The sequence below is a fragment of the Crocodylus siamensis genome, chromosome 4, assembly GCF_052110815.1.
Source record: "Crocodylus siamensis isolate JL-2025a chromosome 4, ASM5211081v1, whole genome shotgun sequence".
NCBI lineage: Eukaryota > Metazoa > Chordata > Crocodylia > Crocodylidae > Crocodylus > Crocodylus siamensis.
This window is the reverse complement of record NC_143398.1, coordinates 126907692-127484407: the sequence shown is the minus strand read 5'-3', so window position 1 is coordinate 127484407 and position 576716 is coordinate 126907692. Positions and strand designations below refer to the sequence as shown.

The following is a 576716-nucleotide window of genomic DNA, read 5'->3' as shown; positions in this document are numbered from 1 at the left end:
ACTGTGTATAGTTTATTTACACCCTGAGACCAAATACTTTGGAATCCATTCTGGCTTCACTGAAGTCAGTAACACCACTTCCAGTGAGTTAATACTGCATGATTTCATTCAATGCAGTATTGCCAACCCACCATGTCAAATGAAGAGATAAAATCTTAAAAAGATTTGCTATGTAAATCATGAGATGCTATTTTTGAAGTATAAATCAATATAGATATCTTGACCATTGGTTTATAAATTCCATTAGTCACTTATATAACTTCTAATAAGTCAGAGATTTATATAAAAACTATATTACTACTAGGGCTGTGCAAAATTTTGCTGAGTCTTTCATTTTGAAGCTGTTTTGATGTGTTCTGAGCTTGAAACAGCAAAATTGAAATGAAACAAATAGCTTCGAAACAGCTTTGAAATGAAAGGAGAGTACTTGAAACATTTTGAAAGTTTTGAAATGTTTCAAGTTTCGAAGCAGCCTGGTTGTGGGAGGCAGGAGAGAGCCAGGGCTGTGCTTTGAGCAGCTCTGCAGCCCCATGGAGCTCAGCCTGGTAGGGAGCACAGCCCTGGCTCTGCCAGACTCCTGCTGTTGGGTTGAGCTCCATGGGGTTGTGGGCCCCCAAACCTGGGTGCTGGATGAGATGAGGCTGCCTGAGACTGGCAGCAGCATAAATCTTCCCTGGCGTTGGGTGACAGCTGCACCCAGCACCAGTCCCAGGTGGCAGGGCAGCCTCTTGTCATCTAGTACATAGATCCCGGGGCCTGCATCCCTAGAAGGAGCCCAGCACTGCCTGGCAGCCCTCCTATGGATACGAGCCCCTGGATTTGTGTGCCGGATGAGACTTGCTGCTACCAAGTGTCAGTTTTCCTTTGAACTATTTGAGGTGCAGTTTCCCAGAAACTTCTGCACCTATCTCCTTGAAACTTGGCAGTTTCCATGCCTGCAGAAGGGGCCAGGCAAAAAATGACAAAGTTTTAGGCATTTTCATGATTCCCCATTATAGCCTATGGGTAAAATGTGAAACAAAACAGAACAATGCTTCAAAATGAAATGAAATGATGAAACAAAACACTGTCCCTTTGAAACTGCAAAACATACATCAAAATGAAATGATGGTGTTTTGCACAGCTCTAACTACTACAACTGATAATGCTTTAGGAAAAAAAATTCCTACCTGTTGTTCTGATTGGGACAACATCTGCTGGACTGTTGTGTATTTAGCACTTTCCAGACACAGACAGACACTTCAACACAGACAGTGCCCAGCAGGTAAGTCTGTAGAGGGGTAGGGGTGAGGGGAGATGGAAAGGGCAGGGAGCAGATTGAGGCCTCTATGGTGAGGGAGGAAGTGGGGCAGGGGCAAGAGCTGGGATGAATGGGGCTCCAGGATTGGGGCAGGAGATGCAACAGAGCCATGGGCAGCTCACCCAGAGGTGTGGGAGGGGCATGGCTCTCTACCACTACCTGCATCCCCATGGGAGGCATGGGGTGCATGTGCCCCCCAGATTTGTGTGAGGCAGAGGCAGACTGCCTATTGTGGGCTGGGGTTCTGCATCCTGCTGCCTTTGCTCATGGAGCCGTGCATTGGCTGTGCCATGTGTCCCCTACCCACCTGGATGCACAACATGGCATTGTGCAGCTGCCAAGGCAAAGGCAGCAGGGTGCAGAGCCCCAACCCACAGTGGACAGCCCCACACACAAATACAGGGGACACATGCCCCCCATGCCTCCCCTGGGGATGCGCGCAATGGTGGGGAGCTGTGCCCCACCACCTCTGGATGAGCTGCCTGTGGCTCTGTTACATGACCTGCCCTGACTTCTTGAGTCAGATAGAGCTTGTCAATGCAAGTGAGGAAGATTTGTGACTGATTAGATTTGGCTGAATGTTCTTCCTGTGAGATGTCAGGGTGGTTGAAGTCACCCATGACAACCATGCACCGAGAGCCTGCAGCCTCTGCCAGTTCCCTAGAGAATTTGTGGTCAAGGTCTTCCTCCTGGTTAGGAGGTCTGTAATAGACTCCTACAGTTATATCCCCTTTACCACATTCTTCCCGTATTTTAACCCAGTGGGTCTTGAGTCGTCCTCCTTGGGTGCCAGTTTCTGCTTGTAGGGAAGTGTACTGCTCCTTCACATAGAGATCTACACCCCCACCCTTCCTTGCAACACAATCCCTCCTGTACAAGGTATAGCCATCAATACCTGTGGTCCAGTCATAGGTGGAGTCCCACCAGGTCTCCGTTATCTCTATGAGATCATATTCATTTTCACTTAGCAGAAGGGACAGTTCCTCCTGTTTGTTCCCCATGTTGCTGGCATTTGTGTACAGGCAGCTAAGCCTGCCATTGGAAGCCCTGAGCTTCCCTGTGCTCTTAGAAGAGTCCCATCCTTTGGCTGGGGTTCGCTTGTGTTACTTGACCTGCTGTAAAAATAATTTGCAGACTTAGGATTTTATTTATTTTGTTAGTGTGTAGCAAACCTTTTTGTTACTCATGAGAATAATCTATAGTCTTCAGTGCAAGGTTTTGTGAGAAGCAGGACTAGGCACTAAGTGCTGAAGCTAAATATGGCTTTACACTGAAAAACAAATGTGGTGTCAAAGAAAGGTAGATACTTTTTAATCTAAAAAAGAACACTTCTGGTAAATGTGCCTTTTTTCCTTATAAAAACACTTCACTTTCTTATTTTGACATTGTGTGGGCTGTGATTTTCTGATGAATTGAGTCAGAGAATCTAAGGCTAACACTACACAATTATAGAACACAGCCACTGTTAATAATGTGAATGTGGAGACTATCGAGACAATGCTGTTTTTATAAGGACACTATCATTTCTAGCTTAGAAACAGAACTGGAGCCAACAGGAAGAAAACAACATAGCAGTAGCTTCTAACAACCACTGAGGGCTTTTGCTTTATATACTTTGTCTTTCTCTTTTTCTTAGGATGGGGCTTCTTATTATGATTACTAGATAAAACTCACATAGACGTTTGGAAGAAAGTTCCTTTTCTACTAGATTTTTTCCCCTCCTATTTAGCAAATGTTGAAATAGGTTTAAATTTGCTACTGTCACAAACCTTTGTACAGGATTTAGTCAAAGCTGGCTCACACAAGTCACAATATCAATGATTTGTGTTGGCACATTGTCCCAGGAGAGACTGGGGGGAAGGACCCTAAATAAGAAAAGAATGTTACAAGAGGCAGGCAGGACAGGGAAAAGAGAAAAAAATGAACATAGAAACTAAAACAAGGAAAAACTCCTTACCTTCAGCTGGAGCTGCAATACCATGGGAGCAGGGGGAGAAACCCACGCGGCTCGTTAGCCGCATCTTTATTCAGATGAGGCCGGGCGATGACGTCACCAGCAGATGCTGGCCAGCAGCGATAAAGATGGCTGGTGGAGGAGGAAGAAGGGAGGAGAGTGCAGATCCGGGGAGTGTGGAGAAGCCGGACCCACACTGGGACTCTCCCAAGGAGGGAGAAGCAACAGAGGAGGAGGAGACAGAAGGGGCTCCAGATGCCAGCAGCGGAAGCAGCAACAAGGAGCAATCAGCCAGAGCCAAACGTATCCCCATGTGACCTGCGAGAGCAGCAGCAGCAGGGGAGACAGAGAAGGGTGAGTGAAGACAGGTGGGAGTAGTGGGAACAGTGGGGAGAAGGAGAAACTCTCCCCTCTGAGAGAGTCCCGACAGCGGCAACAAGAAGGGCCATGGAAAGGCGAGACAGATGGAGTTGGAGGCCCCAGAAGGGAGAGAGGGACAACGCCAGGCTCGCCGAGGAAGTGGAAAGAAGGGGAAGGGATGACCCAAGTAGGAGGCCATAAGTGCATGACCTCAAATGGAAGTCGGCATTTAGCTAGACCTTAGGGACCTCAGTACACAGTGCCCTGGTGCAAGCGACTTAGGGAGGGAGTTGCCCTAAGTCCTAGCGATAGCGGACGTATTGTTGGGTACTTTTCTTTCATGTTTTTCTTTTGTGTTTCCCTGGTGGAGGGGTTGAGAGTCAGGAATAGCTCTTAGAAACAGAATAGATAGGGGAAGGCCCAGTTGGGCTTCCTATTGGATTAAGGCCTTAGGGCGAGAGTACCCCCGAGGCGAGTACAGTTCCAGGAGTGAGACCCCGAGTCTAGACCACTGAGGCAGAGTAAGGAAATTGGCCTCGGGGCTGACATCCTGGATGGCAAGGAATTCAAAGGGGCTCCTCCAGGATGTAAGAAGAGGTACATGGTCATGAAGATCAAGCAATCCATTGAGGTGGCATGAGTACAGTGTGTAGGGGTGGTGGAGCCCCGTGGGTGACTGCTGGGTAGACCATGCGCCACAGAAGATCCCCAGGTAGCCAACCCCACCCACTGAGGAACATTCAAAGTCATGGCAGGCGAGATAGGGGAAGACTACCTGTGGAAGAAACACCTACTCGGCAATTTGCAGAAATTTACAAGGCGTACACCACACAGTGCTCAAGCCAGGGCTGCACAGGATTGAGTGTTTGAGGCTTTACGGTCACACATATCTATGGGAATAGCTGTTCCACTATTAGCTTTTGTTTTCTTGAATTTTTGAGATCTGAGCCCCACTCATGGAAAACTAACATAAATGCACACTGTACAGTTCTGGGCCTACCCTACCTTTTCTACTGTAAGGAATGATGTTTATTCAGAACCAGGTGGTATAAAACATTATTCCATTTCAGTTTTCAATAACAAGATAACATTGCTTTTTAATTTTACAAAGGTATTAGGTAAAACTAGTTTGTTACAGTTGTACTACTGCTAAATAGCCACTTCAGTGTTTCTGCTAGCAAAAAATCTCAAGGCAGGTGTGAAATTTGTTGGATTGATGATTATATTGATGGAAGATCAACGATGATTTCTATATCTTTGTAACATGATACTTCTCCTTTCTTACATGCGGTGAGAGGTAAAATGGTTAAAAATGTTGGCATTTTTCAAGGAAAGGGTTGTCTGCCATTTAGTGTTTTGTACACTGCCTATGTTGGGGGACTCTATCTAAATTTCTTCATCGATATTATTGTGATGCACATGGTTTTTCAGCAGCAGTAGCATTGGAGTTAACACCTACTCAAATAAAGAGGATAGCTTGCAGCTCAGTAATGGGTCGGTTCTATGCAAATTCAGGTGCCTTCTGCTGCCATTTAGACATTTTGCTTCACAACAACAATGAATAGGGGCTTAATTATCTACATCTTCTCCTCACACCTTTTTTCTGAATCCCTCTGAGAACTCATGAATGCGGACATTCCTTACAATTGGGAAATACTACTCTAAGGACAGTAAGTTGATAGAAGATAGTTCATAAGCGATTGTGTCTAATAGAAGAGCAAGCACTCTTCAACACGGAACTCAAATTGCCTTTTACATGAGCATTCCACTGATCAAAGAGATTTATGGGCAACTAAAGTGAATTTAGGCCTTCTGTTGGCACAGGCACAGATGTAAATTTTATTTACAAACCAGTCTTTGATTTTTGGTTATGCTTCTCCAGCATCTCAGAGAGGATAGTGAGCTGTGCTGATTGGCAAGGAAGTCCTATGACCCTGAGGAATCCTTGTGTATCATGAGATAAATGTAGCCTGCTTTATCATAGGCATAGATAGCATTAGTTGGTATTTCCTGGCATAGGAAAGGATTGAAATGTCCTGGATAGAATGCAAGATACTCCAGGGTCTCCAAATCAAGCCACCTACATAACTCTTTAAGCTTAGAACTAGCTTTCTTCCCTGTTGGAGTCTTCTACCATCCTTAGCTTGACCTGGGGTTCTGACTTATTTTTCATCTATCTATCTATCTATCTATCTATATATATATATATCTCGTTGTGTTCAGTTTATTTGCCAGTAGGACTCTCAACACCATGCTCCTATTGAAACCTTCACTAATCTTTTAGAAGCCAAGATTTTTTGTGACATCTCCTTGGATGCTGTTTGTAAGCCTGGTGAAGTAATAACGCTTCTCTTTTTAAATGAAGACAAATATATTAAGAAGGTTAACAAGAATTTCTCAGCTAATTGTAGAAGTAGTAAACTGCACTTGTTAAACACTGAGTTCCTTTAAGGGTGAGCATGTGACATGAGATATTGTTATTCAGCCTACAGTGCTATGTTCACATAACATTACACATAATCTTAGTTATATCCCTCCACTACCTGTTGCTTGGCAGTGTAATTTTATCCTCAGTACGTTTCACAGAACATCTTACTTCTAGTTGTGTGGTTGGATATAACCCACAGTGAATCCCCATTTTGTTTCATAGAAGATGCATTGATGTAAATTCTAGGACTGCCAATTAATCACCTTTAACGTGAGCGATTAATGCAAGAATCAAGTAATAAGTTTTTTTTTAATGCATTAATCATGCATGTGGTTTTGGAGCCTGCATCTCAGCTACCGTGGGCTGCTGTCACCACGACCTCCAGGCCACCCAGCAATAGGGCAGCCCATGCATGGACTGTGGGTGGCTGCAGCAGGAAGGGGGTTCACCCATGGCACCCACAACCCCCATCCAGGGCCCTAAGAAGCCAGGTGGCAGTGCCGGAGGTTTGAAGAAGGTGGCAATGAACCACAATGGGGCTGCCTGGCACCTTTGGGTTCCATGGCTTGGAGCAGGTTGGGACCACCTGGGATCTCCGGCATGAACCACCTCTGTGACTTTGTGTGGGTCCTGGCAGGACATAGGTTCTGGGCAGCTGCAGTAGGAAGGTGGGGGGGCACACCCACCCACCCATAATCCCCATCCAGGGTCCTGAGCAGCCAGACTGGCAGTGCTGGGGGTTCGAGGAAGGTGGTAGTGAGGCTGCCTGGAATCCTTGGGCCTGGGGTGGGTTGTGACTGCCTGGGGCCCACTGAAGAAGTAAGCAGGGAAGTTTGGGCCCAGGCTGGGGTTGGGGATGGGGTCAGGACCAGGGCCAGGGCTGGGGCTGAAGCAGCTTCCCCTAACCCAGGCTATCTGAGGCTGCTGCTGCTGCTGGTGTGAGGGTAAGGTGAGCCTGGGGCCATGCTTGGGCAGGAATCTGGTGCAGCTCCACTGAGACCCCACTCAGATTGGGCATCTTGCCAGAGTGTGCAAGGATCCCCTCTCCCCAGGCTCCAAATCCCACACATGCACCCACAGCCCTTGACACGTTTACGAATTCCTCCCACAGACCCCCACCCCACCCCCAGCCATACAAAGTACCTACATAATTTTGCAAAATTTTTGTTTTTCTGCACATAATTTTGAGTTTTTAGCTGTGCAATTAAAATCACAATTAATAGCAACTAATTGTTTTAATCATGCAACTAATCACAATCAATATTTTTGTTTGACAGCCCTATTAAGTGCTAACATTGAAAAGGATGAAACGAAGAAAGATGAGGGAGTTTAATTGCCTACACTGCCTACATCTAGTAACATTACCATAAGTGTGTGTGTGACCAGAAGGAATCTAAACACAGGAATGTTACACAGTGGAGTGTGACACAAGTCAGAGAGCTTAGCTAGTCCAACAGGGACATCACAGGCACAGAAAGGTGCCTGTTAGATCACTGCAGTGCCGGTGGTGTGTCCCAAGTAAGTGGATTTTGTGTGAAACTGCTGATATAATGGGACTGTTAAAGTCATGTTGGTTTATATGGGATGATATTTAGTAGGGTTGTGCGAAACACCATCATTTCATTTCAATGTCCGTTTCTGAAGGGACAATGTTTTGTTTCATCATTTTGTTCTGTTTTGAAGCACTGTTCCATTTTGTTTTGTCAAACCTGTTTCACTGTTTCGACGCATTTTGACTTTTCACACATAGGCTATAATGGGGAATCATGAAAATGCCTAAAACTTTGTCATTTCTTGCCTGCTTCAGATGAAAATTACAGAGAAGGTAGCCCGTTCTGAGGGCATGGAGCCTGCCAAGTTTCAAGGAGATAGGTGCAGAGGTTTCTGGGGAAACTGCACCTGAAACTGTTCAAAGGAAAACTGACACCTGGCAGTGACAGCCTCCTTTCATCTGGTATGCACATCCAGGGGCTTGCACCCCTGGGAGGGGTGCCGGGCAGTGCCAGACTCTTCCAGGGCATGCGGCCCCCTGGAACTATGTGCTGGATGACAGGAGGCTGCCCTGCCACCTGGGACTGGTGCTGGGTGCCGCCCGCACTCAGTAGTGGGGAAGATTCATGCTGCCACCAGTCTCAGGCAGCAGAAGCAGCCTTGTCTTATCCAGCACGCAGATCTGGTCTTGGGAGGCAGACAAAGCCGGGGCTCTGCTCCACCTCCTGCCACTGGGCTGAGCTCCATGGGGCTCTGCATCCCTATGGAGCTCAGCCCTGTGGCAAGAGCCAAGCAGAATCAGGGCTGCACTCCTGCTGGGCTGAGCTCCATGGGGCTGTGAAGCTGCTCGGAACACAGCCCTGGCTCTCCCCTACTTCCTGCCACTTGGCTGCTTCAAAACTCAAAATGTTTCAAAATTTTCAAAAAGTTTTGAGTGCCCTCATTTCATTTTGAAGCTGTTTTGAAGTTTTTTGTTTAGTTTCAATTTTGCTGTTTCGCGCTTAAAATGCATTGAAACAGCTTCAAAATGAAACACTTGGCAAAATTTCGCACAGCCCTAATATTTAGGTTTAATTAACAGGTCATTGATTATGAAGCATTATGGGGACTTCTAAGTATTTGATTCTGAACTCTCTCTTGCTTTTGCATTTTCAGTACAGTACAATATTAGGCATTGACATACTCCAAAGTTCAAGTAAATTCATAAGTGTGGTGAAGTCAGCCAAGTTACACTAGGGTTGAAACTGGGCCACTTTGCATGAATGAACCAGATTCCTTCTCTTGAAGAAGATGAATTGGGAGTAATGAAGTGGGCATCTCAAAATACTATTGTGTCAGTTGCAAGCAAAATTGTGGCAGGGGAGTGTGAATCACAGTAGTGGTAGCATAGAGTGATTGTGAAAGAAAGGACTGGGATGTGCTGAACACAGGAGTCTGTCTCATAACATCATCTGCTTCTGACACATCGCCTTGGAAAGTAGCTCTTCTTTCATTTTAAAATCAGGCAACAGATGCAAGTCACTGTGTCTGCCCTAGACACTACAGCCAATGTCACAGGCCAAGTCTACATGAGACATTGACTGTGCAATTGTCACTGAACAGTCATTTAGTACTTGCAAAATCAAGTGCTAAATGACTGTACAGTAACTGGCTTTACTGTGCAGTAGCATTCCTGTATGGCTTCCAGGTAATGTTGACTGCACAGTAGCTCATTAGTAACTCCCAGGGGAAGGAACCCTGAAAAAAAGAAACACTTACCTCCCACAGGGAAGAGTGAGCTGCACTGGTGGCAGCGCCAGCAGATGACATCATAAAAATCCGCTGCCTGGCGGATTTAAAAGCTGGTGGTGGGGAAATGGCGGCAGAGGCAACTGGGACGCTGAGGGGCGAAGGTGTTCCCCAGCCAATGTTCCAGGGAAGCTGACAGTCCCGACAGGGGCAAGACAGAGATCCCTTAAAAGGGGGCTTATATGAGTTTGTGCAGATGCCATTCGGACTCCATGGGGGGGGGGGGGGCTGCTGCCACGTTTCAAAGCTTAAAGGACCGGATCCTGGCCACACACACCGAGTACGCTGCAGTCTATATTGACAATATCATCATCTTTACCCGGACCTGGGACCGATATCAGAGAGCACTACAAGCTGTCCTGACAGATCTCTGTGAAATGGGGATGACAGCTAACCCACGGAAATGCGCCCTGGCCCAAAGACAAACAAAGTACTTAGGCTTCCTGGTACAGTGAGGTACCATCAAGCCTCTAGAAGATAAAGTGGAAACTATCAGCAACTGCACAATGCCCCAAAACAGCAAACAGATGCAATCCTTCCTGGGATTAGCTAATTATTTTCGGTGATTCATGCCACAGTTCTCAGAATTGGCAGCTCCACTCACCGAAGCCCTGAAAGGGAAAAAAACAGGGACCAGAAATTGGACCCCAGTGATTAAACTTAATTTTGAGCTCCTAAAAAAGGCATTATGTGAAAATTCACACACCCGACTTTCACAAACCTTTTATCTTGCAGACGGATGCCTCAGAAACAGCTATAGGAGCCATCCTGACCCAAGAAGATGAAGGGATTGAGAGACCAGTGGCATACGCAAGCCGTAAGCTACTCCCTGTGGGGAGACAGTATGCAACAATAGGGACAGAGTGCCTGGCAATCTGGTGGGCCATAGAACATTTTTGTTACTACCTAATGGGGAGGGAATTTAAGCTTATAACATGAGCAGGGCCAAAATTGATAATGCACGTATAACCAAGTGGGCCCTGGCCCTGCACCCATTTGAATTTCAAATAATACATCGCCCTGGAAAAAATAGTGTGGTGGTGGATTTTTTTATCCAGGTGCCACACTATAGAAGAGTCACCGAATGCTGAAAACCGAACAATGACAGGACAAGGAACGCAAAGTAGGCAGCCGGATCAAAATCTTAGAACACCCCAAGGCATCTTGGGGGAGGCGGGGTTATGTCCCAGGGGAAGGAGCACTTACCTCCAGCAGGGAAGAGGGAGCTGTGTCGAGGAGAACCACTGGTGAGGTTCATTAGCCGCTTTATTGCCGGCCGGCGGCAGCGCCAGCAGATGACATCATAAAAAAACGCCGCCCAGTGGATTTAAAAGCCGGCAGCAGGGAAATGGCAGCAGAGGTGACTGGGACGCTGAGGGGTGAAAGTGCTCCCCAGACAATGTTCCAGGGAAGCTGACAGCTCTGGCAGGGGCAAGATGGAGATTCCTTAAAAGGGGCTTGGCCCACACTGGTGGGGCACACCACATCGACCGGCAGGACAGCCAAGAAAGAGAGGGATGACATCGGGGGACCAGCAATGGTCTAAGACAGTAGACTCGTGTGTGGGGTGGACAGAAGCCTACACCCAGACCCTTTCATTATGTTTCTCTTCATTTTTTTTTTTTTTGTTCTTGACCTATTCTATCTTGGATGGTGCACAGAAAGACCCTCCATGGGTCAAGCCACAGAGAAAGATCAAGGCCAGGTTAGGCAAGAGCCTCAGAGGAGGGGTGAGAGCAAAAGCAGAGATAATTATATGCCCCATGATTGTTGGAAGTAGTGGAGCCGAGGAGCAGGCCGAAGACCCATAATCCAACGGTCTGGAAGGTTGGTGCTTGGTTGGGGTGTAGGGGAGGTGGAGCCCCAAGAATGCCTCCAGTGAGGGATACCAGGAGTAGCGAGAAACCCCAGAAGGTACCCCACTCCAGGAACATATAGAGTTGACCCACAGCAGGTGGCTGTCAGGGCTGTCCTCAGGGTGGAGTGTTACCTGACGCCTAAGTTTTGGGGACATACCCCTCGGATGGGGCCGGGAGAATGGTCAAAGGCTGCCCATGACCACCTAGTCAAAGTCTGACAGGGGCACTAACGAGCTACTGTACAGTACTAATGAGCTACTGCACAGTAAGTGTCTTGTGTAGATGCAGCCACAATAAAACAAATACATATATGGGTTTCATTCCCCAGTTGGCTTAAGCTGCTTTCTCCACATGTAATTTCATAGATTCTAAGGAATCTGTCCAAGGCATTTTAATGGGAGCTAAAGTTGGCAAAGCCTATGAATATCCTTGGTTACAGCAGCATTAGCCCACTGAGATGGCAGGAAGTACCCAGGTAAGAGACAGGGTCCTGGATAGTCCTGGGATTGGGGCAGGAGGTGGTACATACACCCTCAGGAGGTCTTAAATGCCTCTACACTTAATGCTCGTAGTATGGGGAACAAGCAGGAGGAACTCCTGCTAGCTAACACAAACCCAGACAGAGTGGGGCTCACTGAAACTTGATGGGATCCAATGCACTACTGGGTAGTAAACATCAAGGGCTATAGGCTGTACAGGCAGGACAGAATGGGGAGGAAAGCTGGGGGTGTGGTGCTCTACATCAAAGAGCAATACACATCCTCAGCAAACAGCACTGGGTCAGAGGAGGGGCAGACTGAAGTGCTCTGGATCAGAATACAATGGGGTTGGGGGGAAAGGGACTTAACGGTGGGGGTCTACTACAGGCCACCCAACCAGGGGGAAGAGCTGGCACAACTTGCACCAGACCAAAGTGAATGTTCCATCGTCTACTGGAATTCATCCAGTGCAGGGTGTAAAAGGCCTGCAAGCAAGGCAGCAGCCCTGGACTTCAGGAGGATGGATTTCAATGAGATAAGGAGAAAGTCAGGGAGGCGCTGAGGGAGTTAGGCGCTGAGGGAGTTAGAAGTCCAAGAAGAGTGGTCATTTCTGAAGGAGACAATCCTCCAGACCCAAAGGGTGACAATCCCAATGAGGATCAAAGAGGGAAAGAGTGCTCAAAAGCCCCCATGGCTCACCAAAAGCATCCAGGAACATCTGAAAGCTAAAAAGGAGGCATGCACCCAATGGAAGGGAGAATTATACCTCCATTGCTCAAGATTGTAGGGGGGTTGTTAGGAAAGCTAAAGTGGAGACGGAACTGGGACTAGCAACCTGGAACAAAGATAACAACGAGTCCTTTTTTAAATACATAGGGGTAAAAAGAAGGTACCAGGTAACATGGGGCCTCTGCAGGACAAGCTTGGAAATTTGGTGGTTCACAATGGTCTTCAGTCTGAATGACTCCTACACCAGCAACATCTCTGTCTTCTTTGGTTCCTGGCCCTGCCTTTGGCTTATTCCTGGATTTTGGCCCTTGCTTTGGCTTGCTCTTGGACTTTGTGGATTTTCCTTCAGATTTGGTAACTAGGTTTCTGATTCCTGTCTTGGTATTCTGGCTTCTGACTTAAGGCTTCTGATCTTGACCCCCTGCAAACTCCAGCTGCACGCCTGGCTCTGCCTACTAAATTTAATTTAACTGGCTGCACATTTATTTAGATAAACAGAAATATTCTTTTTAATGTACAGTAGTGCTTAGTTAACAAGAAAAACTCACAGGTCTATGATGTTTCTAAGATCACAGATATAGTGATAGCTTCAAGAAAAGTAAAGGAATTGACCTGAAGGAAATATGCTGTTGAATTGCATGGGACCAGTAATGCATATTTTAGATGAGATAAAAGCCCTCATATGAAAACCTAAACCTTAAGAACTTTCCCCCTTGCAGGTTTGCCCAGAATTGCCCACTCATAGACTGTTTGCCCCTTTCTCCATGGCAAGTGTTAGTGACCATTGACAGAGAAAGGGCACTTGATGGAGTCAGCCATCAGCCTGCTCCATTACTGTATTTCTTTACCACCCCTCCAGAGCTAAATCTATCTACTTCCCTACCCATTACATTTTATGCCAATATTTTACATCACCTCCAAGCCCCATCCTAGCACGCCCTCCCATTGCTGGCCTACCATTTCTCTGATACCAGCCTTATTTCTCAGTATACAGCTGCTTGAATGACTACTCTTTTCTAGCAGCCAAGAAATTCTTCTGGTCCTACCAACCTATTAGGTGTTAAAACACCAGCTCATCATGATGGGACCAAGAGCTAAAGCAAATCCTATTTGTCCTTGTCTACTGACACACACTGAAGTTTTCTCCCAGACCCCATCCATTTTTGGAAAGGAATTTAAATTAATTTCGCAGTTTAAAAACTCTGGGCCCAGACATATATAATGCTTATAGTGCTTTAAATAACTTTCAAGTTGCTATAAAAATTGAGTCGACAGATGGCAGATAGCATTGTAGTGCTACAAATCAGCCTTAACCATATCAGAAATGACCCTGGATAACTCTGTAGTCCCTCACAGTGATACTTTAGCTGGGAGGCAGTGTGAAGTGCTACAAAATTGCACTTGAAGAGCTTTAGATGTATAATTAGCCAATTGCCTGTCAAGAATGACCGGCAGGGGGCTGGGCTGGGGTGCCGCCACCTAATACCCCATGCTGTTGCTGTTCTGTCTCTTGCAGGGAGCGGGGTGGGGGAGCTCCCCCAACCTCTGTCTGGTCCTCAGCATGGCTTCAGAATCATGGTGGTGCTTGCCCACAGCTGGAGCACTCTAGTTGGCTGTTTCCATCAGCCAATCAGAGTGCAAATAAAACATTATGGACAGACAGACCTAGGCTTTTATAATATTAGAATGATTCTGTCTGCCTACAGACAGCAAAGCCCATCCCTGTAAAAGTATGGATAGAAGACAGAACACCTTTGAGACTCATGCAAGCAGGCTAAATTCCAGTAAAAACCAGCAACAGGAGCACCATACATTGGCTTATCATAGGTTCTAGATATTCCTGACTTAAAAATAACTAAATGTACAATCTCAAAACTGGATTTGCACAATCTTTTCCTTCTGGATTTAAACTGATTTGAGTCAGGTAAGATTTGGGACACAAAGCCTTGATTGACAGCACAAATACTAGGACAGAATTTAGAAAAAAAAAGTGGGGGTGGGGGGGAAGGAGGGGAAGACAGTGAGGAGAGGGAGCATGTCTTTTATTTCCTCTGTGAGGGCTCTGCTTAGTATATGCTTAAATATCTAGGCTAAAATTCCTCTCAGGATTTCACTTGTAACTGAGTAATGGGATCTAAAATTATCAACATTTTTCATTGTAATTTTTGCTAAATAACTATTCACACTAAATTGCCTTAATGAACCCTGATATGTTATGGAAACATCTCAGTTATTCCTTATATGAGGACCTGAGCAGTTACTTGAATCAGTTGCCTTTCTCTTTCTGTCTGTAACCATTGCTCCCAATCAGTCTTGTTTGACAGAAAGCAAAGAACTCTCTCTCAAACTGGTGGAGCAATTAGAGTGCTTCCTTTTTTAGGCCAGCACTCTTAGACTTATTTGCAAAGTTACTGGTACGCAGTTATACGATATGTTGGGAGTTTTCAGCTCCAGCTGACCTTACACAATTGGCCCTCAGGTTTGCATAAATGAGTGAGATGAATATAAGCAGACCTTGCATTTTTGCAAGATTTTATTTGTGTAACATGCTTGACAAATATTACAACAACTATCAAGTTATGCCAAAATCATTAAGTAACCTTTAAGCTTTCATACCTCAAGTACTTTTAATGATTTTTTAAAGTAACAGCTGCTTTCATATCATTTTCACATAAAAATACACAGTATTTTGAGATATCTTAGGAAAAATTATTTTTAAGAGAATATTTTATGGTTGACTTAGAAATTTTGTTGAGGCTAGTAAAAGGTCCTCTTCCCCAGCCCCTCCCCCCACTTTAACATTTTAGTATTTGAAGTGCCAAGAGTGAATGTAAACATTTCAGATTTCATTAACATGCAGCCAATTTCCTGCCACACTTGTTTTGCAAAGCATTTGAATCGTAACTGGCTAAAAGACTTTTATTGTAAGTACATGGGACTGGTTTTCTTTCCAAGGATGGTAAGAAGTCAGCAATAAATGATTACTTTCAATCCGTGCTGATTCAGGAACCAATCTTTTAAATGGATTTTGCCAAATGACTCCTATCCAAATTTAATGGCAGATTCTTCACGTACATATGAACAATTCACATGGAAAAAAAGGTTACACAATGAGACCCCCTGTTTGTTTGCTTTTAGTTTCAGCAAAGAGCAGAAAACTACTATATGTCTCAAATCGCACAAATCACCTGAAATTAGAGATTTGTGGCATATCTGACATTGGTGGGTTAATAGCATGACTGAACTTATTGGAATAAAATTTAATTGCTTCCCAGCATCAGGTGGAAGAAGAGCTGTAGTATATATGAAGTACAAAAAGGGAGTCTTACTTCTGCCAGACTCTCTCTGACTTTGAGGGTCACTGAGCACATCTACTAGAGACACTACTGTGCAGTAGCGTTGGGGGTACTAACCATGATGCAATGCTACTGAGATGTAGTAATGAGCTACTGTGCAAGTACTTTGTTGCTACTGCACAGTAGCATCAGACAAAAGTGTGGGGACACTATTGCACTGTAACACCAGTTACTATGCAGTCATTTAATACTTGGTTATGCAGCAGCCCAGGAAAGCTGGTCCACCCAAGAAAAGCAGTGAGCTTGATTTCCTGCCCCCACCCACCTGCCCTGAGCCTACCTGCCTGAGCTGTGTGGCAGCCTGGTGCTTCCCTCTGCACCTGCGGTGCCCCCCAGCACCACCTGAGCTAGGTGCCTGCAGGCGGTTGCCAACTGGGGGGAGGCCACAACTCTGCAGAGGGAAGCACCAACCCCACCTGCAGCCCAGGGACTGCTCCAGCAACCAGCAGCTCACCCTCCCCTCCCCGCTGGAATGGCAGGTAAGTCAGCAGGGTGTGTGCACGACATAGGGGTTTAATCAGGTAAACAGAGGGTTTTAATTTTTTAAAACCAACCGCTTTAATTTAGGACCCCTGCTTTGTCTACACATGCCCTAGTAAACTAAATGTGCAATAACTATGGCACATTAATGAACATGTAGACAAGTCTAGTATGTTTTTGTATGTGAAATACATTACTGTGAATTCTAGAGTTTAGATAAAATTCTGGACAAAGTATTACAGACTCAACTCCTCTGTTAGCTCATTAGAAGGCAGCTTTCCCACACAGCACTGTCCTGCCCTTGTACCTTAGTCTTCACATTTGAAAGAATGAAAGCAACTTTTATCCTTATAGATCAGTGTCCTTGACTTGTTTGGTCCTCAGCCTCTACTACAGTCATACCATCCACTGGACGGCACATAGCTGCAATATGTTTTGTGACGTGAACACCTGTGCTGTATGAACTGGAGAGGCGTCACCACCATTCATTTTACTACTGAACAACTATTAGAAGATAAAAGGCCAAACTCATTCTCACAATAACAAAAATACCTAATGATCTTTAATCACTTCCAGCATGGGCCAGATTCGAAGCAGTAATATTATGAAAGGTCATTATCCCACTGCCATTTTTTTAAGCCCAGTAGTTGCAATGGGCTCTTTTTTAAACCAGCTGCTGAATGTTATGGGTATTCTTTTGGATTTTACATGCCATCACACACAACCTGCCATATTAATTTCAACCCATCCATCTAGTCCTACCCATATTAAGGTAGGATCTCCTGAGGGCCCTTCCAACTCTAATTTTCTAGGATTCTATGATTAAGATATAAGCAACTTTTAAATATGAACATAACCACTTTTCAGAGGTAGGGCCAAGATACCAGTTCCTATACTTGTTCTGCATTTAGCTTGATCTCCTTTCTAGAATGTTCAAGCTGTTCAGACCACCTTGGTGCTACACTCCATTTCTCTTACCATCTGTAATGTTAGATTTAATTAGACTGCATTACAGTACAGTGAAGAAGCAGCTTGTACTGTACTGGCTTGAAAAGGATGAAAAGATAGACTTGAAGGATTTGGAATAATACCTTGTTTCGATTAACAGGCTAAATATGGTACTATTATATGTGCCATATTAATTCAGCAGAAATATCACTGGTGCTTCCTTTTACCAAGTGCTCACTGGGAAATATTTTCAATGATGAAATCCTAGTCTAAACATTCATGTTTAAACTGTAAACATTTTAAAAGAAACATTTCTTTGAAAAGACATTGTTCTTTTAATAATAAGTTCAATATAATGTATGGTATATACAGAAACTCCTACTTGATACATATATGGAATGCATTCACTTCTGTGTGTTCACAAATATTTTAATGATGAAATGGTAGTCTTTGATCTGCTTTTGGCAGATAATGGTACCAAAATGTTTTTGTTTCCCATTCATCTTTGTCACAGATTTCTCCAAGAAGAACTAAAAGAAAAATTGAAGAGTTTGTGCTTCTTTGCTGAACAGTTACTGGGCTTCTTAGTCACCGTTATAAAGTTGCCAGTGTGTTTATACAGCATTAAATCCCTATACTAATCATGTGTTCCTTGGGGTAGGTAAGTCAATAACTATGGGTGGATTGAGTGGCTGGTAATTCACAGTGCACACTGATGCATTCACATAGGTAGTAGTTCCGTCAGCCATTACTCCATAACCTAAAAAGAAAGCAAGTTCTAGTTACTATTATTAATCATGTATATAATACCATAAGAGTGAATGTCCCTGGATAGTAATGCATCTGTATTCTGAAGGATTTACCAGAGCAAAATCCTCTTCTACCTAGTTCAAGTGATGCTTATAGAGTAGTACCAATACCTATATAACCAGAGCAAATTTGTGTAGCTTTCTAGTTTGGCAGGCAGGCAGGTGGAACACATCAGAGCGTATACACAAAAGAGTACAACTCCCTAAATTTGAACAGTGTGCACAACTTTGATATATCTGTTTGACAAGCAACGTTTAGAATATAGCCTGTCCAATTTTGGAATGGGGTGGGGAGTGGGAGCATTGAAACAACTGATTTTTTTCAGGCACTGAAACAACTGATTTTTTTCATGTGTTTGAAACTGCATACAGATTTCTGGAAACTTTCACCCTTTGGGACTAATTGTTTCCAGGTAATATTCCTAAGGAAACATTTTAGAGATGCTGAGCAAAATTCTATGAATTATTTTCAGAGTTAGAGGACTGGGAAGATATTTTCCCACTACAAAATATATCTAAACTACAAATAAAATAAAGGAAAAAATTAAAAAGGAAAAAAAAACCCTTAGCTGGGCAACAGCAAGCCCAGGGGAAGTTTGTAAGCTGACACTTCATAGGCAGACTGCCATACTTTATTTCAATCTGTAGAAAAAAATAATTCTGATTTAAAGAAGATAGGAATTTTTTAAGTAATTATTTAAAGGAGCTCAATTCAATTCTACTTCCACTGAAGCTAACAGTGAAAGTTTTATCTCCCTTTATTGATATCTTGATTGGGTTAATTATCTCTATTAACATAAATTAGAGGTGTCCTGTACATATATGCACCTAAGATTCTGACTGACCTCCAATACACTTCAGAGGATTCAGGACATATTGACATACTACTGGTTCAAGAACCTTTAAACTCCAAAAACAAGCAACAGATTCCCCACCCCCACCACACCCTTTCCCCCAACCTTTTTATAAAAGACCTGCAAAACCTAATAACACAAGTTATTTGCCTACTGGACCCCAAATTCTGCCTGGTCCTGATCATAGAGATTTTTCCCAAATTATTTGCTTTTTACCACAGAACAAGTATGTCATAAAAATACCAATAAACAGATTTAACTAAGCAGAGTTAGCACTGCTTTTGAAACTTCAGAATTTTCTCTCCTTCTCTATATGGTTTTAACACACTTTTTATGGCTAATTATAATGCTGCAATATTCCATTCCTGCCAACCCTATCTTGGAGATGCCTGAATCATCACCCCACTGGAGCACTGGATGAAACAAAAAGCAGAATTTTAGACGATATAACTGTAAGAGAATGATGACTGGTGAAAACAGCAAGTATATGGCTGTAGGTGTGGCATTTTTGGCAGTAGAAGCGGCAGGGAGGATGGAATGGAGAAGCAGCGAGTAAATGACTGCTGCAGATGTAGCTGTGTTTAGCCGGGGGAGGATATCATCTGTTCATACTATGCATTTGCTTTGCAAAGAGCAGCTTCATTTGCATAGGCTGTCTATGATAACTTGGGAATTCTTCTTGGAGGTTTCAACATCTTACTGCAAAACAGGCTGCACAGTTTCCTATTTGTTTTCCTTAAGTTATGAGTGCTTACAAGAAGAACACTCTGTCTCCTTACTCATATGCTTGTTGTACCAGCACTGTTTGTTCAAACAATTTACCATGCAGTGAGAATAAGTCCTCTTTTCCCAGCAGAGCTAAAGTCAAACCAGGTAAAAGCAGATGCATCTCTGTTTACCTGACCAGTGCTTGTACCAGCTCACTTACACCATATGTAAGAGTACTTGGTCTATAATATCTTGAAGAGAGTATGTCAATCTAAAAATTAATTCTATCTGCAACCTGTCCACCTGCTGCCTTTTAAGTAATTTCTAAAACTGCACTTTTCATCCCAGTTATTGTTTATGCATTCAATTTGTATGCATATGTTTTAGCATTTTAGAAATCAGCTAGTCATAGTTCGTGTGTGGTGTAAGAGATTGCTGGACTTACTACCTGTGCAAATCCTAGATGGAATACTCATCTTCATGGGGCTGAACATCCTCTCCTATCAGTTTTATAGTGATAATCACTCTACCGAGTTTAGAGACATTGCAAATTTTTCTAAGTGAGAATTGACACGAAGTTCTGGCTAGAAGTCTTTTGTTTCTAAAATAAAAGAAATCTTGGTGACAATTCTTGAAGTTTTGAAGTCCTTCTGTTCTAGGTTGGTGAAAGCTGGGGGAGTTCCCTGAGGAGGAAAACTGGCAGCCACGTTACTGTGGAGAACCTTTTGCTGCTAGTAAATCAACAGTGCATCAGTAAGCAGCTGATAATAAATTTTTCTACTCAGCGCTGATGGATACATTTTAAAGTAAACAACTTGGTTCTTTTTATGGTTGTGTCAGGACTGCTTAAACTTTGCTGTCATTCCACACATACCTTTTGCAGGACACAATACTATGCTGTATGGTGCATTATTTCTCTTCCTCTTTGACTGCAGATGTGCTCCTATTCCCGCTGACTTCACTGAGTGTAACAGTAGAACTACTTAAAGATCTGTACGATCAACTAGTGGACCTCCTGCAGATAAAAAGAAAGGCCTACAAAGGATGGAGGCCGGGATCCACCACCAATGAGGAATATTCCGCACTGGTCCGGACCCACAGGGAGCAAACCAGGAAAGCCAAGGCTGCGACAAAACTCCAACTAGCTACAAGTATCAAGGACAATAAAAAGTCTGTTTTTCAATAAGTGGGGAGTCGGAGGAAAAGCAAGGGCAATGTTGGACCCTTGCTAAACCAGATGGGACAACTGACAACCGACATCTAGGAAAAAGCCAACCTATTAAATGCGTCGGTCTTTCATCAGTCCCACGGGACGCCCCTGCCCATTATGGGACAGGGAGGCCCAAGTGAGGGAGAGTCCCTGCCCTCCATCAATGCTGACCTTGTGAAGGAACACCTTAAGAAGCTGGATACCTTCACGTCAGCTGGCCCTGACAATCTACACCCCAGGGTACTCAAGGAGCTGGGTAGCATCATAGCCCAGTCCCTGGCAAGGATCTTAAAGAGCTCCTGGCAATCTGGTGAAGTGCCTGAAGATTGGAAGAAGGCCAATGTGGTGCCTATCTTTAAGAAAGAGAGGAAAGTGGATCCGGCAAACTACAGGCCCATCAGCCTGACCTCTAGGTCTCAAAAAAGATTATTAAAGAGGCCATTCTTAATGGATTGGCTGATGGCAATATCCTGAGGGATAGCCACCATGGGTTTGTTGCGGGTAGGTCTTGCTTGACCGATCTTATTTCCTTTTACCACCACGTGACCTATCCCCTGGACAAGCGAGAGGAGATTGATGTCATATATCTTGACTTCAAAAAAGCCTTTAATCTGGTATCCCATAACTACCTCTTGGCAAAACTGGCAAACTGCGGCCTCGGGTCCACCACGATCCACTGGCTGGGGAATTAGCTCCATGGTCGGACCCAGAGAGTGGTGGTTGACAGAAGTCAATCATCATGGTGCCTTGTGACCAGTGGGGTCCCCCAAAGCTCTGTCCTTGGACCTATATTGTTCAACATCTTCAGTAATGATGTGGACACTGGAGTCAGAAGCGGACTGCCCAAGTTCGCTGATGATACCAAACTCTGGGGTAAAGCATCCATACCAGAAGACAGGAGGCCCAGGCTGACCTGGACAGGCTCAGCAAATGGGTGAACAAGAACCTGATGGTGTTTAACACTGAAAAATGCAAGGTTCTCCAGCTTGGGAGGAAAAACCTGCATCCTTATAGGCTCGGCAGTGCTATGCTGGCTAGCACTACAGATGAAAGGGACTTGGGGTCATGATTGACCACAAGATGCATATGAGCCTTCAATGTGATGCTGAGGCTAGTAAAGCGAGCAAAACGCTGGCTTGCATCCATAGATGCTTCTCAAGCAAGTCCCAGGATGTCATTCTCCCATTGTACCTTGGTGAAGCCGCAGCTGGAGTACTGCATCCAGTTTTGGGCTCCACAATTCAAAAAGGATGTGAAGAAGCTTGAGAGAGTCCAGAGAAGAGCTACGTGCTGATCAGAGGTCAGGAAAACAGACCTTACGAAGACAGGCTGAGAGCTATGGGACTCTTTAGCCTGGAAAACCACAGGCTCGGGTGCGATCTGATAGTCACCTATGAGTTTATTAGGGGTGTACATCAGGATCTGGGGGGCGGATTGTTCACCAGAGCACCCCAAGAGATGACAAGGTCAAACAGTTATAAACTTCTGCAAGACCATTTCAAGCTGGACATAAGGAAAAATTTCTTCACTGTCCAAGCCCCCAAGGTCTGAAATAGCCTGCCATCAGAGGTGGTTCAAGCACCTACATTGAATGCCTTCAGGAGAAATTTGGATGCTTATCTTGCTGGGATCTTATGACCCCAACTAATTTCCTGCCCCTTGGGCAGGGAGCTGGACTCGATCTTCTGAGGTCCCTTCCAGCCCTGATGTCTATGAATTCTATGAAGAAATTAATTAATTTTGTTTAGTTAGAAACCAAATAGCTGAGAGGACATGCTTGGTGACCTGCCTACTGAAAATTTAACTTATAGTACTCCTCAACTTATTCTCACCCAAGCTAGTAATGACTCCCTAATATTCTGAGACATCTGGTGGGAGAATGACACCCCTCAGGATGCTGGGAATCTGGAACTCCTACGAGCCAGTGAGGAGATGAAAGGACTGTGTGCGCTTTGCCCAACAATGTTAGGTATCTCTAAACTGTTATGAATCCTCATTTTAACTTTATACTTCTACAGAGGGTCTCTCTCAGGATCTTCATAATTAAGTCTCAGAATTCCTTTACTAAGGATTATACCTGTTTTACAAACAGGGAAATTGAGGCACAGAGAGCTTATACCATTTTTCTAGCTCACAGTGGCTCAGTAAAAAGCCAAAAGCAAAATCTGTTAACTCGGACTTGTAGTCACGTGCTTTAAATATTAGACTTGTGTCTTGTTTTAAAACAAATGCATCAACAGTTCCTATCGAGGTAGGTATTCTCTCCATTTTTCAGATGAGGAAATTGAAAGAAGTTGAGACCCCTATTCAAACATGGGTACAAGCTGGAAACTTCCATCAGCATTTCTGTAGCTAAGCAAGTGGCCTGACTTTCAGATGTGTCCAGGCATCTAGTTGCCAAACACCAACTTTTGAAAATACTGTCCAAATAATGAAGTAACTTGCGTGTAGCTAGTTTTAAAAAATACACAGAAACAATCACACTGACCTTCATGGATATGTCCAAAAACATGAAGCCTGGGCTGTATTCGTCTCTGGACTGTGTTCAGCAGCTCAACACATCCTACTCTTTGCATCTTCTTAGGAACCCAATCTAGAAAACCTTTGAAGAAAAAGATGAACAACAGGGCGTTAAAACAGGAGAAAAGAAATAAATTACAGGCATATCTTTATGAATGGAATATTCCAAGTAATATCTGGATGTTAGGTATCTCTAAATTTCTGATAAATAGCCATAAACTAGTCTATTAACAGTGAATGTTTGCAGATTGCCAGTAAAAAAATGCTTTGGGTTGTCAACCTTGCTGAGATAACAGTAGTACATACAAGAGTACCTGTGTTTCAAATGATGGCACAAAAGCCAGATGAAAATTGCTAGATTGAAGTTAAATCATTAACTTAATGACACCGGAATGCTAACAACAGGCACATCTACACGAGATGCTAACAGAGCAGTAGCTTTATTTAAAAGACATCCGCTGGAGCTACTGCACAGTAACTCTGGTTACTGCACATTTATTTAGTACTTGATTATACAAGTACTAAATTAAATGTATAGTAACCACTGTGCAGGAAGTCTGAACTGCATAGAAAATGGGCATATATGAACTTAAGGCAATTAAAACATGCGTATTTTTGCATTTAGGTATCTTGGAAGAAACAAAACCAAACCTGGGCTCAGTATATTTAATGACTAATAGTAAAATTTTCAAAAGTGCCTATGTGACACACAAAACTGAAACTATTTTTTTTCAAAATGCCTTGGTGCTGAGGGGCTCAATTCTCTTTGAAAGTCAGTTTTGAAAATGGGACTTGGGTTCCAAAATAACTTAAATACTTTTGAAAATGTGGTTTCGGCTCCTAAGTCACTTAGGCGCTTTTGAAAACAGACTCCCCAGCATTTTCAGCAGACCATCTAAATACAATTTAATTCGAGACATAGATGATCACTGCTGAACTCTGGGAACTGATTCTGCAGGTCACTTTTTTCCCTCCAAGGCAGTTTAAAATGCCTGGTATGTACTAACAAAAACACTTATTTAAGACATCAAAGGGATTTCAGAACTTATATCTTGCAGAATCCAGTTTATCCTCTTTTTCACAGTGAAGACTTTATACCCTAGGCTTTTGTCATTTCAGTGATTTGAAACAGTTAATTGTCAAAACGTCTGTGGTGCACATAAAGGCAAAAGGATTTCCACTTCAAAAACTTTACAAACAAAAATCCATGAAATTAACTTCTCCATTAAATTAAGCATTATTTATGTTGAACATGTTTTTGTTTACATGCTTTATCACCCTTCTGAAGCCTTCCCATATGTTTGCAGCTTATTATATACACCTGACTACACAAACTGAGAATAATTGATTATCCCTAGCTAACAATTAGAGTTCGTCTTAGGTTTTTTTAATGTTTGGTTATGTGAAACAGGTTTCTGCAACTGTCAAGAAAGTATAAATCTTTGTCACAGACAATCAAGCAGACAACAGATACAGACTTAAAGGTGAAATTAATTTTTTTAACCAAAAAAAAAAGGAAAAAGAGAAAAGAGAACTTTTGAAGAGAAATAAAATTAATTCTTTGCAGATCAGGCAAAGAAACTTTTAAAACAAGAAAAGAAAAGAAAAGGAACGAACATAAACACAAAAGAAAAATAAGAAATATGTTATTGTAGAAACAAGCACAGTACACTATAACCATATTATCATATTATTCTTTTATACTAGTTGATAAAACAAACTATGAATATATGGTATATCCTCATTAACAGGATGCCTGTGTACAATGACTACCGAAAATTGTAAGCAGTCCCTGAATTACTAGGACGATGTGAAGCTTCAGCTGCTGATTCAATTCAGAGGAGATTCAGCCCAATTTGGTGGCCATATCTCCGAATCTGAATCAAATTGGGAGACCAATAAAAAGGTCTGAATCAATCTGAAGCCAGTCCCTACTTGCCGCTGTAGAGAGCTGGACCCGGGCTTTGTGCTGGTAAGTAGGAGGCCGGGGGGGGGGGGGGGGGGGGGGGGGGGGGGGGGGGGGAGGCTGGAGAAGGGGGCAGGAGACCATGGGGGGACCCGTGCCAGGCCCCATCCCATCTGCTCCCCAGACCCTCTGAGCACTCCCTGACCCCCGCCCGCTCTCCCAGTCTCCCACTGGCAGCTTTGCTTTTGACATCTGTGGATAGCTGTGAAGAGGGACTAGCTATAAATAAATGGCTGCCCCACCCAGCCCCAGTGTCCTGGTGCTTTTTAAAAAAAAAGGCCCACACTCACCAGCTACTGCAGAAGCCACAGGGCTTCTGAAGGCTCATGACAGAGACTCCTCCCCACGCAGCACAGGGCAGCGGAGGGCAGTGGGAATCTCCTTCCCTCCTCCCCTCCCACCAGCAGGAGCTGGCACAATGCCTAGCCAATCCTAGACTGAAGCTGCTGGCCCTTTCACAATACAAATAATGAAGAGAAAGAATGACTCTTACCATAGGACTTTTCAGAAGCACATGAGATGGGAGCACAAATTCCATGAAAAGGGATTTGTTCTCCTAGACCACTTTGGCAGTTTTAAATTTGGTTGATTACATAACACCAGTGGAGTAGTCTGATTTGTTTGCTTGGCTGAAGCAAAGTGGGGGGTATAAGAAAAAAATGGATGGCAGAATTTGGACAACCATGCAAGAAAAAACACCACAAAAGGTGAATTTGTTCCCAACATCTCCCCACTTCTTTCTTCCGTTACAGTATGGCCTCACACAAAGCCAGGCAAGAGAGTAAAAAGACACCCCATTTCCTTTGTGGTGTCTTCTAAAGAATCTGTATAAGGTGAGTAACATTTCAAGTACATGAATATTACAATCCAGATCATAAAAAGTTGCAATGTATTCAGTACTAAATATAAGCTGTCTATATATACATCAATATAGGGGGGGAAACAGAAAAAGAAATTTAGCAAAATTTCTAAAATCTCTGGAGGATGGATGATGATAAAAAAAGACAGCAAATATGCAGATATATGTTGACAATTGAATGATGAGCACTGGATACAGGGACATTCTGTGGAACTGACACAGCATGGATTTACTTCATGGTCCATCACATGGAAATGTGGCATTCAAAAATATTTCAAATATTCTAAAATCATATCATTCTAACTTATAATAGCTACACCCATATTCCAGTATGTTTGCTGTCATTCATATTTCTATACTTAAGCAAAAAAAGAAAGTGGAACTGTTTCTTGATGGTCTGTCCAGGCAATTGTACTGTATCACTGATAGGTAAGTCATCAGACCTCTCCAAAGAATGGATAGCATGACTGTAGCTGTGTGTGTGTGAAGAGGAAGAGGTGACACATGTTGAAAGAGAAAGTGTTCAGCCCTGGATATATGGTGGAGGGGAACAAAACCCATAAACAAAAGAATAGAAAAGAAAAAAATAAGAGGAGTCATACTTAGAGCCTAGAAAGGAGATGAGGAGCTGATTTATTTCAGTTAAACCTTTGGATGCACAAGACATGTAGAATCAGACCTCTAACTGCAAAGGCATAGTGGGCCTAATTCATCATTTCATCCCTCCAACTGACCTTTGTGTGAAACTGAAGTAAGACATAGGTAAATCAGTCATCGTTTCTTTATCACATACCTTAAGATAAACTATTTTACTCCTCCCAAGGGACATTAAGGAATCTTCTTCATTGGAAGTTTTTGGGAATAGCCTAAAGAAGCATCTGTCTTGGATAGTTAAGATCAGAGTATCCTGCATTTGTACAGGGCACTGAATTAGATGACCCCTTAAGGCCCTTCCAACCCTAGGATTCTATATCACAACTTCTGTCGTAGTGATTGCAAATAGTGAAATGAGAAACCCTGCCCCACTGAAATCACTGGCAGCTTTGCTTTTGACATCTGTGGATAGCTGTGAAGAGGGACTAGCTATAAATAAAGTCTAGGGAATGGAAGAAAAGGAGCAGCATGCAAAGAGAGAGAGAGAACAGAGCATGGGTCCAGAAGAAGGAGTCCAAGACGGAGAAGTCCCAGCAGATGGTTCTGCCCAAGAGAGAGGACATGTCCAGATGAGAGAGTCTGGAGTCCCTGAAGAAGTAGGATGATGTATTGATCACTCGGATGAATAAAGGTACACAAATAGAAACTGTGAGAAGAAGGGAGCTGCAGATGCTCATCAGTCTTTCAAATAAAGATGATAAATAAAAAGAAAAGTTAATAATAAATATACAAATTGGGATTCTGTTGATGATTAAGTCTTGGGCGTTGCCTGAGGGAGCTAGAATAGAGGGTGTCACACAGATACAAATCTAGTCGTATTGTTGATAACACCTCCCGACCGATAATAAAAATTAGATCAAGATGTGGCAGGAAAGAGTTGGTCTATAATGTGGAAGTACAAACATCTAGCAATCAGTGAGACTAAGAATAGAAATCAAGTTAGTAAATTATAAAGAGAGCACTGAACTAGATGACCCCTTAAGGCCCTTCCAACCCTAGGATTCTATATCACAGCTTCTGTATTAGTGATAGCAAAAAGTGAAATGAGAAACCCTGCCCCACTGGCAGTTTTGCATTTGACATCTGTGGATAGCACACAGTTACTGTATCATTATCTGAAATATGTAGTTAAAAGTGCTAATGTTTTCTTACCAAGAGGTGGTCCATGTGTTATAAGAATATCTATTCCATCTGGAATAAGGTTCCATTTCTCTAATAGTGCTTGGCCTCGTGGAAGATTAAAGCCCCAGCCATAAAACCAAGGTTGCCTGCCAAAAGAGGAGGAGAATGTCTTCAGTGCTACTCATATGTATTGGTTATTTAATTAAAAATGGAGATTGATTCTCTACTACTATGGAATTTGAAGACACAAGTTTCTTTCCTCTACGTACAATGAAACCATCTCTACACACAGTCATCATAATTTAATGTGTGTGGAAAATCAACAAGCTTCTTATTGGCTTAAATAGGCAGCATATAGTGAAATAATTGCTGGATTCCTCTAATTAGATTGACAGGTTGCTACTACAGGAGCTTGAGTACCATATCTGTACATGAAACTAGATGCATGTACATAAATATCACTAGTGTAGTCCCACTCGGATCTGACCTGGTATAGGCCAGCACACGTACAGATCCTGTTTTATATTGTTTAATATTGGAAGCATCACATCAGAGCAAAAATGTGCATTAAATTAAATGTGTACGATTTTATTCAGTTCTCCATTATGGTAATTGCTTTTTAAATAAGACTTTACATATTCAAGATCTGTTATGAGATGAGATTTTAGATATTCTTAAACATTTTTGTTATTTATGGAACAGCACATTGTTGAATGGTGGGACTATAGCACAGCCAGGAAGAATATAATTCATTTGTATATTACAATCCAATCGAGTAAAAAGCTGTATTTCATGGTAATGATATCACAGTGGAAAATTACGGTGATGTTCTAAGTTATAAAATGAACGTTTGGCTTCAGTTTTTTGGGGCAGGGGTTCATCTTATTTGGGAGGTGGGGGGAATTGGATTGACTGGTATTCTGGCCATATCCATATATGGATAACAGTAAATGGGCTGCTGTGATTTAATAAGGTTTATGATAATTGCATCCTTGGTGTTTATAAATACATACACATCAACCAGTGTTCCCTTTGAGATGTTACTTTGTTGAAGAAAGCTTTACACTCCCTGGCTGCATCAAAAAAGTGAGATTTCTTTTAAATAAATTCTCTGAACTACTCTTTGCATCATACATGGCAAAGACAAAAGAACATTATTCCTGTGAAGCTTTCATTTATCCCCTTCCCTTCCTGATGCTTGACTAGCATTTTAGAAATTAACGTGTCTGCAATCTTCGTAAGGTTGCATTTTTGATGTTTGCTTTTCGAATGCTGTTAGATGTGTATATTAAAAATAAACTGAAAGCACATTACATATTAAAAAATTAAGAAGCAAAGGCTATCTTGCAGGGGAAGGCAAACTTTAGTCTCAGAACCATATCTCAGGCAGGAAGAGCTTCTTAGAACTGTTTTCCTTCCTTCCAGAGACCACAGAAGCCCAGTTTCTCTAAATCTAAACGACTGAAGAGGGCTATAAGCCCTTCTCAAAGTTATCCACAACATGTTCCCATGGCTCACTTACAGGTTTCTGAATGGAAATCTAAATGGAGATTATTACTGCTGGTGTTGGAAATGGGAATAAATCACTTTTGGCTCAGTCCATTCCCATTTGGAAGCGTAAAGGTGAGAGCAAGATTAAGGTTAACAAGAGCAGGGACTCATCATGAGATTTGCTGACATGGAAAAGGATTAGTTGGATAACCAGTTCAGGTAAAAAAAAAAACCTGCCAAGGCCTCTTTCTGAAGGGAGAATCAAACATAAACGGTGAATTTCAAATCAGAACTTTATGGTGAAATCTATTTCACCACAAGCTCTCCCTATGAGGAGCATGCGTCTTTGAGGCCTATGGTTTCTTATCCTCCCACTACTAGAGGCAAAGATTGTTGTGGGTGATGTCCTTTATTGGACCAACTACATGCTAGGGATAGACTTAGACAAGCTATGAAATGCAATGCCTTCTTCTTCATTGCATTTGAAAACTTGTCTAAGTCTATCTCAACCACTGGTGAATCCAAGATATGGCAAAGTGGGAAGGGTGCAGAAGCAGCAGCCCTGCACTCCCCATCTGCTCCTGTGGGCAGACCATGGTGAAGGAGCTCCCAGGGACTTTTTGCAATCCCCAAAGCAGGCAAGAATCTTCCTTCCCCCCATGCTTAGTCACATCCCCTCCCCCCCCACCCTTGCTCATCACTGCTGTTTTCCTGCTGTCCTAGAGGGACGGGAAGATTCAGAACTGCTCCTTCCTGCTCCAGCTAGTGTGCGTGGAGGCTGGGCTCAACCAGTACAGTAAGAATGGCAATGGCCATGGGTGGGTGTGTGGGATTCCCCACCCTGTTTGCCCCTCTGAGAACAGGTACAGGGAGGCACTGCTGGTACTGCTGCTTTCCCAGCTGAGTTCAGCCCTGGCACATCCCAGCTGGAGCAGTCAGGAGTCTCTGAATCTTCCCCCACTGCCTGGACAGTGGGGAAAGCAGTAGCAGCAGGCACAGGTGAGGGAAGGACATTTTTCTGAGCACAGAAGGGAAGGGAGGGGGGATTCTTACCTACTTTAAGCCCCAAGTCAAATCCTCTGCCCTTCCACAGACTTCCAATGTGTCCTTAGTGCTTACAGCAGAATTCTAATTTCACATCCTAAATGACCAAAGTGTAGCATGTGACAGTGTTACCTGCCCTAAGTATAGAAGCAATTCTATTATGTCCACTGGACATGCAAGTGCCTCCATTATCAGAATATTAGATATCTATATGTCTCTGGAGGATGATCCTATTGCTGGTACTTATATGCACCCTGGGGGTGGGGAGGTGGGGGGAGGAGTTAAGAGAACCACTTCTACACTTCAGTCATGTAACTGAGTTGGTGGCAAGCTGCAGTTGGGTATCCACTAGGTGAAATAGTAAGTATCCTATTAGTTTTTCAGTGCCTTGATTCATGACCTATTAAAATGGGAATAAAAATAATTCTGTACCTCAAGAGGGCTCCGTGAAGATAAACACCTGAAAGATTGTGAGATGCTTAGATATTATGATAACGGAGGTCATTATAAATGCCACTGACAGTTTATAGAAGTTTGGCCTGAAGCTCTAAAAAAAACCCAAAAGTCCGAAGTCTAAAATGTGAATGTAGCCACCCTCCTTTGTTTAACCCTGCAAATGAAATGTTAAGAAGACTGCTAAATTTGTTTTTGTCACCACTTCATTCAGTTACAGGCCCAAACCAGTTTTTCACAAGTACCTTTTCACTTGCAAGAACATGGGCACAAAGAAATATGAAAAAAATACAAATGTGACAAATTGCAGTTTGGCTTTCAATTTGTGGCAAATTGATATGTTTCCGTCCACTCTATTCTTGGCTCTAACTAATCCTTTGGGAGTCGATAGGACTCTTTCCACTGATTGTAATGGGCATGAGATTAGCTCCTCTTTCCCTATGTTCCCTAGCTCCTCTCCCTTGATCATGGTCCTAAAACCAGGCAGAAAAGTGGAACACAGCTGCTCAGTTCTTTGAGAAACAAATATAAGTGAAAGAGATCAGTATTTGTCAAAAAGAAAAAGATCAAAATCAATATAGAAATGATAGTTATTTTAAAGATACAAGATAAAACAAGAAATAACTCTGACTGTCAAAGAACTTGACAGAAGGCTATTTAATCTTGCTAAAATCCATTGGGTTATAAATCATACCTACAGCTGGGGGTGGGAGGGGAAATCGATACTTGCCTCTACTAGGACCAATGTATACATACACTTGCAAATGTGTTTCACTTTGTGAATAGGCATGATCTGCCTATTAAGACAAGGAACACTTTCCTCCTTCCCTCTCTCCCTTTGTAACTGCAGTGCATACCCACTTGTGTTAAGGTTTGGTGAGTTATGCATGCTGGAGCTGTTCTTTTGTGAACAGGAAATGTTAGAACTTTTATGATTTCCCATTATGCAGTCTTTTGTGACAATCTGAAGAATGACAGAAATGTCTGGAATGGTTCTGGTTAAAATCTAAAGCTAGAGAACTGATTCAATGTATAATGTTAGTTTTTGTATATTATTATTATTTTTTAAATCATACACTTCAATGCCCAACACACACAAAAGTAAAAACATTTTTACAAACACCGAGGAATTTTATAAATCTTCAAGTTCCTTCTTGAGAAATTTTATTGCAAAAGAGCCATCAAAGTTTTCTGTACAGGAAAAAACATCCCCCCAATACATACTAGCAATTCTGCAACCTGGAAATCATGCAAAAACAACTTCTACTATTTCCATCCATCACAGAACTAGAAAGGAAAGTTACAGATTTAACACCTGGCACTGAGCTTCTGGAACCCCTTTGCTCAGCCAAAGTATAATCTCTTTACAAATTAGTTCACATTACAAAATGTAAAATAAATACTATGTTTAGAGAGAAAAATCTCTTAATCCTAAAAAATGAAAAGGTGCAAAAAAGATGCATCTCAAAATTAAATATATAGGTCATTAAGTGTCTATGATTATCCATGTATTTTGACTTAGGTGTTGCCTTTTTGGAATGAAGAGTGTGTGCCTCTCAAATCCAATTGAAATTCAATGCTATTATTATTATTATGATAGAAAAACAATTGACTACATTTAAGGCTCTAGGGAGAAAAATATACTGCAAGTGAATCTGTTTACAGAACAATTAACCTTATGTTAAAAATATATGAACAAGTTTGACATGCCAAATAATCTTACATCCAAAAAAGGCTGAATTATCAGAATTTGTGCTAGGAATCAGATGCTGCTTTATGCACTGAATTTCTTTCTTTCTGTTCTAAAGTAACCATTGGAATAATTTTCTTACAGAATGATAGTTGCTATGACAACCATAGCAAATTTTCCTTTTCTGAAACAGATGTCTCATTTAGTTGAAAATTAGAATGTGAAAAACCCATGGGAAAAATTAATTCAAACTTTAACAGAACACTGACTACAATGTAATCTCTCACACGTTAACCCTTTAACATCTTTCTGTATTTCTATAGTAACATTCTAATAAATTCTAATTGAACCAATTTACCCTCCTATAAATGACCTTCTTAGTGATCATTAGCACTTTAGTTTTCTTTGAAGTGTGTATTTCTGTTACAACAACAGTGGCATTAAAAAGTGGTCAAACATATTATTGACTTTATTATTTACCACTATTGCTTTTATCCAGTCACTATTAGAAATAGGAAGAGTGCAATCCAAGTTTTCTATTCTTTTGTCATTTAAATAGAGTAGAATTTAGTTTGACATGTAATTTACTGTACTAGCACTGTGATACATGATATAGATCTGACCTATAATTTCTGTGAAAATTGAGGGTTCATGTTCACACCCTGACATACATCTCAAATTGCTTAGCAGATGTACCAATAGATAAAGAAAAGACAAAAAGGGAACCAGATCAGGGAAACCAAACAACATGCATGCAATCTTCTGTGATAAGCTCTGAATGGGTGAAATGTGATTCTTTGTTATTTTTAATTTAATATAGTTGCTTAACTTAAAGGACCCATTCCTACCTCTCTACATGCTTAGTAGCTAAACATAAATCACAGTGATCATTCCAGGTCATGTAAAAATGCAAGTTGTCAGCTTTCTCATGAGCGCATTATCCCTTAACTTCTGGAACCCTGGCACACTGTAAGAACTTCACATTTTATACCACTGTAAAATCCTGATGCTATTACTTAATGACTCATATGGACTTCAAAGGGACTACCCCTCTGTATAAGAGTTGTGGGACCTGGCCTAATGTCTGCAGAGCTATATTGGTAATATTGCTTTTTTCTATGACTGTAGAATACTATTAAAAAAATGAATGAGTAATAAATAGTCTGAGTTCGCCTCACTAGAAACAGAAGCACCATGAAAATAATGCCCAGGTCATCACGTCTAACCACTTATGCAAAGTTTCCCTTCTGATTCTCTGATTGAAAGGCATTTTTTGTCTCTCTTTCAAGCAAACAAATGCTCTATTTTCTCTGGGTAGTTAAAAGGATCATAATCAAGCGTAAATTAGAGTGATCACCTGCATAATATTGCCATTTTTCTATAATTCAAATAGAGACGTGGGGCTTAAAGAAGATAAATTGGTATTAGCCAGTGTTCATACAGGAACTCAATCAGGTTCCATTTCTATGTCCAAGGGGCTCAAGAGAATATTTCTAGCCCAGTACATCTTGCAGTATGGAAATCTTGCCTGTTAGTTAGCCTAAATTTTCCATTTCTTAGTTTTCTCTTGTTACTCCATATTTACCCCCAACTTCCCCATGAACATCACCAAATATTTTTCTTGCTTGCCTGGCATGCATAGCCTTTAGATGCGTTCTAGCACTCTCCACATTTACATTAGTTGTATTTTAGCCATCTCTGTCTAGCTCTTTACTCTCTTCTTGGCAAATAAGTCTCTCAAGCTTAGGTATGAGTTCTGTTGCTCTTGTCCGATTCCACTTTTTATTCTCTTCCCAGGGAAGGCTGAAAAGGGATTCAGAATCTCCCATCTTTTGGTTTTTGGTTGTTCCACATGCATGTGTAAAAGGAAATCCAAAATATTCTCTTGAGATACCACTTATCTTTTCACATTTGTCCTGAAAGTGAATGAACGTTAAACAAGCTATCTATTCTTTTGGGTTAAGGATCATTGACAGAAAAGCATTTGTTTATTGGTTTCTATAGCAGTCATTTTCTTATATTTCACAAACTTGAATGGGGTTTAAGGAAAAGATACAGGCGTGGCTCAGATGTTGGTGATGAGAAGGATTACAGGCATGGAAAACTTCCCCATAAGAAAAACTACAAAGAATAGGTTTGTTTACATTCGTTAACAGATGTACTAAGGAGACATAATAAAGTCATGCAGAATAATTCACTGCACAAAAGAGGGTAGATACCTTTAGTTACTGTCACTCATAATTCCAAAACAGAATACTGAATGACATTAAAAAACAGGACTTTTCAAATAATAAATGCTTTTTTCACACAAAGTCTGATTGGCCTATAGGACTTTGCCACAAGCTATCCCAGAATCCAAAAGCTTAGCAGAGAAGGAACCATGGTACAAACTATTAAGTGACTTGCTTGATGTCATAGAGCAAGTCAGTTACAAAGCAGTTTATTTAATTTAGATCCCCTGAGTTTAACCACAAAAGTATCTTTTCTCCACTGATTTTGAAATTTCTGCTCTGTAACCAGGTGTGTCACTTGCAAGTTTAAGTGAAACTAAATTCTGTTTTCAGCAGAAAAAGACTATGGAATGCAGAATAGGTCCTTTTGTCAGTAATTATTTTTTCCATTTTCAGTTACACATGAAATCATTCACCCTTTGTTTAGTCAAGGGTTTCATTCATCTCTGACTGGAAATAAGACAGACAGAGCTGTGACTAATATGAATTGATCATTTCTAAACATTAATCTGTTATAAAACAATGGAAAATAAAATGAAATCTATTTGATCACCAGAAGAAGAAAAGGAAGATAACAGGTGAAGAGAAAAATTATGAAATGCTGAATTTAAAACAAGCCAGGACCAAATGGAAGTAGATTCTTTCATTCTGCTTGGAGCCAAATGATAATCTCCCAGCCAACAGAAAGAAAAAAAATCACCTAACTTTAAAGCTGAACTAAAATAATAGCTCAGGAAAGCCGAGAAATTCAGTGTTCAATTTGGCATGGTCTAGTGGACGTCATTGAGTCCAAGCAGTGTAGCTCCTGAATTTTTAATAATTAATCCCCCAGTTTCTTATCTTAATACTGTTACCCTCAATATAAAAGTTAACAGTAAACTTAGATCCACCAGATTACACATTGTAAAGCAGTTTAGTTCATATTCAATCACTCTTTCACATGCTGATAGGTGACACAGTAAAAACAGGAGCAAGATCCCTGGGGATTGACTGGTACTATTCTCACACAGTCTCAGTCCACTGGACAAGTTACATAAAAAAAGAAATAAACTGAAAGTCAATCTGAAGGTGAAGATTCATCCACACATGGACCCCTGTGAAGTTTCTCTTCACTGTCAAACAAACAGTCATCTGGAGAAGAAATGGCTTTTCCCATATATGGATGTTTTATGGCATAGGATTATCCATAGTTCTTTGACCTCATTCTTAAGGGCTTCCATGGAACATTTACTGAGATGAAATTCATCCTACCTAAGCCATTCATATGTCTTGTACTGGCACTCTGCACAGAGCAGAACATCACCCATATATATAGAGAGGGAATATTTCCTTAAATACAGAGCAGTGTCTGTGTCTGCAATGCACAAGGCTCTTGAGAAAATTCCACAGTCCAGCCATTGCACAGATTATTTTAGATGAAAAAGACCATACTATTTAGGGATATATGGGAGATGCCACATAAATCCCTTAAAAGGCCCTCACAGAAGCCACTTTTCAGTTTAGTATCTCACCAGGTTTACATTTCTCTTTCAAAATACCAGGAGTAATTAGACCATATGGACTAACTGTCTGCCAATTTTTTTTTTTAGATAACTGAAAGCTGGTTCGAGTTAAATGAGCATAAAAGCTTCCAAAACCAGTAAATTAATAGAATACACTTATCCGTATAAAGTATATTATTTTTATCACTTACAATTAAGCAACAGCTGAACTTATTTCTCACTATAAAAAAGCTTGTATTCTGATACCCTGTGTGCCAAGTTTCCACCTGAAGTGAACTAAAAACAATTTGGCTAATAATGCTCTGAAATCTTAATTTTACCCTTAAACATGGCAGTGAAAATTGGTTGCTATGATAAAACTGTCAATACCTGAGCTTACAGTTTGAGATACTCAGTCTTGTTATAAAGTACACAAGGATGTTCACTCAGCTGCCTAGAGATTCTGGCAAAACCTTTTGAAAAAAGGGAGAGACATGCCAGATCTTTGGCTGGAGCATGTCACTCAGCTCCACTGACTTCAATGGAGGTTACAGATAGATGCTTGTCTCTTAGTCTGTTGCAACAAAACTTCTGATTATTTTCTTCATATGGCTGGGAATACCTACAGAAGCTGTGGAATCTCTGTCCTTGGACACTTGCAAGCACAAGGATGATTCTGCCTTGAGCAGGGGCTTGGACTAGCTGATCACCTGAGATCCCTGCCAGACCTATTATTCTATGATTGTATGATTTTTTTTAAGAAGATAACAAACAGATTTTTAAAATAATTATATGATGCATCATATAAAAAAGAAAAATATACACTGCTGCTTCAAAAGAAGGGATGAAGTAATGTACTCTTCATTCCAAACAAGTTGTGGAACAAAAAGAAATGCAATATACTGGGTGTGTCTACATGTGCAATTAATTTGAAGCCTTACACTCTGGAACAGTTTGAGCCAGAGTTAACTACTCCTGGGTGCAGCACCTACACATGTGCCTGGGACAGCAGCAATTTGAGCCAGGGAGGAGCAATTTAAGCCAGGGTCCCTCAGCCCAGGCTCCAGGTGGCCGCTTCAAGTGATGGAAGGGCTGGTTGGGGCACAAAGGTGCTGAAAGTGTGGAGCCGTAAGACTAGGCAGCAGACAGGAGTTTGGCCCTGGCTGGCCGAGCTGAGTGGGTGCAATTTATGCCCAGGATAAATGCCCATCTGTGCTTAACTGCAATAAATTATTCTGCAGTAAGATGACAGTGCTATCTTACTTCAGCATTATTCAGTTTACTGCAGCCTAATACCGTTGCACTTGTAGATGATGACACTTTACTCCACAGCTAATTAGTCTACTCTGCAGTTAAGTGCATATATATATGTGCCCACTGGGCACATCTACATGTGAAATGAATTCAGAGCAATAAACTCTAGTGTGTATTGCACTGGAGTGTATTGCTTCCAGGTGCAACATTTCCACATGCATCCAGGACCACAGCACTTTGAGCCAGAGTAGTGCAGCCCCAGCTGGCAAGGAGTCTGGGGGGGAGATCAGCTTGCCCGCCTGGGTCTGCTCCCACCAGGCTCAACATGCTGCAGAGCAGCTGGCTGAGGCACAAGGGTGTTACAGTATGGGGCTAGCCAGCAAGTAGCCCAGCACTGAAGCACCCTCGTGCCCCAGCCAGCCATGTCAGAGTCTACACGTGTGCTGCTGCACATGTAAATACAAGTACTATGCTGCTGCGGAGTTTTTTCAAGTACTACCCTGCTGCCTAATAGGACCACACATGTAGACACAAGATGTTTACTGTGGAGCTAATTAAGCAGCTGTAGGGAACATGAAAGTTCTTGTGAACTAGGGAAGCAAAAATGAATGGAACTATGATCATTTTGACCAGCTGAGGATCTGTTCCAAGCAGATCTGCTCCAAACTAGTTATCTATTTGTGTTTGCCTTGGAATATTGCCAAGGGGCTCATCATAGTACCCAACTGTGTTTACATCTTCAAATCATCTTGCAGTTGCTGCTCTCTGAGACTGGCAACCAGATTATAGAAGAAGTTGCAAGTTCTTTTGTTAATGCAAACACAAAAGCACTTTAAACTTAAAATCAGCTGTCTCTCATAAAATTAAACTTTTAAGTAAATGCAAAAAAATAAAGAAAAAACCACTCTTGGGGATTGCTGTTTCACTCTGTGGTTTATGAACTGCGTTAAAGTAAAGCAATCCCCACTAGTGAGATTACACATCTCTTATTCTATAGGTTTTAAATTAAAAACCAGCTGAACCCAAAGTGAGCTACTTTACTGGATCAGAAGATTCAATTATTTCTGTTAAGTAAATGAAACTGAACTACTTCTTCTAAATAACAGACAACTAATAATTACTGCCCAAGGAAAGACTTTTTAAAAACTAATCAAATCAGTTGTGCAATTTTTGCCATTCTCATAGTTAACTAAGACTGAAGCTTTTTGGCATGAAGTAAGCTAATGCACACATAGAGAAATCATAGACAATTTTAAACCTACCCAAAGTGTATATAGTTATTAAAATGAACACTTATGTTAGCACCTGCCAAAATATACCTTGCAAGATAACTATAAATGATAGATCTGTGCATATATGCAGCACAAGATACACATGCAGCCATGCACATATTCATTTAAGCCAACTCATGTCTGTCTTGCACTTTATGTTCTCATCTATAGCACAGTGGGTAAAAATGCTACTGTTCAGATTTGGCAGCCCTTTAAATACCCTTTGCACGGGTAACTCCATAATGTCCAAGACACTGGGGAATTAATTTTACTCTATAATACAGAAATTCACATGGGCATAGCCTACAAAGGTAGACATATAATTTTTCACCCAAAAACTGTTAGTGTTGAAGAACTAAATTGTTCTAGGGATCCTTGGCCTTGGGCTAATGTAATTTTGGAAAGAAATCTCATTTTGGGGAAAAATATTTTGTGCTAAGTTGATTAAAAATAAATGGCAGGTAACTGAAACTGCTCAGAGGTTTGAACTGTTAAAAGAAATCCTGGGGGAAAAGAATATGACACAAGATGCTGCTGAAGTGCTTAAGAATGCATGATAAATCATGATAAATGTAACTTATCACACGGATATGGCCATTATTTGTATGAGATATGGTATGTATAGTTTAAACACTCACAAAGCCATATGATGTATATTCAAATTACAGGCATACCACGTTTTATTGCGCTTCGCTTTATTGCGCTTTGCAGATATTGCATTTTTTACAAATTGAAGGTTTGTGGCAACCCTGCGTCGAGCAAGTCTATCGGCGCCATTTTTCCAACAGCATTTGCTCACTTCATGTCTCTGTGTCACATTTTGGTAATTCTCGCAATATTTCAAACTTTTTCATTATTATTATATTTGTTACAGTGATCTGTGATCAGTGATCTTTGATGTTACTATTGAAAGAAGTTCTACTGTAAAATGCTATCAAACAGCATCGCATGCTACAGAGAAATCTTTCGTGAAAGGAACAGTCAATCGATGTGGCAAACTTCATTGTTGTCTTATTTTAAGAAATTGCCACAGCCACCCCAGCCTTTAGCAACCACCACCCTCATCAGTCAGCAGCCATCAACATCGAGGCAAGACCCTCCACCAGCAAAAAGATTATGACTTGCTGAAGACTCAGATGATGGTTAGCATTTTTTAGCAATAAAGTATTTTTTAATTAAGGTATGTACATTTTTTTTTAGACATAATGCTATTGCACACTTAATAGACTACAGTATAGTGTAAACATAACTTTTATATGCACTGGGAAAACAAAAAATTTGTGCGACTCGCTTTATTGCGATATTCGCTTTATTGCGGTGGTCTGGAACCAAACCCGCAATATCTCCGAGGTATGCCTGTATATGTTAATATTTATCTATGTTCCTGTAATATGTAATGAAGGCTAATCCTAGGAAGTACATAAGAACATAACAACTGCCATTAATTAGGTCAGACCACAGGTCTATCTTGCCCAGTATCTTGGGTCACTGTGGCACATAATGGATGCTGAAAGGGAGAGTGAACTGGGTATGACCAGGGTTTTTTTCATGGTTCCTCTCTTGCTTGGGGCACATCAAACTGCCTATGTACCCCATATGGCGCATATGTACCCGTGTGCTGTGCTGCTAAGTTGCAGTGTGGCAGGTTCTTTTTGACACCGGGAGATTCTGGCATCAAAAACGACCACTGCTAAAAATAACATGAAAGAGCATGTGGCAGAAGCATGCACTGCCAGAAACCAGATCCTGGCCAGCCAGAGTCATGCTCTGACTGCTGGCCAGGCTCTAAATGGCTAGCTTGGAGCTGCTGCTGCCGAGAGGCTCTCAGCACACCAGGTAAGGCTGCTGGCTGGCCCCATCCTCACCTTTCCCACTTGGGTCCCTTTGTCACGCGATAGAGCATAAATGCAGGGGTATGCCTGGGGACAAATATTTGTCCCACGAGAAACATGTTCCCTGCACGTGTGTGCTTGTGGGGATGTGCCTTTTGAGCCTCCTGCACTTAAGGTCTAGGAAGTTCTGATTCCTAAGCTGTATCCCTGACTCCCCTGCTACATTCAGATTTTTGTTTTACATTTTGTTCTTTCAGCTTTGCAATTGCACTACTTCTTATTTCAATCACCTGAACGAATATCTCTGTTCAAATTAAGACCCCTATCCTGACTTCACATAACCAAAAAGACGCACCTGACTAATGTTTGTAAGGAGGGACTCTCATTTTCAACACTTGCAAATTAGATAATGATGACTCCTGGAAAGTTTTTCCACTCATTGTGCATACAGACTATTTATAAAAGCAAATCCAGATAATTCACTGAACAAGTTTTTGCCTGAATGTGTGGGTATAACATGGGCTGGGTTTTGGTAGTGTTTTGGCATACTGGTTAAGCCGAGGCATTTTAAGTCTTGCTTTCTGCCATTTGCTTTTACATTTGAAGAGTTATCTGATAGGAAAAAAAATCTGAAAAACTTAATTGATCATCAAAATATTTTTCCAGGAAGGATGATATTCATGATCTTCCATATGTTTCAAATGAAACCACACTGTGTTATGGCTTTAAGCATTTTTAGGAACCACACTTTTCAAAATGGAAAACAGTTTCTGATATGTACTGAAAAGGAAGAAATATGTCACTCCAACATTCCACTAAGATATAATTAAACCTGGTTTTACACGCTCCAGACTACAATTAATATCTTTTAAAAGGATGGTCAATTTTGTTTTCTCTTTCCTAACATGTTCCTATTTCCCATGTCTTTGTCACATTTTATTTACTGTTAACTGAACACCTGAAATAAAACTTCATCATTCTTATCGAAATGCTGCAGTCACATCAGACTTTTAAGATGTCAACCCTCTCTCCAAAGCTCCAGTAACATGATACGTCTTACTTTTAAATAACTAGGGAAGTCTATTATTTGCACATCTCATTTTTATTTTCCTTGAGAACCATGTCAGTCAGCACAAATTACTCATTATATTGTGTATCTCAGATAGACTGGTTATAAAAAAGCTCCAAATCCCTGACTCTCAACAGAAGAGAACATCCATCTTTTAAAAACATTTAGCCACAGTACCAAAACCCATCATTTTATAGCAAGTACTGCCAGAATTAGTAAGTAAAACTTGTGCAACTAGCTTAAAAAAATCTAAATTCAACTGATATTTGCAGGAATTTTAAAATGCAAAACATTTTTTACTTTTTTTTTTTTTTGCTTTAAGTAACAATGCACAGGTAATCCTGCTTTGAGTAAGCACTATTCTTAATTGCTGAGCAACTAAGGGAGAAGCCAGGTTTGTTCAGTAATATCCTTGGACAAACTAGCTGGGAGAGATGACAGACAACTTTGAGGCACAAAATGCCCTTCCTCAGCTGCAGATGAAAGAGACATAAACAACAGAGATATTTTTTCAATATACAGATGCTATACTGCTCCATAGCACATTTATGCACTTATAAGATCAGTATGCAATCTGTGCATGTGTGCACGCTTGAGGCAGAGGAAATGTGAAGTAATAAAGTTCAGGGAGGTTCTCTCACATCACTCTGGGGCAGAAGAACAATGTGAATATTTGCTGTGAATTTGAGAAAAGAAATCTGCAATTTACCATCTAGCATTGCTACCACTACATTTGTTAGGTATATTCCGAATATGTGGGACTAACATTTAACATGATATGCTAAATGAAGTAAATCTTTGATTTTAATACAATTTCATTTTAATTGATGTGCACCTCAATGAGTGTAAAGATTTGTACAAGGCATGGGAAAATAAACATTAGATGATTCATTGCTGGGAAAATGAAAGCGTGTCCCTCTCATGAAATGAACCTATAAATCTTTGGTACATTATTTTACTGATGGAGACCACGCTCAGTGAGGAATGAAGGAGACTATTATAACTATATTTGTTAAGATGGAGAGAAAGAGAGAAGGCACTGAAATGGAGACCCAGATACAGAATGTGACAGAACCAGGGGGAAGCTTAAAGCAAGCCTTATTTTTCACTTTGCCAATTTTTTGGAACTTTTTCCAGTTGTACATCTGAGTTACCATTTTACCTCCCTGTCCAATACAAAGAGAGTGAATGAATGTAATGCACTGGAAAAAAGGAAAAACAGAGCTACAAACATAGGGCTAAATTCCACTGCCTATCATGGATAACACCTAACCTAAGGCAAGTAAGACTTGGCTCCCATAAAAATAATTACAGATATATTGGTATACAACTTTAGCATCACTACTACTTAAAAGCAGTGGGGATTTGTATAGTAAATGGCTGATTTTCCCTCCATGGTAAGCTGCTTTGTGCAGTATTGGCAACTGATGTTAAGTATGGGTATATCTATATCGTTTCCATGGGGCTCTTGAGACTGTTTCTGAAAAGTACTACTCCTCCCCACACTGATGCTTTGTGCACTCCAGACCTCTGGAAGGCTTGAGAGCAGCAGCAGGGTAGCATCCTAACCGCCTCCATTCCAGATTTGGACATGGGAAACAGGAGTAGGTAGGTGTGGTTTATTTTTCTGTGGCAGCATTTTGAGCTCTATGGAGGCAGCACAGGCATATATCAAAAGTATGTTGTAGTCTATGACAAGAATGAGCTCTGTCACCCTCCTGAGCTTTGCTGCACAGCATGGGATTTAGAAATATGTGAAATTAACTTGTGTAAATAAAGACAGTGGATAGAACCACATGTAGGATTTATAAGGATGACACACTTTGAATAAAATGCACAATTGAAAAAAATGCTAATTACCCTGGACCTGATCAATTCTCCCCTGCTGCCATGCTGCAGCATTTTACCTCAGTCAGCAAAGCTGATTGTTTCTGTTAGGTCCACAGTGTTTTTCCTAACCTGGCTAATTTAACCAGAATGCTAAGGTCAGCAAAGTTAGTACCCGAACAAAGAAAAAGATGTCTTCTTCCTTACTGGATTCTCATTATCCAAATGAACAAGTAGCGACGTAACCAGAGTAGGCTGCCCTGTGCACATGGGAGGGACCGAAGAGAGGACAGAAAAAAACTGTCTGTCACTGCAGCTGTACAATCATGCCCATCATGCAGTGGCAACCAAAAGTCATACGTGGCAACTTTGCTGGGCTCCTGGCTGTGTTGTTACGCCTCTGAAATATATCATATAAGAACTTCTGCCCCTCCTGGAAATCAGTGATATCATTATCCAATCAACAATCTTGAAGGGAGAGGCAACAACCATTTAAATTCCAAAGCAAGCTTCACTCCAAATGTGTGTGAATGATTTTCCAGAGCAAAATCAGCTTTGACGCTCTCAAGTTTTTGGATGGCCTCTGACAAAAGGATGATTGGAAGAATGTGAACAATGTACACTAGTAATATGTAAACGCTATCAAAGGGGGGGGGAAAAAAATCACAAAGACAGTTCCTTCCAAAGAATCCTAACCTCTACGTCACAAGTGCTAAAGACAGTCTTGTGCCAAAGGGTTTCTTCAAATTATCAAGAGCAGGGCTGTCCAGCTGGTGACTCATGGGCTGCATCCAGCCTGCAAGGGGTTAACATGCAGTCTGGGGGCTCTTGTCCAGCCACTGCCTCCCACATGCTTTTTACTGCTGCAGCAGCTGGGGTCCTCAGGCTCCCTCTTTCAATTTCTGGTTCCTGCCTCAACTCCTGAGAGCTGAGCAATGGGAAGGTATATAGCAAAGGAACAGCTGGGATACCTGTGCAGCAACAGAGGGGCTAGGTTGCCAATGCTGCACACATGGGCAAAAGAGAGGTTATGTTCCTCTCACTCTACATGCAAGCAAGGGAATTAGGCTGCTCCTGCTGTATGTACAGCCAGGGAAAGCCAGGCTGCTTATGCTATGTATGTGGCTGGGCAAAGCAGGATTGCCTGCAAGGAAAGCCAGTTTGCTTATGGTATGCAAGAGAACTGAGCTGCTTGAACTGCATACACTGTGCAAGATGGAAGGAGGGAGAGAGTGGAGTCCTTCACTCTGTATGGGCAGCGAGATGGGGGGAGCTGAGATGCCTTTGCAGCAGCGGGGACCTGCTGTCCAGAAGTTGGACTGCCCTGACCTAAAGCAACAGCTTATCCAGAACAATAAACTTCCCATCTTCCACAGAGAAAAGAGAGATAATGGTGAAATGATGCATTTTCTTGCCATACTACACGGCAGGGTCAGGATTTAAGTTCATTAGCACCCCACTTAGAGCATTACAGAGTGGAATGGGGGCATGACAGGCTTTAGTGGTTACACGGGGCTTATTCCCACCTCCTTTTGTTTTTCTCTCTAAAATAGATAACTTACTGCCACAACTGGGCTTTTTATGAACAATGATATCTGATAATAAGTAAATCAAATACGACGGAAACTCACATTTAGGCTGAAAATAGCATAAAATGAAAAGGCAATAGCCTAAAATGCAAGGGGGAAATCACATTTAAGCTGAAAATAGCATAGCGCTGTTCTGGTCTAGATGAAGCTCCATGTCACAATTTTGTGGCAACAGTAAGGTATTAGATATAATGAGAAAACAGTTATAATTCACTGTTTTACAGATATTTATGAGGAGTGATCAAGAAATCTCCAAGAAACCCAATTCTTCTTATCAGAAACTTGTGTGTTCATAAACTATATTAGCATGAAAAACACCATATAATAACCCTGTGCCTGTTTAGCTTAAGACATATTTCAGCTGAAAACTACAGAAACCTTGTGTAGCAGAAAAATGTTATAGTAATGTCTAGAATCACACATGCAATGTATAGAGGTGTTGGGAAATGCATGTATAAATGCATCCACCTCTGGATTCTTTCTAATTTCTCCACATTTTTTTCAAAGCATCAATCCAAAACTGAACATAGTATTTCAGGTCCTCTGATTTTAAAATAAGAGCACACTAGTCTATACCTTGGAGTATCTACAACTCCACCCAACTTGATGTCATCCACAAATTTGTTAAACATGCACTTAATCTGATCCTCCAAACCATTAATAAAGATGTTAAACAATACCAGACCCAATACAAACTCATTTGATACTTCCTCTCAACTAGACAATGAGCCACTGACAACTACTCACTGAGCATGAGATCAACCTTACAATGTTTTTGTCCTTAACTTGTTAAGGAGAACATAATGGGAGACAGTGTCAAAATCCTTGCTAAAATCAAGGTATATCAGTAGGTTCACTGTTTTCCCCCTAACTAAAAAGCCTGTCATCTTATCATAGAAAAAAATTAAGTTGGTCAGGCATGACTTGCTCTTGGTGAATCCATGCTGGCTGTTCCTGATCAATTTGTTCTCCACCAGATCCTTTGAAACAGATTTCTGGAGGACCTGTTCCATGATCTTTCCAGAGATCAAGTTCAGACTGGCTGGTCTGTAATTCCCTAAATCCTCCTTATTTTCTCTTACAAATAGCTACTTATCTTCCATTTATCCAGGACCTCATTTGACCTCCATGAGTTCTCAAAGATGAGCCAATGGCTCTGAAATTACCTCAGCCTTTAGTACTATAGGGTCCATCCCATCCAGCCCAGCTAACTTAAAAGCATCTAGTTTACCTAAGTAATCCCAAGACTGTTCCTCCACTACATTAGGCTGTTTGCCTTCAACATTACCTTTGCTGCCAATTCTGCTTGTAGTTGACCCTATTCGTGAAAACTGAAGTAAAAAAGGATACTTCAGCCTTCTCTGTATCTTCCATAACTTGGTTGCTTTCTGAATTTGGTAAAAGCATCTATGGTTTATTTGGTCTTCCTGTTATTTCTGACATACTTGTATAATTCCTTTGCCAGTTACATCTCAAATTGTGCCTTACCCTTCCTGATTTTCTCCCTTCATGCCTGTGCAGTGCTTTCATACTGTTTCGTAGTAATATGATCAAGTTTCCACTTTTTAAGTTTCAACTCATTGAAGAGATCCTGGAGATGCACTTATGAAGGTAAGAATATGTTAAGTATTGACATTTTAAGGGCAAAGATTGTATTGTGAATCATCATGCATTCAATATGGCTTTTTCTGATTGTTAGTTATTCTGTATTATATTTAAGACAGTTAAAATTTTGTGTTACTAATAAAGGCCACAATCTTGCACCTTTAAGGTCAATATAGCTTGGCATTGATTTTGATGTAAGCAGCAGGACTTTATTTTCTTTGTAATTAGGAACAAAGATTGACTTGGTTTACACAGAAAGTCAGAGTACTCAAGTGCTACTAAAAATATTAAATGCAAACGAATGGTACATATTGACTGGCAAAATACACAAACCAGTCAAGCTTTCAGTTTGTTTTGAAACTAAAAAAAAATCTTTAGCAAAAATACAACTTTATTCTGAACACTTATAGACAAGGATAGAGTAATTAGAGTCTGATGAAGGCAAACCCCAAAAAATTAATCAATGTTCTCTAGCACCTTTCACCTTCTCTAAGCACTTTCCAAACATGAATTAACCACACCTACCTCAAAAAGTAACTATAATTATACTCATTTTTTCAGAAGTGCAACTGGAGGCAGGGATTCCATGACATGGGTAGGAACATAAAGCCAGGAGACCTGACACTTACTCTCCATTTCTCTAAAATGAGAAATTATTTTTTTTCCTACTGGAGAGGACACAAGTCAATACAGAAGATGAGATTATCATTCCATAAAAAAAAAAATATTATTTAGGCTGGAACAATAATTTAAGGTCTCATTTGGCAAAGCTGGTTGAGGGAGGCGTAAGTTCCAACAGAGGAAGCACCCTGCCAGCAAAAGCTCCTTGCACCCTCCAGGGACACTCTTCCAGGGAAACCAGGAAGCGTGCGATGTGGGACCTTGAATTCCAGTCAGAGTTTCATAGATTGTATACCAATGAGAGAATTTCCAGAGAACCAGTAGGTTCCTCAGTTGTACTCACCATATGCCTTTTTTAACACCACCAATATCTGATGCTGTTACACTGAGCCTTTGTCATATTCTTACAAATAAGGTTGTGGTCCTCTCATCGCCTGTTATCAGGGTTCCTGGCTAAGGTTTCATCATTGGTGACCTATACCCTCCAGCACAAAGTGGAACAAACCTTCAGCAAATTTTGCCCATAGCAGGCTGGATCAGCACCTCAGACAACAACACCATACAACTTTGTTGACAAGTTCTAACCATATGGCCAAGACCCGTCTATGGAAGAAACCAATACATTAGAACCTAAAAGCATAACAACAGGATGAATAAACATAAATTTACATGGTTTTATAAAGGAAACAGCATACCACAAAATACTGCCTTTAGAAAGTGAGCAAAATTAAAAAGTCAATGGACAATGGGAATGCATTAAATTGACATTTGTAATAATACTGTTTAGGAGTTCATGGGTAAGAAAGTTTTTCCAGAGAGTTTTACAGATTTGCTCAGGTACAGAAAACTCAAATGTTTTCCTTAAGCCTCTACTTACTGTTACTTTATAGATATAGTTTTGTTTTCATTTAATTTATCTTGTATTTAACTAGTCTTTAATGAGACTTTTGGTGCCTTACTGCCTGGGAAATTATTACTGACATTGGAAATATGGTGCTTGGTTAGGAACATTGTACTGAAGATACTCAGTTGCCAGACATATTGTAAACAGAGCTTAATTACTGTATTTACAGTTGAACATCAAACTGGGAAGAGGTGCCAAGTGGCATTCTACAGAAGTTAATATTGGGACTGATACCATTTAATATCTTCCTTAATAATTTGGAAAAGGAAGTAAATTGTACATTGATTGAACATACAGTAGTCACAAGACTAAGATGAACTGCAACACAGCAGGTGGGGAGGTTGGAAAAACAGAAAGATTGGAGATATAAGAGAGAAGGGCGTATTTAAGTGGGATGCAATTTAATGTAGATAAATGTAGAATAATAAGCTTGGGGAAATTAACACCCAGCTCAAGCATTCAAATGGGAAAATGCCAATTTTCATTTTTAAAAATTTCAATAGATTTCACAGTTTATTCACACTGAGAATTCACATTGGGGTATATGCATCAGGTCTGACAACTTGTTTGCTATATTCCAGCCTGATGTGATTGTAAAAAAGGAAGAAAAACAGATTCCCTCCAAAACCTACCAATGTATTTTCTTTAAAATGTATATATTCTGCTCATTAAATCTACCACAAAGTTGTAAGCTTCCACACACACATTCAGCAGCATGACATGTAGGGATCACTTGAAGAGGTGAGGTGGAAGTTCAGATGGCAACATAGTTCAGGGCCTTGTCACATACTCACTTGCAACGATTGCAAATCACTGGCATATTGTGACATATTAAAGTTAGTTTGTGTTAGGAAAGAACGCTTACCTGAAAGGAGATAACACTGCAATGTCACAAATCTGCCTGCTTGCATTTTAACTGCACCTGGCAAGTGTTAAATTGAAAGTGTGCCAATAACTGCCCCAATTGCTAACTACTGTTTCTCCCTTGGCTGATATAGTTGGAGCCAGTGCTTTGGAAGCCACTGGACCACAGTTCTGCTTCTGCCACGGTCAAAAACTTTCAAGTGGCAGCACAGTGGAAGCTGGCACATGCAGCACAGTGAATCTGGAAAGGATTATTTAGCTACTGATTTCTTTTGAGAAAAGCTCATTTTATTCCAGAAGCTAGCTAGCCTTTTGATGAAAGCTATGAATCTATAAAGGAAAACGACACGTAGAAAGCTAGCAGGTCATCCTAAACTAAACTAAGAACAATAAAAACCCCACACCACAAAAACTGAAATCATCGCTCTATCAACTATATAATGTAGAACTGAATATGCAGAACACTGAATTTTAGATAACATCCACAGGACTGAAACTCTCAAGAATATATTGTCCACTAAAATTAAGTTGCAGATATATACAACATATCAGATTGTAGAAAAGCGTTTTCTGTGTACCAAGTTAAAGCTTCATAAGTTATTTCAATGGATCACTCTTGAGTAAGTGAAGAACACACAATCTTGTCCTATTGTTATGCATTTAATGATCCACACTCAGATGCAGTCAGACATTTTGCCACACAGAAGATTAGCTACAATATAAGAAAAAAAGTTTATAAAAGTGAATACAATTTGGTTAGGAATATAATAATCCAGTTAAGGCTGACAGGTATGAAATAGCTGATGCAACAGCAATCAATGCTATTTTGTTTATTTATGTTAAAGGACTGCTTACCAAGGGGAGCCATATATTCTGAATCCCCTCACTGTCACTTCAGAGTCCTGAAGATAGATGCAATTTGTTAGAAGAGACTGTACATTTTCATAGCTCTCTGGCTTCAGCTTAGATACAGATGGGAAGTAGTAAAAGTCCTGCTTGATTAAGTCTGCCATGAACTCTTGGTCAAAGGTCAGTTCATGATTTCCTGCTATTACAATCTTGTATTCATATGGAAGGCTACCTAAAATAATGAAAAACAACAAATCTTAGTTATCTGTCAGTTTCAGATACGAAAAAGAAACTCATAAGAGTACTGTACTATATAACCTTTTGCATTTAAAAGACTGAGATCCAAAACTGTAGCCCTCATTGCCTTAATTGGGTATGACATTCATGCCTCCAAGGTCAGAAGTTGATTCTTCACTTGCATAGGATCCATGGGGTGATCTCACATTAATTTTTAACCTTAAAACAGACAGGTCTTCAGTAAAATGTATTTGGTATTCCTTACAGGTACGATTTATCAGGAGGACAGGGTTTAGGTTTAAAGGTCATTGGCACACCTCTTGATAATCAACACCAGTTCTTTTATGGTGGCATTCTATACTTTCCTGGTCATCTGCAGGGCATTATTGGTACTTACGTAGCCAGAGATAGTCTATGCCTGGGCACACAGACCCGCAGACATGGGTGACTATGTTTGTGCTCACTGGCAGTTGGGGAACTCTCAACTTTCCCTGCAAATAGCTGAGTGCCTAGGGCACTCACCGAGGAAGCTGCAGGGCATCGGTTCTGAGTTCCCATTCACTCTGAGGGTTTGAACTGGGTCTCTCAAACTTCCTAGCACAGCATTCTAACCAACACTCCACAGGTCATACGAACATTTTTCTAGCCCCTCCTTTTGAAGCTGACGAGAGAGAGATCTGTCGGGCAGAAGGAAGTGAATATGCCAGAAGGTACATGGTTCAGTGAAGTGGCTGCTGATTTGGAATGAAGACACCTGGTGTTCTAGCCAGGGCCATTGCCCCCAATGAGGCAAAAGCTGCTTCCCTTGCTTGCTCACAATCTCCCCCCGCCCCCCCACTTGGCACAAGGACTATGTTAGTGACTTAACTTCAAAAGGAGCATGGAAGGAAGTGAGTAATTGGTTCAAGCCCCCAAGAACTCCACTCAGTGCCCTAGCCAGTGAGTTACAGGGCAAAAGAGAAGACACAAATGCACACCTGTCATTAGGTCTGTCCTAAAAACTTCAAGAATAAAATTACACACACATACCCTAGGACATGTTTACATATTAGGAGCCTGCTGTGACTACATGCAATAAACACCCCACATGGTGGGAACATTTGCAGCAAATAATGTTAACTAGATAGGTAAATCAAATCAGTGAACACTAGTCAACAACTGGTTTGGGGCATGCACTGTAAAGTGAGAACCCCCAGGTAATCCATGTGTGCACACTGGGATGCATTCCATGATAACTGCACTGCAACAGAAAATTCCTACCAACCTCCACACAATATTCCCAGCTGGATTCTGTACTTAAAATCAGGGATCATCACTCCTAAATATCCCATGCCCTTTACAGATTTCCTAAATGTGTCTACAGAGAAATGAAAGGGGAGAGCAGACGAAGAACTAGAAGACAAGGAAACTATTTATAACAGTGGTACTCACAGTTTTGGACTCATGGACCAAATGAATGGTTCATAGTCAGTCTATGGGCTGAATAAAGCCCTGTGCTGTGTCTGCCTAGTCAGGATTAGGTTCTGTATCCCCTGTACTGCCTTCGCCCAGCCAGGATCTAGCTTACAAGGCCACAGTCTGCGAGGTTCCCCACACATCCATGGGGAGCCCCACAAGCCAGATGACATGGCACCAGGGGCCATAACCAACAGGCAGGGGTTGGCACCAGGGATCTGCCCAACAGGCGGGAGTTAAGCACCCCGATATATGTGGCTGCTGCCAGCCAGAATAAGGCTATATACAAATACTGCACGATACAGAAGGTGGCCTGTGGTGGGGGAATGGCTTCACTGTAAGTAAATTTCCCTTCTCAAAAGCAGAAACCTAATAGTTTTAAATTAAAAAAAATACAATTTCTTCAACATTATAAATGAAATCTCAGTGAGAACCCTGAGTTGTTATAACTGGGAATGTAAACCAGGATGTCTATATACAGTGGCATAAAGTTGGTATAGATATGGCTGACATGTAGAATTGCAAGTGATGACAGACCCTCAATACGAGGAAGACAATTTGCCAGTAAATAGAGAAGACATTGGTGAGCGCATAAATTACTTAGGCCAATCCAAGATCCATGTGTTTGACCAGAGTCAAACTTGAAAAATAAATTTACAGGGCATTTAAGCTAGTGAAATGCAAGTTAGACATGGTTGGTGATGTATACAGACCATGGGCAACTGGTACCTCCTGATACTGGGAGGGCACCAACAGACCGACTGCCAATCCGGGGGGTGGAGGGTCCCCCAGCAACCGATTCAAAACCAGAAATGCCACTGGCAAACCTGGAGGGGAGGAGCATGTGGCACTGGCCAGGTCCCAGTAGGCCTGCTGAGTATGATGGTGTGGAGGGGGTTAAACACCTACCCTGGCCTGCACAGACCCCTAGATGGGGTGGGACAGGGGGGCAGGAAGCAGCAGCCCCCGCTAGGCTTTTTCCTTGCTCCCCACCAGAGAGGAGTGTGGGAGGGGGCTAAGGCTAGATAGATCCAGGCCTGGGCCAGCATGCTGAGGTGGAGGGAATGGAGGGGTGTTTAAATCTCCTCCCCCACCTGTACAGGACCAACTCCACTTCAGTGATGAGTGGGGGAAAAGCCTCTGAGTAGTTGCTGGCTGGGGTCCAGAGTTGGGTTTCCCACTCCCTTCTCAGACAGCCAGAGCAAAGATAGTGCTCCAAGCAGAGAGCAGAGGGGCAAAGCCAACCCTGCTCTACTGAAGCAGACAGCCCAGCCCAGGGCTGCAAAGCATCCTGGGATGCTGGGGGACTGCAAGTTAACTTGAACCAGGAAGGGGTCTGGGACAGAAGTTCCATAAACTGGTTTGACCTAAATCAGTTAAGTCTGATTCTACATTCAACCAGGTTTATCTTAAACTAGTTTCAGCCATTCTGAAAGCAGTTTATATGCAGGTTAAGCTGCTTGTAATTTCTGTGCAGGCTAACCTATGTGCAGGTTAAACTGCACATTGTTTTGTGACAGGTTTAAACCAGTTTAAGTGATCAGAAACTGGTTTATGTGTAACTTCTGTCCCTAGCACAAACGTTCTGAACAGAATAGAAATGACGTGCCTATCCCAGTGTTTGAACAAATGACTGATAGCAGAAGGACTGTGAGGTAGTAGATGCCCACGGGAAGCAACCCTGGCCCCCACAAGATGCCACTTGTTTGCACCTGATGGACTCAAAATAAAAAGGACTGGGAGGGCCACTATCTGCACTCTATTTAAACACCAATATTCTGAAAATTGTTTTTGCAGTTTTCATTCATTCCTATGGCCCGTAACCATCACCAACAGATAGCTAAAAAGAATCTTTTTTAATTATGATTTTCTAGTAAAATGTACATGTTGAAGGCTAGAGATTCAAGTAATTTTAAGTAATTTTTTTTGGGTGGGGAGCTGGACTTGAAGATCTTCTGAGGTCTCTTCTAGCCCTAACGTCTATGAAATCTATGAAATAACTTTATTTCAAACCCCAAAGTGTTTAGTATCTTGCAGAACATCTAATTTACATCTGTGTATTTTGCATGCTCACACACATGCACGTGCATGCACACACACACAGGTTGATAATGTAGCTAAAGTGGACCTACATATATGAGCATCTATTAGCTAGGTACAGCAATACTAGTATCCTTGACAAACAGAAAGAAATTGCATGCTATGGTACTGTTAACAATTCCATTTCTATTCTGTTTTCTAAATCTTTTCCAGCTCATCTGATCCATCCATCTAGAAGCCAAGAACCTGTATGAGCTGGTTATAGTTGTTGCTTCCACTAATGTATTTATGTCATGTTGCTGTCTGTGGGTGTTACTTAGGCAAATTAGCAAATTACTCTAAATGTACAGTTACATTTATTATAGTGGCAATCCGAAGCACTGCAGTAGTTACAGGTCTGTCAGCTTTTCAATTAACAACTCTGTTTTTGATGAGTTTGCAGCTCAGTTTTTTTATTTTCATTCCACACCCGGCTAGTACTTGCTACATGTATTTTCTCCTTTCATCCCAGCAAAACTCTCTTCTTTCTTAGATTAAGACATGACTAAAATAGCTAATTTTTGCTGTTTCCACACACTTTGGTTGACCTTACAAATCTTGTTCCTACCATGATTTACAGACAATCTTAAATTTTCATGGTACCTACTCTTAGTGCGTACAGTTAAGCATATGAAGAATCAGGGCCTAGTTTGTATAGAAGATCCTGACTGTATAAAAGAAGAATGTTGGTAGGTTTAGTATAGAGGATGAAGCAATGAGATTGACTGATTTTGATTTTTTATAGTATATATATATATATATATGAATGCCTACAGGATCTGTGCAAGAACAGATATGAGTGTGCTGCTGAGTGGAGTGTTCCTTTCTGCCCTAACTCTAACATGTTATAACAGTAATGCTAAGTTTAGGGCAAATGTAGAGGCCTTCTTAGTGCTGAATATTGTACACACTACTCTGCCTGATCCTCCTACTTCTGAGGTAGTGGTAAAATTCCCCTTATTTTTGTTATGTACAGAATAAGGCACTGAGCCAAATCCCACAAAGTGCTCTCTGCCTTTTAAATACCCTGCCTTGCAGGACTATGTTCTTAGAAAACAAAAATAACTAATTTTTGTCACAAATTTCCATGTTAACCAATAAATTAAATCAGCAACTTTCTAACCAATACACATACTGAAATTAGTCTGAAGGAAGCTCTTTCAACTGTTTTAAAATAATTCTTATTATTTTTCTTAATCATTTTTATTTAAAAAACATATTAAATATTAGGGATACTTAAAATCACAGCAAAATAATTTCAAAAAGCCTGAACCATTGATTTAAGAAAGAAAATCCTCACTTCAAGTTCTCTATGAAAATAAATGCATAGAATCAATGAGTCGGAAGGGACCTAGACAGATCATCGAGTCCAACCCCCTGCCATGGGCAGGAAGGAGCCACTGGGGGTGGCAGGGGTCATAAGACCCCAGCCAGGTGCCTATCCAGTCTCCTCTTGAAGATTTCCAGGGAAGGTGGGAGCATCACCTCTCTGGGAAGCCTATTCCAGGCTCTGGCCACCCTTACAGTGAAGTAGTTCTTCCTAATATCTAACCTAAACCTATCCTCCCTCAGCTTGTGGCCATTGTTCCTGGTGACTCCAAGGGGGGCCCTGGTGAACAGACTTTCCCTGAGTCACTGCTGCTGGCCCCTGATAAGGTTGTAGGCAGCCACAAGATCCCCCCTAAGTCTCCTCTTGCAGAGACTGAAGAGATTCAGGTCCCTCAGCCTCTCCTCATAGGGCTAGCCATGGAGGCCCCCAACCATACAAGTGGCCCTCATCTGGACCCTCTCCAGGTTCTCCACACCCCTCTTGAAGTGCAGCGCCCAGAACTGGACACAGTACTCCAGCTGCGGCCTGACCAGCACCACAGAGGGGGAGCAAGACCTCTCTGGACCTGTTAGTGATGCCCCTGTTGATGCATGACAGGGTGCGGTTGGCTCTGCCTATTACTTCATCGCATTGGCGACTCATATTCATCCTGGAGTCAATCATGACTCCCAAGATCTCCCTCTGCCTCTGTGCTGCCGAGAGGGTCAGCCCCTAACCTATAACCATAATGCTGGTTCCCTCTCCCCAGGTGCAGCACTCTGCACTTGTCCTTGTTGAACTGCATCCTGTTCAGATCCACCCAGGTCTGCCTGGATGCGGTCCCTGCCTGCTGGTGTATTCACTTTACCTCACAGCTTGGTGTCATCAGCAAACTTGAACACAGTGCTCTCCACACCCTCGTCCAGGTCGCTAATGAAGATATTGAACAGCACTGGCCCAAGGACTGCGCCCTGGGGGAATCCACTGCCCACACCCTCCCAGGCTGACATCAACCCGTACACCACCACCCTCTGGGTGCACCCCTGGAGCCCGTTTACCACCCATGTGACTGTGTGAATGCCGCAGTCCCTCAGCTTGCCCACCAGAATTGGGTGGGACACTGTGTCGAGGGCCTTCTGGAAGTCCAAGAAGATGACATCGACGTTCTCCTTCACATCTAAGCTTTTTGTTACCTGGTCATAGAAAGAGACCAGGTTGGTCAGGCAGGATCGGCCTGGCACAAACCCATGTTGAATACCCCTCAACATCACTTCCCCTGCAGGGCTTTCACACATGTGGCCCTTGATAATTTTTTCAAAGACCTTCCCCAGGATAGAAGTGAGGCTGACTGACCTGTAGTTGCCAGGCTCTTCCTTTCTCCCCGTCTTGAAAATAGGGACCACAGTGGCCCTTTTCCAGTCCTCAGGGACTCGACCCAAGCACCAGGAGTCCTCAAACAGCCGTGCCAATGGCTCCACAATGACACCAGCCAATTCCCTCAGCACCCGCAAATGAAGGTCATCCGGGCCCACTGACCTGTATACATCTAAGCCTTCCACATAATCTTTAACTAGGTCTGAACTAGCAGTTGGGGGACTCGCATCCTCCCTGGGCCTCTCCACACTGTCACCCAAGAGCACCCCATTGTCAGCAGACAGGAACATGGAGGAAAAGAACTTGTTAAGGAGTTCTGCCTTCTCTCGCACGTCCGTCACCAACTGCCCTGCCTCTTAGGGTCCAATGTTATCCTAAGACTTCTTGCTACCTATATATTTGAAGAAGGACTTTTTGTTATCCTTAATCCCAGAATCTAATCTAAGCTCCAGTGCTGCTTTAGCCTTCCTTACCAAATCCCTACAAGCTCAGGTCAGGGAGGTGTACTCCTCCTTGGTCCTTGCCCCCTGCTTCCACTGCCAGTATGCTTTCTTCTTTGCCCTCAGGCCAGCCTGGATATCTGCGCTCAGCCATGAAGGTTTCTTGGACCCTTTTCCCACCTTCCTGCGCAGTGGAATTGCGTCCTGCTGCGCCCCAAGGATAGCCTCCTTGAGGAAGGACCAACTTTCCTGGACCCCCATACTAGCTACACCCTGGGCCCCAAGTGCCTCCCTGACTACTGCCTCGAGCACATCAAAGTTGGCTTTCCCAAAGTCAAGCATTTCCACTGTGCTAGTTACCCTCCCCACCTTTCTCTGAATAGCAAACTGGATCATTTCATGATACCAGCCCCTAGCCTCCCTTGCACTAGCACATCCCCCACCAGGTTGTCCCCAGAGGCTAACACTAGATACAGTATGGCATTTTCCCTAGTGGGGATGAGTACCTCCTGCACGAGGTGTAGGTCCTGTAAGCACGTCAGGAACCTTCATGAGTGACTAGACCTGGCTGACTGCTCCTCCCAGTTGATGTCAGGGTAATTCATATCACCCATGACCACAACATCCTTTGCATGCACGGCCTCCCCCAGCTGCCTGGAAAATTCCAGATCCAGCTCTTCCTTCTGATGTGGTGGCCTGTAGTAAACCCCTACCACCAGATCCTTCTCCCCCCACCCGCCCTGAAGTTTGACCCACAGGGTCTCAGTTAAGCCTTCCTCTGGTCCCACTGTTCCCTAACATACAGCACAACTCCCCCCACCTTTTTTCCCCCCGCTTCCTATCTCTTCTAAACAACCTATAGCTTTCTATGTCTAATGCCCAGTCAAATGTTTTGTCCCACCATGTCTCCACTAGGCCAACCAGGTCTATTTTACTACTTGCAAGCAGGAGAGCAAGCATATTCACCTGCAGTGAATTTGGAAATTAATCTAATCTCATAGCTATTGAAACATTTGCATAATATTTTTTGAATTTTTGAATCTGTGACAAATCATTATGCCATTGTACAATGCCTAACATTTCCATCAATAAGTAAGGTGAATTTATTGGTTTGTATTTTATGTTTTAATTAGAGGTGCAAACTTTGAGAGAGAAATTTTGGAAAGTACTACTAACTGGATATTCTGACTCTAATCCACTGCAGATAAACAACTGAATAATATGCATCTATTTAATGCATTAAAAGCTTTTCTTATTATCTATGTAACAGGCCACATCACTGACTGATGCCTACCTATCTTCATGGGCAGGCAGCACGCTTCAGTACTGGGGCAAGGGCCAACCATAGGGACACTCTGGCTGGCCACCAGAATGTCTCTGTGGAGGACCTGAGCCTCTGGTTGCTTCAAGGCACAGTCCACCCTGACCTGCTTTTTTTCCCTGGGATATTTTGAGGGCTTTGAGACGCTGCAAGAGGCATGTGCACACTTGTCTGGATACACCAGTTGGTGCTACTGTTTGGCTCTGTTTCTACGGAGGAAGCCGACCTGGGAGTAGCACAGGAACAGTATGTATATAAATAAATTTGAGACAGTATACTATTTTTGTGAGAATTCTGCACAGAGAGACAGGGCGAACTATAGCCCTTATTGAAACTGGAACACTTAAAAAGAGCACCACATAAGAAACAGATATGCAACTCAGGAATGCCATAAAGAAACATGTAGGATAAGATACACTGTTGGACTTTTATGTACATTTATACCTAGAAGAAAAGGAGAAAGTATGGACTTTTGAGAAGTTACATATTTTTTAAATTTCTTATTTTAGACTGCAAATAATTTTGTCTCTGCCCAAAGATCCCCAGGATCTGTGCAAACAAGATGCTGCAGAAGAATTTCTGGCTAGAGTCAGAAAACAAAAAGTCTCAACTGTTTTCTGTAACAAAAATATTGTTACTATTAAACTGAATTATTTTGCAAAATAATATGAATTCTCATGACATTTTCTGTGAAAAATTAAAACAAAATTGTATTTAAAATTTATTTTCAGAAAAAGCAGAAATTTCATTTTTTTATTTCAATTTTTTTCAAAACAATTTTCAAATCTTGGGGGGTTTTTTTTTTTTTTAAATTGGTTTTGTTCAATTTCAGAACAAAAATTCTGAAACATCTACATTACCTATGAAAAGGAAATTCCAACTGTTGATCAACTCTAAAACTAGCCACCGGATTCTAGGACTCCTTTCTCCTCAGCCACTTGTAGTACCCCTAGCCATGAAAGCATGGAATTCAAAGCTGGCCCTTTCTTCAGCTTCTTGCAGGGGTAGTGACTGAAGGTGGAGATGAGAGCTCAAGATCTCCCTGTTTGCCTACTCCTGCAAATTTCCTTCCTTCTCCCTCCCCTTCTTCCTTCCCTATTATTAATGTATCCCTTACACACGTAAGAATGTTAGGACACCATCCTGCACCCAAGCTGCTTAGCTTCTACAAAAGAATAGCTTTCTATACAATGGATATCACCACAAACTCTCATAAATTCATTTATTAGACAATAGGGATGTTTGATATTTGAAAATCCAAATGGTTCATACTTGATTCACGTCTACCTGCAAAAGCTTATCCTCCCTCTTTACTAACATTTACACATTCTTTGGTGACTCCCCCAGAAGTTAATCAGAATGTATCTTATCCTGTCTTCGCTTAATACGAGGATTTGCTAATAGTATAATATGTGGGTAATTGTTCAGTTGGTAACATTTTCGTTTATTCTTTTCATTGCAGTAGATAACCAATTAAGAAAATCAACTAAATATCTATTTTTTGCATTTTTGTGTGTCAATTACAAAATTATTACAAGAGTTTTCAAACAGCAGTAGAACCTTTATATAGCAAACATAATTTTTACACAATAACTTGAACGGCTGTTTAACTGTCATTGGAACAACCAACTGCATATTTCAAATTACTGAACAAAATTTGGGATCTTTGTTTCCTATTTCACTGTATTGGAGTTCTTCCTAACTATACTTCTGTGCATTTAAAAAGCCATAATTTTCTTGGCAATCCTTTTTTTAAGTTAGACAAACACTGCAAATAATCAAACAGTAAATGCAGTGCGTTTATATTCTAGATACTGCCGATAGTAAAGTGTTAGGAGTCTTTACCAGTAACCCCTTTTTTCCTGCATATACAGACTTAAATCTGTATCACCTTGCAGTTTCAAAAAGATATTTCCAGACTTCTAGCAGCATCTGTGCTTTGCTTTTTCTCTGGGTATTGTGATGAACAGAACCTGGAAATGTTTTAGTATTCTCTAAAAGCAACAGTCTTATGAATGCCTACTTAATACTTTCCCACCCCCTCTCATTTGAACCTTTTAGAATGCAGCAGTGAACGATACAGTAAAAAGACGGTTATAACCATCACAGATTGCTTTTTTTACATCTCTTTGACAGTTCTGTGTTTAAACACGGGCTAATGTCTGAGAAATTTACATTAACATACTTTTTTCTATGGTGTATAATCTGAAATAACATTGTAAATGAATACTCCTCCTTAAATCAGCTGTAAACTGCTAGATATAGCCATCTTTGCCACATAAAAGTAGGCAATTAAATCAAGCATTCAAGTTACAAATAAATATGCTTTTCTCTAAAACCTACATCTGCAAAATGAAATTTTTTAAATGCATAAATATACAAAAATCAAACTAGAAAAAAGAAGTTATAGGAACATATGTTGGAAAATATTAATACTGATATTCCTGAGTTTAGCTGTATGTACAGTAGTTGGGCAAACTTATTGATAAATGAAATAACCTCCTTCCAGCTTAGAAGTGTTATGGCTCTTTATTTAACTCACTTTTGCCTATGCAGATTCAAGGCAAGGTCCCCCTGTACAACATGGCTTATCCCCTAAACCTGAAGGTGAGTTTTACCTTGTAAGAATATTCTCTTTATATTTAAGCTACAGCATGGAAACTTACCACTATTTCCCTTTTTGTACTAAAAAAACCCAAACTCTTAAAAATTCTTATTGAGGAGACCATATCTACAGTAGCTCTTTTTGCCCTTTTTAAAAAAAAAAAAAAAAAAAAATCTACTTTTGGTTTACAGCATGTGTCTGGGAAAGGAGAGGACATAGAGAGCTGTGTAAAGTAACAATAAAAAAAAAAACTTTAAACTTCCTTCAAGGATTTCTTGACAAGTTGATACAGATTCCAATTCAGATCCAACAGAGGTGCTTTCAGTGTCTCCCAGGTTTCATCTTCTGAAATGGAAAACTATTGAACGGTGTGTCAGTAGATGCAGTGCACACCATTACAAATAATATTTAATATTTATGTATGATACTTTATGTCATGCAGTCAAAGCACTTTACAGACAGCAACTAATTATCCCATTTTACAAAAGAGGAACAAAAAAACCTCTGTAATTTTTATAAGTAGACAAGGAAGTTAGGTGCACAGTTCCCACCAAATGGAATATGGGTGCCTAGCTTCCAAGTCCTTTGAAAACCCCAGCTAGAAGCAGCAGCGGCGGCAGAATTGGATTCTGAACTTCCAGCTTTTTGTCTAAACCCCACTGCCTTTGTGAAGAAACTACAGGAAGTCAACGTCAAAGGAGGTGGTAAAAACTGAATGCAAATTGAGAAGAGCCACTGTTTTTAATAGGAATCCTAAAAAAACAAAATCGATACTTAGAGCATACAAGATGTCAATAATTATTAATAGTTTCTATTGAGAGAGATGACATAATCTTGCCTTCAACCATTCTAATTCACACTGGTCCAAATCCTATGCTGCAACGCAGCTACTTTTCCCCTTAATGGTAAAACAAAAACAGCCCTCATTTTGTGGTCAGTTATGGGGAATGGCCAAATGTAAGATGGAGATACTCTGGCATATGGCATGTGGTTTCCTGCTGCTGGTATAGGAAGCATAGCAGGAAGAAAGGTGTTATGGCCCAGGTTCTTTAAATTCGATCTTGTTGTCTTAAATTTCTTACTGGCCCCTTGGCAAACAGTGCAACAGAGGGACTCAGGCTGATTTAAGTCCCAAGCATGACTGGCTCAGGCCAGAAGATCAACTCTGCACTCATCTCTCCTGATCTGTGCTATCTGCTTCTTAGCAGTAGCTAAGAAGTGCAATGAAAATCAACATTTTTTTTTTGCATACCCAGTCTTTTAAAAATGACATCTGTTCTAAATCCCTATACAGCTCAGTATTTCTTACTGCATTTCCAAAGCCATTCTTTTGTAAATAGATAATTAGTACTTAAATACTCCTTTCAAGGGGCTTCTACATTAACATAAAAATAGTGTAATTACTGCTGGTCAAAATGGCATGACTACAATTTATAAATTCTAATCTCTTTTGCTGCTCTGAAGCTGAATTTTTTCAATAACAATTTTAATGTCTTAAAAGTGAATATTATTGCAACCTAAAGTATGAAATATCAGTAAAAACAAGAAGGAAAATATCCACTGTCACTGAATAAGATTCCATATTACAGAAGAACTTAAAAACTTATTCTAGTGTGTTATTTTCTTTGATGAAGATTTCTATATTATACAAAAAATTTAACACAATTAGTATCAGCTACAGATTAAAATTAGCTGACTTTGATCTAAATAATAAGGTCATAAACATTAATAAATAGTGAGTCATACACTAGCATCATTGCAGTAAGGTAGGCATTTTAATTCTAAAAAGCATTATTGAAAAACTTATGTTTTGTGGAATAGGGTAGATTTCACTTTTTGGGGTGAAACTTCAGACTTCAGTTCACATCCCTAAAAGTACATTTATGTTAAACAGTCTGATGAAATTCAGTTTTGCCATTTTAAATGTTCAAATAAAAATAATACCTTTGACATACAGGAAAACACACTGGGAAATAATGAAGCTCTGAACATTTTAGAAGTTGATCTTTTAAATCTACACCCAGCAATATCTTGGCTCCAGATGCACTTGCTAAAGCATTAAAGATAGACCATTTAGTTCAAATTCCATAAATGTAACACACACAGCCCCACAGTGTACAAAGGACCCTGGAGTGTATAATATTTGGAAGATAGTAAGGTATGCTGGGTAAAAAGGGCAGGCAGCTGAATCAGACAAGCTTTTTCAAAAGCTACTATTAAAAACAAAGTACATATGTGAATGTGCATGCGTATGTATGTACGTAGAGGTGGGGAATTAAATTTGAAAACTACACTAGGGAGCACAGCATTGGATTTGTTTCATAAATCATCTAACAGACTTTTGCATACAGAATACTCATCAATAACATCAAAAAGAGTGCAAGGGACAGCTACAGTGTATACAGCAGGGGCAGGCAATTATTTCGGGTGGAGGACCACTTGAGTTTTGGCAAACTGTTGAGGGTCGCATGGGTAGCCCCGCCCCTTCAGTTGCCCCACCTCCTGGTCACCATCTTGGGACCGGAAGTCCCGCCCCTTGACCCTTGCCACCAGAAGCCCTGAACCCTGACCTTTGCCACTGGAAATCCCTCTGCTTGCACAACTTACCAGGTAGCAAGGGGTTGTGATCCTTCTAACATCCTGCCCCAGCAGTGAGGTTTCAGGGGCATCAGACCTCCCCCAGAACTTTCCCTCTACCTGTGCCAACTGGTCCCAAAAGGAAGAGGCTCCATCACCGCTTCTGTTGGCCAGTGCTGACCAGTCGGGCTTGCCCCATCTCCAGCAGCACCTGGTAGGCTGGCTTCAGTCATATGCTGCTCCAGATGGGATGGACCCAGCCGGGTCTGCACTGACCAGGAAAAGCGGCATACAGCTAAAGTCGGCTTCCCATGTGCTGCTGGGGACAGGAGGAGCCTGTCAGGGCCTGCACCGGCCAGCAGAAGCAGCGGCGAAGCCGTGTGCCACTCAGGATGGGACAGGACAAGCCTGGCCAGAGCGGCAGAGGCTCAGCTGCACTTTTCCCCCTGCCTGTGCCAGTCAGTCCAGAGCAACACATGGCTCCGCTGCTTCTGCAGCCTGACCCAGCTGGGCTCCTCCCGTTCCCAGCAGCACATGGGAAACCGGCTTCAGCTGCATGTTGCTGTGGATGGGATGGGCCCAGCCGGGTCTGCACCAGCCAGCAGAAGCAACAGTGGAGCCATGTGCACTCGGGACTGACTAGCGCAGGTAGGGGAAAGTGCAGCTGAGCCCCTGCTGGGCTTATCCTGTCCCAAGTGGCACATGGCTCCACCACCACCTCTCCTCCCTGATGCTGACTGGGCCGGAGCTGAGGCCCAGCTGCTGCTTCCCCTCTCCAGTGCCGGCCCAGCCCAACCTTGCATAGCCCAAGCGGCACTGCATGGGGAAGGCCTACACAGCAGCCACTTTCCTGGGCTTACTTGCACGGCACGGCCCCTTCCAGTCCCATGCAGCAAAGCAGAAGGTGGCCCAGAAACTGTTTCCCCTCACCGGCGCCACAGGTTCTGACCAAGTCCCCCCGCCCCCCTCAAGCTGCAAACGTGGCCTGAGCCAGGGGTGGGGCGAGGCCAGCTGGGTCAGGCTGAGGTCAGGGTTGCTTGTCTCACAACCAGAACCCAAGGAAACAGCCTGAGATGCTACAGCCAGTGGCTTGTGCCACTGGAGGCTTTTAGAGAGACAGCCACCATTACATGGGTTTTGAAGGGGCTCTGCAGGCCGGAGGGAAGTGCTTGGTGGGCCGCATCCAGCCCACGAGCTGTATTTTGCCCACCCCTGATATACAGGATACATAGTATGCAATGTTAAAAGCCAGCTTAACCAGTCTGCAATATAACCTGGTGTATATCTAGGCACATCATCACGTTATTCTCAAATGCTGCAAGTGATGTAATTTTTCAAATGCTGAGCAGACTGAAAATCCAACATATGTTCATGTTGCCCCCTGACCAATCACTGAAGATGGGATCAGAAAGTTTCCATGGACTCCTGACCAACCACCAGGGCTTGCCACGACACCGTTACATATGCTGAATTTCAGAAAGTACTCTGGGCTTCAGAGTTTGAAAAAACACTAGAATAAAAAAAATGGAGGTGGGAGCAATGAGAGAAAAATAATATGGGTAAAAATAAGAGGAAGAGGGCAAATTAGAGAGGGAGGGGGAAAAAAGGCAAAAAGGGTTTTATATTCTGCTTCAGCAAACCATGCCTAGTCATCATACCACTTAAGCACATTAAGCATTAAACTTCAGTTCCATTACATTTTATTGTAAAATATATATCACATCACGGACAGCAAGAGGAAATTCGATGCAGAGAAGAAAAAGTACAGAAGAAGCTGTTGGAGTTGATAAGATGAACTTAAAAAGATCAGTGTAAGTGTAAGGTGAGGGACAGCTACAGAGAGAAACCAGAAAGCCAGATATCCAAGTGAGAAGGGAAAAAGAAGTTGTTAAGGAAGGAATGCATACAAGAAACCCAGACATAAAGATGAAGTGGGATTTGGACTCTCAGCTGATGAACAGGTGGAACTGAGGGAATAATTTCTGAAGAGAGGAGAAACTATACTATATCTGAAGAATGTTGGGAAGGAGCTAGTCAGTCAGAGGGAAAAAACAGAACAAAGATGAGAGAGAAGGAGTAGGCTAGGATGAAGGAGGACACTCCAGAGGAGACTTTCCACAGGCTGGGTAGAGCAGGAGAAGAGATAGGAGAAGGTGAAAGTTACACCAGATGCCATCACTTATTTTTTGTAGAATTTGCAAGATTCTGGGTGCACTGGGAGAAGGGGAAGTTTGGGAAGGTAGAGGTCTGTTTGTTTCTGGATGTAAAGTCAATGACGTGAAATAGGCTTGCAAAGACAGCTGGCTGAGATTTTAGTTTGTTTAATGATATTTAACATACAAGAAAAAACCATTCAATTGCTTCGAGACACATTGACAGATATTTTAAAAAGCAAAATAACCTCCCCCCACTCTCCCCAACATCAAGGGGACTTTAATAACAAAGGAAATAGCCAACAAAAGCAAAATAAGAAAAAAATTTTTTACCTCAGACAGGCACAGGGTGCAATTTTTAAAATAATTTCTTTCAGCGAACAATGTAGGTTCAGGGACACCAAAGTTCGTGTTAATAGGTATTAAATTTTTCATTTAAAACAAAAAGGCCCCCAGAAAATGTAAATAGTTTAAATAATTGATTTTAATATTTTATACTCTTTTATTTTTCACACACAATATCTCTTTCATTTTACTTTTTAAATGAATAAATATTAATTCTTTCAATTTGTCAAGATTGAAAGAAAATGTCTTTGAAATGAGTGAAACATCTTATGATGACAAAATCAAAGATAAACATTTCATTTTATGTTAAAAACATATTTTTTACATAAAACAGGTATTTTAAAATTTCAGTTTTCCAAAATCCTCCAGAAACAACAAAAACAAACAAAAGCCAAACATCAGGATCCACACAGTCAACACAACTCATCCCTCTCTACGTGTCTCTTCAAACAGATAGGCATTAAGTATGCCTACTGGGAAACTCAAACTATTTTAAAGCAAAGCAGTAAAAGAAAACCCATGCTGAAGCATGGATATAGAAGGTGCCAAGACAAACCTCCACTACCTCCATATCTTCAAGGGATTTCAGCTTGAGGACTTCTGTATGCTACTGAGATAGCTGTGAATAGCACAGGGGACAAATGATCTCCTAGGCAGAGAGAAACTAAGCAGCGACCCACATATTCTGTCCCCTCTCACTACCCAGTAACAATACTTCCACCTTTCTATGCTACTGGCTAGATACTGATTTTATGTACAACAAATAATCACACTGTTTGGAATAGTTTTTGTGTGCTACTTTTAGTACATTATAATAACCTGTTAAGATCCACAAAAGGTAATTAAACATTGCTATATGTTATGAAATTGTTCTGGAATGTTTGGGCATAGAGATCAAGTAGTGAGAATTATAACAAATTTAACACAAAATTATTTTGCTTCTGTCATCTCTCTCCCTTGAACACCTTAACATTTTTCCTTAATCAATTATTTTTATAGAAGACTTATTTATTGGGCTTCCAGATTCAAATACATATTTATTAATATTAGCCTGCCAAAATCAGGATGAAGGCTTGCTTGTAAATATTTGTTTAAGCTAGAAAGCCCTGATATTTTTCTTATTGCCTCTCAGTCTCCAGACTTCTTTATGCTGCTTTTAAACAATTTCACACTGGGAAATGCTGAAGCTCATAGCTAAGATAGGAAAACATAGGACAATACAAATAAAAGGGCAAAAAACAATGCTTTAAAATGTATGCTTTGCATAGAAGGTTTTTTTTGTTTTTCTTTAAAGGGGGGCCACCCTCCTCTCCAACATTTAGATAATCCAGTACCAGAAAAAAAAAAAATCCATATTTGTTTTAAATCTGAGCACTAGCCCTGTAGAAAGAGACACCATAGGTTTTGAGGGGATTTTTTGTTTGTTTTTGGGGGAGGTTTGTTTGTTCTTTGGGGGGTTGCTTTGTTTTTTGTCTGGATGCAGTGTACACTTCCCAATTTCCACTTTAACTCTCTTAAAGAACATATACAAAACATGTAAATCACCACTTGCTTGCCCAGTGGAACAGCATTTCAGTAATCCTTGCCAACAGTTGCCTACAGAATGCACCTACATCTGGTCTGCCACATCCAAACAGCAACTACAGGCACACACTTTGCTGTGTTTGGAATTCATCGCTACAATGCAGCCGAGCCTCAGATAGAAAAACTATCAGCCTCCAGGGTTAAACAGACAAATGTTTTAGGTCACAACAACTTTTTGTGGGAAGGCAAAGACATAACAATGAATATAGGAGTTTTTATGCAAATCACTAAAGGCCTAGTGACTTAAATTGAAATAACATCCCTAATTGCTTTAATGAACATTTTCCTGAGCTTAAGGATGTAAAAACAGAATGGATGTGTTGTGATGTGAATTTTACTTCATCTGCTGAAATAAAAAAAAAAACAAAAACTTTTAAGAAAATCAGATTTCTAAATGTTGCCGTTTAAATCTGAAGGTAAATTAATATTCACCATTCCTGAGTGCAGGATGTTTTACGGGGAAGCAGAGAAGTTGATATATTCATTAAATCAAATATACTTCTGAAATTGCATGTAATTTAATACTTACCTAACCACTCATTGAATTTTTTAACTTCACTAGGAAGTCCCAGCTCAGTAAAATCACCAGCATGTATTAAAACATCTCCATATGGCATTTGTATTGGATCAGTTCTTGAATGAGTATCAGAAATACAGACAAACCGGGTATATCCTGGAGGCTTGGGAGCATCATGGGGTACAGGATCCACCCTGCAAGAAATGCATCACAACAAGGTTATAAAACAGGATTATGTACATGCCTTTCATTATTTATCTGAAATTCCCAATACTTTTTTTCTTCTCATAAAAGTTGAAATAATCTTCAAAATGGTTGTGACAGGAGTCACTTATTAGAATAAAGCAACCCTAGTAGGAAGTATAAAAAATTTGAAGTTTACACCACAATTTTTCAATATTTTGGGGTACAGGCATTTAAAGAGACAATGAGAAAAGAAATGGAAAATACTAGTAATAACTGAAACAAATACTTATTAAAAACAAATAAATTAAAGGCATACCAGTATCAAAGTTAGAGACCATCCTGTATTCATTGTTTAAGTATGATTATAAAGTATGCAGAGAGAAGCTTTATTTAATGTTATATACGGAATATATAGATATACAGATGTAGATATATGTATATGCATGCATTTTCTATTTGTAACATGAGCCTGCAAGTTATACAATTCGAACAAGCTTAATTAGCACGTTTTTGAGATACATTTCAGTGTACCAGAAGATAAGAACTCTACTGACAGCAGCTGTAAATGCACATTCATACCTAACTATTGTCAGGACAAATGTAGCAACTTTCTGGGCTTAATTATGCTAAGTAGAATCAGATGCAGTGAGGACTAGTGCTACCTTGTATTTTGTCCAATATTAAGACTCAAAACTGTGAAAAAGAAACCACTGTTATGAAATTTGCTTGTGATTTAGGAAAGAGAGGCAGAGATAAGTCTTCTGCATTAAATATTCTTATTTCCAGCCCGCTAAATCCATTCATACTCACCACATATTTCTTTAAAATATAAACCTATAGAAGCATATATAAACTAACTGTACCACAGCTCTAATTCCAGTGGGAGAATTCAAGTGGAGCAAAATAGAAACGTGAAATTAAAAGCTTTATTTTTAGCAGTTTTAGATCAGACAAAATTAAAATTCTATATCAACAATTTAGTTTTTATTTTACCTTAAATAACAAACACCATACGTTTAGGTCTTGTTGTAATGTATAAATTTTTTCCCTTCCACTTTTCCCACTTGATCTGTTTCCTTCCTTGCTCTAGTTTTTAAATGTTATTTAGGAGAAAAAAAATAAAGACCGTTATTATTAATGAGAATACTCGTGAGGCCATTCATTAGGACAGTTTTCAGAATACTCTATGAATTGGGTTAGAATTCTAATGAATTTAAGTTTGACGTGTGGATAAGACATTTAACAATTTCACCTACTAGTCAGAAAGTCAGGAACAGAATTTTGTTCAAATTATTAAACAAAGCTTGTCATGTCATTTGTACAGTAGGGGGTTGGTTTTGTTGTTGGTTTTTTTTGGGGGGGTGTGGAGGGAGGGGGAGGCAGGGTTTCACTATTAAGTCCAGACAGCAGTAACTTTTTAATGGCATGTCAGTTTCTCATCAGAACATAAGCCAAAACTGGGGCATGAAACACAAAGGGAAAAATATGAAATCATATGCTAACCTGATTCTTGGCTGCCCAAATTCTCCCTCATTCCCCAATAAAAGCAGTTATTGAGCACCTCTCAAGTATGCCATTTTAATTTATGGACACTTTTCTATTATAAATGGTAGTTATAAAATGTTTCTCAGGGGTTCACAAGTATTAGCACAAAATAACTGACATGGGCTAATTTAAGTCCACACTGGTTAGCTCCTTAAATATGCCTTAGCCAAACAAAGCCCAGTGCAGCAGTAACTTGTATGTTAAGTAGCAAGATATATTTTACACGCTTCTTCTCTGAAGCTGAATAAAAATAACCAAACCTACCATGGCAATCCCTGCAGCACACAATAGTTATGCCTCTTCCTCATAGTTCAGAATTTTTGTTCATTTTGAGAGAAGTGTTTTCCTGATTCAGCCAGGATATGTGCAGTTTTTTAATATCATACAAAGCACTAAAGAATTTGTAATGGGTGAATGAAGTTCTTATCACTAAATCAATCAATCAAATCAAAACAAAGAAATGAATGAATTAATAAAATTTGGACGAGTGTCAGCGAAATGTGTACATTTTTTAATGACAAATCAGATCTAAATTAAATTTAAATGTAAATTGTGTAGGAAAAAATTCTTAACCAGATATTTATGTGTTTGAATAACACCCTACTCAATGGAGAGCCCCTCTGGTAATCCATGAACTGTCTGCCATGTAAGTGAAAGTAGACAAATGTGGTCTTTTTATTGTCCAAATAGTGTTTTCCTTTAAGTAATGTATACAATTCCATAGAAGCAGAAAAGTAAAGTTAAAGTTTTCAGGGCAACAATGGGACTTTACAAAACAGAAATATTTCTTTGCTTGCAGCCAGTTGCAGGACAGGAACTTCAGACTCTTCAAGGCACCAAATACCTTGTCAAAGCCTAGAAAATAGCTAAAGAAAATAAAATGCACTTGTGGCAATCCTATCACCTTACATTCAGAGGCACGAGACAAAGATGGGCTACCAAATTCCTGGGTGAGGTTAGAAATACTCATGATGGTAAGACAAAAAAGGTAAGACAGCCTTAACAGACCAGAAAGACTATGTAGCAGTTCTGAGTCAAAAAGAGGCAAAAGGAGTTTAGGGCAATTTTAAAGGCGAGTGACTTTAAATGGGTTTTATACATATCCATTTGTAACATCTCTAAGGATTATACAAGTCTGTGCACCAATACACAAGATTCTTGCCCCACTGAAGTCAATGGCAATACTCCACTGTCCTCAGTAATACTCATGTGAACAAAAGAAATGCAAGATTACACTTTTCTCTTTTCTGTCACCATTCTCTTAATTTGTAAAATGTAAAAGCAGGCTAAATATTGTAGGTATTCACAAAAGTTCTACCATTTCAGTGTGGAGAAAAAAAAGTGAGTCCAGCTGTCATTACATATAGTATTTGTTACAACTTTATCCCATCTTTTGGACTGCACATGCTTTTTTGCAATTACATTAATTATTCATAAGCTGTTTGTCAAACCATTTTGAGACAGCTTTCAAAGACCAGCCTGCCTACAAATGTCTTGCTCAAAATGGTTCACTATGTCATTTGGTTGATCACACAAGTCACACAGTGCTGTATCCAATCGCTGGTTGGATGACTGCAACATTAAGCAGAATAATGATGAGTACTAAGTGGCTATTAATGAATAGCCCATTTCTAGCTCAGATTTTATGATGGGAGAAAGAAAAAACAAAACTCATCCAACTTTTGGACACAGTGAACATGTTTGTGAATACCCAGTGGATGTTTGAATTATTCATTATACTGTGAATATAAATCCTGCAAATCAAAGACTCCTGAACTGAGCATTTATTTACATAAATGTTTATGAATCCATATTTGGGGGGGGGGAGGGGAGAGAAGAGGTGGGGTTGTTACCTGTTAGTTGCCAGGTTTACAATCAAAATATACTCCCCACTAAGGATACTATATCTGTTGTATATCTTGTATTTCAGTGGCACTTATGAGCCTCAACTAGGGATTAGGGCCTCCATTGTGGTTGGCTCATACAACAAAACATGCCCCAAGAAGGGCAGGTTTACATCTAGAACTGTGCAGACATGCTCCACCAAAATATCTGTGCTTCTTTAAGAAAGTATATAACTGGTACTGAAATTTGAGAATATTACTGAAAATTTACACACTCAGTGGGCATGTCTACACAGTCGTTAATGCACAATAGTTACTGCACATTTAGTTTAGCACTTGCTTAATGAAGTACTACCTAAAGGTGCAGTAACTACAGTTACTGTAGTAGGCTAATACTATGATGCAGTAGCATATTAACACAGTTTTTGCCTGGCATGCAACTGTGCAGTGCTGTTAGGTTACTGGACACTTAGTGTAGGCAGGCACAGTTTTCTTCTTTTTTAAGAAACTAATCATGGCCTATGTTTGAAAATTACCAAAAATGTACTGAACATGATGAATGTGAGGAAGCCAATTAGTTATCAAGTCTTCCTAAAGTAAAAATGAGGTTTTGTTTTGTTTTTTTTAAATAAAAAGAAAAACAGCGAACATCCCTCTGGTGTAAAGAAAAGGATAATTTTCTCTTTATAGAGTAGAATAAAATATGTCCTAAACAGTTGGATTTCCTATAAAAATATTTTAGAGTCGATTTTATATTTAATTTATTTGTAACAGCTTAACCATTTTGCACTTCCTTCTGGCTCTCCACTTTATTGCAGGTTTCATTTTGTAATTATAATCTTATGCTTTACGTTAAAAGTAAATCATTTAGAGCATTTAATTTTACTGATGTTGTCATTATATGTAAAGAGTCAAAAATAAAACACATTATTTTTAATTACTCTTTAAGTACTCCACATCTTTTGCACACTGGTATTCAAGGAAGCTGATGGATGGGTTCCTGCACCACTGTATTTGTTACTCACGTTTTTTTCCCTTGCTGCAGGATGAGTAACCACACAACAGAAAAAAAAAAAAATATTGTTCTGGATGCAGTCTTGTTATTTCAACAGTTATTTACATCAGGTTGCAAGTTAATAATGCTAACAAATGGCAGCAAGACTGTGGAAAGTTTCAGCTATGTAAAACCTTTTGTTTTAGGTTTTAGTTGCATTGTTTCCTATTGCTGTTTTTCTTATTCTATAAATACAGCATAAATTTCTTTCCTTCATCCTTTAACAAAGTACCTATGCTTCCGCTATAAACTGACTTGCATCATTACAGTAATTTTTATTAGAAAGACAGCAAAACTTTGTTCTCTGCATTCTTTTGGACCGGTCCATCAAATACCACATTGACGAGGCAATAACAATTCAGAAGGCTGTGCTAGCGCAATAACAAAACTATTATACTTACATTTGCACATGTGGGGGCTGAAAACGTCCCTGGTTAATGTTGTAGAACGTGAAAGCCTGTGTGGGGTTTGAGCTGTACTCATCCACTTCTATTATGAGTCGACTGTGCTGATGCCTTCTAGCTCCCATAATGTGCGACTGGGCGAAAGCCATGCTTGCACTGTGTAGCACTGCTCTTTTTCAGAGAATCATATCTGCTATCTTCCTACACCAATGGAAGAAGACCATGTCATCTCCTTACTTAATCAACACAGTCCCCTTTGGAAACCCTTAAAAGCAGATTGAAGAGATGGAGCATAACCATTTGACAGTTAATCTGTTTAGGATTTGCTTTAATTTAATGTCAGATGAAGATTTAGGGGGATGAGGGGTGGAATTCACAGCTCAAAGAACTCATTACAAACCTTTCCAACTCAACAATTTGATGAATACACTTCAGTTGGGGGTTGGAGGGACGGAAACTTAGAACTCATGGTGCAACACATTCAAATAAAAGACTTTCAAATCCAAAATACAGCATAGGACTTCTGGGAAAAGGTATGCTAAATGTTAATGTTTTCCCAGCATAATTATTTACTTCACTTTTCCCCTGGTATATCCATGAATGTTGGTATCACATACCCCCGTCAAATATTTTTAAGTGTTTGCGTGCCCAAACACAAACACAACCAGAACAGAAGCATGTTTCAGTTTGTTTAAAACATGCATCACTTAAGGCCTCCTTTCAGAACCGCTGTGGCATTCATCATGAAAGGAATGGTATTGCCAGTATATGCTCCAGGGATACTAGGAAACAGTTATGTCAATGGGCCTCCCCACCCACATTTTATGATATTATGCCCATTTGAGTAATGAATTCTGAAAAGCCTCATGGTTTTAGACTAAAGCTTTATTCTACAGTATTCCACCTAGTGCACATCCTATCCTACTTTCAGGCCATTTAGGCCCAAAATTTAGGGTGCAATGGAAAAATGTTACACAGACCAATACCAATAGAAATGTTATCATTACATTTAAAAAGGAAAAATTAATGTAATTTTTTGTGTTTGGGGTCAAATATTCCTTGTTAGATATCAACTCAAAAACAACTGAAAGGAAAGAAGAATGGAAAAGTGAACCTGATGGCCTATAACAAAGAATAACCACTGAAAATAAGAAAAGAAATTAAGCTTTCCAATTTAAATAAATGAATGCATTATTAGCAATAATAATAGATACTGTTTCTAGAATCATGTAATCCTAGCCCTAACTCTTTAAATTAAAATGTTTTAATGTTTTATTGCAAAATCCAGACTTTATTTATTTAAAAATAACCCCCAAATACTTCCCTTCAATCGTTTCACCCAAATTTACAATAATTTAAGTTATTCACCAAAAATTTACAACTTCTGAGTGCTGCAAGTTTCTTTAAATAAGCTTAACAACCCACCTCAGTCCTATTCTAATGGGCCACCACTATGCACCACTATGCATAACGGCTGGAAAACCTTCATCATTATTTAGGCCCAGATTTTTAAGAGTATATGGGCAACTAAGGGTGTACAGAACTAAACCTGTGGAATATAGAATGTGCTGGAAGAAGCTGCATATTAAGGGTTAACGAGGGAGGAGGAAGCCTTGGACCGCTAAACCAAGCAGCATGCACAAGTACAGCCCAGCCTAGACCGACGAGCAGAACATATACATAGGTAAGCAACAGGGGCCAGGGCAATGCTGTGATTAGGGAACCAGTGCACACATCCACAGGAGGCCTCAAATGCCACTACACTAACACTCGTAGTATGGGGAACAAGCAGGAGGAACTTCCCCTCCTGCTAGATGACACCAACCCAGACATAGTGGGGATCACTGAAACGTGGTGGGACCCAACACGACTGGGCGGTGAATATCAAGGGCTATAGGCTGTACAGGAGGGACAGGACAAGGAGGAAAGGCAGGGTTGTGGTGCTCTACATCAAGGAGGAATACACATCCTCACCAGGTAGCACAGAGTCAGAGGAGGGGCACACAGAAGTGCTCTGGGTTAGAATACAAGGCAGTCGAGGAGAAAAAGACTTAACGGTGGGGGTCTACTACAGACCACCCAACCAAGGGGAAGAGCTAGTCCAGGAATTTTTAAGTCAGCTCACGGAGGTAGTTAGGTCAAAGGACGTGGTCATCATGGGTGACCTGAACTTTCCAGACATCTGCTGGGTGGAGCAGTCAGCCAGGTTTGACCGCTCACATAGGCTCCTAGCCCAAATGCAGGACCTCCGTCTAACCCAGGAGGTGCACAGCCCCACCAGGGGAGACACCTTGTTGGACCTGGTGCTCGCCATGGGTGAAAACCTGGTGAGGGGGCTGAGAGTGCTCAACCACCAGGGCGACAGTGATCATTGCCTGCTAGAATTCTCCATCCAGCACAAGGTGGCAAAGGCCTGCAGCAAGGCAGCAGCCCTAGATTTCAGGAGGGTGGACTTCAATGACTTAAGGAGAAGAGTCAGGGAAAGCACTAATGTCCCTGAGGGGAGGGGAGCCAGGTGTCCAAGGAGAGTGGTTCCTCCTTAAGGAGACGATCTTCCAAGCCCAAAGGGAGGTAATCCCAACACGGATCAAAGGGAGCAGGAGGGCCCAAAACCCCCATGGCTCACCAAAAGCATCTAGGAATGTCTTCTAGCTAAAAGGGAGGCGTACACCCAATGGATGGCCCCCATCACCAGGGATGACTATACTGCGGTTGCTCGGGGATGTAGGGGGGCAGTCAGGAAGGCCAAGGCGGAGATGGAACTGGGACTAGCTTCCCAGATCAAGGACAACAAGAAGTCCTTTTTTAAGTACATAGGGAGCAAAAAGAAGGTACCAGGTAACTTGGGGCCCCTGCAAGACACGCTAGGAAATGTGGTCATCACACCAGATGACAAAGCTAACCTATTTAACAAATTCTTTGCCTCCATTTTACTGAGCAGGGACCAGATCAGCCCTCCCACCAGATCCCCCTCCAGCCCCAGGGAAGGCGTACCTAGGCCATGGGTCAGGGAGGATTTAGTCAGGGAACTTCTGGAGGGACTGGATATATTTAAATCAGCTGGTCCAGATGATCTCCACCCCAGAGTGCTGAGGGAATTAGCTAAGGTCATTGCAGGACCCCTGGCACGGCTTTACGAGCACTCGTGGTACTCTGGTGTGGTGCCAGAGGACTGGAAAAGGGCCAATGTAGTTCACATCTTCAAAAAAAAGGGAGGAAGGAGGACCCAGGGAATTATAGGACAGTTAGTCTTACCTCAATCCTGGGTAAGCTTTTTGAGGGAATTATTCTAGCACATGTCCACGAGGGGCCAGCAGGGGAAATTATGCTTAGGGGCAACCAACACGGGGTTCATTAGAGGTAGGTCCAGTCAGACCAACCTGGTGGCTTTCTACGACCAGGTCACCAAATCCTTAGATGCAGGGGTAGCAGTGGACATAGTCTTTCTGGCCTTTAGGAAGGCCTTTGACACTGTCTCTCACCCTGTTCTCATTAAGAAACTGGGGGACTGTGGTGTCAACACCTACACAGTCAAATGGATCACCAACTGGCTGGAGGGCTGCACCCAGAGAGTGGTGGTGGAAGGGTCATTTTTGACTTGGAGGGATGTGGGCAGTGGGGTTCCGCAGGGCTTGGTCCTCGGGCCCACCACCGTTCAACATCTTCATCAGTGACTTGGACGAGGGGGTAAAAAACACCCTGTTCAAATTTGCTGATAACACTAAGATGTGGGCACACTAGAAGGGCACGTTAGAAGGAAGGAATAGGCTACACTCGGACCTAGACAGGTTACAGGGGTGGGCAGACGAGAATAGGATGGGATTCAACACTGACAAGTGCAAAGTGATGCACCTGGGGAGGAAGAACCAGCACCATACCTACAGGCTGGGGAACTCCCTTCTCATCAGTGCAGAGCCAGAAAAGGATCTTGGAGTCATCATTGATGCCAAGATGAATCTGAGCCCATAATGTGGGGATGCAGTCAGGAAGGCCAACCGCACCTTGACATGCATCCACAGATGCATCTCAAGCAGGTCCAGGGAGGTGATACTCCCCCTCTATGTGGCACTGGTAAGGCCGCAGCTGGAGTACTGTGTCCAGTTATGGGCACTGCACTTCAAGAGGGATGTGGACAACATGGAGAGGGTCCAGAGGAGGGCCACTCACATGATCAGGGGGCTTGATGCCATTACACTACTGACCCCTCTACCAAGTGATAGTTATCTCATGTGGCAAGAAAGCCAGATTAATGTGTACAGGACCTCCACCTGACGCAGGAGGTACACGGTCCCACTAGGGGGAACGCCTTACTGGATCTGGTATTGGCAACGGGGGATGACATAGTAGGGGACCTACAGATCGGTAGCCATCTGGGGGACAGTGATCACCTAAAAATACAATTCAACATAAGGCGTCGAGTGGGTAAGGTAACTAGTAGGGTGAACGTGCTGGACTTTAGGAAAGCTGATTTCAGTGAACTCAGGCGATTAGTGAAGGACGCACTACAGAGTAGTAGTTTTGAAATGATGGGAGCCCAAGAAGGGTGGCTGTGCCTTACGGAAACTATCCTTCGAGCACAAAGCGAGACGATCCCCGTGAGAGGTAAAAGAGGGAAAGGGGCCAGGAGGCTTCCCTGGCTGACCAGAGAAATCCAGGGCAGACTAAGGGCCAAAAGGGGAGCACATAAAAAGTGGAAACAGGGAGAGATCACCAAAGAGGAATATACCTCTTCTGCTCGTGCTTGTAGGGAGGCAGTTAGACAGGCCAAAGCTACCATGGAGCTGAGGATGGCAACCCAAGTAAAAGACAATAAGAAATTGTTTTTTAGATATATAGGGAGTAAAAGGAAGGCCCAGGGAGGAATAGGACCTCTGCTAAATGGGCAGAAACAATTGGTGACGGACAGAGGGGACAAGGCTGAACTCCTCAACGAGTTCTTCGCCTCAGTGTTCCTAAGCGAGAGGCATGACAAGTCTGTCACTGGGAGTGTAGGGAGGCAGCAGCAAGGCACCAGACTTCCATGCGTGGACCCTGAGGTGGTGCAGGGTCACTTGGAAGAACTGGATGCCTTTAAGTCGGCAGGCCCGGATGAGCTCCATCCGAGGGTACTGAAGGCACTGGCCGACATCACTGCAGAGCCACTGGCGGGAATATTTGAACGCTCGTGGCGCACGGGTCAAGTCCCGGAGGACTGGAAAAGGGCCAATGTGGTTCCCATTTTCAAGAAGGGGAGGAAGGAGGACCCGGGCAACTATAGGCCAGTTAGTCTCACCTCCATCCTTGGCAAAGTCTTTGAAAAAATTTGCAAGGCTCACATTTGTGAGAGCCCGGCAGGGCAAGTTATGCTGAGGGGAAACCAGCATGGGTTCGTGGCAGGCAGATCGTGCCTGACCAATCTAGTCTCTTTTTATGACCAGGTTACAAAATGCCTCGACGCAGGAGGAGGGGTGGATGTCGTATACTTGGACTTCAAGAAGGCCTTTGATACGGTATCCCACCCCATACTGGTGAACAAGTTAAGGGGCTGTGACTTGGATGACTGCACAGTCCGGTGGGTGGAGAATTGGCTGGAGGGTCGCACCCAGAGAGTCGTGGTGGAGGGGTCGGTTTTGACCTGGAGGGGTGTGGGCAGTGGGGTCCCGCAGGGCTCGGTCCTTGGACTGATACTCTTTAATGTCTTCATCAGCGACTTGGATGAGGGAGCGAAATGTACTCTGTCCAAGTTTGCAGATGACACTAAGCTATGGGGCGAAGTGGACACGCCGGAGGGCACGGAGCAGCTGCAAGCAGACCTGGACAGGTTAGACAAGTGGGCAGAAAACAACAGAACGCAGTTCAACAAGGAGAAATGCAAAGTGCTGCATCTAGGGAGGAAAAATGTCCAGCACACCTACAGCCTAGGATATGACCTGCTGGGTGGCACAGAAGTGGAAAGGGATCTTGGAGTCCTAGTGGACTCCAAGATGAACATGAGTCGGCAGTGTGACGAAACCATCAGAAAAGCCAATGGCACTTTATCGTGCATCAGCAGATGCATGACAAATAGGTCCAAGGAGGTGATACTTCCCCTCTATCGGGCGCTGGTCAGACCGCAGCTGGAGTACTGCGTGCAATTCTGGGCGCTGCACTTCACGAAGGATGCGGATAATCTGGAGAGGGTCCAGAGAAGGGCCACTCGTATGGTTAAGGGCCTGCAGGCCAAGCCCTACGAGGAGAGACTAGAGAAACTGGACCTTTTCAGCCTCCGCAAGAGAAGGTTGAGAGGCAACCTGGTGGCTGCCTATAAGTTCATCAGGGGGGCACAGAAGGGAATTGGTGAGTATTTATTCACCAAGGCGCCCCCGGGGGTTACAAGAAATAATGGCCACAAGCTAGAAGAGAGCAGATTTAGATTGGATATTAGGAGGAACTTCTTCACAGTTCGAGTGGCCAAGGTCTGGAATGGGCTCCCAAGGGAGGTGGTGCTCTCCCCTACCCTGGGGGTCTTCAAGCAAAGGTTGGATGTGTATCTAGCTGGGGTAATGTAGGCCCAGCACCCTTTCCTGCTTATGCAGGGGGTCGGACTCGATGATCTATTGAGGTCCCTTCTGACCCTAGCATCTATGAATCTATGAGAGGGTCCAGAGGAGGGCCACCCGCATGATCAGGGGGCAGCATGGCAGGCCCTACAAGGACAAGCTACGGGACCTGAACCTGTTCAGCCTCGACAAGAGAAGACTGAGGGGGGATCTAGTGGCCTGTTACAAACTAGTCAGAGGGGACCAGCATTGGGGGAGTCCCTGTTTCCCCGAGCACTACCAGGAGTGACTAGAAATAACAGGTTACAAGCTGGCAGAGGGAAAAATTCAGATTAGACATCTGGAGGTGCTACCTCACCTGTCAGGGCAGCTAGGATCTGGAACCAACTTCCACGCAAAGTGGTGCTGGCTCCTACCCTGGAGGTCTTTAAGACGAGGCTTGACAATCACCTTGCTGGGGTCGTTTGACCCCAGTACTCTTTCCTGCCATGGCAGAGGGTTGGACTTGATGATCTGCTCAGGCCCCTTCCAACCCTACTAACTATGAAACTAAATCTGTGGAATATAGAATGTGCTGTAAGAAGTCGCATATTAAGGGTTAATACCATTTCTTTCCTGCACAGTTCTGACTTGCCACTAGAGGGGTGGCAAGCAGGGGCAAAGGTAGAAGACAGTATACCTGAACTCTGTCCCCACTTGCAAGGAGGCAGTAGGTGGGTGCAGGTGGCAAAGGTGTATCCTGGGATGTTGGAGGATTGCAGATTGCTTGTTTTATCTCTGTGGAGCAAACTCAAGTTTCCCTAACATGAGGTAGGTAACACAGCCCAGAACTAATCCTCGCCTGAAGGACACTCAAAAGGAACTTAGCACGAGTTTAACAAATTTGCATTTTAAGTACACTTAGTATGGCTTAAATGTAATGTGTAACTTCACCCTTAAGTTATTGGGCAGTCCTGGTGTTGCATGAATTGTTTCCAATGCTGTTGCACAGTAATGTAACTCATTGCTACTGTACAGTAGGTTTGGTGTCATGGTTCATGCCTGCCAACACTACCTCACCACAGTGTCATGTGTAGACATGCCCAACGACTTCAGTGGCAGTTAGGAATATTACATTTCCCAAAAAATCTGGGTTTGTCTTTTGCCTAAATTTTAATACTGCTACCACGCATCTCAAATGAGGTGCTGGAATTTATTTTTTTATTTATTTATTTTTAAATGAGAGTGCTTGTTCTGTATGCGACTGGAATTAAATCTCCAGTTCTTGTCATGTAACTTACTAAACTTGCTGTAATATGATGACAACTTGCTGTCACTACCAACAGACAGGACTACAGCCTGAGAATTCAAGAACAGTTTTCCTTCTGCCATCCACTAGAAATGAGTGGTAGGATATGGCAGAATAAAGCCAAGAAAATGTTGGATTTTAAACACTTTCAGATGTTGTGTTCAGGCTACAACGCACGCAGCACAATGGAAGCATCAAAAAGCAGGGGGAGGGGTGGGAAGAATGATCCTTGAAAGAATAATCAAGGATACATTTCTGTATTTAGGAAATAAGAGATTAAAAAGGCAGATGCGAGATCCTCCCTTAGGAGCTTTCTGCATAAAATGGTGCATTTTTAAAGAATTTCATATGGGCTACATATAGCAAATGTCAGAAACTGTACTGGGCAAGCTGCTCTGAATGATCAGTATACCATTTGGAAGAAACCGCTACAAACTGTTTATTGAGAGATAGTTTTGGCACAATCAATTATTTGCTATTCAAAATACTTAAAAACATTTCAATACATTTCAAGTTTCAATAGCACCCTTATAAGATATGAAAAAAATTATCTCCGTTTTACATATGGCTAAACTGAGATTACAGAGAGTTTGAAGCAAGCATTAAGCAGAAGAGCCCAAAGTCCTTAAGTCTATCTTTTCTGATATTTCTATACTTAAGCACCTGTTTGATAATGAAGATTACTAAGCATCTATCTGATTCCCAGTTTTATCCTCATTTGCTTCCAGCTGGACATGGCCTACCATCTCAAATAAGTTTAGCTGCTTTTGGTAGAATCCATTATTATCTGTTCACAAGCAATAAAAGAGGTGTGTAAAGTACAGCATTCACTGTAGTAGCATTTTTGTAAGTGAGGAGCTATTGTTTCTATACATGAAAGTGTGTGTGAATCACAGCACCAGGCCAGCCTGCAACGACCCTAGCCAGAGACATACAGCATGATGTTCACCATGTAAACATGCAAAAATTGGAAGCAAGCAAGTCTCTGAGAGGAAAAAAGCTTGATGCCATTACACTACTGACCCCTCTACCAAGTGATAGTTATCTCATGTGAGCCTTGGGGATATAAAAACTGTTCAAGGAATGAAGAAGAAAAAAGAAAGCCAGATTACTGTAAAAAATAGAATAGATTAGTGAACACAAACAACAAGCAATAAAACAGAAATCAGAATAAGGTAACCACAATATACAACTAACTGTCTTAATTCAACAGATGAAAAGTGTCAGAAACATATACAAATTAATCTTACCTTTTCTCTCTCTGTTTCTCTTCCTAAGAAATAGCTGGCTGACTGCTAACATCTTTGATGACCGACAGAAATAGCTATCTTCTTCCAGCCTGACTGCTATCCAGACTGATGCCAGTCACTCCCTTCTTTCTATTTTCCTTTCTAAAAGTCCATAACTTTTTAAAAATGATTTAAAATCTCTCCCTTCCCAAAATTAGGGTGTGATATACAGTGGGGAAAATAATTATCTACTATTGCATCATACAAGTTTTTTAACAATATACCTAGCATTACCAGCATAGAGCATTAAGACTCAAATCCCCACAGCAACAACATGCTAACTACCCGCTTCCCCCAGACTTATGGAGCTGTGGGATGTCTGCCAGTGAAATACAGAGAAATGTAAAAAAGGCTGCAGGAACATGAATACTAAAATAAAAATCACAAAGCTGAATGTTAGAATCATAAATGTTAGAGAGAAAAAAAAAACAACAGCTAATCCATCTTTATACCAGCATATGAATGTTCTCTGCACGTTATTTAGCTTGTGCTCTATCTAGTCTGATTTATCTGTCCCCTCCAGAACCTGATACAAAGCTCACTGTATTCAGTGATGATTTTTCCACTTCAATGGATCAAGCCACAAGGCATGGGCATTCCACCACCTCTACAGTGAGAATATTCCATAATGGAGCTACTCAGATGCTTGCACTTAGACATGGGTTTTAAGTTGTTTGTTGAATGAGGACCTGTACTATATGAAGTTTTCTTCAGCCAAAAGTCCTTAACTTTACCCCTATACTCTCTTGTAGAGCCAGCATACATAATAATCCCACTACACTATTTGTGTAACTTCTCCTGCATCCACCTCTCTCTTGTTCTATTATAAACCTAATTTCACATTAATTTCCTTTCCACATTCCCACTCAGATCCTGGTTTGATTTTTATTCTCTCTCCAATCCCTGTCTTTTCCTTGTCATCATCGCTCTACCTTTTTTTTTCCTCATGTTTGCTGCACTCTTATCACCTTCCAACTACTCCTTGTATGTCTACAACAATACCCAATACTGAGGCCTTCATAACTTCCCTAGCATTACTGAAAAAGACCCTAGCTCCAAAACCACAATGCCTCAATCACCCTATCTAGTATTTAAGATGACAGTTATTACAATTTTAAAATAAGTAGAGAAAGAACTGTGAAGAAGAGATGTGTTCAATAAACTAGAGAAATGCAGGATGGCTAGAGAATTTGAGAGGAACAGTTGCAACTCTCATACCAACAAGAGTAAGACAATGGAGAGAGAGAAAAAAGAAGTCAGTGGCACCATAAGCACAGAATATGTACAGAGAAAGATAGTTAGCCAAGTTCAGGGATGGATTCAGATTTGGCAAAGGAGGGTAGAGGAACATCAAACCATATTGCACCCACAACTTCCAGCTTCTCACCCTCTAACCTGCCTCCTCACCCACTGGTGCCAGCAGACCAGCAGGGGGACCCTTCAGAACTCTTTAAAGTCCTGAATTAAATAAGAATTGCTTTCCTTTCCCTCCATGGCCAGAATCAGGTTCTCTCCCCTCCTTCTGCTGCTGCTTTCCCTGCTGTCCCAGGGTAGTGGAGACTTCAGAGCAACTCCTACCTGCCCCAGCCATGCTGTATAGCAGCTGGGCTCAGTTGGGAATGCAACAGGACATTGGGAGGAACAGGCTCAGGGAAAGAGACCCCCCCACCCCCATTGCCACTGTTGCTGCCATTCTTAAGCCCAGCCCCTGTACAGCCTGGCTGGAGCAGGCAGGAATGGCTCTAAAGCTTCTTTAGTCCCTCGGACATCAGGGAAAGCAGTAGTGGCAGGAGGAGGAAAGGAAACAGGGGAAGGGATATATGTCTGAGCATAGAGGGAAAGGGAAGGGAGCAGGGATTTTTACCTGCTGTGGGGATTTCTAAAAAGTACTGAGGCTCCTTAGTGTGGTCCAGTCTGAAAGGGAGTAACAGCTGCACCACTGCACCTCCTCCCCACCCTGCCAGTGTTAATTTAAAATCAGACACAAGGCAAGGTAGAGGTGCACCTTATAGATTAACTAAATCAGAGATTTCATAGACATTTGGGCTGGAAGGGACCCTGGAGGAGCATCAAGTCCAGCCCCCAGAGTTGCTCTGAAGCATCAATGATTTGTCACTGTGGGGCAGGCTACTGATTTTCTGGCAAGAGGGTTTATCCAGTGTGGGAATGTGTGTGAGATGCTTAAGCTTTTGTGAGCAACAGATCAGATCACACAAAGTGAACTGTGGCTCAGGAATGCTTATGCATCTCTGACTGAGAACAGGGATAGAGGAAAGATATGCAATGGATAGCAGAGTTTGTTCACAGGTGAGCACTTGAGATTTGGTGATGCAATGGAGGAAGTATAATAGCCAAACTGAAAGAAGATACAGGTGTGTCTATGCAGTTTTAAAATACTAAAGCCCACATTTTTCAGGGGAAGAGAGAGGCATTAAGCAATAAGAAAAAATCTCTTTGGAAAGCATGAGAATCTGCGTGACAAACAGCAGAGTCACTGAGAGTAACAACCTATTGTAAAAACCACACTCTTTACGTTATGTACAAACACAGCCCAGTGCTTGGTGGCGAGTTCACATCAGTACTAAATGAGGGCCAAGCTGTGCTTCCTGAGTTATTGTCTCAGGCACAGAAGCAAGTTCCTTTAGATAAGGAAGTAGAGTCCCTATTTAAAAAGGAAACAAAGCAGTGCCATAGAATATTCTACAATAACATCTCTAAGCAAAGCTATAAAACTTTTGGATCAATCACCACAAACTACTCTAGTGTGAGTAGATTTCTATGTAAAGGAAGGGTTGATGAAGGCACTTCAGCAATAGGACACTAGTTGCTTTGGCAAAGCAACTTAATTACAGAACTGAATGCTCCAATAGGTTTTCCCTCCCTGACTGATATGGTTTACCTAGTCCACATGATCAGGATCAGTTTTCTACCCTTTGGGTGCATCTACACGAGATGCTTATTGCAGTTGCCTAATTAGCTCCACAGTAAAGCATCATCATCCACACGAGCACTGCTACTAGGCCAGAGTAAACAAACTAACTCCACTGTAGGATCATATAGCCCGATGCAAGTACTATTTTATGGCAGAGTTATTTACTCTGCAGCAATACACATGTAGACTATGACCTGGGCTGGCTGGGGCCCTCAAGGTATTACAGTCAGGGCTGCTTGGCTAGCTCCCACTGTAGCACACTCATGCCCAACCAGCCCCTCTGCAGCACATTGAGTCAGGCAGGAGCAGCCTCAGGCTGGCAGGCTGACCCTCTAGGCCTTCTGCCAACCAGGGCTGCACCACTCTGGCTTAATATGCTGTGGCCCAGACACATGTGTAAATACTGCACCAGGGAGCAATAAACTCTGGTGCAAACTGTGCTGGAGTTCATTGAATTGAATTAATTTCATGTATTCAATGGCCTCAGTTTTTGTAACTGCAAGATGAACAAAATAATTCTGGAAAAGGTGTTCTTCTATATGAGTGAACATGCTAGGCAAATTTGTTTGCAATAACAACACACTTCTGAAGGATGCTCTTTTTTCTTTCTTTACTTGCCAAGATAAATACAAGAAAAAATGCTGACCAATCATGACCAGTCTCTCTTTGGCAGATTGATTCTACCTGACAATGAGTAGTCCAAAAGCTCTCAACCATTTACCGGCTTAAAAACAAAGTTAGCATGATTAACAGGCATTTAGACATTTGTAGCTGTTGAGGTCCATCTAGTACACACAAATACTGATAGGACCATTAGGCTTCAAATGTTTCCTTTTGGCCATTACAGTTTGTTGTATAAATGCATATTTAGGGAACTTTTTGAATTGCACATTTTTTTTTTTAAACAGACACTAATGTATAGCATTGAAATATGCACTTAGAAGTCTACACTTACCATTGTGAATGCTTTATGTACCTGCCATTAGTGTCAATGGGAGTTAAGCAAGAGTGTTGAAATGAGAATAGATTCCTTGGGGATGTTTAAGTTATAATCTATAGTGTCACTTGAGTTGTTTATCCCCCTCACTAACTCTCCAAAGACGTTTACATTATGAATTCATGATCTTAGAATCCTATTAAGAAAGCTAACCCCATTTCAGTTATAGAAGCAGTAAAACATCAAAAACCATTAACTTTTTAAAATGGCAGTTTAGGGTTGGTGAAACAGATGAGGGAGAAATTGAAGTTCTCTATCCATAGACCACACATAACACATTAGTAGCTTTGCAAGCTTCCCTGGACTGCCTTTGTGCCTCAAATCCTGTTCTGAGGAGACCATTTCAGTGAGAAAGATGGTTTAGACCCAATGTCCATTCACACCATGGCCTCTTTGTTTGTAACTGTAGCTAATTACCATATTTACTCAAATATAAAATGACCCTGAATATAAGAAAACCCGTCAATAATTAGATTCTATATCTAGAAAAATTCTAAATGTTATAATTTCCCAGATATAGAATCCAATTATTGGAGGCTTGCCTTGAATCTGTCCTCCTCCCACTGCTGCAGCAGGGAAGATAAATCTGGGGGGGGCAGGTGACCCCCCTGGCCTTCTGTCCCCCCCATCTTCCCCTTGCAGCCCCTCACTCCCCTGTCAGGCCCTGCTTTCCTTGCTAACCCTGCTCATGATTGGAACCGCGTGTTCTTGTCAAATGTCCTGGGATCCTCCAAAATTTAAATACAGGTGACATGCAATAGAATCTGGTCCAGCTTCAATTCATGGACAGCACAGCCACACAAACCATACGCAACAGGCTGAGACGGGGGCAACAGAAGGACTCTCAGTAAACTGTTAAAGGCTCTGTTTGATCACGTTTGCCAGATGTCTGAGACTGATGAAGAAACAGGAATCATTGGAAATGGACAAAAAAGGCACAGTTCAGCTGTGGGAGTGAAGAGGAAGTTAAAAGAGCCCCCTGGCTCTTGGCTGCGGGGGCTGCCTGTCCCTTTTTCAGGCTCTGGAGCCCGGGAGCATGGCCACCTCCCCTTCCGAGGTCTGCGGCGCGCCAGCTGGAGGAGCTCCAGGCCACAGTCCAGAGACTGCGTGCCATCAGGGACTGTGAGCAGGAGACAGACTCTTACTGCCAGGCCCTTCTTCCCCGGGAGCTGCAGGGTAGAGCACTGTCTCCCTCCACGACTAAGGAGGACTCTGGGACCTCCCGCTCTGCCCAGTCAGGGGCATGGACCAAGGTGGTCAAGGGCCCCAAGGCCTGCCGCACCAAGGCCCCTCCCTCGCCGGAGCTTAGCAACAGGTTCACACCTCTTGCAGCCCCAGCAGAGCCTGCTCAGTTGCCAGCTCCCGCAGGCAACCCAGGCTCAACTGCAGCTACTGGCCCTGCTCTCCCCAAGTCAAAGCAAAAGGTGTTTGTTGTGGGAGACTCCATCCTGCGGGACACTGAGGGGGCAATCTGCCGCCCCGACCCCTTAGCCCGGGAAGTCTGCTGCTTCCCGGGGGCCCGCATCCAAGACATTGCGGAGAGGATCCCACATCTCCTCCGGCCCACAGACCACTACCCCATGCACCTTCTTCATGTGGGCACCAATGACACAGCTCGGAGCACCCCCAGCCAGGTCATGAGGCGCTACAGGGTGTTGGGAGCAGGGCTTAGGGATCTGGGAGCTCAGGTGGTGTTTTCGCCGATCCTCCCAGTCTCGGGCTATGGGCTGAGGAGGGAGAGGGGGATCCACGTAGTGAACCAAAGACTGCGGAGCTGGTGTCATTGGGAAGGCTTTGGCTTCCATGACCACAGCCCGCTCTTTGGCGAGAGAGGCAGCGAGCTGCTGGGAAGAGATGGCCTCCACCTCTCTCCCCTGGGGAGGAGGCTCTTCTCAGCCAGGCTGGCCAACCTGCTCCACCGGGCTTTAAATAAGCCCGCTGGGGAATGTGGGGGGGACTACTGCCACTGCTGGCCCACTGAGCAACACTTGCAAAGCCAGCAGACCAAGGCACTTAAGGGAGACCACCCCTGCCCCAGCCCTGGCACAATCTGTGGGCAAGGCAAGAGCCCCTAAGGGCACACTTGCCTGCCTGTACACCAGTGCCAGGAGCCTGGGCAACAAGCAGGAGGAGCTTGTCCTCCTGCTCAGTGCAAAGAATTATGACGTCATTGGGATAACAGAGACCTGGTGGGACTCCACCCATGACTGGACCACGGGTATAGAGGGCTATACCCTGTACAGGAGGGATCGTGTTGACAAAAGGGGCGGGGGTGTAGCTCTCTATGTCAAGGAAAGCTACATGTCCCTGCAAGCTGATGTTGGCGACTGGCATGGACAGCTAGAGACCCTCTGGGTAAAAATTTGTGGGGAATACGGCACAGGGGACACAACGGTGGGAGTCTACTACAGACCTCCCACTCAAAGGCCCGAGCTTGACCAGGAGTTCGCCCAGGAACTGACTGAGGCCGCTTGCTCCAGGACCTTGGTTGCCATGGGTGATGTCAATTACCCGGACATCTCGTGGGACGATCACTCAGCAAAATCTGAGCGGTCGCAAAGCTTTCTCTCATGCGTGGATGACCTCTACCTGACTCAAGAAGTCTATGGGCCAACGAGAGGCAAAGTGCTGCTCGACCTGGTACTGGCTACGGGGGACGACCTAATCGGCGACCTAATGATAGATGGGAAGCTGGGTGACAGCGACCACGAGCTGATCACCTTCACCATCCGCCATAAAGCTGGCAAGTCAGTCAGCAACACAGAAGTCCTTGACTTCAGAAAAGCCGACTTTGACAAGCTCAAGAGGCTTGTCGGTCAGGCCCTCAGGGACCATGACCCCAGGGAGATGGGAGTTCAAGAAGAGTGGTTGCTTCTCAAGGAAGCGATCCTCAATCCACAAGCTAAATCTATTCCAACACGGAGGAAAGTCAGCAAGAAGGCACAGCAGCCCTCCTGGCTCTCTAGGGACCTAGCGGACCTCCTACGGCTAAAAAGGAAAGCCTACAAGGGATGGAGGACGGAATTCACCTCCAAAGGAGGATTATTCTGCACTGGTCCGGTCCTGCAGATGGGGCAACTGACAACTGACGCCCAGGAAAAAGCCAACCTATTAAATAGGTACTTTGCGTCAGTCTTTCATCAGTCCCATGGGACGCCCATGCCTGCTATGGGACAGGGAGATCCGGGTGATGGGGATCCCCTACCCTCCATAAATGCTGACCTCGTGAAGAAACACCTTGAGAAGCTGGATACCTTCAAGTCAGCCGGCCCTGACAATCTGCACCCCAGGGTACTCAAGGAGCTGGCGAGCGTCATAGCCCAGCCCCTGGCACGGATCTTTGAAAACTCCTGGCACTCTGGTGTAGTGCCTGAAGACTGGAAGAAGGCCAATGTGGTGCCGATCTTCAAGAAAGGGAGGAGAGTGGATCTGGCTAACTACAGGCCCATTAGCCTGACTTCTATCCTGGGGAAGATCTTAGAAAAGTTTATTAAGGAGGCCATCCTTGATGGACTGGCCCAGGCTAACATCCTAAGAGACAGCCAGCACGGGTTTGTTGCGGGTAGGTCTTGTTTGACCAATCTCATTTCCTTCTATGACCAGGTGACCTAATCACCTGGACCAGGGAGAAGAGATTGATGTCATATCTTGACTTCAAAAAAGCCTTTGATCTGGTATCCCATGATCTCCTCTTGGCCAAACTGGCCAGTTGTGGCCTTGGCTCCACCACGATCCGCTGGCTGAGAAACTGGCTCCGTGGTCGGACCCAGAGGGTTGTAATCGATGGCAGTCACTCATCGTGGTGCCCTGTGACCAGTGGGGTCCCTCAAGGCTCTGTCCTGGGACCCATCCTGTTCAACATCTTCATTAACGATGTGGACACTGGAGTTAGGAGTGGACTGGCCAAGTTCGCCGATGACACCAAACTTTGGGGCAAAGCATCCATGCCAGAAGATAGGTGGGTGATCCAGGCTGACCTGGACAAGCTCAGCAAATGGGCGGACGAGAACCTGATGGTGTTGAACACTGAAAAATGCAAGGTTCTCCACCTTGGGAGGAAAAACCTGCAGCATCCTTATAGGCTCGGCAGTGCTACATTGGATAGCACTACAGAAGAAAAAGACTTGGGGGTCATCATTGACCACAAGATGAACATGAGCCTCCAATGCGATGCTGCGGCTAGTAAAGCGACCAAAACGTTGGCTTGCATCCATAGATGCTTCTCGAGCAAATCCTGGGACGTCATTCTCCCCTTGTACTCGGCCTTGGTGAGGCCACAGCTGGAGTACTGCGTCCAGTTTTGGGCTCCACAATTCAAAAAGGATGTGGAGAAGCTTGAGAGAGTCCAGAGGAGAGCCACGCGCATGATCAGAGGTCAGGAAAACAGATCTTACGATGACAGGCTGAGAGCCATGGGACTCTTTAGCCTGGAAAAGCGCAGGCTCAGGGGTGATCTGATGGCCACCTATAAGTTTATCAGGGGTGACCACCAGGATCTGGGGGAATGTTTGTTCACCAGAGCCACCCAAGGGATGACGAGGTCGAACGGTCACAAACTCCTGCAAGACCGTTTCAGGCTGGACATAAGGAAGAATTTCTTTACTGTCCAAGCCCCCAAGGTCTGGAACAGTCTGCCAGCGGAGGTGGTTCAAGCACCTACAGTGAACACCTTCAAGAGTAAATTGGATGCTTATCTTGCTGGGATCCTATGACCCCAGCTGACTTCCTGCCCTTTGGGCAGGGGGCTGGACTCGATCTCCCGAGGTCCCTTGCAGCCCTAATGTCTATGAAATTTATGAAATCTATGAAAAATGTATGCAATGTAGCAACTCACCATGACTTGAAAAAGGGAGCCTGCATTCAATGGGCACTACTATGTGTCTTATTCATGTGGGTTCCACTAACTTACCCTGAGATAGGTTCCCATCAGCATGTTTGCTCAATATGGTCCACATGTTCTGGAGTCATGCTCAGTGGTGGATGCATTTAATTAAGTTCATATTTGGTTTCTATGACAGAGGACATACTGCTTTTGGTGGCAATTTAATGATAGACAGTGCATTTAATGAGTTTTCTTTTTATGCGAACATAAAATAAGGAGCTTCCCATCCCCACGTGCTTATTGGCGAACAAAACCTTGTCTTATATTTAAGTAAATGTGGTATATTTCAATTAAGAAAGGGACTGAATTTGTCCATCCACTGCATGTATGCTACTGAGCAGTCACAACACAGCACAACTTTATCACAGAGTCTGTGGACTGTATAACTATGAAACTTGGCTATGCTGCTAAAAGGGCAAAACATCTAAATGCAATGTTGGGAAACAGTGCTTCACAGCAGCTATCCCCACAAGTTTCCCAAACCTCATCTGTTAACTGGAGCACATGTACCTTTATGGTACAATCCCTTAGCTTAACACATCTTTTATTTCAGGAACATCTCTAACTGGGAAGCTAGCTCTCTGAGTTGCGTCACCTTAAAACTTAACTAAGGAAAGTTAGTTTCAGGGGGGCAGGGTTTCTATGTAACAGTTCATTCTATTGTATTACTGGGTCTTTTCTAGAGGTATAAGGATTTTTCTTGTGGTTAGCAGATGTGTCTAATGCAGGGGTGGGCAAAATGCGACCTGCGGGGCCCCTAAAAAATTTAGAAAAATTAGTATTTATCTGCCCCTGGCTGCCTATCATGCGGCCCTCAATAGTTTGTCAAAACTCAGTAAGCGGCCCTCTGCCCAAACTAAGTGCCCGTCCCAGTCTAATGGAATATGGACTTAATGCAGTCAACCTATATAGGAGAAATACCATTTAGTTCTATCAATTTACTTTCTATCCAAAAGCCAAAGCTATTTTCACCTTGAAGACAACAGAAAACTGCATCTCTAATCCTGAATTACTTGCAGATATTAGGATCTTCTAGAGAACCAAGTGTTGTGGTACCTAGGCATCTCATCAAACCTTTTACAGGTTTGTTTTCACTACTTAGAGCAAGTTTCTGCTTTGTAAAAAGTGTAAATATTCTTCAGTGATTAAATAAGACTTCTTATTTTTCTCTAACTTGACTTGCCTCGGTCAAGTTTGAAAAAGGAAGTTATCTTTCATGGTATAAAACAAAAATATCCTGTAGTTTATAGCTACCTGTCAAATTCTATGTGAAAAAAAATTCTTGCTTAAATTAAATTTTCTTCAAATTAGTTCTCTTCCATTGCTCACACACATAAGTTAGCCATTGCAAGTGTTATTGCCATTATTTGCTTTTAAAATAATGCACTCATTAGGTGGAATCATCTAGGAAAAATTATATGGATAACCATACTATAGAGGAATAAAAACGATACATTGCTTTACCCTTTTAAACTCTGCTTCCTTGTCCACTTCCAGGGAGTTTCACCAAGAGAAATACTGCATTCACAAATGCCAGACATCCCTCATGCAGACAGGCAGACAAAGGAAGTAGGTAACTATGTTCAGAACACAATGGAATGTGCAATATTTTGCCTGATATGTAACCTAGCATCAGTTTAACACACAAGCCACCTACACAACTTTTAGCATGTTTTATTTTAATCAGAACTATGACATTTTAAATTAATTTTTATACTCCACTCCCCGCTCCCTAATTGGACTTCTTCTCATGAAGATGTAATTTCTTTAATTGTTAAAAATTTTTTAAAAAGTAATAATCACATCCTAGACTACACAGACACCTGCTTATTTATTCCTTAAATGTTAAAATATAATGCAGAGCAATACTACTGCTTTGTTTTCATTTTGAACTTTGCATAAACTCTATTTTATAATATGCCATAAACACTTAATGTATTTTAGATTTTTAAATAGTAGAATACATATGTATACAAATACAGTGAGCACTGAACAAGGCTAAATATATTTTAATGGCCTCAAATTAGGTCTTGCTAAATGTATTCAACATGTGTCATACTTGAATAAAATATTAAAGTGGATACAAATCCTAAAAGTATAAACCAAGTCCTCTTTCAGGGAGATAGATAGATTATATCCCAAAATAAACTTTAGAGATGCTTAATCCAGTTGAATTAATTAATTCCAGTCAAGGAAATTTAAATAAATATGTAAGAGCTGCAATATCCTCTCCTTACGACCCAAGACTCTCTCTTCCTTTCCAAATGGACTCCAAACTTTGCTATATTATTACTGGCATTTATAAGCATGTACTACAGAAAAATTCTAAACTCACAAAGCATCAATATCCAGTCTGAGAAAAAAAAATAATTGCAAATGTATAGGGTTGTATGGAAAATTTACCAAAACCCCTCCAAGTAGCAAATAAGTGTCATGATAATTTGAATCCATTTTTCAGTCCTAAATCTAGGTTTGTTGTTTTATTCAGACATTAAAGGATTTTCAGGATAGATTAAATTGTTAGGAACTTTACATGTAAATAATAAACTTCGTGTGTGCAATATACCAGTGTATGGACGCTGGCTTAAACTAAAAAAATGAGAATATCAATTCTCAGGCATCCTTTTGTACTCTACATGCAGACACTGAATTATCTGCGCTGTTTTGCAAAAATTGGCCAAACTGGCTTCACAATATATAGCGATGCAAAAGGTCTGCTTGCTTAATTCACACAAGTAATCCAACCATCTTCAGTGTGACAACTTCTAGGAGTATAGGAGATAGGATCTGGCTCTCCCAGCTCTGCATACATATACAAGAACTGCCCATGTTACCCAGCTGAAAGAACACTCTAAGTAGATGACCCCCTCTGTCCTCGTCTCAAACACCAAAGCAATGCATTCATTAGTGGATGCTAGTTAGAATATGAGACTGACCCTTCTCAACTGCTCTACCCTCAGGCTGCCCGTGCTGCCTCTCCTCCCCCCTGGGGTAGAAGTACAGCCCAGTGTGTGAATTACTGGCAGTGGGAGGAGGCAAGGGCAGCATGCCCCACCCAACCCCCATCCATTACTCCTTGTACTGCTGGCAGCTCAGCTGACATGGGTGTCCCAGCAGTGGCAACAACAAGTCTCACCACCTTGCTCTGCCCTCCCATGCTGGGTTCTACCCTCTGGACTGCAGAGGCAGCTCCTATCTTGGTCCAGGCAAGCTGCAGCCCCATGCCTTCTGTAAATGCACAAATCGGGGGGCATGTGCCCCCCAGTACCTGACACACAACCCCTGCCCCATACACTGCAGGACTGGGACCTTGGGGAAGTGGGTCAGGAGTGAGAGGCACCAGAGCTAGGGGACACAGGGCTGTGTATAGGGAGTGAAGAGCACGGGCAGAGCCAGGGAGCTGTTTTCTACTTAAACTATTTATTGTGGTGGGACTTGCCATTGATGTTTACAAATGGGTCCTAGTACAAAAAATGCTGAGAACCACTGCTTTAGTTAATGCATTCAAGTTACTTGGCCCAAGGCTGGCTAGCTCAAGCAAATGCAGCACACTGGTAAAAAACATTAAAGCTATACAAAGTGTTTAGACCAGCAGTTGAGGAGCTTGCCTGTACATGGAATTAATGTGTAATAAACTCCAGCGCATATAGTACAGGAGTTTATTGCTCCTGGACACCCAGGACCACAGCACATTGAACCGGATTGAAAAACGTTGACCTGGGACTGCAGCACACTGAGCCAGGAAGGAGCAGCCTCAGCTGGCAGGAGGCCTGGGGGTCAGCCTGCCAGCCCAGGGCAACTCCAACTAAGCTCAAATATGGTGCAGAGGAGCTGGCTAGGGCACAAGAGGGCTTCAGTGAAAGGTTAGCTAGCAGGCAGCCCCTGCACTAAAACGTCCTTGTTCCCCAGTGAGCCCCATCAGCATTTACACATGTGTTGCTATGAAGTAAAAACTCTACCATGGGATAATACTTGAATTTACAAGTACTAACCTACAGCAGTTAGTTTACTCTGCCCTAATAGCATTGCACATGTAGACACTGAGATGTTTACTGCAGAGCTAATTAGGCAACTCCACAGTAAACATCTTGTGTAGATGCACCCAAGAAGCAGTAATTATAGCTTTGTGAATATCTGTTTATCAGTTTTTTTTACATCCACTGGCACTCCAAAAAGTCTAAAATCTTTTGATTTTAAATTTAAACAAAAAGAGCATTTTTTGGATCATTTATTTTTCTTCACAAAAGTGAGGGGAAAATCAGAAAGTCTTTCTGGATCAAAAACACTTAAAATAAAATAGGCTTGCTTGTATTTTGTTTTATTTTCACTGAGTTCATGAAGAAAAATAGCAATGTCAAAATGATTAGACAGTGCTCAATGTACACTTCATCAAAAAAGAAAACATTTTTGGCTGAAACATTTCTCCCAGCTCTAGCTATAACCCAGGCAGATTCGTTAAGAACTGCAGTGTCACTAGCACTCCGAGACCCAAACAGTTAGCTAGGTTGAGCCTAAGTCACCACCTAATTTGTACTACAGATGTGTGTGTGGGGACAGGATTCAGGTTAAGGACAAAACCCAACTTAAAAATGGAGCTAACAGTGCAATAAAAACAAGCCCTGTGAGAAGAATTTGTTAGTTACTACTACAGGAGCAGCAAGGGGAATTAAGTATTTGGGACTCCGGTGATGTCACTGGCATTCTTTATTTATTATTATTGTTCTGGTAGTACCTACCAAGAGCAAGGCCTCATTGTGCTAGGAAATATGCAAACACCGAGCACTAGAGAGAGTCCTTGTGCAAAGTGTGCATAGTCCTAACAGAAAAAAAAGGTAAGGGGAAAAAGCTACACCAAAAAGTAGATTGGTTGGTGTGAGGGTAGAAACATTACATTAGTTCCATAATTTGGGGGAGGGATGAGTTAGAAAGGAATTAGCTACATGGAAAGATGAGAAGAGAAAATGTAAGGAGCTTAAAGAGAAGCAAGGAAAGGGTTGGAAGATGAGAAGTGTAGTGCAAGTACAGAGCTGGAGAAAGCATCCTATCAGCACAGAACAAAGGGAAATCAAGGCTACACAAAATATTAGGGTCCACTGGTCTCTACTTAACCTACTTTTCCAGCTGTTCTGAGTTGTAAAACTCATTGACTACAAGAGGAGATAGACTGCATATACTACATACATTGCATTTGGGGTAGGAATCAGGAACGAATGACTTTAATGCAAATGTAATAAACATATTTTTTTAATCTTGTCATTAATGACAATAAACTAAAAATCTATGATAAGCTTCATGGCTAGTGAGAGACATTTTAATATATGTTCTGACCAAGCCTTATCATATCAAAGCTAACAATCATTTGTGTAATTAAATACAACCAAATGTAGACAAATAACCTTTAGGGACATGATACTGCTCCCAAAAAAATTAAACGCTATTTTACTCAGTGACCAAAAATTAAGTATTTCACAAGTAATAAGTTAATAAATAAATAAATAAATAAATAAATAAATAAAGGTCAGTATAACAACTCAATCCTAGATCAGTTGCAACTGGAAGTAACTATGTGAAGTGATGGCTATTTGGTACTCCTAACATAATTCTTTGTGTCACACCACTTTGTAACTGGCACACTTGCTGACAGTTTCAACAAGGAAGTAACAGAGGAACTAGACATAAAAAATAAACCATAGGTTTCCCTCGCTTTATGCTGTACACGCATTCCTGGAAAGTGGTGCATAGCTCAAACTCACCTAAAGGGAATCCACTTTACAATGTAACTAACAGGGATACATTCCAAGATGTAGACCCCAGACCCATTTCTACCACTTTTACAAGACAATGCTGGTACTCAGCAACAGCAAACAATACACACAAGCACAGGGCACTATCATAATGGGGATGGCAACTATAGAAACATATGTTGCAAACCGTGAGCGAGGAGCACAGATCCACACAGTACATGTCACTCCCACAATGCACCACACAAAGGAGCTGATTGCAGGCTTCCACCACACTGATCACATAACGGTGAATTTACCTTGCATATATCAAATTTTTTATATAAAAAGGGTCATCACATCAGAACGAATTCACACATACAGAACCCGCATAAAGCAAGGGAAACCTGTACTTGACTCCTCTAGAGGTGGTGGTCACTGCAGAAGCAGGTGGATACTCATTAGCAGAAACAGCTTTGCTGTCATCCACAATGCATCATTTCTATACAGAAGAAGAGACAAGAATCAGTTTTCATTGCTGTCACTTTCACAAGCACTGAGTTCATGCGTATTTTAACTGGAAGATTATCCCCAAAACACAGGCTTCTGGAGACAGACTAAAGAGGGGACAGTGAAGTAATCTAACACAACTCCTATCTTAAATTTTAAAAAGTATAATTTCTGATAAAGGTAATCAATAATATTCAGGGTTAGAACAAAAAAAAAAACAACAAACCTCTACACTAATTTAAAAAAAAAAAATATCTATATTGTCTTGTATATTATTATCCTGTTCTCAGACAAAGTTACGCCCGCTCAATTTACAGCTAGAGAAATTAAAGACTCTCTTGCTATTTCATGTAGTGACCAAAAATTAAATCTAATCAATAAATAAATACAATTCAATATAATGCATCAATCCCAGTTCAATGCAACTGGAAGGTGGTAGGTATTTGGTAGTCCTATTGTAACGCCTTGTGTTGCATCACTTTAAAACTGTCGACAAGCGTGGCAGTTACAACAAGGAAGTCACAGAGTAAGTAGACATATAGAATAAACTACTTGGCTCTTCTGGAGGTGGTCTCCGCAGAAGTAAGTGGATACTCATTAGAAGAACAGGAGAGTTCAGTCACAGAACCTAAACTAGTTACACGAATTTACACTCCTGTCTATGTCAATGCAGTGCATGTAAGGGAATTTCATTTACCATTACCATACACATCACCCTTTAATTTGAACCTTCTGTTCATTACAACAGAAAAGACTACAAAACAATACATTTGGGGAACTATTTTTCTCAAGAGGCAGAAGACTTGGGCTGTGTGTAGATGAAACAAGGGGCATGTGTACACAACAGTTTAAAGCAGGCTAAATGCTTTTGTGCTGCTTTAATGGTGTAGGTGTTTGCACGCCACGGTGGCCTACTGCACATTAATTCGAGCTGCTGTGGGAAATTCGGCAGCATAATGCACCTTAAATGACTTGGGGCACAGCAAACTAAAACTCCTCCAAGGACTTACATTAACGACAATAAACTAAAAATCTATAAGCTTCATGGCTAGTGACAGACATTTTAATATATTTTAGCTCCTCCAAGGAGTTTTAGTTTGCTGCCCCTATAGCCGTAGAGCGAAGCACTGGGCTCTGTGCAGCTCCACGGCTCTGCAGGAAGCCTTGCAGGCAGCCTGGCAGCAGCCCGGGAAGGCAGGCAGGCTCCGCTCAAGAAAAGTAGCAAGCCTGATCTCCACTACCCCCCTCACCAAGCCTGACTGAGCTGTGCAGGGGTCCGGTGCTTCCCTTGCCCTCCCTGCCACCAGAGAGGCAGGTAAGTCAGGTGTGTGCATGACATGGGGGTTTAAAATCAGCCCTAAATTGAAGCAGTGTTTTTAAAAACCCACCATTTCAATTTAGGGCCCCCTGTTTTGACTACCCATGTCCTTGATGTCAGAAAAGGCTGTGTGTCTTTGATCAGAACTCTAACGCTCTTTCCACCGATACTACATGCTCCTGTAATGAACATGCAGAATTAAATAAAAAGCACAGCCTGTTTAAACAAAGATCAACTTTGCCTTTCCTTATCCTTACGGCTTTGCATCACAAGCTAACATCATTTCAAATATGCTACAAATCCCAGTGTAATGGAAGATTCTGAAACAGTCATTAGGTTTGCTCTACTCCAAACACATCTGTAAATCTCAAAATTGGCTATTTTTTGTGTGTGCACACAGGGAGGGGATTTGTTAGCTGTAATTCAACTTTTAATTAGACCAAAGAGTGGTAGGAGTGTGTGTAATATATGTTTACCAGTAGGTAGAAATGTTAAAGCTGTTCATGTCATCAAGATTTCCTGTACCTGAGATAATAAAATAAGTCACAAAAGCAAAACTCCCTGGGTAAGTTACAGTCTGAATGATATGTATTGGTATCAACGTATTTATAATCTTTTCTACACCCACTAATGTAATATTTTCAAGAAAAGCCTTACGTCAAATAAAATCTCAGAAAATAGCATTCATGCACTGAGGCAATTTACATCATGAAACAGCTTATTATGCATGGGTCTTACTGCAAACTAGAACTCCACTGCAGATTAAAAGCATTTAATGGCTCCTTACTTTTTGGAAAAGACAGACCCTTCTTCTTCCAAAGCTGATTTTAGATGCATGTGTAACATACACAAATCTGTATTAAAAATATAGCCTGATATCTTTTGGGGGAAAAAAGTAACCTGTTAGTTTATGTCAGTAATCACTTCCAAAGTTTAATCATCCTGGCTAGCTTGCTTTTTTATCAAGGTCACCAAACCAGTTTTAGACCATATTCTAGGTAAGTTCCCAGATAATTTTAACACAGAGTGATCTTGATAGCCTAAGCGTTAGCAGACAGTTTGCATGTGCCAGTTGGAAGAAAAGGAAGGTCTACAGAGAATCCTCCAACTCCTGCTTTTCTTGACAAACCCTGATGGACTGCTTCAAATCCTAGAAGGCACCATGAAGAGTTGGTATGTTTTTCCTAGTTTAGCAGCCACATAGATAGCTATATCTAGATCTACAGATAGATATTTCTATAGTTATCTATGTAGATCCAGATAAATACAGATATACAGCTATAGAAATAGACCTAGCTGTAGCTAGAAGGGTATATCTAGACAGACAACGCTTCATACCCCTGTGCTCCACAGAAGACAGGGACCCAGGCTGCCCCGCACCCAGCAGTTGATGCTCCATGCCGTTTTCCAGCCAGCCCCAAAACTTTGCAAGGTCCTTCATCCTCCGCCTCCGCCCCCGCAAAGGAAACTTTCCCCAACCCGCCCTCGCCCTTCCCCTGCAGAGGGCAGCCAGGGGCCAGGACCCCGGCGCGCCGCAAGCCGCTGCTCTGGCGGCGCCTCCACCCGCCGCGCCCGCAACTCTGCAAACAAAGTAAGTTGCGGCCGGGCCGGGGGCAGTGACCACGCTTACCTTCCGCAGTTTCGCGCAGCGCCCTCGGGCAGCCAGCAGCGCCTCTGCCGGCTCCTGCAGCTGCCCTCCTTCTCCGGGCTACGGCCCCGGTGGGGGCCACGGCTGCGGGAGCCGAGCAGGGGCCGCCTGCTCGGGAGGAACAAAACCCGGCGCGCGCGGGGGGGGGCGCTCGGGGGGCTCCAGACCTGCGGGGCCCCCTGGCGTCCTCGGCCCAGCAGGCAGCCCCGCCCGCGCGAGCCCCCAGCACTTACCCTGCCCGCCGGGGCTGCCGCGCAGACATTGCAGCATTTGGGGGGGGTTGGGTTGGGGGTTTTTTGCATGCTGCCGCGGCTCGTTCTCCCGGAGCCCGCCCCCCTCCCTCCCTCCGCCAGCATCCCGCTCCTCCGCCCGGGGGGCGGGAATACCCCCCTCCTGCACCCCCAGCCTCGCTCGCCCCCGGCCTTGCTGCTGGGGCTGATGCTGATGCTGGGCCAGGGGAGCCGTCCTCCCCCCGCCCTAGCTGCACCGGGGAAGCCTCTGCACTCTGCTCCGGCTTGGCCCCGCCTGCGGTGGCTGCAGGACTGGAGAAGCCCTGGGGAGGGGTGTTTAAAGACCCACCCCAGGGATGGAGGAGGGGAAAGGTGCTTCCAGGTCCCGGTGCCGTGAAGTGTCACGGGGAGGGAACCCTCTGCCCGGAGGACTTTTTTCTTTCTTCCTCCCTCCCCCCCCAGCCCTTAGCGCCTTTCCTCCTCCCCTTGCAGAAAGGGTGGAAGTTTCCAGGCTGTCGGGCCTTGGAGCCGCGCTGCTCCATTCCTGCAAGGCAGCGGGGTGCTGCTGCGGGCACCCAGGCCAGGGCACCACCCTCACAACCGCCACACAGGGGGTCTCACTGCCTGAGGTGCTACCTCTGAGCAGGGTCCAAACTAGCCGAGGTTCTAGCATCATCGATTTAAAAACAGGTTGTTAAGACCCAGGTGAGCACAATCCTTGGCTGGGGTGGTCTGGTTGGGACTGGTCCTGCTTGAATTAGATGACCTCCTGAGGTCCCTTCCAATGCTTCTGCAATTTTCTGAGACAAAGAAAAAAGTTCTCTAAAAAATTCCTGACTAGCTCTTGTGTTAAACTGTTGTTGAGAACGTGCTCAACCTTTTAGGAGCATGCTCAACCTTCTCAGAAATCAAGTAATTTATTTATGCCTAAGTAAGGATGTAGAAGACTAACTTCAGAAACCCTTTTTAAAAAATTTGGTATGTATGGATGTTCAGCTTTCCCCTGTAAAATGTGAGTAAGCAAAATCTTTAAAACACTTTAAGATATTTAGATGAAAATATAGAAGAGCTTAATATAATTTTTATCCATTATTAATGTCCTAATATTAGAAAAGTTGGCTCTTGTTCCTTGGAAACCATGTTGGGTTGAATCTAAATGAGCTATTAGAACTGGAGTCAGGCAAGGATGTGCAATTGCACCAACACTCTTTATCTGTATTGCAGCTATTCTTCATCTCATTGCTGATAGATTTCCACCTGGAGTCAGCATCCAGAATCACAAGAACAGGAATCTCTTTAATATCAACCAGTTATGTTCCAAATCCACAATGATGCTGACAGTTGTGTCACATGTGCCCACTCAACTATAGAGCATTAGTTCACCTTTGATTGCTTCTGTGAACCATATGGAATGCTTGGACTCGCTGTCAGCTTCATGAAAACCAAGATAACTGACCAGCTCACTCTAAGCCAACAATAAGGCATTGATTATGTGTAGCAAACCCACCTCACTATGGTAGCAGATAGAGGAGACAAAGAAAAATAGCTTTGACTCAGCATCACCAGGATCTGCGCCTTGCTTCCAGAACTATTTGCTACATCTGCAGGTGAACATGCATATTGGATTAGCCTCCTCAGTTATCTATAGACTCACCAATAACTTCCCTCTACTATATGAGGACAGCAGTCTCTCAGAGGGACTGCTGATGACCAAAATCAGTATTTTGACTAAACTTAATTTTTTTTTCTAACTGAGAAAAACATGTTTATTCATATTTTCAGTTCTTACCTATATTACAAAATGATAAGTGATGCTTTTATTTTTTTACTATAACTATTAAACGTTATTGCTACTTGTATTATTGATACTGTGGTAATTGAAATCATTGTTCCTGATTGCTGTGTCCTTCAAGATTAAGAGCTGTTACAGCTCATCTTCTAACAACCAGCCTCTATTCAGAGACTAGAAGAAAACATGCTATCCTTCTTTTTCAACTCTCAATCAGTTTTATTGGCTCTGAATTAGCTAGTCATTGAATTGAACTAAGTAAACTAAAATAAAATAGTCTCTGCACCTGTAAAATAGACTACTGCTACTTCTTGTTTAGTACTTCATTTTAGCTGCTTAATCTGTGATTTCTGACAGTATTATGAATTTCTTTGAGCGAGTGTGTACTATTTATTTGTTGTTTAATTTAAAATATTTTAATCAATTTTGATATGTTTAGGCCCTAGCATAGGTTGCTATAATTTCAGGTTTAATTTTAAATGGATTTACTTATTTAAAAGAGAAAATATTTTTAATAAATATGATTTGGAGCTTTTTATTAAAAACTGATTATCAGTCACTCTGGAAACACTGTGGAATCATAAGTTAAGTAAGTCAAATTGCACTTGCAGTGTGATTTTGATGCAGTTGATGGGAGTACAAAGCTTTTCTAATGATAAACTGTGTAAAGTTGCCTTTGGGGTGTGCAAAGAGACTGATACTTGAAAGTAGAGAAGTGTTTATATCCTGTTTCTAACTATTGGTATGGAGAGCAAAAAATTACTGTAGACAAACATGTTAATTATTAAATAAATGAGGGAAAAAAAGAATTTCAGAATCTACAAGCTAACACTCTCTTTTATTACCCAGCTCCCTCCCCCCTACCACCCTGAGTTCCATCTCCCAAAGCCTCTTATGCTGTTTACTGACCATCTCTTCCTCCTTCAGCCAAAGATAAGACTGACAATTCCCTGCATGTTAAGTTACTGTCAGTATTCCATTGCCAATTTTGTCTCTGCCAGATATTATTACTTAGTGCATCAGAACCAAACCAAAGTCCATATTTGTTGCATCTTTGATTTACTATCATATGAGTTAATTCTTTGGTGGAAATAGTCAGATTTGAAAGGGCTTTGATTTAGGTCAGTGTTGATTTACATATGGTAGGAGTCAATGGGCTTGCATTTTCTTTCACTAATACTTAATTGTAGATTGAAATGTATTGGTTGCCTCTCATTTGTCCTATATCAGGTAGAACATTCAGTAGCTGAACTATCTTTCTGTTGTTCTCCTGGAGAACTCCACTTGATACCTCTTTCCAGGTGCACGTTTGATCATTAATAACTACTCACTGAGCACAATGATGCAACTAGTTTTGTGTCCACCTTTACAGAAATTTTTTGTCTAGTCTGCGTTTCCTTAGAATGTTGTGGGAGACGATGTCAAAAGCCTTGCTAAAATCTCATCCACTATTCTCCCTCCGTCAATATAACCTGTTATCATAGAGGAAATCCAGATGGGTCCGGCGTGACTTGCTCTTGAAGAATACATGCTGGCTGTTTCTGATCAGCGTTTTCTACTGCAGATGCTCAGAAATAGACTCCTTGATGAACTGCCCCATAATCTTTCCTGGTACAGATATCAGATTGACTGTTCCATAATTCCCCAGATTCTCCTCATTCCCTTAAAGATAGATGCATGTGGATTCTCTTCCTACCCTTTTCTAGTCACCTGGAACTTCACCTGGCCTCTCCAAGTTCTCAAAGATGATATTGGTAGTGCAGTGTCACTCTCCTGTGAAACTGTTGGGTGAATAGTCACAGTTAGGACTTATTTCTGAACAGCGATGGCAAAAGAAGGTGGAATGTTCTAGAAAAGTGATAGCAAGAACAGGCAGGTTCTTGACTATATACTGATGAAGGCAAACATTTGGAGACCTGCTTGTTCTGTAAGATGATGTTCATCTTATTTTAGCTTGCATGTTTAATAGGATAAAGCATTTTTTGTGTTATGTAGTAAGCAAAGGTCCCATCTTGTCTAGGCTAGCAGGCCCTTAACTGAGCTTAAGCTAAAATTAGCATGACCTTTAGTGTGGTTATTTTTGTTAAGAATGGTCTGGTGGAAGGGTCTAGTTCCTGTCTGGTAAAGGTCAAGTTCCTCTTTTAAAATACTTTGCTTTTGAGATGAGCATGTGTGACTAAACTAATTCTATAGGTTTTTAAATTGTAAACAAATTAATTATAAAAGGGAACTTTTGTGATGTTATATGCTAATGTTCCTCTATAAAATATGCTGAAGCTCACAGCAAACTAAGGCTGGTAACAAATATCTTGTGTGGGTAACTGGTTAAGTTTTCTTATCCTCATCAATAAACCAGTTGAGAAGCTGTGCTGGATTTGTCTTCTAAACATTTATTCATGAATTCATCCATAGTCAGTAGTGGGTTGTGAGGGATTTCTTGGGTTAATTCTCACCTCCTGTTCCAACTGTTAATAAAGTGAGAATACTGGCCAGCCCACTTGCTCAGGAAGGCTGAAGGAGAGCTGAAATATAGCAGTGATCAGAAGGAAAATGATAGAATACATGGGATCTTTAGAACAAAAAGAAAAAAATGGTGGCAAACCAAAACAAAACATTTTTGCAAACATCTTTTCTATTTTTAACAGTCTCAAGTCTTTTATTATCCCCGGTCCTGCAAGATGAGGTATGCAGATAGGGTTACTGGAAGTCCCATGGTCCACTCTGGACCAACTCTCGGAATAGTCATATTTTTAACTTCATCGTACAGTAATTAAAAGAATAATTTTAGATGGTGGGAGAATGCTAACAACACAAAGATGTACAAGATTATTGTCCTGATTTGTTTTGTTTTTTAATCTCAGATTTTTAAAAACAGATCTGGACACTAATAGTCCACAAGAATTTCCAAAAGAGCTCTAACATGCATTTTTAAAGCATAAGCATAATAAATATATAGCTAGCACATTACGATAAATTTGTCATTCAGTTCATTCTCATTAACGTAGGCTGTTTCAATGAAAGATATGTTGGCTTATTTCAGTCATGAAAAACTGTTCTCTTCTTTCTGTACTCCCAAAGATGAAGTAATAGTGCTAAATCCTTAAAAGTATCCACAAGCCAGGATTGTGCTGTAACCTTTCTATTACATAAATAGAAGTTTCCTTTACAGTGTCCTGTACAGTCAGCATTTTACACCAATAAATCTCAAATTGACTCCAGTTGCTTATTATGATTGAAAAGCTATTTATTATTTCTGCACTGGAACTGTATCTGGCAAGATGCCAGATGCAAAAGAAGATGTGATCCCTGAGTAGTTCACAAGCTAGGAAAAGCAATTGCACATTATCAGGTACTTATTTTCAATACTATGGTACAATAATTGTGAATACTTAAGAGCCTGTTGCTAAAACAGTCACAAAAAATAGTGTCTCTGATCCATACTTAATGACTGAATCCAGGATCCCAAAAACAGTTATATAAAGTTGTCTGGAATTGGATCAGCATGTACATTAATAATAAATACAAACATACAAAGGTGTAGTAAAGTGGTTGACCATTATTAGAGTTTAGATTAGGACAAACAAAATAGAAACATCCCAGATTATCCACTTTACATAATAAGGCACAAGCAAATAACCACTTGAAATCTGTTCTCCTTAATACAAACACAGCAGCATTCCTGTAAAGACTTAAGTTTGGTAAGTGATTATTTTATGGGTCAGCCAGTTTTGAAGTTGTTTTTTTTTTTTGTGGGATTAAGTGGGAAGTGTATTTTGCTGCAGTTTGTCTTTGAAGTGACTGCTGGGCTGTTGTCAATGTAATATTTTATAGATTGTTAAAAAGGGAGCTTATGTTAATAAATACTTATTTCATGTTATTATTATCTATTAAAAAGAGACTAATATTCTGGATGGCATATCAGAGTTTATGAATAACTGGGATCTTAAAATACCAGGAATTATGTATTATGAAAAAATTACATTTCACATCAGTGAAATATTCATCAATTTTTAAAAAAATACCTATTTCCAAATCACTTTGAGTTAATGCTTCTACTTCTATTTATATATGTTAAAAATAGCTTCTAATGGAATGTTTCACTGATAATAGCAACTGTTTTAAAGAGTGTTTAGAGAGTTTTTCGCTTAAAATGTATAAAAAAGGATTTAGTGCTTAATATTGAGGGTTTATTTATTTGTTTGTTTCTTTTGCCCTTTGTTCTTATTTTGCATTTTCTTTCGTTGGAAAACTTTTTTTCCCTTTCTGGATATTTCACATCATCTTTTCCATTCGTCATGAGGCAGGTTGCCGATTACCAGAATAACTGCCAAGCTTTCAACTCCTTGTCATCAATGGGCTGTGAATGACAGACAGCATTAATGTTGGCAAGCTCCCACTCTCTTTTTTGCCTTTCCTAAATGTAATTAAACCACACTAATACAGCAAAAGAAAAGCTGCAGCTTTATTTTACTTACCCTAATAACAAAACAAATCACAGAAGCACACAATGCAGTCAAACCCAACAAGACAAGGGTATTCAGAGGTATGGGAATGTGGGTATATGTAGTGTTTAGACAGAGAAAGAGACTGCATTATGATGACTCCTTTCTATTCTTGGTTCTACCGCTAATTCCAGGTGAAGTTGCTAAGGCCAGCATTTAAGAATAGCCACTGATGTTTGCTGTTAATCTTTTGGTCATCTCTTCATAGGTAAATTGCAGATAATTACAATCTTGGGTGGATTGTAAATCAATGTTTATAAATCCATGGATGATGTTCAGACAAAGGTTTGAGTTGTATTAAGCAACCACAGGGGCAGAAGAGAACATGACAAACCATCTATCTCCTTGGATATTGTTGGGGAGGAAGCCCTGACTGTTAGTAACACTTTACCTTCAAAAAGGTCAAAATATGAAATTAAGGAAAATACTGTCTAAATCTCTGAGTACTACATGCCAAAAAAGAATGAGACTTAAAAAAACACTGATTTTTTTTAACTGCAGACAAACAACAGAACAAAGTGCAGAACAGTATATTACCGAGCTAAAACTGAGTAAGAACTGTATGCTCAGCTTATATCATAGTTAGTGTCACAGAAGCAGTCCAACCAACATCTATAAAGAGGCAAAGAAACAGAAAACAGCAGAGATGACGACCGGAAAACTCTATAGGCCCGATCACCCTATAGACCGGTTCTCAGCCTCTCCGTCTGGGCGTACCCCAGCGAAGACAAAGGCCTCAAAAACCTGACAACTGACAACGATTCACCGTGTTACAGTTTTGTACTGTATATCCCATTCATGAGCTGTTGACCAGTTCTGGGACTTAAAGAGCCGGCAGCCGCACCTAGCTTTGGACTCGCTCCACTGTTGGAACGCAAGGGCTGGCTCTGGAACCTCGTGAACCAACGGACACCCTATAAATTAAGAAACACTAACAACTTACTCTAAGTCGTCTACTTGTGCCAACTCGGCGAACCTCGAGGTCGGCTATAAAGCTATCTCCAATCCCGCCCCACAAGCTGCGCGCTCGCACAGCTCCGCAAAGCCCGCGGCTCCCCTAAGCGGTGCCGGAACCGCTAGCCCGGCATTCCGCTACATCATGAACAGGATCCCAAGTAGACGATCAGGCCATGCTAGTCTACATGAGTCCCTGGCGACTGGGACACCGTTTGCCCCCCCAGACCTCTGATGATCTTTGAAATCATCTCGCCTACCATGCGGCAGGCAATAGCGACCCCAAAACACACATCTCCGGTCACATTTGGGTGAACGAGCCAGAAGGTAAAATCTGGCAGCTGCTGCTGCCCTGGGGTGTGTAATGGCCACCCCCAAAGTTATGTTTTCCCCAGTAAATGCAGGGGGAAACGGAGCCCTTGCTGGCGTTCTTCCTTCTAAAGGAGACGCGTTACCAGCCAGCGGCGAACAAGCCTCTATCTTAGGGCTCCTTCATAATGCCATAAGAAGACACCCCTCCGGCCAAATTAATCCCGAACAAATACCCGGAACAGGAAAAGCCTATGATAGTCTGGTCCGCTGCCGTCGCAAACTAGAAGCCGAGAGGGGAACTAAAAAAAGACCCTTTAGCAAAACTGAACTTGCACCTGGTAAAGCAGTAGAAGTTCTGTTGCGGCACTTCATAAATGCCGTAGGAGCTATAGGAAATTTAGAATCGCAGCTCCACACAGCATGCTGCAACGCCACCGAATTAGCAGCAGCAAAGGCAGCGGGCATACTAACCAACCTGAAAGAGAGCCTCGAGTGCTTAAAGGAGGCGGAGCCACATTTATGCCGCCTCCCAACCGCCCCGAATATCCAATCATCAAGTGCGAAAGGAAAGAGCCACCCCCTTATTCGGAGCCCAGCCCTCCAGCTGCCGTCACCATCACAAAGCCCAACCTTCCAGCTGCCGTCACCGCCACCAGAGCCCAACCCTCCAGTTACCGTCATCACCATGGAGCCCAACCCTCCAGCAACCATCCTAACTACGGAGCCCAACCCTCCAGCTATCATTACCACCATGAAGTCACCCTACCCCCCTGCCGTTGTCATTGCACCGCCATTCGTCACCGCATCGCCAGCCGTCACTGCACCGCCATTCGTCACCGCATCGCCAGCCGTCACCGCACCGCCATTCGTCACCGCATCGCCAGCCGTTGCCGCACCGTCAGCCGTCGCCGCGGCCAGCCGCCGTCATCGCCACGGAACTCAACCCTCCAGCTGTTATCGCCACGCCAATACCAACAGTTTACTCACAATTGCCTCCAACCGCTCCACCATTAGCTGCCTTACCTGTTACCACCTGAAAAGCTGCCTTACCTGTTACCACCCGAACCCGAAAAGTTATTACTGAAGAAGAAGAGGGAGAAGAAGAAAACGCATCTTCTCCTTCTGAAGACGAAGGAGAAGAAAGGGTGAACGAAGGAGGAGAAAGAGAAGGTACAAAAGAAGAGGGCGAAGACGAAAGCGACCAACAGGATACAAAAGATAGAAAAGCTAAGAGAAAGTCTTGTGACCCCGTGAAAACAGAATGCACGACCATCATCTTTAGAACCCGCAGCCGAAGCGAGTTACGAGAACTTTATATGGATACACAAATCGGTCCAGATGAAACACCTGCCATCTGGTTAGGTTGTCTCGTGGTCATACATGCTATAGAAACACTCGACAAGGCAGAAGCACAGTATCTAATGCGGCAATCCGGGTGGAGCGGAGGAGTCTGCGTAGATACTGGAATACTAGATACCGAAGAAAAATTGCCCCTGTTATCGCCAGCTGTCCTAGCCATTGGAGCACTTCTCACCTGCCCCTACAGAGTACATGACGGACTCTCTACCCTGCTTGAGCAGCCGAGAGCTTTACAACTCATTTATGCTACAATAGGTTGCTCCTTCCTGCGATGGAATCCCAGAGAGAACCCAGTTGGTGACGTAAATTTTAAAGCCACTACAGACAAGTGGGCGCATAAGTACCTGTTAGATCCCAGCAAAGTCCCAATCACCATGGAAGGAGTAGAAGAAGCATACCAAGTTTATGGAGCCGGCTTTGGGCAAGCAGCTCGCCTAGTAATGATTACCGCTGTTGGCAAGCCTAGCAGCACTGTTCTTCATTTACAATGCCAACTAGACTCCCCTGCCAGTCGAGTATTAAAACAACATGCTCTAATCGTGGAACCGTAGTCTTTTACGCCCACTGGAGCCTCACCTCAGTCGCCTTCTCCATTTCCCACAGCAGCTTTTCCAAGTCAACCGATATGGACACAGCCCTCGAATCAACAGCCAAATCACCCCTCCACTTGTAGTCCACCTCAACAACCACCAGCCCAAGGACCACCCACTCGAACGCCATGACAACGAGCAAGATTCGGCTTCTTATTGGGACGATCCGGGCTAGACAGGGCTACTCTCCGAAAGCTGTCAGAGGGAGAACAACTGACCCTCGCCATCAAGTTAGGGTGGGATCCTAACCACCAGCCAAAGCCAAAAAACGAGTAGAAGCCGCCGAGGCAGTTAACCTCGGTGGCGAACCTTAACAGCTTCAAGATCAACACCCCTATGCAACCATTTTTATTAAAGACCCGCTAGGCCTCAAGACGGCAATAGCAATCAAATTTCTTTTAGACACCGGAGTGCAAGTTTCAGTCATTCAGCCGTCTACCCCTCACACGCTTCTCAGAAAGAAAATCCACGTACAAGGCCTAAACTCTGTTGCCAGTGTTGCTTTAGGCCGCTGTGTACAACACCCAACAGGAAAATCGTTCATAGCAGCAATAGGGAATGTTAATCTACTCGGTGTCCCCGAAATTCTTAAATTCGTTCTCAAGTCTACACTCATACAAGCATTCCCATTTAGTCCCTATAAAGCATCAAGCATCGCGCCTCACACGCCAAAAGTCATCAATCACCTGTCGTGGCGTTACGCACCCATCCCTACGAAGTCACATCTCCAAGGCTCGCTCCAGAAACTTCTCGATGACTTGCAAGCGGCAGGCCGCATCTCCAAAATTTCACATGCTAAGTTTTTGTCACCTGCATGGGGAATCGCAAAACCTGGAGACCCTAACGAAGCCCGACTTGTAGTCGACTATCGTCGCGCCAACAAGCAAGTAGAGCCTCTATCACAGCCCAGCCTCAAGACGCTACCACAGATTTTAAGCAAGATGATAGCTTACCAAGCAACTCCCTGGTTTGGGAGTACCCTAGATCTCAAAAACATGTTCTTTTCTATCCCCATCATTGATGACGTCAGGATACTCAACATGTGCGTAAACGGTCAAATGTTCAAATGGAACATCTGCCCCCAAGGGTACTGCAATTCACCAGCAGTAGCCACAGCAGCCATCAACACCACCTTTAAGGCCTTCCCTACATCCAGTGATGTCTAGATCTGGAGTTATGTAGACGACATCGCTATCATGGGCAGAACTCCAGAAGTAGTAACTCAAACTACAGAAAAACTAATACATCACTTACAAGCCCATGGATGGACTGTAAACATGCAAAAATCTCAACTCACAGCAAAGCCACACATTTCCTTCCTTGATGAAGTATTCGATCATGAAACTCGCAAAGCAACAACACACACAACTCCAGACATTCCCTGGGTCAAAGGTACTACTCCAACAAGAAGAGAAATTCAGCAACTTCTAGGCCAACTAAACTAGCATAGAGCTCATGTCCCAACAAGTCATCTAGAAATCATTGCATGTCTACATCAGCAACTACGCACCAAAGCTAACACCCAAAGCATATGGGACCCCATCCACGACTATAATAAGTTACAAGAACTCCAAAGGCCACCTCAACTACCGTCCTCCACAGTGTCAGCCCCAGTGAGTCTATAACTGTTACCCTTGGACATACAAGTCAAATACTCTGGGCAACTGGCACTACTAGCACCACAACAAGTTGCAGCAGCCATCCTCACTAAGACAGATGTCAATAACCAACACTTAGTACAATGGCTATATGAATTCTGGAGCCATCCCAGCCCCAACAAAGCCCACCTCAAATGGAAATGAGTAACTGCAGAAACACCACCATTTACCATCACACTCCAAGATTGGAAAGCACGGAGTCAAACCTGTTATATATGTAACAAAGTCAAGACTACGCCAACCGCATCAGCTAAACAATCATATGACCCAAAGTACTTTTCCCCAGGAAAGACGTGGCAAGTTGATCTCATGGGACCACTCCCTGGAGTCAAGCGTCAGGCCAAGGCGTTAGTCCTAGTCGATTTAGGCACCAGACAATTACAATGCATCCCTCTTACAAAGACTACCGCCAAAACCGTCTCCTCTGTGCTACTCCAAGCCATGAGCCTCTGGCAAGTGCCAAATGAAATCCAGTCTGATGGAGGACCACCCTTCACGTCAAAAGCCCTAGCAACTTTTTGCAATACCTACAACATCGCCTGGCACACCCACATCCCATACCACCCACAGTTGAATGGTGTCATTGAACGCTTCATAGGCATCCTCAAAGAAAAACTCCGTCTAACAGGAAACGGCACATATTTAAATTGGACAAGTCGTCTACCACAAATTCTGATCCAACTAAACGAAGACAAGTCATTATGGACCAACAAAAAAACAAGAAGCACCAGAACCATGGAAGCCCCAATTCCAGCCAGAAGAACTCATCTGGGTAGCCAAACCAAGACCTAATGAAAAGAAGCAGCTGTTATACCAAGGAATAATACAATCTACAGGAACCTATCCAAACACCTACCACGTTAAAACCAATGTACCCAATAAGACATTATTAGCCCATCACAATTGGCTGAGTCATCGCTCTGAGATAAAAGACTAGCTATTTTATAGTACATAGCCTTTATATTTTTCTTAACTATTCCATTTTTTCTACAGGTGTGTCACATGGGACAGCCATTCAGAAAACCCCCATCACCCACCTCATATACGCGTCTCAACTCCGCGGAAACCACCCCTCTGAAGAAGTGGCCGTATTCTTTAGCAACACAATACATCGGCGAGCCTATTCATCGTTCTACTAGCACTGTCCCCACGTGTAACCATCACAACCACCGTACTAAGTCATCTGCCACCTAAAGAACACATTTACAAATGAACTACAGCTATAAACTGACATCCGTCATGTTATGTTTATCATTACCAACACTCTCTGTTATCCTTTTCCTAGTTACCATACCTGTCCTTACCCCCTTTTCTTCACCTAATACTGTACTTCAACTTTTATCCCTATGGGCTAATGCAACTGGAGAAGAAGAAAAAGGACAAGGATTAACTGCCTGTTTAAAAATTCCCATGTCTGTCCAAGAGCCAGTTCTTACTCTTTATCCTGAACCATTTAATCTATCCGATTGGTTCTCCCAAATCTCTCGAAGTTCAAAAACTTCCATACATGTATTCCTAAGTGAAATTTCCAGTTCTATTAACTACTCTTGGCCACAAAATTTTACACTTGCTAGCCTGTCCTCTGAACCCACTGAAACGAAATGTTTTCTTAACGAAACCCCATACGCTTGTTCAGCTATCCCTTGGGGAATTCACCCTAATGGTAATGATTGTTCCCGACCAGACCAGTCACTAACATGGAATCCTCATTTAGTTACTCCACCATGGCACCTCGATCTTACACCACATGGTCAAGCTACCATATCTGTAGTTACCTTATCCCCTCTTATCCAGCCGACACCCTTAGTAAGATGGAATAATTCTTTAACTGTAAATTTATCTCAACCAGGTCCCTTCGGAAATAATTCTTGGTTCGGATTTTATTATCCTACGTTACGAGCAATATTGTTAAACGCTGCCTGCCATAGTATCACACTCCCAATAAAACAACCTGGCCCCCCGGAACGAACAAGACACGCTTTTCCTTTTCCTAAACGGTGCTCAGAATTATTTACTCCAGCACCAATGGGCCTAGCCTGGGCCTGTTCTGATGGAAAAGTATATACAGCTTTACCTGCCACCCTCAGTGCTGTACAATGTTTTCTAGCATCACTTTTATTCTGCCCACCTTTAAAAGCATCTACTGTTTATCCACCGAGTCTTTCTATAAAACACAGAGAAACTAGATCACATGCGCCAGTATGGAATTCCCTAACTCATGGAGAAAAAGTAACTCAAGCTCTTAGTTGGGCCACCAAAAGCCTATTTGTTTGGGGAGTCGATATAACAAAAACCCACATTGCCCTAGCCCAATTAGCTGAAGAAGTAGAATTATTAGCAAACCACACAGCTAACAGCCTTTCTCTCTTTAACCAACAGTTACAAGCCACCTCCCAAATGACTATTCAAAACCTTCTTGCGTTAGATGCCTTATTACTCCAACATGGTGGCCTATGTCAATACCTCAATCTATCCAATGACCTATGTTGTATTGCAATTCCCAATGTTTCCATTCCACTCAACAAGTCGATAGCATCCGCAAAATAGCTACCCGTGTCAACAGCATCGCTGGCGTTGGCAACAGTCTACTTTCAAGTTTTTAATGCACTAGGTTTTAATATCTCATCTTGGCTATCTAACCTACTTTCAGCACTCCTCTTATTATTCATACCTATCATTATCTTTTTATGCGTTTGTTCTTGTATTGTAAAGTATATCCAAAATTGTATAAACTCTGTAAGTGCCTTTATCTACACCAAACTTCCCAGTGAACCCAACGAAGAAAAAAATCTGTTCACTATTAACCCATTTCTAAATGAAACCACTACATAAATGTTCTACTGCCCCACGGCACGAGGGCATGTAACTATTTTTTTTTTCCTTCTGTATAACTGCCGCGCGGCACTCTCACATTTATGTAACCTTGAAGTCTTAACTAGTAAGCTAAATGAGCGCTTTGTATTTTCTCTGTTGGCATTAAGCTACACATGCGCATTTTGTAAATTTCATTTCTTATCTAGAAGTGTTATTTTTGCAGAAATGAAACTTATGTAGAAAGTCTGCCTAGCAATTACTACGTAAAAGAAACTATCCTATCCCTGTATGCTCAGCTTATATCATAGTTAGTGTCACAGAGGCAGTCCAACCAACATCTATAAAGAGGCAAAGAAACAGAAAACAGCAGAGATGACGACCGGAAAACTCTATAGGCCCGATCACCCTGTAGACCGGTTCTCAGCCTCTCCGTCTGGGTGTACCCCAGCGAAGACAAAGGCCTCGAAAATCCGACAACTGACAACGATTCACCGTGTTACAGTTTTGTACTGTATATCCCATTCATGAGCTGTTGACCAGTTCTGGGATTTAAAGAGCCGGCAGCCGCACCTAGCTTTGGACTAGCTCCACTGTTGGAACGCAAGGGCTGGCTCTGGAACCCCATGAACCAACAGACCCCCTTTGTATCCAGCATACTGTAACTGAAGAAACATCGGAGACTCCACTCCTCGACTGCCTCTCATCGTAGCTTAGACAGCATAGCTACGCTCGCTATACTTGTATTTACTGCAGCTTTGTTCCAACCGGCCTCCCCTCTTATTCGTAAGAGGGTGAGGCCAGATAAGTGAATAAAATCTTTGTTTTACTCTATATCTACTCTGTAATAACTTCTACTACTAACAACCCATCTCAATGAGCTGTTGACCAGTTCTGGGACTTAAAGAGCCGGCAGCCACACCTAGCTTTGGACTCGCTCCACTGTTGGAACGCAAGGGCTGGCTCTGGAACCTCGTGAACCAACGGACACCCTATAAATTAAGAAACACTAACAACTTACTCTAAGTTGTCTGCTTGTGCCAACTCGGCGAACCTCGAGGGCGGCTATAGAGCTACCTCCAATCCCGCCCCGCAAGCCGCGCGCTCGCACAGCTCAGCAAAGCCCGTGGCTTCCCTAAGCAGTGTCGGAACCGCTAGCCCGGCATTCCGCCACAGAAGGTAACATGGCCCCAAGTGTTCTGCTACATTTGGAAAGGTCTGTTTTAAATGTAACAAGAAGAACCATTTGGGCAGATACAGCAGATTTCAGACAAACCTCAAGTGCACATAGATGAGCCTACACTGAAAAAGGAATTTTTATAGGTATGGTAACCTACCAAAAACAATGAGAGGGACTGGATTTTTTTCCAGAATAGCACTTATTTTGATGTTTGCTGGGCTCGCTTTTGGTTTCATTTTCTATATTCATGCTCTAGTAAAAGAGCCCTGGACCCAGCTGGTTCCCATCAAGAGATCAGGCCAAGTCATCCCTAGGACAAGCACTACCTGTAGCAAGCCAGATCAGTGCCCTGGTCCCAGCTAGGCTGAGTGAGGCAATCGGCAGCCAATCCCCTGAAACCACAGGCCCCACCCACTCCAGGCCTTAAAAGTCAGGCCCAATGAAGAGTTTCCTTGTACAGGTAAAGAAAGTTCTCAGTTGGATCTTCTATGTGTTTCCTTGTTAATCTTCCAATTTTGACTCCTAGCTCTGATTCTGGTTTCCAGCTTTAGTAAGATCCTTGGCATTCTCTGATCCTGGTTCACCACTTAGGATTTTGGTTTGACCTTTGGCTCTGGCTTTTGATCTTGGTTAACCTTGGCTTACCTTGTCTCCAGCTTTGGCTTCTGTCCCTGGCTTGTCTTGACTTCAGCTATGGCTTTGAACCCCATTTCTAACACCAGACTCCTCTGGACCTCAGCTCCCTAGGAACCAGCCTCAACTACACCTGTGCTTTGGGATTACTTACCTGTAAGTGACTTGTAGGCAAGAGTGCCCAACGCCCCAGTACATAATAAGACACAAGTTAGAGAAGGGACTCAGTCTTTTATCCAGCCCTCCCTTGAAGCTGGATCCCTGGGCAGCCTACAGAGGGAGATATGTAGGACCAGGAGGGAGAAAGAGAGCCAGAGAACGTTTAGCTCAGTGTAATGGGAGTGGAGATTCAGGTTCAAGCCTGGGCTCTTGTTCCTAGTTGGACAGAAAGTTCCCCAATGCTCTTCATCACTGATACAGTGACTATCTGTGAAGTGAAGCAAGGTGAAGTGAGTCAATATAACTCTGTAATTCTACCATGACTGCCTGGTTCTCTCATTTTTTCCACTGCTTAATTAAGGAATTTTGGGGGGAGGGATGAATAACCATACTATCCCCTGTTCAGTCTCAATATGGTGTAATATGAAGTTCATCTGGCCTGTTATTTTTTGAAGAAAAAAGTGCCGCAAAGACCTCAACCAAATGGGATGTAAGCACCATCTGGAGTCCTACTGCTCTCCCACTGGAACTTCCTGGCCTGAGGACAGGGAAGGAACTAGCAAATCCAGTTTAGGAGTGTACAGCTGAGGAGTTATGGGGAAGACCTCCTAGGCTTTCCAGGATTTTGGCAGATTTACACAATATCTCTCTTTCTCCTTTTTACAGCCCAGCTGGTAATCTTCATGATCTACATATCCCACTTTCCAAAAAAAAGTCTCTCACCATTTTTTCACTTGTACCAATAATTTTGGGTCAAAACTGAGCAACAGTATCAAAGCTCACTTTCTCAGTTTAAAGTTCTTCAGCTAGCCCTGGTTCCTGCTCTGATTTTGTGCCACCAGGGCTCTGTGGTGATTGCTGTTGTTTGAAGTCACCTAATGCCTTCAGTCTCTTTCTCAGTTTAACACACATCAGGTATCATGTTTCCTTGTCCTTCCCAGCCCCCTTTCACTAGATTCAAGACTAGTGTCTGACTCACAAGCTGTAGAGAAGCTTAAAGAGACTCCTGTCAAGGCCTGAAGGGAGAAGAAGAGAGCTTTTTTTTGGTAAACAAAAGCCTTGCACACTTTCCCACTGGTGAGAGTCCATCCATGTTAAACATTTCATCATTCCTGTTAGGATCCAATTAAGTCTGTTTGCAGCTGCTAAACTATAACCAAAGTGTGAAAATTCTTAAGTGCACACTTTCATAAGAGGTGAAATTTGTTCCTTAGGCTGCTAGAAACTCTTGAGTTAAGCCTATTTTGGCAAAGACTCTTAATAGTACAGCTGCTGTGTTTCATCTTTAGCATGTAGCTATCTTGCTGAGCCAGGCAATAGCTTCTTCATTTTGATGCATTCAATGTAACCAAGTCTGAACAGGGGGCTCTCATCAACAGAGGCTGCATCTACACTGTGCAGTCATTTACTACTTGCCTACACGAGTACTAAATGACTGTGCAGTAACTGGTGTTACTGCATCCCAGCATGGCTTTTTGATAATCCTGATCGCATAGTACCTCATTATTACTGCACAGTAGTAGTGTGTCACGCTTCTTGCCACACAATGCTACTGCATAGCAGTAAATAGGTACTGCACAATCCATGTCTCATGTAGACATGGCCAGTGTGTCATTGTATGCATTTGGTCAAAAATTGCAGTTTAACCAAGGGAAACAACAGGTAGCATCCTTTACTAGCAAATGGCAGATGCTCAGCAGAGCTCTTTTCAAAGCACCACACAAGGCCTATCCCAGGCCTGACCTTATCAAAGTTTTCTCTCTCTAAAGGAAGAGAATCCATGTAGTCAGTGATCAATCTTAAGCCCACAGTTGGAGGACTAGACATGATGTAACAACACCCTAGACTTTCTCTCGGATCTCAGCTTCTTCCCCCACAGCTAAAATACTTGCACATACAGGGCACGTCTAAATGAGATGCTTTCCTCAAGATTAGAGCAAATTACTGTGCTGTAAGCACCACCCTCTACACATGCAGATGCTTATGGCACAGGAATTTGCTTTACTTGTGAGTAAATTTGCTACCTATAAATATAAGAAATAAATTTACTTGCGATTCGTTACTGCACTGTACAGCACATGTAGACGGCCACCCAGAAGTAAACTTGCTCCCGGTCAGTTGGGCAGCAAGGGATGGAAGATTGTTCCCTGCCCCTGGGAGCTGCCTGCTGCTAGGGCAGGCTCTGCCACTGAAGCCTGGGTGGGGACAATGCTCCTGTGCCCCAGCAGTAGGAAGCTCCCAGCCTCTGCTCCCCTGTTTCAGACAGTCCACAGCCAGCTCCAGGCTGCACATGCAGACTTCTGCATGTAGCCAGGGGCTGGCTGGGAGCTGTCCAAGTCAGGGGCAGCTTGGAAAGAGCTGCAGGGGAGGGGCAGGTCCCAGCCCCCTGCTCCCATCTGCCAGTGGGGCAGCTAGCAGCAAGCCCCCAGCTGGGTAGGGAATCCTGCCCAGTGTGTGGGGCTTGCTGCTAGCTGCCCCACTAATAGATTGGGGCAGAGGGCTGGGACCTGCTTCTCCCCTTCAGCTCTTTCCAAGCCCCCTGCCTCCTGTCGGGGAGCTGGGGCCAGGAGCTCCTTGCTGCCAGGGCAGGGGGACATTGTCCCTGCCCAGCGTTTGGTGGCAGAGTCCACCCTGGCAGTTCTCTGGGGCACAGAGCAATCTCCCAGTTCCTGCCAGAAGACAGTTGTCTCCTGGCACCATACTCCTTGCCAGCCCCTGGGCTAGCACGTGGGGAAGCCTAGATCTCCCCCTGGCTGAAGCAGGGAGCAGGCAGGGCTGGAGGGAGTGGGAACAGACTGCTGCCAGGAGCAGCAAATCTGCTTCTACATCTCCGCACGTGTAGACACCTGCCTGGGGTGGATTTACTTTAGAATAATTTACTCTAGAGTAAACCTACACTGCAGCATTTGCACATGTAGAGACACCCACGGGGGAGCAAGCATTCTGTGCTAAACAAGGAAGTTGTATTACCAACCACAGGAAATGATTATTCTACTCCGTTGAGTACCAGTGATGCTTCTCCTGAAGTTGAGCACCACACTTCAAGGAAGATGGGGATAAATTGGAGAGTCCATAAGAAAGCAACAAAATGATCAGAAGTCTAAAAGATATGATATGTGAAGAAAGGTTAGAATAATTTGGATTATTTAGTCTAGAAAAGAAAATACCAAATGGGATTTAGTAGCAGTCTTCAACTACAAAAAGGGTAATATAAAGAGGAATATGATTAGCTACTCTGTGTTTTTTGGGGACAGGACAGAAAATAATAAGCCTAAATAAGTTAAATATTAGGAAAAACTTTATAACTATGATGGAACAGACTACCTCAAGAAGTTGCGGAAACTTCACCACAGGGAATTGTTAGTGCAGGTTAGACATAACATTTTCTGGCACAGTTTAGACAGTTTTGGATTAGATGCCCTCTTGACATCCCTTCAAGCCCTATTTTTCTAGGGTCTTCTCTTGCTCCACATATTCTGTCATAGATACCATGAAGTACTTCTTTCCAGTCACCATGAGCTGGTTTTAACATTTCTAATTCTCCTCATGCTGTTCACTGTTGAACTCCAAGTGGGGAAGTGTCCGGACTGAGTTGAGAGAGCCCATTTCTCTATTTGCAAGGGCTTTATCACCCCAGTGTTCTCACTGGAACAAGGCTCAAGTCCTGGACTGCTATTCTACCTTCAGTTTAGGCTGAAAGGGAATAATGAATTTGTCTCTCAAATAATCTGTTATGGTACTAGTTGCAGTTTTCAAAACTTCTGGTCTGGCCACTGGGCCTGGGTCACAGCTAAAAGAAGATCTTTGTTTTAGTGCTGCAGGTGGGGTGGAGGGGAGTAAGTGGAATGGTACAACCCTCTTCTACTCTTAATTTGTTATCTTGCTACCTAGGCAACTCTCTGCCAGTGGTCTGCACATGAGTTCCTTGTAACTCTAACAGCCACCACTTGCCACTTGGCTGTAGCCACTTATCTCCAAGAATTCCTTGCCAATCAATTGTCCACAACTGGGGGTGGGGGTAGCTGCTCTATCCCTTTAACCCCATAGTAGTTGTTGCAAAATGTGACATGTAAAGTGCACTAACAATGAACATTTACAATATATTTTCTATCCCTTTTGTGACCCATAGAGTTTTCATGATGAGATGCTGGTTTGTCTCAGCTCATGTACTGCTTAAGTCATTATTATGGAGGGGAAAACTTTCTGAAAGGAAAGAGAGGCATTAGATGCCACTACAGTTCTTAGGCCTCACCAATAGTTCTAGTTAAAAGGAAAAGATGGCAGCACAAGATTCTGTACAGACAATAGAAAATTAAACAAAGTCACTACAGGATTTTTCACCGTTATCATGAATTCATGATACTCTAAATGCTGTAGCAGGTTTCATCCAGTTTTCTACACTGGATTTAAGTGAGTACAGGCAAGTAAAAGACGGTCTGAAGAATGGGGAAAATCTGTTTTCACTGTAAGACAAGGCTTTTCATAATTGAAAAGGATATATTTGTGTTTGTCCAATGTGCCGGCTACATTTGAGAGGCAGGTCACTTTCAGCCTGTTTGCTATGCTTAAAGGAGTATGAGTACAGGGTAAGACCTTTGAATAAGAACTCATGCATTTACAAATGATCTGAGATAAGCTCAGGGCTACTAACCTAAAGCTGAACCTGAAAAAATGTAAGTTGTTTCTAAATCAGCATGTGGTGGGGGAGAATTTCTACTGGCAAAGAAAACTGAAGTTGAACAGAACTGGCCAATTTCTCCAGTGTCCACAAATGTACAGAGTTATGTAGGAATTGAAGGACTCTGTATTACACAAGGACTGTGTGTGGGCTTGGTGATATTACAAAACCACTGAACAGAGTGGATGAGAAACAAGCCAATTTCAGATAAGAGTATTATTTAGGATTCTGCTGTCATGGCCTACCCATGATCCAAAACAACTTCATGTTAGACATAGTGGTAGTGTTTATAGATTAAGGGCATGTCTACACATCACCATACAGCAACCATACATGGCTGTTTTGCAAGTACTAGAGCATGGCATAGTAACCACCCATACTGCACCCTGCATGCAATGCACAGTTAGATTTTGCCGCTACTTTGCCATAGTGGCGTGCTAAAACGGGGGAGCGTGCTGCTATGGCAGAGTAGCTGCCAATCATGTGTAAACTCACGTGATTGCCATGTCACTGTAGTGCATCACTATGGTGATATAGGGCAATGTGTAGATACACCATAAGAAAAGTATTGACATAAGAACTTTAAGGACTGAGAAGTTTAAGGACTTTTTATAGCAAAGGAGAAAAAAGTTACTGTAGCACCCAAAAGGAACCACCAGGAATGGTTAACTCTTTAGAATATTTCCATCACTCTGCATAGGAGGACAGCTGTAGTGAGAATGGATTCTGCATCTCTGTAACAGGCCTTTAGATACAGATATCCTGAGGAGAACTTTGCCAAATGGTTAGAGAAACAAAGTGCTATTATTTTATAGCAACACTCTAGTTACATGCTGATGTGTGATGCCTTGTTCAGGAAAATAATTGCAAGCACTAGCCTAAATAGGAGAAAAAGGAATTGGTTGCTCCGGAGAATGTATGTGCTGACTGCCCGTTTCTTCCCATAAGTTGCAGAAGTGCAAATGTTCCTGGTTCAATGGATGTCAGGGTTTTAGGAAGGAACACCAGAGCAACTAAAGGTTTCCCAAAACATGAATCCTGATATCAAAACAGAGTGTATTTTCAGTATGAATTGGAAAACAGCCACTTTGGAATGCAGTTTCCCTCCAGAATACCACAGGAAAAGCTCCCCATACAGAAGACTGGGGCTGGGGAAGGACCAGTAAGTGGTGAATATTGTTCACCTAAACCTGGTAATGTGGAGATAATCCTAAGATTTTTAAAATGTTCGATGTTTTGGGGTTTCAAATACCTTAGCTAAGGTAAAAGAGAACTTCTGTTGAGCAAAATGAAGAAAAATGTAACCCTTGTATGGCAAATTAGGGATCTCCTACAACTGGGAGAACTTTTGTGCAGCTGGCAACAGCAGTTGCTCAATACGAGGAGCAGTCTTCCAATAGGGAAATCATCAGCGAGTCCAGAGATGGCTACGGGGGCCATCTGAGATCTGTATGTTTGACTGCAGACATGGCAAATAATTCCAGTAGGAAGAAGTAGATGCTAATAATGTTGGGTCATGGCTCTTCTTTCCCTTTGCTTTTCTCATTTATCTACTTCCATAGTAAGGAAGCTTTGCTCAATGTAATTGATACCTTGTCATACATAATGACACTACTGGGGGCAATCCAGCATGCACGTCTCCCAAGAATTGATCTTAATGTCACAGTGCTTCAGATTGGCCTTCAAAATGTTCCTGAATCTCTTATTTTACCTACCTCTAAGGTGCTCACCATCGAGGGGTTGGGAGTATAGAATGTGTTTCAGGAGACAGTTGTCAGGCATCCTTATGACATGTCCTGTCCAGTGGAGCTGGTGCTGAATAAATATGGCTTCAGTGCTGGAGGTGTTTACTTGATCCAGAATTTTGACATTCATTCTTCTGTCCTTTCAGTTGATATGGAGGATTTTCCAAAGATGTTGTTGAAAGTAGCTTTCCAAAACTTCCTTATGTTTCTGGTACATCATCCAGGTTTCATATCTATACAACAGGCTAGGAATGAGAACAGCCTGGTAGACAAGAACTTTGGTTTGGGTCCTGATGTCATGGTCATTAAAGACACAATTTTGGAACAATTCAAAGGCAGTATTAGCATATTTTATCTAATGCTGAATATTGTAAACTTTGTTTGCTTTTTAGGAAAGGTGGCTACCCAGGTAGGGGAAATGTTCAACGTTCTCCAATGACTGTCTTCTAAGTGCAGTATGTAGAAGAGCAGATGGCTGGTTTTGGATGGGTTGGTAAGATATCTTAGTTTTTATGAAGTTGACAGAGAGTTCAAACATGTATTACCTCTTCAGAGAAGTAATCAATGGTGACCTAGAGCCCTTCAATTGAAGGGGTGCAAGCATTAGTGTATTGAAGATCAGTAATGGAGGTGTTAGTTATCTTGGATTTGGAACATAACTGGTTGATGTTAAAGAGCTTTCTGTCCATGCGATATTTATGCTGACTCCAGATAGAAGTCTGTCAGCAGTGAGATGTAGAACAGTTAAGATATAGATGGAAAAGAGCATTGGTACAAATCACACATCCTTGTTTGACTCCAGTTTTAATAATGAAGAGGCCCATTTCCAAGCCATTGCTTTGGATGGTTACTGTCATGGCTTAATGAAGGAGTCTGCTGGTAAAAAAAGGCATCCAAATCTCATCAGGAGGTCAGTGAAGGCTATGTTAAGATCTTGGTGTTGCTCATGGTATTTTCTTACAGCTGTCTAGCAACAAAAGTCAGATCTACTGTACCTCCAAGTTGTCTACATTGGGACTCGCATAGAATCTCTTCAGTGGGGAAGGCGAGTCTGTTGAGGAAAATACAGGCAATATATTTGCAGATATGGACAGGAATGCAATTCCATGATATTGTGGTGTAGTATTTCATGGAAGCAAACACAGAAGAGAGGACACTGTCTGGAACCAGATATGGCTGTTGTCATTTGGATTACTTTATGATGTAGCCTGAACCTTACCTAAGAAGAAAGAAAGAAGCTATGACACTGGAAGAGGTTTAGTGAACAAATTAACCAGATTCAGTAGCATAACTTGGGGAGGGAAATGGGACGACACCAGGGCTAAAGCCCCAGGCACCACCTTTGTTGGTGAGGACTTAAAAATATCTGTTATCACAGTGGCGGCCGAATGCACTGCTACCATCGGTACTGTGGCAGCCAATGTTGCCCCATGCATTGCTACCATCTTGGGCATGGAGCTGCCCTGCTATGCCTCTGACTAGATATGGGGGTTGGTTTTCAGTGAATTACACAAATCTAAAGAGGATCTTTGAATCCAAAGTTTTTCAGTAGGTTTTTGATATATTTGGATCCAAACCTGCAACCACTCCAGTGTATCCACAATATAATGGGATGGTGGAAATAAGGAATAGGATTTTGAGGGCATTAAGTGTTCTGCAAAGGTAGCCCAACACCCAAGGGCCTGGATACAGCATACTCTGTCTTTTAATGGCTTGTAGAACTGAAGTCTTTGATATCACTATGAAGGGATTGAAAGGGAACTTGATCTCTGTGTAAGAGGTGTCTTGGAATCCCATGCTTCAGGGCTTCTGCTGGTTATGTGAAGGAGCCAAGAATAATTTTCTCTCTCACCATGCAGGCATTATTGGTTCTGCATTACTTACGTTTTACTTCCTCCTGAAGAAATGGACATTGGCCATTTGACTTTGGCTACAAGTAGGAGTCTGAGCTACTCGAGTGTTCCTAATGGAACCTGAAAACCTCTTAAGTACCTGTCTGGTAGCTGTAGCTCATGCTCAGGGTCAAACTGATCACTAAATCGAGGATCAGAAAGGAATTTTTCTCCAGACTTTGGGAGCTCCTTACAACAACACATTTCAATTGATGTTCAGGTCATTTTCACTGCCGCTGTAACCAGAGAAACTGCCAGGAACTTCAATTTCAGTTTTCTTCTCCAGGGTTTGAGAAGCTTCTAGTTTATAAGAAATTAGAAAAATTAGGTCTGATTCAGACAGAAACCAAATTTTAAAAAAATGCGACATGTCCTGCAAGCCAAAAGCCCTGATCTTTTTCCAGCCAGCTCAAGGTAGAAATCTTAAGCTGGAGAAATCTTGGGAAAGATCCTAAGTAGCACTAATCTAAATAAGTGACATGCTGCCTATGACAGGATACAGACTAAAATCAAAGTTATTTATAATGGCCATCTGAGTGAGAATCAAAGGGACAGGATTCTAGTGTGGCTCCTCTACTCCTGAAACTGAGACAAGAGCAATGAAAGCTGTGGAGGTGACAGTAGTGAGCTCTCCCATTAGAACAAGATGGGCAAAGTGTGTCAGCTAGCAAGGGCCACATAAACAATAGACACACTTCAAGGGCACATTGTAAATGATTCCCACTAGTGGCCTAAAAGGAAGTCAGGCAGGGAGCAGAATATTCTAAAGAGATTGGATGGGAGTAAAATACTTTGGGTTGGTAACACGAAAATATCCCATCAAAAAGATGCAATGTAGATTTGTAATACTTATATATAATGATTCATTTGTAATCACTATTTCTCTTCTTTCTGCCTGAAATGGGTTTACAGTTTCAGACTTTCAGGGAAAAACTCAGACAATGTTATGTTTTGGGTTAAGTTGCATTAAAACTGGTGCTTAAATCCTTGCCCTCAATTTAAGAAATTTGTAGGAAGCCAGTAAGCTCCTTTATGGCACCAAGTAGCTGAAAAGACAGGGACTTCAAAACAGAAGCTGATGTTACTACCCAAAATAAAAGCACAGGTGAAGTTATTCAGGAACTTAAAGTATTTAGGGCGTAAGAGTCTTCCCTGGGCACTGTTCTAAACAGAGGGGTGTCAGAGAGAGGATGCAATGATCGCAGAAGAAACACAAAGCCAGGAACACAGCCTGGATAGCCTGTTCTGGAGTGAAGGGAGGATTAGAGCCCACCCCAAGACAGAGTTTGGGAGACTCCAATCCACCTGCCCCGCCCTCCAGTGCTGGCTGTGCAAACCCCAGACCCAACCACTCCTCTCCCTTCTCCCCCTCCCATTCTGAAGAAAGTGCTTGGAGCAGAGTTGTGCTGCATAAATCCAGCCCAGCTCCCAGTGCACACTGACAGATGTTATGAAGGTGCTTCACTTTGGAGCACCTTCGTCTGATGTAGTGAGGGTTCAGATTAAAAATAAATGATCATTTGACAGAGTACTCTGAAGCTGTGCATTCGTCAGTGCATGGCTGTAGAGCATTTTCAGTGGCCAATCACGTGACAAACAGTCATGTCTGTCAGCGCCCTCAGACACAAGTGAGGTTTCAAAGAGGCTTAGGCTTGGGCTTGGCCTCTTGCTGTTGATTCCTCCTTTGTACAGGAAATCAAGACTTGGTAATTTTCTTTTGTAAGCAAATGTCAAAAAGTATATGCAACTATCATTAAATTTCTCCTTTTAACTAGACACTGACGGTTATTCCCAAATTTTTGACCAACTAGTGGGTCAAAAGGTATTACAATACTTATATAATACTTGCATGAATGACCACCATGGTTCTGAAAATATTTTCTTTTCTCTGTAGGACACAGTTTGGCTTTTTTCATTTTAAGATGGACAATGGAAAAGAAAAGCATAAATGGACCCCACATACTAAGGTTCTGGAATGAGACAGACAACATAGAAAAGTCTGAAGTAGGAACATTTTTTGTTAACATTGCCAAGAAAACAAATCCATGAAAAAGTAAGATGATAGCACCAAAGCTTGGGAAATAGAAATCTCATGCCAGTGATGCTAGAATATCAGAAATAACATGTCAAAGATGTTGAAACATTTAGAAATACAATCTTTTAATGTTTCAATGTCTTCAACATGTTCTCACTATTTTCCATGACAAGAATTTATTGAATCAATTCATCTTCAACACATGTTAAATGTACTGTATGTGGGCGGGTAAGCAATTGTTATTTATACATTATTAGAAAGGAAAATGTTAACTACACATAACTAATACCCAAGCACTCTTGCAAATTGTGTTCCTTTTAACAGCAAATACCACACATCTGGTTCTAATAGTTACACTTTCCTTGTACCTGGCCTTGTGTAGTTTTACGAATGAATGACTTCAAGGGAGAGGACAAAGGGGCAATCTAATCTGAGGCATTGAAGTACAGCTGGTGGGGGGGGGGAATGGCTCTCAAGCCAGACATTGCTTTCACTTTGCTGCAAATTATACTTAAGAATGAGTCTTTAAGATGCCCTTCCTCACTGATTCTGAAGTGCCAATCTTCCAGTCCCTGTGCTGCCTCAACCTAACACCTTCTTTGTTTCCTTTTACTCCCTCTATTGTCCCTTCAGTCTCTTACTTCTCTGCCTTTACACACATTAAGTTAGCTTCTTTTAGGCAGGATGCAAAATAAATATTCATCCTTTTTTGTCACCTTCTTCTACTTAGCCACCAGTTGCCTTGAACATGCAGCATACTCCCAGGTGCCTTGGATTTGCAATTTGCACCTCCTGCCTCAGTTTCCTTTCTGCCAGCTCTCTTGCATATGAATAATTCCCATGTCTACCTCTAACCTCTTCCCCTGCAACAACTTTAGCAACTACTATTGACAATTTGAAATCTCATTGTGGGGGTCTAGTTGCCAACTTAAAATAAATGTGGAACTCCTTATCTTGATGTACTAGAGAGGCTTGTGTGCTACCAATGACCTTTACAGTGATGCCATTTGGAGTTTCATACTCCTGGTAGGGTCACCTCTGGTGGCAAGGTCATGAGTGAGGCTTCCAGACTAATAGCAAACTAAAACCAAAAATGAAAGTCCTCAATGGTGGAGTAGGCAGATGAAGAAGAAATACTTCACAATTGCTGCAAAGGCACATTAAAGATTGCAGCAGAACAGAAACCTTGGGTTGTCTAGGTTTTCCTTGTCATCAGATTAAGGTTTCCTTCCCATGAAGTATCATACAGTTGCTGATGTGCAATGGCATCCTCAAGTGCAGGTGTTTTCCATCAAAAGCAAGCCCTGTATAGGCAAGTGACAATGGGGATAAGTGCTGGCAATTACCAGAAGCCCCTAGCCATGGACCTATACAGAGGCAATGGTTGTCTCTATATAGGTCCATGGTCATTTTGTACTTGGAACTGAGACAGGTGTGGACTTTGGCAGCTGTGATCATGACTGAGAAGGCCTATTTAAGATCCACTCTGATCATCCCATATAGGGAATGGGCTAGGAAAGGTGCCCTAAACATAGTCTGTCTCACTCCACCTGACTGTTCAGTTGGCATCAAAAAGCATCTTGTGACCCTTTGGCTTCTGCTGACCAACAGGCAACATGCAACAGTCATCAGTGCATAGGCTCCAACCCTTGAAGCAGATGACAAAACAAAGGAAGAATTCTATTCTAAACTTGACCAAGTCCTGGCATCAGTCCCCAAAGAAGATTAAATAAATTTCTCCTTGCGATTTCAGTGCTAGAGTGCCCAGGGATTTTGAGCTATGGAAAAGGATATTTGGAAAGGAAGGGGTAGTAAAAAGTAGAGTCAAACAGAATTGTCCTCCTGAGCAAATGTTCAGGACAAGTTCTCATCACCACAAACTCTGTATTCCATCAAAGCAATACATGGAAGACATCATGGATGCACCCCTGCTCAGAACATTCATATCTGATTGACTACATCATAGAGCATGCCCTCGACCACTGGGACATCCATATCACCAGAGCTATGACCAGCATAGATAAAAGCTAGACTGATCATTGTTTGATATGTTCCATCCTGTCACCCCAAAAAATCATAAGTAAAAGAAGCAACCAAGGAAGAGGTTCAATACTGAGTGCTTGAAAGACCTTGTTTAAAGTGACCATTTCCAGCAATATCTTAGTGAGAAAGCCTCCAACCTCCCTGATGATCTTGACACTTGATCATTGGGAAAGCCTCAAGAAAGGCATTCATGAGGCATGTGAAAAATCTTTAGGTTTCTTTACAAAGATGCATCAGAACTGGTTTGATGAGAATGGCAGAAAAATTCAAGCCCTCATTGTCATAAGAAGGATATCCTTCAAAGCTTGACAGAATGACATCAACTCCAGACAGAAGCAAGACATTTATCACATTAGAGCAGAGACCCAAAGGAAAAATTTGAGAGCAAAAGAACAACTGGTGGGAGGACAAAGCAAAAGGGATCCAAAAGCTTGCTGACATCCATGATGCGCATATTTTCTTCAGCATAATAAAAGCTATGGGCCAAGCGCACAAGGAGCCATCCCTCTGAGATCCAAGGATGGATCAACACTCTTTAAAGACAGCTCTATCATCCATGCACAGTGGAAGAAACCATTTCAAGAGCTTCTGAACCAAGATTCTAATGTTGAACATAATACTAACAAAACCATTTCACAACACCTCACTATGAATGATCTTGCAGACCCACCAACTTATCAAGAGGCCTTGAAAGTCATTGAGTAGACAACAACAAAGCATAATCCTGATGGTGGTCCTGATGGAATACCAGGTGACATTTCTAAGCATAGTGGAAAAAAGCTGTCTCTCCAACTGCATGCTATTATTCTGAAAATCTGGAAATATGAATGGATTCCCAGTGACTTGGGAGATGCCAGATTCATAATCATATTCAACAACAGATTGGATTGCAGCAGTTACCATGGCATTGTACTCCTGTCCATAGGTGGGAACATTTTTGTCCACATTCTCCTCAGTAGAGTCACTCCCCTTGCTGTGGTAATTCTACATGAGCCCCAGTGTGATTTTAGACTGGGGCGGGCAAAATGGCAGATCTGGCTGGCAGCTGGACTCCATTTTCCAGCAGCCCCTGCCAATGTTGCTGTGGGCAGTTTCCATGGAGACTCCAGCAGCAGTGGGACCATGACAGTGCAGGGTCAGGGTTTCCATAGAGACTGGCCCCAGCAGCACTAGCAGGGTATATGGTTGGCCAGAGAGCTGGTCCAGGGCCGTGGCTGGGATCTTGGTTGGTAACAGCATGGTCCAGAGCTGGGACAGAGCCATTATTTGCTGTCTGCATGCCCCTGCCCAGGGCATGTGGGCAGCGGATTGCAGTTCTGCCTTGGCTCTGGATCATGCTGTCACTGCCACAAGATCCCAGCCCCAGAGCAGCTCCCTGCTGAACTGCATGCCCTACCAAGGCCACTGGGGCTGGTCTCCATGGAAACCCTTGCCCTGCACTGTCATAGCCCTGCTGCTGCTGGAGTCTCCATAGAAACTGGCCACAAAAATGTGGGCAGAGGCTGCTGGGAAATGGAGTCCAATGCAGGCCCAGTCCAGCCTGGACTTTGCCACTTCCTGTATTAGATCTTTCAGAGGTACAGTGATTTGTCCCTAGACAGCTTCAGGAGAAGTGCCAAAAGCAACACAGAGATCTTTTTCATGGCATTTATTCATGGCATTTGATTCAATCAACAGAGAGGCCCTATGGAAGATCCTGATGATATTTGGATGCTCACCAAAATTTGTTACCATCACTAGACTTCTTAATGACAACATGACAGCAACCACCCTAAGCAATGCCTCAGAGATAAAACCCTTCATTGTTATAACTGGAGTCAAGCAAGGATGCATGATTGCACCAACACTTTTTTCCAACTATATCACAGCTGTTTTAAATCTCACTGCTGACAGATTTCTCTCATGGGCAGGAATCTCTATAATGTCAACCAGTTGTATTCCACATCCAAGATAACCAATACCTCTATTACTGACCTTCATTATGCTGATGATTGCATTGTGTGTGCCTACTCAATTGAAGAGCTCCAGGTCACTCTCAACTGCTTCTCTAAAGCATATGAGATGATTGGATTCAGTGTCAGCTTCACAAAAACCAAGATACTTCACCAACCTACTCCAAACCATCCATCTGCTTCCCCGCATATTACAAATAGAGTGTAGTCCTTGAAGAATGGAGATGGTTAAGTTTCCACTACATAGGAAATGCTTTCCTAGTAAGTAAGCATAGATAATGATATTTAACATAGAATAAAATTTGTGAGAGCTGCTTTTGACATCTCCAAAATGGTCTTTGATCATGACATCAGGACCCAAACTCAACTTCTTGTCTACCAGGCTGTTGTCATTCTCACCCTGTTGTATGGATATGAAACCTGGACAACTTACTGAAAACACTTGGAAGCCTTGTAATGTTGCCATAAGCAACATCTTTGGAAAATCCTCCATATCAACTGGGAGAACAGAAGAGCAAATGCTAGTGTTGTGACACAAGCAGACACTACCAGCATTGAAGCCATGTTTATACAGCACCACCTCCATTGCATCTCAAAAGGATGCCTGACAACTGGCTCCTGAAACACGTCCTATACTCCCAACTCACTAATAGTCGCTGCTGTAGAGTTGGGCAAAAGAAGATATTCAAAAGGTACCTTGAAGGCCAATCAGAAAAAAGGTGACATTAACATCACTACCTAGGAGACCTGAGCACTGAATCATCCCCAGTTGTACCATGAAGTATGACAAGGCAGCAACCATTTTGAGCAAATTCATCTCACTATGCAGGCAAATAGGTGAGCTAGACAAAGAGGAAGAGCTGTGACCTCACATCACTAGGATCTATGTCTGCAGTCGAAAATGCAGATCTCAGATTTGCCTCTTCAGTCACCTCCAGATTCACCAATGACTTCCATATCTACTGGAAGACAGTCATCTTTGTAGATACCAATGATTTATTTAATTTAGATTTTTATAGCACCAAATTTCAACCCTCTAAATACAAGCAATCAGTGCTCACATTCCAGCCATTGGTTTTAGTATTCACATTGAAATAACTTAGTCACCCAACTGCATCTAAAATCCCAGACCAACTCTTTTTCCTTCCCCAGATGAGCACAAACAAGAATTAGTTTTACAGCATTTCTGCAAAGTTAACAACTCTTTAGGTTCTGAACTCTTTAGGTTTTGAAAAGAGAACACACTCTTGCATCAGAGGGAGCCCTGCTTTCCCATTGAAAGTTAACGGCAAAATAGTGCTGATCACAATTTGTCCATTTACACACACATGCATATAGACAGCTGTCAGGCCACTCATGGGGACTTAAATTTGTTGTCATGTTTGAACCCCTTTTGTTTCTTCCTATTACATCCAAGATTGGTGTTTTCCACTGTATGATCTTCAACAATATCCTTTCCTCCTGATCTCTACTACTAAATCACTAGTCTTTAACCTCCTCTTCTCTTGCCCTGACTACTACAGCCCGCTCCTCTTTCACCTAGAGAATTCTTACCTTTCTCTTACTTAACCCAAATACATTTGCAAAAATAATCTTGCCTGCTTGCTACTTCCCCCTCTTGCCTTTGCATTTCTGCATCAGGTTCAGATGACATTCTGCATCAGATGCAAGCTCTTGAATTTTACCTTTGAAGCACTCTGCAGCTCTGTGCCAGTTCACACCTTTCATCTACAACATGTGTGCCTCATCACCAGGGATCCTGGTTTTCCCTGATAAAAAAATCTGATTCTCTGATAAAAGCACCAAAATTCATGATTAAAATGAAAGGCCACTATATATATATAGGTATCAGCTGAACACCATTTTCTTGATATATTTACAATTTTAAAGCAAATTGGAAGCCTACCAGTGGCTCAATCACAATAATAAAATCAGTTCTAAATACCTATACATTTTGGTATCTGATTTTAGGGTTTTTTTATCATGGAAAAATCAGAGCACTCCCTGCCCCCTTAGTTCACAGAATGCAGGCCCAGGTCCCTTACTCCCAAGCCACAGCCCCCCACTCCACCACCGCCCCTCGACCCTGCTGGTGCCCCTCACTCCCCCCTCCACAACTCCTTAGCCCTGCTGGTGCTCCTCACCACCTCACCCAGCCCTCTGGCCCTGCTTGTGCCCCTCACTTCCCCCCCCCACATCCCCCTAGCCCTGCTGGTGCCCCTCATTACCCCCCTCCCAATGCCCCAACCCTGCTGGTGCCCCTAGGTCCCCACCACAGCCCCCTGTCTCCCCAACCCTGTTGGAGGGGGCCCCCCCAACTGCCAAAGCTACGGGGCCATGGACCCAGGTCCGCAGCCCTCTGCCCCTCCAGCAGCACCCAAGCTCTGGCTACCATCCACAGGTGGCAGTGGCTGCTGCAGCAGGGCAGAGCACAGAGCTTGGCTCCCCACTCCCAGGCTGCCTGCCCACTGCAGACTCGAGGGGTGGGGTTTGGCTCCCTGCCACTGCATGTACTCCTGGGGCAGGGGTGGATGCCAGCTGCCCACTGTAGGCTTGGACTCCCTGCCCTGCTGCCCTCCCTTGGGGCCCTGTGACAGGACGGGACCTAGGGGTGCCGTGAACTCCCCTAGCACCCCCTACTGTGCCAAGTTGGTGTCACCACACACCCTCACCATCTTGCTTGCCACGTCTTTGATGTTCTTAGTGTTTAGGGGAGGCTGCCTTTTCTGCTTACATTGACACAATGCCCTGGTGTATCTTAGCCGGTGCTCTGTCCTGGTTGCCCCCGTGCACTCTAGCCTTAGGGCTACGCTTGGCTCCTACCACCCCTGATACCACGCCCCAAGCCTTGCAGATGTACCGGATGTTGTCTAGTCAATTCTCTTCTCTTGGCGCCCTCATGGGTGCCCCCTGGCTCACCTCTGGGGCTTCTCACAGTTACCCACACCCCACGGACACTCCCTTGCCATTCCCACCCACACTGGGGCCTCGGCTCACCTGCACCCCACTGGAGCTTCCTGCAAATTGAGGCTCAGGTGGCCATACCTGTGCCTGGCCCCCCCCAGACTCCCTTCTCAGTTCTTGCACCCCACTGGGCTCCTTACGATCAAGGCTTAGGTGGCCGTAGCCATGCCTAGCCCCCAGATTCTGCGCCCTCTCCAGTGCCAGGAACCCCCACACTACTGTGGAGCTCCTATGAGGCCTCCTCCAACCCCTACAGCCTCACCTGTTCCTCCAGTAAACAAGAAATACAAACAACCAACATAATAACACAAGCCAATCAGCTGTAACTCAAACATAAGCCTCCTGGCTAAAGCGTTCTCTCCAAGGAGTGTTCTCTAATCCACACCATATCGCACCCATAACTAATGACTTATACCTCCAGGCCTTTTTCCTTTTTTCCCTTTCAGGGTCAAGCTCTTTTCCTCAGCCTAACCATGCCCCTTCAATCCAGCTGCTAGTCGGGAGGGGAAGGGGGAGAGAGAGAGAGCACCTACAGCCTCCTGTCTCTGTTTTATGGTGGTCAGCCCTGCCCATTCCGGTCAGCTGACCCATCAGGTGTCGGCCCTTAGCTCCTCCTTGTCACCCTTAGCATCCAGCAGCTGAGCCCATACTACTGTATTTCAGTAGCAGGCACTTTAGTGCCCTGCTACAGGCCCCCACAGCCCAATGGGTGCAACCTGGTGTTGCAGGGTAGAGCAGGGCTGTGTGGGGAAGCTCCTTGTCAGTGTGAGCTCTGCACTGTCCTGGTGAGGCATCCCCTGCCTGTGTGGCAGCAGTGAGGAACAGGCACAACCCTGTGCCACTGACACCACTGCTGCCATAAGGGCAAGAGATGCCTTGCCAGGGTAGCACAGAGCTCACAGAGGCAAGGAGTTTCCCCAAGCAGCCCCGCTCTGCCCTGAATTCCTGGATCGCACCTGCTGGGCTGACCCAGGGTGGGGCAGCAGGGTGGGGATCCCCAGTAGATAGTGGGCAGCCCACACCTAGCCCACATACAGGTCTGGGAGGCATGGGTCCCCCTGCCCCCCCTGAAGTGAGTGCAGTGGGGAGCAGGGTCCCAACCCCCAGATGAGCTGCCCAAAGCCCTATCCCGCTCCCTGCTGGGGCCCTGCAGCTGTGCATTCTGGCCTCGGGCCCCAAACACCCCCTAGCTGGGCCTCAGTCCCCACTCCCCCACAACTTATCTGTGAGAGCTGCTCTCCAGGCTGCCTGGCGGCCATGTGCATGGACCTACACATAGTGCCCTCTGCATGACCACCTCTCTCCTGCTCTCCACCCCAGCCCCTTGCAGGCTGGAACTCTGCCAACCTGCAGAGTTTTTTGTAAAACTGCAAAATCTGTAGGTTTCTTTGTTAAGATGACAAATCTGTGTTTCCTCAAGTAAAGGGGGAAATCCACGTTTTTCTCATTTCCCCATTGGAAATGGAAAACCTGGATCCTTGTTATCACTGCTTCTTCCCCCCCACCTCCCCCTTACATCATGCCAAGACCTAGAATATGTAGGATCCTGTGCCAGGTGACATCACTTGCTTTCTAATCTCTCCTTGAGAAAGGTTTCTTTCAGTCAGCCTTCAGTGAACTCTTCTGATTTCCATTTGCATTTTCTCTGGATTGTGCTTTTAAAAAATAAAGTCTCTTCAAAGAGAAAAAGGAATTAACAAGTGGTATATGTACAATAATTAATCTCATGTTTGTTCATAGTTGCCATCACTGGCGTTTACCTGCCTTTACCATGTCACTTTGTCATCCCTAACTGCTGTGCCCCCAGAACTACAACTTTGTTGGGCATAGTGCTTACTTTCATAAGCAATTCCATAATTTCAGACATCCATCCATAAGCTTGCACTTGGTATTAACTGTTTGCAGAATCAGGTCTTACCAGGAACCTGTCCTTTTTTAAATTCAGAGCATCAGAAATAACAACTATGCAAATAGTGCATTTTCTTCCTTGCATGTGTAAAATATTGCTGACAAAACACTCTCAAGAAACTCTAACTATTCACAGTCTAGAGGATTTCAGTAAATATGCAATTGAAAGTAGAGTTTCATATATTTTAAAAGAAACTTGATTTTTAGAACAAAGTCTTTTTGTGGTAAAGGTCATGTCTGTCTCTGCATATTGCACAATGCCAAGCACTCAACACATGACACCTGGAGAACCCAATTTAAAAAACGCAGGTGCCTTAACAGCATGTCTAAATACAGAACTTGGACACTGTGTTACGGTTCTCCTGAGCTTGCACAGTTTGAATAAACTTAGCAATAATTTTGAGCACTTTATAAAAGCAAGACTAAACAGCAAGAAAATAGAAAAGCATATGAGACTCACTTCAGATGTGGAAATTTGGACATTATTCAAACCACAAAGCCAAAAGGCTACAAGAGTAATAGAACTGGTAGCTGCTGAAATGGTATCTGAAAAAAAAAAAAGAAAAAGAATAAATCACCATTTGAGTATCACTGACGTAAATCCTTTCACAGTCATAAACTAGGGGCTCTGAAGACATTTTTAACAGATATAAATATAACAGTACTTTTCTGGCAGGCAAAAAGATTCAAATAATTTCTTTCAATTGCATGAAATGATAATTACATTAAAAAACCCTTCCATTTTCTAATTATGATGAACTTTATTTAAAGCATAAGTACATCAAAATGTCTAATCAAATTGTCACAGAGCAGAGATTTTGGGGAGAAACAAAGATGGCTTCCTGCCACACTTCCCCCCACCCTTTAAAAACTTGGACCCCTAGCTTTACAGAGCTATGGGTACAAGTGTGCTTTGTTTGGAAGGGTTGCCTTTCACACCTAGAGAGAAATTACACATCACATAATACTGATCCTAACAATAACACATATAAAACACAATAGCACATTAAGGAACTCCCCCACCAGAGCTCTCTCAGGCGGGTCTGAGTCCATCCAACCCACTACCTAGAGTCCTTTCACGACAGGGCATCTGCTATCACATTCTGGCTTCCCTTGATGTGTTCGACAGTGAAATTGAAATCTTGAAGCTGCCAGGCCCATCACTGAAGCTTGGCATTGATGTTTTGCATTGTCTGCAACCACTGCAGTGGGGCGTGGTCCGATAGGATAGTGAACTCCTGCCCCCATAAATAGGGCCTCATCTTGTTCAGTGCCCAGATGATTGCCAAACACTCCTTCTCGATAGATGACAGGTTCCGCTCCTGAGGGAATAACTTCCAGCTTAGGTACACCACGGGGTGCCATGTCTCTTGGTGCTCTTCTAAGAGTACAGCTCCTAGTCCTGAGTCGGAGGCATCCATGGCTACATAGAAGGGTTTATCATAGAGTGGTGCCTTCAGGATTGGTTGTTTGACCAGGGCAGCCTTTAGGGTGTCAAATGCTTCTTGGCACCCCTGCTTCCAGACTACTGGATCAGGGCTGTCCTTTTTGGTCAGCTCATGTACAGGAGCTGCCGTCACTCCAGAAATTACAAAAGGACAATTTTCTTGCCATTTTCCAGTTGGTCTAATAAAAGGTATCATTTTGGAACCAAGAGTTCTAGTTTTTTGTATGTAGTACATCAAAATGCACAGCCAGTAACAGGATATAATGTAAGACATAATGAAGGTCTGTTCATATGCTGTAACCTTTGTGTTGTTTGAATTTAACAAGTAATTAATTCCAGATCTAGCTGTTTCCAAATATGGAAAATAAAGAGATTAGCTTTCAAATAAGGGGTTTAAGGAAGAGACATGGAGATGTGCTACTAAAGGGAGAATGTGTAAGCTCTTAAGGGTGGGATCTGTCTCTTAATCTGTGTTTTTATAGTGCCCAGTGCCCAGCACAGGTGAGGTCCATATTCTGAACACTGGCTTTCAGAGACTTTAATACTAATAGCAATCTAAGTCCATAGGAAGAGGTTACTAAATAAATCATTATATTATGGCAGCGCACATTAACAGAAAATGCTATTAAATGTTCTGTATTACGTACACTGAAATAAAATTATCTGCAGTTACTTTTCCAAGATTTTATGATATATCATTATTATTATCATGTACATACACAATTCATACTGTGCATATTTAGTAGATAATTTCCAGTTTCCTTAATATGTTTAATTTATTTATGTTTTCTTTACTTCCCACTGCTGTAAATCACATAAAAGATCACATTAAAAGTGATAGGCATTTAGCCCTACCTAAATTAAAATGTAAGAGTCAATTATTTTAAATGCTATAACTGTTCTAAGGAGTCCATGTTCTACAGTACTCAGAAAAGAGACTTGCAAGTCAGAACTCCAGGGTTCTACAAATGTTCTCATTTTTCTGAAAAAGAACCCAAACAATTTTATTTTGGGTCAATTCCAAAGGCTTCCTTGACTTCACAGACTTGTTATAATTCATATTCAGTGCCTCAGTGTACCTATTTACATACAGGTAAAAGGAAGTTAGTAATATTAAGGTTTATGGGAAGTTAGACCTGGACTTTTTGACAAACCACTTATTTATTGAAAATGTGGTTTTGGGATGGGCAAAGTCAAAGCCTAAATGCCCATTGGGCCAGTATTATTAAAGCCCTTTCATGCCTAACAGCTCATGAACCCAGTGTTGTTAAAGCCCATTAGTTTCCCTGCTCAACTTGATTTGGAACAGTCTTGGGCTTAAGTCTTGCATTTGCTAGGGAGTGCTCTAATCTCTGGCTATGTGGTATTGTGGAAAGCCTTGAGAGCAGGATTTGAATATACATATCCTACATTTCAGCTGAGTGCCTTATCCCCTATAAGAGAGGCATTATCTGCTCCACTTCTGCCTGGCACCTAACGGTGCTTGTACACGAGTGTAAAGGCTGCTTCAACATGCTGTAATTCCAGCATGTTGGAGCAGCCTAGATTAATGAAGTCTGCTGGAGTGTTGTAATTACTGCTGTCCAGTAGTCTCCTGCATCTTCTGCATAAGAAGATTAAAGTGTATTAAAATTGGTAGCAGGCATGCTTGAACTAAAGCATACCATTTTTAAGCTTGGAGACACCAATATGTGAGATGCTGTGGTGCGTTAATTAAAGCAGCTCTCAGAGCTGCTTTAAGTAAAGTGCTGCCACCCCCCGAGCACATGTAAAGGCATGAACAGCACGTGCCCCCAGTGGTTGGAGGGGGGCACAGCTGTGCCAGCAGTGGTGGTGAGCAGGGAGCTCCCGCAGATGCTGCCAGCACTGTTAGTGGTGGAGGGTGGTAAGCGCTGACCAGGGGTCAGCGACCACCCACAGGCGCCATTGGCAGTGGCAGCCAAAGGTGATCATGGTCTGCCTGCAGATGCCGACGACAGTGCCAGCAGAGGGGTGGTGAGTGGCAGCCACCTGCAGGTGCCACTGACAGTGTTGGCAGCGCCTTTTTGTAGGGGGTGCATGTGCACCTGCACGTACACCCTACACATCACCACTGTGTAAACGTGCCTTAAGTCTCCTTGTAAATCACATTTCCTTTTGTGAAAAATGTCAGTAATGAAACACAAGTGGGAATGTGCATTTCCCCAGGGACAAATAGCAGCGGCACATATTTGGCCCCAGACATGCCCCTGCATGTGCACTCTGGTGTGTGGCAAGTTGCCCTGGGTAGGGGAGGCTGGGGCAGTTTTTTTTTTTACACCAGGATGTCCCAGTGTCAAAAAAACTGCTACTGCAAATTAGCAGCATGATGAACATGTGCATGTCGTAGCACCACAGACATGTTTGCAGTACTGCAAACCGCACGTGTGCAGTTGTTTGGACACACCCAATGTGTCATAGTTTCATAGTTTCATAGTTTCTAGGGTTGGAAGGGACCTGAGCAGATCATCAAGTCTGACCCCCTGCCTTGGCAGGAAAGAATACTGGGGTCAAACGACCCCAGCAAGATGTTCATCTAACCTCCTCTTAAACACCCCCAGGGTAGAAGCCTACACCACTTCTCTTGGAAGTTGGTTCCAGACCCTAGCCACCCTCACCGTGAAGTAGTGCCTCCTGATATCTAACCTAAACCTACCCTCTGCCAGCTTGTGACCATCATTCCTGGTCACTCCTGGCGGTGCTCAGGGGAACAGTGACTCCCCCAATGCCTGCTGATCCCCCCTGACTTGTTTATAACAGGCCACAAGATCCCCCCTCAGCCTTCTCTTTTGGAGGCTGAACAGGTTCAGGTCCCGTAGCCTCTCCTCATACGAGCGGCCCTCCTCTGCACCCTCTCCATGCTGTCGACATCCCTCTTGAAGTGTAGCGTCCTTTGTCTCCAAACAAATGTTTTCATTTTTCTGAAAAAGAACAAAAATGAGTTTATTTTGGGTCACTTCTGAACAAAAACTGGTTTTATTTCTTTTCCAGTTTAGCCAGTTAAAGGGAAAAAAAATCACCTACTTGCACAATTCTATCAAAAAGTGTATCAAGGTTAAATCAATAAATATTTTTAAAGGACTTTGAGATCTTTGCATGAAAAAGATAACAGAAGTGTAATATGCCATATGTTTATTTAGTTTCCTTTTATAAAAAACTATTAGCATAATTTTAATTTATCTTTTAAAAATCACTAACACGATTGAAGAAATAATCAGCATTTTAAGCATAGATGAAACGTTTGGAATGTATAGTCTGTTGGAAAGGAATGAATGGTTTAATTTATTAGGTGGGAAGAGAAGTATATATAATCTGCTGTGTGTAGTTGTCATCAAAGCTGTACCAGGAATGCAAGGCTAAACATGCTATTTTTACCTTTGTTTTTACTTTGTGGTTTTGGCAGAAGCAAAGAGGAGTGAATAAAAGTTGTTTTGCATTTTATTATGATGTGTTGTGAGGCCCTGTCTTTGGTTTGGAAATAGGATAAGCTTTTTTATTATTTGTATGACAGCAGCGCCTACGGCCCCCAACTACAGTTGAGGCCCCATTGTTTTAGTCATTATGCATGGTGGGAGAGACAGTCCGTATCCAAGAGCTAGCCTGCAGAAGGTAAACAGATGGGAAAATAAAACAACTCTGGTCTAAGATCATAGAGTAAATCAGTGACAGAGGTCCAACTTGAATTTAGCTCTCATGACACCCAAGCTATTACCTAATCCTCTAGACTACCCCATGCCTTACTCCTCAGGAAACTCATCCTTGGTCAAATCTTAACAATTCAAGCCTTTGTTCTGAAGAAGGTACATGGCAATACTTTTATAATCAGGAGTTTGATGCATATGTTATTAAAGGGGCATACAGAGATTTTCTTGTTGTTTTAACTTTTGCTGTTGACAGAATTAAAATAAAATATTCATTGTCTCTGAACATGACACAGCAAGAATGCTCTTTGAACAGCCAGCAGCAATGCCAAATGAGATTAATCAAAGTCTTAAATCCTTACCATTTGTTAAGGGAAATGGGATGGCACATGCCTAATCGTAGTTTACTCCAGTATCTTAATACCACATACAATTCTGTCTTTGTTGCTGTTCTTTGTTCTTCAGACAATATTTTTTTCGTAAAGTATTCGTTGTCTGTGATAATATTGAAGAACAGTATTATTCAGGGAAAAAAACCATGAAAGCTGACTTTCTTATAATGGCCTGGCTGCCTTGATTGGGGAGTTAAATAGAGTGAATTAAAAAAAGAACTTATTCCTCCTTCCATACTGAAGAATGTATGAATTACTCCTGAACAGTAGTTTCTCATCTATTTGAGACGGTTTCTCAGTGCAAAGTTATTGCGCAAATTATGAAACAACTGAAAGAAGTTGTTGGCCTAGATGCATGACAATCAGTGCCATTGATGTGCTGTAGTACCTGTCTTACCCCTAATTGTTGGGCTGTCCAGCTGTAAGATCAGGATGCCTTATAAATAAATAAAGCTAAGAAAAACAGTGAAAAGCAGCACCTTCTGACAACAAAGATCATCAGAACACTGGAAAGACATTCTGGCCATGTCTGGCAAGCAGGTTTTCTACAACATGAGCCTAGCAGAAAGGTGTCACAAGATCAAGTTGTGGTTTCATGCCATCTGAACTTCCATCTATATAGTATTGCTTTATTGTATCACACACATAATGACATTTAGCACTTTTTTTTAAGCTTCAGCTCTTGGAATTATGTGATTGCATGATGATATCAACTTTCATCTAAAACAAAGGTAGCTTTCAAGACTGTGGTGCAAATTTGGAAAATGTAAACCTTAGAGACTCATTAAGGAGAAGGCAAATAAAAAGAACCCAAAATTTATTTTTAATAACATAGCCAGTACAGCATTTTGCAATGCTATAGCTAGAATGCTACTGGAACCTGAACTACCCAGTTTAAAACTAACTTGTGTGCATCTTACTGCAGTTACTGCTGGGGCTGCAAGATAGACCTAATCTAACAGATGGATGAAGAGGAAGTCATAACCTTTTGGTCCTCCATTTTAAACTAAGGTTATTATTACATATTGCAATTTGCATGTACTAACCGTAAGGAATCTTAGGGGTAGTATTATATTCAGCACGTGCTATGAGCAGTCACATGTTAAGGGTTAATATACTCTCTAACCTAGGGCACAGCTCTGACTCGCTGCTAGAGGCATGGTGAGCTGGGATGTGTCTAAGCTGGCGAGTTGGGGTGAGCTGTTAAATCTGCCTTATGGCTGCCTGGCATTTCATTCATCCATCACTCTTCCCAACCCCATGGCTCCCTACTCACCCCCCACACCCACACCGTACCTACCCAGCAGCTCCCAGCTCACCCACCCCTCCTTTTCTCCACCCTCCCTCGTGGCTTCCTACTCACTTGTGGCTGCTCAGTGCGGTCCAGGGAAGTAGAGTTCTGGATGATAGATTGTTCATGTGGATGAGGCTGAGAGCACTGCATGCTGGGATACTGGAGGACCACAGATTGCTGGTATTAGCTCCATGGAGCAGACTGACATTACTGCACCATGAGCTACCTAACACCAGCCAGAGATAATCCTTGCCCAAAGATGCATAACTCTGAGAAAGCCAGGAGACACTTAGCTCATCTTTTCCTGCCTTAATATCCAGACATTCCCATCTAAAAGGTATTTAAGCACATGGGGAAGATAATGTCAAACAATACCTTAAGAGAATCGTATCTTAGGCCACTGTGAAATGGTAGAGGCACTTAGGTGAAACAGAGAAAAAGCAAGAAAGCCTGTGTGGATACATTCAACTAAGAACAAATATTTGCAAGGCCAAAGACATACATATTTAATTAAAGAGAGAAAAATACTTTCAAAGTTATCATGGAATAAAGGAGAACTCACTGAAATTGAGAGTTTGGCAGACCATGAAGAAGAGAGTGATTGACAGAGTTTCTTGGAAAACTTTCATCCAAACTGTTTTTCACTGGAAAAAGCTATTTTAATGAAACAATATTTTTCATTAAATAGTATGGCTTTTAATTGAATCTATAGAGGAAAGATATTTTGGAACAAAGGATAATTTCCATTTTTGGAAAACTTTATTTTTATTTGATAAGGTTTTTCATGTTTATATTTATTAATTTATATTGTTTCATGATATATCAGTAGTTCTTACTAAAAATCTTATATATTTTCTAGATTGAAGTGTCAAATATTTTATTTGAAACACATAAGAGAATATTTAAATCAATGTTAAGTAGTAGCTACCCTTTATTATTCAAAATAAACAAAAACCTCTTAAGTCTTCATGAAACATCAGTAGTTTTATATATTATATATTGACATATTATGTATGTAATACACAAGATGAATATAACACACAATATCAAAAAAGGAAATAAATTTGGGAAATAATTTTCAAAATAGGGGACACAAAAATTCCAAGACAGTTTTTTTTAATTCTATTTCATAGGAAATCTTGAAAATATTTGGTTTTACTGCATTTCATAATGAAAACAGATTTTGAAAGCTCAAATCCTGTAAAGCAGAAATTCTGGATTTCAACTATAGTGACTGATTGTCTTGTCTATTAAAATTTATAGTTGTTTACATAGTGTCTCTCCTTTTTTGTTTGTCAACATAAATTAAAATAACCCCCAAAATTAAAACTAAAAACATAATTATCTCTCTCTCTTTTTCTTCCCATCCTAAAACAATGACAGTGTCTGTATTTAGCTACTTCAGTGCAGAAGGAACAGACTGATTGAATTCTAATTGCCACTTCAGGGCTGAAGCTATAATTTCTGTGATGTTTAAATATCAAGACATTTAAAATGTACTATTATCTGTGAAGCACCTAGCACACTCTTAGGCACTGTGAAATTATAATGATAAATAACTATAGATAAGTAACAGACATATGTGTTTTTTCTGATTTCATTTTCATTAGACAGAAGCCCAAAATGTTTGCTCATGCGTACAGGACCTTTACTTGTTGCAAAGCTGATGATGAAATATAATATTATCAGCTAATATCAGAATACTTATCCTTCCTACTAAACTAAAATAAACCCCCCCCCAGAAAAGACCTGTTGAAGCTATAAGCAAGCAGTAAGAATTTACTGCTTATCTGTAAGCGCAAGATTGTATCTTTAGGTCTCCTCCTAACTATATATTTGAGTGTACAATCTATTTTATAGCACCTGCATTTAATTTTAAAATTGGGGTATCTTAGGTGATGGAAAAGATGTATTTGTAAAGAGGCTTGTTAGAAGCCATGATGTGTGATATCTACATAGTCTTTTTGTTGATCTAACTGTAGTCTGTTATTTAAAAAAAATAAAAATCTCTCTTCTACATCTGCTTTGTGTATGATGGAAAGTGTCACCACCTAGTGACAGGATCTACACATGGCATGTAAACCAAAGCAGTGGGGGAAAGGATTCTGTGGCTGGCTTCTGAAATGCATGCATCAGCTTTTTATTCACATCAGTGAGAATTTTTCCTGAGGAAAGTGTGCAGGACCAGGCATATGGCATATCCTCCCCAGAGGTTTATTACATTAAAATAGTCTGCAATAGTAAATGTGACCACTTAAGGGCCATATAGACCACTTAAGGGGCCAGTTGGATCTGAGGCACTCCTCGAAAGGTAGCTTTTGCCTCCTGACCAGTGAGGCTGTCCATTTCTCCCTTCCCAAGGGCTACCACAGTTGAGGTCAGCAGGGGCACTTGAACTGAACTCCTCAGTGGGTGCATCTACATGTTCATTAATGTGCCTTAGAAACTATGCATTTCTTTTAGTATTTCTTTAATAAAGCATTAACTAAATGTAAAGTACCAAAAGTCACTGCGCAGTTCATCAGTGCCTAGTTATTTAGTGATGTTTACAGCATATTGATCTAATAATACTGTGCAATAGGCTATTAGCATGGTGACATGCTACTGCTCAGCGTTATCAGGCCAATGCACAAAAAACATATCATGCAGATGTGCCCACTAGGCACTAAAAGGGGCTCTTGGTAGAGCACTCTGTGCCAGCACCCCCCTGGTTTGGAACGCACTTCCTTCAGGAGTCTGAAAGATATGTGGATTTTTAGGGACATGGGATGCAAATACCACTGGGGGTAAGGTTCAGGGGAAATGGAGTTTATTTTTGTTCTGCCTTGTTACTTGTTTCATGGTCTTGCTGTTCTTCTTTTGATCACTGCACTTTTAAGCATTTGTCACAGGCACCCGAATTGGCCAAGACAGGCACCTTTTACCTCTTTACAATAAAAATAAACAGGCAAGCTAAACACTGTGGTGGCAAAGACAGATAATGTAAACCATCATATTAATGTCCCCAGATCTGATCAGCAGTATTGGGGAGAGAACTCTGAGCTCCCCTGAACCAGCAAATAGTTATGCCCCAAAATGTACTGACCAATACACAAATTAGACTACATTTGCAGGCCAAAATAAAAAGCCATTCTATTTAGAGCCAGGCGATACTCCTCTATTTAATTTATTTTGTTTCTATCCTCCAGCCCCATTCCCCTCCCTTAATTTTACTTTGAGGTTCAGGATCATACTGATCCCCAAAACTTCAGAGCATAACCTAGAAGTGCTAAGTTTTTCATGGTTTTGTTGCAAAACCATAAATCTCTTCTTGGCTTCACTTAATAGGTTCACAAGCCTTTCAGTAAAGCCAAAGCTCATTTTTGATCTTGTAACAGAGGCCAGCTCCCGTCGAGTTTTTCATGGTTTTGGGTCTTGTTGCAAAAATCTTGCACACCTCTGGTTTTAATCCTCCATTTACCACAGCTTTGAGGTATTGTAGAACCATGATTATTTGAAATCTGGTTATCCAGAACTCTTGGCTAGATAAATCCTCAGAAGTTTATTGTATATGTAGTTGAAGAAGGAGACTGAGACATTAGTTTCCCTTGGGCTAGAAAGAGGTAAGTGGAGGAATGAGCAAGATCATGTATATAAAGTCTCCTGTACAAATGTCTTTCCTCTTCTTTTCTCTTTCAACTACTTACAGAAAGTCTGGCCATCTCAGGCAGGTGGTATACTTCTTTAATTGACATGTTCTCATACTATATAAAACTTTATGGCTCAATTTTAAATTAAACAAGAATTTAATTTCTGATGTATGAAAACAGGAACAAATTATATCCTTATTTTTCAGCACAGTCTCATGGGTAGGTAGGAAACATCACTCTTTAAACAAATCCTTAAACTCTTTCTTGATTTTTGAGGACTTTGTATGTTGTCTGGAAAATATTCTGCACATCAGTAGGTGAGATGATTTAATAAAATTGTTAGATTGGTCCATATGTGCATAATGAAATAGCCTTGGATTTATGTTATAATAATTCACAGGGGACCTCACTAACTAGAAAAAATGGTCTCCATTTCTCTAGGATCTCTGTCAGCCCATCCTTACAGTTCCAATAGTTGCAAACCTATGCCCCTGCTGTGATAGAGTGAAAGATATCATTGGGATTTCCTGATCATCCTTAGGATGCAGACACATGATACAATTACTAAAGAGTAATTTCCTCTGGATTTTACTCTGAAGTCAATTCACTCTATAGTAGGAAGCAGACCTACAGAAATATAACTAAGGGTGGGTGATCAGGGAACCAGACCTAAATGCCAGAATGGTGGCTCCCCAGGAGCCTGGGCTGCAGCAGTAGCCAGTGTGGTGCACTCATGCTATGGCAGGTAAGATTCTTCCCCCTCCCACCTCCTCCTGCTCTCCAGCACTTGGTACTGTATACCCTCTTCATATACCCTCCTCTCCCCCAACTCTGCCCAGAATGGCTAGCTATGTGTCTGGGGACTTGGGACTGATTCTCCCAAGCTAGTTGTTAACAGCAGGGGCTATTAAGTCTGGCTACTAGGTGGTAAGGAACTGGTTTGCACTGAGCAAGTGGCTACCTGAGGATAAGACTGTGTGGAGGATTGGACACAACATCAGCAGTGTAGTATGTTATTCTGGGGTAAATTACTGTGACAGGGTGGCTGGTGGTGATTTGACCCAGGGGGTTTGAAAGGGCAAAAGATGATTAGAGGACTTGGGATTCCCTTTCCTCGCCAATCTAGTAATGATTTGGCCCAGGGGTTTTGAAAATGTAAAAGATGATTGGAGGGCTTGGGATTCCCTTTCCTCACCAGTCCAGCGCCAAAAACTCACCCTCCATAAATGGGACAGTGCAGCTGACTCAGAAGAAACCAGCAAGGGACCATGAGGAAGGCGTTGCAAAGAGCTGGCAAGAGCTGGGCCAGTGGGGCAGGAGAACCTGAAGGAGTGGGACCTGCAGGTAGCAGTTGGACCCTCAGCAGTGTGGGGTGCAGCTGGCAGGAGAGGCTTCCTGCTGGCTCCCCCTACGAGAGGCTGCAGCCAGCAGGAGAGGTTCCCTAGTTCCAGCAAGAAGCTGAGCAGTGACCTGAGAGGTTCCCAGCTCTTCTTCCAGCTCCTCCAGCAAGAGGCCAGGAAGCTCCACATGAGACAGGGCCTCCTGGAAGGTCAAAATCCATAGTAGCTAGAAGCAGTACTAGCACTAGTAGCTGCATAGTAGTGTTTTCCCCTCCCATGTGGGAGATCTGAGTTCAAGTCCTAGCTTTGTTAGAGTGAGCAAATTCACTCTAACTGGGGTGAGCAAAATGACAGGAAGGAAGTCTTCTTGGAATGGAATGGGGTTACTGTGTTTTTCTTCTTTCCCCCCTCAAGGTACCTAGGCCCTATATTTCTTGTTATTTGACATTTTGTATTTTGTGCATTTTATATTTCACCAACCAAACAGTTTGTTGTGCTGTTTGTGTTTTATATTTTGTTAAACCTGTCTTTTGTCAACTGAATGAATATGTCTATGATTGTAAATGCCTAACCTTTATTGAATCCTGCCCCCTTGGGGCATGGTAGTGTCCCCTATACCCCCTGGTTTATACATGTTAAGTTCCCACTACTGTTTTTCTCATTAAAAGGTATATGGTTAAGTTCCCACTGGTGATCTGGCGCTGCTCCATAGGGGAAGGAGAGTCTCTACACCTCCCACAGTGCTTGTGCACCTGCTCTGATCCCTTCAATTGGAGAGGGGGTACACCTTGGAGTACTGCCCAGGTTACATTACTGTAGTGGCGTTCTGGGTTGAGTTGGTGAGTTGTTTGTTTTTTTCCCACTGGGCTAAGTTTTACCTCTGAAAAGAGGGACAGGAAGGCTGTACATCAAGCAGTTTTATTATGCAGTGAAGTCAATTTACTCCATCAATTTACTCCATTAATAAATGTTTTCTGGGCCCATAGTCATGTTTCTTGAGACTCTTTTAATGCTGTCTTAGGCTATTGATACAAGGGGCGGATTTGTTTTATCTTCCTTTGTTTTAAGGCCACAGAAAGAAGTGTCATGGAAGGAAATCTCCTTGGAGAATTCCTTGTAAAATTCCCTTCACTTGAGCTTTCAGCTGAAAGCTCCAGTTACTGAAGAAATAGTGTGAGGGCCTGGTCCCAGAGCTGACAGGTCACAAAAGATCTGTATAGAGGTTCTGTGCTTTGGATTACCTCTTTTCTACCTCTTCTGTTACAGGGACCCCCTCTTTATTTCTTTGGGTAGCATAGCTTGGTTGGAACTGTGCTACTGCAGATTTCTCTTGCATGTGGAGATTCTGGGAAGCTCCATGGAAAAAACAATGTAGCCTGAAGTGGTGTTTCCCTTTCTTAGTATCATTTGTGATATCAGAGATAGTCCCTGTTCATCTAGTTTCTACTTTGTTTCAGGATAGACTTCAGAGGGCTTCACAGGATCTGGATGGTTAAGATCCAAGGCAGTGAAGACCTCCACCCCCTGTAGAATAATGGAGATCTAGCCATGCAGGGTGTGATCTGCCCATGTGATGTTTAAAGACCATTGGTCAGCATACTTTCTAGAAAACAGGAGCTGGTCAGTACATAATACTTAATGTGGAGACACATCTAAGAATAGTGAGGACACATTAGTTTTATAATTCTTCACCCTCATGAAATTAGTACCGATTGTCAAAGAAGGCCTCAGTTGGAAATTTGACTCTTCTTAGCATTATATCTAAATTTTGGGAGTGTGAAGGAGTAAAAGTATTTCTGTAGCCAAACAATTAATTCTAGGTAAACTTCAGCCTTAAGCCTTGCAGCACCAGGGCTAACTTTTTCATATTTGAAAGGCTTATTATCAACATTTTAAATAAGGGGCAAAAGTTACATTAGTTACTTTTTATTTCAGTTTTTTAGAGAACATTTTTCTCCAATTTTGATTGCACTCTTAAGAAGGAAAAAAAAAAAAGCAAAAACATAGATCTTTTCAACCCATTAAACTTTCATGAGATCCCCCTAAATTTTAAAGCAGCTCACTAGAAAGCGAGGCTGAAAGGTCCCTCTGAAAGACAGACTGGAAGGATTAAGCTTTGTGATTCCCTTATGCTGAAGGGAATTGAACCTACATTCATGCTGTAGAGGAATGACAAATGTCTTTTACTGTTTCTAAGCATAGCACTGGTTTCAATGTTCTATAACAAATAATAATCTACAACAGTTTTGAGGAAAAGGGGGAGCAATTGTCATTAAGATTTACTTACAACTTCTGCAAATTACTATGGAAAGGTTTTTTGGTTTACTGAAAGCAATTACCTCCATAAAAACAGAGTGTGTTCTGCATTCTGTGAAGAACTAGAATTATTTTTATCTCAGGAATGACAGAGAATACAAAAACATGTTTCTATCCCAGACATGTTTGTGAAACCCTGAAATTTAGAATCTGATTCTGTTATTAATAGAACACAAACAATTGATTAGCTCATGCAATTTCTACTGTGGGGTTGGGCTTTGCCAGAATTTTATGTCTTACTAGTCGACTATGAGTGTATTTAAGGTTGTATTTATTACAGTTATTCTGTATTCATATAGTACTTAGCAAGTATGGTGGGGTAAATATTCTTTTAAATGGATTTTTAACTCAAAAGTCCTTGTGCATTTTAATTGAGACAGGAGAAATTGCACAGAAATTCATGTGATGTTCCACAAGGAGGCAGCAGCATGCTTGTCAATTTGCCTACTTACTCAAAATTCATACTTTTTATGTTAAGGATAATTTTTTCACCCAGTATGTGTATAGATCAAAGAAAAGTTTTTAAAAATGTTTAAGTTCAAAAGAAAATTCCTGCTGCCAAGACAAAGATTCCCAAGGTCAACATTACCCTTATTTCTCTATGAGCTGCTACCCCAATGATTTACAAGTTACTTAAGAGCAGTATTTTAACGAAATATGCATTTGATTAGAAACTAAAAATCATAGTGCCTCATTTATGACTGTCGAGTTAATGTTCTGTCAGTGTTTCCATTATGAAACAATATTTTCTGGGATTTATTACCTACAGAGAGGAAAACATTCTACTGTGTTGAAACATTGAGTTTAAGGTCTCAATACTATAGCTATAAAATAAACTACTATAAAGTCTAATATTGCCAACTGAGGCATTCCGGTGCTATGAGTCAAGCTCCCCACAACTACATGACCAGCTTAAAAATCACAAGATTTTTTTAACATAATGAATGAAAGATTCATTTTATTTGTGGTCTCCTTTTTTTTTAATCTAAAAGATTCACATTTTTAAGACTTTTTTCCCCTCCATAGCCAGAAGGCTACAAAACTACTTTTTAAAACTGAAAGCTGAAATTTTTTGATAACTGTGATTCCAGAAGCAGGCACTTTGGGGTGGGGTGGAGGGAGCCAAAATACTGCAAAGTTCAAAGGAAGTAGTATCACTTGTGGTTTCCATTAGTCTACTTGTGTATGTAAGTACTTACAACATGAGGTCTAACCTTGCATGTCTGAAAAGTTTATTAACAAAATTCTAAATAGGGGGGAAATGGCTTTCATTTTTAAAGTTACTATTTCAGTGTTAAAGAGAGATTTCTTTCTCTAACTCAGACTCCTTTTTTCTTAAGTCTGCAGAAGTACCCTTCTTCTCAACCTATAAAACTTTCTTGAGATCTCTTAAGTTTTGAAGCATCCCAATATAATGCAAAATTTCCATATTTTACTTTTTTTTAAAAAAGAGGCTTTAGCACTTGACTACCTAAAGAAGCAGAAGCAGCAGAAGTATCACATGCTTCTTGCATGATGCTCCCCAGTGGCCGCATCTACATGTGTGCAGAATCTGCAGTTGTTATTGAGCAGTTTTTGTCAGATGCTACTGCACAGTAACAACAAACTACTGTGTTGTAGCTCATTACTACTGTGCTGCATGGTTAGTACCTGGCAACATTACTGTGAGGTAGTAATAAGCATATTGCTACTGTGCCATAGAATCTTGTGTAGATGTACCCAGTGGGTCTCAGTCTGATTCAAAAGGTATATCTACATCTTGTCACTAGCACTGCTGCAGAGCATCATTCTTGAGAGCGGTCCAAACTTAACAGAACTAAAGCCAGAAATGAGGCAATGAAGCTGTTCATAGGGACACTTCACGACAGTTCTAAAGCATGCTGGAAGATGAGAGATCAAGAACAGTACCAAGGAGCTCCTGTAGAGTGGCTGCATTTCCTCCTTTCTGGATTTGACACATGCAAGTGGGAACAAGTGGGCATGGTGTGCTTTCCAAGAGTTTCAGAAATGTGGCCTGAAGTTCACCTGTAGGAAGAAACGTGTAGTTCCAGTCTCATGCCCTTCCTGGCTTTTCTTCAGAGACTGCCCTGTTGCTAATGACTGCTAGGGAAAATGATGGTTTTGTGATATGGATTCCTATTGAACTGATCTGGGAATCAACTTTTTTTTCTTCCTGAGGTTCTGAAACAAAAGATTTTCTTTTTTTAAATGATTGGACTCTTTATCCATTTTTTTCTTTTTTTGTTTTTGATAGTCAAAACTCAAATGTTGTCTGAGACTTCCTTTTTTCTTTGTGGATGAAAAAAGTCTTCTAATGAAAATTCTGTTCAATTGAATGACCATCTTTGTATATAAGATTTCAACTGAAATTGTGACCATCCTTAACTTATTGAGAATTTCTCTGAAACCATCAAACTCTCTCAGCTGGGCCAGTGAACAGTCATCAAATATTAATCTTTAGCCAGGGTAAAAGGTACTGGTGTAGAGGTGACTGGTGCTAGAACCATTACCATAGCCATGAGTCACAAGTTCCCCCTCAAAAATATTATCAGTTTGGAAAAAAAAAAAACAGAGCCAGCATCAAAACACTGATTTGATCAAAAAATGGAGAGACACTAGCTTGGTGTTCCATCTTGCCCAACACCACTTTTTTCAGCACTTCTTAAGCGGGGGTTTTCCTTCCCCAAAGCTTACGATTGGCCATACACCCAACAGAGCATTTGGGAGAGATGTCTTCCTGTTGAAGAAATTATCTATGCCAGCTGCCTCACCCAATTTTAGATCATGATGCCCCTAAGAATCCAGTCCCACCCCCAGGGTAGTTAAGATCAGGTTGCTCAAGGTGCAATTATCTCTAGCACTGAACCTGAAGAGTTGCTGATCAGTACACAGAGACTATTGGTCTCTCCCTGTGCCTCAGTTCCCCATTGTTGTGACAGGGTAGTCCATATCTCAGAGAGGGGTGAAGAAAATAAATATCTTGAAGATCTAAGGTACGTGCACTATGCTAATAGAGGGCATCCAAGTGGTATCATAAGTAGATATTACATTTTCTTACACTTTTTTTTTGCCACTGTGCACCTTTACTGTTTATTTGGAGTTAATGTTGCTGTTCCAAGTTCTTCCCCTGACACTTTCAGTGCAAGTGAAATGCTATTGCAATTAAGATGGAGAAAAGGAAGACATCAAAACTGCTGTGGTTTTTGTTTCAGCAGAGATGTGAAACTAAGATCCTGACAATTCATAGTTATTAAAGATTCCATTGCATTTTCTGCAAGTGCTGAGAGCCTGAAGAAGCTGAGATTCCAACTCATGTAATTATATTCTGTCTGTCTCTCAATTAGTTGAGATATTTTTCATGTTCTTGGTACAGTGTTGCATCATGCTGTTAAACAGGTCTCCATTTTACACTGGCTGTAACCACATTTCAGTGGTAAATGAAGTGATTCATAAATATTGTTTGAAAATCATTTTGAGATCTTTCCAGGTAGCAAGGACTGTATAAATGTCTGACTGATTTATTTATACAATGCTTAACATACATCGCACAGCTTTAAAAATAAATGATTTTGGTGCCTTATCTGGCCTGTAATAAACCCTACTTAGACTGAAAGTGAAGCTTGCCTGCTAGACCTACCAAGAGAAAAGATGTTTGTTTTCTTCTGACGCTTTGATGTAGCATTGGGCTTCTGGCATGGGCAAATGGTGGGTGCAGAAACAGGGACTAGTGCTACAGAGCTAGCTGCTTTTCCCCCCCGGCCACTGGGATAGGCAGGCCACACTGCAGGAGCAGTAACCAGTGGCCAAGGCCTTGTTACAGTAATTTTGGGTGGCTTTTGGAGCTCTTAAGCGCTGGATTGTCTGCACATTAACACCTTGAAGTGGTTTGAAGCATGCATTACACAGCTCAGGTTTATGTCACTCCAGGGCAGGATTATCTCTGATCTGCACTACCCAGCTCCTGTTCTATTAAAGTGTGGCCACTTCTCACAGATGTGCTGCCAGATTGAAGTATCCAGTATCCCAGAATCTCTCACACTTCTCACCCATACAGCAGGGATAGAAGGCTATCCTGGCTTACCAACCCCGTAGTGGCAACTCACAGCTACAGCTACAGCTACAGCTCCTAGTCCTGCCCCTACTCACCAAGCCTTACAGCTCTGCAGGTAGAAGATGGTCAGAGACGGTTTCTGGACTTAAGGGTGTGACTGCTCCAAACTCCAAGCTAGCACAAATACTGATCAAAATTTGTGCAGCTCTCGGTATCAGGTGTAACACAGCCCTTAAGTCCGTGAAACAGAAAAGAATGCCCCTCCCCCTCAACACAGTCCCAATTATTTATTTGAGTGATTCCAACCTAGTTAACAGGGTGTGTGCAGAGGGCCTGGACATTGCGGGCATGCATTATTTTGTCAGGCCCCTAGACACTCCAGCAGTGAGGGTGGTGATTTCTAATGTGCCCCCACATGTGACCGATTGGGAGCTGGCCAAGGAACTCAAGCCCTATGGGGTTCTTACAAGTCCCTTTTGCCGATTGACCATAGGGAGTAAAAACCCCAAACTGAGGCATGTCCTGTTTTTCAAAAGCAGGTTTTCATGCTTCTCAGGGAGGGCCCACGGTCTCTGCCTCAGTCCTTGAGCCTCAGGTTCAATGTGCGCAGGTTTGTGATCTATTTTTCTTTTGGGGAGACCGTGTGTTTTAGTGTGGTAGCTCTTCCCACCTAGCAGCCCAGTGCCCACGGGGGAAATCGGCCAGAACACCAGTGACTACAACGGCACCAACGGATGGTGCATACACTTCTGGGACGCAGGCCCCACCAGTGAGGCCGGGAGCTTTTCCCAACCTCCTTCTACCCCTGTTCCATCTGAGAGAGCTGGAATCTCTGGCGTGAGAGTGCTGTCCAGTGGAGGGGCTGGGACTAGGCCCCAACCCTCCCCCGCACTCATTTCACCTACTGTGCCCACCCCCACCAGTATAGAGATGCCACCAGGTAGAGAGGCTGATGCCTCCACTTCCCCCCTGCCTGCTCTGACCGTCCTGATTGAGGTGGCTGGGGTGGTCAGCAATTGTGGCACCAAGGCCCTGTTGGGTAATGGGGCTCAGGCCTCCTGCCAGTTGCCCTCCACCATGGCCTTGTCTGAGGTGGCTGGCCCTGGGGAGGCAGGCCAGAAGCAGTCTGGCCCACCCTCTATGAAGGGTGGGCTATCTGCCACACAGAAGAAGAACAACAAAGAGAAGAAAGTGAAAGGGACCACTCAGGACTCCCCACCCCCACTGAGACCTTCCTCAGCTGGTGCTGGGGGGAGGGCCCTGCTGGAGAGCCTGGCCCTGCTCCAGCTGTCATGTCAAAGACCCTGTTGATCGGGGACAAGGGCAGCTTGGAGGTGGTGGAGGCGAAGGCAGGGGTCACTAACCCCTCGCCTGTCTCCCACCTTCCGGAGGCGGGTGCTAGTAAGAGCTATGCACAATGTCTCTCTTCTGGAGATCTGACTCGGGGCAGCAGAGGAGTCTGCTGACCTCTTGGTCACATCCCAGGCTACCGAATTAGATGAGGGGGCTAGTGAGATGGAGATCCAGATTTCTGACTGTTGCAAGCAACCTCGAGAGCGGGATGACCTCTTTCCCCCGCAAGAAGGTGGGGATTGCTCTTTGAGAGCCAGACCTTGACCTGGACGATGAGAGCAGGGTTTAGATATTGAGGGTGTAGATGCTGAGCTCCCAACTAGGGTGCAGCCTCGCCATGCATCTGTTGGAAATGTGAAGCCCATGTCGGCAGACCCCCCTGAGCCGGTCCTGACTGTGGGAAGCTCCTGACCTTTTTGAAACAGACGAAAGAATAGAAGAACATAGCGGGGCGCATCACCCAATGATGTGCAGATCCTAAAGTTTTTGTCAAGGCTGCCAGAGCTGCGGCCAAACTTATGCAGCAAGATCTAGTTACCAGGCAGATGGCTTATCGTCTGGAGAAGCTCACACAGTGGGTGAGAGACGAGTGGGGTCTGGCAGGGTCCCTGGAGTAGAATAGGGCATGATAGGCCTTTTTTGACCTGTCTCTGCTTTTTGCTCTGCTCTCAGGGGCTCACTCTTCTATCTAAATCTTACCTCACTTTTCCTTTCTCATACCCACACCCAAGGCAGCCACAACCATTGGTACTTTCAACATCAATGGCTGTTGAGATCCGGTGAAATGGGAGGCTGTCCTGGATCTCCTGCTCCAGAAACAGCTGACTGTTGCCTTCTTCCAGGAGATGCATTCTGACAGGCTCAACCAGTTGGCTTGACACGCTGCCTGGCAAGGCCAGTTGTTCTTGAGTCATGGCACCAACCTTAGCGCCAGGGTTGCGACTCTCCTATCATCACAACTACAGCATGACATGGTGGTAGCATGGGAGATTGTCCCTGGCTGCTTGCTGACTGTCCACATCACCCTAGCACAAGACCACCTGTTACTCATCAATGTTTATGCACCTACTGATAGCCAAGAGAGGGTCACTTTCTTTGAGACCTTGGCCGCCCTTTTGCACGACATTAGTGAGGATGATGACCTGCTTCTTGTAGGTGGGGACTTTAATTGTACCACTGACACCCTGCTCCACCGTATGGGGCCTGAGCCTCACCTGCCTTCAGCCTGCAAGCTGCAGTCTGTCTTGGAAACTGCAGGCCTCATTGACGTCTGGCGAGCCCTGCACCCCAATGCACGCCGGTACACCTGGGCCAGGATGAGTGCAGGGGCCTGCCTCGACCGCATTTATGTCACCAGGCACCACCTGCCACTCCTACGCAGCGGCCGCATCATTTGCTCAGGCCTGTCAGATCATGGCCTGGCTTGCTGTGAATTGAGCCTGCCGGGGAGAACCTGAGCACGAGTGCCCTATTGCTGTTTCAACATCAGCCTGCTTCAAGACTCTTACTTCCAAGACTGCTTTGCCATCTTTTGGCGGGGCTGGGAAGCCACAAGACTGAATTACTCCTCCTGGAAGCTATGGTGGGATGTGGGCAAGGTACAGATCCGGGCTTTTTGCCAGCAGTACACTCAGCTGGTAATGAATTAACTGTGCCGCCATATCAGAGAGCTGGAGGAAGATGTGGTAGAGCTCGAGGCTGCCCTGCTAGCTGCCGGCAGTGATGCGGTGCTGCACGAGAGCCTCCAGTTCCGTAGGAAGTGCCTGCGTGACTTGGCGGAGAGTGCAGCCCGTGGAGCGAGGATCCACGCCTGCTACAAACAGCTGGCCAAAACAGATGCCCCGACCCACTTCTTCTCCAACCTGGAGCAACGGCGGGCAGCAAGCAAAGTCTTAGATCACCTCAAGACCCCTGAGGGCCAGGTAATCACTGACCCAGGTGAGGTACATGAGCATGCTGTTGCCTTCTATCATGACCTGTTTGCAGCTGAGCCGTCCTACCCTGAGGCCACGTGGGAACTCCATGTGGGCCTGCCACACCTTGGTGCCCTGGAGGCCAGTGAGCTTGAGCAGGAATTGTCTCTGGCAATGGCTGCAGGTGGCCTCGCCTCTGACAAAGCCCCCCTGCGACAAAGGCCTCAACGGGTTACCTGCTGAGTTCTACAAGACTTTCTGGCCTCTTCTCGGCCCCTGTCTCCTGCATGTTTTCCAGGAGAGTCTTGCCGACAAGGTCTTGCCAATCAGTTGCCGCCGTGCAGTGCTCATGCTGCTGCCCAAGAAAGGAGATCTTGGCTGCATTAAGAACTGGCAGCAGTCTCCCTGCTGTGTGTGGATTACAAGATTCTAGCCAAAACGCTGGCCACCCGCCTCTGCACTGTCATGGCCTCCATCACTGGGCCTGAGCAGAGCTACTGCATGCCAGGAAGAACCATCCAAGACAACTTGTTTCTGTTGTGTGACCTACTTACAGCCAGTGAAGTCTTTGACCTAGACATTGGCCTCATCTCTCTGGATCGGGAGAAAGCCTTTGACCAGGTGGACCATGCCTACCACTTTCATACCCTGGAGGCCTTTGGCTTTGGGTCCCTTTTCACCAGGGCCCTCCAGGACTTGTATCAAGACATTTTCAGTCTGCTCAAGGTGAATGGGGTGCTCTGTGCCCTGTTCCCCACATGCAGAGGTATCCGTCAGGGCTGTCCCCTGTTGGGCATGCTCTATGCCCTGGCCGTCAAGCCACTGCTGCATGCACTGCAGTGCCGCCTGAGTGGTGTGACCTTCCCATCGGCCATGGCCCCTCCGCTTCAGCTATCAGCATATGCAGATGACATGACCATCTTCCTTAACACCCAGGAAGACATGGAGGCCCTGACAGGCTGTCAGTGAGCCTATGAACGCACCTCTTCAGCCCAAATCAACCGGGCCAAGAGTAATACCTTGTCGCTTGGTGCATGGATCACCATAACCCCCCCCAGATTTGCCAGGAGGCCTCACCTGGCACTGCAAGGGCCTTAAGATCCTGGGTGTGTGCCTAGAGCCATCGACCTTCATGGCACGCAACTGGGATGGCCTCGAGGATGGAGTGGAGGCCTGTCTACAAAGGTGGCACTGGTGCCTACCCAGCCTCTCCTACCATGGATGTGTCCTCATCGTGAACAACCTAGCGGCAGCGACTTTGTGGCACCAGTGCACTGTACTCGATCCACCACAGGACCTACTTGAGAGACTCCAGCGCCTCCTGGTCGATTTTCTTTGGGATGGGCACCACTGGCTCCCACGAGCTGTCCTTTACCTACCTATAGCTGAGGGGGGCCAGAGTTTGGTTGACTTTGCAAGCAAGGTGGTTGCCTTCACCTGTGGGTCCTTCAACAATTCGTGTACAGCGAGGAGCGCTTACCTTGGCAACAACTGGCATGCCGGTTTCTGCAGAGGGTGGGGGCCCTCAGCTTTGACCAGAAGCTCTTCCTGTTGGACTTTTGAACTGGGCGGTGCTTCTGGCTTTCTACCATGGCATGGTACGAGCCTGGCAAACCACTTTCTGCCTCCAGCCCCAGGCCCGTCACCTGCAGTTCCCGCAGTTGCTGAGGGAACCCCTAGTACACAACCCAGCTCTGACGCACCCTGTGCCGAGCCTGGCCAGTCTCATGGCCGTTCTCATTCAGGCACGTGTTCTCCGCCTGAGCCATCTCCTTGACCCCGCTCGGTCAGCCTGGCTCTCACCTGAGGCCTTGACCACTTGGCTGGGCATGCACTCTGTCCGCAGCTTGGGCCGTCTCCTGTGTGACATCTGGGCTGCCCTCCCATTGGAGGCAGCAACCACCCTGGATGACCATCTCCAGGTGGGCCAGGTCCCCTACATTGAGGATGCCCTGAGTGAGGCTTTTCCTGCTTTATCAGTCACCCCAGCCATGGCTGGTGAGCTGGCCAATGGCCCTGGCACCTTGCTGATGCTCCCTGTGCCTCCTGACAGTGACACAGGTTGCCACTTTGCTTTTCTGTCGCACAGAAGCCTATATGCCTGGGTGGTTCATGTCTGCCATGCCCAAGTGCTGGCAGGCCACCCTGATACACCATGGTGACGGTGCCTGGGGCCGCCAGATTCCACACCAGCCCACCCTGTGTGGTGCACATTGTATAAGCTGCCAACCACCAAGAAGACTGACGACCTGCAGTGGCGGTTGCTACATGGCATCCTCCTAGCCACTGGCATATTTGCATCCCACTTTAACCCAGCCACCTCAACGGCCTATCCCTTCTGCCCAGGGGTGTTGAGGAGACCCTCTTTCATGCCTTCCTTCACTGTCCCCGCCTGCAGCTGCTCTTTGTCACCCTCGAGCCACTGCTGCAAGTGCTGGGCAGGAGCTTCTCGGAGACCACCTACGTGTGCTCCTACCCATACTGGGTGGCTGAGAAGGGGCCTGTCTGCCTCACCAACTTCTTACTGGGTCAGGCCAAGCTGGCCGTCCTCAAGAGCCACCAAAACCAGCTTGCCGGGACTGTCTCAGATGATGCCCTGCAGCTTTTCCGCCTCCTGGTGCAGGCGCACCTCTCACTGGAGTTTGAGTATGCTGTGCTCCAGTAGGCAGTGTCCGGCTTTAAGACACGCTGGGCTTTTGAGGGAGCACTGTGCCATGTGGAGGATGGCCGTCTCAAATACACACTCTGATGTCAAGACTGGTTTGGGCGACCGGGCTGGCTCGGTGTCAGACTACGACTTCCAGCTTGTGCCACATCCTGGGCCCTCACCAGGCTGCTTTTTTGCTTTCTTTTTGTGTGGAAAGTTGAAGGTGTTGTCACATGTATGATTGGATAGAACAGGGTAAAATTTGTTTTTATAGTTATGACTATGTGGCCGGCACTCCAACCACATAACTAGCATGTAAGACATGACATGGAATGTAGCAAAGGTGTCTGTCAAGGTATGATGTGATGAATGCAATGACATGGTTTTCTTGGTTTGATAGTAATTTGTTTGTTTTTTGCTTTGTAAGCGGCCACCCTTTTTGTATCCCTGAATCCCTGAATAAAGTAGTTAAAAAGTCAAAGTCCTTCCTTCCTGCAGGTGGTGCCTGCTTTTGAGGTGCACTGGGCCCTTAAGGAGGCACTGTGCCATGTGGAGGATGGCCATCTTCAATACACACTCTGATGTCATGACAAGTCTGGGCAACCAGGCAGGCTCAGTGGCGGACTGTGACTCCAAGCTCGCACCGTACCCTGGGCCCTCATCAAGCTGCTTTTTGTTTTTTTTCCTTTGCGTGTGAGGTTGAAGGTTTTGTTACGTGTACTACTGGATAGAGCAAGGTAGGAATCATTTGTTTATAGAGGGCTTTGGTCTGTACAACTGGGTGACCATGCATACCAGCATGTTAGGCACGTAATACTGTGAACGTGTCTGTCACGGTGTGATGTTATGAATGTAATGGCATACTGCTTTTGGTTTGATGGTGATTTTTTAATCTTTGCTTTGCATATTGGACCTGGACCTCAGAGGGGCTAACTTTTTGTACCCTGAACCCCTGAATAAAGTAGATAAAAAGTCAAAAGTCCTTCCTTCCTCTCTGTGCTCAATGGTACCTCCCTTTCCCCCTCCCCCACCCATTGCTGCCACTGTCCCTCATTGCCCTGGGGCAAGGGGAGCTCCAGAACTATTCCTGCCCCCTTCAGGTAGGGTGTGCAGGGAGTTGGGCTCAGCCTGGGACAGCAGCAGCAGTGGTGGCGAGTGGTTCCTTTGTCCCCATGCCTGCTCCCAGGCTGGCAAGAAACAACCAGGGGGACTGGACAGCAAAGAAGAATCTGCCTGCTGCAGCTACCACTGTTTCCAACTAAGCCTGGCCCCAGAGCAGCCAGTCTTGAGCAGTCTTGAATTTCCTCCACCCCCAGGGCAGCTAGGGACAGTGGGGACAGCAGTACTGGGTGGGAAAAGGAGGAGGGGATGTGCTGCTGAGCATGGAGGGGAAGAGGGCAGAATTCTTATGTGATTGGGGGCTTAAAAGTGCCTGGCTGCTGCTCCCATGGTGTGGTCTTAAATGGGGATGTCATCATGTCATTCCACTCTCTTTGGATCCACCCCTGCCTCCTAGTTTCTGAGAATTCTGTCAATTTTTACCTTCTCTGGATCTAGAAGGGAAGTATCAAGTAGACTACTTTCATCTTTAAAAGTAATCTACAAAAATCCCAGCCTTTCCAGGAAACTTGTATTTACCACCCTAGATCAGTTTTTTGGCCCATCAAGGCACATACACTTTCACTAAGCAGCTGTCAGTACATGATGTTTCAAAGGAAGTTTAGTAAACTTACCTAGCCAATCACATGCCTAATACTGTAAACAGATGAAGCAAATGTCACTTTCAGGACCTGAGGAGCTAAGTTTGCAGCCCGAAGCATGAGATCTAATTATCCCTATCTTAATAAGTTACACAGCTACCATATTGGTGATTATATAAGGCCTCCAAACTCCAGCATTTTAGAGCTCTCTCCCTTTAAGAAAAGTCCTTCTAGCTCTGCCTTTCATTGTCTTTTAGTTATCTCTTTTAGTTTCAGCCATGTTCTACAGAAGGTATGGTTATCAAAACTGCATACAGTCTTTGCCCAGACACCAAACAAGGATGCATGATTGTTTGATATGGGTGTGTTGATTATAGCTGTATTGGTCTAAGGACATAGGCAGACAAGATTCTTTGGGTAAATGTGATATCTTTTATTAGACCAACTAAATAGTTGAAAAATTGTTCTTTACAAGCTTTTCAGGTACATACACCCTTCTTTAGGCATAGGGAAAGTCTGCTGGTGTTTGTATACTCTCCGGGGTGGAATAGAAACTTAAGCCAATATGCAAAATGCAAGTCTGTGAAATTGCAAATTCATGGCAGGGAAGATCACAGGGGATTGGAACTAATAGGTGCAAGACAGGTAGGTGGGGGTGGAAATGTAGACCTGGTAATAGAATGTAGATGGTAAAATGTAGAGAGGTTACCTGGGGTTACTGGACAGCAGGCAGATTATCATGTGCCATCAATCAAATGTCTATATTTAGTCCATGATTTTTTGTATCCAATAGATTTATTAAGTGAAGTTTGTAGGTTCTTCTACAAAAGGTGTTTTGTAAATTCCCTTTGAGTATTAGGACTGAGAGATTGGAGAGAGAGTGGCTGTGAGACACATGCACCTACAGGTAATTGGGTATTTTTGTTTTTGATAGATTTTTGGTGTGCGTTCAATCTGGTATGCAATTGTTGTTTGATTTCTCCTACATATTAGCCATCAGGGCATTCAGTGCACTGGATGAGCTGCTGGTAATATATGTATTCTGTACTGGGATTTGATCCTATAATACACAATGTGTGGACAGATAGTTGAGCTCCTACAGAACACCAGACACTGCCAAATGCAGCAATCTACCTGTAAGTGGCAAAAGCAGGGCCTTACCTCTCTTTGAGATGTTAAGCTAGAGGTCTGATTTTGCTGTCACTGATTTAGTGGAAAATGCATGTTTCAAGAGCCCCAAAGACTCAGAATTTTGCCATGTATGTATGCATCCTAGTTATGCTGAGTCTCTAAAATGCACAGAAGAGTTCGATTCCATCCTTTTCTTCCGTTTCCTTTTTTTAAAATTTGCAAAAAAACTTCAGTGACTAAATTCAACTCTGAGAGCAAATGGGCTTAAGTCCTTTATAAGTGCCTTTGAAAACCAAGAATTCCCCACCCCAACCCCCACCCTTTTCTTCCTCCTAAATCACACTCATATGTTCTCAGGCATTAGAGCTGCTTCTTTACATTTGTAAGTGGAGTGACTTGAAATTGATTTGATAGACTAACCACATTTATCTCCAAAGAAAAAGGAGATGTGGAAATGTTTAGTAAGCAAGTTAGTGGAATGGTTACTAACTCATTTCATATGTTCTTAATCTTGTTTTGCTTCCCCTCCTCAAGTGTTGAGTAAAAGATTGGGGGGGTTATTTATTCTAAAGATTGCAGGGGGAAATGTTTGAGTAAAGAATGCATAATTATCCCAGTCAATTCATTTCTGAAATGGTATCATCAGAAAACTCTTCTGGAAACCTCAAGAGACATTGCTATCTTCTAACATAAAAACATCAATAGATACAGTAAATGTTGCAGTTCAGGTTCCCTCTAATATGATTGGGTACCCAAGCTTTTAAGTTGGATGAAAAAAGAGGACAGATTACCCACCTGCAAAACTGGTGTTATTACCACTTTACTAACACACAGAGGTGTTGTGAGACTTAATGAATGGTTGTAAAATACCTTAATTTCTTTGAGTTGAAAGGTATGAATTTTTAAAAAAGGTGTGGTGGGAGAAAAGCATTCAGCAACAAGTTAACCAGTCTATTATATTTGAAATACCATCTAGAAGACATGACAGTAGGGCATGGGTGGCCAAAATCATGGATCTGGCCAGCAGCTGAATTCCATTTCCCAGCAGCCCCTCCCACATGGCTGGGGCCAGTCTCCATGGAGACCCCAGCTGCACCTGTGCTGTTATAGCACACGCCTGGAGTTGCCATGGAGATTGGCCCCAGCCACACTGGCAAGGAGTGTGGCAGAGCAGGGCGGGGGCTGCTCCGGAGCTGCTGGGATGTTGCCGGGGGGACAGCTTGGTTGGGGCCATGACAGAGCCACAGTCTGTCACCTGCATGCTCCTTGTAGGGGTGCGCAGGCATCACAGTTTTGCCCTGGCCTCTTGCAGCAGTGATAGCTTGGTTCCAAGCCAGGGCAGAGCCACAACCCACTGTCTGTGCACCCCTACCCAGAGTGTGCAGGTAACAGATCATGGCTCTGCCCTGTCCCCACTGCAAGATCCCAGTGGCTCCAGAGCAGCCCCCTGCCCTGCCCTACCATGCACCCTGCCAGCACAGCTGGGGCTGGTCTCAGTGGCAGCCCCAGCCTTGCACTGTCACAGTGCAGGTACAGCTGGGGTCCCAGCCATGCAGGCAGGGGCTGGGAAATGGAGTCCACTGCCAGCCAGATCTGGCCCATGGGCCAGACTTTGCCCACCCCTGCAATAGGGTTTCATAGCTAAGTTCTGATGCTTTCCTTTAGTTTGCTTTCTGGCTAAGATTGATGTTAGTAATGATCAGATATTGGGAGCAGTTCTGAGTTCATGTTTAGAAAAACAAGAGTCCTTAATTAACAGTTTGAGGCAATACACGATCATTTTTATAACACTAATTTCAAGTGCAGTTCTACCGTGAAATGAGACAGTGTAGATACCTAAGTGTGATCCTATTCTAGTAAAGTCAGATGTCTGAAAAGACACAATAAACAGATGCGTTCTACTCTTCCTCTTTCTTTTCTGTGACTTAACTGTAATACACTATCATTTCACGCTTACAAAAGCAGATGCATTAATATGCTTTTTCAGGGCCTTGATCAGGGTAAAACAGGATCATACTTAGGTGTCTAAAAAGATGGAACATCCCTTCATCTGGCTATATCACAGTAAAACTGCTGTGCTTTGTCTCCAGTAGGATATGAAAACGAGACACCTAAAAAGTCAATATGTAAAAACATGTTTGTTAGAGGGGCAGTGAATATGTAACTTTAAGGCTTGGGACAGAAATTATACATAAACTGATATAAATGATCAGAAACCAGTTGAAATCTGTAACACAACAGAAGGTCAGTTCACATAAACCAGTTTCAAAATGGTTGAAACTGGTTTAAGATAAACCTGAATAGATGTAGTATCAGACTTAACTGATTTAGGTTGAATTGGTTTATTAAGCTTATGTTCCAGATCCCCTCCTGATTCAAGTTAGCTCTCAGTCCACCGGAATGCTTTGCACCTCCCCCACAAACCCACCCCCTCGCAGGGTAAGTGAGCTAGCTTTGGCTGAAGCTGTCTGTTCCAGCTGAGCAGTGAGGCATGCCCTAGCACCCCCCAGCTTCTGGCCTGGGTCACTGCAGGCATGTGGCTTCATTTCTGGAATTAAAAGTGAATGTCTGTTCACTTGTTTATCAGTTCAATCATCACAACTTAGTCTAACCTGTGATGATTGAATCAACTCAGCCTGGGCTTTTTGGCTGGTTGTACTTAGCCCTAGCATACCAGTAAACAAATAAATACTCAGCTAGACTGCATCGAACTTAAATTTCATTTTCAAAATTACTCTCAAATTTTGAAATTTCAGTAAAATCTAATAAAACAAACAACCAAGGTCAGCAACAACCTGAAACCAGTGTCATTCAATTTTTCTGCTTGGGAAATGACATTTTAAGTCTAATTTGAAAAATATAAGCAAGCTGTTCACTAAAACTCAGTGGCATATAGAACTCCCTGCCCAATATCAGGGAAGTTGCTAAGTTCAGTGCTGATGAGTTCAGCTAGTACAACCAAAAGCACAATTATGTGGCTGTGGAATTCTGTGGACTATGGTCTGAAAAGAAATTGCAACCAGTTCATGGTGGTACACAAGAATGAAAAAGACTCAAGAAATACAGAAAAGTGCTACATCTCTACTCTATGCTGGCAGAGCATTATAGAACCATAGAAAATTAGAGTTGGAAGGGACCACAGGAGGTCATTTAGTCCAACACCCTGTGCAAACCAGGACCATCCCCAACTAGATTATTCCAACCAGAGTTTGTCAAGCTGGGCCTTAAAAACCTCCAAGGATGGAGATTCTACCACCTCTCTAGATAACTTGTTCCAGTGTTTCACCAGTATCAGAGGGACTAAGAATTGTGACCAGTGATGTCATGGTGGCCTTTGTTATGTTTGTATCACCCTAGATATTTTAAGGTAGACAATGAAAGGCCAGGGCCCCCACCATCCCTAACTGTTCCCAGCGCTGTAATACAGGTCACATTGGGTTCCATACTGACCCTTTCTGCTCCTTCCAGGCTTCCTTAGTTAGGCCTAGCCCCCACAGGGGTTGACAACCATATAACAGCTCGAATGGCAAGAAGCCTGTAAATGACTGCAGCTGGTCTTAGAGTCTGGAGTCCTTGCTTATAATTTTTCTTAACATACCCTTAAGGGTATGATTGAAACATTCCACCAATCCATCCATTTGTTGATGGTACATAGACATTCATAATTTTGTTATGCATAGTACAGGTTTCCCTCACTTTATGCAGGTTCTGTATGTGTGAATTCGCTCTTATGTGGTGACCCTTTTTATACCAAAAATTTGATATATGCGAGGTAAATTCACTATTATGCAATTGGTGTGGAAGAAGCCTGCAGTCAGCTGCTTTGTGTGGTGCATTGTAGGAGTGGCACACACCAAAACATAGTCTCCTGTGTGGATCTGTGCTCTTCTCTCATTGTCTGTGACACATGTTTCTGGAGTTGCCATCTCCATTATAGGTTCATAGGTATTAGATATTAGCATAGGAAAGGACCTCAGCAGATCATCAAGTCTGACCCCCCTGCCCCAGGCAGGAAAGAGTGTTGAGGTCAGATGCCCCAGCCAGGTGCTTGTCCAGTCTCCTCTTGAAGACCCCCAAGATAGGGGAGATCACCACCTCCCTTGGAAGCCCGTTCCAGGTTCTGGCAACCCTTACTATAAAGAAGTTCTTCCTGATGTCTAACCTGCATCTGCTTTCTGTCAGTTTGTAGCCATTATTTCTAGTTACACCAAGGGGTGACCTGGTAAACAAAGCATCTTCTATCCCTTGCTTCCCCCAACCCCCCAATGATTTTGTAGATGGCCACAAGATCACCTCTCAGCCTTCTTTTGAGGAGGCTGAAGAGATTCAGGTGCCTCAATCTCTCCTTGTAGGGTTTTACCAGCAGGCCCCTAACCATATGAGTGACCCTGTCAAGGTTATCCACACCCCTTTTGAAGTACGGTGCCCAAAACTGGATGCAGTACTCCAGCTGCAGCCTCACCAGTGTCACATAGAGGGGAAGTATCACCCCCTTGGACCTGTTTGAGATGCACCTGTTAATACATGATAAACTGCATTTAGCTTTACTGAACACTTCATCACATTGATGACTCATGTTCATCTTGGTGTCAATTATGACTCAGAGTTCCCTTTCTGCTACAGTGCTGCTGAGAAGGTCATCTCCCAGCCTGTAAGTGTGTTGGTGATTCCTTCTCCCTAGGTGCAGTACTTTGCATTTGTCCTTCTTAAACTGCACCCTATTCTGTTCTGCCCGCTACTCCAACCTTTCAAGATCTGTCTGGATTTGTCTCCTGCCCACTAGTGTGTTTACTTTACCCCATAATTTGGTGTCATCCACAAATTTGGACAGAGTGTTCTCCATGCCCTCATCCAAGTCACTGATGACATTGAACAGCACTAGTCCAAGGACTGAACCTTGGGGAACTCCACTCCCCACATCTTTCCAGGTCAATGCGAACCTGTCCACCACCGTTCTTTGGGTGTGTCCCATTAGCCAATTTGCCACCCACGTGACCGTATAATCATCTATGTCACAGCCACTCAGTTTATTTATGAGAATAGGATGAGATGCCGTATTGAAGGCTTTCGTAAAATCCAGGTAGGTGACATCTACTTTGTCCCCTGCATCTAAGCATTTTGTGACCTGGTCATAAAAAGAAACAAGGTTAGTCAGGCAGGATCTACCTGCTATGAACCCATGCTGGTTGGCATAATGCCCTTTGGCATTATTTTTCCTGCTGGACTCCCACAGATGAGATCCTTAATATTTTTTTCAAAGCTTTTCCCAAAGATAGAGGTGAGGTTAACTGGCCTATAGTTACCCAGATCCTCCTTCCTCCCTTTCTTGAAAATAAGGAACACATTGGCCCTTTGCCAATCCTCTGGGACCTAACCCGAGCACCATGAGTGCTCAAACAACCATGCCTGTGGTTCTGCTATGACATTGGCCAATTCCTTCAGCACCTTTGAATGAAGATCATGCGGGCCTTCTGACTTAAACACATCCAGCCCTTCCAGTGTCCATTGCAGCTTTGGCCTTTCTAACTGATTCCCTGCAAATGCGAGCCAAGTAGGTATACTCCTCCTTGGTAGCTATCACCTGCTTCCACAGTCTATATGCCTCTTTTTTTGCTGCTAGGCTTTCTTGGATTTACCTGTTCAGCCAAGAAGGTTTCTTGGCCCATTTGCCCCCTTTCATGCACAATAGGATTCTCTCCTTCTGCACCCAAAGGATTGTTCCCTTTAGGAAGGACCACCATTCCTGAACTCCCATCTCACCAATGCCTCACTAATTAATCTGAAGTTGGCCTTTCTGAAGTCTAGTACTTCTGCCCTACTTTTCTTTCCCACCCTTCACCAGATAATAAATTCAATCAACTGATGGTCACTATCCTGAGCGGGTGCTGAGGGAATTGGCTGGTGTCATTGTGGAGCCATTGGCACGGCTGTTTGAGGACTCCTGGTGCTCGGGCCAAGTCCCTGAGGACTGGAAAAGGGCCACTGTGGTCCTTATTTTCAAGAAGGGGAAGAAGGAAGAGCCTGGCGACTACAGGCCAGTCAGCCTCACTTCTATCCTGGGGAAGGTCTTTGAAAAAATTATCAAGGGCCACATTTGTGAGAGCCCTGCAGGGGAAGTGATGTTGAGGGGTAACCAACATGAGTTTGTGCCAGCCCGATCCTGCCTGACTAACCTGGTCTCTTTCTATGACAAGGTAACAAAGAGCTTAGATGTGAAGGAGGAAGTCGATGTCATCTTCTTGGACTTCCAGAAGGCCTTCGACACAGTGTCCCACCCAATTCTGTTGGGCAAGCTGAGGGACTGCGGCATTGACAAAGGCACAGTCACATGGGTGGCAAACGGGCTCCAGGGGTGCACCCAGAAGGTGGTGGTGGATGGGTCAATGTCGACCTGGAAGCGTGTGGGGCAGCAGATTCCCCCAGGGCTCGGTCCTTGAGCCGTTGCTGTTCAACTTCTTCATTAGCGACCTGGACGAGGGTGTGGAGAGCACTCTGTTCAAGTTCGCTGATGACACCAAGCTGTGGGGTAAAGTGTATACACCAGCAGGCAGGGACCGCATCCAGACAGACCTGGATAGGTTAGAGAAGTGGGTGGACCTGAACAGGATGCGGTTCAACAAGGACAAGTGCAGAGTGCTGCACCTGGGGAGAGGGAACCAGCATTATGGTTATAGGTTAGGGGCTGACCCTCTCGGCAGCACAGAGGCAGAGAGAGATCTTGGAGTCATGATTCACTCCAGGATGAATATGAGTCGCCAATGCGACGAAGCAATAGGCAGAGCCAACCGCACCCTGTCATGCATCAACAGGGGCATCACTAACAGGTCCAGAGAGGTCTTGCTCCCCCTCTATGTGGCGCTGGTCAGGCCGCAGCTGGAGTACTGTGTCCAGTTCTGGGCGTTGCACTTCAAGAGGGATGTGGAGAACCTGGAGAGGGTCCAGAGGAGTGCCACTTGTATGGTTGGGGGCCTCCGTGGTCAGCCCTATGAGGAGAGGCTGAGGGACCTGAATCTCTTCAGTCTCCGCAAGAGGAGACTTAGGGGGGATCTTGTGGCTGCCTACAACCTTATCAGGGGCCAGCAGCAGTGACTCGGGGAAAGTCTGATCACCAGGGCCCCTCTTGGAGTCACCAGGAACAATGGCCACAAGCTGAGGGAGGATAGGTTTAGGTTAGATATTAGGAAGAACTACTTCAATGTAAGGGTGGCCAGAGCCTGAAATAGGCTTCCCAGAGAGGTGGTGCTCTCACCTTCCCTGGAAATCTTCAAGAGGAGACTGGATAGGCACCTGGCTGGGGTCTTATGACCCCTCCCACCCCCAGTGCTCATTCCTGTCCATGGCAGGGGGTCAGACTCAATGATCTGTCTAGGTTCCTTCTGACTCATTGATTCTATGATTCTATGATCCCCTAGGTTACCTTGTATCTGCAGATCCCACACCAGGTCATTATGATAGTGCCCTGTGCTTGTGTGTGCTGTTGGTGAGTACCAAAAATGTCTTGTAAAAAAGGGTGTGTGGGTCAGTACAGTCAAGGTTTTGGAATGTATCCCTGTTTGTTACATTGTAAAGTGGGTTCCCTTTATGCGAATTTAGGTTTATGCGCCATTTTCCAGGAATGCATAAAGCGAGGCAAACCTGTATATCACACCTCTTGACATAAAGTTACTGCCTTGGTCTGATAGTATCTCTTGAGGCAGCCCCACCCAAGAGAATATCTTTCTAAGCTCATCAGCCGTCTTCCAGGAGGTTACTTTCCTTAGGGGAATCACCTCTTAGTATTGAGCAGTGTAGTCTGCTTGTACTAATATGTATTGATGCCCAGCCAGACTGTTTTCTAATGGGCTTACTATGTCTATGGCTACCCATGAGGGGTGTTAGACCCTGACTACATGTGGTGCCCAACAACTAGGGAGATGATGATCCAGTTGCTCATGGATCCTGTTACTCATTAACCAGAGCAAGCAGGGAGCAAACACCAGCACACATTGCTCACAACAGCTTTATTCAGAATGGAGACAGCTTTGGACTAGCTCCCAAAAAACCAACAAACCAAGGACCCACATTGAATATTAGTTCTTTTCACATTTTATACACCGTGGTTCATACTCATTAACATTTGTTCCACCTTCATCCCTCCTTCTGTTCCACCCATTTCTCCTTCCATCTCAAGCTCCACCTCTGTTTACTGTTTACTTCATTCGCATGGAATTGTTCATGCATTTCATTCATTTACATGCCTCTCTGCTAAGAGCACATGCATAAGACTTTGACCCTGGCTTCCTCCAGTCACTTGCTGGTTCTTTCTGGTTTCTTGCTGACTCCTTCATCTTCAAGGTCTTGCTTCTACTTTATCTCCTGATGATAGCTGGTGGACTGCATCTTGTTCATCTTACACAAGGAATCATGTATCCTACACACTATCCTATTTTAGGAAACTGCTTGCCCAAGCATTTGCAAGATTATTTTAATACATCATTCTGCCTTGTGGTCAGCAGCTCTGCTAAGACAGAAAAAAGCCTTTATTCAGCTGCAAACCCAGTACTCCCCCAAGATCCAAATAGTGTCACCCTACGAAGGGGCATCAGTACTAGGGGAATTATCTGGGGCCTCTCTGGACCTACCATCTGGAAGTCTGGGTATAAGTCACAAAAATCCTGTACCTCACAACATATCCCCATCTAAAAGTAATGATGAAGTAATTGTTCATGTATCTTATCTTATCTGTCCCTAGATAAACCCCAGTAGGAAGCCTACATTAGTGCCCACTGGCTGATCTTGTCACCTTCCCCTGGCCCTCTGCCCACCTGATACAGTACCCTTCATCTTATCTCAAAATAAGGGTAAGTGTCCACAAGTTTGAGGCACAGGATCTTTTCTTCACCCTTTGTGATGTTACTCTCATATGTGGTGGAACCCATCCTCCCTGGACTGCTCAGTCTGTAGCTGGCTACATTCTATGATGTGACTAATGTTGGTGGTTGATTTCTTCTCTTCCTCAGCAGCTGCTGTATGATGCCCCACTAACGCTTCAATGTAAGATGTCCCTCCTTTGTGCAAGGGTTCAGGCACCTTTTCCCATAGCATCATTTGTCAGTAGTTCAAAAAACCAGGGCCAGCTGCACCCTAGCAACATTGGGTAGGGCAACCTCAGTGTCACACGTGCTCTCAGCATACATGTGCATCCTGCTATACTTAATTGCATGAGAATGCTTTTATATTTGCCTCCCCATGAAAATAAACCAGAGTGCAAGGCTCAGCCTTCTTTTTCCTGGTGTCAGGCACCAGACTTTGTCTAACAAGTGTATGCTTGCAGCCTGCATCCATCAGAGTAAGCACAACCTGCTCTTCCACCTCCATCTTCATTACTGCCTTGGGGGTGCATATCCCCCCTCTTTCTCTTCGTATAACATCCCATAGTTGCATTCCATGTCTTTGACCCTGGAATTTTCTTTTAGTGTCTGGAGGCACCCCTGGATTCTCAGGGCCTAGTCTTGCCTTTTCCTCCTGTGAAAGCCAAAAAATGTAGAAATAAAAATATGAGGAGAAAGAATGAAAAGTCATTCCTGGAAATGAACAAGGAGAATTTTGCAATAACTTTCCAAAAGATGCATATAAACATTGGCAATTGTGCAAACTAAGACTTTAAGGTTAATTTTGAGTGTGTAGGATAATTTTATCTAATGTCATCTCTCTGATATTACACTTTCTGTTTTTATAAATGATTTAAAACCCGGAATTATCTTCTTAAAAACAACATTATTTAACACTTGTGGACCTCCATCTAACCTAAATTCTTTTTTTCTCATGGTTTTTGGAATTAGACATTTTGGGAACCTAGCGATAAAGTTTGGGGCATAGGGATAGATCTAAGAATGGATGAAAAAGCTGATGAACAAGTAATATAGAGTATGCATGACTGATTTCTGCCTATCACTGCGATACAGATTTGGGGTCACATTCAACCACATGGATTCAGAGTAGTATTTTACTTCCTATTGAAATCAATGGGTTACTTGTAAAATGGCATTGCCATTAAATGTAAATAGAATTGGGCAAATTAGACAGTTAGGTTTGTCTTTACAACAAAGTGAGATTTTTCAATGTCACTGCTATCTACTAACGGGCATACAGGACCCATATTCAAATAAACAGCCAGCCTTTACTTCATTAAAGATAGGAATACACTGAGCCCCCAGTGCTTTGAGGGACAGAAGCTCTCAATCTCTCCCCCCACCCCCTCATCTTGTTCACACATGTCAAACTTGAAAATGTGGCAGTAAGGCCATTTTAGGCGGCACCCTGTGTTCACTCTTGACAGTTCTTTTGTCTGCCATGCTTATCAGTGCCTGCAGAAAAAACCCTCAAAGCAGCTTCACTGACCCATTTCCAGGTTTGGGGCATGAGAATGGAAGCAGGTAGTTGGGGCCTGCTTAAGAGAATCTTTCTAAATCCTACACTGGAGATACAGCACCAACATTCCCTAAGAGTTGTTGTTTCCATAACTGGAGATTTCCTCCAAAATATGAATTCAAAACTATGGGTGGGTATCTTACATGCCTTTGTGTTGCTCCTGGGCATTATATGTTTTGGGATTGCTCCTGAGGTGCACAACAGGATATCTAGCAGAAGGGCAGAAGTTTCTGATAAATAGAGCATTCATTTGGAACACTGCTCTGATCAGAGTGCTTTTAAAATACAGCCCTGATCCCAAAAGTGTTACCTTGCTATAACTTACTGCCATGTGAAATTATTTCTAATCCTAGCAAGAGAGAATATCCAGAGCATTTCATGAATTAGGTCAAGATGAGGAGCTCTGTGTGAATGCAGCTGGGTTTGCACCAGTATAAATCCCACTGCTAACCTAGATGGTCATTTAAATTCAAGAATCAAAGGTGGCTGGATATGATGCTCGCATGTACTATTTGCTACAAAAACTGGTGTGCCTTAACTATGCTGACTCAGAAGGGCTCCTAGGCTCAGGCGCACCTCAAAGCTTTTTCTGTCTTTTGGCTCTTTTCTTATGCAAAGTACTTTTATGTTGGTACTTAGCACCATTACCATAAATGTCTAGACCTGGTTCTAAGGCAAATGTAAGGTACAAATCATGTCATTCATTTCAAAGCCACTTAACTTTTCTTCAGTTTTTAAAATAGGAAGCAAAAGCCCTACATAAATATGTCATACTGCCATACAGCTAGGCAATGGTAGCAAAAAAATGAAAGGCTGGATTCTGTCATCCTGACACATTCCCTGGATGGAGTATTATACTGTGTGAACAGTCTAACTGAAGGAAATGCAGCATCCGGCCCTATCTGAGCACACTTCTTGTGTGGGAGAAAAATATTACAGCCAGCTTAAAACATGGAAACAAAGCTGTCCACTACCACTTTAAAAAACAGTCAAGATAAGAGAGCATGAAAAATGGTTGTTTGTAGCAAAATGTATTGCCTAGTTCCTAGGTGTTTGAGTGGCACTGATGCAAGGAAGAAAATGCATTCTGAATAGTAATTAGCTTTCAGACTTGAACCTGTAATAATAGAATGCTTCTACAGTATAGTCTCTTTTATCTGGAGGCTTCAAAGCATTCTGCAAATGCTTAATATATTACGTCCCACTGTTTTTCTCAAAAGTATTTACATATTTTCCTCAATGTAGGAGATAGGGGGGGAAAAGGAAGTGAAGTGATTTTCCCAAGACAGCACAGTGAATCAGGGTCAGAGTCAGAAATAAAACTCTCGCATCCTAACTTCCAGTCTGTTGTTCCAACCACCAGATCAGATTGCTTCTGAGTGACATTTTCAGACCACTGCAACCAGTGAGATCAGATATCTTTCTAAAAGGTGCACAGTGATTCAGTCTAAAAATTATTATACTATAGGCATGAATTAGTAGGTGAAATTCAGTGTGGTTTGTAGGTCAGACAAGATGATCAGAAAGACCTTGTTTAGTCTTAAATTGTGTGAAATATCTGCCACATAAACCCCATCTGCCCTTCCTCTCAACCCAAATCGGAAATTAATCTTCTTTAAAAAACTTGCTATAAAATTGCAGGCTTCAATACTGAGTCATTTTTTGTGCCAGAGGTTAATAAAACCAGCTTCAGAAACCCTGGAAATGGAAAGGTTGAATCAATTAAATCAATTTTTAATTTTATTTTGACAAAAATTCACACTGAAGCTGACAACCCTGTGTAAAAACAAATCTAGATGAAGTTTGAAACACATGATGTAAAACCTTGAAAACAGAAATCATCATCATAGAAATTTGGCAGCCCCAGCAGTATTTTCACCATGTGTAACTATAATAGAGTGGATTCACACACCAAAACTCCTTCATTAAATTTTGACATGAGCGGGAGAAAGGAGAGGCTGAACATCTTGGAGAAACAGAATGGGTATTGCCTCAGCTGTGCATATTTCACCCCTGAATCAAGCAAGGCTATTTATTGAGTTATTGATTCCAGTTCAAATGAAAACTTAATTAAAACATTGGTTTGTTACTGTGCTATTACTTCGTACTCAAGAAGTCCCCAAACTACTAAAATACATGTTTAATCAAGTATTAAGGACTTGCATTGCTTCAAGTCTTAAAATGAGATTAGAAAACTTTTAAAAAAGATATGCTTTAATCCAGTTTCGGGCTGAACAGTCTCATCTTAGAATTTGTGAATTCATAAATACCCTCCAGTTAGCCCCTTATTTTATGGACCTTGAGGCAAACAAGATTGCTTGCAGTTCTGTTGCCATGCATTTAACACTTGCAGTTCTAAGGCAACAAGTGTAGGAAAAACTCATGGTTCCTATTCATGTAGTGTACATCTGGCCAGAAGTGTTTTGTTGTTTTCCTTTTCCTCTGAAGCATCAGAAGTTTGCCATACCTGGAGACCCAACATAGAACAGGTAGACCTTGAATCCTGTTTTTTAGATCTATCTGACATACCTTGCTCATATGACATCCAAGTTTGAGTTTATGAAGGAATTTTTCACTCAAATAGGCATGGACTTTGAGGGTTCTAAGCCTTCCTCTGTGAGATGGCCACATTACACTTAACTAGTTCTCTGCCACTACAGGGACCTCAATCTTTCTTGTTCTTTTCCCCTGACAATGTTTTTTGGGGTTTTTTTGGGGGGGGGAGGGGGGCGGTTGAGTGTAGGGGAAGAGATGTGAAATGCAACAGCATGCCACACTAGGGCTAGGTACAGACATTCAAAAAGCCAGAGGTCAAATCACTCAAATCTGCCCAGGTTTCTGTAAGTGTCCTAGTTTAGGTCAGGAGCGAACAGAACAGCAGTTTACCCTCTGGTGCAGCAGGGCACACAGGCTGCCTGCACTGACTGAGATCAGCAGGTTGAGTGCACTTGAGCACACCTCCCAGTGTGACCTGCAGCCTCCCTGAGCTCCCGGACATTGCCAAGAGCTGTCAAGTCAGTAACAGGCATCTCCAGCATGGTTTGCTCAGCTGATTAGCAGGGGGCATGGGGATCCTTCAGTAGGCTCCCACACATCCACCCAAGAATCCCCATGCCCCCCATGAGCTAGCACAGTGTCAGGGAGCTGGGCATGGCCAAGCTCCTGTTCCCCAACCCCACCATCAGCAGTCAGCATCAGTGACAGGTATCTGCAGCCTGCACAGCTCCCTGATACTGCACTTGCTCATGAGGGATCTGGAGAGGGGGGTCTCTTGGTGGGCTTCCGCACATGCACCCAGGGATTCCCAACCCCATAAGTCACTGCAGTGACAGGGAACTGTGTGGACTGCAGATGCCTGTTACTTATGCTGATTTCTGATGGGGGAGGAGGAAGAAGCGGGGCTCAGCTATATGTCCAGCTCCCTAGCACTGTGCTGGCTCACAAGGGGCATACAGGTCCCTGGATGGGTGTGCAGAAGCTCCCCCTCTCTACAAGCCAACACAGTGCCATGGAACCAGGCATGGCTGAGCCCCCCTTCCCATTAGCAGGCAGCATCAGTGGGAGATATCATCAGCTCGCACGGCTACCTGTGAGGGGAGGCTAACAGGGACCCTCACAGGCATTGGGATGCCAGTGGACAGTGACCTACCTTAATTCGCTACTATACATAGTACTAATCTAACCTAGATCAATTAAGTCTGATATCACATAGATCCAGGTTTACCTCAGACTGGGATCTGCCATTTTTAAACCAGTCTATGTGCTCCAAACTTCTGTTCCATTATGGGTATAGACCAGTTTCCAACCTCCTAAACTGGAAAAAGTGTAATGTCTACACCTGGCCTGGGTGTTGCAGAAGGCATGGGTGACTGGTGCCTCCTGACTCTGGGAGGGAATCACCAGCTGATCTCCGACTGGGGCAGGGGGTCCCCCAGCAGCCAATCACCAACCCCAGGGATGCCACTGGCAAAACCAGAAGTGCCACTGGCACTTCTCAGGGGAGGCACCAGCCAGCGCTCCCCATTCCTCAGCCAGTGAGGGCCAATCTTGGGCGGGGCACTTGCCCCCCCCCCAGGCCCTCCCTATACATCGCCTATGGAAGACGGTGAGACTAGATGAACAAGCGATCCTATTGCACCTTAAAAAGTAGGAAGGTGTGGTCCTGAAGAGTCCTTCAGTGAGGCCCTTTTCAGAGATTTGGTGTTGTACTGTATCCTGACTGAACCCCAGCTCTGTATCCGGACTTTGGACATGCTTTTCTCAGTCTCTGTTCTCAAACTGTAGAGGCTTTAATCCACAACAAAGGGTGCAGAGAAGCACATCTGTGATGCAGGGGTTCTTTGAAAACAATGAATTATGGGCTAAATATTATGTGAACAATGGCACAGAAAGAATAAAGGCTTCAAATGGCACTAGATTCTCATGGAAGCTCCAGTACGGAAGGGGAGTGTAATCCAGGAATGAAGTGAAATGATGTGCAGCAGTGATCTTGTTCCTATCCTGACTTCCATTTATCTTAACACAGCAAGATCAAGCCAAAGCTGAAGGTTGCCAGAAAGTATCTTGCCAGGATGCACCACAGGGAGCTACAGCAGTGCAATGTCACAGAAAGCATGCAGCTATTAAGTAGATGTGGTTTTCAGGAGTTGAGTCATGCCTGGTTTACAGTCCAGCTAGCACAAAGGCAGCTTTCCATATTACATGTTAGTCATGATTTATTACAATCATGTTTCTCTAGCAGAAGGAACCTGCTAGCAGAAGGGCAGGAGCAGGGCCTGAACATAAAGGCATGCATATTCCTAATGCTACTAATATGAATACTTCTTTTGAATAGAGCTACTCATGGCAGTAAAGTTAAACATGCACATAAGTGTTTGCTGGATCCAGGCCTTTATGTGTGGAATCCCACCCTATGCCAGAAGGATTTTATTTAAACCAGACATGTCTCACAGCATAACTAGGTATTTGCAGCTGTCTCTGCACAACATCTGGTTATTAGTAAGATTTAAACTTGTATTTTTAATGTATATATATTAGCCCCTTTTCTTGCTGGCTGCCTTTCTCATGGTAGCCAAGAATCATTAAGCACTTTATAAAAGTGAATCCTATCCTCTGTTGCATAGGTGGTGAAAACAAAACATGGAGATGCTAACTAGCATGCATAAATGCACAGAGCAACTTGCTGGCAGAGATGCAAACAGGACCTGACCCTCAGTGTTCCAGTCCAACTACCCAGGAGTGACTTTGCAGTTATACATAAGATGAAAAATTCCTTTTGAGATTGATAACTGAAAGCTGCTCTAGATACAACCTTGAACTTTCTTTCAAGCTACTTGATGTTACTTCCAGAAACTTATTTAGGCAGCCATATATTTTGACCAGTAACATTAAATGCCTTTCAATGAATTGTTTTCATTGTGACATAGCTAAAAACAACTTTATTTTTAATATCCATAGGAAATCTGGTTTCAATATCCATAGCAAACCATTCTTCTGTTCTAAATGGGGCTTGTGTTCCAATGCCAATAGGTGGTTTTTCTTTAATTGCAGAAGTTTTAATGCACACAGTGTCTAGGCATGCATCATGTATCTTTGTTTATCATCATCATATGTGATGGTCTGGTGCAAGATATGGGGGAAAGTGCTTGTCAGCAGTCATCCTACTGCAGAGAACATAGCATGTGCTTTGCAACTTGTACAAAAGGGAATATATTAATTTTATTGGCGAGTCATGTTAATTGACATAAAGAAAGTGGTACCTTAAAAAAAGGATATTTAGCATCATGTCTATTTGCAATTCTTTTCATTAAAATGTTGAAGTTACATCAAAATTTGGAACTGGAAAGAAGCCCATTGACATTTTCCAGTCATTGCACCTTAAAAGTTTTAGTGAATAGTGTCTGCTTTGAACATTTTAATAAGAGCTCCTGCTAAACACTTTCTTCAAGGTTTAAATTTGATTGTTTGCCTTGCTATCTAAATAAAGTGTCACAAAGATCTGTAAACACAGGAGACATTTAGAGTTAATAAAAGAAAAAATCTGCAGCTTTGATCAGTACAAAGTGTGGGGGTGTTTTCTTCCATGAGTTAACAGTTTATTGGCATTAAATTAAGCCAGCTAATGGATTCAAATTATAACTGAGTAATTAGTGTTTTATAGATCCATTATAAAATAAACTCCCCACTTCTTTAAACTTTTTATCTTGGTCTTATTCTCATCTACCAACTATCCCTTTAGTGCCTGTACAGACTACTAAGTTTTATACATCTCCAGAGAAAAGTAGGTAAATAAACAAACACTTTAGAACAGTTGTAGAGCATTTGTTTAGCACTGACTAAACTCTCCAGTAACTACCAAAGATTATACTCTCAAATCTAATTTTCTGGCTAACTGGGGCCTCTCGTGGGAACCTTAGTGGCTGCCGGCAAGCATTTTCCTTGAATCAGCAGTATCAGTTAGGACTCATTATGTTACTAAAAATATATAATGTAAAAAATGACCTAAAATGGATGAAGAATTAGAATCTAGGAAGGAATGGAGAAGGGGAAGTACTATAAAGAGAAGGGTATGTATAAAGACAGAGAGGTCTAAGTCTTTTACAATAGAGGCAGTCTGAAATAACCATGGTTTCTTCTTTGAATCGTGAGAATAGCTATTTTCTTGTTTAAAAGCTTAAAGAGCTATTAAGTTGGGCAAATCACTGGTAAAACAGCTGGAAATGTAAATAGCAATTTAAACAGTCCATTGCCCCTCAATCCAAATGTGGAATGTGCAGATCTACTTCAAAAAAGTCCCTCTGGTTTTATTATATTGTCAACCATAAGAGGATTGAGTAGGGACTCTTTCTCAGTGCACCGAATGGAGACGGTGTGCTTTATTTAGCAAATCCACAATTTTTTTTTCTCTCCCCCGCCCCTCTTTTTTTTTTTGTAAGTGAGCAGACGGGTCTCTAATTTTCACGCCATTCTCCCTTGGAGACCTCCTTCAATTGCATCATTCTTTCATTATGTGGAACTAATGAAGTGCTCTGCAACTCTTAGGTCTCCAAAGAATCCATTGCTTTAAGAATATAGTCCTTAAATAAAACATGTTTCATTGGCTGACTTCAAAAAACTATTCTTATAGGGAAGTCGGGGGGAGAGGGAAATAAATAACTGGCTTAGAATCACTGTGTGAAAAGGAGGGGAATTGCATAGAAGGACACCTTTAAATTGTAGTTACAGTCAAAGGGTAAATTTGACAATATCGATTTTGCCCTTTTGGTTATTATCTCATTCTAGAAAGTTGCTGAAAGCAGAGATTCTAATAAAAATGTTTCAAATTATTATTTTTTAAAGACTATTACATTTTTTAGAGCCTGCAGTTTATTGAGCTACTATTGGGATTTATTTTTAATAATGCAAATGCTAGGTCAAAAATACTAATAATCCAGCAGCTGAATTTAAGGGTGGCTGCCTTCAGTTTTTAATAATAATAATACCTACCTAGCACATTATACAGTGCTTTTCATCTTCAAAGTACTCTACAAACACTGACTTGTTTATTCAGCCCACTGAAAACAGAGCTTAGTCTTATCTGCATTGCATCAGTTTCATTATTTTCCGTTTTCATAGTTTCATAGTTTCTAGGGTTGGAAGGGACCTGAGCAGATCATCTAGTCCAACCCCCTGCCATGGCAGGAAAGAGTACTGGGGTCAAACGACCCCAGCAAGGTGTTCATCTAACCTCCTCTTCAAGACCCCCAGGGTAGGAGCCAGCACCACTTCACTTGGAAGCTGGTTCCAGATCCTAGCTCGCCCTGACAGTGAAGTAGCACCTCCTGATATCTAGCCTAAATCTACCCTCTGCCAGCTTGTGACTGTTATTCCTGGTCACTCCTGGTGGTGCTCGGGGGAACAGTGACTTCCCCAGTGCCTGCTGGTCCCCCCTGACTAGTTTGTAACAGGCCACTAGATCCCCCCTCAGCCTTCTCTTTTGGAGGCTGAACAGGTTCAGGTCCTTTAGCCTCTCCTCATAAGGTCTGCCCAGCTGCCCCCTGATTGTGCGAGTGGCCCTCCTCTGGACCCTCTCCATGTTGTCCACATCCCTTTTGAAGGGCGGCCCCTAGAACTGGACGCAATACTCCAGCTGCAGCCTGACCAGTGTCGCATAGAGGGGGAGGATCACCTCCTTGGACCTGCTTGAGATGCATCTGTGGATGCATGACAAGGTGTGGTTGGCCTTCCTGACTGCATCCCCACACTGCCGGCCCATGTTCATCTTGGAGTCAATGATGACTCCAAGATCCTTTTCCGCCTCCATGCTGACAAGAGGGGAGTTCCCCAACCTGTAGGTATGGTGCCGGTTGTTCTTCCCCAGGTGCATCACTTTGCACTTGTTGGTGTTGAATCCCATCCTATTCTCATCAGCCCACCCTTGTAACCTGTGTAGGTCCGATTGCAGCCTATTTCTCCCTTCTAGCTTGCCCACATCCCCCCGCCCCCATCTTAGTGTCATCAGCAAATTTGAACAGGATGCTTTTTAGCCCCTCGTCCAAGTCACTGATGAAGATGTGGAACAGTGCAGGCCTGAGGACCGAGCCCTGGGGGACCCCACAGCCCACATGCCTCCAGGTCGAAAATGACCCATCCACCACCACTCTCTGGGTGCAGCCCTCCAGCCAGTTGGCGACCCATTTGACTGTGTGGGTGTCGACACCACAGTCCCCCAGTTTCTTAATGAGAATGGGGTGAGAGACAGTGTCGAAGGCCTTCTGAAAAGTCCAGGAAGACTATGTCCACTGCTACCCCGCATCTAATGATTTGGTGATCTGATCATAGAAGGCCACCAGTTTGGTCTGACAGGACCTGCCACTAATGAACCCATGTTGGTTGCCCCTTGTGGGTATGCGCTAAGCATGATCTCCCCTGCTGGCCCCTTGTGGATATGCGCCAGAATAATTTTCTCAAAAAGCTCACCCAGGATCGAGGTAAGACTAACTGGCCTATAGTTTCCCAGGTCCTCCTTCCCCTTTTTGGAGATGGAAACCACGTTGGCCCTCTTCCAGTCCTCCGGCACCACACCAGAGCACCACGAGTGCTCGTAAAGCCGTGCCAGGGGTCCTGCAATGACCTCAGCCAATTCCCTTAGTACTCTGGGGTGGAGATCATCCGGACCAGCCGACTTGAATACCTCCAGCCCCTTGAGAAGTTTCCTAACTAGTTACTCACTAACCCTTGGCCTAGGTGTGCCTCCCCTGGGGCCCGAGGGGGGTTCAGTGGGGGGGTGACTATTCCGGTCCCTGCTTAGGAAAATGGAGGCAAAGAAATCATTAAATATGTTGGCTTTGTCATCTGGTGTGACAACCAAATTTCCTAACGTGTCCTGCAGGGGCCCCACATTACCCGGAACCTTCTTTTTACCCCCTATGTATTTAAAAAAAGACTTCTTGTTGTCCTTAATCTGGGAAGCTAGTCCCAGTTCCATCTCCGCCTTGGCCTTCCTGACTGTCCCCCTGCATCCCCGAGCAACAGAGGTATAGTCTTCCCTGGTGATGGCCCCTCCTTTCCATCGGGTGCACGCTTCCCTTTTACCTAGGAGACATTCCCAGATGCTTTTGGTGAGCCATGGGGGCTTGTGTGCTCTCCTGCTCCCTTTGATCCGTGTTGGGATTACCTCCCTTCGGGCTTGGAAGATCATCTCCTTAAGGAGTGACCACTCTCCTTAGACACCTGGCTCCCCTCCCCTCTGGGACTTGAGTGCTTCCCCGACTAATCTCCTTAGCTGCACGTAAGCGGTCAGATCTGGCTGACTGCTCTTCCCAGCAGATGTCCGGGAAGTTCAGGTACCCCATGACTACCACATCCTTTGACTCCACTACCCCCGTGAGCTGACCTAAGAATTTCTGGTCAAGTTCTTCCCCTTGGTTGGGAGGTCTGTAGTAGACCCCCACTGTTAAGTCTCTTTCCTCTTGACTGCCTTGTATTCTAAACCAAAGCAGTTCAGAGTGCCCCTCCTCTGATTCTTTGTTAATTGGTGAGGATGGGTATTCCTCCTTAATGTAGAGTGCCACGCCCCCAACTTTCCTTCCTATTTTCAAGATGACCAATGCTTTTAAGTGTCCAGTTTGAGACATCTTGAAGAGGCCAGATTGTCAATCATGCATTGAGCATACACTCATTGAGTTAGGCCCCTTTTAAGTTGCTTCATGGCAATACCTGAAATCACTTTAAAATTTTGATTCCTAACTGTGCTACTACCTTAAATAAAGCATTCCTGCATGAACTCAGACACATCACTTAATCTCTCTGAATGTCATTTTCCTTTCCTTCATATAAAGACAATAATATTTCCCTATCCTATGTTATGGAGTGTAATTCAGTAATGTTTATTTAGGTTTTTGAGACATTGGGTGGGAAATAGTATGGTACAGTGCTAGCCTAGTTTGTACAAATAGTGAGCACTTTTAAATCTCACTAATGTTAAATGGGTGCTATGCATACCCAGAACATGAAAATTGGACAAATTATACGTGCAAAACAATAGTAGCAGTAGCTGTGGTACCTGTAAATTACAGGCTGAGCTGTACCAAGTTAAAAGTGAAGATTCTATATTTTTCCCCCTGTTTAATTAAATTAGTCTTAAGGTCACATGCATACAATTATCATCTTTTAAACTGTGTTTTATTTTTACACCTGTTCCTCCTCTTTTCTCTGCCTCCCCCCAAAGCATTTTCAAAGTTGCAAATGATGGACTGAATTCAGTTGTCATTTTTGTTTTTCCAAGCTAGTCACAAATAAACAACTCTTTATTTGTGAATGCCTTGAATAAATTCACAAATAAAGGTCTCTTTCAGACAGGTGGGACTGGATTTGCTTCCCATGTTTTAACCCAAATGTGTGTTCTTTTCTTGATTCCCTGAACTATGTCTGAGCATATCTTTGTGAACTGGTTTTGCCTACTGACTTCCATAGTTGAGCAACCATCAGTGAAATACAGTGTGCATATACAAATCAAACACCAAGACCAAACACTGTGCTAATAGCTCATAATGCTGCTAGTAGGATGAGATGAATATGTCTATAACACTGCTTCAGAGTTCAAAGGAAGCATCACTTTCAAACACTTTTTACCTACCCACTCCTGCACACAGGTGCCAAACCTGGAAATAAGGCAGTGAAGCCCACCACTACTCTCAGGGCCACTGTCTCTGGCATGGCTGACAGCAGCCATGGGACATGTCCCCACCAGAGCTTCACTGCCTCTGTTCTAAGGTTGGCATGCACAAGTAGAACTGAGTGGGTAGGTTGTACTTAAGAGCAATGCCCATTGGGAACAACAAGGAAGTGGTGTAAAACATTCTCAGTATACTCAGTATTATATTAAATGAAAGATATTGACCATACTAGACCAAACTCTGCCTAATATATTCAAGTAGACAGTCCCACCAATTTGAACTGTATAAGGGACATGACTGAAGTGAACAAGATTTTTCCTGTTTCAAACCTCACTACACAAGGCTCTAAAGTGTTCCCACCCAGTCCAATCTGATGCCTGTTATTTTATTTTCCATATCACATCCTCTGAACCAGAGACTGCCTGTCAGTAATGGAATTTATCTGAGCTTCAGCTGAGTAGTATGCATCTTGTTGTGTGGTTTGTCAAGTAGCAGTGGTTGGGCTTCTGGAGAACTCTTAATGTAATAGAAAATAATAACCATTCTCCCAATTCTCCAAGCTGATCTAGAATTATCACTACCATAGACTTTCTATTAGGGCTGTGCGAGGCTTCAGACAGAGCTTCAGATCTGGAAAAACTTCAGACACTTCAGGGTCCGAAGCAGCATGTCTGGGTTGAAGCTCTGGCCTCTTCTGGCTTCCCGAAGCAGTTCGGAGCTTCCAAAGCGCTTCGCAGCCACCTCAGAGATCTGGCCATAGGGTATAATGGGGAATCAATTAAATATCTATAACTTTGTTGGTGTTTGTCCAATTTGGATGAAATTTTCAGGAGTGGTAGACTCTATAGAGACCATTAAGTATACCAATTTTCAAGAAGATCAGTGGAGAGTTTTGGGGGGAACTGCACCCCAAATTCTTGAAAGAAAAACTCATGTCACACCTAGGCATTACAATATAGGGGGTGAAAACTGCAGGGGTGGTAGTCTCTGCTGCGGCCACAAAGCCTGACAAGTTTCAAGAAGATTGGTGCAGGAGTCTGGGGGCAACTGTACCCCAAATTCTTGAAAGCGAAACTCCTGCCACGTGTATATGTTACACCACAGGGGGGTCAAAACTGCACGGGTGGTAGCTCTTATTGAGGCCACAAAGTCTGCCAAGTTTCAATAAGATCAGTGCAGGGGTTTGTGGGGAACTGCACCTCAAGCTATGAACAAGCAAAACTCATGACATGGGTGACACTGCGTGTATTAAGGTGCAGCAGGGTGACAGCTGCAGCAATGGTGGCCCCTGCTGAGGCCACAAAGCCTGCCAGCTGTCGAGGAGATAGGTGCAGGGCTTCTGGGTTCTGGGGCTCTGCAACCCTAGATGCTGACATACAAAACTCATGTCATGGGTGCTTACGCAACTGTATGCGTCTCTGCCTTGGGGCATGGGAGACACTGCTGCAGGCCTGGCTGCTAATCTACTGTGTTACCAGTTACTAATCAACCATGATTCACTCAGGGACCAGCTCAATACCTAGGACCTAGCTAATGTAGCCACTTAATTACCATGAATTAGCACCTACAAAACCAGACTAAGGAGAGGAAATAATCAATACAATCAACTGCCCCAAGACAGACACAGTCAGTCCCACAAGTACCCATGTCATGAGTTTGGCCTGTCAGCAGCTAGGGGTGCAGGGCCTCAGAATCCCCCTGCACCTATCTCCTCAACAGCTGGCAGGCGTCGTGGCTTCAGCAGAGGCCACCATCCCTGCAGCTGTCACCCCGCTGCACCTTAACATATAGTGTCACCCATGTCATGAGTTTTGCTTGTCTGCAGCTTGGGGTGCAGTTCCCCCCAAACCCTGCACCAATCTTCTTGAAACTTGTCAAGCTTTGTGGCCTCACTGAGACCATGAAGCCTGCCAAGTTTCAAGACAATCAGTGCAGGGATTTGGGGGATACGGCACCCCAAATTCTTGAAAGCCAAACTCATGTCACATGGATGTGATGTACCACCGGGGGGTGAAAATTGCAGGAGTGATAGCCTCCTGGAGTGAAAACTACAGAAGTGATAACCAGGAGTGATAGCCTCAGTGGCTACCATCCCTGCAAGTTTCATCCAAATCAGACAAAAAACAACAAAGGTATAGATATTTCATTGATTCCCCATTATACCCTATGGCCGGATTTCCAAGGAGGCTCCGAAGCTTCGCAGCTGGTTGGGCCAGATCGAGGAGGAAACCCGGTCTGGAGCTCTGGATTGGATTGCAGCCATCCAAAGCGACCAGATCGGAAGACGGATCAGATCGCTGCCAACTCGCACAGGCCTACTTTCTATAGGATGGTTTAATAAACAATAAGGGATGGGGTTAGAGAGCAACTCATGCTTTTAAAGGCAAAATGCTGCCAGGATTTTGGTTTCCTGGCTCATTTAAGGACAGGGCTTTTCAAAGCATGTGACTGGAAGCAGATGACTGAGACGGGTGTTTCGGGGTATAAGACAGTAACTTTTCAGTAAGAAGGTGATACAGTGTTATTTATGCTCTACTAAGAAAGGTGAAGGCTGAGAGAGACTTTGGGGAAGTTAGGTAAGGAAGCCTGAGATGGGGTGGGGACTGCTAGAAAGAGGTATGTGGGTGTTTTTTGACTGACGGGACACTTAACACTGAAGTTCCTGAAATTTCAACACTGACAACACATCAATAACATCCCATGAAGACCACAGTAACAATGACACTGGTAAAATATGACTACATGACATACTGGGATGGTGTCTGGCACTAAAATGAAGGACTTTGGTAAAACGTAATGCAAGGGAGGAAGGTTTGTGACCTTGTTCTGAGGGGCTATCTGCGAGCTTATAATTTATAATTTCATAGTTGGTCGGGTTAGAAGGGACCTGAGCAGTTCATCCAGTCCGACCCCCCGCCATGGGCAGGAAAGAATGCTGGGGTCAAACAACCCCGGTTAGGAGCTTATCCAGCCTCCTTTTGAAGACCCCCAGGGTAGGAGTCAGCACCACCTTGCTTGGAAGCTGGTACCAGATCCTAGCCACCCTGACTGTGAAGTAGTGCTTCCTGATGTCTAGCCTGAACCTACTCTCAGTCAACTTGTGGCCGTTATTCCTAGCTACTCCCAGTAGTGCTCGGGGGAACAGGGACTCTCCCGTTCCCCACTGGTGCCCCCTGGTAAGTTTATAGATGGCCACCAGATTCCCTCTCAGCCTTCTCTTGTGGAGGCTGAACAGGTTCAGGTCCTGAAGCCTCTCTTCGTAGGGCCTGCCCTACTGCCCCCTGCCTGCTTGAGTGAGGTAAGCTGTGGAAACCTGAGATGACAATTTAAAAACTGGCTGATACAGTCTACAATTTGAGACAAAGCTTAGCTTACAGTGTCTGTAAAAGTGCTGGGATTGCTTCCATGTGGAAGTCTAGATTCTTGTCCCTCTGAATTTCTATTTAATGTCCTAAAACAGAAAAAAAAATCCCAAAAAACTACCCACATCCTTCAAGACAGGGGTGGGCAATTATTTTGGCTGGAGGGCTGCTTAATGGGTTTTGGTGAGCTGTCGAGGGCCACATGGGTAACTCCACCCCTTGACAGTTGCTCTACCCCCTGGTTGCCATCTTGGGACTGGAAGTCCCACCCCTAGCCCCCGACCTTTGCCACTGGAAGTCCCTCCCCTGGCCTCCCAGAAATACTACTTGAGAGGCGGGCTTGCCATCTTAGAACCAGAAAAAAACAAATCATACACTAAAAGTCAGACACCTACTATAACATATTTTAATTTTATTACAAAAAATATTTTTGTCATGATTTGTGTTTGCATTGTGTATATAGAGGTGATTGCATAATAACAAAAAATAAATTCTTAATATTGTGGGGAGCGTGTTTGGCAGTGTGTCTGTATGGTGGAGAGTCGGGGGTGTGGATGTGTGTATGGTAGGGTGTGGGGGGGTTTTGAGGGAGTGTGGCTGCATAGGTGGGGCATAGGGTATGTTGGGGATTGTGTATATGTGGGGGTTGTGGGAGCAGAGTGTGGGTGTGTGGGGTTTACAGGGTGTGAGGAAGGGTGAGGGATGTGGCCCCCCACTGCACTCCCACCATGGTGCAGCAGCAGCAGGAGGGGGCATTCAGGGTGCTCATGCCTGGTACAGGTGCTGGTGACCAGTGGGGCATGGATCTGGCCAGCTCTGCACATTGCAACAAGGGAATCAGCCTCTACCAGGCCATCTGTATCACCGATGCTCCCTACCATGCATGTGCAGCCCCACACTTGCACAGCATGGGAACAGGGTGACAGGGAAGGTGCCTGGGGCTTCCCTCTCTCTTCTATAGACTCTCTGTGTTTATGATTGAAGGGTGATCTTAATAAAGCTATGCTAAAATAGCAATTAAATCTATCTTACTTTCAATGGAAGACAAATAGGCATTTTTTCTGTAACAGATTCAACTAAAGTTAAACCCAGGGCTTATACAAGTTACATTTTTTGTAAGATCAGGCCTCTGAAGGTGCTCTACAGACATGACATAACACGTGCATGGCTGCAGAGCACTTTTAAAATGGTCAATTGCATGAAAAAATTAACCCTCCTCAAATAAGGTGATAGACAAAGGCACTCTAAAACCAAGCACCTTAGGGAACTTGTGTTTCCTCCAGTGAGCACCAGCCAAGCCCCACCCCCAAGGCTGCCAGTGGGGAGAGGTTGGGAACAGCAAGCAGCTGCCAGCTGGGCTTGTCCTAGCTGGAGCTAGAGGAGGGTGCAGGGTGGAACAGAGCCCCCTCACCTCATGGGGAGCTGGGCCAGACCCATGAGGCAAGGGAGCTTTGTTCTACCCTGCACCCCCCTCCAGCTCTGGCCTGGCCAAGGTGACCTGCAGCTGTTGCTGCTGCTGTAGCTGCAGCTGCTGTCAAGAGGCCCGGGCAGAGGTCCCCCTTGCCTCAGAGGCCTAGCCTGGCTTTCCCCAATATCTGAGCTGGGGTAGCCTGGGGGGGGGGGGAGCGGGTTGTGAAGTCAGAAGACTCTGTTCCACCCTGCTCCTTGACCTCTAGCTCCAGCCAGGCCAAGCCCAGCTCCCTTCCCCTCTCCCACTGACAGCCCCAGAACTGGGGCAGGTGGGACTGCAGAGAGGGGCAGTTCAGTAGCACCTCCACCTGTCGGCTACGGCCAGTGTGGGCAGGCTTGAATCCCCCTCCCCCCTTGACCCAACAGGCAAATGTCTGTAGGCATTCCTAGTCCTTTGGGAGAAACCATTTTTATTCCAAAACTAGTATGTATATGGTAGCACCCATCTTGCTTAACACATTATAGTCTGAAGTGAGAACTCCCAGTGATAAAAGTATGATCTTCTACAGTCTAAGCTATCACCCAAGGCTGTTTATTAGTAGATTCGTACGCTACATGGATCAGGTACTTAAGTGAACACAGCAGGCATTCAAGGCACCCCTCATTAGACTCAAGACACACTTCAGAAAATGCCAGCTCTTAGCTTTCACTTATTTCTTGACTAAAGAAAAATAATAGGGCAATTCTTCTGTTGCAAAGAATTCAGAAAGACCACAACAGGTCAAAATGTTTGTGACTAGTTGGGTTTATCATATGTAGGTTTATGCGCACCTAAAGGTGCTAACATTGTGTAGTGCCTCAGACCATCCTGTTGAGAATCACTGGTCAACAGGAAAAGTAGCCTTGAAGTGATAAGGCTAGCTTTGTATGTAAGGTTACTTACAAATATTTTGGTGGAAAAAGAAGTCTGTCACATTTCTTCTAACTATTTTTGTTTGTTTTAATATTTTGTGGAGACAAGTTGATTTCAGGGATGCTTCAATGGAATCTAGGCAAGGGCCCATCTTGCCAGAAGTCTATCACCACTCTGTCTGATTTTCTGTCATTTCACCCACACACCTCCTGGGCAGCTCATCTGTCAGACTGTATTGGAGTTGAGGACCTTGGGATTCTGAGGATCTGTTGTTCTAGAGTAGCTTGCCATGCAGACAGCCTCAGAGCTGGACATTCCAGGGCTTTCAGGGTCTACCCCTCCAGCACAACCCACATTGTGAACTATCCTAGAATTGGGACTACCTTTTTTTGTGATAATTTCAAAATTTTAGGGGCTTCCCCACCCCTCAGTTAGAACACAACCAAATTTTATTAATATCAAAATCGTTACCACAGTCCTCCACTTTCTTCATGTAGCTGCAGTTACACAGAACAGAAGGAATGTCAAGGTGGCTGAGATCCACATTTTCCCCATATCTGTTTCTGGACTAAGCACAGGAATAAAGGGATTGAGAATAGAGGCCATGATTCCTTCTCCTTAGCTTACAACATAGGAACCTGATTCTGCAAACACAAATATATGTATAATTCAATTCATGCAAACAGTCCCACTGATTTCAGTGTACACGCTGAAATGTTTGCAAGATCAGACTCTAAATTATATCAAGAATGCCAGCATAAAAGTGATATCAGACCTTTGAAAAGAGAAACAAAAGACATCTTTCTAAATATTAGGAGAGAACTGCTATTGAGAGAAAGAAGTTACCTCTGTGGAAGAGAGACCATTTGACATAATTTATATTTAGAAGTTTTCAGAGAGATCCCCTTTCAGTCAAGCATTTTGGTATGTGCTTACATGTATTCCTATATAACAAAGCATTTAAGCAAATGCTTAAGTGCTTTGACAGGAATGAACTTCTGAATGGAGGTCAAAGAAAGCCAAGTCCATTATAAAGAGTTAAAAGTGGTTTTAGGTCCTACCTCTGCTCGGAGATTGTCCTGCCAATCTTTGTAGGATTTTCCTAATTTTTAAGCACTTTCTCAGCCTTGCTGCTGTTCCAAAAGACCAATATAAACAGGAGACATACTGTGTCATTCAGAAAAAACATTGTGTATAGTCACTATGTGCTTTCAAATGTAAAACTATACCCACTAAAAAGAGTCTCTCTCAGACTTCATATACAGTAATCTTAGCTATAAAGGTTTAAAATACCATCAATATTTTGAACTTTGTTGTGGGAGAAAAATTGTATTTTTACACACATATATGTAAAAATAAACATAGAGGATGCTGGAAAACAAGAATTATACTTAAGAACAGCAAAAACATGGCACAGTTTACATAAACATAATATTCATAACAACTTATCTACATTACAGTGTACCAGAGTCTCATTATAGAAACACAATGCATCTGCACCATGCCATAATTCAGAATTACTGTAGTCACGTTGGCAGGGAGGATCCATTAAAGGTACAAACAGACAGAGGTTCAAATCCTGTTCCCACAGTTTTAATGTTAGCATATTGACTTTAATGAAGGCCAGGTTAATTTATCGCTTTGTAATTGAAGGACAGGATTTGATCCCATTTCTTTGTATATATCATACTCCTCCCTGTTAGTTTGGACAGTTTGGACCAAGCAAATGTAGCCTGATTGTAAAAACCAGCAGAATCAGCTAAAATGTTTTAAAAATGAAGTGCTTCTCTTGACCAAATGAAGCATCCCCAAATATCCACTCTTGTTTGAGTTTGGCTTTCACTGCATTAGAAAAGTGTTCATTCTGTCACCACCTTGCCTCCACTTCACATGAAGGTATCATTAGTTTTGAGTAAAGCTTTTTGGCCTCCTAATGCCCTCACATCCCAGAAACAGAATCTTACAGAATGATACAGCTCACATTTTGGCAAAGCCTGTAAATCAGAAGTTGTCTTATTCACAACCTCACCCATCCCCAGTGTCTCTTGCAGTTGTAGCCTGGGTACATCTGTGCAAGTGGAAGGGATGGGGTGGTCAGGCAAGAGAGCTGTAAGAGGGGCCTGCCACCTGGGAGCAGTTCCTTCTCTTCTCTATAGAGCCAGGCCTAGACAAAGTGCTTAACTATATACAAATTTATTGCTACACAAAAATAAACACGAATAAGAGACTTCAGATATTTACAGTAGAATTAGTATGTGACACAGCATACAATAACCTGCAATCAACACATTGCACCACTTTGAGGGACTGCAAAACATAAACCAGGTGATTCACAGCATGGGCAATAATTAACCCCCTGCACAGAATGAACATTAATATTCTGGAACAGGTAAGTCAAGGCATCCACACAATAAACACATATAAGCATTACCTTAGATAAAACAAGGTAAATTGAGGTAGCAATGCAATATTCCAAGAATAGGCAGTAAACATATATAGGTAATGAAGACCCCCTTAAGGAGTACCCATAACTATGTTAACCTCTACAGTACGAACGAACATTAAACACAGAATATGGGGTGCACTCAGCACCCCACGGGGTGTTCCCTGGAGCCCCTCCCCTTTAGGGCCCTGGGATTTGGACACACTCCCTCCCACAGTGGAGGAGGGTGGAGGCTGCAGAAGTCCTTTTCCAAGGCCGTGTCCCCTGTGGGACCCATTTCCCCAGCAACTCATGCTCCCACTCTGAAGCAGCCAAAGCTTATCTCCTGGTGGCCAGTCCTGTAAGGGCATCTGTCCAGCGGTGCCTCCAGCTCCTCTTGATGGGCTGGTGCCCAGCACTGGGCACTCAGGGTGCTCTTATGGGAGCCAAGACCTTACTGGCTCCAGTTCCCCAGCCTCACACCAGGGCTCCTTCCCTCTCCAGGGTCCTGCTCTGGGCACTGGGACTGTTTTAGCTTAATGCAGACCCACACTGAAGGGCTCCAGTTACTCAGCCTAGAGACGGGGCTAACTTGAGCAACCTCAAGCTGTTCCCAGGGCCGGCTCTTCATGTGCCAACCTGCACGCCATGTGGGGCATGAGCAGCCTCGAGCTGCTCCCAGAGCTGGCTCTCAGTACCAATCTATGCACTGCCCACCCAGCTGCTTGCTGGGTTCTCAGGCTCAGGCCGCCTCAAGCAGCTCCTAGAGCCTGAGCACTGTGCACTGATCCATGCACCGTCAAGGCTCAGGTGGGATCCCAAGGACAGTCGTCTCTAGAGCTCCTCTCTCTTTGCCGTGCCTCACCACATCTCTTCTCCATCATGCCGAGCATGTCTCCTTTTATGTGCTTCCAGTGTTCCGCCCCTGAAGTCCGGCGGATCTGCCGTACTGCAGTCCACAGTTTGGTTGGGGAGTTCCTCTCCCCCTCCCTTCGGGAAAGGGGTGGTGCCTGCTTTTCCCCAGTTTGTTTCTGTTTGGTGGATTTGCTCCATCAATCGGAATTCTCAAGCCGCTGGACACATTGCAGCTCTATTGGGTAAGTCTGTCACACAATATTTTGGCCTCCTGTTCAAAATGGCTTCTGTGAGCTGTCCTTTATATGTGATTGTTTTTTTCTCAGCTGCCCCTCCCTCCCATATCTCATCTAATTCTGACCTCTGTGCTGTCCCACAATGTAATCTACTCACTGGTGGTGAATAAGCTTTGGAGCTTGCAGTTCTTGTCATCTTCATTATATTTTAAGGCCAGAATGGTCTGTTAGTTGCTTAATCTGACCTTCTGAATAGCACAGGCCATAGGATCTCACTCACTAATTTGTATATAAAGCCTATAACTTCCATTTGAACTACAGCACTAGTCCCCAAATTGTGGTCCAGGGATCACCAATGATCCCTGAGCCCATGATAAGTCAACATCATCAGCAATCATTCACAGTCAAGGATGATCATTCTCACAGGTCAAGTAAAAGGTTGTAGATGAGCCCACTGATGGCTAAAAAGGCCAATCCTAGAGCCATAGACTCTCTGGCAAATGTCACAGATGGTAGTTAAAGGTCGGGGAGGCAAGTCTGACCATGGATTTCTCAGTCTTGTTTCTTTGCCTTCTTTTCCTGCCTCCAGGTTGAGATAGTTTTCTTCAAAGTAAGATGAACCTTTTTTCACAAGGCATTATCATATAAGTGGTATGCAGCGGGTCCAGGGAGTGCACCAGGTCCCAAACACCTTAATTTTTTTTTTCACTTGGGAGTTGTGAGAACGGCACATGGTTGCCCGTAAGAACTTTTGGGGGTTGACTGTTGTCTGTTGGTTCAAAAGGTTTGGGAACCACTGAACTATACCATAAGTTTTGGTAAGATGTCAGACCTTTATTTAAAGAACACAAGTGATGAGAAATTTACCACCTCTCTAGATAATTAATTCCAATAGCTAATCAACACTATTAGTCTCCATTTTCTCAGTCAGTTCCCTATCTGATTTTTTTCTTTTTCCTCTTCTGTTTTTCTCTCCACCAGTTGCTGTTTAACTTTGCAAAGCATTTTGAGAAATATTTCATAGGAGGTCTGGGAGGAGAGGTGACCTGCAAGTTTGTAGAAAACTATCTATATATTGAGATATGGTCCACAATGTAAAAGGGTTTAAGAAAAGCCTCTTCTCTTCAGAGTTTGATTCTGGTCTGACCATCATTAACACAACAGCATGAGTTCCCCGTGGAAGGAAATGGAGTGCCTTGCTGTTGTAGGCAGCATGATTCAGTGGCAGTCTGCGTTGTGGTAGGATACCAAGGTAGCAGCAGTGCAAAGAGGGCAGTTATTTGTCTGCTAGCTTTAGCACAGATTTACACACGTCCTTGGCCAAAGTGGTCCAAGCTTCCCTTAGGTTCCAATCACTATCCTGTCAGTGGGACAATGACACAAAATTAAATATAACCTCTAAGTGATTTTGACACAAGGATGTGTTTCATTACTAAGGTGGTTGTGGCTGCTATTAAAAAAAATAATACAGATGCATTTATTTGTAGATTTTAAGGTTAGATGGGACCATTCAGTTATTTAGTCTAAGCTCTAATATAGCACATTCCTGGACTGAATGTTTACTTTAGATTCCAAATACAGTGCCATACCAACATATAGCAGATTCCAATATCTGGTAACTGCTAGGCAATACTCAATAATGTGGTTTTTTGGGGGAAGAAATTACCTGGCCTACAGTTTGTGGCTCTGCCTCTCTCTGTCAGGTCCAGTTCAGTATATTCTCCCAAACCTGAGGATTACAGAAATGAACAATATTCTATCATATTATCAAGGCTGACTTTTTTTTAATGGAAAGAATCATAATTGCCACTTTCTTTCTCACCCTCCACAAAAAGCCCAACTTTCCACAAATTGACAGGGACATTCAGTTCAAAAAACAATTCCTTGGCAAATCCCTGGACTCTGCTTTCCCCTCCTCTGCCTGGTGAAGGCCCTGAGATTTCATTTAGAATTCTCTCCACCACTGTGTAGGATGACCATGAATTTGCTCCAAAGTAAAGGAATTTTCTGTTGTGGTCTTACTGGTAAAAAATTATCAAAATATTTTTTGCCTTGCAGGAGAGTCTAAAGAATTTCACTGAGATTATGGCCACATTGTGCTAGGCATTGCACATTCACACTATGAAAGAGTCCCTGCCACAGAGCATTTGCTCTCTTCATAGACAAAAGGGGAAGCAAGCACAGAACAGTAAAGTGAACCACTCTGGTCCACACAGTGGGTTAGCAAAAGATCTGGGAAGACAGTATAGGGCTCCCAATCCACTAGACAAGAATGCCATCCTGTATGCTACCTGAGACTGTTTCTTAATTTCTGAAGTAAATGTCAACCATGACAGGCCACTATCTTGGAGGAATATGATTGTCCTGAAACACTGAAATGAAAGAGTTGGTAACATAAGTGGTCTGCCTAACCCTATCAGTAAATCATGCCTTCAAAAGCAAGAAAGTTTAGAATTGCTTTATGTCTTTAGCTTTCTTTGAAGAACCTGTTTCAAGATCAAATTTTCATGGAGTCCAGTTAGTATTTCTAAAAAGGATAAGTCATAATGAACAACTTACCTTCTTTAATGGAAAAATATGGAAAAATCCTATATCACTTTAGAGATTTTGGCATGACAGATTTTAGATCCTGAATAAGCTATAGATATGTCATCTGTTGCAGACTACCAGAAAGTATCCCAGTGTTGTTTAAGGTAGTGGTACAAAGCTATAAAATAGTGGTTCACAAACTGTGCTGCGTGGACCCACTGGTATGCGTGGCACTTGGTGATAGGTAGTCTGTGGTTAACAGGCTGGTCGCTGGGGGAGGTTTCTCCTAGTTTCAAGCTGGTGCATCACATTAGAACCAGATTAAGATACATTACTCCTAATATTGATTTTCCACATACACAATTTATATAATCACCACAGAATTGATGTGTGATTACAGACAGGCAGCGAGGTGGGCTACAAATGGAAAGGATGTTCATCCAAGAAAATTCAATTACTATATTCAAATCTGACCCCTAAGAGTGAAAGCAGTTTGAGAGCCCTTCAGTGTGTACTCAATACCCAGGGACTTGTAAGAAGGTTCAGGCCCATTCTGTGGTAGGCACTGTCCAAACATTTCTCATGCAATTCTGCCATTATTGCAATCGGCTATTCAATTTGAAAGGGAGCTCTGGCAGATAGGTTATCCTCCATGAGGGAGGATGCACCGGGAAACATTCTATCCAGTACTATGAAGAAAAAGGTGTGATCCTCCTTTATTAATCCCTTATGAGCAATTCTGAGTGCAAAGCAGTTTTACATTGTATAAAATATTACCTGGAAAGCAATTTGAGTCACAGGTGGATGTGGGGGGAAAAAAGCATTTGACTTACAAAGTTATTTAAATTTGACTTTCAAAGCATTTAACATAATACGTTTTCTTGTACCTGAAAGAGCTAATTACCAAAGCAGTTGAATAGAATTATTTTGCTGATTTTATAAAACATATTTTCTCAATTCTTCAGAAGTCAATGCAATCCCATTCTTAGATGGTTCTGATCTTTTCTGATTCTTAAAGGTCTAATCAGATATTTCTGATTGACTGACAAGCAAAGGTTGCCTGCCATTTCAAGGTGGTTTCATCAAAATGAATGAAAAAGAAAAAAGCAGTTTGAAATGATAACTTCAGAGAACAACAAAATAGAAAAGTTAGGTTATCCTGCAGGATAGCCTTCTGGAGCCTTGCCTCTTACAGCCCAGGGTGAAATTCCTGTTACAACCTCATTGAAAATAAGGGTGTTGTCTGAATATTTTCCACCAGGCTCAGGTGGTGGTGGTACTTAGTTATTAGGGTGTGGCAGAAGGTAAAGCAGGTTGGCACCTTAGAGACTAACTGGCTCACAGAGGTTATAAGAGAATGGTTATTCAGCTACCACAGCTCTTTATTAAGGAGGCTTCTGCTTCAGCATGCAATAAAATTCACTAGGTGGAGCTCTAAGGTACCAGGTAGCCTCTGGGGACTCCCAGAGAAGCAACTCTTTATATTCATGGAAGACTTCAGCAAAGAGCTCACAACTGCACATTAACTTACTAACCCCAAAATAAGGGATTGTAGTCTCAAGAGACATAGACCAAAGGATTAATGCTCAAAGCAGAAGTTTAAATAGTTGCAAATCAAATGGCTTTTATGCTGTGGACCCTTGAACTAATCAATACCAGTTTGATAGTAGATCATTGTACAGGAGGGAGAGGGAGACAATTTAAGTAAAGCATTTTTCATTAGTCCAAATTTGCACCGAGGAGTAAAAAGGTTTTCCTTCCCTTCCTTCAAACTGCAGGAGGCTTTAAAACTCTCATAAATGAGCATCAGTATCTCCTAAAAAGAAGTGCAGAGTGCTGGAAACAGGCAATTTGGTAACTTGAAATGCCACTTTTTTTGATCGATGGCTCTGCAAAGTGTATGTTATTTACAAGAGGCATGGGAGATTTCAGAGATGAGCCTGCTGCACTCACACACACACACAATATATATATATATACAACAAAACCTAGGGGTATAAAATCAGATTGAACAAAGTGGACCTGCAAAATATTTAACAACCCTTTAAACCCCGACTGGGGTTCAAAGCTTTCAGGTTTCCAGTTTCACACTTTTCAAAAGAAAGCTTCTCAAGTTTCACCTTGCCATCAAAAGATTTCTTGGAAGGGGTGGGCATGAAATTCATTCTCTAAACAAAAATGTACCCAGTTTTGTCTGTTCTGGGGGAATGAAGGGGATTTTTTTTCTTCCCTTACTACATGAGAGTACAAGCTGTAATGGGTGGGCTAGAACCTGTACTCGGGGACAAGGGATAGTTTTTTTTCTGTCATTTGTCCCTCAGTCCAATCAGTTTTTAAGCGTCTGAAGGCTGGAGTTACATAGTGAACGAGGAGCAAGTGGGCACAGCTAGCCATTGTGGGTCAGTGGAACACACAGAGACCATTGCCCTGGCTGTTCTCACTTTCTGGAAAACCCCCAGATTGCTGCTAAAACCTTATGGAAATGTAATGGCTGGGCTTCATGGTAATGACCTGAGGCACGTTAAAAAGGCAGTCCTAAGTGGGAGATGAGGCTGGGGAAAGGCAAGGCTGACAAAAAAAGTTTTCTTTTTAGTCTGAGCCCAAAAGGGGCGGGGGGTGGGGGTGGAGAATCCCTCTTATTGGTTGTCAAGGAGACCCGCTGTTGGGTTTGCTGGACTTCAAAGCCTCCTGCCTTTTCGTGTGAGAGGAGCAAAGCGAGCTCTCACTGAACCCCGGGGGGCGGAGGGGTGGACAGGGACTGGGAGGCTCAGGAGGTACCTGGAGCAGGAGCAGGAGGGAGCTACTGGGGCAGACAGGGAGAGGCAGCGAGATTCAAGGGATCAAGTGAGAGCCTGGAGGATCTGAGGCAAATACATTACTTTTAAAAAAGCACGGCTGGTAGGGACAGGGAAAGTTCATTGGGTGAAATCTTTTATTAGGCCAACTCAATAGCTGGGGAGAGTTATTCTTTGCAAGCTTTGGGGCACAAACACGCTTTTTCAGGCACGGGAAAAAAAGGTAGAAAAGCAGGGACTCGATGCTGCTCACCTGGGAGCGCTCATCCCCGGAGTGAGAGCCTGGGGGCGGGGGCAGGGGCAGGAGAGGCCGGGTCGCTCTCTGAGGGAGAAGGGAAGAGTTCAATGCCCGCCCCCAGGAACCCCTCCCCCCACTCCCGCGCCTGATGCGAGATTGGCACTAGTCCCTGTCTGTCCCGCCCACCCCGCGGGTCCCTCTGCGAATCAGCGGGATGCTGTCAGCGCGTCAGTGTCTGCAGCTCCCCTCTGCCAGTCCCGGGCGCTTCTCTTATCAAAGCCCCGCACCAACTGCATTGCATCCTATCATGATCATGGGGACTGTTTGCTTGCCGCGGTGGGACTTTTGTTTGCTGGTCGTCCTCTTCTCCACGGGCAGGCTTTCGGGGGGCAGCGGAGTCCCAGGTAAGAAAGCTAGCCCACCTCCTTGTTTGGGCTGGGATGCAATTGCCTCTGGAGCTGGGGTGCTCCTTGCCCACCCTTTCTTTCTTGCAGGGGGAGGGGTGCTAATATGGGGCTGCCAAGGGAGTTTTCCGGGGCGGGGGGTCAAATGCTTTTGCAGCAATTTTTCGAAGGAATTGAATGTGTTTGTTTGGTTTTTTTTTTCCTGCAAAGGGGGGGCGGGGGGAATGTTACTTTTTCATAAGTGTCCCTAAAATTCCTGCCCTGAATGGCTCTGTGTAGAAAGCTAGATTTTTTTTTTTTTTTTTTTTGAGCCTGGGTATCCGTCCTTTATTTAAAGTTCTCCCTTGATCCAGCTGACGTTGTCCTCCACTTGCTTTGCACTTTTCCTAGCCAGCAGACTGCTGAGCCTGGGTTCTGCTGCAAGCATTTAGATAGATAGATAACAACTTTTCATGGAAATGTGTTGTGACAGTAGGGTCTTATTGGGTCAGCTTTTCAGGATGCAGAAAGCCCTTGCAGATTGATTTAATGCAGAAAGCCCTTGCAGATTGATTTAAACAAAAACAACCGTGGCAGGTAAGATGGGGAGGGTGGGGGGGTGCCTGTTTCTCCCTGTGGGCAAAACTTTTACGTTATATAAAAGGGAGGAAGCATAAGCGCTGGGAACCTGGGCAGTGGGAGATTTTGTAGCAGGGGAAAGGCTCATATTTGGTTTTGCCCCTTTCACTTGATTCATTGGCATTCACGCCTGACTCCCAGGCATCCTCTGCTTGCTGTGAGATGTCCTCCTTGGCTCAATACAGTTTGAATTTCTGACGGCCTTATAAAAGAGCCCAGCTGTCACTTTTGCTGATCTTGATGGGAGATGGGTGCCAGTCAAAAGTATGAACTGAGGCATTTAAAAAAACAACAACTCTTTTTTCCCCTTTTTTCCCTTTCCTTTCTTTTTGTGCTTGATTGACATTGTGTCTGATCTGAGCAACACCCTCAGCTCTCCTAAGCGAATTCACGTAAATCACAGCTAGATCTGCACTGGCCCAGCAGCTAAAATAAACTGGGGTGGGGGTGGAGAAGGAATCTCAGCAGCTCCACCTTTCTCTAGGGGAGGCAGAGCTTGGGAGGGGGCATCTCTCTCCCCACCCCATCCCTTTAAAGAAAAAAAAAATTCTTGGGAAGATCCTTGAAGGGGAGCACCCCACTCTTTGCAAAGTCTTCTGCATTGCCACAATATCTGATTATTCCTCCCCTCCCCACGGTGACTTTGAAGGATCCTCGTTTAATCCCTGAAGATGGCTGAGTGAGCATTTCTGAAACAATTAGCATTAGGATTTCAGGCTAACAATCAAACTCTTTTCACTTTACTGCACCTTTTGGGAGGATCTGTTCATGTAATTAGCATGAAACAAACTGCACATGGATGTCACTGGGCTCCCCCCCCCTTATAAACAGCAAGCCCAGCCTGGTTGGATCCAGGCTCTGTTAATTGATGATAAAATATCCCTCCTAATCAGAAGGGCTCCCTCTCTGCTTGTGTGTAGCTAAGGAGCCCCAGATGTGCCTATTGCATTCAATTGTGCAGAAAGCCATTTAAAGTACATTCCCAGCAAGACGGACTTTTCTTAGTGACATGAAGGCAGCAATCAATAGCCCTGGGCCATTCTCTTCCACTATGTTAAAAAAAACAAAACAAAACCTCTCTTCCACTAGCTCTGAAGGGATTGTCTCCTATAGATGTAGATGTTTTCCCCCCCAAAGGGTCAGTCATTTTCCCTCCCCCTTAGCTGCTTCATTACCTCTTCCCCATCCAGGAGGAGGGAGCCCTGAGGAAGGGGTGCAGATTGCCTTGGCTTGTGCAAGTTTCCCACGTGCACCCAGAGAAAAGGCTTCAGCTTCTCTCTGTGCCCTTCATTAAAGTTCCCTCAGCTCCTCTCAGCTTGCCTCCCTCCCCTTCCCTCTTCTAAATATTTGAGGAGAAAACCAGAACTCCTCATTAAACTCTTTTAGAGAGGGAGGGTTCCTCCTGCAAGAAAGCTAACCTTGGCTGCTTGAGGCCTTCAGTTATGCACTGAAACCTCTGGATGAAGAATGCCCTCAGAGACTCTCCCTCTGCCTGAAGAAGGGTGTCTGTGCCAAAAGCGTGCAAAGAACAATATTTCCAACTATTTAAATGGTCTAATAAAAGAGATCACATCTACCTATGTGACCAATAGGCTTTAACCAACACCCCTGAAAGGCTCTCCTGAGTTTGGAGGAGGGGTACAGTGTTATTGTGTGTCCTTTCTAACTTTTCCAGTGTCACATGCTGTTCCAGACAAAGTTCTTTAGGTAAATCTGACATTTGAGTTGGTCTAATAAAAGATACCGGATTTACTCAAATATTCTTGTCTTCCTATGTCCTTAGACCAACATGGCTACAACCCATACCCCTGTCACATGCTCTTCCATTCATTTTATGCCCCTCAGTAAAAAGGCTTCATGTGGCTTGATTCTTCAAATATGTTTTTCCCCCTCTGCCCTGCCAGGATAGTGATGGGTTTTCTAGCAATGTGCACAGGAGCTTTGCTTTGCCTTTCAGGGCTCATTGACATGGGTTTTGATTAGCTTAATAGATTTGGGTAACGCTAGTTTGTACGGCCCCCCACCCCGAGGGTATACCTATGACCTAGGTGGTAGATATAAAACTTGCCTGTGTGAACGATACGATTCAGATGCACACGCTGCTGAAGGGGTTTACTCTCTGCAAAGGGGTTTGCAAATTGGGGAGAGAATGACAAATTTGCAATCTGTTTTCATATCATGCAATGCACCCAACTGTTTGCTCCATGTTAAAGAGGGGACCAAACTGCTTCTGCAGCCAGGATGTTAGTAGCCAGAACTCTCTGGACTAGGATCTCTATTGAAATGCCTTCCTACAGCTCTCCTCTTGGATTCATTCTGTCATTCCAGATGTGGACGAATGTGCAGAGGGGACAGATGACTGCCACATTGATGCCATTTGTCAGAACACACCAAAAGCATATAAATGTATCTGTAAACCAGGTTACAAAGGCGAGGGGAAACAATGTGAAGGTAAGGAGAACCTCCTGCCTTCCCTGGGTGTGTGTGCTCTCTCAAAGCTTCTGTAAATAGCTGGATTCCTGAAACGATGAATGCAGAGTTAGAGCTGCTTAACCTCAAGTCTTGGTGTTTATTGGCAAGCATCCCCTGCTGCTTTTGCTAATTGTTTTGCATCAGAAACAGTGTCCTGCAGTTTGCTTTAAAACTGAAATTGGGAGGGGTGGGAGAGGACTCACTCACACTCTCTCTCTCTCTCTCTCTCTCTGAAGGCACTGAGTTACTTGATCATAACCTTGGTGGAGAGAGGGCTGAGTGAGGCTGGAGGGGCCTTGCAGTTTTGCTGGGTAAGAGGCAGTGACCTTGAACTGCAGAGAAGGTTACTTGGGGAAAAGAGATTCAGGAAAAGATCCTCCTCAGTTCCCATTGCAATTGCCAATGCTTTAACATTCCCCACACATTAGGGCAAGTCTTAACAGAAGAACTCCCAGGCTGCATGGAGCCAGTGGCCCATGTCCTTCCCTATCTCATTGCCACCAAAAGCCAGTGCCAAATGAGGAAAGGAAGGTGCAAAGAACTGTAGGCAGTGAAGGGATAGCCTGTTCCACCCCTTCAGCCAAAGTTTCCTACTACCTGGAGGTACAGATGAAGGCTTCTCTAACTTCCAAAGCTATCATAACTCTGACTAGTCCTGTTCTATGTATAGATGTTCAGCCCTTTTATTTAATCACCTTGGGCTTCTGAAATCATTGGTACCTTATGGCAATGAGTTTTCCACAGTAATTGTGCATCATGCATTGAATTTACCACCTTTTTTTTTTTTTTTTTTCCAAAGTTCCTTGTTCTTGCGGGAGTGTTAAGGATTCTCTCTCCCCCTCTGAATTGTGATTAAAGATTTCAGCTAGGACTCTTGTGATTAAAGAGTTCAGCTAGGACTTACCCAGTTCTGCCCCTATGATTGATTTGCCATCCTGATATGGTCAAGAATATAAATATCTTGAGTTTCTGGGCTCCCTGGGATCTATGGGAGCTCTACTATTTACTTACATAGGAGAAAAACCATGCCTGAGCAAAAGACGTTTGGATCTGTGTGCATGTGTAAGGAGGGGAACTTTTAAAGTGATGTGTAGATCTTTGCCTCTGGGTCTGTGGAACACCCCACTCCTTGACCTGTAGACAACGAATAAAATTAAATTGGTCTTTTTAAAACTGTCTCCTTATTTTGGACGACCTCTGATATACCACTGAGATGATTGTACTTATGCTGATGTTAAACATTGGCTTTACTTTCAAATGTCTTCAAGCCCATCCATTCTGCTGTAAAATGTCTAGTACATTTTGAAAGGCACTTCAGTTTTTATTAACTTCAGCAAAAAGTTTAGATTCTGATTGCAAAAATGGGTATTGTAATCAGTGCATCATACCTTGTAAATAAAGGACGAGGAATTTTTCCCCCTGCTTGTGGTTATGTAAATTCCCCTCCAAATCTGAGTTCCTCTCATACCCCTTTTACAGTCTGAAGCGTTTTCAAAATGTGTACGGTAAATCCATTAAAAACATTAAACACCTAGAAATGACTTTGAAGTCCACAAAAATTTGAAACCACATATTTATTCTCCACAGGCTTCCAAAGTGTTTGGTCAAGTGTCATATTTTTCTGTCTTGAGCTTATATTGACAGAGAGAAATTCTTACTGTCCACCTCTTGGTGTTCTAGTGTCTCTGAACAGCGATTTGCTGGAAGCCAGATTTTCTTTCTTGCAAAGAAAGAGATAAAATATTCATCCGGCACTACTTCTGTTCCTCATTTTATCCCTTCCAAGGAACATGTCCTATATGTTGAGAAGATGTACTTGCAGCCATGGCTATGGAAGGTGTAATGTTCTCGGCACTGATCCTTCCTGTTGTACTGGCTTTCCACATCAAAAGTTTCCCAAAGCCTTAACTACTCATATTTTAGATGTTGATCCCTGTTTAATGGTAGCCCTGGCTGGTATCCATGCTTATTTAATACATATATTTCTCTTTGCCTGGCTTAGCTTGGCTCAGTAAAAAAAGAGTGCTCTGTGAGTAGTAAAGTACAGGCTTCCTTGCAGAATTATGTACAAAATGGAATTTTTGTAGCTAATTTTGAACTCATGTTTGGTATGTAGCATCGGACAAGTTTGATAAGTAAAACAGGGTAAATTCAGACAGGTTCTGCATGGATCCTAAATTGCTGGTTAATTTATGGAAATGAACATAGGTTCTCTAAAATGGAATACCAGGGATTATGTGCTGTATATTATGTATAATCTTTCTACTCGCATTGTACTGACAGTTCTAAGAGGGTAACATCAGGTTTTTTTATGTCTTAAGTTCATAATAGTAAACTTATATGAGGAAAGGAAAGAATCTGAAATAATGTAGATGTTTCCTACCTTGAATTGTGCTGAATTTACCAACTTCATGTCTAGATGCTAATTTTATAGTACTCCTATAGCACTTCTTAATGATCTTAAAGTACTTGACAGCCATTCATTTAATGATATTGCAATGAGGTAGATGACCATCATTATGTTGTTTTTATAGATGGATAAACTTGGGTACAGGGATATTAAGCTAAAAGGCCATATAACAGCTCAGTGGCAGAGCTAAAATCTACCTCCCAGTCTGCCATTCAGCAAGAGTTGATTAATTTTGTATCTTGAGGTCAAGCTTACAAAAACCACAGAGATAAATAGAGCAGCAGTATTGTTTGCCATTTAATACTTTAAATACAGTTAGTAGTTAACCTCTTGAAAGCTACGTTATGAGGCAGTCAGTTATGCCAGTGATAACAAAGAGAATTCTCTTCCAAATGAAACATGCCAAATAATACCTATAGTGTCAAAGCCAGAATGGGAGTAATGCATTATTCTTATTCTATCACTGACTTTTTCCAAATGGTTTTTTGATCAACTGAAAGTTGATACCTATGAAAACAGCATGGCATTGTGTCAGTTAATGTCCTATGTAAATGTCCAAATGACGGTAAGAACTATCATGTGTTGCTTAATTTTTAAAGAACAGGCAGTGCGGTTCAACCCTCTTACTTTCTCCATCAAACCAGCTCTTAGAAAATAAACATTAGTTCACTGTAATCAGAACTGCAACTTGCATGCTGCAACAAACTGAAATAAAACAAGTTTTTATAATATTTAGCCTTTAAACGGTTCACTAAAATTAAAAATATACAGCAAATTTTCAGTGTACCAGGCTATGCCTTAGATTTCTGGGGCAGGGGGGTGTTAAATTAATGAAAATTATATTTTAGGGAAAGGTGACAAAGAATGGTATCTCCTGCTGGCAGGCAGCATGCTATATGTCAATACTGTTGATCGGAGAGATTGTCTGGCACTTGAAATTTGATTTATATATTTTTTAAATGTAAAAATGGTTATAAAGGTACATACTCACATGTGTAAGGATATATAAATGAAAATTTTCAATCTGGAAGTATTGTTCAGTCTTGTTTGTTTCCAAGTGACTGAACACATTTAAAAAAAAAAAGGTTGGCTTTTAAAGCTAATATGCAGTAGCAAAGCGGAGCCCAATTGTTTGTATCGGACTCTGCGGAAAAGTCTTTGTAGTCTCCTAAGACCCTGTGTCTCAGACCCTCTTTTTTTTTTTTCTCCATGTCAACATTTTCTGCCCTGAGCCCATTCTCAGGCATCCTATAGAGCACTGGTGCTCTGCCAGAGAGAAGCTTGAATGAGCTGCTTCTCTTTTCCTAGTTCAGCCTGCACCTCTCCACCCCATTTTAACTTTCCCTTTAAACAAGTATCCACTTTCATGTTGTTTCAAACAAGCTTTTAGGATGCAAATGTCTTACTATACCTTAACCACTACTAGTATTGAAAATGTGGCCTTGTTCTTATGTAGTTACTCTCCTCCTTTTATAAATATATTCTTTGCGTGACAGTGTTTTGTTCTTAAATGTGTAGAGTAACTATAAAGTTCCATTTCTAGCATCCATTTGACACTGGCAGGCAATATGCAATGCAGCAACAGCATTGATCACAAGGGTCCTCTAGCTATCATCTGCATTTGAAACTGAAAGTGCTGTTCACTCAAGTAGTCATAAAGTCTAGGCATAGACATTCAAAAAGCCTGAGCCTAAATTGATTCAATCTTTGCAGGTTAGTCTAACCTGGCTAGATTGAACCAATTTGCAAGGGAGAAACATTCCCTCTGCACTGAGGAAAAGCAGGCACATGCCTGCAGTGGCTCAAACCAGGAGCCACTGCGGGCATGCTACAGTGCACCCTCAGCTGTAAGGAAGCTGTGCTGGGGGGGTGCATGGCTGCCACCACTTGCCCCACAGTTTGCAGCAGCTCTGACCACCCCACAGCAAAGCCTCCCACCAGGAAGAGGCTCATGCTCAGGGAAACCATGAGAGGGGGTGCTACCCCCATCACAATTGCTCCCCCTTCGCTGCTCCAGCAGCAGGTACAGGGGCACTGCCAGAGGCCAGCCATCATGGCCCCCTTAGGGGAGGGGGCAGGGATAGGGTTATTTCCTTCTTCCCTCTGGCGTCTGGTGGAGGGGGCAGGGATGGGGCTTATTCTGCCACTCACCCTGTACAAGGAGTGATCAGCAGTGGTGGGCAGACCCTGGCTGCAGTCCCCAGGGGTTAGAAGGGGGGAATAAACTCTCTCCCTGCCCCCTCTGTCTTGGGGCCATGCTAGTTGGTGTCTACCTGTGTTTCCACCTCTGCTGCTGCAACAGTGAGGGGGGAGCACGAGGTGGGCCCTAGCTCAGGTCCATGGGACAGGGAGGAAGAATAACACCCCTCCCTGGCAAGTTCATTTCAGGCCTGCTGCCAGGTCCCCGACTCCACCACTGGAGCAGTGAGCAATGCCTGGCAGGTCTATGCTAGTGGGACAGGGAAGGGAGTGGGGAATAAACCTCTTCCCTGTCTGCTTCCCCTTAGGGGAGCTGGTGTCTGGCCACGCCCCTGTCCCTGCTGCTCCCCACCTCCCCCTGCGCTCTAGCTAGGGAGAAGAGGGGCAGGGACAGCCCTACTCTGCTGGAGCAGATAGCTCAGCCCAGGGCTGCAGAGCTTGTTGGGATGGTGAGGGACTCTAGTTTAACTTAAGCCAGGAAGGGGTGACAGAAGTTTCATAAACTGGTTTGGACTCCATCAGTTCAATCTGATTCAACCAGGTTTATCGCAAATCAGTTTCAGCCATTTTGAAACTGGTTTATGTACAGTGAACTTATGTTCTGTTACAGGTTTAAACCAGTTTTTGATCACTTAAACCAGTTTATATGTAACTTCTGTCCCTAGCCAAAAAGGCATTTGGATCTGTTTCTTCTGTCCATCTACAATCTCCGATTCCTCACTGGCACAGAATTTATTACATCTTTGTAGGCTGTGGTAATCCCTGGGATGTTCTGTCTGGTAGTTGTAATCAGCTTTCCAACAGTATCTTCTAAAAGCTATTTCCATATACAGCTACAAGTGACTTGATGTGATAGCCCATTATTCCAGTGAAACTTGTAGTTGAACAGTCATGGCAGGGAACTGGTCAATTCATAAGAAATAGTACTGAAAATGACCTCCTTGTTAATACAGTCCAATCCTCTGCCCTCATCTTTTTCCAGCAAGGAGCCAGTTGATGCTATGAATCAGTTTGGGCCTTTACCTCCCTGATGATTGCTCCTATGATGGCTAGAAATTGTCAATCTACGTTTATTCACAGCCAGTTGATAGCTGTTTGTTCTTTAGCTAGTATTGCCCCTTATTGCTCTTCCCTGATGTTTAGTTATCCCTCCCCCCCAGCCCCGTGGTTTTCCAGGGCACGTCTACACAAGATGTTTACTGTAAAGTTGCTTTATTATCTGTGCAGTAAATATCTCCAAGTCTACAGGTGCAGCCCTATTAGACTGCAGGAAACTAATAAACTTTACAGTGGGTTAGTACTTGTAAATACAAGACAGTCCTGCTGTGGATAGTCTTGTAGATATCCTGCATGTATAAATGTTCCCTGGCTGGCAGGGGTATGAGGGTGTTTCTGTTCAGGGGCTGCCTGCTGGGTATCCCTAAGCTGGAGCACTCTCATTTCCCCGCTAGCCCCTCTGCAGCATGTTGAGCTGGATAAACGCAGCACCCAGGAGCAATAAACTCCAGCATGATAAGCGCCAAAGTTTATTGCATTGCATGAATATACATATGTAGACATGCCCACTGTCTAGTGAAGTACTGTGGTTGGGCCAGTCCTTCTCAGTTTCACATTGCCTATAGGACCCTATTTTCTATGATGTACATTAGGTAATTTTGTGATGAAGCATTTCCCTGAGAGACTGCTCACAAGGACTGTCCCTTATGAGTCATGCAGCAGGGGTGGCAAAAGCCTGAGATTTCTATGCCCACAGTGGTGTGTGATGCACAGGTCTGCAGGCAGCCTAGATCATTTCTGGAGGAGCTGCCTCCATGGCCCAGTGGGCAGGATTTCATAGGGGAAGGAGCACCATGCCACCACAACAACCAAGATGAGTTGCTCCCTGCCTGCCCAGCAGCAGCAGAGGACACAATTCTGTGCCACCACTGCCACACCTCATCATGGTGGTGTGGTGCTCCCTCCCATGCTGGGTCCTGCTTTCTGGATTGCAGAGGTGGCTTGTGCCTGGAGTTGGTCTGCCCCCCCATGCACTGCCTGTTCCCATACTCCTCTTCCCCATACACCCACTCTGTTCCCCACACACTGGGTGGCTGGGGATGGGGAGCTGTGACTTGGGATTGAGGGGCACTAACAGGGATGGGATGCTGTGGGTCAGGAGTGTGGGGCTCTAGTATGGTTGAGGGGTATGAAAGATTGTGGGTTGGGAATGAGGGACACCAGCAGGTCTGGGAAGGCTGTGGCTTGAGAGTGAGGGGTAATGGCATGGGCAAGGCCAGGGCACCAGCATATCAGGACTGCTTAGAGCCACAAAGCAGCGGAGGGACAGCCACACTCCTTGGTGAACAAAGAGGGCAGGGGGAGCTGTGATTTTCCGTGATAAAAAAACAAAATCAAATGCCAAAATAGATATTTAGAATTTATTTTATTATAATGATTTTAAGCTTCCAAATTGCTTTAAAATTGTAAATATATCAATAAAACATTGTGCTCACCTGATACCTATGTATAGTGGTGTTTCATTTTAATTGCAGAAAAATGCTGAGTTGGGGTTTTAAAATCAGAGAATAGAGGATTTTTTTATCAGAGAATTTGGGATTTTTAAACAGACAAAACTACGATCTCTAATAATAGCAACAGCTATGGTAATAACAACAAGAATAGCGATAATTTCAGTGTAGCATGTTTCTTGTTTTGTTTTGTTTTTTTGCCATGGAAAAATGACTTACTACAGTGACTTTTGAAATCCCATTGAATAGAACCATGATGCCCAAGGTTGTCTCATTACTGTGGATCTTTGTGCTTCACCCATCTTTATCAATAAAGCCACCTGAGTTAGGAGCAGTGCTGATTATCCTCTAGTTTCTGAATCCCTGGGGGTTCCTTTTTTGCCTGGTGATTCTTTGTGTGACCTAGCGGTCTTGAGGCTATTTTCACTGACTCCAATCTGCTGAACAACATTCATTTCACTGAACAAGATCTGCCTGAATAACTCCTCTTTCTAGAATGAGCAAACTTGTTACACTAAGTAAGGTTCAGACTTTCAAGGAAAGCTCATCCTCTGGGACCTTCCAAATGTTGCCTCAGTGATTATTATCACTGCCCAGCCTTGTTGTTATGCCTCAATCCTTTAAAACAATACAAGAAAGCAGTAATGACATGTGTCTGAAGTCAGTGCTACATCACAGCCACCTGTGGATTGTTTTGTCAGAGGTTTTAGCAGCCAGTCCTTTATGCACAAAAGAACTATTCTACTATCTACCAACTTTGTGGTGCATTTTATCTCAAGGTCAGACTTCTATTCTTATTCTTATTGAGTAGTCTCTTATTCTAAGAGCAGCTCCATTGATTTCAATAAAAGCTACTCGCTGAATGAAATTTTACTCACTCTTAGTAAGGCTATGAGAATGTAGTCCTGAGTAATCAGCTGTCCATCAGATGCAAGTGCCATAAATATTTCCTTTATTCTGCTACTCCTAGTAGCTCTGATAATTTCATGTACATCTTTTCCTAGAAGCAGTTAAATTTCATAGATTTCATAGACATTAGGGCTGGAAGGGACCTCGGGAGATCATAGTATCATAGTATCATAGTAGCTAGAGTCGGAAGGGACCTAGGTAGATCATCTAGTCCGACCCCCTGCCTTGGCAGAAAAGAGCACCGGGGTCAGATGACCCCGGCAAGGTGCTCATCTAACTTCGTTTTAAAAATCCCCAGGCTAGGAGCCTGCACCACTTCCCCTGGAAGCCGGTTCCAGGCCCTAGCCGCCCTGACTGTGAAGTAGCGCCTCCTAATATCTAATCTAAACTTACCCTCCGCCAGCTTGTGACCGTTATTCCTGGTCACTCCTGGCAGCGCACGGGGGAACAGGGACTCCCCCAATACCCGCTGATCCCCCCTGACCAGTTTGTAGCAGGCCACAAGGTCCCCCCTTAACCTTCTCTTGTGGAGGCTAAACAGGTTCAGGTCCCGTAGCCTCTCCTCATAAGGCCTGCCCTGCTGACCCCTGATCATACGAGTGGCCCTCCTCTGGACTCTTTCCATATCGTCCACGTCCCTCTTGAAGTGTGGCGCCCAGAACTGGACGCAGTACTCCAGCTGCGGCCTGACCAGTGCCGCATAGAGGGGGAGGATCACCTCCCTGGACCTGCTCGAGATGCATCTGTGGATGCATGACAGGGTACGGTTGGCCTTCTTGACTGCCTCCCCACACTGCCGGCCCATGTTCATCGTGGAGTCAATGATGACTCCAAGATCCTTTTCCGTCTCCGTGCTGGCAAGAGGGGAGTTCCCCAACCTGTAAGTGTGGTGCCGGTTCTTCCTCCCCATGTGCAACACCTTGCACTTATCAGTGTTAAACCCCATCCTATTCTCATCCGCCCACCGTCTCAACCTGTCAAGGTCAGCTTGTAGCCTATTGCACCCTTCTAGTGCACCCACATCCCCCCACATCTTAGTGTCATCAGCAAACTTGAACAGGGTGCTTTCTACCCCCTCATCCAAGTCACTGATGAAGATGTTGAACAGTGCGGGCCCGAGGACCGAGCCCTGCGGAACCCCACTGCCCACGTCCTTCCAGGTCGAGAAGAACCCATCCACTACCACCCTCTGGGTGCGGCCCTCTAACCAGTTGGCGACCCATTTGACCGTGTGGGCATCGACACCACAGTCTCCCAGCTTTTTGATGAGGACAGGGTAAGAGACAGTGTCGAAAGCCTTCCGCAAGTCCAGAAAGACTACATCCACAGCAACCCCTGCGTCTAATGATTTGGTGACCTGATCGTAAAAGGCCACCAGGTTGGTCTGACAAGACCTGCCACTGATGAACCCATGTTGGTTGCCCCTGAGCATGCATTCCCCCGCAAGGCCCTCCTGGATGTGTGCCAGGATAATTTTTTCAAAGAGCTTACCCGGGATTGAGGTAAGACTAACTGGCCTGTAATTTCCCGGGTCCTCTTTTTTTCCCTTTTTGAAGATAGGGACCACATTGGCCCTCTTCCAGTCCTCCGGCACCTCACCAGAGCACCACGAGTGCTCATAGAGCCGCGCCAGGGGTCCCGCAATGACCTCGGCCAGTTCCTGTAGAACCCTAGGTGAAGATCGTCCGGACCAGCGGACTTGAACACGTCCAGCCTCTCCAGAAGTACCCTAACTAACTCCTCGCTAACCCCTGGCCCAGGCGTGTCTCTCCCAGGGCCCGAGGGGGGCCCAGCAGGGAGGTGGCTGAACTGGTCCCTACTTAGGAAGACAGAGGCAAAGAAATCGTTAAATATGTTAGCTTTGTCATCTGGCGTGATGACTAAGTTGCCCATCGTGTCCTGCAGGGGCCCCACATTACCCGGGACCCTCTTTTTACCCCCTATGTATTTGAAGAAGGACTTCTTATTGTCCCCAATCCGGGAAGCTAGTCCTATCTCCATCTCTGCCTTGGCCCTCCTGACTGCCCCCCTACATCCTCGGGCGACTGTAACATAGTCCTTCTTGGTGATGACCCCATCTCTCCACTGGGTGTATGCCTCCCTTTTAGCAAGGAGACATTCCCGGATGCTCTTAGTGAGCCATGGGGGTTTATGTGCCCTCCTGCTCCCTTTGACCCTTGTTGGGATTACCTCCCTTTGGGCATGGAGGATCGTCTCCTTAAGGAGCAACCACTCCCCTTCGACATCTGATTCCCTTCCCCTCTGGGTCCTCAGCGCTTCCCCAACGATCCTCCTTAGCTTGTTGAAGTCAGCCCTCCTAAAGTCTAGGGCTGTTGCCTTGCTGCAGCCCTTTGCCACCTTATGCTGGATGGTGAATTCCAGCAAGCGATGATCACTGTCTCCCAGGTGGCCCATCACCCGCAGCCCCCTCACCAGGTCGTCACCCGTGGCCAGCACCAGGTCCAACAAGGCGTCTCCCCTGGTGGGACTGTGCACTTCCTGGGTTAGATGGAGGTCCTGCACTCTGGCTAAGAACCGACGTGAGCGATCAGACTTGGCTGACTGCTCCTCCCAGCAGATGTCTGGGAAGTTCAGGTTCCCCATGATGACCACATCCTTAGCCCTCACTGCCTCTGTGAGCTGACCTAAGAATTCCTGGTCGAGCTCTTCTCCCTGGTTGAGAGGTCTATAGTAGACTCCCACCGTTAAGTCTCTCTCCCCTGGACTGCCTTTTACTCTAACCCAGAGCACCTCGGAGTGCCCCCCCTCTACCCCCTTGCTGATTAACGACGAAGTATATTCCTCCTTGATGTATATTCCTCCTTGATCATCGAGTCCAGCCCCCTGCCCAAAGGGCAGGAAGTCAGCTGGGGTCATAGGATCCCAGCAAGATAAGCATCCAATTTACTCTTGAAGGTGTTCAATGTAGGTGCTTGAACCACCTCCGCTGGCAGACTGTTCCAGACCTTGGGGGCTTGGACAGTAAAGAAATTCTTCCTTATGTCCAGCCTGAAACGGTCTTGCAGGAGTTTGTGACCGTTCAACCTCGTCTTCCCTTGGGGTGCTCTGGTGAACAAACGTTCCCCCAGATCCTGGTGGTCACCCTTGATAAATTTATAGGTGGCCATCAGATCATCCCTGAGCCTGCGCTTTTCCAGGCTAAAGAGTCCCATGGCTCTCAGCCTGTCATCGTAAGATCTGTTTTCCTGACCTCTGATCATGCGCGTGGCTCTCCTCTGGACTCTCTCAAGCTTCTCCACATCCTTTTTGAATTGTGGAGCCCAAAACTGGACGCAGTACTCCAGCTGCGGCCTCACCAAGGCCGAGTACAAGGGGAGAATGACGTCCCGGGATTTGCTCGAGAAGCATCTATGGATGCAAGCCAGCGTTTTGGTCGCTTTACTAGCTGCAGCATCGCATTGCAGGCTCATGTTCATCTTGTGGTCAACGATGACCCCCAAGTCTCTTTCTTCTATAGTGCTAACCAACGTAGCACTGCCGAGCCTATAAGGGTGCTGCAGGTTTTTCCTCCCAAGGTGGAGAACCTTGCGTTTTTCGGTGTTAAACACCATGAGGTTCTCGTCTGCCCATTTGCTGAGCTTGTCCAGGTCAGCCTGGATCACCCGCCTGTCCTCTGGCATGGATGCTTTGCCCCAAAGTTTGGTGTCATCGGCGAACTTGGCGAGTCCACTCCTGACTCCAATGTCCACATCGTTAATGAAGATGTTGAACAGTATGGGTCCCAGGACAGAGCCTTGAGGGACCCCACTGGTCACAGGGCACCACAATGAGTGACTGCCATCAATCACAACCCTCTGGGTCCGACCGCGGAGCCAATTTCCCAGCCAGTGGATCGTGGTGGAGCCAAGGCCACAACTGGCCAGTTTGGCCAAGAGGTGATCATGGGATACCAGATCAAAAGCTTTTTTGAAGTCAAGATATATGACATCAACCTCTTCTCCCTTGTCCAGGTGATAGGTCACCTGGTCATAGAAGGAAATGAGATTGGTCAAACAAGACCTACCCGCAACAAACCCATGCTGGCTATCCCTTAGAATGTTAGCCTGGGCCAGTTCCTCAAGAATGGCCTCCTTAATAAACTTTTCTAGGATCTTCCCCAGGATAGAAGTCAGGCTAATGGGCCTGTAGTTAGCCGGATCCACTCTCCTCCCTTTTTTGAAGATCGGCACCACATTGGGCTTCTTCCAGTCTTCAGGCACTACACCAGAGCGCCAGGAGTTTTCAAAGATCCGTGCCATGGGCTGGGCTATGATGCTCGCCAGCTCCTTGAGTACCCTGGGGTGCGGATTGTCAGGGCCAGTTGACTTGAAGGTATCCAGCTTCTCAAGGTGTTCCTTCACGAGGTCAGCATTGATGGAGGGTAGGGGATCCCCCTCACCCAGATTTGCCTGTCCCATAGCAGGCGTGGGCATCCCATGTGACTGATGAAAGACTGACACAAAGTACCTATTTAATAGGTTGGCTTTTTCCTGGGCGTCAGTTGTCAGGTGCCCCATCTGGTTTAGCAGGGGTCCAACATTGCCCTTGCTTTTCCTCCGGCTCCCCACATATCTGAAAAAGGACTTTTTGTTGTCCTTGATGCCTAAAGCTAGTTGGAGTTCAGTTGCAGCTTTGGCTTTCCTGGTTTGCTCCCTACAGGACTGGACCAGCGCAGAGTAATCCTCCTTGGAGGTGAATCCCGTCCTCCATCCTTTGTAGGCCTTCCTTTTTAGCCACAGGAGGTCCGCTAGGTCCCTGGAGAGCCAGGGGGGCTGCTGTGCCTTCTTGCTGCCTTTCCTCCATGTTGGGATAGATTTAGCTTGTGCATTGAGGATCGCTTCCTTGAGAAGCAACCACTCTTCTTGAACTCCCATCTCCCTGGGGTCATGGTCCCTGAGGGCCTGACCGACTAGCCTCTTGAGCTTGTCAAAGTCGGCTTTTCTGAAGTCAAGGACTTCTGTGTTGCTGACTGACTTGCCAGCTTTACGGCGGATGGTGAAGGTGATCAGCTCGTGGTCGCTGTCACCTAGCTTCCCATCGATCACTAGGTCGCTGATTAGGTCATGCCCCGTAGCCAGTACCAGGTCGAGCAGCGCTTTGCCTCTCGTTGGCCCGTAGACTTCTTGAGTCAGGTAGAGGTCATCCACGTACGAGAGAAAGCTTTGTGACCGCTCGGATTGCTGAGTGATCTTCCCACGAGATGTCCGGGTAATTGACATCACCCATGGCAACCAAGGTCCTGGAGCAAGCGGCCTCAGTCAGTTCCTGGGCGAACTCCTGGTCAAGCTCGGGCCTTTGAGTGGGAGGTCTGTAGTAGACTCCCACCGTTGTGTCCCCTGTGCCGTATTCCCCACAAATTTTTACCCAGAGGGTCTCTAGCTGTCCATGCCGGTCGCCAACATCAGCTTGCAGGGACATGTAGCTTTCCTTGACATAGAGAGCTACACCCCCGCCCCTTTTGTCAACACGATCCCTCCTGTACAGGGTATAGCCCTCTATACCCGTGGTCCAGTCATGGGTGGAGTCCCACCAGGTCTCTGTTATCCCAATGATGTCATATTTCTTTGCATTGAGCAGGAGGACGAGCTCCTCCTGCTTGTTGCCCAGGCTCCTGGCATTAGTGTACAGGCAGGCAAGTGTCCCCTTGGGGGGCTCTTGCCTTGCCCACAGATTGTGCCAGGGCTGGGGCAGGGGTGGTCTCCCTTAAGTGCCTTGGTCCGCTGGCTTTGCAAGGGTCGCTCTGCAGGCCAGCAATGGCAGTAGTCCCCCCAGCGGGCTTAGTTTAAAGCCCGGTGGAGCAGGTCAGCCAGCCTGGCTGAGAAGAGCCTCCTCCCCAGGGGAGAGAGGTGGAGGCCATCTCTTCCCAGCAGCTCGCTGCCTCTCTCGCCAAAGAGCGGGCTGTGGTCATGGAAGCCAAAGCCTTCCCGATGACACCATCTCCGCAGTCTTTGGTTCACTACGTGGATCCTCCTCTCCCTCCTCAGCCCATAGCCCGAGACTGGGAGGATCGACGAAAACACCACCTGAGCTCCCAGACCCCTAAGCCCCACTCCCAACTCCCTGTAGCACCTCATGACCTGGCTGGGGGTGCTCCGAGCCGTGTCATTGGTGCCCACGTGAATAAGGAGCAGGGGGTAGTGGTCTGTGGGCCGGAGGAGCTGCGGGATCCTCTCCGCAATGTCTCGGGTGCGGGCCCCCGGGAAGCAGCAGACTTCCCGGGCTAAGGGGTCGGGGTGGCAGATTGCCCCCTCGGTCCCCCGCAGGATGGAGCCTCCCACAACAAACACCTTTCACGTTGTCTTGGGGAGAGCGGGGGCAGTAGCTGCAGTCGAGCCTGGGTTGCCTGCAGGAGCTGGCAACTGAGCAGGCTCTGCTGGGGCTGCAAGAGGTGCGAACTTGTTGCTAAGCTCTGGCGAGGGAGGGGCCTTGGTGCGGTGGGCCTTGGGGTCCTTGACCACCTTGGTTCATGCCCCTGACTGGGCAGAGCGGGAGGTCCCAGAGTCCTCCTTAGTCGTGGAGGGAGACGGAGCTCTCCCCTGCAGCTCCCGGGGGAGAAGGGCCTGGCAGTAGGAGTCTATCTCCTGCTCACAGTCCCTGATGGCACGCAGTCTCTGGACTGTGGCCTGGAGCTCCTCCAGCTGGCGTGCCAGAGACCCCAGTAGGGAGCAGACCCCGCAAGGGGAGGTGGCCATGCTCCCGGGCCCCAGAGCCTGAAAAAGGGACAGGCAGCCCCCGCAGCCAAGAGCCAGGGGCTCCGTCTGTGTGGAGCCTGGAACCATGGGCTCCGTCTGGGTGGCCATCTCTGAGGTGCCAATGAAGGGGCCACAGAGCCCGAGGGGACCCTCGAGGGGTGCGGCGCGTGCCCATCCATGTCATGCCTCTGGTAGGCTGGCTACGGCTGGGGCTGGCTATGGCTGGGGGCGGTCGCAGGCAGGGTCTCGTGCCCTCCCGCACCCTCCCCTGCACGAACTCTGTGCTAACTCGGGTGCCTGTTTGCGCGGCTCTGGTTGCGCGGCTCCCTGGGGGGCTGGGCCAAGTAGCGGCCTGGGCAGGGGCTTGATCCGGCCGGTACCAGGCAGCGGCCTCCTCCCAGCAAGCGAGGAGTTAACCCCTTCCCACCACGAGCCCGCTTACCTCCGGCTGTGCTGGGGGTCGGCAAGGGGCTTGGCAGCTGCTGAGGGGGTGTCTGGGGGGCTTCGGGGGAGCGGGGGCGCAGCGGGCTTCACCCGCACGTCTCTCACTGCTCCGGGGCCTACCTGAGTGTCCCTTGATTTCTAACAGATTTTCCTGTCTCTTCATTATCTTACATTAAATTCTAGAAGTGGATGCTTCCGACATTGCCAGTGAGACAGTTCCATCTTTGAAGTCTCCACTTTGGAGGAAGGAAGGAACATATAATTATAGATACACTCTGGAGAAGCTTAGCAGAACTCTGTCATGATACAAATGAAATGGTGACTTTTTCTTTTCTGCTCCTCCCTTTATTCCATGGGCAGAGCCCTGCCTTCTATACAGGTTTCTTCTTTGGAACCCAGATCTCCCTTTTTGCTGTGGGCTTTTCCGACTGTTCATTAGTTGACTCAATAGATGTAGCAAACCCCTTAGCCTTGATAATTGGATCCATTTGTATCCCTAAACCATCATTGGTCCTCATGTCTCAGTGTTTCAGGTTTCTCCTTGTCCTCTTTTTTTCCCTGGCCCACAGACCTACATCTCAAGCCAATGCTGCTGCTTTACTGCCTATAATGAACAGCTCCCTCCATGGTCTACTTTGGAAATCTCACAATGGATGTTCTATTCAAATATTCTTCTTAGATACAAATATTGCTATATACTGCATAAGCAAATACCAGGACAAGAGCTATGGCCTCATACTTCAGGAGCCTTAAACATAGTTTAGAACATGGAAAAAATATTTTTCCCCATATTGTGTGTGTGTGTGTGTTCCTTATACGTTCATCCTATCTGGCTGCCCTTGGTGCTCTAGTTGAACAATTGGATACAGTGATTTGGATATAGATATAGATATTTTGATCACTATATCCAACTGTTCAATTACAGAGCCAAAGGCAGCCAGATATGATTATGATGATGATGATAAAAACTAGTATGAAGGAAAAGCATTCCCTTTACCCAAATATGTAGAGATGCAGCATAAGCTGTCTACCAGAGAAATATAATATAATTAAGAGGAGTAGACTAAAACAGCAATCTGTAATGTTAATACTATATGCTTCTCATGGCCTTTTCCCTTCTCCTTATATATTTGACACACTCTGACCAGTTTTTCCCTGTTTTTCTGTATCTCTTCTGTCTGGTTAGCTTCCTCACCTCTTCCTCACTCTCATTCTTTCCTGAGATGCAAGTTCTCCTTTCCTTGCATTCTTTCTCTTTTATTTTGCTTCTACTACTACTCAAATGTTGAGTGACCTCCTAACCCCCACTATGCAATTTCTTGTTACAGTCTTATTTCTGATGCTTCTGGGTTTTTTTTTCTCTCTCTCTCTACATTTTTATATACCCCTTGCACTCTTTCATAAGGTCCCAATCACATTTTCTCTTCCAGATCTGTTTCCCTTATTCAGAATTACCATTGTGGTTGCCTCTGCCCTCATCTTCCTGGTTTCCCAAGATGCTTCCTTTCCTTTTTCCCCATATTAGAAGAGGACCTATAAATAAGAATTCTTTTATCTGACTGCATGATTTCTTCTTGCACTGAAGGCTGTTTGAGGCTGCACAGGTCATTTACCCCATTCCCCACAAGTCTCTACTAAGTACATGAAATCTGTGATTTCCTCCACCTCTCCCAAAGGTTTATAGCTTGGCCTCATGTTTTTCACAGAGAGGGTAACAGCCAGTTCCTGACACATAAGTAACCTTTTGCCAAGTGGCAAAAAACTGCCCAAGAGCAAAAGTATGCTGGAGTTGACCAGAGAAATTGTCATCAATTTTTGTTTAATGAAATGTATTTTTCTCTAGGTTTGTTCTGGGAAACATCAGATTTTTCTTTTCTTTTTTTTTAGAGCAACCTGAAACAGACAATAGGCATAGACAATTTCAGCCCATATTATTAAAGGTTGGCACAAATGAGCTCTTTGTTTTTGACACTTTTAAAAAAAAAAAACAAAACAAAAAAACCCTCTATTAAACGAGTGCCAAACAAAGTACACAACTGTATTATTTTCAGCCAATGCCATTTGAATTTGGGATTGCCTAGTAACTGCAAATACTGTATTGGAAAGCGTATTTTCTTGTATACCACATGCTGCTCCCCCATAAGACAGCACCTTGTTTTTGGAACGCAGACTGTAGAAACAAAAGATTTTTGCAGTCATCACTAACTGTGGGCCAGAGTAAGTCCTTTTGGAAACACATTGTGCCCAGGAAGCGTGGTGTGTCCTAGGAGACAATCTGAGGTAGCAGGAATTCCTGGTGTGGCAGGACAGCATCAAGGCTAGACAATGGCAATAGCAGGACTGTTATTTCTCCCCTGTAAGTAGGTCTTTATGGAAATTCCTGTAAATAATAAGTTGCATTTCTACATAACAAGCCTTATTCTACAGACTGAATGCAGCAGCAAACTTGCCCTGAGTCAGCTTCATGCACAAGCTACAGTGCTCAGGTAACAGCTACTGCAGCTTTGAGAAGGTTAACATAGGACTCTGACACTTCACCCTGCTGTGGCCAGAGATAAACATCTTGGCAGCTACGAGAGCGCAGTGTCTCTCTCTTCCACCTTTTGGCCAAGATGCCACATTTACTATTAAAGTTTTAATATCAGTTCTTCCCTATTTCTATGCTAGCAAATTTAAAAATCAGCTTCCTAATAGGCTAATTTTGGGAAGCAAAGTGTGTAGTATATATGTGTGAGTACAGCCCTTCTTGTTCCTATTCTTCTATTCTACTTCTCGCTTCTGCCGGAAGCATGCTATAATAGAACGGTTGTTCTAATTTGATTTTCTGGTACTTATAGATCTGATACAGTCTTGATCTTGCGAGTAATCACATTGACATCAGTGGAATGAGTGTTTTGTTGAAGTGGTGGATAGGTTGCTGCTCTTCATTTGTTTTGTGTGGGTAGATTTAGATCATGGGTGGGCAAAATATGGCTGAAGGGCCAGATCCAGCCCATCAAGGGATCTGTATGGCCCACAGCAGGTCTCTTGGCCTCATCTGGCCCAGGCAAGGGAGGCAGCCTCGGCTGTGGTGTGTGAAGCTGTTCTGCTGCTCCTGGGCACGCAGCAGGGTAGGCATAGCACGGCAGCTGGACTCCACTTCCCAGCAGCCCCCATAGGAGTGGCTCTATCCAGCTGCCACTACTAGTGTCTCTGTCATGGCTGGACCCAACCCATCCACCTTTCACCCACTGCTGGGAGTGGCAGGCAGGCAGGGTCTCCATGGAGACTGGTCAGGACCCCCATGAGTAGGGCATGCTCGGTTGGGTGGATGGGATGGGGCCATGGGCAGGCAGGGAGTGGCATCTGGGAGTGTGATGGGCTGGTGGGAGCTGGGGCTGGGACTGCAGAGTAGTGATAGGTGGATGTTGGCAAAATCTCCCAATATTAGCGTAGGTGTGCATCTGCTATCTGCTCCCTCTTGCCTCAGGACTCATCTGCCATGACTAAGGAGATGGAAAAAGATTTGATGTTAATCCCTGAGGGGAGGGGTAGAAAACACCAAACCACCCAGTGGATTGTTTCGCCAAGTGCCTATTTTATTTAAGTGGTTACAATGTGTGAGACTGTGCTAATTGCCTCATTAGCGCAGGGGCAGCTGGATCACCACTTGGTTGATTTGCAGCCTCTCTGCTCTGATGCCAGTTGTGGAGGGCTCCTCGCGTTCCTGTTTGTAGAGCCCCTTACACTCTGAGTGACTCCACTGTAACAGCTGCTTCTTCTCTTCAGCCTGATACCTAGCCCTGTCTTTTATGTATGGCAGTAGCCACTATCCCCTCATCTTCTCCCAGTGGGCCAATCTCCCCCTCGCTGTGTCCCAGCTTCCCTGTTCACCTGTGCCTAGGCTTTACCCACAGTAACAGGGGTCCCGCCCAAGCCCCCTGTTAAACACCTCTCCCCCTTTGTCCCAAAAAAACTTCACCATCCTTGACCTGGCCAGCTGAGCTCATCACCCTTGCACCGATGTCTGTTGTGTCTTCAGTGCATGACAGGAAGTCCACATTCCTGCTCTTCTTCCCTGCCCAGTACTTCACTGGAAAAAAAAAAAAAAAGAGGGAGGTGTGGATTGTAAAGCAAGAGACCATCTCATTAGTCTAGCATTATCTAGCTTGGTGGTTCATAGCTAGCATAGGGGCTCATGGTCTGTGATGAATATGAATTTTCAGCCTAGTAAGTAATAATGAAATAGTTCCACCCCCCACCTGATAGCCAAACACTTCCTCACAATTGTAGAGTATTGTGTCTCCATGCTTTTTGCTAGCAAAGACTATTAGTCTCTCTCCCCCCACTCCTCCTGAAAAATGATAGCTCCTAATGCCATGCCGAAGGCATCTGTTTGTAAACATCTTCTCAGAGTCTAGGGTATAAAGCACCAGATGTTGGTACAAGGCTGTTTTAACCTGTTTGCAGGCTAGGATGGCCTGGGGGTTCCACTGAAGCCTGTTCCTCTCGCCTTTGGTCATCTCCGTCAGGAGTGCCGCCTTTTCTGAGAAATCTTTAATAAAGCACCTGTAATAATTAGCGAAACCCAAGAAGGATTATAGCTGTCTGAGTGTTTGTGGTAATAGGTCAGATGGCTGCCACCTTATCAGCTATGGGCTTTATTTTTTCCCCTGTCTGACCATAAATCAAGATACTGGGTCACCTTCTTTCCCAGTGTACATTTGTGGGGGTTCGTGGTCAACCTGTCAGGAGTTCATTGAAGATCTCCCAAAGGTGTTGGCAGTATGTTTCCCAGTCGTCGGAGAAGACAAAGATGTCATCAATATATATGGCTGCGTATTCTTGATGGGGGGACCAACAATCAGTCTATCAAGTGTTGGAATGAGGCCACCACCCCATGGAGCCTGAAAGGCATCCTCCTAAATTGGAATAAGTCCCATGGGGTTCCAAAGGCCATTTTCTCTTTGTCAGCTGGAGCCATTGAGATCTGCCAATAGCCCTTAGTGAGGTCCAAGATCCAGATGTATTTAGCTTGGCTGACCTTCTCCAGCATGTCCTCTACCTGGGGCATCGGAAAAGCATCAAAGGTTGCTAGTTCATTTACTTTCCGATAATCAATACATAATCTTATGGTCTCATCAGTCTTTGGGACCACCACCACCAGGAATCTCCAAGGGCTCCGGGACTCCTCGATGATGCCCTACTTTTTTCATCGCGTTGATTACCTGCTTGACCATGGGCCAGAGGTGCTGGGGCAGCCTCCTCCAGTGATTACATACAATCTGTCTGGGTGGGGTCTGGATGCAATGTACTACCACTTGAGCTTCCCCCAGGGTCTTGTAGAATGCCCTGGCACAATCTGTGGGCAAGGCAAGAGCCCCCAAGGGGACACTTGCCTGCCTGTACACTAATGCCAGGAGCCTGGGCAACAAGCAGGAGGAGCTCGTCCTCCTGCTCAATGCAAAGAAATATGACGTCATAGGGATAACAGAGACCTGGTGGGACTCCACCCATGACTGGACCACGGGTATAGAGGGCTATACCCTGTACAGGAGGGATCGTGTTGACAAAAGGGGCGGGGGTGTAGCTCTCTATGTCAAGGAAAGCTACATGTCCCTGCAAGCTGATGTTGGCGACCGGCATGGACAGCTAGAGACCCTCTGGGTAAAAATTTGTGGGGAATACGGCACAGGGGACACAACGGTGGGAGTCTACTACAGACCTCCCACTCAAAGGCCCGAGCTTGACCAGGAGTTCACCCGGGAACTGACTGAGGCCGCTTGCTCCAGGACCTTGGTTGCCATGGGTGATGTCAATTACCCGGACATCTCGTGGGAAGATCACTCAGCAAAATCCGAGCGGTCGCAAAGCTTTCTCTCATGCGTGGATGACCTCTACCTGACTCAAGAAGTCTACGGGCCAACGAGAGGCAAAGCGCTGCTCGACCTGGTACTGGCTACGGGGCATGACCTAATCAGCGACCTAGTGATCAATGGGAAGCTGGGTGACAGCGACCACGAGCTGATCACCTTCACCATCCGCCGTAAAGCTGGCAAGTCAGTCAGCAACACAGAAGTCCTTGACTTCAGAAAAGCCGACTTTGACAAGCTCAAGAGGCTAGTCGGTCAGGCCCTCAGGGACCATGACCCCAGGGAGATGGGAGTTCAAGAAGAGTGGTTGCTTCTCAAGGAAGCGATCCTCAATGCACAAGCTAAATCTATCCCAACATGGAGGAAAGGCAGCAAGAAGGCACAGCAGCCCCCCTGGCTCTCCAGGGACCTAGCGGACCTCCTGTGGCTAAAAAGGAAGGCCTACAAAGGATGGAGGACGGGATTCACCTCCAAGGAGGATTACTCTGCGCTGGTCCAGTCCTGTAGGGAGCAAACCAGGAAAGCCAAAGCTGCAACTGAACTCCAACTAGCTTTAGGCATCAAGGACAACAAAAAGTCCTTTTTCAGATATGTGGGGAGTCGGAGGAAAAGCAAGGGCAATGTTGGACCCCTTAGCCTGACTTCTATCCTGGGGAAGATCTTAGAAATGTGTATTAAGGAGGCCATCCTTGGTGGACTGGCCCAGGCTAACATTCTGAGGGATAGTCAGCACGGGTTTGTTGTGGGTAGGTCTTGTTTGACCAATCTCATTTCCTTCTATGACCAGGTGACCTATCACCTGGACAAGGGAGAAGAGGTTGATGTCATATATCTTGACTTCAAAAAAGCTTTTGATCTGGTATCCCATGATCACCTCTTGGCCAAACTGGCCAGTTGTGGCCTTGGCTCCACCACGATCCACTGGCTGGGAAATTGGCTCCGCGGTTGGACCCAGAGGGTTGTGATTGATGGCAGTCACTCATTGTGGTGCCCTGTGACCAGTGGGGTCCCTCAAGGCTCTGTCCTGGGACCCATACTGTTCAACATCTTCATTAACGATGTGGACATTGGAGTCAGGAGTGGACTCGCCAAGTTCGCCGATGACACCAAACTTTGGGGCAAAGCATCCATGCCAGAGGACAGGCGGGTGATCCAGGCTGACCTGGACAAGCTCAGCAAATGGGCAGACGAGAACCTCATGGTGTTTAACACCGAAAAACGCAAGGTTCTCCACCTTGGGAGGAAAAACCTGCAGCACCCTTATAGGCTCGGCAGTGCTACGTTGGTTAGCACTATAGAAGAAAGAGACTTGGGGGTCATCATTGACCACAAGATGAACATGAGCCTGCAATGCGATGCTGCGGCTAGTAAAGCGACCAAAACGCTGGCTTGCATCCATAGATGCTTCTCGAGCAAATCCCGGGACGTCATTCTCCCCTTGTACTCGGCCTTGGTGAGGCCGCAGCTGGAGTACTGCGTCCAGTTTTGGGCTCCACAATTCAAAAAGGATGTGGAGAAGCTTGAGAGAGTCCAGAGGAGAGCCACGCGCATGATCAGAGGTCAGGAAAACAGATCTTACGATGACAGGCTGAGAGCCATGGGACTCTTTAGCCTGGAAAAGCGCAGGCTCAGGGATGATCTGATGGCCACCTATAAATTTATCAAGGGTGACCACCAGGATCTGGGGGAACGTTTGTTCACCAGAGCACCCCAAGGGAAGACGAGGTTGAACGGTCACAAACTCCTGCAAGACCGTTTCAGGCTGGACATAAGGAAGAATTTCTTTACTGTCCAAGCCCCCAAGGTCTGGAACAGTCTGCCAGCGGAGGTGGTTCAAGCACCTACATTGAACACCTTCAAGAGTAAATTGGATGCTTATCTTGCTGGGATCCTATGACCCCAGCTGACTTCCTGCCCATTGGGCAGGGGGCTGGACTCGCTGATCTCCCGAGGTCCCTTCCAGCCCTAATGTCTATGAAATCTATGAAATACATCATGATACTCAGATATTAAGGCCTCCAAGGTCCTTTGCTGGTGGGTGCTTGATAGTGGGTGTCTACTACAGGCTGCCTCACCAGGGGGACAAGCTGGACCTGGAATTGTCACTGAGACTTTAAAGTCAAGGGATGCGGTTGTCATGGGTAAGCTGACCTACCCAGACATCTGGGAGGAGCAGTCAGTCAGGTCTGACTGCTCACATAGTTTCCTAGCTGGGATACTGGGCCTCCACCTAATCCAGGAGGTGCATAGTCCTGGCAGTGGAAATGCCTTGCTGGACTTGGTCCTTCCCACAGGTGACGACCTGGTGAGGGATCTGTGGGTACTTGACAACCTGGATGACAGTGATCATCGCCTGCTGGAATTTACTATCTAGTGCAGGGTGGTGAAGACCTGTGCCTTATTGCTTGCTTTCAACTTCAAGAGGGCCTAATTCTGTAAGCTAAGAAGGTTAGTAGGGGTCTCAGAGCTTCAGTGAGATGGGAATCAAAGACAGATGGTTGTTCCTCAAGGAGACAATCCTCTGAGCTCAAAGAGAGTCAGTCCCAATGTGCACCAAGCGGGGAAGGAGTGCTAAGAAGCTCCCATGGCTCTGCAAAGGCATCCAGGGATGCCTGAGGGCAAAAAAGGAGGCATACAAACAGTGGAAGCAAGGGGCTATCACCAAGAAGGATTACACCTTGATTGCTCAGGACTGCAGGGAGGCTGTTAGGAAGGCCAAGGCAGAGATGGAGCTAGGGCTAGTGACCAGAATTAAGGATAATAAAAAGTCCTTTTCCAAATACATAAGAAGTAAGAAGGCAGCACCGAGTAACGTGGGGCTTCTACAGGATAGGCTTGGCAATCTGGTGATTGTGGCAAATGAAAAAGCTGACCTTTTTAACAATTTCTTTGCCTCCACATTCCTGAAAATGGACTTGGACATCTCTCCTACTAGAATTGCGGATTGACCCCGGGGAGGCATTGCCATGCCTAGGGTCAGGGATGACCTAGTTAGGGAACTTTTGGAGGGGCTGGAAATGTTTTAAATCCATAGGTCCTGATGCTCTTCACCTAAGGGTGCTGAGGGAATTGGCGGGGGTCATAGTGGGGCCCCTGGCATAGCTCTGTGAGCACTCATGGGGCACTGGCCAGGTAGCAGAAGATTGGAAAAGGGCCAATGTGGTTCCCATTTACAAGAATGGAAGAAAGGAGGACTCGGCAATTATAAGCCAGTCAGTCTTACCTCAGTCCTTGGGAAGACCTTTGAGAAAATTATCAAGGAGTACATCTGCAAGGGCCCAACAGGGGAGGTAATGTGTGGGGCAACCAACTTGGGTTCATTGAGTGCATGTCCTGCCTGACTAACCTTGTTTCTTTTTATGATCAGGTCACATAGTCCCGGGATGAGGGTGTTGGGGTGAATGTTGTCTTCCTGGACTTTAAGGAGGCCTTTACACAGTTTCCCACCACATTCTCTTAAAAAAACGAGGAGATTGCTGCATTGATGCCTACACAGTCGGATGGGTGACAAATTGGCTAGATGGTCACACCCAGAGAGTGATGGTGGATGGGTTGTTTTCAGCCTGGAGGACAGTGGAGTTCCCCAGGGTTAGGTCCTGGGGCCTGGAGTGTTCAACTTTATCAGCAATCTGGATGTGGGTGTGCAATGCATGCTGTCCAAATTCACTGATGACACCAAGTGAGGTGGGCACGCTGGAGGGGAGGGACAGAATCCAGCTAGATCTAGACAAATAACAGAGGTGGGCAGATGAGAGTAGGATGGAATTCAATGCAGACAAGTGCAAGGTACTGCATATAGGGAGAAGGAACCAGCAACACACTTATAGGCTGGGGAACATCCTTCTTGTCAACAAGGTGGCAGAAAGGGATTTTGGAGTCATTGTTGACTCCAGGATGAACATGAACTACCAATGTGATGAAGCGGTCAGTAAGGCTAACTGCACCTTGTCCTGCATCTACAGCTGCATCACAAGCAGGTCCAAGGAGGTGATCCTTCCCCTCTATGTGGCACTGGTCAGGCCACAGTTGGAGTACTGCATCCAGTTCTGGGTGGTGCACTTCAAGAGGGATGTGGGTCCAGAGGAGAGCCACTCGCATGGTCAAGGGGCAGTGGGGGCAGGCCCTACGAAGAGAGGCTAAAGAGCCTGAACCTATTCAGCCTGCGCAAGAGAAGGCTTAGAGGGGATCTGGTGGCCATTTACAAACTCACCAGGGAGGACCAGCGGGAATTGGGGTAGGCTCTTTTCCACCAGGCACCACCCGGGGTTATTAGAAATAATGGCCACAAATTGTTAGAGAGAAGGTTCAGGCTGGACATCAGGGGACATTATTTTACAGTTAGGGCTGTCAGGCTCTGGAATGGGCACTATGATACTAGTTGTGCAAGTACCAGGGTCTCAGGCCCTTATCATGGACTGAGAACAACTGGTGTTGACGACCGGAGGGATGATGGTGTCTCTACTCTCGGCTTATTCTGTCACCGGGGACCCTTGTGTTGCCCAAAGCTACAGTCCATTTTTTCCTCATGCGGGCTGTCCGTTGTTGTCTTCGCTTGGGGTCTTTGCGGACAGAATCAAGACACATACCCCTTTTCGCCGCACCTGTAGCAAGTAATGTCTCTGGCATCCCACCCCCTGGACTCTCAGCTTGGAAGTCTGGCCACCTCCCATTTTATTCCTTTGCTAGGGCCCTCCAAGTGCTTCCCCATTCCAGCCCCTCCTGACTGCTCTTTCTTGGGGCTCTCTCCTTCTGCATTTGCTGCAACGTAGTCTTCAGCCAAGCATAAAGCTTCTTCCATCATCTTTGGCTGATGTCTCCTTACCCAGCATTGAGTGCTGCTCCAAGATCAATCAGGAACTGTACCAGTAGAATGTGGTCCGCCACCTCCCCTATGGACCTGGTCCCCGGTTGGAGCCATCACTCCACCAGGTCCCTCAGGGTCTGAGCAAGCAGGCATGGTCGTAATCCCTCTGCCCCTTTACAGGTCCGGAACGTCTGTCGGTATGTCTCTGGTGATATCTCAAGGCAGTATAGTGTGGCCTGCTTTAGTTTCCCATAGTCTCGGGCCCCTGATTGGGTGAGGGCCCAGTAGGCTGCTTGCGTGGGGCCAATGAGCAGGGGCCAATGGGACCACCCAGCTGCTCAAGACCCACTTACAAACTGTTCTCTTGAAGGCCTCTAGATAAGCCTCCATGTCATCCTGGGTGGTCATCTTGGGTAACTGGGATCCTTCACCTTCCCTCCCCAAGGACACTTGTTGGGCTTCAGTCTTCTCGCTTAGGTCCTGTTGCCGAGAGAACAGTCTGATCTTGGCCTCGGCTTCCTGTGTCCGTACCAAGACTGTTTCCTCCAATTGTGCCTTTTGGTCCTGCAGCAGGTGGAAGGTAATGTTATGGGCCTGTTGCCAGTCCACTGGGGTCTGGATGTCCATGGACTCCATGGTTCTCAGGTGCTCTGTGCAACTTCAGCTTTCCTGCCCAGTCCCAGTGCACCACTTTGTAGGTGTGCGTCTGCTATCCGACCCCTCTTGCTTCAAGACTCGCCTGCCACAACTAAGGAGATGGAAAAAGATTTTATGTTAATCCCTGAGGGGAGGGGGTGGGAAATATCGGACCACCCAGTAGATTGTTTTGCCAAGTGCCTATTTTATTTAAGTGGTTGCAATATGTCAGACTGTGCTAATTGTCTCATTAGCACAGGGGTGACTGGATCACTGCTTGGTTGATTGCAGCCTCTTTGCTGCTCTGATGCTGGTTGTGGAGGGCTCTTTGTGGCTCCAGCCAAGCTGGTTGTCTCTGGAGCCTGTTCTCCGGGGTCATGCTCCTCAGTCTTCCCTACCCCGAGGTCTGGCCCACTGGCTGCTGGCCCCTGTGCTCCAGGTGGAGCTTCTTTGCCACTCCTTCCCCAGTCAGGGCTGTGTCCCCACCGTTTTGGACACAAACCAAATGTCCCAGGGGATTGTCCTTTGAGGGGTTGTGTTGCCTGCCTCCCTGAGGTCTTGCCGGCTGGTCTCCAGCTGCTGTCTCTTTTTGGTAAGTGTTCTCCCCACCATCTCAGCAGTCTAGGGTCAGTTCCTCACGTTCCCATTTGTAGCGTCCCTTACAGTCTGAGTGGCTCTGCCGTAGCAGCTGCTTCTTCTCTCCAGTGCCCCAAGGGCACTGTCTGATAACTAGCCCTGCCTTTTTTGTATGGTGATAGCCATTAGCTCATCTTCTCCTGGTGTGCTAATCTCCCCTTCACTGTGTCCCAGCTTCCCTATTCACCCCCTACCTAGGTTTTACCCCCAATAACAGGGGCATTGGGCAGAACCCCTGTTACAATTAGGTATAATTGTACCTTATTCAGATACATTCCTTCTTTGTGCATTAAATAATTTTAACCTTATTCCATAAAAAAACTTGATTTGAAAACACACATGTACTTGTCTTGATATCTAAGCAGTACAATTTGCTAAGGGCCAATTTTTAACCATATCTTTAACCATAACACACAACTTATAATTCCCAGTTCTCTGGCATAAGCTAGGTTCCTTGACCAATTAGGGAAATGGTCAGAATGGCCTTATTTGTTTATTTATTTATGGTCACTGGCCCCTCAGCTGGGAGTTGGTATGCACGCTGTGGTCAAATTCCTTGATGTCTAATAGCAGGCTTAGACTGGACCATATTCTATGAGGCAAATACAGTCACTGTTCCCAGCACTGGGCCCTTCAGCTTCTAGTCTTTTGTGGGTTTCTCTAAATGTGTTTGTGGAATGAGGTGAATAATGAAGGATTGCTGTACTAGGGATTCTGGAAATAAAGAATGCAATTACCTAGCCCACAACTGCTTTAACTACAGAAAAAGATGAGCCAAGGGTTCCTAGCTTACCCCCTAAGGGCTTTCTAGTGTAAGAATATGAAGGTGGGGCTCCTCTGGCCTGGTGTCAGGAGACTCCCTCTTGGCCACTCCACTCCAGAAGGCAATAGCTCAATGGCCTGGAGGTGCCCCAAACAGAGTTCAGTCCTTTCTGTGAACCATAGTCATATTGACTTCCTTTATACAATCTATTCCTTGTCGCAGCTGATGCTTCCCCCACCTGGGCAATAGCTTTTTTCCTAGGTCCCAGGTCCAAAGCTGCCTGACCTTTCTTTTGCTACTAGTTCTCAGGCAGCTCCTTCTGCTCCATTATTGCCTTCTTAACTTCCCTCTCATTGCTTTCCTGTCCTTTCCTGTGGTGGCCAGGAGAGTCCACCACAGATTGAGTGGTTCAGTGAAGTTTTGTGCAGCTCAGTAATTACTGAGCAGATTCAGTACAATAAAAATATTCAAGAGGAGACCCAGAACTCAATGTGGGGAGGAATAAATAGATGCAATTGCAGAATGATTTTTTTGACTAGGTCAGAGAAGAGCCACTCATATGATTAGAGGCCTGAAGAGCAAGCCATACAAGGAAAGGCTTAGAAAAGAGAAGCCTTTGGAGGGACTTGGTGGCAGCTTATAAATATATCGGGGTGAGCATCAGGGAGTAAGTGAACAACTGTTCACCAAAGTGCCCCAGGGGAACACCAGGAGCAACGGTCACAAATTCCTAGAAGAATGTTTCAGACTGAATACAAGTATAACCAGGGCGGTACACCAAGAAATACCCCCTCTCCAATTGAAGGGATCAAAGCAGGTGCACAAGCACTGTGGGAGGTGTAGGGACTCTCCTCCCCTTATAGAGCAGAGCCAGACCACTTAACCATATACCTTTTAATACCGGGAACATAACTGGCATAAATCAGAGGGTATAGTGGACACTACAGTGCCCCAAGGGGGCAGGATTCAACAAAAGCTAGACACTTACAATCATTGACAAAAGACAGGGTTAACAAAATATATAAAAAAATAGCAGAACAAACAATATGGGTTGGTGAAATATAAAAAAGGCACAAAATGTCAAATGACAAGGAAATATAGGGCCTTGATACCTGGAGGGGGAAAAAGCAGGGGGAACACAATGGCCCCTTTCCATTGCAAGAAGATTTGCTTCTGGTTAGCTCACTCAACCCAAGTCACCTCTGCTGGGACTTTGAATGCAGATCTCCCATGTGGTAGGCAGGAACACTGCCACACAACAACCACTGATGGTACAGATTCAGCCAGCTAGGGTTCTTGACCTTCCTGGAGCCCCAGCCTCACATTGAGCTGCCTGGCCTCTGATTGGAGGAGCTGGAAGCAGAGCTGGGAACTTCTCAGGTCGCTGCTCAGGTCCTTCCTGGAGCGGGGGGAGCCTCGCGTGCTAGCTGCAGCCTCTCGTAGGGGATCCTGGAGTCCGGTGGGGAGCCTCTCCTACCGGCCGCACACCACGCTGCTGAGGGTCCCACTGCTGCCTGCAGGTCCTGCTCTTTCAGGCTCTTCTGGGGTACTGTTCCTACCCCACTGGCTCAGCTCTTGCCAGCTTTGTGAAGCTCCTTCCTTGTTGCCCTCATTGGTCTCTCCTGAGTCAGTCCATGCTGCCCCTTTTGGCCCCTTGGGTCACCTGGAGGGGGATAATCAGAGGACATGGGGGGGGTGAGTCTCTGGGGCCTGATTGGTGCAGAAAGGGAATCCCAAGTCCTCCAATCATCTTTTACCCCTTCAAAACCCCTGGGCCAAATCATTACCAGATTGGTGAGGAAAGGGAATCCCAAGTCCTCCAATCATCTTTTGCCCTTTCAAAACCCCTGGGCCAGGTCACTGCCAGCCAGCCCGTCACATAAGGAAAAACTTCTTCCTGGTTCATGTGACCAGACTGTGGAATAGACTCCCAGCAAGTGTATGCAGGCTGGAGATCTTCAAAAGGTGACTGGCTGTATTTGACCCCAGCAGTCTTTCCTGCCCAGAGCAGAGGGGCTGAATACAACGATCTCATGAGCACTAAGCTTCTGTGAATCTGTGACCAGCTTTATTTTTAGTTGATATGAAAGCTTAGTCATCCAAATCTCCAGAAGATTTTACTGTATATGCATTATACTGTTGTAATATTAAAGAGTTATAAGACTTGTGAAAGTGAGACAATGAAAAGTGAAGGATGAAATAGTGCATTTTTAATTCAGTTCCCCTTTTCATGCATCTCTCCAAATATGATCGTCATGTCTCTGTTCATGTTTATTCCCTGATACCCATTAAAATTTTGATTTGTATCACTGGGTGCATCTACATGTGCAAATAATGCTCAGCAATAAATTCTGATGCATATTGCAGTAGAATTTATTGCTCCTGGCCTCCGTGTTTGAACTTGTGCCTGGGACTGCAACACATTGAGTCAGTTCAGAGCAGCCCTAGTTGGCAGGGGATCCTGGTAGTCAGCCTGCCAGCCCAGGACTGCTCTGACTGGGCTCAACATGCTGCAGGGGGGCTGGCTGAGGCATGAGGGTGCTTCAGTGCAGGGCAAGCCAGCAGGCAGACCCTGCACTGAAGCACCCTAGTGCCCCAGCCAGCCATGTCGGCATCTACACATTTGTTGCTGCAGAATAAAAACTCAGTCATAGGATAGTATTTGTGTTTACAAGTACTACCCTGCTGCTGAGTTAATTAGTTTACTCCATTCTACTAGCCCCGCACGTGTAAATGTTGAAACATTTACTGTGGAGCTTAATTAGTCAACTCCACAGTCAACATCTTATGTACATGTGCCCATTGCATATTAACTTATTTCAGAGTTGTTACTATACTATGTTCCTAATGCAAGTTTACAATTTAGGAAGGCTGCTTCTAGCTCTTTTGATTTGCTAAACTCAATCAGAAAACTGATATGGAGCTTTTTTATGGTAGAAATACCATGAGGTTGTTAAGTTGTATACACACCGATATAAATAATCGTATAACTGTAAAAGTGGGAGTCTCTTGTCATGTGAAACTTTTATACAGCTATTTACAGTAAGAGGTAATAATGGCTACCCTGCTCCTGTTTTGCCACCCAAAAGTGCCTGCTGACCTGACCAGACTGTCTCCTGGGAGGTCACACTTCCTGAACACTCTATGGTCAGGTACAGATGTTACATATAAACCAGCATGAAGTGATTGAAAACCGGTCTACACTCATAAACGAGCAGAAGTTCTGTGCACACAGACTGGTTTAAAAATGGCAGAACCCAGTCTAAAATAGACCTGGATGGATGTGGTCTCAGACTTAATCAATTTAGGTTAGACTGGTATATCAAACTTCTGTACCAGATCCCCTACTGGCTCAAGTTAGGTCACTGTCTGTCAGCATCCCAGGCTGCTTTGTGGTCCCCTGCTAACCCCACCTTGCAGGAAAGCATGCTAGCTGCCAGCCCATGCTCAGCTGTTCTGGCTGAGCACCTAGGAGGCCCTGCCCCCAGGCTCTCACAGAGCTGAGGCAGCACAGCCCCTTTGCCCAGCCCGACCTCCTGCCTGCAGCCAGATGTCAGCTTCAGGTGGGATTGGTGATGGGGAGGGAGCATTTGTTGATTAGTATTTTTCTATCTTTATACAGTGTCCCTAGGTGGGGAGTGCTCTGCAGAAGGAAGGATTGGACCCTTCAGATCTCTGGTGAATGGCAGGTGGTGGCAGCAGCAGGCACCTGGCATGATTGCAGGAATCAAAATTGCAGGAATCACACCTGTTCTTGCTGCCTGTCATTTGCCAGAACAACAAGGGACCAGATCCTTCTGTCTGCAGAGCACCACCCTCCCCACACCACTGCTTCCAGGCATGCCATGGTGACCTGCTCTTGGGCTCTCCTGGAAGCCTAGCGCTCGGCTTGGGGGAGGTTCTTCAGGGACAGGGGTTGTGGGCATGTTTGCCCATGCTTTCCAGGCAGTCAGGAGTGGCCTGACTGCTTGGCTGTCCTTAGCATTCTCTGGCAGCCCAGAAGCATGGCAGGAGGCATGCAGTATTACCCCCAACCTAGTGGCCTCAGCCAGTGTAGCCAGTCTGTGCATTCTGTTAATTTCCAATCTAATTTACACCGCTTGCAGAAACCAACATTGGTTGGATTAATTCTGCCTCAGGCTTTTTGAATGTCTGTATTTAACCTGTGTGTCCAGGAGGATTTACTCGGTCACAAAAATTTCCACTACCCGGAAAATTAGCCAGAGGCAGCAGTTCTTCTGAAGACCTGTAGGAGAAAATAAAATTTGAGTTTCCTGTTGAAGGCATGTTGGAATTCTAAATCCCGAGAGAAAAAAAAATAAGGAACAAGAAATGAAAGCTACTTTTCCAATCTTTAAAAATCAAGTTGTGACATGATTACTTGAGGCACTTTTTGGCAGCTGTGCCATGAGCATTCCTGAAATTGGTAGGTGAGGGCATACAGAATATATAATTAATGTTATGAGAGAATCTGAATGGAATTTATATGATATTCATTTGCTACCTCAGGCAATCACATGTAACCTGGGCAGTACTCCAAAAGGTACCCCTTGTCCAATTGAAGGGATCAAAGCAGGTGCACAAGCACTGTGGGAGGTGTAGGGACTCTCCTTCCCTATAGAGCAGAGCCAGACCACCAATGAGGAATTAACCATATACCTTTTAATATTGGGAACATAACAGCCATAAATCAGAGGGTATAGTGGACACTACAGTGCCCCAAGGGGGCAGGGTTCAACAAAAGTTAGACACTTAAAATCATTGACCAGAGACAGGGTTAACAAAATATGAAAAACAAACAGCAGAACAAACAGTATGGGTTAGTGAAATATAAAAAGGCACAAAATGCGAAATGTCAAATGACAAGGAAATATAGGGCCTTGGTACCTGGAGGGGGAGAAAAACACAATGGCCCTTTCCATTGCAAGAAAGTTTTCTTGTTATCTTACTCACCCCAAGTCATCTCTGCTGGGATTTGAACCTAGCATTCCCACATGGTAGGCAGGAACACTGCCACACAGCAACCACTGATGGTACAGATTCAGCCAGCTAGGGGTCTTGACCTTCCTGGAGCCCCAGCCTCACATTGAGCTGCCTGGCCTCTGATTGGAAGAGCTGGAAGCAGAGCTGGGAACTTCTCAGGTCACTGCTCAGATCCTTCCTGGAGCTGGGGGAGCTTCTCCTGCTGGCTGCACCTCTCATAGGGGATCCTGGAGCCCAGCGGGGAGCCTCTCCTACCGGCCGCATGCCACGCTGCTGAGGGTCCCACTGCAGGTCCTGCTCTTTCAAACTCTTCCGGGGGACTGCTCCTGCTCCTGCCCTGCTGGCTCAGCTCTGTGAAGCTCCTTCCTTGTTGTCCCTCACTAGTCTCTCCCCTGAGTCAGTCCACGCTGCCTGTTTTATCCCCCTCCAGATGACCCAAGGAGCCAATCAGAACATGGTGGGGTGAGTCTCTGGGGCCTGATTGGTGCAGAAAGGGAATCCCAAGTCCTCCAATCATCTTTTACCCCTTCAAAACCCCTGGGCCAGGTCACTGTCAGCTAGCCCCTCACAAATAGAACTAAAAAGATCTCTTCCAGTTATATGTCTTTATCTATAGAAAGTAGTATCATATTTTCTCACATGCAACGTACCCCTGAATAAAATATAAACCTTATTTTTGAAAGGCAGAATGTAGGGGGAAAAAAACCTTTCCTTGTAGTAACTGAGTAGCAGCAGCTAGGCAGCCAAACCTTCTCATTGTTTTGCTCGTTGTGAATTGGGCACAGATTTTATTTTTACTTTTGCCTGGTAACCAACAGAAACTATTCTTAGCATATTTCTTGCATATAATGTACACCCTAATTTCCAGCAACTGGTTTGTGTTTCTTTTAAGGGGAAACTGCATGTTGTATGCAAAAATATGTTACATCTCTATTTTCTCTGTGCATGCGAGGAAAATGTCATTTCAGCAATACTGAATTTATTTATACATAGCTTATAACTTATTAACATAAAAAGCAACCTGTGTCTTGTCTGATATGCACTGCCAGAGGTTTATGTCATCAGGATGATGTAAAAATCATGGTTCGTTTCTTTGGAGGCTCATTGAATAATAATCCTTAGGCACACATTGCTGGTGAGACAAAAGGTATATATTTGCAAATAGGGTCAGAGAGAGAAGACAAAAGATCAAAACCCTCTGCCCCCGGGCACAATCATTAGCAGGCTTTTATCCCCTCTCTTCTGGCATGTGTACAGAAGCAGGAACTCTTACAACTCATTTCCGGTTCATACAAACATGCATGTGAATACGTCAGATCATGCATCCCATGTGTATTATAATTAACTACTTAAGTATGCGGGGCGGATAGGCTTAATATGTATTAGGTTATTGCGCTTGCCCAGAAAGCACTCGAGGTTATGAAGGGTTTAACTTCAAGGCTAAGATTGCAATTATTCTTATCTTAGCCTAAGAATGTGGGAGCCATGAAAGAAAGTGTGATTTAGTGTAACAAAGAGATAGTAAATTTGCAGAACAAAGAGAGAGTGATACCTTAGTACAAAGAGGTCTTGGAGTTTTTCCTTCAGTTTCCAACCCCCCCTTCCCTCTCTCATTAAGGAGACAAGGAGGGCTGGCAGCCATGCTTATTCAGAGGACAACACTATTGATGGGAGCTAACAGCTATTGATAATGCATTTTTAATAATATTTCTAACAAGGACTCCATATAAGGTTGAGATTTTTGTTTATACAATTTAGAATGGAGTACAAGACAACTATACGTTATAAAATAGTAATAATAATAATAATAATAATAATAATAAAAGGAAAAGGTCTACCAGAAAATTCAATGAAGAATTTTATTACAGGACAATATAACATTAAGGGGGAAAATCTATAATGGGGGCAGATTTTACACTATATTTATAACACGATAAAATGTCTTATATTTTCCTCTTACAATCATGCACATTAGATTAGAGCACTTCAATCTAATTCACATTAGATTAGAGCACAGGATAACATTATATTCCATTTGAAGATCAAATTGACCAATAGTATTCATAGTAAACTTTGAGTTTATGATCAACAAGGAGGTATAAAACTTAAGGGAAATGTTTGTCTTCTGGTCTGAATTAGTCACTCACATGTTCTTTTTCTGTTATTGGGGTGGGGGCACTTTAAGTGCTTCAACCCATTTAACCTTAATTGCATAGTTTTAATAGAAACTAACTAAAGGAACCAAATTATAGCTTGACTTAGGCTTCAGTAATCTTTAAAAGCTCTCCCTTATAATCGGAAACAGCCTATGCTTAAAACAGTTAGCCTGCAGTCCTTTTGATAATAGTTGTTTAGACTGAACATGATTAACCATTACTCGATATATTGCACTTAATTTAAAAATACTTCTCCATGTGGTTTTGTTCCCTTTCTTGGCTGTAAAACTCTTTGTTTGGGAGGATGAAGAAAGGAGACCTTTTTTGCAGTCATTTAAAAGCATATTGCTGCTCTGTGTTTGTTTTTAAAATCTTCTGGGGTCACAAATCACAATATTAACATATGAATTAAAATAAATATTAACTTCCTGCATTTTTATACCCTCAAGTGAATGCTTGTCAGTCACTTAAATGGATTACAGGGTGTTTAATTACAAGCTCTAATAATATACCCAGTAATCCATTTAGTTTAACATCAAAATTGTATATGGGCAGTTGATTATGGGCCTTATCTTGCACTCCTTACTTAGGCAGAACTCCAACAAAAAACAAGGACTACATCTTTGGAACTAAGGCCCTTGTTCTGTAAATTGACTCCCTGTGGCTGGACTCCTACTGACTTGTGGTGTCCATGTGGAAATGGGGGTCTGTCAATTCCAAGATCAGGGACTAAATTTGTACATACTTTAAGAGCCAGATAAAAGTCTATTGAAATTAAATGAAGACTTCCCTTGTACTTCAGTTGTGCTTTAGGTCAAGGCCATGTGAAGGGGTCATTAAGTTGCAGTACAATAATTTGATTGCAGTTTTGCTTTGATTATACGTCTATTTAAACTGGGGTAGCATGTTGGGGCACAGTCATGGAAGAGGTTCCCCTTGTAGTAGGGACTGTATAGGCACATAATGGAAAATTGCTTGGTGGCTCAAATCTTACCACCTTTTATTATAATTTATCCTCTTTGAGACTTTTTTTCCTGATGCATACTGATCAATCAGTGTTACTACACAAATAATAGTGTCTTGGTTTTAGTTAGCATTGCTTCCAATTCCATGAGCTGTGACTTGTCTGCTTTCATCTGCTAGGTGTACATCCACTGCCTTTTTCATTTAGTCTGATAGACTTCCACGAGCTTTCATGTAACTGCTGAAAATCATATTTACTAATAATGCAGATGAGCAGAACTTCTTGAATGGGAACCCCACTGATTTAGTTGTCAAATCTGAAGAACATGCTTTCAGCTTCCTTATTTCTATTTTGTTGTCTTATTGATTTGATATAGTACCTCAGGGGTGGCCAACCTGTGGCATGGGTAAATTGGAGAGGGGACAGGCAGCAGTGGCAGATAAGGGAAGGGAGCTGAAAGCAAAGCATGAGACCAGGCAGAGAACACAGGACAGAAAGGAGAAAGCAGAACAGCAGCTTGGTCAAGAAGCACAGGCAAGGAGCAGAAAGTACAACTGCAGATCAGAGAGGGTGTGGCAGGACAACCTAGGGGGTGCCGTAAACTCCCCTTAGCATCCCTGCCTACCGTGCCAAGCCTGGGTCTTGAATGCACCCTTTGTCTCGCCCGCCACATCTTGTTGGTAAATATTTAATGGGAGGCTGCCTTCCTTGGCACGGGGCCTGCCTTGCTATACCGGGTCTCTATCTGATGTGCTCGCTCCCCCCCTCGGGTCTGCTCGATCTGTTCGCCCGCCCTGGAGCTTACTGCGTACATGCCCTCTCACGGGGTTCACTGCGTACTCACCCTCACCAGGGCTTCTCAAACAGCTCACCCACTTCTGGGGCTTTTTCCCCTTTTGACAGTACCCCACTGGGGCCTGTCTCTCCGCGCTCCTCGCCCGCCCACGCCGGGGCCTGTCTCTCCGCGCTCCTCGCCCGCCCACGCCGGGGCCTGTCTTTCCGCGCTCCTCACACTTGGGGCTCAGGCGGCCTTGGCCTTACCTGGCCCCAGACCCCTTCTAGGGTCCTATGCCCTCTGGGCTTCTCATGATTAGGGCTCAGGCAGCCTTAGCCTTACCTGGCCCCCAGACCTGCCTCTTCGGGCCTATGCCCCACTGGGGCTTCTGCCTATGCACAACACTGAGCTCTTCCTGAAGCTGCCCGCACTGGGCTGGGACACCCCAAAACGCAGCACCTCCTGCGGCACTAGGAACACCCCCACCTTACTGGGGAGCTCCTAATGAGGCCTCTTCCACCCCTACAGCCTCACCCGGTCCTCCGGTTCATAATTAAAACTATCAACCCAAAAACAGAAACTCAAAGCTCCTCAGCTACAACATAAATCTTAAGCCAGCCTGCCTAACCTTTTCTCATCCCTGTCAGGGTCCTCTCCACCCTGTACCTGCATGCTGATGCACAACACTACCCTGTTCGCTCTTGCTCCTTAGGCTGCCAGAGGGGAACTGAACTCTGGCCTCAGCATCCTCTGTTTATAAAGGCCGGGCCCTGCCCCCTTCCGGCCAGCTGACACAATCAGTTGCTTTAGCAACTCACACCTGTGCTCCCCTATTGAGTGGCAGCTAAGCCCATGTTACCATTATCAGTAGCAGGCACCTTAGTGCCCTGCTACAGAGGGGAAAGGGAGCATACAGGGCTAGTTTGTGGTATATCTGCCAAAAAGCTTGGCCTCTATTGCTGTACCTGGTCATAGGATATATAATAATTGCCAACTAGTATCTACTGAAGACAGATGAAGCAAAAGTGTTCCAAATCACTGTCCAGATAAAGGATTCTGACTTACACCAATATATTATACCCAAGCAAATTCTTTTAATATCAAAGCATCTTCAAAGTTTGAAGCTGATAGTGAATATTGTTGCCTGTAGGAGTGGTATAGGACACCTGTCCATATACAAGTACCCTTTTAACAATTGCTTCCCAGTGGGTGCATCTACATGAGACACTTAACTTTGCATTAGCATACTTTCTTGCAAAGTAAGTACGTGCATCTACATGTGCACATGCTTACCTTGCAGTAAACCTCCCTAATCCTAAATAAATTTACTACCTGCAAATGCTAGTAACAAATTTACTCAGAATTAGTAATGGTAACATAGCGCTTGTATAGATACCTGATCTGGAGCAAAATCTGCTCCAGTCAGGCATCCACCAGGAGGCAGGAGATAGCTCCCTGCCCCTGGGAGCTGCCTGCTGCCAGGATGGGCTTCACCATAAGGACCCAGGCGGGGATTATGTCCCCCTGCCCCAGTAACAGGGAGCTCCAAGCACCTGCTCCCAGATCATGATTGGAGAGTGGGAAGCTGAGTGACCCTTATTTCCTGCTAGAGTTTCTGCCAGCCTGGGCTTTGTGCTTCTGCTGCTCCTGGCCCCAGAGCACCAGTACAGCCCCATGCTCCCACTCACAGCCACTTCTCCCTGTCTGCCCCCATGCCCTTTTGTTACTTTCCCATTTCCCTTCCCCTCCCCCCAGCTCGCTGCTCCAGCACCACATCCCAGCTGCACAGCCGAGACTGCAGGACACAGCAGGAGCTGAAAAGGCCTGGCCAGCACTGCACAGAGCCAGCTGAGAATCTCAGGGGCTGGGCTGACTCCTGCTGTGTCCTGAGGCCCAGTGCCAGAGCAACTGGTGGGTGGGGGAGGGGAGCAGTGGCAGTGGTGGGCAAATGGCTGCAGCAGGCATGTGAAGTGTAGCAACAGCTGGGTGGGAGTGTGGGGCCCACACTGGTGCTCCAGGAGCAGCACCAGTGGGGCCCAGAGTGGGGTGGTAGGAGCATAGGGTAGGGGCCAGCAGGGTCTCTGTGGAGGCAAGCCAGGCTGTGCTAGCAGGTCCTAGGCAGCCAGCCTGGCTCCAGAGCTCCCTCTCGCTGTCCCTTCCCTCACCCCTACTGCCATTTTCACCACTTACCTGCCTGTGGCTACTGCCGCTCCTCTCCACCCTCCTGTCGGCCACTCCAGCACCACGTGGTTCCCAGCTGCAGTGCTGAGACCACAGCAGCTGCCTCTTTTCCCCCCATCCTTCCCCCCCAGCTTCTTATCTGAATTTCCCTCCAGTACAGAGAGGTAGGAATAGTCTCCCAGTCCCAGGCCAGAACCCTCTGCTTAGCATGGGGCTTCTGATAAGGGGGAGGGGATGGGGACAATGGGGGAATGGGGAGATGACCAGGCGTGCCTTGCTTGTGCAGCTGCTTGGTCCTGCCAGTGGCTTCCCCTGGGTCCTACTGCCCCTGGCTCCTGTCATCTTTGACAGGCAGCCAGGGGCAGATAAAAATTTTCTAAATTTTTTAGGGGCTCCATGTGCAGGTAGAATCGCCTGGCAGGCTTGATCCAGCCCATGGGCCATATTTTGCCTGCCTCTGGGCTAGGAGCTTGTTTCCACCCTAGTTCTGCAATGGCGGAGTGGGGGCTGGAAACAAGCCCCCTAACCCCCACTCTGCAATCAGATCACGGAGCAGGGGCTGGGAGCTCCCTGCATGGGCATAGTTCCTCGCCCAGCCTAGAGCTGCCTGGGACCTGCCCTGATCAGGGCAGTGCGCAGCCATCCCCAGAGAAGCATGTTCAGCCTGGAGGTGGCTGGGATCTGCCCTATTTCAGGCAGTCCCCAGTCAGCTCTGGGCTGCACATGCAGATTTCCCCATGCAGCCCAGGGCTGGCTGGGAACTGTCCCAGTCAGAGGCAGGTCCCAACCCCATATCCCTATCATGTGATCAAGGCACAGGGCTTGGAAAAAGCTGCAGGAGACGGGTAAGATGCAGCAGGCCCCCGCCCTGATCCACTAATTGGGGCAGGGGGCTGGGACCCTCTACCTCAAGCTAGCTGCTAGCTACCCCAACAGCGGATTGGGGCAAGGGCTAGGTCCGGCTTCTCCCCTGCAGCTCTTTCCAAGCCCCGTGCTCCTGATTGGGGATCCAGTGCCAGGAGCTCCCTGCTGCTGGGACAGGAGGACATTGTCCTCACCCCAGCAGCAGGCAGTCCCTTGGGGCAAGGCCCAGTGCTTCCTGCCAGCCCCTGAGCTAGCACCCGGTGGCAGCAGAGGCCCACTACAGGACTGCAGAGAACTTGATACAAATTTTCTTCCTAATCCCGCATGTGTAGATGCCTACCCAAACAGCCTTGCTCCAGAGTAGCTTATACCAGAGTAAATTTGGGCCAGAGTAGATGCATGTGAAAATATGCCTAGTATCTCATTACTCACACTCCTTTGAAGATTATTGTAAAATAAGATAAAATGCTTGATCTTAGCCAAAAGGGATGCTCAGAATGTGAACGCAAAGTATTCAAAATTTTGTAAAAGGAAGAGATGAATTCTTGCAGGATAGGGATTTTTTTTTTTAATGCTTAGGTTAACCTTGATAGGGAAGATGCTGGGCATTTTATGAAAATTAGCCCCCGTCAAGCAATGACATGTTAGATGGGATTACTGGGGCAGCCACCTCAGATGCCAGCTTGTGGGAGCACAGAACAAATGGCTTCCGTTAATCAATTATTCTGGCGGCAGTGGCAGCAACTAGAAGACACTACTGCCCCTTGTGTATGGCCATTGCCCCAAGTACCTGGCTACATCATTATGCCTCTGCCTTTAAGGAATCTTAAATCAAGAACAAAAAACCACTGGGTACTTTGAAAACCTTCATCCTGCTGTTTAATCTAACATTAAGGCTATAAATCCTTGAGCCAGAGACCACAGAAAGACATTTTCAAAAAGTGCCAAGTCTCTGTTCAAATTTTATTGACTTTCTACTGGATTAAGTCTTCTAAGCATATAAATCATTTGTTAAATTGGACGTGGTTTTCTAAAATATTTAGACATTCTTGAAAATGTTACTCCTGGTCTCTCTAACATTTTTAATTGATACCCTGTACTAAAGCTAGTGCTATGCTCACTTTTGTTCCCCTACTGAGTAACTTATGGTGACTATGTAATAAAATAGCCAGGAGTTCTGAAAAAATGAGTGCACTATTAACACTGCAAAATTAGTAATATTTTGAGCCTGCATCTTTGCTTACTGAAATGTGGGCAGCAAGATCAGGGTCCTGATGTACTAACACACACCAACTATTTCTAATCATGCCACATACGACCCCAGATGTCTGCCAAGTCTGAATGTCATGAGTAAATCCTGTCTAATTTGAGACTGTGAAATTTCTGTCATCTATTTAGAGCCATGGCTTGACTCCACTGGCTTTTCAGCAACAAAGAATAGGGAAAAACAGTGTGCGCCATGGTTCCTTCCTTATGCATGCATTTAAACCAGGGAGTTTAACACCTCTTTTATGAAACTTTGTGCAAAACTGAGATAAAAACATCCATTGATAATCATGGCATCTCAGCTCTGAATACTCATATTGACTTGTGCCTGTAGAGAGGATAATTTCATGTGCAAATAGAAAGTCAAGCATGCAACTAGCCAATATTTTAAATTTGTTAAGTTTTAACTATAACTAGATTAAGTTTTTAGACAAAAAACAATCAGTGCACAAAAATATAAGAGTAAAAAGTGTCACAAGTCCATTTTTCTCAACAAGAAATCTACAAGCATGTACATCTGCATGAATGACTAAATCATAATGCTCATATAAATTCACCCAGATTGAAAACATGGGTGCAAATTTTAGCATGTGTTCCCTGAATACATATTGATCGATAGATAAATATCTGTATCTTTATCTGTATAATTATGGAATATATGGAATTAAAAGATGTATAGATGTATAGATCTGTCTTTCTCTCTCTCGATAGAGATGGAGATCTATATCTCAATCTCATCTAGATAGAAAGAAAGATTATGCTGGATGAAGGAATCCTTCTGTTCTTTTAGTTCCATATATTCAGCCCTAGATAGGAAAATAATAGAATCATATAGTAAAATGAGTGAAATTCCCCAGACAACAAATACAAGAACTCTGCATTTTAGAATGGTATTGCTATGGTATTTTGCAGTCATGTATTCAGGAAATGCAAGTTTTAAGAGGGGTAATAATTCCTGGGACACTGTGTGCTTCATGGTACATAGGACATTCCTGAACTCTGTGGTAAGAACTCCTAAATTGATGGCAAAGTTAGTTTATTATATCTCTTTCCTATTCTCCTCATTCCTATCCATCCAGCCATCAAACACATGTGATGATGGCTTGTCATTGCAAATACTCATTGAAATAGAATTCAGCAATGCTGGATCTTTTTTTCACTTGGATTTTGGCACAAACCTGCTCAGTGACTTTTTGGAAACTAAGTCCAAAAATATGGATATGTATAGTATTTACTGAGCATGTGGTGGACAGTGATGAGAGGCCATATGAATCAATAATTTTCCAGGTTTTGTGAAGTAATTCAGCATCTGACATGAAGCTTTACTTTTCATTTTAGACTGGTGTGACTTTCTGTACACAGGAATGACTTCTTTCACAGTATGCGATCAGCCCCTGCCTCTTTATTAACCCAATGCATAAGAAATTGTCACCTTCTGTTATATGATCCAACACAATGACCAGAAAAGATAAGTTTATCCAACAATGCTAGATATTAGCATTCATTTTTGGAGGGGAAGAATTAACCATCACTTTGATTCTTTCCAAAGCAGATAGAGATTTAAGAGTGATAGGCTCTTTGTTAGAATTACACAGTGAAGAATTCTACATGGTTCTCAGTAACATTAGTCAATAAATTACACACACATTAGTTGGCATCTTTCCCCAAACTTTCCCAGAATTTTAGGCATATTTCCCAAAACTTTGAATCTTGACAGCATGCAGTTGAAAAAAACAATCTCACATCTATTTCTGAAAGACATCCCCATAACCAGAGAGCATACACATCACTTGTGGAACTGAAAAGCACCAAATTTTGCCCTAGTAACTTGCAGGATTAGATGTAGCATCAAATATGTCCCCTAAGTTTAAAGAGGGAATTGTAGTGGAAGTAGCTATAATTTAAAAGTAGTGGAAGAAATGCTGTCGGATGTCACTTTTCACATTCATAATAGCTTGTGAACAGGAAGTCTCTCTGTTTGAGCTTGTCGGGCACTGCAGCTACTAAATAAAGACAGACTCTAAAACTGTTATGTGCTCTGCAGGTATCTATCTTTATTTTGACATTTCACTTGTAGTTCAAAGAATATGTAACCAATCTGTTTAAATATCAATTAGGAAAAATGTCAAACCATAGCAAGACCTAATTAGAGGTTCAAGATGTCTCATGCAGACTTTTAGTTTAGACCTAGAATGCTTTGGATGTTTTGGATGATACTAGACATGTCCATTTTTTGTGTTCAGTTTTGGGTTATACATCCTCCTCCATGAGCATATGCATATATACTTTCCTCTATGCCCAGAGAATGTAAGTGTGTATCCATTCCCTTCCTGAGATCTTACCTCTTCAGAGACTCGCATTCAGCACTAAGAGTCCCCAGTTCAGTCTTCACTGTATTGGCTAAATGGCAGCTGTCACACATACATAATACTCAAGCATTACTGGCAATTATATACACCCATCCAGGGAAAAACCATATACATTCCCCCCCTTCTCTTCTCTCCCCCTCCCAACACATTCATTAATGACTACAGTTGTTAGTCTGTTTTTAAGAGGCTACAGACCTGTGGGTGTTACAGACAAAGAGCAGCAAATAGACCTTATTATTTATAAAATGTTAGGACTCAGCATGGGATAAACTCAGAAAATTCCATATTTAGGGATGTTCATTTTATTTACTTCACCTTGCTTCATATGCCAGGGATGTCAAATATGCAGCTTACCTATGCCTTTCTGTGACCTGCAGGTCACATCAAGGTTTGCAGAAGCTCAACTTTACTTACTTTGTGGACACATTTCTGGTCTTATGGCTCCAGAGATAACCACCCAAAATGAACCGAGTGTGAATGGAGGCAATGATGTCTACCTTGAACTGCAGAAAGCTTGAAACAAAGACTTAAGGGGGATGAACTCTCCTGTCCTCTGTAAAGCTGGGAACATCAGTTCTAAACTTCAGTAAGGATATTTAAGGACTAACATTAACTTGTTAAACACTGATCATTTTAAGAAGAGGGAAAGGCACAGAAATGACTGTTATGAGACATGGAAACTGGGATATTCTGCAACAAAAGAATGCAAAGGAAACACAAAAAGAGAGAGGGAAGACAGATTTGAGACAGACATACACTAGGGATAGCTGATTGATGAATATAGAAATTAGTTATTTATTAATGCCTAAATTTTTGTTGCTACATGAAAGCTGTTTTCATATTGGATCTCTGTGCAAATCTCTCATTTAGCAACACATTCATTGGTAATGATGAATTTTATGGTTGTCAGTAAAGTTCATCATCCCTTGATACAAATATAACACTATTTCTGTAAACAGGGAAGTCATTAGTGGAATTAGACTGAAGAGGCCAATCACAGATTCTCATGTCTGATTTCACTTTACCACAAAGTAGCCAGGCATACCATACCTAAGGGTTAGTGTATTTTAAATATGACTTTTTGTCTGCTTTCAGAGATTAGTGTTGTTTAAAACACGTTAATTGAAACATGCACATTAACATTTGCTAAAACTATGCCAGAGCCACAAACTTTCTGAATTTGTTTATCTGGTGACTCTAACAAAAGCATCCTTACCTTATGTGTTCTTAACTAACTTGCTCCTCACTGGTTCTCATCACAAGTTAATAGGATAAAGTCTTGAGTGTTAATAATGTTATTCTTCCAATAAAAAGGGGGCTCCTTAAGAATGGGGATTGCAATAGGTGTCTTTTAGCAATCTTAAAATTCAAGTCATGTGCTGTCATCATCTTTAAGAGAAAAGTATATTCTAAAGTTCTTTCTTAAGTAAAAAACACTTGCAGCCAAAAATAAATCTGCAGCTATTTCACATGCCTTCCAAATGGATCATAAATACTTTTAGCAAAGAAACACTAACAACTGTAAGTTTAGAGCTTCCTTTGTAAAGATAGAAATGTACTGATAATGTTTTATTATTCTTTAACTCCCAGACATGCCTTTTCATAATTTGGTTTATGTTTGGAGTTTTCACTTTGTGACCTTGGAGAAAATCATAAAAACGTGTTTATTTTTCTTTGTCCCTGGATACACTAATAGGGAAAATAGAGGGGAGAGAAAGTAGCTTTTGCAGAAGGGCTCTTATGAGGTGCTATTAAAGCACTCTGGTGCTAGAGAAGGTCTTATACCTGCTATACTTGCTCAGCTGAGAAACATCAGACTTCATCTTGCTCACAAGAAATATCAGGGCAATATCAATTTTCTATCTGGGGAAGAGCTATATAATATATTTGTGTCTTAAAGACACAATGACTCATCTCATAACCCACGAATTTTAAGAGACCTAAGACACACCTACTGGAATCCCATTCTTAAAGAAGTCCCTTTTTATTAGAGAAAAGCATCTATAGTTCTCCCTACTCTCATCCTGCTCACCTTGGACCTTGGCTGTCAGAGCAGTCCTAATGGCTATCAAATTTCACAGTTTTTCTTGGTCACAAACATCTTGAAATCATAACAGTTGAAAAGCAGTAAAAAGCTACTGCATGTTTTTCATTGATTCATTAGATCATGTTTCCAAAGCCACAGCATTTAAAGAAAAAGGACATTGGCATTTATGAGTCAAAAACGAAAAATCTTATTTTTTTAGAGTAAGAAAAAAAACGATTTAATAAGAATAAATTAAGATATATTCTTTTTATATTCAAACAAGGTTGTATATGAATATATTCATGGAAAGGTCTTGGAAGTTGACTACACTTTGAAATGGAGCTCTGCACTTTGAAATGGAGGAGAAAAATGGAATTAATCTCCAATCTTGCATTACATCAATACGTACTTAATAAATGATGTCCAGTACTCTGGTCTTTCAAACTGAGCTAGCTGTTGATCTTCAGGGTCAGTGGAATGTGTGGCAGACAAAGCAACCTATGAGTTCATATAATGTGAACATATCTGGAAATTCACTGAAGCTAGAATCCCACCTTAGATTTATTTCCTTTCAGGAATGTCATTTTAGTGGTACTGTTTCCAGCCAGATTTGCACTTCTGGAATATCTGGCCAATGCTTGGCAGGAACACTCTTCTACCTATGTGGTTATTATTTGTCATTAGCTTTTGTTTTGGATGTTAAATCTCTAATTGGCTTCCTAGTTGTAGAAAGGTGTAGCTTTATGTGAAGAGTGAGTATCCTCGTCTGAAATGGTCCTGATGGCTTCTGGAAGTACTAAAGCATGGCGCAGTATGGGCAGTTACTGCACCGTGCATATGGCGCATGGTTAGATTTTGCCACTACATTACCATAGCAGCTCACTATACCAGGGAAGTGCACTGCTATGGCAACGTACCTGGCGATCACATGTAGACCCATGTGATCACTACATTGCCATAGGGTGCCATACAGCGACAGAGCGAGTCACTATTTCACTGTAGGACAAAGTGTAGACATGCCCTTATATTCACAAAATGTTTCCAGGAAAGCTGGCCTTGTGATTATGATCCAAAACTGGAACTTAGACATGGATTCTGTTTTTTGGTTTTGCTATCTGTGTTTTATCCCCTCTATCTACTTATAAAGCAATGCATCATCATCCCGATTTCATATATTTTTGAATTTGGAACTAGGAATCAGGAATGTGAGTGCTAATCCCAGCCTCAGTGTGCTTTATGTATACTTGCGCTTTGAAACCAAAGATCACTCTGTATATCTGTTTCAGGAAAACTGAGCTCTTTCTCGGTGGTAATTAATCCATCTAGGTGGCCGTATAAACAAAGGGGCCTAGTAGATGGTGGAAACAGACATTGACTTTTGTTGCCTTTGTACCGCCATAAAAATGTTTATGGCGGTACAAAGGCCAAACAAACAGATGTCAATACCCCAAATGCCCAAAATGTGTGGCTGTGATGAAGGTGGTAACCATTTGTGCCACTATTTGGCAGTGGATGTCTATTTACTTTATGGCGCAAGAGTGCAAGCAGCCCAGAACAGCCCATGCTCTCTAGCCTCTCCCTCCCTACACCCTGTTTCCTCAAGCAGGTGCTCCAGTGGCTTGAGGGGCCCAGTCCTTCACAGCCCAGGAATTTCCAGGCAAGATTGTGCACCTCAAGCCCTGGTAGCACCTCCACATCATTCACCAGTTATGGAGACATGCCCTGGAGATCCCAGGACTTGAGGGACCCAATCCTATCTGGGAATTCCTGGGCAGCTCAGGACTGGGGCCCTCAAGCTCTGGGAAAACATGTCACCAATTGTCCTACAGGATCAACACATGGGACAATGGGCATAACTAATCTGCTTCATTTGGTAATGTCTATTTCAAACCTTAGGCTTGGAGTCTACAAGGAAAGATGAAACATAATTTATAAACCAATGTAATTTTTTTGTTAACTATTACAAACTGCCAAATAAGACAAATTTGTTTATTCTCCATAATGTTTCCTTGCTGATATATTTAAAAAAAAATCAGGACTCGCCTTTTCTAGAAGGTATGTTACATTTGTAACCCAAGTGCTAGATTTTGTATTTAGCTCTCTAATTTAGTTGAAAGATGTATAAACTTAATGTGGGGAGACAGCATCCTGCTTGCTATATATTTAGGAAGGTTCAAGTGCATAAATTATTCCTTTCAAAGCCAACTGCAATTTATGTTTACTAAATTAATTCCAGATCTCCTTTTATAATTGGTAGTATAAAAAGAGATTACAACTTTTAAGGAAAAAACATCATTTTAACTATGCCATGCCTCCATTCAAAAATCTATATTTGCAGGTCCAGAGAGAATGTCAATATTGTGAAAGATAACTTTTGAGCACTACTGAAATAAAAGTGATGCCAAATGTTCAGTTAGCAGCACTCTGCAGAAATCTGCACCATAGGCTTTCAAATGCCAGCCATTCTTTATGTTGTTTGTTAATTATCCTACTACTCATGTTGCAATCCAGCTATGGCCCGGACCTAAAACCTGCTGAAGTCAATGAGCTTTGGCTCAGTCCCTACATGATCTATAATGGGTTCAGGTCCGCTGGAGTAACTTGAATTAGATGCATCCTATGAATTTTTGGACATTCATGTACCTGATTTACATTAGCCAGTATGTTAAAGAATAGGGATGCTCTCACTTTGTATTAGCTTGTTCAAAGTCTTGAGTAAAATATATAATTATATATAATATGTAATCTTCCATCCAAGAGTATTAGAAATACCAGAAGTGCACAGGGAATTTTACAATAGAGCAGAGTGAAATGATTAGATAAAATAGAAATTGATATTACTAAAGTTCAGCTTACTTCACATTTTGGAGGTGCAGTGCCTTCTAGTTTCTGCTGGTGCTAGAAGCAGCCTTACTGCAAATGCAGGAAAGAAAAATCTGGGCAGTTCTGCACCCTGGTTGTGGCACATGGAAAAGCACCTTCAGGTGAGGGAATAAACAGGGCACCAGGAGCAGCCCTGGGGAGTCTGGGCCAGCTGAGCTGCTCCACCAGTATGCAGCAAGCCCATCCCTCAGCTACAGCTGCCAAGCTCCGTCTCCCTCTGCCACTTCCTATTCTCTAATGATTATCCACACAGTGAACCAAAGACTGCGGAGCTGGTGTCATCGGGAAGGCTTTGGCTTCCATGACCACAGCCCACTTTTTGGAGAGAGAGGCAGCGAGCTGCTGGGAAGAGATGGCCTCCACCTCTCTCCCCTGGGGAGGAGGCTCTTCTCAGCCAGGCTGGCTGACCTGCTCCACCGGGCTTTAAACTAAGCCCGCTGGGGGATGGGGGGACTACTGCCACTGCTGGCATGCAGAGCTACCCTTGCAAAGCCAGCGGACCAAGGCACTTAAGGGAGCCCACCCCTGCCCCAGCCCTGGCACAATCTGTGGACAAGGCAAGAGCCCCCAAGGGGACACTTGCCTGCCTGTACACTAATGCCAGGAGCCTGGGCAACAAGCAGGAGGAGCTCATCCTCCTGCTCAGTGCAAAGAATTATGACGTCATTGGGATAACGGAGACCCGGTGGGACTCCACCCATGACTGGACCACGGGTATAGAGGGCTATACCCTGTACAGGAGGGATCGTGTTGACAAAAGGGGTGGGGGTGTAGCTCTCTATGTGAAGGAAAGCTACATGTCCCTGCAAGCTGATGTTGGCGACCAGCATGGACAGCTAGAGACCCTCTGGGTAAAAATTTGTGGGGAATACGGCACAGGGGACACAACAGTGGGAGTCTACTACAGACCTCCCACTCAAAGTCCTGAGCTTGACCAGGAGTTCGCCCAGGAACTGACTGAGGCCGCTTGCTCCAGGACCTTGGTTGTCATGGGTGACTTCAATTACCCGGACATCTTGTGGGAAGATCACTAGATCGGCAAAATCTGAGCGGTCGCAAAGCTTTCTCTCGTGCGTGGATGACCTCTACCTGACTCAAGAAGTCTACGGGCCAACGAGAGGCAAAGCGCTGCTCGACCTGGTACTGGCTACGGGGGACGACCTAATCGGCGACCTAGTGATCGATGGGAAGCTGCATGACAGCCACCATGAGCTGATCACCTTCACCATCTGCCGTAAAGCTGGCAAGTCAGTCAGCAACACAGAAGTCCTTGACTTCAGAAAAGCCAACTTTGACAAGCTCAAGAGTCTTGTCAGTCAGGCCCTCAGGGACCATGACCCCAGGGAGATGGGAGTTCAAGAAGAGTGGTTGCTTCTCAAGGAAGCGATCCTCAATGCACAAGCTAAATCTATTCCAACATGGAGGAAAGGCAGCAAGAAGGCACAGCAGCCCTCCTGGCTCTCCAGGGACATAGCAGACCTCCTGCGGCTAAAAAGGAAAGCCTACAAAGGATGGAGGACAGGATTCACCTCCAAGGAAGATTATTCTGCACTGGTCCGGTCCTGCAGGGAGCAAACCAGGAAAGCCAAAGCTGCAACTGAACTCCAAATAGCTTCAAGCATCAAGGACAACAAAAAGTCCTTTTTCAGATATGTGGGGAGCCGGAGGAAAAGCAAGGGCAATGTTGGACCCCTGCTAAACCAGATGGGGCAACTGACAACTGACGCCCAGGAAAAAGCCAACCTATTAAATAGGTACTTTGCGTCAGTCTTTCATCAGTCCCATGGGACGCCCATGCCTGATGTGGGACAGGGAGATCCGGGTGACGGGGATCCCCTACCCTCCATCAATGCTGACTTCGTGAAGGAACATCTTGAGAAGCTGGATACCTTCACGTCAGCCGACCCTGACAATCTGCACCCCAGGGTACTCAAGAAGCTGGCGAGCGCCATAGCCCAGCCCCTGGCATGGACCTTTGAAAACTCCTGGCGCTCTGGTGTAGTGCCTGAAGACTGGAAGAAGCCAATGTGGTGCCGATCTTCAAGAAAGGGAGAAGAGTGGATCCAGCTAACTACAGGCCCATTAGCCTGACTTCTATCCTGGGGAAGATCTTAGAAATGTGTATTAAGGAGGCCATCCTTGATGGACTGGCCCAGGCTAACATTCTGAGGGATAGTCAGCACGGGTTTGTTGTGGGTAGGTCTTGTTTGACCAATCTCATTTCCTTCTATGACCAGGTGACCTATCACCTGGACGAGAGAGAAGAGATTGATGTCATATATCTTGACTTCAAAAAAGCTTTTGATCTGGTATCCCATGATCACCTCTTGGCCAAACTGGCCAGTTGTGGCCTTGGCTCCACCACGATCCACTGGCTGGGAAATTGGCTCCGCGGTCGGACCCAGAGGGTTGTAATTGATGGCAGTCACTCATCGTGGTGCCCTGTGACCAGTGGGGTCCCTCAAGGCTCTGTCCTTGGACCCATACTGTTCAACATCTTCATTAACAATGTGGACACTGGAGTCAGGAGTGGACTCGCCAAGTTCGCCGATGACACCAAACTTTGGGGCAAAGCATCCACGCCAGAAGATAGGTGGGTGATCCAGGCTGACCTGGGCATGCTCATCAAATGCGCGGATGAGAACCTCATGGTGTTTAACACCGAAAAATGCAAGGTTCTTCACCTTGGGAGGAAAAACCTGCAGCATCCTTATAGGCTCGGCAGTGCTACGTTGGATAGCACTACAGAAGAAAGAGACTTGGGGGTCATCATTGACCACAAGATGAACATGAGCCTGCAATGCGATGCTGCGGCTAGTAAAGCGACCAAAACGCTGGCTTGCATCCATAGATGCTTCTCGAGCAAATCCCGGGATGTCATTCTCCCCTTGTACTCGGCCTTGGTGAGGCCGCAGCTGGAGTACTGCATCCAGTTTTGGGCTCCACAATTCAAAAAGGATGTGGAGAAGCTTGAGAGAGTCCAGAGGAGAGCCACGCACATGATCAGAGGTCAGGAAAACAGATCTTACGATGACAGGCTGAGAGCCATGGGACTCTTTAGCCTGGAAAAGCGCAGGCTCAGGGGTGATCTGATGGCCACCTATAAGTTTATCAGGGGTGACCACCAGGATCTGGGGGAACATTTGTTCACCAGAGCACCCCAAGGGAAGACGAGGTCGAACGGTCACAAACTCCTGCAAGACCGTTTCAGGCTGGACATAAGGAAGAATTTCTTTACTGTCTGAGTCCCCAAGGTCTGGAACAGTCTGCCAGTGGAGGTGGTTCAAGCACCTACATTGAACAGCTTCAGGAGTAAATTGGATGGTTATCTTGCTGGGATCCTATGACTCCAGCTGACTTCCTGCCCTTTGGGCAGGGGGCTGGACTCGATGATCTCCCGAGGTCCCTTCCAGCCCTGATGTCTATGAAATCTATGAAATCATAATTCCCACCCCCTCCACCTCTGCTCAGGTGTTGAAATAGCTTGCTATGCCTCTGAGTTAATCCAGTAAAAGATATTACCAAATAAATCTGGCTATTCACATAATGAATGGAGATCTGGATAGATGGCCTTTTTTTCTAGAATACAATCTCTTCTCTTAGTCTTCTTCCTTTTTATAATGACAGCTGTTAGTGATTATGAAGTCATATATGAATTTGGTTTAGGGAAATTGTTATTATTATAGAAGCTATTGCACAAATTGTTTTTCCTGTATATTTTGTGTTCAATTCCAAATCAGGGATATAAAAATATTTTTTTCTAAAATAAATTCTAAAGTCAAATTAAGACCTAAAAAATTTATTCGATTCGGAGAGATGAAAGGGTCCTCTGATTGAATTTGGAGTCAATGGTTCATCCACTGAATTGAGCTGAATCTCCACTGAATCGAATCAGGGACTGAAGCTTTGTGCAGCCCTAATAAATAAATCTGTTGAAAGTTATTGCTAACACTCATCTAGGACAGGGACCCCAAATACAATTACTGAACCTGGCAGCGTATAGGGCTAGTGTGACATGGAAGGGAGTGATATTGGAAGCATCGTATCTGGTATATATTGGACTCCCTACCCTGTATGAGCAGATAACCATTTATAGCTGGATCAATTGGTGGCAGCCTTTGTCATGGAAGAGTAGCTTTAGTGAGCTGCTTTGACCACTCTGCATGTGTCCCCAGCCCAAACAAGGCCATGGGTAAGATTTTCTTCAAGCACCTAAGTGACTTAGATAGATAAATCTAATTTTCAAACATTACTTGGTACTCAGAAGCCTAAGCAACAACTGATAATGGAACTTTATCTCCTAAGTCACTTAGTCTCTTGAAAAAATTAACCTGTGCTTCAATAGCTACTCACAATTTTAGTTCCAGGTAAAGTAAGGTTTCCTAATAAAGTAAATCGAAGTGACGCTGAATTTATTAAAACAAAATGCTGTGGTCTTGTCTATGCCAATACTCCCAGAAGTTGAGCCTCCATGCATTAGAAACTGGTATTAACAATGGGAAAAAATTCTAAATATTTCTTCAGTGTAGAAATGTCCTTTCTGAGTTAAGTTTTATGTTCCTACTACAGAAAGGATGTAGACAAATTGGAGAGAGTCCAGCAGAGACCAACAAAAATGGTTAGTGGGCTGGTGCACATGACTTCTAAGGAGAGGCTGAGAGAACGGGGCTTATTTACTCTGGAGAAAAGAAGACTGGGGGGAGGATGGGCAGGGATTCAGCAGCCTTCAACTAACTGAAGGGTGGTTCCAAAGAGGATAGAACTAAACTGTTCTCAGTGGTGGCAGATGACAGAACAAGGAGCAACGGTCTCAAGTTCCAGCAAGGGAAGGTCAGGTTAGATATTAGGAAAAAACTTTCTCATCCCAAAGTTAAGAAAGCACCAGAACAGGTTACCCACATAAATTGTGGAATCTCCATCCTTGGTGGTTTTTAAGACCTGGCTAGACAAAGCTTTGACTGGGATGGTCTAGCTGAGGATGGTTCTGCTTTGAACAAAGGGACTAGATGACTTCCTGAGGTCCCTTCCAACCCTAATTTTCTATGAGTCTGTGATTTCTATAATTCTATAAGTCTTGCTAATTAAAAACCATACCTTCCGTCATCTAGCTCAGGGTTGTTCTACCCCTTTAAGCTGGTTGGCTGGCTGGATCTGGACTATGGAACTTCTTATGATCCCAGCAATCCACTCCAGCAGTAGGGTGAGCAGCAGCAGTGTTAACTCCCCATATAAGGATTGAACCAGTACTGTTAGCCCCGTCACCAAAAGGTGTCTCCAACAGGGAGCTAAATCCAAACATTTTGTGGCCAAGCCTCACTGGCACAGTGGTTGTCGCAGCCATGGGAGTTAACATTGCCAGTGCTCATCCCACTGCAGGATTTCTGGCACCAAGGACCAGGATTTAACTACTTGTGGGCTGCCTTTAGCCTGTGGGTCACCATTGGGACAGCCTTGATATAGCTCAACAATTTATGGAGGGATGACAGGATATCCCTGTGGGATTCACTGAGAGGAATTACAATGCTACTTTGACAAAGGCTGAAAAACTAAAAGACATTAAAGTTCTAGAATGGATTGGCTTTATAGCTAGCATATACTGTATTCATTCAATTCTAAGATTAAGTTTTTTTCCCCATATGGCATGAAGGGGAAAGGCCTTTCATCTTGGAACTGAATACAAGGTGGTAGATGGAGAAGGCTGCTGTCTGGCCTTATTAGTGTATTCCACTGAGTACCAAACCCTAATCCTTTCTAGTCACAAAATAGTGATTGGTGACCTGTCTGCACATATCAAAACATAACAGGACAGAAACAAAACCACCCTCTGTACTTTCCTAGCTTCATACAATTTCTCAGAAAATGTTTCCAATTTACTAGTCTTACTTCCTTGATGTTTTAACTACATTTCTGGAGGTTATACATTTCAGTCATCTGGCAAGTGAATTCTATCAAGTAACAATATATTCCTTGGGTAGAGAAAACTTCTACTTGTAGAACAGATAGAATGTGTGGCTTCAGTCCTAGTTTTGCATTGGTCTTGTCATGCAAGGAGACAGAATAATCCTCTAACACGTGGCAGAATTGCATCACGTAACCTGAACTCCTTGGGCATGTCCCCACATTCAGGCACGTGTGCATGCAGCAGCTAAAATAAAGCGGTGCAAATTTGAGCTGGGGCTTTTTGCCTCAGTGAACGTGCCTGGACATGCACTTTGGTCTGGGGCAAATTGTGCCACTTGGGGCAAAATAACCCTGCTTGGCTCCTCCTGGATCTGCAGCCAGAGAGAGCTAGAGCCCAGGGGCATCACCTGTGCTGTCCCCAGCAGTATAAAAAGCTACAGTGTTAAAGCAATTTGGAGGCCTACCAGTGTCTCTATCATCATAATAAAGTGAATTCTAAATACCTATATGTTTCACTGCCCCCTCCCCCCTGCAGAGGCTACAGCCCCCCCAACCCAGGGGTTACAGCCTCCCCAACAGGGGCAAAATGGCCCCCACAGGGCTATCACCCCCCCCACTGCAGGGCCCACATGCCCCACCCCTGCTTGCTCCCCCAGCCCCTCAGATTGCTGCCCCACCGCCTGCCCACTCCCCCAGCCCCTCCAATGGCTGCCCTGCCTGGCCCTAACCCCTGCTTGCACCCTCAGCCCCCCAATGCCTGCCCCCCCCACTGCAGCCTCTGGGCACTTCATGCCAGTACCTTAATGACAAAACATCCAAAAAGATCTCGGTGTAAAATGGAAATAATGTTACTATAGGAAAGAGAATATCTGCTGTGTTGTATCCATGAGATGGCTTCATGTCTGTCCTGTGTGATCCTTTATATCCTGTCAGTAATACACTGAGATAGCTTTATAAGCATAAGATGCCATATAAATTTGTAACATGCTTTTTCATATGTGCCTGTTCCATGTAACATGTGTTATACTTAGTTGGGAGAATCTTTCTGTCAGCTGATATCAGCATTTTGGCAAGAATTTTTTTTGATGAAAATTTCCCTTCCATCTTCTGTTTTAGACATTGATGAATGTGAAAATGACTTCTACAATGGGGGTTGTGTCCATGAGTGTATCAACATCCCAGGAAACTACAGATGTATGTGCTATGATGGATTCATGTTGGCTCATGATGGCCACAACTGTCTTGGTAAGTACGGAATTTGGTGAAGATGAGTAATTAGTTTTGTGTAATTAATTTGTTAAATTGTGGTCAACAATACCTATATTTCCTCTTAAATCTATTTTCATGTATATAATTATCAGTACAGGTGTGATCCAGAACCTTTTTGAAATGCGTCTTTACATTGGCTTCAGTGAGTGTTGGATCAGGTCCTTGAAATGCAAATTTAGCAAGGGAATGAGAAAGATGGTTAGCCATGTTAGTACCAAGTTAGGCAGAAGACACAGCAATGTAGCATCTGATAGACTGATTCAGAGAGGCATGAGTTTTCATAGGCTACAGCCTACATCATGACTAGCCTATTAAAGCTCATGCTTCACTGACTGACTTAACCTATAAGGTGCCACGCTGCCCTGCTTTCAGCTTGGAAATTATGAGCATATATTCTTGTAGACTTAAATTCTCTCAAAACCATGCATCTGGCTCCAATTCTCTAGAAAGCTACTCTTGCATACTTATGCTGATTGTTTTTTTTAAAAGGTCATCTGCATCACCTGCCCAAATAAAGTTTTTCTTTCTTCCATGACTTAGAAGTGTAATACTTTGCAATCCATTTTCATCTATTTTTAATGGCAGACCTCTTTTTCACTTAAGTAACAGCATACTAGTATGTGGTCAGTGTTAATAGGAATAGATGAAGGGTCCATCATCTGATTAAAAATTAAGTCCCATGGAAATTGAAGGATAAATAACAATTCATCAGTACAATTGTTGGTGTACATCTATCAGAAAATAATGCATTCTTGATTGTTGAAGGAGCAAGAGTGATGATGTTGTGCAGGTGTTGAGGAGCAGAACTACAGTAAGACCGTTATCATTAACAGGGCATCACTGTTTAAACTGGATTCATTCCACATGTAGAATTCAGATTCAGGTACCTCCTGGTTCAGCTATATTTGGATCCTGATTAAAATTAAGATCCTGATTAAAATTAAGATCCTGATTAAAATCTATTTGTAATTTTTAATGCGTTTGGGAATTCCCATCTTTTCCCTTCAGTTTCTGTTACTAAAGTAACTAGTAATTAGCATTAGTTACTAGGGACTGGGGCTTTTATGACTGCTGCTGCAGACTCCCAGTGCCAGCCTTAATGATGGCTCCTTGCACAGAATCTGAGTGCCCAGGCTGTTTGCTTTGCATTCAGTTTCTCATGTACATGTATAAGCCACAATGGAATGAGCTGCTTTAAAATCCCACCTACAAAAGGCAGTGACCAGTTTTTGATACAGCCCAAACTTCATTGTGATTAAAACTCTATGCTGGGTAGTATGTTATTATATTGTGAAAAATGGGAAACCAGGTAATGAACTGCAAGTAACATTACCCAGTACTGTCAATCTGCATATAGTTGTTCCATAGTCTTACTAGAATTTCTGGGCAAGGTTTCACATAGTCTTTCAGCTGCTGTATTTCCTACTTTGTTCATTTTCATCCCAGAGTAATATTTGTTCAGATGGATTGTACATCCTGTTCATTGACAGCTTTTTGACCTGAGCTTCCAAACGTCATTAGTCATAAAAACAAACAGCAGTTATTCAAAAGACTCTGAACAGACTAATGTATAAATATGGAGCTAGACTTTTCCTCCCTCCCCTGACACCAGTCTAAAAGCGTTCTTTTAGTCAGTCTGGGCTTGATTATGCCCTGTTACAGGGTGGTATTTATGTTTCAGCTACAGCTGGTCAAACTGTCATTGATATCAAAGTATGGCTATTTTTTTTGTTAAAAAAAAAAGAATAGCCATTTGGTTTTATTTTTGGCTCGGTTTTTAAGCAACTTTATCACTGGTGAAGAAAGGGTGTAGCATATATGCCCATAACAAATATGGGGCAGCAGGGGAGTAAACCACAAGAGCAGTGATTCTCAACCAGGGTGCCATGAGATTTTTCAAGGGTACAGCAGGATATCACATGATACTAGCACGGTTAGGTGTTCAAACACCTACAGATAATTCACAACATAAACCCAGAGATTCAAATAGGAATCTGTGTGTCAAAAACGTGCTGACCTAGTGGGCATCTTTACATGTGCTCCAGTAGTGGCAGCAGCATTTCTAGTCAGGTGGCAGTGATGGAGTTGTTTGGCTTCATGGCTCATGGTAATCTATCTGATTTCTTCTCAACTCTTCATTCCACAAGTGTTAATGACCCCCACTCCTTTTTTAAAACTCTTAACCTAATCAAGCTACTCTTATGTAATTCTACTGCCCTTTAGCAGCTCCTGGTAATGTACCTCCTGTTTCACAGCCCCGCAGACTGTTTTTAAGACTAGCTAAAAATGTTAGCTCAGGGAAGTAACTTTCAGTAAAGCAGTGGATGCACTGTCAAGATACTCACAAATACTTGATTTTGTTTTATGAATCTGAAAGAGATGTAAATTTAATTCTAATGACTACAAGATTAAAGAAACATCTTTTATGATTTTTGCCTAGTTAGTTGTGTTTTTAATACATAGTATATGATATAGCAAATTAGTACACATGCCCATAAAGTTATATTTATTTTTGCTTCAATCTTAATCTGAATAATATAATCCTACGTCCCTAGAGTAAAGCTTCTAGTTTCTTTTTAACCAGACAAAAATATGGGTTGTTATATGCAATGATTCACCACACCATCTGTACCCCTCTTTCCAAAGTCCTGGACCTGTCCATGATGCCCTGTTATCATATTTTAATCTAGTCATAGAGATGCTGTGTCTGGAAAAGAGAGAATAATTCATTTTCCAAACCCATTCAATTCATAACTGCTGAGATTAGTGTTATGTTCAAAACTGAGATGACATTTTTGTGATGTATTCATTGAAACCTGGATATCTGTCATGAAAAGGAGAATATTCTTCTTTCTCCATGCACATATAACTTTCCATCCGCTCTTTAATACAGTGTTCAACTTTTTTAAGATACATTAGTGAATATGTCGATCAAAGATTTCTAAAACGCTGTATTTGCAGATGTGAAACTGGGATTTGGAAATTTTGGTAAGGGCACAACATTATGGTTATTTTGTGCCAAAAAAGAGTTGTTATTTATTTATTCATTGAATAAATCATCATTGGAATGGATTAAAGATTGTGTGTATCCCCTTCCCTCTATATATATATATCTCTCCCTTTCAAATCCAGGTCTTGTTTTCATGGTTGAGTAAAGAAATATTCCAAACAGATGGTGAAAAATACTTGTCCCTGTTATTTTGTTGACATTTTTCTGCTTTATAAATAAATAATATTTTTAACAAGTCTGGAATTATAGGTTTGCAATTATGATATTTCTTTTATTTAAATGTCCATTTCCCTCCAGGAAAAGTCATATGATTGGAATGGTATAAATAAGGCTCTATAGAAAATAAATAGGGTTCTAATATCCCAAATAAGTGAATATAGAATTATTTCAGTTTCATAAAATGTGTAAATTATCCCTGAAACTGAATAATACATGTGCCACACAGAACTGAATAATATGCTTCCAGGGCAGTATGTCCACCTCCAAATTCTAACCCCAGAAGAGGGCTAATGCAGTTATATTCCAGTGGCCCCTCCCCATCCCTCCCCTCCTCCCAGCCTTCACCCCCCATAAAGAAACACAACACACATTGATTTTAAAACTCCATACATATTCTTCTTTCTGTATTTAATTCAATAGGATTTTTTTTATAAGGGATTCACTGACATCACTGTAAATTGCATTCTTGAACACAAGGTAACAGGTCACCTGATGATAATTTATTTGCATTCACAAGCCTGTAATGACCAACGGACGCTGTTGACACAAACTATACAGTGACTATATGGCATTGCCCTATTTATACCTCACTGCTTTGGAAACTGTTGGCCAGAGGATTCATAGATTCATAGATGCTAGGGTCGGAAGGGGCCTCAATAGATCATCGAGTCCGACCCCCTGCATAAGCAGGAAAGAGTGCTGGGCCTACATTACCCCAGCTAGATACACATCCAACCTTCGCTTGAAGACCCCCAGGGTAGGGGAGAGCACCACCTCCCTTGGGAGCCCGTTCCAGACCTTGGCCACTTGAACTGTGAAGAAGTTCCTCCTAATATCCAATCTAAATCTGCTCTCTTCTAGCTTGTGGCCATTATTTCTTGTAACCCCCGGGGGGGCCTTGGTGAATAAATACTCACCAATTCCCTTCTGTGCCCCCCTGATGAACTTATAGGCAGCCACCAGGTCGCCTCTCAACCTTCTCTTGCGGAGGCTGAAAAGGTCCAGTTTCTCTAGTCTCTCCTCGTAGGGCTTGGCCTGCAGGCCCTTAACCATACGAGTGGCCCTTCTCTGGACCCTCTCCAGATTATCCGCATCCTTCGTGAAGTGCGGCGCCCAGAATTGCACGCAGTACTCCAGCTGCGGTCTGACCAGCGCCCGATAGAGGGGAAGTATCACCTCCTTGGACCTATTTGTCATGCATCTGCTGATGCACGATAAAGTGCCATTGGCTTTTCTGATGGTTTCGTCACACTGCCGACTCATGTTCATCTTGGAGTCCACTAGGACTTCAAGATCCCTTTCCACTTCCGTGCCACCCAGCAGGTCATTTCCTAGGCTGTAGGTGTGCTGGACATTTTTCCTCCCTAGATGCAGCACTTTGCATTTCTCCTTGTTGAACTGCATTCTGTTGTTTTCTGCCCACTTGTCTAACCTGTCCAGGTCTGCTTGCAGCTGCTCCCTGCCCTCCGGCGTGTCCACTTCGCCCCATAGCTTAGTGTCATCTGCAAACTTGGACAGAGTACATTTCGCTCCCTCATCCAAGTCGCTGATGAAGACATTAAAGAGTATCAGTCCAAGGACCGAGCCCTGCGGGACCCCACTGCCCACACCCCTCCAGGTCAAAACCGACCCCTCCACCACGACTCTCTGGGTGCGACCCTCCAGCCAATTCTCCACCCACCGGACTGTGCAGTCATCCAAGTCACAGCCCCTTAACTTGTTCACCAGTATGGGGTGGGATACCGTATCAAAGGCCTTCCTGAAGTCCAAGTATACGACATCCACCCCTCCTCCTGCGTCGAGGCATTTTGTAACCTGGTCATAAAAAGAGACTAGATTGGTCAGGCACGATCTGCCTGCCACGAACCCATGCTGGTTTCCCCTCAGCATAACTTGCCCTGCCGGGCTCTCACAAATGTGAGCCTTGCAAATTTTTTCAAAGACTTTGCCAAGGATGGAGGTGAGACTAACTGGCCTATAGTTGCCCGGGTCCTCCTTCCTCCCCTTCTTGAAAATGGGAACCACATTGGCCCTTTTCCAGTCCTCCGGGACTTGACCCGTGCGCCACGAGCGTTCAAATATTCCCGCCAGTGGCTCTGCAGTGATGTCGGCCAGTGCCTTCAGTACCCTCGGATGGAGCTCATCCGGGCCTGCCGACTTAAAGGCATCCAGTTCTTCCAAGTGACCCTGCACCACCTCAGGGTCCACGCATGGAAGTCTGGTGCCTTGCTGCTGCCTCCCTACACTCCCAGTGACAGACTTGTCATGCCTCTCGCTTAGGAACACTGAGGATCTGGCCCAGTTGCAGTTGAAGAGAAAACTGGGTGGGGACCCCAAAATCTCTTGTTTAATAAAGGTCCTCACATGACTTTGAACCATTTCTGTGTGCCACGCTTTGCATTCCTTTGTAAGCTTCCATTGAATGTCTTTCCAGCAATGTCAGCATAGCAAAACAATTGCAGTCTTCATAAATAGCCAATGTTGGAGTTAGATGACATTAATTAGATGACGTGAGGTTGATCAGTTAAGTGTTTTTTTTCCCTTCATGTTGATATTTAAGCATATTTCCTTTTCTCTCTTTCTTCTCTCCTTGAGGTTACTTGGCTACAATTTTTGTACTGGAAAATGTCCAAAACTGTTGTCTTGGGAATTCAGCTCACTCTCTATTTGACATTTTTATTGAGGAATTTCTCAAATATAACACTAAATAATGCCACAGGGAATTCAAACTATGATGAGATCCGTGTCTGGCTAAATATAATTGCTTTTAGCATTGTAATCACTAGAAATAGTAGTAATTCTTTTTGAAAACTATTCTAAATTTTGTTTGGTGGATACAAGACTAATATTTAGTCTCATACAATAAGCTTTCTTTACCCTTCATTTGAAACCAGTCATGAAATATGCTTTCCATTCCTATACATGAAATACTGCTCTGTTTTCTTATGAATAATTAGCTCACTTGTCCAGATGTTTTTTCCCATTTGATCACTTTTCCCCATTGACTTATTGATAAATTGATCTTTCTTCATATCTTTCAGATTTTGAGGCATGCCATCATTTTCCATCACCCTCTTTTCCTTTGGGAGAGGTGGTAGAGGAACTGATCGTTCTTTCCAACACTGCACAGTACTTTCCATATTTTGCTAAAGTGCATTAAATTATTTTCTTTGGTAATTTGGTAAGCAGAGTTGTACCGTAAAAATCTTTAAGAAATATCAGCAGGGCCACCAACAGCAAGATAGACCCATGAGAACTACTGGGATACAGTATAGTTATTCAAACTACTGTAGACACTGAAAGTACATACTCAGGTCTTATTTCAGCAAAGCACTTGCAAAGCTGGAGTGACATCTCTAGGGCACAAAAGCCTGGGCAGGTACATGGAGGCACTGGGTTGTCCATATACCATGTCCCCTTCTTGGCCTTGCTGGATTAGTCTAAATGAAAGATTTGCAATCAGCTTGGCTGCAGGAGCTACTGGAGCAAAGGAGATCATCCATTTGTCTGTCTTTCAAAACTCCAGCTCTCAACTGGCTGCTGACCAGGGTTAAAGAGCCCAGTCTACCCTATCATGGAGTGGACCTCAGTTCCACACCTTTTAGCAGCATTTCCTTTGTCAGGAGCAAGACCAGTATACCCTTTGAGGCGATCTTCTGTCTGAAGCCTTTGGCATGCTAGAGGTTGCCAGATTATTTAACTGCCACCGAGCACTTGGTGTTAATAGTCACAGGTAGTATTGTCTACTGTAAATTATGGTAGTAGGAGAATCTGACCTGACAGGTAAGGTTGGATGTTGGCATGTGCTTTAGTGAACTGAGGACCTAGAATTGTATTTCGAAGGCTATTGGATGGAATTTCACAATGCAGGTGACCCTCGCCATTTGTGGGGGATATGTTCTTGTATCCCCTGCAAATGGCAAAATCCGTAGATAAGGCACTACGTTTATGAATAAAGCAGTGTTGCATTCATGAATGCAGTGCCCCCGGCAGCTGGGATGGGGACACAGCCGCGGTGGCAGGAGCCCAGCGGCAGCAAGCATGGAGCTCTCAAGGAGCTCCTGGAAGTGTATAAAGTGTATTTAAAATGTGGGTTCAGCATTTGCGAATATTTGAAACTGTGAATGCCGAACCCGCAAATAATGAGGGTTTCCTCTGTTTTTCATTTTGTATATGTATTATTACTCTTGTTTGATGGCTCATGTATTCAGCTGAGGTGCTTTTTTCTTGGAAGGATTTGTTTGTTCAGTCAGTGGCTCACCTACTTGTAACTCTTTGGTTGAAACATTTATTTAGTACTGGAGTTGATGGAGCAACATATACCTATCCTGTTTCTTTGCACCCTCCATGCAGTGTAGCCTGTATGCTTTAGTTGATTTATGACTTAATTGTTGAGGGAAGTTGGTATAGCACCAATGTTTTAAGAATTGATTCAGTGTAGATCAAGATGCTACATGGATGTGACGAAGTTTATATTCCTTTACTGCTACTTTAGAGGAGACTTTGAGAATCCATCCTCCCTGTCTGTAATTTATTATTTATTTTTTAGATTTATATCCCACCAAAAGGCTCAGAGGGGCCTACAGTAAACAGAAAAAACTCCATAGGCTCCCCAAACAACACCCCAAAATTTGAGAGCTCCCCTGAACAGACCCAACTGCTGCTTCCCTGCCTAAACCCTCATACAAGCAAACCCTTGAGTCAATCCCAACTGCTTTCCAACCACCATTTCCATCCAGTTAGAAGAAACCTCTTCCTAATTCCCCCCGCAACACCCTACCCAATCACTCCCACTCTCCTACTTCAGCCCTACCCTCTCCCAGTGCTCTTTCCAAACCCATACCCAGTGCCCTGGCAAGGAAGTTTAGCACCCAGGGCAAAGCCTGCAGTGGCAGCCCGCCCTTGCCCCACCCACAGATCCAGGGGGCACACACCCTCTCCCATGCTTGCCTGGGAGTGCATGCAGTGGCAGGAGCTGCCCTCCTGTCCCCACACCCCCCACAAATGAGCTGCTTGCAGCTCTGTCCCATGCCCTGGCTGGGCAGCAGCTGTTATTGCCCCTTTGCTTCAGCTCCGGGGATGGTCGCCCCACTTGCCCTGCTTGCTGTTGCACTGCCTATACCCCTTCTCCAACAGTTGGGGTGTGGCTGTCCCCCAGCCCCAAAAAATCACATCTAACTCTGCCCTCTCCTCCCAACAAACACACCAGTACATTCAAAAGAACTCTAACAAAAAAGAAAAAGACCCTCCACCACTGCCAAAGGGCAATGCCAAAGTGTGCCCTAGAGCATGCCTTTCTGTGATGCCTTATGGCAGCACCAGCCCAGGAGGCCTGACAGCTTGGTAGGCTCTGCAGGCTTGCCAGGTTTTTCTCCCTCCTGTCAGGTGGCCAAGGTGGTGCCTAGACTGGGCCCCAGCCCTTGCTCAGAGGGTCGGGGAGTGACAGCATCAGTTCTTCAACCCAAGTAAGCCTGTCTGTTAGTTTCAGTAGCAGCCAAGATAATAAATCCAATATTATTTCATTCTAAAAGGGAAGATGGAGAGACTCCTGTTGGCTTTTTTTTCAGCCAACTTTGGAGGTGAGAAGGAGGAGGGCCATCATTAATTGATCTGACACTGGGTAGGCAGCATGTTATGATTCACTGCTTCCTTCTCACTTATTTTTTAGAAGTATTTCATCTAATGTTGCAAAGTCCAACAGTGGTATGGCAAACTTTTAGCCTTTCTCTAAGTTATATCAATACCTTTTATAAGCAGCTTAAAAACCTGCTGGTAGCTCCTGGGACCACTATTAACAAAAATGGCTTAACAACCCCCTTTATGTGACTTGTTAACTACCCTTCAAATACAGATCTTCCTATTTGGGGAAGGTCACACAGAAGTCAACAGTCATCATGAGATAGTCCTACCAGTCACGCTAGGATAAGGATTAAAGCAGGTTATGGGTTCCAGATACAATCAGAGCTAAGTATAAGATAAGTGTCAATAGGTCTTGAGTTCTCATTCTGATTCTGCAGATGTCTTGTTGTGTGGTTTCCCATCTGAAAAGTTCCACCTACCTTACACAGTATGTATGACAAGAAAGAATGGTAGTGGATTTCTGGAAAGGTATTTCTGTTGATGTATTAGATCTCTGAGGAGCCTTTACCAGTGGCAATGAAGTCACTCGCAGCTGGTAATTGACAAATGAGGCACTCTCAATCCTGGAGATAGGTGAGATACAGTGTTCAGCTCCTCCCTCTGAGAAGATACAGAAAGTGGTCTTTGCACCATTTTCCCATCCTCCTGAAGGGCTCTCAAAGGTAGAGTAATGCATTCTTAATCTGACAATTTATGGCAACCAGGAGAGACCATAGTGGATTAAAGGATCACCACTATTGAGCAGATAGATGGCACTCAGGTCGGTGTGTCTGTTCTTTATTGAGCATGGATCCTACTTTCTTACAGAATCAAAGATTATTGTGAGACACTGAATGTGGGTCACAAAAGAGGACCATGCCAATATTAGTGGCAACAGGGGACAAGTAGGAAGGGTTTTGGAGGAAAGTTCAGGGTTTAGTTTTGCCCAGGTTAAGTTGACATTAAGACTTACATGAACAGATAAATAGACAGCCTAAGATACGCAACTGGATGGAGAAAGCTCAGGAATGAGAAAGCAAATTTCTAATGACCTATCATGACATAATGATTTAAAACCATGTGAAGAGTTGTATATAATATAGAGAGGGGGAGAAGCTCACAAACCTACCCCCTGAACTCCCACCTTCAAGGAACGGCAAAGAGGAATGTGTGGATCCACATTTGCAGAGACTAGAGGAATGATCAGGAGGAGAAGAACCGGGGGAGACCGTCACAAAACCCAAGAAGGAAGTCGTGACCTATTTTATTAAAATAAAGGTTTTCAGGAGAATTATACTTTGAGAGTTATCCAAAAAAAATTAGCACATTTGTCTGGTAAAAGCAATTCTGACTTCTGAATTCTCACTGAGCATTCCAGCGCTGCTGAACAGCTGACAATAGAAAGTGGAGGAGATTATTGTGCTTGAAATGGGGAAGTGAAAGAGACCTTTTTTTTTATTTTATTTTTTGGAAGCTTTCCTGGCTAAATTAACTTACAAATCAGTTTCTCTCTGTCAGGCCTTTTGAAATATACCAGTCACTAATGTGAATATGAAAACATTGGGAAAGAAAACACTATTCAGGCAATACATAAATAAAATATAATTTGCATGAAGCCCTGCATATAAAAACCTCCAAAGGGCATTGTGCTCTCTTCCTAGAGGCACAAAATTATATACGGAATAACATAGAGAGGTTTTTCTTTAAAGTCACATTATTCTGTTTTACGCTTACTAAACACATTAGAGGAAAATTTAAAATATTGTGGTTCAAGCTTTTTTCGAATTGCACTGGGGATTGATTTTGTCTTTTCTATAGCAAATAAAGGTGTTACTGATAGCACTCTGTTTTTCCCCAGTAATCACCTGTAACATTCTCTTGTTAACAGGAGCTAGTATTGCTTTATTACAGAGACACTTCTTGTTTTCCAGATTGCATTCATCTTTATGTTTTGAGATTATTGTGTGTTTCATGGAATCCTCTGCTCTTTATAATATCTCTAAGCAATAAGCCTGAAGTAGGTGTTAAAATGTTATTAGCAACTACCAAACAAGATGCAAGGGAATATTGATAATTATTTTATATTCATCTACTTATAACCTTACTTATAGAGCCTTTTTGATACTACCCACTGTAGTATCTGAGCACCTCACAAACACTTCATGGATTTATCCTCACAACATCCCTCTGGGGAAATGAAGTATTATTTTCCCTGGTTCTCTAGATGAGACACCAAAGAGATTAAATGGTCTCTTGATCACCACACAGGATGTCTGTGGCAGATCCAGGAATAGATCACTGGATCTTTTGAAATGCACACTTACACACTGTATTTCAATCATCTGGTACTATAGTTTTCTTCTTTTACAGCTATATGTATAACTGAATCCGTAAGAGTTAATAGTAATGCTACAGTACAGTACCTTGATTAATCTTCTGTCAGACCTCACTAATGAGGGTGGGGCTGCCTCCACACTTGAATCTGAGACCTCCCAGGAACTGGTTATTAGGCCTGTACAAAGCAGCTGGTATTTGCTTTGGATTCAGCCGATTTGGGGGACAGTGATTTGATTCCGTGATTGGAATCACTGTCCCAAATCTATTCAGCCAAATCTGATTCAGAGATTCGGCTGCTGCTATATGTCTGAATCACATAGGCCCATCCCCCACCTGCTCCCCCAGCCTCAGCAATGGCTGCCCTACCCACCCCAGCTCCCATGAGTTTGGGAAAAAAAAGCTCCCACTCATCAGATGCTGCCCGGCAGGGGGGCGATCCCCGCTTTGCCCCACTGTCCCATGCTGCATGGGAGGCTCTGCCACAAGCCCCCACTCCCCCAGCCTCCCCCCATGGCTGCCCCACCCACCCCTGCTCTGGCCCTTTAAGAAAAAAAACAAAAAAACCCCCGAACTCACCAGTTCCTGCCTGGTAGGAGGCAATCTCCACTGCCCCCCACTGCACCATGCTGCACAGGGGGCTCTGCACAAGCCCTCAAAGCCCCGAGGCTGCTGCAGGAACCGGTGAGGCTGGGAGGGTGGGTTGTGGGTTTTTTTCTTAAAGGGCTGGAGCTAGGGGAGATGTGGCAGCTATGGGGGGGGGCTGGGAGAGTGGACAGGGGTCAGGGGCACTGGTGGGGACTGGGGGAGCAGGCAGGGGATGGGGCCTGGCAGGGTTCCCCCCATGGTCCCCTCCAGCAGCCTCCCCTCCCCCACCCCAAACTTACCAGTTCCAGATCTGGTTCCAGCTCCCTGCTGCAGCGACCAGGGACTGCTCAAATCATCAAAGCTCTCCAAATCTTTTCTGAATCAATTTGGAGAGCTTTGAATCAATTTGGACCTTTTTATTGGTCCCCTGATTTGGTTCAGATTTGGAGATTCAGCCACTGAATCAGACCAAATCTCCTCTGAATGGAATCGCCACTCGAAGCTTCACACAGCCCTACTGTTATGGTGGTTCAGTGCAATGAATAATTTTTCATACAGAGTTAATACAGTTCCAAAAAGACCCAGCAGGGTTCTGGGAGGCATTGTGATTCTAGAGATTCTGTCTATCTGATGAGATGTGAAACCAAGAATTCACCTGCAAGTGTGCATTAAAGATCTTATGGAACATTTTGTAAGAGAAGAAATATTAGCCTCTGTGTTTTTAGCAAATATACACTACAGTGCTAAACTAGAACTCCAGCTAACTAAAAGTGCTGGTTATGTCTTCAAATACGAATGTGTCATGCATGAAGAGACCATTTTTTCATAATCAAACAGGAATCCTCTAAAGGTTTTGGCTGTCTGGAAAGTTATGAAAAATGGGGATCTGATGTATTTACTGTGCATACTTATGACATATCTTTACAAGCCAGAATTATTAAAGCACTACTTTTGTTCTCCTGAAACATCTTTCTTCCAAGTGTTTTATAAACTTTAAGTCTTAAAATTGTTCTCTAGGACAAATAATGGATTTGCATGACTATAGCTTACTTCAATCTCTATTGCACTGCAACCATACTTAAAAATTACAGCACCGCACTTTGGTTTAGGACAAAAAGTGTAAAACATATTATCCTATTGAAATTGTGGAAATGTTATTGCCTTGGTTGGGATCACGCCAGGAAATTAGAGTTAGCATCCCAGCTCTGAAATGGGCCAGGTTATCCTACATGATCACAACAATTTGGTTTCTTTTCTGTATCTTTATCCTTGGGGTGGGGCATGAAACCAAGACCCTGCCTTCCTCTGCTCATGTAGAATCTTATGGCTCATTTCATAGGAGGAGAGATGTTAGCTCCAATGTCCTGGCTTGATTCCTACCCAAGTAATATCAATCTACAGTTTCAACTGCATAATATATAAAATATTTGCAGTTCAGTATTTTTCACAGGCAGAGCTCCAGGATTGAGTTTCCTGTTAAGGACAATGTGCTTTTGCAAAAATTCAACTGGAAACCAGAATCTACCAGATTTCCCTCCCTCCTCATTGGTCTGAACGTGTAAGATGAGATGTGGGTTTGGTGATAATCTTCTCAGCAGAAAGTGGGAGGAGAGTTGCAAGTGTATAATAAATAATTTTGTATGCTCCCACATGCAAAATGTCAACAAGTGGTAACACTAATTGATTTAAGACTGCATAATCACTGGCATGATTAAAGAGAGCAATGCCTTTCTTTTGATTTAGATTTATTTTTCTTCTCTCTCCAGACAGCTGCATGCAATGTGTTGCTTGCATGAACTCCAAATGAATTCTTCTATCGCTGATGTTTATTTTTCTTTATATTACGCAACAGTTCATGTAGATTTTTTTTTCACATGAACATTTTAAATACAAAACTAAACAACTTTTGTAAAGCTTCATACATTTCATAAACACAATTTAAAAAAAAAGAAAAACTGAAAAATTAGCCGTTTTCTTGGCCCTCCTCCAAATTTCCTCCCTGGTTAAATCCAGGAGGCTGATGGTTAATCAGTCTATCTGGTACTGTCCCCATCTAATCCATTATAAATGCCTTTAATCACATTATCAAACATAAATTCTTTTACTGATTTTTTTTGTTCACTGAAAGTGGTCTTTGACCATTGTAACTTATTTTAGTGTACTAACTTAATGCTTAAATAATGCATAATAACTTCCTTCCTTTAGTTGACTGGTCTTAACTTTCCCCAGTGTCCCTAGTCCTAGTACAGTGCCTTAGATCAACACTGTTTTTGGGATGTTGGGTATAGCCATGTTGATCTAAGGACATAGTCAGACAAGGTTCTTAGGGTAAATGTGATATCTTTTATTAGAACAACTAAATAGTTGGAAAAAATGTTCTTTACCAGCTTTTGGGCACAAACACCCTTCCTCAGGTATAGGGAGAGCCTCATGGTGTTTGTATATTCTCCTGGATGGAATAGAAGCTTAAGCCAATATGCAAAATGTTTATTGAAACAGTGGCCAACCTGCGGGTTGCAAGCTGCATGCAGCTGGCCAGCATGGTCGTTGCGGCTCTCCAGGGCTTCTCCACCAAAGCTCCGCCCCTGCACCCTGCCATACCATGCTCTGCCAAAGCCCTGCCCCATGCTGCTTCTCTGCTGAAGCCCCGCCCCTGCACCGTGCTCTGCTGAAGCCCCACCCCTGTGCTCTGCAGCTGTGCCACTTACCCCAGGGCATGGGGAAAGCCAGAGCAGCTCAGTGGTGCAGGGGGGAGGGGAGGTGGTCTCCTCCACACTGGGTCGCTCAGCACCCCCAACGCTCTCTGACTTTGGTGGAGGATCAGACGTGGCTCCCAGGTTGAGTAACACTGGCCATCCCTTTTTTATTGGCTTAAGCTTCTGCTTCTGTTTCACCCAGGAGAGCATACAAACCTCTTCCTGAACACCTTCAGTGATGGGAAGTCCACAACTTCCTCAGGCAGTCTATTCTACTGCCTCACTGTTTTAACAGTGAAGAAGTTTTTTTCCAGATATCCGATCTAAACTAATTTTCATAGAATCATAGAAAATTTAGGTTGGAAAGGACCTCAAGAGGTCTAGTCCACCCCCCTGTTCAAAGCAGGACCGTCCCTAACTAGATCATCCAAGCCAAAGCTTTATCTAGCCAGGCCTTGAAAACCTCCAAAAATGGAGGTTCCATCACTTCTCTGGGTAACCTTCTCCAGTGTTTTATTACTCTCCTAGTGAGAAAATTCTTTCTAATATCTAAACTTCCCTTGCTGCAACTTGAGACCATTGCTCCTTGTTCATCATCTGCCACCACTAAAAATAATCTAGTTCCATCCTCTTTTGAACCCCATCCCCTCAGGTAGTTGAAGGCTGCTATTATAAATCCTCTCTCAGTCTTCCCTTCTCCAGATTAAATAACCCCAGTTCTGTCAGCCTCTTCTAATAAGTCAGGTCCTCCAGCCTTCTTGCCATTTTGTTGCCTTCCACTGGACTCTCTCCCATTTGTCCACTTCCTCTCTGTAGTTGGGGGGGAAGGGGGGAGAAAGACGACAAAACTGAACACAGTACTCCTATGGGGTGATGTGGTCTCACCAGTGCTGAATAGAGGGGAATAATCACTTCCTTTGACTTACTGGCAACACACCTACCAGTGCAGCCCAGTATGCAATTAGCCTTCTTGGCAATAAGGGCACACTGCTGGCTCATAATAAGCTTATTGTCCACTGTAACCCCCAGGTCCTTTTCTGCAGAGCTGCTGCACAGCCAGTCAGCCCCAGCCTGTACTGGTGCATGGGATTACTCTGTTCCAAATGCAGGACTTTGCACTTGTCCTTGTTGAACCTCATGAGATTCCCTTTGGCCCAATCCTCCATTTTGTCTAAGTCACTCTGAATACTAACCCTACCCTCCAGCGTATCTACTACTCCCACCAGCTTGGTGTCATCTGCAGACTTGCTGAGGGTGTACTCTATGCCATCTTCCAGGTTGTTGATGAAGACATTGAACAAAACCAGCACCAGAACCAACCCCCTGGGGCATTTCACTTGGTACCAGCTGCCAACTAGACATCAAGCCATTGATTACTGTTCTCTAAGCCTGATGCTCCTGCCAGTTTTCTATCCACTCTACAGTCCATTCATCCTGACCATACTTCCTTAGCTTTCTTGTGGAGATGTTCACTGGTCTCCCTGCATCCACAGAGCCAGTCACCTCATCATAGAAGGCAGTCAGGTTGGTCAGGCATGACTTGCCCTTGGTGAATCCATGCTGACCGTTCCTAATCATTATGTTCTCCTCCAGATGCTTAGAAATGCCCCATTTTGCTGCAGCTTCAAGCCATTGGTCTGCATCCTCCTCTCTGCAGCAAGAGAGAAAAGGTAGTTTCTCTCTCCTTTATGGCAGACTGTCAAGTATTTAAAGATTGCTATCATGCCCGCCCTTCAGTGCCTTTTCTACAAGCTGAACATGCCTAGCTCCTTCAGCTTCTCCTCATGTGTCTTACCTTCCAAGCCCTTGATCATCTTTGTTGCCTGCCTCTGAACCCTCTCCAACTTCCCCATGTCCTTTTTACAATGTGGAGTCCCAAACTGTACTCAGTACTCCAGATGAGACCTAACCAGTGCTAAGTCTGAGATCTGTGGTCTACCAAGTCTGTGATTTCATAGTTTCATAGTAGTTAGGGTCAGGAAGGACCTGAACAGATCATCTAGCCAGACCCCCTGCCACAGACAGGAATGAATGCTGGGTTCACAAGACCCCAGACAGGTGATCATCCAACCTCCTCTTGAATTTGCCCAAGGTAGGGGCGAGGACCACTTCCCTGAGAAGTTGGTTCCAGATTTTGGCCACCCTAACTGTAAAAATTGCCTTCTGAACTCTAACCTAAACCTATTTTCCATCAGCTTATTATCACTGTTCCTTGTCACCTCAGGTGGTGCTGTGGAGAAAAGGGCTCTATGTATTTGCTGTTGATCTCCCCTGATGAGTTTGTAGGCAGCCACCAGGTCCCCCCCTCAGCTTCCTCTTGCTGAGGCTGAACAGGTTCAGGTCCCTCAGTCTCTCCTCATAGGGCCTGTCCTGCTGGCCTCTCACCAAGCAGGTGGCCCTCCTCTGAACACTCTCCTGGCTGGCCACTTCCCTTTTGAAGTGTGGCGCCCAGTCTACCAAGACTCCCTAGTCATTTTCCATAATGCTGCTATCCAGCCAGGTGTCACTTATTTTATATTTGTGTTCTTCCCGAGCTGTAGCATCTTGTTTTTTCTGCATTGAACTTAATCCTGTTAGCTCTAACCCAACTTCCCAATCTATCAAGATCCTTCTGAATTGTGCTCACATCTTCCAAAGTGTTTGCAAGCCTTCTTATTTTTGTGTCATCTTCAAATTTACTGAGGAAGCTTTCTATGCCAGCATTCAAAGCATTAATAAATATGTTGAACAGCACTGGACCCAAGACAAATCCCTATGGAACTCCACTCAAAACCTTCTGCCATCTGACACAGACCCATTAATAATTACCTTTTGCTTGTGGCTATGGAGTCAGTTATCTGTCCACCTTATAGTACTTTTATCAAGCCTACATTTCTCCAACTTGTTTATGAGAAGGTTGTGCAGGACCTTGTCAAAAGACTTACTGAAGTCCAGATACATGATATCTACAGAATTTCCTTCATCCACCCAAACAGTTACTTTGTCAAAAAAGGAGATCAAGTTTGAGTCCATTCTAGATACTTGTGATCAGCCTTTCCTCCTGCAGATGCTTGCAAATGGCTTTCCTTAGGATATGCTCCAGTAACTTCCCAGGTATTGAGGTCAGGCTAACCAGTCTGTAGTTCCCTGGGTCCTCCTTTTTAAAGAGAAGCACTATGTTGGCCATCTTTCTGTCCTCCGGTACCTGATCAGACTCCTATGACTTAATGAAGATCATTGCCAAGGGCTCCGAGATCTCATCTGCCACTTCCCACTCCTCTGCCATGGCGTGAATTCGTTTAGACCTAACAAAAGCTCTGACTGTCTCTTTTGTTATCTCCTCCCTCAGGTTCCTTCCGTCTTCCTCCCCTTCCTTATCCAGATAAACCATATTACGTATCAGCTGCAGCTTACGTTTTTTTTTTGAAGATTGAGGCAGAGTAGCTGTTGAGTATCTGTTTACCTTCTTTGTATCTTTGGTTGGGAGTTGGGAATTCCTCCTGGCTTTTTTTCTGGCTTACATACTTACAGAACCTTTTTTTGTGTCCTTTATCTCCTTTGTCAGGTACAGTTCATTCTTTATCTTTGCCTTCTTGATTTTGTCCCTGCAGGTTTTTGCTATTTCCTGGTACTTGTCCTTGGTGATCTGCCCATTCTTCCATTGCCTGTATGTTTTCCTTTTGCATTTGAGCCATTTTAGAAGCTCCTTGTTGCAGCCACACTGATCTCTTGCCATTCTTCTTGTGCTTCCGTTGTGTTGGGATTGTTTCTTGTTGGGCTTTCCCTTAGAAGCTCCCAGCCCTCCTGGGCATCTTTATCCTTCAATCTATTCTCCCACAACACCTCCCATGACACCATATGTATTAACTCCTTGAGTCAGATGAAACCCACCTTTTTTTAAATCTAGCATCCTAATTTTGCTGACCTCATGCTTTCCGTCTCAGGATCTGGATTCCATCATATCATGATCAATGTAACACAAACATTAAAAAAATTAAATGTAAAGTAAATTTAAAAGTAAAATGTAAAAGTAAATTTGACTTGAATTGCAAAGCATTTTAAGTGAAACAACCACATACTCCAATAGACAATGGTTCTAGCAGTATTCTCCAATCACTCATGGAAAGTGATTCCTTTTTCACTTGGCCAGTAGTAGTGAAGCTTCCCCTTGAAATACTGTGTCCATGTCAGAGCACTTCTTTTCAAGGAAGACATTAGACAAATTAGAATTAATCCAGAGAAGAACAACAAAAATTATATAAGTAGTCTAGAAGGAAACTGGGACTCTTTACTCTGCAGAATTGGAGACTGAGAGGAGATTTGATAGCAGTCTTCATATACAAAGAGTGTTGTTATAAAAAGGATTGAGATCAAATAACTTCTGTGTCCAGAGTGGACAGGACAAGATTGAACAGTCTTAAATTGCCACAAGGGAAATTCAGATGATATATTAGGAAGAACCAATTATGTGGATAATGAAGCATTGGAACAGAGCACCTAGGGATGCTGTGGAATTTCCATCATATGACATTTTATATCAGGTTAGATAAGCATTTGGCAGGGATAGTTTAGACAGGATCCGGTATTGAGCAGCAGGTTGAACTAGATAACCTCCTGAGGTACTTTAAAGCCCTATTGTTCTCTGATTCTATTAATCTATTATGAAAAACTTTGTCTATATTTATTTTTGTATGTATTCCCAATTGGTTGTCATCATGAGCATCAATATTTACCAAGAGCAAATGTAAGAGTTTTTGTGTAATTTTTCTGGGGTAAAAACTAGACTGAAAGTTTCTCTATTATCTAGTTAGAATGTAATATAAAAATACCTCAGACACATTTTCCAGAAGAATATTTAAAAAACAGTAAAATTATACAGGCATTTCAGCTTTATATTAAAAACAAGATGTTATCTTTGTTTCACATAATAAAATCTATGTATTAAAGCATTGAGATTCATTTGGGAAGCTCAGCTTTCTTTGAAAGATCTTTAGAGGCATCAAGAAACATGATTTAATTCTTCTCTCTTGTTTATGTTGAAGCCATGGCTGAGAAACTGCTTCTGAAGCTAGGCAGGGAAGCAATAAAAAGTGTTAATATGACAAGCAGGAATAGGTTCTACATCCCATTAGTGATTTATAGAAGCAAACATTTTTCCTTTGCTTCCTGCATAGCACAGAAATTCAGATGTTTCTGAGTATTTCATGCCAGACACTCGCATTGTAACCAAGAATACAGAGCTTGTTAAGAGCTTGATACATCTGCATTTACGCTCAACTAAATTTATTGAGCATTAAGCTAATGCACATTAAGCAATTTTTGGCAGGTGTCTACATGTGCAGGGACTTGGCACTAAAGTTAATGCCATATCCCACTAGGGCCATAAGTCCCTAGTGTCTGGGCAGACCCAGCACTAAAGTTAGTGCCGAGTTGTGCCTACATGTGTGTTAATGCACTTTAAGTAATCATGCCTAAATTAGATACCTACAAATAAATGAACATTTCAAATTTAGGTGTGATTAACCTAGTTCCACCATTTTAATGCACATTAAGGGCACACTCATGTAGACACGTGCCCAGAATGCATATTAAATTAGGCTAATGCACATTAAAATGTCTTATGTTAACCCATTGTGGAACCACTCTGGTCCATCAAGCTGGAATCAAAGTAATGCATAACCCTTTGTATATTCGTGGCATTTTCTTCTCTCCCTCAATTTTTTCCTGTTACATGGAAGTGATGCTTTACTGGTGTTGTGACTGAATTCATATTTATAAAAAAGCTTTCACATTCTCAGATGGACAGTCTGATAATGTGTAAAAATGCCTTAATATAGGTTGCTTTAAAATGACTCCAAAGACTCCAGCTGTGACTGTATTAGTTTTTCCAATGGAAAAAAATGTTCCAAATTTTCCCATTAAAAATGTTGATTTTATACATAGTTAATGAATTGGACAAACTATTCCTAAGGAGCTTTCATGATAACCCATTCTGCTTAATTTCAGATAGAAATGTGTGTAACTCAGAAATCATGGCTGAGTTATAAATATTTAAATAGGTTTTGTTGCATGTGCTATATTAAGGCTTGTCTGGCTTTTGTTATGGCTGGGAAATCAAAGGAGCCAAAGAGAGCCAGGAGCACACGTTCCACTGAAACTGAGAATTGAGCACCTAATTATGCATTTCAGAAAAGGTTCATCCTATAATGGTAAATTACAACTTTTTGTTTTGGGAAGGTTGTATTTCTAGTTTGGACTGGTTTTACTTAGTGTGTTAATGAAATGAAAAGATTATGCAAAAGTGTTGTTTTAGCTATATTTCACATCTGGGGAATCCATGACAGAGAGACTGGCTTTCAAAAGCTTTGTGTTGAACTGTATTTAAAACATAGATTTGACAGTGCTAACTATAAGGCTGATGGGATAGATAAGAACAGATAAACTATAGTAATCATAGCAATAGTGAAAGTACGTCCACATAAGCAGACAAATTGTTCAGGATTCTACCAGAGATGAGCTCTAGAGGAGGATACAAAGAAGTTGTATAAGCTATCAGCTGCTCATATATAGGAACTATGTGTGCCTAGAGATGAAAATTGCTCCAGAGAAAGCAAGTTCATCGCAGAGGATGATGGCAAATGTAAGCCAGGCATCTTATACAATTTGTTCCTGATTTCTCCTAGATTCCACAGTTATCTAAGGAATCACCTTGATGCCACTGACATACCTTAGTATAAGGTACTGTTAAGCCAACATTTTTTAACCTCACAGTTAGATGTATTGCTATGTCACCTTGTTTTCAACAGTGGTAGGTACTAGGGTCATGCGAAGTTTCAGTAGCCAATCCAGTTTGCATGAGATTCAGCCTGATTCAGGGATTGAATCTCCAAATTGAATCAGGAGACCAGTTAAAAGCTCTGAATTGATTTGAAGTATCTGAATTGATTCAGAAAAGTTTCGGCCACTTTGGAGATTCAGCCATAGACTAAACAGGCAGTTGACAGCTGCCTCAAGCTGGTATGTCTGTTGGGGTTGGGGGAGGAGGAAGGGAAGGGGCTGGAGCTGGGACTGGGACAAGCTGCCCAGCCAGGGCAGGCAGTGCAACAGTGCTGGGAGCAGGGGCTCTGCTCTGCTGCCACTTGCCCAGCAGGGGTGGAGGTGGGGCGGGATGCGGGTGCAGCTCACTCCAGGCAGAAGGGGGCAGGCAGTAGCAGGGCAGACCTCAGCCCCAGCAGACCCAGTTCCCAGACAGTGTGCAGCACCCTGCTGAACTGAGCTGTACCCACACCATGGGACAGCTGCTGCGCAGGTGCCAGGCAGGGGGGAGCAATCCCCGCTGCCCCGTGCTGAATGGGAGGCGGGGGGGGGCTCTGCCATGAGCCCTCAGAGGCCATGATCTGTGCTGCTGCAGCTAGTGAGTGCAGGGCTTTTTCTTTTTTCTTTTTCTTTTTTTAAAGTGCCAGGAGACTGGGGCTGGGCAGGGGATGGGACCAACCAAGGCAGCCATGGGTGCTTCTCCCGTGGCTCCCCCCACCTGGCGGGGAGAGGCACGCACAGCCAGAGGAGCCATGGGAGAACCTGCAGCCACCTGGATGTGCCTCCCTCTCCCCAGCTGATCCAAATCAGTGCCAAATCTCCAATTCTGATTTGGGGACAGTGATTCCCCATTTCTGATTTGAATGGGGACGGTGATTCGAATCACCAGATTGAATTGCTGTCCTCTGAATTGGCTGAATCTGAATCCAAATTAAATACTTCCCTATTCACACAGGCCTAGTAGGCACTAACAAAATCCCACTGAAATCAATGGGAATGGCAGGCACAAGGTACCTTTATTTAGATGGCCTTAGAAACCTAAATATAAAGTCATCCAGGTCTGAGGCTGTTTCACTTTTAGCAAACCAAAGTAAAGGTCATTGTGGATAAAATGGAGCAGGATCAAATATACCCATTCATGTCAGTATATTTGTAAAGTTTTGCCAAAATAACAGGTAACTAGATTTGAAAAGCAGATGAGGAATTGTACTGTGTCTAGTTAGTGTTGTCAGGAAGTTTCCATGTGCGTCTGCCTGCAAGAGAGACAATTACCAAATAAGAGTATAGATGCTTCAACTAAAATGTCACTTGAGTGAGCTCTGGTATTTATTTTGGAAATGCTAAAAGCCATGAAAAAGTGTGTGGTGTCCTAAAAGGACAAACTGTGGTGCCCAGTTATATGAGGAAGAAATAAGCAAGTGACATCAAGAGACCTGACCTACATGAACTGTTGACACAACATCTCATTTTATTTCTGCTCAGCAAATGGGTAGATGTCTCACAAGCTGAAAGTAAGCTATTCCTTTAAATGAATTTATTCTCTTGGGGCGTGTCCACACAATGCATACATTCCTCTTGCAGCATCTCAAACCCCTTTGAGATGCTGCAAGAGGCACACGTGGGAACAAATGTTCCCTGTGCTGCAGATTTGCAGCACGGGGGCAAAAATGAGCCCCCTGGCTATCCAGGGATCAAACAATACTCAGGGAGAAAAAACCAGGTCAGGGCTTGGTCCCAGCCCATGCCCTGAGGCAACCAGAGGCTTGGTCCTCCACAGAGACAGTCTGGTAGCCTGCCAGAGTGCCTCTGTGGTTGGCCTTTTCCCTGGTGCTGAAGCATGCTGCCTGCCCATGTGAGACAGGCAGCGATGCAAGCTTCAGGGACCTGGACCAGCTTTGTACCAGGTAAGTAGGGGGTTGGGGGGATGGAGGAGGGGACCTTGAGGGTGGCTCTGCCTGGCCCCAGCCCCCATTCCTTTCCCCAACTCCCTATTCGTTCCCCCACCCCTCCTTCATTCCCCCAGCCCCCCTCCCCAACTCCCCAGCAGTAGCAAAGAAGGAGCAGAGTGGTGGTGCACCCCCTCAGAAAAAGTGTCACTGACACTGTAAGGGTACTTGCGGGTGGTCACCATTTGCCACCCATGGCCCAGCCAGCAGCGACATCTGTGGGCAGTCACTGGTGACACTGCTGGTGGTGTCTGCGGGTGGTTGGCACTTACCACCCTCACCCTCCCCCCACACTGACCATGCCAGTGGCATCTGTGGGAGCTCCTCGCTTACTGCCACCACCCCACTCCCACTGCTGCCAGTGCCGCCATGACCCCCCAGCTGCCAAAGGCACACGGCATTCATGCAGGGGAGCCACCCCTCCTAAGCAGCCCCCACACTGACTTGCATCCCTCCAAATCCCCCCTACCCCACTTCCCACCCCTTCCTGCAAACCCTCTATCCCCTACCCCCCATCATACACCCACCTTATGATAAAGAAACCAAAAACAAATATTAAAACATAGATATTTATTTTATTATGATGCTAAAGACACTGATAAGCTTCCAAATTTCTTTAACTTTGTAAATATAGCAATAAAACATTGCCCATCTGATCAAACCCTCTCTCTCTCCCCCTTCTATTCTAATGGTGGAAGAATGTGGATTTTGGGGTACTTTAAAAAGTGAATTTGGGATGCTGCTTCAGCAGTCTAGCCAAAACATCGGGCTAGCATCCCCAGAAAGCAAGTGGCTGGGCCTCAGAAGCTCCTGTCTATTTGCACCACCACCACCAACAATTAGGAAGTAATCCAGTGCCAGTGTGGTGTCAGGTGGTGCAGCAGGGAAACTCCCTCTCTCCTGAGACAGGCAGCAGCAGCAGAGTCTCAGCTGATATCTTTTTTATAAGGGAATTTACAACTGGGGTTATGCCTCTAGATTGTAAAAGCAGTGGATAAATTGGAATTTCATCTGGACATCCAAAATTGAAGCTCTTTTGAGAATCTGGCCACTTACTTTGATGTTAAATGTAAACCCAGTTCACCAGATAATAGTTTATATTACTGCTCTCTACATGTTGGGCCCAAATTGAGAGCAGCTATTTCATTTGTGAATTTTCAAAACATTCTGAAATACCAATGAAGTGTTCTTCCAGATCCTCCAGGGCTTCACCCAAATCTCACTAAAAGCAATGCATGTTGAAGTGTTGACTATGTTGTTCTCAAAAGCCCAAGGAGTTAAGTTTATAGAATGATAAAGCTTGTTTCTTCAGAGAGCAGTATCTTGCCTGCAGTTCTGTTGTTCCCTCCTGCAATCCCCCAGCAAACGTATACATAACACTCTTAAAGGTATCCACACATCTTCCCCCTTTACATGTAACATATCCCCATATAATACTAACATTGGCAGTTTAGCTCAACCCATAGTTAAAGCACATTTTAACAGGTCTCTACTAGTCTTTGTGTTGGCTTTTTAGTTCTAAGTGATCTTCTCAGTTTCTCTGCATTCTCAATCCTTATTGATTCAGTTCTTGTTTAGTTTCATTGTTCAGATGTCACTACTTCTGTGTCATTTTCAATCTCCTCTGCCATTTCTTGTTGCTTTGATATTAACTTTGTTTCCTTTGGTGAATCTCATGATGCTGCTTTTCTCCCCTTTATGAGCTGCAAGTGTTGTCTGTTCCTTCTTAACACCTGTCCTTCTAGTGTATAGGATCTGGGAGCTACATGATGGGAAACTAATGCTTTTTGTTTCCATGTTCTTCCATCTGAAATAAGCACCATATCTTTGTTGTGCAGTTGTGGTAACTCCCTGGAACCCCTGTCCTAGTACTATTCTTGTTTGAGTTTGTTGATTTTTTTTTAATGTTTTCATGCCTTGCTTTTCATTCTGATGAGCATCATCCACGAGATTTGGCAGCCTTGTTTTGAGTTTCCTGTTAAACAGAATTTCTGCTGAAGACAATCCATGTTTCATGGATATTGCTCCATAATTTAAGAGTGACAGTTAAACACTGGTGTGTGAATCTGTAGCTTTTTTCAACAATTTCTTTACTATTTGTATTCCATTTTCCACTAGACCACTGGATTGTGAGTATTGAGACTTGACATGTTGTGACAATCCGTATTTGTTTGCAAACTTTAAACTCCAGACAGTTGAGCTGAGGTCCATTGAATTTTCTCACAATTTGTGGAATCCCATGTCTAGCAAAAATAAATTTGATATAGAATCATAGAATTGGAAGGGACATGTAAGATCATCAAGTCCGGTCTCCCGACATAGGCAGGAATTTATTGGGCTCAGACAAGCTCAACAAGGTACTGTCCAGCCTCCTCTTGAACACCTCCAAGGATGGTGACTACACCACTTCTGCTGGGAGTGTGTTTCAGATTCTGGTGACCCTTACAGAGAAGTTCTTCCTTACATATAGCCTGAATTTACCCTCTATAAGCTTATGGCCGTTGATCCTCATCCTCCCTTGAGGTGCCTTCCTGAAGAGTTGCTTGCCTAAATCTTGGTGTTCACCCCTGATGTGGTTGTATGTGGCTATCAAGTCAACTTACTCAGACTGAACAGGCCCATTTTCTGGAGTCTCTCCTTGTTGGGCCTATGCTCAACATGCTTGACCATGCGGGTGGCCTTTCTTTGTGACCCTCTCAAGCTTATCCATGTCTTTCTTGAAGTGTGGTGCCCAGAACTGGACACAGCACTCCAGCTAAGGCCTCACCAGTGCCAAATAGAGAGGGAAGAATACTTTCCTGGATCTACTGGCCACACATCGGCTGATGCATGCCAGAGTTTTATTTGCTTTTCTGGCAACCTCATTGCACTGCTGGCTAATGTGAGTTATGACATGGTTTGCTGTTGTGCTCTCGAGCAATGCAATTTTGGGATAATGAGAATAATAATCCACCACTAATACATTTTTTTTTCCTGCATGTATGAATAAATCAATGCCCACTTGATACCATGGAGCTATGGGTTCCTCCATGACTATCATGAGCTCTTTTCTTTACTCTGATCTGCACTTCAAGCATGTTATACAAACCTTTGCATTTTTATTTGTTCAGTTTCAAACCTCCTCTGTAAGCTCTTTCAGTACCTTTGTTAGCCTCAAATCATGTTCTTCCATAGTATTTCCCCAAACTAATACATCACCAATATAAACCATTTATCTGTTGGGTCAAAGGATCCCAACAAGATAAATGTCCAAATGTTTCTTGAAAGAGTCCAGAGTAGGTGCTTGCTTCACCTCTGGGGGGGATTTGTTCCAGGCCTTGGAGGCTCATACAGTAAAGAAGTTTTTCCTTATGTCCAGCCTAAAACAGTCTTGCAGGAGTTTGTGACCATTGGACCTTGCCATCCCTTGGGGTGCTGTGGTGAACAGGCATTCCCCCAGATCCTGATGTACACCCCATATGTACTTACAGGCTGCCACCAAGTCACCCCTGAGCCTGTGCTTCTCCAGGCTGAAGAGTTCCATAGCTCGCAGCCTCTTTCATAAGGCCTGTTCTCCTGCCCTCTGATCATGCATGTGGCTGTCCTCTGGATTCGTAAGCTTTTCCATGTCCTTCCTAAATTGTGGAGCCCAGAATTGGATGCAGTACTCCAGCTATGGCTTCACCAAGGTTGAGTGCAGCAGTAGGATGACATCTTGGGTCTTGCTCAAGATGCATTGGTAGATCCAAGCCAGAGTTTTGTTGTCTTTGCCAGCTGCAGTATTGCACTGGTGGCTCACAGTCATCTTGTAGATAATCATGACCCCCAGGTCTCTTTCAGTCATGGTACTAGCAAGTGTAGCATTGCCGAGCCTATAAGTGTGATGAGGTTTTTTATTCCCAAGGTGGAACACCTTGCAGTTCTCCATATTGAATGCCATCAGGTTTTCATCTGCCCATCTTGTAAGCCTGTCGAAGTCAGCCTGGATCACCAGCCTATCCTCAAGTGTGGAGACTCATCCCCAAAGTTTGGTGTCCTCAGCAAACTTGGACAGTCTGCTTTTGACACCAGTGTCCAGACTGTTTATGAAGACATTAAAAAATATAGGTCTGAGACTGGAGCTTTGGGAGACGCCACTAGTCACCAAGTGCCATGTTGATTCAGTTCCATCAACTAACACTCTCTGGGTCTGACCTCAGAGCCAGTTACCCAGCCATCAGACTGTGGAGTAGTTGAGACTGCAGTTGCCCAATTTTTCCATGAGGACATCATGGGACAACAGGTCAAAAGCTTTTTTAAAGTCCAAATATATGACATCAACTTCTTCCCTTTTGTCCTGGTGATACATCACCTGGTCATAGAAGGAAATGAGATTGGTCAAGCAAGACCTACCTGCAACAAACCTCTACTGGCTATCCCTCAGAATGTTGTCTTCTGTTAGCCTGTCAAAAATGGTTTCTTTGATCATTTTTTCCAAAATCTTCCTAGGGATTGAGGTCAAACTGACTGGCCTGTAGTTTCCCAGGTCTTCTTTTCTCCCTTTCTTGAAGATGGGCACCACATTGCTATCTTCTAATCTTCAGGTACTTCACCCAAGCACCATGAGTTCTCAAATATCCTTGCCAGTGGCTGCACTATGATGTCTGCTAGTTCCTTTAGCACTCTTTGATGCAAACTATCTGGACCAGCTGATTTATGGGGTCCAGCCTCAAGATACTCCCTCACAAAATCTATGCTAATGGTGGGCATCTTCACTCTGGTCATCTTGCATCATGTTCAGCAGAGTGGTCCCTTTGGGTTGGTGAAAAACCAATGCAAAGTAATCATTAAGCAGATTGACTTTTTCCTGGGTGTCAATAGTCAGCTGCCCCAGCTGATTTAGCAGGGCTCTCACTCATCATGAACTTCCTTCCCTGTGAAATCATGGCCTCTCAGGGCTTCAAGAACAAGCCTCCTGAGCTTATGAAATTCAGCTTTCCTCAAGTCAAGGACTACTGCATTGCTGGCTGACTTGCCAGCTTTGTGATGGATACTGAAAATGATCAACTCATGGTCACTGTCACACAGCTTCCCTTTGATTCTTAGGTCGCTGATTAGATCATCCCCTTTGGCCAGTACTAGGTCCAGCAGTGCCTTTCCTCTTGTCAGCCCATAAACTTTTTGGGACAGATAGAGCTCATCCACACACGTAAGGAAGCTTTGTGACCAATCACATTTGGCCAAATGCTCATTCCATGAGATGTCCGGGTAGTTGAAGTCTCCCATGATGTTCATGCACCAAGAGCGTGCAGCTTCAACCAGTTCCCTGGTGAATTCTTGGTCAAGCACTTATTCCTGGTTTGGAGGTCTGTAGTAGACTTGTACCATTGTATCCCCTTCACTATGTTCCCCTCGTATTCTAACCCAAAGGGTCTCCAGCCATCCCCCTTCGGCATCCATCTCAGCTTGTAGGAACATGTAGCTCTCCTTCACATAGACAGCTACACCCCTATCCCTTTTTGGCACAATTTTTCCTGTACAGGGTATAGTTATTTATACCGGTAGTCCATTCATAGTAGAAGTCCCACTATGTCTCCATAACCCCTATGAGATCATAATCATTTCTGTTTAGCAGAAGGACCAGTTCCTCCTTTTTATTCCCCAAACTCCTACCATTAGTGTACAGGCATTTAAGTTTGCCATTGGAGGCCCTAGGCTTCCTCATATTCATGCAGAAACTCTGTTCCTGGGCTGGGGTAGGAGTGGGTTCCCTTGAGCATCCTAACTTGCTGGTTTTGCGGTCGATGCTTGGTGAGCTTGCCCTGGTGGTTGTCCACCCATCCCCTGGCAAAATTAGTTTAAAGCCCAGTTGAGCAAGTCAGCCATTCTGGCTGAGAACAGCTTCTTCCCCAGTGGAGTGAGGTGGAAGCCATCTCTTCCCAACAGACCACTGCAAAGAGCGGACTGTGGTCATAGAAGCCGAAGCCTTCACGGTGGCACCAGTACCACAGTTTTCTGTTTACTGCCTCGATTTGTCTCTCTTTCCTCTGCCTATGACCTGTAACCAGAAGGATTGAGGAAAAAAAAACACCTGTGCTCCCAACCCCCTGAGCCCCACTCCCAGAGCCCTATAACCACTTATGACCCAACTAGGATTGTTCTGAGCCATGCCATTTGTGCCCACATGGATAAGCAGCATAGGGAAGTGGTCAGAGGGCTGGATAAATTTGGGATCCTCTCAGCCACATCCCGGATATGGGTTCCTGGGAGGCAGCAGACCTCCTGGGCTAAGGAGTTGAGAAAACAAATTGCTCAGTGCCATGCCACTCTCGGGGGGAGGGGTTGGGGGGCTCCCTCCCCTACCAGAGAAGGGGACAGGTGACTGCCCCCCTTCCCCTGTACCCCAGAGGAGGGTCACCCACAACAACCACTCTGTACTTCATCTTAGGGATGATAGGTGGTTGTGTTTCTTTGTCACTTGCTCTACTGGTGCTGCAAGAGGTTTGTACCTGTTGCAGAGATCCAAGGGGATGGTGACCCTGGTACAGTGACCCTTGAGGCAGAGACAACCTTTGTCCAGGCCCCTGGCTGGACAGTATGGGAGTGCCTCTTGGCCTCCCTGGTCCTGGCAGGTGACCTATGTCACTTCTATCCTGGGGTGAAGGGCCTGGCAGTAAGAGTTAATCTCCTGTTCATCATCCCTGATGATGTGCAGCCTCTGGATGTGGTCTGGAGCTCCACCATCTGGGATTCCAGAGACTCCAATACAAAGCAAACCTCACAGGAGGAGGTTGCAGTTTTCCTGTGTGCCTGAAGTCGTGGCAGGCAGCCCCCCGCAGCTGAGAGCCAGGGACTCCATCTGAATGGAGGCTGGAACCATGGGTTCTGTCTGGGTGGAAGCCTCAGAAGTCCCAGGGGGAGGGATCCAGCTGCATGGGGGAACATCAGGGTACAACGTGTCCCACCCACCATTGCTCCACTCGTAGTTAGGCTACTACTGTGCCTACCACTCCCTTGAGGTTCTCTGCCTAGGGTCTTGGGCCCCTCCTGCACATCCTCCTGCAGAAACTCCCATGCTAACCCATGCGCCAAACCAAGAAGTGCAGCTCTTTGCATGTTCTGTTTGTGAGGCTCTGGTCATGTGGCTCCCTGGGTGGCTGGGCCAAGTAGGAGCTGGGGGGGACAGGGGCATGACCCTCCTCAGCTCCTCTCACCTGCCTCCCTGCAGCTGGGCTAAGTCCTCCCCACCATGGGCCCTTGCTTGTCTCTGGCTAGCCTGGGGGTCCTGGGGGGGTCCCAGGTCTCATGGGGGTGCAACAGGCTTCTGCTTGTGCATCTCGCTTCAGAGCTGGGGGGCCAAGTGCGGCTTCTGCCATTGGCAAGCCCTTTTAAACTCTGTGCATGTGTAGTAGGGCCCGCAGGTGCCGTGCCAGTCTTAGGGGGTTGGGGCTGTCCCTCCCCAACCAGAGAAAGGGACAAATGACAGCCCCCACTTTCCTTGCCGCATGTGTCAGCACCAGTCGCGTGGCTCCTTGGGTGTCTGGGCCAAGTAGAAGCCGGGAGTGTGTGTGACCCTCCTTGGCTCCTCTCAGCTGCCTGCCCACAGCTAATCTAAATTCCTCCCACCACAGGCCCCTGATTACCTAGTCTGGGGGTTGTTGGGGTTCTTTGGGGGTCCCGGGGCTCATGGGGGCTCAACAGGCTTTCACCTGTGCATCTCACCCGAGAGCCAGGGGCTAGGTACAGCTTCTGCCATTGGTGGGCCCTTTTAAACTCTGCTCATGCTCCAGATGTAAAACACAGTCCAAAAGAAAGCCTACGAAAGCAATACCTTCAGATGGGTGTATTGAAGGTACATAGTCTAATGCTATTCTTTTCTAGGGGTACTTGCCAAAACCCAGAAGATGCATCCAACGTGGAGAAATAGTTAGCTTCTGCCATGCTGCCAAAAACCTCTTCCCTGGTGGGAATGAGAAAATTCTCCCTTTTGATGTACCTGTTCATTTGGTTAAGATCCAGACAGAATCTCAAGGATCCATTGTTTTTTCTATTATAACCAGTGAAGTGAACCCAAGCAGTTGGTTGGTCTACTTTTTCTATGATGTCTGTGTTAGCTAATCTATCTAATTCCTTTTTCAGTTTCTCCCGTACTACAAGGGAGTACTTCTTGAAGTATGTATGGTGGGAATAATTGGCTCTCTTAATCTATCTTTTATTCAGTTGACAGTTTTCCTATGCCTCAAAATGCACCATAAAATTCTTTTTCTATATTCATGCTTTCTAGTCCCTCAATGGATTCCATTCTTTTAATAAAACCTAGAATTTTACACATTCACAACCCAATAATTGGCACTAGCTTTCCTGGGACTGTTACGAACTGAATTGTTACTATATTATCCTTGTATCTAACATGCTGTACACAAACACCATTATGTGCTCTAAGTCTCACTTTCTTATTCTCATAGTACATAGAATTAGTTTTCATTTTTTGAATCATGTATTCTGGTATTACATTGACCTGTGCCCCTGTATCTAATTTAAAAGTTACCATCAGTCCATTGGTATCCCAGGGTGATTGTCCAATTCTCAGGACAACGAACTTCTTGCATTGTGCCAATGAGGAATTCTTCCTTTTCCTCACTGCATAAAGCATGCATCTTCTGTTTCTTGTGTTGCATTCTGCCTTTCTGCAAACTCTTGCAAAATGATTAACTCTTTTGCATTTATTGCAGCACGTACCAAATGCTGGGCACTGCATGTGTTTCTGATAATCTGTAGCTGACCACTGTTTTTTCAAGCAATTCTCTTTGGCTTCCACTTGCCATAGTGAGGTCCTCACTATGTATTGTTTGTGTGTTGCCTTAGGTTTTTGCAGTCTTGTAATCCTGTCTAGTTCAGCTTGTTCTGTTTTTTCCTCCAGCTTCTGCAGCCTGGCATTTGTTATCTCAGCTGCTTGGCACATTCTAACTGCCTTTTCCAAATTAAGCTCAGGATCCTCTAGCAGTCTTTTCCAGAGGCTTGTATCCCTTATATCCAATGCTATTTGGTCTCTGACCAAAGACTCTTTTAGGTCTCTAAAGTTGCTCAGCAGTCTGAGGTCTTTGACAAACTCCTCTATTGTCTCACATTATTTCCTGCTGTCTCACTTTGAAATTATACTGTTTAAAGTTTTCATTTTGTTTTGGGATACAATATTACTGTGCCATAGCTTTTCTGTTCTGCTTCTGACAATTGTGGCAACAGTCAATCTGCCTAAATCATGGTGTATGCATGAGGGCCACCCAGACCTTTGATGCATAAGCCTGGGCAGGAATTTTTGAAAGAGTGGAGGCTGCCCATACCTTCCATCCTCCCTTTAGGCCACTGAGACAGAATCCAAAGACCAGACTAAGTCTAGATGTTTGGGGCCTGTAATTGTATATTGTATAATTGGCTGTAATTGTATACAAGTGTCTGGGAATTGAAGCCAGGTCACCTGTGAGGTAGCCAATGATTCTACCACTGAAGCACAGGGGACTCCTTTCTAACAGTTGAAGGCTATTATAAAGGGACAGAGCTTCTGGGCCTGCTATATTTAAAAAAATTACCTACCTTAAGTGAATCTTCCTTCTCTGTAGGTCTGGCTGTCATATACATAGTGAACCTCTGCTTGAATTTCTTCCAGGTTTCTGCTGCATTGTTGGACAACTTTAACTCCTCTGGAATTCTGAGATGCTCTATTTTTTTTTGTTTTTGTCTTTCTTCATTCTCCAATCCTGATACCATGTGTTGTTTTCAAAAGACCAAGCAGTTAATCTTATAGAATGATAAAGCTTGTTTATTTGAGATCAGTACCTTGCCTATCATTCTGCTGTTCCCTCCTGCAATCCCCAGGCAAATGTGACAACTTATACATAACACTCTTAAAGGTATCCACACATTGACTTCATTGGGCTTGAACTTAGGTTTCAACCAGGCCCCAGCCTCTTGCTCCCATACACACACTCCAAACCCAGAAATATGCCAAACAAGGGTCTCTGTAATTATCTCCAGAGCCACTTTAGGGACTTCAGTATCCAACATGCTGTTGGTCTGTGGAGTGTGCTCAAAGCCATTGTGGTGGCCATGTGCAGTCACTATGGCACAGGCTTGCTCTAAGGTACCAGTAATACAATAAGCTGAAAGCAGGTTGACACCTTTGCAGGGCCAGGACTTAAGAAAAGAAATCAACAGTGCTGCAGTCGGGCCACGGTTTACTGGTGGGGCATATATTGCATGGATGCCATGTGAATTGGGATGATCGCCCTGGGCCCCGCACTTTGGGGGGCCCTATGGAGTAGGGTGGAGCAGTGGTGGCATGGAGCTGGGCAGAGCAGTGGTTCCACGTTCAGCCTCTTGCTACGCTGCCACTGCTGCTGCTGCCAGTGGCAACGGCAGCTTCTTCAGGTCCAGGGCTCATGGAATCGGAGCTGGGGCGGGGCCTCGCATTGCCTGATTTGTCCCAGGCCCCGCACCCTTCTTGGGTCAGCTCTGGATGCCCATGTGTTCTACATCCCAGCTTCTTCCTTTCTTCAACTCCTTTTTGCTTTGTCCATATTTTTTAATGATTTAAGTGCAAATAACTGAAAACAATTGGAAGACATTTCTATCAAAAGTTTGTCAGAGTTGCACTGTAATAACATTTATTCCAACATATGAGTATCGATGTGGGGCCGGGATTGGCAGTAAATTGGTCTATCTAATTACAGTATAAGCTGATACTAGCTTATACTGTAATGCTTATACTAGCATTGGCTTATACTATCAGCTGATACTATCAAAAGTATCAGCTGATACTATCAAAAGTACACAAAAGTTAATAAATCACTTCAGTTGTTTCAAATTATTCATCAGAATGGGAAGGCAATTATTCAAGTTACTTTGTGGTAATGTAAACAGAATGTTCAGAAGACTGTTCATTTTTTAGCAAGTTTTTGGTTTTGGGTATATATCAACTGAGATTTTTATCCTTTCCAGTTACTTAGCATTAACTAATCTGCTAAAAAGATGAGTCATAACCCACTGCATTATTTTGAAGAAATAAGTCCAAACTCTGTAGAGTGAATTAAAATATTTTATATCAATAATAATATAAGGCTCATCTTGAGGCTCTTGAGTCATTTGATTGCTATCACCATGCCCTGTTACATTGGTTGCTGTATTTCTCCTCATGTATGCTCCAAACTATTCTGATGTAGCAGCTAAGGGGAGTCAGTCCCCTAAAGGGTGAAGAGGCAATAGTAATCTACCAACACCTGGTCAGGGGGAGGTGAGTGAATGGTGTTCATGGAGTGAATGTAGAGCACCAGGTTTTCTGAAGATTACCTTACTTCAAAAAAAAAAAAAAAAAGAAGGAAAATAAAACTTATTACTTTCTCCCATGTTGGTTCAAGATGAAAACAGGGGCATCCTGATTTTTCTGAGGTTCCAGTTATTCTCAACCCAAAGCTCTTGTTTTATTCAAAGCACAAAGAATTGCATTTTCCATCCTGTGTGTTGTTGGAGCTTAAACAGTAAACATCCTGCAAACATAGATTAAACTCATGATCTGAGGTCACCTGACTTGGAAAAGTTGACTAAACCAGCTCTGCCATACCATTTTAACTGCTGATCAGGTTTCTCCAGTATCTCAGATCCCCTGCCCACAGGTATCTGCCTGAGCAACTTGCCCTGTAATTTCATATACCATGGGCATTCCTGAAAAAATCAATTACTGCAGAAAATGTGCCAACTTGATTGAGATTTTTGGTGTTGAGATTTTTCCTCTCCTTAAAAACAACACCCCCACTGAAAAAAAAGAAACCCTCACTTGTTGAAATGTTGCCATTTACTATTAAATAAGTGACTGTTTGGTAGAGCTTTGTGAAGCTTCGGGTGGTGATTCGATTTGGAGGGGATTCGGTCCAATTCAGTGGCCAAATCTCCAAATCTGAATTGAATCAGGGGACCAATAAAAAGGTCTGAATTGATTCGAAGCTCTCCGAATCAATCTGGAAAAAATTCATAGAGCTTTGATGATCTGGGCAGTCCCCGCCTGCTGCTGCAGGGAGCTGAACCCAGACTTGGAGCTGGTAAGTAGGGGGCGGGAGAGGGGAGGTTGGAGAAGCGGGGAGGGGACCATGGGGGGACCCCCACCAGGCCCCATCCCCAGCCTGCTTCCTCAGCCCATTCCGAACACCACGTGAGCCTCGCCTACTCCCCCAGCCCCCCCATGGCTTCCCTGCCTGCCCCAGCTCCCAGCCCTTTAAAAAAAAAGCCCCCACTCACCAGGTGCTGCCAGGTGGGGGGGGTGATCACTGCTGCCCCCCACTACCCCATGCTGCATGGGGGGCTCTACCACAAGCCTTCCTCCATACAGCTGCCCAGCCCTTTAAGAAAAAAATAACCAAAAAAACCCACAAATTCACCAGCTCCTACAGTGGCCTCAGGACTTTGGGGGCTCATGGAAGAGCCCCCCATGTGGTGAAAGGTAGTGGGGGGCAGTGGGGATCATCCCCCACCCGGCAGCACCCAGTGAGCCAGGGCTTTTCTTTTCAAAGCACCCGGAGCTGTGGTGGGTGGGGCAGCCATTTCCAGGGCTGGGAGAGTGGGTGGGGGATGGGCCTGTGTGATTCAGAGATTCAGCAGCAGCTGCATCTCCAAATCAGATTTGTCTGAATCAATTCAGGACAATGATTCAAATCACCAAACTGAATCACTTTCCCCCTGTCACGGAGTCACGCAGGTGCCCCGTGACTGTGAGGGTGATTGGCAGAGCTGCCAATCACCCAGGCAGCTCAGGTGCCGGTTGCCTGGGTGACCAGCTGGGTCACGTGGCCAGAAGGGGGCAGGGCCTGGCCTTTATAAACAGCTTAGGCCGGAGCCTGCCTCACAGTTCCCTTCTGGCTGCCGCAGGAGCAGCCTGAGGCAAGTGGGGCAGCCTTACCAAACTTACCGGCTGCGATGATGCAGGGAACAAGATCACCTTCAAGGGCAGGTAGATTCGGAGGACCGGGTGAGGCTATTGGGGAGCGAGGAGGCCTCAGCAGGGCCCCCCCCAACAGCTTGGGGGGTTCCGGAAGATCGTGCCAGGGAGGCACAGGCCCCAGAGGGGGCGAGGCGCAAGGTGCGCGGTATTGGGCCCCAGAGGGGGCGAGGCGCAGAGGCGATAGCGCCGGCCCAATGGCGCCGAGACTAGGGCGGTGGTAAGGCCGGCCCAATGGCGCCGAGAGTTGTGTGGCGGTGGCGCTATAGGCCCCGCGGGTCGCCAGGTGACTGAGAGGCACCCGCAGTGGTAGCGCCGGCCCAATGGCGCCGAGACAAGGGCGGTGGTAATGCCGGCCCGATGGCGCCGAGAGTTGGGTGGCGGTGGCGCTATAGGCCCCGCGGGTCGCCAGGTGGCTGAGAGGCACCCGACGGGCAAGGGACAAGACAAACGTCCCCTGGAACAGCTGCGAGGCTTGGGGCGTGCTAAAGGGGAGGTTTGGAGGCACGCGTAGCCCTTCAGGCAGGGCACAGATAGACACCCCATTGGGGAGCAGAGACAGGAACAACGATACCGTTCACCAGGGAAACAGGCAGCCTCCATACTATATATATTAGACATCAAAGTCGTGGCGGGCGAGATTCTGAGGGTGCTACGTTCACCCTAACGTGACGGTGAGTGGCGCTAGGGAGTTTCACGGCCGCCCTTAGCGCCCGCTCCCTCACACCCCCGAATCAGCTGAATCCAAATCTGAAGCTAATGCTAGCTGCTTTGCACAGGCCTACTGTTTGAGTGTCTTGTATACGCAACAAGTAGTGGGTTACCTGGATAGCAGAGATGCTATTGTCCAACAAGTTAACTTGAATCAGGGTACCTTGCTGCCTATTATGAACAAATTAGGAGAGTGCATGCATGGTTGAGTACAGGTCACATACACTGAACATATCTCTAATGCCCATGACCTCTCTGTGTGAAAACATGTCTCTGTTATCCCAGAATGGTATAAACATTTTAATGTCAAAAGGAAGCGATGGGGGTGGGGAGGGACCCTCAAAACGGCCAGTAGCTAATGCTGCCTTTGCGGTTTTATATATTTGCCTATTAAAATGACAATACAGACATGGAACATTTAGATTTAAGAAGCCTTCCTTTCATTAAACAACATTAAACAAACTGACAAAGTAGGGGGTTATGACTTCAGTAATTGAAACATGCTGTTCTGTTCAAGACCAGAACTCTATAAAAACTATTTTCACCCAGTAATGCCCTTTGTGTTTGCCTTCTACCCTTGCTGGAAATTCCTGTAGCCCTGAAGTATCTCTCTCCAAGCAGAGTGGGAATGACAGGGCGCAACACAGCACTTGGCAGACAGGGTCACAGCCCTTTTACAACTGTTAACATTCATTGTACTCTGGAAATCAGTTAATAGCTCAGAAAGTATGACAATGTGTGAGAGAAAGTTAAATGGACTAATCTGGATTAACTCTAACAGCATCCATGTAGTTTTCCTTAGCTTAATTTACAGAGTGCTTTTTGGTGGATGCTTCACTATTTTAAATATATGGCTTATGTGTGTATATATTATATTATCTTTATTTTTCCTAGATGTTGATGAATGTCTCGATAACAATGGAGGGTGCCAACAGATTTGTGTGAATACAATGGGCAGCTATGAATGTCAATGCAAAGAGGGGTTTTTCCTGAGTGATAATCAACACACCTGCATCCACCGCTCCATTGGTAAGTGATCAGGGTTGGCAATACACTCACAGGAATAACTGTGTTGATCAGAAATTGTTCTTTAAATTTCTTTCCTCAGAGCACTGAAAATCATGGCTTGGTTTTGGAAGAGGTAATTAAATTTAATGCACAGGCAGGTACACTAATACAAGAGCTGTGCAGGGGAAAAAAGATATTGATACATAGAGAAATATACCTAGTTTGAAGCATTGTCTAATAGAACATACAGAGATGTCGTCTTATATGACTGAAGAAACCTCTGGAACTGCACAAAAGCAATTCTCCCTGTCTCCTACCTGCGCCCTAGACAGCATGGTTCCAAAATTTAAATTAAAATCAACAGCTGGTTTCTTTTGGAAATTATAAACATTTTCATATTTTGCCCAGAGTACAGTGAATTTCCTCTAATAGTTGGTTGCTGCTTGCCAATATTGTATCAACAAACCATTAATTTTTTATTTAATGCACTGTTTGGGATGGACTAGCAGACAGCTCTCTCTCTTGTTCATGCAACAACTGTAAAATCAAGGATTTCCTGGGTGGTTGTGAACCCAGTGCTGATTTTGGTTGGAGCAAGTGACTCGTCTTGGTAAGGGTATCGGGGTGAAAGAGAAGTTTGCATATAACTAGGAAAAAGAGAACAACACAGTTATAAATCTTAGCAAGTGGATTCTCTATGATCATTCAAGCAGGTGATGACCCTGCCAGTAGTGGGAATATATTCTAGCAAACTTATCAATGACAAAGTAGCAAGACACTCTGATGATCAAATATGCACACACTGTATATTTCCACTAGCCATTCAAACAGAGTTTGAATTAAGTCACTGGTATTAACCAGCAGATACTACTAATAAAGGATATGAATTTAGTCACTATATTGACAGAAAAACAAAACCTTGTGGTCTATCTGGTAGAGCCTTCTGAAAGCCAAATATATTTCAGGCATGGTGTGTTTGTTTACTCAGAATCATAGAGACAAATAATAATTTTGATTGCAAAAACATGGAGGTTCCAGAATCTATTCGCAGCTTTTCTGCATTTTACAATGATTGCCATGTTAAAACTGCTTAGGCACTCTGGTTTTGATCAGAACATGAAATTGAGCTCCATCAGCTAATGTATTTTAAAGGTCTTTATCTAATAGGTTTTTAGTTATTCTTTTCAATGTAAATGGTCAGATTTCTGTCCAGCATAAAGTAACCCTGACCCACAGATATCCAACAGGGCAAGGAATAGTAGCTGGAGCCTTAATGAAAACCACTTGCAAAGCACTGTGATACAGTCATTATTTCAATTTGTACATTATAAAAATTCCCAGCTATAATAAAAGAGAATTTAGATATCTAAGATGGAAACTAATGAAATAAATAGAAAATGAGACTCATAAAAATCTTTTGCCTTTTTAATGGAGGAAATTTATTGAGGGAAATTGTGAGTTTTTATGGTGAGGAAGGTTCCCAGTTGGCAGGGAGGACAGGAGGTATGGATTTAAAAACTGACTAATGTATGTACTTAATTAGAAATCTGTGGGGTGAGTGTGTTTGTGTTAACTTGTTTATAAGAAAATATGAAGTAAGAGTCATTTATTTTAAGCAACAGAGTCACACTGTTCAGGGACTGAAAAAACCCCGCAGTGGCAGTTCCAAAATGTACGATGAACACAACTGCTGTGGCTTTTTCAAATACAAGGTCCATTTGGAAAAAGTAAATACTGCCCTGTAGTGTTAAAAACCCACACAAACATATTGAGCTAATGTATTGGAACCAGGAAATAAAATAGAGGGATCTATTTTTGTTGTCCAAGTTGACGAGAGTGCAAAAGAGCAAGCATGCTCGGTGCAAAAGTAAATTATGGTTAAAAACGTGCCCTCTTAATTTCAATCTGCATCACTGGAGGGTCTCTACAAAAAACATTTGAAGAAAACATATAATTTTTTTTCATCAAAGTAATTAACTGGAGGCCTTGTTAGTGTCAGATTGTGTCAGCACCTGCCTGGGTCCCCCAGAGTGTGTGGGAGTGGGCACAAGGAGCCTTCAAACCCTCCCTGCCCCACGCATCCACTCACAAGGCACCCATTGCAGTCTAAAAAACAGTGGATCTAGTTCACCAAGCTCTTAGCGTGCATATTAACTTTAACTGAAAATAAACCCAACAGACTTGTTTGTTTGTTCAAATACAGGACACACTCATTATAATAAACCTTGTGTTTTAACAATCCCGCCAGCAGGAACTGATGCAGCAAACTTATTAGCCCTATTATAGCGAGCACCGTCTTTTATGAACTATTCTCCTAGTCCTGGGTGGGTTTATTACAATGAGGTTTTACTATACTTAATATGTGGTAAAATGGCTGTTACTCTATGCACTTTTAAAAATACATGCTCAGTGGAACAATTTGAGGTAATTTGCTAGAAATTTTCTCATATAATTCCCAGCTCAGAGATTGTAGTTAAAAGCCACAACAGAGCTCTTAGCATGGCATTTTAATAACCTTTTCACTGTGTCCCAGATGACATGTCCTTTGTGCTGTCCAGAAGTGTTCTTATTATTTCCCATGGGTGGATGGGATCAACTTAATTATCCAAAGAGAAGTTCAAACTTTGTACTAAATGGGTTAGGCTGACACAGTCAGGACTAACCATCCTTTCTCAATGTTCACTTCATTTTCTTTCTTTATTACTGACCAACTGATTCTCTTCTTGTGTTAAGTCTCAGCATCTTTCAGGCAAAAATTATACCTAGTAAAATGTGATTAATTTATTTATGCCTAAAATTTAACTTCCCATTTTCCAAGTTAAGTTTGAACACTTCATTACAGAAAATGAAAAGAGAAGAAGTGTCAGGGACAAAACAGAACAGAAGAGAAGTGTTCAGTTGTTTATATTAGTTTGTTTTAGCTTCAACAATAGGTTGTGATAAGTATTAATAATAAAAGAGAAATCTTTGTTTTCTGGTGGCTTGAATAGAAACCAGAATCAGAGATTTCCTGGCCTAATGCTGGAGAATAATGTTGAGAGATCCTACGTGTTAGACCCCAACTCCATGCCCAACGACTAGGGAGACAACGATCCAGTTGCTCATGGATCCTGTTATTCATTAGCCAGAGCAAGCAGGGAGCAAACACCAGCACACACTGCTGGCAACAGCTTTATTCAAAATGGAAACAGCTTTGGACTAGCTCCCTCACAGACACACAGGCTGTGAAACCAGGGAGCAGCCTTGAACAATAGTTCTTTCCACATTTATACACTTTGGTTCATGCTCATTACCATTTAACCCACATTTGCCTCTCCTTTGTTCCACCTATATCTCCTCCTATCTCAGGCTGTGCCTCAGTTTACTGTTTACTTCATTAGCATGGAATTACCTATGCATTTCACTTATTTACATGTCTTTTTGCTATGACCACATGTCTAAGACCTTGACTCCTGCTTCTCTCAGTCACTTGGACTTCAACCAAAGCCCGGAAGCTTCTGGAGACTTCTTCACTAATCACCATTCACCTTTTTGCATATGTTTATTTTGGATTCTGTTACCAATTACGTGTTGTTTTCTTCATTCAGTCCCATGTTGTACCATCTTCCGCATTCCTAAGACTTCACCTCATTCACAGCATGCAGACTTATACAGACTCACTTGAAAATGGTTGACACAGGATGGTTACTTAGCATAAGCAAATGGCTGGCTTAGCATAAGCACTCATAAGCAAAATTTGCTTTACCTTCTAACAATACATATTTTACAACACTACTATACTGTTAAGAAAATGCTTGCCTAAGCATTTTGCAATGTTACTTTTAATGTATTGTTCTGCCTTGTGGTCAGCAGCTTGCTAAATCACAGGTCATGCTTTTATTCAGCTGCAAATCCAATGCTCCCCAAGATCCAAATACAGTCACCCTAACACTGTGGCTCTAGAAGGTAGAAGTTCAAAGCCTTGCTCTGGGCTTGTGCCCACCACTCAGGGAGGCTGCAAATGGATAACTCAGGCTGGGTAGTCAAACATGGCCAGATATGATGCTACCCACATTGTGTGATGTTGGCTACAGAAACTGGTATCCTTATGGACTGTTCAGCTCTGGCCCCACTGAACCCTAACATCCCCACTCACCTTGAGTCCAAATGGGAGACTACATTCTAGGATACTGAAGGACTTCAACTTGGGCAGAATAGCTGTGGGAAGTGGCCACATGGCAATAGAACAAGAACAAAATTAGGCAGATTGGAGATAGTCCTGCCCTGGAGTGGTGTAACTTTAAAACTAATAACAAGTGTGCTTTAAGTCACTTAAAAGGTGTTAACGTGCAGCCAGTCCAGGGGTTAAAAGCTCCAGAAGCCAACTAAATTTACCATGTAACAAGGTTCTTAGTGTAATATGAGATGGGTAACACAGATTAGAGATAATCCTGCCCTGAAGTGGAGTAATTTTGAGCCAACTAATGAGTGCTTAAAACTAGTTTCAGGTGTTAATGTAGAGAGAGTCTAGGTGTTAAGAGCTGCAGGAGCTGCCAAAATTACCCTGTAACAAAGCACTCATGCTGTTTAATGAGGAATTGCCTGTCCATTTTCCTTTATCCCATTAGAGTTAATTTCCAGCAAAGCCTTATTAATTTTCCATCACTAGGCAAGGAACGATTGACAGCAAGTGATGGATCAATATCTAATTGATTGATTCTGGTGTAGCAAAAGAGTAGACAGCCAGGGGCCCTTAATCAGAAATGTGTTCCAATATTTCAGAGCAGGTAGGGCTTGCAAATGAGGTGCCTGGATTCAGTTCCAGGTTCTGTTACCCATACAGCCTGACTCTGAGCAAGTCACCTGATCTCTCTTTAGCACAGTTTAACCATAAATAAACCAATATTTGAAAAAATCATAAGACAATTAGTTCTTGCAAAGCATTTTGAGTCACAGGAAAAGCAAAAAATAGTATTTAGCACAAGGTTTCAGAAAGTAGGGCGAAGAGACATTCTAACATCAGTTTTCAAAGGGTTTTAGAAATATGCAGCCAGTTAAATTACTCAGTTGTTTTAATATACCTAAGAATGGATACCTTGTACAACAAAACAGTTATGTAACAATAGACTTTCTCTTTGCAATTCTTACACCAAAATTCTGGAACATGATTATGCTAAGGGAGAAGTATAGATGAGGTAAATATTAAGGAAATTAATACCTGTACACTAAAATTTCCAGATCCTAGTTATTCAGTCCTGCCAAACATAACATTATTTTGAAAACCAATTCCTAAATTGTTACCTAGTGTTACATAAGCATGATAATAACAATAATAACCCAGCTGTTTCTCTATTCACATTTCAAGTTAGAGTCTTAAAAATTTAAAACCATTAAAATGGCTGCTTACCCATACCTATACCTCCAGTTGAGAGGGCACAGGGACAAAGACTAAATTTAATAACACTCTGATTAAATCTCATTGGGCATTTATACATTTAATTGAGTCTGCTTCGCACATGAGCTGTACACTGCACTGTGTCTCGTGCAGTTGTGTAAGTGGTGAAATGCACATCAACATGCAGAAAATGGTGCTGTCTTTAGCTGCTCTTTTGAGCTAAAGCATATTCTATATGTTTTAGTTCAAAAGCACACTGCCGCCATTTTCTCAGCTCTGACGTGGATTTCGTTACTTATACAACTGCAAGCGTTGCAGTACCAGGAGCTTTTCAAAGCACCTGACACTACTGCACTTCCATGCGTAAAAATATCTATTGTGCGTTGTTAGAAATGTGTGTACCCTGCCAAACTCACAAGTCTTTGGAATTCTGTATCTTATCTGCTGAATGGTGTTGTGGTTGATAGTTTCCACACTTGATTTCTCTATGCTTTGCTCTCATCCAACAAATACATTACATATTGAAAAGAGCTGTCTATAGATATATTTTTGATCTTTGCTAATTCTGTCAATTACAGGAAGATAGAACACTCAGCAGTCTGTGAACATTCATAGGCATAATTAAATGGTCAGCCGTGATTACTTGCATGGTTAGGGTTGTTTTTTACATGTTGATTTAGGGCCTTCACAAAGTAGAAGGGAAAGCCAAATAGAAAACAATGTTGCTCATGTATGTGATTCTTAAAGTCGAACCTTTGTATTAAAAATACACATTTTCTTTCTCAAAATTCTGTTTGGAGGCTTGTTTTGGGGGACATTGCAAATCTATATTGTGATCTCTGAGGCGAGGAGCATGTAAATTAAGGGACCAAAATAAGAAGTTGTTAAATTCATATAATGCTTTTCACCATATGGTCAATCTCACATTTTCCAAAATCATGAATTAGGACCCAAAAAATAAGGATACTGTCTTATAATTTATTAGATTGGAAAGGAGAGGGAGGTTCTTTTTATTTGTTTTCTGGTTTCTAAACCATTAAAGTATGCTTGATTTACTGTTTTTTTACAAAGGCATGTGGAAGTAGATACCAAGGGCACCAATACATGTGTGTCAAGGCTGCTCTGCTGCACTGTATTTATAGTGTGGAGTGTGATAATTATTGTGCTGTAGTAGACCCCATCATCACTGTGGCGGAGCACCTATGGGGTGCTCGCCACGTGGCAGGGGCTGCAGCAGGCTGAGACAAAGCCAGCAGGGAAGGCAATCAAGTGAAGCCCCCCTGAATGTCATTCCAAGGGGGGAGGTGTGTGGCAGAGCACCTTTGGGGAGTACTCGCCACTTGAGGGCTCACACAAGCTCTGAGAAGAGCCTGCTTTGGAGGAGCAGCAGGGGAAGCCTCCCCCAGGTACCATTTTTAGGAAGAAGGTGTGTGGCAGGGCATTGTTGGTGCTTGTCACTTAAAGACCTAAGCCAAGCAGCCAGCCTGTGGCAGCCTGTCGCAGATCACTCGGGTGCCCCGTGCCTAAAAGCAGAAATGGCTCAGGAGAGGCCCCTAGTGATGAGAAGGGAGAGGCTCAACTGCCAGTCACCAGGGCAGCACAAGTGTTGGTTGCTAGGGGAACCAAGGGAATCAGCTGACAGGAAGGGGCAGGGCTTGGCCCCTTCTTAAGTCCAAGCATGAGGCCAGGAGAGCAGTTCCCCTCTGGTGGCCAAGGAGTGGGGAGCTCGGCCAGGGCAGAGAGAAAGGAGAAGATAGACTGCAGGAGCATCCTCTGGTTGCGACTATGAGTTGGAGTATTTTCCCGGTAGGGATAGAACGTGGTTTTGACCAGACGGTTTAGTTTATGTTATAGCCCAGGGGCTTTGTGTTTTGTATTTACTGTTTTACCGGAGGACCGGGTTAGTCTATCAGGGGTTGGAGGAGGCCTCATAGGAGCTCCACGGTAGCGTGGGGGACCCTGGCACCATAGAGGGCACAGCATTTGGGGGTGCATTGACCCCAATCCCAGAGCGAGAGGGGGCAGTGAGGAGCCCTGGAGCAAGAGGGGGCAGTGAGGAACCCCAGAGCGAGAGGGGGCAGTGGGGAGCCCCAGAAGTAAAGGAGAGGGCCAAGGCATAGGGCAAACCATGTCAAGTACCATCTGCGAGGCTTGAGCTGTGATGTAGGGGAGGAAAAGGAGCCGCAGATAGTGCCCTCTGACACTGGGCATATAAAGTGGGCAGCCTCCAGCTAATTACATCACTCAATCAATTAAGATCAAGGCATGGCAGCGAGTAAGCAGGTGGTTAGCCCAAGACAGGAAGGTGGAGCCACCAACAGAAAGGCTCCAGCGAGATACTCCTGTCACACAGCCATTTTAGATCCCTGGCTGCCTATATAAACAGCTCAGTTCCCTGCTGACAGGCTAGGCAGCAACATTGCCTGGCTGGAAGGCTTCATGTATCATTCTGGAGGTAAGGGCAGGAGCTGTAGGCGATGGTTTGGAGGCTCCTGGTCCTGGGCATGACCTAAAACTGCACCCTGCCAGGAGTGGGTGGCCTGGTGGGGCTCTCAGTGGTGTGGGAGCCCCCAGGAACTGCCAGGCCAGTTATCACCCCAGTGCAACTGGCAGGTAGGGGCATCTTAATCCTAACCCTCACCTTTGGGTGGGCCTGGTAACATCGGAGGTAGTGGGGAGGCCAGGCATGGCTGCAGCCACCTAAGCCCTGTGGGGTGCAACACCCCAAGGAGGAAGAGAGGGTGCCAGGCACGGCTGCGGTCACCTGAGCCCTGTGGGATGTAGGACCCTGAGGAAAGGTAGTTGGGACCAGGCATGGCTATGGCCACCTGAGTCCACCAGGGAGGAAAGCCTGTGGCCCCAAGTGAGGGGGGCGGTGTGGTGCCTCAAGTGAGGGGAGTAGGCCAAGGTATGTCTCCAGATGCCTGAGGCTGCAGTGTGGGCCAGAGGCTGAGTAAAAGGGGAATCAGTCTGAAAGCGAGGGGCGAGTCCTGACCCCAGTAAGTCCTCCACCGCTGGGAGGCTGAGGGTGGGTTGAAAGCAAGACCTATAGAGCACAATGACCTGCTGCTCCAGGAGGGAGTGACAGTCCCCATGAGACCCTGGAACACCAGTCGTAGTGTGAGTTACCCCAGCTCCCACACCTGGGTGGGTTAACCACTAGTAGGGCCAGAAGGCAGACCCCAGAGAGAGAGTAGGGCTAGAGACTCAGAGGTGTGATGTAGAGTACCCTCAACTGGTCAGTGCTGGGGCCAGAATGGTCAAAAGGGCCAGGGACCCACTGCAAGGGACGCCCAGAGCTGAAGGCCCTAGGTTCTGACTGGCCTTGGAGCCAAGGCCAGGGCCTGTGTGGCCAAAGGTCCTGGGGGGACCACGCCCAAGAGGGGAAATAGTTTCAGGGAGCAAGGCAGCCCTGAATGAGGGCAGGGTAGGCCACCTGATTGCAGGGATCGTGGAAGGGTCCTGATAGGAGGATTCTGGGGCCCGGTGTGGGGCTGGTGAGAGTAACAGCTGGATGCCATCTGCAAGGCTTGGGCTGCAATGTAAGGGAGGATCAGAGCTGCAGATAGCATCCCATGGCATTGGGGCAAAAATGGGCAGCCTCCCGCCTTAATTAACATCGTAATTAATTAAGAACAAGGTATGGCAGGCGAGTCAGGTGTGTGGTATGCCCAAAGGCAAGTGGGGAAACTAGCACTGTGGCTAGTCGGGGAGCCCCACTTCTCTGCAATCACATGCATCAGTGTCCCTGCCCTGAAAAATGGTGGCAAAGGCACTTTAACTAAAGCTCATCGAATAAGCTTTAGTTAAAGCACCCCCACCACCATTTTTCAGCTCAGGAACACTGATACACATGACACTCTGGGCACTTTAGTTACAGCATCTCTCAGAACTGTTCTAATTAAAGTGCCCCTCCCCTCACACCTCCCAAAACATGTGTATAAATGTCCCTACATTTTTTTAAATGAAAGCTCTCTCATTTAATTCTAGGAGCTTTAAGGAGAACACCAAATATGGTGAAATTAACAGTACAGTCCCATGATAGGTGACACTACCGTTATTACAAAGGAATCTCCCTAGGTGTTTTTTGGTTTGGTTGCAGGGAGGCTTGGGTTTTTGTGGGTTGTTTTGCTTTGTTTTGTGTTACAGACAGTTGTATTATTTCAGAGGGGAAGCCAGATCTTTTAGAAACATTCATGTGTCTTCTATATTGGGGCGGGCAATTATTTCGGGCGGAGGGCCACCTACTGAGTTTTGGCAAGCCATTGAGGGTTACATGACAGGCAGCCAGGGGCAGATAAATATTAATTTTTCTAAATTTTTTAGGGGTTCCACAGGCCGAACAGAATGGCCTGGCAGGCCACATCCAGCCCACAGGCTGCATTTTGCCCACCCCTGTTCTATATCCTGGTCGTAGAGTCTTCTTAAGGGACTGCTGGAGTCGTAAGCCTGAGAGCAACATATGATCAGAAAAGAAGCAATATGAAGGCAAGCCATTTTTTCAGTATTGTGGTTAGAATAAAAAGAGCAGCTGCAGGTTCTGTTTCAACAAATTAATTTCACCACCCAGTGCTGGCTTATTGTTTCATCATTATTGTCTAGGTCTTCAAGAAAAGAATCCAAAGTACAAAAAATTGTTCCTGGTTCTCTGACAACAAGAGGGGTGAAATTTTAAAACACGGGAAGAAGGAAAAGAATCATAGTGATTCTAGAGAAAGGCTAGTAGCCCACAGGGAAAGGATCTTGAGGACCTCCCCTGTCCTCCATCCTGAACAATGAAGGTTTGGGCTTTTCACAGTTTCATAGTTGTTAGGGGCTGGAAGGGACCTTACAGATCATCAGGTTCAGCCCTCCTGCACTTGGTCAGCAAAGACTGCTGGGGTTTTGTTGTTTTCCTTTGGACTTCTGGTTCCCAAACAGGGGAGAACTCTTTAAATTTTGGTTGCTGGAAAACTGCGGTAGTGACAGCACCTGATCTCAGAGGTGGATAACCTACTTTTAGCCTGATGTTTGATCTTGCATACATCAGTGGTTTATAAAAATTAAATCACTGAAATCAATACAGTTACAGATCAGTGTAAAACCACTGATATGAAATCAGAATAAGGTTGGTATAGGTAGGAGCCAGGTGTTGAATAGTATAAAACAATATTATAACAGTTGAGCACCAGAGATGAGAGAGAGGGCTGTATCCAGTTAAAATTGCCAGGAAATTTTAAGGTAATAGAACATTTATCCAAACTCTAATTTTATTATGACACTAGTGTTAACAATAGTCCTTGACATTGGCACAAAGCTCTTTAAATTCAAAGTCCTTTATAAACATTCAGGTAATTAATTAATCCTTGCATCATGTGTGTTAAATACATATCATATTTGCTTGCAGACTTTTTTTGTTCTACAAATCAAAGCACACAACTCATTTTTTAATATCAGTAGCCTTACCTTACAAGTACAGATACTTTCAATTGTTCCACAACCTTTCTGCAGACCACCTGAATGGAGCGCGCAGACCAGTGGTGGTCCACAGAACACAGTGTGAAAACTTCTCCCCTAGGCAATTGCAGTGCACAAGACAGCAGTGGCTCCAGGTAGTTGCAGCTGTTATTTTTGTAACCTCCCCCATAACACACATTGTGAAGTCAGCACCCAGGGCTATTGCCCTAGATGCCTCCCACTTAGTTATGCTACTGATCTATTAAACACAGATTTTCAGAAAGCTGGTTTCCAGATTGTCTGAGCATTTGGGCTCAGTACACACAGTCAAAAAGCCCAAGGCTGAATCAATTCAGATAACAAAGTAGGGGTAGGAAATATGAGTGTGTGAAGAAGACCCTATTCAATTCAGATTCAACCCGAATCAGGGACAGTGATTTGATTTGTTTATTTGGATCACTGTCCCTGATTCAATACGGACGAATCCAAATCTGAAGATTTGATGCTGATTCAGAGAATCAGCAATTTGGACATAGACACAGCTTTAAATGTTTTTTCTACATACCTCAAGTATGGCTCCCGTGATGAGCCATGGGAGGATCCTGGATGCCCCCCAGACCCAGGAGGCACTAGTAGCCAAGCTGGGAGGTGTGGAGGGGGCCCCCAGCATGCTCCCTGGCAGACCCAGAACTGGACCAAAAGTGCTTCTGGTCCACTTCTGGGTCTGCTGCCAAGTGCACTGGGGAGCCCCCCATGCTCCTGTGAGACACTCCATGCACCCCAGCATCGCAGCATTCATGAGCCACCTGGTACCTAGATGTGTGTACAAAAAACATTTAAAGCTGTGTCTATGTCTGAATCACCAAATCTCTCTAAATCGATTTGGAGGGTTCCAATTCAATTTTAAGAGATTAAAGGGTCCTCTGATTCGATTTGGATTTGGAGATTCAGCCACCAAATCAGGCTGAATCTCCACCAGATTGAAACAGGGACCGAAGTTTCGCACAGGCCTAGTAGGAAAGTCTCAGAAGAAGTTGGGGGCAAAGTTGGGTCCTATTTTCCAGTTTGGTCCTCCTTCATCCAGAACTTATAAAAACAGTTATGAGTTCTCTAAGTCTGATGCTTTATTTTCGTATTTCACTTGTCTTCTGAAAGACAAAATAGTGCCCCTTAAAATATGCTGAAGCCTTGGGTCAACACCGACTCCAAAAGAAGAACAGTATGTACTGAATGACCAGCATAATCTCCTTGTTCTGTCTCTGTTTATAAATTCTTTCCTGGCATAGTGAATAATTAGTTAAATGCTCCGGTTGTGAGTTCACTGCAACTAAAAAAACAGAGGGAAGATGGCCACATTCGCCAAAATCTTTGGTTGAATTCAGGGTCATTCTTCAGAGTGCCCCAACATTATATTATGAGACTATAAAACTTAAAAAAAAAAAAAAAAAAAGTTAAAGGAGTTTTGGAATATAAATATACTATCTGTCTGTAACTCTCAAATGGGAAGGAATCAAGATATATGCTAGCTTCTATATATTACTTGATTAACTGCAACAGTAATAAAAGCAGATGCATACTGGAGCAAGACTGAATACAAATAAAAGAAAAAAGTAGGAGATAACTTTTTTTCTTTGTCTCAATGAACAAAAAGCTGAATTAGTTTAGCATTGCAGTAGTTATCTCTGCATGGTTGCAACAGCAAGTGTCTTTTGGCAAGGAAAGGGGTATAAGTGAAAGGGGTGAGTGTGTCAGAAATCACAAAGCTGAAGATAGCAAGAAGTATGTTGTGGAAAGAGCAGCTGTTTAAAACACCCAGCAGCAGTATGACAGACAGACTGCTTGCCAGGAAGAGAAGGGAATTTGTAAGTCAAATCAAAAATCTTTCCACACCTGTGTGACAAAGTGCAGCAAGCAGTCTGTAGCTCTGCTCTTGACTGACTGGCAACACTGAAGAGATTGGAAAGCTGCACGCATGAATGGTAAAACACACTGGAAAGCAGTATATTAAAAAAAGAAAGAAAAGAAAATATGCAAAGGGGGCCTTCGCACTCAATTATTCAATAATATTGGAAGAAAACCAATATTCTGTTCATACTGCCTGCTCAGGATTCAGCCAAATTATGCTAAATTAAAGAACCAAAATGTTTTTAAAAGGCCTCTACTATCCAGCAGACAGAGGCCTCAGGTGAGAAAGATCTTGGGACATAACTAAGCCCAAATGTATTGGAAGAATTTCACATTCATACATATAGAATACCAGAATAAAACCCAGAATAAATAGATGGCATAAATTAGACATCGTGGTGTGTCCCTCTAATGTACAGAGGATGCAGTGTCAGATGACAAATCCTGTTTAGGTCCAATCCTTGCACCACCAACAAGACATTAACTTCTCAATGCTTTCTGAAGTCTACTGCAGTCACTGTGAGACTTACCTAAATTTACCTCTGCCATACTAAGTCACCAGCAAATGCACAGGCACCTTTCGTATTTTCCTCTGGCCATGGCACGTATCAGATGGCACATCTGGTTGGGGAATACCGCCTGTTTTTGAGGGTAATGATAGAAGTCTAAATGTTAATTCAGGTGAATTAAAAAAAAATCCTAAATGTTTATTATTTCATACTGTATGTGTGTGTGCATACCTTCTGGATAGTACGCATTAGATTAACTATTACATTATTATTTTTATGTGAAATCATGGATAACCTGGTTTAATTTAGGAGTCTGTGGAACTGAGAGGGATGGTGTAAATATAATACCAGTATCTTTTTTCAAACGGTCATCCATAAAAATTGGTGTGGATGAATGTACAGTCCACTAACTTATTCATCTTAAAGTTACTTTGGACACCAAATTGCTATTGTTCCTAACCACATTTACTACGGTAGTGCTTGAGGACTAGCCAGTTGTCCAGCTGGCCCAATTGTGCTAGCATAGCAGATAGTCTCTCCCTGGTAGAGCTTGAAATCTAGCTGCTCAGTTATACTGCTCTAGGGAATGTCCTACCTGATCATGCCATGCCTACCTCACATAGATTCCCTCCTGAACCAGAAGTAGTGTTGATGGCTTAGTACTGCACTATATACACACTAGGTAGCTTCCTGAAAGCAGAGTGTATTGGCACAAGCTGAGAGAGAGTTTAGTTAGCTACACTATTTCCATTTTGGGGAGGTAGTGAGCGTGAGGCCAGCTCAGGATCTTGGAATGGTGCTCCCTAGTGGGAGCAGTATAAATATGGCCCCAAAGAACAAAACGTATGTAGCCTGAGAGAAGGGGAATAACATAGAACCAGAGGGACAAATAAAAGAGCAGCAAATATCACGGCACTGCCACAATTTTTTTTATTTTTCAGTAGGTTACAAATAGAAGAGAAAACAGGAGTGTGGAGAACAGGACAGGAGAGAGAGGGGGAAAGAAATTCAGGTGAGCTGCGGTGAATTCAAGTGAAAAGAATGAAAACAAGACAGAAAGACTGGAGTAAACAGCCAGTCAAAAGAATATCCTTCTCTCACCTAATCTGTCTCCCTTCCTCCTCCTCCTCCCCCTACCTTTCATTTCTTTCCATTTAGCCCATGCCCTCATAACTAGATTATAACCAGGGATCCTGGTTTTCTCTGATAAAATAAACCCCCCAATTTTTGGATGAAAAAAAGTAACCCAAGATCCACATTTGTCCATGATTACAATGAAATGCCACTAACATACACCTATATATTTAGTGGTGTTTCATTTTAATCACAGAAAATTTTAATCAGAGAAAATGAGGATCCCTGACTTATTACATGGTAAAACTATTGTAACCTCTTAGCCTTTAGAATTGGACTCAGTCTTTCGGGAATGGCTCTATTAGGAGATTTCAGCATTCATCGTCTACTCATGCAAAAGACAGACAGTAGCGCCTCTCAAGGTATTTTGGCTCTTTAGCTGCTGGATGGAAACCTGATAATACAGAGGTGCACACATGAAAAATAACTGAGGAGGCTTCATATAATATTTGAGTTCTGGGCTAAGATCTAAATGAATTATTTTCTAAACTAATTTCAACATCACTAACAAGAATGAGTTGATTCAGTAAGCAGTATGTCCCCTTGCTGTTTGCATGCAATAGTATGATTTTGAAAAAAGGACTTGGCTTAATTTACCCATAGGTAATTGTGGAAGACTTTCTTCTTCTATAGCTCCAGTAGAATGCACCTTTTGAAAAAACACCATTTCCTCTCTTCATGCAGCATCTCTTTACACATTTTCCATTGCATTTATATCTGATTAAATCAGCATAAGCAGTGTAACCCAATATAATTTAGTACAATGCTCTATAAGCATCATGTTACATTGACCATTTGCCAAACTTGGCAGATTTTTCCCCATAGAGGTAGTATGGGCTGACGATAAAATACTAGCTGCTATCACCCATCCACATCAAACTGTGAAGTACTAAATTGTGACTATGAAAACACATTTCTCCTTCTTTCTATGTACTGTCAAAAGTTCACATCATCAAGGTTGGCATATTAGTATTTTGCCGAATAAGAATCAGTTATTTAAACTGACATTTATTTGTAATGTGAGCAGTATAAAGCTGGGAAAGACAACAATGGGACAATTGCATGCATTCCTTACAAAGGGCCATGTGCCTTTCAAAGTGCTCTTCGAAACTGGAGTGCTAATTATTTAGTTTTCATTAAACAGTATGAAAGTATTTTGCAAATACCTTCTAAGCATATACCTGTGAGGTAGGAGATATTATGCCCCATTTTACAGATCATAATAAAAAGAGACAAACACTGCCTTGCCAAAATTCACAAAGGAAGTCCTAAGAAACAGCTAAGAATGAAAGTTGATAAAAAAAATTAAGAAATATCAGAAAATGAAGTTCCATCAACATTGTATTGATTTTACCAAACTTTCATTTCTAAAGAAAAAGAAAAAAGTAAACTCGAATAATGACAAAACATCCCATTCAGTATTATTAGAGTGGAACATTAAGGCTTTTCATGTCTTTTTATATTTTTTGTTATAAAATTTCAAAGATCAAAATCATGATTTTTGTCATAATTGACTGAAAAGATTTCTTCAGGTTTTACTACATGGAAGACTTTGAACATTGAGGGGCTCATTTCTAATCAGAGCAAAAATCTCTGAAATACAGAATTTTCTGCAAAGAAAATTTCTACTTTCCAGCTAGTCCTATAGAAAATAGAACCCAAATCTTTTGAATCCAAATCTAGCATTTTACAACAAAGTATCTGTTTTCTCTGTTAGTGTGGTACTTCCATCAGGCAGTGCATTTTTATAATCAGAGATGAAAAATATATTACATCAGATTTTTAAGGTTAAACTTGGGGTGTCAAAGACAGCCTGCAGAGCCCTATCATCACACCCACAATGCTGCCTGTGAATCTTAGATAGGCCTTGTGCAGACCTGATTAACCCTTTAGTGGGCAAACACATTTCTGTGCTCCAGGGCAGTTGAGACTTGCCTCCCCACCCTGGCACTGCCACCTAAGGGGAGTGGGGCTGGGAGCTGCCACTAGGAAACAACCACTGTGGTGGCAAGGCTGACAGAGAGGAGGGGAAGAGATTGAAAGGGAGGCGGACAGGGCCATTCACTCTGCCGCTGAGGAGGGAAGGACTGGGGCCCCCTGCCACTCTGGGCCCTAGGCATGTGCCTAGTTTGCCTATGTATTAATCCAACCCTGGTGCTGCATGCAGCATGCACCAGCCTCTCACATTGTAGGTTGTGCACCGAGCTGGTCTGGCACATGCTGCACATGGTGGAAGGGGGTGGAGCTGGCATGAGTACCTAATGTAGCATGTGGGACTAGAGACAGTAGGTACAAAACCCATGGTACATTGGGCTGATCTTTTGCATGCACTATGTGCAGCACAATCTGGACCATGGACTGGCCCCATACCTCTCATTTAGTCTTGTGGAGCCAGATGAGTTTGTTGCCTGTGGCTTAAACTACAGCTGTACTAACACAAGTAGCAGAAAGGTGCTAGAGCAGGGGGATCCTTTTTGAAAATCATTTCTGTCTGCTCATGGTTGGTCATGTTATTTCCCATGGGCTCAGTCGTGCAAGATGTACAATTTCCAGTGGTGCTGGACACCATCCCTTCATGTTGAAATAAATCAGAGTTGAAGACTCTCAGCCCCTCACACACTCAGGTCTTAACACCATCACAGAAGAAGCCAGCGATAGTTTACTTTCAGTATGTACATACCTTGGAGAATGCCTGTAAGTGGAATGAAGTATAAGTGAAATATAGGGCAGGCCAAAATTTTCAGTCAAAACAGTTTTCAAGGGAAATTTGAGTTTTCTCCTACATTTTTTTTTTTCTTACACAAAACTGAAATATTTAGAGGCAGCCATGGCATCTCACAGAAGTTGTAATAAAATTGCATCATGCCTCCATTTTTTCTGGCCAAGTGGGCCAGATTAGCCAGACCTCATCCCAGGACATACTTCAGCCATGTGACTCCATGGTACATCATCTTTTATCACCAACAGGGGAGACAGTGATACATTATGGGAGACATAATCCAAGCAGGAAGGATGGCTTGCAATAGAGAACGGGAACTTGAGAAATTGTGGTAGCATTTCTCTATCAGACTATTTTAATTTTTGGCCCAAACATAATATTTTTCAGAGTTGTTATATTTTTTTATTTGGCCAGGAAGGAGTGTTGTGTGTGTTTTGGTGGTTAATTAAAATAGTCAACATTTTCTTCAGGGGAGAAAAAATTCTGATTAGCTTTGCTAAAAGGCAACTTTCAAGCTGTGCTGAGGGTGACAATAACTTAGCCTTTTCTGTTAAGTGATGTAGATCTTACTAATGACTGTGCTCCCTACACAAGTTCCAGGGGCACTGTACTTGCTGCTTGACTCTTCAGACACAATTTTTCAGAGCTCCCAATTCAGCTTCCACAGGAAGGACTATACTTTGGCTTAAATGCTTCTCCAATGGAAACTTCTCTGCTCTAATTGGGGTTTTGGAAACATAATTAAAAAAAATCCTGTAATCAACTGCTTGAGAACAGGATTTGGTGAGCAAATACTTTCCTGGCTAATCTGTGGCTCTGTCTCGTATGCTGAATAATATATTTACCCACCAATATTTTAGAAAGGTTTTGATTTATAGCTATCAGCTTGCCTTTTTTCGTATTTGGCTAAAATGCCATTTGTTTTCAGCCAGACTCTGCCAAATATTTCTTGCTCTGTAAATTTTTGTGAAAGTTCAGAAAAGGAGAATAGTAAGCTGTCATTCCTGAGTTAACACCAAAATATACTGAATAGCTATCTGCTTAATAAATTCTAAGAGAATCTTGAGGTTTTCTGAAACTTGCTGGAGTCCTTTGCTGAAAAACTCTAAATTGAATCAGAATACAACAACAATAAAATGAAAGAATAACAAGAGAAACTTTAAGAACACAGATCTTTAACAAATAAAAAAAAGTAAAGCAGAACCTTAATGAAAGCAGGGAACTTTCTTTGTATTTTCCATGTTGTTCCCCTAAGCTCAATATTAAAGATAAAGTTAGCAAAGAAATGTTTCTAGTCCCTTTAGTTTTTAACCCATATGCACCAGAGCTGGCTGTGAATTAGACACATTGTGACTGTATGGCATTCTTTTTTAAAAAATGAATGAATGAAATCTAGAGTGGAAGAATATTTCTGACTAGTTGTTTGTTTTTATCTTACTTTGCTAGAATATTTTCTGAGATAGCTGGACTTTATTTCATTTTTCTATTTCCTATAAAAACATCCCAAAAGCCAGAATTGTATTTAGTTTCTGATATGTCACCGCATGAGGATACTTTTATCTGTGAGTTATATCAGTCATGCTGTGTCAAAAGTGTGATTATATTCAGAAATGTGGCTGTGTTGAAATTACATCCTATTTAACCTTTTCCAAATTCATTCTCCCCTAGTGATTTACAGATCATATTTACAAGGCAGTAGCAAGATTTTCCTACTTGCTACCATAACCAACTGTCAGAAAAAATCATGCAGAGGGTTTTCATCCTTTACTTTAAAGATCCTTGGCTACCGTAACTACCAATATCTAGATTAGGAGTTTAGCTGATCACTTTATTGATGGTACTTGAATCAGAGATCTGCATAGCAAGGGGAATTTTTTCTCTCATCTTCCAGGCTCATCCTTCCACAGCTGTATTGTCTACATGTTCTTGACAGTCATTAAAGCCCATGGACTTCTTTTTCAGGGGTGCTGAGCACCCGCACCTCCAAGTTGATTTCAGTGAGAACTGTGTTTGGCCCATCACTTCTGAAAATCAAGTCCCTGGAGGGAAGAAAGGCAAGTAGCAGGCATTGTAGACATTGTATTTGCAACAACCACAGTTTGGTTTTTTGCATCCTTTGACTTTCCTGGTGATTACCACACTTTAAGATTGCAGCATGTTGCAGGCTTCTTTTCTTCATTTCTTTGTGGAGGAGTCATACTGCATGTGAGCACTGTACAGGCTTCTCCAATGTGTCTTCATCAATGCATAACATTTTTCTCTTAAGCAAGGAATGCCATTTTTTAGGTAGATAAATTAAGACTAGGGCTAAACACTACCATTTTCCTAGAGGAAACCTTGATGGTAACTTGAACACAGGTCTTCGCTTCATCTACTCCGTCTACTTCTCCACACTATAGTGGTTGAGCAGTCCACTACAGTGTAGAGACAAGTTTTAAAGCCTGCTCAAACTTCCACTGGTGTGTAGATTCCCACTGAGTTCAATGGGATTTAGTTAGTCCCTTTAGAGACAAGAAGCATCTGTCAAATCCAATACAACAACAGAGAACTAAATATCTTTGTAGTTTTATGCATATTATAGTACTGCACAGGGGCCTCAAGTCAGGGTTCCATTTATCCTAGCATATTTAACAAACACATTAGAAGAAGCAGTTCCAGACCTGAAGAACTTCCATTCTAAATAGCCAGAGTAATAGAAAACAGAGGGAAAGAAAATAAATAATGTCTCCATTTTAGAGATGGAGACCTGAATCAGAGAAAGACTGTAATCACCTTGAGTCTCCCAAGAACTTTGTAGTAGGCCTAAAATGTGAAGTCAGGTCTCCTGAATGTTAGTCCAGTGCCTTCACTAAGGCATCTCTCTTCTTTGTAGAAAAGTCATAGTTGAAGATTAAATGGACTGAAGCCCAACTTAAGGTTTAAGAATAGTGGGAGTTCAGGAGAGGGGAGGAAACATGGATGTAAAAATTCAAGATTATAAAACTGTTAGGAAAATGTGCGTACAAAAGCTAAAATGTTTGCCACTGCAATTGCCAGGAGACTACTATCAGTTAAGTTTCTGATGACATGGAGGACAGGGTCCCTGATAATTCTGTGATAAAAAACTATATTTTAAGGACAATATCAGATTTCAGGCACAGTCAGAATAAAAATATGGGTACAAAAAGCTGGGAATATCTGTACCACATTACCAAATCTTTTCAATTTTTGTCAAGGCTGAGGCCTTGTGATCATTCTGGTAATCTAAAGGACAACAGTGTCTTTTGGTGCCCAGTAATAGAGTACAAGAAAAAGTGTAACTGGTACCAAGAAACTGATGCATGATAACTAGGTTCTAAGCAACACTTTACTACAAGTATATGTCACTTGCAGTACAACTGGATGATCAAAAGGCTACTAAAGATAGTCTAGTGGGATATAACTGCACCAGAGGAATAGGCAAATGCTGAGACAATCATTAAAAAAAATATTGGTACAAGAAGGATGGACTGAATGACCAGATCATTTCTGTTTGCGTATGTAGAAAAATACCAATGACATATAGGTACTACAGTAACTGAGCGAAGATTGTGTAGGACATTTCTCACTCTGAGTATCATTCACACTGATTAGTAGTACTATATAATAACCCTGGTAGAAAATGGCCCTAAACAGTTCAGGATCTCCTGCTTCAGGTTTCTCTGCCTGATATATGGCACAATGGCATCCCTGGAAAATTGGACTGTGTTGGAGTGCTTGTGGAATTTGCCATCTCATGGAAATCCTTCCACACACCTGTATGTCAATATTTCTCCATGTATTTTGTATACACATGGTGGGGGTTGCATGTGTGGGGTAGCAGGATAGGCAAGACATGCAAAGCTAAACATCCATATTTGTAAAGGAAAAATATAACTAAGAGTCATAAAAATGTTGTTCTCAGTCCTTTTCTTTCCCATGTAAAAAGGATTTTGGAAGGCTGAGGTCACCTGAATTCTTTTGCTTAGTTGGTACTATCTGGGTAGTTCTTGATAACAGATCATTTTTAGCACATAACAACGTGCTTATTTTTCTCCAGCACTTTTTGCTGCTCCCCCAACCCTGCCTTCATAAGACCTTTTAGACAATTGTAATTTACTCATCTTCTCTCATGCTCCTGCCTAAATGTTATCATCACTCTGGCTTGAGCCCCTATAATTTGATTGGTGTGTGTTAAAATTCCTACCTATCTCAAGCTGGCATTTTGTTCAAATTTCTTCTCTCAGGAAAGGCTCAAGGAAGACAGAGCAACATATTCCATCTCCAGAGGGCAGCAGCCTGTTTTCCTGGAAAAAAAAGAAAAATGTACTTTAAGTCTTTCATAAAGTTTGCAAACTCTAGAGAGAGAGATTCCATTTGCATACATACATAGGTCAAAGTCTTCTGTAAAATGTTTTTACTTTTGCTCTATCACTAATGTGTACATATACCAACATGCCTAAAAAAGTATCTGTGATGTATGTAAACACATACAATTGCAATAAGCCCTTTATCTGTGCCAACCTTACTGATCTGATATTATACTTTCCCCACATAATGAAAAAGAATGTTGGTGATCCTGTTCCTCATCTGGTGGCATACAGAGGGAATCAGAAATATTTTATTTTCTGAATTTTGTAGGTTTCTTTGAAGCTAGAAGAGACTTATGGCAATGTACTGTCAGACTTTCGGGCCTTTGTCATTGAAGCTATTCATGTGCTTAAGTGTTTTGCTGGATTGGAGCCAAAATGTAATAATGAATTAGCATACATACCAGGGTAGAGCATTTTACTTAGTCTTTCCAAGAGTTTTATATTTCCAGCACTTGTCTAGCATGGATGGCCAGACTGACCAATGGCATACTCTCTTTACTGATGGAATTGTATGGATAAATACCATTTTTTTAAATTGGTGGCTATTCCTTTATTACTTTCTTAAAATAGGATTTTAACAAGCTTTCCCCCCAGTGAAGAAACATTTCCAGTATTCAGTATCTCCCTACATTCTTACTGCATCAAGGTGGCAGGTTATGGGCACAGTACATGATAGACAATAAATTGCTGGATTACCAGAGTAGGAGGTTCAGCCATACCATATAATTGGACTTCTCATTGCAAACACCAGGACCTTCTCTTAAAGAAATCATGATTATGTGTCACACAATTATACATCATTAGCAAAGGATGGGAAAGGGTAAGTTATGCACCTTATGGGCAAGATTTCCTCTTTGGACTGGGAGTACAACCGTAGTGTCTAAGATCCACCTTACTAAACTATTTTCAGTCTTCTTTGGGGAAAGTTTCCTCTTCTAATTTTGATAAACATGTGGTGCCTAAAGGTGGTGCCTTTCGCAAACAGAGGCCTGCCCAGCCATGGAGGTTAGCATCTTACATGCTGCAGGGTCTATCCCACATTATTTGTTCACAGTTTTTCTTGGACTGCCAAGATGGGCTTTTCTCATCTTGCATCTTGGTGCGGTCTCCCACATATAAGCACATTATCTTAGAATTCCTCTGCAGACTGGTCGAGCAGCAAGTATTTTAATAGTCTGTCTGCTCTCTGTGGTGCTTCTGACATAATTATCTCACATTTATATGTAGCATTTTTTTATCCTGAAGAATCCCAGACCTCTCCAATAAACATGATACTAAGAGGTGCCAAGCAGCTTCAAGTCATTTTGACTTCAAAGTGGACTTTGGACTTTGCAGATGCTCAATGACTCTCAGGATCGGCAAACTCTCCTACATAAACTATACATGGGAATCATTTCCTCCATCACTGAAATACAGCCCTGCCTTAAGGTGAAATACAGCAACAGTTCAGCTGTGCATATCAGCCTGGGCACTGGTTTTGCATGAGAAGGGAAAGTATGCAGTATCCAACTGGAACTGCAACTGGATATACATGCAGGCAGAAAGTAATTACCTGCATACGCTGGGGCTTGAAGCCAGGAGGTTGCCATTAAAAAGTAGACAGGCCCTTTAGTTTTTATCTCATCTGAAAGGTAGCATCCATCTCCCCTTTGACCTATCCCACTGACAGGGCATTGTTTCAGTGATGACAGTAGTACATCTTCCCTGCACTGTTAATTTGGACTTTTATTTGTGTATTGCCCCTAACCACATTTCTTTCCATGCACTCACACACCTCTCACGAGTTTGGTGGTGCTTTCAATCTATGCCAGCTGTTCTCTCCATGCATTCAAGCTAAACCCTGGCAGATTCATTCAGGCCAGTAAGCCCTCTTATGGTGAGAACTGTAACTATCCATAGGTGAAATTCCATTCTGTGGACAACATTCAATATCATAATATTCCTGTTATGCTGTGCATTGTGATGAAAAGAAACCCCTCTAAACGCTTATGTTGACCTTTTGATCATTTCTAATTGTTTCCTGAGGATCCGTGTTGCACAGATCTCCTCCTTCCCTACATAGAAGAGGCCAAACTATTCACTGCCTTTGCAGGTGTGTTCTTGCTTCCCTTTCCCCCACACCCGGAGGAATCTATGGATATGAGATGTGGAAAATGTGCTGTGGAGGAGGTGTTGCACCCAGGGGAAATATTGAGTAGCAGAAGTTGTGTGCAGTGTTTCTGGTGTTCATGGGGATCTTTCTGAAAGGCTCAAAAATATGTGTGGCTAGAGAGCAGTACAACCAGGGACCCAGAACTTGCAAAATCAACTGATCTGTAGGCTGAGCCCTAGTTTCTTTGAAACGTAGTAGCTGTATGAATGGCTATACATTATCATGATGCCATACATACAAAAAAGCATGCGTGCACTGACTTGAATACACAGGCTATAATGATATAGGCATATTCTGCATATACACACATGACCACCATGTAAGTTTCTGCATAGGAACACAATCTGGCACGCCGTCATTGTGTTATTGAAAGGTTAGGGAGTACAGTAGCTGAAAAATCAATTTTAAAATTAATTCAAAACAGGTCAAGCTTAAAAAAGGGCAGGGCAGTAGAGTGGGGGATGGAACCGAGGTTTGTATGTAGTACCATAGGCAAGTAAGGAGTGTGTATGTGCATTTTGACTAGTATGAATGTTTCATTTTGTATACAGAGGCATAAGAATATCTAGTCACAATGCTACTTGATTCCAAAGCTTCTCAGAGTCCTCTATGCACGCAGTCTGATGCAAGCAGTACCTGAAGTACAAACCCGTGAATTCTGGGAAAGAGGAAATTAACTTTCTGTCACATTGTAAACATAATGAGCAATTTCTTCACTCATCTTTACATAAGTAGTCATCTGCTGAGCTGGTTTTAAATCCTTGCTGCATTACCAAATTATCATCCTCATATGAGGGTGCCATTTCCAACCACATCACTACCCACATTCAGTGTCCTCAGGATAGCATAGCTGTTGAAGCTCTCTCTGCATTGATTTAGACATCAGCTTACCTGCACTTGATTTGCCCTTCGATGCTGCAAAGGAGAATGGCCTTTTTCTGCTCTCAAGCTCTATAGAAGACTTAGATTTGCCTTCAGTTGTTCCTGAGAAGGAGCATCTAGTTATTGTGTTTAGCACCCTCCGGTGGTGTTTCTTTGCTTAATTTCATTTTCTTCTCTTCTTTCCAAAACCAGAGTCCTGCTACTGACTCATAAGTAGAAGCTATGGGTAAAGGTCTAATGTTATTCAGTTATGTGTGAACTATCTGATGATGTTAGCTTTCCTTAGGGTTCTTTTTCTTTTCTCTAGGCCTCATCCCTCTAAATTCCTGTCCTGTAGTCAATGCACCATTAGATGGTATAGCATATTGATGAACTTTGATCTTCTGAATCCTGTACTTAGTGAATGTGGGGTGGAATTTGTATTTAAATGAAAGAAAAATCATAGGAAGAAGTAGATCTGGTGTAAGTAAGTTTTCCCTGACCACAGTCTTCCAGAACTATCAGTCCTGGGATGTGATAACACTGCTCTTACTCCGGTGCTTGAGACTCCTTTGTCTGAAAAGGCTCATTGTACTAAAATGTGTGTGGTGTTTTGTTTACATGGACATTCATCCCCTAAAACCATGGTTGTCAACCGGAGGTACACGTACCTCTAGGGGTACGTGAAAGGGTCGTAGGAGGTGCATGGAACTCCGCATGTATGCGCACAGCCTCAGAGCAGCATGCGGATGGCCAGGAGCACAGCCTGGACACGTGGAGAGCAGCTGGGTCTGGCTGGTAAGTTTGTTGTGGGGGGAAGGAGTAGGGCAGGGGCAAGGGCGGGGGAGGGGCTCCCTAGCCAGGGTGGGGTGTGGGACTGAACTGTATGGCGGGGTGACTCCTGGTACTACGGACACCCTAGGAGGGTATGGGGGGCATGTGCCCCTGGATCTGCGTGTGGAGGGGGCGGGCTGGGGCTCTTCTTGGTGGAAGCGGGGCTGGGTTGTGCTCAGGGCAAGCAGTGGTGGCACTAATAGGAGGGTTGGGGGGGTGACAGAGAATTTTGGGGTGGCTTCAGCCCCACCCCCCATAGCCCCCATCCCAGTGCCACCACTGCCCACCCCAAGTGCAGCCCAGCCCAGCCCCTCCCCCCTGCCAGGAACAGCCTGGCACAGCCCTGGCCCCTTAAGCCCCCTTTGCAGACCCAGGGGCACGCACCCCCCCCATCCATCCAGAAGGGGTAGACATGTTTTAAAAGGTTGAAAAACCCTGCCCTAAAATAAAAAGCCTTATTTTAGGACTTTTATGGCAGGATTCTGTTCAGGAATTGAACCCACATTTCCATAAATGGAAACCAAGTGCATCAGTCCCCAGTGGTACCTCTTCCCTACTAGTCCATCCTGCACATGTTCCCATACTACATTTAACACCTTAGGGTTTAAGCACCTTCCAGTGGTGTATTAAGTAACAGTACTAATATCTATCTCAAGTTCTTCCCCCTGGAGGACAAGGCTGTATGGTGGAGTGTATTTTTGGTCTGGTCATTCCTCAGGAGGTTTACTTTACAGTCTCAGGCCTACCCCCAAGAAAGCTGTCTCCTCCACATAGATTTCCACCATGCTAGAGGAGTATAGTTGTCAGTCCCAGTCTTCACTACAAAATTTTAGGAATTCTTTTTGACTATGCTGAGCCCAGGCCATGGAACATCTCAGAGATGAGGATAAAAATCAAAGGCCTTGCATTTGATTTGAAATTCTACTGGAAGCTAAGGCAGAGAGTAGAGGGAAGGTTTGGCATTTTCATAGTGGACTGTGTTCCTGGGGAGCTGCACTCCAGCACTCTGTCAGGTTGAAGTATTGTATGCACTGAATATACCCAGGTATATCAGAATGGTGTAGTCCAGATGATGAAGGCACAGCATATTAAGACCATAACCATTAGTTTGGATGGGGATGAAACACCTAACCAATAAAAAAAATGACAGAATATCTTACTCATAGATTTTGCTATATGAGTGTAATTCTGTAAGGACTATAAAAGTTCTCCTAAATTCGTATGGAACAAAATGGCTTATTACTGTGTGTATCTTCATCTAAACAATATTGTGCTCTAAGTGCAAGCTCTCCAAAATGTTGTTCTTTGCTTACCAGCATCACCCCGTCTTGCCTGAGGCAAACTTCATCCATTACCTGATGATCATCTGAGCACTAGATCATCTTTATGGGAACACGATGGACACATGTGCCAAAGTTTAGGTTGATCTGTATATTATCTGTATCATCTGACCAGTTCACCTAGGACACTGGCAGACACACAGGTCCCCGCTCTAACTCATGGCACTTCATATAAAGCTCCAAGAGTTAGAGTTTCCCCCCAACCCAACAGATGCTTCTCTGTTGGGTCAAAGGGGCAGGGATAGAACTCCACTTCAGAGCCAATCCAATGGAAGAGACTTCCTGCAGCCTTTCTTCCCTGGTCCCACCTCCCTCCCTCAGCTCTGATGCAGGAAGGGATGGGGGAGAAGGCAGGAAGAGGGAGCTGTGGACTGCACTTTGGAGCACCTTCATCTGATCCTTCACTAGATCAGGGTTAATTTGTCTTACAAACAGCCACTTCTAAAGTGTTCTACATCCATGCACACATATTATGGCATGGCTGCAAAGCACTTTCAGGGGGCTGATTGTGCAACAAATGTCACTTCTGTCAGTGCCCTTAGTGGATGTTGAAAAGGACCAGAGAGAGAACTGATCACAACTGGAGGTGCAATTTCTCATCTCTGATAAAGGGATGCAAATCTCCAGGAAGAATTTCAATCATGACCTAGACCCCTGTCACTTCTGAGTTGAGACCACCCTGTCAGATATGGCAGACAGGTTCACAAGGATGAAAATCAGTCTGTGCTTTATCCATTAACAAAAAAAAAAGTAGCCATTCATGCCACTAAAGCAGTTTCAGAGCCATCTTTTTGCCTGAACCCAGATTGTACTATGTCTAAAATAAATTCATTTTCACTTAGAAGACTTTATACCTCAGCTTTTGACAAGCTTCATGTTAAGGTTACTGAGAAATGGGAGATGTGACCTGGGCTGGTCATTATATGGAACTAATGTATCCAGGAGGGCATTTCTTTGGATAATTTAGTTATCCTCTAAATACCAAATTAAGAATGGTATAGGGCCCCTTTTTGATTGATGGCTAAAATACCATAATAAAAAAAGCAGACTCTGTACTCCATTAAAAGGGCCTGTTCATCAATGTATCTCAAAACAAACCATTAGTTTTCAGGTTATTCTTTATAATGCTTCATTTTTTTTCTCCTTAAAATCTTTTTTTTTTAAACTGTACAACTGGGAGCTCTACTTTTTTCTTTAAAAGGCAAACGCATTTCCAGATATGAACCTCAATAAACATATGGCTTAAAAAACAGCCACAAGATTGAACTGATATGTCTCCAACTCTTATTATCAGTTAAATAATGATTTTCCCCTCAGATTATATTAAATTGCTTCTATGTGTCACTGTAAAGAACAAGAATGAATAAGTGATTGAAAGGAGGAGAAAGATGGAAAAGGACTAACAGAAAAGCACTAACCAAACACTGTTTTGCAAAGCCTTCATTGAAATTCGTAGCTTTGTACTTTTCTGGTCTTGAAAGTAGGGGAGATGGAGAGATTTCAATTAAAATGGTATTTGTATGGGTCTTTGTGAAGCCAGTCATTGCTTTTTTAACACATTCAGATTTGAGATTTAGTGATATTTTGTGAGATTAGTTGGAGAAACTGTGTCTGCTGATCAGTACATCCAGCAAAAGCTAAGAGGACTGAGAACATGTGTTTTGGGGTTTGTTTGTTTGGGGGGGGGGGTTGGGGGGGGTTAAGCAATAGAGCAGAATGCTGTAAAAATAAATTAATAAAAATAAACACCCTGGAAATCATTTAAGATTTTTATTTGTTTGAAAATTCATTCAGAATGTTGCTTTTTATAGCAAAAATGTAGTTTTAAGGAAACGTTTACATTGCTGAACTAAAAATTTGAAAGGGAAAAAAATCCAGTGGAAAGAAAAGATAGTTCTGTAGCAATTAATCTAATATATGATAAAGAGTTTTCATCCATTCCTCTAGGTGTGCCATGAGTCTTTAAAAACTCATATATCCTGCTTCTCTCCTCATGGTACCTTTTACCCTTGTTTAATCCCAGTGGCAATAGCGTTGTGGCTTCTCAGATGAAATGCATATGAGAGCAGAATCAGACCTGATCAACTAACAAATTACCTCATACTGAGAAATAATCAATAAAAAGGAAATTTTACTTTTCTCCTAAATATACTATTCCTCCCTCCCTTTTGTGCCTGAGCAAAGAGATGAACTTTGTAGCATGCCCTGGAAGTCAGCAGATTCAAACTGATTTATATTTTGGGTCCAAGGTTAATTGCTTGTGTTGACAGCAGTGGTGGCAGTTTCTCATAAAGAGGTCATTTCTCAGATAAGAAAATCCCAAATCATTTATGTCTTTACAGGTCAAAAGTAACATTTTAAACTCCACCCATAGAGAGAGGTATTTAGCCATGTTAGTCTGAAGGTAAGCAGAAGGCATGGCAGATGGCAGGGTGGGGCTGCAAACTCCATCCAGGAACCAAAATTCCACAACCAGTGCAGGTCACAAATTGTAGATGTGATGAATCAAGTGTCTTGCCCTGAACACATGTGGCAGCACCTTATGCTGGTTTCAGTTTTTAAACACATTTAAAGTGCACTTTCCATGTGCAGTGCATTATAAATATCTAATTTCTAGGAGACAAAAGCAGATAAAATAATATAAGTTATGCATGTAAAAGAAAAGGTTGCCATCTCCTGGTCAGATACAGATGGGAAAAAAGCAGTCGTATCAACTTCTGATAACTGATCTTCTAACAGTTGTTGGGAGTCTACTCAGGCTCCAAACTGCAAACCAGAATGAGAAAAGACAAGTAAACACCTTGAATTGGTGAGTGATTTCTCCCTCCATATATTCCGTCTAGGTGCAGCCAGATCCATTGCTACTATAGTCTACTGTTCAGACATCACTAATGGAAGATCAATGATACTGAATTGCATAGCTGTAAATTGGTCTTGCTGTCCATTTTTTATTCTTCATCCACTGTGGAGTAAAAATAAATATGTGCAAATTAATTCCTTGCCAATCTAAGTTCATACAACTCTTTTTGCTGAAAAGGAAAAAGATGCTTTTCTGTAGAATGTCATAGGATTATTCAGCACTGAGGAAGGGCACAAAGACAGCCAAGAGCCACAAAGTGTGGATTTTTAAATTAGTAAGTGAATAGAATATTTTCTAAAATAAACAACGTTCTAATTTTTTTCGGCGTGTTTTATAGGTTTGGGAGAAGGAGGAGTTGCTCCCTAATCTCAGGTCTTTATAAACACAGCTTCTTTTATTACATAGAATAAATATGCGCCCAAAATTAAAAACTAGACCCAAGACACTGAGCTCTGAACTTTAGTGGAGCTTTTAATCTTGGCCTGAAATTCACAACTTGGGTTTATCTCCTTAAGAACCAGAACATCACATTTTCTGATCAACTGTCAACACAGACATTTTTGTCTGAGCCTATTTTGGATCTGATTTTTGTGCTATAAATCCATTTCTAGTACTAAAAGAAGGCATGTTCACAACTGCTTCTTCACACATGGAATATAAAATAAACTTTTAAACTGCATTTTCTTTCCCTGTTCAGCCAGAGGACCACATCCTGCATATAAACAGATATACAAGACTTTTTGCTTTAACTACAGGAAGAGGATTTTACTTAGTAAATTTTACATTGCATTATACAAACAGCTTTTCTGAAATACAAATATCATTCATCTGAACAAATCTTAAGAAAACACCATCTGAAGCTCTAGAAATCTATTGGCACTGGGTATCTTTCAGTATGTGTTCTGTTACTTTATTTGAAACATCTGATACATCACTTGAAACCTGAATAAACAAAGCCAAAGTTACTGAATATTTTCCTGTTGTCTTCATATCCTATATCTATCCTGACCATTTTTACTGCCACTGACTTTCTCGTAGACCACTGTCTAAGTTTTAGTGAATCCTGGCTCCATTAAGTGAACAGCAAAATTACAGTGGTGAGACCCAGATTACAACAGTGGGACCCAGATTTTTCACTTGGATCATAAACTTTTCTAGCAGGCAGTGTCCTCTTTTTGTTTTGTGAAATGCCTAGCACATTTTTAAAATATCATATCACCATATTTTTCTGGAGTTCTGGCACTCTTAAAAGGGAAACTACCTGAAAGCTCATGCCTTTCCACCATCTGCCTTCCTGTATTTGAAATGTTATCCCCTTAATAGTGCCCCACCTGATTGGACCATCCCTGTTCTGCACCAATCTCATTGCTAAATTGGAGATGCAGCAGGAACAGAACAGTTAGCAGAGTTGATAAGCAAGGCAAATGACAGCTGCATACTGATTCAAGCAAAAAGCTCACCTTATGGGTACACTGTGGCAAAGAAAGACATGGTTGTCTGTTAACTGTGGGTCATTTTCTGTAAGCTTCCACTCAAATTTTTGTTTCCTGGCTGTTCATTTTCAAGAAGAGCTGTTCAAATCCAACTGAGGCATCTCTGTAGATTTTATATGTAGAGCTATTTGAGCTGTATCTAGAAAAAAAACCCTTGCCAATTACACTATTGTCAGAGAGGATCAATTGTGAGCAAGCAAATAACACAAGCTAAAATAGCAAATATCTATTCCTGTGTTTTGTTAATTAGAGGTGAATCTTGATTATTTATGATTTTTCACAATGCACTGGATTTTCCTTTTGGTTTAAGCCATTATAAGGCTGTGGAATTATAAAATTATAAAAAGCTCCAGCTCTGGATTTGCATTTTAGTACTGCTAATATTTGTAGGTGTTTGTATCTAATACTTACTTGATATTATTTTTAGAGTTTTATAAACAACTGCACTTATGCAGAAATAAAGAACTATATTAAAAATACTCAATCGTTCAATCGTTGGCCATCTAAGCAAAGCTTTACACAGCGAGTCATAGAGTCTCCATTTCACAAAGTCTGTGTATTTTACACCTTGGAAAGCTATCACTTAGGTGATGAATATTTCAGTAAAAGAGATCACACTGGACAAGATGATGCTACTTTCCTTTTATACCCTAAGATTGCTTAAAAGAGTTTGCTGTGGTAACTGCAGTACAAGGACCTGAAATCCCTATTCCAATATACTGATTTTGCAGCTGGCACCATAGCCAAGCATATATACGTAAGTAGCCTTAATGATAGTGCTGGTCCAGAATTATCATTAATTTGTATTATAGTAGCCCCTAGGGGTCTTATTGGACCCCGCTGGGCATAGAGTGAGAGACTGTACACAGAAAAAGGCTATTCCAGTTGTGAGGAGCTTCCAATCTAAGTAGATAGAAAAGACAAAGGTAGTTCATCCCTTAGAGTTAGGGAACTGAGGCACATAAGAAGTCTCTGGCATACCTTCTGCATGACTCCAGACTAACGTTAACCATGACTGTCAGTATTCTGTAATAGAAATCATGGTGACATTCTCTCTGCTACTCCAAACAGGAGCAGCATATATGCATTTGCTTCTAACTGTAGAACATGTGTTGGTCAGCTAGGAACCCATAGGAAATTCTTATAAATCAGACCCTAGCTGTCCTCTTTCTCTTCTGAGTGTGCCTGTCTGGTCTCGAACATCCGGTCACGCGCCGCATGGACCCAGATGTTGGAGGGTGTTCGTCTATCTTTCTCCGCTGTCCTGCTGAGTAGATGTCTCTCTCCGGAGTAGTCTTCTCCCCAATCTCTCCTGCCACAACTTTGGATCTTGTTCTAGTGGTGGGTGTCTGACTGCCGGGGTTCTCTCGACAATGGGAAAGCTATATGGCTGTCTTCTGTGAGGCTCCACCTCCCTTCTACCTCAGTCTTACACCCAGCCTTGAGGGGTTCACAACGTCCTTCAGCCGGCTTCCCCAACTGTTGGGGCTCTGCGGATGCTCGCGGGGAAGGTTTTATCAGCATGCTGGGCCTGACCCTACCTCCCCCCACAGCGCCTAACCACTGCCTTGCCTCCCCAGGGATAGAAACCCCTTTTAGGCCTAAGCAACACTTGGGCTTTAGATGCCGTACACCACAACCCCTCCAAAAGTGGGAAACACAAGAAAAGTTATCAACAACAACAAAATATATGAAGATATGCAACGGGAGGGGCTCTTTGCCCTCTACAGTCATGGCCTGCCTACCAACGCCAGGCCCTAGATGCCCAAGGTCCCTAGTTGGCCATAAACTGGGTCTGGGCTAGATTGTGGGCTACAGTGCTTTCCTCTTTACCCTTTGCCTCGCCTGTGGGTTCGCTGGAACTGTTGAGGCCCTTCTCGGTATACCTCCCCTCTCTCCCTCGTTGGGGCATCTCTATGCCACCGGGGCCTGTCTTCTTCAGCCCCCCGCATTGTTTATGCCCTTCGTCCCCCACCTGGGGCACCTCTTTGAGCCCTCCAGAGCCCACAACGATCCCACCTGGTCTGGTGTCTTGGTGGCTGCTGCTCCCTCCGGCTCCTCGGTAGTAGCCCCCAGCGCCATGCTCCTTCTGCTCTTCCCGGTCTTCAGAGCCGGGTCCTTAGTCAGGGCAAGGGGCAACAGCTTACTCGCTCCCTGTGCTGCTGCTGGCAGCGCTGTTCCCATGGCAGGCTTTGCGGCATCCACCCGTGTTGGGAGAGGCAGCTCCCCACCCTTTTCCCCCTCGTAGGGGCTCCGGAGAATCCTCCCTGCTGAGGTCCCAGTGGGTCTCTCCCTCGCTTCCTCGCCAGCAGCTCCTTTTATACTCGCTGGCCGGCTCCTGCCACCAGCATTACCCGCTGGCCGCAGCTGTATAAAGATGCGGCTGACGAGCCACTTGGGTCCCGCCTCTGTTTTCGGCTTTGCCGCAGATCCTGTTGCAGGTAAGAAGGTTTTTGTTTCTTTTCTTTTACTTTCATTTTCCTCGGCAGGTTCCTGGCCCCAGGGTTCCTCCCTCACTCCTCGGAGTCATCCCCCTGTCTCTCCCCATGACATAACTGCCCCCTTAGGCTGCCTTGGGATGGTTTGTTCAGGGCCGTGGTCTTCCTACCTGACCGGTCCTGCGCTTCTCTTTGCTTTTGTCGTTCCTCGTCATCTTGTGGCGTGGTCTCACACCTAGGCAAGAAGTCTGCTGTTATGTTTTCGGTGCCTGGTCTATGTACTATTCAAAATCTCAAGGGTTGTAGTGCTAGTGCCTACCTCATGGTACGCATATTCTCTGTTTTCACTGTTCCCAGCCATCTCAGTGGAGCATGATCCATTATTAATGTAAACTCTTGGCCCATTAAATAATATCAGAAGTGTTCCACCACCCACCATATCGCTGAGCATTTTCATTCAATTGTGGCGTACCTCATCTCCACTGGTAACAACTTCTGACTAGCTTCCAACTCCTCGGGGTCTTCCCCCATGTCTCTCCCCGTGCTTTTCAGAGTTGTGGATGCATCCTACTTTAATGCATAAAAGGGGATGCACGAATCTCTCTTTGTCCTTTTCCATCCCAGTTTTCAAGCACATAGGGAGCAAAGGATAGGTTTGCAACCCAGTGGCTATTATTGTATTAGGAGAAAGCATTGGCATGTCATAATATATACATACTAGTGAATAGGGGTGTGTGAAAGGGGCCGTATTCAATTCAGATTCGGATTTGATCCAGTTCAGGGACAGCGATTCAATTCATTGATTCGAATCACTGTCCCAATCTGAGTCGGCTGAATCCAAATCTGAAGATTCAATGCTGATTCAAAGAATCAGTTATTCAGCCACAGACACAGCTGTAAATGTTTTTTCTACATACCTTAAGGTATCAGGCATGGCTCATGAACACTGTGATGGTGGGGTGGAGGACACCCAAAGTGAACTGGAAGCTCCCATGGGATCCATTTGCCCTAGCATCTCAGCATTCACAAGCTGCCTGGTACCTTGAGGTATGGAGAAAAAACTGAATTAGGCTGAATCACCACCAAATCGAATAAATGACCGAAGCTTTACACAGCCCTACTAGCCAGTTGTCTGTCGAGAATGATGGGGGGGCAGATGGGGATGGACGGGGGGGTGAGCTTGCTAACCATAACCCTAACCCTAACCTCTCCTCCCCCCATGCCATCACCACCTCTGAGAAGTGGTGGAGGGGAGGAAAGCATGCCCCATCAACCCCTTCCCCTCCCCCTCCACCAACACCCTGTGCCACCACCACCTCCAAGGAGGGGAAGGAGAGAGAAAGGGCTGTTTGCTCCTCTAGGTGGGAAAATTTTGGTATGGGGAGTTGGGGGCAACTGTGGGCTGCCTTGGCAGATGGTCCTGGCACTAGGTAGGGGAGAAGCTGTTTGCTCCTCCATGTGTGTGTTCTCTGCTCTTGCCCCCAACCTCTACCACCCTAGTTTTCCCACCCAGAGAAGCAAACATATAACAGGTACTCCCAACTCACGGCAACCCAGTTTTCCAACCTGAAGAAGCAAACTGCCCCTCTCCTACCCATCCTCAAACTCTCTCCTTCCCCTGTCCCTTTTGTGACTCCTTTCCCCTTCCTCTGAACTGCTAGGCTTTTGCTGTTGGCTTGGAAATGCTTTTCCAACCTGCAACAGCCATCTTGTTGCAACAAAATGCCATGGTATGGGCACTTGCTGAGAAACTCCCCAGCAAGTTGTCATATCATAGTACTTCATTGCAAATTGTATTTTTCATGAAAGTCATTTAATTTTGTGATTTTTAGGAAAAAGGTAAAATCGCAATTTAAACCAGGCCCTATATATAACACATATGTGAGACTGCTCACTTCAGTGGAATTTGAACCAATGTCTGAGAGCAGATCTTGGACCTTGAAATCTAAAATCAACTCCAGTAGACCAAATTCCATGCTATTAAACAAAAGAATGGCCTGCTCAATTTTAAAATAATTAAATGTCTATGCTATTAAACTAAACCACTAGCCACTATTTTAGAATCATAGAATAATAGGAAAGTAGGATTGAAAGAGACTTCATAAGGTTATGTCATTCAGTCCCCTGCTCAAGGCAAGATCATCCCTGACTAAACTGTCCCAAGCCACGTGTCTGTTTAAAATGCTCTAGAAAACATCCAGTAATGAAAATCAGGTTTATTACAATGAATGAAAGACTATCACTGTTTTCCTGTTTTTTCTCACCTCTGTGCTAATGATGTATCAGAAACTGAAATGAAAAGTGTTTTACATGACATAACCATACCTAGGGCAGGTGCGCTGTTTCTTATAGGAAAAGAAACAGACTGTCTTTAGAGAAAGCATCAGATTTTACTCTAAGTAAATATTGAGTATAACTGGACAAGCCTCTGAACCCCCTCTCTTCAAATAAACCAGTTAACATTTTGGAGTTTGCTTTTTCAAGGTACTTACTTTTTAAAGGGATTATTTTTGGAGCGCATTTTTGCAGTAGTGCAGAAAGGTCAATTGTTCCCCTTTCATTTCTTAAAAGTATAGCAATGGTTTCTGCCACATTACAACTAGCCATGTTGGTATTCATCTGAGATTTTTCAATTACTTTCTTGCTGATATTTCTTCTTTGCAACTCTTCTATGATATACATATGAGTTTATTCTCTATCTGATATTTAGCTATTTCTTTTTTCCTAAGAATATAATGCTTAAAAAGTCAATCTTCATAGTTTATACCCTTATGACCTGTTGTTTTCTCCACATATCAAATGGATTCTGGTGCAGAGTGGGACAAAAGGAAGCAATTAGATGATCAAATAGCCAGCCCTGTAGTGAGGGCTGGTTGTTCCTCAAGGGTGGTTCCTCAATGGGTGGTTGTTCCTCAAGGAGACGATCCTCCAAGCTCAAAGGGAGTCAGTCCCAATGTGCACCAAGGGGGGCAGGATAGCTAAGAAGCCCCTATGGCTTGGCAAAGGCATCCAGGGATGCCTGAAGACAAAAAAGGAGGTGTACAAACAGTGGAAGCAAGGGGCTATCACCAAGGAGGATTACACCTCCATTGCTCAGGACTGCAGGGAGGCTGTTAGGAAGGCCAAGGCAGAGATGGAGCTAGGACTAGTGACCAGAATTAAGGATAATAAAAAGTCCTTTTCCAAATACATAGGAAGTAAGACAGCAGCACCGAGTAACGTGGGGCCCCTACAGGATAGGCTTGGCAATCAGGTAATTGTGGCAAACGAAAAAGCTGACCTCTTTAACAAATTCTTTGTCTCCATATTCCTCAACAGGGACTGGGACATCTCCCCCACTAGAATTGTGGACAGACCCAGGGGAGGCACTACCATGCCTAGGGTCAGGGAAGACCTAGTTAGGGAACTTTTGGAGGGGCTGGACATGTTTAAATCAGTAGGTCCAGATGCTCTTCACCCTAGGGTGCTGAGGGAATTGGTGGGGGTCATAGTGGGGCCCCTGGCATGGCGCTATGAGCACTCATGGGGCACTGGCCAGATATCAGAGGATTGGAAAAGGGTCAGTGTAGTCACCACGTATAAGAAGGGGAGACAGGAGGACCCTGGCAATTATAGGCTAGTCAGTCTTACTTCGGTCCTTGGGAAGACCTTTGAGAAAATTATCAAGGAGCACATCTGAAAGGGTCCAGCAGGGGAAGTAATGCTCAGGGGCAACCATCATGGGTTCATTGAGGGCAGGTCCTGCCTGGCTAACCTGGTTTCTTTTTATGATCAGGTCACAAAGCCCCTGATCACTCTGGACAAGGGTGTCGGGGTGGATGTCGTCTTCCTGGACTTTAAAAAGGCCTTTGACACGGTTTCCCACCACATTCTCTTTAAAATACTAGGGAATTGCTGCATTGATTACTACACAGTCAGATGGGTGGCAAATTGGCTAGATAGTCACATCCAGAGAGTGATGGTGGACGGGTCATTTTCGACCTGGAGGGATGTGGGCAGTGGAGTCCCCCAGGGCTTGGTCCTGGGGCCTGTACTGTTCAACAACTTTATCAGCAATCTGCATGTGGGTGTGGAATGCATGCTGTCCAAATTCACTGATGACACCAAGTTATGGGGTGAGGTGGGCATGCTGGAGGGGAGGGACAGAGTCCAGCTAGATCTAGACAAATAACAGAGGTGGGCAGATGAGAGTAGGATGGAATTCAATGCAGACAAGTGCAAGGTACTGCATCTAGGGAGAAGGAACCAGCAACACACCTATAGGCTGGGGAATACCCTTCTTGTCAACAAGGTGGCAGAAAGGGATCTTGGAGTCATTGTTGATTCCAGGATGAACATGAGCCACCAATGCAAGGAAGTGGTCAGTAAGGCTAACCGTACCTTGTCGTGCATCTACAGATGCATCACAAGAAGGTCCAGGGAGGTGATCCTTCCCTTCTATGTGGCATTGGTCAGGCCACAGTTGGAGTACTGCATCCAGTTCTGGGCACCACATTTCAAGAGGGATGTGGCAAGCATTGAGAGGGTCTGGAGGAGAGCCACTTGCATGGTCAAGGGGCAGCGGGGGCAGGCCCTACAAAGAGAGGCTAAAGGGCCTGAACCTGTTCAGCCTGCACAAGAGAAGGCTGAGAGGGATCTGATGGCCATTTACAAACTCATCAGGGGGGACCAGTGAGAATTGGGGTAGGCTCTGTTACCCCAGGCACCACCCAGTGTTAGTGGACTAAAGGAATAATGGCCACAAATTGTTAGAGAGAAGGTTCAGGCTGGACATCAGGAGACATTACTTTACAGTTAGGGCTGCCAGGCTCTGGAATGGGCTCCCAAGTGAGGTGGTACTCTCTCCTACCTTGGGGGTCTTCAAGAGGAGGCTGGACAGATATTTGGCTGGGGTGATATGACCCTGGCACCCATTCCTGCCCAGGGCAGGGGATCGGATCTGATTATCTGTTTAGGTCCCTTCTAACCCTAAGCACTATGATACTATGAGATGATGGGATAAATGGTAGAATTTGTGACCTATATGAGGGTATTTGAATTAAAGTAAAAAAAAGAAATTAAAAAATAAAGAAAACCCAAGTTCTGATTAGATAACAGATGGTGATGGAGTTAATCCTGCTCCACTTAAATCAAAATAAGGCTTTCTTTTGACCATAGTGGCTAAGGACTGAAATTATGCATAAACTGGTATGTGTGATCAGAAAGTGGTTCAAATCTGTAACACAACAGAAGTTCAGTGCATATAAACCACTTTCAAAATAGCTTAAACTGGTTTAAGATAAATCTGGATGGATGTAGTAGCAGACTTAGTATCAGATGTAGGCTAAATTGGTTTATTGAACTTCTATTCCAGTTCCCCTCCAGATTCAAGTTAACTCACAGTCCTCCAGCATCCCCGGATGCTTTGTACCTCCCCTGCAAACCCCCACCTCACAGAATGGACAGGCTAGCCTTGGCCCAAGCTTTCTGCTCTAGCTGAGCAGAGAGGCATGATCTAGCTACCTCTGGCTTCTGGCCTGAGCCACTGCAGGCATATAGCTGTATTTCCAGAATCAAAAGGGAATGTCTGTTCAGTTGCTTATCGGTTCAGTCTGTGCAGCTTAGGCTAATCTTCAAACATTGAATCAATTCAGTCTCAGTCTTTTTGACTGTCTGTACTTAGCCAGTATAATAGTATTAGGCCCATCATCTGTGGATTTTTTTCCTGTTGAGATTTTGAAGGTGAGGTTTTCTGTTGCCTTATATAAATGATTTTATATGTTGGTGATGAGATCTCAAGCTCATCACCAATGATTTCTATCAGCTGGTGATGAGATTTTTTTAGGGAAGAGTGACTCTAATGATTAGAGGTCAATACATATTTTGACTAAAACGCATACTTCTAATAAGGAAAATGCATTTTCTGAAACCCAAGTGAAAACATTTTCCTACATGTGGCTACTTTTTAAAGTGCTTTCTAACTCCTTGTCACATCACTTATACTATTAGCCCAGTTCCTGCTTTCTAGGAATCAGTGGCTACACTAGTAGTGGCATTTAACTGAAACTTGAGCCTGCTTTCTCTGATAAAGTCAGGGTTCCTGCAGATGAAGACAGAAGTCCCTGAGCCTCTGAGGAAATGGGAAATTTCTCCTTCAGTCCTCACTTTTGGGAGAAATAGTAGCTGTTCCTGAGGCCTGGTGAAAATACAGTTTATCTGAAGTGAATATCTGGGGAAGTTACTCTTATTAAAAGGGAATGTTGCCATTTATTGCAACAAGGACAAAATCAGGCCTTAAATACTAGTACTCATGATAGCTAGGACCTACAACTATGGATTTTGAGTCAGCCTAATTTCAGGAGACCAACCCCAGCACTTCAATGGATCCTGATATTCAATGACAGACATATAAAAGTTATTGAAAATTGCCCCCCACAAAAAGCTTGCAGGAGGACCCCCAAACTGAAGTATCATTAGTCATTTTTAAATGCAAAGGAGATCAGCATGGGCCTAATTCAGTTTCCATTTAACTTAGTGGGTTGGTTTATATTTACATGGGAGTTGGGTATGACCCTCTATGCCAAGGGCAAGAGAAGCCTGATATGAAACAGGAGACAATTCAGTTAACTAAAAAAAACAGATATTCAGATTCAAATGAATGGGTTGTTCACATGGCCTAAAGACCAAAGTATCTTCTAAATCTCTCTGACCTTCCTCTTAATTTTTATTGCGCAGTTTGTGACGTTATTAAGTATGACTCAGCTTGCTTGAAAACTTTTTCCCTTCCTTTGCAACTCCCTTTCTATTACAAAAATAGATTGAAGTGGATAATTGTTCTGGCCTTTCACTCTCATACTCTATTTCAACTACAATGTGTTGTTTTAATGGAATGACTTAGGTGGTCTCAGATCAGATCCCAGTTGACTATAGACTGTATTATAAAACCACTGTGTATGAATTCAGTGGAATTGGCAGTCTTTGCTTGAAAGAGATCCAGGGCCAAGCTAGCATAAAGAATGAATTATATCTTGCTCCTAGAGAGGGTCTCTTCAGGTCAGGGTTGAAAGCATTGGCAGGCCAGTATAGGGAAGCTTCCTCTCCAGCTGCCTGCATTGAAATTAGACTGGATAAACATAGGGCTGCTGTTTCCAGGGCTGCCAACTCCTTAACCTTCATTAGCACAAATATTTGCTCAGAATTTTATAAATGTTACATTTTCAATGTCCTCTATTGTATAATATGGCTAGAACAATTCTCTTTTGATAATAGAATCCAGAGATTGCTTTCTTTATGGATACACAGTGGTGTGAACAAGGTGTGCAAAAATATGGATAAAGTGGGATTTCCAAAGATAAGTTTCTGAATGTTTCTCAAAGTATTTCCTCTTGTCATATGAACATTAGTATAGATGGTAAGAGGTAACAGGAATTTTTCCTTTTAAAAATAAGTTGGGAGGCCCTTGGGGACTTGTAACCCAACTTCAAAAAACTGCTTTCTTAAGCCACTCCTTATGATTAGTTAGGAATCCCTGGAGGTCTTGGTTAGTCTGTGGTCTTGGCAGAGTTTTCTAATGGCCCACCAGGTCTGGTGCAAGCACAGGTAGTCCTAGGCATAAATAACTCTGTTTTTAATTTAAAAAAAAAAAAAAAGATTTATGTGGTCATAAAGAAAATGTTTCCCACTGAGCCAATTCTGTCCATTGCTAAATATTAAGCCACATCTGCCCAATGAAATAGTGTAGGTTATTTTTATTATCCCACCACATAAACAAGAGATGATTTTGGATGAAGCCTTTTCCACATTCTGCATTTACTTGCCAAAAGTTAACCATTAAAAGCACACCAGCTTTCAATTGCTTCTTGACACATTATTTGCAACTAATTCATTAACAGTGGAAAAGAATAGAAGGGGGAAGAAACCCACAAATAAATAGATAAAGCATGGATGATCTACAAATTTACACAGGAAAGAATTAAAGTAAAATAGCATTCCCATCCTGGATAATCACCCTTTCCATTTCTTGATTGTGAACTCCAGACTTCAGTATATAGTGCAGCACATTCTCTGGAGCAAGTTAGTAGAGTGTGTCAATATAATTTTAAGATATAGCGATCGTTCTCAGCTAACTTGGCTTTTCACATATTTGGATCTCTTTTGAACCAACTTTCATCACCTACAAGGAGAATTTTACTGTAGTGAAGGGACTCTTGAGTTCTATCCCCTGGACAGCTGTATTGCCAGTAGTCTGAGAACCCTGCCCTAACATGCCAAAAACTGGAGATAATGGCAGTCATTGCTACCTTGTGCTCAGAACTGTGGTTCATAAAGACTGCAGGCAGGGTTGCCAATTCAAGAAAAAAAAATTACGGACAATCTGCAAACTTTTTTACTGACAAGTTTAGCAGTAAGGACAAGGATAGTTATAGGCAACCTACTATAATTTTAAAATTATACAACCCAACACTGCGTCACAAATTATTCTATTGTTACTGTATTGGGTAAGGAGAACATGGAAGAAACAGGAGGAATAGAGGCTGACAGGAACACAGCCAGAGTTTGTTTTAATGAGTACCTTTCTTGTTTTCTTGTTGGTGTTCATGGCAGTTATCCCTCAAAAATGGGCTGGCTGTGGGAGAAGTATAGATTATTTATTTGATCTTCTCCAGGAATGTCCAACCTGTGGCACAGGCAGCCTGTGTGTGTCACATGGAAGATTGGGGAGGGGACAGGCATCACCAGAGGAGTATCCAGGGGGCGTTATTTGTGTAGTCATACCTCCCTTTGTTTCATGCAACACCCAAACTTCAAAACCAACAACCAGAGAGGAGCAGTGACATTTCCATTCAGGCAACAGTGACTTCATGGCTGATCTTCATCTCCCTGATAGTCTCTCTTCAATCCACAGGTGCTAATGACCCTCTCTCCTTTGTAATGATCCTGATGTTCCATTATATAATCTATCATTTTTTCTGCTGTGTTGCTGTCTGTTACATATTCTTGGGAATGTCTCTCTTCTATTTCACAGCCCTGTAGACTGTTTTTAGTTCTAGCGCATTACTGTAACTCAGATGTGGTAACATAAACTTAAGAGAACATTAACCCAGGGGGTCTCCTTGTAGTGGCAAGGAGACCCCTGCTCAGATCTCTGATCCCTGCAGAGCCAGATCGCACAGCAGGGACCAGCACTGCCCTGCCAGGAGACCTGGCTCCTCAGGGAGCAGAGATCCATACCAGGAGTCTCCTCACCACTGCTGCCCCCATTCTGTACATCCCCAGATCTCTGGTCCCCACCGAAATGATAGTGAAGTGTTAGAGGCATTATCAAGATGCTCAGGAAGGCTAGATTTTGCTTTACAAATCTGAGTAGAGACATATTTAATTACAGTGACTACAGGACTAATAATGCCATGTCTTTGGACTAGTTTGCCTAGTTTTTTGTGTTTTTTAAACTTAATATATATTAAGTTAGCAAATTAGTATACATTCCAGTAGTTATATTTGTTTTTCATTTGATCTTGAATTAAATAATATAGTGCTCCAGGATGTGAATAAAGCTTCTAATTTCTCTTTAAGTGGAGAAAAATATGTGTTGTGTTATGTTTGATGATGCACCACATGATCTGTGCCTCCTTTTTCAAAATCCTAGATCTACCCATGGGCATTATAACACCAAAAAGCTGCATATAGCAGGGCATCAGCCTTCGGTACTTCTGACTTTGGTATGTCAGTCTCAGTTAGGTTACTAACATATAAACAGGGCTAGGCCAGTTGGTAGTGGTCTGGTCCATCTTAGGTTGAGACTATAGTACAGGGTGAGTTTGCCCATCAAAGTAAAACTGAACAATTTATTTGTATCAAACAACTTATTTGGATCAAATGTTCTGAATAATTTTGTCTAGAAACATTTCTTTCAGGTAGTGGTGCATCTATCTTAGTAACTAGCCAGTGTCTAGCACAGTCAGCCGGGAGCCAATGTTAATTCTCATGGGCAAATCCAAGTTTTGTAAAGTGCGGTGTAGAAGCAACAATCAGCACAGCAGGGGTAGCTGTGTCCCCACACCCAGCCTCCCCATCATCACCGGGGGGGCAGACCAAGCTTCAGAGGTATCAGCTAGGGACTTTTTAAGTCCCTGAACCAGGTAAGAATTTGGGCCTCCCCTTTCAGTACCCAACTCAATTCTCCTCTGTGTTCAGTGGTACACCATCCTTCCCCATTCTTCCCTCGCCTGCCCGCTACCGCCACTGTCCCCAGCTGACCTGTGGGCAAAGATAACTCCAGAGAGTTATCTCTGTCCTGCTGCAGCTGGGCTGTGCAGGGAGCTGGGCTCAACTAGGGACAGTGGCAATGGGTAGATCCGCCTCCCCTTCCCTGCTACTGAGAAACATCCAGGGGTGTTGGGCAGGGAGTGGAAACCCACCCACTACCACCACTGCTGCTGTCCCCAGCTGAACCCAGCTCCCTTCGCAGCCTACCTGGAACAGGACAGGAGCAGATCTAGAGCTCCTTCTGCCTCCAGATCAGCTAGGGACACTGGCAGTGGTTGGCAGGAGAATCAGTGGGAAAAGGAGGGGTGAGTCAGGCCACTGATCATAGAGGGGAAACAAGGGGGAATTCTTACCTGTTTTGGGGACTTAGAGTCCCTTTCTGCTGCTCTGGTGGCATGATCTGAAAGGGTGGGGAGGGGTGCAACCATGCCATAGCACCCCATCCGATTCCATCCCTCTTAAAGCTTTCTCTTGACCGAAGTATATGAACCCCACATCCAAGGAGAATGCCTTAAACAACAAACTATAGGCTATTCTGTGGTGGGATCCTGTGAATGTCTCATACTGATGGTTCACTTTGTATAAATTAGTTAAATATTTATTGGACAAGGGATATTCTGCTAACTAAGATCAGTTAAGATCCTAATACCAAGTTGTAGTTTTTCCTCTTTCTTTCTTGTTTTCTGGCCTAAATGTTGATTTTATACACACCAAAAAAGATCCAACAGGAGAAATCAAGATAATTCATTACAGATTACCTAACAGCTCTGTGGTTGGGACCTCTACCTGAGAGGTGAAAAACTGTGCTTCAAGTCCATGCTCTGAATTAAGAAAAAATAAAAATAAAGTTGGGTTTCCCTCACTTTTCTCCTTTTGACTGGCACCTGAATCTAGTGCTGAATTTCTTTTTAAGTTCTTTTCATAGTTATTAGTTTCCCAAAATGGACTTTTCCTTCTGGCTGAATTAAAATTTCATTTGACCTCAAACAATTTGTTTTTGTTTTTCATTTTAGCAAAAACAAAACAAATCCTTTCTAGTCAGTCTGAACTGAATATTTTTCACTTACTAAATAATAACAATAAAAAAAAAAAAATCACTTGCATAGCCTTCTTCAAAAGCCAGTCCTTCAGGATACCTCTCAAATAGAATGGTCAGATTTTTGTACTCTATTTCAGTATCAGTTGAAACCATCAATAAAGAAAATAACCTGGAAATGATCCCCATATAGTTCTGAATACAGCCCAAAACTAAGACTTTGATTTTAAAGAGGTCTAAGAAAGTTAGAATACAAAACTTTGAAAATTCCAGCCCAAGCTTTAAAAGTGAATTTGAACCTGGTTAGTCAAATTTAGAACCCCTCTCATCTTTCCCATCCTCTTCAAAAGGGAACCAAATACATCCGTCTACAAGTGTCACACACAGAGCATGTAATCCATTTTCCTTTACCACTGAATGATTTTAGTAATTCTACCAAGGTAGAAAACAAAATCAGCCAGTTTTCCATGATACTGTTATAATAATAATAGTAAGGCAATGCCATGTACTCTGTGGGGGATTACGATCTGTTAATGTTCAGTTTACAAAAATGTGTTCATCTGACATAATTTAAGTGCTAGAAAATACATAAAACAACCCTCAAATGATATCAAGGCCAATTGGACACAACCCCACAATAATCTGAGATCAACCCTGGGCTCTGTTTGCTGCCTACCAGGTTGATATAACAGCTCAGGTATATACAGTGCACTGAAAGTAAAATGGCATGTGCTCTGATTGAACATGCCTGGAAATTATCCCAGTGTCAGGGAATCTCCACTCCAAGTACCAGCTCTCAGGCACTCTACCCTAACAATGGCTATCAAAGGCATTTAAAATTATAAATTCTAGGGCTGTTCAAAACACTTTAAGTATGGTTTATGGAAAAACATTGCTTATTTCACTTGTGTGTGAAAACAATTTTAAAATTTCTATTTTTTTATGAAAACCACAACTCCAGATTTCTTCTCAGTTTTAAAAAAAATTTGCTACGCTTTTCTCTGTTTTTCATTTTGTTTTCTGAGAAGGGGAAAAATATTTCTTTAATTTTTTTTCTGTTTCCTAGTAGAAAAAAAGAAAAATCCTCAAGTGAAAATTTATTTTACAAAAGGTGCCTTATTTCTTTGAAAGAAGTTTGAATGTAAAAATGTTCATGATCTCTACTAAACTGTTCAGGGTGAGATATGGGATCATATCTTAGTGGGAGCTTGTAGGTACTACTGTAATATAAAAAATGAACTAACTAGCAAAAAGCACTGTCCTGCAGTGGCACAGATGAAGATACGTCTCTTAAAGAGTTAACACTTAGAGCATGATATGGAAAGAGTATATTACATGACTGAACTTGTCTATTAGAAAAATAAATTGGAAAAAAAATGGAACTATATCTGTGAGCAGATCACAGTTTTATTGGTTTGTTTCATTTAACTAACTGTATTTAAAAACTAAAAATTAAAAAGGTGTATTATGAATTATTAAGTTATGATGGTGCCTGGAGACCTCATCTGAAACTTCAGCCTTCTTGTGCCTTGCATTATACTGTGAGAAACAAATCTGCCCTAAAGTTCTTTCAGTTTAAAAAGCCAAGACAGATAAGAGAGAAGTAAGAGGCATAAATAGATTAAGTGACTTGCCCTGCGACTTCAAAGCAGCTCAGTGCCAGAGCCAGTCTCCTCATTCCCACTCTAGTACATTTTTACAAGGTCAGTATCTCAGTAGGTGCATCTACAAACGCATCTACAATTGTTCTGGGATCAATTTACTTGCAAGTAAATGACTTGTGAGTAAACACTCCCAGGCAGGCATCTACACTTGCAGAGACATGGGAGCAGATTAGCTGCTCCTACCAGCAAACTGCTGTCATTTCTTGTAGCCCTGCAATGGGCCCCTGTCACCATCGGGGGGAACTTAGGCTCCCCTTGGGTGCTAGCCCAGGAGTTGGAAGGGAGCACTGAGCCAGGAGACTGATGTCTGCTGCCGAGGGCTGGGACATTGTTCCCAGCCCCTAGGCGGCTGCCTGCTCCTGTGTCAGCAGGGAGTTCCCAGGCCTGGCTCCCTGATTGGGGCAGGCTACTTGGAAAGAACTGCAGGAGTGGGACAGGTCCCAGCACCATACCCCAATCCATTGGTAGAGCAGCTAGCAGTGAGCCCCAAGCCAGGTAAGGGCTGCCTACTAGCTGCCCCTCAGGTGGATGGGGCTGGGAGCTGGAACCTGTCCCACCCCTGCAGTTCTTTCTAAGCCCCGTGCCTTAATCACCTGATCAGGACATGGATCAGGGACAGGATCGTTGGAGCTGGGAGCATGGAGCCAGTTAGGGAACAACCTGGGAAGCCTGTTCCCCACTCAGCTCCATAAGTGCAGAGCTGGGTGGTGAACAGGCTGGGGAGCCATGGTCCATGGTCACAGGGCCAGTGTTATCTCCCAGCCCAATAAGGACCTCTCAGCGCCAGCCCCTCTGTCATGGAGTTGGTACTGGGAGATAAGGGTCCCCCAGCTCCCCACTCCCTGATCATGATGGTGAAGGAGAGGCTGAGAGATAAGAATCTCCCAGTTCCTGCTTCTCAATCACCATCTTGGAGTGGAGGACTTGGAGCTCCTTGCTGCTGGGGCAAGGGGACATAGTCCCCATCTGCTGCAGTGGCAGAGCCTGCCCAGACAGCTGCAGCTCCTGGCAGGCAGGGAGCCATCTCTGGCCCCCTGGTGGCTGGCTGACTTGGAACAGATTTGCTCCCAGTCAGGCGTGTACATGAGCACTATTGTGCAGTAACTACTCGTAAGTAAATTTGCTGCTTGCATTTGCAGATAGCAGATTTACTCATGGTTAGTGAGCATGGTTACTGAGCAGTAAGCATGTGCATATGTAGACATACATGCTTACTGCACAATAAACTACACTACTTTGCAGTATAGCATCTCGTATAGATGCACCCAGTGGCTGCAGCTACAGAAGCAGTGGACTGTGCAGTTGTTACTGCACAGTTATTTAGTACTTTGTTTAAACAAGTACTAAATGACTGTGCAGTAACCAGTGTTACTGTGCAGTCCCATTGCCACACAGTTAATTTTAACCGCTACTGTGCAGTAGCAACATGCTGCTGCATGGTAGCGTCACCATCACAGTTTATGCCTGGTGATGCTATGTCACCATAGCAATAAGTTCATTATGAGGCACGGTAGCTTACTGCTACAGCAACATAGCATCTCGTGTAGACACACCCAGTGAGTACATTTTCTGAATGGTTCTTAGTACATAAAATGCCTGTTAGCTTTTTTTCCCCCCCATCATTTATTTTTATTAAAAATTAAGTTTGATTGGACATGTAGGTTACATGGGAGGTTTCTGTTCCCAGATTGTATGACCATAACTCTATAAAAATCAGGGCGTAAGTTACGAATAGTCACTACTACAAATTAAAAATTCTACCATTGGGAATCATTTTTAAAATTTTCCTAAAATATAATGTTGTAGCTAATACACTTAGTAGTAAATTATTTGCTAGAATAGTCACTGAAAGAAAACCAGAAAAAGAAAGTACAACATAAATAGAAATTTTAAAATGCAGACATATTCTAAGTTTTTTGTTGTTGTTGTTGCTTCTTTCTACAATATCCACCCAGTTCCAAATCAGGTCTCAAATCGTGTAAGATTTTATTACTGAAATCCAACATCTGTGTTGACCATAGTGATAATGATCCATGGTAAGTATAGCACCATGTAATAGCAAGGTTTAGCCATGATGAATATCATGACAATACATGACTTTTCATCTTTTTAACCACAGTGCAGATACATGGTAAATAAATACTTTTGGACCAGCTAAAAGTAATTACCAAGCAACACTGCAGGAATATGTAATTATTATGTAGCCCTATAATATTTATAATATAAATTTTAACTGATGCACCTCAATTGATTTATACATTGCCTAAGATAGGATGGAGGCCCTATCTAGGCATAACTTCAGTAGGAGAAATTAATCAGAATATATGTCTGATCCTTTATATTTGACCAAAAATTGCCAATAACTATTCTAGTCATACCGTTTTGAATCTGAAATCTATTCTGCAACACAATGAATTCTGTCTAAAGGAGGCTGAAATTTCTATACTCTTTCAATTCTTATGACCCAATGCTACAGTTAAATATGTGTAGCTGATAGTTTGGCAGAGGTCATCTGAACAAAACAAAACAAAATAAATGCAAAGACATTTACAAAGTACCATTTGTTTAGCAACAACTAAAGTTTTACTTTTCATCAGGTTCATTCTTCATTATTTAAATTTTTTGACATTTGTTATCAAGAAACCATTCCCCCACCCACTCAAAGAATGATGTAAAATAAAAGAACCAGAAGAGAAGTATTAGGGTCATAAGTAACATAGCAACTTGTTCATAATTTATGAAATCCAGCAAGTGGTGTCATGGGAAAAAACATCAAGTGACTGCCAACAGGCTTTCACAATAATAGGTGGAGATCTTCCTCCTTTTGCTCATACGCAGAAGTTGAAGATAGAACCGTATTGGCATTTGAGTTGGGCAGCAGCATTACAAATAGTCAAAAATGGTTCTTCAGTGGTATGATGTTAAATGTCATGTAGGCTCTAGTAATACAAACCTGAATTAAATTATGCTCCAGACCTATAAATTGTGTAGATGAAGAGGTTATAAAAAGCAACTTCATAAACAGATTTCAGGCATAAAGAAAAAGGAAAAAACTTCCTGTAGAGTGCCTTGGGGGCAGGCAGGAGTGAAGTAGTGCTGTTCCAGTTTCGTTTTCTGGCACCTAACACTTGTCCTATGGTCTTCCTTCCCTCAGCAGAACAAGTTCAGCACACAAAGTGATGGTCGTGCTTCCAATTCTGTAAATATGCTCATCCTAAAATAAGCATTATTTTTCTTCTGGCCAAGTACAGCAGCTGGATTTTGTGCATATGTTGAAAATAATTCAGATTACGGCAACCTGTAATTTAAGGATGTGGATTATGATTGAATTGGATTTAAAATGTAAAGTTAATGTTAAGTGCAAGATTTTTGTCCCCCTTACTTTTTTGATGATTGTGGAGAACTAAATGCACCAGTGATACTTCTAAACATGAGGCAGTTGTTCAGAATTGTATAATCTGAAACTTTATGGTAGAATTCCAAATCCACAATTCTTTTAAAGGCTTTAATAACCCAACTAATCATACCATTTGATAAAAGCAAGAAATAGATTTTTCTTGTGCAATATATTTTTCTTGCATTTTATAGGTGCCCTAAAAGTGCTAGGAGGCCTATCCAGTGTATCAACTGGAAGCTGAAATGATTGTTGTGCCACAGATTAAGTTTTTGTCTGGTATATCCTTTATTCTTGGAGATTTGGGCAAAGTACAACAGTCAAAAGCCTAAGGCTGAACCTAATCTTTGCAGGTTAGTCTAAACTGCACAGATTGAACCAAAAAGCAAGTAAACAGACTTTTGATTCTGGAAATGCAGCCACATGCCTGCAGTGGCTCAGGCCAAAATCTGGAGGGGGGGTACTACAGCACGTCACCCTGGGCCAAGGCCAGTCCACCCACCCTGCAAGTGAGGTATTGGGGGAGGTGCAAAGCATCCTGGGAGGCTGGGGATTTAGTTAATTCAAGTCTGGAGGAGATCTGGGACAGAAGTTCAATAAATAGATTTAACCTAAATCAGTTAAGGCTGATGCTACATCCATCCAGGTTCATCTTAAATCAGTTTCAGCCATTTTGAAAGCAGTTCATGTCCTGAACTTCTGTTGTATTACAGATTTGAACCAATTTATGATCACTTATACCAGTTTGTGTGTAATTTCTGTCTCTACCCATAGAGCTTCCAGTCTTATTGTATTGTTGGATATCAGTAATTATAGACATTATGCCAGTGGCAGAAGGCGATATTCATATGTCATGTCCTTGGTCTGATGTCAAAATACAAGCTGCTTGGTTATAAAATTATGTGACAAGAAAAAATACTGTGAATTAATTGAAAGTTCCCACAGAATACTATTAAAGCAGTTGAACTATATATTTGTTCCTAAATCAGGATCTTCAGGGACATGCAAGTAATTTTAACATAATAGGGGGATTTAGAATGTTGACATGCAAAACCAGAGAGAGACTTTTTTTAAATTAAGCAGGAAGATTGCATTATTCTACTTCTACTCCTGCCCCTCCCAACATAATCACTGCCTCTTGAAGGCTGTTCTATCCATTTCTTCTCTTTGTAATCTGTACCTGACTTGGTTCCTCCCTTTCCTTGACACTTACTGCTTATTTGTTCAATTCTTCCCCTTTGGCCAATCCCTAATTGTCATCTTGGGTTTTAGAGCTCTACCCCATCAAGACTTCACTTTCTCAGTTGTCCTTCATTTGTGTTCTGCCTTCCACATGCTATCACTTCAGTCACTCACTTGACTTTTTAATCTGGGACTTGCTTTTCTATCTCTTGTTCCTTTGCCATTGTTCTTGTGTTATTGCTATGAGCCACAGTCCAACATTTCTTACTCTCACTACCCTCCCTCCTTGCCACAGTAAGTCCATGCTCTCCACTTCAAGCTTTGCCCTTTTTGCTACAGTTTATTCCTACACCGATCTCTCTCTTTGCCCTTCCCCCAAGCAGTCCCCAGTCTGGACTTGATTCACTTTTACATTTTTCCCTCTACCCAGGATCTAGCCAGTTTCTTGAGAGAGATATCACTAAAAGTTATTCCAGACTTCTCAAGAATTGTGATAATAGTTGTACCATATGCTTATTATTTTGTGTACAGATTGTGGCAAACAATAAACCTTTTATATTTTAATGATTGTGAGAGCGTGGGGCCTAGGAGTGGCCGTGTACTCCCTAGCACCCCCTACCGTCACTCAAGGTGATTCAGCACCCTCTGGTTCTCACCCGCCACATCTTTGATGACAATTAGTTCAGAAGGGAGGCTGCCTTTATCCCCTGGTGAACGGTGTGAGTGTTACTACCCCTACTGCGTATGGGGTACCCCTTAAGGGCAATGCGTGCCTCCTACCTCCCCTTCAGCACACCCCAAGCCTTGCAGCTGTTCTCTGGACATTGTTTGGGTCCCTTGCCCTTCGGCGCCCTTTCCGGCGCCCCTTGGGCTTGTCCTGCCCTGGTGCCCCTCTCTGGCACCCCCGGGCTTGTCACCCACCTGACGTCCCTGGGGCTTGTTACTCCCCGGCACCTCTCTCCAATCCACCTGGGCCTACCACACCACTGGCACCCCTCTACCGGCACCTCTGGGTCAGTCACGCACCTGTCGCCCTTTTACCGGCACCTCTGGGTCGGTCACGCACCTGTCGCCCTTTTACCGGCACCCCTGGGCCAGTTAAGCAACCTGCACCCGATACCGGCGCCCCTGGGCCTGACACTTAGCCACCCTTGGGCTACCACTCAGCCCGCGGCCCCCCTCTGGGGCCTGTGCCGTGCCCTTCACGCCCGCAGCCCCACTCTGGGGCCTGTGCCGCGCCCACGGCCCCCCTCTGGGGCCTGTGCCCCCTGCTGGGCACCAGGAGCCCCCAAGCCACTGGGGTGCTCCTGTGAGGCCTCCTCACGCCCCTACAGCCTCACCCGGTCCTCCGGTATAATCATAAACAAACCAAGCAGTCAGCCAGCCGGCTACAATGTAACAAAAGGCCTACCAGCTTACAATCCCAACTGCACACAATGCTGACTCTCAGTCACTACCGCTGTCCGGTCTCGGTCTCTCTCCCCTCGCATCATCGCAGCCAGCCAAACCACCATCACTGACCCTGCTGCTCAGCTCTCCCACAGAGCTGTAGCTGCTAGAGGGGAACTGCTCTCTAGGCTCTGGCCCGAGCTGTTTATAAAGGCCTAGCCCTGCCCCCGTCTGGCCACATGACCTGCCTGGTTGCCATGGCAACCGGCACCTGAGCTGCCCCATTGATTGGCGGCTCTCCTTATTTCCTTTACTTAAGGCACAGAGCACCTCAGTGCTCCTGTGACAATGGTATCTGTGAGAATGCATCACAAAAGTGATATGAGCAAACATAAGGGAATGTACACATTCAAGGATGTTAATTAATGTGGTGGTGATGAAGGCAAACCCACAGAAGACATAAAAGAAGATGCCTCTGTATTTAGCATCCAATATTGTAGCAAACTGGGCTGGTGGAGAAATACAGAGATTCTCTTAATGAGATGTTCTAACTTGTGCTAGTATGGAGGTCTGACTAGGTCTAGATAGTCAAAATGGCATACTTTTTTGGGGGTCAGTCCTGTCTATTGGCATTCCTACAATGGATGTTATATGCCATATGAATTTTAGGAGGAAATTTAAAAATAGGTGAAAGCCATGATCACCTCCCATGAAATTGCTAAATTTAACCTGGCTCCAAACCTGATTAAATTTGGGTACCAGTGCACTGATGCCAGATTGAGATAGAGTGCCTAGATATAGATATCAACTTTGGAAAATTGAATTGCATCCTTTTGTTTTGTTTCTAATTGCACACTCTTGGCTTCCTGCCTGCTCCATCCTGCAATCATTTGGAAGCATTATGGTTCTCCTCATCACTCACCAAGGGAGCAGTGGAAGATGTGAGGTGCCATCTTGCCTTTCTTTTTTTGCCAGCTGTAAAGACTCATTTGAATTTTCAGATTCTTTTTCAACTGCAGCCTGATGGGTGCATTCAATGAGCCTACTCCAATTCTAACTGAAGTAAGAGTTTTTCCATAACTTCAGTAACAGTCGGATCAGGTACTAGCTGACTAAAACTAAAAAAATGAATATCTGTGTTGGCCTAGGCATTCACCTAACTTACAAGTTATGGTCCATATGATAATAGCTGCACCAGGGGTTCTCTGAAGAGACAAAAGGCAAAGGGCTTTCACCACAAGTGCTCCAGCTTTAGAAGCAGTTGTACTGTCACAGTCACTGTTTCCCCAAACAGAAATGGATAGGGAAATTAGTATTGAAGACTTCAAATGGGATGTAACTAGGGTGCTACCAGTACTCTAGCCATTAGTACAGGAGTGCAACTTCATTAATACAGAAGTACAGGAGTACATTAGTACAGGAGTGCAACTTGGGGAAAATGGTGCCCTGGGCAAACCAGTATTTTGCCCCCCCGCCCACCCCAATATCAGCAGCTCTGCTGCAGGCAAAGGTAGTTGCGGGAGAAGGGGAGTGCAGCTGCCTGGGCAGGTAGCGCTGTCTTTGGCTCTGTCCCTGCAGTTGTGGGCATTTCCCTGGCCCCATCGTGGGGGGCAGGGTATATGCTCCCACAGACACCTGGTCGGACTCCTTCTGATCAATGGCTGAAGATGGGAGCAGGGATCAGCTGAGGCAGGGGTAGAAACTGTCCCAAGTAAGCCAGCATTATTTGCCCCATTTTAGAGAGGAGGAAACTGAGAGCTCAAGAGGCCCAGAAAGTCAGTGGAACAGTTGGGAACAGAACCCACAATCTTGAAAATGGCTTGATCTTAACTAGGCTGGATTTGCCATAATTGATCTAGAAGCAAGATTAGCCCAGTAGCTGTCTTTAAGGCCACCTCATTAAGTTAGAAGGTCTGAAGATACAACATCTCATATGCATTGCATTTCATGTAGGTTGTCCCTTCCAGAGGTGTAGCAAGCAGAGTTGGCAGGAGAGCATGGGAGGAAGGAAGCATGCAGGTTCCAAGAGCAGGGAAACAGGGGGCACATAATTCAGAGGTGGGGTGAGGACCAGGGGGTGCAGCAGTCTTATGCATGCCAGGATCTCCTAACTAGTCCCTGGCTGAGCTGCTGCAGCCATCCCTGTGGGCTTCCCCTGCCACAGCTATTGGTCTTAGGAGTTCCTGGCATCAGTAAGCCATGGGACTGCTCTTGCTTCTGGGTCATGTACTGTGCAAGGGTGGGGAGTGTGAAGTATTGTGCATTAGCCATTAAATATAGTACTATTTCTTTAAATTTAAAGCACAAAAGCTGTGAAAGCACAGGTTCAAAAGTTAAGCAGAAGGCAGAGTAGATTTGTACTTTACAGATTAACTAAATCAGAGATACATAGCATTTAATCTTGGGAGCCACTGTTCTGGACCGGTGTTTCCCAAGCTTCTTACCACAAATCCAGCTACTCCTTTCCTGTTTTTCTTCATCTCCTTTATCCATGCCCACAATAGGAGGGAGAAAGCAATGGATCTTTCCTTCTATATGTTCAACACCTTTCTACATCAGAGTTATAAAAGAAGAGCTGTCCACTGCATCATGTAAACAAACTAGTCATGAGCATATTAACCTTCATTTTACTTGTAGAGCACCAAGAAGTACACACCATTGAAACTTCCCTGTATCCTACACTAATCCTACAGTTAAGCCTTCAACTATTCCACAAATGAGGACTTCTAAATATTTAATGAAATGCCTTAATCTGCAAATACCATGGATCCTAAAAATAGGACTGCCTCTGCAGTCAAATCTATCCTTAATAAAGAGGCATTCCCTTACTTATCAACCTTCTTTAATAATTATGTCTTAATGTTATACAACTTACCATGTTATATTGGACTTCACATTTTTAATATGAATAAAATCAAATATATAACCACAACAACCACGTTGTCGCCACCATGTTCATAGATGTGCCAGTGCACGTACACAACATGGTGAGTCAAAAATGATTTGGTCACAGAGGCAGAACTTTTTTGGTTATTGTGAAGAAGTACTAACAAAAAACCAAATTGAAACAGAAGGAAAAGAGATCGAGCAAGAAGAATGGTGCTTCAGCAGCAGCTGTTCCCTACAGATAAAAAAGCCCGGGGTGGAGAAACGCAGTGCGGAGGCAGAGACAGGAGCGATAAAGGACTCGGACAGTGAAAGCTGGAAGAAGATGACTGGGTTGGAGAAATCCCGTGGATTGGCCCAGCATGTCAGAGAAGGCAGGACAAAGGAAGGAGACCACAAGTCTCAAGAGCCTGTAAAGTGGCTTCCCAACCACATGTAAACAAGAGAGAGGTACAGGAGCAGGGAGAAACTGCAAAAAAGAGGGAGCCATGGATGCTCCTCAGAAAAAAAACACCAAGTTGAGGTACTTTGATTTGTTTGGGGTTTATTGTACTTTGAAACTGGTTATAAAAGGGTGTTTGAGGGGAAGACGAGAGAGCCGGAGTTGAGGCTGCTTCCCCACCTTAACATAAGAACATGGGAGTTGCCCAAAGAGATTAACAAGAAAAGATATTACATAAAAAGAAGGAAGAAAGGAAGAAACTAGAAGTAAAATTTTCTATATTGTTAAAGAAACTGTTACATCATTTATCCATACTGTTGTGTATTAACAAAGGAGAAATTTCATAAGAGTTGTTTACAAAAGACAATTAGAAGAAAAAAAACCCGCAGTTGGAAATAGCCCTGATACCTATGTTTGCGTAAAATAGTTGTGAATGTAAAAGAAAAAAGGACAATAAAGAGAATTGTTCAACTCCAGTAAGACTGAGATTTGATTGACGACATAAAATCTGGGGCGTCAGTTGTGAGAGACATTGACTAGGCTGTATCACTGAAGGGAAGGTTGATAGATTGCCAGGGTCCTACTGCGTTTTTAATGCTTCCTGACTAATAACATCGGAATTAGTAAAGACGTGGCAGGAGAGAGTCGAGATAGACCACAGGAAGCCATAGTCAAGGCAGTCAGGTGGAACATCACAGTTATTCTCTCCACCCAGTGGAATCTTTAAAATTTTCAACTTTTTGAATGATTGGGATTGTTCACTTCATTCCCAGTTTCCTTAAGGACTTCACAGTTGCCTTCAATATAAATCCATTCATGGACCACACTCACTTTCTTTGGAGAATAAATTACCCACACATCTATGACCAAGTTTTGATGCTTTCTTATCTCAGAAATGCCTAGCTCATGGTCATCTAATGCAGGGGTTTACAAACTATGCCTTGGGTGACCAAATATCCTGATTTAGCTGGAACAGTCCCAGATTTCAGAGGCCAGTCCCAGCCAGCTGTTGAGAATTATAATGGGCATCTTAGAAATGCAGGGGCATGGTGTACAGTTCAGCTGGGAGTTGGAGTGTGCTGCAGGCAGGCAGGAAGGCAGGCACTGCTGCATCCCTGGCATACCACCTCTCTCCCACCAACTTGTGAGAATGCTGGGGGTGGGGTTTACAACAGTTAATTAGTATGGCAAAGCCTCACCCTGGCCCATGTGGGGCTGCTCTGGCCCAGTCTGCAGGGCAGCCTGCCTGGCCTAGCATCAGTGGGGTGCTTTCAGCCTTGCCAGAGGCAGCAGGAACTCAGCAGCTCCCCAGGGCCCTGCCTCACAGCGAGCCAGGTAGGCAGATAGATCTGCTCCGGGCCTATGAGCAGACAGGGCAGGCAGGCAGAGCATGCCGTGTGGCTGAGCCGTAGGCCAGGAGGAACTGCCCTGTACCCCTTTACCCACCTTGACCCTGCCAGGCCCTGTAGCTGCCATGGGTCCATCTGGGGGGCACACGTATGGCAGCTACAGCAACAGAAGACACCACATCCAGAAGACAGGAAAGTGAATGGAAGGGATGGAGGAGCAGGAAGGAAGGGAGAGAGAAGGGGTGCCTAACACCTATAGCTAGGCTTCATGGATCCCAGGGTAGCCACTTGCAGCCTTCCCACTACCTGCCACAACCAGCCCAGGTCCTATGGCAGGTGGCAGGGGCCTGTCTGGAGCCCAGGCTGCAGGTGGTAGGTGGCAGAGAGGCTGCAAGCTGCTGCACCAGGGTCCACGGAGCTTAGCTATACGTACTTGTCCAGGGGTGGGCAATTATTTTGGGCCACTTACTGAGTTTTGGCAACTCATTGAGGGCTGTATGACAGGCAGCCCAGGGCAGATAACTATTAATTTTCTAAATTCTTTAGGGGCCCCGCAGGCCAGATAGAATGGCTTGGTGGGCTGCATCCAGCCCCCGGGCCGCATTTTGCCCACACCTGTATTAGTCCCTGCTCCCTCTTCACTTCTGCCTTCCTCCCTCCAACCTGCCCTGCTACCTTCCTGGTACTGCTAGGGCCACACAGTTTTCATTCCCCTTCTTCCCTGACAGACTGCTCCCTGCCCCGCACTAAACAATAACTGCTAAGCTATAACTAGGGACCTGATGAATTCGAGGAGGCTGCCAGCTAATTTCACAGGGAAAATGCAGGTCCAGCAGCATTTTTTGTGGGTGGAGTGCAATGGGGCCCCCATGCCTCTGACCTACTCAGGGGCCCCAGTGACCCCACCCCTCATTCACTCTGAGTGCTGTCCATCATATGGGCCCACCCCTCACCACTGGAGGGGTGGGACCATATGATGGACAGCCAATCAGCAGTGAGGGGCAGGGGCAGCAGCCATCTTGGGCTGCCTGTCATATGAGCATTTTCCCTCCTCCCATCCCCTGAGGCAGGTTGCACAGCTGGGCCGCAGAGCAGTGAGGACTGCCTCTGGGGAGCCAGCATTTTATTTTTAGTAATTTTTTTTTTTTCAGATTTCATAGATTTTATGGGCATTGCTGGATTTCACAAAATCACAATTCCAGTAGTTTCCTAGCTATAACCAGCTATCACTGGGCTTATCAGTTAAACAATTACTCATTTAACCATTCACATCCCTAGATGGTGTACAGTTAAGGTCATCAATATATCACACATGCAGTTTGGACTTTGCCAAATGCAAACCCAGAGCCATAGTCCTGCAGCATTAAGCTCAAATTGTCTTCTCTCTCTGAAGATCTCTCTGAGCTTGGCTCTACAACCTACTTCTGGCTCTTAATGTTCACATACAACCATGTCATCATGCACAAAAAGGTGGTTACGAAACACTTGTATACTTGAGCACCTGAACCACTCAGAAGTGAAGGACTGAACCAAATGCCTTTGAGTCTACCCAGGCAGCATAGAGGTTCCTTCATCTTTAGCCTCTCTGATTTGAGGTTATGCTGTCAGTCAACAGCAGCTCCTTGCATCAACTTGAGATCTGTTTCTGTCGGTATTGTACTTGTGAGCAGACATTAGTGGTCAAATGATGATTCATTTTTTTAGCTAAAATGGTGATGACAATTTGCTGGAAGTATGTAAGTATGTTAGAAGTCTGATATCCTTTGGGATGCTTATTTCTGATGTTTTTTACTTCAATGTGATCGTTTACATCATAAATTTTGATACTCTCTTGTTTTCCTTCCTGATCTTCTTAATATTGTTGTGCCAGCATACAATGCATGCATTTCAGTTACTTCCACCAGTAGTTATGAGCTTCTACTGGGTTCAAGGCTTACAAATTTTGCAGCTTTGATACAACTTCAGGGACATCTTTTGCAGTGAAAAATGGCTTCTTCATGGCAAGAAAATTAGTTTATTTGGATTTTTAGTTCATAGTCCAGTAGGCAGTCTCATTATACTGCACTACCTCTAACCAGTTGCCAGTCCAGAAAGCATGGAGGTCCTGGGGCACTGTGGATGTTCTTTTGCACACTCCACTTTCAGGAGATGACAGCACTTGGCAGAAATATCATCTTTGTTTGGCATTATGTTAGCAATTTTGCATGTTTTGATCATTTGGAGATAACAGCCAATGCAGCAACTGTAGCCCACAACTTGCTATTTGAGCTGGTCCTGCTATTCTGTTATAAACACTGGTGGTTATCATTGTTAGTAAATCAGATCTTCATTTTTGTCACTCATACCCTGACTTGTCTTCTGGCTCCCCTGCTGGCCGTCTTTTGAAGGATGCCTATTTTTTTTTTGTCTCACCTTGGATTTTCTTTTTGAGTCCTGCTTTCCAACCAAGGTCCATTGACTAAGCAGTGCTAGGGGTGTAGGTTGTAGCTGTGCTGGTCTAAGGACATGGCACTGGCAGGCAAGATTCTTTGCGTCAATTTGATATCTTTTAGTAGACCAACTGAGTAGCTGGAGAAATATATCTTAGCAAGCTTTTGGGTTGAAAACCTTCATCAGGCTGAGGAAGCACCTGCAGTTGGTGTGTGTGCTCTTCCTGGATGGAAGGAATAGTAAAGAAGCCAGAGGCTGGCATGCAATCCAGGCAAGAAGGCCAGTCAGTAAAAATAGAAATGGAGTCATCAGGGGATGAGGGACAGGCTGGGGTGGAGGGAAAGGGGGATGTAGCAGATAAAAGTAGAGAGGTACCTTGGGAGTCAGATGTCTGGCAGGTTGTAGTGTGTCAGAATTCCAATGTCTATATTGAGTCCATGAGTTTCTGTACCTAGCAGGTTGATGAAGTGCAGTTCATAGGCTCATCTGTGAAAAGTGGTTTGTAAATTCAGACAAGCACTGAACCTTGCTAACCTCATCACCAGAAGCCAACTTCCCACAGCCCAAAACACACCAAATGGATCCAGACCATGCCATAACAAGACATGCAAAATCTGCCAACAATATCTGCAGTATCTCTTCACAATACATATCTCCATCAGGGCACCAAATGCATAGAAGACACCAAGCAACATCTGTAAACCAGAATAAGCGCACACCAAAAATCTATCAAAGACAAGAACACCCAGCTACCTGTCTCCAATCTCTCAGGCCTGATCCTCAAAGGGAATTTACAAATTTACAGGATCCAAGGAGGTGTGGTGGGATGTCACTACATCACCAGCAATGCTGAATACCCTCTGACTTGGAACACTGGTCGGTGGACAGGACAGGTGTTCCTGGGTAACCGTGGCCAGATCCAGCCACATCTGGCTGTGGTTTTCTGAGTAGGCCAAGGGGGTCACACAACAGCAGCTCTATTTCCTCAGCAAGATAGGCAGCCACCAAGGCCTGAGCACTAGATGCCTGATGGTGGGTTCTTGTGCCTCTGGACCCCACCATGGAAGCTATCCCCTTGGCCCACATTGGCAGTACCTGTGGTGGAAGAGGAGACTGGCTGGTGGATGGTGTCCTGGCATGGGACAATGGATCCCCTCTTCCACATCCCCCTGCCTCTGCCCTTTTGCCTCCCTGACTCTGTTCACCAGCGCCTCCATCCAATGATCCACAGTTTTGCTGCTACATATGCTACCCTTCACCCTTGGGTCACACAGGGCAGGCAGCACATGGACCATACTGGACCGCAAGGGATCAAGCCATTTCTTGATGCCATCCTTCAGCTGCCTCACCAGTGCCTGAATGTCTGGTGATGGTGGCTTGCACTAGCTAGGAACATTGATCCCCTGAAACATCTCCATTTGGTTCTTTAGTTCCCTCACTACAGGGATCACCTGGCTAAGGAGGGCATTGCCAGCGCTGAGGCTCTCAGTGGCCTTGAGGAAGGGCTTGAGGAGCACCAAGATCTGGAAGATGGTATCCCCCCCAGCTGTGTTAAGGGGTCCACTGATCCCAATCTCCCCAAGCAAGACCATCTTGTGGATGGCCTTCTGTTGCTCCACCAGTCTCTTAAGCATCAGGTATGTGGAGTTCTACTGAGTCTCCACATCCTGCATGGTTTTGTGTTGCGGGATGTTCAGTTCTGTCTGTTTGTCCTGCAACATCTTGCCCCCCTTGATGCTGTGGTGGAAGTAGCCTGCCACTTTTCTCCATTTGGAAATGAGCTTGCTGGTGGTGCTGGCACAGTCTCCAGCAGCCCCGTCCCCCTCCAAGGCGTCCTTGACAATGAGGTAGAACTTGTGTGCCACACATCAGATGCCAACAAAGTTGGCATCACAGACCACTTTGACCATCTTGGCCCCATTGTCAGTGACCATGAACCTGCAGATGAGCTCACCCTGCCCAGTGAACCACCCCTGCACCAAGTGGTTCATGACCCCCATGAACTCAATTGCTGTGTGGGACTCATCCATCACCTCGGCTTGAAGGAGAGTCCACCAGTGGCCTGACTGGTTGCATCACAGCTCTGTGAGGGAGAGGTAGATGTGCTCTCCACCCCGGATGCTCCAGATGCCCGAGGTGAAGTGTAAGGCCACCTGCAAACCTGACTTGTGCAGCTTCTCCCTCAAGTACTCCCTGCATGCCTCAGACAGGGAGGACACTACCGTCCTGCTGAAGGTGGTGCATGCGGGCACTTTGTATGATGGGGCCACAAGCACCATGAGCCATCTGAACCCTGGCCTCTCAACAAAGGAGAATAGCTGGCCATCCAGAGCAAGCATTTCCCCAGTGCTCTGGGTGACCTCGCTCACCTTGGGAATGTGCCCTTCTGTGTGCCTGCCTTTCCCCCACTTTTCCAGGATGGCCTGCCTCTGCTTCAGGGGGACAGGGGCTTTCGAGTGAGAGTGGGACTTCTTTTTGGGTATGTACCTACTTGTGCCAGGCTAAGGAGCAAGGGGCAAGGGGTGGTGCCTGCAGAGATGCATCAGCATCTCCATGGTGCTTATGTGTTTCGTTCCTTGCCCTGACTGGTTTTGGCTTGGCAGTGCAGGCAGATAGCATATGTGGGATCATCTGCCAACTCAAAATGATCCCAGACTACACTACCCCCTCACTTTTGGGGTGCGGGTGCATGTGTGGATGCTGCCTTTCCCCCCTCCTCAGCAGGCAGAGGCATAGCAACAGGAGGAGAGGACTCAGCTGAGCCATTTGCCTCCACAACCTAGAGGTTGTGTCTACCTCAACCTGCTCTGAAGTGCCTTTTGGGAAGGAGACCTGGCTCTAGGGAAACTTGAGGACTGTGAAGCATAAACTCAGAGGATCCCCCACTCCTTCCCCAGATTTTCCCTTGCTATGGCACTCAGATCCAGATCCAGCTCTTCCTTTGGCACTGGAAGGCTGCTTGTTGTCATGGTGAGGACCAGGGTCATGGCTGGTGCTATTGGAAGGTATGCAGACTCAGGCAGTGGCACTGCTCCCCTCTCCTTCCTGCCTGTAGAACTAGTGGAAGCCTCATACCTGCTTGTAGCAAAGAGACTGCATCTCAGTTTGTGGGGGTGGCACTTACAGATCTCCCTCTACCCCCTCTTACACCCCTCCCTGAAGGCTTGCCAGCTGCCTTTCCAGCATGCTTCATAGTGTGTTTCATAGTGTGTTTGGTGTGCTAGAAAATCTGTGTGTTCTTCTGTAATGTAATATGTATTTATGTAATATATACACTGTGAGAGAAAGCACAGATTTCCGGGAAAAAAGAGTCAAAATAGACTAATAAAAACAAAAAGAGGATTTTGGGGGAGGGATAAATTGAAAGGAATGAATATAATAATAAAGGATATTAGGAAAGCAAAAGGTATTGGATCCCACTTGCTAGGAACAGGCTAGCAAGTAGGATGTGAGCCTTTCTGATGCTGCTGAGATTCTGTGTAAGCTGACAAAGGCACAGCTGACAAAGCTCAGTTCAAACAATGCTTTTTATGCTGTTTTTCCATCCTCAGCCAGAGCACTGGGATTGGAAGAGACCTCAGGGGAGTTTCACAGTCACTGGCCAGCTACACATGTCAATATGAGAGCAGTCCTTCCCACCTCTTCCCCCTCCCTCTCCTTACTTCCTGTTTCGCTGTAAGCAAGCTGGCTTCAAAACTCAAAATGTTTTGAAACTTTCTAAACGTTTTGAGGGCCCTTATTTTGTTTCAAAGCTATTTCGAAGGCTTTCGTTTCATTTTGATTTCACTGTTTCAAGCTCAAAATGTGTCAAAACAGCTTTGAAACGAGACACCCATTGAAGCAAACCAACCATCTTCTGTAACCTACTGTTGCTCATCCAACTGTCATTGCAGCCCAGAAAACGGGAGTGTGAGAGTTGCAAATTCTCACTTAGCATAATCAATTATGTTACCTGCAGTCAGTGAGATTTCCCTCTTCCACATGGGAGATGCAGTCCCTAGGACTGATTCCTTTGTATTGCAGTAAGAAAGAGATGAACAATTCTTCTGCTATGTCATGTTCTGTGTATTTTAGATGGATAGTAGTGCATTGGCAAATGCCTTGTGCTTCAAGTATTAAACAGATGTTATCAAGCTGTAGTGACTCACTTGAAGGCTTCCCTTCATTTAGACAACTTGGCTCTTGTGGGCTTTAGATATTTTCTGATTCAACATAAGCCAGAAAATTCCTGTTCCAAAGGATACTGAGATGGTCTCAGACATTGGTGAGTCATGGATACACTTAACTGCAAGCCCTTCCTTCTTTGGCCACTTTCTGCAGGTACCCAGTCTGATTTTATTCTCTCAAGGGCAATAATAACATAGGCCTGCATGATGTCCATACTTAATTATCTGGTCTCAGACATGTCAGAGCATTTTTGGTCTCACTTATTTAGATGAGTTCTGAGAGTTATAAATTGTGTTTGCCATACAGGGGGCAGAGCCATACCTTCTCATTTGATTATCTGAGGAAAATTTACTGCATATTCTTGTCACATGTTTGTTGGACAAGCCCTCTTATGTAGACCTGAACACAGTCCTTGTTAATCCAAGCAGTGCCCAAGTGGTATGAGAATTCTTTTATGTCATTACTCCTTATTCAACTTCCCACTTTGTGTCTGGTGACTCAATTAAACAGGGTCTCCCACCCACCCCACACAAAGGCCATAGTCCCCACATGTATTTAGGATTATGAGTATAAATAGGACACACAATCTTCAGCTAGAATCCCATTTTTATTACTTCCACTGTCCAAAATAAGGCTTCTTTTCTAGTATTATATTATTTAAAGAGGAGAAAATCCTCACCATAAGCTGGATTTTCTAGTGTGGAATTTTTATTGATCCTGTCACTAGCATTACTGCTTTGATATGAGTCTTTTACTTGAAAATTCAGGCTTTTTTAATCTAATTGCAGCAGATGTTTCTCTGGGTTTGTCTCCGATTGGTACTCTGGAGTTTTACTTGTTTTTTCCTTGGAAAGGTACTTGAAAGGGAAATCAAAGGGAAAGGTACATGAAAGGAAAATCATATAGTCAAATGTTTGTTTTACCATCTAAAGCTTGCAAAGGGTCCTTAGCCTGGGCTGATTTCTTCCTGAAGAGCTGTAATTATTCATGGAAAAGAAAAAAACCTTTGTCACTAATAGGCTTCTTGGTGCTTCTTGTAAGTCTTTATTATTCCTTTCTACATCATTTTCTGTTGATAAGGTGAAAAAAAGCCTTCCTTTGCTGTTGAGAGAGAAAAGGTAATTGTTCTTTTTTCACATTTACCAATGCTTGTTGCGTTCCCTATGTGTTTAAAGGACAAGGATGCAGAAAATGATGTTATTGATGGCATCACCATAGCAACAGCTCTTTGGAATAACACATTCTGACATTGTTATTCCGGACACACAAAAAAGAGGGACTTTCTTTTAAGCACAAACAGATTGTGTTCCTTTTAAATGCACCCATGAACTTTGCTTTTCTGAAGATTTACAGACTGGTTTGGAGCAGAAAGGATTCTGACATCATTTACCCCTCTGTGTACATCACATTATGGTGTTAAAGAAAAAACACTCTGAAAAAGCCAATGGTGTAAAGACACACAGTATGGGAAGGGTACATAAACATTTCTTTGATCAGAAAGACAAAAACAACTTGAAAGAATTTTGAAAATGTATGCGCTCTACCACTAGAACCCACTAAACAAATCAATCAAGGGACAGAGAAGAAAAGAAGAGGACAAATGTTCTCAATTTATTTAAATAGTTAGTTGTGACTAGTTTCTGGATAATCTAGCATTCTTAAAACTGCACCCTTACATCTGAATACATTTAGATAGCAAATCTAATAACCCCATTTACAGGGCAGTTTGAAAAAGTACTTTTGCCTTCCACATTTATCATTCCATTCCCCTTAATATGTTGACATCCAATTATAAAAAGGATGTCATACTATACTATGCTTCCTGTGAACAATAGCACTGTATTCATTGTTGGCTCTGTTGTGTTTTTATAATGCTGATATTTTATTTCTCCAGTACTCATCACTGATCTGTTTCTATAAAAGAACAAAGTATGCCATTGCAACTAGAGAAGGGCCTAAAATCCATTATCCAGTATGTCTCTGTCCCAGGGGAAATTTGAAATTGACTTAGTAGATTAAAAATTCCACAGTAGTTTTGGTTCCAGGATGTACCCATAATAGAAAGAGGTTTTGTGTTCCCCATTCCCCCCTCCTCTGGAAGCAGCCCTAGATGGTGAAAGTCTTGTGAAAATATGTGGCCTCATGAGATTTTTCTGCAAGCAAAATGTTGATGTAAATCGAAATCGTGTAAGGTCTCGGCATGCTTGCCCATGGATCATACTTCAGAGCCACCAAGAAATCTGAGATTCCACTAAGAAGATGCAGACATTGTGCAAACCATTTGACCTTAGGCCCAGTCTACCCTGTACCAGTCAACTCAGTTCTGCCAGCACAACCTCCCATCTGGACACAGCAACGCTGACCAAAATGAGCTTTTGTTATTCCAGGACAAAGTTTTTCTTCCACCTGTGTCTATGCATCTATGCCCTGTATCTCCACTGGGAGGCTCTACTGCCATTGATTGCTCTGTCAGAAAAGCTGTGGTGGCAACAGCCCCATAATAGGCTTCCCACAGGTCCAGAAAGTTGGTCCCAACATTGCAGTGGCAACATTAATTGCCAAACATCTCCTCATACATAGCTCACTTGTAGAAATTCTTCCACAGTGACTGTCTGAGCCTTGGGCTCCAGGCTCAGGCTTATATGGCTCTTGTTTCTTTCCCTCCTGGTCATTTTGTTTCGCTTGTTGTTAATAGGGCCCAGGTGCTGCTCACCCCCTATTCAGCAGCCACACGGCAGTGGATGCAGGTAACACAGCTTCTTCCCTGCAAGCTACACTTGCTTCAAGTAACAGGGGAAAGGGGTTATAGGCTAGTGCACTGGATTACACATGTGAGTGAACCCAATGCCACTCAGGCTAACAGGGCTGGAAGTTTGGGTAACACTGATGTAGACAAACCCTTTCAGGATTAGGGTTGTCAACTGTTTGAATCTATTCTGGGAGATTTCTGGAACCCCAGTGTGCCCGTGATACACAGTGCAAACATGCTCATGTATATCGGTTACGGATTACTGTGTGTAGACTTTACGTCAGGAAGGCAAATGCACATGACTATTACACTTTAAACCCCCCTGGACTACTATTTAAATCAGATTCAACATTTAATATTTAGTTGAATGAATGCCCTGTCATTTCTCTCCCAGGTGACTCTCAGTAGTCTCTTAGAAATTTATATCCCAGGAGCTTGGGGCGCAGGCCGGCGCTCGGAGCAGGATTGGTGAGCTACGAGGTGTGTGCAGTGCCTAGCCAGTCATCTAAAGCAGGGGGTTAGAGCAGTGACCCCTGGGAGCTGCCTGTGCTGTTGACCCTCTGCCACTGACTGCTCCAGAGGGGACTCCATCCTGTCCCTTATTCTGCAGCTGATTGTCATTGGATGGAGTCCCTGAGCTTTGTGCTTGGGTTATGCTGATTGCTGCAGGAGCCTACTCTGTTGCTTGTTGTTTACCTTTTTGGTTGTCACCGAGAGTCAACCTTCAGCCTCTTTGGGGGATTGGGGTTTGATACAATTTGATTGCTGCAGACCAGAAGAGCTTACATTGTTGCAGTTTGTCACCTATTGGGAAACATGTTGGAGCTGCTCAAAGTGAGTACCTTGCTTCCTTGCTGTAGCAGCTCAGCAGTGGCTGAAAGCTGCCAGTCACCCTACCTGTACTTCTTGAGTCAAGGGTTGACTAATGCATTCTGGTTTGTTTTGTGATTCTGGTTATGCCATTTAGGTTCACTTGTAAATAACCTTTCCTATTATTCTTGTTTTGTAAATAAAGTGTAAATAGTTAAGTGTTAGACTTTCTTGGGACCACAGGCTGCCCTGTGGGGAGCAGGGGCTGACTGGAAAGTAAATTGGTGCTGGCCAGAAGCCCTCCCCACTCTCACCACACCATCCCTGATATTTGGGCAGGGGTGGCAACCATAGGGCCGCCACCCGGCTTACACATGGTTTAATGCAGTATCAGACTTAAATGACTTGGCTCAAACTGGTTTATCCATTCTCTGTCCCAGACCCCTTGGTGTTTTATGATAAAACATACTCCCCCCGCATCCCGGCATGCTCTCTGGGCTAGGCTGACTACTCCTGCCCAGCCGGAATGACCCCACCCCTCTGCTCTCCAGCCAGAGCAGGGGCAGGCAGGGGTCTGGCCAGGGAGGGGTTTAATTCTGCCCACTCTGTGCCACTGGCAGGGACCTGAGCTGGGTCTATCAGTTGCTCCCCATTCCTGCTGCAGCTCCAGGCACCATGGCCCCTGAGGCAGAGGGGGCAGTGAGAGGAGTTAGTCTCCCCTCTACCCCTACTGGCAGCTAGGTCTGCCCTCCCCCTGTTGCCACCACACTCATTCCCTGCAGTAGAATAGGCCCCTGCTGTCCCCTCTGCAGGACAACAGAGGCAGTGAGAGGGGCCAGGGCTCTTGGTGGGGGCAACAGCCTGCCATAATGTCCAGCAGCACAAGCCCCTTCCTGGCAGGGGGGCCCCATTGTGGGGCAGACAGAGTTGTGGCAGGCTGCACACAGCAGCATCAGGGTCCAGAGGGGGACAGAGTGTGTGCCCCCTCCACACGCATTACCACTAAGGCCACTTTCCCCACCCTGCAGTTTGCCCCCCATACCAGGAAGGATCTCCTGCCCCGTCATGGTTGCTCCTCCCTCACCACTCCAGTGGTCAGCCAGCCAGGGGCACAGCGAGATGCTATGGACTGAGCAGATCTGGCCTACAGAGGGGCTTAATCTGGACACCAGTAGGTCTCTTAGTCCTGCTGGGCTGAAGCACCACTCCCTGGGCATGCAGCAGGGCTGGGGCTACTCCACGGTGGGCCTACCTGTCTCAGAAGCCCAGCTGCGGTAGCTCCTTTGCTGGTGCCACTGGCTCCAACCCTGCAGTATAGGCAGGGACCAGTGTGTGCAGCCCTGACCCAGTGCCAGCTTCAGGCTTGCCTGTCCTGGCTGAGCAGTGGCAGTGGGGGAAAAATGGCTGCTCAGCATGGGGGAAAAAGCCCTTCCCCGTCCCACTGCCGGTGCTTCCAGGTACAGCTGCCCAGAGCTGGGATTGGGATACCCTGTCTCTCTGCTGCGTCACTGTCACCTCTGGGCTGCCCAACACGGGGCAGCCCAGTGCTGGGTCTGGACAGCTGCAACAGGAAGTACCAGCAGTGGAAGGGGGAGGGACCACTTTTGTCTCACACCAGCTCCAGGTTCCCTGATCCAAGCTGAGCAGCAGTGGCAGGGGAGAAATGCCTGTTCAGCACAAGGGAAAGCAGCCCCTCCCCCTCCCACTACCAGTGCTTCCTGGAAAAGCATATGCATAATCTGGTGCTGTTCACTATGGTTCCATGGGTGATAACTGGGATTAACGCTGAACAAGAAACATGAGGAAAAATTGTCTTAGCAGCCTGTTGAATTTCAAAGAATATTTGCTTCATAGCTTGTGCAAAGAAGGCAGGCACCTGAATAGGTGACCTTGCTTTCAAAGATGACGGATATCCATATATAGATTATATATATTTTACATGATGCTGCAGGGTGGTATACATGTTCTAGTAGTATAAGTTTGTGATGCATTATGGAGGTGACCAGAAGTAAGTGTTGTTTAAACCATTATACCACATCACATTATCATGTATTTTGTATATAATACATTTCAGAAAAATACTGTTCCAGAAATGTTGAAGGTTGAAAAGATTTTTTTGCAATTATTTTCACATCTCTCTGACTGCAAAGCAAAGCTACCTGAGTATCATGAGTATAACTATACAGGCCTCAGAGGGAGAAAGATATTTATAACATTTTGGAAATCTCTTCTAAAAAGTCCCTCCTCTTTTCTGAATTAGATACATTCATACCATAATGATATAAAGTATCAAAAAGCTAATCCAGAACTTTCCTTTGAGATATTTTGATGCAAAATTGGATTTTTAAGTAAATGTTTTTCTGGTAGAAAGTGTCTGTTTCCTTTAAATATTTTAGAGTTTTCATTTGAAACCTTTTAGCTTTTAACAGTTTTCATAAAAAATGTTTCATTTCAGGAAGAGCTTGATTTTTTGATGAAATGTTGACATTTTCTGTGAGTGGAAAAACTTTATTTTTTCTTGAGTACTTTTTAGCCTGAAGTTTTACATTTTCCAATGTAACAAAAGTAACAGGGGCTTTTTGAAAAAGAGAGGGCAGCAAGATTCCCAGCTCCCCAGTACTCCAGTTACTTGTACTAATAATCCTTGAAATAGTAGACATGAAGGCCAAAATTTGCAAACATAGTTACTGGTTTTGAATACCTAATCTACAGCACCTCTGGCTATTTTTAAGAACCAAGCACCACTCATGCTTGAATGGTGCCCAGTAACAGTGTCATTTTGTGCCCTGTGGAGGTGAAACAGCAATTCTATGGATCTATGGATCAAGGAATTGGAGCTCCGAGAACTGTAATGCAAAAAAGTCAAGTGTAGAAACTGAACTCCTCATTCAAATCTTCCCACATCATTCTTTGCGAACATACCAAACAGATAGTCCTGGACAAAGTTTGGAAGTTTGGGCTGATCCCTCCCTGCAAGAGATGAGAGCTGCCCCCCCCAACCCAATCAGATTTGAAAATCATAACTTGGGGGAGTCTCTGATTGGATTACTCCTTCACTTAGGTGGACTTGTTAATCAATGAACTAGTTTAACTTAGTATTAAGCCCTCCCAAGACCCTTCCCCCAGAGTCAAAGTATAATTCAAACCCTGGTCGTGGAAACTAAAATGTTTTTCACAGAATAAGTATAGTGTTGACAGCGGAATTGCAAGCTTCTTTATATTATCTTGCTAAATATGCCTTTGGACAGACTACATCTTTGTGTGAGAGGGTACTTTGGTACTTGGTCTCTCCATAAAGACTGTTGACAACGTTGCTAATTGACACTAACTCCAAGGAAGCATTTTGTGATCTGGGAACTGAACTGAGGTTCTCAAAGTTGCTTCACATGAGCTTCTGAAGGGACATCATCTGGATGCTAATGTTCAGTCACTACCAATGTCGTTCTCTGGAATTAGTAAATCCTACAGTTAAAGGCTCATGTATCCCACAGTTATCCTGTGGCCTAGATGCCCAAGAGGGTCACTATCAGTTCTGTGGAAGATTATGAACCTGTTTCCTTTCCCTGTGTATTTTTTGCTGAAGGAGATTTGCTCAGTCACTATAATAATCGTTAAATAGGTAAAACAATTTTATATCTCCACTCCCCTCCACTCAAGCTACAGCACTTTTGCAGAATGGCAGATCTTTGCCTTTAGTGCTGACAAGATGAAGTTGTATATTTTTGACACATGCCTACTTTTAAATCTTGAGACAAAACCCTTCTTCAGGGCTTGATGACAGGTGCGGTTTTTTTGTCTGCCACTCAGAGCAGGAGCCTCCTGTCAGGCATCACAGTACAATATTGCCAGCTGAAGAAGACGACCCCAAGCATGTTTTATTTCTAAAGTAAAAATGCATGTCATTGCTAAACAAATGTGTGCTTGTTTATTTTGTAGTATACATACACACAGCTTTTTTTTCCCTGTATGTCAAAAATTTACATTACTTTGTAATGTGGGATTCTGTTTCCTTCGGTCGGTTTGCCTCCCCCCTCCTTTTTTTTAACCTTCCTATTAGTTATAGTCACTGAACCAACTATATTTTTACAAAAGCTTTAGACACTACACTCCATAGCCTGATCTCAGTTGATTCAGATTTACCTGTGTGCCCCTATTCAAATTGTTACATACCAAGCTGGGTAAGGTGGGAGGTAGAATATGAATCCCTCCAGATTGTTTGGTTTGTAACCCAGATCTCCCATTTATTTAGATACATCCCATTTATTTAGATACATCCATACCATAATGAAGTAAAAGTCTAATAAAAGTTAGTCAAGAATTTTCCTTTGAGACATTTTTTATTGAAAAAAAATTGGAGTATTAAGTGAATGATTTTTTGGTAGAAAGTGTCTACCAAGTGGCTTGGTGAATGCTGTAACCCAGGGATCAGCAACCTTTTCTGGTAGCGGGCCAGAATAGCGCAGTTCAAGCTGAAACTGGGCTGGTGGTAGGACCCAGCTGCCACTACTGCTCTTCTTTGTCACCCAGTCACACTGAAGCTTAGGTGAAACTCCCTCCCACCAAACACTACTAAAGCCCCCACTCCATGGGCCAGATCAAATAGCTCCTGGCCCATGGGAAATAGGCTGCCAACTTCTGCTGTAACCACAAAACAGTTATGCAAAAGGTAGAACCCTCCACCAGTATCATTAGTTGTGGCTTGTCTGACTTGACCTCAGTGCTATTGGTATAATTAAGGCATCTTCTGAAAACATTTTAATTGGTGAGGATCCTATGGGGACTTAGACCTTAGGCATTTCCTTAGCATTGGTCTGAACTGCAGCAGAGTTTACACAGGATCACTTCTGAAGACCAAGTCCAAAATGGAGATGCCAAATAAATATTGGTACCTAATGAGTTTTTCTCTCCTCCTGCAAACACAATCTGAATGACTCTCTAGCTCTTAGGCACCAGTTCTACCTAAATCCAGTTTATGAGCATAAAAAAACAATCCAGATCTGGCTCTAATATCAGCTGTTAAACTGATACTTAATACTTGATCCTAATCAGAAAAAACACAATTAGATAAAGTTGAACATTTGGGTGGTTCTTGCTGAGTTGACAGTTCCTGTAATGCTAGCTTCTCCTGATTACAGTAGCCAAATCTTGTTAAAATAAGCTAACAGACATTACTTGCCTAATATTAGTTTACCACTTAAGGCACTGTTTCCAAGTAGGTGCTATGTAAATGTGACTCAGAGGAAAGGTGAGTCACACATTCTCCCAACAATTCATTTATCAATAAATGTTCAATCCTCTATACCTAAACCTAAAAAAAAAGTAATTATCACTAGTAACATTTTCAAAGCCAATCATTCACTTTACCTAAACTGAGGTAGTTATCAGCAATACATGGGAAAACAGGAAAAAAACATGTCCAATATTTATGTTATAAAGATTTAGTTTACACTTTAAATAAATGCTAGCAATATAAAAAGTGTATAAATATGTACATAGTGGGCTAATCAATTGTTATAGAGTATTAGAGAATCAAGTAGATCAGATTGTTGCTTATAACCATGTCAGCATTTTACATGGAGGTGCTTATATTCTTTATAATATGTGGTATGTGTTATAATATGTAACTTGCTTGTTACATCAATTTATTCTTTATTACCTTGATACAGAGTTTCTGTTGTCTTGGTACTAAAACTATTTTAAATAAATAAAAAAGTCAGGGGCTCAGATTACCCAATTCCAAAAATACATATATAGAGAGAGAGAGAGAAAGAGAGAGAGAGTATAGCATATTCTATGTGTTTGTGTTTAAAGATATAAAGTAAGATTTTAACCCCCATGTACTTTGATTCTGTTCAGGGGTAACAAACTCATCAGGCCTCATAGGCTGGATGACTAGCATGGAGCCAGTCTGTGGGCCAGTGTAGCACAGGACCAGCCTGCAGGCCAGATCAGGCCTGCAGACCAACCCTGCTGGCATGTGGTTTCAGTCTGAGATTCATGGGCAACACTGCAGGCCAGCTGATAGTGCTCTGTGGGTCAGATCTACTTTATCCTCAAAGAAGGTGCTGTTTAAGAATTAAAACTCTTCCCAGTACTTTTTAGTGCAGAATTTAAATGAGCAAGTTGTCATGTGCTAGTTGAATGATTAAGGTGAGAACAGGGAAAATGAATGAAACATCAGTTCATGAGTCTCACAGCAGGCTTTGCTTAAACACTTTCAAGGCTATGACACTCTAATGTGCAGTAAAATAGGCTACTGTGCATTAAAAGCACATGTGTATGTGTGCCCTGTGATAACTAAATGACAGACTGGATTAATGCATTAGTCTCTTCCTTCTAGACCCAAGTCTACATTTGTACTACATCAGCAATGACAGCATGCACAGTTAGTCTCTGTTTAGGTCCTAGCCTATATCCTAGCTTCTATCATGCCTATATAAGCAATATAAGGTGACTAAAAATCTGGGAAAATTCAGGAATGTCAAGTCATGATAAAAATGCTAACAAAATGACTACACAGTAACCGCTGTTACTACTCAGTCCTGGTGACACATGGGTCGTTACCAAGCCTACTGCGCAGTAGCGTCAGTGTCCAGTTCATGCTCATTGATGCTATGTCTACATAGCAATGAGCTATGTTGCCATAGTTCATCACTATGGCCATGTAGCGTTTCATATGGACACGCCCACTGTTTCCATAACTTGGACCACATCTTAGTAAATGAACAGCTCATGCAATAATTACATGGATCACCTTTCGTCTGAGTCACATTTACATAGCACCTACTTGGAAACAGTGCCTTAAGTGGTAAACTAATATTAGGCAAGTAATGTCTGTTAGTTTATTTTAACAAGATTTGGCTACTGTAATCAGGAGAAGCTAGCATTACAGGAACTGTCAACTCAGCAAGAATCACCCAAATGTTCAATGTAATACATTTGGGTTGTAAACCCATTGTTCCCAGGGGATCTGAGCAAAGCTTTTTGGTGGATATCCCGGGGAGCCAAAGCAGGACTTACCGGCACAGCAGGAAGAAGAGCATGTGGTGCTGCCAGAGAGACCCGTGCGGCGCGCCAGCCATTTTTTTATGCAAATATGCCGGGAAGATGACGTCATCGGGAGCGGTTGGCCGGCGAGGATAAAAGCGGCAGCGGAAGAGAGAGAGGTATAGACAGAGGAACTGGGACCAGGGCCAGCAACAGGAGGGGCAGAGAGCCCCAGAGCAGAGCCGGCAACAGCTCCACAAGAGAGAGGAACGGAGATCCCCAGGGAGGGGCAACGACTGGCTCCATCAGGGAGGAGAGCAGCAGCGACGGCCAGCAGCAGGGCTCCGGACAAGCAGGGGCAGGCAGCGTGGCTGGAGGCTACTCACAAAGGAAGAGAAGCAGGAAGAACGTCTGACGAGGGCTCCTCGGGATACAGACCTGAAGGCAGCGAGACCCAGAGGTGGAGTGCTGGGGCGGCAGTGCAGGGACTCAACCATATAAGAGGGGGCAAAAACCTGGGAGAGTCCTGAGAGGGTGTAGCCGGGCGGAGATTGCCACCGACCTGCCGGGACCAGAAACTTGAAGGGGCACCAGGGAGGTTAGGGGCCAGGGACAGCCTGAGAGGACCGAGGGAGGTCCAGATAGCATCCTAAACCTGTAGAAGGGCTGAGGAGCTGGACTTTAAGTTTCTTTATAGGTTTGTTTTTTGGTTGAAGGAATACCTTAGCAGGGACAGCTGAGGAGGTATATTCATGGAAATAGGGTCAAGGGTGCTCTAGAGAATCCAAACCTGTGCCGCGACCCTGTGCAGGGTCAAACAGGGAGAAGAAAGGAGGGAACGGGGTCAGGCTGGTTAGCAAGTACCCCGACGAGGGCAGGCCAGGTGAAGGGGGACTACCATCCCACCAACAGGAGATCAGACCCATAGAAGGGAAGGCACTAGAGGTGGCGTGAGGCAGGGGTGGCGGAGCCCCGCGACGTGACCGCCGAGGGATCCTGGGCCGCGGAGCACTCCACGAACCGACCTTAAAACTGAATGTAACATCAAGTCGTGGCGGGCAAGAACTAAGGCGGGGACTGGGCTGAAAGAGATCCTCTCTGATCCCATAGTAATCCTGTGAGAGAAGCGTCATCCCTCTATAGAAGGCAAACCACCCACGGGTGAGAACCCTAACCCGGTGGTCACAGTGGAATATTCTCTTTTGCTGAAAAATGCAGAATGAAGTGGCTAAAAGTATTTGCAAAATCATTTATAATGGCATGAATTGAAAAAAAATTGAAAGAATCCACTTCATTTTGACCTTCTTAAATGACATGTTTAGATTTTTCATTTCATCGTGGTGGCTTAGAAATGTAATTAAAAATAAAAGTGTTTCAGTTTAGGTTGACCAAAAATCTGTTCAACCTGTAATTTTTTGTTTTGATTCCTTTCACCAAAAAACCTGCAACTTTTACATTTCAGTTCAACCCAGACCAAAGCTAGGTTCTGGAGTTTGTTTTGGTTTTTTTCTTTTTGGGGGAAGAGGAGGATTGTTCCTTTATATTTTTATTTTCCTAATTTAGCAAGTAGGAGAGCTGCTGCCAAATCTACAAATCTCTGAATCATCCAAGCCCATCCGCTGCCCACTCTCCCAGCCCAGCAATAGCTGCCCCGCTGGCCCCAGCTCCCAGTACTTGGAGAAAAAACCCCAACTGCCCCCCACTGCATGAGGGGCTCTGCACAAGCCCCCCAAAGCCCTGAGGCCACTGCAGGAGCAGTGAGTCCTGGGGCTTTTCTTGGGTTTTTTTTTCATAGATTTCATAGACATCAGGGCTGGAAGGGACCTCAGGAGATCATCGAGTCCAGCCCCCTGCCCAAAGGGCAGGAAGTCAGTTGGGGTCATAGGATTCCAGCAAGATAAGCATCCAATTTACTCTTGAAGGTGTTCAATGTAGGTGCTTGAACCACCTCCGCTGGCAGACTGTTCCAGACCTTGGGGGCTCAGACAGTAAAGAAATTCTTCCTTATGTCCAGCCTGAAACGGTCTTGCAGGAGTTTGTGACCGTTCGACCTAGTCATCCCTTGGGGTGCTCTGGTGAACAAACGTTCCCCCAGATCCTGGTGGTCACCCCTGATAAACTTATAGGTGGCCATCAGATCACCCCTGAGCCTACGCTTTTCCAGGCTAAAGAGTCCCATGTCTCTCAGCCTATCATTGTAAGGTCTGTTTTCCTGACCTCTGATCATGCACATGGCTCTCCTCTGGACTCTCTCAAGCTTCTCCGCATCCTTTTTGAATTGTGGAGCCCAAAACTGGACACAGTACTCCAGCTGCGGCCTCACCAAGGCCGAGTACAAGGGGAGAATGACGTCCCGGGATTTGCTCAAGAAGCATCTATGGATGCAAGCCAGCGTTTTGGTCGCTTTATTAGCCGCAGCATCGCATTGCAGGCTCATGTTCATCTTGTGGTCAATGATGACCCCCAAATCTCTTTCTCCTGTAGTGCTATTCAATGTAGCACTCCCAAGCCTATAAGGATGCTGCAGGTTTTTCCTCCCAAGGTGGAGAACCTTGCATTTTTCGGTGTTAAACACCAACAGGTTCTCGTCTGCCCATTTGCCTGGGCAGGGCACCCAGGGGAGGCAGGGGGAGTGAGAGGGGAGTCGGGGGCCTCATGGAAGAGCCCCCCATGCAGCATGGGCGGGGCAGCAGGGATCACCCCCGCCCCAACAGCACCCAGTGAATGGGACTTTTTTTTAAAGCACCAGGAGCTGGGGCAGACAGGGCAGCCGTGAAGGGGGTTGGGGGAGTGGGTGGGTGGGTGGGAGTCAGGGGGGTTGGAGGAGCAGGCAGGGGTTCCCCCATGGCCCCCTTCCTCCTACTTCAGCCCCCTACCTCCCCTACCCCCTGCTTACCAGCTTTGAGTCTGGCTGCAGCTCCCTGCTGCAGCCACCGGGGACTTTCCGAATCATCAGAGCTCTCCGAATCTTTCCCAAAGATTCAGAGAGCTTTGAATATAATTGGAACTTTTAATTGGTCCCATGATTTGATTCAGATTTGGAGATTCAGCCACTGAATCAGGCCGAATCTCCTCCAGATTGAACTGCCACCTGAAGCTACACATAGCCCTAATAAATATATCCATTTGTGTATAGTAAAATATCAGGGGTGTAGCTTGTAGCCATGTTGGTCTGGACATAGAAGAGCACATACCAACTGCAGAGGTTTCCTGAGCCTGACAACAGGTTTTTAAACCCAAAAGCTTTTTAAGAAAAATGTTTTCCAACTATTTAAGTTGGTCTAATAAAAGGGATCAGATTCATCCAGATTCATCTGCATAGTAAAATATCAGGCACATTAAAAGACATCCAAAAACAGTCTTTTAGATGTTAAAAATGTTTCTTTTTTATAAAAATAGCCCTGGGGGTTCTGTTTTTCAGTTCAGATAACATCCATGGGTCAGATTACCTTCCTGTGTTCTCACTTGTTGGTTCACATCATGCTGCTCAGTGGTCCTATATCACCACATTAGCCTGATTCCCTCGCACCCTAACTCCAACCCAGTTGAGCTATACTAGTATATCTTAGATAGAGGTCTAAGTGTGATTCTGTTTCACCCTGATCAAGTCCATGAAAACAAGTTCATGCAAAATGTAGTCAGGTCCTCATCCCCCTAGCTGATTTGTTGTGACTCCATTTCAAAGTCAGCAGGTAGTATATTAAAAAATAAATGCATTACTTGAACAGGGTGAAATATATTTGCAATTAGCTGCTTAAATACACTTAGATGCCTAGTGAATCTGGCCCAAAGATTTCAGTCTCTGACATAAATGTGCAGCATCTTTGTCACTGCAAAACTCTAATCCTTTTGTTCGGACTTGGAAAGACATCCTTTAACATTACGAGCTTGGAAGGGATGAGCATGATTAATTGGTTGGATATACATTACATTCTTTTAAATAATGAAAACTCACCTGGTCACAAACCTATAATTTCTAGGATCTAAACTTTCTGATACATTTTTTATTGTTATATACTTTCTTCACCTGATTATACAATCTAAAAACTTTAAATTATATAGTCAGAGAAATAGCCGCATTAATATGATGTACCTGCATAATAGAGCTCATTGGATATATATTTCAGGGTTTATGGTACTTCTCTGTTGACTGTACTCCATCTCTACTGCATTCTGCAGCCTAACAGGACACTGTCCAGATGCAAGATAAGCATTACATTGACAATAAAAATTGGACTTGTGTAATTAAAGAGTTAATTTGCTATGGGATCTTATTTCAGTATTTTTTTCACTCTCTCTCTCTCTTTCTCTTTCTTACAGAGGGTATGAACTGTATGAACAAAGATCATGGGTGTGCACATATCTGCCGGGAGACGCCCAAAGGTGGGGTTGCCTGTGAATGTAGGCCTGGCTTTGAGCTTGCCAAAAACCAGAAGGACTGCAAATGTAGGTAGCTGGAGACTAAATTTCAAATGCCCACTGTATCTTGCTTTCCACTTGACTGTTTTTTTTTCCAGAGATCCATTAGTTTTTGCTAGAAATAGTGATTTAGTCTTGTAACTCTGAAGACATTTACTATACTTGGAGGGGGTAGGCAGCAGGAGTTTAGTAGGGCATCCTCAGAAGACATGGGTCTAATATGAAACTCTCAGCCTTGAGCACTCCAGAATAAATGCTGGGGAAAGTCTGCTCCAAATAAAAAATGTACAACTCAGCCCCATTCCTGATCTGGAACAGAAGGAATAGGAAGGTAGGAGATGGGGATGAGGAACTGAGCAGAAAGGATTCCTTTAATCTAAATGGCTTGTGGAGAGCAAACAGATTTTTAAAAACTGATGCACATATCTTAAGGCTCTGTCTCACAATATACTGAAGTAATGCTGAGGCATTAGAGCTATAAAATGCAGCCTGCTAACTTAGTATATTGAAAAGACAGGAAGATTTGCAGTAATACTGATTGCAAGCTACTGTCCTTGTGAATGCTAGAAACAGCATGATCATATCATATGTGGTATTGTTAAAGAATGAACTACCATATTTTAGTTTATGGAATCCACTGAAATGTAGGGTACTTGACAGCCCCCTTATTTTTTCAACACAGTTGAAAAAATAAGGCTATTTCTGTACAGTTTTAGTTGGCCCTTTACTAAGACTCTGATGCAAAGCCAAGTGAAGTCACTAGGGTGTCTATACATATGTTCCAGAATGGTGGGGGAAGCATTTTAATTAGAGACAGCATCCCACATTTCAAAAAGGCAGCAGGGGCACTTTAAATGAAGCTTGTTTGATGAGTTTTACTTAAAGTGCTTCCACCACCATTTTGAAAAATAGGATACTAAATACATGTGATCCTGTGGCACACTAAAGCATTCTAATTAGCATATTCCTGCATACTCGATTAATTAATTAGCTGACAGAGTAATTGAGTCTGTTCCAATGCACTGTAATTAGAATGCATCAGAGCACATGTATAGGCACCCCTTAGAGTCCTTTCAATTGATTTCATTGGTCCCTGGATTAGAACCTAATGTGCCAGCTTGCCTTTCTAAACACCTATAAAAATTGAGGTAAAGAATTGTAAAGATAACAGCTTCCTCCATCATATGTAGAAAGCAAGGATGGATGTCTGAGTAATTATTATATTGCTTTAATGTTTTATGTAATAAAAGATCTAAAAAAAACACCTTTAGTTTCTCTTTTAGAATGCTATTTTTCATGACCTTTCCCTCCCCCATCCTTTTTCTTCCTGAAACCCCATGGTTAAAGGTGCTAAGTGATATTGTTGAGGGTAAATGAAAGGAAAAATTGGCTTTTAATGTCACCAAGAAATGCCACAGGTTGTCAAACAGCTTGATTGCTCATCAGTATTTTAGGCTGGTGGGTAGCAGGTGGATGGGAAAGCACAGAGAAACATAAACTAAAGTTCCTGGCAATTTCCATTTAAAATGATTTTTTTTTTAAAGTGAACACTTCATTAGCTTAAATAGGTGCCATTGAGTACAGTGCAATTTCCATCAACCAGAACTTATAAGAATAGAGGACAGCTGTTTATGCTGCTTATTATTAATTAGCACAAATCTGCATGTTCCTTAGGGAATAGTTTAGTCTTCTTTAGGAAGGTGGGGGTAAGAAAAATAAGGCCTCTTTTAATTTCATATTACTAAATGCATCACAGTGCAGTAGAATGAAAGACTTGACTCTGTTCTGTGCCCTTCAAAGTTCAAATTTATCATTTAAGTTGTACTGAACTTTTGCTGACAGATCCCTTTTCCTCAGCCATGGAATTTGCTGTAGAAGTTCCACTACTGCAGAATTGTGCTCCATAATCTTATTTTTCAAATCATACTTCCTGTTCTTCCAAATATCAGTGAGGACAAACCAAATGCACTGGTGTTCTGCTATAACCACTCTGCAAGAATAACTCAGAGACATTTAATATGTTCATTCATCTTTGTGAAGGTCCAGTTCTGAAATGTAACAGTGCTATCAGTGTTAACATTCTAAACTTTTGCACTGCTGATCATTTTAATTAAAATACCAATTGGCTGATTTCTGAACTGTACCATATAAGCACTGATTACAGTGGGATCTAGGAACTGCAAAACTGATTTTGCACTTTGCCACTTCTGGGATTCTGTCTATATTAGCTCTATCCCAACTTAATTTAGAACTGCCTCATGGTGGCTCAGGCTTGTAGTGGTCTCCCTATAGGACATTTACATTGTTGTGTTCCAGTTCTCCTTCTGTTGTTGACATGTCCCTAATGTTAGTTCTAGTGGGAATGTCTGCCAGAGCCACTATAATCAAGGATGTGAATCCCCAACAGTATAATAGAACTGGCTGAGCATACTGGGTCAGACTTTTGGTAGAACTCAATACTGGCCTCATTCTGCTCCTAATATGCATGTATATCAGGAAAAGCAAAAGAAAATGTTAAAAGAACATCAAGGTTGCAAAATCAAACACTCAAATGTTAGAAAGTGTCCACACCACACCGCCTATATTCATCTTCCTTGTGCATATGCATTAGGATAAACTTAATTACACAACCACATAATTATACAATCATATTTTGTTCTGCCCTGTCCCATTCATTGTACAGGATAAACAGCACTCACTGAATAAGCAGTTATCCAGTGTTTTATTTTCTCCCCAACTTCAACATATGCCCTTATTAACGCATTATTCAAATCTTCCTTTGAATACAAAAATATTTTCCTGGTGGGCTTTTCTATAATGTAGGTGTGCTTTGCAAACTTTACCATCTTTGTTTTTCCAGCACCCCCATAAAATAAAGAGTTACAATTACAACCAGCTTACAGCTGGAAAATTCAAACAGAGACTAATGTCACAAGTGTCCTCTAATGCTGGATGCTGAGATAGCTACAGCCTGATTTTTAGCGCCCCTTGAGATTTGGACTCTCTATATAAAGATATTTATCTCCCTCAAAACACAGTTGCTATGACTTCAGTTGCAACTGTGACTGCTACTGTTTGGCCCCGGAGGCTAAGAGGCTAATGCTGAACACCAGCAAGTAAGAAACATATAATTACTATAAAACATATAGTATCAGAGGCTTGTCAAGAAGTAGATATGAGTTCTGTGACAAGTGGAATAGAATCCATTTCTCCTGGGCAATATTCAGCTGCTTTAACCACACAACCATCCTTTCTCTTCCTGTTATCCCCTCCTCATTTGCTACATACCTTCTGCAACAAGAGACTGGTTCTGCAGGCAACAGCTTCCTCCAGCTTATAATGTGAATCTGTCCCCATAAGGTCCATTCTGTGCACTGAATGAGACAAGTATGCTGTGATTGTGTACTTAAAGATGGCTGTCACAGTAATGTATACAGAGGAGCCCAGGTTGAAGTTGCACAGGTCACCTTAATTCTACCTGTGCCTAAATTTTAAGTCAAATACTAACCTCACTTCTTTTAAATGGTTTAAACCTGAACCATTTTGGCTGAAACTTAATAAAAAAAAAAAAAAACAGCCTGAGGCAGACAGCCAGTTTAAAAGATTTCAGTGCAAATGGTTTGTGCTTGGCAAAGTCACAAGCAAGTAAAAACTGTTTCTTATAAAGCTAAGCATTAGGCAGCCTTGACTATTGGTGCCTCTCCTTTCACCACCTATAATGACTTCCTTGAGAGGTTGCTTCAGCCAGCACAACGTGCTTTTAAAAATCTTGCTTAGTTTGTTTATCCTATAGAATAATATCTTTTTCTATTTATTCCAAGTGCCAACCCTTCCAGCTTCTGCTGAAAGTGCTGTGATGCAGTTATTCCCCATAAAGATAAAAATCTGCAGACCTGTGGAAGTATAGTGCCAGGATAAAACAAATTTAAAATAACATCAGCAAAGCAAGCAATATTGTATTCAAAGGGTTTTTTCCAATAATACCATATGTGAAGTGTATATTATATAATATTTAATATATATTTAATAGATTTAAAGATGTTAGGGTCAGAAGGGACCTCAACAGATCATCGAGTCTGACCCCTGCCTAGGCAGGAAAGAGTGCTGCGGTCAGATGCTTATCCAGCCGTCTCTTATAGACCCCCAAGATAGGGAAGAGCACCACCTCCCTTGGAAGCCCATTCCAAATTTTGGCCACTCTTACCATGGAGAAGTTTTTTCCTGATATCTAGCCTAAATCTGCTCTCTGTCAGTCTGTGACCATTGCTCCTTGGATCTAAATAAAAATCCATATATGGATTTAAATTAAAAAATGTTTTTTGTTTATCTGAAGCCATGAAGTAATTTACAGTGTGCTGTATCAGACTATTAAAGAAACCCTGGAGCCACATTACAAAACATAGGTCCAGCTTCTTACAAATGATATGGTGTCTTGGCCATAATATCCATTTTAGCCACATATGAGCCAAGATAGAGATGTAATAATCATATTACTTTTCAAATTAATGGTTACTAAATACTACGTTCAAAATCTGGTTAGATACTTAATACAAATCTGGATAGTAAGCCACTTTGAGATGTTAAGATGCTTTAAAAGTTTAAAATGGCTGAACTCCTTAAAAATACCTTATTTTCAAAATACCTTATTTTCAAAAGCTAATCTTGTGTTAAACTCCTTTGTGTTATCTATATTACATATATTTGCATCACTATTACATTACTGCTCAATATCTTGAGAAAAACAGAAATGAGGTACATATTTGGATTTTCATCACATATGTGTATATAAACTTTAAAAGAATATTTGTGAAAATTGCCAAATCAAACACTCAAAAGTTAAGTAATCCCACAGTTAAGGATGTCTGTGTAACCTTAATCCAGCCCCTGGTGGCATGCCTCAGGATGCAATCTTTATATAGAAGATAGTATTTCCTCCACAAATTTACCCTTTCTCTTCCTGCAGTTCTTTGTCACGTCCAAAGGTAAGACACTAATAAGGACACTAAAATATGGGCAGATGCACAGAGGGAAGTATTTATGCTGTAAAGGCAAGCTGGATATTTTTATTTCCTGGGTGTTTGGTTCTGCAACCTTAACAGTATTGTTTTAGCATGGCCTTTTCCTCTGGAATATATACATATAGAGATACATGTGTATGTATATATGTATGTATGTATGTATGTATGTATGTATGTATGTATGTATCTGTTTGTGTACATTAAAAATCTCTGTTATATTTGATTTATATGGCAACAAGTATCTGCCAACCCTGAATTACTCTTACTTCCACGATAGTAAATATTACTTCTAACACTGTGCATCGTTCTTCATATTAGCTATAACAGCCAGCCCAAAAGAGCACATAATGTAGCTCAGGGCAGAGAAGCAAAGGTGGGCTTTTGCACTCAGCCACTTTTGTGGTCTTTGATCCCTCCCAGCACAACTTAAAACAGCTGGCTTCCAGGAGTAGCCATGGCAACCAGCGATCATGATGGCTCTGCTCCTTTATATCCCAGGCACCTGCCTTGAACTGAGTGTCGGAAAGAGAGAGGGCACAGCATGAGATACGGTAACTGTGCCATTCAAGGGTCTCCTCATTAGGAGAATGTCACATTGCAGAAGCTACAGGACCAAGCTGCTGCACTGCAATGGAGGATTTGTCTCATTCCAGCCAGATGTTACTTAAAGCAGTGAGGGCTCAGGCATACTCTGTGCTAATCCCAAGGTTGGCAAGGTTCTTTGAGTAGAAGTGATATCTTTTATTAGACCAACTGAGTAGTTGGAAAAAAATTCTCAGTTGAAAAAACTACTCAGTTGGTCTAATAAAAGGTATCACCTCTACTCAAAGAACCTTAATTACCTATGTCCTTAGACCAACATGGCTACATCCAAAAACCCAGCAACTGGCAAGGTTGGCAGGTCAAAATGTTAGACTTTGTTCTTTATGGTTTCAGTCTTGTGTACTCTAAACTTATTATTTGGGGTACAATGCCATTCACAGGAAATCTTTTTAAAGAGAGAGCAGATTTTGATTGTGTATGCATCTCATTTTTATACTTTCCTGTAAGAATGGAGTAGACTTGTAATCCCCCTGAATGGTAAGTTTTACCATTGGCATACAGATTTTGCTTCATTAGTGCAAAAGAAAAATCCTTCATTGTTTTATTACCATAGAGCTGAAAGGAAAGAGTAATCTAAATTATATAGCTTTTGACTGGATCTCACACCCACAACATTCAGAGATGTCTGGCTGTGTACTTTCACTACAAGCTGCTAAACAGTAATGGAGAAGTTTTAAAAAAAATGTAATCTAGACCAGAAGCCTCAAAATGTTGTGTGTTCAGATCCAGGATTTGATTTGATTTGATTCCATCTCTTATTAAAGCTAATAAAGCAAATTTTCATTTGCTGTTGGTTCCTCCCTTACCACCAGTGTACAGTTTTCAGCAAAAAAAAAAACAAACAAACATAAGTTGTGATTCTGATTTCAGGAATTAAAGGTCAAAATGTTTGTTAGCAAACTTTAATGAGTCTTCCTTTTAAAGACTGAAATTGTTGGGTAATAAGTCTACCATCAGAATTTACATTTCACTGCATAACATGAACTGTTTTGCAGAGAAAAAGAAAACTAAAAGCTTAGTACAGTATTCACTCTGTGAAGGCAACAGACATAATTCTTCTGTCTATATTATTATATAAACTAAAGTAGCTGAGAACCTCTGCTTGAATAGTTGATTCTTATCCTACCAATACCCCTCTGAAAGAAACTGGGAAACTGAAGCACAAGATAGCTTTAATGACTTTCCAAGCTCTGAAAGCTCTGGCTCCAACAGGCTATACTTCTAAATTTGAAGTAACTCCTTCATCCTCAAATATGTGACTCTGGATTTACATTGGTGTAACCATAAGCAGCATGTGGCTCAAAATCCATGGCTATACACACAGCATCATTGCTCGTTCCCTTTTCCCTAAACTTGATTTTAATAATATTTGTTTTAAAAAATTAGGGTCAGATGTTCAAAAGCACTAAATGTTGACCTAACTTTGTTCCCATTGAAGTCAGTGATAAAACTCTTGTTCACCTCAGTTCAAACTCAGTTAAAGCAATACTAAGCATTGCAAAACAATTCTTTTGTCATCGTTTTATGGCTATTAGACTGTATGGCATGTGGGCATTTTGCTGTGCAGGGGAATGGGAAAATTGGCATCTAATCCTTGATGATTTATTATAAAAGGCACCACTCTAGAAGAGCCTGCAGTGTAGACATGGCCTTAGTACCATGGCCTATCTCATAATGACAACCCTAAATGCAGCTGACTATAGAAGCAGTTTGAATTTACTATGCAGCCAACCGAGAAAGCAGCATGCTGGGTCAAGACTTTCTTCTCTGTTCCAATAGCTCTCAGAACATTTGCAAGAGAGTCTGTGCTGTAGCCCATGGAGCCTACTCCAATTACAACATGACTCAAAGAGGGAGAGGCACAAAACCAGAAGACAATGAAAAGCAATTACAAATGAAAAAGGAGCAGTGAGAACAGAAACAAATGGGGACAGGCTGTGCACATAATTAATTTTTCAGTTAAAGTGAGTTTAAAATTTTGTTTCATCAAAACAAAATGAAAGATAGTTTTGTATTGAGGGAACATTCCATCTGTTATAAAACAGAATTCTTTACTTGGGGCACTTTTCAGAAGGGAAACAAAAGGCAAAATTCACAAAACAGCAACTCAATGATACAACAATTCAATGATTATACAGCAATTCAGTGATTAAACTACTCTGCCAAGACGTAAGAGACTCAGGTGCCAGGTTTCAGGGGATTTGAATTCATATCACCCACCATCCAGGAGCATTCCAGAACAACAAGTCTGTATGGGTATTCTGGAGTGGCGTTATTTCAGTTCCTCATGTTGATGCCATTCCACTTTAGTAAATAATTAACAATCACAGGATCAGGAACTGGAAACCAGCTGTTCTCCACATGGTTAGAGAGTCATTCTCTCTTTCTCTGAATATCATATAGATATTTGATACAAAGTGGTGTAACTCCAATCCAGTGGATTAAAAGAGCTTCCACCTAGCTTCCACCTACCCAGTAGCTGCGTGGTTAAGATACTCACCTGGGAGATAAGAAACCCTGATTCAAATTCCTGCCCTCCATCATGGAGAATGGATTTGACCTTGCATCTCCTGCCAGTCTGGTAAGTGTCCTAACCACTCCAATCACCAAGCAAATATAGGATATCCTGGCTAGATATTGTTCAACTTAACTGGTCAAAGAGAATGAGGGAGAGAGAGAAATGCTCTTTATCTCAAGTCCCTTCTCCAAAAAAATTCTGGTATACTTTATTTTTAGAGGCAATAGTTAAAGAGTAGTCATTGACATCAATGGGACCTGCAGAGTACTCAGCCTGCCTTTAAATTGTTCTTTTGAAAATCTCAGCCATACCAAATCTTGAAACTTTTATACGTGGATATTTTATAAATTCTCTAACTAACCAGGGATCAAAGTGAACGAAGATCTAACAAAAATCAGCAAGCTTCCTCTGATGAATGGGATCCAATATTTAAACCATATTTAAAAACCTCAAAACCTCCTTATTGATATAAAAGAATAATAGGAGAGTCTATAGGCCTGCACAAAGATCCTGATTATCTCCTGAGTTGACACTTATGTTATGTAGATATTTGTACATATGTGGATGACAGCAAAATGAGTATAAAGGCCTGTCACAGCAAGACTTTTTCCTCTTGCATGTATTTGCACAGCTGTAAATGTACACACTGCATAAAAAGAGTGATAAATAAAAACCAATGTATACCTATTTAATATTTGAGAAATGCCATTTCCTAAGAGTTAGAAATGAGAACCAAGATATGACCTTAATTCTTTTATATTATATTAAATTCTGCTTGGCTGGAGAAATGTAATTTTTTTTTCAGAAAAGTTAAAGTTTACAAATAATTTAACAAAATACAGATATAAGTGAATGTGTCATTTTCATGAGTTCCTTCCTAACCAAAGGCCAGACAAAGTGATGGTAAGGGTTTTTCTTTAAGAAAAGAAAAGAAAAAAAGTGACTCATATTTTGGGGCAGGAGGGGAGTTTAAATATTCTTCTATTCTAGGAGGACATGGGTGTTTGAAATACTAGATTTCAAGATGTGTATGTTTTGCTCTGGCAGTCTGGTTCTCTGCCTCCTCTAATTATAGAATGAAGGCAGAGGAAAATGCCGTTTATAGATTGGAAATTATATGTCTGTATTAGCAGACTTAATATCTCTGTCATCCACAAGACTTATGAGGCACATCATTTTAGAGGGAGAGGATGTTAAGTGATTGTGCAAAAAGGACTAATGAAAATTGACCAAAGAAAAAGGGTCACTGGATGATCTGAAGACCTTAGGACCATAACGTCCAAATAAAGAACAGAGAATGCAAAAATGTTATGCTGCCTATATCTTGGTTTGTAACTGATCTAAATGTTTTCTAAAAATGCCCTAAAACTAATTGGTTTCATTATCATTTTATTTATGTATACATATATACACATTTATTTGGGGCATAACTAGTAACCTGTAACTATGGGAATGGAGGCTGCCAACACACCTGTGATGACACAGATACTGGTCCTGTGTGTGGTTGTCATCAGAAGTATGCCCTGCACTCAGACGGTCGAACGTGCATTGGTAAGTAGTGCTCAAAAGCATGCTTCATTCTATATTCCTAATAGAATGAGTGTGTGGGTCTGTGTGTGCATCTCCCAGCAGAGTAGAACTATTGTTGAGAGTGTTCAATAGTTGTTTTTGACACAGCAGCAAAGGTCAGACTTTACAAAGACCACTGATGGAGAAGCACTTATGCATGTTTTATTTCAGTGTTTGTCAATTAACTACCCCTTTGTTATTCTCTTTTTATAAATCTTGTAACTTTTTCAAATTGAAAACACAATGGATGAACTCTTTTTCTCTTTACTCATGTGAGTAGTGCCCCAGAACTACTTGCATAAGTAAAGTGAACAGGATTTGATCATGATTTTCTTAGCATCAGAGAGAACTTTTTAGCTATAAGTTTACTTCCCAGCTTTTAAATAGGAATGAAAATAATATTGATTGTGAATAAACTTCTGGTAAGAGAGTGAGTTGGAAAAAGGTCTTACAGGAAATAAAGCACCATGGATGATGTCATGCAAATATTTCACTATTTGTCTGCAGACCCTTCCTCATCCGACCCCCAGTTTTGTTTAACAAAAAGAAGCTTTTTGCCATCGGCACAAGTGAACTCATTTCTGCTCTCAAAATCACAGCCTAAAATGACATGATTTTCATCATCATGGTAATGACTATGTGTGTTTCAATGGTTTATGGTATATGAGAAACAAAAAAGCTTAAAATTAGACTCAAGTTCCTAATTTTCTCTTTCCCTTCTCTGTATTAGACAAATTATAAAGCCTAATACAAAACATCCACTGAGCACAATGGGAAATTTTCAGTTAACTTTACTGAGCTTTGGATCAAGCACATGGGCCTTGATCCACAATAGGGATCTGTGCCAGTAGACTCTGCCACTTTGCTGACATAGACTCCACTGATCTGAGATGCATCTAACCAGACAAATCATCTGATAGGAATGAGGCTGTGGTGTTCCTAACAGCAAAGCTAATCAGGATACAGTGCTTCCTGTGCTTCGTTGTAGATACTACCTATTCATGGACTCACAGGATCTATGAGTACTTTTTAATTAAACATAGTGATCTCAGTGTCTTGCAACTCTTTCATGGAAGGAGCTCTTCCTAGTGACATGAGTTGTGTACTTGAACGATATATAGCACTGAGGGCCCCACTGTTCACATATATTCTTAGGTAGATGATTTCTATTGGCCAGCACATAGAGATTATTCAGAAGGGTGAATATACTGCCCTTTGGGGTTCTTTGGTTTTTTTTACTTTTTTTTCCCATTTTTGTAACATAATAAATACAACACCATATTACATTCTTTAGTCCTATTATATAAGTCACATATTACTGCTTGTGTTGATTTTCTTCCCTCTGATTAGTTCTCTTTTAGAATACTTTTTTCATTTATTTTTATTTATTTTTACATTTTTATTCCTGCTTTCTGGTGATGGTTCCTGATTGCCTGTCTTGTCTGATAACTGATGTTCATTAATTATTTACAGAACAATAAAACACCTCAAACAAAAGCCTCTATTGCAGCCTGATCCCATCTAGAACTTGTTTAAAAACTTCTTGTTACAACTCAACCATGTAGTGTTACCACCAATAAAACTTACCAGCCGCCTCCTCCTCTTCATTTCAATGATTCCACTGTTTGCTGTCTTCAGTGGTGTATATGTTCTGGGCATCACTGCAAGAATGCAAACTTCTGCAATGTCAGATAAATCCTTTTTGACCCATTGTCTAACATATTTTGTCTTTGTTTGCCTGATTTATCCTTTTACATTTTTTGTTTGCTGCATGTAGAAGTTCCCACTTGCATTTTGTTTTGTTTTGTTTTTTAAATAAAGCACCTTCTTTCCTGTACGTATCATTTGATTTACCCCACTGCTGCTTCTCCATTCTTTTCTGTAAAGGAAACTTTCGTTTTTATTTCATTTACTGATCACTTCTTCCCACCCTTGTGACTGTTTCTATGTATTTCTAATGAAGCATAACTCCACTAAAGTCCTTGTTATACTGGATTGACACATGTACATATGGGATATCAGAAACTACCTGTACATTGACTTTGCTGACATCTTGCTTACTGCATGCTTATGAAATGACCTAATCCTATTCTTGCAACATCTCTTCTAGCATTGAATGTTTAGCTAGTAGTGTTTCATAGACAAGCAGGCAACCAGCACTGCCCAAATTGATCTTTTTGTGTTTGTTTGATTTGTTGTATGGTTTTTTTGTTTTTGTTTCTTGTTTATTTAATTTGCATGTGTTTTGTTTGGTTTTTATACGCTGTGTCTATGTGTAGAAGACTATGGCACACCCATGCCCATCCATCACCGGATTCTTTTAGCTCTATCTGTTTCTATTCTGTGCCTGCCTCCTTCAGATCCTGGTGCCAGTGTCAGCCTGAATCACTTTACAGATGTCTTAAATAGTTTGTTTAACTATTGCCTTTGTATTTTAATTCCTGTCATTAACACTGGTGTGGGACATTCACATTCATTGTCTTGTACTCTAGTCAGACACCTGCTTTATGTATGTTTTCTTGTCAATTATCTCAAAGTTGATCATTCCTCTTCCTTTTCCTCCTCCCCCAAAATGTCCTTTAATTTTTTTCTGGGGTTTCAAATGGAATTAACTCTCTAATGGGGATTTAGTGCTTTCATGGCTTGCTTCTTGGCTTTGGCTGTGCCATGCCAAGAAACTGTCTTAGGCACTGGAAAATTGGGCTTGTGATTAACCAACTGCTCCATGTTTGTCCCTTACTTGTGTTTTAGAGAAGGATGAGGCTGCAATTGAGAGTTCTGAGTACAATGCCACGTCAGTAGCTGATGTGGACAAGCGGGTGAAACGGCGGCTACTTATGGGTAACACTTTTCTTCCACTTCCTTTGTTGTGCTCTCACTTTTGTCTGTATGTGTGTGGGGGGTTCCTTTTTTAATTTTTCTTCAATTGATTAATTTATTTCATCTATGGTATGAGGTCACCATTTTTTTAAGTTTTCATCTTCTGTCGCACAACTTCATATCTAGTTTTTAAAACTTTTTTTCCTAACACTGCAGCTTTAATGTTCAATTTCTTCTGCATAGAAAGATACTTTTACCATTAATCTCACTTACATTTTGCAAACTACTACTTACATGAGGTTTGTGTGCAATTGTATGTGTTGCTCTAGGGTTCACATAAAATCTCATGCGTCAGACCTGCCTTTTGGTTTAAAAGTGGATGACAATGTTATAGTACAATGCTCTTTTACGTGTTATATGAATTCATGTATTTATTTAGTCAAGTTTTTTCAGTACGTTTGTTTGAAATATAAATGTTATTACTAGGAATTAATTTATGTTCCTAACATTAATATGTAGTAACCACTGAAAGATTTTTCTCTAGGAATTAGCGAGCTTCGGTATGATCATCTCTCAAGCCTAAAGCATGGTTTGTTTCTCAGCATTATACATTAAATTGTGGAAGAAGAACTGATAGGATGAAGAAATACAGTGAAAAATTAAGATACTTCTTTAGCTTCTATTGTTCACCCACTGTTCAACTTCCAAATGCATTGTCTTGTTCTTGATACACATATGGCCATTACTGATTATCTTTCTGCAAATAAGATGGAAGCTTCTATTTTTGGTGGTTATAATAAATTGTGATATGTGGATAAGCAATCCCTTTGCTTTATTAAATGAGTTAGCACAGCTGGATCTCTACTATGTTTCTATTCATATGACAAATGCCTAAACTGTACTAGTATTTTAGAGACATCTAGTCAATTTGCCAGTAAGCTTCAAGCAGAAGGGCTACACAAGAGTGTAAGTGTTATTAGTATTCTGAAAATACTAAATTGACATCCTTTGAGTTTGGAGTTCTATATCCACAGGAGAGAGAAAGTATTTGAAAGGCAGTTCCCTGTCACATATGATCCCAGTGCTAATGGGTGGTCAGCCCTATCTATGAGTCTCAGCTTTGATCGTGAGAGACTACACTTAGAAGATAGTGTGTCTAGCTCCTCTGCCAATTACATAAAGACATTTCAGGTAGAATAGGGACTAGGGCTGTGTGAAGCTTTGGTAGCTGATTCAATTCAGAAGTGATTTGGCCCGATTCAGCAGCCAAATCAAGGAATCTGAACTGAATTGGGAGACCCATTAAAAGGTCCTGTGGCAGGGCACTGTTGGTGCCTGCCACTTTAAGGGCTGGAGCAGGCAGCAACCAAATGCTTGAGTATGGTGGCCATTTTGAGACCCAGGATATATATAGGGTGAAGCAGCAGTTTGCTGCTGGCAGCCATGAGAGAGACATCAGCTGGCAGAGCTGAGGTTCAGGAACAGCTTGGGGGTTTATGGACTGGGGCTCCTAATTCTGGACATGACCTAAAACTGTACTCTGCCATGGATGGGTGGCCTGGTGGGGCTCCTGGTGGTGTGGGAGCCCCCAGGAAATGCCAGTTCAGTTATCACCCTGGTAAAAGGTGGGTCAGGGTGCCTTAATAACCCCAGCTTCCACAACCAGGTACTTAACCCAGTAGTAGGGCCCAAGAAAGCAGACCCATGGAAGAGGGTGTGGACTAGTTGCTCAGAAGCCTGGCTTGAGGCACCCTTGACTGGTCAGTGCTGAGGCCAGGATCAGAGGGGTCAAAATGGCCAGAAACCCACAGTGAGGGATGCCCAGAGCTGAGAGTCTGCAGTTCCAACTGGCCTTAGAGGTGAGGCCAAGTCCTGTGTGGCCAAAGGTCCTGGGGGGGACACACCCAAGAGGGGGAAGAGTGCAGGGAGCTAGGCAGCCCAGAATGAGGGTGGAATAGGCTGCCTGATTAGGAGAGATCTAATTGGGGTCTAGACCAGAGTGTTATGGGCCCCAGTGTGGGGCTGGAGATGTCAAGAGCTTAGATGTCATTTTGGAGGCGTGGGCTATGGTCTAAGGGAGGTTCTGAGCTGCAGAAAGCACCCCTGGCATTGGGGCAGGAAATGTGCAGCCTCCTGCCTATGTATCATCGAGGTGTGGCAGGAAAGAGAGGCAGATGGTTAACTCAGAAACATGTGGGTGGGCCAAGTTCTAACTGGCCCAGGGACAGCCCCCCAATACAGGTCTGAATCAAATCAGAAACCTCCGAATCGATTTGGAAAAGATTCGGCTCTGATTCAGAGATTTGGCCATAGACTAAACAGGCAGCAGTCCTCACCACGCTGGACACAGCTGCCTCCAGCTGGTAAGTCTGTTGTGGTGGGCAGAGGAGGGAGAGAAGAGGTGCGGAGGGGGCAGATGAACACCCCCACAGGGAGGGAGGGATTGGGGCTGGGGCTGGGGCTGGGGCTGCAGCTGGGGCAAACTGCCTAGCCAGGGCTGGTGGGTGCGGGACTTGGAGAGGGGGACTCCCATCACTGCGCACCACCGTATACCACCAATCCAGGAGGGCATGCGAGTGGGCATGTGTCCCTGGATCTGCGTGGGGTGGTTTGGGCCGGGCTGCACTCCAGGAGGCTAGCCCCAGTTGCTTACTGATGGGCTGCACTCTATGGGTAGGGCAGGGCCAGGGTTGCACTCTGGGTGGCAAGTCCCCATTGCCAAGATGCACTCTGTGGGCTGGGCGAAGTCACGGCTGTGCTCCGGGAGGCTAACCCCAGCCACCCGCCACCAGGCTGCACTCCACAGGACAGGTGTAGCCAGGGCTGAGCCCCAGCTGCAACTGCAGTCTGGAGCACAGTCCTGGCTCCACCCATCCTGCAGAGCACAGTGGAGCAGGGGTTATGGAGGGGCTGCAGCCACCCTAAAATCCCCCATAGCCCCTGCCACCAGCCCCTCCCATAGCCTCTCCCTGATCTGGGTGCAAGCACCTGCTGCTATGCCCTGCTGCTGCTCACCCAACTAGGGTGAAGCCATGGCTATTCCGGGAGGTGCAGAGAGGCTGGGTGAGTGGTGGGAGGGCATAGCCCCCACTCCCAGTGCCTTTTGCCACCCTTCCAGAGCACAGCCCAGCCCAGCTCAGCCCACCTCGTGCAGATCCAGGGACACACACCCACTCCCTTGCCCTTCTGGACCAGTGATGCATGGTGATGTGCAGTGGTGGGATGTCCCCTCCCCGAGTCCTGCGCTCCCCCACCCCAGCTAGGCAGCTTGTCCCAGCCCCAGCCCCAACCCCAATCTCTCCTTTGCTGTGGGGGTGCTGATCTGCCCCCCCCCGCCCCTTCCCTGCCCACTCTGCCCACTACAACAGACTTACCAACTGGAGGCAGCTAAGTCCAGCATGGTGAGGACTGCTGCCTATTTAATCTATGGCCAAATCTCTGAATCAACACCATCTCTTCAGATCTGAATCGGCCAAATCGAATCAGGACAGTTAATCAAATCACTGTCCCTCCAAATCAGCTGAATCCGAAAATGAATTGGATACTTGCTTCTTCACACAGACCTAATAGGGACAGAACTCCAGTCTCTAATCTAACAGCTAATGTTCATCCCTTTACCAGACTATCTTTCAGCAAAACCATCCCAACTTAGGTATGTCTGTAACCTAGACCAGTGCTATCTACCTTCAGGTCACCCTCCAAGTCTACCCCCATTGTATGTGCAGCCCAGCTCCCCCCTCTCCCACCCCTGCCACACAAGCAGCCACCCTCAGGCCCTTCCCAGCCATGCATATTACACAAGCAGCCCACCTGCATCATGGGCAGCCTGGCTGCATCCTTTGCTATACATGCACTACCTGTAGCCCAACACCCTCCCCCACTTTGTGCACAGCATGGGCAGATTGCCCCTTTCCTGCTGTGTTGCTCTTGCCCCAGAAGTAGAGACAAGGGCCAGAAGCCAGAAGATGGAGGGGGAGCCTGGAGACTCCAGCTGCCATAGCCATGAGGGCAGTGGGCAGTTAGGACCAGGCAGGAGCTCACAAGCTGCATGTCAAACCCTCAAAGGCCCCATGCAGCCAGCAGCCTGCCAGTTGGACAGCCCTGGCCTAGATTAACACAGTGTGGGTGCATCTACATGTGCTATTAGAGTGCAGACATAAACTCTGGTACAGTTCATACCTGAGTCAGCTGCTTCTGGGCACAGTATTTACATGTGTGCTTGGAACCACAGCAGTCTGAGCCAGTGGGGAGCAGCCCTGGACTGGCAGAGGGCAGTACTATCCTATGGCTTCTTGTTATTTGCAGGCTTTTCATTATTGTAATCTAGAAAGAGACCTCTTTGGTCCCCACTCGAGATCTCATCTCCCTGGGTCACAGATTTCTTATTATTAGGGGCATAAACCTACTGCTTGATTCTAGGGAGAAGATGCTTCACAATATTATCTAGGATTGTCTACTAAATTAGGACTTTCCACTTATAATAGCCCTTCATCTCAATGAAGTTCACTCAGCACCCTTCTATAACAGAATCCTACCAGTGCTCCAAGGAGCCTCCGGATGACCATGGTCCTCTCATCACTAGGGTTCAAAATGTCATGGTTTCTAGTTTCTAGATCACCAAATATCTCTCCTTGGTCTATGAAAAACCTATCCAAAGTCAAACCTGTTGTATCCTACTTATAAAGATTTATGATAAATGCTAATCTTTAGTGCAAGGCATGCCCATAACGAAGAGGTTGGGTTTTCAACACTTCCTGTCTCAGATATTCTTCTAAGAGATCCTGATAAAGTTTTAATTTTCAGATAGCAACAACCCCTCTCTAGCCACATTATAAAGGGGTATCTAGGCACTATATATAACTCTATTGGCACATCTACACATGCATTTAAGTATGACTAAATTTAATGCACATTAAGCTAATGCGCATTAAGCAATTTTTGGCAGATGTCTACATGTGCAGGGACATGGCACTAAAGTTAATGCCAAGTCCCTGCAGCCCTCCCATTTGCCCCTAGTAGCTAGGAAGACCTAGCATTAAAGTTAGTGCCGGATCATGTTTACACATATGTTAATGTGCTTTAACTAATCATGCCTAAATTTGATACCTGCATTTGCAAGTATCAAATTTAGGCATGATTAGCCTAATTTCACCAATTTTTAAGGCACATTAAGGGCATGCACGTGTAGACATGCTTCCATAATGTGCATTAAATTAAGCTAATTCATATTAACATGTCTCGTGTAGACACACCCATAGAGTGGTACTCTTTCTTTGACTCTAAAGAACATGAATCCTATACATCTAAAGACTTCATCCTACTATCTGTCAACTGCTTACCTTACATTTCACTGACTCTGTTGCTCCGAACTCAGTGATATCCAGTCTTGGAAAATTAAATCTTTTTTCCTTGAATAATTACACCCTTAATTATATGTTCACCTCCCCCTATATCATGTGCATCTTCCAGAAAGTTTGAAGGGTTCAAGGTAAAGTTGTCTCCTTTGTGCTGCAGAGCTGTAAGCCCTGTCCCAGCCTAGCAGTCTTTGGCCATGATGTCCCTGATTCTGACTAGAGCTATTTAGAAATTTTGTGTTGAAAATACTGTGGAAACCTGCTAAATTGTTGATTGGAATCATCCACAGAGAGACAGGGTCATCAAAGAATAGTGAGTAGGCTAATGGCTAAGACATTCATCTAGGTAGTGGAAGACCCAAGTTCAAGTCTCCTTTTCTAATGAGTTACTTCCTGCTCACCAGGTGAATCTCTAATCACTTGGTTTTAGAGTCACTGTCCAATTAAAGCAATTCTAGTTTGTAAAAATAATTAAATATGTACTGGCCCAAAGAAGAGGACTACGTTTTCAGTCTGGTTGTTGAGGCATTCATCTAGCTGTAGAAAATTCAGGTTTTAATTTCAGAGGAACTTGAACCTGAGTATCCCACAGACAAAGGGAATGCTGTAAAAATCAAGTGAATGAATAATGAATGAACTGTGTGTTATTTCCCGTAAAGAAGCTTTCTTTTCCTCAAGCCTTGGTTGACAAGAAAGTCGCTGAACTCCTCTAGAATCCCTCCCAGTTACTACCATCACTTCACTTTTCCATATGAAATCAGGTGACCCAGTACCAACCTCCCCAATCATTACCTATGTTCTACATCATCTAGTAAATTTATATAAGTTCTCCCTTTGTAAAGTTTGACATTCTCTTAAATTGTAATAAAGAAGACCAAAAGGTTCTTTTATGCCACTCATTCAGGTGGATTAGGATTAAATTAAATATTAACAAAACCCCTGTGATACACTTTATCATATCTTTAGCACTCCCTGAGCACATAAATGGGACTTTGTACGATGAAACATGCAAGGCTAAACATTTTCACACAGTAATATAAAATGGCTACAGGAACCTCACCTCACTGTCAAATGAATAATTTTCTTGCCATCCTGAAATTGCAGCAAAGTACTAACTGAAAAAGCAAGGGTAAAAGAGCAAAGATTATTAGTATTTAATAATTGTTGTCCTTGTTCTACAAGTTTTCCTTCCTATATGACATTATTATGTTTCCTGTGTATGAAGTTCATTTAGTTTCTTCTTGCTCCTGTTCGCTCATGTAGCTGTGTGTTAGTATTTTTCCTTCACCATGCTATTATTCTGATTGCTGCTTCCTTGCAGTTTCAGAATTTCCATGAAAATGGAATAGTTCTATCATAACTGAAAATGTGTAGTCTTTCACAATTCAATTTGACAAAAACAGCTAGTCTGAGCAGTCCCTCCATAGTGAAGAGAAATGTGATTATGATTCTTCATAGGGCCTGGTCAATAGCCACTGGTTTGTAAATTGAGGGAGGGGGGTGTTAGAGAAGATCAGTTCAGTGGTAATAATAGTAAGGATGTCAGACCTTCTTATTCCTAGCAAAACAGATAAATACTGCCCACTGCATGCAAGTAGCAGAATAACAGGTTACCAGAACTCCCTCGCCTAATATCTCTTCAGGCCATGGCATATTCTGTCTATTCTGGAGTAGCAGGACAGTAGTGATATGCCGTGTATACTGCACATGTACAGCCAAGATGATTTTCTCATTGCATTCTATCAGTTCTACCCAAGCCAGGGATCACAGATTCTAAATTAGCATGCAGCTCATGAATCAAGCTCTTTGAGATGTACTAGGTCTTTTTCTTTCCTTTTCACCTAGGGACACCCTTGTTTTTCCTTCTTTCCTTCTCTGCCATGTATTTTCTTAGCAATCTGGTATGGTCAGAAACAGTGATCATATTACAGAAGCAGTGGCAATAAGTGAAGGCCCTGTCTCTCTGTCCCATTCTGCATGTCTCCCCCTATCTAAATACAAATACATTTTGGATGTCAGGAATGGCTTCTTTCGGGGTGGGAGGAAGGTTCCACCTAATTTTAAGTCGAGTTAAGTTCTTACCTCAGCTGAATTTCAGGCTTCTTGGAGACCCCCCAAGTATGACATATGTTTATATTATTGCTACAGTTTAAAGGTTTGACACCCATCTTAAGTAGTCTTTGTTAGCTAAATGTGGTCAGAGTACTGATGTACATGCATTGTGATTGGGGGGAAGGGGTGGTGGAAAAACTCTTACCCAGGGTAAAACATCCCAGAGTAAGAGAGAGACCTATATAAATGCAAGAGTGCATCTACTCAAAGGCCCTGTGTACGGTGTCATTGCTAGTAGGGCTGTGCAAAGCTTTGGTCCCTGATTCAATTCGGTGGAGATTCAGCCTGATTCAGTGGCTGAATCTCTGAATCCAAATCGAATCAGAGTACCCTTTAATCTCTCTGAATCAAATCAGAACCCTCTGAATCAATTTGGAGAGATTCGAAAATGTTAGGAGATTTGGACATAGAGACAGCTTTAAATGTTTTTTCTACATAGGTAGCAGGGGCTTGTGAATGCTGTAATGCTCAGGCACATGGAATGTCCCACAGAAGCATGCGCGGCTCCCCAGTGCACATGACAGCAGACCCAGAAGTGCTTCTGGTCCACTTCTAGGTCCTCCTGGGAGCACACTGGGGGGGCCCACTGCACCCCCCGGCTCAGTGACTGGTGCCTCCTGGGTCTGGGAAGGCACTTGGGTTCCCCCCGTGGCTGATTGTTGAGCTGGGGAGGCATGGGGGGCCCCCCAGTGCTCTCCCCAGCTGACCCAGAAGTGAACTGGAACTACTTCTGGTCCACCAAGCACTTAGAGGGCCCCCAGCACTCCTGTGGGACGCTCCATGTGCCCCAGCATCACAGCGATCACAAGCCATGCCTGCTACTTCAAGGTATGTAGAAAAAAACTTCTAATGCTGCGTCTATGTCCAAACTGTTGATTCTCTAAATCAGCATCTAATCTTCAGATTCAGTGGAATCAAATCAGGGACAGTGATCTGAATCAACAGATCAAATCAGTCCCTGATTCAGGCCAAATTTGAAATGAATAGGGCCCGCTTTGCACACCCCTAATTGCTAACAGTGGGGGAGGCAGGGTTTGTTTGGCACTAAGCATAGGTAGCAGCAGTGCCACAGCAGACTCAGTGGACCTAGTGACATGACAGTATGACTCTTGTTTGACTTTTGGCTTTGGTTTAGGATCAAAACAGATGTTTTTGTTGACTATAAAAAGGTGTATCCAATTTGACCCCACCTTACATTTCTGCCTCTGTTAGCAATAACAACGTTTGAGACGGCCTTTTTTCTCTATGCCCTTAAGTTTCATAAACTCATTTTTAGCCACCGAAAACAGGGACCAATAGCACTGAACTGAGCAAGGCATGCTGCTGGCTGGTACACTGCCTGTGTCCCATGCCTAATTGTTCCAGTACTCCAATACTCCATTATCAGCTATGTAACTGTCATTCTTTCCTTTGAAAGACTACCCATTAGGATGAATATTTAGGAGGAGAAGGATTAAAATAAAGAAAACCCATTGTCACTTGTAAACTAGCCATACTTTGATTTCACACATTAGCCTTCTATAGCAAATATTCCATTTTAAATTTTTGTCTTGGAAACCTGTTGTAGTTTTTTAAGTTGCATGTGGCTTAATTCCAAAAACACTTTTTTAATCCAAATTACCAGTGCCAACACAATGGGGTTTAGGTGCTACAATAGTACAGATAAGGAAACTTTTAGGAATTCTTAAAATTACCCCATTCAACAGGATTTGGCAAAATTTATGTTAAAAAGTTCATTTTTCTTGTCACAAAACGCCACCTCACATAGCGCTCTTTAAATTTAAATTATATTTAAATAATGCCTCTTTTTTTGTAGAAAATCATTCTTAATTTCAAATGTTACCCACTGACATACACCATTCCCAGACCACAACTGCAGTTCTGCTTATTGGCCCAGGGCAAGGTACTTTTGTGTCATATAAATCTACTGAGAATAAAGGCAGGGAGTAAAGAATATAACAAGGAAGGAGGAGGCAATTATGTGACAACCATTAAGTGCCATGTACATATATTACCATTGCATTTCTCTGCCTACTTTTGTTTAAACTGCTCATGCATTTGGCTCATGTCAGATAGCTTTAATTTTCTCTCACTTGGGAATAATTTTTCTCATAAACACACCATCATTTTGATCTCCATTTTACACAGGATATGGTACAGACATTTCATTTAAGAGCAAATGCTTATTTTAATATGACTAGTAATATGACAGTATGCAGGCTGTACTTCTGTACCTTTAATTTATTAAGCATAAGAAGACAATCCTTTTCACCACAAAGTTTTGTTTCAAAAGAAGTATTTCAGAAATCTTGTACAAAATTGAGGCCAAGTAGAGCATGACACAGGATTGGAATCAGAATACTGTTAGCCAAATTTTGGACTTTCCAACAGCTCTTTTGTAGTGCTGGAACAGTGCCATTTATGGGTGTCCTAAATGAACAGTTAAGGATTTCCTCTGACATAAGAAAGTCTTCAGGTGGCTTTATTTCAGGCCTTCTTGGCTGTCCCAGTCTGGGGCAAGTTTTGTGGGGAAAGCTGGAGTGCACTGTTAGCATGATGACACTTTGGCAGTGGCTATCTCCTGGTAGAAAGTCCCCTAAAATGTCAGCTTGCTCCAACTTGCACTGAAGTCTCTGTCAGGCAAACCAGTCAAGTATGGAAACTGGCCAAGATCTACCTTTGCTTACCTCTCTCAGTAGCAGTGAGTTGTTCTTTGGTACAGGTGTGTATATAGTCTTGTACATTTTCACACATGTACACACACACACAAGCCTAAGTAGTTTCATTGTTCCTAACTAGTTTTGAGAAATTTAGGGAAAAAAACATTTTTTCTAAGGGAGTCCTATTCCTCAGTGTTAGCAAACATAAGAGTAGTCTATTCAATTTTGGACTTTCCTATAGCTGTCTTTAATAAACATTTATGTAAAAACTGTATTTGTAGAGAAAAGCTACAGATATTAGTTATGCCTAAAAGACAAGCTTTCCTCAAGCTCAAAAAATATTAAAGCAATCAACATTTCTTACTTGTAGAGGTGCCTCCTCTTTGCGGCGTGGACAAATGGCCTATATTTCTCACCAAACTCATACAAGGCAGTTTCTGTGGACAGCCCTCTTCAGGATGTGGGTAGGCAAGCTGTCTCCTTTGTTGACCAGTTCACCAACCTCTATCTGGCCAGTTCCCATAAGCAAAAATTCCAACAGAGTGATTCCCTCTGGACTCTCTAAAATTTAAGGGCATGGTTTGCACCATTAAAGCTTATGGGAGGATCAACTATAGAACCTATCCTCTAAAATGTTGCAGAATGTGTTTACTCTTGTTCTAGAAGTTTCCAGCTGTCTTACAGAAGGTAACAGAGAAGTATAAACCAGCTGCAGAATTCCACGTATTTGTTTAAGAGTCCTCTGAAATTACATATCCTTTGAAATTCTATAGGATTTTAAGAATAATTTCTATTATACCCTGCATCTTTTTTACCTAATTGCTATTCCTTTAATCCTCATTAAATTCTTTAGAACTTTAGAGTTGGTTTGCACTCCCTTGAGCTTCATATTACAGATCCTTCCCTCAAAACCAGACACTAATTATAGCCAAAGTGAGAAAATATAGCATTGACTATATCCTTTGCATTACAAAGATCTCTCACATGAATTCAATATTGTTTGTTTCAGGTGATGTCTTTATAGGACAGAAGCAGCTGCCAGCCTTTAGAAATGTGATCAATTACATCACACTCAAGACTCCTCAAGTATCATTTTGCAAAACTGCATATACCCAGGACTACTCCTGTCATGTCCATACATTACTTCTTTCACTATAAACACATATAAATTACTATAAACACTTTATCCACTGCACAAAGTCTTGAAACACAATAAAACCATTGACAACATTTGTAATAAGGACTTTGGGGGTAATGAGGGAAAATGACAAGATTGTACCATTAGAGGTTTACTTTTACTAGCTAGCTGTCCTTTTTTTCCCCATTAAATATTTACATGATGGAAATGCCTATATATGTGATATATATACATATGTATATACAGGTAAATTAAAACATAATACAGAACAGCTCTTCAAAGTATTCGCACTGGCTAAGAATGACTTTGAGGCATACACATGCTAGAAAGTCACCCTTGCAGAATCATTATTGGTATTTCTGCTTTGTAACAAGCATTAGGTATTTTTTATCTAGATAGGGAGCACTTCAGGTGCATTATGAGGCTACTTATTTGAAAGCAGTTGGGGTATATTTAAAAAAAAAAAAGACACATGAATTCAGCTGAAGGTTTCCAGCACAAAAGGCCTTTCTATATAGTACAAGTGACAAAGGTCAGTGAAAGGAGAATTTTCTTCTCTTAGTCCTGCTATAATAGCTGCCAGTATACCTGAAAACAATCTGATGGCCATACTGTTCTCAACTGAACTTGGTGCTGAAGTATTCCATTTCTTTGTTCTAGCTTCTTTTAACTGCTCTTCATTGCACTGTCACAACCCATTTTTAATACATGATTATACAGCCAATACCCTGAAAAGTGACAGCACAAATTGGTTTCATCTGTGATGACATGCTTTGGAACACAGTCCTTTATAGACAATTCTTCAGGGTCCACTGAGTGACGGTCCATTCTTAAAGGCAAGGGCTAAACTCATCCCTAAATTAATTTCATTAACTTCAATAATGAAGTTACTGAAACATTACAATACATTAACTTCAGTTACAGACTGTGTACAGACATTCAGTTTCTCCTGGGGAGACTTGCTGTTCTCCCAGTAGAAATCATGAGTTCTCTCAGTTGGCTGCTTCAAGAGAATAATAACCCAGGAAAAAACAGAGTTAAATGGCTTCTAGGAGAGTTTCTCCTAGAAATGAGAACTTATATGCATGTATCTTCTGAGAGAAGCTGTAGCACAGTCTTTCAAAATCTAAGTGTGCTTTGCTCCCAGCCCCCTCCCAGTGGTCACATTACACATGCAAATTATGTGGGATCAGTTTACTCTAGAGTAAATTACTCTAAACTGATCCAGGCAGGGGTCTAGACATAAAGGGTCCCAGAAGCATATTTGCTGCTTATGGCACCAGCTCCCTGCAGCAGCTATGGGGAGCTCTAGGCTCCCCCTGCATGTTAGCCCAGGGGCTGGCAGAAAGCATGGGGCCAGAAGACAGCTTTCTTCTGGAAGGGGCTGGGACATTGTTCCCTGCCCTGGGAGGCTGTTTGCTACTAGGGCAGGCTCCAGCACTGGATCCATGACAGGAACAATGTCCCCCTGCTCCAGCAGGAGGGAGCTCCTGGCCCCAGCTCCCCAGTCAGGGACAGGGGACTCAGAAAGAGCTGTGGGGGGGGGGGGCGGGGGCAGGTCCACCCCTGCAGCTCTTTCCAAGTCCCACACCTTGATCATCCAATCAAGGCACAGAGCCAGGACAGTTCCCAAACCCTGCTCCGCAATTGTGGGATGGGGGGGTGGAGAGCCTGCTCACTTCCCAGCTCTGCAGTGGCAGAGCTGGGCAGGGAAAAGGCTCTCCAGGCCCCAGCAGCAGGGAGCTCCCAGCCCCAGGTCCATGACTGAGGAACAGGGGCTGGGAGATCTTCATCTCCCAGCACCGGCTCTGTGGTTGCAGGACATAAGCTTGGAGATCCTTCTCTCCCACTGCCAGCTTCATGACCACAGAGCTGACACTGGAAGAGAAGGATCTCACAGCCCCAGCCCTGCAACCATGGAGCTGGCACTGGGAGATAATGATCTTTCAGCTTAGGTCCCACAACCAAAGAAAGGATCTCCCAGCACCAGCCCCACAATTGTGGAGCTGGAGCTGGTGCTGGGGGATAAGGATCTCCCAGCCTGGGTCCCACCACCATGGGACTTGGGCTGGGAGATAAGGATCTCCCAGCTCTAGCCCCATGATTATAGTGTGGAGGCTGGGAGCTCCCTGCTGCCCGGGCAGGAGGATGTTGTCCCTGGGCCCCAGCAGTAGGGAGCTTCCAGGGGCAAGGAGGAATCCCCTGCCCCCTGCTGCCCAGCTGAGTGGGAGTACACTTGTTCCTGGTCAGGGTCTACGCATGTGCTACTGTGCAGTTACTAATCTTGAGTAAATTTGCTACTTGCATTTGCAGGTAGCAAATTTACTTGCAATTAGAGCCAATTACTGTGCAGTAAAGCATATCATGTAGACATGCCCTGTGTGTCACTCTACCTGGACTCTACTGCTACACCCAGGCAGGGAGACCCTTCCCAATCCCCTCATTGTGCTGCAGAGAGACGTAACTTACAAGGCAGTCTGAGTCTGCCAATCAGGGGTACCCTGTGCAGCCCTGTCATCTGTTGCCAGGCAGACTGGGACCCTGCAGAGCAGGCACAGATGTGTGCACAGGAGTCCACCGGCTGCACAGTGGCTCAGCAATGAAACATTTGTCCAAGAGTCTCTGGATAAGTTTTTCTACCAAGTAAATGAACCCAGGAGAATTCTCCCAGATCATTTGAACATGTGTACACAGGCATAGAAAGGATTAATTTTATCCAGAGAATTCACAGTTACGACAAGTTGTCAAGGATTGCCCATGGGATCTCATTACTGATTCATTTGAAAAATGAGAAAATCCCTATAAATTGGGACCTTACTAAATCGCGGCAGAAGTACACTGCACAATGGCTCCTTTAATCTTGCTCTTTTTGCTGTGTGACCCTCCTGCTGCTGATTGGCCAAGGGGCCCTAGTGGGACTGCCACTTGCTGCTGATCAGTTGGGAGGCAAAAAAGACCATTTTAAATATGCTGTGGTTTTTGCCTCCTACCACTGATTGGCCAAGGGGCCCCCACAACACCCCACTGATTGGCCATGCAGGTGGCAAAAAGAGAAAAATTAAAGAAGCTGCTGCTCAGCGCACTTCTGCTATGATTTACCTAGGTCTCTACCTGTAAATCAAACATCATGAAGTATGTAAGTACCATTTTGATGCAAAATGCTGAAATCATTGGAAATGTAAACTAGAGATGAATTTGGCCCAATCTTTTAAATCTCAAATTCTACAGAAATTAGCCATCAAATCATGTGTGATGTTTATGTAGATAGAAAATAAATGTATCACAGTGTTTAAAAAAAGGAACAAGGGAGAAGGTCTTCTGGTTCTATTCATAGCTCTATTTTTACTATTTGACTTTGGGCTTATTCTTTCTGGCTTGGGTTTTCAGGGAGTTATAAATCCAACTCTCATTGATTTTTATATGAATTGGACATCTAACTGTCTAAGGCACCTTTGAAATTTTCACTCTGTGGGCTTTTCTACTTTGCAAATTAGGCTTCTAAAAGGAAGCTACCTTCTACTTAATCACAGAGCAACTATATAGTTGCAGTTCCTCAGTAGAGGGTGTTTGTCCACATGCTGTTAATTTGAAATAGGCTTACTGTGCATTAAGAATACTGTACAGTAAGCCTACCTAGGAGATGTCTACATGTGCTCCCACTTGGGAGCAGATTTGCTCCCTCCCTGCTCTGCCTTCCTGCAGCAGCCAGGGGGAGTTCCATCTGGTCCCCATGTGCATAGGGCCAGGATCACAGGGCTTGTCTCCATGCAGATAGGGATAGGAGAGCTCTACTGCCTGCATACATGGGGGAGCAGGGGGTACAGCTGCTGCTACAGAGCTCTCCTGCCCCATGCACATGGGAACAAGCCTTGTGCCTAGCAGGGCTTCCCTGCACAGCCCAGAGCTGGCCAGGAACTGTCCCACTTCTGGGCTGGGCTGGACAGGGAAGCAGGGAGCTCCCAAGTCCTGGCACTTTTCAGCTCCCAGCTCCTAGGGGCAGCTGAATAGTGCCAGAACTGGGGGAGTTCCCGATCCCCTTTGGCCCCCTAGTGTAGGAGCTGACCAGGAGGAAATTTTGCCCCCGGCCAGCTTCTAGACATGCAGTACTGTGCAGCTACTTTGCTACCTGTATTTATTGGCAGTAACTAACTGCACAGTAGGGGTGGCCCAAATCAGGAGCAGTGATTTGATTCTTTGATTCAGATCACTGTTCCTGATTCAATTTGGCCAAATCCAAATCTGAAGATTTGATGCTGATTCAGAGAATCAGTGATTCAGACATAGAAACAGCATTAAAAGTTTTTTCTGCATACCTTGAGGTAGCAAGTTCAGCTTGTGAATGCTACAATGCTGGGGCACATGGAGCATTCCACAGGAGGAGGGACGGAGGCCCTTCGTGTGCTCGGCAGAGAACCCAGAAATGGACCAGAAGTACTTCCAGTCCATTTTCAGGTCTGCTAGGGAGCATGCTGGGTGGCCCCCCTGAGCCTCCTTGGTTCAGCAATCAGCCGCATGGAGACTCCAGGTGCCCCCCCAGACCCAGGAGGTGCCAGTCACTGAGCCTTGTGGGTGCAGGGGGGCCCCCAGCATACTCCCCAGAAGTGGGCTGGAAGTGCTTCTGTCCACTTCCAGATATGCTGCCAAACGTGCTGGGGACTCCCCCACACTCCTGTGACATGTTCCATGCACCCCAGCATCGCAGCATTCATGAGCCCATGCTACCTAGAACTATGTAGAAAAACGCTGTATCTGTGTCTGAATCTCCAAATCTTTCCAAACCTCTCCACATCAATTCAAAGGGTTCCAATTTGATGTGAAGAGATTAAAGGATCCTCTGATTTGATTCAGATTCAGAGATTCAGCCACCAACTTGAGCCGAATCTCCGCCGAATCGAATCAGGAACTGAAGCTTCGCACAGCCCTACTGCACAGTAGACTAATTTACTTTGCAGTAAATGTGTGCATATGTAGATGGTGACACTTTACTGCACAGTAGATTAGTCTATTGTACAGTAAAGCATCTCATCTAGACACACTGACAGTCAGTCATTGTGGAGGTTTTTGTTTGAAGCTCTACAAACTCTCAATTAACCTGGCTCCCCTAGCTTGTGATCTGGTTTCTGATGGGGATAAACCTGATGTTCTAGAATCTGGGCAGCCCACAACCTAAGGTTTTGATCCCTCTGCAATTTAGTTCACTTCAGGCAAGGACCTTGATATTTATGTTATAGTTGTTATCAGTCCCTCTCAGTTAAAGGAGATGCCTGTTCTTAACTCTACAGAAGTTTTCCTATTTCTTAGGAGAATTCTTACATGGGAGAATTTTCAATAAACACCCCCAACAGCAAGCGTAGCTAGAAAACAAACAAGGCACCAGCTGCAGGTGCTGACTTGGAGGAAACATAAGTTTGGCAGCTGCTACTGCTGCCATTGCCAGCCCAGCTGCTGCCACTGCCCAGGGCATAAAAACTGCTAGTTACAGTCCTGCACCATAGGTCTGCCTCTTTTGAAGAATTAAGAAGGCAATAGTTTTCCAAGTCCAAAGCTAGCTCACACTAGCATATCCTGAGATTTCACCTAAAACTATGTTTGTAAAAGGCACAATCTCCTCTGATTCTAGCTTAAATTGGCCATTTTGGTTATGTTGGGCCTCTCAGCTACCCCTGCATTAACTTAATATGTTTATAACTCCCCAAATAACATCTTGCAGACTGTTTGTGGACTGGTAAGGAACATGGACCAGCTTTGTCTTTTCTAGAGGAAACTTTTACTATTTAGGACCCATGTATTATTTCTTAACATAACTGGAGGTGTGGTTCTTACAGCAATCATTGGAATATTTTTACATAGGGTAGAGACACAGTGTGTAATGGTTTGCCTTTTTCTATTGTCTACCTTCTAAAGATTCTTAAAATCAATATCTTCCCTGAGTTTTGCTTAAGAAAAGACTATATTATTTTCCCAAAGTGCCATAAATAAATATTTGCCCTCATAATATGCTGTCATAACACCCATATATGTTGTTCTCCATGGGGGAGTAGTTCTGAGTTTTTCTGGGGGCAGGCAATAAAGGATTTATGCAGAAGTTCTATCTTCACCTTAGAAAAAAGAGGTCCTCATGATTTGCATCATAATTTTTCCAGGAGTAGATTACGCAAATGCTTCCTAATTTGGGTGTTCCCTAGAAGTCCTCACTTAAATGGGTGCAAGGCTCGTGCCCTCCCTTCTTGGCAGTATAAAAGGCACAACAGCAAAACATAAGCAAATAAACTTTGAAAAAGTTGACAGCAGTGGCTATGGTGAGGTAATCAAAAGCAGGGACAACGGCAGCTGTAAATGCTGATATGCTCAACCCCTCCCAGCCTGCAAACTTCTACCAATGGCTAAGATGTAAGGTTCTACCCCAGATTCTAAACTACTCACTGCACCTTCCTACAGACTATAAAAGGCAGGTTTGGGACCAAGGATTTTAGCTCTGCCCTTTATCTGGATTGAACATTGGTTCAAACTGATTTAGCATCCTCAGCTTTGAAAGTGTTGGGGTCAGGTGTCAGCAATCATGTGATCCATTTGTGGTGAGTTTAAAAGTTCAGTATGATCTTAAATAGTTCTATTCCATACAGCTTTTAATGTCCCCACCTACTCCCTCCCTACTTTGCACAATGGCCTTAAGGTACCTAATTTGTTCTCACGCTATGTATTTGGAAGAATCTCCTGTTATCTATGTTGTCGTAGGTATTGTCACCACCTCCATTCTTATCCTGAGTTTTCAAAACTTTGTTAAAGTTTGCTATTTATGAAAACTGGGCTCACCATAGAAGCTGAAGGGTATTGTCTTCTTGCTTTATTTTACTCCATCTCTGACAATAAGAAAAGCTTGCTTGATTTGTTCTATTTATACATTGAAATAACTCTTGTTCACTGACTGACCCTTATACCCTATAGATCCAGTCATCCATGCCATGGAGGAAAAAAATCTTTGTTGTGCCTATTCATTTTCATTGGCTGTCATCCAGAAAGCAGAAATATTACTGCTTAAATAATGTTCATCTGTTGCTGAAGAACTGCAATAAAGGGCTCTTCAAGCATCATAGTTAATCTTTTAACATAAGATTTACAATTCATTGCAATGCCATGCCAAATGTATCTTTAGTATGTTTTCATGTTTTTTAACATTAACTATTTGCCCCTGACAAATCATTCTGCCTTTAAATTGCTAGTTAATGCAATACACTGGCTAAAATGAGGTAAAAAATTTAAATTACCCAATCTCTCCCCCCACCTCGCAGCCACCCCCCACTCATAATTAAAGTTATTTGATAGTTGGTCCTCTGAAAGGACACATAAGGTGAGCAGTTACACACATAAGAAAATCTTCTAGTCAAATAGAAAAATGATCACCAGAACCTGTATTACCTAAACCATTAGGGATGTAACCTTCAGATCTTTGTTCACATACGTAATCTTTACTCATGCAAAAAGTCATCTTGGTTTTTAATTACCTGTAGGTGAGAATTAGTCTGACTGATACGAAATGGTAGCATCAAAGTTTTTGCTTAAAGTTAAGTCTGTTCATCAAATGTGCTCTTTCTAGCTATTACTTTTGGCAGTATTCATATAGATGAATTACACATACATCATGTATATGCATATGTGTGTGTGTGTGTGTGTATAAATATGCAAATATTTAAGTGTATGTGCATAAATATAAGTATGCATGTATATATAATGTAACATTTGTATGTATTGTGATTTAATAAATTCACAATTGTTTGTGATTTTATAAATTCTATTCTGTTCTATTAATGCATACTTCCCTATTCTCCATCCCCTGGCTTTCTCTATGTACATAAGTGCCAGAAGCACATTCTAAAACTGTATATAGGTTTGTGCCAATAAAGTTTAAAAGAAATTCTTCAGGTCTTGAAGCCATGGTGTTCCTCTGGGGCCAATGAAGGAAAGAAGTGACTGACTACCTCCAAAGGAAAAAAATGAGCCCTGAATGCTTATCAGTTTAGAGATAAAATGTGTTATAGTTCATGTAATATTTTGATAAACATACTGGGCTAAGAATATTGAGCACTAGTCAGTCCTATTTGTTATTGCCAGGCCCTAACTGCGAAGTCCAGTTGTAATGCACACTGAATGTGCAGCAAAAGGAACCTGTAAATTGAAACAAGCACTAACAATTCTTCTTTAGGAAAAGTCATGAGGAAGTGAAATGGGAAGAACAATGCAAATCTTACTATTTTATGTTTCATATGAACCTTGCTGGAGAAACTGAGAAAGAGATTATTAAGAGGTCTGTGGACTATTTCCTAGGGATTTTAAAGTAGCTGTAGACAGAATAACCAGTTATCTATGATCCACATGGTTGGTGGTTACCTCTGTCTGCAACAAATAGCTTTCAGATATATGTTGGTCTGAACAATGTGTTTAAAATTGGCATCCATAGATCCACTTTATTCTGTGGATCAAAGGAAAGTTAATTGTTTTTCTTCCCTTTTATCTGTTTCAAGAATGTGTGTGGGGTTTTTTGTATGTATATAAAAATATAATAGCAATTGGTATTACTTTTTTAATGAAGTTGGAAGGAGTTTTGTTGGGGTTTTTTTCTTTTGGTTGATTATGATCTTTTTGTTTTGTTTAGTGTTGTTCTGTTTTGTTTTAAGGACTGGTACCTAAAAGTCATTGCCTACTAATGTAAAAGCAAAAAAAGTATTGCAGCTTTGTATTGCCTCTGTTTGCCCAGTCACCATTCTACATGATACAAGCACTGGGAAATTTCAATGACACAGCTTGCAATGGGTTCAGTGACCTCAATTATGCCCTCCCACCCACTCCAAACTCCTTTCAATTTGCAAAAAGCTTTAAGTGGACAAAACCCAGATGCCTTTTGCTTGTAGTTCAGTAAGAACAGATTGAGCATGTAGATTCTTGTCAAAGTGATGTATGTAGTTCATTTTCCATTAACTCTTTCATAACTAAGGATTTCATATGCTCATTTCCAAGTTGAGTATACTTAGTTTTCCATTGCTTTAAAAAGTTCATTAGAACATCAGAAACAGTTTTTTTAACAAACCTTAAAACTTGGCTAGAAGTTACCTGATCTAAAACAGAGAGAGACCTTGGTTCTATTTTAAAAGACAACTACTTAGTTTTGTTTTTAAACCTGGTCTTTTCATATTTAATAATTCATCCTTTTGTGTTCAAGAATCACTGACCAAATATAATTGATATAGACTTCCTCTTTGAACAGAGTGTAAGAGGATAGATTATGAAAGCTTATCAGTTAAAGAAGGACATAGCCCCTGATGAGCATAAGAGCTTTGCTTATGTAATTTTGTATTGTTGTACAAAACAGTTGATGTACCCCCACCCCAAAAGTTGTGTTACACTCTCTTTCTCCCTCTCTCTGCCTTTCTCTTTCATTCTCCAGAAACGTGTGCTGTCAATAATGGAGGTTGTGACCGTACTTGCAAGGATACAGCGACAGGGGTACGTTGCAGTTGTCCAGTTGGATTTACCTTGCAGCCTGATGGAAAAACATGCAAAGGTCAGCTTCTGTTTGCTTTACAATGTATCATTTGCCTTCAGCAGTTTCAGTATTAGATGTAAATATTCAATACATAATCCATAAACAGAGTTAGAGCAACTTACTGGGGCATAGAGATTAAAATTGAAAGTGTTAGCTTTCTATTTCACCAGCAGTAATGAGTCATCATCCATTTAAATCATTTTTATTTTTAAGAAAGTAGATTCTTCAAAATGTCCAGCAATTTCAGGAACCCAGCTAAGGGCACCATAAAGAGCCTTGGTTTTCAGTGACTACTTTCAGAAAATTAGGCTTCTTTAAGAAAGCTGAAATTTTCTGCCCAGTTAGTGAGGCTCTCAAATCTGCTAGTCCTAGAAATCTTGACCAGAACATTTACAGAGACACACACACACAATCAACACATTATCACTTCCAAAAACAATAAATGAGGGAGAAGGATTTAGAATAAATAAATAAAATAAAACGTACTGACAGCTTCTGTGTATAGCAGTACAGTAAAAAAATTCATGAACAGACCAATTCATTGCACCCCTCCCCTTCAAAAAAGGTATAGTGGCCAATTACAATAAAAAATTGCATTGTACTAAGATACTGAGCTACATTCTGTAAGTATTATGCAGCTTTAATTGCTCTATTGGGAGTTTCACCAAAACAAAGATTTCAGGATTTGGCCCTTAATAAGTAAAATTAAAAATCAGAAAATATTGAGAAGGGAAGTCTGAACATAACATCTAGCATTTTTCTTCACGTTTGCTCTTAGTTAAGGAGACAGGCATTTGTTGCTTTAAATGCTAAGCCTGCAGAAGCACATGTTCCACAAAGAGTGGCTATTTCCATGAGTAGATTTATATATATCTTTCAGGATCAGGACTGTAAACATTTTTCCACTTTGGTATTTATTTCTTATGAACTCAGTGGCAGGACACTAGTTGACAGATATACAGTAGTGCATTGTATCTAAGTGTCACAAAGAATACTTTGTTGTCACATAGTGATTTAGCATAAATCAACCTATCTTACCGCATAGCTGTTTGAATTATTTGTTTTCTTAGAAACAGCCAGAAATGTCAAAAGATCTCTAATCCAAACCTAGATACTATTTAAAATAGTAAAACCCACAAAAACAAACAGAGAATGTGTGGTATCCCCATGCTGTAGCCTGAAAACTCCCACAGCTTGGGCATGATTCTGTTAGTATTTACAGAAATAACACTCCATTTGCTTGTTTATTTGAAAATAAAACATTTAAACTGCCATTGTACAGAATGTTAATAGTTAAAGGCAAGCACACATCAAAAATCAGTCATTTTAGTTCAAACCATATAAAAACAAATGTTACAGGGGTATAGTTTGTAGCCGTGTTGGTCTAAGGACATAGGCAGAAAAGGTTCTTTGGATGAATCTGATATCTTTTATTAGACCAACTTGAATAGTTGGGGAAAAAAATATAAGCAAGCTTTCGGGTTTAAAAACCCTTCGTCAGGCTGAGAAAATTTCTGCTGTTGGTGCATGCTCTTCCTGGATGGAATGAAAAGTAAAGAAGCCAGAGGCTGGGCTGGTATGCATACAAGATAAGCAGTCAGTGAAGATATAAATTAAGGACTCAGTGGGTGAGAGACAGGCTGGGTGTGGGGGTGAAGGGGGATGAAAAGTGGAGAGGTACCTGGGTAGTCAGATGTCAGGCAGGTTATAATGTGTCATAAATCCAATGTCTATACTTAGTCCATGATTTTTAGTATCCAGGAGGTTGATGAAGTGGAGTTCATAGGTTCGTCTCTGAGAAGTGTTTTATAAGTTTCCTTTGAGGATTAGAACGGAGAGATTGGAGAGAGAGTGGTTTTCTGTAAGAAATGTGCCCCCACAGGTAATTGGGTATTCTTGTCTTTTCAAGAATACCTCTTCTCTCCCATACGCAGCCTGTCTCTCACCTCATAATGTTTATTCCTTGAACCTTCATCATGAAAAATAAAAATGATCTAAACTTAGATGGCTTCCACTCTGAGGTCATCCCACTGGGCTAAGATGAAATAATTGTATATAAAAATGGATTCTATAATTAGCTTTGCAGACAAAATGAAATATCAAATTGATTCTCAAACAGAATACCAGAGATGTAAACAAAGGATTGGCAATCCTTAAGGAGCAGAAGGCCAAAATAAGGCAGCGGATCCAGAAACAGGCTGCTGCTTGCAACCTGGCTGGCTGAAGCTCCAAGCTGCCTGCTGCTGCCCCAGCCTTCCCTATTGAATGTCAAGGGCTGCTTTCATGCCCCACTACTGCAGCCATGGCTTCTGCCGTGCCTTACTCCTCACTACTGACTCCCCTCGCCACACACTGCCAGAAGCTAAAAGTTCAGGGCATGAGAAGTGATGGCTGCAGTAAGGGAGTGAACAGGGAGAACTGTGGTAGCAGCAAACAGTGCTGGGGAAAAACTGGAACAGGTGGTGAAGAGGAATGGACTCGTGTGAGGGATCTGGGGGCATGCCCTGTAGGCCAGCACTGGTGCCCTCATTGCCCATCCCTGCTCATACTACTGCCTTTCTACCTGGATGCACTTGCCTGGCAGGCCTGATCTAGCCCATGAGCTGTAGGTTCCCAACCTCTGATCATTGCTGTTTCACAAGTATAATTGGAGGAGTTCTTGGTTGAGAAGGGGTGAGAAGATATAAAACAGAGAACTTGTTCTATTTATGATGATTTTTTAAATGTCTTAAAATAAGCAGAACCTGGGAAATCACGTTCATGGTTTAAAAAATCCATCGGGTCATTTTTAACCTATATTGAAGCTTTAGAAAAATCTTCATCTAAACCTAATAAAGTAAATATTTTGCCTTTGAAATAAGCTGGATGAATGTATGTATAACTTACTATACTATGGCCATTTTTGTTTTAATCCTGCATCACTGAAAACACGGGGAGCTTTGATATTTAAGTGGACACATGTTAGGCACTTTAAACTGATCAATGAGGCTGCTTTGCTCTAATATTTATAATCCTTGCATGCAAGGGAGAACACTTCTCTCAGTTCCAACCAGGGTTTGAATTACATTGTGACTCTTTGTGGGGGTCTGCAAAAAAAATTGTGCTGACCATCAAAATGCCCTAATAAAATCCCATAGAGTTCTGACACCTGCAGGTTATGGTTTTCAAATCTTACAGGGGGGGCTCTCATCTCTTATGGGGGGGCTCAGCACTCCCCACCCCAAGCTCCCCTGTAATTCAAACCCTGGTCCCAACTGCCTCAATCAGAGCTAATGACACTGCTGCACTCTGTGATTCTCTTGCTACTAGGGGGAAGCTTGAAAAAGTGTGGGTTATTCTGGTATTTTCAGTATTTGCATATTGTTTTTAGAGGCTTATAATGACCAAGGCATAAGAATGAGGCAATCTTCAAGTTTTCTTCTTTAGTGTTTTTTCAAACTGTCCTATAGTACACTATTCTTTCCAGGGGGGGTTGATTGGCCATTGAACTTTTACATGCAGTTTAGTCATCCTTGGGCATCATCCATTGTCACTTCTCTCCACCATGGTATGGGAGAAGCATCCAAGCCCCATGGATCAAGCCCCATGGATCAAGCCCAGGGGTGCACAATTATTTCAGGCAGAGGGCTGCTTACTGAGTTTTGGTAAGCTGTCAAGGGCTGCATAGGTAGCCCCGCCCCTTGACAGGTGCCTTGTCTCCTGTTCACCATCTTGTGACCAGAATTCCTGCCCCCTAACCTCCGACTTTTGCAACCAGAAGTTCCTCCCCTTGCCCCCATAATACTCCTTTCAACAAGGGGTTTTGCCATCTCAGAAACAGAAAAATACCAAATTATATTCTAAAAAATCAAACATCTACAACATTTATTAATTTGATTTTTAAAAATATTTTTGTCCTAATTTACATGTGTTTGTGTAGAGTACATATAGGTGATTGCACAATAGCTTACAATGAAGTCTGACTCTTGTATATTGTTGGGGGGGTATGGTGGGGTGGGTATAGGTTTGTGGGGAGCTGTGGCAGTATGTGGGGTGTGGGGGAGGGTGTGGGGGGTTTTGTTGTGGGGTGGATAGGTTTGGGGGTATGGGTATGGGTTGAGGGAACATGTGGATGTATGTATGGATATGTGGGTTGTGGGTGGGTATGGGGTTTGTGGGGGAATGTTCTTGGGGGAGGGGGCCTGCATGTATGACAGTGTGAGGGGGTATGGGTTCATGTGTATGGTGGAGTGTGCATGTGGGACTCAACCTATGAACACAACAAAAACATACACGCACTCCCTTCCTCATTACACACACATGCACGCACATGTGCGCGCGCACACACACACACACACACTCCTGCTTCTGGCCCTGGGGTACTGGCATAGGTCCTGTGCTCCTGAGGCCCAGGAATGCAGCTGAGGGCCATGTGGTGCTCAAACACCCAGCTGGTGTGCAGGGAAGCAGTAAAAGCTCCAGCAGGCAGAGGCTTCCAGTTGGCGGGGGTGGTGGTGGGAGGGGGCAAGGAGTGGGGTGGGGCCAGGTTGGCCTTTCTGCTGGGTCCTGCTGGCTTCCCCTGGGTCCTACTGCTTCTGTCTCCTGTCACCTTTGACAGGCAGCCAGGAGCAGGTAAATATAAATTTTCTAAATTTTTTAGGTGCCAAGTGAGCCAAATAGAATGGCCTGGCAGGCCAGATTCAGCCCATGGGCTAGATTTTGCCCACCCCTGATCTAGTTCATTGGATCAATGGGCTGCATCAGATGGCTCCATGGGCCAGATCAGAGCCACAGGTCTTACGTTACTGACTCCTACTTCAAAGCATCTGAGAGGGGAGTACAGTTATCATATTTGTCTTTGGCAAGACAAAATTTCTAAGTATATCAACAGGGCAGTCCCTGGGGTGGGGGGCTTATTGGGGTGACCGCCCCAGACCCCGCACTTTGGGAGACCCCACAGTCAATGCCACATAGGCCCCGCTGTGGCCACCATGCGCCGCTGCTGCAGAGCACCATTGGCTCTGGCTGCTCACCACCCCCTCTTCACCCCCCCGAGCCCTAAACAGGCTGATATGCCCTGGGCCTTGCACACCCCTAGGGATGGCTCTGTATATCAAACATCACAGCATTAGCAAATGAGGTTTTTAGGGAAGCTGTGGTGAACCAGTAGGTGGTGTTCCTGCACTGAGCCACCCACCTCACTGTGCCCATCCACCTACCAAGCTCCAAGTGCCTCCCCTGAGGTACCTCCCATCTGGCCAACCCCCTTCCTGGAGCACACCCACAGGACTGGAGGATAAGTTGCTGAGGTCTCAAGAACACTATTTTTCATGGGCTATTTTCAGTCAGAACCAGAAATAACATGGTCAGAATTTTCTGAGAAAGCATTTTCTCCTGAAATTTCCTGTCAGTTTTGCAGCTCCCCCTCTGGTATTTTGTACAGTGCAGCTACAGTCTGGGGTGTTCGTTTGTCATTTTTTGCCCTTTCTTGCACTGCAATGCATGTAATATGTGTAGTCACTGAGATTCAAGAGCATTGGATAAATTTGAGTGGGATTTAGAGAAACATCTGAAATGCTGGATGCTCCCCCAAACTAAAACCTGTGACACTTTCATTACTAGCTTGGCAGTAGCCAGTTTTAGCTCATCTGTTCAAGTGGACAGATTCTTTGCTATAGCATTCAGTCTTTTAAGTTTTAGAACACTGGTGTTTTACAGAAATTAGTCCAGTTCAATTATTTTTCTTTACTATTGTTTGTTAGTGAAGTTAGAACAAGTGAGCTAATCTTTCCTGACTTAAAATCAATTAATTTGATGAACCAATGAATTATTTGTATTCTGGTAATGCTTAGGGAAGCCCAGTGTATGTTCACATAATGAAAAAGAGGTCCCAAACTGATAATAGTCTTACTTGTTTAGTAATTTGTATGTTCATTAGGTGTTTAATATGAACAAGAAAGTACACATATAAAGGAAAGGGTATTTTCTAAGGAGGATAGGTGTGTGTGGGTGTGTGTGTATGTCATAAACTTGAGCAAATACTAGTTGAAAGTGTGTTCACCAGTTGTTCATACTGTAGGCACAAATGCAAAATATCTCCTCCTGTTTCATAACTTGATTAAAAAAGCAGAGTCATAAAATGCAGATCTGGATTGGGCCTTGAATTCTGAAGCCTATTCTGTCCCTTCCCTAAAATGTCAAGGGTTGGGGACAAGAATGCTACTCTAAGGCTAGGTACAGACATTCAAAAATCCTGAGGTGGAATCGATTAAAGTTGCATGGGTTTCTATAAGTAGCATAAGTTAGATTGGTAGTGAACAGAATACACATTTGCCCTTTGGTGGGGAGAAGGCATGCAGGCTGCCTGCACTGGCCAAGAGCAGCAGGTTGGGGGTGCTCCTGCACATCTCCCAGAGTCCCCATGGGCTCTCCAGCCTGTTGGAGAATGCCTAATGCTGCTGAGCAGTTGGGCCACCCTGATGGCTGCTGTCATGGGCGAGTATTCCCCCCTCCCTCTGCTGCATTGTCAGCTGCACGTAAACAGCATGGGATGTGGGGGAAGGGAGGTGAAGGAGAAGGGAGACATCTGTGTCCCTGCGTGAACCCTGCCACAGAGCACCCCACAGTGTACACACAGATGTGACACTGAGTACAGGAGAGCCCCCATGAGTGGGGACAGCACCACAGAGCTGAACTGGATTGGTGGGCATGGGCAAGCATTCTCCTTGCCCCCCACCCCGCGCTGCCTACCTGCATCTGAAAGATGCCTGTGGCTGACAGATGATGTGGCAGGGGGAGGGTGGAATGCTAACAACTGGTCAGAGGCAGGAGGTGGGACTGTGGAAAGGGTCTGTGCTGGAAAGGATCTGTGCTGACTTGGTTCTGTAACAACCCGGGGGCAGGGCCAGCTGGGCATTTGGTCAGAGTAGCCAAGAGCAGATTGAGTGCTAGTGCACTCTCCTGAGAGGGATGACTAGTGGGGGTCTACAAAGGAGCCTGGGATGCCAGTGCACAGCAACCTAACTTGAATCAGTAGAGGAACTGGTACCGAACTTGGATGCACCGGTCTCAACTAAATCAATTAAGTTAAAATGCACATCAGTCCAGGTCTACTGTAGACCAGGTTCTGCCCCTTTTTAGACCAGTTTAAGTGTGCCAAACTTCTGTTTAGTTATGGGTTGACTGGTTTCTGATTGCTTAAAGCGTACTGTCTGTACCTGGACTAAAGAGAAGATACCAGGAAACTAAAGACTGATTTTCAGAAGCCTTGCACATCCACACTTTCCACTGACTGCAGTTGGAATTGTGGGGTTTTGGTACCTCCGAAAAACCAGATCTCTTGTGTATGTGTACGTTCCTTCATTGGTGCAGTGTGCAACCTATTTACAATCAAATTTCTGGAACAAAATAGGAAATAAACTGTTTTTTTCTGCTACAGTGACCATTTTTGACCACTGACTGGAGCAGGTTCCAGAGTCCCTTCCTCAGCCCTCCCCCTCAGCCTCCTGCCTCCCTATAGGAGATTATGCTGACCCAGGGGAAATGTCAGGTGTTACTTACAGGAGCCAAGTTAACCTTTGCCTGGCCCTGTAGTGGCTGCCGAATTAAAGGCTTTGGATCCTCACTCACCATATAAATTTGTGGTGGTTGGGGGGGAAGAACCTGTGAGATAAATGTAGGAAATACTGGTTATTTATTTTTGGCTGGTACACTCCAGATATCAGTGTTCAAAAATAAGATCAAAGCAAGAAATAAGAAAAAAGCAAGAAAAATAACCAGGGACTTGGAAGGATTGATATAAGGAAAGACTGCAAGAGCTAAATATGTATTCCTAGGATAAGTAAGTAACCACCTGAATGTGGACCTGGATCATCATGTGGGAGGGTATACAAGCTTGGAAGGAACAGGAAATATTTTGTGTGATTTAACAAAGTAAATCCAGAAATAATTGGATAAAATTAACAACAGAAAATTCAGAAAAATCTTCTCAGATGACATGCATATGCACAACCCTTCCCCCCCTCCCCCAACCCCTTCCACACACACCCTTGCACTGCAGTAATACTCCACCAGCTGCAGTGGAGTTATTATGTTGGCAAAATGGAGCCGGGCATACACAGACACCCTTTCATCTGCTGACCACTGCAGCTGCAGCAGTTAGTTCCTGCCATTTGTGTTTGGGCTGTACAGCTGCTGAATGGAGCTATGTAGACCTGCTGGAAGTGCTTCACTAGTTATTACAGCTGTGTGAAGCTTCAGTCTCTGATTCAATTAGACGGAGATTCAGCCTGATTCAGTGGGAAAATCTCTGAATTGAATCAGAAGACCCTTTAGTCTCTCCAAATGGAATCAGAACCCTTCGAATCAATTTGGAGAAATTCAGAAGGATTCAGCAATTCGGACATAGACACAGCTTTAAATGTTTTTTCTATACACCTCTAGGTAGCAGATGGCTTATGAATGCTGCGATGCTGGGATGCATGGAGTGTCCTCCAGGAGCATGGGAGGCTCCCCAGTGTGCTCGGCAACAGACCCAGAAGTGGACTGGATGCACTTCTGGTCCACTTCCAGGTCCACCAGGAAGCACACAGGGGGTCCCCCCATGCCCCACCCTGGCTCAGCAACTGGTACGTCCTGGGTCTTGGGGGCACACCTAGGGTCCTTCCATGGCCAATTGCTGAGCTAGGGGATGCAGGGGGGCACACAAGCTAGGGGAGCAAGTTTCATTGGGAGTTTGTAGAGCTTCAGACAAAAAGCTCCACAATGACCAACTGTCAGTGAGTCTACATGAGATGCTTTACTGTACAACAGACTAATCTACTGTGCAGTAAAGTGTCACCATATACATATTTGCATATTTACTGTGCAGTAGGGCTATGCGAAGCTTTGGCCCCGATTTGATTCGGTGGAGATTTGTCCCGAGTCGGTGGCCTAATCTCTGAATCCAAATCAAATCAGAGGACCCTTTAATCTCTCCAAATCAAATTGGAACCCTCTGGAATTGAGTCGGTAAGATTTGGCAATTCAGACAGAGACAGCTTTAAATGTTTTTTCTACATACTTCTAGGTAGCAGGGGCTCGTGAATGCTGTGATGCTGGGGTGCATGGAACGTCCCACAGGAGTGTGGGGGGTTCCCCAGTGCACTCAGCAGCAGACCCAGAAGTAGACCAGAAGCACTTCCAGTCCACTTTCGGGTCCACCGGGGAGCATGCTGGGGCCGCCTCCCCACCCCGCACACCCACAACTCCATGACTGGTGCCTCCTGGGTCTGGGGGGGGCACCTGGGGTCTCCATACAGCTGATCACCCAGCTGGGGAGGTGTGGGAGGCCCCCCCAGTGCACTCCCCAGCAGACCTGGAAGTGGACTGGAAGTACTTCTGGTCCACTTCTGGATTCACCACTGAGCACATGGAGGGCCCCACTCCACCGCGCTCTTGTGGGACACTCCATCCGCCCCAGCATCGCAGTATTTACAAGCCACTTTGGTACCTTGAGATATGCAGAAAAAACATTTAAAGCTGTGTCTACATCCGAATCACTGATTCTCCAAATCAGCATCAAATCTTCAGATTCGGATTCGGCTGAATAGAATCAGGGACAGTGATCTGAATCAAGTAATTGAATCACTGTTCCTGATTCAGGATTAATCTGAATCCAAATCCAATAGGGTCTGCTTTGCACAACCCTACTAGCTATGTCTACACATGCATTAATGCTCAGTAACGTTACTGTCCAGTAAAATAAGGCACAGTAAACTGCACCCACAAACATGCACCTGGCCCCCTTCTGCCTGGAGCAAAATTGTTTCCAGTCAGCATCTACACATGCCTAATGTGTCATTTATCTAGCATCTGTACAAGTTGGCACTAGCAAATGGCACATTAGACTAATTTAATGCACAATACATCCAGCGCACATGTAGACAGCGACACTTTACTGCGCATTAGTCTAAAGCGTAGTAAAGCCTCTTGTGTAGACACACCCACTGTGTACAACCGCTGGCATCTTGGCAGCAGCAGCTACAGCCAGAGCCTTCTGCTGGCAGAGATAGGTAAGCAAAGACATAGCCTAAGTGTGGGAGATGTTAGATGATGTTGTCTCCCAAAAGAAGTGGTAAATTGCATTCAAGAGAACAGTAGATAAGAATGAGATTAGAAAAAGTTTGTTGTGGCTCCCAGAGACTGGCATGTAAAATATTTTCTGCTGTTAATAGTGTGCAATCCCATTGTGAAATAAAAATTAAAGTGCTGTTTGTGGTACACTGAGTGTGTCTGTGGCCATTTTAAAGCCAACCAAGGCAAAGATTCATCCAAATTCTGTTCCTGCACTTTAAATGTCAGTTGCCACCCTATGTGACCTCACAGTAAAGTCTACACTCTTACAGGAACTTCATTCCAGTTTTCTTTGTCTTTTCCTGTTCACATTGGAGTACCCCACCTGGCAAATCAATACCTCACATACATAGGCAGCAAAAGGGGGGGCACCCCCCCAAATGTGGGGCAGTGGCAGCACAGCAAGGGCTTCTGGCTGCAGGCTTCTGGCAGCTGCAGCAGGGGTGGGGAGGAGAGCAGGTGCAGTGGTGACAGAGGGAGTGTGGCTGGGGCAGAGGCTAGGAGAGGGGCAGGCACTGCACAGCTGGGGCAGGGTGGGGTGGGGCATGGGACTGAGCCACAGATGGCTTTTTCAGGGTCAGGAGGCACGGCTTCTGCTGCTACATGCACCCCAGGAAGGGATGGGGGCCATGTGCCCTCAGGTTTGTGTGGGGCAGGGCAGGCTGCAGCTATGGGCTGGGGCCAGGGGCTGGACCAGGCTACTCTCAGGGCAGGCAGTAGCACTGGGAGGGGGGCTGCAGCCACCCCAAAATTTGCCATAGCCCCTCCAACCCTGCTCCCAGCACTGCCACTACCCACCCTGAGCACAGCATGGCCGAGCCCCTACCAGCCCCAGCCCCAGCCTACAGCAGCAGTCTGCCCTGCCCCGTGCAGTTCTGGGGGCACATGGCCCCTGTGCCCTCCCAGGGTATGTGCAGCGGCAGGAACTGCCACCCCCTCCCTGAGCCCCCCAGATCAGCCGCAGCTCTGTCCTGTGCCCTGCCCTGGGCCTGCCCCTGCCCTAGCCCCACTCTGCCTCCCCGCAGTCTCTTCCCCCCCCACCCCTTCCCCCCAGACTTACCTGCTGGGGAGGGGTGCGTGTGCTCAGCACCCCCCCCCCCAGTTTTTTTTCTCCCAGGACCTATGTTTATGTATCTCCCTCAGTTTAAAGGAGACCAGGAAAACTTCACAGCCCTCATCTACCCCAGCAGTCACATTTCACCTATCTTTACAAGTTTCAGTGAGTCTTTCGTGTTATACAGATCCCCTTGTGCTGTGCTGGGACAGCGCTAAGTGTGGCTGATCCCACTGGTCATTATGCTGTATGTTAGGCAACATCCCTGATTTTGTCCCACAATGCTCAGCATGGTTACACACCAAATCAAAAACCAAAATCTGGTAGCAAATGGAATCAGAGAATCATTTGATGTAATGAATCGAGACCTTTGTACTCCTTAACTTTCCGCCTCTACACTTTGGCAGCTGCTCCCACATGCTGTAGGAATTGCAAGCTAACTGGTCCATGGCTTCACAGTTTGGTGGCTTCTGTGCCGGTTCTCTGTGTGCCGCCTTAATCTGCCCTGAGTGAAAAATACGGAGATTAATCAGTTTAGCATTTTAATCATATTAGGCAGAACACAGAAAGCTGCAAAAAAGGAGACTTGTGCAACAAAAGTTCATGGGGAGCAGAAAGAGGGAAGTCAAACCTGTGTCATTTTTTTTTTCTCAGACACAGCAGCAGCCCAACTAGTATGAAAAATGTAGAGCTAGATAGTCTTTGAGCAGGTACAAAAGCAAGGGAGAAAAAGAGGAGCTTTTCCTTTCAATACACTGACAAAGGGCCTGGAATGCCTGCAGACCCTGCAGCTGAGGGAACATGGAATCTTTTTCCTTGTGGGCCCCAAAGACATGAATTAGAACAAGAGGAAGAGCCAAGGCCAACTATTCATTGCCTGTACAGAGGGAGGTTGGATGTTGCAGAATGGAACGGTTCATATGCTCTGTCTGTGTCATTTAACAAAGGAATTTTGTCCCCTGATGCCTTCCCTTGGGTATTGCAACCTCACACTGTCTTCCACCACCTATAAATAGGGACCTACTTAATTCGTGATTTCATGGATTTTGCAGAAACCATGGAATCCAAAATTGTCTGCAACATCAACTTAAAAAAATGTAATAAAATTCAGACTCCCCAGTGGGAGACAGCAGTCCTTGCTGCCTCACAGCCTGACAGCTGGCAGGGTAACACAAAGGGTAGCCAGCAGCCAAGATGGCAGTCATCCCCACGTCCTTTTTGTCCCCCCAGGTCTCTCCACCTATCAGCAGCAAGGGATGGGGCCACTGGGAAATGCCTGTGAAATTTGCTGTTTGCATCGTGACCAACTGCAAAAATTCTTCTGTCTGGCTGCAAATTATGTATGTCCCTACCTATAAACTAGTACCCTACAGACAGCAGCTAAACAATAGACGGCAGCTTTCTGAGCTGTACTAAACAGAAAAGGGAAAAATAGATTGTAAGGGGTTTGCAGCAGGGACTGGGTCCCATGTATATTCTGTAAAGTGCCACTGAACTTGTCAACAGACCAGAGGGCTTCATAATATTGCTAAATACACTAGCCCATGTAAGGGATTTTGTGTTTGCTTTGATTTCTGTACAGGGATCACGAGTTAAGCATCAGAAGACAGATTCTCAGATGATGGAAATTGTCAGTGACATTTTCCAGCAGCTTAGGTTCTGCTCTGTTGGTATTTCCTGAGTGACTGTTAAGCAGCACTATTAAACCATGTGCACAAATACGTCTTTGCAGAATGTCAAGTCCAGGTAATCTCATGGATTCTTATTTAAGAGATGTAAAATACCCACACAAATCTCACACCTAAAAATGAGGTGTTTTATTTACTGTGCTACACTAAGTAAAAGCCCTTCTTAACCTTCTGGCATATTGTTTAACTAGAACAGTGTTATGCTGGGGTTATGTGACTGGGTGCTGTTTAAGCAAACATTTCTTCTTTTTGCTGTCTCATTGTCATGGCTACCCAGCAAACTAATATGCTCTCTACTTCCTTGAAACCGGCCCCCATCTCTTTGCATTCAGATGCAGCAGAGAAATGTGGCACTTACATGTTTAAATACCTGAATGTACTGTAGTGTGGGTGTCAGAAAGGGATATTTTTGCCTTAACTTTGAACAAATTTATGCATTCATCTACTCTGTAACTTTCCTACTCACTAACAAAGCTGGACAGAAACAGGAAAAGTTGCACAAAATGATTACATATTTTAGGCTAGTTTGTAAAGGCCTAATCCAAAGCCCACTGAAATAAATGGGAGTCTTTGCATTTACTTCATTGGACTATGGATAATGCTCAAGGACTGGTTTAGCAATTGCCTTTTATGACTGGGATTTCACTGTAGCCCTATACCTAAAAGAATGCATTTGAAACCATTTGGGGGTAAATAGTTGACAATTCTTTTGTTTTAGGATTGAATTATTTATGGAGGGAAGTTTTTTGTTAGAGAATTTAGTAAAATTCAGTGAAGGAAAAATTGTTATTTTGCTTAAAAGTGAACTTTGTTTAAGTATAAAAAAATAAATATATCGGAAGTAATGCTTGACAACAATTCAGTCAAAAGGTTGGAAGACTTCCTCTGCTTTTAGTCAGAACTTTTTGGGCACCTATACACGTGATGGATGTCTGCTCCGATGCATGCTAATTAATCTTTGCAGGTTTGTTTAAGCTGCACAGAATAAACTGATAAACAGGTGCCACAGACATTTACTTTTGATTCCGGAAATGAAGCCACATGCCTTCAGTGGCCCAGGCCAGAAGCCAGGGGACAACAGAGCACACCTCTTGGCTCAGCTGGAGCAGACAGGTTGGGTCAGGGTTATCCCCTTGCTTGGCACTCACACAGCAGCTGTCACATCGGGTGTGTGCAGTGCAGCTCGGCAGAACACCGTGTGCTGTCTGGGAGCTGGGGTGGCTCCACCTGTCATCTAGAGCCCAGCACCGCTCAGTCCCCGCGGCCCCAACTCCCAGACAGCATGCAGTGCCCTGCTGAGCCGTGCTGCACCCGCACCATGGGGCAGCTGCCGCACAGGTGCCAAGGTGGTGGGGCAGCAATCCCCACCGTCTCCCACTGCACATAGGAGCTCTGCCACAAGCCCTCAGAGGCCCTGATCATCGCTGCTACAGCTGGTAAGTGCAGGGCTTTTTCTTTTTTAAGTGCCAGGAGGTTGGGGATGGGTCCGGGCAGGGACCATTTATTTCAGTGGGCTTTGGATTAGGCCTTTACAAACTAGCCTAAAATATGTAATCATTTTGTGCAACTTTTCCTGTTTCTGTCCAGCTTTGTTAGTGAGTAGGAATAGATTAATCGAGTCTGCTGGAGCATGCTAAGTAGTGTACTCTAACAGCCTCTCCATGTCACATGTATTTAGCGTCCCCACATTTCAAAGTGGTGGCGGGGGCGCTTTAACTAAAGCTCGTTCAACATTCAATGAGCTTTAGTTAACATGCCCCGCTGCCATTTTGAAACATGGCACCACTGAACACATGTTACATGGAGGCTGCTGGAGCAGCAGACTCAAGTCTACAAGCTCATTCAACAAGCTGTTAAATTGGAGCAAACTACTTGAAACAGTTTGCATTTTGCAGACCCAGATCAAATCTTGAGGCATTGAGAATTATTTACTTCTGCTTGGAATAGAACATCAGAAAGAGCTACAGATGCTGTTGGCCAGTTATCTTTATTGATGTGCAGTTATGAATTTGCCATTTCTAATATTGGATTACTGAAGACCTGATATTGTTTGTACAAGGTATTTTGTTTGGATGAGAACAGTTCAATTAGTTATATGGTATTGTGTCCATTTCCTGATTGAATGAACAGTCCAGTTCTTCCAGAAGGAATACCCAGGCTGAAATAAGGTTCCTGTTCTATGAATACCCCTCCACACAACTTTGAAATGAGATTTTAAGGCTATGCATGTCAGTCAAAGTTTCACAGGGGTGAACTTGACTTGTGCACAACTTGACTTGTCCAATGGTCAAGTTGGTACAAGGTGGTTAGGATTTAGCATTACATAGGACCACATTTTAAAAAATATTTAAGTTTGCATGCCATGAGAATATCAACATGTGGCCCCAAATATGGAGGTGTACAGAGTCATCAGGGGTTAGATCTACAAGAGGCTCAGGCATGCAACTGCTACTTTTCATGACTGAGTCCAGAATTTAGTCCATTAAATCTCCAGAACTTCTGCTGCCTTGTAACTTTGAAGGTAGGGATCCTGAATTTGCTGAGCACCTAAATTTTCCCCAGTAAAACTACCTGGGGCTAGGGCAGAAATTACACATAAACTGGCATAAGTGGATTAGAAACCAGTTCCAATCTGTAGCACAACCGAAGTTCAGTGCACATCAACCACTTTCAAAATGGCTGAAAAAGGTGTAAGATAAACCTGGATGGGTGTAGTATCACACCTTACTGATTTTGGTTACATCAGTTTATTGCACTTCTGTCCCAGATCCCCTCCAGATTCAAGTTAACTCAGTCTCCCAGCATCCCAGGATGCTTTGCAGGGTGGGTGGGATAACCCTGACCCAACCTGTCTGCTCCAGCTGAGCTGAGGGGTGTGCTCTGTTGTCCCCTGGTTTCTGGCCTGGGCCACTGAAGGCATGTGGCTTCATTTCTGGAATCAAAAGTAAATGTCTGTGGCACCTGTTTATCAGTTTATTCTGTGCAGCTTAAACAAACATGCAAAGATTAAACCAATTCAGCCTCAGGCTTTTTGACTGTATTTAGCCAGGGTGTCTACATTTTTTACTCTGGTACTGTACACAACCACACTCATTCCTATGGCACCAAGCAATTCAGCACCTAAGTTTCAGTGTGATTCACAAGGTAGGCATTCCCTACCTACAACACCTGATCTCATAGGCATTCTCAGTAAATTCCTATTGGATCAGTCTTTTCATCATCCACTTATCCTGAATAGTTCCATGGTTAGAGACCTCTCTTTGAAGGGAGCAGATATGTGTTTCAAATCAGAGAGCAGTGGGATTTTGACCTAAGTTTCACACTGGTGGACCCTAATCAATGTACAATTGAGTAAAAGGAGGCTGCCACTTCCTTCTCTTTTTTGTAAGAAAGGATGGATCCATCTTAGGTGCCTAAATTCAGAGGCTTCATGGCCGTGAATCCAGACTGAAGAAATGGGCTTAACCTCTACAGTGCCATCCTCCCTACCTTCTTCCAGCTCAAAGTTAGGCATGTTAGAGGTGTGGGGCTTAAACTCACACCTCTCTTCAATATTTCCTACTATCTAGTTTAGGTGGCTCCCTGCTCAGTGTGCTGACTTCCGTTAATCCCAATCTGAGGTGCTCAACTGCAAGTTAAATTATAGCTCCTTCTTCAGCACTGAGAATTACAATATGCAGCAGGACACCTCAGAGTCAGGTACTGCAATGCTAAGCCAAATTCCATTTTGAATTTAGCACAAATGAATAGGGCAGTGCGAAATGGCACTGTTCCATTTCGACTTGCATTTCAAAGTTTTGACGGAACAGCATTTCGTTTCGAATTTCGTTTAGATTCAAAACCGCTTTTCCGTTTTGTTTTGTTCCAATATTGTCTCAACGTTTCACCCATAGGCTATAACGGGGAAGCTCACAACAGCCTATAACTTTGTCATTTCTGGCCTGATTTGGATGAAACTCACAGGAATGAAGCCTGCCAAGTTTCAAGGAGATAGGTACAGGGGTTTCTGGGAAACTGCACCCAGAGTCTTGAAAGCAAAAAACGCATGTCACATGTATGTGTTAAGCCACAGCAGGGTCAAAACTTCCGGCATGCTAGCCCTTGATGAGGCCACAAAGCCTAGCAAGTTTCAAGGAGATAGATGCAGGGGCTTGGGGGAAACTGCGCCTCAAGCAGCTGACAAGCAAAACTCGTAACATGGGTGACACTGTGTGTGTGCTAAGGTGCAGCAGGGTGAAAACTGCAGGCATACTAGCTCCTGCTGAGGCCACAAAGCCTGCCAGCTTTCAAGGAGATAGGTGCAGGGCTTCTGGGTTCTGGGCCCTGCACCTCTGGCTGCTGACAGGCAAAACTCGTGTCATGGGTGCTTGTGGGACTGTGTCTGTCTTGGGGCACAGGGAAGTGAAAACTGCAGGCCTGCTAGGCCCTGCTGCAGCCATGAAGCCTGCCAGCTGTCAAGGAGATGGATGCAGGGGGAGCCTGGGTTCCGGGGCCCTGCACCTCTAGCTGCTGACAGGCTAAACTCATGACATGGGTGGGTGACACTGTGTGTGTGTTACGGTGCGCCCTCACTCAACTGGCAAGGCAACCATCAAGACACAAAGCAGGGCAGTTCAAACAATGCTGCCTTTTATGCAGTTTTTCCACCCCTCCCAGACAGCACTGGGATTGGAAGGGACCTCAGGGAAGGATGACAGTCACTGGCCAGCTACACAGTCAATAATGAAAGCCCTCCTTCCACCTCCCTCTCCTTACTTTAGCTGCTTTTTCCCTGCAGCCAAGCCCAGCTTGAGCTTTGAAACTCAAAATGTTTAAAAAAATTTTGAAACATTGCAACTTGCCTCATTTTGTTTTGAGGCTGTTTCAAAGCTCTCTGTTTCATTTCAATTTTGCTGTTTTGAGCTTGAAATGAGTCAAAACAGCATTGAAATGGAACTGCTGGTGAAAGTTTGCACAACCCTACAAATGAAGTCATCTGTCCTTCAGGAACCTTACCTCACAGTCTTTTTCCTATGATAACATTTTTCTTTTCCTGCAAGATAAAACATGTGTTCTGGGGCGGGGGGGGGAGGGGGGGGGTTGTTTCATAGATTTCATAGACATTAGGGCTGGAAGGGACCTCGGGAGATCATCGAGTCCAGCCCCCTGCCCAAAGGCAGGAAGTCAGCTGGGGTCATAGGATCCCAGCAAGATAAGCATCCAATTTACTCTTGAAGGTGTTCAATGTAGGTGCTTGAACCACCTCCGCTGGCAGACTGTTCCAGACTTTGGGGGCTCGGACAGTAAAGAAATTCTTCCTTATGTCCAGCCTGAAATGGTCTTGCAGGAGTTTGTGACCGTTCGACCTCGTCATCCCTTGGGGCGCTCTGGTGAACAAACGTTCCCCCAGATCCTGGTGGTCACCCTTGATAAACTTATAGGTGGCCATCAGATCACCCCTGAGCCTATGCTTTTCCAGGCTAAAGAGTCCCATGGCTCTCAGCCTGTCATCGTAAGATCTGTTTTCCTGACCTCTGATCATGCGTGTGGCTCTCCTCTGGACTCTCTCAAGCTTCTTCACATCCTTTTTGAATTGTGGAGCCCAAAACTGGACGCAGTACTCCAGTTGCGGCCTCACCAAGGCCGAGTACAAGGGGAGAATGACGTCCCGGGATTTGCTCGAGAAGCATCTATGGATGCAAGCCAGCGTTCTGGTCGCTTTACTAGCCGCAGCATCGCATTGCAGGCTCATGTTCATCTTGTGGTCAATGATGACCCCCAAGTCTCTTCCTTCTGTAGTGCTAACCAACGTAGCACTGCCGAGCCTATAAGGGTGCTGCAGGTTTTTCCTCCCAAGGTGGAGAACCTTGCATTTTTCAGTGTTAAACACCATCAGGTTCTCGTCCGCCCATTTGCTGGACTTGTCCAGGTCAGCCTGGATCACCCGCCTATCTTCTGGCGTGGATGCTTTGCCCCAAAGTTTGGTGTCATCGGTGAACTTGGCCAGTCCACTCCTGACTCCAATGTCCACATTGTTAATGAAGATGTTGAACAGGATGGGTCCCAGGACAGAGCCTTGAGGGACCCCGTTGGTCACAGGGCACCACGATGAGTGACTGCCATCAATTACAACCGACCACGGAGCCAGTTTCCCAGCCAGCGGATTGTGGTGGAGCCAAGGCTACAACCGGCCAGTTTGGCCAAGAGGTGATCGTGGGATACCAGATCAAAGGCTTTTTTGAAGTCAAGATATATAACATCAATCACTTCTCCCTTGTCCAGGTGATAGGTCACCTGGTCATAGAAGGAAATAAGATTGGTCAAACAAGACCTACCCACAACAAACCCGTGCTGGCTATCCCTTAGGATGTTAGCCTGGGCCAGTCCATCAAGGATGGCCTCCTTAATAAACTTATCTTGCTGGGATCCTATGACCCCAGCTGACTTCCTGCCCTTTGGGCAGGGGGCTGGACTTGATGATCTCCCGAGGTCCCTTCCAGCCCTAATGTCTATGAAATCTATGAAAACTCGAGCGCCTGTTTACGCAGCCTGTTCGCAGGGCTCCCTGGGGGGCTGGGCCAAGTAGGGTCCTGGGCGGGGGCTTGACCCGGCCGGCACCAGGCAGTGGCCTCCTCCCAGGGAGCGAGGAGTTAACCCCTTCCCACCATGAGCCCGCTTACCTCTGGCTGTGCTGGGGTCGGAAGGGGGCTCTGCAGCTGCTGAGGGGGTTTCTGGGGGGCTGCGGGGGAGCGGGGGCGCAGCGGGCTTCACCCGCGCATCTCTCACCGCTCCGGAGCCTAACTGTTTCTGTGCACCTCTTATAACAGTTAGTAATGCATGTAAGCAAGTGTAAGCAAAGCTGGTCCAGGTTTGGCTTCGGGTCTCATTGGGCACATCTACACAAGACACTAAATGCTCAGTAGACTAATTCTACTGCACATCAGCACATCATTGAAAAAGCTGTGCTATTTCAGTAGAATTAGCTTACTGTGCATTAGTGTCACTAAAAAAAATCTGCCAACGCTACTGTGCAATAATGCCAGTTACTGCACATTTAGTTAATACCTATTATTACAGATACTAAATTTAATGTGCAGTAACTGTGGCACATTAATGTATGTGTAGATGTGCCCATTATTGCATGGGACAGATATACCTAAATTCAAGAAGGTAGCAATAGAACAAGAATTATAGACCTGAATAGACCTGAATTCAGGTCTTGGCATGGATAAAAAGAGCTCTTTTTCCCTGATCTTTTAATAAAAATACCAAATTGGATCAAAACTCCCTCACACACAGTAAGAGACCAACTTTGCATTCTCTGTGCTGTGCATATACTGTACACAGAGAACAAAAGCAACTGTAGCCACCAACACTCTCACAGCATGCCCTCTCCAAAAGGAAGTAATATACAAGCAAATAGCTTGAAAGAGTAAACACAAATAAAACAAACTTCGTTTTAAATGCCATTGCACCTGTAAATGTCAGTCATAAGACTTCAAGCAGTGGTGGGTCTGGGTTTATTAAAAGGGACCTCCAGTGCAGTGAAAGTAGAGAGCTAAAAGAAGTGGAGCCCTGGTTAATTTGCTAGCCAATTCACGATGAATAAGGAAAATGCTAGCAGAACATTCAAGCCTCAAATTCATGGAACAGCCTGACAAATACCTTCCTAAATATTAGGACCACAAAGAGAGATGATATACATAGCTACAAACACTACACAGATGCACATTGCTAGCTTTGACCAACGTATATTCATTTCATTTGATCTGGTTTCCCTTGATAATTAAATTATCTGAGATGGTCAGTTACTGGCTTGGCATATTTTGTAATAAAAATTATTTATAAAGCCATCCTTTTCTCAGTGCTCCATGCCATTGCTCTATTGCTACGTCCCTTTCAATTAAAATAAAATGCTGTGTTTCAGATTAGATGCTGCGAAATAGTAAACAACAACATTCATCTGTTACAGTCTATCAGTCACTTGCCTATGGAGTAGAATGCAAAATATAGTGTGCATGTGAAGTATGTTGCTCGTTTGGGGAACAAGCGGATGTCCAAGAGCGTTCAGACTTTGAATTAATAAATTGGCTTGATGCTACATGGAGTATTTAACAGGCACAGGTGAGGATTTAGGGCCTCCGTTTTGGGTGCCCAGTTTGTAACACATTAGACTTTCAGAGAGTGGTTTCTGTAGTGAGAAAAGGGCAAAATAGCATAGAGAAGGCAAGGAACATAACAGATAATAAATTAAAGAAATGTGATGTAAACAGGAGACAACTGAGAAAAAGGACACAAAATATATAAGACATACAGAACAGTTTAAAAGGAGAATGTAATAGAGCACATGAAATATAGAGCCAAGAGGTAAGGGTTAGTATTATCGTTATCCTTAAAAACCACATAACGGCCATCACTATGAATGAATCAGATCAAATGTTTTAGGAAGGAGAAAAATGATGACCCTTTTGTCTCCCCCTGAGCCAGTCCTCCAAAGCAGTCTAGTGAGTGCTCTCTATGCCTGTATAATAGATGAAGCAAAGTGTCCGTCCTTCACTCCCCATCCCTCTACACACAGAACAGCCACAGAAGAGACTGTATACCTTCCAAGGTTCAAACTCCCCTAATAATCCCCAAGGGCTTCAATATCCCCAGTCCTCATTACAGGACTAGCAGTATCTTGGTCCCCATTCTGTTCTCTGAGGTGTCAGGCCTTGTGCCTCTGCCTTTCCTTGGGTAGAGTCCTACAGTTATCCCATTCTGAAACCAACCCTGGGATAGAGTAACAAGCGTATCAACTGTGCTCATCATCTGATGTGGATCTATCTGGGTTCAGGCACCTGTACTGCTTCTGTTTGAAAGTCAGGGACCAGGAGTGAACAGATGAACCAGGCAGCCTTGCTGAACCAAAGCATTTTTAAGTCTTAACAGTAGGAACAAAGCATAAGAGAAAAGAAAGATTTAAACAAACTGTCTACACATAGCTAGTTTAGCTGAACCTTACCACCCCTCATCGGTAGACTCTCTAGGTCAAACTCAGAGGTATAACAAGAAGGATTTTATTCCTTGGTTAAACCCTGAGGGAGAACAGGGGGAAGGGCCACTAACAGACATTCAAAAAGACTGAGCCTGAATTGATTCAATCTTTGCAGGTTAGTCTAACCTGGCTAGGTTGAACTGGTTTGTAACCGGACAGACATTCTCTCAAGTGAGGAAATTCAGGCACATGCCTACAGTGGCTCAGGCTAGAAGCTGGTGGGGGGAGGAGGGAGTACAGCAGTACTCCCTTCCCTTTTAAAGTGCTGAGCTTAGGGGGGCATGGCCAGGCCTCAGCAGGATGCTTTTACTAGGCAGGTCTGCCTGCACAGTCCCAGGCTTTTCTCCACTGGCTGCTCAAGGGGTGGAAGTATTGCCAGACCCCAGACCCCTGCTAGCACTCTTAGGCAAGGGGGGATGTGCAGTGCATGCTGATAATACAGAGCTTTTCAATCTGCTTCTTTATACTGTCTGCAGCAAACTGACAGGCAAGCAAGCCAGCAGGGGGCTGATAACAGTGTTTAGCATCCCATCAGCAAAACAAAAGCCTCTCTCCATTAGTTCAAACTCTTCTTAAACAGTTTACCAGCTGACCTGTCAATTAGCTCCAAAAAGCCCTACACAGTAGTAACTGTTCTGTCTGCCTGTCCCAGTGAAACTGGACACACACGCATACCCCTTGGCATTAGCTAGCATACCACATGCCTAGGGTCCATGGGGCTGGGGTCTGTGTTATGGGAGATGGGAGGGAGAAGGATGGGGGGAGCAGAGGAGAGGGGCCAGCTCTGCTGTGGAGCAGAGATCCCCACCCATCCCAGAGAGCATGCCAGGGTGCTGGGGGAGTCTGGTTTATAGTAAACCAGCAAGGAGTCTGGGACAGACATTGCATTAACTGGTTTGACCCAAACCAAACCAGTTAAGTCTGATACTATTTTCAGCCAGGTTTATCTCAAACCAGTTTCAGCCATTTTCAACCTGGTTTATGTGCACTGAACATCTGTTCTGTTACAGGTTTAAACCAGTTTCTGATCACTTAAACTGATTTATGTGTAATATCAGTCCCTAGCTTAAGGGGCAAAGGGTTTTGGGAATGGGAAGGGGAGAGGCAGGGGGCAGGAATCTTACCTACTCCCAGACCCAGACACAGGCATGGGTGAACTGGTTGGCCACCTCGCATCCAGACAGAAAGGGGACCTGAAAATGAAAAAAAAATTACAATTGCAAACCAAAATTTTAATATTGTGTATATATGGGACCGACAAAGTTATGAATCAAGAATGAACGATTTAAAGACATCAATACCACAGATGTGATGAAAACTTTTGCAACAAAAAAATTATTATTTCTGGCAAAGGGGGGGCCCAATACTAAGAGTTCACCTCAGGCTGCCAGGAGTCTAGGTACAGCACTGCCTATTCCAGGAACTCAAAACTGCTACTGCTGCTGCTGCTGCTGCCACAGAGTAATCTGCCCACCCCTGGTATTACTCCTGTCTGAGCACCTGGCTGCAGATGCAACAGCAGCACAGCTAGGAGCACCATTCTGGTGCCCCTCTTAAGTTGGGACCTGGGGCTAGTGCCCTGCTCTCTAAGTTGTTCTACTGGTCAAACTTATTCGGACTCCCTCAGCAGGTGTCTGTCTGTTTGGTTCCCCCTAAATGAAGGGAAAACTTTTTCACACAGTCTTTGTTCATGTCGGTCCCAATGCTTTGGCTCTAATTTTCAAAGCCACTATTCTATTGGATAGTTGGAGTTAGGAAATAGAATCTTCCAAGTTAATCATGAGGTTATTGATTATTAACAATGCCTAAGTGTTTACAGAGAAGTGGCTCATCTTGAGCTATTGTTCTGACTCCTATTTGTTTTCCTCACACATTCCCTTTAGCCAGATATCCCAACAGCAACATCTATGTTTTGACAGCGTTGAAGTGATGTTGAAGCTGTGATCGTCCAGAAAATACATGAGGCGATACCTTTTAGGTGATACCTTTTATTGGACCACCTACATGGCTGGGATAGCCTTACACTTGAAGAAGAATGCACTGCTTTCAAAGGGTTGTCTAATTCTGTCCCAAACATGTATTTGGTTCAATAAAAGATATCACCCACAAAAGTCCTTGCCCCTCCTATATCAAGGTATCTCTAGAATGTGTAAGTTACTAAATAGCAGCACCATTTCTGACAGAACCTCTTCTCATGACTGGGTAAACTGAACAATGTAGCCCTGAGTATTTTAATAAGAGGTATCAAATTTAAACAGTACTTGAGTTTTCTTCAGCTTTACTGCATTTATAAGTTTTAAAAACAGAAAAGCAAAAAATATCAAAGGGAATATTTATAAGCACAAGGTTATAAAACATCCACCATAAAACCAACAAGAGAACCAAATGACATCTAAAAGCCAAAAAACCTTGGCTCAGTCCACCCGGGAGAAAGGGGAATGATAGTGCACCAGACTTAAAATTGTAGCAGTATTTTGTGGCTGAATCAAAAACCCAGATCTGAAGAAGCCTCTACTTTTGAGGAACTGGAAGGATTTGAAAATAGCTACATATTTTGTGTTTCGGGCCTATCTTTCATTATAATGGCAAAACACCAACATTCATTTTTACATATAGAAACTGAATAAGACAGGATTAAGAAGAAAAGAGGAATGCACCTACTTTGTAAATTCAGATCAGAGAAGCACAATATTTATTCCTCAGGAGTGTAAAGAAACTAGCATCTGAATGAATAGCTGAACAGGAGACTGTCATGAAAATGGGGAGCAATGAAAAAAGGTGTATAGTGGAGTTACTGCAATAGTGGCTGCAGAAAAAGAAAATGAAAGCATTCTCTCAATATACAGTATCATATACTGCCAGAACTGGCAAACAAGATATTTAATAATGACTGGGCGAACAAGCTTTACTTTTTCATTAGAAAAAACATTCTGACAATGGGTGACCATTTCTTCCCATTTTCAGCACTAAGAGGTATATAAAGGAGGTAGGTGACAGCTTTTAGTTGAAAGCAGCAACAGATGATGTAGAATTTGTGCTGGAATTTTAACTCAAGTAAAAAACTGGAAATAAGTTGGCAATACAGCTGCAGCTAGGGATCCAGTGAAACAATGGAGAAGGGAGATTGAGTTTGTAGTGCAAGGCAAAGGCAGCTGAAGGCTGAAGAGTGATTTAAGGCTGTAAGACAATGGACATAGGTGGGGCATGGTCATGAAGAACTTTGAGCTTGAGAACAACTCTGAATTGGAACCAGAAGTATTTTAGATAGAGAATAGAGGATTTTTGGGATGACTGTATATAGGTCAGATGTTCTGAAAATGCATAGTGGGTTAAAATCCGTGGGGAACATGGCACAGGGGACACAACGGTGGGAGTCTACTACAGACCTCCCACCCAAAGTCAAGAGCTTGATAAGGAGTTTACTCGGGAACTGGCTGAGGCCACATGCTCCAGGACCAGGGTTGCCATGGGTGACTTCAATTACCCAGACATCTCATGGGAGGATCACTCAGCAAAATCTGAGTGGTTGCAAAGCTTCCTATCATGTGTGGATGACCTCTACCTGACTCAAGAAGTCTATGGGCCAATGACAGGTAAAGCGCTGCTCGACCTGGTATTGGCTACTGGGGATGACCTAATCGGTGACCTAGTGATAGATGGGAAGCTGGGTGACAGCGACCACAAGCTGATCACCTTTACCATCCACTGTAAAGCTGGCGGGTCAGTCAGCAACACTGAAGTCCTTGACTTCAGAAAAGCCAACTTTGACAAGCTCAGAAGGCTAAAGGACCACAACCCCAGGGGGAGGGGAGTTCAGGAAGAGTGGTTGCTCCTCAAGGAAGCGATCCTCAATGCATAAGCTAATTCTATTCCGTCTCGGAGGAAAGGCAGCAAGAGGGCACAGCAGCCCACCTAGCTCTCCAGGGATCTAGCAGACCTCCTGAGGCTAAAAAGAAAGGCCTACAAAGGATGGAGGATGGGATTTACTTCCAAAGAGGAATATTCTGCACTGGTCTGGTCCTGCAGGAAGCAAACCAGGAAAGCCAAGGCTGCAACTGAGCTCCAACTAGCTTCGAGCATCAAGGACAATAAAAAGTCCTTTTTCAGATATGTGGGGAGCCGGGAAAGCAAGGGCAGTGTTGGACCCCTGCTGAACCAGATGGGACAGCTGACAACTGACGCCCAAAAGTTTATTAAGGAGGCCATCCTTAATGGACTGGCAGATGCCAACATCCTGAGGGAAAGCCAGCACGGGTTTGTTGCAGGTAGGTCTTGCTTGACCAATCTCATTTCCTTCTACGGCTAGGTGACCTATCACCTGGACAAGGGAGAAGAGATTGATTTTGAAGTCAAGATTGATATCTTGACTTCAAAAAAGCCTTTGATCTGGTATCCCATAATCACCTTTTGGTGAAACTGGCCAATTGTGGCCTTGGGTCCACCATGATCCACTTGCTAGAGAGACCACTTGCTGGCTCCATGGTCAGACCCAGAGGGTAGTAATTGATGAAAGTCAATCATCATGGTGCCCTGTGACCAACGGGGTCCCCCAAGGCTCTGGCCTTGGAGCCATATTGTTCAACATCTTCATTAATAATGTGGACATTGGAGTCAAAAGCGGACTGGCCAAGTTTGCCGATGACACCAAACTTTGGGGCAAAGCATCCACACCAGAAGATAGGCGGGTGATCCAGGCTGACCTGGACAGGCTCAACAAATGGGTGGACGAGAACCTGATGGTGTTTAACGCTGAAAAATGCAAGGTTCTCCACCTTGGGAGGAAAAACCTGCAGCTTCCTTATAGGCTCAGCAGTGCTACACTGGCTAGCACTATGGAAGAAAGAGACTTGGGGGTCATCATTGGCCACAAGATGAACATGAGCCTGCAATGCAATGCTGCAGCTAGTAGAGTGACCAAAACGCTGGCTTGCATCCATAGATGCTTCTCAAGCAAATCCCGGGATGTCATTCTTCCCTTGTACTCAGCCTTGGTGAGGCCGCAACTGGAGTACTGCGTCCAGTTTTGGGCTCCACAATTTAAAAAGGATGTGGAGAAGCTTTAGAGAGTCCAGAGAAGAACCATGTGCATGATCAGAGGTCAGGAAAACAGACCTTACGACAACAGGCTGAGAGCCATAGGGCTCTTTAGCCTGGAAAAGCACCAGCTCAGGGGTGACCTGATGGCCACATATAAGTTTATCAGGGGTGACTACCAGTACCTGGCGAAATGTTTGTTCACCAGAGGGATGATGAGGTCGAACGGTTATAAGCTACTGCAAGACTGTTGCAGGCTGGACATAAGGAAGAATTTCTTTACTTTCTGAGCCCCCAAGGTCTGGAACAGCCTGCCATCGGAAGTGGTTCAAGCACCTACATTGAACACCTTCAAGAGCAAATTGGATGCTTATCTTGTTGGGATCCTATGACCCAAGCTGACTTCCTGCCCTTTGGGCAGGGGGCTGGACTCAATGATCTTCTGAGGTCCCTTCCAGCCCTAATGTCTATGAAATCTATGAAATAGTATGTGATGTTTTCAAAAGCCAAATAGGAGAAAGCTGTAATTCTCAAGATACATTACAAATGTTGGTATGAGTATTCCATAGTGTTTTGGGGCAGTCACAAATGTTGGCCATGTTGCAGAGACAGTAGGTAGCATTTGATAAGAAAAGATGCAAAGGAACACTTGCTTTCAAAGGTTAACTGTCCTGAGAGGAGAAAGGAAGGTCAAAGACCACAGAGGGGCCAGAAAGAAGTGACAAATTTCACCCAATCTGGCCATAGAAAGCGGTTTATAGCTGTAACCCAGCACAAGTGCATGGCTGCATACTGCTTCAAAAATGGCCGTTGGAGTGAAAATCTGAACCCTCACTGCATGAGGGGGCAGGTGAAGATGTTTCAAAACAGAGCAACTTCTATAACTTGTGTCTGCACTGCCTGTCAGTCTATTGCTGCTTTCAGAATGGGAGGGGGGAAAGGGAGTGGAGGGAGTTTAGTCTGGGGGTTTTTCAGCCCCTGCACAAAGTGGGGGAGGCTCCAATATACCCAGCCCACCCTCCAGCACTGGCTGGAGAACCCCTAGAATAAGTTCCCCCCTCCCATTCTGAAAACTTTGAAGCCTGGCTTGGAGAAGGGGCCATTACTAAGGGAAACCAGCTTCGGGCTGTCACCAGCTGTTAGATTCCCCTCCCTCCTGAAACCAACAGTGAACTTCTGCTTGTTCCAGGTAATCACTGCAACTCAGAATGCTTCCTGCAAAGCATTCGCAGTCACAGCGAGGAGCTGCACTTCTGTTTGCACCCAGAGGCTGTGGTTGAACTTGAAATGTGGTGGAGAATTGCTTTTGTTGCAAATTGGTTATTTGGCTTGGTAGTACTTAACCACAAAGGCAAACCAAATATGTAAGACAAAGTGGTGGGCAGGATTAATTAAGGTAGTAAAAGAGAAGGAAAAAGTGAATGATTCCAGCATAAACGTGGTAGTTAAATTCCAGTTGTTATATGAATTGTCTATGTGGAAAGAGATATCCATTTTCCATGTCTACTTAAGAATGGATTTAGAAGCCTACTGTCCTTAAAAATCTTGCCCTTACTATTCCAGATGGAGGCTAAGTACAGACTTTAATAGAATCATAGAATCAGGGTCAGAAGGGACCTTGTAGATCTTCAAGTCCAACCCCCTACCTGGGCAGGAGAAAAGCTGGGCTCAAATGACTCCAGCCAGGTAGGCATCAAGCCTCTTCTTAAAGACCCCCAGGGTAGGAGCCAGCACCACTTCCCTTGGAAGTTGGTTCCAGATCCTAGCTGCCCTGACTGAAGTAGTTCTTATGGATGTCTAATCTAAACCTACTCTCCAACAACTTGTGGCCGTTATTCCTTGTTATGCCAGGGGGCGCTAGGGGAAACAAGGTCTCTCCCAAACCCTTCTGGTCCACCCTAGTGAGTTTATAGATGGTCACCAGGTCCCCCCTCAGCCTTCTCTTCTGAAAGCTGAACAGATTCAAGTCCCGCAGACTCTCATTGTAGGGTCTGCCCTGTAGTCCCCGGATCATGCGGGTGGTCCTCCTCTGGACCCTCTCAATGTTGTCCACATCTCTCCTGAAGTGGGGCGCACAGAACTGACCAGTACTCCAGCTGTGGCCTGACCAGTGTTGCGTAGAGAGGGAGGATCACCTCCTTGGCCCTACTTGAGATGCACCTGTGGATGCACGACAAGGTCCAAGATCCCTTTCTGCCTCTGTGCTCTCAAGAAGGGAGTTTCCCATCTTATAAGTGTGCTGCTGGTTACTACTGCCCAAGTGTAGCACCCTGCACTTGTCAGTAATGAAACACATCCTGTTTTTGTTAGCCCACTCCTGTAACCTATCCAGGTCTTGCTGCAGTCTTTCCCTGCCTACTAGTGTGCTCACCTCACCCCAAATTTTGGTATCATCAGCAAATTTAAACAGGTTGCTTTTCACCCCGTCATCCAAATCTCTGATAAAGAAATTGAATAGCGCAGGCCCAAGGACCGAGCCCTGGAGGACTCCGCTGCCCACTTCTCCCCACATCAAATATGACCCTTCCACCACTGCCGCCCTCTGAGTACGACCCTTCAGCCAATCTGCAATCCATCTGACTGTGTAGGCATCAGTGCCACAGTCGCCTAGTTTTTTAATGAGGATGGGGTGGGAGACCGTGTCAAAGGACTTGCTGAAGTCCAGAAAGACTACATCCATGGCGACACCTGCATCCAATGCTTTTGTGACTTGATCATAAAAGGCAATGAGGTTAGTCTGACATGACCTGCTCCTAATGAAACCATGCTGGTTGCCCTTGAGCATCATCCCTGAAGCCGACCTATCACAGATGTGCTCCTTGATGATCTTCTCAAAGAGTTTCCCTAGGATTGAGGTAAGAATGACCGGCCTATAGTTACCTGGGTCCTCCCTCCTCCCTTTTTTAAAGATGGGGACCATGTTAGCTATCTTCCAGTCATCTGGCACCTGGCCCAAGCACCACGAGTACTCGTAAAGCCATGCCACGGGCTCTGCAATAACCCCTGCTAGTTCCCTCAACACATGGGGGTGGAGAGCATATGGATGCACTGATTTGAACACGTCCAGCCCCTCCAGAAGCTCTCTAACCTGGTCCTCCCCAACCTGAGGTCTGGAGGTGTTCCCCTCGAGTCCATCTTGCATCTCGGTGGGGAAGTCCCGGTCCCTGCACAAGAAAACAGAGGTGAAGAATTGGTTAAAGAGGTCTGCTTTCTCCTCTGGCGCAACCACCAGATTGCCCAGAGAATCTTGCAGGGGCCCCACATTTCCCGGTGCTTTCTTCATCCTCCCTATATATTTGAAAAAGGACTTTTTATTATCTTTGATCTTGGACACTAGTCCTAGCTCTATGTCTACCTTAGCTTTCCTGACAGGCCCCCTACAGGCCAGAGCAGAGGAGGTATACTCCTCTTTGGAGATAGCACCCCCCTTCCACCGGTTGTATGCCACCTTTTTGGCAATCAGGCATTCCCAGACACCCTTGGTGAGCCAGGGGGGCTTTCGGGCACTCTTGCCCCCCTTGCTTCTTGTTAGGATGGTCACCCCTTGGGCCCTGAGTATCATCTCCTTAAGGAACGACCACTCTTCTTGGGCACTGAGTTTCCCTGCTCTCAAGAACCCCAGCGCCTCTCTCACTAATCTCAACTCATTGAAGTTGGCCCTCTTGAACCTTGCTGCAGGCCCTTGACATCCTACACTGGGTGGTGAATTCCAGCAAGCGATAATCGCTATCACCCAGGTGGTCAAGAACCTGGAGGCCCCTTACCAGGTCATCACCTGTGGCCAGAACCAGGTCCAACATGGCATTTCCTCTGGTGGGACTGTGCACCTCCTAAATTAAGTGGAGGTCCTGTATCTCAGCCAGGAATCTCCTGGAATGGTCTGACCTAGCTGACTGTTTCTCCCAGCAGATGTCCGGGTAATTTAAATCACCCACGACAACTACTTCCCTTGCCTTAAGTGCCTCTGCAAGCTGGCCCAAAAATTCCCGGTCCAGCTCCTCCCCTGGTTGGGGGGTCTGTAGTAGACCCCCACCATTAGATCCCTTTCCCCACGACCCCCTTGTATCTTGATCCAGAGCACTTCAGCTTGCCCCTCCTCTGACCCCATTCTGCTGGCAGAGGATGTGTATTGCTCCTTGACATAGAGCGCCACACCCCCACCTTTCCTTCTTTCTCTGTCCCGCCTGTAAAGCCTATAGCCCCTAATGCTGACTGCCCATTCGAGGGATGAATCCCACCACATTTCTGTAAGCCCTATTATGTCTGGGTCTGAACTGGCTATTCTGAGGGTGAGTTCCTCCTTCAAAAAGCTTGAGGTGAAAGTGGTCTAAGTTTTGTGCTTTACTGTAAATGCCCTAGGTTAGGTCAGAAGCAAATAGAACAGGTGTTTACCCTTCACAGGTGGGGCACACAGGCTGCCTACACTGGCCAAAACCAGCAGGTTAGCGGCACTCCTGTACACCTCCCAGCAGGCTGCTGGAGAATGCTGTGCCCAGCCAAGCAGCTGAAAAGCCAGGCATCCCTGACTGGCCAGTGTGGCCCCTCTTCCCAGCCCAACGTCCCCAGCTAGCAGCCAGCTGTGGTGGGTGGGGGAATGGAGGCCCTGCCCTGGCCCCCGAACCAAGCCAGCACAGTTGGGGGGGCTTTCCCTCCCCTTCTGCCTGGCCCAACTGGCCAGTCCAGCCCCCTTTCCCTCCCCCACCAGCAGCCAGGTGTCAGCAGCAGTGGGGAGAGAAGAGGAAGCAGAGGCCCCCAACACATGAGCCCTCCCCCTCAGCTGTGCTGGCTTAGGTCTGGGGGGGCAGGTCCACACATCAGGGGCCTCTGCTCTGCTCCCCCCCACTGCCACTGATAGCCAGCTGCTCACAGGGAGGCATGGATGGGAAAAGGAGCTATGCTGGCTGGCCATGCTGGATAGTGGGGGGGGAAACCCCCACCATGTGAGCCCCCCCCAGCTGTGCTGGCTCAGGCTTGGATTGTCCCCTGCATCACCACCCAATCACTGCTGACAGCTGGCACAGCCCACAGTCTCACCTACTACCTGCAGCTGGCTTTGTGAGAGCCCACCGTGGCTAGCCTGCCACTCTGTGAAGGGGGTTAGTGGTGGCCTGCAAGGCAGCTTGGGATGCCAGGGGACTGCAATCTAACTTGAGTAGGGAAGGGGTCTGGTACAGAAGTTTGATAGACCAGTCTAACCTAAATCTCTTAAGTCTGATACTACATCCATCCTGATCTATCTTAAACTGGGTTCTGACATTTTTAAACCGGTCTATGTATGCCAAACTTCTGTACTGTTACAGGTTACTGGTTTTTGGTTACTTATGCAAGTTTATGTGTAATGTCTGTACCTGGCCACAGTGATAAAAAGGGATTAGAACTAAAACCAAGTGAGGGAAAACATGGTATCATAGTCAGGGCAAATTAAAAGAATGGCAGTCAGTAGTGTCGAGCATGGCTTGAGGGTTGTGAATAATATCATACAAGAGAGTTCCAGTCATCTGGGCCACCGCTGACCATCCTGAAGACATGTTTGTCAGAAGACCAATCATAATGAATTCAGGTTGATGCAATTGCAAAAATATTGTTTTCTTTATCTTTCCCAATGTTTTAAGGAGAAGGGAAGTTGACTGTGGAGTGATAGCTGCTGGTGAGTTTCAGTGGTGGATTTCTTGGGAAGTGATGTCATGACTACATTTATAGTGGGGTAGTGTAAGAAATGGAAGGAAACATGCTAAGGTAAGTTGGCGGGCATAAAAAGAAATACATTGTTTTAGTTTACTTTGCCAAGCAAATGGCATCAGTAAAGTCATATACACTGAGGGAAAAATATGTGGGTAGTTGCAGGTCTGAGAAGGGTCACAGTATAATAAATTAAACAGAGTCAATTATCATGTTACTATCATGCATCTTTGCATTTTTAGAGTGGAAGAACTTGGCATTTTTTTGCAGTGAATGATAGGAAGAGAGAAGGAACTGGTTGGAAGTATTAGCAGTCTGATACTGTGGAAGGATTGGATTTACAACTCCAAAACATCTGTACCTGTTTTTGCAGACTGACGAGACAAAAAGCTTTGTAGGTTTTTCGGGCTGCATAATAGACTTTGAAGATTTTTGTGCTCCATTGTTTCTCTAGTGGATATCTTCTGCTGTGAGAGCTCAAGTTCATCAACATAGTGTGGTTTATAAAGAGAAAGGAAGACTGAGAATGTATCTTGATGGACAAAATATTTATGATGGATGAAAAAAACAGATTTATGCTTTACTGTCAACAGTGGAAAGCAAAGTAGAAGGGCAGACAAAAACTGGTCTGAGAATCTTTTTTTTTCACTGAAGTTACAGAGTGAAATATGTTTGAGTTAACATCAGCAAAAGGAAGAATAGAGAAGGTATGCAGTTAGTGAGGTGGAGATTAAATATAGTACTCAAATGCCAACAAGGCAATTCATGACTCAATGCTCAGGCTGAGAGATTTAGTGCAACGGAAGGCAGTAACAGACAAGGGAATAAATTCTGCTCTATCAGTGGTGATGCATTGCTGTAGCCAAGCAAAGAATTTGATCAAACTTTACAAGAGAGAATGGAATCTGAGTGACTGCATTAGGTCCAATTGAAGATGTTAGGCATAAGTGGGAAGATGGGTGAAGTCATAAACTGTCATGATTTAGAAAATGAAGGCCAATGATAGGTTTGGCTCCCAAGTTAGATGAAGTACATAGAACTTGAAAGGAAAAGAGAGTGGATGCAGTAATATAGCAAGTTGTGGGCAACTAGGGCCTCAGACACCTATTTAAAGGAGGCATATGAATGGCAGCCACCACTGTTGCCCGGCAAATGTCACCACTGCAAGCCAGGGTGCAGAGGGAGGAGTAACTGAACATATAACAAAAAGGCCCAAACTCCCAACTTTGGTCAGTAGCATGAACTCAGTGGAGGGCTCAAAGTCTTGAAGCTCATATAGTCTCAGGATATTTTATGGATTTTTATTGCCTTTACCTTTTGTTTCTGTCTTTTCTTTTCTTTTTTTTTTCTTTTTCTTTTTAATTGCAAATGTGCCATTCATTTATCTGGCATAAATTTATCTCTGAAATACATGTATGTACCAAAGCTACCCCCAGTACACAATGGACCATGTATATACCTTATTCTCTAACTCATGTACTTGTATTTCCTTCCAAGTATTTCATCTACTCTATACCACACAATAAGTAATTTTATTAGGTTTTGGTATTTTGGGGTTGCTGGGGGGGTTGTCTGTTTTGGGTTGGAGGGGATTGTTTTTTAGTTTTGGTTGTTGCGAGCTGGCAATATCCTTCTAACACAGAAATTTTAGATAGTTATGTATCTTTGTGCACTTCAGCACTGAAAATACCCAATCCTTTTAGTTACTTCTTGGAAGGATAATATTATGCATTTTAGTTTTTAAAAAAAACTTTGCGTTCCTTCAACAATATAAGACTCCCCAAGGGTCAGCAACCACAATTTATTATGTAAAGGTGTGCCATGCGTTCTGCAGTTTGGGGTTTGGTTAAAGAAACTGTACATAGTCATTAGAGTTAGTCTTACGTTTTAATTTCCCCTCCCGTTTTTAATGTAGATGCTGAGACATTTACTGCGGAGCTAATTAGCCTATTCCACAGTAAACATCTTGTGTAGATGTGCTTATTATTGTTTATGAAGGATTTGACTTGGCACAAAATGTTGTTTTCTAAGACTATAGCTCAGTTATCAGTGGCTGCATCTACACAAGACACTAACTATGCAGTAGCTTATTACTACTGCGCAGTAGCGTTGCATGACAGGAAGCATGATGTGATGCTACTTCACAGTGGTAACAAGCTACTACACAATCAGCATCACAAAACAACCATTTGGTGACGTTACAGCACAGTAACTCCAGTTACTGTGTGCTGTAGAGTACCATACAATGGTAGCACTGTTAGGTTACAAACATGATTCACTTCTAAAATTTGGCTTTTAGAACTTCAACTTTTTTCAAGATCCTTTAAAAAAAATTAATGTTTTTTTCATTAAAAAATTGTTTTCAACTTCTGGAACACAACCCAGCAAAATACACAAAAACATTTCAACACATGAATGGCAATTATCTGAAATAGGGTCTTGAGAAAGAAGACATTCCAAGCAAAGCCAAAAATAAAGACGCACTGTCAAGAAAAATTTTGTGGGCTAAGCCCTGAAATCCTTACCCATATCTCTGACCTGCAACTTCCAGCATGCTGGCAAAGCTGAAAAAACATTGCCAGGACTAATAGAGGGATTGAAAACTGCAAAATCCTGCCATTGGCTTTCACTAAGGCTTGACCCTTGCAAAGCTCCCCAGGACTTTAATGTGAGTTTTGCTGAAGTGTGCCCTCAGGAAAAATGGGGACCATGATCCTGCAAACTCTGTCCTATATTTGCAGACCTATTTGCGTAATGGAGAGGACCTAGTGGTTTGGATGCTAGTCTAGAACTTGAATGATCAATATTCAGTTTCCTCTTCTTACTTGCTGTGTGACTGTGGGCAAGTCTGTTTCTGTCTGTTGCAGGCCACCATATATATAGTGCAACTCTGAGGCACAGTGTTGTTGATTAGTGGGGCCATGTGAGTAACTGAGATAGATACAGGCAGTCCTCGACTTACAACATATCGAGTTACAATGTTTCGCACTTACCACATTTATAAATTGACACTCTGTTTCAACTTTATGACATCAGTTTCAACTTACACTTGATCTGATGCGATGCCATGCCAGCGAACAAGTTTGCTGTGTTGCTCATCTCCCTGGAGAACATCTGTCCAAACTTGCTTGGACACTTTAAGACAGCAGACAAGTCTCCAAAAAAACTTGCAGCCAAGACTCTTGAAAAGACTCCAGCCAAGAACCCTTCAAAAAGTCCAACCAAGAGACCTTCAAAAAGTCCAGCAGAGTCACCTCAAACAAGTCTTTCCAAATCAATATGATTGCTATTTATGATACAAATACAATAATGTAGCTATATTACTCATCTATAATTGATCAAGTACAACATTCTGGGGTATTTTTGGTGAAAAGAAGTTATCAGGCCTTGGCTCAGGAACCAATCCCCCATTGAAAACATTGTTTCTTATGAGAAAATTGGTTCTGAGTTACAACGTTTCGACTTAAGACGCTGTTTTCAGGAACCAATGGTGTCATAAGTCCGAGGACTGCCTGTAAATAGTTAGCTAAGTAGTATTTGCAAGAGTTAACCCCAGCTTTTTCCACAAAGCTCAATTAGTCTGTATGACAGTAGTGTACTTAAGGAGGGTGCAAAAATAAGCTGACACAGCAGCTAACCAACTACCCCAGCCACTACACCATGCATGAAGGGCATAAAACTACCCTGTTACACCTCTGCTGTTGGAACTTAGATTGTCCTTGTAACCATCGTATCTCAGTGCCTCACAGCATTTAATGCATTTGTTCTCAGGTTTTTTAGACTCTAGGCACCCCGGATAGACTTGAGGCACCCTTGGAAAATGCCAGCCCTTAGTTTTGCCTACAAAAAATAATAAAGTATGTTTTCTGTTGAAAACAACTCAGAAAGACCACAACTATGGATTTCTATTTGAAATCTCTGAATTTATCTTGTGAATCATGTTTGTAAACCTAATGGTGTTAACATTGTATGGTACTCTACAGCACTCTTGAAAGAATCTCATTACACCCTGGTTATGAATCACTGCTTTAATTAATTTATCCTCACAACCCTATGGTGAAAACAGCAAAGAACTACTAGCCTATTATACAGGTCAGAAGTTTGGTTTATAACCATGTGGTCATCCTTCCTTTTCAATGTTAATAATCATGGGTGACTGGTGCCTCTTGAGTCAGGGGGGCACTTACCCTCCCTGACACCCGTCAGCGACTGGGGGGGGGGATCCCCCTAGTGGCCAACGCCACTGGTAAGCAGTGGGTCCCCCGGCAGCTGATGCTGCGGGGTGGGGGTGGTCCCCAGCGGCCAATGCCACTGTCCAAGGGGTGATGCCTCTGACCAGGGGGGTTCCTCCGCAGTCAATCTCACTCACCAAAAACCAGCCGCGCCACTTCCACAAATCCTGTGGCCACTTCCAGAAGCAGTACACCCACTTTTACCAGCGGCCTCACTCCCCAGCCAGTACTCACAGGCAGGGCACTGGTGCTTCCACCTGCCCCCATGCCCACCAGCTAAACAGGGAACGCAGCCTGACAGGGGGTCCATCAGCACTCTCAGGGGGTGCATGTGAACCCCTGTGCTCCCTCTGTGTCACCACTGTTCATAATATCATTAAAGCCATGTGTACTCAGAAAAATTACCTTGTCAGCTGGTGCATCTACACATGCTATTAAGGTGACAGAATAAACTCCAGTGCAGTTTGTGCCACAGTTGACTGCTCTTGGGTGTAGTGGCTACATGTGCACCCAGAACAGCAGTGCTTTGAGGTGGGGCTGAACAGCCCCAGGATGGCAACAGAGTTTAGGGGAGGGTTCAGCCCTGGGCTCCAGGTGGCAGTGTCAGGCAATACTGGGGCTGGCTGATGCACAAGAGTGCCCAAAGTGCAGAGCCATGTGACTGGTGACCGGCACAGGTCTGGCCCCCTGCTGCCTGGGCTTACCAGTCACAATTTATGCCCAGAGTTAGCAGTGCTCTCAATTACACTATGTTGTTCTATGCCAGCTACTTCCTAAAGCAAAACAAGGCTGTCAGGCTAATTAGCACTGCTGAGTAATCAAGTCAGTTGCTTCACCTCTGAGCATGTGCGTGGCTCTTCTCTGGACTCTCTCAAGCTTCTCCACATCCTTTTTAAATTGTGGAGCCCAAAACTGGACGCAGTACTCCAGCTGGCCAAGTACAAGGGGAGAATGACATTCCAGGATTTGCTTGAGAAGCATCTATGGATGCAAGCCAGCATTTTGGTCACTTTACTAGCTGCTGCATCGCATTGCAGGCTTATGTTCATCTTGTGGTCAATGTTGACCCCCACGTCTCTTTCTTCCATAGAGCTAGCCAGCGTAGCGCTGCCGAGCCTATAAGGATGCTGCAGGTTTTTCCTCCCAAGATGGAGAACCTTGCATTTTTTGGTTTTAAACACCATCAGATTCTCATCCACCCATTTGCTAAGCCTGTCCAGGTCAGCCTGGATCGCCCTCCTGTCTTCTGGTATGGATGCTTTGCCTCAAAGTTTGGTGTCATCAGCGAACATGGCCAGTCCATTTCTGACTTCAATGTCCACATCATTAATGAAGATGTTGAACAATATGGGCCCAAGGACAGAGCTTTGGGGGACTCCACTGGTCACAGGGCACCATGATGATGGACTTTCATCAATTACTACCCTCTGGATCCAACCACAGAGCCAATTTCCCAGCCAGCGGATCATGGTGGACCCAAGACCACAATTGGCCAGTTTCACCAAGAGGCAATCATGGGATACCAGATCAAAGGCTTTTTTGAAGTCAAGATATATGACATCAATCTCTTCTCCTTTGTCCAGGTGATAGGTCACCTAGTCATAGAAGGAAATGAGATTGGTCAAGCAAGACCTACCTGCAACAAACTCGTGCTGGCTTTCCCTCAGGATGTTGGCGTCAACTAGTCCATTAAAGATGGCTTCTTTAATAAACTTTTCTAAGATCTTCCCCCGGATAGAAGTCAAGCGGATAGGCCTATAGTTTGCCAGATCCACTTTTCTCCCTTTCTTGAAGATCGGCACCACATTGGCCTTCTTCCAGTCTCCAGGCACTACACCAGAGTGCCAGGAGTTTTTAAAGATCCGTGCCAGAGGGTGGGCTATGATGCTCACCAGCTCCTTGAGCACCCTGGGGTGTAGATCGTCAGGGCTGGCAGACTTGAACATATCCAGCCTCTCAAGGTGTTCTTTCACGAGGTCAGCATTGATGGAGGGCAGGGGATCTTCCTCACCCAGACCTCCCTGTCCTGTATCAGGCATGGGCATCCCATGGGACTGATGAAAGACCGATGCAAAGTATCCATTTAATAGGTTGACTTAACTCCAGCTACCCTTCCGATTCAGACAGCTTGCCTGGAGCAATGTAAGGTTTTTCAGAGTATCACATGATAAGTTTGCTTTGTAGACTTGGCTTTAGGAATTTGTATTTGCAGTATTAAAAAAAGTATTTATTTTCTATTTACTTATTTTCTAACAGTTTATACTGGTTTTATTTCTTGCCTTTCACTCAGTTTGGCTGGGAAAGCTCTGTGGGTCAGTTTTATTCCTCTTCAAGTCCCTTTCTCTTTCAGTTTGCTGTGCAATAAAATAGCACTTTTACGCTTAGGTCCACAAGAATATGCTGATGTGTTTTTCCAGTTAAAAAATGAAATTTTAAAATGAAAATCCTTTCTTTTCAGAGTAGTCTCAGAAATTTCCCTCCCTTCCCAAAATTAGAATTCAGGTTTGTGGAAGAAATCAAACTTCGCATTGTGTTTGGTATTTAGAATTCACAGACCCAGTCTGAGTTTATTGGCACTTATACAATAAGTATAAGTGAGTATAAGGGAGGATTCTAAACAGAACTTCTCCCTTCTACAAGTTAACATGCCTTTTTATACCTAAAATTGTGAAAACAGACACATGATTTAAACAAAGCAACCTTGAGTGTCAAGGAAAAGGTAGATTATTCCATTGTTAAATGTAACAGTTGTTTGCTCAGCAACACATTTTGTTTTGAGAACTGTTATCACCTTGTTGATTTTTTTTAGGAAAGGAAAAATGTGTGTTTCCAGAGAACTGTAAAAGACATAAAAAGCAGAAGGGTTTTTCTTATCTTAGAATATTCTTAAACATACAGCATCAGCATCTTTTTCAATGTTTTTTTCACTTTCTTTTCTTTAGTCAAGGTAGAGGCCTAGATAAATTTATTTCAACAGGTTCTAAACTATATTGACAGCATCTCTTCATTTTCCACTTCTGAGGCCTTTAGTTGTCCATAAATCTAATTAACTGTACTAAGAAAATAACAGGATGTAATGTTTGTTTTCCAAGGTGATTGATCTCTCAGCAGTGTGGCAGGCTGTCTCATTGATTGGTTGGTGGATAATGTCAGAAAAAAACATGTCCTGAAGGAAAACAGCAGATACTTAAATCCCTGTGTGACAGATTACCATCAGTATTTGAAGACACACTTCTTCAGGAAAGTGCAAAGATAATAGATGAAAAGGAAGAAAGTGATGTGAGGGAAATTTGTTGAAACCTGCCTTAGCCTTTTCTTCTTCAGGGAACATTTGCACAAAGCTTTGGGCTTTCTGGACATCATATTTTTCAAAGGGGAAAAGCATTACAGTTTAATTATGTCCATTCCTATCTTTCCAAGCTAGTTTTAATTTAGTTAATTAAGGAATTGTTTGCAATGACATACCCACACAACTATTTAAACAAAGAGCCTTCATTTCCTACTTAGGGGAACTTAAGTTCAATAACGATTTTCATATATTACATTTAATTATCACAGTTGCGGTGGGGGAATGTGATGTGGTTAAAGCATGAAATTAGAAAGCAGGGAAACTGCATTACATTTGTTCTTTTTCTGGTTATTTTTCACTTCATGTTTGAAGCTAGGCGAGTCATTCATCCAGGGCTTCCTGCCTCAGTTTCCCCATATGTAAAAAATGTGGATAGTAATTCCCAAGGAGCACAATATAGTTTTGCTGAATTTCACTTGATATAAGCCTGGCCTTCTCAACTAGGAAGCACTCCATGAGCTCCATAATCCTCCTGAGAGCTAAAAAAAAACAAAACAAAAAAAAATGTTCACAAATCATGAGCTGTATTCCACATTTATAGTCATGACAGGGACAGAAGTTACACATAACCCAGTTTAAGTAATCAGAAACAGAAGTTCAGTGCACCCCCCACTGGCTTGCTTAGTGCTGGCTGCAACTGTGGACTACAAATCCCAGAAGCACCTGGAAGCAGAAAGAGGAAGTGATGAACAACCTACAAAGTCCTGCTGCTGAGTCTGCACTGCATATCTTAGAGACCTCAGGGGCATCAGGACAAGTAAGCAAACACATAGCCCATGTTGTGTTTCTAGTTCTTCAGTTTATAGTTTTTCAGAGAAAGAACTATTCTTGTTCACGCTTTCATGAATTCAGTACCACCACTCCCCATCCCCACAGGCAGACCACAGGCTGGGGCCTGGCCATGTCCTCTTTGCTCCAGCAGGAAGCGGGGAAAGTATTTGGAGGGCTTTCTCTATTCTTTCCCCTTTGGCAGTGGCTGGCAGGCATGTTCTAGCACCACGCAGCTTCTGGCTTGAGCCACTATGGGCATGTGGCTGCATTTCCTGAAACAAAAGTGAGTGTGTGTTCATTTGCTTATTGGTTCAATCTCTGCAGTTTAGACTAACCTGCAAAGACTGAATCAGTTGGGCTTTTTGACCGCCTGTACTTAGCCAATGTGAACCACCTGCACTGATCTTCATGCATTCCCAAAATACAGCTACCTTTCCTGAACAGCACAAAATAGTCCTAAGTAACTCAGGAATTTAGACCAGAAAGTTACTCAAATTAGTCTGTATAACATGAACTCTAAAATTAGTTAGACTCAAAGATAATATCCGTTGTTAAGTAAGGAAAATAGTGAGGTTTGTTAAAGGATCATTTCTGGAAGCAAGGAATGTAAAGCCCGAGGTGAGACAGAGAGGACAACATTGCTTACTATAGCAATGTGATTTATATCACACCCATATGGAAATAAGAAGATATTTTCTACCTGTTTCTTCCTCCAGTCTCAAATGACTGTTATTATCATCCCAATGTTACAGAATACACAATTCAGATAGAGATGTGTTGAGTGATTCACACAATTTCTGTAGTGTTCAGTAGCAAAACTGGGATTAGAACTTCTCACTAGGCCTGTGTGAAGCAGCTAGTATTCACTTGGGATTTAGATTTGGCCAATTCAGGGGACAGTGATTTGCTTCAGGGCAGCCATTGACAGGGCTGGGAGAGTAGACAGGGGTTGGGGGCTGCTCAGAGGGGCTGGGGGAGCACGCACTTCACTTTTCAAGGCACTCCAAATTCGCTTTTCAAGGCAACCCTTCCTTGTTGAAAAGTTGTAGCTTTTTGTGCATTTTCACATTCGCTGAGATATGGGAGAACAGAGAGCTGGGGAAAGGAATTAAGGTGACTTTCCTTAGTGCAGCTAACTGAAAATGACCCACTTTAAAACCAAGAGTCCAAGAAAAAGCCCATTAGCTTCCTTGAGCGTTTTGACACAGTAATAAGTACAAGAATTTTAACTGTTAGGTATTGCAGTGCTAAGCTTCTAGCCTATTCTTTTTCTATACTGAACATATGTCTAGGTTATGGATAGAAATTTCATGGAAACACAGCCCCCACACAATTCATATCAGGCACTTGGACATAATAAAGTTGGGTACCAATCAATTTAAAGGTAAATGGAGCTGTCACCCCCTTCACGCGGTGGAATCATGTTTTCATATGGCTCATAACAAGAATTATTTATAGCTATGGAAAGAAAAATAGTGGACATATAGTCTTAGTGTAATTTATATGAACTGGGTAGACATGATATGGTTGAAATGCAGAAATGCTCTGCTCTCCATAGGGTGAAATAATTTTTACATGCCTTGTCAATCTTGTTATGGCCATGGAAAGAAACACAGTGAAAGCAGAGACATGGTGCTATTTGTTATTTAGAATGTTTTTTCAGTTAACAGCGTTGACCTCCTTTCTGTTTTGAGGGTCCTAGTTTCCAAATGCTGCTCAAAAGCTCACACCACATCCATTTTTTCAACAAGCATACCAGTCATACCTTTTTTTTTCTCCTTTGAGATCATCCAAACTGTGGGCCAGATTTTCTGCTGGTGTAAGTTTGCTGAAACTGCATTTTCAGGGGAGCTATAGTGATTTACGTAAGATATGTCCCTCTGAGTTCAAGAAAGTTTCATTTAGGTCCCATGAAGATATCATGAATAAAATTTGGTTTCAAACATGTAAAACGGTGGTCATAATTAAATAGCCAGTCCTTGTCCCCATAATGTCTGAGGGCCCTGCTATATGTTCAGATAAAGCTGAATAGAAACCAGCTATAGAGGTGTTACACATTTGCAAACATTAACTTCATAGCTGGTGGGCTTTTTTTTTTTTTTTTAAATATAGCTGGACAGTGATTTTTTTCAAGTGATAATTACTTTGTACTTGTGTGGCCAGTTTAAATGTATTGCATTATTAGCCAGTAAATTGCATAATTTATGTAATGTGCAACAGTAATCTGAGACACTGTAGACATAACTAAGGCTCAAGCATGACACTGTGCCCATCATGGTTGAGAGAGAGTCTTTATGAAGGTTGACTACTCTTATATAGTACATGCCACATTGCAGTAAAACAAAGTCAGGAATTTTTCTTATGCAAGATTTTTAGTAGGTTGAGAGTGTTTGGAGTTTTTAATCTCCCAATGGATAATCATAATTTATAAAACTGGTTAGAGACCCAGTTGTGCAGGATGCCTAAAAAGAGTAGAAACCTTGGAGAGAGAAAAGTGAGGTCTTGTGATGTATTTTGATTTGCTTTTATTGAGCTATTATTGCCATGTTGGGTACACTTTGACACAAAATATGGCTGTGTCTAGTCTTTAGGCCCACAATATTCTGAACTACAGTCCAGTGTTCCACTTTGCAGAAGGCCAACTTTTTGAAATGTGGAAGCTGGATTTTACTGATTATAGCTTCCTGACTTCAGGCATCAGTTTAGATTACAGCCAAAGAACTCCATGCAGTTGTTATTTAAATTGATTTACCCTGAATGTTAACTCCTAACAATTGATACCAAATAAAGCTCCTATGATGATCTCAATTTCACAGCTGTGTTCTCCAAGATGCACAGAATTCAACTCACATTTACAGAAATTCATGTGGCCTGATCCTGCTAACCTTCTCCTTGAGTGTTTGCAAAGTTATTAGAATTGCCTTTAATGAAAGGTACTACTCTATAAAGGAGCTGTAGAAGCAGACCTGCAATAAAGTCCTGAGTATTAATTCCTCAGCCACAATCTCCATCCACTCTGCTTGCTGTATATGCATCTTCTGAAAAAAAAAGTCTGCTTGATTACCTCTGTAGTGCTGAATCTGTCATACCAAATAATACCTCACTCTGAGAATGTGTCTATCATCTTCAATGGAACTACTTCTAAAGGAACTATTTCTGCTAAAAGAAAAGGAGGCAGTAATTAAAGTAATGTTTTAAACCTACATTTACATTCTAACTTGGATACCCTTCTGCTGTCATATTTTGTTGTATGCATTTTTTTTTAAGGTATTACACAGCAATGGTTACAGATACTACCCCAAGCTTTTTCCCCAATAAAGATGGGGTGGGGGGGAGGAGTTAAATGTCTAGTCAGCATAGGTATTAATAATAACATAGTGGCATTTCTAAAAATATAAAAACAAAACATCTTTCAATCTCTTAAGCTCTCCTATAAATGGCAGTAAGAAAGAAATACTGTAATGTCACTCAATAGCAACACTGATATCTTTGGCAGATTTCCATCTCTATATAATAAGTCTTTTAACACCTAGACTTACTCTTAGCATGATTTGCTTTTTAAATGGCCAATTGATATTCCTGAAAATTTCCAAGTTTTGCTGGTAGGAGCCTTTCTGCATCACTGGGGGGAAAAAAATCACTTTCCAAGACTACTATGTCTTATTAGGTCTTGCTTCCTACCCAGAAGAATATGCCGCTATCCGTCTCTGGCGTGTTACCTCGCCTACTATACACAGTCTCAAAAGAAAGACACGTCCTTAAAAATAACCTATTTTCAAATGAGTTTTTAATCTGTAACTTGGAGTTGAAGCCTCAGCTTGGGAGAGTACAGTTAAGATGGTCAATATTTCAAATGGAAGTTTAGTTCTGCAAGGCCATGTGAGGTGGAGAAGGGAGTTAAACATCCCAGCAATTCCTAACCCCAGTAGGAAGTGCTGGGGTTTCCCCATCTTGAGGAAATGGTTTAAGATGGAAGGCATCTCGTCTTTCAGGAACCTTCCTAGTACCTTAGGAATTGCTTAAAGTGACAGATCAGAGGCATAACCGAATGCTCGAGTGCACTAGGCTGCAGTAGTACACAGACCATCACTAGCTGTACTGCCAATGGTGGTGGCACCTGCTACTATTTTTGCCCCACCAACCCACCCCCCTCCACTTACACTACTGTGACGCACACTCCATCCAGGCATGTGACTCCCAAATAAACTCCGTGGAAGTGGATTGCAAAAACAACACCGCCCACTAGTTCTGAATGGGCCCAACATGAATAGTGAAGCAAACTGGATAGGTATTGTGGCAAAAAGCAGGGCTCTCCAACTAGCCCTCATGCTAGTTTTCCCACTTGCCTTTGGGCATGGCACCCACCTGTCTCTCCTGCCATGCCTTGTTGTTAATTAATTAGGATATTAAGGCAGGAGGCTACCCATTCTTGCCCTGATTCCAGGGGGCACCATCTGTGGCTCCATTCCTTCCCTACACTGCAGCCCAAGCCTCACAAATAGCATTCAGATGAACAAGTGCTCCTGGCCTGCAGCCAGACCAAGCTTAGGCCTCATTGTCAGGCTTCAGACACATGCACTTTCATACCACCCTCCTCTCACTAGGGCTTCTCATAGTCCACCCTCTTTCATAGGGTCTCTTTCACATGTTCACCGCTTATACTGCCTTGCTTCCTCTTGGAGCAGGCCTCTTAGGCCATAGGCTTTAGCTAGCTCATACCTTGGGTGGCAGACATAGTCTTTTGGGCCTCTCCCACAACCCTCACCAGGGTAGTAGCCAGCCAATTACCCAACCAGGTCTAAGCTTACCCTGGTCCCTTCTGGGGCAACTCTATACACTTATACATACTGGGACCCTAGCCCTTTGGTTTCCTCCCCCCGGCAGCTCCTCACCCCCGCCCCTTGTCTGGGGTCACCCTTTACCAGGGTGTTAACTCACACCACAACTGGTGTTCCAGGGTCTCACAGGGACTCATTCCCCCCAGAGCAGCAGGTCACTGTGCTCAACTATAGGTCTCACTTTCAACCCACACTCAGCCTTCCAGTGGTGGAAAAAAAAAACTTACCAGGGTCAGGACTCACCCCTCTCTCTCAGGCTGAGCCCCCTTTACTCAGCCTCTGGCCTGAACTACAGCCTCAGGTGCCCAAAGATATACCTTGATCTACTCCCCTCACGGGGGCTTCCCACCACCCCCACACTGGGGCCACAAGGCTTCCTTCCCCAGTGGGTTCAGATGGCTGTAGGCATGCCTGGCCCCAGCTACCTTGCCTTGGGGTCTTATAGCCATACCTAGCCCCACTACTTCCAATATTATGTAACCCACCCAAAGGTGAAGGCTAGGGTTAAGGTGCCCTTACCCATTTTTCACTGGGGTGGTAACTGGCCTGGCATGTCCTGGGGGCTTCTGTACCACTGAAAGCCCCACCAGGCCACCCACTCCCAGCAGGGTACAGGTTTAGATCATACCCAAGACCAGGAGCCTCCAAACCATCCACTACAGCACCAACCTTTACCACAAGGATGTTGCATAGAGCCTTATAGTCAGGCAGTGTTACTGCCAGCAGCAAGCTGCTGTGTTTATATAGGCTGCCAGAGATCTAGAATGGCCACTGCAATCAAGCATCTGCTGGCTGCTTGGCTCCGCTCTTAAAGTGGCAGGCACCAACAGTGCCCTGCCACACACCTTCCCCCTAAAAATAGTTCCCGGGGGAGGTTTCCCCTGCTGCTCCTCCAAAGCAGGCTTCCCTCGGAGCCTGTGAAAACCCTTCAGTGGTGAGCACCCCCAAAGGTGCTCTGCCACACACCTCCCCCCTTAGAATGACATTTGGGGGCTTCGCTTGGCTGCCTTCCGTGCTGGCTTTGTCCCAGCCTACTGCAGCCCCTTCCACGTGGCAAGCATCCCAAAGGTGCTCCGCCCCAGGTATGCATACACAGGGTAGATGATATTCAGTAGAGCCTGTATTTATACTAGGGACAAACCCATATAGTGCTTTAATAAAAGCTATTTTCTAAATTTTTAATGTGAATTAGTTCTTCCTAAAGGTGGTGGATTAACTTCCCTAGAGACTGAAGTCTTGCATTTATCCATAGGAACAGGTATATTTGAGATACAGCAGTGCTGGCTTCCTAGCATTTTGTACCAAATTACCTCAGCCTGCAGTACCCCCGGGCACCATTTCTAAAGGAAGTACCGTATTTTTCAGACCATAAGACGCACCCAGTTTTTATGGCAGGACAGACTGTGTGTGCCGGTGGCCGGCCATTTTTATTGCCGGCTCCCGGCCACCGGCACGGGCGCCGGCTTCCGGTGTAAACAAGCGGCGGATGTCCCGCTCGGGCTCCGCCGCCTCCACGGGCAAGCTCCGCCCCGTCTCCCCGGGACACGGCATAAACAAGCGGCGGGTGTCCTGCTCGGGCTCCACCGCCTCTGCGGGCAAGCTCCGCCCCGTCTCCCCGGGACACACACCTTCGGACCATAAGACGCACCCTCGTTTTCCCCCCACTTTTGGGGGGAAAAAAGTGCGTCTTATGGTCCGAAAAATACGGTACTTTAGTCTCCAGGTCTGTTCAATCCTTTGCCTTTATTCGGATTACTAAGGGGTGGGAAGAGGGAATGTTATTTTCCTCTTATAATTCCTGATGTTGCCAGCAGTCTATTTGGTTTGTGATCTGGACAAACTCTCATATTCCCATCAGTATTCCTGAAAGTAAACTAATCTTTTCCCATCCTTTCCTTGCAGATATTGATGAGTGCTTGGTAAACAATGGTGGCTGTGATCACTTCTGCCGAAACACTGTTGGCAGCTTTGAATGCAGCTGTCAGAAAGGCTACAAACTACTAACAGATGAACGAACCTGCCAAGGTAATAGTCATCTTCTCTACTCTGCTTTTATGAAGTGAATTTTAATTGGAATGAATCTTAGTTGTGTTTTTTAATTATTTCTACTGTGGATTCCTAGAAATTCATAGAAATCGAAGCTAGAAAGAAACTGCTAAAGCCAGAGTTCTTTGGAGATGGTATAGAAGGTTGTTTTAAAGTGTTATGCTTTTCCTAGTCTGGTTTTAATATGTCTAGTAATAAGAACAGCATGGTCTCACTGCAGTATGAGAGTCAGAGTGGTGTAGTGGAATAAGTACAGGCTATGGGTTCCTGAGTTGTAATCTGATGTTTTCTACTACCTTGTATGCTTTGGGCAACTTGTATGACCTTTGTGGGCCAAATGCTTATCTCATGTACATTGGGATAAATCCAGGGTAGCCCATTTAAGTGAATCGGTTTAAAACAGTGGAATTCAGAAAATAACATGGCTTTTGTCATCACTCCCTGTGGTGGGGCACCTTTGGTGCCTGCCACTTTAAGGCTTGAGAGCAGGCAGCAAGGCAGCCTTCAGGTATGGGATAATGCTAATGAGGCAGTCACATGACTGCAGGAGAGTCCTGGGATAGGGGCAGAGGGGTGAGCTGCCTCCATGTTAGATCCAGGCTTTCAGGCATAAGGTAGTATTCTGCTGCTAGCAGCTAAATGGGCAACAGCTGGCTGAGCTGCTGCTTAGAACATCCTTGGAGGTAAGAGCAGGAGCTATGGTGATGGCAGCTCCTGGTCTTGGTTATGACTTGAAACTGCACCCTGCTGGGGAAGGATGACCTGGTGGGGCAACTCCTCAGAAATGCCAGGTCAGCTGCCTCCCCAAGTGAAAAGTGGGTAGGCACACCTTATAACCCCAGGTCCCACTACACAGTGGGTAATTTTACATTGCCTCAGGCAGTAGGGGCCAGGTACATCTATGGTGTAAAACCCCGAGTCCTAGTGAGGGGGCAAAGAGTTGACCCCAGTGTGGGAGCAGAAAGGGAGCCCTGGTGAGGGGGTGAAATTGTTTTGGAAGCCTGCACGGAGTAGGGTGCACAGTGGCATCTGAAGGGCTGTAGAATAGGGTCTGTAGAATAGGCCTGAATGGCTACACTGGAGGTGTATAGAGTAGGGTTGCTCAAGCAAGCTGAAGGGCTGCACAGGAGCCAACCCCTACAAAAGCAAGGACTTGTTTGAATTCCCCAGAGGGGGCTAGAAGCAGAGTTCAGCCCAGTGTGGAGGCATAAGGTTGGTGCCTCTGTAGGGTAGGGAAGTTCGAGTGACCCAAAGGTGATGCCTGTGCACTGGCCAGCATGAGAATAGGCAAGCCTGATGGCCCAAGGGGGTTGCTCAAGAAAAGCAGAGTGGGTTGAGAGTGGCCCAGTAAGGGGCAGTATGTAAGAGGCCCTGTGAGAGGGGGTGGAGTGTGTCAGTAGTATGAGAGGCCCAGCAAGGGGCAGAATTGCTCTGGCCTTTGGCTGGAGTTGTGATTGACTTATGATGCCATCTGCAAGGCATGGGACATGGTGTAGAGATGGTACAGAGCCATGGACAATGCCCCCTGGCATTGGGGCAGTAAAATGGGCAGCCTCCCACATTTTACATCACCTTATGGAACAGCAAGTCATGGCAGGTGAGACTGGGTGGACTACCCCACGCAGACAGGTGGACGAGCCAGTGTTGAGACCCAACCTTAACGTGGCCTCCTGTTACACTCCCCTAATTGTAAAATGTGGAAAATAGAACTTATTTATTTTACAGCTCTTGCTTTCTTTCTGTTGGCTATTTGTGATGTATGTCACAACTAGTCCGGTAAATAACATGATACTGGTTCTGTTCACTGATTGGATTGAGTAGTTAATTATTTTTAACATAAAAACTTGTGCATGTACCTCTTTAAAATGTAGTTTCTTCAAACATCTGTGCTACCATAACTAAAGTCTTCTCAAGTCAGAATAGAAGAGATAAGTGTGAATTGGTAGAAGAAAGTAACTTTAAAGTGTGGCAGAATATTGATGGAGACTGGTTTTTTTGTAGAAGTTTCCTACCTTTATTACTAAGGAAATGTTTACGTGGCTTCTTAAATATACTATTTACTGCTTTATGCAGTTCTTAGCACAACTGTTTTTGTGGCTTCCTTTAGTCTTCAACAAAAGAAAGCACCTTCTGAGGATATGCAAAGAATTTCTAAAACTTTCCATTGTATCTCATTGGCATTGCCACTATCCAGGAAGCCTACCAGACCCTAACTGTATAGTTTGACACAGGTGACTCATCAAGACTGGCTCTTGCAGTAACAGAATGGTTAAAGCACAGGATGACAGAGTTAGTGTCACATGACTACGCAGAAATAACACTGAAGGAGTGTTAGACATGGATGATCTGGCAGATGTGGGATTAACCACTAAAAATAGGGGCAAACATTTTAGAAAGCAAGACTCCCTTCATTGTACAATTAAGCAAGACAGAATAAGATTCAACACCAAAGGTAGAAATCAACAATTCATGGTAATGGTGCAAATCAGAAGGTCTGCCAGTGAAGTTGGTGTAATTTCACAAGTGTGAAACTTGAGACCAAAATTAAGCCTGTTATTTTTGTCATGCAGGCTCAGCACAAAGGCATACAAAAATAAATCCAGCTTTTCTAAAGCTGTTGTTCATTGTTAAAAGTTTTATTGATAAATCTTTTACATGCACCTACATACTGATGGCAAGTTTAGGATGATGACAGGAAATTAATGAAGTTTCTCTGACCATCAGAACTTGTTAATCTAAGTTTGCTTTATTCCTGTATCTGGCCTCTGAAAGTAGGAGTAGGCAGTAACAGTTTATCTGTGTTATTCCTTTGACAGAAGTTATACTTAATAAGAAAATAGAACATTTTCAATGTCCCTTGAAAAATGTTATGAGCAAGAAATAGGAACACTTTTTAAAATTGAATCTCTTTGGGTCTGATGTAGCCTGTTAATTTGTTTTTAAGCAAGCACTTTAATACATATTTTAAGTGATTTGTATTACTTTCTTCTTTTCATTTGCTTATTAGTCTGGGAAATGACAAGCAATTGGTTTGGAATGTGCCAAAGCTTTAGCAATTTATTTTATTTTATTTTAAATCTAAAAACAAAAAAGGAGAAATGCTTAAATTTGGTTAAACTGAACTGTTCTCCCTCCTCACGTGATCAGAGATGAGATCCTTGCCTAAAAATGTAAATGTTATTGGACCATCCTACTTTTTCATTGCTAAAGAGCCAGCAAAGGCCCTTTTGCATCCTTCTGGCCAACACTAAAGCTAAGTACAGACAGTCAAAAAGCCTGAGGCTGAATCAGTTCAGTCTTTGGAGGTTCATCTAAGGATTAAATTGAGAAGCAAGTGAACAGACCTTCACTTTTTATTCGGGAAGTGCAGCTACATGCCTGCATTGGCTCAGGCCAGAAGCCAAGGGATGCTACAGCATGCTGGCCAGCCACTGCCAAAGGAAAGGGACTGAAGCTATAAGGCTTTTCCTCCCCTTTCTGCTTGAGTAGAGAAGGCCTGGCCAGGCCCCAGGCTGGGGCTAGTACCCTGAGGCTGGGGGTGGGGTGCTTTAAACTTCCCACCATGGCCCACATTAGACCCAAGCCCAGGTCTGCCCGGACAGGGGGGTAGCACCTGCCAGGCTTGTGCCAATACCAGCCCCCACCCAGCTCCCTGCTTGAGAGGGGAAGGAGGGTAGCCCCTGCCAGGCTGAGGCAGGGGTGAGTGGAGAAAAAGATAGTGGCATTGAATTAATAAAAGCTTGAACAAAGAGAGTCCTTTCTCTGAAGCGAGCATGTATTGAACACAGCAATTTGCAACTTCAAGCAGACAACAAACAACAACCAAAAATTTTTGCCTAAGTTACAGCCCAGTAAAATACAGTGAGAGCACACAACTTGGTCTAACGTAAAATGGAAGGTAATAAACCAAAAAAGACAAGAGAAAGCCTTGCATAAGTCTTACATAATCCCAAAGGCTTACAACTAGGTATTTAGAAATTTCTTCTTGGAAAATCAGCATGTCGTCTCAGAGCTTCCTTTCCAGGCCAAAGCATGGCTACACCCCCTGCTCTCAGCTTGAGCTGCCCTCCCAGGGAAACCCCATACTGGACAGGGTATGGCCATGCCCCTGCTTACCACTGAAGTGGGGGGTGGGGCAACAGCCTGAGAGGGACTGCCCCCCACCAGCTAATTCCAGCTGGGGTCTGGGGCTAGGGAAAGTGTTTAAATTCCTTCCCTGGCCCTGGACCCCAAGCTGGGGCTTGCGGGGGGGGCAGTCCTTCCCAGGCTTCCTGCCCTGTGCCTTCCACTCCAGTGGTGAATGGGGAATAACCTGGCAGGAGCTGCCATGCCCCTGCCAAGCAGACCCCAGCTTGGATACTGTGCCAGTGGGAGAGGGTGTTTAAACCCCCACCCCAGGCCTACAAGCCTACGCCCCCACCCCTTCTGTTCCAGTGAAGAAAAATCTGGCAAGAGCTGCCCCACCAGCCCCCAGGCTGACCTGGCTGTGTCCCCAACTGAGTTTTCCACATCTACCTTAACCAGCCCTTACTGCTTCAGTTAGGGAGCAGAGGGGTGGGGCCGACCTTGCTCTCTGGAGCAGATAGCCCAGTCAAGCCCAGGGCTGCAAAGCATAAGAATCCCTCAGCATCCCAGGATTTTAACTTGAACCAGGAAGGGGTCTGGGACAGACATTTCATAAACAGTTTGACCTAAATCAGTTAAGTTTGATACTACATTCAACTAGGCTTTTCTTAAACTAGTTTCAGCCATTTTGAAACTGGTTTATATGCACTGAACTCCTGTTACAGGCTTAAACATGTTTCTGATCACTTAAGATGGTTTATGTGTAATTTCTTTTCCTAGCCTAAGTGGGAATGGTGACTCTAGCAGTAACTTCTTATAAGTCCAAAGGATGCCTAAGCTATATGAATTCCTAGAGTCACCAAAGTTTTTGTTGTTGTTGTTTTCGGGTTTTTTTTCTTCATCATATGAAATAACAGGAAAACACTTGTTTCTCCCTTGTTGCCTGAAGGATTTGGGACTTTAAGTTAGATTACAATGATATAACATGATCTCTACTTTGCAGAAGAGGGTGAATTGTAATTATTTCACTTCTGTCTGGTGCTTAAAGTGATAATTGGTGAATTCATTTAATCAGTAGACTTGCTAATGAAGACTGAAGTAAACCTAAGGAAGAGGAATCGCATAGGTCTGAATTAGTTGCATTTTGTTTCCTACTCTGCAGAGAGAATGTAGTTAATGGAAGTGGCTCTGGTTTTAAATGGCAGGCACTGGAGATTGTGGTTTGAGGTTAGTGGCTGTGCTGGATTATAAATCCTCCAGGGGCTTTTCTGGTAATTGTTGGACAAGAGTAGCCTTAAAACTGTTTATTATGAGACTTGTGGCAGTTTTTTATTTTGGGTGTATTAACCTTCCACAGTGTGAATCACGAAGATTTAGCTTTTATTTATGAAAGATTAATATTGTTTGTGGTGTTTATAATTTTTATTCATCTTTTTTTTTAACTTTCAATGTTGTTTTTCACCCATATGTCTCCCTTTTAAAAATAAGAATTGCGTTCGTTATGAGAGAATGTACTTAATGTTAGGAATAAGTCATGAAAAGAACCTAGATGTTTTATTATTCTTGACGTGGAAGCCTGAGTATTGTTTGTTCTCAGTCTTGTTGTAAATGCACCAAGTTCAAAGAGGCTCTTCAATGCTGGAGACCTTGCCTGCAGATTAAGAGACTGCTTCTGTAATCTGTAGGCAAAATGTCCTATGCAGTATCAAGCCCTCAACATGAAAGTGACTAGAAACAACTTAACTCGCCCGCTGGAGTGGTGCAAACCCAGGGAAATGGAGGTCTCCTCAGAAACAGTTTTAGTGAGAGGTGACCAGTTTAAACTAACTATTGCTGCTGAAGCTGCTCTTTTTCCACTTAACAAGGCTGTGAATTTCCTGGTGATGGAAATATCCTTCCATCAAGGCTCCTTCATCTTCCTTGTGGAGCTAATAAGATTTCTTCATTTTAACCTGTATCTTCACCCTCTCTATATGGTAGGATCCAGAGCCACTTTTAAAATTCTAAGGGAAACCTGATGCGGTTAGTCTAAAAACTACCTATTTCTGTCATTTCCTATGATTCTGTTGCAGAAATTGCTATGGTTCGTTTCTCGGGAGGCGAAGAACTCTCAGTCACAGACACACTCCATTAGTAACACAAAAGGTATATATTTGCAAATAGGGTTGGAGCGGAAACAAAGGATCACTCCAACCGCTGAGGACAACTCTCAGCTGGCTTTTATCCCCTCTCTCCTGAGCACGTGTGCAGAAGCAGGAACTCTTACGTCTCATTTCCGGTTCATACAAACATATATGAAATGACGTCACGTCATCCGTCGCATGTGCATTATAATTAACTACTTAAGTATGCGGGGCGGATAGGCTTATATGCATTAGCTAATTGCGCCTGCTCAGAAAGTACTTTAGGTTACAAAAAGTTCAAACGTTTTCTGCCTCAAGGCCAGGACCATTGAAAGTTGCAATTTACTCTTATCTGCATGAGAACGCTAAGGAGTATATGCTTTACTGTAACAAAGAGATAGTAAATTTGCAGAACAAAGAGAGAGAGTGATACCTTAATACAAAGAGCCCTTAGTAGCTTCTCCTCCAACCTCCCCTCTCCCACCAGGGAGAACTAACAGCTGTGCTGTTCTAACAACACTATTGATAATGCATTTTCAATAATATTTCTAACAATATTCCCCCCTCAAGATGCTTTCTGCTCTTTACTTCATTTAGGCAAATCAAGATAATTACGAGGAATTTTTCTGAGGACCATGACTTTTGCTGCAGTCTGTGCTTTCAAAGGGACTGCTGCGACCTGCATTCCTTCTACTGTGGTGGTTATCAATCTAGTGATACAAGGAATAAGGCAAGGGATAAAAATCAAACCAGTCAGAGCACACAAAAGCACAAATCCTACTTTTTTCCACCAGGGTCCTCCAAATAATTGAAACCACCAGTCCTTATTCCATGTGGTTTCCCACGTTTGTATTGGTACATGGGCTATTTTTCTAATCTCTTTGACAATCTCTAAGACCGCTTTTCCGTTGTCGTCTATTTGGAGGCAACAATTAGAAAGGTTGAGTTTTCCGCAGACTCCGCCATCCTCTGCAAGTAAATAGTCTAAGGCCATCCGATTTTGGTATATGGCTGCTCTCATCTGAGAACTCTGTCGGGCCAATAACTCGAGAGCAGTGGCAGTCTGGTTAGTAATTATTTCCAAGACTGCCTGCAACCTGATGATTCTATTTAGCATATATATTGGTGTCCGGTACCCCCAACTCCCATCATTAGCCCATGTAGCTGGTCCATAATACTCAATAATCCTCTGAGGAGGCCACTCATCCTCCTTCCACTTTTGGGAGCCACCCTGTGTCAAACTTACATCAATACTTCTCTTGGCCCTTTTCCAATCATCATACAAAGAGACTCCCAGCTTATTTCCAACCTCAGACGGTAACAAAAAGAAAGCTGGTACAATTACTCCCATATAGCAAGTTCCTGTCCACCCTTGTGGTAGTATTGTATAGGCCCGTCGTCCACAAATCCAATAGTATCCTTTTAAGGCCCTATTTTCTCTATTAGTGGCATTCAGAGGGGCCCAACCATCGGGCATCTCGGGAAACCCCAAACCTCCTTCTGGACCCAAAGGACCAGCGGCTGCGAGGCCTTTCATGGAACATTCCCATAGCCCATCCTGGTGCTTGTCTGTACAATCTGTCCAATCATTACTTTGATTCGTGGCACTCCAGTACTTACTAAACCACGCAATTGTTCCATTAGGATGCTGCCACTCTAGCCGATTATACCCTAGCCTGTTAGGATAATAAAGTTGTTCTAATTCTGTAAGGTTCATCCATTTTACTTTTAAGGTCCATATGCAACGGCTGTGTCACAAACTTTTTCCTGTACCACTATTACTGATGCAATACTCTCCCAATGCCACTTGGGAAAGCTCCCAGCTGTGGTTCTCATCCCATTTTTGACTAGTACTCTTAATCTCTGCCTTACTACTTACTAGCCACTTTGGGGCTAAAGGAAAAGCCCTCCAAGGTCACTGGCCTCCGGCCTCTCGGAGCCCCCCACAGGCCCAGCAGTTGGTAAGATTAAAAGTACCTGCAATTCTTTCCATCATGTCAACATACAAATTTGTCCCTGGGGAAACAATTGGGGAAAGCGGGGGCATAGGCCAGCGGCTAAGGCTACGCAATCCTGCTTCTTTCATTATGCAGATAACAACAAGGCACATTAAAATTCCCACCATATTTTCCCTTTTATGAGATCAAACACAGCCTAAATGTTTCCCTTTTACTTTCTTGTCTAATTTTCTGAGCTCTGATTAAGCCGTCTCAGGCGCACTTGGAGATCACCAGTAGGTTCACAGCTCCACTTGCTGGCTTCTTGTTCCGAAGACGACTCAGCTTCCGGAGTGAGCTCGTCTTGGGAGTTGATGTCCTCTGATGCTCGTGGATGTTGTTTCACACGGGTATGGTGTATCCAACGGTCATGGCCAGCAATCTTTACAGTGGTGTGGGTTGTTAGAAGTACCTGGAACGGGCCACTCCACCTCTCAGTCAAGGGTTCCTTTTTCCACCGCTGCACCAAGACCCAGTCTCCCGGGGAGAAGTCATGTACCGGTACGTCTAAAGGCAGGCGCTGAAAGGAGGCTGCATACCTGTGAAGAGAAGACAAGACAGACTGCAAAGCAATAACATACATATGAAGCTCACTATTACCTAACTCAAAAGTTACATTTTCTCGCATCCCAGGGGGTAAGACTCAAGGGGGCTTGCCAAACATAATTTCATATGGGGTCAATTTGAGGCCCCGTCGGGGAGTGTTTCGAATGCAAGTAAGAGCTAGCGGCAATGCTTGAGGCCACTTAAGGCGTGTCTCAATACAGATTTTGGTGAGCAGAGTCTTTAAAGTCCTATTCATGCGTTCCACTTGTCCTGAACTCTGTGGTCTCCATGGTGTGTGTAGTTTTCAAGTAACCTTGAGAGTTTGCGCAACTTCTTGAACCACTTTTCCCACGAAGTGTTGTCCTTGATCCGACTCAATGGACTCAGGCAGGGAATACCATGGAATGATCTCCTGCAACAAATACTTCACTACTGTAGCCGCAGTGGCAGTCCTGGTGGGCCAGGCCTCGACCCAACCAGAGAGCTGGTCTACCATGACAAGTAAAAACCCGTGATGTCCGGACCGTGGGAGCTCGGCAAAATCAATCTGCCATGCCTGTCCAGGGTATGCTGCCCAGGGTCTACCTCCCATTGGCACAGGGGGTTTCCTTCGAGGGTGTGATGCACCTGGTAGCAATGCGCTGAGCTTCTACATATAGCCCTGGGGCTACTGCTTGGCGGATCACTAGATCACCCATGGCCAAGCCTCCCATATGGGTTCTTGCATGGAGCTGTTGCAGCACCTCCCGAAGCAATGGCCTGGGTATCATGACTTTCCCTCCTGGTACTATCCGCCACCCCTGGGAGTTCTTTTCTGCACAAGCTTTCTGTGCAAATTTATCTTCTTCAGGGGAATACTGTGGGACTAAATCCTGGACGTATGGCCATATGGCATGGGACATGGCCTGCCTGGATACCTCCTCCGCTTCTCCCCCAATAAATGCGGCTTCCTTTGCTGCCGCATCAGCCTTTGCATTTCCAAGCTTATGCTTTTCCTCAGCAGCCTTCCTATGGGCCCGCACATGAATGACTGCTACCTCTTTAGGCTGGTGGAGTGCCTCTAGTAGCTTGATAATCTGGGGGCCGTTAGCAATCTTATTCCCAGAGGCCGTAATGAAACCCCTTTCTTTCCACAATAGTCCGTGCGCATGGACTGTAGAAAAAGCATAGCGAGAGTTAGTGTATATATTAACCCGCTGGTCTGTCCCCAGCTGTAATGCTCGGGTGAGCGCAGTGAGTTCCGCGGCCTGTGCCGACCATGAGCTCGGCAATGACTCCCTCCATACTACCTTATCCAAGGTTACTACTGCACATCCTGTTCGTCTTTTTCCATCGATGACAGAGCTGGAGCCCTCTACGAAGTATTCAGCATCTGGGTCCTCAATTGGGTCCTCAGCAAGATCAGGTCGCACCTGCGTGGTTTGATTCAGGACCTCAAGGCAGTCATGCGTCGGTTTCCCTGGCTCCGGCAGCAAGGTTGCAGGGTTTAAGGCTGTAGTATGTTTGAAACTAAGTCCTGGATTAGAGAGCAAAAATATCTCATACCGTGATTGTCTGGAGGGGTTAAGAAATTTCCCTCCCTCAGTCCCTAGGATCTGGGGAACTCCATGAGGAGTGAGTATTTCCATATCCGCACCCATGACTATCTTCTGGGCTTCTTCAACAACCACTGCTGTGGCTGCCACAGCCCGAAGACAGGCTGGCCACCCGAGTGCAACTGGATCTAGAACCTTTGAGTAATATCCCACGGGTCTCCAGGTCGGGCCCAATGGCTGTGTCAGCACCCCTGATGCAACCCCTCGATTCTCATGAACGTACAGTCGATATGGCTTTTTACTATTTGGGATGGCCAGGGCAGGGGGCTGAATTAATGCTGCCTTCAGCAGATCAAAGGCATGCTGCATTTCTTTATTCCATTTCCATTTAGTGAGACTCTCCTTAGTCAGTATGTCATACAGTGGTCTAGCCTTCCCACCATAATCTGGTATCCATAGTCGACAGAACCCAGTTAGCCCTAGGAATGCCCGCAGCTCCTTGGGTGACTTAGGTGAGGTTAGACCTTGGATTGCCTGTATACGATCTGCACTCAGGGCTCTGACCCCTTTTGAGAGCTTATATCCCAGAAATGTGACTTGAGGCTGACATATTTGGGCTTTCTCTCTAGAGACTTTATATCCTTTTTCCCCCAGAGTATTTAGGAGTGACCTGGTGGCTTCCTCGCAGAGCTGCAAGTTTGGGCTTGCAACTAGCAGGTCATCCACATACTGGAGGAGAGTGACTGCGGGGTGTGATCCCTTCCACTCCTCCAAGTCCTTCTGAAGGGCAAGTCCGAAAATATGGGGGGCTGCTACGAATCCTTGTGGGAGAACTGTCCACATGAGTTGGGCTTTATGGAAAGTATCTGGATCCTCCCATTCAAAAGCAAACAATTTTTGACTCTTTCAGTGAAGGGGAATAGAGAAGAAAGCATCTTTCAAATCTAGCACTGAAAATATTTCAGCTTCCCCCGGTACTTGTGTCAAAATCGTGTGAGGGTTCGGGACTACAGGATGGTCTGAAAGGACCTTCTTATTTACTGCTCGCAGGTCTTGGACCAGTCTGTATGAGACCCCATCTGCCTTCGGCACTCCAAGGATGGGGGTGTTATAGGGTGAGGACCCTTCCACTAGCCATCCACACCTCTTGTATTTCTCTATTAACGGTTTGAGTCCAGCTCTGGCCGCTCGGCTGAGTGGGTACTGCTTTACCCGAACGGGCCCCTCCCCATCCTTGAGTACGATCCTTACCAGGGAGACGGACTTAGCTCGCGCAGGGGTTCCATCAGCCCATACCGAGGGGTCTACTCCAGTCATGTGATCTTCTGGACTTACTGCAGGGCGTCGGTCCTCCAGGAGAGCCATCTGATAGTTCGAGCTCTGCTTGACAGGTAGCTGGACCACCATCTGATCGTCTCTGAAAAAGATCTCAGCTTGCAATTTTGTGAGTAAGTCCCGCCCAAGGACTGCAACCGGGCAACTTGGAGAATACACAAAGGAGTGCTCAAGCAAATGGTCCCCCACTTTGGTGAGGAGTGGTTTACAAACAGGGAGTCGGGATTGCGTTCCCTTAATCCCTTCCACAAGTACATGCTGTTCACTAGTTCCTGCACAGGGGGGGTTTTCTGGAATCATTGAAAATGTAGCCCCAGTATCCACCAAGGCTTCAAAGTTTTTGCCACCAACCCTAATGGTTACCATGGGATCTTCTTGGGCTCCAACCTGAAGGGTAGTGGTCTTAGATCCCCGTCCCCTTCATTCTGAGTCCTCACCCTTGTCTTCTGCCCGCATGAGGTGACCTCTCGGTTCCCTCTCTCTCTTCTCCTTCAACTTCGGGCATTCCCTCTTCCAGTGTCCTTTCTCTTTGCAATAAGCACAAACGTCTGCTCCCACTCTTTCTCCTTTCCCCTTCTCTATCCCAGCCTTTCCAGGGTTACCTCCAGTTATAGCAGCTGCTAGTGCTGCCATCTGTTGCTGAGCCTTTTTATCCTCCTTGCGCTCCTGCACTTGCTCACGATTCCCATACACCTTATATGCAATTTCCACCATCTCTGAAATCGGTTTCCCAGCACCTCCCTCAGTTTTCTGTAACTTCTTACGGATATCAGCAGCAGATTGACCAATAAACATAAGATTTACCAGGCGCTGGTTATCTGGGGCTTCTGGATCCAGATCCAAAAACCTGCGAAACGCCTCATACAGCCTCCCAAGGAAAGCTGAGGGATCCTCCTCTCTTCCCTGTCTCACTTCATACAACTTAGGCAGATTAGTAACCCGAGGCACTGCCTTTCCCATTGCTTCCACTATAATTCCCAGATACCGTGCACTCAGCTCTCTTCCCTCTGCAGTATGATTATCCCATCTCGGCTCTTCAACAGGGCAGATATCACGCAGAGTACGACCGGCAGCACCCTCTGACTCAACTCTGGCTGCCACAATACGTTCTGCTGTTCCTACCACTAATCTCCTCTCCTCCGGGGTTAGGAGGGTCTGAAGCATCATCTGGACATCAGCCCAAGTGGGTCGATGAGTCTGCCCAATAGATCGAAACAGGTCCCTCATCTTTTCAGGGTCTTCACGAAAAGAGGGGCTCTGATTCTTCCAGTTAAATAAATCTGAAGTGCTAAATGGGGTGTAGACAAAAGTTGCATTGCCTCCTTCCCCAATAACCTCTCGCATCGGGCAGTTCAGCACCGGCTGTGACTCTACAGTCTTGCGCAAATAATAACCCTTATTCCCCGATTCAGGTGGGGCACTTGGCTGAGGCTCACGCTCTAAATCATTAGGTATGCTTTGATACGTCGGTGGTGGTCTCCCTAAGGGAGGGGGCGGTGGTGCAGAGGGACTGGATCCCAAGGAGGCGTCTGACTCATCTTCGCTACCTGACAGGGCAACCGGAGCGTGGGTCCGATGCTCAGCCAATTCAGAATCTCCCCCCTCATCAGACTCAGGGAGTACAGGCGGTCCCTCTCGAGTCTTTTCCTTAACAACCATCACATGAGACTTTACTAAGTAATTCTTAATCCAAGGTGGCTGATTTTGAACCACCCACAACCAACAATCAATATAAGGAAACTGATTCCGTTCTGCATAACAATTTCATGGATAGCTATCACTTCTTTTAGCACAAAGGATCCTTTCAGGGTCCAATGGACCCCAAATGTTGGCCACTCGAGTTGACAAAACTTAGTTAAATCACCTTTTTTCATTTTTACTCCGTAATCGGCCGGCTTTGCAAATTTATTAAAATGATGTAATAAGAATCTTAGAGGGGTATCAGGGTTTTCTACACGAGAGCGGCTCGTACCCATTTTGCCCACAAGAGTGCGCCCAAGGCACACCAAATACCAAAAGATCCCTATAACAGAGGGTTTACTGAAAGCCGAGGCCAAACAAAAAATTCCCCAGCAATCATGCACACCCTCCGCTCTGGATCCAGAACCAAATTGGGCAAAGGGAATTCGTATACTCACTCAGATACCCCAGAGATCTCGATCCAAATACCAAGGTGTGTCTAGCCTCTCCAGAAACTGAGAATTTTGCACGGGATCCTTTTAACTCCCGAATATCCCGACTTGTGCCTCAAATTCCAGGGGCAAGCCCAAAAAGTCGGCTCGGTGCGCACTCCCCCTGGTACTGGAGGCGCTCCGCTGCTGGATTTCGGGGTCGTCTACGAGAAGGTCCCATCTGGGTCGCCAAATTTGTTGCAGAAATTGCTATGGTTCATTTCTCGGGAGGCGAAGAACTCTCAGTCACAGACACACTCCATTAGTAACACAAAAGGTATATATTTGCAAATAGGGTTGGAGCGGAAACAAAGGATCACTCCAACCGCTGAGGACAACTCTCAGCTGGCTTTTATCCCCTCTCTCCTGAGCATGTGTGCAGAAGCAGGAACTCTTACATCTCATTTCCGGTTCATACAAACATATATGAAATGACGTCACGTCATCCGTCGCATGTGCATTATAATTAACTACTTAAGTATGCGGGGTGGATAGGCTTATATGCATTAGCTAATTGCGCCTGCTCAGAAAGTACTTTAGGTTACAAAAAGTTCAAACGTTTTCTGCCTCAAGGCCAGGACCATTGAAAGTTGCAATTTACTCTTATCTGCATGAGAACGCTAAGGAGTATATGCTTTACTGTAACAAAGAGATAGTAAATTTGCAGAACAAAGAGAGAGAGTGATACCTTAATACAAGGAGCCCTTAGTAGCTTCTCCTCCAACCTCCCCTCTCCTACCAGGGAGAACTAACAGCTGTGCTGTTCTAACAACACTATTGATAATGCATTTTCAATAATATTTCTAACAATTCCTTTCATATACTGATTAGCTTCATAGCAAAGTGAAGGGACCTTGCAAGGCCATCTAGTCTAGCCCTCTGCTCAGGGTAGGATCATCCCTAACTAAAGCATCCCGGCCAAGTGTCTGTCCTACCTCCACATGAGAGAATTCAAGGATGGAAATTCCACAGTTTCTCTAGGTAGCCTGTTCCAACTGCCCTTACAGTCAAAGTTCCTTCTCATCTCCAACCTAAATTTCCTGTGCTGCAGCTTGAGTCCATTGCTCCTAGTCCCATCCCCTATAGCCACATCTTCCTCCTTTCTGTGATCACCCTTCATGTATTTGAACACTTATTAAATCCTTCAGGCATCTTTTCTTTTTTTCTTCCAGACTAAATAACGCTATTCTCTTTTCCTGTCCTTGAAAGCATGACTTATTAGGTCTAGTAACTCCAAACCATGTGTGAAATTACACTCAGAATCCCTCTCCAAGGGAGTGAAGCATTAGCATTTCTGTTCTACATGCAGGGTGAGTGAGTTAAATAGACCACGTTTTAAACAGACATCTAAATCCCCAATAAGGATGTACACATCTTAGTTTGTTTGCATAAAATAAGTATTTCTTTGGCCAAACACTGATCTTAGCCTCCAGGTGCTCTTCACAAATAGGTTCCCAAGATAAAGTAAGGAATGATGTGCTGCACTGGCCTTGGGTATGCTATCATAGTAGCGAAAGCCTCTTGCTTTATCCTCAGTGGCATGAATTCAAACTCAGCTTCTGACTTGTGCCAGCTGGCATTCCTGTAAGTGGGTCCCTGACTGCTCAGACTGGCAAGTCTAAGGCAAGTGAATGTTATATTAGCTAGGTCACTGTTTAAAGGAACTGGTGTGACATACTCATGTTAGCACGGTGGACCATGTAGTTTTTACTTGACTTTTTTTTTTTTTTACTTCTGTAATGAGAAGCAGGTTGTGAATGTTTGTGGAAATCACTATTTTTGGAATAATTTTATGGATGCATTCACTTCAAGTCTGTATTTTTATCACATTTTGACTTATTTGTGGTGCCAGCAAAACCATTGCCGTGGGCTTCAGTGTAGCTTTTTATGAACATAGCAGTAGCTTGAAATTGTTGGAGAAAAGGAGTCAAGCTAACCTGAGACAAAGCAAACTGTGGTGGCTTATTTTCTAATCTAAAGCAACAAGTTGCCCGTTTTATGTTTCTTTTTCTTAGCAGAAGTTTTATACAGAGCCAAAAGTTATGCAGTATAACTTTAAGGTGGCAAGAACTTCAGCCTAACTTCCAGGGAAGAACAATTCCACAGTCAAGGGTCACAAATGTAAGGAGTATCCCTTTGCTTCTTACACATCCCAAGTTACCCCAAACATGTAAGGATATGAGACTGGGGTCACAGGTGGAAATAAAATTCAGTAAAAGGACTTGTCAATCCTAGGAAAATATTTGTAATAAGTACCTGTGTACTGGACCAGTTTTAAGCCCCAGTCATTCATTGTATCCACACTAGACATGATAAATCCATTTAAGTTCCATTAACAATTTGTTCCCCTCGTCCAAATACTAAAGCAGGGGTGTCAAACATACATGCACATATGCCTGATCCTGCCTGCAGAACCGATGTATCCAGCCCTTTGTACTGCCAACAGGCCACCAAAAGCTGATGGGTGTGGCTGGGGTGGTGGGGCAGGGGAGTGCCTCCTGCAGAATCAGGGGCCCGTGGCCCCTGGTAGACATGACAATCAATGGCAGGAGGGCAAACAAGGGGGTGGCTTGGCCCTCAGCCCACAGCTCCTTGGCTGCCAATCCTGCTGCTGCCATCACCTTATGCCACATGGCCTGTGCTGAACTCACCACTGCGTGCTTCATGCTAGAGCTGCTGCCCCATTGGCAGCAGCATCTTGAGCTCCAATGTGACACACACACAGCAGGAGGTGGAGTTGCTGCTGTTGCCACCACCACCAGAATTACCCTGTGCTCTGGGGTAGACCCAGCACACAAGGAGCCCCACAGATTGGATCCACCCTGGGGCAAGAGTTGAGTTTGATATCTGTGTACTAAACAGTATCTTGCACTATCTGGTCAGCACCTAGACAGTATATCTGTGAGAGCTGCTGAAAAACTACTGGAGTGCCCTGAGACAACGGTGAGTGGATTAACTGAACTGTTTCAGCTCATTTGAAAAGGTCTCTTATTGCTCCAAAATGATTTGGGGTAAATTCTTTTTTCAGGCCAATATTTAGCCCAGAAAAAAAATCAAGGTGATAGTCTGGCAAAACTCCCATCAACTTGAACGAGACCATGATTTTTTTTTTTATATCTTTGTCTTGTAACCCTAGCTGTGGTACTATCTGTGGCCATATCCGGATTCAAGGTCCTGTGGTGTCGAATGGCCTCGGTCAACCTCCCAGCCCCTAAGGCTGGGGCCACCTCTCTATGGAGTACTTTCTTGTGGTTTTCCCACACCCTGGAGTACATACAGTCTAATTATCTACACTGTTTATTTACAAAACAGCCCACATATGAATGAGGTTAATAGCAGAACAGGATATCGATAATCTAATTGTCGAAGGCAGGTATCAATGAACTAAAACACTATACAAACTGAATCAAGGACACCCTCAGTACAATTCCCCAGCTTAAGCCTTGAGACTCCAGTGAATTTCCGTAGGAGCACACGGGGTTAGCACAAACATCAACTCTCCTTCACACTGGCAACACAATACAATAACCATGGCTGGTGCTGCTGCTTCAGAAAGTCGTGCTCTCTGCGTCATGGGGAAGAGCAGCTCTCCTCTGCTCCAGCTGTCTGTGGTATCTTACCACACTCTTCTTCTATATGTGTCCCTCTGCCTCTCGGAGGAGGGTGGGGAAGGATACCAGGTTATCTTCTCCCTGTCTCTAAGGGCAGGTTCACTTCACAAGCACGCTGCAGGATGGTTCCTCCCCAAGCTCTTATGGTCCAGGGCTTCTTCCCTTTTCTGAGCCTGGCTGAGTTCCCCTCTCTGCAAGTAACAACTTCCTGCAAACTTTCCTGCTCTGACGTCGCAGGGATCCTGAGCCCTGCTACAAATGTGGCAGTTGTTACAGTTTGTGGGGTTTTTTTGGGGGGGGGTTGTTGTTTTTATGCTGCCCTTCCCAACAAAGGCTCCAGCCAGCTTGCAATAAGAGGACAATAACTTTTTATAAGACAAGAGTGCAACAAAAAACAAAACAATTTAAAAGGCAACTAGATTATCCATGTTAGACAGACTTCCTGGACAATATCTCCACTTAACTTTGTCTGGTAAAGACCTGCCCAAATAGAAAGGTCTTGCATCACTTCTGAAAGATGCTCACCTTCTGGTAGGCCTCAAGAAGGAGGGAGTCCCAGAGCTGAGGAGCAACTGCCAAGAACAACCTCCCATGTTTTCACCAAGCAGCCCTAGTGTACTGATAGTACTTGCAGGAAGTTGCTCCTAGTTCACCTTGGGGTTCATAATGGAGCATAAGGGAGAAGGCAGTTCCTTAGGTAAGTAGGTCCCAAACTGTCTTTTTACCTGCAGTCACCATAGCCCAATTGATACCATTCACTTAAAAGATCCAGGGTGCACTTTTGGCTAGGGATGGAAGTTGCACACAAACAGGTTTAAAGTGATAAGAAAAAACCCCTTTCAAAATGGCCAAAACTGGGTTAAAATAACTCTGGTTGAATATCGTATCAGAATGAACTGATTTTGAGGTCAAACCAGTTTATGAAACTTCTATCCTAGACCCCTTCCTGGTTCAAGTTGAATTGGAGCTCCCCAGCATGCTTTTCAGCCCTGGACTGGGCTGTGCTGTCTGCTCCAGAGAATAGGATTGGCCTTGCCCCTCTGCTCCCTAGCTGGAACAGTGAGGGCTTGCTGACAAGGGGATGGGGTTGGGGAAACCTGGGCTGGGAACTGCGGCTGGGCCTTCTTGGGAGGGCTGCCCCTGCCAGACCTTCTGGAGTGGAAGGGGGTTAGGCATGGGGCAGGCCAACAACCTGAGAGGGACTGACACCTTTCCCCCCCCCATGGCAAACACCTGCTGGGGTCTGGGAGGGGCTCTAATCCCCACTTCCCCAGCTAAGTGTGCCGGTGCCGAGCCCTGCAAGACCAAGGTCAGAGGTGTTGGCAAAGAACTAGCATAATTATCACATCTGTGTGCTGGGGATGGAGCTAAGTGAACAGGAGAAGGACTGCTTGGGCTGGTGTGACCAAAGAAAGCAGAACTACAAGCAATTAATAAGGAGACGAGGAGGGGACATAATCCCCCTCCCACGTGGCCTGGGGCAGTTGAGGGGAAAGAGGCTAGGGACCTGGGCTGGTCCCTGTAAGCTCAGCAGGACCAGACTGAGAGGTGGGAGGTGTTGGCAAAGGTTGTGTAGCACAATCATCACATGCATGTGCTGGAGACAGAGGAACAGGAGAAGGTCACAGACAGCTTGAGCTTGTGTGACCCCCCCAAAAAGCAGAGAACTACACTTACATTATAAAGCAAAACCTGTAAAAGGTGGGAGATGGGAATACCTAAGCAAGGACTTTCTGAATACCTGGCTGTAAGGAGACACTTTACCTTCAGGATTACATAAGACTTATGCAAGGCTTTCTCTTGTCATCTTGGTTTATTACCTTCAATTTTAAGTTGGACTAAGTTCTGTGTGCTCCCACTGTGTTCCACTGGACTTCATCTTAGCTTAGGCAAAGACTTTGGGGCTATTTTTGTGTGCTTGAGGTTACAAATTGTTGTGTCTAATACATGCTCACTTCAGAGAAGGAACTACTCGTGTTCAAGCTTTTATGAATTCAGTGCCACTCCCCTGGTTTTTTGTTTTTGTTTGGGGGTTGGTTTTTTTTGTTTGTTTGTTTGTTTTTTACCTGTGCCCACACAAACCTCCTGTTTGAGGAGGGATCCTTGTTGGTTGGGTTTGAACTTCAGCCCATGGAAATGAAAAGATGGAGTGTTATAAAGCCATCAAGGCTTACTCTGTCCCAAAGGGAGGGAAGAGAACACTGCATAGCTGTGAATTTTAGAGAGGCTTTGGAGACTGGGCCTAGCAGCTGGAAAACTGACAAACCTGCTGCCTGACTTTTCCCCTAGTCTCTGTGTATTTGCTGTACTAACAAAGAAATTCTGCAAGCTTCAGGAGTTGAAAATCTACAGAGCTGTTTTGGCTTCTCACTTAAGTCAGAAATAAGAGCTGCACTGATATAAATTAAGGGAATTCTTGAGTAATTACTCTTATTCAGCTTGGACAGGGTGGATCAGATCACTAGAGGATGTAAATGTACTGACTGGAAGTTGACGTTGGGCAACAGTCTGGCCCAGTGCCTTGTAGGCACATTTCACTAAAGCTATTGCTGCACAGTTAGGTTATAGTGGTTCACCTGCAAATGTACTAAATTATGCAGTCAGAATAAGTGATAGGCGGGGGATGCAGGAGGGGAAGGTGGTTCTACAGAACCCTTTGGTCAAAATTCTGCCATCTTTTCATTGGAAAGGCTAAGGTGACTTTCCTGTCTCAGACAAAGTGGGCTTTCTAGCCAAATGCTCTCTTTCCAAGACCGTTTTTCCCCAGGCCTCAAAAATGCTTCTGAAGGTGCATCTATACAATTGTATGCAGGGTTGCATAGAGATGATCAGATTAGCTCCAGTTAAGTTTGACTTTGGAACTGAAAGCAATAGAGCCCACACTTCACCCGGGCTAATCATGAAGACAAATAAATAGACTTCCCTCTCCCTAAATCCTCTTTGCAATTCAAGAGGAATTTTCTGTGGGAGCCCTTTGCTTGGAAGGGACATTGGAGCTCATGATTTAGGACTTAAGCCAGCCCCTATTGGAGATCAACATTAAGATCTTCTGTTGAGAGGAAGGTAGGGCTGCTAACTATCTGTAAATTTACAGACGGTCAATAAAATATGAGGTTAAAAGCATCTGTCCATCTTTTCCTTCCTCTTTGTGTGACAGAAATGACTTTTTCATGCAATGCCCCCTCCCCCGAAAGTGCTCTACAGCCATGCCATGAAGAAATGCACAGCTGCAGAGCACTCTAAAAGTGGACGATCATGCAACAAATTAACCCTCATTATGAGGGATCAGATGAAGGTCCATCTAACTTTTGTTGATCCTTGCACAGAACCAGGGCTGAGCTAATGCATCCCATGTTGTCTGCAGGAAGGGAGGGGGAGTGTGCTGAGGACTAGGGTTTGCCCAGCCTGAGCTGGAGGGGAGCAGGTGGATTAGACCCCAGCCCACACCCCCTCCCTTACTGCAGACAGCACCAGAGCTGAGGGGCAGGCTTGTTGGGGGGGGCTGCAGGCAGGCAGCTCCTCTACTGGATTTGTTCCAAGACTAAGTACAGACAGGCAAAAATCCTGAGGCTGAATCAATTCAGTTCAAGGTGGGTAAGTCTAAACTGCAGAGATTAAGCTGGAAGTGGGGGAATAGATAGACACTAGGGCTTTGCGAAATGGCAGTGTTCCATTTCAACATTTTGACAAAACGGCATTCTGTTTTGAATTTTGTTTCTATTTGAAACAGCTGTTCTGTTCCGTCGAAACAGTTTTGCCATTTTGACCCTTTTTCGACACTATGCCCATAGGATATAATGGGGAAGGTCAAAACAGCCTATAACTTTATCATTTCTGTTCTGATTGGAATGAAACTTGCAGAAATGGTAGCCCCTTCTGAGGGCATGAAGCCTGCCGAGTTTCAAGAAGGTAGATGCAGGGAGTTCAGGGAAACTGCACCCTGAAGTCTTGAAAGCAAAACTCATGTCACATGTATGTGGTAAGCCACAGCAAGGTCAAAACTGTAGGCCTGCTAGCCCCTGCTGAAGCCACAAAGCCTGCCAGCTTCACTTCCTCTTGCTGCTGCCTGCAAGACATCTGGGTTTTTCAGTCCAAAACCACAGCAGCAGAACTCTCAAGCGTTGCTTATCACTCTTTTTTTTTCCTGCTTCCAGGTACCTCTGGGATCTGTAGACCACAGTCACAGCCAGCAATACGTTTTTTAGCAGGGCAGTTCTGTGCCCTGGGAAAGAGAAGTTTAATGCTCTTCCCTGGCCCCAGACCAGGGTTTTTCCCCACCCCCTTCTCTGCTGGAGCAGACAGTCCAGTCCAGCCCAAGTCTGCATGCTGGGAGACTGATTTAGCTTGAACTAGGAAGGGGCCTGGGACAGAAGTTTCATAAACCAGTTTGGTTCAAATCAGTAAAGTCTGATACTACATCCAACCAGGTCTATCTTAAACCACTCTCAGCCATCTTGAAATTGGTTTATGTACACTGAACTTCTGCTGTTACGGGTTTAAACTAGTCTCTTGTGACTTAAAACAGTTTCTGTAACTTCTGTTCCTAGCCCAAAGGGGATCTCAATCCTATACCCACAGAGCACAATCCCTGACTCCCCAGCCCCAACACTCCAATTTCTGTGAAGCACCATGAATTGTAACAGGGAGCTACATATCTATCAGCTCCCAAGTTATTTAGTAGAATTCATAGATTGGTTGGAATCTGATATGGCATGCCGTAAGCCCTTTTGCTATGGTCTCAAACTTGCAACCTCTGGGCTGTTAACTATGTGCCTTAGTGCCCACACTACCCCAGGCTCTTACTTGTCCATAAAAATTTCAGCCATCTACCGAAAGAAAAAAATAATGCAGCTGGAGCTGGCTGAAGCTGACTCTTTTCCTACCTGTTTTCCTCAGGTGGGAAAACAGCCAGACATAGTGTTGAAGCACATACAGAACACAGCAATACCACCTGGTATCTGAGCAAGATAGGAGGCTTTGTAGGCCCCTCCCTGCTAGCCATGTGATTGATTGATTGATTGATTTTGCTGCTTCTGAGACCTATCAGTTGCCTATAGCACTTCTGCATTCCAGGTAGGCTTCCTGGGGGAATCTGTGTTGGAACAGGGAGCGGGACTAGTGGGAGTAAGGCTTGGGGATGGGAGATCCAGCACACACAGAAGGCGGTCCTTGTGCTCCTCCAGGGCCTGGCCAAACACAATGACATCGTCCAAGTACATTCAATACCTGGGTCAGGTGCATATCCCCAACCACTTTTTCATGAGCCTCTGGAAGGTGGCTGGGGTACCTGAGATGCCTCGGGGCATGCTTTCAAATCGGTAAAATCCCAGAGGACAAATGAAAGCCGTTTTCTCCTTATCAGCTTCCCTCAGAGGCATCTGATAATACCCACTACACAGGTCAAGTACAGAAAACCACTTGCTGCCCACCAGATAATCCAGGGCTTCCTGTATTCGCGGGACCATGTACACAGTGCGTGCATTTAAGGTGCAGTACTCAATGCATGTTCTCAAACTCCCATTCTTTTTCCATACAGTGACTATGGGGGAGGCATAAGGGTTCTTTGATCCCGTGATAATTTTGTGATCCAGCAACTGTTGCAAGTGGCGCCTGACCTCCCCCATCTCAGCTAATGGGATGCAGCAAGGCCTCTCGCGGAAAGGACATGGGTCGCTAAGGGGGATCTGATGCTTGACACTCTTAGCCTCCCCCATGTCCCACTCTTGCTGGGAAAAAACATTAGATCTGCTCTGCAGTTTCTCTCGGAGCCAGGCATTCCATGCCTCAGGCACAGGGGAATCTTTCAGAGTTGACAAGTGGGGAGTCACCTTGTGGCATCCAGCCTACCACTTCAGCTACCCTTACAGTAGCCACCTTTTTGTCCCAGGTGCACCTCAATATCCCCCATGGTGAGGTTGACCTTGGGTTTCAAACGCCCCTTCTGGAACCTTCAAAGTTCCTGGTCCCCCTTTCCCAGGGTAGGTCTCTACCACTATCAACCCTACTTGCTGGGGTTGCTGTTCCCACTTACAAACTGTGGAGAATTCTAAGGTCCCCAGGACCTGGGAGCTAGTTCCTACACCCCTCTGTTCCCACCTAGCATAGGCACAGGGTATGCAATTTAAGCTATTTCTGATAGCTTGGGCCCACCTACTGCCTACAGTACTCGGCTAAAACCTGGAATAGGCTGGAGTTAGTCCCAATGATGAGAGAGGGTCCTTTCATCCACCTCAGATCAGGGTATACCAGTGCAACAGTGGATATCTCTTTCTCTATCCCAGCCACAGATGCAGGAAACTTTATTCATAGGGAACTGTAACCACTATAGGGGTAGGAGTCCTGGCTCAGTCCACAGAGCCCCAGACCTGTGAGAGGGTGCAATGGCAAATGCCTGAAATGCTCCCTGTAAAAAGACTCAAACAAAATGGTGACTTGGGATCCGCTGTCCAGAACAGTGCAACATTCACACCCATTCACCTTAACTGGGACCTCAGTCCTGGGCCTCATTAATCCCTCTGGCAGGGAGTTCAGGGTTGGGGGTTGGGAGCCTGATGGGGCCCAGAGTGTAGCCGACTCCCTTGCTCTACCCCTTCCCCATTTCCCACCTCCCACCAGGTCTTCAACCATTGGAACACCAAGTCTGGGTTCTCCAACTACGTACATTCTCAGGCCAAGTGCCCGTAGTCCCCACGCCTATAACCAAACCCTGGGTTTTGAGAATGGTTCCTTTTACCCTGGGCCTGGCCAGAGCACAGAGGGTTGTTCAGGTTTGCACCCCAGGAGGGTCCCTGCTGATAGCAGCCGCTAGTAATGGGGACAGGGACTCTTCCTTAGTCCTTGGAGGGGTCTCCTCTTGGGGAGTTTCCTCCAAGACCCAGCTAATCAGTCCCCTTCAAGGTGAAACATCCTCTGGAGCCCACATAATTTCTCTCAAGTGGAGGATTTCTTCCTCCTCCCATACCTCTTTCATAAACTGGACAAGACTGGGAGGGTTACTTTTACATCCAGCCAAATTGAGATCCCTAATGAGGGGTAGACTATAGCAAGCACCTGTTTGTATTTGCCGGAGCCTTGTACAGTCAACTTCAGTCACATTGAGGGCCCCTTGGGCCACCACCTGCTGTAGCACCTGTTCCAGTCGAAGAAGGTATGAGGAAATAGCTTCGCCCTTGTGCTGGAAAGTGCTGAGCAGTTCATAATAGGCCCCTCCACCCTGGGTGGATCGTCCAAACACATCTTGCAGTATTTGGAGGCCCTGGTAAGTGGTAATGCTGATGTTCTGGAGCTTGGCTGTCCTGGTCACAGCACAACCAGAAGATAACAATGTTTTTTTTTCATCCAGGGTTTGCCATGTCATGAGAGTCTCATGTACATGGGCAGCCCAGGATTCAAATACCTCCTCTCTGGTGGGGACTGGGAGGTTCCCAGAAAATGTTTATTAGTCTTTTATATGCAGCCTGGTCATAGGGAGCTGGCCAGCCAGCACTCTGAGGCAAGGACAGGAGGGGGAGGGAGGATTGTTTGTGTGGATTGCATGTATCTGTTGATGATACTGAGCATTTCAATCTCCCTCTCCCTGCTTTTTCGTACTGACAGGCACTGCATTCATTGCAGACCAGGTAATTTCTCACACCTCTCTCTGTCCCCTCTTGAACACTGACAGATTGCAGCCAGCAGGGATCTTATCAGAATACAAAGCTTGTCAATCCATCAAGCCCTACAAAAGAAAAAAAATGCATCTCTCTCATTGGTTTCAAGCTCTTCTTATCTGCAGGGTGCATTTGCGTTTGCAAAACACTAGTTTCTAGCCCTAAGCAGACACTGTTCTGTCTGCCTTTGTTTACACTGCAATTGGATGGACACACCCACACCTCAGCATTAGCTAGCCTGGGGAAGCAGGGGCATGGCCAGATGCTGGCTGGGGTGTGTGCCACTGGGGTCCCTGCCATGAGAAAGGGAGATCCCTGCTTGAGCAGCAAGGGAGGGGCAGTGGTCAGGGGGAAGCCTGGCAGACTCTATAGCCCCCCACCTCCTCAGCCAGCTGGAGCTCTGGCTGTGGAGGAGAGGGGCAGGGCCAGCCCTGCTCTATGCAGCAAACAGCCCAGCCCAGGGCTGAAAACTATGCTGGGATGTGGGGGACTCTGATTTAACTTAAACCAGGAAGGGGTCTGGGACAGAAGTTCCATAAACCAGCTTGGCCCAAATCAGGTAAACGTGGTTTAATGTGGTATCAGACTTATCTCAAACCAGTTTAGCCATTCTGAAACTGGTTTATGTGCACTAAACTGCTGTTCTGTTACAGCTTTAAACCAGTTTCTGATAACTTAAATTGGTTTATTTGTAACTTCTGTCCCTAGCCATTGACATCCCTTTCCTGCTTTAGTGTGCATGCAGGCAGTCCTCGCTCCATCGCACCACTCCACACATGGGTGGGCAGGCAGCTGTGCCCCTTACACTGTGCACCCAAGGGGATGGTGCCCCCCACTGCTCCAGCATGCATCTGAGTAGCCACTCCACTGTACATGTACACAGGCAGCTTCCCCTCCCCCTGCCCCAGCGTGCTAGCCACAGGCTCCTGCACCACTCTGTTGCCGGCACAAGGTGCCCAAGGGAGGCAACAATTGGGTTCGTTGCCCGGTGTGCGTCGCGCCAATAAACACACTGGGGGGAGAAGTAGACAGAGTTTATTTGAGCTCAAGTAAAAGGCACAGGGAGACTGTATTGTCTCAAATCCTGCGCCCCTAGCCCTGCAACAGTGTATATTTATACCCTGGTCACTTCCAGTAGTATTTTTCCACTAGCTGGCTCCCACCCCCACCTTCCCCTCCTCCCTTCTTTCTCTGAGCGGTGCCCTTGCATTCCACAGATAACGGTTTTAGGGAGTTTCAGCTTGCCTGCTACCCATCCTGTTTTCCAGTGTTACAGGAGGTTACAAAAAGTTCCAGGGGGGGCCCTGGCTTGCCTTGACCTAGAGCAGAGGGGCTTCATCGACACTTGTGGTCTTCCATCCCTCTGAGTTACCTAGGGTTATGCCCAGTGACACCAACAACTCCCTCAGATAGGCACAGGGCTCAAAAGGAAACCCCAGAGATCTTGGCAGCCACTGCAGGCAGAGCAATAGAGTGAGCAGCACCTGGGTAAAAGCCCAGAGGCCATGGATTAAACCCCTACAGGCCACATGCAGCCCACAGGCCACCAGCTGGACAGCCTCACTCTATCTCATCACTCTACAAAACTTGAGTTTGGATGAACAAGGGATGAAGGATTCAGCTTGTAGCAAACAAAAGGAAGTTTTATGTTTTAGATTTCATTTTGCAAATTACACTCTGCAGCGATTCCAGCTACTTCAAACCCTGTCAGACCCAATTTTGCCAGCAAGCTGTTTTTGTCAGGAGGCTGACCTCAAAATATGATTGCCAAATCTTCCCCCGCCCCCCACCCCCCCCAAAACACCCTTTCTCCTAATAAATGCAGTCTGGATTTCCATGTAGGGTTTTTTGGTGGAGGGGTTGGGGATTTTTTTGGAAATAAATAATCCCTTCCTCCTTTTACAAAATCTGTCCAGAGCAAGTGTATCCCAGGACACAAGGAATATTCTTTGCTCAATACCCAGAGGGTAAAGGCATTTTTTATGTTTCTATCATTAGGCTGTTAAGTTGCTCTTACAGAATTGCTGTGTAAGTACTGGCTTGAGAAGAGCATAGGCTGATATACCACGTTTGTTTATGGGGAAACAAACCTGCCTTAAGTTTCTTTTAATGGACTTCTATTCTTGATGTATAGCTGCTCCTGTCTGAGCACTTGAAATAGTAGCAGTTTATTGGCATAAAGGCAGTAGATGATAATTCAACTTGCCTTCACTTTGGAAAATGATTGGTGTGGGGTTTTTTTGTTGTTTTTTTTTGGGGGGGGGGAAGGATACATGTTTGCTCATAAAATCTTGGCAATGTTTTTGATGGAAGTACTTTGTTTTCTTAAGAATATTGGGAAAGTATTTGACTCTAATTGCATGTTAGATTGTGCTAGCAAAACAATGGTAAGAAAATGGACATAATAGCAGTCAAAACTAACTGCCTCCTACTGGGTGTTGCATATTAATAAATAGAGGAATCTGGTCATAACACAGCCCTCATCTAATGGATGCTGAGAAGAAAGAGAGAGACAGAGCTAGCTTAGAACAACAGAGAGTAGGAAAGCCCAAGTGCACTGAAATAGATGACCAATGGGATAGTGCACTATACACATGCCCAATGTCTGCTCTATCGTGTTCGACTTAGACCATGTTGGAACAGACTTGATTGATCGAGTCTGCTGGAGTGTGCTAATTAGCATGCTCCAGCTGCCTCCTCATCACATGTATTCAGCATCCCCACTCCTCAAAATGGCAACAGGGGCACTTTAACTAAACCTCCATAGAGTGTGCTGTAGTTAAAGCACCCCACTGCTATTTTGAAGTGCAGGACACTGAACACAAGAGACACTTCGGGCACTTTAGAGTGGCTTCCAAGAGTGGCTCTCGGAAGTCACTCTAATTAAAGTGCCCCTCCCCCTGAGCATGTGTAAAGACACCCATTAAACATTGACAGAAACCCAGTGTGCAATTTGTGTGCATTCTTTGCCACAGAAATTCTCTCTCTGTTTTTTTCTCTCTTTTGTCTCTTTCTCTTTCTTTGTCTCACTTTTACTTACTATTCCTGCAGATCCTACCCTTCCAGGAACTTCTTATAATGTGGAGCCTTTTGTGTTGCCTCTAACTGTACTGTGTCCAACAATCACACTCAAAAATAACCATGCGCAAGCCAACTGGCTCAAGCTGATCTTTATTTTGGTATCATAAATAATGTTTATTTTAAAAGTGCATGTGTTTAGTTTAGATCAGCTCCTGCTAACTTCAGATTGTTATACTTGGCTATAACAAGAAGTGGCATCATTAGAGGTAGCAATGCACTGTAATTTGTTATTACATCTAGATGAGAGAAGTGCCAGTAGATTTCAATCAGTATTGGGATCCTGCTGTGATAAGTACCAGACCAGGAAAATGTCATCCCTGCCCTTTAAAAAGCAAAAAACTTGCAAATGAAATTAAGTTCAGAGGTGTAACAAGCAGGAAAGAGAAGAAAGAGAATACGGATAGCTGTGATAAGACTGCAGAGCTGGATGGTCCAGACTTAGAACCACCATGTTAAAAATCCCTAATCAGATAATCTCCCCTGGGTTCACTTACTCTCTTTCATTATTTTATCTAGCTATAGATTCTTCTTCCATTCCCAGCAGCTTCTAGGGCCCTATAATATGAATTTTCTCCTTTAAATAAACTGAAACCATTTCTAGAATCCCCTCAGATGATCAGCCCTATCTCTCTGCGGAAACTTCCTCGGGGTAACATTGGACCCCTATGGGGCAGGGCAGGGCAGGTTAGGGCAGTTGGTGATGGACGCGCGAGAGAAGGCAGAACTCTTTAACAAGTTCTTCGCGTCCGTGTTCCTGTCTCCTGACAATAGGGTGCTCTCGGGTGATAGCGTAGAGAGGCCCAGGAAGGATGCAAGTCCCCTGAGTGTTAGTTCAGACCTAGTTAAGGATTACCTGGAGGGCTTACATGTATCCAAGTCGGCGGGCCCGGGTGACCTTCATCCGCAGGTGCTGAGGGAATTGGCTGGTGTCACTGCGGAGCCATTGGCACGGCTCTTTGAGGACTCCTGGTGCTTGGGTCGAGTCCCTGAGGACTGGAAAAAGGCCAATGTGGTCCCTTGTTTTCAAGAAGGGGAGGAAGGAAGAGCCTGGCAACTACAGGCCAGTAAGCCTCACTTCTATCCTGGGGAAGGTCTTTGAAAAAATTATCAAGGGCCACATTTGTGAGAGCCCTGCAGGGGAAGTGATGTTGAGGGGTAACCAACACAGGTTCGTGCCAGGCTGATCCTGCCTGACCAACCTGGTCTCTTTCTATGACCAGGTAACAAAAAGCTTAGATGTGAAGGAGAACGTCGATGTCATCTTCTTGGACTTCCAGAAGGCCTTCGACACGGTGTCCCACCCAATTCTGGTGGGCAAGCTGAGGGACTGCGGCATTGACAAATGCACAGTCACACGGGTGGCAAACTGGCTCCAGGGGCGCACCCAGAGGGTGGTGATGGACGGGTCGATGTGTGTGGGCCGCGGATTACCCCAGGGCTCGGTCCTTGGGCTGGTGCTGTTCAACATCTTCATTAGCAACCTGGACGAGGGTGTGGAGAGCACCCTGTTCAAGTTCGCTGATGACACCAAGCTGTGGGGTAAAGCGAATACACCAGCAGGCAGGGACCGCATCCAGGCAGACCTGGATAGGTTAGAGAAGTGGGTGGACCTGAACAGGATGCAGTTCAACAAGGACAAGTGCAGAGTGCTGCACCTGGGGAGAGGGAACCAGCATTATGGTTATAGGTTAGGGGCTGACCCTCTCGGCAGCACAGAGGCAGAAAGAGATCTTGGAGTCATGATTGACTCCAGGATGAATATGAGTCGCCAATGCGACGAAGCAATAGGCAGAGCCAACCGCACCCTGTCCTGCATCAACAGGGGCATCACTAACAGGTCCAGACAGGTCTTGCTCCCCCTCTATGCGGCGCTAGTCAGGCCACAGCTGGAGTACTGTGTCCAGTTCTGGGTGCCGCACTTCAAGAGGGACGTGGAGAACCTGGAGAGGGTCCAGAGGAGGGCCGCTCGTATGGTTGAGGGCCTCTGTGGCCAGCCCTATGAGGAGAGGCTGAGGGACCTGAATCTCTTCAGTCTCCGCAAGAGGAGACTGAGGGGGGATCTTGTGGCTGCCTACAACCTTATCAGGGAACAACAGCAGAGACTCGGGGAAGGTCTGTTCACCAGGGCCCCCCTTGGAGTCACCAGGAACAATGGCCACAAGCTGAGGGAGGATAGGTTTAGGTTGGATATTAGGAAGAACTGCTTCACTGTAAGGATGGCCAGAGCCTGGAATAGGAGGTGGTGCTCCCACCTTCCCTGGAAATCTTCAAGAGGAGACTAGTTAGGCACCTGGCTGGGGTCTTATGACCCCTCCCCCCCAGTGCTCATTCCTGCCCATGGCAGGGGGTCGGACTCGATCTGTCTAGGTCCCTTTCGACTCATTGATTCTGTGATTCCTGGTAAGACCCACGGGCCTGAGAGCTCTTCCACTGTCTCTGCTGTCTAGAAGGGGGAGGAGGGGGAGAGTAGTGATGTCACTAAAAATGTCTGCTACAAGAGTGGAGAAAGCCCTCTGATCAGTTATGAAGTATAGTTGGGGGTTGTAAAGTTTTCACCAAGCTTCTCTGTTACTTCATACCCTATGCTGGTCACTTCCATTGCCATCTCCTTGCCACCCCACAGCGCAGAGGCATAACTGGCCAGTTCTGCACACACTGTAGCAGCAGTAGCTAGAGCAGGGGTGGGCAACCCCCCCCACACGCGCCGAACATGGCACACAAGGCCATTTTCCTTAGCACGCGTTGAGGCTGGGGCCAGGGCAGGGAGGCAGTAGCTGGCTGCAGGTGGCCCCAGAGCTGGGTAGCTGCTGCCAGCGGAAACCTGGGCTGCTCCCAGCAGGTGGCTGGGAGGCTGCAAGCCCTGCTGGGAGCAGCCCCGGCACCATGGCTGGCAGCAGCTGCAGCCAGCAAGCTATAAACATCTACTACCTCCCCGCCCCAGCCCCAGTGGACACAGTGCAAGCACCTGCTACCTTCCTGGAGCCCACCACCAGGGCTGGAGCCAGGGTGGGAGGGCAGCAGCTGCTTGTAGCCTCCTGGCTGCAGCCAGCCCAGGCTCTGGGTAGCTGCTGATCACCATGGAGCATGGGCTGCTCCCAGCAGAAGGCTGGGAGGATGGAAGCCCTGCTGCAAGCTCCATGGCTATCAGCAGCTCCACAGAACCTGGAGCAGCTACAAACAGCTGCTGCCGCCCAGACCTGGCCCTGGGCTCCAGGGAGGCAGCAGAGCTGGAAGCACAGCATGTCCAACGCGGAGTGGCAGCACACAGAGCGGCCGCACAGGGAAGCTGCCTGCTGCTGCAAGCTCTGTGCTGGCAGGTCACAGTTTCCCTTTCTGCACGGGAGGAGCGTGGGCAGCACGTAGGGTTGTGCCGCTTACTGCTGCCCCCGCCTGCAGGGGAAATGTGGCCAGGGCAGCAGGGAGCTCTGAGTGGTAAGCAGTTTCCTGCACCCCGCACTGTGCCATGCTGCGCCAGGTTCCAGCGCTGCTCTGCGGAAGTGGCAGTGAGGGCAGCACAGTGGGGAGCATTGCAGGTATCTGCTGCCTCCCCAGAGCCCACGCCCGGGCCCAGGGCTGGGGCTGGGAGGCAGCTGTAGCCGGGGCTGGGGCGGGGAGGCAGCAGCTGTTTGCAGCTGGCCCAGATTCTGGGTAGCTCTCGATAGCCACAGAGTCTGGACTGGGGGGCAGGGGCTTTTCGTGTGGGGAAAGGGGCATAAGCAGGACTGGGGGGCAAGGTGTACAAGTAGGGCATCCTGCCATGCACCTCCTGCCCTCGTTTTGTTTTTCTGGCATTCCAGCACCTTCCAAAGTGGGCATTGTGGGGGTTTTTGGCACGCCAGCCGAAAAATGTTGCTAGAGGTTTGCTGCTGCAAGAGGAACATGTCACCACTTTTTTTTGCCACTGACACAGGTGTTGAATAACCACTTAAACACCAATTTTTGGCAACAAAAAATGGGTGAGAGACACTTCCCTCCACAGCACCCCATTTCTAGCAACTTTTGCCCCTGCACTTTGCACCACTGCCACCCAGGCACCATGGACACCATCACTTCTGTACTGTCTTCCTTCTAACTGGAGCAGGAGCCAGAGCAGCTTGCAGGGAAAATGAAAGGTGTGGGGGAGGGGGCAGGGGACAGAAGAGTGAGGTGTCCCCTTGGCTGCAATCCAGAAGTGGTGACAACCTCAGGGCTGCTAACAAAATAGAAAGGTCTCTGTAGGGAGCAGGGGCATTGTTTCTCTTCACCAACAGGTATGGCTGGCACCTGTCACTGCTGTTTCCCAGTCTCTCCTTTCTGACCAGGAGCTTCTCAGAGGGTCCTCTGAAAAGTTCCATCACGGTTTCTCACCCATGTCCCACTCTTCAAAAGGGACATTACCAGGCTAGGAGGCCAGGTGCATGAGAGGGAAGTTAGCACATGGCTTTGATTTGCTGTACATTTCAAATATTATACTAAACGAATTGTTCTTTGTAATGCTGCAGGAAAAAATATTTAAAACCTTTTTTCTGCCAAATAACAGTATCATTAGCATCATAATGCATGATCTTCCATTTACAGCAGGCTTTTTAAATGATGATTCAAATCCAACAAGTCTTACTTAGGCAAACCTCCTGTTGATATCCCTCAAAGACACCAAAATCAGCTGCCAACTTTTACCTGGCTGAAACTGCTGAATTCCAGTTTCCATCCAAAGCAATAAATCCCTCCCTGAAACACAGACTTTGAAACCTTTCTCTGAATCAGAAGTGAGTGGGTAGTGGTATGGATGATGCATGAGGCAGAACAAAACACTCCTAGCTAACTTAAAGCATTACTGGCTCTACATCTTAAATACATGGGGAATATGAGTTAGTATAGGCAGACATACCAGATAACAGGAACTGTTTCCTTGTAGGCTGCCTTTTTTCTCTTCGAAAAGAATCTCAGATCAAACAAAATTAATATGCAAAATGTATCAAGTGACACCTCAGCTCTTTAATGGATAGGGGCTGCAGCACTTACTTCTGAGTGGAATTGTCCAGCATAGCAACCTTGACCACATTTGACAGTTTAACTTTTGATATGGATTGCGATTAAACCAAGTACATCTTCAAAAAAATAAACTGGGTCAGAAAACTAAAAGCTAAAGTACCACGTCAGGAAACCTCCTTACACCTATATTTTCAAGTGCTCCACTGACTAGGGATGTTTTCCTGAAGTCAGGCCTAAATCACTGAATGAATTTTTATGCTCTGTGTGGAAGAAATCAAACTTTGCGTTATGGTTGAATCAGAACTGACAGAGCCAGCTTTTCTTTATTGAGGGCTATGCTGTGATCACAGGGAGAATTCCACACAGCAAGGGGATCACTCACTTCTCTGTTCAAAGGAATCCTCCCCCTCCCTCAGTTTCCAGCATTTCAGTTACTCACTGGTAATTAGTAGGGGAGCGGGGGTGCACAAGTGAAATTTTCATCAGGAGCTTGATGAGTAAGTAAAACAGCCATAAAAGCATGGGATACAACAGGGCATAATGAGATGGATAGCAAGAGAGTGTTTCTTGGTGCTATTATTCTCTAAACAGCTCAAGGTCAAGACCTAGCACATGTTCTTGGGTACTGTTTTTTTTTGGAATTTTGTGCTAAGAGCCTTGTGAACTCTTGGCTGGGAAAAAAATAGAAATAGTAGCAAAGAGAACAGGTAGCCTGCAATAAAATGGCAGCCAATTACCTCAATATTAGTCTCTGATGTGTTCTGGGGGTTTTTTTGGGGGGTGGGGAGGGCAGTTCTAAAAAATTTCTAATTTTATTAATAGAGAGCCCAAAAGAAGTACAAATCTAAAGGTAGTCTTTATGTTCCCAAAACACTTTCTGCTGTTTTTTTTCATCCTGTCACAGCAGGGATTGAAATACAGAACTGATCCTGCAATCAGAGCTACATCAGCAAACCTATATGCCTGTGCAGAGCTCTGCTGAGTTCCCATGGGACTGCACCTCAACAGAGGCATAGCTGACAGTGTCTGTGCCCTGGGCCAGGAGGGACTAGCCACTGCTGTTGAGGGAAGGTGTCTGTCAGCACCTCCAGCATCTATAAGGTTAACATGGTAGCTGCCACTGATTCACATGCTGATCAGTGATGCAGAAGACTTAATTTGACAGTAAAAAAGCAGATATAGGGGCAGGTGAGAAAGTTAACTTCCTAGCTACTGGTCACACCAGTACCGCACCCCCACCCCCAAGTAGGACTCCTGGCCTATGGTTCCATTGTGGGATCTCCTTTATCACCCAGGGCTCATGCCCCAATTGCTCACCCATAGTTACACATCTTGGCCTGGAGGTCCAAATCTAGAATGGATTAAAATGTGGGCCTAATTCTTTAATGAGAGTACATGCAGAATCAAGGAAATGAAGTTAACCTGAACTTTCTAGTGAGAGTTTTCTCAGTGCATAGCTACCCATTTGAATGCAGTAGATCTAAAACTACTAGAGTTGATGGAAACCAAGTACTTTCTGTGTAACTCAGCTCTAACCACTACCACATTTCTTTTCTTGAAGCTGAAAAGTAGTAATTGTATCCTGTTGGCCATGCCACAGAAACTACAGAGGAAATGTTCCCTTCTTCATATCAGTGTCGATTTCTGGCAGTTGTATAAATAGTTCTAAGTTTCCAGTTATATGTGTGCTTCCATGCCGCAGAGCTTGCAGGTTTGTTCTACAATCTATATGGATTGTTTGTTTTACATCTGGTTTTGAATTTTTATGGGGCAAGGGTGTCAAATTCACTTAGGGCCCCAGGCTGGATCTGGACTGTAGGGTTCCTCTTGGGCCAGGTCCAGTCCAGGGCATGAGGGGAGCCTCCATGGCCACCACAGCAGCAGTGATGGTGGTTCAGAGGCAGCAAGGGATCTGGGATCCAGTGGAGGCAGTGGATCTGGGGAAAGGGTCCTGGGGCAGCAGTGACCCAAGCTCATCACCAGAAGGGGCAGAGGGCCCCAAATTCTGTGGCAGGCCATGCCTCACCCACAGCTTCTTGTGGTCTCCCAGATAAGCCAGATACAGTGGCTCTGCACGCTAGATTTGGCCCAAGAGTCTTATGCTTGACACCCTGTGATAGAGTTAATTATTTGTAATAAAAGAATATTTATCTGTAAACAGAATGAATATCCTTCAAAAGCCTTTCATTCTTGGATTCTTGTGTTGCATCTGGTCTTCACTAATCACACAGCTAACAATGAGCAATAAATAAATTCACTTCAAATAAATAATTACCCTGTCTGAGTCAAAAGTTAGTCACAATGATGCCCTTCACTGTTTGAAGTTCCAATGGAGCCATCCTTCTTACACATTTTAATTCAAGTTAAAGATATAGTAAATAATGCCAGCTATTTTTTTTCCTGCACATAGTTGCTAATAATGTACTAACAAAGTCTCGGCAGCAAGTGGGTGAACTGGACTTCAGTCATTCAATAGGAAGCCCAAAGATGTGTGATTACTCAATGATTCATAAAGGTTTGGGAGAAGGGGTTGGCAGTCTGCTCCATTTTTTGCCTACTAAAAGCACTCAGTAGGAAAGCAAAAAAATTAATTTTTTTTTTATCAGACAGGACCATGTGTGACCTTCTTCTCCAGATCCTTCATTATTTTTTGTTGTTGTTGTTATTGCAGACTTTGAAATGTAAGAAGTTAATTAAAAGCCATTACTCTCGATTTGTGTTATGCATGTATTGAAAGGCTATCTAACAGAGGTGGCCATATTTGCCCCACACAAGTGACAGAGCAGGGTGAGGAGAGATGAGTCAAGTTGGGTCAGAAAATTTCAGGTATATCTGCTGCTGACACATCTGCAAGGTAACACATTTCCTCCCATTAGGCATGTCTACATGACATGCTGACTGCACAGTTGTTACTGTACAGTTATTTAGTACTTGCATACCCAAATACTAAATGACTGCGCAGTAACCAGCATTACTGCACAGTAGCATCCCTGCATGGCTTCCTAGTGATGCTGACTGCACAGTAACTTGTTACTATTGCTCAGTAGCATTCCATCACAGTTCGTGCCACACAGTACTACTGTGCAGTAGTAATGAGCTACTGAACAGTAAAGATCTCATATAGATGTGGCCACTGAATCCAAACCAACCTTTGAAGAAGAGTTTAGCCTAAATCAGTGCTTTCCTTTAGTTCAGCAGCCACTCTGAGTGAGACCTGGAGGCTGTGTAATGTCTGTCATGTATTACAGGCGGTCATTTCAGGCACTCTCTGAATGCAAGAGGATTTCATCAGCTAAAGGTGGAAGATAAGGCATAGAGAAGGAAAACAGAAAATAAGTATTTTGAAGCCAAACGTATATAGGAAAGTATCAGATTGTATTTTAAAAGTGCTGACAGGACCATTTTCAAGGAATTCAGTGTGTATGTGGACACACGCACACGCGTGCATGCTACGGAGGGTATTTGTGCAGGGAGAGAAAGAAAAAGGTATGCTTCCAAAGATGCAGTGATTTGGGAGGTGAAGAATGCAAACAGAAACTTTGTCTGTAGCTGATCTGATGTATGCATTTTGTAGCTCATGGACACTGGAGGACAGCCTCTGTACTGTGGCTATGTGGGCAATTCCAGGAAAAAGAAACAAACTAGATGCGTTTGAGAGAGTGGAAATAAATCCATTATAATAGATTTATATTGGATGGATAGCTCATTGTGATGCCATGCCATAGCACAGTATTGGGGTATGACTCCATTAGCTCTAACAGTGTGCGCAAAACTGTGATAGTTATGATGTTAATGACATCTCTCTGGATACAGGATTCAAACTCCACTAACCTGTGAATCAGAAACCAGTTGATTGCTCTGTGTCTCATGTTCTTCACAGCTTCTTGGGCAATGATTATATACTTGTGTTGTGACATAAAAAAATAACAATTAATTGTCTTTGTACATCACCTTGCATGCTGAGGGTGTGGTTATAGTTAGTTTCAAAATGCTTTTATAATATCATTAAATTTTTCTGATGCAAATAGTATTCAGATTCTTGTAGGTTGTTTCCATTAGGGAAGGAGTTGATGATGGAGACGGGAATATCTGGTTTGCATATAAGAGATTCCCCCAAAGAAAGTTCTTGATGTCCTGTTACCCCGAATACAGCAGGAAGGAAGCAGCAAAATTCATTTTCTGTCTTCACATTTCCAAGCATTCTGCTCATAAGTGCTCTCTCAGCTTGTTTTTCAGGGGTGTGCTACAAGTACTTCTCTGGCTAGCTTTAGATCTCTCTTGCTTTGCTTCCATCTCTGTGTGCTATTCTTCTCTATCCTCCCACAGCTCTTCATTGCATCACACAGAAAACATCTCAGACAGCACGACTGACCTCCTAAAGCTGACCTTTATTTTGGGCAGCTGTGGTTTTAGCTATATATCCGTATTTTAGCTACATATCCGTATTTTGGCTATTTTTTATAAGTATCTCAGTAGGCCAGCTGAGGAACATTGGTTCTACTCTACAGCAGTCGCAGCTGTACTTAGCAAAATCCCACATGTCTCTGTCTGAATGCATTTTTTCAGTTTGTAAATTTTGTTAAGAAACTGCTACAGGTGTTTCCTCACCAGTTTGCGTGACAAAACCATGTCAAAATCCAATGTCATTTGTTAGCTTCACTTTTGAACCTTTAGGTTTGAACAGTTTGTCTCACAATCCCAATTCTGTAAAAAATTATTTGTTTTGTATTTAACCGAATCTGTTTTGATTAATTGCTTTGGAGATGGTTTCAGAGAAGAAAGCCAATAATTTTCCAAAATGCAGAGCACTGCACTCAGAGAAGGGTGGCAGAATACAGAAAGGAGTCTTTCACCTTGACATTAATCCAACTCAGTTTCAGACTCACCAGAAATCATTACTGTCTGATGGCTCTTTTCAGTGCCCTGTGCTTTTAGTTCACAGATGACCATCACTGGCACAATTAGCTCTTCTTTACTTGTGCAGGCTTACCTTTCAGAGCTTGGGTTGAGTCCCAGGCTTGAGATGGAGCCCATCCACCAATCAGGAGGCAGCAGGAGAAATAAAGTTACGCCCCTTTCCTGAGGGGTGGGGGAGAAGAGCTCCCCCAGACCCGAATAAAGACTGTAAACTGTCAGGTCCAGAAGACTTCAGGGGTGGAGCCCTGGAACGTATAAAAGGGGCTGCATGCCCAGCACAAGGGGCAGATGCAGTGAGGGACTCGAAGAGTGGAGCCAAGAAAAGCTGGAGAGCTCTCCCTCAGCAGGCAACAGGCCCAAGGCTCCTGAAGCTACCACTGAAGGACCAGCCTTGGGAATGGTGCAAGATTGCTCGGGCTGTTGACGGCGCACAGGGACGGTGTGCGGAGACCCAGCCCTGGGAGCAGTGTGAGACTGCTCTGGCCCATCATGGTGCACAGTTTGGTGCATGGAGCCCAGGCTTTGGGAGCTACAAGTGGGCGGCTTGAGCCTACAACCCCAGCAGGGCATTGGGGCTCACAGTGAGGTGGCTCAGGCCTTATCTCCCAGCAAGCAGCCAGGTCCCATGGTGCACAGGCCCAAGCCTTGGGAGCCAAGGAGCAGCGAAGGCTGCTTGGGTTAGCCACCTGGCGTGAGGACGGCTGGCCAGAGCCTGAAGGGCTGTGCTAAGAGAGCCCTCAGTGCCAAGCCAGGACATGGGGAAATGATAGTGCTGCACCCAGGAGCCAGCACTAGTAGGGCAGCAGCTGAGAGGAGCTGAGCCCTTGGTGCCCAGAGCAGGGCACAGGGTGGAGAAAAGCCCAGTGGTGCAGGAGAGGCCTGGATAGGTGCTCCAGCAGAGGAGACCCCATTGAGCTGTGCTCTGACCACAGCCACCTGAGGAAGCGTGAGTCATTGGGCCCTTGGGTCCCACAGGAGAAACATTTGGGGCAGGCAGACCCAGAGAAGGGGCTGGGTGAGCAGCCCCTCCCCACTCCCGCCTAGTCAAGGCCCTAAGGGGAGGGGCCTCTGGTGCTTCCTGGCCACCCTCCCCCATAGGGGACCCCGTTGGAAGGAGAACTATCTCCTGCCATTGTTCAGGAACTATATTAAGGAAATAGATGTTAAGATTGTTCATGTTTGTGCCTTATATTTTGCAATTGAAATGTTGTATTGTGATGTTGTAAATAGTGTTATTTAGGGTTTGACCTTGGTTATTGGTTAATATTCACTGTGTAAATATATGTATATGATATTTAGTTTTATGTTTACGTATATTATAACTCAATAAATTGTATATAGTTAAGAACTTTGGGCTTGGGCTACCTCTATAGAGGAAAGAGGGATCTGCTTGAAATTCTGGGATCCCTCTCACAGCATCCCCTCCTGCTTACCCATCCCATCCTATTGAGAATAGGGCACACCCTTGGGTGTACCTGGGTTACACTTGGAAATCCTTTGCAGAAATGCCAGGGACTGGATGAGTACAGAAAAATGAATTACTTTGTCCCTTCTGGTAGTGGTTGCTCTAGACTGGCACTGAGGCTGAGCTGTGCAAGGAAGCTTACAAGAAACTATTTCTGTTTCTGCAATCCCTCCTCTTCTGAAGATAAATAGAGCACTTCATTTTCCAGGACTATCACTCTGGCACCTATTTTTGAGTTCGGTGTTGGGGAAATCAAGTCCTTTAAAAGACTGTGTGTAAGTGTAAAAAAATTAGGATAATGAAAAACATAGCAGCAACAACTAAAAAGCCCAACCCGCAACTGAAATAATAGGAACATAGTCCCAATCCAGAGAAGAAATAGCAACACATTATTGGCAACATTTAGATACCACAAAAACGCATGAAAATCCTGTTTTTATATAAGCCCACTAAACCCTTCTGGAAGAAGGAAAGGCAGGTGAGCCTGTTTCTATGTTCAGATGCTCTCCCCTTCAGGGCTGTCATGTAAAATGCTAGCAATCCTGGAAGATATTACCTGAGATCGTGCCAACCACAGTGTAAACACCTGACAGTGGAAATTCTGTCATGAGGGGGTAGGGCTTGGAGTAATGGAAGGCCCCAGCACTGCTTGTCTTCCCTCTTGACTGAATGCAAGCTGTCAGTGGCCCAAAAGGTTGTTGTTTCAGCCAAAGCTAGCGTGGCCATTGGATATACTGAGTCAGCACATTATCTGGGTTGCTTCCATCAGTAGAGCTCTGTGAAACCCTGATTTAGCATCTATCTTCTGTGAGGTGTGATGGTAGGAAAGCAGCCATTTTTATTACCCTTCAGCAGGGTTGAAATTACACTTTGACTTTTGGGAGGATCTGCAAAAAAAATTGGGCTGCCCATCACAATGCCCTAATAAAATCAGAGACCGCCCTGGTTATGATTTTCAAATCTTACATAAGGGCTCTTATCACTTAGCCCCCCTGAGCTCCCTCATAATTTGAACCCTGCCCTTCAGTTGGAACTCATCCTTGTGACAGTCAGGGTTAATTTGATCTCATCCTCCCAGTCATTCCTGAAAATGTCTCTTATGTGCTAAAAACAGGGTGATTTATTTTTTTACTCATGCCCAGACAATGAGAGGCATGGACAATGGGAAGGTGTTCCATTTAAATATGTGGGGTAGCAAAGCTGCTCCAAGGCACAGTCAAAATGCCTCTTTAGGTCAGTAATTGAGAAGTTACTGAAAAAGAAGGTTAGTTTATATATAATATGGAATGCTTCTGTTATGTTTAGAAATTGAAATAGAAGACAATATAAAGAACAAAATCAACAGACTTTCACAACTATAGCATGTTATCCCCTACACTGACCATTCTATCCTTACTTCCCTATATGAATGCAACACCCAAATTTAAGGTTCATCGGATAAGTACAGAAGTTCAACAAACCCAAGGCAAAATTGATTCAATCTTCTCAGTTTTTTCTAAGCTACCTCAGTTGAATTGATTACAAACTAAAGCAAAGTGTTTGGGTGGTCAAGACAGGCAAAAGCCTGTATTGGCCCAGGCCAGGAGCCTGTGGTCACTTGCATGCACCACCCCTCACAGCCACGCTAACTAACACTGCTGATCCCAGTTCAGGGACAGCCCAGGCCTGATTGGCAGCTGGGTTCTTCAGGGTGCAGGGGCAAGCCCCAACTGGGGGTCTTTTCATGCCCTGACCCAGCTTGAAGCCAGGCTGGGATGACCCCAGCCCTGCCCCTTCCCCTGCCTCTTGGAGATGGATGACTAGGGAAGGCATAGTGGTGGGAATATACCTCCCACCCCGCCTGGCCCAGGCCGCCCATCACAGGCCCCCTAGCTAGTGTCTGTCTGGCGTGGGGCTGGGGGAAGTATTTACTGGGTTTGTCCCCTTACAGCTTGAGCTAGGTTGGGATCACCCTAGCCCTGCTCCTTCCCCAGCCATCTGCCTCTGAGAAGGGCAAGAGGGGGGAACACAACCTCCACCACTGGCCTGGTGCTGGCCCCAACAGCTGGGATCTACCTGGCATAGGGGAAAAGCACCCACCAGTAGGCTTTTCAGCTTCCCACAGCTTGGAGCCAGGCTGGGCTTGCCCCAGCCCCACCGTCTCAGCTACATGCTCAAAGGCAGATGGCTGGGGAAGGAGCAGAGCTGGGGTAATCCCAGCCCAGCTTGAGCTCCAGGGAGTGTGAAAAGCCCCCCAGTGGGTATTTATCCCTGTCCCATGCTGGAAAGACCTCAGCTGAGGGAGTTCATTTCCCTCCCTTCCTGCCCCGCCTCTCGGAGGTGGACAGCTGAGGAGGTGGTGGGGCTGAGCCAATCCCAGCATGGCTCCAGACTGCTGTGGGGGGACCCAAAACCTTCCTGATGGGGGCTTCTCCCTTTGTAGACCCTGGCTGGAGGAGCAAGTATCAGGCAGGATCAGGGAGGGGTGTATTCCTCCCAACCTAAGACACGATGGCTGGGGAGAGGGTGGGGCTGAGCTGATCCCAGACTGGCTGGCTTGACTACAGTGAGGGGAGCAAAAAGCCTCCACCACAGGGGCTTTTCCTCTCCTTGCTGTACAGCCTGGAACTAGGGAGTTCTATGGGTCTGTTCCCCTGCCGCCCTCCTGCTGGGCTGACAGGCCCAGGCAGGAAGCAGGCTAGGGAGCAGAGACTTTGATGCCTCAGCTGTGACAGCTGGGGACAGTGCCAGCCCTGTTGCGCTGGAGGAGACAGCACAGCCCAGGGCTGTAAAGCATTCTGGGATTTTGGGGGACTGAGAATTAATTTGAGTTAGGAGGGGACTGAGAATTAATTTGAGTTAGGAGGGTATCTGAGACAGAAGTTCCTTAAACCAGTTTAATCTAAATCAGTTAAGATACTACATCCAACCAGGTTTATCTTAAACTGGTTTGGGCCATTTTGAAAGATGTTTATGCGTGCTGAACTTCTATTCTGCGCACAGTTAAACCAGTTTCCAATCACTTAAACCAGTTTATGTCTAACTTCTGTCTCTAGCCATAAAAATAAAAGCCTATTAAGGCTGCCTGGCAAGAGCTATGATCAAATACTAATATAATCTTCTCCTGACTACCATGCAGGGAAATATTTCAGATGAAGAGTTTATTTACTGAAAGTGGTAGTTTGGGGTCGTCTGAAGGTATTGGTGCCAAATTTAACAGATTGTTTCAGCTGAAACAAGGGGGAATTTTTTTTGTAAATTTGAAATGTTCCTCTTGTCATTTATCCCTCTGTCATTTTCGAAACAAAACATTTTGATTTTTCATCTCAAATTAATGTTTGAAAATGAATTTAACTTTTTTTTTAAGAAAAGGGTAAAAATCATCTAAAATATAACATTTCATTTTGGGATCTAAACATTTTTTCAGCATTTAATTTTTATGCTAAAACAATATTACTATCAGATTGACTCAAAACTTTTTTTTCTGTCCATCATACCCAGGGGTGACATGTAGGGGGTGCACAGGGGTGCACGTGCACACCCTGAGAGCACCGGTGCACCCCCTGTCCAGCTGCGCTCCCTGTTTAACCGGTAGGCAGCGGTGCAGTCAGGAGCACCAGCTGGGGAGCAGGGTTGCCAGCAAAAGCGGCCGCGCTGCTTTCAGAAGTGGCCATGGGAGTTCCCAAAGCGGTTCGGCTGCTTTTACAGTGAGAGAAATTGGCCACGTGATTGGCCACTGGGGGGACCCCCCCCCTCGACACCTCCCTGGCCAGCGGGATTGGCCTCCAGGGGACCCTGCCCCCTGGTCACTGACTAGTGTCAGGGGGGCATGTGGTCTCCCTGACTCAAGAGGCACCAGACACCCATGATCACACCAAAAAAATCAATTATTCCGATTGATCAACTCCTGACCTGCAGCACTTCTGCCATTATAATCTTGGACTTGTCTTAAGTACACAATGTTAACAAACTATATAATTTTCTTTCTTAACAAAGGGTGAAGTCTGGACACTCAAATTCATTCTCAGCTGCAAACTAAGGAGGATTTGAAACCCAGTTCTCTGGAGGTGAAAGGCAGGTGTAATGAACAACTGTTCAGTCACTTCCCAGATGTTTAGTTCTTTTGGGGAATAAGGAACTAAGTTAAAAATACCCTTCTAGAGATGACATAGACATGACTTTGTGCAGCAATAGTATGATCCAAAGGAAGAATCACAGAGCTTTTGGGAGTCAGCAGTCACCACCACCCAGAACACTGATATCAGACAGAGAGGCCAGAAACAATTCTAGCATCCTAGCTTAAACATGCAGCCAGCTTCCTTTAGTGCAGAGTAAGTGGTGAATATTTTTCCATTTTCTATGGCCTGTGCTGAATTCCACAGGAAACTGGTGATTTTGCCATTGTTGTGGGTGCAGGAAACTTGTTGCCTTGACCTAGTATGGAGATGTCCTATCTTGTCAGGCAATAAGGAACACAAACCAAAGGGATTACTGCAGAGAGTGTCCAATCTCATACAGCTATAACAAGATCAAGGGCTGAATTTCTCATGATAGCAGCGGGAGGTGGAGTACTGGATTTAAATGGCTAAAATGCCTTTTAAACCCTATTTGCTTTATAATAAAAATATTTGTTGTAACATCTCCATTAGTCATCCTGAAGTAATATAAATTATACAATAGATGTGATACTTCATTCAACAGCATTGCATATACCCATTCTAAAAGAACATGTTAGTAGACAAACTGTTACTTAGGAAGCCAGAAAGTGATATAAATCCTTGTTACTATCAGAAAGCAAAGGGCCTAACCCTGTAGTCACTCAAGTCAATGGCATGATTCCAGTTGACTTAAATGGTGTTACGCTGAGGCCTTTTTTGAGGCATATGAAGGTTTAAACAAAGACTTTCAGATTAAATCAAAAGCCAGAATAAGGTCTTACATTAATTAAATTACTGTGACATTAATCAAATTATAATGCATTATTTGGCTGTTTCTGAATTTGAATTTTTTTAAACTTTAACTGTAGAGCTGGTTCCCAAGTTTTACTTCACACATGCACATACACACACACACATTCTCTCTCTCTCTCTCTCTCTCTCCCCTTCCCAAAGTTTGCCATTTTTTATTCCAATCATTAAATCTTTCCAAGGTTAAAAAAAAAACTCGAAAAAGAAATTAATTTGGGGGCTCAAAAGAAAATTAGGAAATATTTCATAAAAATGAAGCAGGTGTGAAAAAAAGGAAAACTTTAGATCTCCGGTTTTGGTTTCGTCTTCAAGGGGAAGGGTAACATGCACATACATTGGAGATTTCAGGTTTTCTTATTTCTCACATGGATTTCACTTTGTATCAGATGTTTCATGATTACCTGTTAATTATTTATTTATTTTTGTGCTTTATCTTCACAAGTATGTATTTATAAATATTAAATATATGTTTGTGTCATAACTGTAGAAATTTTCTAAAAACCACAAAGATCCCAACCCTCCAAACACTTGTACAAGAACTTTACTTCAGTGGGCTTATTCACATACCTGGAGCAGTGGTTCTCAACCAGAGTGCTGCAGCACCCTGAGATGCCATCAGTTCCTTTGAGGTACTGTCAAGTGTGAGGAGATAAGCAGACAAGCTCAGGCTTGTTCCTGCCTGACTGATCCACCAGCCCAATGCCTACCCCCTCTGTAAGGTGGTAAGCGCTGGAATATATTAATTTTTTTAATCGGATGCCTCTCAATTCACAAAAATTATGGAGGGGTGCCTGCAGTCCGATGAGGAATGCTTGGAGTCTGAAAGCTTGAGAACCAGTGGCCCAGAGTTAAGCACTTGCATGAGTGTTAGCTAGGCCAAGAATTGTTCCTTACAAATCAAAAATAGTAAATAAGAAGTCGGTAGTATCTCATTAAACAGTTTGTGGGCCCAGTAATATACATAGGCATCTACTGTTCCATATATATATATAACTACTGTTTTACATACTACACAGACACACATGCATATATCCATCCATCACTAGATGAAATGGCCTGGTTATATGGCTGTTCTGTCTGTTTTTTTTAAATAAAGAATAAAGTGAGCACGACTAGAAAGCTTCCAAATTATGTCAAGGGATACTATCTGCTGTTTTTCATTTAAATTAAAACTGTCAGATGGCTACATTTTCTTAACAATCTGACCTTTTAAATTAAAAGGCATTCTTGAAGGATTGTTTAAAGGACATTTTACACAAGAACCCCCTGCTGAAATTCTCCACTCTCCTATGTTTCAGCAGTTGTTTGAAAATCAGGCCTGGTGCTGCTTAATGATTGTTGCATGCCCTGGAAAGGAGCAGAAATACCATGCTGTTAATTATGGTCATTGTGAAAATTACCATCTGAATATGCATTGCACATTTGTGAATGCTGGCAATTAGAGATGGGTAGGGAGTTTTTTAGCACTGAAATCCCTGCCTTGAATCATAGGGAGAGTGGATTTGAAACAAGGGCACCCATGTACCTGGTGAGTGTTCCGACCAGCAGGCCCTAAGGTATTCTGAGGCAGAATTTATCATTAGGTTTATATCATATATGTATTAGAGAGAGAGAGAGAATGAAAAGGACATTGTTTAAGCACTCAGCTTGGAGTTGGGATGTGATGCCTAAATTCCAGTCTCTGCCCCAGTAAAGTAGAACAGCGTAGACAGAAGTTTGTGGGCCCTCCCACCTCAGAATACCCAATATCATGGAAGTCAAAATATTCTCTGGAGGGACAGGAAATGTTGGTCCAGTTCCCTTGAGGAGGAACCCATCTTCCAAATTAATGTTATAACCATGAAGCCAGTGAACGGGTTGGGGGGAGAACACCAGCAGGTTTCCACATATAATTGTTGTTTTCCTTCGCTTTTCTTGCAGGTGACCAATGTTCATGTTGAAAGAAACTGAATTTTTCAGTTTTCTTTTTCAGAAAAAACATCAAAAGTTTAATTTTTTCAGATTTTCTGTTTGTTTTGTAGCCACACTAACAAAATCAATTTTTTGCACAGACCTAGTGGTATGACACCATCTGAAATTAAATTGTCACCTAGTAGTCAAAATAAGTATTGCAGCCTTAACACATCGTTCCTAAAGCACACTCTCCTTTTTTCCTCCCTAACCCCTGAGCCCTCTCTTCCACAGGCAATAAAGAAATGCAGCTACTGTTTTCCCTCTGCTCTTACTTAGGAATGCTGCTTAGGTATATCAGTAATGCCAATGCAATGAATGAGAGTTAGATTCCATTCATCAGGCTTGAATGAGTTCTGACTTCTTCAAACTTTTTCTCTAAATTCAGATATAGATGAGTGCTCATTTGAAAGGACCTGTGATCACACCTGCGTCAACTACCCAGGAAGTTTTGAATGTCTCTGTCACAAAGGCTTCACGTTGTATGGAATGACACATTGTGGAGGTTTGGAGACTGAGTTTTACCTCTCTATTTCTTTGTTTTGTACAATCATGTACTAAGTGATGGTTGTTTACCTTTGCTGAGACTTCAGCACTCAGAATGCCAGATTAAGATTAAGTAAACATGGCCAGGTATGAAAAAAATTGCAGAATCTCAAAACTGCCTTAGATAGTCTTAGAAGAAGAGTATCTGAAAAAGGATAATCTTTGCTGCATTATGCAAAGGTGCCAAGCTGGACCATGATCCTGAATTTTGATCTGTGCAGGCCAGTTGCCATGTTTCCATGAAGCCCCACTGAAGTCAAGGAGGCTTTGCACAAACTTCTTCATGTTCTTCATGTTCACGAGGCAGTTGAGACCCCTTTCTATATAATAGACAGTGTGGTCTCTTCCCAAAGAGCTTAAGACCGATGGCCATGATCTTACAAACATGTAACACAGCCGAGTAAAGTTACTCACACACGAGTTTATAGGATCAGGATCTAAGATGTTTGCAAAGCAGTGTCTACTTTCAAAGTATTTTGTAGACATGTGTAGACAACTCTCCAAATTAGGAAAAATCAGTAGTGTTATCCCTATGTTAGAAATGGGAAGTAGCATATAGTTTATGGGATTTGCCATAATTTGCTTACTTACTTAATAAATTAATTTAAGGTAGTGTTGGAGTGATGTTGTAGCTGTGATTATCCAGGAAAAATTCAAGAGGTGAGGATCTTTGCCTGTGATATATTTTATTAGACCAGCTGTTAATTTAAATTAATTTAAACCATAATTATTTACTTATATTCAGCCACTATTAGGCATCTGGTGTAGCTGATTCCCAATTCCGGTGCCAATAAGCTACCTGTATCCGTCTCCCCTGATCTACACAGCTCCTTGTAATTTGGATCAAGTAAGAGCATAGTGGCTTTTAGCCATCTGACTGACAATGTGTATTCCAAGGGCATCCTAAACTCTTTGTTTGCCCCACAACATCTACAGGATCAGCTTTCCTATCAGCCTCTACAGGAAGAGAAAATTTCATGTTCATTCTTGAATGTAAGTCTACTGTGCATCTGTAGTAGATCACACTCCATGTCCATTTGCCACTCAGCTGGCTAACGCAGTGTGGTCTCCTGTCAGAACATTTAGTAAGCAGTCTGTCTTTTGATTATGCCCCAAATACTGGTCAAAGGAAAACAAAGGTTTGCTTTTTGGGATATATGAGGAGTCTTTAGTCTGAATTATGTTTTTAACCAATCAGATCAGCATTAGACAAATATTGTGCAAACAAATCAGGTAATAGAAAGTAGTCCATTTTTCTACCTTAAGGCTTTACATGTAAATTATTGTTAGAAAACACTGGAGTCCAAAAGGAATCTTTCCTTTTTTTAACTATAAAACAAATAGGTTTTGTTTGATAAACATAGAATTTGGGTTTTGTCCATAGTACTTTAAAATTATGCAAAGTATAATCTGCAAAAAACTGTGAACAGAAGCATAGGCTGATAACATGAAGTATCTAATTTTAAACCAACAAAAGTAAACTTTATATGTTGATACATGTCAGTCTAAAGTCAATCTTTTTAGCTCAGTGAAGTTACTGGGAACAGAATCTGTCCTTCATAGTTCTGGCCCTTTTTGTGGTCATTTATCATGGTAAATACTGAATGTAAGATTTGTTTCCCATGTGTTAACAGGGAGGTCTCTTAGTGCTAAAGAATAAACAGGGCAACCAAGCATAGTTAGTTCTATCCTGGTTCTAGTTACACACCATGTAACTCATTCTGAAGTATCTGCCCAGATAGAAACAATTAACTAAACCCTGTTCTTGATTACATCTGAGCTCTGAGTTCCCCTGGCTTTATGGAGTTAACTTTTGACATCTGTGCCTGCCTTCTTTTTAAAAGAGAAGCTGGGGTGGATGGAGACAGGATCCTTTGTGTGGAGTGGGGTTTATGCATGCTGTGAATTAAATAGATAACAGAGCTTCCCCTGCAGCTAAGAAGAGACTTTCAAGGAGTTCATCTGCAGAAAGGATCCTGAAGGAAAAGTCTACATTTAAGGGGCAATGATGGAAGCATCATCAGAGCTTGGGAGTATTAAGGATCTAAGCCAGTTTGTGTGTGGGGAGGGGTTGACCCTTGAATTTTTGGAGGCTCCAGAGTTTTGCATTAAACGGATCTTTAATTTAAACAATGAGACAGATCTCACATCCTAGATCCAAATAATTCCATGTTTTTTGGGCAAGGCTGAATCCAAATCCTAAAACCTCATTTGGCCTTTATTTCTGTAATGAGTAGAACCAGATCTAAATCTAACTTCTTTAGATCCTGAACTTTTTCATCCCACACCTAGCATTAGTTATAATCTATATCAGGAGATGAATGTTATGAGAGCAATGGGTATTGTCCATGTAGCAGAGAGGATAAATCAAAGTTGGAGAATAGGATATTTCAGAATCTTCAAAAGATCCAGATCAAGTTTGACTCTTAGTGCCATGCTTTAATATGAGACAGAGGACAGTTATGTAATAGAATTTAGCTGTGAGATCATAATATATAACATTTCACCAAAGGTCTTTTGTGAAGCTATATTCCAAGCAGTATTACAGTATGGCCAATCCCAAACACTTAAAGATCATGACTCGGGCCCTATCAAAATCATGGCTCTTCTCTGAACCTTTTTCCACTTGAAGTACAAGATCCAAAACTGGATGTGGCATTTTAGCAGTGGTCACACTATAGCGCAGAGTGAATGTAACCTCTATAGTCCTACTTGATGTTCTCCTGTCTATACATCTAGGCATTACATTCACCCTTTTGGATACAGCATCGAACTGGGAGGTCATGCTCAGTTGATTATCCACAATGACCCCTAAGTCCTTTCTCAGTCACTGCTTCCAAGGCCAGTATTCTTTGTTCTTCCCTTTATGACCTTGTGTTTGGTTATATTGAAACGCACATTATTTTCTTGTGCCCAGTTTAACTAAATGACCCAAGCTGCTTGATAATAATGACCTGCCATTTTCTTTTATTTGCCATTGGCATGTGTTATTATTGATTTTAGTTTTGTCCCTCACATCACTGATATAAATGTTAAGTAATTCAAGGCCAAAGAATCCTAGAGATACACCCACATGATGATTTCTCTTTTAGAGTTACATTAGGCATGTCTACACGAGCACATTAAGGGTGCACGTCTACACATGTGTATTCTTAACGCACCTTAAAAATGATGATTTTAGGCTATTTGAGCCTAAATTTGATACCTGCATAAAGCAGGTATCAAATTTTTATGCACAATTAGCTAAGTCACGTCAAGAAACGTTTAGATGTGTGGTGTGCATCAATGGATAGACTCTAGGGGTGTGCAAAATGGGCTGTATTCAATTTGGATTCATATCAGGGGGTTTGGGAAAACTGCATCCCAAATTCTTGAAAGCAAAACTCATGTCCACAGAGGCTAGCATGCCTGCAGTTTTGACTGTGCTGTGGCTTAACACATACATGTGACATGAGTTTTGCTTTCAAGAATTTGGGGTACTGTTTCCCCAAACCCCCTGCACCTATCTCCTCAAAACTTGGCAGACTTCATGCTGTCAGAAGGGGCTACCATTCCTGCAGGTTTCATCCAAATCAAGCCAGAAATGACAAAGTTATAGGCTGTTTTGTCCTTCCCCTTTATATCCTATGGGCAAAACATCAAAACAGTTTTGCCGTTTTAATCCTGTTTCAACAGAACAGCTGTTTCGAATCTAAACAAAATTTGAAGCAAAACACTCTTGCATCGAAACACTGGTCAGAATTACCCTTACCACTGATTGCTATTGTCAGCAACAATGTGCAGTAGCTGCAGTAGAGAACAAAACAGCATGCCTATATTGCTGCTGCTGCCACCACAGCACAGACATCTGGGAGAGGGTTCCATCCTTTTGCCCCTGCTGATTGAGCTCCCGGGGCTAATGTGCAATTTGTCAACCCTAGTTACACTACTGCAGAAGTCTAAATATATTGCATCAACTTTATTACCTTTATCAATCAAATCGATCATTGCATCAAAACAACAAGTGTTGTCTTCTTGTTCTGCCTTTGTATAGTGCCTAGCACAAAGGTTTATGACCTTGGCTCCTAGATGCTACAGAAATACAAATAATTAATTTTAAAAAAATGATATTGAGTTAGTTTGACAATGTCTACTTTATACAACCCCCTGTCAGTTGATTACCCTTCTTTTAACACTTCATAAATTAAGTTGCATATCAGCCAGTAATATTAATGAAGTCTTATATAAATGCTGATTGAGTAGACTAAACAAGGTATGCTTAATTGTGACCAAATATCCATCTAATACAACCAAAATTTTAACTGATATATCAGCAACATATTTTTGGTAATTGCCTTGCTTGCCTCTAACAAGATTCCTTCTTCTCATTAGTATTCCTATGACTGGTAGACTAAACAAAGTATGTTCTCTCTACTCAGTTCCTATCAAGTATGTATTTTGTCTGTTAACTGTTATCCATTTCTAAAAACATATATTCTGGGTGATATTATGGATAACTTATGTTTCTAATATGCAAGAATGGATAAATCTCTTGTATATTTGCTCCTTTGAAATTGTTGGTATTGTTTAATATACATTATGGCCTTGATCCTACGGAGACTCACACATACGCTTTATATATGTGAGTTAATTTTACAGATTTCTATGTGACTGCTCGTAGTGAAAAAATGTAATCATCCACTTGAGTCATTGCAAAATTAGGAGCTATGTGTGTGTCTATGCACTCTGTGCCCTAAAACTGTTTTGTGAGTGTATATGTCTGCATTGTATATATAATTAAAATGTAAACATTATACATGACATACAATAGACACATATCCTGACTTGTTTCGATACATACTTTCAGATGTTGATGAATGCAGCATCAGCAATGGTCGCTGTGACTATGGGTGCATTAACACAATGGGAAGCTATGAGTGTGTCTGTCCACTTGGAAAAAAGCTACACTGGAATAAAAAGGACTGTGTTGGTAAGTGAGTATCTTCCTTTTATGTTGTTGTATCATTTGGGCATAGTAATATGGAATGGGCTGCTTGAGAAATGTCCGAAGTGTTTGTATTCAGTTGTGTAATAAATTGGAGTGTGCTTATCTCTGGACCCATTTTGTAGCCTCAGATAGTAGGGTAAAGTCCTGGCTCTGCTGAAGAAAATCTTCAGTTTAGCCATATTCACACTTTTTTCGTAAAGTTTTGCAGTGTTATGGAAGGTAATTTGGTAATTCAGTCATTCCTGTTTTGACCACGTCCACTGTCTCTCTAGGTCAGTGATTCTCAACTAGGGTGCCGTGGAATTCTGGGGTGCCATGGCATTCTGGGGTGCCTTGAGATCGTTTCAGTGGTGCCATGAGGTGCCACATAATTTTGTCACTGTTGGGTTTACAAATGTGATTCACAAGATGAACCAAGAGATTTCAAATAGAAGTCCATCTGAGTTCTTTGCAACAGGAAAACTGTGCTGTAATTTTTCTGTAGTCGCAAAAAGAATGAAAACTTTGGCACACAAAAAGAGTCACACTAAGAGTGACAACTACCTGCTGTATTTTAATTAACATATTTTTCTGAGCAGGGAGTTTAATTGTTCGTGAAACTGGTAAAATCCTTTTTATCTAAATAACTTCTAGCTGACACATTTAGCATCTGATCCTTCACTCCTTTTGCAGTTGAAACACCACTTAGTTCAATTAGGATTCTGACTGAAAACTCTGGTATCACACCCATATTTAAAACAGCATATGTTGATCATAGTGACAGTCTTTGTTTAAAACAGTGATACTTACCCAAGGTGTCACAGCACTCTAGCCTGCCTTGAGATCCTTTCAAACATGCTGCAAAGTGCCATGCAACATTAGCACTGTTGGGCATGCAAACATGATTTACAAGACAAACCCAGAGACTTCAAAAAGGAATTCATACCATTGAAAACATTCTAAAATTTGGTGGTCTTTCTGAGTTCCTTGCACCAGAAGAATTGCTCTATTATTTTTCTGTAGTGAAAAAGCAAGTGAAAAGTAAGACCTGGCATGTTCCAAGGAGTGCCTCAAACTGAATAAAGGGTGCTTGAGTCTAAAAAAGTTGACGACCACTGGCTTAAAAGCAGTCTGTCAGCTTTGGTGGTGTCTGTCAGCATCTAGAAGACAAGTGATCACTTCATGAAAATACAGAATGCGTTAATTGGCAAATACCAGTGATGGAATAGAAAGAAACATAAGAGATCCTGTAAGAAGTCTCCCGAAAAAAGGGCTGAGCACAAATGTCTGGGAGTACTAACTACGAGATGCTGTCTTAGTCTTTTGGAGATGTTTTGTTTTGATGATTAAAAATCATCAGCTCACAGATCTGTGTCATCTGGCCCACAAAGCTCCCCATGGATCCAAGGAAATTTGTCAGTGGGGAATTGCCACCATTTATCACTGTCAAATTTCCAAGACCCACATGGGTAGAGTGGCCCTGCCTAGGCTGGCCCCAAGAAGAAGTACTAGGACCCAGCACTGTACAGCTGCATTAGGCCCCACTGCATGCTGGATCAGGCCTGCAGATCAAATTGGCAGTGCTTATCCAACCCACGGACTGAAAGGCTAGGGAAAGACATTACACATAAACTGGTTTAAACTATAACAGAACAGATGTTCAGTGTACGTAAACCTGCTTGAAAATGACTGAAACCGGCTTGAGGTAAGTCTGATACATTCAACCAGGTTTAACTGATTTGAGTCAAACTCGTTTATGCAATGTCTGTCCCAAACCCCTTGCTGGTTTAAGATAAATCAGACTCCCCCAGCATCCTGGCATGCTCTCTGGGCTGGCCAGGGCTCTCTGCCCCACAGCAGGGCTGGCCCCTCCCCTCTGCTTTTCCCCATGCTCCCCCCCCTCCCCCCCACTCACTGCTTAAACAGAGATCCCTTCCTCATTTCTCCCACAGCCCAGACTGTAGCCAGCATGTGGTCTGCTAGTTAATGCTGTGTAAGGCATATGTGTTATACGTGAGGTAAATTCACTCTTATTCAATCAGTGTGGTGGAAGCCCGCAGTCAGCTGCTTTGTGCAGTGCATTGTGGGAGTGATGCCATAGGCAGAGAAAGAAAAAATGATTTGGGTGGGTTGAGCCAGGTGGTGGTAGCTGGGCCAGGCTGCAGTGTCAGCCCCTGCAGCCCAGCCTGGTCCAGAACCATTAGTGCAGCACTCCAGGAGCTGTGAACCATGGAGCCTCCCGGCAGCAACGCCTGTGCTTTGCTGTAGCTGGTACCTGTGCTTCTGGAGCTGCAGCTGCCCGGGGAGCAGCACAACACCATATCAATACAGTTAAGGGGGTCAGTACAGTCAAGGTCTTGGAAGTATCCCTAGTTGTTACATTGTAAAGTGGGTTCCCTTTATGCAAATTTGAGCATAAAGTGAGGGAAACTTGTAATCAACAGCTCAGATGATAATGTCTCTGCATTGTTTCCTTTGCAAAATGCTGTTTAAGCAGAGCTTGTAATAAACCAGGCTTTGTTTTCTGATGGGGTGTTAAATGCTGATAACAGAACTGATAAATGCCCCCCTCAGCTCTTTGGAGAAGGAAAGGGAGGGCTGCTCTAGCGCCTCCCCAGCTTCTAGCCTGAGCCACTGCAGGCATGTGCCTGCATTTCTGGGATATCTGTCTGGTTACAAAACAGATTTACCCTAGCCAGGTTAGACTAACCTGCAAAGATTGAATTAATTCAGGCTCAGGCTTTTTGAATGTCTGTCCCTAGCCAAAAGGTTGGGGACCACTGGTTTAATATATTAAGCATAAGAGGTAGGCCTTCCACTTTCGAGCATTCAGTGATCTCAGAAGGTTTGTACCATTTCTGGCTCTTTTGAAATGCCATCATACTCTTAACTACAGAGACCCAAATGCCTTGTAAGACATTCACAGGAAATGCCTAGGGAGAAGTCACAGGGATTGATAGCTAATGAAAATACTGAAGAACAACCAAGTCATGCTGACATTTCACAGTATCTCACACAAAAGAGACGTCATCTGTGGCTTTCAGTCAAATTCATGTGTCATATTGTAAAGAAAGGTGAAGATGCAACACGTTAGAAATCATGTAACCTAAACATACGTTTGGGCATGACACTGTGAGGCAGTAATCTGATTGTCACTTAATTTTATCCAATTTCTTTCTGTTCTGTAAAGAATAATGCTGCATTAGATGAGAGGGGATCTGGTGGCCATTTACAAACTCACCAGGGAGGACCAGTGAGAATTGGGGGAGGCTCTGTTCCCCAGGGCACTACCTGGGGTTACTGGGAGTAACGGCTACAAATTGTTAGAGAGAAGGTTCAGGCTGGACATCAGGAGACAATACTTTAGGGCTACCAGGCTCTGGAATGGGCTCCCAAGTGAGGTGGTACTCTCTCCTACCTTGGGGGTCTTCAAGAGGAGGCTGAACAGCTATTTGGCTGGGGTGATATGACCCTGGCACCCATTCCTACCCAGGGCAGGGGGTCAGACCTGATGATCTGTTTAGGTCCCTTCCAACCCTAAGCACTATGATACTATGATTAGAGCTAAGTACTGTGGGAACTAGAGAGAGAAAACTGTTACAAGATCATCTGCTCTTTGCTCAACTAGCATATGACTGAGTCCTCAGAGACAGGGACATAAATCACCAACAAAAACTATAGTCTTTTGAATCTGGCACATAATTAGATCACCCACGTGATGTATTGTATTCCCCTTCAATCTAGTCAGAATGTTGTTCTCAAAATGAAAAGCATTATTAAAAATGTTTTTCTAGTCATAAACTTTCTTTATTTTTTGTAATACCATATTGAAAGACAAGAAAATAAAGCATCAATTTCTACTGATATTCTCCATTTTATTCAGTGGATAGATATTTTAATGAGTCTTAAAATGAACCTGATCGTTTTGCTGATGTCCTTGATCTTTTATCAACATAGTTGGAGGAAACTCTTGTAATCTGTTAGAAAAGCATAAAGAGAAGAAGAATGACCATAGCAGTGATTGTAAATAAACCGTTCTAAATAACTCATGAACATTCAAGGTACACAGTGCTCTTTTTCTCATTTTGTACTTCTCTAGCCTCCTCAGTTCAGGGATGTCAGGCTTTTTACAAACACTATTTAATTAAGCATCAAAACAGGCCCCTGAGGGAAGTATGTATGATTATTCCCATATAGGCTATGGGGAATTAAAGGAAGTACAGAGACTTGCATATAAATCAATGAAGCCAAACATAATAAAACAGGCATCCATACTCACAGGACCATTTTTGTAACTTAACTTCCCTATTGAATTGGTCCAACCCAAGCAAAACTCATTCCAACTAGCCATTTTGATTGGCCTGTTTTATCCAGGCCCTGCTTGGATGCTTCCAAAATTTTGATCCTTATAGACTTTTTTTTCTGGTTGACCCCAAACTTGGCTGGCTGCTTTTCATTGGATTCTAATACTGCTGCTTTAAGTGCCCAATTGCTGCTGTTATCCAATGAATATCCTGGTTTATGGCACCATGACATCTGCAAGGTGGAATCAAGCAAGGAGGGAAGTTAAGCCAGTCAATTAGATCTTAAGCCAAAATAGTCTAATGCAGGGGCGGGCAATTATTTCGGGCGGAAGGCCACTTACCCAGTTTTAGCAGGCTGTCGAGGGCCGCATGGGTAGCCCTGCCCCTTGACAGGTACCCCACCCCCGGTCACCATCTTGGGATCAATGTCCCAATGTCTTTGGTCTCAAGACATTGGGACATTTGTCCCATGTCCCAGGGCCAGCACCAGTGAGGCCCAAAGTGGGGCACAGGCTAGCAGGGGTCTGTGGAGCCAGGCTGGGCTGCACCAGCAGGGAGAGTGGGGAGCTGACCCGGCTCCATAGAGCCTGCTGGCTGGGACCCTGTGCTCCTGCCACCCTGCTCTGGGCCCCACCAGCACTGGCCCTGAGATACTAGTGCAGGTCTCATGCTCCTGCTGGCTCCCCGCCCACTCACTCCCAGTGCCGCCCAGCCCTGTGGTACAGGTGGGGGGCAGCGCACAGCCTTGACCCCCTGCTCTCCAGCAGGGAAGAAGCTGGTGCTGAGCACAGGGAAAAGTGGCCCCTCGCCCGCCCCATGGCCAGCACTCCCTGCTGCAGGCGCTCGCAGCTCACAGAGGGCTATCGTGAGCAGGCACAGGCAGCCCCACATGGGCTGCAAGTGGCTGCAGTATGGGGCGGCAGCCACAGGATGAGTGAGGGGCACTTTTCCCTGCACTTAGCACCAGCTTGTAACCCACCCCTGCTGCCAGCCTGGGCTCCGTGCCGGCTCTGGGCTTGCCCATCAGGGCTGCGCATGGCGGCAGCAGCTGCGGCCTCCCCACATGCTGCATCGGGCAGTGTTGGCTGCTGCTGCCTGCCTGGAGTTTGCATGCTGGGCAGCCCAGAGGCAGCAGTGGCAAACACTGCCCGAGGCGGCAAGCTGGGGGGCCACAACTGCTATCACCATGCACAGCCCCAACAGGCTGGGTTACAAGGTAGTGCTGAGTGCGGGGGGGGGGGGGGAAGCAGCCCGTCACCTGTCCTGTGGCTGCCACCCCGTGCTGCAGTCACTCGCAGCTCACCTGGGACTGCCAGTGCCTGCTCTAGACAGCCCCGCATGGACTGCGAGTGGCTGCAGCAGGGTGCACCAACCACAGGGCAGGGAAGGGCCGCTTTTCTCTGTGCTGAGAAGGAGCAGGGAAGGAGCCCAGGGAAAACCTGAGCCGGGGGGGGGGGGGGGAGCTGCCCCTCCCCCACCCCATGGCTGGTGTTCCCTGCTGCAGCCACTCGCAGCCCACGCAGGGCTGTCCAGACCAGGCACAAGCAGCCCCATGCGGGCCTGAGCACTGCAGTGTGGGGCACTGGCCACAGGGCAGGTGAGGGGCTGCTTTCCCACCCCATCATGCTCAGCTTTTCCCTGGGTCACTTTTCCTCGGGCTCCTTCTCTGCCTGGGGTCCTCCCCTGACCTTTCCTCCCTCCCCCCCCTTCCCCCTTACCTGAGGTTCCGGCGCAGGGCAGTGGCATGGTCCCAGGCCAGAAGCTGTGGCTGGAGCTTCCAGCGGGGGGGGCAGGGCTGAGTGGGCCCTGCTGTTGTGGGAGCCTGCCAGGGTTTCCCCTGGGTCCTACTGCCTGTGGTTCCTGTCATTTTTGACAGGGGGAAGTCTGTCATTTTTTACAGGAACCAAGGGCAGAGAAATATTAATTTTCTAAATTTTGGGGGAGGCCCTGCAGGCTGGATAAAATGGCCTCTCAGGCTTGATCCGGCCTGCGGGCCATATTTTGCCCACCCCTGGTCTAATGTGGTAGAGGAGATACTGTGAGGGATAATGTCCTCGCATTGAAAGTGATTTTCAATAGGGTTTAAGAGACAGTTAACCATGCTTGTCCAAAGGGAAGCAAAAGGTAGAGCAGGGTGTCATCTTAGGGCTTTGTCACACGTTACACTCAGGACATGTTTTATTTAGATCACAGTAAATATTGCTATGAATTAGAAAGTTTTCTGTGGTAATGCTTACCACAGTCTTAAAAAAGCACAACGTAAGTGCTGGAGTGTGAAGACTGTAGTGCAACTGGGAGGGGGAAAGGAGGGAAGGGGTTGGAACCAACAAACAGCTGTCTGTGAAGTTTGTAATCTCCACACCCGTAGATTTGGTGATGTAAAAACAAAGTAAAACATTTTCTGTCCATTACCATTGCATGGTATATTTTACGGCAACCAGAAAAAAAGAGAAAATTTGTAATCAGGAAGCTATTTGTCAGCCCCTGCCTCCCCACCACATCAGCCTCCTGACTGTATTACTTCCATGGAGCAGTCAGGCATTAGCTCTACACATATTAGGTAATAAAATCTGGACACACTCCTTGCAGGGAAAGTCCTACCTTTGCTACACTACAGTGGTACTTACTGGTATTTTACTGTTGAATGCTCAGATGCTAGCATTTTAAGTGCAGTTAACATGTCCTAAGTGTAATGTGCAACAAGGCCCTTAGAGAGCTTATTTAGGGACCAAATGGTTCAGAGAGTCCATGAGTAGGACCTGATGAAGTAAGTTGTTACCTATGAAAGCTCATGCCACTAGGAACCAGTTGGTCTCTAAACAAGATAATGACCTGCTCTTCCCTGCCTTCTACAGGATTTAAAAAACTGAAGTCAACAGAAACTTAATTTAGCTTCATATGACTGATTTAACTTGGAGCTGCTACTGTAAAAGGAGTTTAATAACTCTTCACCTGCTTAATCCAGGCAAAACTGAAATTCAAGATTATAAAACAAAAAGAGAAGTAACATAGCCTTTGCTTGAACATGGTGACACCTAATGGTTACAGCTGAGATGTGCACTTAGTAGAAATGGACATACATAATCAAAGATCCTCCTGAGTCTGGCAGCCTGCTTAGCTGGATTGTAGTTCTCAACCTTTTTTTGCACTCGAGGCTTCCCTCAATAGACTCAAGGCATCCCTCGGAAAATAGATTCTTATTTGAAATCTCTGGGTATATCTTGTGGATCATGTTTGTATACCTAACAGTGCTAACATTGTGTAGCACCATGGTTGAGAACTGGGCTACTGTGATTAAGGCACACAAGTCTCTATAGCCAACAGCAGATGGGAAAGCACTGTGGCTGTCATCATCTCCAGCCACCTTTGATTGCACAGTGTGGATGTTTACAGCTGAGTTGACTTGGAGATGGCCTTTGATACAGGTCCAGACCGATTTGAACTCATGGCTCTGGAACCAGATGCCTTAGCAGCTCTGTACCTAATGGTATACACGATTAAATAGCACTTGCTTCCCAGAGGATTTCAATTTAAACTTCAGTTATTTCTGGGGTGAAGCTCAAACTGTACAGCTTACAGTAATTTTATATAACATCAGCTCAAGGTGGAAAGTGGATACTTTATCCAAATCAGCATCTTTTTTTTTAAAGAGCTAGAGAAGACTGCCTTCCTTTGTAATTAAACTTTTTGCGGGGTTAGGAAGGAAGAACAGAATATCGGAACATCCATAATGCAAGAGTTCTTGCTCCCTTGTATGTACCAATGAAAAGAAGTGTCAGAACCTCTGTTCTGATCCAACCTGCCAAACCTCATCTTATCCTAGAATATTACTATTTCTAACATTGTACTCAGGCCTTGGCTGAGAGTTGTCTGTATGGGAACATTACCACCTGCTGACTCACCGGCAGTTCCATGGTCTTCCTCCGAGGTTTCCTATTCAGGGGTGGAAAGTTAGAAGGTGGAGCTGGGATTAAACAGAAATATTGGGCAAAGTCAATGACAGTTGGAATGGGTAGTGGAAAATACTGTACTCTCAAGAGTTTAAATAAACCAGTCTTAGTGAGAGTAACTCCGTGTCATGGCACTGGGGCCCACTGTACCTGAGAGGATATTACCCAAAAGAAAGGCAAACAATCTCCTGTGCATACTGTTACCTGCCCATTTCAGTGACTGGATTTTTCACTATATTTGCTCTGATAGTTAGAGTTGACAACTCCAAAAAGATATGCAATTTTAGTTCCACTGTACTGTTCCTAGTACAGATCCCAAATAGTCTTCCACTTGCTGTGAACTTAATGAACACACTAAGTTCACAGATGTTTGGACATGGGCTGTTATATCACATGTTTATGAAGGATTTTCTGTCCATTACCATTGCATTAGCTTCATAAACATTTTCACTAATAACCCCTTTTCACATTGTCCTCTGTGAGTGGGCTGGTAAGGTCTCCTGGCTGCAGTCCTTGATTTTTCATTCCTTTTTCTCCAGAGATGGTGAAATGCCTCACAAATGCCAAGTCAGCTCCCCAGGCTCAGCTAGCCTGCAGTAAATCAGGAGGAATAGAAAGCTGCTTCTTGTCATGCCCATCCAACACACTCTTTGTTCCAGGTTGGTACAATCCAGCATTAATGATTAATGATACAAGGTGACTTAATTTTCTTCTTTGAACACATTGTAAATGTATTATTATAGATTATTACAAACAGTTATAAGGAAAAAATTAATTATAGATTAAAGCATGTATGCAAATACTAATTGAATACAGTTACAGCCCATCAGCAGGGCTTGATACTGTGAACTCCTAAGGACCATCAACTCTTATGGGAAGACTGGACCAAAGTAGTTAACTAGAGATGACAGTTGAGAAATGAATAAAACAAGGGATGTACCAGATAAATGGATTATTAAGGATACCATGTTAAAGAGAAGTTTGAGCATAGTAAATTATTAATTCAACAAATTCCAGAGATTGGAAAAAAGAAAAGGTTAATTTCAGCAATACCTCTTGGTACCATATTCCTATAGCAGTAGAGCTCCCTTAGCACACTTTACATCTGCTAAGAAATACAAATGTTACATTGTCCTGAAAGTCAGCCATATGTGGGTGGTTAGACAAAGCTGAGCAGTAAGTTGGAAGTGCAGGAGTCCCCATGCTAAACACTTGTTGATAGCTCACCTGTAGCAGTATGGCAGGATAACCTGCATGGGGAAGGAAGGCTAGGGCCAGCACCTGTGCTGACCCCAACAACCTTACCTGGGGTCCTGAGGACCTCCCAGGGCAGCAGCAGCACTGAGCTGTTTTCTCAGAGCCTGGCTGGCTGCCAGAGTGTGGCTTTGGCCGGCCAGGGTTTATTTCTGACAGTGCACATTGCTACCATGTGCACCACACTGTTTTTTTTAGCAGCATTTTTTTTTTTGACACCAGGATCTCCCATTGTCAAAAAAACTTGCCACACTTTGTACACTGCAAACTAGCAGCATGGTGAATGGGTACACATGAGCCGCATGCAGTTTGTGGTGCCTCAAACAACTTTGAGGCACTGCAGATTGCACGTGCACTCTCGTCTGGATGCATCCTACATGTTATTTTTTTCTATCAAAAATTCTGTCAAAGTAGTTTAAACTAAAATTACTCAGGAAAGTATATGAGAGAGTTTAGTTTTGAATTAACTGCTGCTTTCCACACCTGTAAATTTTGTGATGTAAGAACAGAGTAAAGCATTTTCTGCCCATTACCATCATATGGTTTATTTAACAGTTCACAGTCTGGAAAAAAGATTAAGTTTATAATCAAGAATATGAAGCAATAGACTCTGGCAAACCTAAGTCTTTGCCCACTTCAGCCACAATCATGTGATTTGTTAATTTGGTTTGTCATTTTAAGGTAAGATTTTTCAAAAGTTGTGTCAGTGCTAATAAGTGAAGAGTGAGGATATACTACCAGAATGATTTTTCTGTATATATATATATATCAGTATGCACACTTTCTCCTTTGTGTTCAGATTCAGAGAATAGTTATACACTGAGTTGTGGAGTTCCAGTACAGCAAGGCAAGGCCCAGCAAAAGCGCAATGCAACACTGCCTACTTGTGCAGGTAGGTACTATACATTGTGTATGTGACAGAGAGAGAGAGAGAAAGAGAGCTCTTTCATGCCTACACTGGCTTCTGGATGCTTTATTACAGGAAACCCCTGCCATTCACAGATTCGCCATTCATGGTTTCAAATATTTGTAGTGTGAATATTCAAACCCATGCTCTCTCCCTGTGCACACTCTCACCATGCACACTCCCACCCACCCCTCAGTGCCAACACCACCGGCGGCGTCTGCGGGAGCTCTGCGCGTACTGCCGTGCTCCCAACATATTCACGGATTTTGCCATTTTCAGGGATCTCTGAAATGTATCCCCTGCAAATGGCAAGGGTCTCCTGTACTCCATCCAGGAAGAGCAAAGATAATCTGCAGATGCTCTCTTTGCCTAACACAGGGTAATTTTACCTAAAAGCTTGCAAGGAAGAATTTTTCCAGTTATTTGAGTTGGTCTAATAAAAGATATTGGATTTACCCAAAGAACCTTGTCTGCCTATGTCCTTAGACCAACATGGCTACAACCCTTTGCAACCCATGGCTACAACCCTTCTTGCCCTTTGCAAGAATCACACACTTTGTATACTGCATAAAGATGCACTGAAATAAAGGGTTACAGATTCAGAGGATCCTGGTTGATTTAGAGCAGGGGTGTCCAACCTTTTTGAATGTGGGGCTGGATCATGAACTTTTTATCAGCCAGTGGGCTGGCGAGCCATATTCAAAGATCTTACAGGAAGCGGTATCATATCACCCCACCTGAAACAAAAGTACAGTGTTTACTTTCATTTCCTGTCGCAGCACCTCAGGCCTCAGAAAACAGCTTGGAGGGCCACATGGCGGCCCGCGGGCTATATGTTGGACAAGCCTTGTTTAAAGGTTGCAAGAAGATTACTAACTCAAATCAAATAAGTCCTTGCATTCATTTAGGCTGTACAAGGAATGATCAACTTTAATTTTATTTCAACAGATTCCTTAGCCCCACCAATCAAGCAAAAAGCTCGCTTCAAAATTAAAGATGCAAAGTGCCATTTACGGCCTCGCAGCAAAGAAAAAAATAAAGATTCTGGGAAGCAAACTCTAATGGGTATGTGGTTTCTCATAACATCATCAGAGAGTCTTAAATGTTGCTTCAGTTTGTTTTGGTAACTTGTTCTCCTCACAAGTTGCTAAGAAATTTAGTTATGACTTTCAGATTTGGCCTTAACCTAGGCTTAGTCCACAATTCAGATTCAAACTAAAATTGGACTACGGTTTGGATTAGCAGCGCTCATCATGAAATGCCACCAGCTGATCTCATGAAGTCTTCAAAAATTCAGAATTTAGCTGATTCTACAAGGTTTCTGGCATTGGCAGTGGTACAGTTCCCCTGAGATCAAAAGTTACTGGCCAAAGAGAAGTTGGAAGAAAGTTGGCTAGGTTTGATTTTGTTCGTTAAAATTAGATTTATAAAAATAAGATATGTTATTTTAATTTGTATTATGTTCCCATTGGAATCGTATGGTGCAGGAAGAGGCAGCCTCTTCCCAGAAAAGTTAAATCTGTAGTTATGGATGGCTTCAGTTATACTGGAAAGTTTAGTTTATATGATATTGCAAAGGATGAAAAGAAAACATATATCCAATCTTAGCAAAGTCAGAAATGGAAATCCTTTGTCAGGCTGGTCTAGCATTTGAATGTGGCAAAACTTGCTGTGAATACATATTTTTTATTACTTGTCTTTTCAATTAAACTTTTTTTCTTTTTGATATTTCCATACAGCCTCTGCAATCTGAGCACAGTCAGGTTGTAACCTAAATTGATCTGTCCAGATTAATCCCCCACACAGAGGGAAGGACAGTAAATAAACAAACAGTAGAAATAGGGAGATGTAAAGCAGATTATCAGAATGGAGACTAGTTTTAACTGCCTGGATGAGTATTATTAACATGCAAAGTCATTTTTAAATGTGTTTTTCATCTCAAATGTCACTTTCAGAGGTAAACAGAAAATAGGCTTTAAATGACACATTTCACATTTCTTTAGGGTACACATAGTTAGTATAACTTTGAGAAGTCAAGTACAGTTAAAATTTGTCTTGTACAACAGAAGTATTACTCAGAAATGGAACTGTAGCTGGGTCACCCATTTCGTAATTTAACTGCATCACATGCAGATTTCTGATTTTGATTCTTTATTTCCCTTATCAACCTGAGGCAAAATATTATGTAAAAACAGTCCTGAATTTTTCTTTTCTTTTTTTATCCTCATTGGGCACATTCAGATGACTGCAAACATGCCTCTTGCAGTGTCTCAAACTCCTGTGAGATGCTGCAAGAAGCACACTGGGAACACATTTTTTGATACCCGGATATCCCAGTATCAAAAAATATCCCAGGAGGAAAAAGCAGGGCAGGGCATGGTCCCAGGCCATGCCCTGAGGCAACCAGAGGCTCTGTCCTCCTCAGAGACACTCTGGTGGCCAGCCAGAATGTCTCTACAGCTGGCACTTGCCCTAGTGCTGAAGCACACTGCCTGCCCATGTGGGGCAAGCAGCGGTGCAAGCTGGAAGGACCTGGACCCAGGTTACTGACCAGTAACTAGGGGGTGGGCAGGCTGGAAGAGGGGGAGGTTCATCTAACCAGAAAAGGTTCATCTAACAGTGCATGTGCAATGTTATGTAACATTACCAAAGCATTAATGTTAACCCAACTCTAATATCACACACAAGCCTGTCACTTGCTACCTTGCTACTTGATTCCTCTTCCATGTCACTTCTGTTATGCAAAGGAGGTCAATTCCCTTGTACAGACAACTGTCAGGTGACCTTTGTGAATCTGAAGTGTGATTCCTCCAAGAAAAAACGCCGAGGCCGCAAGTCACCCTCCAAAGAAGTGTCCCATATCACTGCCGAGTTTGAAATGGAGATGAAATTAGAGGAAGTCTCAGGTTTGTGAAAGATCTCTTCTGATCTATGGGAAGGTCATGTTACAGTGCTATGGTTTGGTTAGCCAGTCAACTTGCATTTCACCAGGCTTGTATGCAACATGCATTACTAAATTCAACACACTTTCCAAGCTCAAAGTTGATTTAACTAGAAAATTGGCTCTCAAAATGTCTAGGAATGGTTAGAACCCATAGAAATATATGAAAGAGAAAATGTCATAATACATAGGTGGCAACATGCAGAGCAGCTGCCACTCCTATAGCCTATGAGACAATACAGCATGTTTGTTTGATAGATCCCCGCTCAGTACTGCTGGAGAGTGTGCCGTGTCTGCTGTGTCTCTGATTCTGTACCTGGAACAGAACAAGGCAATAAGCTCCTTATGCTAAAGCTAAGGCAAGATCAGTGCTCTGGGTGCAATTACAGATTGGGAATTTGATTCGCTAGAATTTGTTGGTCTGTCTGTCCATTTCAAATGGCCTAAAATCAAAACTGTCACTAATCAGTCAGTTCTGGCACTAAGAAAAGCATGTATTTTTTCCACTTGGCACATAAAGAGAAGTGAATGAAGTGCCAGAGAGAGAAAAGTTTTCCGATAGTTAGCATGGCATACCATGTTTAGGAATGGTATACTAAACAGCTCTACTTTAAACATGAATCTGAATTGCTTCTAGTTTTCTTATTCTTTCCCATCTAGACACCTGTAACATTGACTGTGTGCGGAAACGCATGGAGCAGAAGCTGCAAACTGCAATCAAAACATTGAGGAAATCTATTAACAAACAGCAATTTTACATTCAGTTTTCTGGGACAGAATATGAAGTGGCTCAGAAGCCAGCTAAGGCTACTGAAGGACATGAAGCATGCAGTACAGGTCAAGTGCTGCAGGATGAAAAATGTGGTAAGTCTCAGCAAAACCTGAAGTTATATTTGAATCAGCTGCACCCTATTTAAAATATAGACCTTTAATGTTAACTAGTCAATACTAAGTCATACAGTAAAGCTATCTGATACCTAAACAACGTGGGGAATCCTGGGTCTTGATTTATGTAGAACAACAAGGATAGACTGACTGAACTGCATTGTTTGGGATCAGGTGCTTGTGATAACTCTTCAACTGCAATTTTCAGCACAAGGTTTCTAATCTATCAAGAATGCAGTTTACTTTCTCCTGATGCCCATAACACTGTACTGACTTGGAGTCAAATTTTCAGTCAGCTTCTACACTTTTTTCAGGCAGTTCAACGCATCAGGCCAGTTCTATGCAAAAAGCATTGAATTTGCATGTGCAGTTCTGGTAGTTATTCAGGATTACCACGCACATCCCTTGCACCTCCACAGTTCTGTAACTGAGAGGTTGAACTGAGCATTGTAACTATTGTGTTTAGAAACCCTTACTGTTTACCCTTTAAAGCCAAGAGTATAAAGTGTCCTCTTGCAAGATGAAGAGCAGGGGGATTCATTTATATGTTTAGAATGTTTTTCCAATTAAACCATTTTACTGTCAAGAAAAATACCAATTGAGATGGGATGTATTGCCTGCAAATACATCTTTATAATTGATATGTCAACTTACTGTGCCCTCAGCACACACATCTTGTATTGTATCTCCCATAAAATCATAACATATATTTATCTACCAAAAACCAATGACACTTTGGAGATTTTTTTGTTGTTGTTAAAAGTAGACCAAGTCAAAGAGAACCATCTTCTGTAGGTTTTTTATATGAAGGCAAACTACATTACCAAAATGAAAGTCCTTATGGAGATTCCACTTTTCTTTTCTCAGTTACCTGCAACACGGGCACCTATTATAGCGGAGAGCATAACCAGTGCATTCCTTGCTCACCAGGAACATACCAAGACACAGAAGGCCAACTTACCTGTGAACCTTGCCCAAGTAACGATGGACAGGGCATAACAGGCGCACGGAATGTATCAGAATGTGGAGGCAAGTCTAATTTGATTCTAAAAGGAATAGGTGCACCCAAATAACAAGCAAGGTATGGAGGCTAAAAGTGGGGAAAGCCTTCCACAATTCTGTCTTGTAACACTAACAGAAAAGAGCTCTGTGCACTTACAAACAATACCAAAAACCGTTTCAGTTTGCTCTAACCATTTGTTGGTCAAGTAAATGTGAATTAAAATACCATTTTGGGCATTGGTATGCAACTGTGCAACTTTTGCCCCAGGTCAGATATGGAATTCTGGTTATTTCTTGACTTGTTAGGACCTACTGACCTAATGCAGTCTGAATCAAATGAAAATTTTAAATAGGATGATATAATTGGATGCACACCTTGCTGGGGTTATTGGACCCCAGCTGTCTTTCCTGCCCAGAGCAGGGGGCTAGACCCAATGATCTCACAAGGTCCCTTCCAGCCCTAAACTTCTGTGACACTATGAATTAACCTGCTTGATAATACTGCCAAGGAAATCTTTTGGGGGACTACACTATCATACTGTGACTTAGCTCATCTGTGTTAGCAACAATCAAACCTCAGAAAGAGGGATGCCACATTGATCTGTGGCCTCAGAGCCAAAATGTACTAAGTTCTCATTCTATTTGATCTTCCCTCACAAGTTACTTAAAAATCTCTGATGCAGATCACCTGTCTCTAAAATAAGCAATAATAATGTTCACCTATTTCAGAAAAGTGTTGTGGAGTTAAATTTGTTAATGTTCCTAAAACACTTTAAACAGGGCAGAGTTACAAATGTAAACAATTTTCCTGGTTTAGTTACAGATGTGCAAAATGTAGATGTTTTGATAGGCAAGTGATTTAATTGTAAAACATTTCATTTGATGCAAAATATATTCAAGAAAATTATATTAGTGTCAAAATCTGGGATTTCCAAAGTCTTATAAATACACACACACACACATACATCTGTGTAATTTGTTGGACTTTTGAAAGCCCAACTTTGAATACTCATTAATGCAATTTGCATTAATATAATTTGCTTCAAGACATTGCTGTTTTTTGCTATCATTGGATAAAGAAATGGTAATGGTGTCTCAGGGTGGTTGTTATGAGTAAGTTTTTACTTTTTCAGTGATCAACAAATAATTTAATTGTACAGTTGGAAAACAGTGAAATACTTACACGTTTCCAACACTGTTGACTTTTATTTCAGCCAAAATGAAATGCAGATCACTTATGGATAAAATAAAGTCTAAATTCACATGTGTTTTGATATCCTGTGCTGAAAAAAATCCAGTATAGCTGTGTGGAAGATGAAATTGCATTTCCCAACTACTTAAAATAATTCAAAATTAGTTTTCATTTTGCACTGGAATGAAAATGAATCTTTTCAAATGTCTTTGCTCAGAGCTGCTGTGGTGCCAGTCACAGTGGTGGAATCAGCTGTCACTAGAGTCACAGATATATTTTTGCATACCCCCTCACAACAAGGCAGAGTCTGGTACTACTGCACCAGTTGCCTCTTCCCACCCCACCCCCCCAGTTATGCTACCATCTTTGCTAAATGGAATTGTATTGGAATGGCCATTTTCAGATCTAAGTTCTTGACTAAGTTTTTCTGTTCAGGTCTTCTCTGTCTCTAGAATGATTCTCAGTCAGGGTCCTACAGCATCCTGGGGTGCCATAAAATCCTTTTTAGGTTGTTGTTGCAGGGTGCCATGCAGTATCAGCATGGGTGGGTATGCAAATACTGACACTGTTCACAAGCTAAACCCTAAGATTTCAAATAGGAATCCATCATGTTAAAAAAGTTCTGAATAGCTGTGGTCCTCAGGAGATCTTTGCAACAGAAGAATTGCTCTATTATTTTTTGGTAATCAAAAAACAAGTGAAATTTGTTTCTGAAATGGGGTGCCACTAAATTCAGACAAGTTATAGAGGGGGATGCCTTGTGACTAAAAAGATTTGAGAACCACTATTCTAGAAGTTACCATGGATTTCGTAAACCTTTTTTGAAAATGATGAAATCAGCATGTATCTGTAAAATGTTCCAGCTTTGAAATAGCCTGTGTGGACAAAACAAAGCAATATCACACATGTAATTAATCATGTGCTAAAACCCTCAGCTCCCAGTAGAGACATACAAAAAGTATGCCAGCAATTTTGAGCAAACACTGTGAAGAATGTAAGTTGCAAGAAAGTACTTAGATCGCAGTATAATCTATTTAATGAATGCAATCTTCTCTATTTAATGAGGAAAGTCAGATAGTAGAAAAGGGTGGCACCTTAGACTAACTCATTCAAAAAGGTGTAAACTTTTGTAAGGAACAGCCTTCTTTGTCAGATGACTAAAACAAGTAACTACCTCTAATCAGGAAAACCAATTATTTGAAACATTTCCCAGGGGACTTATTTCAGCCCCATTTTAAAAGCACTGTCTGTTGCCTAACTAGGACAGTAATTTCATTTGATTTGAAAGTGTACTGGTGGCCATTTATTGTGATAGATTTCATTAAATGGCTGTTTGTTGGCAAATTTCAGCAGAGAAGCTGATGGCATGGAAACAGAATAACTCTTTCACTCTTCTTTCAGTTCTCAGCAAAACTAATCAGTGAACTAATTGGGGTACTGCTTCCAGTTCTCAGGCTGATGTATCCAGAGCTAGCTTGGGTATCTTTATGGCTGCAAACAGACATTGCCTGTGTGCTGCCTTAAAACAAAGCAAAAGCAAACAGACATCCATACCCCTTTGTTACATCACAAATGCCCAGATTTGTGGCCATGGCGAAAGGTAGTATAACTTTGTGCCACTGTTTTTCAGTGGACATCTGTTTGTTTTAAGGAGGGAGATCATGGGACGACTGGAGCTGCCCATGCTTTCCAGCCACCCCAGGTAGGTGCTCCCAAGGCATACAGAATTGGGCCCCTGAAGTCCTAGGAACAGTTGCCCACATTTCCCCATTTGCAGAGGCAGAGCCTGAGTCATAATGCCTGGGTGTGCACAGCTGCTCCCTGTTTGCAGAGGAGCCCCCAGGGAACCCAACTCAGGACACATCTCTGCAAGCGAGGAAACCTGGGGTTCCCCCACTTGCAGAAATATGCCCTGAGAATTGTCCTGCATGCTTGGGCCCCTGCCGCTCCTGAGAGTGGCAGGGACCTAACTCTTTGGAACAACGGGCATTGTCTGCTTTGCCCAATGAAGCAAATCAACTGAGCTGGTACATGTCCTAACATAACTGATCCATTTCATTTGGCAACATCCATTTCTAGCATAGGCAAATCTTCCATTGTAATGAGAAGATATGTACCCTAGACCCAGATCCTTTGCTCATTAATTGCAGTGGACCTATACCAATTAGTACCAGCACCCAAAAATCATAAAGCAAAGGCTAGCAGTATCACAGAATTTCTCAGAAATCAGTGGGATACAAATCATTTTGTGCTTCTTGTGCAGTAAGTCTCTTGCATTTCAGTCAAGGAAGGAAACCAAGATTAAAATCCTGAAGCTAATGGGAGTTTTGCCATTGACTTCAGTGGAGCTGGGATTTCACCCAGAGATTTTTAATTCTTTAATTGAGTTAGCAGGATGGAAAGAAAAAAAAAATAGGGACCACTTCAGCTGCAATTTTTAATTGATTCTTTCTTGAAAAATCTGTGTCCCGGGGCAGGGTCCCAGGAGCGGCCGTGATCTCTCTTGGCACTCCCTACCATGCCAAGTTAGTGTCCATGCACCCTCATTCTCACCGGCCACGTCTTTGATGATAGAAGTATTAAGGGAGGCTGCCTTTTATCCTCCTTGGCGCGGTACCCCTGACATACTTGGCCAATGTTGTGTCTAATTGCTCTGGTGCACTCTAGCCTTAAGGGCTGCGCGTGGCTCCTACCACCCCTAATACCCCCCCCCACCAAACTCTCAGATGTCCCGGACGTTGTCTAGTCAATTACTGTTGTCCACCCTCGCGGACGCTCTCTGTCCTCTCTTCCCTTACAGTCAACCATGCTGCCCGCGGACACTCCCAGGCCTCTCTAGGCGGAGGCCACACCAGGCCCTCCTCGCTCACACGCCATCCCTGGCTTCCCCGCGGCTGCTGCCCTCTCTGGGGCCTTTTCCCTGCACTTGCCCTCCCTGGGGCTTAATACAAGCCCCCTCTGGGGTTTCTCGTCCGTACCCACTCTGGGATTTCTCACCCTTGGGGCTCAGGTGGCCGTAGCCGTGCCTGGCCCCCTAAATTCCCTCCTCAGGTCTTAAAGCATTTACAGCTCAGGTGGTCTCAGCTCTGCCTGGCCCTCAATCCCCTGTGCCCCTTTCACAGGGCTAGGGTCAATGCCCCCCCTCAATGCTGTGCCCTCTCTGACACCAGAGTCCCCACACTGCCGTGGAGCCCCTCTGAGGCCTCCTCCAACCCCTACAGCCTCACCCGGTCCTCCGGTGTAACACCCAAAAGCAATAACATAAGCCAATTGGCTGCAACTCAAAGATAAGTCTCCTGGCTAATGCAAACTCTAAACCATCAGGCTATTTATCCTCCCCAAATCCCTACCAGGGCCTCCTCCACCCTGTCTCCTTGCATAGAAGCTGTTCCAGCCATCAGGCTTCTCTACTCTGCCTGCCTCCATAGAGCTCTGACTTCCTCAGCTGCCAGAGGAGAACTGACTCTGGCCTCAGCCTGGCTTGTTTATATAGGCCAAGCCCTGCCCCCTTCTGGTCAGCTGACCAAACTGTGGTTGCCCCGGCAACCAGCACCTGTAACTCTTTCTAGGAGCAGGGCACTTCAATGCCCTGCGACAATCTGCTTAATCAGAATAAGGCCTTCAAGGAGACATTTTTCATCATAAACACTGGTGCTTCCTTGAAAGCTTATTCTGATTAAGCAGATTTCAACAGATATAGAGAGATAGAGATAAGCAATATTTTTGACCTAAATATGTTGTACTAAGTTCTTTGAAAATAAACAAACACTTTAATTACAAAAATAACGACTGGGTGAGGAACGGGTTCTTCTGCTAGTGTGTGTGCGTGCATGTGTGTACATACATACTACATAATTTTTAAAGAGCATAGTACAACATAATTATATTTCATATTTAACATGGAGCGACATTTCAAATGACATCCAAGTGAATTATCTTTATTGTAGAACATTTTTGTAAACAATGTTTGTGGTTGTCACGGGGTCACGTAGGTGCCCCGTGACTGGGATTGAAATTGACAAAGCTGCCAATCACCAGGGGCAGCTCAGGTGCCGGTTGCCAGGGCAACCAGGCGGGTCAGGTGGCCAGAAGGGGGCAGGGCCGGGCCTTTATAAACAGCCCAGGCCGGAGCCTGACCAGCAGTTCCCCTCTGGTAGCTGTATGAGTGGGAGCTCTGTGGCAGAGCTGAGCAGCTGGAGTTGGGGGCCGCAGCCTTACCTTGCTGACTGGCTGTGATGGTGCTAGGGATGAGAACACCCTGAAGAGAGGCAGGGTTGGGAGCCCTAGAGGGGCTTGGAGTTTGCATTATGAGCGGGGAAGCTCTGTGTTGTTTATGTTGTAGCCAGGTGGCTCAGGTTTTGGTTATAGTTACACTGGAGGACTGGGTGAGGCTGTAGGGGCGTGAGGAGGCCTCACAGGAGCGCCCCAGTGGCTTGGAGGGGGGGGAGTTCCTGGCGCCCAGCAGGGGCACAGAGTGGTGCCACAGTGGGCAGAGCGGACACATGCTGGGGAAGTGCTCGGGGTGCAGGGGTTGTAACCCCAGGCGTGGCAAAAGGCCCCAGAGAGGGGTGCGAGGGCATGGCAAAAGGCCCCAGAGAGGGGCAGCACTGGCCCAGAGGCGCCGGTAACAGGGCACTGGGGTTTAACCCGCCCGGAGGTGCGGGTAAAAAGGTGACAGGCGACAGACCAACTCAGGGATGCTGGTAAAGGGGTGCCAGTGCCACGGTAGGCCCAGGTAGGATTGGAGAAGGGCGCCGGGGCGTGACAATCCCCAAGGGCGCCAGATCAGTGACAAGCCCGGGGGTGTCAGAGAGGGGCACCAGGGCAGGATGAGCCCAAGGGGTGCTGGAGAGGGTGCCGGAGGGCAAGGGCAGAACAACGTCCAGAGAACAGCTGCGAGGCTTGGGGCGTGCTGTAGGGGCAGTAGGAGGCACGCCTAGCCCTTAAGGCAGGGGTGCACAGAGGTACCCCATATGGAGTAGGGGTAGGAACACACGTACCGTTCACCCGGGGATAAAGGCAGCCTTCCATATAAACTTAATAGTCATCAAAGTCGTGGCGGGCGAGAATCCGAGGGTGCTGAGTCCACCCTGAGTGACGGTAGGGGGCGCTAGAGAGTTCACGGCCGCTCCTAGGCCCCACTCCCTCACAGTGGTGTTTCCTGCTGGCACCAGTATATACAACCAACCCTCTTTGACTACTAACTTTGGAGCAAGCCACATATAACTGTCCATGTGAAAAGCATGGTCCCCTTAAATAGTCAGCGGAAGACCCAAAAATGGTCAAATGAAAAATACCCCATGTATAACTTTCTTCTGGTGTTATTCAGTGATCTTGGAAGGTGTAGATAGGACCAGCCATTCTTGAGTTTTAAGCGAATATGCATGCATACATACAGATATATACTTCATTTTTTATATATATATATAGAGAGAGAGAGATTGCTTTCAACATGAAATAAGCAAGTATTGTCTTTTCACTAATTTAGTGTGTACCTAGTGTCAGATGAAGAGGGTTTGGAACAAAGTCATAATATAATCAAAAGTCACCACAGCCAGATTGTATGTATTCAAAAGTTGTAAGGAATAAGCATCAAGCAACTGAGCTGCTAAATGGGCAGTTTCCCATTTAGGTTGGCCATGGATCCCAGAGGACTGGAAAACAACAAATACCATACATCCATTTTAAAAAATGCTTTAGGGGTGTCTCAAGTAATTCTACCCCAGATAGACTTATACCTGTACCTAGCAAATTCATTGAAATGATCATTACAAGTGACTGTTACAGGAAGACGTTCTGAGTCTAACCAGTATGAGTTTTGCAAGAGAAAATAATAATCTTAGAATTTTTTGAATGTTTCAGTAAAAAAGCGACTAAAGGAGAAGCAGATGTAATTTATTTAAACTTCTCAAAAGCCTTCAACAAGACTTCCCATAAGACTACTAAAACAACTCAGGTTTCATGAGGTTAGAGACAAAGTGTTGCCGTGATCAAAAACTGGACGGGAGGCAGAAAAGACAGAGCAGGAGTATATGGACATTTTTCATCATGGAAGTAACCCTGGGATGCCTCAAGCTTCCACTCTAGGTCCCATACTATATAATATATCAATGATCTAGGAAAGGGGTGATTTAGTAAAGTGGAAATGCCTGTGGGTGAAACAGCATATTTAGAAGAATAAGAATCAGAAAGGACTGTAAGGAACTACTACCTTGAACTGGTCTCTTCTGGTTAATGGACAATATGATGGCAAATGAAACTCAGTATAGACAAATGCCAAGTAGTGTACATCAGATAGAAAATGTAAATTAGTCATGAATGTTTCAGGTTTTTAATTAACCATATTAACTCAAGAAAGGGAATTGGTCACTCTAGAAGGCAGCTTGCTGAAGACCGTCTGTTTCACCATAGTCAAAAAAGCAAGCAGGAGGTTAAACTGTGTAAGGAATGGGTTGGTGAATAATGCTGAGAATATTATAGGGCCTTGTACATAAGCGAACTGATGCACTATCAGCCACAATGCCATGTGAAGGGTTGGTCAACCCTTTACAAAAAAAGGATACTAGTGAAGCAGATGAGGTTCAGAGAAGAGCAACTAAATTGTGGGAACATAAAATAAAAGAGTGAATGATACAGGAAGCTGGATTGGGAATTACTGTTCTCCCTGCCTTACTGCCCCCGCCCACTGATTGAAGGGCAATCTGAAAAATTCAAAGGTAAGAAAGTCAAAATCAATAGAAGCAAAGGTTTTTTTCACATGTCACGATTAAACTGAACATGTATATGGATATCACAAATATCCAGAATTCTCATAATCAATTATGACAAACTTTATGGCAGAGATACACTTTCTCCTTCTGGGCTTAAGATTGACCTTTACTCTTAGACATTAGGATGACATGTAATGCAGGGGGGAAAATATTCCACATCTGCCTTTTGTCCAGTTAAGAAACAGCATTTCCCATTTTTAATATTTTCTGAATTGGAAATCTTTTTCTCCTGAATTGGGTTAGAAAGCTCAAACCTCAAGTGATCAGTTTAATTGCTTGCAATTCAGTGATGAGCAATAGTGTAACTGTGGGAAAAAAAAATTTCAATCTTAGTCAGCTACTGACAGATATTCCTTGATTCTATGGCTGATTGTCTTGAGGTGAGAAGCCTCAGGGCTTCCAGGGTTTAGAGCTCTATTATCTGAATGGTCCAAAAGTCAGGAACCTATATGTTTCCAGGTTCCTAGGATAGCGCTCTCCCCAAGCTGTCAAAATCTCTTGGAAGCTGTCTCCCCAGGTTGCAGGAGTCACGTAGTACAAGGAGACAATTGGATCAAAAAGTGGAACTCATGAAGTCCTCAGTTCTGAAGCAGCCTCTATGGTGGGGCAGATTTGGGAGCCACAGGACACTGGAATAACTGAGTGTTTTAACTCTGAAGTAGATTGCATAGTAGGCCTGTGCAAAGCAGCTAGTATTCACTTCGGATTTAGATTCGGCCAATTCGGGGGGCAGTGATTTAATTTGGAGAGTGGGCGGAGGTTGAGGGGCGCTCAGGTGGGACTAAGGGAGCAGGCAGGGGATGAGGCATGGTGGGGATCCCCCCTATGAATCCCTCCCTCCTCCTCCAGCCCCTGCTTCTCCACCCCCCTACTTACCAGCATGGAGTACAGTTCCCTGCTGCAGCAAGCGGGGACTGCCCAAATCACCAAAGGTCTCTGAATCTCTTCCAAATCAGTTCAGAGAGCTTCAAATCAATTCAGACCTTTTTATTGGTCTCCTGATTCAGATTCAGAGATTTGGCTGTTGAATTGGGCTGAATCTCCTCTGAATTGAATCAGCACCCAAAGCTTCACACAGCCCTATTGCATAGCATTGTTGCTTCAGCACTGAAGACCTTTGGGCCCAGGTTTCCAGCTCCACAGCAAGCCTTAAGAGCTCTGGGATGAGTCAGAACTTTCAGAGTCCCAGCTTCCCAATAAATAGCCTGGAAGCTGTGAAAATCCAGAGCACCTGGTGCCATGGGAGGAAGCTTAGGAGCCCTGATCCCATAACTGATCATGGGAGCTGGAAATCCCAGGCCATACAAACTCCTAAGATTTCCTGGCATGTGGCAAGAAGCCTAAGAGCTCTGGTTCAATCCAGGGTCTATCAGGGCTACCAGGCTTTCATGGATGCTGTCTTTCCAGGTTGTAGGAATTGGGTAGCCCAAGGAAACAAATGGCCCAGGCATCTGGAAAAGGTACAGTAGTGCAGAGGCTCCAGCCTCAGAGTTGTCCATATGTTAGGACCATGGAGCCATGGCCTCTGGATGTCTGGAAGGGACATGACCCTTGGGCAGACCTACAGGTATGCTGGCAAGTAGCCAGGTGCTTGAGTTGGCAGAAAACCAAATAGGTTTCTATTAGAAACATGCCCAGTGTTCTGTCAGAAAAAATTGGCTGAATTCAGTGTATTACCAAAAAACACTTTGGGTTTTGCCAAATAGATATTTTCTGTTAGAAGATTTCTAACCAGATACAGCTCTAACATCTGCCGCTGAAGCATCTAGTGTTGGCCTGCAAAGCGGCTAGTATTTACTTTGGATTCTGATTCGGCTGATTCAGGAGACAGTGATTCGATTCGGTGATTCAAATCACTGTCACAAATTCATTCAACTGAAAAGAAAAAAGCCTCAAATTCACCAGCTCCTGCCAGGCAGGGGGGAGGGGGAAATCCCTGCTGCCCCCCACTGCCCTGTGCTATGAAGGGGGGGAGGGGAGGGGCTCTGCCACAAGCCCCCAGAAGTCCCAGGGCTGTGACAGCAGCTGGTGAGTGGGGGCTTCTTTTATTTTTAGAGCCAGGAGCTGTAGCCAGGTGGGGCAGCCATGGGAGGGACTAGGGGAGCAGGCAGGGGATGGGGCCTGGCAGGGCTCCCCCCATGGTCCCCTCCCCCCTCCTCCAGCCCCACTTCCCCAGCCCCCTACTTACCAGCATGGAATCCAGATCCAGCTCCCTGCAGCAGCAAGTGGGGACTGCCCAAATCTCTGAAGCTCTCCAAATCTTTTCCAAATGTGATGTAATCTGTCAGTTCCTATGTTCCTCTATTTTCCATATATGTAACATGGAAATAAAGACATTGCTCAATCTCATGCAGGTACTGTGAGAATTAATGAAGGTTTACAAAGCACTTTAATGTTCTCATATGAAAGGTGCATAAAAGTACAGACTGCTCTTATTTAATGAGACCTTAATGGAGTCAGAGATTAAACGGACAAACAAACAGGCGTAAGAAAGAGTCCATGTAGAAAATATTTCTGTTCAGCAATTATTTACATGAATTATAATACAGTTAGCTAAGATTTGTCCTATAACTGACATAGGTGTTTAGTGCTGTGATGTTTAAAGTTTTAGGAAGCATGGCTATCAAAGTGTGTTTTATATTTTGTTTGGAAAGCTAGGCTTAATAATTATTTTCAATTTCTAGGACAGTGTTCTCCTGGATACTACTCTTCAGATGGCTTTAAGCCGTGCAGAGTATGCCCTCTTGGTACATATCAGCCTGAATCAGGAAGGACCCTCTGTTTTCCCTGTGGTGGTGGGCTAGTGACAAAGTACGAAGGTGGTGTTTCATTTCAGGACTGTGAAACAAAAGGTGAATTTAAAAAAATGTTTGCACTTTGTAAAATATGTTGCATAGGAATTTATCCACAATTAGCCCTTTCACTGGGAAGCTGTAATTGCAAAAGGATTTAAAGATCTTCAGAAAAACACAGCTCTGTAAATAGTCAGGAAATCTGTAAACTAGAAATGATCTGCTGAGATTGTAGAGTCTTCTTTAGGGGACATGCTGCATGCAGTGCACAGGACCAATCCAAGACCCACAGGCAGCACTACAGGCTTGATGATAGGGCTCCATTGGCCAGATCTAGTCCACAGATCTGCATCTTTGACACTCTGAACTAAGGAATTACAAGAATAGCATTATACAATTGAAATGAAATTGCACTTCAATCATAAAAGGGTTCATGGGTAAAAGCAGATGTGCAACATGTTATACTCTGTGGGTGCGTCCAGACGAGCACACACATGCCTCTTGTAGCATCTCAAACCCCTTTGAGACACTGCAAGAGGCATATGCAGGAACAAAAAAAATGTTCTCCGCACTGCAAATTTGAAGCACAGGGGCAAAATTAGACCCTCCAGGGGTCAAAAAATACCCCGGGGGAAAAAAGCGGGCATGGTCCAGGACTGTGCCCTGAGGCAATCAGAGACTCAGTCCTCCACAGAGATGCTCTGGTAGCCAGTCAGAGTGTCCCTATAGCTGGACCTAGACCCAGTGCTGAAGCATGCTGCCTGCCTATGCAAGCTGCAGGGACCTGGAACTGGCTTGCCAGGTAAGTAGGGGGTTGGGAGCCTGGAGGAGGGGGGAGGGGACTATGGTGGAGGCCCTGCCCAGCCCTGCCCCCGCCCCCATTCATTCTCCGCCACTCCCCGTTCATTCCTCCAGCTCTCCCAGCCCCACCCCGCCCCCTCACTGGCAGTAGCAGCAGTGGTTGGGGCTGCTCAGGGCTTCATGGCACAGCCCCCTGCTGCCATATCACATGGGTGCAGCCTGGCTCAACAGGGCACTTTGTGCTAACTCAGAGCTCCAGCCAGTTGGGCTGAGCAGCGCTGAGCCCCAGGTGACAGCTGCTGCACCCCTGAGCCTCCAGACAGCACGCAGTACACTGCCAAGCTGGGCCACACCCTCACAATGCAGCAGTGGCAGTCTGGGTGCCAGGCAACCAAGGCTGAGCCCTGCTGCCCCACATCACATGAGGGGGCTGTGCCATGAGGCCCCGAGTGACCCCCATTGCTGCTGCTGCTGGTAAGCTGTGGGCAGTGTGGGAGGCTGGAGCCAGGCAAGGGAGCCATCAGGAGCTTGGAGTCCACCGGGAATCCCTGAATTATCTCCAGCCTCCTGCTCATTCTCCTGCTTGTCTCCAGCCTCCAGAGGACTGGAGACAGAGCAAGAGAATGAGCAAGGGGCTGGAGACAAGACCCTAGAGACAAGCTGGAGATGTTCCCCTGGAGACGAGATGAGAAAGGGAATGAGCAGGAAGCTGGGGACAACAGGGGAATGTCTCCAGCTCCTCTCCAGGGGTTCATCTCCAGCCTCCTGCTCATTTTCCTGTTCATCTTCAGCCTCCCAAGGCTGGGAACAAGGAGGGCACTGGAAACGAGCAGGAGAACAAGCAGGAGACTGGAGACAAACCCCTGGAGATGAGCTGGAGACTTCCCTTGCTGTCTCCAGCCTCCTGCTCATTCTCCTAATCATTTCTAGCTTCCAGAGGTTGGAGATGAGTAGGGGAATGAGCAGGGGGCTGGAGACAAGCAGGGAGGCTGTGGGGAGCTGTAGTCCCTGGGCGGGGCTGGGACCCTGCAGGTAGGGTGGTCTATGTGCATGGGTCTGCTGTGTGGGGTGCAGGGGGCCCACCCCTCCTAAGCAGCCTCCACACCTACAGTCCCCCCACACCTACCCACACACTGACCTTCATCCCCCCATATCCCTCTATACCCACCCACCAGGTGATAAGGAAAACAAAAGCAAACATTGAAACATATAGATATTTAGGATGTATGTTATTATGATGCTAGAGACACTGGTCGGTTTCCAAATCGCTTTAACATTGTAAATATAGGAATAAAACTTTGCCCATCTGATCAATCCCTGTATCTTTTGTTCTAATTGTGGAAGAATGTGGGGTTTGGGGTATTTTAAAAACTGACTTTGGGATGCTGCTTCAACAGTCTAGCTAACACAAGGGGCTAGTGTCTCCAGATACTAATTGCCCAGGCCCCAGAAGCTCCTGAGGGCAAGTAGCCCTAAACTGCTGGAGGTAAGGTTTTTATACTGCTGGAGCCAGCACAGGGCAGGTTTTTTATACTGCTGGCTCTAGCTCCCCCTGGCTGCAGATCAGGGAGAAGCCAGACAGGGTTATTTTGCTCCAAGTAGCACAATTTGCTCCACAACAAAGTACATGTCCAGGCACGTGTATTGAGGCAAAAAATCCCAGCTCAAATTTGCACCGCTTCTATTTAAGCTGCTGCAAGCGCATGTGCTTGCATGTGTGGATGCAAGCGCATGTGCTTGCATGTGTGGATTTATGCTGCCTGTTTTCACACTGCAGCATAAATGGTTAGGAAAGAACTTATTTGAACATATACCTATGTGCTTGCTTGAATGGGTACAAATTGCATTGTCAAGTGCCTGGTAATTAAACTTCTCTTCTGCCATTTCAGAAGGCATTTGTATCATTGCAAAGAATCATCTGTTCCTATTTGCAGGAGCAAAGCATTCACCCTGTTTAAGAGTGATAAATACAACATTACTTTCCTTGATTAGTTTATTTTTTGCACTAGTCTTTAGAATGTGACCCCAGTCAAGGGTTCAATGCAAGTGAACAATGCATTAACTCATCGGAGTGGGGAAATTACTGAGAACATAAAGGGAAGGGGAAGATGCCACTGCAGCGAAGATGGTTACTTTCTACAAATAACATATCTTCATACTGTACAGTGCATTGTTCTCCTGGCCATTATTACAACTCCACGACGCACAGATGTATCAGATGTCCTGTTGGAACCTACCAACCTGACTTTGGTCAGAACTACTGCATAACCTGCCCTGGGAATACAAGTACAGATTTTGATGGCTCTACTAATGTTACACACTGTAAAAGTAAGTTACATTAAGTTAGTTATGAGACCAAACCAAAACTCTAGACCCAAAATAATCCAACCTTTGGAATATTTAGAATTTCAAGATGAGGCTAATTTTTTGCAGTTTAACAGAAACAAAGAATTCTGCTCACTGCCAGAACTGTGAAAAACTATAATGTTAGAGAACAACATCAAAAGTTTGAAAACAAAACCTGGAAAAGAAGCACTGGATACATGTAAAATATTTTGGCATTAGTTTACTTTGGCATCGTGCACAAAATAATTAAATACCACAGAGCTTTTATAAATTTTCCAAACCATGCAAGTTTCATGGAGATTAATTTTGCTGTGAGTCTCAGTGGGCGCAGCGACACCAGACGCTAACTGCACAGTAGTGTGCCAGGCAAAAAAGTGCTAATACACTACTGTGTAGTAGTATTGGGCTACTGAGCAGTAAGTGTCAGTACAAACCTGTGCACTGGTGCTACTGTGCAGTAGCGCGAGTTACTATGCATTGATTTAGTCCTTTGGTTAGCCAAGTACTAAAGTTAATGTGCAGTAACTAGAGCTTATTAATGAACATGTAGATGCACCCTCTAGAACTAAAAATACTTCCAGTACAATTGGCATGAGAGCTAGTTCTAAAATATTGTGAGGATATATAGTCAAACATGATTTAAGTGCCACATAATTACAATGAAATCTGCATTAAGAGTCTCCTGTAGTAATCCTCCCCCTATCTTAAATTACCATTAAAAATATCCCCCAAGGAGTACACTGCAATTTTATTTGACCGTTAAATAGATACCAATCTTTCTCTAGGCAATGAAGTTTGGCTGGTCTCTTTCATATTCATTTAAGACAGTTTCACTATAAATATTGAATTAGATCTTCAAAACTAAAAAGATTTGTTTATACATCTATCCTAAATTTTTGATCTGATTATATGATATTTAAGCACTGAAGTCCCTGGTCACTTTCAATTGTAATGAGAATGAGTTTTTTTTTAAGCTTTGGGATGCTGACACGTAATATGTAGATGCTTTTAATTAGTGCAGCCCAGCGCCGCATCCAACAGCACATGTAAAAATGCCCACAGTATCCAAAGTAGGCAGATGACCACCTGTACCTAGGGTAGCCACTGTAGTAGGCACTATTATCATATGTCAGTGCTAGGTTGGAGGAGCTGATTTGCAGAGTCATAACAGGGCAGCTTGACACCCTGGGTAGCAGCAATGTATGGGGCAGCACTGGCTGCTGGAATCATGGAGTGGCCAGCTGCCAGCTGTAGCAGTTGACTATTTTTGCCCTCTTCCTCCCAAAGGCAATGTTAGGCTACTGCTGGTTTGCAGACACCAGGATAGAAGTGAACATACAACACCTACATTGGTATAACTTACCTACATAATTCTGCATTGGATTCCAGTAAGTTACACTAATTCAGGCCCAGATGCCATGTTTCCTTCTTTCTTTCATTTTTTCATGTGCATAAGGGTATGTTACACCAGTGTGAACGTGATGTGTGTCCAGTAACTCTCTGAACCAGAGCTGGATGGCATGACTTCAGTGGGAACTTTCAGGATCAAGCTGTTACAGCATCTGCTAGGCAGATCACTTTTGATTCTAATAACCAACAATTTTAATAAGCAGCAACCAAGTGAAGGAAACAAAGTAAAAAGCTTTCATGATATCCCATTCAGGAACACTTGTGGTACTTCATTGTGTTTTACTCAGTTATTACAGTAGCTTTTACAATAAGCTTACAATCTACCTGTGTGGTGGACAAAGACACAGAGCGATAGTGTGAACAGAAGTGGACTATATTCTAATAGCCAGCTGAAAAGGATCATATTCATAAAGATTTGGATGTTAATACGTGGCTGATTTTATGAAGTGAACAGAAAAATCAGGTAGTACAGTGCTTTTGATGTTTAGTTTTGGTGTTTTGACTAATATGCAGGAGATTGATTCTGTTATTTTGAATAAGTTTTTTTTCTTTTTTTTTTTCCCCTCCCTTTCCTGCAAAGGGGCAAGTGTGGGTAGCTAAACCCTGAGTGTGTCTCAATATAACTTTGATAGTCACCATTTTTCAGACCATGTCATTGATACTGTCCCATTTTTTTTCATCACTTGGGTTTTTTAAATAAATATAGAACAGAAGACAGTAAACTTTTAACAACAACAGACCACCACTTGCAACCCAGCTACTGACAAAATGACCATTATTGATAGAACATTTATGGCTGCTTACAATACAACCCTATACATATAGCCAAGGGTACAGGTGGCCCTCACATTAATAGTACACACATAGCCCTTTCCATGTGGAAAATAGTTTAAGAACTTCCAGACATTTTAGCCAGGCACAGAAAGCAAGCATATTACTCCAAGCTTTACAAATAAGGGTAAACAAAGAGATTATGGATTTGATCAACCCCATAGAGAGAAGTCATTGGCAGGCCTGGGATGAGCAATTGGGGTTCCTGCTGCTGAGTCTGAAATGTCCATAAAACTGTTTTAGGGACTGAGAGAAGTATCCTGGGTGAGTGGCAGAACAGAGCAGAGATATATTAACATGTTAAATCTCCTGACACAAGAGGCAGCTGTGCAGAGCAGTTGTATGCAGATTTCCAGCCAATTTTACATATCCACAAGTGTTCTATCAGTTTCCATTAAATATTTACATTTTTTGATGAGTGAGTGAAACGTTTATATCTTGAGGTTCCCCAAGCCCTGAATGTGCTATGTCAAGTAGATGCTACAGGATGATTAAAAGCCTTCAGCTACTGTAAAAAGCTGTTAAGTACAAGAGAGAGAGTCAGGCAGTCTTAAGTCTAACCCCAGCTGGCTACTTAACAGAACTGTGATTTTGAGAGAATCACTTCACTTCTCTTTATCAGCTTCACCAAGCATTCCCCTGTTTTCCAGGAGTTGTGTGAGGCTTAGACAATGTCTGCATTGTACTTTGAAGAGGTAAAATGTTGCTATGTATACTGAGTAACTACAACCATGCCATGTGAATAACCCTAATTTAACTGAGAGTTTCAGTTACAGGATTTAACTTACTCAGGGCTGCACCAAAATATTATCAACGCACTTCTGAATAAATGGCATTCCTCTTACTGTCATGATTACAGAGTAGCCAGATTAATAAAAGCCTAAGAATTTGCACTAACAACTTTTGCCTATGATAGGATGCTCACTGGAAATCTAAATGTATTGGACAGTGTTTTGTTCAGTGAGTAGGGCAAGCTGGCTTATTGTTAATAAAGTGTTCTCATAAGGAGCTGGGCCAAATCAACACACAGATTTGGAAAATGATGTAGCCGAATTGGTGTAGCCCCCGCTTCTCTCCCTATCCCCTCTTTGCTTCAAACTTGTACCTTTTTAACTAAAGAATGATGTGAAAAAATTCATGGTCAAGAGGCTGTATGCACCCTCGTAAAACAAAAATGTGGTCTATCACTTTACATTGATTGGCAACAAGTTTAAGCTAAGTGTGCCTACATACCTTGTACTAGTTCATTTAAGTTAGATTAACATTTCAGTTTAGTTCAATTAATCCAGTTTCAATTCAACCAGAACAATTTCTGAATGCAAACATTCTCTGTTGATACCAGGTGCAGTTAAACCATTCTGAGTACATGTTAACAAGGAGATTGCATCTACATGAGGCTACATCAAAAAAGTTAGTTTCACATTGGTAAACCTGAGTTTTAGGTTTGCAAATCAGTTAGCAGCTGGCTCTCAAGATTAAGTACTTTTTTAAAACCCTTCCATGTAAGGAAAGGGACAGCTACAGACTGTACACAGATCTAAAGCTACGGAGAAGGGTTGACAAGTCCTAAAGAACTGGAGGTACTTCAAAGCAGAAAAGCTAATTTATGTTTCTTCACAGACCAGCACTGTGGAGGGGAACTTGGAGATTATACAGGCTATATTGAATCTCCAAACTACCCTGGAGATTACCCAGCTAACATTGAATGCACTTGGAATATAAACCCACCTCCCAAAAGGCGAATACTCGTTGTAGTTCCAGAGATATTCCTTCCGATAGAAGATGAGTGTGGTGATGTTTTAGTAATGAGAAAAAGTGGTAAGTTGCCTGTCTTGAGTGATTCAAATGTTTATATCAAAGGTTCTGAGCAGAATATCCATATAGAATGGACAGGGTCCATCAGTTTAATCAAATTGGACAAGTGCTTGGGAATGAATTAATGGAGAAAGTTGTAACTAGTGTTAAAAAGTTATGTCAGTGTCGTAATTATCATATGTAAAATGTCCTGGAGGAACTCACAGGGCCAGATCCTATTCCACCTTTTAGGTACCTAAGTGGATTTTGTTGCCTTACTCCACTCTGTTCTATTTCTGTAATGCACCCTCATCTTAGCCTCAAGACTGAGCTACAAAAAGCAACACCCAGGAATAGGAAGTCTCACAACCTTCTACATAAACAATTTTCCAGGAACTCAAACCAGGTGGAATAGGATCTGGTCCCTAACATATTCTTGTCTGACCACATCTTGCAGGATGCAAATAAGCCTATCTTCATGGAAGTCAATGGAGCTATGCCGCTTTCTACCAACTGAGAATATGACCAGTCACCTAAGTTTATCTTAGCTCATGTAACTTCAGTTTCTGTTCTTATTACAGGGGCCCTGACTGTGGTTCCACATTTAAGGTTAAATACAAGTTTGCATGGCAAGCAGAGATGCAGCCATTTTATTACATATGAAGAATAGAGGCCCACAGCATTCCTTACAACACTTAGGGTGCTGACAGATGTGGGAAAAAAAAAGACAGAACAAAACAGTGCTTTACCAAAAGAGGTATTGTGTTAGTCTGACGTGGCTCTCCAGCATCTGTATAGGCTGGGCACTTCAGCAGTGCTTTTTGGCATTTTTATCTAATGGCTGGTTCAATCATCTATTAGATAAAAGTGCCAAAAAGCACTGCTGAAGCTCCTGATCTATACAGACAACGGGCAAGCCAGGTCCAACTAACATGATACCTCTTCTGGGCATGCACTGTGCTCAGTGTAGGGGCAGGCTAAGCTGAAAGTAAAGGGCTGTTTTGGTGTGGGGGGGGGTTCACATCTGTAAGCTGTCTTTGTCTCTGAATGCAGCCCTGACTGTGCCCAGTAATGACTCCATTAGGAAAGGAAAATAAGCAAACTTAATATATTTAAAAATAAAATTTAACCCAAGCTGAGGCCACAGACATATTAAGCACTAATTATAATCATGTGTGGTTACACAGTGGCAGCATTGCAGGACAGAGTTAAAATCTGTTTGGGAGTTTTAACTATGTATATCTATACCTGTAATGTGTGTTTGATTTTTCTAATACATTTCAGTTTCATTTTGAGTCTTTTAACTTTGTAATGGAACTGGTCAGAAAAACTTTTATAGAACAGTATTCCATCAGATTATACAGCTCTGTTTCAGTTTAAAATGCTTAGGCTGCTTCCAGATGTTAAAAAAAAACAAAACACACACCCAAAAAACTACATTTATTTTAAACTCTGCACATTCCCACACTGAATCCAGTGCATTCCCAGAAGAGGCAGTGTGTTAGTTGGACCCAGCCCACCCAACATCTCCATAGATCAGGCACTTTACTGGAACATTTTTGGCATTTTATCTAATAGCTGATTGAATCAGCTTTAGCTAAAAGCACCAAAAAACCCAACTGAAACACCCCATATATTCAGACACTGTGAAGCCAGGTCAAAATAACATGCTGCTGCTCCTGGTAAAGGGCAGGTGGGTTTTTTTGGGGTTGGTTTGTTTTGGATTTTTTTGGGGGGGGGGAGACAGGTGGAGAGAGTTGTCTGCAAGGAGCCTTAGTGAGATGAGGTTTGTTTGGGGTTTTTTTCTGCAAATTTTGTTTCAAAAGAAAACCAGGGGAGAAAAATTGGGCAATTCTGAAATGTTGCCCAAAGGTCATATAGGATCTGATCCAAAATGTATTCATGTCACCAAGGTGCTTTCCATAAACTTCACTGAAAATTGGATCAGCTCCATAATATCTAACATTTGTTTAATTCAGCACAGAAAGATGTTAACCTAAATTATCAAAAGGAAGCCTTTGAATTAAATTTAAAAAAAAAAAAAGCATTTAAATCTTTTTAAACCTGGCTCCACTTTAAGGTTGCCATCTTGTCACATTATTCCTGGATTGAAGGTTATTCTTCATCATCTCACTGTTAGTGCTTCTGGGGTGTCTGTGGGATCCTTCTAGGGCTCCCAGACTGTCAACTGTATTTTGATCTTGCAGCATGAGAGTGTCTGCCTTTCAAGTCCTAGTACATTGCAATCTGATGGTCAATCTTGTGCTATTGAACTAATTCATCCATTTGGAATTTTTACAAGTGCTCATACAGCACAAGCTTTCTGGGGCAGACTGTCCCATTCTAATATGTGAAAACAGTGCCTCAGGGAGCTACAATAATACAAGTACTATTAATAATAATTTGATGCTACATTCCCACACTATTTTGGGGAAGAGAGAAATGACCATAGTCTTCTGGGGAGAAATGTCTCCTGTATCTGTAGAAAATCCTAGCCTCTATTTTGAGAATATATAGTTCTTTAAGGGAAAAAATATAAATGAATGAATGTACTATAAGCTTGACATCTCTGTTCTTCCAGAGCAAAGAAAGAACAAAATTATACTCTAAATATTTCTCCTGTCAATATTTAATTTTGTAGCCTCTCCTTCTTCAATTACCACATATGAAACCTGTCAGACGTATGAGAGACCAATAGCATTTACCTCCAGATCACGAAAACTCTGGATTCAGTTCAAATCTAATGAAGGAAACAGTGGCAAGGGATTTCAAGTCCCCTATGTGACTTATGATGGTAAGGCTGGAACCATTTTGTACCTATGTACCTCATTTGAATCTGGAAGGTCGTGATTCACTGTCTGTCATGTTCTGACTAGAGAGAAAAGAAGTGTGAAATCAACAACTTGATGTGACTTATTTTTGGTTTTTCAGTTACTTATTCTATTATTCCCATGATTTTCCTGATAATTTATTAACTCTTTATTTCTTATTCCCATGGGTTATACAAAGACCTTTGCGCCTGATACAGCTACCGAAAGGTAGTGAGATCTTTGAGGTTGAGCACAATGATAGGCTATTGCAAGACAAAGGCAGGTTTTACCATGCAAATGATGCTCTGTCATAATTGCCCATTTACATGGTCTTTATGCCATGGTAAATACAAACTAGACCATGATAGCTTATCCCTTAGTAAGAAGCAACTAAGTTACCACAGGTAAGAATCCATTCCTTTTGTTGCCCATAATAACATACCCACGTGCCTCTATCCTTTAATTGTTCCTAATCCTAAACACAATAAGAATGCTCCTATTAATAGTAGATCTATATTTATAGGAAGCCCACTGTGACAGGTCTGGACTTCAGTCCCCACCTCTTCCTATTCCCCAGCCTGCTCTGCCTCCTGCTTCTCATATGCCACAGCTTGATGGTAACCAGTATATATTCAGAAGGAAGCTGTCTCTGAGGGAGGGGGCAAAAGGGAAAGCATTCTCATTCTTCCTGAGAAAGTAGGGCAACCAACTAGTTACCTCAGGTGTCTGTACATGGCATACATGGAGCCTGGGAAACAGGCAGAAAGAACTGGAAGTCCTTGCACAGTCATGATACTATGACATGATTAGAATAAGAAACTTGGTGGGATAGCTTGCATGACTGGAATATTGTCATGGAAGGGAATAAATTGTTCAGGAAAGACAGGCCAGGGAGAAGAGAAGGAGGAGGTGCACTTTATGTTAATGAGCCATATGACTAGTCAGAGCTCCAGTATGAAACTAGAGATAGGCCTGTTGAAAGTCTCTTGGTAAGGGTTAGAGTGGAGAGCAACAAGGGTGATGTCATGGTAGGGGGATCTGCTGTAGACCACCAAACCAGGAGGATGTGGTAGATTAGGCTTTCTTCCAACAGCTAGCTAAAGTTTCCCTATCACTGGGCCTGGTTCTTGTGGGGGACTTCAGTCACCCTGACTGTCACAGGACACTAAGGTGTGCCTGCTCCTTTAAAGGCAGAAACTGCCTAGAGAGAGGGCCCTAGGAGCCAGGCAGAACCCCCACAGGTGCAGGTTGCTGTGGCAGCAGGCAAATGAAGGAATTAGCCTGCATCTGCACCAGTCAGCTGACTGGAAGAAGGCAGGCCCCTGGGCACATATAAGCCCCAGGGCTGGGACTAGAGACTTGGTTCTCTGGCAGTAGCCAAGGGGGAAGAAGCTCTCATAGAGAAAGCTACTTGGAAATGCTTGATTGTCCTATAGGCTATAGGAGCTCATAAGTGCTTGTGGGCAGGCACATTATACTGAGAGAGAAGCTTGCCTTCTTAAAAGGGATAGTGTACCCCAGGTTACTGCTGTGTTGTAGCCCAAGGGCTTGTGTTTTCTGTTGTTATTTATACCAGTGGACCAGCCTGAGGCTGTTGGGGAGGAGGGGACCTCATTGGGGCACACTACAATATGGAGAGCCCAGTGCCAGTGAGGGCGCAGCAACAGGGGTTTCAAGGGCCCAATGACAACAAGAGGCTAAGCTATATCAAGGCCTCAGAGGGACAACTTGTGAATACCATTTGTGAGACATGGGGCATAGTAAAGGGGTGGTTTTGGAGCCACACATCTAGCCCCATAACGCTTATGGTGTCTTGAGAGGCACTGACTTTGAGTGAGACCTGGCAAGGGATCCAAGATCTAGTGGGGTTCAAGAGGACCGTAATGACACAAACTCATGGGCAGCCTCCCAACTTTTATTTCAACTAACAAGACATGGCAGGAAAAATTATAAGGCACCTGCAGGGTGAAGCAGGCATGGTCACAAACCCCCAGGGTCATCACAGCCATCCCTGGAAACCCCGCAATGTGACACTGACATCTGCTGGGTGGGCAATACAGCAGTGCAGAGGCAATCCAGGAAGTTTTTGCAGACAACTTCCTGGTGCAAGTGCTACAGAGGCCACCTAGGGGCCGTGTTCTTCTTGACCTCCTGCTCACAAATAGGGAAAAATTGGTGGGGGACATACCAGTAGATGGCAACTTGGGCAGCAGGAACCATGAGATGATTGAGTTCAGGATCCTGAGGAAAGGAAGGAAGGAGAGAAGCAGAGTACAGACCCTGGACTTCAGAAAAGCAGACTTTAACTCACTTAGGGAACTGATGGGCAGGATCTCCTAGGAGGTCAGTCTAAGGGGGAGAGGAGTCCAGGATAGCAGACTGTACTTTGAAGAAACCTTACTGAGGGCACAAGACCAACCCTCTTGATATGCAACAAGACTATCAAGCATGGCAGAAGACCAGCTTGGTTTAGCAGGGAACTCGTCAGTAAGCTAAAACACAAAAAGGAAACTTATAAGAAGTGGAAACTTGGACAAACTACTAGGGAGGTGTAAAACAGTATTGCTCAGGCATGCAGGCCAGAGACCAATTGGAGTTGCAACTAGCAAGGGACATGAAGGGTGACAAAAAGGGTTTCTACAAGCATGTCAGCAACAAGAGGATGATCGGGGATAGCTTGGGTCTTTTACCAAATGGTGGAGGCAGCCTAGTGACAGAGGATGCAGGAAAGGTTGAAGTACTCAGTGCCTTTTTCACCTCAGTCTTCAAAGGCAAGGTCAGCTCCCAGACTACTGCACCTGGCGGCACAGTTTGGGGAGGAGGTGAGCAGCCAACAGTGGCAAAAGGACGGGTTAGGGACTATTTAGAACAACTGGATGCATACAAGTACATGGGGCTGGACAGGATGCACCCAGTGGTGCTGAGGGAGTAGGCTGATGTGATTTCAGAGCTGCTGGCTATCATTTTTTAAAACTCTTGGTGATCAGGAGAGGTCCTGGACAACTGGAAAAGGGCAAATATAGTGCCCATATTTAATAAAGGTAAGAGGGAGGATCCAGAGAACTACAGACTGGTCAAACACACCTCAGTCCCTGGAAAAATCAAGGTCCTCAAGGAATCCTTTTAGAATAGAATCATAGAGCCATAAGGGACCTATACAATCATCAAATCTGGCCCCTTGCTATGGGCAGGAAGTATTGGGCTCAGATGAGCTCAGCAAAGTGCCTGTCCATCCTCATCTTGAACATCTCCAAGGAGGGCAACTGCACCACCTCTGCTGGGAGCGTGTTCCAGATTCTGGTGACCCTTACAGAGAAGATGTTTTTCCTTATATCCAACCTAAATTTGCCCTCTATTAGTTTATGCCCATTGGTCTTCATCCTCCCTTGAGGTGCCTTCCTGAAGAGTTGCTCGCCTAGTTCTTGATGCTCCCCCATGAGCCTTCTCTTCCTCTGAACAGGCCCAGTTCCCAGAGTCTCTCCTCATAGGACCTACACTCCATGACCTTAATCAAACAGGTGGCCCTATTTCGTACCCTTTCAAGCTTCATCTATGTCCTTCTTGAAGTGTAGTGCCCAGAACTGGGCACAGTACTCCAGCTGAGGCCTCACCAATGCTGAATAGGGAGGGAGGAGTACCTCTCTGGATCTGTTGGCCACACAGCGGCTGATGCATGCCAGAATTTTATTGGCCCTTTTGGCAGCCTTGTCACACTGTTGGGTCATATTCATCTTCCAGTTGATTGTGACCCCAAGTCTCATGCATATGTTGTGCCAGCCAGCAGGCCACTACCCATTGTATAGTTGTGATGAGGGTTCTTTCTACCCAGGAGAAGGACCTTGCACTTCTCCCTGTTAAACCTCATCTGATTTTTTTCCACCCTTGAGCCCAGTCTGTCAAGGTTCTCCTGGATTTTTGCCCTTTTGTCCCTCATCCAGATGGTTAGTGACCTGGTTGTAGAAGGACAAGTGGTTCATCAGGCATGATCTTCCCTCGACAAAACTGTGCTGGTTGCTGTTTAACACCCCATCCATTACCAACTTGTAGCTGATGGCCTCCTTAACCAACTTTTCAAAGGTTTTACCTGGGACCAAGGTCAGGCTGACTGGCCTGTAGTTTTGCGAGGTCATCCCTCTTCCCTTCCTAAAGATGGGAACTGAATTGTCCCTCTTCCAGTCATCTGGGACCACTCCCAAGTTCCACAACTCTTCAAGTAGCTTGGCCAATGGTGCTGCTATGGGTTCAGCCAGTTTTTTCAGGACTCTTGGGTGCAGGTCGTCTGGTCCAGCAGACTTGAAGATGTCCAAGTATTGTAAAAGATCCTTCACCTGTTCTGGGCTGACTTCATGTAGGCTGTTACCTTCCCCTTGTTCCCTGGGCCTCTGGTCAGCTAAGCAGCCCTCCTTGGATTTCAGGAATACCAATACAAAAGATGTATTCAGTTCTGCCTTTTTGCGTGTGTCGACTGTGGGCTGCCCCTCAGTATTCAGTAGAGGTCCCACAGTGGAGCCCGTTTTTTTTTTTTTTTCTTCCCCCCTATGTATCTATAGAAGGACTTTTTGTTGTCCTTTATACCAGTTGCCAGTTCGATCTTCAGGCCTAACTTAGCTTTCCGTGTCTCGTATCTACAGGCCTTGGCAATACGAGTGTCTTCCTCCCTGGTTGCTGAGCTGTTCCTCCATTGCATATACACTTATTTTTTCTTTTTCAATAGCTTGCTAATATCGCTGGTGAGCCAAGCAAGTCTCCTGCCTCTCTTCCCACTTTTTGCCTGTGTGGAGATAGCATGTTTTTGAACAGTGAGAATTGTCTCCTTAAGGAAACACCATCATTCCTGCACACCTAGATCATCCAAACGCCAGTTGCAGAGGGCCTCTCCAACAAGCCTCTTGAGTTTGCCAAGATTTGCCTTCCTGAAATTCAGGACTCCTGTTCTGGTAACTAACTTCCCAGTCTTACAGTGGATGGTAAACCTTATCAGGTCATGGTCACTGTTGACCAGAGCACCATCAATCATCATGTTGCCTATGATGTCCTCCCCTCTGGCCAGCACTAGGTCCAGAGTGGCCTTGCCCTAGGCCCTTCCACAACCTCTGTCAGAAAGAAATAATCTGTTGTCACCAGGAAGTTAGCTGACCTGCTGGAGACAGCTAAATTGTCTTCCCAACAGATGCCTGGGTAGTTGAAGTCACCCATGACAACCACAGGTCTGGCGCTAGCGGCCTCTGTCAGTTCTCCTGAAAATGGTCAATCGCTCACCTCATCTTGGGAGGAAGGCCTGTAGTAGACTCCCACCATTTGGTCTCCCTCTTCCGATCCCCCCTGTAGCCTGACCCAGAAGGTCTCAAGGGACCCCTCCCTACTGTCAAAGGTGACCTGCAGGGATGGGTACTGTACTTTCAGGTAGAAGGCCACACCTCCTGCCTTCTTCCCAATCCAGTCCTTCCTATGAAGCCTGTAACCCTCAATATGAACTGCCCAGTCATGTGTATCGTCCCACCAAGTCTCCATCAACCCAATCAAGTCAAATTCCTCATCAGCCAGAAGGAGTGCCAGTTCCTCCTGTTTATTTCCCATGCTTCTGGCATTCCCATAAGGCATCTGAGCTTTCCCTTAGTCACCTCAATTAGTCACCTCAGTTTTTCTATCATGTCTCTGCCTCAAGATGCATCTGGACATCCATGGTTTGAACATCCTCCTGTGCATCATTATGGCTAGTGGATTTTGCTTCTGCAGTGGAACCTTCTCTCTGGCCCCCAGACGTGCCTAATTTAAAGCTCTCCTCAACAAGTCGGTGACTGTCATAGTGAAGAGCTTCTTCCCTCTGCCCATGAGATAAATGCTGTCCCTTGCGTGGAGGCTACTGTAGCTAAACTGCACACCAGTGTTGAGGTATCCAAAGCCCACGCAGTGACACCATTTTCTGAGCCTTTGGTTGACCTCCTTGATACACTCTTCCCTCTGACGGCCATGCCTCCTGACTGGGAACACTTTTCTAAGCATTTGAGGAGAAGAAGGTGATTAGAACCAGTCACCGTGGATTCACCAAGGGCAAAACATGCCTGACCAACCTGATTGTCTTCTACAGTGAGATGACTGGCTCTGTGGATGCAGGGAGAGCAGTGAATGTGATATACCTTGACTTTAGCAAGGCTTTTGATATGGTCTCCCACAACGTTCTCACAAGCTAAGGAAATACAATTCTGATGAATGGACTGTAAAGTGGATAGAAAACTGGCTAGATTATTGGGCTCAAAGAGTAGTAATCAATGGTCTGATGTCTAGTTGGCAGTCAGTATCAAGTGGAGTACCCAAAGAATTGATCTTGGGGTTGGTTTGGCTCAATATTTTCATCAATGACCTGGAAGATGGAATAGAGTGTACCCTCAAAATGTTTGCAGATGACACTAAGCTGGTGGGGTAATAGATATGCTGGAGGGTAGGGCTAGGATTTAGAGAGACCTGGGTTCAATAAGGAGAAGTGTAAAGTCCTGTATTTAGGATGGAACAATTCCATGCACCACCACAGGTTGGGGACTGACTGGCTAAGCAGCAGCTCTGCAGAAAAGGACCTGGGGGTTAAAGTGGACACCAAGCTGAATGACCCAGTACTGCGCCCTTGTTGCCAAGAAGGCTAACAACATACTGGGCTGCTTTAGTAGGAGTGTTGCCAGCAGATTGAGGGAAGTAATTCTTCCCCTCTATTCTGCATGAGTGAGGCCACATCTGGAGTACTGTGTCCAGTTTTGGCCCCCAGCTACAGAAAGGATGTAGACAAATTGGAGAGTCCAGCAGAGGTCAACAAAAATGGTTAGGAAGCTGGGGCACATGACTGATGAAGAGAGGCTGAGGGAACTGGGCTTATGTAGTCTGGAAAGACTAAAGAGAAGACTGAGGGAGGATTTAATAACAGCCTTCAACTACCTGAAGGGTTGTTCCAAAGAGGATGATGGCAGATAACAGAACAAGGAGCAATGGTCTCAAGTTGCAGCAAGGGAAGCTTAGGTTAGATATTAGGAAAAACTCAATCACTAGGAAGGTAGTTAAGCACTGGAACAGGTTACCTGGAAAGGTTGTGGAATCTCCATCCTTGGAGTTTTTCCATATCCAGCTAGGCAAAGCCTTGGCTGGGATGATCAGGTCCTCCTTTGAGTCCCTGCCAACCCTAATTTTCTATTATTATATAATTCTATACCTTGAGACTGAGAGAGTCCTTTCCTGTGTGTCTTAGAGCTCCTTGTCACCCCCATAGCCATGGCCACACCTCACTGATGATTCTTCATCTGCCCATCTTCGTCACGCTTTCTCTCTCTGGGCAAAACCAGCACTGGCCCCCTGAGGCCCCAACCCTTGTTTGGGCTTCACCCTTTTCAGCTTCAGCCCCTTTTCCACTAGCTGAGACTGCTCAGTTCAGGTACACGGTTTCAGGGCCTGGTTCTCTGGGTCTCAGCCCTGCACTAGAGGATGCCTTCCATGTACCCCACTCAGGGCCTCTACACATACAATCACTCCCAGTCTTCCAGTCTTTTTACTTAATTCCAAAACAAAGAATCAGAACAAATGGATTAATCACCTTGTTGCAAACTGCTTCCAACCCTCCAGGGTTACAGCAAGGGCTGACCACTGTCTGGAGCTGCCACGGCTCTCTTCTCCAGCCTCTCGGGTCTGTCTGTCCCACACCCACCACCTACAGACTAGAACCTTTTTCCCCTCCCATCTTGGAGGCCTGGGCTTATATCCCTAAACCCTGCCTTCATTTGGTGAGAGGAGAGGAACCTGTCCGGGTGGGCTGCCTGGCTTCCCCTGTTTGCTGCCTTTTGCAGCTCTTTAACCTTTCCCAACCCCCAGGCTTGAGCCTTTTTGGAGTTTCCTGCTGTATCCTGTTTCCCCTGCAAGTCCCAAAAATTCTGCTCCCAGAAGGGGTCTGCTTCCTCCTCTTCTCCCTCTGGTGCATGCAGGTAACAGAATTTGCCTTGCCTGTTAAACTGATTCATGGAGGTCAGTTGTTACCCAACAAATGAATAAAATACAGCAATTAAAAACAATGAAGACAGAAAAGACAAATAATTTCTATGAGAATAGTAGTCTATAACCAATCTGTTCTCACCAGCCATCTCCACATGCCAAAGAAACTCTCTACATAAAACTAAAAAAAGACACAAAAGTCTTTATCTTTACCCAGAAATATGCCAAAGATACCTATTTAGACTCTGTTTGAAAGAAGATTTCCTTTAATAAATATGAAGCAATTTCATTGAATAAATTTGAAGAAATGTCTTTGTTAGCTCACTTCACTGCTAAAGATTACTGTAATTTTCTGAATAGTTAGTCGACCTGGAATTAAGATTGTTACAGGCGGGGGGGAAGTTATAAGGATCAAGGGGAATATAACCTCAGTTAGTCAGTTAAGGTTTCTATGCCATTCTTCTTCTCTGAAATGTAAATAACAATGGCTATCTGCTTTACAATAGTTTTGCGAGCCCAAGTCTTGGTAAAGAAAACTCAGAACTTTAACTGTAGAACACTACAGAGTTCTCAGTATTAAGGGGTTTCTTTTAGATTCCAGTGGTAGTTGTCTATGTATTAGCCACTGTAATGATTACAAATCATTACCAGCCCCTTTTTCCTTTATTTTTCAGAGGATTACCAACAGCTGATAGAAGACATTGTTCGAGATGGACGGTTATATGCATCAGAAAATCATCAAGAAATTTTAAAAGTATGTCAACTTTCCTTTAGCTGAGCAAGGTCAAGAGTCCTGTGTAAGAGGTCCCAGACTAGCTAGTATTTCTGACATCAGAACTGGTCGTTATTTTGAGAAGCTAGAGCTATTATTTTCATAATGTCATTGTGGTATTCCATCCATCTGTGATCATTTAAGAAGAACATTCTTCTCAGAGATCCATACAATGAATCTTGGCTCCAGTATTTTTTTTTCCACTTACATGCATATATGTGAAAAATATAGGTCCACATTAATGATTTGACTGGTCAATAGGGAACTGTTTATAAACACTTATTTGAATTTCTGGGTAATTCTCTAAAACAAAGCATGAAAACATTAAGAAGAAAATAATTTACTAGTTCCTGGAGCATTACCCCACATGCATATTGTGGATGCAACACTAGCCATTCTGCGCTGCCACTTTCTGTCACTACTTGTATCCCAAAGCTAAGTGTGGACAGTCAAAAAGCCAGAGGTTGAATCGATTCAGTCAGGTTAATCTAAACTGCGTAGCTTGTACTAAGAAGCAAGTGAACAGACTTTCACTTCTGATTCTGGAAACGCAGCCACATGCCTGCAGTGGCTCAGGCCAGAAGCTGGGGGGTGCTAGAGTGAGCTTCCCAGCCACTGCTGAAGGGAAGGGAGGCAAGAAGCCCTTCAAGGCTTTCTCCCCCTCCCTACTGAAGTGGAAGGTGTATGGCCAGGCCCCAGACTGGGCCAGATTGCTGAGGCCAGGGGAAGGAGTGCTTTAAAACCTTTTCCCTGGCCCACATGGGACCCCAGCCTGGGTCTGTCTGGGGGAAAGCTGCCCCTGCCAGGCTTATCCCCTGTTTCCGGCCCAGGCCACCATGCTGACGGGGGGAGGTGGGTTTTAAACCCCATTACTGGCCTGCAGGGGACCCCAGCCAGGGTCTGCCTGGTGTGGGAGGTAGGGCAGCCCCTGCCAGGCTTTTGCCCCCCTGCTGGACAGGGTCGGCAGTCCCTGCCAGGCTTTTCCCCTCCACACCTCAAGCCTGGGACTTGCACATTGAGATGGGGAGCGGGAAACCCCCTCCCAGTCCCACATAGGACCGCAGCTGGGGTCTGATGGGGGGTAGCCCCTGGCAGGCTTTGGCCCTCCAGCTTGAGCAGAGAGTGGGGTTTATGGCTAGGCCCTGGCCTGGAGCCGGCACTTGGGCAGGACAGAGGGGCCCACACAGGATCCCCTCCTAGGCCCACATGAGACCCCAGCCCTGGTCTGACTGTGGGGACAGCCCCTGCCAGGCTTCTGTCCATCACTCGCTGCTTAAGATGGGAGAGGTAGTCTCTGCCAGGGTTTTGCACCCCTGTCAAATGGAGAGTGGGGGGTGTGGCCACACCCCAGCTAGGGGCTCACAGCCTGAGGTAGGTAGGGAAGGGGTTTAAAACCCCTGTCTGGCTGCATGGGACTGCAGCCTGAGTTTACTCGAGGGAAGGGCAGCCCCTGCCAGGCCCCCATGCCCTGTTCAAGCATCAAGTGGGAATGAGGGCAGGGTATGGCCACATCCCAAACCAGGGCTTGCAGGTTACAGCAGGGAGGTTTTAAGCCCCCTCTCTGGCCACAGACCCTATTCAGGGTTTGCCTGAAGAGGGCAGCCCCTGTCAGGCTTTTACCACCCCACCCCCTGTTCTATTTGTTCTAGTGGAGGGAGGGGCATGGCCACACCCCAGCCCAGGGCTGTCACACTCAGGTGGAGTGGGAGAAGATTTTAAACCCCCTCCCTTCCCTCTGCCTCAGCGTGGCAACCTGGCTGGCAATTGACCATGCCCTCTGCCCATGCCACACAGACCCCAGAAAGGATCTCTTTTAGGTGGGGGGATTTAAAACCCTCCACCCTCCCCTTCTGTAGGTGTATGTGGGGGGGAGGGTTAAACCCCTCACCCTCCCCTCTTCCTCAACCTGTTGGACTGGCTGGCATCTGGCCTCAACCCCTACCCCTCTGCTCAAGGGGGGAGGAGGGGAAGAGACTATGAGGGGCTGCTCTGCCCCTTTCAGGCAGACCCCAGCTGGAGTTCAGAGCCAGGTTTCCCACCCCCTATCCCCTTATCAGCCATCTAGAGCAGTGATAGTGCTCCAGCAAGGGAGCAGAGAGGTGGGACCAACCCTGCTCCACTCAAGCAGATAGCCTCAGCCCAGGGCTCCAAAGCATCCTGTGATGCTGGGGGAGTGTGAGTTAACTTGAACTGGGAAGAGGTCTGGGACTGAAGTTGCATAAACCGGTTTGACCTAAATCAGTTCAGTTTGAAACTACATCCAACCATGTTTATTTTAAACTGGTTTCAGCCACTTTGAAAGTGGTTTAAGTACACTGAACTTCTGTTCTGTTACAGGTTTAAACTGGCTTCTGATCACTTAAACTAGTTTGTGTGTAACTTCTGCCCCTCGCTCAAGAACATAATAAATGAGCAGTGTGATGGAACTAACTTGTATAAATCTAACTTATATGTTAAAATGCCAACCATTGTAAATGCTAATTTCTGAGGTTTTTGTTCAGAAGTTCATTATAGAAGAAGTCACACATGCACCCAAAAAACTTTGGGGTATCTGGATCCCAGGATCTGCTATGGTCCATTTAAATGACATGGTAAGAGTTTCAGAAAGTTTAGAAATGGGGTTGTATCAAGATCCCAGTAGGGGAGTTGCTATAAAGTGACCCTGCCTCATCAGTGAGGTGACTTTCCTTAAAACTTCAAATAGGCTGAGTGTCAAATAGGTATTTCCAGAACCGTGGCAGACTCAATAGAACAGAGTCCTCACTTTGTAATATAAGACCTAAATTTAAGGGACAATTTGCGTACTCTAAGTCTGGCACATGCTTAAATATTGTGTTGAATAAGGACCTAAATGAGGTGCTAAGTTACATGGTTTTATGTTAGAAAAGTTACTAAATTAAGAAAAACACTCATTGTTTAAATAACGGAAAAGGATCTTGGAGTCGTCATTGACTCCACGATGAACATGGGCCGGCAGTGCGGGGAGGCAGTCAAGAAGGCCAGCCGTACCCTGTCATGCATCCACAGATGCATCTCGAGCAGGTCCAGGGAGGTGATCCTTCCCCTGTATGCGGCACTGGTCAGGCCGCAGCTGGAGTACTGCGTCCAGTTCTGGGCGCCACACTTCAAGAGGGATGTGGACGATATGGAAAGAGTCCAGAGGAGGGCCACTCGTATGATCAGGGGTCAGCAGGGCAGGCCTTATGAGGAGAGGCTACGGGACCTGAACCTGTTTAGCCTCCACAAGAGAAGGTTAAGGGGGGACCTTGTGGCCTGCTACAAACTGGTTAGGGGGGATCAGCAGGTATTGGGGGAGTCCCTGTTCCCCCGTGTGCTGCCAGGAGTGACCAGGAATAACGGTCACAAGCTGGCGGAGGGTAAGTTTAGATTAGATATTAGGAGGCGCTACTTCACAGTCAGGGCGGCTAGGGCCTGGAACCGGCTTCCAGGGGAAGTGGTGCAGGCTCCTAGCCTGGGGATTTTTAAAAGGAAGTTAGATGAGCACCTTGCCGGGGTCATCTGACCCCGGTGCTCTTTCCTGCCAAGGCAGGGGGTCGGACTAGATGATCTACCTAGGTCCCTTCCGACTCTAGCTACTATGAAACTATGAAACATTCTTCATTGTAAATTGGAACTTTTAAAAAAGAGTTACCAAGCTAGTAGGGCTGTGTGAAATTTTGCCAGCTTTTGTTCCGATGCTGTTTTGACCAATTTTGTGGTCAAAACAGCAAAATTGGAACAAAACAAAGGCAATCAAAATAGCCTCAAAACAAAATGAGGCTGATTGAAACATTTTGAAAGTAGAAACGTTTCGACCATAGGCTGGGGATGGGAAGTCAGTCCAGCTGGGCTGACTTCCCATCCCCAGCACAAGATCCGACAGGGGGTGGGTGGCAGCCCAGCTGGGCTGTTTTCCAGTGTCCCCGCTAGATTGTGCCAGGGGCGGGAGGCAGTCCAGGTGGGCTGCTTCCCGGTGCCCTGCACTGAATCGTACCAGTGGCGGGAGGCAGCCCAGGTGGGCTGCTTCCCAGTGCCCCGTGCTAGATTGCACTGAGGCTGGCAAGCAGCCCTCCTGGTTCAGAAACTGCTTCTCGCCCCGGTGTGATGTAGTGCTAGAGATCGGAAGTCAGCCAAGCTGGTCTGACTCCCCATCCCCAGCGAAACGGCATCAGAACAGCCTTTCTGTTTTGACAGAACAGGATGGACCAGCTGTTTTGACTCTAAATGAAATTCGAGATGAAACACTCTTCCCTCTAACCGTCGAAACTCAAGCAAAACAGACTGGTGCTGTTTCACACCACCCTACAAGCTAGTTATAGGTATGAAAATAAATGTATCTATCCAAAAAATTGTCTCGTCTCAACAAGGCATAACTGCTACAGAGTTGCTTGCTGCCAGGAAAACAAACACGGCTTTTCAAAAATAGAGTGAGTAGAAGCAGGAAGGTTGGGAGAAAGTACAGCTGGGCAGCCAGCCACAGTGCACAAAGCAGTACAAAAGGCAACAGCAAGTGTTTCAGGTATTATTATACCAAAGGAAAGCAAGTGAATGTGAAAGCTAAACCAACACTAGTGATGACAGCTGAAATGAAAAAACCTTGTTATGCTGTTAACAGAACTATGTCATGTGTTCTCCAGCATTAGGAAAATTCCCAGAAGCAAATTGCCAGAATCTGTAATTCTATGTTTCCAAGTATTTTAATTGTTTTCCTTGTCAAGTCTATCTCTTTTAAGGTACTTTTCATATTACAGCATGGTTACAATTACTTTAAGCAATAACTATTATAGAACCCTTGGCAAAAGCTGAGACACTGCCTAGTGTCTAGTGAAGGCTTTGCATACTGAACCTATGCAAAACTAATAGTTTGGGCTGAGATTATTTCAAAAGTACCTAGGGAATGAGAGCAGTAACCCATCAACGGGAACTGGGTACCACTTTTCAAAATCTCATCACACTTAAGCTTTGAAATTCTAATGGTCACTATTTCTGTGGATTTTTGGATTTGATTTTTGGATTTGGATTCTGTGGTTTTTTTCACTTCCCTGTTGCATGGAAGACCCAGAGAAGCAACAGAGGACATAGATCAGTGGGCTGTTCAAGGGAAAGTGAGGGCTGCCAAATGTATGTAATAAGCAAATTGAAAAAGATGAGAAGAACACTGAGTGGAATTCTGGCTCTGTTGAGGTCCGTGGGAAATTTGCTGCTGCAATACAAAGTGAACAGTTCAGGGGACTGCTAGAAATCACACTGAGTTGCAGTGAGAAGTACTTGGCATTATTTGACACCTGGTAGAAATGATCTGTTGGTGTGCCTTGTCCTACAGAAGACATTACAAATATCAACCACTGACAACTGGCTCAGTTCTGCAAGGATCTGCTCAATGGAATTATGAGGTCACTCAGATCCTGACTGTGCTTAGGTAACTACTGAATGAAGCCATTTGCACCTTACAGGAGCAAGTCCTGAGAGAGCTCACCATTTGCAAAAGTTGTGAATACCAACCTACCCTTTCCCTCACTGGGACTGGAACAGTGTGTGAGATGGGGGTGAAATAAACAGGAATGGCAATGTGTGACAGTTTTCAGTGCTGCTGCCCATATTTGTGTATTTTTTGAGGTCAGCAGGTACTCTAACATGCCAACATGACACCTTCCACAAACATTGATTCCATATGTTTAATATAGGAAGCAAAGTGAACTGCTGTTGGTATAATATGAAACAGCCTTGGTGGATTTGAGCATGCTTAAACTGCTTTATCCTCAGCTGCTTTTTGCAAAAGAATCAATGTGAGTAAAAATTAATTATAAATGTTATGCAAAAACTAATACAGTCAAATGTGTCTAATATATATTTTCTCTACCACAGGACAAGAAATTGATCAAAGCCCTCTTTGATGTATTGGCACATCCTCAAAATTATTTCAAGTACACAGCACAGGAGTCAAAGGAGATGTTCCCAAGATCATTTATAAAGTTACTGCGATCAAAAGTTTCCAGATTTCTACGACCATACAAATAGTTTTCTGGTGATTTTCAGTTTTGGATTATTTTGCATTCCTGTTGAATATTGTATTTTTCCTCCACAGTAGAAAGATTTGCTAATTTGAAGGCTCTTTTTTGCAGTCTTTATTTTCAGTTGTATGTTGAAGAATGTCTATAATGTTTTATAATTGTTAAAAGCCAATATTCTGAATGGGATTTTTACTTCAAAGAGGAATACTTGTGGATCCCTGAGTGCATCCAATTGAAGATCTAAATTTGTGTCTGCACTAGTGTGTTTTCATCTTTCATATGGAAATATCTGTTTTAGAAAATATTTTTTCTAAGGTTTTTATCTTCTAGCAAAATAGATTTCTTCTAAGCAAAAAAGAAACCTATTCAACCTGGTCAAAGAAACTACCTACAAATAATTATTGTTATAGAAAGGAGTATGTAGTATAAATTATGTTTGGATTTTGAATTGCACTTGAACTTTATATTTGAAATTTTACAAGAAAGCAAAACAATCTAAATTTTGTTATTTCCCATTTGTGTTTTTGTGGAGATGATGTTCTAGTATAAACCAAAAAGAAAAAGGAAAAAAAAAAAGAAACAGATGTATAATTTTGTTCTATGGATTACACAATATTGAATCCCTTGTCTTATTATTTTATTAGCCCTATTTTAACCCTCTTCAAAGGTCTACCACTGTTTAGAACCTGTCCTGCTGCAGATACAGTTTTGGAACTTTATATGCCATTTGGTCTCTTTGAAGACTTTTACAATAGGATGGATGAGAAACAAAGAACAACAAAACTAGTAGTCCATTTTTCTTTCCCTTGACAGAGCATCTAATTAAGTACTATATATATATATATAAAAATATATACTTCTATTTGTGGATGCTTTAGTAATATTATCGTTAGTTACTGTAAATATTACTCATGCTTAAATCTTTACTCCTATGCACGTATTTACTTGTATCTATTTGTATCTTTACTTAGATGATTAGATGACTTCTCCACTTGCTTGCCAATTCTCTGAATCCCAAACTAAAGCATGTTGGAATTTTGTGATGCGTCATTTTCACCTAGACAATCTTTTAAGTCTAAATTATTCAGTGGAAGGTTCAGACATTTTAGTTAACATGGAGTTCTTTATTTTGCTTCCTACTTCCTGTACCTCATTCAGCAAGGGATCCTGCTATTGCTTCTTTTGCTGGCAGTCTTTATATCAAAGTCAGTGGGATTTACTCATAAAGAATGGCACTGATACAACTCCAGGAGGGATTAATTTTTTACATCAGATCTGCCGTCTTTAGATAAGTTTGTATCATATCTGCCAACTCCCTAAAAGAAAAAAATAGAGTGAATTTTTCTGAAATTCATTTGAAATATTATCAAGTTCATTAATTTAATATCCACTAGAAGACAGATCCTGCATTGCTTAGAGACCAAAAACTCCCTGTTTCGAAATGACAGATTTGCACCTACAATGCCCATTCATTTTGTAGGAGCATAAAAAATGCCATACAGGATTAGATCAGTGTTTCATCCTGTATCTCAGAATGACAGTTACCTAGTGCTTAAGCAGAAGGTGAAGGTCCTTGTAATTTAGTCTTGTGCCATAGTAGTTGATTTCTGTGAGAGACTGCATATTTATTTTTGTTAGCACCACAGTCATTTTATTCTTTAAGTCCTTCAGGATTCCTTGGAACATGTCACCTGGGCCTGGTGACTTTGTAATTTACCTACTTATTTTACCATCTTTCCTTTAATCCCTCCTCTTTATTATCTGATAAAAGTAAGCATCACTGCAGTGTTCTTTGTGATGAGGCAAATGCTAAGAAATCATCACCATAGCAACACGGTGCCTTGCTATAACGTCACTACAGCAACACAGTAGCTGAAAATAACCGTATGCTGCTGCACAGCACAGTAACAAATCTTATTGATGGCTAACAATGGCACAGTAACACCGGCACCATAGAGACATGTGTAGATGCTCCCAGCAACTTACAAAATTGTTCCCACTATCAATGGAAAACACTACAGGAAAAATGATCTCATCTGCAACAGCGCAAAAGGTAACTTTCCTTGCTGGTTAGGAATGCCCTAGCCTTGCAGTAGCATTCTGAGGGTATGTCCACACTACCTCAGTAGTCTCAGGGAGCACTGAAGGGACTCACGTCCTGCATGCTACCTCCCAAGCCTGAAGATTGCAACAACTTTAGTGTGAGAAACTAGCAGTCACTTGCTGGCACAGACATACCGTTATAGTTCTCAGTTACACTGGCATGAATCTAAAATCAGTTTTTGTCTGTGTTAGGCATTTGAGTTGCTGCAGCCATTATTAGCCAGGCAACATTATGGCTGCATCAATGAACATTCCTTGTGGAGATTAAACCAGTTTTCTCTCCCGGGATCATTTATGGCTTCACATGTTAGTACAGGTTAAATGAAGAAATCTTCATGTGTGGTGACCTAATCCTAGATCCATAAATGAGCTTTTTTATTTTTCAACTTGCAAATGTTTATATGTTAAAAGCTGCAGCTGTAGCACGTATTTTTTTTAAATTTGTCCTCCTACTTTATGTTCTGTACTTATTTGGTTTAGAAAGATGGCAGTGAATCATCCCTTAATATTGTTGGTCTCCTACAAAATGACAAATTGACTACTTGTTGTGGTCTAATAGACTGCAACAATTAGAAGTTGCTGGATAATAATGCCCCAGATCATCTCTGGTTATTAATCTTTTGGGGTAGGAATGTGTATTTGAGCACATCCAGTAGCAGGGCATTATATTTATTAGGCCAGATCCACATGTTCAATATTGTCATCAATGGAATTACAACAGTTTATGCCACCTAAGGATCTAGGTCAATAAACTAAATTTTAAACTTTTGAACTCTTCCCTTATTTTATCATCTTCATCCTCTCTTTGTCATACACGAGTTGTTGGTACACATACAATACCTGCCCTTCTAAAATCAAGTCTCTTCCTTTTATTTTTCCATGTAGTGAAGTCGAAGCATTCTGTGGCAATTATTATATTGGAAATTAACCAAACCACAAAGCCTGTGGAAATTTAAAATCTGAACCTGGTTCTGTAATTACAGCTCATCCCAAACTCTGCAGATCTGAACCGAAGACGTATCTTTCAATCTTCCAAACAGTAGGAAGTATAAATTCAGATCTGGACTTCATGCATGGCACCTCTCTCCAGTAATTATGTTTCCTGGGAGTATTAACATGGTCAGAAGATAATGTGCTTTGTATTTATTAGTTTTCTGTCAAACCAGCTCCAAGTATGAAAAATCATGACAGACAAGCAGTTCTCCACAAAAAAACAGAATGTGTATTGGACAACCAAAAGGCTATGATGCATCCTTTCTTGAGTCCCTAACTACTGAAGTGGGTTGGTAGGAAGAATTGCTAAGGTTTGTGTGTAAATGGTCTGTTCTTCTACTGAATCTCCAAATAGGGAGAGTTATGCCACACATTTTTAATTCTTCAGTAATTTAGTTTGTTTATACCAATTTTTGCAATGAATGATAATCCTCTCTCATGAATGGGACAAGCTAATTAGAAAACAATTCTATTTGTGGAGGATTCTAAAATTTGAAATGTACACAAGACATAAACTATTTATATGAGCTAAAAAGTAAACAAAATATTATATGTCTTAGATGTATTCTACAGATTAATACAAAATAAAAGATTATACAGCTTAATGCAATGCTACACTTAGCCTCTACATGTGATTCTTCTTTTTCACAAGTTTTAAATCTGTGCAACTTCATGAACGTTATTGGATTTATTCCTGGTTTGTACTCACATAAGTGAGAAGATCATTGGATACAAAGTTTTTGAAGCCTGCAGTGATTTTTTTAGATAATTTCTAAAGAGCACAATTAATGTTTTCAGTCCCCTACCATATAAACCAGAACTAAAAAGGAAATATTTGGTTGCCATGTAAACAGGAGTTATCCTAAATTAAACTTAAAAGTAGAAAATCTCCTTTGTCACTGTGCCCAACAGTGACATTTATGTGATAAGAATTTATCATATTCAATCATCTTTTTAAAGAAACTAGAATTAAGTATTGTGGAAAATAACCTTTAAAATGATTCATAAGAGTGAAAGCAGCATTGTGACTCAGAGTAGATTTAGAACCACTAAATAAACTGGTCTTGGACTTTACTCTTAAATGGGTTCTCTCTACCTTTAGTGCTCTTTAAAAACAAGTATGTAGTGAAAGCCTTGAAGTCCATAGGAAAGGGCCAATTTATTTAAGTGGAATCAAGATTTCATTCTTGCATGTTATGTGCCTGAGCAAAGGGTAGAGTTATTCCCATTAGTGTGGTATTTTTTTCTAACTGCATCTTCTTTCACTGTTTACCATTTGATGGAAATATCAGTAAATGGGGAAGTTTTTTGGGATCTCAGTAGACTGAGAGTTTTGAGATTTATTTAGATCATTTTCTAGGGTGAGAGTATATTGCAAGCACTTGAAGCAAAACGAAAGCTTTTGTCTCATATCAGAGTTAGTTTTGAAAGAAATAAAATTATTGTAAAGTAATATGACTATTCCTCAGTGTCAGACTTGGATTCAAAAGATCTCATTTTTTATCATCACATTTTCCATTTGAATAGAAATGTACAGGAAAATTAACTGTTTATAGCGAGTTGTTATCTAAGTATCTGAATATATATATTTCCAGTTAGATACTTCATCTATTTAATCTGGGGGTTTTTCAATTAGGTGGTTAGCTATAAAATTAATGTGTAATATACAACAATAAAAATTTACAGAGATACCTTTAGATGTAACAATTTAAACCATTCATATTCAGAAAGCTAAGATAACACATTTAAATATATACAAACTATTGCCATTTTGGTTTCAGCTGAATTTCTACCTGTGTATAACATTGACTCTCCTTTTAAAGACCAGCAATATCATTCTGTGGAATTTTAGCTCCATTCAGTGCCTGGTATTTCAAGTGGCATGACTGTAGAAAAGTAGAAACTTTAATGTAACTCATGTATTATTTTCATTCAGTGACTGTAGTTGTATACTTTAGGGGGTATACCCTGATATATGTTCTGCAAATAACATAGCTGAATTTCTGATCACAAAATAATCTTCCATATTTAGGGGAACAACAAACAGCATTTCTTAATTAAGCTTCTATTTTAGTTATTGTGAAAATGTCTTATGATCTTTAAGGTTTGTTTTTCTTTTTTCATTTTTTGTTAAAACTATTTTGTAAATACTGTTTTCTACATTTAATTCTTTGGAAAGATTCCTACTTTGTAATGGTTACTTTAATGTGATAATTACAAAGTTGCTTTAAGGTACCAATTTATATGTAGTCAGTTTCACAGACAACCTGTCCTGTTATTTGTGCAGTTCCAGCCAGATCATATCAAAGGTTTTCCGGGAACCTAACTGGCTAGCAATCAGTTGTCATTCTAAATGTTTCCCATTTTCATAACATATAAAGAAATTGTATTTTAAAAATAAGTAGAATTATTTCCCTATTAGAGTAGGGGCAAAAAGCAAAGATCAGAAATAAAAAGGGATTCTAAATAGCATGCCCAATCAGTATTTTATCCCTTTTTTCACATAAATAAGGATCAGGAGTGGTACTACAGTATATTTTTGTGATTCGGTTGCCATAGATATAGCCATACCACCCATTGGGCCTTGTTTCAAAATCCTTGTCCAGGCAAAGCTGCCATTGAGATCAGTGAGAGCTTCACCTGAGTAAAATCTGCTATGATCATGTCAATTATTTCGTTAAGCAGGAATTTCTGTTGGCTAGATCTGGGGAAGAGAAAGAAAAGTGGATGTATAATACTCATTTATGTATGTTTAGCTTCTTATAGATATCTGGGCATGAGTGAAAATTTGAACTAAACCCTTGTAGATGCTGCTGGTGCTTATAAGCTTTATTACCTATGTAAATTATGTACAAACAACGATTTCCATATGAAATGTACCATTTTAAGTTAGAACAAAGATAGTGAATAACTGTACAAAGTTTGATACTTAGAACATAAAACAGTGGTTGGAGCTTTACCCACTTTTTAACAACACTGCCAGATTCAGTAGTAGAGAATGTTGTTGTGGATGTACCTTATATAAACTACATTTCCCTTTGCCTCTGTATATCAATAGCTTTGTTTTCTATGTCAAAACTCAAAATGAAGCATGTCATAAAACTTTTGTTAAAATTACTTTCATAATAAACATAAAATTAAATTAATGCTTCCTAGCACCTTTCATTCTTGTACACAGACAAAATGTACAAGCACAGAAGCAATGGCAATGTGGTCTTACTACCAAAAAACAATCATGCTTCAAAGTGCTGGGCAAGCTGGTCTTATTCCTTCCAGGTGGGCTGCAAGTAATGATTTACTAGAGGCAAGGTAGCTTATCCTCCTGTCCCCCATATGTTCCTCATAAAGCAATACAAACAATTCCCATTGTATTTATTCTCTTAATAGTTGATCTCTGATTATCTTGGGACATGTTGAAACATTCAGTTTCTCTTGGGAGAGTTGCTGCTCTCCCAGAAGAAACGACAACTGTGCAGATGTTTAGGCTGTTTCTCCCAGACTAAAAATGGCCAATTCATGATGATAGAGAGCCAGCGGTGGAGTGATTGGAGAGCCAACGGGAGCTGGGAGGGGAAAAGAGAGAGCCACATTTCCGGAGCAGCTCCTTGATACAGCTGGAACGTCATCAGAAGTGGGTAGAAGGAAAGAGATACCTGGATGACAAGAGGAGTGGGGGTCGTGGCAGAGAAGGAAGGGATGGATAGGATGACACGGAGCAGGGAGAAGTCTGCTGTCAGCTGCAGGGAGGAGTCAGCTGTCAGCTCATTGGAAAGGATGAGAGATAGTGCCTATCTGAAAGAGGCAGAATAAAAATAAGGAAAAAAAAGGAAGGTCTAATAGAGTCGGTTTGACGCTGAGGAACCAAGGATCAGATGGAGAGAAGCAGCAAAGACATACACTAGACTAACAAGTAAACTTTTTTGAATCCTTTGTGACAGGCTAGCTGGCTGGCAGTGACTTAGCCCAGGGGTTTTGAAACGGCAAAAGATGATTGGATGACTTGGGATTCCCTTTCCTCACCAATCTGGTAATGATTTGGCCCAGGGGTTTTGAATGGGTAAAAGATGATTGGAGGACTTGGGATTCCTTTTCCACACTAAATAGGCCCCAGAGACTCACCCTCCCCCCACCCCATGTCCCAATTGGCCCCTTGGATCACCTGGAGGGGGATAAAAGGGGCAGCATGGGCTGTCTCAGGGGAGAGACCAGCAAGGGACAACAAGGAAGGGGCTTCACAGAGCTGGTAAGAGCTGAGCCAGCGGGGCAGGAGCAGTGCCCTGGAAGAACCTGAAAGAGCAGGACCTGCAGGCAGCAGTGGGACCCTCAGCAGCACAGCGTGTGGCCAGCAGAAGAGGCTCCCCACTGGGCTCCAGGATCCCCAAGGAGAGGCTGCAGCCAGCAGGAGAGTCTCCCCAGCTCCAGGAAGGATCTGAGCAGTGACTTGAGGGGTTCCCAGCTCTGCATCCAGCTTCTCCAATCAGAGGCTAGGCAGCTCAACATGAGGCTGGGACTTCAGGAAGGTCAAGACCCCTTGCAGGCTGGAGCAGTGCCACCAGTGGTGGCTGTGTGGCAGCGTTCCTGCCTGGCTTGGGGTGAGTGAGCTAACAAGCAAATCTTCTTTCAGTAGAAAGGGGCTATTATGTTTTCCTCCCTTTCTTCCCCTCCAGGTACCAAGGCCCTATATTTCCTTGTCATTTGACATTTTGCATTTTGTGCCTTTCATATTTCACCAACCCGTATAGTTTGTTCTGCTGTTTGAGTTTTATATTTTGTTAACCCTGTCTTTTGTCAATGATTGTAAGTGTCTAACCTTTGTTGAATCCTGTCCACTATACCCTCTGATTTATGCCTGTTATGTTCCCAGTATTAAAAGATATATGGTTAAGTCCCTATTGGTGGTCTGGCTCTGCTCTATAGGGGAGGAGAGTCCCTACACCTCCCACAGCGCTTGTGCACCTGCTTTGATCCCTTCAATTGAAGAGGGGGTACCTCTTGGAGTACCGCCCAGGTTACACCTGGATTTACAAAATAATTAGGTCAGGCAAAAATTCCCTTGTAAAAGAGAAGAAAACCTGAAAGATACAACAAGCCTGGCTCCAATTTAAAGTACTTAAAGGTGAAGTCAACCTATTTTTTGCAGGGACACTAATATTTTAGAAGAAAAGACAAAACTTTAATTGTGTTACTATATGGTTTGTGTTCATGTTTGATAGTTAAAGAGTATAAGAAATATAATACTGACCTCTACTAGAGAAGACATCAAGCAGATGCTTGGGAAACAGGCTTCTGTCAGTCTACCCAGCCCAGTAGATGCTGCGACCTAGAAAAGATCAAGATGTAAAAAATGGATAGATACCTAATAAAGGAATTGTAGAAAACCCTGTGAGTTTTCATTTGTTTTGTTTAAAGGAAAATAAATTAAAAAATTAAATAAATATCTCCTTTATGAGAAAAGGTCAAAACCTCAATAACGTAGATCAATATTTCACTGCTCGGTGGTGTTTAGTTTACATCCTTCTGAACAAAGTCTTTTTCTTAACCACAAGACATGGCAGATAGGACTCGGGGTCACCACTGAAGGAAGGAAGCAGGGAATAATCAGGCTATTTTGTTGCTCTCTGGACTCTGCTGCTCTGGCAGGGAGCAGAACACCTCCCCCCCTTTGCAATCTCCATATTGTGCTTCAGGGAAACACAGGCTGACCATAGATAGTCTAGGTCAGGGATGCCCTATGCACTGCTGCTATCTGCTGCCAGGCAGACTAAGGCCACAGGCTGAGATGTGTGCACAGGGGTGCCTCCAGCTGCATAGTGTCAGCACTGCAAGCTTTCCACTCTGCACAGCCTCAGCATACAAATGGGTCTGGGTAAGTTTTTTACCAGGAGAACAATTCCTCCAGATTATTTGAATGTAGGTATACAGTGTTGGTTGATATAGGTAACAGTCCTGGCCAGGGAAGAGCAACACCCACACATGGGGACATCTAGAATTTGGAAGTGGGGTGCATATGGTGTGGTGCATCATCACATCTGAAACAACACATATTTTTTTCCAGCTAAAAATAAACTAGAAGCTTTACTAACAGGCTAGGAGCTTAGGGCTGTATTACTCGGTTTCAAATTGAAGCAAAAACAAATATAACGTAATTGGAATGAGTTAAAATCAAACTGCACATTTGTGAAATAGGAGCTTCATTACCAGGAACAGACAAAAGACAGCAGAATTGCAGAACAAAGGACAGTTTGATTAGTGGGAAGTCAAAACCGTTCCAAAGAAGAGAGGGGCATTAACACCTGTGGAATAAAGAGTTTAGAAGGGATCACAGATTACAATGTGCCATGAAATCAACTGACTCCAGCAATGCCCAACTAGAAATGCTGCTGCTGCTGCTATCAGGCAGGCAGTTTTAAACTTTGGGTGGACCAGGAATCAAAGAAGGGTGCAAGTACACTAATGCACCTCCTTCCCAGATCTACCCTTGTCCACACACCCCTCCCCTCAAATTTCTTTGCATAGAGTAAGTCTGATGTTGTCAGATTTCTCTTTTGAGGATTCCTGAGTCATATTTTGACCTTCCCCTTAGGTAAGGACTCCCCCCAGAGGTGGTGCGGGCACCTACTCTGGGTTCCTTTAAGAAACACTTGGATGCCTATCTTGCTGGGATCATTTGACCCCTGCTGACTGCCTGCCCTTTGGGTAGGGGCTGGACCCGATGACCTTGCAAGGTCCCTTCCAGCCCTAATGTCTATGGAATCTATGGAAGGAGTTGATCATAACTGAATAGAAGAAAGCCCCACTAGGAATAGGAGACTAGGAGGTAGCATGAAGGACCTATACTGCAGGAGAGTCTGGAAAGAACTGATCAGAGATGTAACTTTCTGCAGAAAAGTATCAAGCCTTTGCTGCTTGTCCCATTAAGAACAGGACTGAAGGGAAACCCACTCCTATACCACACATGATGATCTGAAGGACATGTTATAAACTGAGGCACAGAATTCCTCTGCCCCTTCTGTCTTCATTTCAGAGGGGAAAATGTTACCTGTGTAATTTTTATGCAATATTCTTATGTTCTTATAGTTGATTTTAATATGTCACATGTATTAATCACTATGCACTTTCAGTCTAGTAAATGAATTACCCATTAGTGGACAGCCCAGATGGTGAGTAGATGCTGAACAGAAATAGGAAAACAGAGCATCTGTAATAACATCAATAGTTCATTTAAACACGCTGTCAAAAGGCCAGATTGTCATCAAATATACATAATATGCTAGTGTTCACTGAAAAAAATGGTGGCATTAAGTCAATTTAAAGATTATTACTGAGGCATTGTTTTTGTCACCAGGCAGGTGTTTGCTGAGAGACTAATGAAGTCTTTGGTGGGGGGGGGGGGTTATGTTTAATAGTCACCTCGTACAAGAGATTCATGAAAGCTGAGACACAATAACAATGAATGGTGGTAGATCAATGCTGGCAGTTTATCTTGAGAACAGGAAACATTTATCATGTGATAGATAATATTCTGTGCCATTGACTTTAAATCTATTGTGCCAAATTGAAAATGTTATAAATACTGTAAGCATGACTGATGAAGGTGAACCATTATAGATAAGCAATATTCTGATTGGCTGTGGTAGCTCAATTATTCTGTTTCTTAGACAACAGAAATTCATTTTTTAGGAGCTTAATCATGTTGCAAGTTACTTCATTTGTTAGCAGAACTAGTCCTCCAAAAAATTAACCTTTGAAAAAACATATTTTCTTAATGCAAGATTTACAAGAGTTCCTATTTTTAATGTCTGCTTATTGATGATGGGCCTGACTCTTATTTGCCCCAAGGGCCTATTATACCATTTTAATGGTGTACAGAGGCCTCAAAATAGATGTCACACCTTCTGTTAAGTCCTTTACTCTGTGAGAATATAGTACCTTACTCCTGGTCTTTGCTATAAAAAGGGATGCATCCTTCACCTGAGTTGGCTAACACAAGGTAAAATGAAGCCACGCCAGTCTATACCAATGTATTGCTTTCACATGAGTTAAATTTCACATGAGAAATTTCATATGAGGCAAATAAGCATCAGCGTCACTGTCAACTGAAGATCAACCCTCAGAAAATTGATCTTGAGGTTGTGATACTCAAAAGATCTGTATTTAGTTCTTGGTTCTGCTGTCCTTTTAGCAGATCTGCAAAGGTATTTAAGCATCTGTACATTTTTACTTGGTCCCCTGGTGGCAAATCATCATAATTAGATGGCCATGATACTTAGCATTTGGAACTAGATCAGGATGCAACCTTTAATAAGGCTCAAGGGTGTTTGAATCAAGATTTGAATTCTGATCTGTTTCTATTTTTATTATTAGACCATGTTCAGTTGCCTAGCAATCTCAGGTGATACAGTAGGCATGAACATTTGATCCTAGCCCCTAGTCAGGTAGTCTAGGATGACAGTATCAACTAGAATTAGGTTTGGGATTTTCACAAAAAATGGGAAAAATTAAAAATATTCTGAAGGCCATACAGTGCAACCTCCATCCTCAGACTGACTCTCACTTCTTCACTACTTAGAAACTTCACACAAGACTTGAAAAGAGAGTTACGCAGTGCATAGACCTGGCATATTTCCTCTGTGCAGATGCTGATTTTCCTCAGGGCTATTTTCCAGGTATTCATGTCCCCAATATCTTGATACCTATACTTTCACTTCCAAGGGGACTTTAACTCAAAACCAGTATAATTTAACTCAAAACCAGCCCTTTATAAAAGGCTTTATAAACCAGTAAGTTAAATACCAGTACAGCACTAACTGCAAATGGACAGCAACTGTTACTAGACCTGGGATTTGAACACTTAGCCTAAAATAGATACTTAATAGGATGTCAAAATTACCTACTGATTTTTAGAGAGGTGGCATTCTTTACATTATTCCTGAGTATTAAAACGGTCGCCTGATGAATAGCACATCTAAAAAGACATAACAGATACCTAAGACCAAATTTTGCAGACCAGATTCTCATCTCCTGTAACAGACCTTGTGGCTTGTGGCCGTATATCAATTCAAAAGGGGACAGTTTCATTGATGTCTATGGGGTATCCCGCAGCACAACAAGGAGAGGTATTAAAAGCAGATCCCACCTCCATGGTTCTTCTTTCGTGCAGCATCGCAACACGTGTTTAATCATACTGTTCAGGCACTCTACCAATCCGTTGGTCTGTGGATGGTACACTGAGGTACGCTGTTGCTGTATTTTTAATACTTGACACATGGCCCAGATAACCCCAGACATGAAATTTGTCCCCTGGTCTGTGATTATTTCCTTTGGTTGGGACTCCCAACCAAGATATCCACTTCAATAACTCCTCCACAATTCATGGAGCAGTCACCGATCTCGGGTATTTTGTCCGGGTAACACTTAGCATAGTTGATTATAACTAATATATATTGATGCCCGGCACTGCTCTTTGCCAAGAGTCCCACTGTCTAGGGCTATTCAGTCAAACAGTACCTCAATGAGCAGCATTGCTTTTAATGGTGCCCGTGCTGGCCGCCTTTCTTGGACCCTCTGACACTCTGGACAGGCATCACACTGCCGTGTGACTTCATCCCTCATTCCTGGCAAAAAGAACCACTGCCCAATTCTGGTCAGTGTCTTTTCCACCCCGAGATGACCTCCCATAGGGCTAGTGTGTGCTAACCTCCATACTCAACTACAGAGACTTCTGGGTACCACTAACTGTTGAATCCATTCCCCTCCGATGGGACGTTTCCTAACCTGGGATAGTAAACTGTTGTGTACCCAAAAATAAGAATCACTTACATCAGCCTCAAGCTGTATGACTTCCTCCTCAACACGGGCGACTTCCATCTCCCAAATCCTCTGTAGCTTGTCGTCCTCTTCTTGTTCAGTTCGGAATTACAATCTGTCGGTGCCCGTCCTGAGACTTAGCCAATCGTCCTCTCCCGATTAAGCTGACTCTTCTTCTGCAATCCATCCTTCACCATGAGGCCACCCTTTGAGTCTCAACTTGTCTGTTCACACTTCTTCTAAGACTTCATACAGGGGTCCCACGATCCCGCCCCATGATCATCTGGCTGTCTCACTGCGGGGCAAATCCCACACATAACTTGCCCTTACGATTGGTGATTCTTACCTCCATGAAGCCCCTTTCGTATTGCTGCGCTTCCCCATGTATGCATCACATTCTAACCAGATGACACCAGTCAATAGCGTTCTTGGGGACTATCCCGACCCATATTAGAGTGTGGGTGCAGCCTGTGTCTAACATGGCCTGAAATGACTTACCCGCCACCCACAATGTCACCATGGACCAATCCCATACCTCTATTTCCTCACTACGCCCAAAACTACAATCCATTTCCTCAACCCAGTCGCTGGTGTCGTGTCATTCCTTCAACCCTGGAGATTCTCTGGAGACATGCCCAGCCTTACCGCACTGATAACACACGATCCTTCATCTGGTATACTGTGAAGATCCCCGTCAAGGCTTGTCCTCCTTCTTAGCGATATTCCCTGCATTCCTATAATTTTTCACTCTGAGCTGCTCTCCTTCTGAAGCTGGAAAAGCCTCCGCAATTTTTAATGCTTCCGTGGCCATCTGAGGGAGGTGCCATCGCACCCATAGTTGGGTATCATCTTCCAAATCTTTTACAAATTGTTCAAGTAAGATCTGGTCGGCCAGGGCCACCAGGCCTATCTTCCCTGGAGGTACCCATTTGTCTAGGAGATCTTTTAAAAGTTGCATCAGATTCCTGGGCTTACGGTCCTCCTTGCCTTTTCGGACCAAGAATAACTTGTGGTAGTGCTTGGGGTATGGTAGCCAGAACAAGAGGGGTTACTATCATGAGCAATAAATATATGCTCTTGGAGACATTCAGGCAATTGTCTATGCAGTTAAGATTAGCTAATGCAAAGCCTGTAAGTTTGCAACCTGCAAGTGGAATTTGTCTGTCACAATTTAACCAGTGTTAAATCTAACTGTTTGCACTGATCATGGGCCCCAAAAACAAGAACTATAAGATTAGCTGATCTAACATGTTCTTTAAAGGTCAAGTCATAACAAGATCTGACCACCTAATATAATTAGCACATTCCTAGGAATCAAAGAAATAAAAAACCAGGAGTTAAGCTTGGGCAGAGTAATGCTAATTTCAAATCTCAAAGTAATGTGGTGTAATTTGCTTATTGGGTGAAACTTTCATGATAATTAGGCGGTAACCTTTCATGATAATTTCTAACATCTTTTGATCCCATAGGGTAACAACTATAGGGCAAGATTGTGAGTGGCTCTAAAGCCAACAGATTAGCATAAGATAAAGCATAAAGGAATGTGGATGCCAAGTGACCAGTTAGAAGGACAGGACAGAAGGACCATCATTGTACCAAGCCAGGACCCCGGACTCCCAGTGTGAGTGAGGACCAGATCCTAAACAAGGGACCTTCCCAGTGACCACTCGGACAGCGTTGATTGGGGACGTCTGACTTAGCTGGAACAACTTGGCATGCACCTGGCGTAGAGGGACTATCGATAAATTGCCAACCCCATGTGGGAACTCTTTGTCATTCTGTCTATCTGTTGTTATCATTCACTATTAGCTCTTTATTACTGTACTATCTGTTTGTCACATTAACCTTTCTGCTAACTGTTGTATGGTAAGCTATAAGTAAAATTGCCTTTACTTCATTCCCAACTCACCTCCTCGATCCTGAACCCAGCAGCCTCATGGCTGATACACTCGCAGCACCTAGCCGGCCTGTGACATTGGGGGTGAGCTCTAGGCACTGCAATATGGCTGCCTTCACCTTGTCGTAGTTGTAGGTGTCTTCCCTCAGTAGGGCCTGGTATGCAGCTTGCGCCTTGCCCACCACCAGTGATCTGAGCTGGCTGGCCCACTGTAGCCGATCTAGAGACATCTGAATCACCATCTTCTTGGACAATTCGATATACGCCTCACATCATCCTCGTGCATCATGTGATGCATCCAAAATGTCGTCCAATTCCAACGCATCCACTTCTGTTGCTGCTTTACCTGCTGTTGTTGGACTTCTAGCACAAGGTGTGCAAAATGCGGCCCTGGGGGCAGATGCAGCCTGCCAGGCAATTCTATCCAGCCCATGGGGCCCTTAAAAAAAATTAGAAAATGAATACTTATCTGCCCTGGGCCTGTCATGTGGCCTGTGATGGCTTGCCAAAACTCAGTAAACAGCCCTCTGCCCAAAATAATTGCCGGCCCGTGTTCTAGCACCTTTGTCACAGTGTGTATTGTTTGACCTAACAAGTCAATCTGGGGGTTTAGGTTGACTTCCATTGTGGCATCAGCCTCCAGGGTCACCCTTGCTTCCACGTTCCTGGCCAATGCACCAAGTTGTAATCTTCTGTGTCTCTCCTCCGCGTGTCACGTATGTGGGTTCCTCTTGAACCTCATCATGTTTCCCTGGATGAACAGTTTGGTTATTGGGGTGACTTTGGGTCGGTTCCCCAGGGGCCTCACCTCACACGTCTTTGATGATTATATTCCGATTGGGAAGACGTTTGGTCCTGCCTCCCCTGGCACCTTCCCTTGATCGTTCTTGCCGTTCCTTCTTTGTGGGGCTCCACTTCCCCTACCCCCCGCCTTACACCAACCACAATGTTGTCACCTGTGTCATCAAGGTTGATGTCCTGAACCTTCTCGGCACTCAGGCTCTCAGAATCATGTGGCCACAGGCTAATGGTGTTGTTTCTATCCTGAGGGTCTCCGTCTATATGGCATCCGGTTTCAGCACTGTTCTGTCCCCTGGTGCATCACCCCTTCCTTGGGTTTGGTACCTGCCATCCAACAGCTGCACCTGGATCCTAGTACTGCTGCGCCCTGCCAGGCTCCAGTCTTCGCTGTAGACCTCCTCTGCCCACATTGACCCTGTAAGTAAATCCTTAGGCCCTCTCTGGCCCTGCATTCTTGTAGGGACCCCTTCCTGAGGTACCCACCAAGTCCCCTTGCTGGGACCGCTCGTGAGCTCTGGCCCCTCCGGGCTTGTTGGGGACTCCACTTCCAGTCCTCCCCGCTTGTATTCTACCAGGTCTTTTATCCTGCCCCTGGGCATCTGGCTGACCAATCAGCCTTGGCACACTCTTACAAAGCATGCCCATGTTCCCAGCACCTTTAAACTCGGCGGGGTTTTTTTCCCTTTGATCTTTACCTACAGCAGCTCCTCCTGCCACGGTTTCACTTTCGCCACGTTTGTCTTCCGGTGCATGCCTCGTCCAGTAAGTCTTTTTCACAACCAGACTATAGGTATGCTGCTGGTTCCTTCTCCCTAGATGTAGTACCCCAGGACGGAGGTAAGACTGATGGGCTTATAGTTACCTGAGTCTTCCTTTCTCCCTTTCTTGTAAATGGGGACCATATTGGCCTTTTCCCAGTCATCCAGCACCTGACCAGAGCTGCATGAGTGCTTGTATATGTGGCAGAATGCCGGGCTAGCGGTTCCGGCACCACTTGGGGAGCCGTGGGCTTTGCGGAGCTGTGAGAGCGCGCGGCTTGTGGGGCGGGATTGGAGGTAGCTTTATAGCTGCTCTTGCGGTTCGCCGAGTTGGCACAAGTAGGCAACTTAGAGTAAGTTGTTAGTTTTCTTTGTAATAAGTCTATAGGATGTCCGTTGGTTCACAAGGTTCCAGAGCCAGCTCTTGCGTTCCAACACTGGAACCAGTCTAATGCTAGGTGTGGCTGCCGACTCCTTAAGTCCCAGAACTGGTCAACAGCTCATTGAGGTGGGATGTTAGTAGTAGAAGTTATTACAGAGTAGATATAAGGTAAAACAAAAGGTTTTATTCACTCACCTGGCCTCACCCTCTTTCTTCAGTTACAGTATGCCGGATACAAAGGGGGTCTGTTGGTTCACAGGGTTCCAGAGCCAGCCCTTGCGTTCTAACACTGGAACCAGTTCAATGCTAGGTGCGGCTGCCGGCTCCTTAAGTCTCAGAACTGGTCAACAGCTCATAAATGGGATGTAGAATACAAACTGTAACGCGGTGAGTCGATTGTCGGGTTTTCGAGGCCTTTGTTTTCACTGGGGTACGCCCAGGCGGGGAGGCTGAGAACCAGACTGCAGGGTGATCAGGCCTACAGAGTTTTCCAGTTGTTGTTTTTGCTGTTTTCTACTTCTTTGCCTCTTTATAGATGTTGGTTGGACTGCCTCTATGACACTAACTATGATATGAGCTAAGCATACAGAGATAGGATAATTTCTTTTACATAATAGTTACTAGGCAGATTTTCTACATAAGTTTCGTTTCTGCAAAACTGGCATTTTCTAGATAAGGAGTAAAATTTACAGAGTACACATGTGTGGCCTAGTGCTAGCAGAGAGCAGTACCAGGTACTTGTTTTGATTAACAGTGAAGACTTCAAGGTTACATAAATGTGAGAGTGCTGTGTGGCAGTTATACAGAGAAAAATAAAAATAAAACAGTTACAGTATAGCCGTGCCAGGGGCCCTGCAATGACCCCTGCCAATTCTGTCAGCACCCTTGGATGAAGAGCACCCGGGCCTACTGATTTGAACACATCCAGCCCCTCCAGAAGTTCCCTAACTACGTCATCCCTAACTTTGGGCCTGGTGGTGCCTCCCCTGAGTCCTTCTGCACTCCCAGTAGGGTAGATGTCCCAGTCCCTGCTCAGAAAAATGGAGGCAAAGAATTTGTTAAAGAGGTCTGCTTTTTCATTTGCAGCAATCATCAAATTGCCAAGCGCATCCTGCAGGGGCCCTATGTTACCCGGCGCCTTCTTGTTTCCTATGTATTTGAAAAAGGACTTTTTGTTATCCTTAATCCTGGTCACCAGCCCCAGTTCCATCTCAGCCTTGGCCTTCCTAACAGCCACCCTATAGCCTCAAGCAACAGAGATATGACTCTCCTTGGTAATAGCCCCTTGCTTCCATCGGATGTACGCCTCCTTTTTAGCCCTCAGGCATTCCTGAATGCCCTTTCTGAGCCATGGGAGCTTTTAGCACTCTTACCCCGCTTGGTATGCATTGGGACTGACTCCCTTTGAGCTGGAAGGATCATCTCCTTGAGGAAAAACCACCCGTCCTGGACTCTCATCTCCCCAAAACTTCGGGATCCCAATGCCTCTCATGTTACACTTCTTAATTCATTGAAGTTGGCCCTCCTGAAGTCAAGGACTTCCGCCTTACTGTTAGCCCTAGATACCCTGCACTGGATAGTGAATTCCAGCAGGCGATGATTGCTATCACCCAGGTGGCCAAGAACCCACAATTCCCTCCATCGCTTGTAGCAAGGACCAGGTCCAGCAGGGCATTTCCCCTGGTGGGACTGTGCACCTCCTGAGTTAGGTGGAGGTCCTGTATCTCAGCTAGGTAATATGGTAATTCATGTCAAGTGCAGGAACGACTGATAGTGAAGTATTGAAGGCAGTGTTAAGATGCTCAGGAAGGTTAGATTTTGTTTTATAAATCTGTATGAAACACATATTTAACTATTATGACTACAGGATCCGGGGGAGGGGGCCAGGGGTGCACTGGGTCACTTGCACCCCCTTCCCTTCCCCCTGCCCCCACTTTGATTCCTGCTTTACCTAAAGTTTAAAACCAACTACCTGGCAGTGGCAGCAGCATTTCTCATCAGGCAGTGCTGAGGGAATCAATTGACTTCACCGCTCATAATCTACTTGAGCCCTTCTAAACTCTTCATCCCATAGGTGATAACCATTCCCTCTCCTTTTGACTGGTCCTGACATTCCACCAATCCAGCTACCCCTTGTTGT

The 576716-nt window shown here is 44.0% G+C and overlaps 3 protein-coding genes and 1 non-coding gene across 25 annotated transcripts; 2 read left to right on the top strand and 2 right to left on the bottom strand.

Moving 5' to 3' along the window:
• Window positions 1-17300: 17300 nt before the first annotated feature.
• MPPED1 (metallophosphoesterase domain containing 1) lies at window positions 17301-100748 on the bottom strand. 13 transcript variants are annotated; one of them, XM_090043754.1, is made up of 8 exons: window positions 100063-100292; window positions 97012-97106; window positions 72976-73179; window positions 67958-68139; window positions 49956-50181; window positions 27905-28020; window positions 23242-23355; window positions 17301-17932 (listed from the first exon to the last, which is right to left on the bottom strand). In XM_090043754.1, the coding sequence occupies exons 3-8, from the start codon at window positions 73125-73127 to the stop codon at window positions 17814-17816; spliced, it is 909 nt and encodes a 302-aa protein (XP_089899880.1). In that variant the 5' UTR covers window positions 73128-73179; window positions 97012-97106; window positions 100063-100292; the 3' UTR covers window positions 17301-17813. The 13 variants fall into 13 exon arrangements, 12 of the variants coding, with proteins under 12 accessions (XP_089899880.1, XP_089899888.1, XP_089899882.1 ...); XM_090043762.1 differs by having other exon boundaries at window positions 72976-73175; XM_090043756.1 differs by having other exon boundaries at window positions 97018-97106.
• LOC149866477 (uncharacterized) lies at window positions 99783-115051 on the top strand. 3 transcript variants are annotated; one of them, XM_090043751.1, is made up of 3 exons: window positions 99783-100023; window positions 101535-101917; window positions 107103-108951. In XM_090043751.1, the coding sequence occupies exon 3, from the start codon at window positions 107920-107922 to the stop codon at window positions 108949-108951; it is 1032 nt and encodes a 343-aa protein (XP_089899877.1). In that variant the 5' UTR covers window positions 99783-100023; window positions 101535-101917; window positions 107103-107919. The 3 variants fall into 3 exon arrangements, 1 of the variants encoding a protein (XP_089899877.1); XR_016441891.1 differs by lacking the exon at window positions 107103-108951 and adding an exon at window positions 112468-115051 and having other exon boundaries at window positions 99788-100023; XR_016441892.1 differs by lacking the exons at window positions 99783-100023; window positions 107103-108951 and adding an exon at window positions 100809-101015 and having other exon boundaries at window positions 101535-105921.
• An 83408-nt stretch (window positions 115052-198459) lies between these two features.
• SCUBE1 (signal peptide, CUB domain and EGF like domain containing 1) lies at window positions 198460-564077 on the top strand. 8 transcript variants are annotated; one of them, XM_090043743.1, is made up of 23 exons: window positions 198466-199076; window positions 202023-202145; window positions 257503-257631; window positions 295408-295542; window positions 373997-374122; window positions 383669-383785; window positions 386555-386644; window positions 407327-407443; window positions 455081-455203; window positions 501975-502091; window positions 506979-507101; window positions 515892-516011; window positions 517406-517498; window positions 518462-518578; window positions 520282-520419; window positions 521115-521318; window positions 522207-522368; window positions 532988-533155; window positions 536063-536224; window positions 540104-540301; window positions 542919-543071; window positions 551727-551806; window positions 557690-564077. In XM_090043743.1, the coding sequence occupies exons 1-23, from the start codon at window positions 198887-198889 to the stop codon at window positions 557840-557842; spliced, it is 3138 nt and encodes a 1045-aa protein (XP_089899869.1). In that variant the 5' UTR covers window positions 198466-198886; the 3' UTR covers window positions 557843-564077. The 8 variants fall into 8 exon arrangements, with proteins under 8 accessions (XP_089899876.1, XP_089899873.1, XP_089899869.1 ...); XM_090043742.1 differs by having other exon boundaries at window positions 198467-199076; window positions 520261-520419; XM_090043747.1 differs by lacking the exon at window positions 501975-502091 and having other exon boundaries at window positions 198464-199076; window positions 520261-520419.
• On the bottom strand, window positions 381148-381217 carry LOC149866476 (small nucleolar RNA SNORD36). The gene has a single exon (XR_016442180.1). It is a non-coding gene; the product is annotated as a small nucleolar RNA SNORD36 (small nucleolar RNA).
• Window positions 564078-576716: the final 12639 nt, after the last annotated feature.

Coding starts and splice junctions, on each gene's coding strand:
- MPPED1 (XM_090043763.1), bottom strand. CDS start 73,127: ATGGCTTTCGCCCAGTCGCACATTATGGGAGCTAGAAGGCATCAGCAC. Junction 68,140..72,975: donor CAGCCCCCACATGTGCAAAT/GTAAGTATAATA, acceptor CATTTCTTGCAG/GGTGGATCCTGTACCCCATG. Junction 28,021..49,955: donor AGAATATATGGCTCCCCTTG/GTAAGCAGTCCT, acceptor CTCTTTTGGCAG/GCAACCTTGGTTTTATGGCT.
- LOC149866477 (XM_090043751.1), top strand. CDS start 107,920: ATGGCCACCCCCAAAGTTATGTTTTCCCCAGTAAATGCAGGGGGAAAC.
- SCUBE1 (XM_090043742.1), top strand. CDS start 198,887: ATGCTGTCAGCGCGTCAGTGTCTGCAGCTCCCCTCTGCCAGTCCCGGG. Junction 455,204..501,974: donor AGATGAACGAACCTGCCAAG/GTAATAGTCATC, acceptor CTCTAAATTCAG/ATATAGATGAGTGCTCATTT. Junction 507,102..515,891: donor GAATAAAAAGGACTGTGTTG/GTAAGTGAGTAT, acceptor CTTTTTCTCCAG/AGATGGTGAAATGCCTCACA.